General features: G+C 30.2%; 16 protein-coding genes, 2 long non-coding RNA genes and 1 other non-coding gene across 32 annotated transcripts in view; 12 read left to right on the forward strand and 7 right to left on the reverse strand.

Annotated features, from left to right (window-relative positions):
• Positions 1 to 936, forward strand: part of HemK2 (HemK methyltransferase 2) — a 13,288-nt gene extending 12,352 nt beyond the window's left edge. Inside the window, exon 5 of one of the 2 annotated variants that reach the window (XM_067266603.1) lies at positions 692 to 936. In XM_067266603.1, coding sequence (XP_067122704.1) covers positions 692 to 819 — 128 coding nt within the window. In that variant the 3' untranslated portion in view covers positions 820 to 936. The remainder of the gene's footprint in view (positions 1 to 691) is intronic. The other variant, XM_067266596.1, reaches the window with a different exon arrangement.
• A 3,513-nt stretch (positions 937 to 4,449) lies between these two features.
• On the forward strand, positions 4,450 to 28,625 carry LOC136972065 (uncharacterized). Of its 2 annotated transcripts, none has more exons than XM_067266613.1 (5): positions 4,450 to 5,041; positions 5,968 to 6,203; positions 6,343 to 6,572; positions 20,400 to 20,563; positions 27,413 to 28,624. In XM_067266613.1, exons 2-5 carry the CDS (start codon positions 6,009 to 6,011, stop codon positions 28,096 to 28,098), a joined length of 1,275 nt encoding a protein of 424 aa, XP_067122714.1. In that variant the 5' UTR covers positions 4,450 to 5,041; positions 5,968 to 6,008; the 3' UTR covers positions 28,099 to 28,624. The 2 variants fall into 2 exon arrangements, with proteins under 2 accessions (XP_067122714.1, XP_067122720.1); XM_067266619.1 differs by lacking the exon at positions 4,450 to 5,041 and adding an exon at positions 5,070 to 5,407 and having other exon boundaries at positions 27,413 to 28,625.
• Positions 28,626 to 35,908: 7,283 nt separating this feature from the next.
• On the forward strand, positions 35,909 to 56,717 carry Rab32 (RAS oncogene family member Rab32). The gene is made up of 7 exons (XM_067267087.1): positions 35,909 to 36,119; positions 49,231 to 49,374; positions 49,680 to 49,802; positions 51,923 to 52,001; positions 52,112 to 52,293; positions 55,741 to 55,884; positions 56,452 to 56,717. Exons 2-7 carry the CDS (start codon positions 49,372 to 49,374, stop codon positions 56,554 to 56,556), a joined length of 636 nt encoding a protein of 211 aa, XP_067123188.1. The 5' UTR covers positions 35,909 to 36,119; positions 49,231 to 49,371; the 3' UTR covers positions 56,557 to 56,717.
• Positions 56,698 to 98,127, reverse strand: Spf30 (Splicing factor 30). Its single transcript, XM_067267059.1, has 7 exons — positions 97,997 to 98,127; positions 84,872 to 84,937; positions 81,026 to 81,180; positions 74,846 to 74,933; positions 73,064 to 73,131; positions 67,082 to 67,208; positions 56,698 to 56,999 (listed from the first exon to the last, which is right to left on the reverse strand). Exons 1-7 carry the CDS (start codon positions 98,048 to 98,050, stop codon positions 56,805 to 56,807), a joined length of 753 nt encoding a protein of 250 aa, XP_067123160.1. The 5' UTR covers positions 98,051 to 98,127; the 3' UTR covers positions 56,698 to 56,804.
• Positions 98,128 to 103,354: 5,227 nt separating this feature from the next.
• Positions 103,355 to 103,675, forward strand: LOC136971906 (peroxiredoxin-1-like). Its single transcript, XM_067266434.1, has one exon. The coding sequence runs from the start codon at positions 103,355 to 103,357 to the stop codon at positions 103,673 to 103,675; it is 321 nt and encodes a 106-aa protein (XP_067122535.1).
• A 2,975-nt stretch (positions 103,676 to 106,650) lies between these two features.
• On the reverse strand, positions 106,651 to 413,576 carry LOC136972479 (THAP domain-containing protein 1-like). Of its 2 annotated transcripts, XM_067267080.1 has the most exons (4): positions 413,518 to 413,576; positions 108,662 to 109,299; positions 108,366 to 108,388; positions 106,651 to 108,272 (listed from the first exon to the last, which is right to left on the reverse strand). In XM_067267080.1, exons 1-3 carry the CDS (start codon positions 413,542 to 413,544, stop codon positions 108,376 to 108,378), a joined length of 678 nt encoding a protein of 225 aa, XP_067123181.1. In that variant the 5' UTR covers positions 413,545 to 413,576; the 3' UTR covers positions 106,651 to 108,272; positions 108,366 to 108,375. The 2 variants fall into 2 exon arrangements, with proteins under 2 accessions (XP_067123181.1, XP_067123177.1); XM_067267076.1 differs by lacking the exon at positions 106,651 to 108,272 and having other exon boundaries at positions 108,284 to 109,299.
• Positions 118,078 to 237,540, forward strand: LOC136972206 (putative leucine-rich repeat-containing protein DDB_G0290503). Of its 5 annotated transcripts, none has more exons than XM_067266769.1 (18): positions 118,078 to 118,322; positions 129,216 to 129,304; positions 143,490 to 143,555; positions 146,519 to 146,776; positions 152,324 to 152,392; positions 168,336 to 168,417; positions 177,334 to 177,464; positions 178,110 to 178,169; positions 180,697 to 180,752; positions 182,256 to 182,469; positions 187,693 to 187,774; positions 190,350 to 193,238; positions 201,596 to 201,741; positions 204,573 to 204,726; positions 207,144 to 207,268; positions 209,047 to 209,325; positions 211,874 to 212,002; positions 237,176 to 237,540. In XM_067266769.1, exons 1-18 carry the CDS (start codon positions 118,226 to 118,228, stop codon positions 237,311 to 237,313), a joined length of 5,064 nt encoding a protein of 1,687 aa, XP_067122870.1. In that variant the 5' UTR covers positions 118,078 to 118,225; the 3' UTR covers positions 237,314 to 237,540. The 5 variants fall into 5 exon arrangements, with proteins under 5 accessions (XP_067122870.1, XP_067122884.1, XP_067122890.1 ...); XM_067266783.1 differs by lacking the exon at positions 237,176 to 237,540 and adding an exon at positions 217,901 to 218,580 and having other exon boundaries at positions 211,841 to 212,002; XM_067266766.1 differs by having other exon boundaries at positions 118,079 to 118,322; positions 211,841 to 212,002.
• LOC136971802 (uncharacterized) lies at positions 143,929 to 146,132 on the forward strand. The gene is made up of 2 exons (XR_010880223.1): positions 143,929 to 144,569; positions 146,056 to 146,132. It is a non-coding gene; the product is annotated as an uncharacterized lncRNA (long non-coding RNA).
• On the reverse strand, positions 237,899 to 294,018 carry LOC136972185 (uncharacterized). 3 transcript variants are annotated; one of them, XM_067266752.1, is made up of 25 exons: positions 293,646 to 294,018; positions 293,516 to 293,568; positions 289,867 to 290,537; positions 288,835 to 288,956; positions 270,081 to 270,239; positions 269,874 to 269,986; positions 267,205 to 267,266; positions 265,573 to 265,721; positions 264,710 to 264,853; positions 262,370 to 264,637; positions 262,191 to 262,289; positions 261,988 to 262,101; positions 261,606 to 261,725; positions 261,409 to 261,528; positions 260,317 to 260,424; positions 257,955 to 258,078; positions 254,045 to 254,199; positions 252,066 to 252,243; positions 251,689 to 251,972; positions 250,491 to 250,636; positions 249,087 to 250,416; positions 248,887 to 249,007; positions 248,424 to 248,620; positions 238,295 to 238,419; positions 237,899 to 238,216 (listed from the first exon to the last, which is right to left on the reverse strand). In XM_067266752.1, the coding sequence occupies exons 2-25, from the start codon at positions 293,543 to 293,545 to the stop codon at positions 238,070 to 238,072; spliced, it is 7,086 nt and encodes a 2,361-aa protein (XP_067122853.1). In that variant the 5' UTR covers positions 293,546 to 293,568; positions 293,646 to 294,018; the 3' UTR covers positions 237,899 to 238,069. The 3 variants fall into 3 exon arrangements, with proteins under 3 accessions (XP_067122853.1, XP_067122847.1, XP_067122859.1); XM_067266746.1 differs by having other exon boundaries at positions 270,081 to 270,242; XM_067266758.1 differs by lacking the exons at positions 289,867 to 290,537; positions 293,516 to 293,568; positions 293,646 to 294,018 and adding an exon at positions 289,043 to 289,138 and having other exon boundaries at positions 270,081 to 270,242; positions 288,835 to 288,955.
• LOC136972242 (uncharacterized) lies at positions 314,088 to 360,121 on the forward strand. 5 transcript variants are annotated; one of them, XM_067266807.1, is made up of 23 exons: positions 314,088 to 314,183; positions 315,551 to 315,653; positions 328,218 to 328,406; positions 334,501 to 336,426; positions 340,693 to 340,779; positions 341,589 to 341,756; positions 341,939 to 342,081; positions 345,130 to 345,445; positions 345,551 to 345,703; positions 345,790 to 345,811; positions 347,313 to 347,436; positions 350,683 to 350,760; positions 350,837 to 350,961; positions 351,044 to 351,233; positions 351,323 to 351,520; positions 351,589 to 351,773; positions 351,854 to 352,063; positions 352,783 to 352,882; positions 352,970 to 353,057; positions 353,135 to 353,263; positions 353,344 to 353,526; positions 353,599 to 353,703; positions 359,780 to 360,121. In XM_067266807.1, the coding sequence occupies exons 4-23, from the start codon at positions 334,534 to 334,536 to the stop codon at positions 359,939 to 359,941; spliced, it is 4,659 nt and encodes a 1,552-aa protein (XP_067122908.1). In that variant the 5' UTR covers positions 314,088 to 314,183; positions 315,551 to 315,653; positions 328,218 to 328,406; positions 334,501 to 334,533; the 3' UTR covers positions 359,942 to 360,121. The 5 variants fall into 5 exon arrangements, with proteins under 5 accessions (XP_067122908.1, XP_067122900.1, XP_067122915.1 ...); XM_067266799.1 differs by having other exon boundaries at positions 314,094 to 314,407; XM_067266814.1 differs by lacking the exon at positions 315,551 to 315,653 and having other exon boundaries at positions 314,094 to 314,407.
• Positions 368,870 to 390,173, reverse strand: LOC136972510 (probable peptidyl-tRNA hydrolase 2). Its single transcript, XM_067267098.1, has 6 exons — positions 390,034 to 390,173; positions 375,360 to 375,493; positions 374,127 to 374,216; positions 373,834 to 374,033; positions 373,655 to 373,769; positions 368,870 to 368,988 (listed from the first exon to the last, which is right to left on the reverse strand). Exons 2-6 carry the CDS (start codon positions 375,489 to 375,491, stop codon positions 368,902 to 368,904), a joined length of 624 nt encoding a protein of 207 aa, XP_067123199.1. The 5' UTR covers positions 375,492 to 375,493; positions 390,034 to 390,173; the 3' UTR covers positions 368,870 to 368,901.
• LOC136971781 (uncharacterized) lies at positions 397,777 to 400,136 on the forward strand. The gene is made up of 2 exons (XM_067266287.1): positions 397,777 to 399,066; positions 399,257 to 400,136. The coding sequence occupies exons 1-2, from the start codon at positions 397,877 to 397,879 to the stop codon at positions 400,134 to 400,136; spliced, it is 2,070 nt and encodes a 689-aa protein (XP_067122388.1). The 5' UTR covers positions 397,777 to 397,876.
• Positions 413,577 to 420,580: 7,004 nt separating the features above from the next.
• Positions 420,581 to 420,901, forward strand: LOC136971923 (peroxiredoxin-1-like). The gene has a single exon (XM_067266448.1). It carries the CDS (start codon positions 420,581 to 420,583, stop codon positions 420,899 to 420,901), a length of 321 nt encoding a protein of 106 aa, XP_067122549.1.
• Positions 420,902 to 432,272: 11,371 nt separating this feature from the next.
• On the reverse strand, positions 432,273 to 434,267 carry LOC136971940 (zinc finger MYM-type protein 1-like). The gene has a single exon (XM_067266463.1). The coding sequence runs from the start codon at positions 434,265 to 434,267 to the stop codon at positions 432,273 to 432,275; it is 1,995 nt and encodes a 664-aa protein (XP_067122564.1).
• A 320-nt stretch (positions 434,268 to 434,587) lies between these two features.
• On the reverse strand, positions 434,588 to 435,929 carry LOC136972558 (uncharacterized). Its single transcript, XR_010880354.1, has 2 exons — positions 434,987 to 435,929; positions 434,588 to 434,910 (listed from the first exon to the last, which is right to left on the reverse strand). It is a non-coding gene; the product is annotated as an uncharacterized lncRNA (long non-coding RNA).
• Positions 435,930 to 470,228: 34,299 nt separating this feature from the next.
• Positions 470,229 to 482,880, forward strand: LOC136971959 (uncharacterized). The gene is made up of 3 exons (XM_067266482.1): positions 470,229 to 470,528; positions 481,754 to 481,880; positions 482,588 to 482,880. Exons 1-3 carry the CDS (start codon positions 470,229 to 470,231, stop codon positions 482,848 to 482,850), a joined length of 690 nt encoding a protein of 229 aa, XP_067122583.1. The 3' UTR covers positions 482,851 to 482,880.
• Positions 482,881 to 489,702: 6,822 nt separating this feature from the next.
• On the reverse strand, positions 489,703 to 508,454 carry LOC136971970 (neurogenic locus notch homolog protein 1-like). Its single transcript, XM_067266487.1, has 3 exons — positions 508,161 to 508,454; positions 492,344 to 492,467; positions 489,703 to 490,032 (listed from the first exon to the last, which is right to left on the reverse strand). Exons 1-3 carry the CDS (start codon positions 508,452 to 508,454, stop codon positions 489,788 to 489,790), a joined length of 663 nt encoding a protein of 220 aa, XP_067122588.1. The 3' UTR covers positions 489,703 to 489,787.
• Positions 508,455 to 510,759: 2,305 nt separating this feature from the next.
• On the forward strand, positions 510,760 to 514,454 carry LOC136971979 (uncharacterized). The gene is made up of 3 exons (XM_067266501.1): positions 510,760 to 511,132; positions 513,176 to 513,299; positions 514,195 to 514,454. Exons 1-3 carry the CDS (start codon positions 510,839 to 510,841, stop codon positions 514,452 to 514,454), a joined length of 678 nt encoding a protein of 225 aa, XP_067122602.1. The 5' UTR covers positions 510,760 to 510,838.
• Positions 514,455 to 518,957: 4,503 nt separating this feature from the next.
• Positions 518,958 to 519,030, forward strand: TRNAK-CUU (transfer RNA lysine (anticodon CUU)). Its single transcript has one exon. It is a non-coding gene; the product is annotated as a tRNA-Lys (tRNA).
• Positions 519,031 to 521,762: the final 2,732 nt, after the last annotated feature.

Raw genomic sequence — 521,762 nt, forward strand, 5'->3', positions numbered from 1 at the left:
CATAAAATTTATGAACAAAAAAAATCATTTATTTAACTTTTACAGTACTGTAAATTCACTTCTTAAATGTATTTGCGCAGTTTGGAAGTGGCAGTGTAAATTCAGTGTAAATTAAAGTTATGTAATATTTGAGAGAAAAACCTGCTAATTAATTTTAGTTAACTAGTTTAATTAAGTTTAGTTTTTAAATTAATAACTAGTTAAAAATCATAAATTGGCTACTTTTCATGTGATTAGGAAAATAAAAATACAAAGAAGGGCAGTAGTAAACATTTGTTAAGGTCTACATTGTTACCACAATTACCTACATTGTTGCCTTTCTATTTTCTTGTTTTCATTTTGAGTTCAGAATCAACTTTTTGAGTCCTTGCATTATGTAGCTGTGGATAATTTTGGATATTTCAATGTACAGAATAGTTCATTTTAGTTTTCACATTGACAATAATACACAAATGGGCAAGCAGTAGTCATGCAAACTAATGACTGTCAGATTCAGTGTTTTGAACAACTGAAGTTGCTGGTCTAGTTAATCCCAGATTAGTGAAGTTCAACTTGTATTATACATGTGTATTACTTGTACATTATCAATTTCAAATGTATTTATCAAACTAAACAATTTTTTTTTAATAGTAAATTAAAAAATAAAATGATATAATGTTATTTATTTAATGTATTCATTATATATTTTCAGTGGATATTGCAAGAATTATGAAAGCATATGATTTTCACTGTACTGTTGTTCTGTCAAGACGCAGTGGATGTGAACATCTATCTGTTCTTAGATTTTCTCGAAATTTAAATGCAAAACAGTTTAAATGAAAAATAATAATGTCAAGATAACACAGATTTAATTTATAAAATGAAAATATTTTTAAATGCTTTGCAAATGTAAATAAATGTATATTTTTAATTATTATAAAAAAATACTAATAACGTACTGTACATATACAATTATTTAAATATTGTAAAAATATTTTTTTATTCAGAAGAATAAATAATTTTTTATATATCTATATATGATTTATAAAAATATTTCTGAACAATTTTATGTATATAAATGCAAAAATAACACTATGTTACATAATTGTTTTATTTTAAATAATGTGTTCTAAATCTTTTAAAATTATTTTTGAATATTGACCAATTATATTGTTAATGAAATAAATGCTAGCTTTCTAAGTTACAAATATTCCAAGAACTATGAATTTTTAATAATACCTTTAGAAAATATTTTAATGTTTTGCATATAGTTTCACAAGATTAAATCAGCCAGGACAATTGTGTATTGCTTTGAATATTATATTCAGTGACAAAGTAATATTTCATTATCACAAATCTAGTCATATGTAACTATAATTATTGAATTATTAACAATATAAGTATGCAAGGTCTCAACTAATAATAAGAATTTAAGTCAATGTATAATGTGGAGTCCATGATTACTTAAATATGATACTTATACTTTTTGATTTTGTTATCACTATTAAAGATAAAATGCATATAAAATGTATTTAACTTTTAGAATTCTATGTTATAAATGTCAAGAATATTTTCCACTATCCAGAAATATAATGAAACTTGGCACTTCAATACATTAATTAATTCAAAAAAAACTATTTTCAGATTACTAAAAATATTTAATATGAAATATTTTCAGCTTATTTAGGTTATCTTCAGAATAAAATAAGTGGGATAGAATATTTTTTACAGTTTAAATTTGCAATACTAAATGTTACAAATAATTGAAATAAATCTTTTTAGTTTCGTACGGGCTTTTGGAAATGAAATTCTGTACATTCACACATTTTGCATTGTTTCAAGAAAATTTATTGTTCTTCATTTCTGAGTAAGCAAGCCATTTTTCTTTCATATTTTTCAAGCATTAAGGCATATCTATCCAGAAATGTAATGATGTATTTAGGCCATCAAACAAATGAGTATTTTTTGAATAATTTTCTGAACTGATCAATAATTCATTAACTAATGATTGAGATTTTCAGTAAATGCTTAATTACACTTTTTCTCATGGAGCTATCCAAATAATATAGTTTATAGCTACAGGCTTGGCTTTTTAGATAAGCAATGTTAAAAATAAGAATTTTAACATATAGCCATGTCAAAGATGATCTGTTGCTAAATGTCAATGTGCAATGCCAAATTTTACTTACAGAAGTTTTATCAAAAGATACATATAAATAATATTATAAATTACTATTGTTATTGTAAGTAATAGAAAGTAGTATTATATATAAAAATAAAATATAAAACTTTCTGAACAACTACAGACAATTCATTTATCAATAGTATAATGCATAATTTCTTTATTAGGTATTTTTAAAAACTGTTTATGGGAAAATTATGTATGTTGACAGACTAGTATATAAAAACAATTGGTTCCACAATATTGACAAAGAATATTTCAAATACATATTATTTCCTGGAAAAAGTGAGTTATGTAGCATTGTGTAATAAATATTTCTGTAGTATATTCTATATCTTTGTTGTGTATCTTGTATATCTACTATTGCATGTTGTTTATCTAACTTTTCTATTTATTCTCAAATTTTAAAATCAGAAATATTTATATAACTTAACCTGAATTATTATATTAAAGTTGGCATTGTGGTATCCAAATCTCAACTCTAATACATCCATTACTAATAACTTACACACTAAAGGTACTACAAACTTTTCTTCTAATTCTGATTAGAAGAAAAAGAAAATGGCTTCATGCTCTTCTCTTTCAGGTTGCAATGCAATGAAAATAGGTTTGAAGCATTGGCAGTATTACTGTAACTTATAACTGAGTTTGCTTTATCATAACTTTTATTGTATTTTATTTTATTGTTTACTCCAAATAATCTATATATCACTAAATATAATGGACAATGATAAAAGAATTACTTATTTATAAGTAGTGAAGTAAGTAATCTTCAATTGTAGTATCTATCTAAATTTATTAGGTAAATATTTTGAGAAGATAGATAATATAAGTTACATTAATACCTTTTTATATACTGTATTATAAATGAGAATATTTCTACAAATTATATTATTTTATGGATATAAATTTAAAATATTTGTAAACCTTTCACATGATTTTATAGGTTCTTTTTGGTCTTTTATCTTTTTAAAGAATTTACAATGCATATTTCAGTTACTTCAGCTTTATACTTATTTACATTATTAAAAAAAATATTTATTAATTTTTATCTTAATATTAAATGCTTTCTAAATGTTCGGTTATTGTCATTTTTAAATACTAAAATTAATTTTCATGTGAAAGTTTCATAAAATAAAATATTGCTGACAATATATTAATATGCAATACATAAATGTTATTTTTAATATACAGCTTATTTAAAGTGAAATTGTTAAATAAATAAATTTGTATCTACTCAAACTCTATATTAGTAGTACATTACCTTAGGAAAATATTTATCTGTTCAGTCACATACTTTACATGATTCAGAAATCATGAATCACAGCCTACAAAATGCAGCTACAGATATTTTTACAATTATGTTGCTAATTTTCAAAATAATTACCATTTTGCAATATTCAATACTTTTAAAATACAACACATCATTTTATATTTAATATTCATCAAAATTCAATTAAAAACATTTTTAATATTACTATCATTCAGAGTAATCATAATTTAATTCGTGGAGAATTTACCCATTTGAGTATTAACCTTACGACTAAATTATAAAAACAGTATCCATTCTGGACAAAACTTAAATTTTGCATTAAATCTTTGTTTTTAAATTTCAATCTTTACTATTTTTATCTTATTGTTATGCGGTGTAGTGTATGTATACTACTACATATGATAAAATATAAGAAAAAAGAATAAACAATTTTTTGGCGAATATAATTTATATATTTGTTTTAATATCTTAAGTTTTTTCTCCTTAAATTTTATTTTAAGACTTAATTTGTATACAGTGTAAAAAATTTTTTAAATAAATTTTGTTGATAGTTTATTTTAGTTTCAACTAAATTAAACTTAGTTTTTATTTAGTGAAACGAACATCACCAAATCAGTAGCGGGGAATAGAAAAACATTTAAACAATAGCAAATAATAGTAATGCAGTTATTCATTACAAAAGAGTTGGCAATCTCATAGTATTTCTATTATAAAGAGAGCTTTGTTAAGTGATTAACAAATCAAGCAGCAACAACTCTAACAGGTAAATTTTACATTAATAATTCCTAATGTTGTATTCATTTTTAGCATGTTAAATAAGAAAGAAAACCATTAAATTATTATTTGTGAAATTTAATAGGTTAAAAAAAAGGAACGATAATATCAATAATACTAGTTTCAATGACTTCTAAGAATTAAATATATATTAAATATGTTTAAATTTTTAAAACTGATAAAAAGATTTTTTTTTCTTTTTTATGAATGAATGCATTCATAGCTTTAAACAAAACACTAGTTGAAATGCAGTCATATGACATTAATGTTTAATGGAGGATATACTGTACTTGTTTTTAACGAAAGATATAAAACTGTAAAGAGAAATAGTCGTTTTATAACGTTAATAGAAAGAATCTACGCGCACAAAACTTAAAAACCTATTTTTAAAATTGTACTTTTCAAGTTGCACTTAACATAATTTTTAAACACGCCGAGTTTAATTGTTGAAACAAACATATTGGATTGTTTTTGAAATGAAATATACGAAACAAAAATCGTGTGTGTGTGTTACACAGGAAATACACCTTCCACCTCCCAGGGTGCGACGGGGAGGCATTGTGAGTCAACTAAGAATAACGCTAAAGAATGCGTTACGCAGACAGACGTCAATCTTAACCGTAACGCATTTATGTGTATATATATATATATATACATATATACTTTTTTTCTGTTCCTCCCGACTTGCATGAGTCACCGACAGAATTTTAACCGGTCTTTTAGTTAATTGTTGTTGCCTTCTAACGGGAACTGGGTCGGGTCTATTCCTCGTCGAGGTGAACGAGAGAGCGCTCTTCTATGCCTGTACAGATCGGATTAGAAATTTCGTTAAGGTGAGTTATTAACTTTAATAATGATTTTTAGTTATGACTACCTATGGTACACGTTAGCCGAATTAAGTTAAAATGAATACAGGGTGTGGTTACGTAGGGGAGGTAAAAAAAAAAAAACGATGGGATCGAAAATTGCCGAATGCGGTCAATGCTTTTCTGTCCTTGTAACACGTCGTCCAGCTGATTTTTATTGAACGTTTTTAGCTTAACTTATCGAACGTGTTGAGTCGTATTTGCTGATGAAAGTTATCGAAATGCCATTTACTATAAGCGACTCGATACACTCCCCGGTTTCAATGGAAAAGACATCCTGTGGCAGGAAATTGGGACCCGATCCAGGGCCTTTCACTATTATACATAGCAAAGGTAGGCGTATATACTTGCAATAAATCCAGTTTTTTAACCTTTGTGCTATACAAAACTTGAATTATTTTGTTTTATCGATTGTTTATTCTATTCAATGGTATAATTTGTGGTGATTGATACTAATCTGTTTATTATTCTATCTTATATTCATTCATAGATCTTTATCTTCATTGTATTATCATCCTATTCTATTTAATTGATTCTGCTAGACTTAAACTAATTAATATTGTGTGTGTGTGTTTTTTTAAAACAAGGAATTATTCTATAATAAATTAAAGTAATTAAATATAGAAAGATCATTTGTATTTATCTGTAAATTTATTTAAAAAGTATGCTTACTTATTATCAAGTAAGATTATTAATTATATATTTAGAACTTGACAGAAGGAGGTCTTTGAAATTTCCTTGTGATATTTTTATTGTTCCATTTATATGCAAGAATAACCTAGTTCATTATATAACAATTTTTTAAAATAGTAGTTATATTTTATTTATTTTTATATATTATATTATTTTATAATTTAGTGATGTAATTAAAGATGTTAAATGAAAAATTTCAGTGTACAGAATTTTATAACATGTCTGATGTTTCCTATGAATAATGACATCGTTACCTGAACCTAAGGAGACGAGTTTAGAAGTAGCGACTTTAAAGAAGGGTTTGTTGTGGCAACAATGGGACCGATTTTTCAGTCGGTGGAAAGAACGTTTCTTTATACTCACGAGAGATTATCTGGCGTGTTTCAAAAAGGGATCGAAAATCGGAATTTCAGAAATGGGGAGTTTTTTATATAAGGTACGTAATATTACTTCTTCTGTGTGAAATTTTTATACGAGAAAAACTATATCTGTACTTTTATATTAAGATTTTGTAACTCGCTTATATTTTAAAATGCTTTGAAATTACATTTGGTTACCGTATTATGTTAATTTAGGTAAATTTAGTAGATGTTGAAGGACTCCAGTGGGTTGATAAAAAACGTGATGGAGTTATAGCTTTGAAAGTTGGTCAGGAAGGTCAGCTGTTGTTATGGAGAACCAAAGGCCTGGATGATTGGATGTTTGCATTAAGAGAAGCCGTTAATCGTAGTAAAGGACGCAGGGAAACCTTAAGGAAAGCTAACACTTTGGTACCTCAACTTTTGGACGGTGGGCTGTGGAGACGGTAAGATTTTTACATATTTTATAATTTAGAAAGATGAACGTATTTTTGCAATTAAAGTTTAAATATTAAAAAGTTTAAAAAGAATAATTAATTTTTCCATTTTATATATGGATATATACTTGTTTCAATATAATATTTAGTAGTATTTACAAATTGATATCAAGTATATAATGAAGATACCATAGTTGATGTAGATTCTTTATTTTTAAAGTTTAACTTTGTAGCTTCTATTTGTTATCATATTACTGCAGAAGAAAATAAGTTGACCTATATTTTTGGGTGAATTTCAGATAGTGGATTTTATATATTTTTGTAGAAATTAACTTTTAAAATAAATTTATAATTATTATTAAAGATTTTTATTGATGAAGAGTTGCATTTAATAGCGATAAAACTAATTGATTTTAAAAAATTATGAAAATTAAATAAAATATTGTATTTTGTTTTTTAAACATTAGTTTTGTAAATGTTTCAATACTGTGACTACAATATTATGATTTAAAAATTTGGTGTTAAAAAGTATTATTAAATAGGTAAAAATAAATTTAAAAATCATCATTATAAAAGCAATAATATGTATCTTACTCTTTTGTTTATTTATATATTAAGAATTTTAATATTAAATCAATAATGACATAACTTTAAATAATACAGTATATTTTGTAAATTATTACAGTATTTATTTTTAAAATAAATTTTCAAATGTAATGAAAATTCTAGAGAAAAAGTAATTCATTTTTTGGAATAAGTTTAATCAGTATTATGATTTATATTTGTGTAGAATGATTACAATATAACAAATTTTAGTACTTTTTATAATTTTAAGAAATACTGTATTTTACGGACTATAAGTCGCACTTTTTTCTTCGAAAAATTGCCTCCAAAATTTAGGTGCGTCTTATAGTCTGTAAAATATGGTATCATTTGTCAGATGATTGAATTTATCAATTTATAAATTCAAGAGTGTATTAATTCATTGTGTTGTATACATTATATCAGTAATAGAGAAAAATTAAATATGAATTTATCTGTCTAATTCAGTTTACTGTATTTTGCACTAACTAATCTCACTGGTATCTGTATTACATTTTATTTATTACAAATATATTTGAAAATTTCAGTTTATAATATTTATGAATTTAATCATAATTAGTTCTATTATAGCTAATTTTATAATAAAACTGAAACTTTATGCATTTAAAATAATGCAATTATAAATCTTTGTATTTTCATAATAAAATAATGTTTAATATCATTTTAAATCTACTTATCATGACAGAATAGTAGTCAATTTTTTCAATTTGGCATTATAATTTACATAAGATTTAAGTGATTTAAATTTGTTTAGGCTTTTTATAAACTACTATTAAAATTATAAATATATATATATCTTAACATGGAGATTAATAGGAAATGATATAATTTATCTGTTACAAAAATATACATTGTATCCCATCTCTCATTACAAAATTTCCTAGTCTTTCATTAATATAGGCTTTATGGTGAAATCTGTTTTGAAACTATTTTGTAAATAAAAGTTTTATTCATTTTTATATTAAATTAATTAAAATTAAATAATAGTAATATATTTTAAATATACTGTAGTTTAATCAGTTGAGTAGCAATTGGATCAAATGTACTAATATCTTTTACATTTTATTTATTAAATCAATAATAATTGCATATGATTCAGGAAAAATAAGTTGAGACTAGATGATCTATATACTAATACACAGTATATAGATAGGATGTACTGTATAGTACAAGGAATTTTTTAGTTTTTACTAGAAATACATGGTGCAATTAAAAAGAAACTGACTCTTTCTACTATTTGGCAATAGCACAAAGTTGTCTTTTTGCCATCAAGAACTAATACCTTAGATATTTGATCATAAGTCTGCCAATGAGGTTGAGTTTTCAAATCAGAATGCTTGCTATATGTGATTTTGTAATGTTGTGTTAGTGTTGTGCAGTGATTTACAGTGGACTTAAAAATTGAACAATGTTAAATTTTTCATAAAATTGAAAATTTGCCACAAAAGCTACCCGAAATGCTTCAGAAAGTCTATAGCAATTAAGCCATAGGCAATACCACAATATCCGAGAAGGAAAGACAAGTCAGGAGTGTGACAAAGAGCATCGTTGATGTTTTTTTTTCAATCATAAATGGATTGTGTACTGGGAATTTATTTCTCCTGGTCAGACAGTGAATTCAGATTTTATTGCAATATTTTGAGTTGATTTTGTGGGAGACATTTGTCACAAAAGACCAGAACTAAAGTGCAACTGAACCTGGCTTCTTCTTCATGACAATGCTTCTGTACACTGGTGTTCAAAATGCAAGCATTTTTGGCAAAAACATGACAGTCTCCCCATCTATCTTACATGCCAGATTTAGTCCTTGTGACTTCTTTTTGTTCTCCAAAATGAAACTGAAACTCAAGACATTATTTGGATATGATTGAAACGATTCAAGCCAAGCTGCAACAGGCACTTCAGAATTTTCGAAGCAGTGATTTCCAAGTTATCATTTGAGGCTTGGTAGAAGTGATGGGACTGCTGTATAAATACAGGGAAGGATTACTTTTAAGGAGATGAAGCCAGATTTAAATTAGTTAAGTATTAACATTTTTATAGACTAAATTCAATTTTCTTTTGATTACACCTCATATATGAAGGAATGCTTGTGTTTCATCATAGGTACCAAATTTTGTTGTTATGCTATTGAATTTATTAGATATAATAACTTTTATAAATATTAGAATTTGCAAACAAAACTTTTATTTACTTATTTCAGTAAATTATCTTTAATTTTAAAAAAATTAATTAGATTAAAAAACATATTAAAAGTTTGTGTTTTCAGTTTAAATGGAAGATTTGGATTACAATGCTTATTGAATTATAATTATTTATGTCTATCAATATCATATTATAAATTTATTATATGCTATTTGATTTTGATAATATGATTTTAAAATATCAAAATTTCTAATGTTAATACCACTTATTATTATATTAATGAAATTTATCAGTAATATGTATGTATGTATGCATGTTTTAAAATTAAATATGAAAATAAAAATACATATATAAAATATTGAAATACAAAGAATTAAAAAAGCATATTAATAATTTTTAGTTTTTCTTATTATCCTGTTTAATACATACATTGAGGGAAAAGTCCTAATATGCTTTACCTAAATTGAAATTCATATTCTTCTTTAGTTTCATATATTAAAATGACATATTTCCTTTTTTGAATGACTTAATTTTATTTGTTTTACTCCAGGATAGTCTTTTTCTTATTCAATGTTTGCATACATATTGATACAAATTGATGATGATGATGATATCTTCTTAATATAATTTTAATAAATTAATAATGAATATTCTTTGAGATACAATTTAAGCAAATCAAAAATAATTCCTATATTATTTTTATGAAGAATTCAACATTATTAATAATTTCTTTTCATAAAAGTAAACTTATTAAAATATAAATTTCATTTAAATGTTCCATTAAAATCAAGAATATCAAAAGTATTTTTATGTCAAACATTTTTGAACTATTTATTAGTTCATTTTCAGTTTTAATAGAATTTTTTGGACTTAGTAGAAATGATCATAAAGACAGAAGTATTTTATAAAATAATGTTTCAGAATTATAGATGAACATATTTTTGCCTGTGGCATATGAAATCATTATTTTTCTAATGAAGTTTCTATATTTACTAGGATTTAAAAGATTGCTTAATAAGTTGCATTTAAAAATAAAAGTTAAGCATCGTAAATCAATGCAACAAATTCGAATTGCAATTTTAACTTACTGTGTTTTATGGCACATATTAAGCACAGAATATTTAAGAAAAATGTATTTAGTGTATTTAAGCTACTCTGTGCCCTTGGCATTTGGCTCCAAAAATTTTTTTTACTGTATTCTGGTTGAAAAATGTAAAATTAGAATGCACATTTTTATTTATCATGGAAAAGAGAAGTTTAAAGAAAGTCATTTACTGTTAAAATATTCTATATTAATACATGCAAATGCTACTTAACTGTATCAAAAAATTTATGTATAAAAAGCAAACTACCAGTATTTCCTATTGAACATAAAGTAGTAGTAGTCCTTTGCAGTTAATGTATCATAGGTTACATGAGTACTGTATGTGTAAAAGCTGCTTAGATATAGCAAATAAACATTTTAAACCATAAAATTTAACAGGATAAATTAAACATTTTAAAATTAAAATACCTAGTGACCATGACTACTGGTATAATTTGGGGAATTCACATAACTTCACATATAAGATGCAAGATTATTTTTTTGAGCTTTTGTTTTACATAAAAGTTGCATTTTTTATGCAAAACAAAACAAAATATATCTAAATTTGTATAAACTTTTTGGGTACTTTACATGCAAAATGATAAAATATTTTTAATATAATATTTTATTCCTTATACTTGTAATATATTTGAATGCATATGATACACATAGAAATGTTTTCACTGATAATAGGATAATAATGACCAAAAATAGATTATTCTTTACTAACTTCATTAAAATCATTGACAATATAAGTGAAAAACATTTCTCTTTAATAATCAAAATTGAATGGAATTTAAATTAATTTAAATTCCATTCAATATGACGTTGTCTTCATATTTATTTAATAAACTTTGATTTACAATTTAAAATTTAATTTTTAGTCAAAATTATATTTATGACTATTAAATAAAGATTTATTCCTTATTTATTCTTTCTTTAAATATATATATATATATATATATATATATATATTTAAGCAGATGGATAACATTAATTAAAATGCTAACATTAATTTTATTATATCTGTTTTCTTTGATGTATTGACAAAAATTATCAAAACAATTAAAAACTTTTTTCACATGAAATCATTTAAGAAGGTAACACAATTTTATAAATCTTTTCAATTCTTATTTAATGAATAGCTTTCTACATAATAGCTCATTAATTCTTTGTCTATATTCAAATAAATATTTTATGCTTATTACATGTACACTAGATTTTGTAAATTCATTGAATATTAATGGATTAAAAATACATATTTCAAACGTATGGTATTTATTTTTTGTATAAAGAAATTAATTATAATTAAGTTTATTTATTAAAATATTAGGTACAAAATGAATAATTTGCATAGATAACATTTAATACTAATATTTTCAATAAAAAATAAATCTTTTTCTGTTTTTGTCTGATAGAATATATCTACAGAGTACAGTTATGACTATTATTTCTTTCAGTAATCATAAATGAATTTGATAATCATGTGAAATGAAGCTTTACATTCAATTTTATACCTATACAAATTAAATGTAATATTTAATAAGTCAATAATAATAAGTAAATGTGAAGTAAAATTCATGTTATATTAAATAAAATTAATAAAAAATTTCATTTAATTTTGATTCTTAATTTTTTATAGTAATTTTTTTATTTTGTAATGTGATTAGAAAACAAGAATTTAAATTTATTTGTTTGCCATTATTATCCTATTATTAATTAATACTTATATTCTGTTTATAAATATTTATTTAAACATATTATAAGAAATTTTTTAATTGAAAATATTTAATGTTTTGGCAAAATATTTCTATTCTTTGAAATTATATCTAATATTTTCATAAAATATTCAGTAATAGGATATATGGTATATTAGACTGCTGTTTTAAATATTATTTCATTCATACTTCAGAATATACTGGTAGTTTAAATTATAATAATATGTTTCTCTCAGTCCATGAATTGTATTTTATAGTATTGTTTTTTTGACTTTATCTCTTATCTTTCATTATTGAAAATTATTTTTTTATTTTGTATTTAAATATATTTTTAATTAGAAAATTTAATCATAATTTAGTAATTTATAAAGTTCAGCAGGAATATTTTCAGTTATTTCTGATAAAAATATCATTACCTTATTTATTTCCAAACAGTAAAAATAAAAAATATACAAACAAAATCGATAAAAGTTACTAATATTTATTCATAATACAATTCAATTGATTGATAGTTTGCATTACAAATATAAAACATATTTCTGAAGCACATTAAAATGCTACTTTTATATCCAAGTTGATTAGAAATTAATTATGAATAAATTTGATACTACAGATAAATGGTGATGTTATCTCATGATAATTTGAATGATTAAATTAAATATTAATTTATGAAAATAAACATTATTAAATGAATATAATAATTAATCTGTCTGAAACTCCAAGACTGTTTAATTAGAATTGGTATTTTTAATTCAGGAACCCTCTAGAATATTTCTGTAAATATAATGTCTGAAACATTTGTAGATGCGAGTTTCATATTTTCTTAGAAAACTTGTTTCAATGAAGTTTATCATTAACTTGATGATATCACTTTCTAGTGGTGATCTAATTAGCTCTCCTTTCTATTAAAGAAAATTTTTGCCATAACAGAAATGAGATTGTAAGTTTTGAAAATGCCATTCTTCTTAATATGTGATTTTAGAAAAGTAAAGAAGAATTTTCATATTTGTTTAATCATTCATTTTATTAATGAGATCATTCATTTTTTATTATTGCAATTCATTTCAGTTTTATCTAAACTATCATATTCATTAGAAAATTCAGGAAAAAGATTATTAGTGTAAATTTCCTCATTGCAGTATAGTCAGCTTTTACTAGCATTCATGTATATTCATATACTAGCATTCATATAATTCCCTTTTGTCTGGAGGCTTTAATGTGTTAAATTATATTTAAATATTATGATATTTTTTGTTATAAATTTCTGATTGATTTGAGTTTAGGGTTTTTATTTTTTTAAATAAAGTACATTAATTATACGGTTTTTGAAATTGATGATGATTATAATTTTTCTTTATGCATTTCTATTTGATATTTTAAATTAACAATATTGCAGATTGTAATTAAATTTTTTTAATAGAATATAATTTATGCACATAAATGAAATTTAAAATATAACACGAATTATGACAAAGTTTTTTAGCTCAAATACCGTATTTACATTTAATTTATATGAGGATCATTCAAAAAGAAATGAGCTGGAGGCCTAGGAACAGAAACTCTTACCTGTATGTCAGAAGTATTGGCCCTGGCTGTTTAGGCACTTGTCCCACTGAAACAAGGTGGTGAATGGCTGTCTCATAAAAGTCCCGGGACTATGTTGTCAACCAGTTCCGAACATACTGCTGGATGTCGTCGACCGAGGTGAATCATTCGCCCCTCAGAGCCTTCTTTAGGGGACCAAAAATGGCGTAATTACAGGGAGAGAGGTCTGGACTGTGTGGAGGGTGACTGAGGAGCTCCCACTTGAATTTCTTCAAGAGTGCCATGATTGTGTTGGCCATATGAGGCCTGGTATTGTCATGGAGCAGAATGACCCCATGGGTGAGCTGCCCTGGTCATTTTGATTCGATCGCTTGGCGAAGGGTAGTCAAGGTTTGCGAATAATGCTGGGCATTCACTGTTGTCCTGTGCTGCAGTAAGTCGATAAGAAGTGGGCCGTTTTGGTCAACTGTTTACAACATGATGGACGCGGTGGACAATTGATGCGTGCTTCTGCTAGCTTTGTAGTCACAAGGTATGCACTCGTGACCCTCTAACAGCGAGCTGTGATCTTCCACGCTGTTGTCAGAACCATACGGTCTTACACACGCAACGATATTAAATTCTGTCATCGGTTTTCACATTCCAGCCTCCGGCTCATTTCTTTTTGAATGATCCTCATATTTTCTTTAATATATATAATAAAAACTAAATATAAAATTGTACATCGAATATATTTACATATATTTATTATATAGCTTTTATTACTAAATTTAAGTAAGGTTTATGTAATGAACAAAAAATTGCCAACTAGATGAATATAAATACATAAATAACATACCATTTAATATCCAGCACAAAACTAGCTTGAAAACATTAGTTTAATATCCAACACAAACTATTTGTTAAAGCATTGTGTTATTTATGATGATATAATGTTAATTTGAAGAATTTTAAAGATTTTATTACAGTTAAACTGTTAATAAATGTCATGAAATAAATTTATTGAAATTACTAAAATATTAAGATTCAAATTCAAATTAAATTTATGACTCCTCCTTCAGTTAATTGAAATAAATTAATAATGTATTGTATGATAAGAAAACATCATATTAGGTTAGCTAAAGCCAAATGATATGCCAATAAAAATTGCCATATTTTATATTAAGTTAAATTAAAAACTGTTGTTTAGTCATTAAAGTCACAAGATGATAACATTTCAAGTGTGAAATTTACTTGAAATTAATTTGTAATTAGCTTAAACTAACCTAATAAATTCTGGCAATTTGGATTGTTAATACAGTTAAATTCTTTAGTTAATTAACTCAAATTTGAGTAATTAAAAAAAATATACCTTTAATTAAAAAGGAATTTTGGTTTGTCTTCAATATATTAATATAATGTGCAATTTTTATATTGATCTAGAATTTTAATTACATAAATGCCAGATAATAACAACAGAGTTGATTATTAAAATAATTGCATTCTCTCCACTATTAAGTTAAAAATTATTATCTTTATAATTTTTTTAGATTTAACTTTTGAATATTTGTTGTTAGTTTCATGTAGTAATTGAAAAATAGAAAGAGTAATTAGAAAAATGTCGGCAAAAATTTTTTTATATAAAAAATTTTAATTTCCAAATGACAATAATAATAATAATCAATTTTACAAAGATTTTAGATAACTAATTTTGATTTAAGAAGTGAGAGTGTACAAAATGCAGTGTCATATAATATGAAATGCATATTAAAAACAAGATATATATGTATGATTCATGATGATGTAAAACAAAATTTCATGTTTTTGTAATTTATAAATGTCAAAAATTCTGAAAGTACTTAATTAATATCATATTTACAGTCTGGAAATTTAATAGTATGATAACTTTTTTTTATTGATGTTATAATCATGCTATGTTTTTTGATTATAAATTGTTAACATCTAGAGATGATTATTTTTATAAATGTTTAAATATGATAAAAATTAATATCTTTGTAAATATTACGTAAAGTATGCGAAATTAGTTTTATATTTGAAGCAGAGTGTTTGCAAAGCTTCTTGGTGTGGCTTATAGAATTGAATTCGTTCTCAAAATTTGATTAGCCAATTTTGATTAAACTTTGTCATTTTGCATAATATGAGATGAGGAAATTAAAAATGTTATAAAAAAATCAGGAGACCATGATTTTGTTTTTGAGATACAAGATCACTAGCATAAGCACATACAAATTTAAAAAAAAATTTTTTTTATGCCATTGATCATTGTAGATACCCTGAAATGATATTATTGACTTGCTAAGAAGTTAAGTCGTTGCCAACCAGTGGTCTATGGACCACTAATCCTGCGAGAAAATTTTGATGGTTTGTGGAGAAATTTGGACATTGATCAACTCAAGATTACACAAAGTGTAGTGAAAGAAATGCAAAATGCTTGGTTGCTTTTTCTCACTCATTGGGAGTTTTTTATTCAAGTTTAAAACCAAACACGAAGTGACTGTTATCAATAAATATTAATGTCAATAAATCAATAAATAATGTTGTGAGTGCAATTGTTGTCCTTCATGGAAAAGAGCAAAAAATTCATAAACTTATTTCAAACAAACAGTAACAAACTTTACCTAATTTGTTATAATTATACCAGTGAATTTCATATTAGTTAAGTAAAATAAAGTAAAATGAAATTTTTATGATCATTATTATATAGATGTTTGTATCGTTTAAAAAAAAAATTCATGATAGTGGTCCACAGGATTGAAAATTATGAGTTTCAAAAAGTCCAAGAGGTCAAAAAGGTTGGCGACCACTACTCTCAGATTACATTTAATTATTATATGTTCTATGTTATTGATATACCTAGAAAATAGCTTGAATTCTAACACTTGGATACTATAGACCAGTGTTACTCAACCTTTTTTTTTCTCGGGCCACATACACATGATAGCTATTACATCGCGGGCTGCAACATAATGATTATAATAAAAAACTTATATAATTTCTCACTTACCCTAGAAATTTAGCGTGACTGTTGATATTGTGAACATTTTTTCACTATTACATTTAAATTAGGCTTGTAACTGCTGCATGCTACTTGTAAAACAGCATCCAGGTGCGAATCAGTAAGCCGATTTCTATATATATGTTCTTTGCATATTTCATTTTTGAGTATGACGTTTCATGCAGATACGTTGATGCGAACAACGTAAAATTTGAGCACATTTTTTTACAGAAAGGATAAAATGGACTTAGCAGTGTGGGCGAAGTGACCGAATCTATTTTTTGCCGCAAAAATTTCAAAATTTATATTTTGACTGCATTATTTATGGGTCACGTCCGGGCCACTCATAAAAGCTCAGCAGGCTGCATGTGGCCCGTGGGCTGCAGGTTGGGTATCATGGCTATAGACCATTGTTAATACTTACTGGAAGTAATTAACCAACAAAATTTGTTTTGTCCATTAATTTGTTTTTTTCTTTAATTAATTATTGGGTTATTATCTTATTATTATGTGGTTTAAGTGAAGCTTTTTTCTTTTTGTTCTTGTTGAACAAGACAATGAGGAAATAACTTTCTAATTGGGATGAAAAAACTTTAATTTGATTAGATAAATTGGAAAGTTAAAAATTACAACATTGAAAGTGTATGCTCAGTCTGCTTTTATTATAATACTCTAAACTTAGATTCTTATATGAATAATGTCCTAAAAATTTGTAAACATCGCCTAAGAAAAAATATAATTAATTATTCTTTATTATTATGTTCACAAAAAATACACATGTACAGTACTATGCCAGTAAAAATAACTTGTAACAAGTTGAGTACTTTATGTTCAGGAATACAAAGTAAAGTTTCTGGTTGATAGTAGTAAATAGTTTTAATAGTTGTATTTCATTATTAAATTCAGATTTATGTAGAAAGATTTGTTTTGTAATTGCCAATAAATTCATTGATATACAGAAATTGCAGATTCAGTTGTTATTTCAAAATATGTCTTATCAACATTATTATAAATTTAAGTAATTGATGATTTTATAATTAAATATTAATCTGTTTAGTAATAAATCTATCTGTAACAAACAGTTATTTTAATCATTACAGAATTTCCCAACCAAAATAGCTGTTTATTAGATCCAGAAATAAATATATTTATATTCTTGAATCAATAAACTTGGAAATAATTATTACTATCTACATGTATTTTTTAATTTTTACAGATTTACAGACTGTATTTCAATATATTAGATTTGTTCAGACTTTTAACTTAAAACATACCTGCAGTCATAATGACAAATAAAAATACAAAATAGAAAGCACAATATATTTAATTTTAATATATTAATGTAATTAAAGATTACTTCCTTTTTGTTTATCATATTGTAACATTAGAAATGTAATATAATTGAAACATTATATGTTTATGTTCTTCAAATAAGGTGTTTATTTTCTAGCTAGATTATAATAGTCATTTATTTTTTTGTCATGTATTGATGAACAATATTTTAAAAATTATATGTATTGTTTAAGTTTCAATAATTGTAGTAATTGTTTTTACAATATAGCCTCATTTTAATTGACCATTTCTATAGTTTTTTATGATTTAAAGTAATGATTAATGATAATTAATTGATGTTAATTTGTCTCTTTTTGTATTTTTATTCATTATAAATGTTGTTAGACAAAGTTGTCATTTCTTATAACAAGGTTTTTTCATACTAGATGTATACACTGTCCAACTGATTTTAATATTGTCTGATATTGTATACATCTAGTATTATATCTAATTTGGCATGGAGTTTAAAATACTATTTGTCTAAGTTTTTTCTTTAATACAATAACCTTATAATTCAATTCAGTTTTTATAAAGTTCTGATATTAGCTAATTTTTAAGAAATAAACCAACCAAAGCTGAATTTTTGGGCTGGAATTGGCTATATTAATAATAAATTATGAGATAATTTGGCAATGCATCTGCACAGTGAGCAGAAGTTGCGGGTTCGAGTCCCGCTTTGGGCCGATTCTTTTCTTCCAGTTCGTTCTAAATTATTTAATTAAATTATAATTATTAAATTTAGCAAGAGATGGCACCAAATGCCTACCTCTAATACCAAATTATCTCATAATTTATTATTAATATAGCCGATTCCAGCCTGAAAATTCAGCTTTGGTTGGTTTATTGCTTTAATACATTGGGTTGGCTGTTGACATTTGTTTATAATTTTTAAGAAATAATTCCACGAGTTTTTGTTTCACTATCCGTCCAATCCAGAGGCGCACAATTAAATTGGTGTCGGCAACCTGTGAATTAGACTGTATCTGATTAAATCTATTTCACACCTTTAATGTGTCCAGCATACTGTTAAATTTTCATAAAAACGATGTATTTTTCATGTATCTGATTAGGGCAACGTTGTGTTCACGGATGAGTTGCGATTTTTCCTGGAGCCAGATGACAAGCATGTAAGAGTATGGAGAGAAAAAGGCACATGCAATCAGCCCCAGAACATCATCGAGCATCACGCATTCCGAGGTGGAAACATTATGGTGTGGGCAGGCATTTCGTTGGGATATTGCATCGACCTGCACATCTATTGAGGGGGTTTTGTGATGGCTGTCCGGTATTGGGATGAGGTCTCGAACCCATTGTGAAATTGTACGCTGCAACAGTTGGTCCTGCTTTTGTTTTAATGGATGATAACGCATGACCCCATAGAGCTGCCTTCATCGACGACTACCTTGAGAGTGAGGGAATCGCACGTATGGATTGGCTGGCATACTCAACAGACCTGAATCCCATTGAGAATTTTTGGATGCCCTCAGCCATGTTGTGTGTGCACGTTTTCCACTCCCTGTTACACTCACAGAGATTTCAAACTGCTCTACAGTAGGAATGGCACTTATTTGACTCTGGAGTGGTTGATCACATCATGGAAAGCATGGTTACACATTGTAAACTTTGTGTAAGGATGAGAAGTGACCATTTACCCTATTAATGTCGGTTTTGTTTGTTTGTTTTGGATTTAAACTTCGTTTTGTTAATGATTCCAATATGATTTTATCTTATACTTTATGAAAATTCAATATTGTTTTCATCTTTCTATGTAGTTCTTTGTGTTGTTTCATGCATAAACATATTTGCTACTGTCCTGCTGCATTTCGTGTCAATCACAGCTGTATTTGTCAATTTTTTTGCAGTTTACCGCTTCATGCTTAACTTTTGGCAGTGAGCGTATTGAATAGAATTTAATTTCTTTTTTCTAAAGTATATATTAAGTTGATGAGAATTATAATGTTTTTTAATTAAATCATTGTAAAATTGGTGTGATGGCTCTCAAAAAATGGTTTTTATACTGCCTATTTCTTGCATATTTTTATAATGTTAAGTTGTAAAATTATATTGTGATAAAAATATGTTATACATATTTCTATAATCTACTTATGATATAAAATTAAAATTTCTTTATCTTGATTAATATTTGAATTTTCAGGATTTTATTTCTGAAATTTTAATTAAACATTAATTTATTACTTTGCTAATAAGAATTTAATTTTCTAATTTACAGTTGAAAATAATAATTGTCATTTGAATTCATAGAACTGTTTTCAGTATATTTTACTCTATATAATTGTTTTATTGTGTGTGTATGTATGTAGCAAATATCTAATTGTGTGATATGACTGACTTCCATAATTCTAATTTAATTATTTGGAAATAACAGTAAACAATGTTTTTATTTTATCTTACAGACATGGACTTTTTCTGCAGCATACTTTATCAGATAGTCACATGCAAGCCTCACTTGTTCATCGAGATACTTGTGTTGAACTTCATGGTGATTATGATGATATTAGACCATTAGCAGATAGACATCCTACTCCCCATATGGCTAGACGTATTCACAGAATGTCTGGTAATTAATCTTTTTTGTTTTCAGTAAATCATTTAAATTTATATATGCATTTGCATTTAATGATTTTTGCTTTGTTTGTATATTTTTAAACAAAGCATAAATATTTATACAGAATCAATAAGTTTTTCTAATCTTATAATTGAATTAGAATGAAATTATTATTAAAAATAGTTTAAAAACTATTTTTAATAATAATTTCATTCTAATTCAATTTAATCTAATTAATCTTAAACTGTATTTAAATCATTATCACATTATTATTACACATGAATACATTTTCTAATCATATCTTTAGATTTTGTAAATAATTTTCTTATATTTGTGTTTTCATTGGTTGTTAAATGTTATTACTTAACATATATTTTATATAATTAAAACTCCAAATTATAAAATGAAATTATCATGTAGTTAAAAAATAGAAATTATCAAACTGTAATGTAATGTTTTAAAAAATATTTCAAGACATTTTTAAAATTAAATTAGCTAATCATAATTCATAAATATGTTAAGGCTATCCAATATACATATAAGTAAATATTATGTCTAACTATGGAAATTAAGTTGGAAAAAGTAATTCCACTATTTGCCTACTATGAGAATAAACTCAAGGTCAGTATAAGAACAGTCTGTTTTAAATAGATTGTTCTGGTGATGACCTTGAAATAAAATAGGAAAAGGGTAAATACGGATATAAAATATCTGTTAAAGGCTATAATCTGAATGAAAATAATCCATTTTGTAACTTAGTAATTTTAAAATTAAATAATTTTAGTTCAATTAACTGTTTAAAAAGTAATTATTATAGTTAATTATTTTTCAAAAATATAAAATTGAAAATGAATACATTCTTAATATTTTGCAAAGCCTTTTAAAATTTAGAGGTTGATAATGATTTTTAAATCAATCAATAATGATTTTATGTAAAATTAAAACAATAAAAATGTTTATATTATAATTTACACTTATTTGTGAAACTATGAAAAAAATATTTATTTTTCATGAAAAGAATATTACATAAATTGATTTATTTTTGTATTTGGAATTATATTGAGTTGTAATTTTATACATAGTTATAATTAAAACTGACCCTCTCCAAATTTTGTTTTCCATGTAAACAATATTACATTGACATTTTCATGATTCTGATGTTTAAGTTTAATTAATCAAATCTCATATTAAAAATTACAATGAAAAGTTTATATTCATTTTATATATTTAAATATCATGATTTTAAGACCATATATGTTTAATGGCATTAAATAACTATCTCAGCACAGTATAGTTATCTACAGTAGAGAGTCGTTTCTCCGAATCAATTGGGGACTGGGTTTGTTCGGATAACCGATTATGTACGAAAAATATATTAACCTGTCCGATGTTGAAATTTTTCTCTGTTGCGTGTCGCTTCATGTTGAATTTTTGTTGATTTTAAGCCTAACGAAAATTTTTATAATAATAATCGAGCTATGGTGTTGTTAAAAATTATTTCTTTATTTTGTACAAGCAAAATAAATATATTGAAAAATATAAAAACATAAAAATTATACTTTAGAAGTAAATCTAGTATCAAAAAAGTTTGATTCAGCATGACACAGTCCGACTGGAAAGCGTTTGGATAACCGACGTTTCGGATAACTGGTGTTCGGATAAACGACTCTCTACTGTATTTTAAAAATGTTATCATATCTATATGTTTCACTAATGTACAGAACAAAAACAAAATTAATATGTCTAAATTTATGAATATGAATGTGGAAAAATATAATAACTGATGAACTAATATAATAAAATGATTAGTTGAATTAAAAACATGATTAGAAAATGTATTCATATTTACGATATGATTCAATTTTTTAATTATAGTGAAAAATTATTTCTTAATCTACAATGAAAATTTACTCTCTAATCATAACTTTATTCTAACATAATAATAGAAAAATTAAAACTTAAAAGGGGTTTGATTTTAAATTTTTATTTCAACACACAATACTTACTTATTTTGCTAATGTGCTATCTAGTACTTACATGTACAGTTTAAGGGGTAGAGGTTTGCCAAAAATAGATCATAACACACAACATGGAGAGGAGATGGGATTAAAAAAAAGGCTCAAAAACTATCTTTAATGGATGGTCCCTAAAACAAAAGAACAAGTCCTGTTTCTTATTTGTGCAAATAATTCATGGATCTATGTTTAAAAGTCAATTTCAAAGTGGGTGTGGATTATATAATGAAGCCTTACAAAGCATGTCATTAAAAAATATGAAAAGTCTTTTCACACGTAGATTGTGTGCCTTCATGATTTTTCTCACTCCTAGTTCTCTCCTGTTTATTTTTTTTGTTTATTAATCCATGGTTTAATTGATTCTATTAAATACTCCTATTTGAACTTTATCTTGAGCTGATAAATTTCTGATAATTCTCTCTGTAGGAAAACCATTGTATATTTATGTCAATAGACTATCACACACATATCTATATACTGTACACACTAAAGGTAACTGTAATTAAAATAACCTATTTAATGTTATCTAGAGAGATATTTAGCAGTCCAAATGAAACCAAACTTGGTATGATGACCTTTTAGGACATGCAGACAATATTTCTATAGAAAAGAAAATTAGTACCAAAACTTACAACTAGGATACTTTTGGCACTACATGTAACAATCGTTTTATTTGTACAAGACACTCATATTATATAGAGACATTACTGTTGCAGGGGACATATTACTCAATGTGATCTTCATTCTGAAAGTGTAAAACCTGAAGGTGATCAACAATGGTAATTCTTAAGTGATTCTCTGCAATGCTTTTCACATGTGATGTGATTATTCTCTTTCAAGGCTGTCAAATTTGCAACATGTCCTTGATGAATCATACTTTTTAAATGTCTTCACAATCAAAAATTACATGGATTAACATCTGGAGAATAAAATGCTCAGGTAATAGGAAACACATGAATAATCACACTATTATTGGTGAAATTTGTTGCTGTAACAGCATCTGATAGTTGAGGTGCTCCATCTTGCATGAAAGTGGTTGACTCAAGACATTGTCATTGTTACAGTTGGGGTACAAGTGCTGAGCATTTCTTGGTATCTCTGAGTTGTCACAGAGCATGTCATATGTCCTTGTCACCAGCTTCTTCAAAGAAGAATGGTCAAAGGATAAATGTGGCTATGAATCCACACCAGACTGTAACTTTAGGCAAGTGCAGTGGAATCTTCTGGAAAATATGAGGATTTTCAGTGGCCTATGGATGTTCATTGTTCCACCAAGATGAAAATATGTCTTGTTGTCCACAAGATCTTTCATGACATATCTTCTACTTCCATTCCGGTAAGGAAGATTCAATACAGAGGTCAGTTACATTTTCTTGTTGGCAGCAACTGCTGGTTGTGGCCAATCTTATAAAGATAACATTGTATCAACTTTCTCAGTATCTTCTACATTGTGTCATATGATACATTCAACTGCCATGATACTGCATGTACACTACTGGAGTCTGCAATATTATTCATTGACTATTCAACAACAGCAGTGGCAACATTTTCAATGACTTATGATGTAATAGGTTTAATAATGTTGAACTCCCAGATGTCCAGTTTCTTCAAATCAAGTGATCACTCTCCTGAAAGCTTATGGAGCCAATGGTCTTCAGTATAAATTTTTACACCTGCAAAATTCCCAAAGTACAGTTGCATCAAAATGAAGAAAAAATAAAATCTCCACGAAATTACTGGTGTAGAATTCAATAAACAAACAAGTAATTACCTAAAATCAGCATTAATTCTCTTCAAAAACAAACATTTTCTTCTGTTTTTAATGCTCATCATCAGGGTTCTTGTATTGGAATGCAAGTAAGAGAACACCTATTCCAAAGGTTTAAAAAATCGTGCATCATTGAAGTTATGTGCATGCTTGACGTAGCGCTTTAAAAATTAGTCCTCAAACTGGCTTCCTGTTTTAGTAAAACATTCGATGTTTTAATAAATTATGTAGACAAACTTGATGCCAATCTATTTTATGTCAAAATACACCCTCCATGCAGTTGCCAATGGGTCCATTTCTTTAAAATTGATGGAAGTTTCCCTCCTGAATGCTTTAAATATCTCCAGCTGTTTGAGATATTTTAGGCTATCCTGGTTTTCGCACCGTAGTATTAATCATGCTTTATCAAAGTCCAGCCTGATGTCGTCATCAATGGCAAAAGAAGCCAATGCCGTAGTGGAGAAGCATTTTTGAGTGGAGTATTTATGCTCCTTGATCCTTGTTTTAAGACAGTGTGTGATAGCACCAATATACTCACCTGGACAGTTTACCCTATGTTCATAAATAGGGATAGAATATATTCCTGGGATACTATTTTGATCAAATCGGTCCTTATCATTTTTTAAACAAGAGAAAATCATCGGGGATCTCCTGCAAGTGATCCTGTTATTCGTAAAGCAGGCTGTTTGTTTGTAGGTGTTAGTAAGGATTATGTTGTAAGTGATAGGTAAAAAGGACACATCTCCTGAAAGTGCCGTTTCCGCATGTTGTTTGTGGCCCATCTACCGGATCAGTAATTAGGCGCGTAGGATACTGCCTGGCTACACTTGAAATATATTCCAACTCCATTCTCCTATCCTATTATATTATTACTATCAAAAACGAATTTTTGTATTCTTTTTTATGATCAAAAAAAGAATACAAAAATAGATCATTTTCCAATCAATTATTCCTAAGTAGACAATAATATTAAAAATGAGCTTTTCTTTTAAATGAAAAACACATAATGTGTGATTATGCATAAAATCACCTGAGAACATCCGGCCCCATAAATATTTCCATTTTGGGAACCAGTTTAAATCATCTCAGTGCTAAGGAATCTTTGGGTACAATTTCGGCACTAGCAGATAGCTTACCTGCTGTAAAGAGTGAATCTGATTAGAATCATATTAGAAAAAAATATGATATTAAATTTAGAATCTAAACATAATAAATTAAAAACATATAAAAATATTTTTCATAAAAAGTAAATAGTAAATAAGTAAAATATAAAAAAAATTATATAAAAACAAAATGAAACAAATAGCCAACTAATATAGTATAAATTAACAATGTAATATATATATATATATATATATATGGTAATATGGTAGATGGTAATATATATATTATAATATTACATTATATATTATATATACAGTTGACTCTGCATAAGTTGACACCCAGATAACTTGACACCGTAGGTTAATTTATCAATTTTTTATGGTCCCGGCTGACTTACATAGGCATTAATGCTATTAACCTTAAAAAACTCTGTTTACTCAACATCGTTTAACTTGTCACCACTGGATAAATCAACATACTTTTTCTGTTTCACACTTTTTAGACATCTGGTAAGTCTACTCCCTTCCTGAAAAAATGAGTTCACGCCGTACAATAAGCTGTATGATGTGAACTCATTTTTCAGGGGGGAGTCAACTTATCAGAATTCTAAAAAGTGTGAAACAGAATTATATTAGAAATCTGATCAGAAAAGTATGTTGATTTATCCAGTGGTGACGAGTTAAATGATGTCGAGTAAACTGACATTGAGTTTTTTAAGATTAATAACATTAATGCCTATGTAAGTCGGCCGGGACCACAAAAAATTGACTACGTAACCGATAAGTGTCAAGTTATCTGGGTGTCGACTTACGCGGAGTCAACTGTATATATGTGTAATATATATATATATAACATTGTTAATTATATATATATATTATAGTATAAATTTAAATTAACAATGTTATATATATATATATATATATATATAACATTGTTAATTTAAATTTATACTATATTAGTTGGCTATTTGTTTCATTTTATTTTTATATAATTTTTTTTATATTTTATTATATATTATATATTATATAATCATATATATATATATATATATAATTATATATAATAATTAATAATAGATTAACAGAAAAATGATTAGAGATTAGATTTGGATAGATTAATATTTTCATGGCTATCAGATTAATTTATAATGCATTAAATTATTCATTCTATTGTATATTAGGCATTATTAACTATTATTAAGAAATCATAACTAATTATAAAAATTAAAAACTTACTTTTCAGAACTACACATTTTCCAAATGCAAAACAGTTAATCCTCATCCTCTTGCAGACAACATGAATAGGAAAACTTAAACTATTTATACCTATGTGGATTAGCTAATACAGTTGGTTTTGAGCAAGTTGAAACTAAATAGAAGGATTACAAAGAATTTTCTTTTCATTTGAAACTCTAAGCTAATTAAACAGTTTCTTTATCTACCAGAGGAAATTTTTCATTTCCCAGTCCACCTCTAATTTTTTGCTTTATTTCATTTTTTCAGACATCAACATCACTGCCATTAATTCTAATTGCAATTTATCCACACTCATGTTTCATAATATGATGCAAATTCATTCCCATTAGTAATTATTATTTTCATTAGGAATTTTTCTAAATAAAAAGTTATTGTTGTTATTGTTTTTTAAAAATGAAATACAGTCAATTCTGGTTATTAGCCTGGTTGGTTAGTAGGACATGCCGCATATTAGGACAAAACATTCAAGAATGGAATCAAATCCTATAACTATAAGCTCCACCGTTTTGTAGCCCTGTAAAGCTCCGGTCCCAATGCTGTGCTATTAAGCAGAATCGACTGTATTCTGTATTATTTGTTTTATATTTGGCCTGTTACTTTTGGAAATGTTTGATTTCCTCCTTTGAGCAATGATCTTTGTTATAGAAATAAATATAATTTATATATTATGTTATAATAATAATAGTAATAATAATTAAATGTTAAATTTATATTACAGTTTTGACTGACATAGATTTAACTGGGGAAACAGATGTTTATGAACCATCAAGACCAGCATTTGGTCCACGATTGGCACCTCAGTGCAGCTCAGGATCTTACAGTTCCTTGGTTTCTCTTGGAAAGTATTCTGGAAATAGTCATCTTCAAAAACCTTCTCCTCACTCATTACAAGTATCACCAGCACTTACTCAACGATCATTATATGCACAACATGTCTTATCATCACCAGAAATTACTCCACTTTTTGAATCAAGAAATTCAAAATCAGCCATGACCACTGCAACTTCAGAATTTTGTTTTGTTCATCCAGATTCACCTATTACATCATCATCTAGCAGCACAACGCATTTGAGCATGCCACATTGCAAGCAAGATTACCAGAGATCTCAATCATTCATTACAAAGCCCACATCTCATCCTTCTCTTCATGACATATCCTCTCAAAAAACTGAAACAAGACCTAGCAGCATTTATGGACAACCTTCCTTGACTGTTGACAAAATAGAATTCTATCACAAACCACCAGATGTTGTACCCATTGCAGAAGAAAAACAAAATTCAAAGAGGTCATCTGGAAGATATATCCGCCCATATCTTCATTCAAAATCAGATTCACTCTTTACAGCAGGTAAGCTATCTGCTAGTGCCGAAATTGTACCCAAAGATTCTTTAGCACTGAGATGATTTAAACTGGTTCCCAAAATGGAAATATTTATGGGGCCAGATGTTCTCAGGTGATTTTATGCATAATCACACATTATGTGCCACAATTCTTTCAATTTTTCATTTAAAAGTAAAGCTCATTTTTATTATTATTGTCTACTTAGGAATAATTGATTGGAAAATGATCTATTTTTGTATTCTTTTTTTGATCATAAAAAAAGAATACAAAAATTCTTTTTTGATAGTAATAATATAATATAATAGTAACATTGAGTAATTATTTAAATCTTTAATATTAATTGTTATATGCAAGAATATTTCAGTAAGGTTGTGCTAAAATATTATAAATATATTTATAATGTAGCATTAATTACTGCCAACATGCAGCAAATTATATATACTAAGTCCTCTTTTTATGAATTAATCATTTAACTAATTTTCGTACTAGTAGATTTAAAAAAATAATCTTATTTAAATATATTTAATGACTTTAAAATAATAATTTTACTATTCTTAGTCTTTTTAACTAGCAAAATTTATTATAGAATATAAAATAAATATAAAATATTCTATTATTTAATAAATCATTATTAGATTTGAAATATTAAAAATAATATGATATTAAATTTCGAATCTAAACATAATAAATTAAAAATATATAAAAATATTTTTCATAAAAAGTAAATAAATAAAATATAAAAAAAATTATATAAAAATAAAATGAAACAAATAGACAAACTAATATAGTATAAATTAATAATGTAATATATATAATTAATAGATTAACAGAATAATTTTTGAATAAAAACATATAAGCTGTTGACAGCATCAAAATTAATTTTAAATATTAAGCTGCTAGTATAGATATTTTCATAAGTCATGAATTTTTAATAAACTATACTTTATAATTATTTGATCAGTGAAAGCATTCAGCAATTTCATGAATACTTTACAGCACTATATGCATATTATTGTTAGTTTGGTAGTTCATTACATAAAATTTGAATTATATATACATAAATAAATTGTGTCAGTCTAGTCCATTATCATAAATAATGATATACAAGTGCAAATAAAATTATTCATATAACCTTATGTATCAGACTTACTAATGTATAAAATTTAAAAAAATATATAATGGAAGATAGTAATCTTATAATAAGTATACCTATCATTATTATGAGAGTTCTAGTTTCATAGCATTACTAGTTAAATCATATAAATGAAATTCTAATTGACTTCATTTCTTTGCAGTCTATTATATCTTGAATTATTTTGCCCATATTTATAACAATTCTTACTATGAATAAATTTATGTTACTGAATTATTATTATTAATATTAAAATTATTTTACTATGTGAAAATTACGGCCACAATGTTCTCATTAATATATTACGAATATTTTAAAGTTTTCTTTTTAGTATAAATAAAATATTTTTTTAATTAACATAAACTGACTTTTCATTTATCAACCTTCTTGGCACCTCGAAATCTTTGGTGAAGAAAAATATGGCCGCGTTTCATAGCATTACTAGTTAAATCATATAAATGAAATTCTAATTGACTTCATTTCTTTGCAGTCTATTATATCTTGAATTATTTTGCCCATATTTATAAAAATTCTAACCTCAAATCACATGAATACACTACCACAAAAATATCATCTGAATCACTGAACATATCAAAATTAATATTAATTAATAATAACATAAAAATATTCTGTTCAGATATAATAAATAAATCTTAACCATATTTACTCAAAATTGAAATGCATATCTTTGAAATCCATATTATAATTAAATTTTTTAGGCAAAGTTTTGATGAAATAATTTTGAATGAAATTAATCAGTAAGTGCTATCAATTTTTGACAAGACAACGTCTCTTCTCTAAAATTGCGCTGCTGTCAATGGCCAGACACCTTAGAGGTATAAAGGAGTACATGTCAGGAGTTGCAATTTGGCACAGAGTATTTGGTGCCCAAATCATGCACACACAAAAAAAACAGATTTGTAGGTAGTCAGGGGACTGAGAACAGGGTCAAAATAAAATACAAAATGGCGAGACTGTTTGTTTCTACAAACAGGTGCGAGTGCAAGATTTGCACATGCGTTGCTTGCACTCTCCGAGACATAGTCTCATCCCTAGAATGGCTTCGTCATTTTACTTGTTATAAACTAATTTTAATATTTTTTAATATATTTTTTTGAAATGCTACAGAAAATAAACATTTTCATATTTGATAAAATCAGTATTTTAAATTGTATTTCACACATTAAGATTACAAATAATATAATGTGATTCCCATTGTTAATAATGGTTAAGATAAGTAATATTTATTATCATTTTTTTAAGTCAACATATTTGAAAGTTATGCTGATTTAAAAGTTCTTGTATCAGATTCCCTCAAATTAATTTTTAAATATTAACTCTCAAAAAATTCTTAAGGATTATTAAATGCAAAAAGACTGGTTAGACCTAAACTTTTAATATTCAAAGTCCTATGAAAAGTAGATATAAAGCTTCTTATAATTTACTTTCTCAATATTTGCTTCCATAGATAAAGTATAGAATAGTTTTGCTTCCATAAAGTACTCAGCTTATACTTATCTGTTAAACATAGAAGAGATCCTTGTTGTTAATAATATTTTACACTAAATATCTAGCTGTGTAATTAAGAAGGTTTAATTTTCATCTTAATAGATCTGTTTTTTTGATTATGATTATTGTTTCAAGCCATCTTAAGCATAAGTTAAATCTCAAACATTTAAGTTTAGGATATTTTTATTGTGACTTTGATATAGATTTTTAACATATACATGCATTCTATTCTTATTATTTCCTGATAGATAATTATCACCAATGAACTGAAGTGTCTTAAATGTCTGTCAGCCTAAAATTTCTGAGAAAATATTAGTCTAAATTTTGCAAAATCCTTTATATAGTAAACTTAGATCAGAATACTTTTTAGCACTTAGTGATTTAGATTTTGGATTTTTAATACGCAATCTTTTAATAAACATATCTGTAATTTTAATAAAATGGAAAATAAGAAATGTGTGTTCAATTTTCAATAATAAATTTTTTGGAAATAATTGAATTTTTCTGTCTGAAAGACTTTAAGTATATCAATCAATATAACATGAATTTCATGCCATTTTTTAACACCATTTGAAATGTTAATGGATTTATTGCAACAATAAAAAATACTATTAATTAATTATTTAGCATATGCAATTAGAGAAGTTTAGAATTTCCTTGAAAGTTTACTAAAAACTTTGTTACTATGCTAAATCATTCAATGTTTTCTAAGCAGTTATTAATGAGACTTTTTTAATGTTGCAACAGTTTATTAATATTTCAAATTGATTATTTATTACTTATTTATCCAAAAAAAGAAAGAAAATACTCAATATTCGGCATTTTCTTTTCATCTCATATTTTTTAAAGCTTGGAAAGAAGAAGAAAAGATAAAAATTTGTTTATTTAAACAAAAAAACACTAAATAATATATCAAATGGTTCGTATTAAATACAAAGTGAATTATATTATTTAAAAAATATATATTTTTCTTAGTCAAACATGTGCCTAGAAATTTTTATACTTTCTTCCGTAATTTAAAATTATAACACTAGATATTGAATTTTTTGTGTTAGGCATTCGTGTTAAATTGTTCATTAAAAAATATTTGCTCATTTTAATAAATAAATAATATATAAAGACAGTAATCTAATAAATATATAAATATATGAAATCAATAGGATTTCAGTGGAGATATCTTCTATCACTTTAATGGTATCCTTCTGTGAAATTCAAAGAATGCATTCCATTCATAAAAATGAGGACTTAGTATATTAGGTTTTTGTGATAAAATAGAATGTTATTAAAAAATGCAAAATTATATGCAACTAACAAACTTCTTTTTTATCAGAATCTGATGTTAAGTCATTGTAAATATTACAATTTGTTTAGTTTTATTCTGGTCAAAATCTACTATCATATTTTTTATCTTAATAAATAGTTATTAGAATCTCTATATTCTGTTATGAAAAACTGATTTACTTTATATATATATATATATCTAGTCAAATTATTTGGCACTTAAAGAGATATTTGTTTTGTGTCTTACATGTTTGGTGTGATGAAAATTAGATAATTTTGTTAGGAATATGTGATATTAGAAACTGATTTATGAGTCATAGAAATGTGCACAAAGTAGTCAAAACTAGTTCAGAAAAAATTGTACAGTAAATAAAAAAAATTAAGTAACATATCTATGTATATATTTATAGTATGAATATATATGACCATGTAAATTTTTGAAACAATGAGAATTTATCCATTTTTTCATCTGCTCAGTTTAATAAAACTTTATAATGTTTATGCAGGAATGAAAACTTTTTATATGATTGTACCGAGTTATTTTTTTATTAATTCGGGACATCAATTCTATTTATAGATCTGAAATTTTGTAAAATCGATTTTTTTAATTGATAAGGATTGTCATTTTATAATCAGTATTGATATCTTATGTTATCATACGAATGTTTTATTGTCTTTCATTAAATTATACAAAATTATTATAAAAAAAACAGCATTTTTAAAATGTTTGTGTCTCTTTGTTTTTCTTGAAATTAAAAATATAATTGTTTATATGATTATAAAATTTTTGAAAGAAATGGAAAGTAAGAACAATATTTTTCTTTTTTCTGTATTAGCTGAAAGTACCATTCCAAATTTATTCGCTCTCCAAGTCATTGGTGTAAATTAAATAAAATTGTTAAGTTAAAATATTGTTTTTAACAAAATAATATCAATAGGTAGCAACACATTTATTTGCAATTCAAATTCTATAACTGTCAATTAACTAAGAAAATTTGGTATATTTGACATTTAAAGTAACAGGGTTGTCTTACTGTTCAAATTGTGACTTCATACAAGATCTATGATGAGTACAAAGCTGACTGAAAATGATTTTTTTGGAATAATAGAAATATAGACAAATGTACAAAATAATAGTTAATGTAAGACATAGTCGATTTTTTTAACTACAGACACAACATAATAATTAGTATGATAAATAATTATAATGGTTAATGGCCAGATCATATACATTTAGAAATATTTTCTCAATATTTAAATGACATAAGTCTTTAATTTTTCTAAAAATTAGGATTTGTTGTTTGATTTAAGTACAGGTTGTATGAAATACAACATAGGATGAATTACCTATTACATAATATAGTTAGAGAGCTGAATAACTGAAATGATGCTAGTCAAAAAACCATTTACTTTACCTAAGTTTATCGGAAAAAAGCTAACAAATTTCTTCGTAGTCTTTCATTATATTCAGTTATATTAGAATTCACTTTTGTTTATATCTTGCAACTTCAAGAGATCAATCTAAACCAAGAACTAAAAATTATTATAAAAGTCCAAATTGTATATAAACTCACTATTAAGATATATTATATAATCAAGTACTGTACTTATCAAAAGATAATGGTTAATAACTTTTGTCACTTATTGTATATGCTCTAAAAATAATTTTTTTTGAATGCAGTCAGTTGGAAAATATTAAATAAGCTAAAGAAAAAATTAGCTTTAACATAAGATTGGTTAAATATAAATTTGATACTTTGAATCGGGTGTTAAAAACTCAGACAAAACAAGTGGGGGAAAAAAACAGATTTAATTCAAGTATTTTGCTTGTGGCACTGCAAGCTTCTTCGGGAACGAAAAAAATTCAATACTTCGAATCAGGTTTTCAACACATTCAAAGTATCAAATTTATATTTAATGATCGAGATGTTGCTTCCATTAATTTTCTTAAATAAGATTTGTTTTGTTCTACATAATAAAAATAAATTTTGAAATTGAAAGAAATATCATTTCTTTAAGGTAGATTATTGTAAAATCTTATAAAATTTATGTGTCGGTCCTAAATTATTTTACTATTAAAATATTTTAGCATCATTAAGCATTTTCTTAAATAATTTCACAAATTATATCTACAGCTTTTTTTGTTTTTTTCCTAAAATTTCAATTATTACTGGAATTTAAACATGAATAAAATTTCAAAATATTGGTAGACATATATTTCAATACAATAACAGTTTTATTATATTTTAAAATATTTTTTGTCTCATTCATTAATTAACGAAGTTATGCCGATAACCAGAAATACCTCATACATATTCAGATAATTAACTGTTACCATATAAATCCATTGAAAAACAAGAATTACTTTAATAAACAATTTATGGTAATTAACATTATTTAAATACACATCTTAAATATATTTTATAAAATGATTTCGGATGTGTTAAAAGTCGAATTCTGTATATGAAAAGACTCCCATATATTAATCCTAAAAACAGGAAAAGTAAAATTTTAAACTTCAGTCATTGATATGTCAAACAAACAAAAGATAATCCATTTTAATCTACAAATTATTTCCTTTATTTATCTAAGAGAGCAGATAAAATGTTCGTTTAGATATACTGTACTATTCTTTTGGATTGACATTCTTATCAAATGAAAATTCATTTATAATAAATTTATATATTTTTTTTATCTTCTTTCTTTAGTTTGCCACAGAGCTGGAAATGACAGGATTTCCATGTGGTACCTAAACAGTCACACAACATATATCATCTTACACAGTAACTTTCATTATTACATTATCTGCACATAAAATAACAAATCTACTAATTGATTTTAAATCATTCTATTATTAAATTAATGAATATTTATAACAATCCGAGGAAGCCATGACACATTTTCAGCCATCCCAACGCGTTCCAATTTCGCAATATCTATCGTAAGCATTTAGGAGGACAATCACAAGGTTTATTGGCCTATTTTTCGTACCAAAAAAAAAAAAAAACGAAGAGGTATTTAAAATACCTAAAACTTTATACGTATAAATCTCTCATATTGTATATTGAATTTACGGATAGTTAAGTTACATTTTGAATGGTTGGCGTTAATCAATTTGTCATTCCCAGTGTACCCAATACAAAGATTATTATTAACATTATATGATGTATAAACAGCCAAACATTTTTAATATAGAATAAATTAATATAGATTTTTCTCCCGTTTTAACGACGTGCAAATAACACTGCATATGTGGAGAGAGAACATCGTAAGCGTTCTACAAATCGGCAAACAATGGATTTCCGGAGATGCTCTTAATGATTATGCAGACGCGAATTTAGTAGCGAGCGATATAGTTCTCGCAAAGGAAAACCATGCACAAGCGAGAAGCGAGAAATATCGCTAGCGAGAGCGAATTTCTGGTTCTGACTACGACAGGGTTTGATATTTATCGCGTTTCGCCTCTTCTCGCTCCGGTCGCGTCTGCAAAGTCGCACACTTAGAGAGAGCAAGGAACTCCGCAAAGAGGAGGAAAGAATCCCATCAAGTGCAATTACCATACCTGTCACGTAAATCGTTTAAATAATAAAACATCATCGACTATTACTTTCCGATTTATTTTAATTTTTGATGCAATTGCGTATAACTCGTCTCTTTTGTATTCATTTAAAGTACTCTTCGCGTCCTTGGAATGAGGCTCATTATTTCTACGTAATGATCCTAAAAGGATTGACAAATTTATATCAATTTCGTAAAGAAAAAGTACACATCGTAAGGATTTTTTAATCGTTTATTGTCTTTATTAAATTGTGTCGACCAATTGTAAACGACGAGAATAATTTCCCACGTGTTTAATATTCCGGAAACTCGTCAGATCCGACCTCGACCAGTGGTTTGCCGTGAAAGTCGACAAACGACCTTTCCTTATAAGAAATCCGAATTTTATATTTTGGAAGTTCGATAGATTATCGATAACGAAAAATTTTCTATCGAAATTCGATACGTATGCACCCGATAACATTTCCACGGCTTCTCTAGTTAACAGGAAATGACGCAATCGTCTTTTAGGGCGCCATCTTCCGTTCGCCGATCATGTGATTTTAATTGATGTGATAAAAAGTTGAAAATGAATTCTCCAGTCGTTAAGTTATGGCAGAAAGGGTAAGTTTGTAACGTTTACGAGAATAATTATTTTTTTTTTTTGTATAATATTCGCGTTATTAATGTCGTTACATAGTTTTTATTAGTGATTTTAAAATTTTAACACGCTTAAAACAAGGTTATTCGATTTAAATTCGTTAGTTTGTATTGTTTAGTAATTATCGATTCTATTCGTATATCGTGAATGACAGCGGTGAAAATTATTGTTAATCGCTGGGCGTGGGTGCCTCTTCACTTATGACAATGATGATCGATATTTTGCACGTTATCTTAATTATTTTCATCGGAAATTATTAAGAGCGCTTTCTAAACTTTTCGAATTTATTTACTTTTGATTGCGGGTATTGTTTAAATTGTTTTTTTTTATTGTTTTTAAATTTAAAATTGCGTCTATTTTTGAAGTGTTTTCGTTATATATCGCGAAAACCAGTTCGAAACGGGGAAATTTTTACCAAAATATGGATTTGTTTTATCCTTAAAACTCGTGTAGAAGTTAAAAATAATTAAGGTATTTTACTTCTTTTTTCGGAATTTTTTTAAGCCATTGATATAATGGGTAACGCATTGTCGGGTGAAATTGAATATTTGCATATGCAGAGTTTGTATGGGGGTCCGGGTTAGAGCGCCCCCTTTTTCGTTATTGTTAATTTCATTTGTTCAAAAAAAAAAAAAAAAGTTTAATATCGCTTCCTATTAATAAAAAGATATTGAAGATTTTATTTTCTGTTAATTAATAAAAATAATAATAATTTATAGAGGTACCATTAGGAACATTTAAGTTTATCTTAAGTTAAAATACATAATGATACATTGTACAGTACCATATTAATAGGTATTAATATGAAATGTTAGTTGTAGGTAAAAAGATATAAAAATTAGTACTGTAATTCCTTAGTCTATAGCCTGGAGGAAGGTAATTTTGGCATGCAACTTAACTTGCATGAACTTTCAAATTGGCTTTCTCATACCAAAGAACAGATCATCTTATATATATCCTGTATTTTGAGAAAAAATTTTGTACCAGGAAGTTCTTAGGAAAAATTATTCATGATTTAATCAGGAACTGAAAGCTTTTATTGAGATTCTTATATATCTGGCAATGTTGAACTCTAAACTTGGAGAATAGACATTTCTAAAGAAATATGATACAAGCAATCTTGAGACTTTTTAGTATTGGTCATAAATTTATGTTTGTGAAGACAATGCATTAAAGTTGTTATCTCAGAAAAGCTAAAAAGTTCCTGCTCGGGCTGACAGCTGCTTGCAAAGGTGGATTCTTGGCCCGAAAGACTGGGTTTTCGACTGCTCTATGTATCCGATCTTGTATAATGGTAAACTGAATACAAAATGTTGACACAACTAAATCTCTTATTATGTAGAAGTATGTAATATATACACACAAAGCATTATACATTAAAGATAACTTTAATTAATAACAATTTGGGAATATTTAGATGTTGTCCAGTTGTTTGTTTATTTATTTGCATTATAGAGCTGACAAATATATACTGTTTTTATTATCATTATTTATATTCTAAAGACAATAATTTCTCTAAAAATGTAGATCTTTTAAGAAAAGAATAAAAATATAAAATTAAAAAAATATTGATCTAAGGTAAATTTTGATTAACTCTTTGATTTGATTTATTTATTTTGCTTATTCAGTCCAAGTACAAGAGAGATTAGAAGTAACTTTACAAAATATCTTTTAATACCAGTGGTGTAGCGAGGGGAGGTGCAAGGGAGGGTCTATCATGCACTGGGCACCACTCGCAGAGGGGTGCCCAAATGGTCTCCAAGACAGACTGTGTTTCTGGAGGGGGAGGGGGTGCCAATAAAGTGTTGTGCCCTGGGCACCAGTTATGTTCACTATGCCACTGTTTAATACAAATGAAAATATTGCATGTTAGTCAAACAAAGCAAAAAAAGACAATCATATTGAACTATTACATAAGTGGGCTACAGTTAATTTACATACTATTAACTTCTACAAAATAATTATATAAACAATCTGGTCAGCAACCATTGAGTTCTCATAAATCTTTGACTGATCCAAATTTCTAAAACTTCTCACATATTCCAGAATATTTATCTGATCTCTTGTTATATATATTGCAAACACAATACATGTGTTAAATACGTGCGTCATTAATTTAATTTTCTAAACTCTAGCGTGGAGTGTACTATATGTTCATTATGTGTTAAATATCCCATACCACATTACAATTCTCGTAAATTATATTTTCCAACTGAATCAATATAAATCCAATGTAAATGTTTATTGTTCAACTGCATAAGCTATTTTAATTTAAATAAAAGTGATGACAATAAATAGTTCACTCTTAATGGGGTATGCTACATATAATTTAAACATTTTCTATTTACTAGAATTAGACAAGCTGGATATCTTGTATCCCACATTATTAAACATTACTCATCAACAGCTTGTTCATCTTCAACATTCTAAAAAACTAATTCAGATAATCTAAATTTGCTCAACATTAATTCCATCTCAAATGAGATAACTCATATCTCATTATTAAATGATTATTTTATAATGACAATTATTAAAAATGATTTTCAACTAATTTTCAACCAATGAAATAATTGTTCCATGCATTTTTAAAGTGACGTTCGAATTTTCATGTTGATATTAGATTGTTTTTAATATGAAGATGATTTAAAAATCATCAAATGTTTTTTTTTCATTATTTTTAGTAAATATATTTTGTTCTGGATATTTCTGGTATAGTTATGTATGTTAGATTTAACTACATACTAAGTAAAACTGGATTTAATTATTATTATTAAATATTATTTGTTGTAAGTTAGACTTGAGATGTCATAATTCAATTTAAGTAATTTGTGAAAGTATATTCTGTGCATATTAATTTTAATTAAAAAAAATAATCTGATGTCTAATTCATAGCTAGGGTTGGATAAAATAATTGAATTGTTCAACATTAATTCATTTGTATAAAAAAATTAAAAGAAGTTTCGTATAAGTGCCTATGTTTTTCTTTTAGTCTGATTTAAAATGATCATGGAAATCCAAGAATGGTGTAAATAATTCCAATATTTAAAGTTTGATTTAACCCAAAGTCTATACCTTTCTATATAAAACAGACTATTCTGTTGGCCATCCTTCTACTTTTCGTAAAAAAAACTACAAAAAATGATTGGAGATTAATGACTAAATTTCCCTTAACACAGTACTTGCTGATTTTTATTGATTTTCCTCTGGAGATCTTATAATTAGAGATGGATCAACAACATATTATCATCGGTGTAGAAGATAGTGTAAATCACTTTCTCTCATCTTTAATCTTCTCCTTCTCTAACTAAAAAAATTTTATCTATATCTAAAATAAAAATTTAAGACAGTCTCCTTATAATAAACATTGTTCAGAACAAAACATAAGTAGGAACATTTTATTTTGTCTAAATTTTAAACTTCTATCAACTAAATAGTGATCTGATAGTGGTATGAATCATTTTTATGTCAGGTCCTGCTCTGAACATCTTACTGCTAAAACTAACTGTATTATTGGCCTTAGATCTGTAAAACAAAAAGAATATACTTTTTTTTCCTTTCCTAGCCAGTTCTCCCTAAATTGTCATCAGTAATAACTGGCTGCTTCTGTATTACAGTGGTGCTTCCTACTTCAGATTTAATTCATTTTAGGAGGCCATTCAAACTCTGAATTGCTCAAAGACTGAATCAATTTTTCCCATTTAGAAACAATAAAGTGAATTAATCCATTTCCAGATCTTAAATGATAACCTAATAAACTTACAGTAAATATACATAAAATTGGATTCACAAACACTTGTGTTTGTGAATCCAAGAAAAAATTAAGAAAACACGGTTTCGGAAGATTAAGTATACATTAAGTAAAAATAACACAATTAAATGTCCTGTATAATACACTATATACAAAACCAATAACCAGCAGGAACTACAAAAAGAAATACAAAAGCAAAATGTTTCCATCCATGCTAAATGGTTGTTAGCAGGCTAAAAGACCTTTTTGGAGTTCAAATGCAAGTGTTAAAACAAAATAGTTCATGCTAAAAGGGGATGAGATTTCTTTGATTTCTTGTTTTTTTTTTTTTTTGTGCTTAGAGTACTTTGCTCTGCCAAATTATTAGACCCACTGACTAAAGTCATATATTTTGTACTATTTTCTTCTCTTTTTTTTAATATTGTTTAAAAAATGAGTATTTTTTTTTCATGTTATTCTTATTCTCTATTATATCTGAAACACTTAATAAGTCTTTTATATGGCAACATGTAAATGTAAAAAAATTAACTTTCTACTACAAAAGGAAGTGATAGAGGTTCTTATTAAGGTATGGCAGCATAACCGCAGTTATGAGTACAAAAATAAAAAAAGTATTAAGAGTATTTCTCGTGATATAAAAGCACTACTACCTGTTAAAGGTAGTAGTGCTACTGGTAGTACTGGTCATTCAAAATACTAATTTTCATTTTTTAAGTTCTGTTGTATTCAAATTTTTATATGCGAAAACTTACTTTTTGTCATAAGACATAATAAAACATTTAATATTTTAAATAATCCTATGAACAACTGCATTTTTATTTAATTATTACATCAAAAACTAACAAATTATCAATTTTTTTGCATGGTCTAATAATTTGGCAATGTACTGTACATATACCCAGTTTGAGTTAAATTTATATGCTAAATAATAAATTAAAATATAAACAATAAATAAAATATACTGTATAATAAAATGAAAACTGCATTTACAGGTCACATATGGTTGACTAGCATTTTATTTTCATTTCATCTTTATTATTTAACATTCTTTTTTAAACTGATGTCTCAGAATACAAAGTTTTTCAACTTTTTTTTATCTGACCATCTGCATCATCTAGGTGTTAAAATTTGTTCTGACAAGAAGAAAAAATATTCCACTATAGTATTACTGGCAAGGATAGTGTTGCATTTTAAAAGGCATTATTTACATGCCAGTAGTTACGCAACACACTCAAACTAAGATTAGAGTGAATTGATGGTTTAAAGCAATGCAATATTTGGGCAATCTGGCAAAGGGAGTGTGACTCCCAGAAGTTTTAAATACTGGTCATTTTCTATAAGTGTTACACATGACAGAAACTCAGAATACTCCATGTGGCCAACCCTTTAGTGAGGACCAACCACTGCTATTTAGTTTAGTCCATCAGTGGTTAAAGCAAGTAATGGTGTTTTCTAAATTTCTGATTTTACATAAATTCTTGCCAACCATTTTACGTTAATGAGTTAAATAATAACTTGATGCAAATACAGTATATAAAAAGCCAATATATGACTTGTTACATAAATATTCTACTGATGTATATGTATGTATATGTATCCACCAGTAATCCAATCAGTAATCCAGTGGCATTTTTTAAAATTCTGGTATTGTTACATACAATCTTCACAAAAACAGTTTAAAAAAAACTGAGTTGAAAAAGTCAACAACAACAATGATCAACAAAACCAGGTCAAACAATTATAAAAAAAAATTCTTTAGACATTTAACATCCAAGTTCCCCCTTCTGTAGAAGTAGGTACTGTACAGTATATACCTTAGCTTCCATAACCATCTAACTGTGATAACTTATATTTCTATATTCTTATGAAGCCCAATTAACTGAAATTGATAGCTTTTTTTTTTATAGAGGAATGTAATCTATTTTACAGAGTCCTTTGTACATTAGTTATATATATATATATATAAAACTAATGTACAAATAAAAGCCGACTCTGTAAAATAGATTACATTAGAATATATATAGCCTATATATCATTCTAATCTCAAATTTATAATAATAATATTTAATAATAAATTAATAAAATAACAAAAAAATTAATTATGTTTATGGACAAAGATTCCAATATTTTATTTCCTCAGTATGATTGTTGATTCCTTTGAACGTGGTTGGTTTTTTCATGAAATCTTCATATTAATAAAATATTCTGGGGGAAAAAAACACACTGTATCAAGAATGAAGACAAGGTTAGTCTTGTCAGACACTGACACTATTAACTATTATTGATTCTTGAAGCTAAGCTTAAAGCATATTTTAAACAAAGACTAACTTAAAAATATTTATTGGAGAGCTGATAAATATAAAATAATACTGTTCTGTTCATGTGACTAGAAATGAATGGGTTCTTTGGTACTTTTTTGTCTTTTGCATCTTCTCAACACACAAACAAGACATCAGATGTTACCATGTCAAGAAAATTCTTGATGCAATTAAAAGAAGTTATTTTCCTTTTACCTGAGAAAAATTCATAACAGCTGATAATCTGCATCTGGGAAATTAAGTGTTTAAGTGCATAATCTGTGAATTATAGGTAGGAAATTACACAATATGTATACTTTAGGAATATAATGAAATTCCTCAAGATGTTGCAAGTAATCATATACACTTTTTTTTATTGATAGTTATGCTAACACTTATAATACTGTATGTAACACAATAACGACTTCTTCTAGTAACACTGTAGTGCATAACACAGAGACAGTCTAAAAACCTTTCACAGTAGTGTATATGATAGAGAACCAACGAACGTTTTCGGCCTCCACCGAGGCCTTCTTCAGGTTGAGAACTAAAAGTCATCCCCACCAGATCGCCAGAACAGTGTTGTCCATAAAATAAACAACATACGTGTCGTGTTTCACCCCTCCTCCCGGCACCGTTCGAATTCTTTGAACAGGTACCTCCACACATGTGTGACTGAGTCCCCATCTTTAAAGTTGATGCAGGTGCCATTGATGCTGGCTTTATATATCTCCCATGCCTCTAGATGCCATATGTGATCGAAACGGAAGGCACGCCATGTTAACTTCATGCTCGGGAAGTCCGTCCAAATTTCCAGATCGAAAACGAATGTCTAAGGGCCGTGGTGTGTCTGTTGTTTTTCAGGTCTGCCTGATGCTCCCGTAACCACATAGATATATAGTACTGTATGATGATTGCCTAAAAGCCTTTATCATGCTTTTTCATACTTATATCTACCTTTTTGCCACATTTTTTTGTACAAAATTTTGTAATTTACACTGATATCTTTTTAAATGCAGTATACGAGGGCTGTTCAGAAAGTTTGCGGCCTCAAATAGAACAAACAAAATAATGTTAAAACTTTTTTTATTTTTCAATATAGTCTCCCTTATTAGCAATGCACTTATTCCAGCAATGTTCTAGCTCTTTTATGCCATCACAATAGGTCGATTTGTCAAGGTGTGCAAAATACTCATTCACTTCAGAGATGACTTCGTCATTTGAGTGGAATCTCTTTCCAGCCAAGATATTTTTTTAGGTTTGGAAACAGGTGGAAGTCACTGGGGGCCCCAAATCAGGTGAGTACGGTGGATGTGGAACTAATTGGAAGCGAAGTTCGTTTATCTTTTGTTCGTGATTCTGGTGGAATGTGCAGGTGCATTATCGTGGTGGAACAGAACCTTTTTCTTCTTCAAGTGTGGCCTCTTTTCTTCGATTTCTTTCTTCAGTTTTTCCAAAAGTTCACAGTAATAGACAGCATTGATGGTCTTTCCTCTTTCTAGGTAGTCAATAAAGATGCCTTTAGCATCCCAAAAAACCAAGGCCATCACTTTCCCAGCTGATGGAACTGTCTTTGTCTTCTTTGGTGGTGGCAGACTGTGGTGTTTCCATTGCTTCGACTGTTCTTTTGTTTCAGGAGTGTAGTAGTGGATCCACGTTTCGTCAGTAGTCACAAACCTACGCAAGAAATCTTGTGGGTTTTTTGGTAGAAGTCCAAACACTCCTTTGACATCAAAGTGCAAACACGTTTTTGCTCGGCGGTCAGCAGACGCGGCACCCACCTTGCTGAGACCTTCGTCATACCCAAATTTTCAGTTAAGATGTTAAGATGTGGTGCACTCGGTCGACAGAGATACCTGTTGTCTCAGCTATCTCACGCGTTTTCAAACGGCGATATGCTAATACCAAATCGTGAACTTTGTAGATATTTTCTTCAGTGACAGCAGTTGACGGCCGTCCGCTGTGAGGGTCATCTTCCACACTCTCTCTGCCAGATTTAAAAAGGGCTGTTCATTTTTTCAGTGGTGTACGAAGGAGCAGACTCTCCCAAAACTTCATTCATGTCAGCTTTGATTTGAGATCGGGTCAACCCTTTTTTCTTCAGGTATTTTATGACTGCACGAGTCTCCATCTTCTCCATTTTTGGCAAAGCACTTGCACACTGACTATCTGCGAAGCTGTTGTGGCAAAACTTTACGACAAATCAAGTGGAAATTGATATCGTATCTTTAGCAAAGATGGCTGAATTATTCCCGCCAAAAATTAAATTGATTGCAGCGCCGCATATAGGCAAGGCCGCAAACTTTCCGAACAGCCCTTGTATTTTTTAAATTATACTTTAACGTTTTTGGTCATTTTTAATAACCTTCTTCAAAGAAATTCTACATTCTAAAGTGGAATATGACAATGCTGGCCAAAACTTTTCATCTTGATAATTAGATTACAATAAGAATGATGCCAAACTCAACTTTCTAGTTAATGTTTTATGCTGATGGTATTGTTCTGAATTTAGAATGTATTTTTCTTCTTTTGAATAAGATTGTTAAAAATGACCAAAAATAAAGCAATAATTTAAAAAATAATATACTGCATTTAAAGGTGTGTGTGAAATTATTATTAGTATAAAAAGTGTAGCTTTTTCAAAACAATGGATTTAAAGTACTAGTAACTAACCAATCAGTTGATTCACTAAAATTATATTCTTTAAATTTCTTTCTACTTATACTATCTTTATTATTCCTTATAATAAAGATAAATGAACTTTAAAAAAAACCACTAAATTTCAATCCCTTGATAAAATGTGAAGGTTTCTGAATAGTACTTTAAAGAGAACTAGAGGAGCCATCTCATCATATCTCATTATCTCATCATCTCATAATCAATGAGACTGTACTTAATTCAATATTAAAATAAACTTATTCTTTATAAATAATTTTATTTAAAAAAAATAAAGCAAATTTTATAAAGTTATATTGGATTTTATAAAGTGTAATCTCAGGAAACAATTCATGTTTCTTTTCTCCGTAGACACCTTGTCTGGAGGTGTATATGTTGGAGATTTTTGTTAAATAGGAAATTATGTGTAATCAATGAGAATTATGAATAATTGCTAAAGGTATTGCAGAATAATAATTTAATATGTGAATTTATCAATGCCAGGCGGAGGGTTGAAACGTGACATGTATAATGTTTATTTTACGGGCAACACCGTTCTGGCGGTCTGGTGGGGATGACTTTTAGTTCTCAACCTGAAGAAAGTGTCGGTGGAGGCCGAAAACATTAGTTGGTTCTCTATTGTATACAACACTGTGGAAGGTTTTAGTCTGTGTCTCTGTGTTACGCACTACAGTGTTATTTGAAGAAGTCGTTTATTGTGTTAATTATAAATATTCTTTAATATTAGTAATTACACTATTTGTTTTGATCAGTATGGGTTAGTGTATTGACCATACTAACATTACATCGCATGATGCATGCAACATAACCTTGTTTTATTATAAGCAACAGAACTGGAACAAGGTGTTATACTGTGAATGAAGTTACTGTAAATGTTGTTTATAAATATTTAAAAATTAGGTCAATAAATCAAGTTACACAAAATATTGAATGAATTAACCTTAGTAAAATGACTATTTGCCACAAATTTAAAAATGACTTTCTACATTATGAATAATAAAACTATGGCTTGGATAACTAATAAGAACAATTGATAACATAAATAGAAAATAAAATATTTTGACATTCATTGTAAAAAGTCCTTATAAATAAGTCATTAAAATAATGCCACATGATGACAATATCCTAAGAAATGTCAATTATTATTTAGTTTGTATTCTTATCTTACACAAGATTATGTTGAGGATTATAATTTTTAGTGCTTCGTTCAAAATGGATGTAACTAAAGTGGAATGACTGAGACAGCAATTTTATGCAAAGTTAGTGACACTAATCTTAAAAAAGGCATTAAATACCTGTTTTCAGTTTGGGGAAAGATAGAACTCAGAACTAGGATAATACAACTTAAAAACAACAGGAATAATACTAATCAATTATTATTAAAAATTAAAATGGTTTTCAATTTTATCAAAATAGGAGTTAAAAATTTCATATAGCCAGTTTTGGATAATTCAATTATAAAATACTGTCTTGATAAAGGAAGGATGGTCACCCTCTTCATCAACAATGTCCTCACTACCCTAAGAAATTTTTGGACACTTAAGTTTAGCACCATGGGGAGAGGGGATACTCAGCTGAGACAGATTGCATAGAACTATTGTGGCAGTATGCCAAATTGTGTTTCTTTTTGTTCTTCATACAATTTTCCCTTGCTCCTTGTTCTTTCTTCCTTTTAGAACTTTCTAATCTCCTTAATTCTGTTGGAGTCAACGATTGAAGTTATTGTTAAATATTACGAAAGGATAAACTGTGCATCCACTCTGTCTGATGGGATCTGACCTAACCATGGTTAGTTTAGAAGGAAGGGAACAATCATGACTTTATCAGTCCATAACATCGAGCCCATGAGAAAATATCGTGGAATATTGGGAATTGACTTCTTGGCTAAAGATAGATCAATTATCAGAAAACTAGATGATATTATACAAAATTGTGTAAAGCGTGACTGTGGGGGACAGACAATTGCCCTGTCATGCAATGAAGTGATCGACAACAGTATCCTAGACAAGGTGAATCTCTCGGGTACCTAGTCCATGGAAAGAAATGTTAACAGGTCTGATTATAAGGAATAAGACATGCTTCTCACTCCATGTGAGTGACCTAAGCGGAACTACGAAATTCACCCACCATTTTGAAATCACAGATGATAGACTTATAGGACACATCCGACAGTATAGGATCCCGCACATCCTGTTACCAAAAATAAAAGAAAAAAATTGATGCTTATAAGAAAGAGGCATAATTGAGAATAGCACCTCCCTGTGGAATTCCCCAATCCATCTAGTGCAGAAGGGCAACAGTGACATCCGTATAACCCTCAACCTGAGGAAGATCAACAAAGTTACAGTGGCCAAGATTTCCCGATGACCAGAGTGGATGATATCCTAGTTCAGTTCTAGGGTAGTACTATTTTCTCCGTACTGGATTTCAGCTCTGGATATTATCAGATCCCAATTGATAAAAGGTTAAGGGAAATCTTTACGTTCACGACTCCCTCGGGCAAATATTAACTTTGCCAAATGCTGCAAGGAGGGAAGAATTGTGGATGCTATTTTCAAAGAGTCGTGAACACTATCTTATTTGACCTGATCAGAAGTGGATGTTACGTCTTCCACGACAACATCATACTTTACACCATGCAACACCCCAACCCTTGAAATACCACAGTTATGTGTAACATTATTCAAACAATTCAACCTACAATTTTAGTTCCTTTTTGCATAATCATTTTTGCTTTAAGCTATTGCTTGCTATGTAACCTTGAGTAAATTACATCATTCGTAATTGCCATTTTATAATTTTTAGAACATCATTCTAATTCAAATTTGTTTTATATTCCATCCACATCCTGCTTATAATTTTAGAGTTGTTCGAAAGCTTAAAATTCGATAGCTGTTGTATTCGATTTCGCCTGACGACAGTAACTTCATGCTACTGAAAGTACTAGCGAACATTCTCATTTTTAAAGTTTATTTTGGTAACACCGCAACACTTTAGTGTTATTACTATATAAACATATATAAAATACAGCACATTAAATATCATTTGAGAATTACAAATAATTTTTTCTAAAATAGGAAAATATTTAAAAATCGTTAAGGTCATTAAAGTACTTATCTTTGCTCATTGTTTTGTTGATATATGAAAGAAGTAAAAAATTTTTGATTATTAAATCAGAAAATTTAAATGTAGTGCATTAATCAGATTTCTATTAAATTCTTCAAAGTCAAAAAGCAATAACGTAATTACTAATTAAAATTAATTTATATTTTGATACTGAAATGATTGCTACAATTAATATTAGCATTTTTGTTTTTATTATATTTTTAAATAAATAAAGAGTATGTTAAATAGAAAAAATTTATCAATGACATTATTCAAAGGAATAATTTTTAACTGATGACTTTCAAAACTTTAAAACAAACTTTTATCATATTAATATTTTTATCATAATTTTAGTTTTTAATAGAATTGTTATCAGAAAGTTGCAATAGATTTACCATCATTACTCATCAGTTTTTGTTACTTTGTGGTCTAGAATTTTTTAAAGTCTTGAATTCCAGATTACACAAATGTCATCAATGTAACGTTAGCATTGAAAAAAGTTAAAAATAGTAGAATATATTAGTAAGAGTAAAATGTGATTTCATATTAATAAAAATTCTTCTGTTAACAGATGATCTACTGATTGTTAATGATTACTTTAATCAAATTATTGAGCATGTATTATCACTAATCAAGTTGTTTTACGTAAATGATTTCAAAATTGTAATTTAGAGTCAAATTTAGTGCAGTTATTGATGAATGTTATATAAGACAAAAAACTGGCCCTGGATGCAAAATATTTAGAAGGATAATGACCTGATGATGATGACTGTAAATTTGAGTTACATTTGGTATGATAAATAAATGGTATATTTAACTTAAAAACATAATATTTTAATTCAAACAATTTACAATATTTTATCATCATTTTTCTCTCAAGTCTGTGTTGAAGTGGTTGCCTCCTTATTTGGTACATTTTCTTCCACTTATTAAAGCATGTTTGGTAAATGACAGGTTCAGTGACTATAATGTGAATAATAATTTCTTCCAATTGGTTTTCAATTCTTCCAAAATTTGAGGGTTGTTGCAATATACTTTCCCCTTTGTAACGGGTTAGTCGTTGTTTGTTTATATGTAATTTTTAATATTATTGTATTGAATAATGTAATGTACAGGTAAATTATTTGTTGTTAAAATAATCACATTAAGGAATTCAAAAAATAAAATAATATAGTATAAAATGATTTTAAACGTAAATTATACTGCATATCAAATAATAATTTTTTTGTTAATTGTTATTAACAATAGCCAGCAATAGATCTGTGTCATCACTTGATATTTATCTCATCTATGAATTGATAAATGCAGTAGCATGTACTTTCATCTGTCCAGTTAATATACTGTATTTGGAATCATATAACAATTAATTCAGGAATTAAATTTAATCAGATGGTAAGTTAGTTTATTTTTATTATAAAAGTAATTAATTATATTCATTTTAAATTATATGTAATTTTAAAATATTTATATATATATTAAATTTCATTATTTATTGAAATATAAGATTATTAAACAAATATTTTCAACATACTTTTCCAAATTCATATCTATATTTTTGTTGACTTAATAAAGAAAAAGGAATTTGTTAACTTAATTTATTTATTATAAAGTTGAATAACAGTTAAGTTAAAAACTAATAAGATCAAAGTAAACTTAAAATTATAAATTTTATATTTAAAATATATTTTTCATCTTAGGCAACACAGACTCGAAGGGAACACTTATATAAAATTTTAGTAATAGGAGAATTGGGAACTGGTAAAACAAGTATTATTAAACGATATGTTCATCAGTTTTTCTCTCATCACTACAGAGCAACGGTATCCTTAACTTGTAATCTATGAATTTATTCTAGTTTGCGTTCAGATAACTTTACAACTGTTATTATTACTATAATTTACCTTTTAAGATAAGAAATATAATAGTACAGTGCAGGTTTAGAATAAAATGGATAAAGTTTTCATATTAAAACAAAGTTCTTATACAAGTTTAATTAACTTATCAATATTTTAAAAGTTTAGTACAGAAGTTTATTTTCAAGCTTTTTAAATATTCTTTTAAATAATAATAATAATAATAAACTTTAAATATTTATACAATTTTATTACGTAACGACTGAAGTGCCATTTATATATCTGCAGAATAATATTAGATAATTTGATAAGATAAATTATATTTCTTTTAGATAAAATGATTTTCATAATTATTGTTAAATATTTCGTTTAATTTTAAAATTCTTTTTCTAGTAATGCTATCTAATTACAATAATGATAATAATTCAGACAACCAATTGTGAGATCAACTTTAATTGTATTGAGTAAAGTAAATAAAGGTGCAGTGTACCGTACATTCTTTATGTTAGATATGTTGTAAGTGTAGAAACAGCATCTACATCCTTATAATAGACTATACTTATCCTAATAAAAATAAATATATTAAATAAACAAATAATCATAATCAATAATAATCTATTATTTCTTAATCTTAATTTGCATATAAATAACTAAATAACAAAACTGTTGATATGGTCTCAAGATCAATGTAGTGAAATCATTTACAAATTAACAAAAAACAATTGCATGCAAATATAGCATTATACCAAATATCCAACTTCCAGAAATCCAAAATTACTGGCCGTTTTCTATAATTTCTTCTGATTAGTATCGGTAAGTATCTTTCGTAAAATCGAAGCGAAAAACAAATTTTTTAAAGTATATGCTGTAAATCATAAATAATCTATGATGATGAGTTCAAATTTATATTCATTTTTTAAAAGTTTATTTACTACAGTACAATGTTCATTGTAAAATTGAAAGACAGATTTGAAATAGAGGTGTGAAAAAAACTGAGATTTAAAAATTAATTTTCTCAATTTTTGATGATAATAAATAATAAAAATATTACTGCCACTACCTTTATTATCATTTCTCATTACAGAATAACTAAACATACTTCTTATTGATGATATTTGTATAATAACACAAAAAATATTCAGGATTGTTAAGAGCTATCTGTGACTCATTTTCTTTATTTTGCACTAAACACTGAGACTCTCGTCAGTCTTCGTATGAAGTTCTCGTTTGTAATATATTGTCTCTGTATGATATCGGTGCTTCTCTTTGTTTTCATTTATGCTAATTATTTTGCAAACAGGACTCCAAATGCAAGGGTAATGATGCTGCTAGCTGTATTAAGATAAAAGCCATAAAGTGGCTTCTTTATGGGGAAAAAGGTAAAAGTTTAGATTTATTGGGAGAAGCAAAAAGTCGTCTTCCAAAAATTGATGCTGTTTTTATGATTTATGGAATTATGCTATGTTTAATAGTGTTCGTTTACCTTATTTATGAAAATGTGTGTGTAAAAAATGTAAAAATAATAGCAAGTATTTCCTATACTAATATATCAAATTTTTTGAGCTGCAATTTGAAAAAATTGTAACCTATAAATTCCCACTGTTGCTGTCCGTCCATCTGTCTTTCCTTAATCTCGAAAATGGAGTTAGATAGATGAAAGATGAATCCAGATATGGAAACCTTAGTCAGGAGGTCCTGATTAACTATATATGAACTTCTCACACAAATTGGAAGTCATGTTATGTTATGTCAATTCCAAAATTTTCCCCTGAAAGTAGTTAGATGACTGACTTGACTATTGTTGAAGGGAAAGTATGATGTACAGGGCAAGACACTACAGTACTAATTTGAGGTGGAGAGCATATATTTTAAATTAAATAAATTAAAACTATGATGATAAAATTGCAGCCCAGCATTGATGTCACAATAAATAATTGCTTATTTATTATGTGAATTTCTTCTTACATGAGGAGTCTTGTAACATATTGGTCACATATGGCAGGGCTTTACTGTAAATTAAAAAAATTATAAATTTCAAAGCTAATTTAAAAGAATTATTTAATTATAGTCTTTAACTTAAACTTAAGATTGGAGTGGATTTTGCTTTAAAAGTCTTAAATTGGGATAGTAATACTTTAATCAGGTTACAATTGTGGGACATAGCAGGTAAGTAAAATCAATTCTAAACAAACTAACTTTGTAAAATGATAAAAAATGATTTAAAAAAAATACTTTTAAATATCTCAAACTTTAATATAAAATCAATTTAATTAAAGGACAAGAAAGATTTGGAAATATGACACGAGTATATTATAAAGAAGCTGTAGGTGCATTTATAGTCTTTGATGTGACAAGAGCAGCAACATTTGATGCAGTATTAAAATGGAAAAATGACTTGGACAATAAAGTTCATCTTCATGATGGATCTAATGTGCCTTGTGTACTTCTAGCTAACAAAGTGAGTGTTATTTTAATTCTAGTTAACAACAATATCTACTTTACAATTAGACCAGAAGTAACAATTTCTCATTTGTTTACTTTTTCTGTTGATATATTTTTATATATCCAAAGGCTGATCATTTGCAGAATGTTCCCCCCCCCCTTGTTGTCTATATCTTCTAAAGATTTGTGTGTTTGAAGCACTGTTTTCATGTGCATATATCTCTGCCATTGTCATATTCATATACTATATGCTTTCATAATCCATTTTTGGACAGAGAATTAAGAGTTAAGTGTTGGGGCTTCATACACCTCATTAGATGAAAACGCTTACTTTTCAGAGCTGCTATCAGTTGCAGAAACAAAGAAATTGCACTGAATATGGGAAGAACTGATTGTAATGATTACTGGCTGCACAATATTGGTCGTGTGTCTGATATTATCTTGTGATGTGAAATGGTTTCTCTATCATCTGTTTTTCATGAACATCCTAGTAAAGCTTTATTTTGAGAATCATAGTATATACTTCCTTGTTCAGAGTTGTTCCTGCTGGCATAAGCATAAGCATATATTTTTCATACTTTTGTGTCTCAAGGAACACACAATATTGTCAATTGCAGACTATTGTTAAGTCATACAAACAAGAGACCAACAAGAACTGATCAGTACTGTTTTGGAGGCTGATCATAAGACTTCAGAGAGGGCACAACAATTTTCCCAGAAATTTTCATGGGTTAAAAACAAAACAGCATTTCTGAGAATTAAATGACAACGATGATAATATATCATTTGTGTATTCACAGCTATATTAGGTTATCCAAATCTAGTGTTCCTGAAAACAATCCAGACATTAGGAAGAATTTTTTTCTGTTATTTCTAATGGGGAAAATTCCAACTTAGTTGCAGTCCATCTGAACAACCCCAATCAATTTCTCCAAATGACACTACAAACCTAGTTACCTGTCATGCTAAAATTGTAGATTAATATTAAACATTACAAATCCCAATTACCTTACTAACAAATACTTATAGGTTATTAAAATGTGTTTTAAATTTATTTAGTACCGCAATTAAATTGTGTATGAATTAAGTTTTAAGTGCAGTAAGTAGCAATGAAAATGTTGTAATGATACTGTAAATTTTATTTTTAAAATATTACACTATAAAAACAGATAATGAACTGTTAAAAATAAACTCATAAGACTGCACTGAAATTATAAATCACTAAATTGTACAAACATAACAACACTGAAATAAAAACAGTACTGAAAACAGAATGACCCAATATTACCCACTTTTATCATTACAATTTTAAAATCTTTCACAGATGCATTCTAAAGAACTTTGCAATGTTGGGATTATAGTTGTTTGATTCACATAGCCTAATCTAAATTATTATTCATTCTACAAGGAATTTGTATACTGGGGTACAGCTATACTCACATTTATATTTTGAATTAAGCTTTTTCTTAAAAATATATTATAGCATTGCTTCTAAAAATTTCTCAAAAAGATTCTATTTATACTTGTCAGAATCAGAAATAAACCAACTTCTAATTTACTACAGGAAATTGATTAACACAAGTATGACTGTATAGAGCACCTTTTATATGAATTAGCAAATAAAAATCACTTTTTAAACTTCAGCTAATGTTTTTGACTCTCCAAAGAGATGATCATCAGGCTTAATACATTTAGAATAGAATTTTCAATTAAAAATGTAACATCAAACATAAAAAGAAATAACAAACTATTGTGTTTAAATTACATTCAGCATTGTAATTGGTCAAAAATGTAAAATAAATACACCATCCTGCCAAAACTGCCTTACTAGTAAAAAATGTCTAAATGAAATCCATTAAATTAGACTGTCATTAAACACACTTAAGAACCTCATATAGACTTTCAGGCCTTTTACATGTTTCCTTCATCATTTAAAGTTCACTGAAATTTCTTTAAGATTTATAATTTCTAACCTTCCATATATTTCAGGTTGGATCTCACTTCGAGAAGATAATTATTCTTGTTTCGTCCTATTTTATAGAGATATCCTCCTCCCTGGTATACGTTGCTAGTGTTGTTGTCGTTATTCCTGTATTGTATAATAATGATCTAAATTTAATCCTGCATATTAAAGGCTTGCTGTTGCACCAATATATTCATGGTCCTGATTGTTTCTCTTAGAAGTATCATTTGTTCTCAGTATTTTGCTTGGGTTTAAGCAGTCTTGGTCATTCCTTTGGATCTTATATTTGGATTTCTCTTGTAATATACAGGTATTCCTCGTACAACATGGCACTTGTACAACAGTTTCACTCGAACACGGGTGGAAAATTGGAGAAATCCACCGTACTGTACGTAGTTTCCAATTACACTCTAACAAGGTTCAAGATTTGTGAAATTTTGTACAGAGGATTTCCCAATTTTTAAGTGCAAACTCCTTTATTAGATATTTTTTATTCAAGCAAGCATGCACGTTGTCTCAAATTTTCCCACGGATTTTAGAATATTGAAATTTTCAATTTTTGTGCCTTTTGTCAGGTTTAATGAAAACTGATGGTGAAATTTTTTCTTTCTTGTCCTTATCTTCCTTATCGACCATGTGTCATTGATTGAACAAATGCAACCCACTAGAACAGATTTTTCCTTTTTATTTTGTTATATATAAAAAAAAATTTTTAACTTGCTGAATTTTTTGTTTTTCAACCTTATAATAGTTAATCTTTATCATCTCTTTAGACCATTTTAAATTAGAAAGAGAGTGCAAAATAACAAAATTGCATTTCGTTGTTTAATAATTTTTATCATCATCTTAGTTGTGTAATTGTGAATGATTTTAAAAATTTATTAAATAGAGAAAATGACTGTTGGAATTGTTTTACAAAATGGGATTGATAGAACTATAATTGCAAATACAGGTTACATAAATTCATTATTTTCGGCTCTTAAATTGAAAGTATTTTCAGAATAATTTCTGCAATCATCTTTTAAAATTTACAGATATAGCAAAAAAAAGAAATTATTAACTTCATAAATTTTAATAATTTTAAAATCAGATTCTTGAGAAGAAACCTTTATTTTTGTTCTATTATGACTTTCTTAAAACATGTTCAGCACCCATATTTACTGAATACACAAGAGTTATTTTCTTTATTTTGCTAAAATTATGAATTGGTTAGTTAATTAAACTTATGCACTTGTGCTTATTTCTTTATTTTATATTAAGAGTAAATTTAACTAGAATGGTGTACAGTACAATTATGAGACACTCCTATTAAGTCATGTCTTAAATTCTCACGTGATGTAAAATAATCAAGATATTCTGGAATCTAATACTTACAGTGAATTTTTAATTTATATAATGATATTTTTCTTCCCACAAATTTAATTTTTTAGTTATTTTAATTAATAATGATAACCACAAGTTTGTTTTTAAGAGTATTTTAAAAAATTTTATTCTTTAAAGTGTGATGTGAATAAAGAAGACCAAGTTAACAATGCAAGTAAAATGAATACATTTTGTGAAGACCACGGTTTTGCCGGTTGGTTTCTGACGTCGGCAAAAGACAATATTAATATAGACGAAGCCACTAAATTTCTTGTCACAAAGGTTAGTAGTAAATTTTTATATTTGTAGATATTAATGATTTTGGCAGTTTAGGTTAAACAAACTTTGCTTGATTTATTAAAACATTAAGCCAACATTTGATAGAGAGAGAATGTCATTTAAGAATAGTTGTTTGGATAAGCAATTTAGATGCTTTAACTTTAAAAGATAACTAGCTGGGCATTAAGCTCCTTTGCAAAATGCATATTGGTTACATTGTATGAGACAAGGGTTGCAAACAATTGTGAACAAAATTTTGTCTGCAATTTATTGATACTAGATTAAAAGTATGTAAACGTGTAAAAATATATCACATGTTGTAGAAAAGAAATAATTTTCAGATTATCCTTGACTCCATTTGCAAAACTCATTTCTTACTCACTGTTACATTGTAACTACTTTGGATCAGGCACTTTGTTTTTGTGAGGATTGCTAAAAATCAATACTGCACTTAAGTCTTACTGATATTGTCATGTAGTTGAATGTTTATTTAGGATAAAAAATTATAATAAATTATAATTTATTTAGTAAATGATTATTTATGCTTAGACTAAACAATTTGATTTTCAGATTCTCAATAACCAACATGCAATTGCCGAGGACGTAACGAACGATACTGTGCCGCTAGCCGAACCAAGCAATTTAAATACTCGATCAAAAAAATTCTGTTGCTGATTCTTTAAAATGTGTATATAGTACCAGATAGAACTCGCTCAGAGTTTTAAATGTGAATTGTGTATGCATAATCTATTATGCAACTGTTTATTGAAATTTTTTTATACATTCATCACTTTGAAAATAGACGTTTATAACTAATAAAGATTTCAAATTTGATATTTATTTACAATGGAGTTAAAACGATCCACTCTACATTGGATATTGTCACTGTTCAAAAAACACAATCACACAAAGTGCACTCTTAATCACATTCCCGTATGTGTCATTCCGTGTGCTGGCGGCGGTGCCGTCATGGGTCGCCTCCATTTTTCCTGCTGGTGATATTCGGTCATGGGCCTTCCTCCGATGCCGCAGGTACCGACTCCCACTCTTCCATTAATGTTATCGGGTGATGCAAAGATACTTTTCTTTACTTGTCCCTTTTTTGATTTTGAAAACGCCTGAAAAAGTGCATACATTAGTTAATCTGAAATTGTTTTACAAGTATAGTAATTGTATATTATTATTAATATACTAAGACAAATAGATCATGTTTGCATCTGAAAGAAGAAATATTATTTCTCATTCTTACCAGTTGTTCAAATCTAATTTGGCTGAAAATGTATTGTTTTTAATTGAGAGTAAACAAATTACTAAATTTTTATGCCACCTATAAGGCTCACTTCAGACATGTTATGTTGTAGTCTGCACATAACATGTCTTTGTAATGAACTGCAGTTGGTAACAATTATTTCCAGAATTTATAGAGTCTAATACATCCTTTTCTGTCTGTTTGATAATAGTTTGTAGATGCTTTTAAAATGTCTGACATTTCAGTCCTAATTGTAATATTTTTGTCCAAAAAATAGAGGATGAAACTACTTGCAAGATTAATAGCTACTCTCTTACATCATGAACACTGTCAGAAGAGGAATATTTGGTCAAAACATTCTTCTAGATTTTTTCAATTAATCGCATCATTGTTATTCAGACACACTGAGCAAAATGTAATGTCAAATTTATTAAATTAATTCAAAGTACGAAATGACCCATCTGTAGTGTATAGACATTTTTAGACGTCAGGCTGATTATATTAAGAAAACTTTCAAAATTGAAGTTGAGTTTTTGCCTTTATTTGTCTTGTGACCACTAAATGCTGCTAAAGACAATTTTGTGGTTTAACCACTTTTTGCCTAATGGTTTTAACAATTTTTGATACTGCTATGTTAATATGTACTATAAATTCAAGACTAACAATTTTTAACTTATTTGACAAAATGCTGCTTTTTATTAAAAGTGAACTTTAGCAATGAACAGTTATTTATGATTAAATTTTGTAGCTATTATTAAAAAGTTTTCTCTCGCTTTGATATTATGAACTAACAAGGATTTAGTTTTGAACTATCACAGATTGGCATATTGTACAGAAATATGTAAAATGCCATGTAACTGATGGAATTTATATTGCTGTTTGCTTAATAATCTGTATGCGTAGCCATATTTTATTTTTGTTTACCTGCAGTTAATTATTATTATTAATAAACAGCATGTCTTCCATGAGAACCTCACAGGTTGCCCAATAAGTTTTATAAAAAGGTAAAGCCAAATTCCTTGAAATGTAGCCCAAATTATTTTTAATGTGGCACAAAGTATAATTTGTCACAAATATAGTAGCCTAGAGACCTACAAATATCACAATCTGCTACTTTTAAGCCCAATCTTGCAATCTCAAAAACCAGCCATATTTTATGAAATAGGAAAAGAAGGCTATTCCATGGGTAAAGTGACACTATAAAAGCTAAACCATATTGTCCAAGAACAACTGTAGATCGAAGTGCCTCTATGCTGTAAACGAACAAGTAACACACACATCACAGTAGCCATATTGCAAACTAACCAAATTCTTTAACATGTAAATCTCTTGTCTTGGCCAGGGATATACAGCTATGAACTAACAAGATTTCCTGTACTAATTTATCTTGTATTACTAATTACCTGTAATGGAACTGTAAATTTTTACAAAACATTAAATTCATGAGTGGATTGGATTACACTATTTACTGATATTGAAGTTTCCTAAAAATGATATTTCTATTAAAAACTTACTATCACTATTTGGGACTTGCATAAACAGATTCTATTGTTGGCAGTGATTAAATTTATTTACATCATTGCAGTCAGTACAACCAGAATATTTTCACTGTTATTTAAAAGCCTTGGATGAGTAACTTTTCATATACCAGTAATCAGCATCATAAAACAATGCAAAAACACAAAAATGCTACACCAAGTGGATTCTACTAAAGCTTTATGTAGTTTGTATTTGGTAAATTAAATAAGAATTTTTGATTTGATTCATTTTATGTGCATGATTTTCCTTCATGTGTAATTAATTATATTTATTGATCAGTTTATCTGAATATAATATTAATAAGTTTTGTGTCTTTATCTAGGAAAATGATTTTTTTGGGGTTTTTTAAAAAATTGCTATTACATCAATTTACTTAATTTAAAAGCATGAGGATTTTTATTTTTTTAAATAAAATTCCACAAATATATTTGAGAGTTATGATCATCAATTTTGAAAGACCACTAAGAAAATTATACAGAAAAAGATAAATACTGTAAATCGTTTTTCCCGAAACACGAAAAACTGTAATCAAAAGATTTATAAAAAAAATTTTAGCTTAGTTTTTATCTACTAAAACCGACGAATAATTTCAAGAATTATTGAGTTCTTTCAAAATTTAATCTCAACCTTTTAACAGTTACCTCCCGTTTCCTTTCTGCATATCTTCGTATTTTTTCATTGAACATTGGAAATTTATATCAGTTTGGACAAAATGGCAGCCTCTCCATTCTTTGCCATTAGGTTTGCTGAAATAATATTCCAAATTCCTTAAATCAATTCATCGAAAGCTTGTTATAATACATACTGGTATATTATTGAGAGTTGTGAAGATAAACAATATATAATGAACACAAATCATTTAGTACAACAGAGTGAATTTGGATTAAAGTTATTTCAAGACTTGTTAACAAATTATTTTAACATTAATTTTTTAAAACACAAATGCTACATAAGAAATCTTTTATGTAATATGCACTGCACTGCTGTTTTATAAATCTATATCTAGAAAGTTATCCACAAATATAAAAATGATGATGATATCAAATTCAAGTTTGAAAAATAAAAATAATTAATCACTATTTTTTGTCAATCAAAATACAATATGTTAAATGCATTATTATTTGGTCAACATTTGGCTAAGAAATTGAATTGTTTTGAAATTTCCAAGCATTTTGCCAAATGAATTGAAATAATTTAACTTTAACACGTTAACTGCCACCTGTAATATGATATTTACTGGCCACAATGAGAAAATTTGATATTAAATATTTTATTATAATGTAAATAGAAGGGTCGTTATATAACAGTCAGTACAGTGAAGATGTTAAAAATATATATGACTGCGAGTCATCATTCATATATTATTTCGCACGTATATGCTTTGATTTTTGTTTTGTAATATTATTTACTTTATATGTAATAAAACTAGTTTTCAATATTTTCTCCTTTTTTTTTAACTATTCACTATTAAAAAAAACACTATCATTAGTGCTTTTTAAATAGTGAATAACATTAATAAAAAACACTATGACCACCGGCCGTCAAACCACTTCATGAGGCCATATGACGGCCGGCGGTCGGAACAAACTTTATAGATGTGCGCGAGAGGCCACCGCTATGATGCAAAATGTCTTACGTAGCCAGGATAATTTAACCTTGAGTGAAACTACATTGATTATAGCGATGTCGGGCAGTTGGCGTGTTAGATGACAATTAACGTGTTGATGCTAATAATATTAGATACTTTAAAACAACAACTGTGAAATTTCAGCAGGATTCAATTTAATAAAACTAATGATTACAATATGGTCAAAAACATCTTTGGACAGATTACTTTCATTAAATTGAATCTTGTTGCTTGTGTTTATCTAAGTCAAACTTGGACAAGCTATTGTTATTAAATTATTTCAGAAATTAATAATTTTTATTTTGTCTTTGGGAATTTCTTGAGGCCAATATAAATAACTACATTATTAATAAAACAGACAAATTTAAGACAACCCTTGATTTAATTATATTAAACAAATGAAAACTTGCATTTTGTTATTAATTATTATAGTTAATTGACAGCATATATTATTTTAAATATTGGATTTTCTTAGAAACTAATTAAAATTTTAAATTAATATTTTAGTCAAAGAAACAATTAATGGAAAAAGATTTTCTGTTGATATCTTAATTTAACAGATTTACACTGGATAGTTCTCCAATTTACTTGTCAGTGCACTAACTGAATTAGTGACAATGACAAGATACTTTTGTGTGCTCTTTTTAGCATAATCTGTGCTGCTATGCTAAATATAATTGATTTGAAAGGATAAATTGCAGCATTCAAGTTTTCTGAATTATGCACAACTATTTAAAATTAAAATATAATTATTTTCTATTTGCCTGCAATTTTTTTACTCTTTAAACCAAATCTACAATAGAAAACTAGTTACAATTAATAATTATTCAGCTGTAACATGATTAAGAGCTTACATCAATTAAATTGTCAGAAACATTTGACTAATTTGAAATAAACATAAATTTCAATCACTCAGTATTTTTTTTTCCCCAAAATAATTTCTCTCAATATTCATATGGGCTTAAAAAACCCCATAAAAATGAGTTCAAAAGAGATTCATCAGCTTCATAGGCAAAGAAGAATATGAACATTGTCTATGGAAATGATATATAATGATAGTTTGCTAAATTTTGTTAGAAAAATCTGAGGTCAGTTTTCACATTCTAGGAGACAGATAAACTGACAAGAATGATCTTCAAAATTAGTTGAAAACAATTCCAAGTTGACAGCTTGATAAATTACACATCCAATCAATATAACTCATACAACAATCATATGTCTTTAAGGTTAGTGAAATTCCAAAACATGCTCAATGAATTCCGCATGATCAGACTAGTGCATCATTATTTCTTGAAAGAAATATCACTATAAACAACCCACTGTTCATCACTAGTGATATTCAGTTTAAGAGGCAATGGTTAAAATACAATGAAAAATCTGTGCTGGCACCAAAACAAGGCTTACACCCTAAAAAGGAAATCCTTTACATTCCACCAAACAAAGCATGTCTATCACAAGATTTCAAATTCTGATGATTATCTGAATGATAATAATTCAGATTCTTAAGAGATGAAATTATTTCATCTCTTGAGAGCTGCATTGATCAATTAAAAAGGAATGTTACTTGTGTATGATAATGCAAGACCATATACACATATACCAAAACAAACCTAAGAAAAAAAATTCCCACATTTGGAAATTTTGCCTCACATACATTAGAATGAATGTGAGAATAGAATGATTCTCCTGATCCTGTTACACTGGATTATTAGCTTTTCAAGTTCTTATCTAAGTGGTGTTGTAAGAAAAGGTACAATACTGATAAAGAGCTAAAAATTAGATAATGGTTTTAGGTTTAGAAACAAAAATTAATTATAATTATATTATATGCATAAGGCATTAATTCCATTTTGTAGGCAAGTTATTTATAATCAAAAGAGACTAAATATTATCTTATTGTCAATTTATGTAATAGAATATATAACACCTTCTGACACAAATGATGAAAAGGAACAAGTCAAAGTTTTAAATCACAATTTCAATCCGTTATTATGTCATTTATTAATAAATATTTGTTCTAAGAGATATATCAAACAGCAATGCATATGAGTGGAAAAATTGTAATAGGTGTTAATGAGAAACTCGATTATCTGACAAATGAAGGTTAAAAAAAGCTGACTTAATGAACTAATCGTTAATGCTGAATGTCACCTTAATTTTGCCACTTGCATGCATAAATTTTACTTTTTATGCTGGCATATTTTCATGTATACAAAGTATCCAAAAAGAGTAATAGAAAAATGAGAGAGATTTATTAAAATGCCATAAAAAAAAGCTAAAAAAAAAGAGGGTTTATATAAAGGTCATTTTAAGAAACTAAGATGTAAACAGAGCCTGAAATTTTCTGTTGTTCAGACTGTTTGACCAAAAAAAATTATTGGACAAATTGTTCACAGCATGTCATATACTGTATATTGAATCTGAAATTAAAAATGCTTCAATTAATAAAACAGGAAGAAAACTACAAGCAAGATTTAAAGGATATCAAGCAAATGTAAAACCTCAAATTTTATATATAGTGAAATGTCAAAACTCCAGATTAAGCCATCATCAAATGAATATTAATTATTTCAATGGTAACTTCTTGTTAATGTTCTATCATTATTCAGAATTTGACATTTTTTTTAAAATTAAAAAATTAATTATTCTGTAAATTATATTCTGAGTCTGAACCTTTTAACTATTCCTACATTTTTTGTGAAATACTAGCTTGAACATTAATCAATTCAAGTTTAAATATTCTATTAGTGTAATCAAACATTCAGTTCAAATGCAACCAACAACTTAGAAACACACAGAAGACCAATATGCATTTCAAACAACAAAAAAATAAGGTCGTCATCCTCAACTGGTTTTTAATTCTACAACTCTCAACTGACAACACCATTAAAAATTTTTTTTACAATATTACATGAAAACCTGATTGTAAAAATGGGAGAATATATTTTAATGTTATAATAAAAAATATGACTAAAATACCTAAGATTAACATATATAAACTATATCCTACATACAATTTTCAACAAAATGCATTTCTTTTTTTTGAAAACCAAATTCTATCAGAATATCCTTTCTTATAAGCAGTAAAAATGGATACTCAGAAAGAGCCTCCCTCCAGTAAGCACACATTGCAACCATGTTAAAAAATTAATGTTTTAAAAATGTCTCTACAGTTGTAAATAGTAGTACTATATATAAGGGTTGTTTGGAAAGCTTGGTAAATTTCCAAGCAATGGCAGCACTGTTGGCAGGCATCATTCTTCAACAATCTCTGATAAAGTTTCAGCCAGATGCAACATGTAATTAATATTTGACAGCCATGTGAAGAAGTGATTGCCATGCAGATCAAAGCAGAGATAGATGAAGTTCATGGAGACTGTGTATCAGTGTTGAAAACTATTTATTTCTGTATAAATGAGTTTAAATATGGTTGTACTGTACATGCACAGAAGATGCATGTTGGACATAACAAGCATAACTTATCTGAACCAGTTTAAACTGGTTATTAGCCAGATTGATCTGTTACATTCATACCTATCACATATCTGACAACTGGATATGTAGGAAACAGGCCTAAGAGATTGCTTGTTTATGTTAAAATTTTAAAATGGTTTTTTACTTATAAAAGGATTATTTGAAAGAATGGTTAAAAAGCAAGTTAAAATTGATTCTTTTCCAAAAAAAAGAAAGATGCTTATTTCTTAACATTGTACAAACTGTACAGCCCTCAATGGAGACTATCACTTTTGCAGCCAACAAAATGGTCTTCTTTGTTACATTTTCACCCAACTGAAAACAGTAAAGTGGTGAACCCAACTTTCATCCACAGTCCCAAAAGTCCTGCAGATTGTGATTAAACATCACCAAACACTGCATTGAAATGTCCTTTTATGTGCATTTTTGGTCAACAAATCACAGCAACCATCATGCACACAGCTTTTTCATACAGGATAATGTGCATTTGTTCACTTGAGATACCCGAGTTGATGAGTCTCAGCAGTTTTGTGTACTTTCATTCAGCAGTCTTCTATTACCAGGGATTTTTTTTCAATGATATCTTTTGTGGTGGTTTCATATACAGAAGTCATTGTGAAATATCACAATAACTTCTGTAAACCTCAGCATTTTGTCAGTCCATTTTCAGGTGTATAACAATGTCTGACTGCTGAATAAAGATGCGAATACTCTCAAAAGGTCCCATACTTATTGTAATTGGATATCTGATACCAGACAGTCTTATCCAGTATGTGTGAAACAGACCTTAGCATTGAATATGAATGTTTGTACATGTTTGTTTTATGATCACAGTATTTGAGGTATGTTTTATAAATCACAATTTCTTACTGAATATTCATAAAACTTTATGGAATAAAAAATATATACATTTTATTAGTAGCAATGATGAGAGATGATAAAAAAATCCAAAACTATGTTGTCAAAAAGTAAGTCTGTACTTCATAAACTGTAATATCAATTTCTTAAAGTCTGTGATAAGGTCCTGTTTTTTTTTTTTTAATACAATTTTTAAGAAATTTTAAAATAATTATAATAATACCAATACAGATGGTTTGCAAGTACAGTAGAGCATCATTTATCCAAATCAATTGTGGACTGAGGTTGTTTGGATAACCGATTATGTACAAAAAAATATATTAACCTATCCCATGTTGAAATTTTTCTGCGTTGCGTGTCGCTTCGTGTTGAATTTTTGTCGATGTTAAGCCTAATGTAAATTTTTAAAATGATCATGGCTATTGTATCGCTAAAAATTATTTCTTTATTTTTTACAAACAAAATAAATATATTGAAAAATATAAAAACAAAAAAAATTATATTTTGGAAGTTAATCTAGTATCGAAAACATTCGATTCAGCACAACACAGTCTGAGTGGAATGCTTTCGGTTGATTGGCTTTCGGATAAACGACGCTCTACTGTATTGCTTTGGAGTACAACAACAACAGGTACTGCTAGGTTCAAAAGAAAGAAATTTTTTATATAGCTTGTCAACAAAAGATTAGAAACGTATCTTATGAACACACACACAAAATATCTAATACTAAACATACATACATACAATGCCTATGGCAATAATTTAATCATAGAGACAGATTCTGCAGGAATTCCTGCTAATAATCTCATATTAAATTTTTTCCACTGATTACAAACACAAAATATAGTTTACATTTTTTAATGTTCACCTATTAAAAAATGAAAAATGCTTATGTTAAAATAGAATTGGAAAAAAAATTTGTATTACAGTTTGATTCAAAAACTCATTGAAATAGTTTACTTACCATTCTTGAAAGATTTTATCAATAAAGATACTGCATCCAAAATGCTTTAATGTTTATAAATCCCAAATTAATAAATTAAAGTTCACGATCACAAAAATTATCTGCTACTGTTTCTGCACTAATGACAAACAAATTAACAGCAGAAGCATTGTTGCAAATATTCTAATCTTTTAACTACAGACACAACACTACAATTTATGATGACAAATCTCTCAAATTAGAAATAAAAATCAGCTACAAATTGATTAAAATTTCATATATTTCAGAGATGCACAGATCTGTTATAAGTTTTCATTTCATAGCTGAATCAAAACAGAATATGAATTAAGATTACCCCGACTAAGTAAAACTGTCATCATTAAACAAGTTACTATTTTTTATAAAAAAAGATTTTATTCATCCTCTGTAAAAATGCTGAAGAAAACATTAAAATGATTGATATATTTAATGCAACCTTCCACATCAAGTAATATTATTAACAAAAGAAACAATAATTGGCTATGGAAGAGAAACTTAATTTCTAATTAAAAAAAACAACAAACTGACCTTTTTTTTTTAAAAAAAAAGCCTGCATTTTTAAAGACTATCATACAAATTTTAAATTCAAACCTCATAATAATTTATTCATAATTCTAACAAAAGCTAACTAAGCATATATAAAAACCAGTTGATAGCTTCTGCTTTTTAAGAGAATACTTCAAGATTGATGCTGATAGCTATCTAAAATTTTAAGAATTGCAATTATTATTTAATTTAAAAGATAGTCTAATTTAATAATCTCAAAAATTTTATAAAATGCATTGAAGATTTTAAGTTTTTCTTCGAGTATTTTGAAAGTGTTAACCAAATTGTACAAAAATATCAGATATCACAAATATCAAAAATATCACAAAAATATCTTCACATTAAAATGATACAAGCAATTTTTTAATTTTGATTTAGCTTATATTTTTATTTAAAATGTCTCTGAAAATTGTATGTTATGATTTAAAATATTTATTTATGTTATTAATAAACATATATTTTAATCATTTTATAATTAATTATTATAAAACAATGTAATACATTAAAACTAAATCAGAATTTGAATCATTCTTGTAGACAGATATTTTCGTCCATAATATCAACATTAACTTACCTTTAAGCTAACATTATCTTGAATTAGGAAAACCCTACCTATTATTAAATCTAATAATTTTTAATATTAAAAAAATCATAATTTATCTTGAAAATTACAAATAATATAAAAATTATTAAGACTAAAAATCGAAAATATATCTTGGGTTGAATTTTTTCCAATAAAGCCTGGTTTTCTCAATTCTATTTATTTAACTGGAAAAATCAAAATCAATAATATATTATAATGTTTATATCAGAAATTTGAATTTTTTGGTAAGTTTAATGTTTCAAAATACATCATTAATATTTTAAATTTTACTCTATAAATTCTTTATTTCTATATACCTAAATTTATACATTAAAATAATACCTTTGCATTAAATTGTTGCCATTTTGACTTTTCTTTTTCTCTTTCTTCTTCAATTTGTTTCATTCTTTGTGCTTTTTTCTGAGCTTTTTTCTTCTTATATTCTCTTTTCGCTTGTACCATCTGTTTTCTAGAATTATCAAATATATAAATATGAATATACTAAAATAATTTTAAATTATTATAAATAAATCAGTAAGTCATGTCAAAGCATCAAATGCTAATGATTTTAATTAACTTGATTATTTAAGCTATTAACTGTAAATGTAAAAACTCACTACGTTGATATTCACTCAGCTGACTTTCCAGAAAAATGAACATTTTCAGTTTACTTCTAAGACCTATTTCAGGTAAAAATTTCAAACAGATGGAACTTCTAAAAGTTTTGATGTTCTAATATGTCGAATGCAGAAGAACTCACATGTTAATTCAAATTTGTGTGTGAACTCTTCTGCATTCGACATATTAGAACATCAAAACTTTAAAAGTTCCATCTGTTTGAAATTTTCACCTGAAGCAGGGCTTAGTAGTAGACTGAAAATGTTCATTTTTCTGGAAAATAAGCTGGGTGAATATCAAGATAGTGAGTTTTTACATTATAGTATTGCCCAGTTTCTAGAGAAGTTTTATTTTAACTATAAATGTCCTGAAACTGTGGAAATAATTCATATACTAGAAATAGTGAAGCTTCAATTATACAATATTTTTATCAACTACTATAGAAATAATCAAAAAATACAAAATTCAAAACTAATCAAATACCTAATGAAATTGATAAAATTAAACAGGTATTTTTGGAGTTTTATATCCATAAGAACCCAAAGGGGGCTAACTCAAAAATATCTGAATAATTATAAGCATCTTTTATTAAGATATACAAGAAGATTGTATTGCAGATGGTCCAATAAACCAGATTTGCCATCATAAATCTTTTTAAAAACAATGTTGTAAAGTTTGAACAATTTTTATGTACAACTACAAATAAAGGTCATATACAAATGATTTATAACTTGAAGTATGAGATCCTTGATATGGTAACTCCTTAGTTACACTTCAGTCTGTTCCACATATCCCTGCAGGCAGTGGCGTAGCGTAGTGGGGCAGCAAAATTTCACAATAAATAATAATAATGCCTAAATAAGGGGGCGGCAAAATTTTTCTCTGCCCCGGGCGGCTGACACCCACGCTATGCCACTGCCTGCAGGTTAATGCACAATTGCCATCTCTGGCAATTTCCATATTGCTTTACAAAATCACTGCTTGGGAGTATTTTGTACCACTCCTAACAGCCTGATGTAAGGCTTTACTACCTGGACATTGGTAATCATGCACAGGATTCTTCATCTCATGGAAGAGAGCATAGTCACTGAGTGCCATGTTGGAAAAATAGAATAGGTGCAGGAACATGGTGAACCCCAGTGACTGCTACTGTGTGTGGTCTGTTGGCTAGCATATGGTCATGTACACTCAAACCTGTTTTTGTGCTGTCTTTTTTTGTGCAGCATATGAAAATTTCAATCAAATTAGAACATAATTGACTTCTGTAAAATTTTTTAAAACTCTATTGGATGTTTTCTATGACATCAGCAGGTTTTTTTCATTTTTTATTCAGTAAAATTTTTTTCTCATACTTTTTTCCCTGTCCCCTGGTATTTTAATAGCATAAAAATCAGAAATATTGTGTTATATTTGAACAGATACTGTAAGTTAGCTCCCCTCCAGCTTTAGACTGCAGGTGTGAAATTTCCACCTTATTAAATGAAAGAATAACACTTCCTGCAGTTATATTTATCAAATAAAATCATTTTTAACAATTATTTTTTAACTTTTTAATGTTAGATTCATATTTAAGTGGAAATAATTAATTAATATAAAAAATAAAATTCTTAGAGGATTTTCTTTCCCATTAGGGATTGCAGAAAAAGGCCCAAAGAGTTAAAAAAACAATTCCTAGTTATTTCCTACAGTTTTGAGTCATTTTCTACATGAGACTTTTTTTATGCAGTCCCTATTCACCGCATTAAAAAAAAATACTTTTTAATTGTGTTGCGAAAACTATTTTTTATAGCTACTCTTGAAGTTTTGTGCAATTTTTTTTGTGTGTTTTCTTTTATGCGGTCCCACGCAAAAACAGTTTTGAGTGTATTATCATAGAATAGCAACACATTCCATGATAATACATGACCATACTGTTGGATTTTTCACATTGTTCTCAGGGAGGAACAATAGTGGCCACTGTTGTGACAGTGCCTATGTCCATTTCCATAAACATGAAGAATCCTTGCATGGTTACAAATTCCAGATAGTGAAACCTTTTATCAGGCTGTCAGGAGTGGTCACTCTCTGTGGCAACCATTCCACCATCATTATACCCTTGTCAATCAAAAACATTGTTTCAGTCTTTTTCCCAGCGAATTATGCTAAGCAGAATTTATTCAGTATGGGGGCTTCCTTTATGCTTCTATCACTTTGTTGCTTAGTTTTAGTTATGTGGTAATAAATTATTCATAATTTCTAGTCAACCATGCAAAAAAGCACTTCTGGGTCAGTTCACAACACTAGGGTTTCTCATTTCCCGATCTTTTGCTTGTCCTGGGATTCCGGGATAAAAGTGAACTGTTTCCCGGGATAGAATTAATTATTTTTAAGAGCTTGAAATCAAATGATATAATTATTTTTCATTTTTTAAAGTAATCTAATACGTTCTACAACCTCCAAAATCACATTAATAATGCTGTGTAAGATATATATTAAAAATTATCTTTGAATTACGTAGAAATGTTCACTAATAGAAAAATGTATTAAAGTTTGCTGGAAACTGCACACAACAACAACAACAACAACAAAAAAGTAGTGATGTAACGAATAGTATATTCGGCCTCAGCCGAATACCGAATATTCGGCTAGGAGCGTGGCCGAATACCGAATATTCGGCCAGGAGCGTTGCCGAATGGCCGAATATTCGGCCAAACTATTCGGCTTGATTAACGCACGTACGAAAATTGGCACGCAAACCGCATTATGGCAAAGATCGCGCACCGTGCTCTCTATTGGCCCGCTGTCACTACGATTTTTTCTTCCATTAGGTCTAAATTATTTAAATTAATTAATTAAATTATAATTATTAAAAAGTTAATATGAGATGGAGCCTAACATCTACCTCTAGTGACAAATTGGTTTATAATTTATGTAATAGCCGTAAATAGCCCGCTATGATTGGGCAGTTGTTGGTATTTAGATGTAAGTTATAACTTATAAGTTATTTTATTTGCAATCGATCATTTTAACTCTTTAATTAAACACTAAAATTTTGTTTTTACTATGTATTTGTAGACTGAATAGTACCCTAAGGATATACTTTAGTGGTGACATAATATGGTCTAGTTTCTCCCCAGTTGTGGAAAAGTTCAAATATATCGTATAAATATAAAAATATACGCGAATATGAATATAACATAATTAACTAAACAATAACATTAATGCCCGATACATTCTAACCTACACGCCATCAATGCCATAAGATTTCGGGCTAGATAAAGGCTATAATATTATTTAATTACGAAATAATTTAATACTAGAGTTAGATGCTATTTCTTATTAACTTTAATAATTATAGTTTAATGTTCAGCACTAATAAAAGTAACAAAAATGATTAATTTACTGTGTTTTTGTTATTTCTTACTCCTGTTTTTAGGTATTCAGTATTCGGCCGAATAGTGATTAAATATTCGGTATTCGGCCGAATAGTGATTTAAATATTCGGTATTCGGCCGAATAGTGAAAAATAGGCCGAATACCGGGTAGTAACCGAATATTCGTTACATCACTACAAAAAAGACTTTGAATTGAGTTGAAAATTTAAAGAAAAAATGAATTTAGATCAAACTTCTAACTTAGAAGGTAATTTTCGTTTTTTAAATAAAACATTACAATAATTTACAATAATATTTTGTATTATAAGATTTTAAAAAGCAAAGATGGTCAATACTCCGATCACTCAATCTAATTCTTATTTTAGTAATGAAAAGTCTTGCTACCAAGAATGCCCTTTCCAATTCAATTGATGTGATTGGAATCATGTTTAATGCATTTAAGAGAAAATAGATGTTATGTGTTTTTTCACCTGTAGCCTGGAAGGTTTCTAGTTCGTCTTCAAGATTGTAGTACTTTTTTTGCTCTCTAGTATTCTTGATTTGATTTGTCTACCTTGGCTGCTTTAATAGCAGTATTAAGCTTGTAGCCCGATAATTCGACAGTTCGTTTGTCTTTAATAATCAGGTTTACGAAGAAAAACTTCATACTCGTTTGCATCCTTGCCAATTTGCACAATCTGGCATAATGCAGTTATTGAAGCTACTGGGCATGGTTAAAAATTAAGACAGCATAAGCACAACTATTCCAGATATTACAGGTTCTGACAAGTAAAGAATTTTCAGTCCTGCCACAAATAAGCTACGCATTGATTATTGACCATTTGTAACATGCCACGACAAGGAAAAAATTTAAAAAACTAATAAGTAGGTTTAAAATTAATAAATACAAATTTATTCTGACAGTTTATGAGTTACTTATGCTTTCTATTTGCAAAATTTCCTGAACTTTAACACAAAATTAGAAAAAAGTGAATTTTTAAGAAATTTGCGGGATTCCTGGAATAAGAAAAATTTCCCGGGTTAAAAAAACGACCGGGATCCCATTTGAGAAACCCTACACAACATGTCTTATGTTTATGGATGACCACTGCTTAATCCCTTCTTCAGTGTTTCATTACCACATGCAAAGCCTATCAACCAGTTGAACATAGCTGCACATGAAGGAGCACCATTTCCACACAATGCCACTAAACACCTATGAATATTCAGGTCATTCCTACCCTCTTCCCATAAAAATCATGCAATTCATCTCTGCCCATGGCAATTGCTCTCCATCGAATTGTCAAAGAAGTCACTGACCTATGACATCATGCACAGCCCCTATCAATATGTTATTGGTATCATCTCATGACCACATTACTTTCAAAGTCAACAATATGATTACATCAAGTGACCATTTGATACCATCTGCTGGATCAAAATCATAGCCACAGTCTAAATCATTTGTATGCAACTCTTGTACATAAAAAAAGTGTGTATATAAAACACACTCATAAAAAAGTTGGCAAGAGTTCTTGCTCAACTTTTCCAGCAGTCAAACAGCATGTCAAGTGGATCAAGAAGGAAGTTTGATAATTTTCAATTATACTATGATATAAAATTTAAATTATAACAAAAGCTTAAAAGGAGTAATATTGTTAAATTAGGATACAAATCTCTATTTATAAAAATATTTGAGTTTAAAAAACAGCAAGATACATTAGCTCAAAGTTAATTGTGTGGGCCATCATTTATTATATAGATTTTATTACAAAATAATTTTTATATTATTAATTATTATAAAAAGGCAAAAGGCAAAAGACCTTTGAGGGTAGAGATAAGTTTTAAAAAAAATTAATGTAAATTCCAATAAAAAGTAAATTTATCATTAAGTCTGACTCAAAACATGATACATGCCCTCCTCTATTTTCCCAACCCTTGACCTCTAATTGCCAAAATTTATCATCAATACTGTCAAGTTTCACAATTCTTTGTTCACTGAGTCTTGAGATTTAATGCAAAATATATGCACACGTGCACACAATTTTGTAAGGGGTTTTTCTTTTTATATTTTTGGGTTCCTTGAGTGTCAAAACATCAAGAAAGGCAGAAGAATCAGGTCAAAATTTTGACTAATCACCATACTTTCCCTATATTATATTCTATAACAGCTGGAAAAATACAAATAATCTTATACATCTATTTTATCTTATCTTATATAATTTATATCTTTTCAGAAAAATATATATTTTACATACATTATATATATAATTATATGTTTTATACGTATATATAATATATAACAAAACATCAAATCCAAATAAGATTTTATTCAAGAAAACGACATCTTTACTTTGATTTTGGTCCTCCATCGCTATCATCACCTAATGTATCTTTGTCAATTGTTTTCAACTGCGTAACCTAAAAAAGGAAAAACTTTTTTATTAGTTATTTGAATTAAAAAGAAACCATTAATAACTGTATATTTAGAATTAAACAGGACACAAAAATAATTTTTAGATGTCTGTTTAATCTAAAATGATTAATATTTTTGATCTTCATATAAACCAAATGAAATTATTTGCCTCAATAAATTGAGATAAACAAATAGTTAATGTTTTTCACTTGAATATATTCTATTTTAAATCATAGATTTCTATAAATAAAATATTCCATTGATTATGTATAAATTTAATCATTATTACAGTAACTTTTATTCTTACTTTTGTATCCATTGAAACTTTAACTTTTAATGAATACAAAATTAACAGATAAATATCTCTATGAAAATATTTACATAAAGATCAAAATATTTTATTTAAAAAACAATGCTTTAGTTGTTTCAGAGGTAAAATTCATTATGAAAAACACAATCATATATAAAAAATAAAATACATAAAAGTTGTACTTATATGTAAAAATATATATATGTATAATATGTATATATCTTTAATACTGTAAGTTGAATGTCATAAAAATAATATACCATTTAAAAAACTAATATACAAAAAAAATTGTTTATTTCGAGTCCAAGCAACTGGTTGCACTTACTAATAGCATGGTACAACAATTAAATGTGTTAAATAGACTGTAATGGACAGTAAACATACAGTATATAACAATAGTTTGTATCAGTTAACTATATATAACATTAACTCATATAATATCCACTCAAAAATTGAAAACTAACTTTCTGCAGTGCCACCTGGTCTAAGATTATCATTCTAATCTCAAATTTTTATTATATTATTAATTTATATATAAAAATTAACAATAAAAATAAAATTAATTTCATATGAAGAATAAAATATTCTCTTGGTGCAATTTTTGACAACTATGTTAGTAGCTGCCTTTCTAATGTTTCCATGAATTTGCATCAATAAAATACCATAATTAAATTGCCCCATCTATAAAACTTTTTGGCTCCATCATTGGAACAGACTTCTAAATTTTCCATAAAGCAGTGAAAAGTAAGACAAGCCTTCTAACATCATTTTAAGAAGACTCGGTCTTCTTGGTTGATATGTTAAGGTCAGACACTATTAATCATAATCATCTAACAAAAACATTGTTAAAGTAAAGATTGACATGGAGATATTGAAGAGTTAATAGACAAGTTTTACTGTTTGTCATGTCAAGAAATCATCTTGACATGACAAACAGTAAGATGATTTTACAGTCTTTTATACTGAAGCCAACCATTGCCATATGCTATTGGGCTTTATCGAGCTAGTTAACGGCTAGCCATTAATTAGCCCAATAGCTTATGGCAATGGTTGGCTTCAGTATTACAATGTATCAGATTTAGTATTGTTGTTCGTTTACAGTCTTTTTTTTTAATGCTAAAAAAATTTTTGTAGATTATATGCAGCAATCTATAATTTGCACTTTTGAATGAAATCGGAAGCTTTAGCATATCATCTGTACATTATAGGCAGGAAATTATGGTAATTTAAATTAAATCTTAAGACAAAAAGCCTTAATATAAACATTTATATATAAAAATGTATTGAATTGAATATATCTGTGTCACTACAATACAATTATTAAAATATAATTAACATATTCAAATAAAGTTCATTTTACTTTAAAATAAATTTTTCAAAATCCACATGTAAATAATTTATATACTCACAAGTGCTACTTCTGTATTTCCATAACCATGAAAGTTAACTGTACATTGACCATCTTCTGTAATTTCTTCTATAGTTGCTTCATAAAATCTGAAAATATTTTGGTTTGAATATATAAAGTAAAGCAATTTTTTAACTTAAAAGTATAGGTTTGATACAAGTAAAAATAAACCTTATTATGCAATCAAATAAATTTAAAAAATATAAACATTAATCTTAAAAATCAAGTTAATCAATGTCAAACAGTTGCTAGATTATTAATGCTACTATTAATAATTAAAATTATAATAATAATTTAATTATTAATAGTAGCATTAACATAATCCAACAGCCTGGCATTAAATTTAAAAAAACCTTTTTTCTTTAATTAGCTAATTTTAATATGCAGTAAACTTTTATAATTATGATAGTGTAAGAAATACATCTTATCCATTGTATGGATCTTCTAGTCCGGTGGTTATTTCTTCTGGCCATGTACCCCTTGGACAGAAGTATGATTCCCTGAGTACCCCTTGTGTAGACTGTAGTCTTCTACATATGCATCTCAGATTATCACTGAAGAGCAATGACAATCTGATGTGCTTGTGTAGAAGCACCTTAAGCAAATAAAATTAATTTTCATAATTATATATTATTTCCATAATTTATTGTCTCATACATAAACAAGTACAACACTTATTACAAAAATATTAAAGAATATAAAAAATTTGTCTTTACAAATCTGTTTATTAACCAATTTGTATTTTATGCATAGGTGTAGCCTCAAATAAAAGTTTGTCTTTGTAAGTGAAGATTGCTTTTGGTGTCACTGTAATTGTGAAACAATAGTTTGTAAAGATAAATTTTTTTTGTATTCTTTAATGTGTTTTTAATGTGTAAATTACCATAAGCCATTTTTTAACTGAAATCAAGTACAACATTGTTACATCAACAAAATGATCATGATTGTTACATAACGACATACATGTACAGTACAATACATTCAGTGAGAACAACGTACTTGATGTAATGAACAAAATTTTTCGATATTAGGTTTAATTTGAGACAATTTCAATCATAAGTCATGCTCAACTTTAAGCTTATGTCTACATTTTGTTTTAAGAGCTTTCCATACAGAAAAATCTACAATTTGCAAAGATAGGAAGTTACAAAAAGTATCAGAACTTTCACAGCAAGCCTAGTCAATTCAGGATATACTTTCAAGTAACTTAGCCCAAAATTGAAACTCAATAAAATAATTTTTTAAATTACTGTCTGATGAAATATCAAGCAGCTGTTCCTGCTGGATAACTGACAGTCCCAGAAGAGCCATATCAGAATGAAATGGACTCTGAACCCATAAGCATGGATCATAGGATAATTCAGAGAAATACTCATGCAATTACTGGGTGAGTATTCTGAAATGCTGCATTACATCAGCCTTCACAGTTGAGTCAATAGCTGTGTCTATGCTGAACAGATAACTGCAATGTTGGAAAGCACTCAAACTTCATTCTCTTTGCATAGCTCCAACTTTGTCATGTGCAGTGAATACTGTGGCAGAATTATACTGAAGTCCTAAATTTAATTCATTAAGGCAAGAAAAAGTTCTGCCAAATGCACAATGTTGGATCCAAACTGAGTCTAGATGATGATTGCCCAACTCAAAAGGATGCTCTGAAAAGAAAAACTTAAATTCATCATGCATTTACATTGTGTGTGTTAATTCTTTACCTTGGAAGAGCCAGTGGACTTTGTGTGCAATAACAGCATTACATGCTCACTACTCATTTCATTGCAGATGGAAAATAGCAAAGATATTTTCTGCATTGCATTCATGGACCTAGCCTTTACAAAGTTGACAATTTATTGAAGGTAGTTTTCAAGTTTACGGATATTTTCTTGGTGGCCAATACTTCTCAGTGAATAGTACAATGTATCCAATTTGCTTCAGGGCTACATTTGAATGTAACTGACAAGTCTGCTGTGTCTTCCTGTCATGGTCTTTGTTCAGTGCAAATGTCTACACATTTGGGCCACTTAATGCTATTTTTAGATTGAAATTATCAATGAGGGATAAAATATCTTTTCCTCTTGATGTACTGTACTTTCCAATGGTTGACAAAACAGATCTTCCTAAACAAAATCATTTGATATGTACATTACAAACTAGAATGTGTGCCAATCCAGCTACATCAGTTGGCTCATTGATTTGCAATGCATAGTATAAACTATTCTTAACATGATCCACCAATTGGCACTCAACACTATCTGCCATGTCACAAATACGATGCAAAACAATCATTTGAAGCAGGTATGAGGTCTAATTTTTTCTGTGCTTGTCACCCAGCATGCATTCCACAATATCGCTTGCAACAGGCATAATTAGAGATTCTGTTAATGTGTGTGGCTTTGCTGATTTAGCTGAATGGTAGCTGAAAAGAAAGGATTCCTTTAGCATTGCTTTATTTGACTGATAATGCTGACTAATGTAAACAACTTTTCCTTGCCTTCAATTCTTTGCACTTCCTTTCAAAAAATTCAGTCAACTTATTCATAAGATCCAAATTTTTAATGTGGAGATGTTGTTTGAGAATTGAAGTCAAGTAGATTGACTTCACTTGACTTCAATTTGTTATAAAACTCATCTATCTTGGTTTGTTTTGATGCTGCTTTTTTGCCTATTGAGTACAACAACCAGAAGTAGCTTCCCTGTACTAATCAATGCACCACAGGAGGACACTGATGTGTGCAGTTACAAAGTTAGCAACGTGAACCTTGACAATTATGCATGTATTTTGCTCCACATGCAATGTATTTTTAATTAATCCAGTAGCTGGAAACATCCAAATATTAATTAAATGTTGAAAAAACATGATGTTTACAGTAGATGAGGAGAAAAAAAATCTGTTATTTTGAGTTACAGATCTGCTAAGAGGAGGTAAAATTACATTGATTTGATGAGACTGGAAAGAAATCAATTATTTCAAGAATTCTGTTGTTTCTACTATAGAACCTTCCCTTAAAAATTTTCTCTAAAATACTATATAAATTATACCAACTTATTCTCAACAGTAATCACCAGCTGACTGGCAGATAACTGATATATTGATCTTTGTGGCTCCCCTTTGAAGTAATTCTTACAGTGTTTTTAATTTAATTCACTAACAATAGATGGTGCAGCTGAACAGTTTTCATGTTTAAATGGCATATTTTAAAACTTCTAAGTGACAACTACTACACTTACCCTATATATCCAAAGACTTTTTACAAGCAATTATTTAAAATTCCATTTAGAAAACAAAATGATATAACAAACTAAAAATCCAATGCAACATAATCCAACCAAAAGCATTTTACATCAACAGAAATTCTAGGGACAGTCTTATGCAGGTAAAAATGACAATGGCCATATATTCAGTACTAAATAAGTTTGGCTCAAATGACAGGCTGGTCAATGTAGAGAAATCTTCTGGAGAGTATTACGGTTTCCTGTGGCTCAAATGCAATGGTTATAAGTCATTGTTCCACTAAAATGAAAAGTGCTTGTTGCTCCACAGGACTTTCCATGGCCACAATACATCCATTTCCATTCTGGTAAGGAAGGTCAATATGTAGATCAGTTGGACTTCTCTTTCGGAAGCAAGAAACTGCTGATTGTGATTGCTCTAATATGAATAACAACATGCCAACTTTCTTAGCATCTTCCATAGACTACATCTATCCAGGGGTGATATTCAGCGGGTTCGCACAGGTTCAGCCGAACCCGTTGGTAAAATTTTCAGTTTTCCGAACCTTGTTAAACACATGTAACATTTCTCAGTGGTTTTGTTTCTTTTAAAAAATATATTAAAATATACGTATTATACTCTGTAACACTACTAAACTAGAGCCTTATACCCCATTCGCACCGAGCATTTCAATCTAGATTGTGAGCAAGGTCGGGGACTATGCCTGGGTGCAATCTCTCTCAACCGTTTCAATCTTGACCGAAACGAGGTTTAATCGCAATCGATTCAAGAGAGTTCTTGAAACTAGATCCAGTCATAAGAGAGATCCCACAATCTCATGTGCACGAGATAATACAAGATGGCTGTGGAACACGTGTCGGGCTATGGACAGTGAAATAAAAAGGATATTGTATTTTGAGAGATGATGACAAGTGCCTATTCCTAGAAGCGCCATATTGCGGTAAAGAATTTCTCTGCCTTAAATAAAAAAAAACAAAAAAAAAAAAGGTCGACAGCTCTAAAACACTATTGTTACCTGGCCTTCTTCCATGGCTCGTTATGTTCTAAATACGCCACTGATTGTTAGATATATGGTTGCAAAAAAGGTATTGCATTTATTTCTAGCCAAAACTTCCATTTTGTTTGTCGGTGATTGTTAGGGAAAAATTTTCTGCTAGCGAACCCTTTGTTAAATATTTCGAATATCACCACTGCATCTATCCACTATGTTGCACATGCACTAACTACCACAGCTTGCAACATTTTTCACTGACTGTTCAATAGCATCTTCAATAATTTGTGAAGTGACAAGTTTATACCTTCAAATGAGGGTGTCATGGTACACCAACAGTGATTTTAGTTTGAATGCACCTGATGCATTACTACCCAGCAGCAATTTAAGTCAGTCTTTTGCAGGCCTTAAAACTAGGATTAGACTACTCATAACTAGCTATGTATGTCCATCCTACTAAGAAACTTTTTCCAGTTACAAGGCCATCCCATTCACATTAAAAACCAAGTCAGAAATTGTAAGATTGTAGATTGATAGTAAAGCAATTAAACCTAAGTTATCTATCAAGGAAGAGTGCCTACCAAGGAGGTCTTTTTATGGAAAGTTAGCTGCAATTTAGGTATTAAACACATGAAGAAAACTTGGAACACTTTTCATGGCTAACTCTTGGTGACAAACCTACAACCCACTACCATTGTTCTGTGTTCAAGTCAAGGATATATCCACTTTCATAAATTTTCTGGAAGTAAGATGGTTAATATATTTTAATACAAATAGGTTAGTAACATTTTCACTTTTCTAGCAATCCTATAACAAAGCTTACAATGGACCAAAACTGTTTTGTAATTAATCACAATGCCACAACGCATAAAACAAAAACATGATTACCAGACCATAAAAAATAATTACTATTTTTTTCATCAAATTGCCAATTTGTTAATAATCAAAATATTATGCTGTCAACACACATGAAAGACAAAAGCACATATTGCATTTGTTTTTCATCCTCTATTGTTATTTTTTGATTTTTTGCTATTGAATTTGAATGTTCATTAATGTGAATCTTCATAAAAAGAAGAAATATAAAATGAGGCCTTACTGTACATATCCAAGATAGATCACCCATGAAAAATTTCCAGGGTTTTTTGACCACCTGGATTCAATCCTGGATTGTCCCAGAGCAGAAAGCCAATGTCTTAACTGCCTCAACCATCTTGCTATCCACATAATATATATTTAAACATTTCACTATGATGTAAACTTGAAGTATTACAAAATGACTTATTTAGTAAGTTTTCTTGTCAATATACTGAATTTGCCAATGAATGTTAACTATAATTTCACTGATACTGACTTACAAAAAAAAACTGTTGACAATATTTATGTTAGTAAAAATAATTTCAGTGATTCTTTGATTCTTCTACATCAAAAGAATCTCTAAGAAAAAAATTATTTAAATATATTTAGTTTTTCATATTCAGATAGAATAAAACTATAAAGCAATGGAAAATTAAATAAAAAAGTAACAAACTTAATACAAATAAGAAAAATAAAATATATAAAACCCATTGTGAGAGAAAATTCATTTCAATATTAACCAAAATGATTTGTTCAAAGTTACATCAAATTGTTAATGTAGTGTTAATTTGCCTTATCTATATTTTTAAAAATGTGATAGATATGTTAAATATAGGAAATTTTTAATTAATGGTGTTTGCTATTATACGAAAAATTCTGCTTATGCAATGAATCTTGGAATGTACTGGTTGCACATGGTGGGATCCTACTCTATTATCTTTTATTTATTTATAAATTTGATTTTTTTAATAAAAAGTTAATTATTAAAAACAAAAATGTTTTAAATTTTTTATATTATTCCAAAATAAATTAAATAATATAAAAAAATATATAAAATAATTGAAATATTAATAGATATTTATGATTATTTATATAACGCTTACTGTCCATCTTCTGACCAAGGGGCTAAACATCTATCTCCAGGATTCCATTTAGATAATTCTAAGCGAGCTTTCTTTTTGGCACCATGTAGGCTAGATGTTGGAAGAGTATCAGGTTCATTTGCATTTAACAATTCTTTACTTAAATTTAAAACTTCCTGTAAGAAAATTACATATTGTTAATTCTTGAAGTTATTATAAATCTTAAAAAGTTTAAAATATCGAACACAAAGACATTCTTCACTACTATTTTGCATAATATTTTGATATTTGGAAATTTTAATTCATTTTCATAAACAGGAAAAAAATACAATGTAGTTAAATATTATTATACATATTTATTCTGTGGTCTAATTGTATCTTTGAAAAATCATTGCTGCAATTAAATATTTTTGTATTTTCAGTTTTTTTATAAATATTTTTATCTTTATTTTAAAAAATGCTACGAAAAAGCTTCTAGTCAGGCCTGTGATTTAAATGTATAAAATATTCAGATTCTATTAATTCTAAAATTTATACAAACATTCTGTTAGAAATAATTGACCATATGTTGTAATGACCAAAAATTAACTTGTTCCAGTATTTAAAAGCAAATAGTTAATAATACAATAATAGATAAATACAATATAGCCTGTCTAAAACAACCTGAATAAAATGAAAATCTACCTAATTTGAAAAATTCTTTGTAATAATGAATTTCTATGTTAAATTTTAGTAAAATTCAGAAACCTGTCCAATACAGAAATGAAAAAGGTTCGAGTATGAATATAATTTAACCTGAACAAAGTGGAAAATTACAATTCCACTTGTAGACAAATAATTAAAATCACTTCCAGGTATAACAGTCTCTTTAGAGCATGACAAACTGTATTCAAGAACAATTTCAAACTTTGTCAGAGAAATAAAGATCATATGACAAGGAGTCATTACAGGTAGGGCTTTGTTAAAATCAGTAAATACAGGTACTCCTCACTTTACGACTGAGTTCCGTTCCAACGACTACGTCGTTAAGCGAATTGGTCGATAAGCGAGGAGCTTGCACCGGGAATATAGGATCGTTGTAAAATTATACAAATTATGCAACAAACTTCAAATTTATTCATAAAAAGACTATTATAGTACACTATTTGCCTATTATAGTACTATAAGACTTTATAGTACGCTTAGTGTGCATGTCATCATTCGCCACTGACCGACACTCAAGCTGAGAAAGGGGATTCCCCAAATCGCAGGTCAAAACTCGATTGGTCGTTAGGCAGATAGGTCATAAAGTGAGGAGTACCTGTATTTTTAATCCTTTTACTGGTTTTCAGGGTATTTGTGTGTTTCCATTCCATACAACCAGTTTTTTGAAGTAATGGAGGTTTTGTTAAAATCAGCCAGAGGCAGAATCAAATACTTTTAAGAACTGAAAACTTTCGAGAATCAGAATGAACTTACTAGAATAGTTCTCAAGAACAAACAACGAATGTAATTTGTGGAAACAGTGAGAATAAGGTAATACAGTGTTACCTATATGCCTTGTATAGATTAGTTGGTAACTAACTAGTACCAAGTATTCAAGAACAAGTTGATTAAGACAATGATAATCATAGAGATTGAAGTTAACAATTAAGTACAGTATTAAAATTTTTTGATTGAAGAATAATTTTGTCTCTTCATTACAGTAATGTGATTAGAATTTCTGACAGCAGAAAAATGACTAAAAAGAGAAAAAAACATGCCATTTCAATTTCTTGGTACTCAAATTGACATTTTTGTTGTTGTGAGCTCAAAGATTATATATCTGGGAAATAATCAAATACCTAGCACAAATTCTTTGAACAACAAAAACTTTTTATAATTGAAACGTTCTTAATTCTTGCATTTGCATACTCCCATCTTTAGTTGGAATCACTTAGAATTAAACCTAGCAGTAAAATTTTTTAATGTATGTTAAAGTGATTTTACTATAAAAAGTGAATGTAACTGTATGATACTTATCTAGTGTAGTCTAAAAGATTTTAAAAAATTCTAAAACCTGTTTAAAATGGAAACCTGACAGAATGAAAAAATCTGGTACTATGCAATTTCAATTTACACAAATTTTACTGTATTAGTAAATTCCAAATATCATATTTAATTAAAATTTTGTGAACCCCAACATAGAATTCAGATTTAAGTTTCACAAATAAATGCAGTATATACAGTTTTGTATATGCTATTGTACATAAACTGTTTTGGATACAACTGTGAATGTTTCTTTTCATTCAAATTGAAATATTTCATTTGCAAATGATTTAGAATTTCTGCAAAAGTTTTTTATTACTACTTCAAAACCATACATTTTTATTTCTGAAAATTTCTTGAATTTTAACAATAAAAAAAAAAAATTATTGCTTTTTTCAAAACCTTTAATTTGTTAGTCTTTATCACACAACTAGGTACACAAGTAGGCACTAGATTTTTACATCAATCTTTATTCTGCAATATCTTAGACACCGATATGCGTTTCAAGCATATGCCTCTCATCTGTCAGCTACAGAATAGAATTTGAACATATATCAATCATATTACAAATTTACTTTAATAGTAATTTACAAATGCCTTTACCTTTATCTTAGACATTTAGCATAGTGGTGCAAACTATTATACACACTTTTAAAACACATATATACACAGTTAAAATTATTGCGACTTAGTACACTAAACAGTACTCACCCATTCACTGGCACTACTAGTTTCTATCAGTGTTGTTTAGACATTTAGCACCACTATGCTAAATGTCTATAAGATAAAGGTACATTTGTAAATTACTATTAAAGTAAATTTGTAATATGATTGATATATGTTCAAATTCTATTTTGAACATATATAAAGACATAATTATATAGTGTGATAAAAACTAACAAATAAAAAAAAAATTGTTATTTAAAATTTATAAATGGTAATATTTGCAGTTATTTTCTACATTTCTAATTATTATTTTTTTAATTTATGAAAAAAAAAATAGTATTTTGCACAAAAAAATCTAATCTAATGAAAATATTTTATATAAAGCAGAACTACAATAATAATAAATATCACCAAGACTTTGTGTGAGGCTTTCCCATCTTCATTACATAAATATAATCCATCTTATAACAGCAATGATATTCAGCTTTAGTAGGAAGTAGTGTGAAAATGATATCAAATACAGCCACTCTTATCAAGTTCAGACTGATTTGATAAAATTTTATTTTTTAAATATATAACCAGAAAACTAATTTTATAAATTCCACGGAAAAAACACACAGAATAAAAAAAATTATAAAACTTCTACAGCTGTTCCAATTTTCAAGAAAACTGATATATAGTTCAAAATTTTTATACAAAAAAAAAATAATAAAAAAATTAAAAAAAATAATAATAAATAAACAGTATACTATGACCATAGTATATTGCTACATGAACATATCAGATGATATATTGAGTATTTGTCATATTAAAATATTTAGAAGTATATTAACCCTTCTTTGTCCATATGATAATAGTGAAGGTATTAATACCTAGAATGTCATTGTTTACAAATTCCAAAATAAACTTTTCTCTTGCACGCCAATTTCTTTGATACCTTCCTATCGTATTGTTAACAATCTTTTAACAATTGATTTCAATAAAAAAAAACCCCAATGTTCTTATTATAATAATTTAAGTTTTCACTACATATTTGAAAATGAATAAGTAATTTGAAAACATTTTATATGGTTTTATTTTAAATATTTTTTATGAAATATTTAAATCTGACCATATTTATTACAAAGCTTATTTAAAAGATTAGTCTTTATAAAATAAATGAAAAATTACCAATAAAAATTTTTAAATACTCACAAGAAGATCCTTTTTAAGCTTTAGAAGTTCTTCACTCTCTGGTTCTGTGGTCAAAGCAGCTTCAACCTATATTGAAAAAATATATTTTAAACTTAATAAATATTAAAATCAAAAACAGAAGTTAGATTCAAGAAATGGGTAACTAAAGAATAAAAATAATCTATAGACAATGAAAAATAATTATTCATATCAAATTATATTTACTTATTAAAATAATGATTAGCATAGAAGTCAAGCAATGAAAGCATAGTCAAGAAGAAAGTTGAAATAGATTTTGAAAAGTACAGTGATCAAATAATTTTTACAACAAAAACTATATGATGATATATGATATGATAAATATGATGAACTTTTCTTTGCTGCCAACTAGAATACCCACAAATGAGCATGAATGGTAAGTTAAGCCAGTGATTCAATGCATTTTTCATAATTTGCATTTATCATTTTGATAACATTTTGATTTGCTTAAAAATATCCCTCAGCATTTTTTATCATCCTATTTTTATTATTATTTAATATTCTATATAAAATTAATATTTTCATTGTAAAAAGAATTTTAGAGAAAAAATAATTCATTTCTATGTCATACATTTGAACTTCTAAGATCTATTCTAAATTTAAAAAATTTTATACATAATAGTGTTCCAAATTGCAATATTTTCATATGATGAAATCTCCAGAATAAATTACTATTTAAAGGAATGGTCTATTGTAGAATGTTTATAAATTAATTATTTAATTGCTTTTAAGAAAACTTATTAGAGTAATGGCATCTTGAATAAAATAATTTATAAACTAAATGATGCACTATATGAATATAGTGCATCATTTAGTTTTTGCTAATGAATGTAAAAAACGGAGATTAAATCTACAGAAAAATATTTACTTCCTAGTGCATTAAAATAGTCATACATTGAGATTTATTTATGATTTATAATCATAAAAATTCCATATTTGTAAATACAGTACAGTGGAACCTCGCTTAACAAGCATAATTCGTTCCAGAATCGTATTTGTAATGCGAAACACTCATTAATTAAGTGAAACACTTTTTCCCATATCAATTAATGTAAAATACGATAATGCATTCCACACTGAAAAAAAAATACTCAAATATTTTATGCATAATGTTTATTCAAAGAAAATTATATAATATACATTGTTAAGGAGTGTGAATCATCATAGTCTTTTTTCTAGCATGGAATGAACCAACCTGGAATGCAAATTCAATTTGCAGAAAAGAAAAAAAGTCACAGATAATATGTCTGATAAACACAACAAATGATATGCCAAATTCTTGGACTATGAAAAGGCTATAATTAAATATTAGAAATTAATTAATTTGACTAGAAGTAGGCAGTTATGCTTCCATCTCATATTTAATGTAATAATTATAAATAATTAAATTTTAATTTAAACATTTCTAAAATTTAATTTGGAATTAGTCATTAAATTTAATACCTGGTCACTCGTTATGTGAAACATCACTCACATGTTAAGCGAGTCATTTTTTTAACAATTTGTTTTGCTTGTTATGCAAAACACTCATTATTTGAGGTGCTCATTAAGTGAGGTTTCACTGTATACTAAAAAAATATTACAATATCTACAAGAAGTTATATGAATGCTAAAAAGAATTTTCTGTTTTGTGGTATTTGTAAAGATATGTAAATGATTAAGTTGTCACAGACTTTCCAATAACTCCCTATGAATAAAGAAAGTATCATCAAGAAAGAAGAGAGTTCATAGAAAGAAAATCAAAGCTTTTTAGAAGAAAAATAACTTAAATGTTTAACTTTTAAAAATGCCATTGAAAAGATAGAATACCAACAATCTAACAGATTTTCAATTCAAATGACTCACTGAACAGAAGACTAGTTTATCATGTAAGATAAGTTGCATATCATATTAGTCATATTCCCATCACAATTCAACAGAAATGGCACACAATGAGTTAGAAATGGATATGACTTATATACCCAAGGATCAGGAAGACCAAGTGCAACCACAGAACAAGACTACAATTTATAGCATATGGCATTGCAAGATAAGTTTGCCACTGTTAATCACTGCTGTAATTAACAGTGATAGCAAGTTACACCCTGTATAATCACTACTTGAAGAGTAAACAATAAATTCCCATAATTTTCACTGAGAATTTATTTAGTAAGTATTGCATTTACATCTAACACCAAACTACATAAGAGGATGTCTTCAATAATTCCATGACGAAGTGAATTAAAATTAACATGAATATAGGCCTAGTAGTATGATATTCACTTGAATTTCATGTCTGTCTTTGGCAGAATAATTCTTTTTTTTTCATTTTCATAATACCTTTATTTACAAAGACCTCTGTCCCGCAGAAGTTAAAATACAACTATAAATGAGATAATAAGACAGAAGGGTTACATAATTACTGATACAAACATACAATTATAAAATAGAAAATATTGCAGTGCACTATATACACAACTGATACAATACAATACTACTACTAGCAAAATAAAATATACTTACACATGAGAGGTAGATTTACCAAAATAATGAGCGTGGTGAATTGTAAAATAAAACAAGAACTAACAGGTAAAGTACATGACAAGGCACATTATATGCTACATATCCTAGGAGTAAAAGATAATGCATAGAAATACAATAATAATCTGAATTAATTAGTGGAATGACATTAGGACAAAGAATAACACCCATGGCTATCAATAAGACACAGTGAGTATACACACATATAGGCAAAGATAGCACTTACAAAACATACAGATTACATATATACTTTTGACAATGTGATGACGCTATAAAACATAGCACCTTCATGGAGGCCTTTTATTATTGCCCATATGCTTAAAATAGTCTTTGATGAGGCTTTTCAGTTCCTGAAACAAAGTGTCATTTCTTACCAACTCATGTGGAGGGCAAGGCCAGTGTATGCCAGCAGCACCAGTAAGAAATTGGAGCTTCAGCCTATTGTTTTCAGGCACTGGGCACTGGTAGAGGTAGTGCAGTGGCCCATCCTCCATATTGTAAATGGTGCAAGTACCTTCTTGAGTTTTAAATCTTTGCAGATAGCTGGCAAAAGACCCATGTCCAGTCAGAAACTGGACTTCCTCATAGGTGAAGAAGTGTCCATTTTGGCCTATGTTGTCAAAGATATTTGGGGAAAAAAGGCGAATAGTTGCACTTGTGTTTTCGTTGTTCCAGTTGTGTTTCCAAGTGAAGTTACACTCTCTCCTGAAAACAGCTCTAGCACTATTCTTTGTTATTGCACTGTGAGCATAAACACCTTTACTGTCCTCAGCAGCCTGCCTGGCCAGAACATCTGCTCTGTCATTCCCAAGCAGACCCTGGTGCCCTCTAACCCAGGAAAGGGTGTAGCTGTTGTTACTCTCAATGCCAAATGATTAATTTTGCTGACAGTACTTAGAGTACATTTGATATCCTAGATGATGTTAGTAGAGGAGGCTGAGTCAGTATATATATATTGATAGCTTGATGGTTAAAATTGTCATTGCACCAGGCCAGGGCCTGATGGATAGCACACATCTCTGCCTGCAGGACAGTACAATTGTTGTTTAGATGGCACTGCTTGTGAAAAATTTCCTCACCACTTTTGTACACAACAAATGCACACCCCCACCTTGTCGTTTAGCTTAGATCCATTGGTATAAACACAAATGTCATGCCACTGAAAGGAACATCACACAAGATAAGCCACATGTAGATAGGTGGAAGGTCCCCAATGCTGACGTTTTCCTCCATTGTGTTGTCTCCTAGCAGATGGTTGATGGCAGCATTGGTGATATTGCCACGTGAGGCAAATTGCATCCAGACAATAGTCTTGATGGCAAGGTAGATTAGCTGCTTGCCTGTAATTACCTGTACGGCTGTTTGGCAGAATAATGGAAGACAATAAACTGGACACTGTCAAAATGAAAGAAATATTTCTCAGTGCTTGCAATATCAGATGCTGAATACATAACACCAGGCCAATACATGGTCAGTAGAATAAAGCATACACCACACAGATCAGAGAATGAGGATAGAGTAATAAAATGGGTGTTATTAAATACTTTAACTATTTTATCACTCTATTCTCATTCTCCAATGCCTGGTGTTATGAATTGAGATATGATTGTCTATATCTCAATTCAAACACTAAAGCAGGCATGTTAAAGATATGGCCCACGAGACAATTAGTCACGGCCCACGACATCAATTCAATAATGCTATTTGTTTATTTTTTTATCATCTTGATACCAAAGAAAAATGTGATATTTTGTACTTAAACAAATAATACTTAATAAACAAAATTGTTGAACTGAATTATTGTTTTTGTTTTTATTTATTCATATTACTTAGAGATATTTATTTTATTTTATTTATTTTTGTGTTTAATTTCTTGTTTACATTATGTTTTCTCTATTTCATCTTTTGAATTTCAAATTAAAGTCCATCTTGGCATGATCATTTATTGCACATTTCTCACTATTTTGCACATAAAATACGTGTTTTTGACATTAAATTACAGTTTATGCTTGTATTTTAAGTCTTGCGATCCTTATTTCCAGATTATTTCACAGCTCTATAAATTGGCCGAAAATGTTTGTTCTGTGATTAAAGTTATTGCTAGAAAAATACAAATGGTGTTTTTTTTTTATTTTATTGTGAAATCTCAGGTTATTAAAAAGGAATTTTTTGAGTTGGTTATTTTTTGGCTACTTTTTAGAGAATTTTTGGCTACAAAAGCTCAAAACATCTAGCCCCCTGTCATACTCAAGACAAAAAATTGGCACTTAAGCAATTTGAGTTTGACACCACTGCTCTAAAGGGTTCTCTAACTACCCAGAAGTATGTAACTAGAAATTTTACAGCAGTTATTGTTTCATTTCTTTGCAAGCATAGAACTATGTCCAACAAAATAATATATGTCTCTAAACTGCTCTACACTGTCTTGTTTGCATTCAATAACTGTAAAACTAAATGTGACTATTGTGATGCTAGCGCATTCACCTAATCTTTCCCTAATGAATATGTTTAGGATATCGTGAGTCTCTAGTTGTGACGAAACCCTAAAGATGCACAAATGGCTATTGTATATCTAAGGCAAAAATTCCCATCAAACATGATATAGTATCTCAGGAAATTATTGCAAGGCTATACAGTAGACTGTTTCACTATATTTAAGCATTATTGCTGCACAAGTGAGGCTGACACATTACTGTTGCCATCCCTAACTTCCAAGTTCCCTAACATGGAAACTATCACTTATAAAACTGAAAAATTACCAATATAATTAAATATTTGACAGGTTATGTTTAGACTAAAATTTAACTATATCATTTTGTTGAAAGATATGCAGTTAATCTGGAAGTAATAAATCAGGCTAATTGATTGCTTATGTGTAGAAATACAAATTTGTTTTCTTTATATGAACTACTCATTTGCCAAATCAATTAACTTCACAAAACAAAAAGTAGAGAAATTGATAATATACATTCTTATTTAAAATTTCTTTTAAAATTTAAATGTAAACATATATTGTAGAATATATTATTACAGGCACAACTTCTATCTAATGACATAAAAATAATAACAATTATTCCAATTATTATGGTTTGTGCCAAATGGAGTGATCTCTTTGTAGTCTTGGCCTGTAACAATCATGTATGTGCATGATACTATACTTAATCTAGATTCATGAAATGCAGCTCTATAAACTTTTAGAATATATTTAATTACTATGAATAAATATGAAACAAAAATACATAAATAAAAAAAATAATAGTCCCAGAGATGTGACAGCAATCAAGGAACACCCACTTTAATCCAGACTATTTGAGAATCCACTTTTTTTATTACATTTACATTAGGAAAGTTAACTTGTTTAAAGTTAAATGTGGTACTTCCCCTAACCCCCCTACCCAGCTTACGCAGGAGCATATGTAACAACCAAGATAAAGTCAGCGTCTTAGAAAAATCGGGGGTTTACGCAGTGCAACTAGGAAATCCAATAACAGGAAAAACAGAGACATATATAGGGACGACGACAAGAATGCTCGCTTGCCGTCTCACAGAACATCAGGAGGATATAAACAAAGGAAGACAAATCACAGAGTTGGCCAGAAAAGTTCTACAGCAAGGTTACATCCCACTATGGTCAGAAACAACACTGCTCAAGTGCTGTAATAATAGAAGGATTACATTTATCTGGGAAGTGCTCCCTCACAATGACCTCAGATGCATGCAACGTCCCCACCCTGGACTTGCCCAAAATATGGGTCACTTTGTACCAGCGTCTAAACAACTAAACGCACAGAGAGTTGCACAGTCAGCACATTCGCTCCTCAATGCATGTGCCACCAGTCATGCAGATTTAAGATCTTCTGAACCGGCAGGATTACCGAACATTAAAAAGTTTTTTAAAAGTTTTTAAAAATTGCCAAAGAAAATCATCCGTTCTCTATTTGGAACACGCTGCACGTGCCATTTCTTTGAATTTGTTGTTCTTTTTTTTGCCTGAAGACGACGAGCTTAATTTCGCCTAAAGTACTTGCGATATAAAGGAAAGTTTTGTGTTAACGCTGAACTCAGTGTTAATTATCAGAAGTCTATTAAATGTGATTATTTTTAAACAAATTTAATTATTATTGTGTTGACAATAGTTACTACAAACTTACTTAAATCATTTCATGTCACATAGCACAATGACCACATTCATTTTCAAATCAAACAGCAATAAACATTAATTAAAATACAAAATGAATTTAATGTACTTAATCTACAATGCTATATATATGAATTGAAATCATAATTCTGATCAAAATGGCATCAAGACAGCAAAACTACATTTCTGAAGTGACACAAAATTAATAGTGGCACATCCAATTCTGTTCAAGACCTCTGTCCAATAAGAAAGCTTGACAACTCTACAATGAGTTTAAATGCCTTAGATAACCTCATTTACTTTAAATGACTTAGTGACGTTTTAAACTTTCCTAGTGTAAACAGTCTCTGACCTCCTTTCAGTCCTGTCACCAAACATCTCTCCTTTCTTCCTTCTCTCTTCTGTCCTAGTATCTCATTCTCCCACTTTCCAAGGAAACAGGCTTACATCTCTATCTTCCTGAGACGGGGAAATATTATTGACAGATGGTTACAGTGGTCCAAGAAGGACTACTATTCATCACTGCCACGGTGGCAATAAATTCAAATGTTAAACTCCAACACTATTCTCCTATGGACATTTATAGTATTAACTCTCAAGACAGTTGAGGAGTCTCAACAGAAATTCTATCAAATATAATTTAATATACAATTGTAAAACTTGTGATTTATTAGAAAACGTTTATTTTGTGTTGATCAGGGTTAAAATTCAAATGGATACTACTCTAGAAAATGCCTGGATGATAAGAAATACATTAGTACATCATACTTCAAATGTTTATGTTTGAATGCCAAATTCAACAAAAATTCACTTCAGTTTGAACAATGATTCAAAGTACAAACTACATGTGAAATGAAAAATGTACTTGAAGCATAAAATAAGCTTCTGAACAAAGAATATAATCTCAAATTATAGCAATAATGTGTTGAAATTTACAACTGTTATAATTAAATCACACATCTAAGGTAAGTAATGACAACTGTTAAAAATAAGCAAAAACTCTCTCTCCAATCAAGTATAACCTTTACTTATTAATCATGGCATCTGAAATGTGTGGAATAAACTAAGTCTAACTATGTGTAGAAAATAAATTTATTCATCTGATAGAAAATCAAACAAAAATTTTTTAAATTCATCCCCAGAGAGATGTCTCGGCTTAATCTACATTAAACAGCGCTAATTCTCAGTGGATAAAAAGAGCTGGAACCCCAGAAGGATAAGGATGACTTAAAGACGTCGTAAGATCTACCATACCAATTTTAAAGATTTTTTAATTTTATTGGTTTTCTGTGTTTTTTAAAGGAACTTTTTAAAGAGTAGGCAGTTGTGTAGCCTATAAAGGATGGTCCAGCTGTCTATAATTTTCTTCTAGAACATCAGAGAAAATGGTGATCGTCTAAATTTTGGAGCAACTTTGTCTTCTATGTGTAGAAAATAAGTCTAACTAGTAAGAGGAAGGTTTGCAAAAAGGATAAGATGAAAAAGGAATTTAATTTATCACAAAGCATGAAAGTGGTACACTTATGGCAGATCTGGCAGCCATGTTTAAGATGCTGAAGTCAATGGTGTGCTACCAGTAATTGCCATTTTCATTTTATTACACATTATTTATGCATTTTATTTATTATTTTTGTTTTAGTTTATTATTAGGGCATTTAATTGTCTTATTTTTACCTTAAATTATGCATATTTGCTGTTTTAAATTCATCAAAATGAGTATTGTTTAGGGTCCAAGAATGGATTAATTTGCTTTCCGTTATTTCTAATGAGAAAAACTGCTTCGGACTTCAAATGATTCAGAGTTCAAATAGTCTCCTGGAATGAATTAAATTCAATGTAGAAGGCACCACTGTATTAAATAGTTTCAACAAATTCAGGAACAAATTACACAAACAGAAGCAGATGAAATTTTATTATTTACTCAAGAGATGCTAATAAAGACTATATGATCAAACACTTGGAGAAATGGAAATGGAATAGAAAAAAAAATTAATGTAGCTGACAGATGGGTCAAAAGAGAAAATTTTACTAAAACAGCAGGATGGTTGAGTCAGAATAAAAAAAAACCTTAAAAACTAAAACTTTAGGTTTATGGCTCAGATGTAGTATCAGTTAATAACGAGGTTGCGGCCGAAGTTTTCAACACGTAAACGTGAATGTTAGACATTCAACACTGCCCTCTTGTAAGCCTAGAAGTTTGACAATGGCATTTGGAACATCAGTAGAATCATGCTTCACATTCCAAATGCCATTGTCAAACTTCTAGGCTTACAGGAAAGCAGCATTGAATGTCCAACATTCACGTTTTTGCATTGAAAACTTCGGCCGCAACCTTGCTGTTTTATTCAAAATTAACTTGAGACTAAACATAGATCTTATTAATTGAAGCTCTCAGAGACATATAATGCTAACCCTCAGAATCATGTTTCTGAGGTAACCAAGTTTGAATGTTTGAAAAAGTTCCAAAATTGTACAAATAGGTGTGGTGTATGATGAATTACACACCTTGAAAACCTTAAATTTCCAATAAATAACTAGCAGACAAATATTTTTGATCCAATATTGAGATTGTCTTCAGGTTCTTTAATGTAAAAATTAACAATGACATACATTCCATAATTGGAATGTTAAACGATATGAAGATAATCTTAATATTAGATCAAAATGTTTGTCTATTAAAGTTATTTACCAGAATTTTACAGTTTTCAAGGTGTGTAATTTATCATTTATATGTATCCAGTTTTGTGTAGAAGAAAAAGAAATGGTGTGTGTTAATACTTTTGATCTCTGAACATTACCTGTAGATGTGGCTGTCATCTCATCATTTTGGGATTTTTTTTCAAACATTCAAACTAAATTACCTCAGAAATGTGATTCTGAAGTTTAGCATTATACATTCCCAAGGGCTTCAATTATATGATAAAGTCTCATCTAATCTGAGTAAATAGCAATCATGACAAATAAAATTGCCTTTTATTGAACACTATGCATTTTGGATAGGGCTCAATCCCTCTTTAAGATATTTTTACAAAGACCAAATTTAAATAACTTAAAAGATTTTGATACACCAAATTCTAATTTCATCACATTATCCAACTCCATGCACATTACAATCTTTATAATTGATAACAACATCTTTCCAAATTATGTCAGTATCAAAATTTCTTTGCAACACTGGTCATGTAAATGAATCAAACCCTTCAAAACCTTTATATAGGACCAGTTTAAGTTTAATATATTTAATTAAAAATCTTAAGACAGTGTTTTCAATCTACATCCAAGATCTTAGATACAGATCAAAAATGTCTAGCACCAAATAACATCACAGAAAAATTCACTTATTAGTAAGATAAAGCATGAGAAATGAGTAAGGTCTGGATTTTTGGGTGCCGCATCCACTCAGTTTTTGAAAGGAGTAGAGTGTAAAAAGTCAAACTACATTGAGTTTAGTGCAGTAGGCCCACTCATTGCAAAATTGTTTAGCACCCAAATACACCCGAAACACAAACCTGCCCCCAAAACTGTGACTAGCACCCAAACTATATATTTTGCACCCAGCTTATGTGAAACAACAAGAAATGAAAATCAGGCGACACGAGTTCGGAAAAGCGTAGAGAAGGCAAACATTTGAAATTTCTCCCGTAAAGGAGGAATTTCAAGCAGACATTTATAGGAACCTCATTTCAAAAAGGAGAAGAATCTCAGAAGGCTAATATGTTTTATGCATATTTAACGACCGCTCTTCTGCAGGCAAATATACCCTCATATGAGGTAAACAATCCAGCCTTTAAGTCATTTCTCCAGAAATATATGGGAAAGCTTGTCCCCGACAAGAGCACTCTTAGAAAAACCTACATGAAACCAGTTTATGATCGAACAATATCTAAAATCCTGGACATTGTCGGAGACAATACTGTAGTGTTTATACTTTACTTAAAAGAGTACAAGAGCTGTCTGTCATTTAGCGGCAGATTTAGCCCTATAAGAAATGGAATTAAGAGGAAAGGAATGAGAGACCAAGTGTGAAATAAAGGGAGATAGGAAAGTGTGAAAAAAGACATGAGAGCCCATGGTAATTGTTTCAGTAATTGCTAGAGTACAAGATACAATACAAAGTTACAAAATAAAGTTACAGTATAAATCAAACAAAAATAAACAAAGTGCCTTTCTGGCAATGATGAACGTGTTAATTTTCATAGACAGATGTTGGAGAGTGAATGAAAAAAAGGAAAAGGTATAACAAGTTTTAAAAGGGGATGACAAATGGCCAGTGAGCCACCAAAAACCACCATGCTGATGCAGTCAATGAGTTGATGTTGCCACAGCTGTTGTAGTTGTCATTATTGATGGATTCCACAAAACGGTATGTGCTGAATGTTCTTGTAACCACTGACAGGATGCTATGTACTGTACAACCAATGTTGTTCAAAATGTACCAACTTGAAAATACAAACTCAACTACATTGTCCTAAGCTTTCAATGATGTTTGTGTCAAGTTGTGGCCAAATAGTATACAGTACGAAAAGGTTTGGTTTGTTGTTACAGATCAAGCATCTTACATGTCAGCATTCTCAAATTTGAAGTGCATCTACAACCTAAAGCATGATAATTTATTTATTGTGTTTTTTATGGAATTAATCCTTGAAAATAAATCATTATCAAATCTTAAGTCAATGAGTTTTGTCATAGAATGTTACAGGTATTACTAAGAAATGTAACAAGTGCAACGTTCATCAAACTGTGTTCTGCAGACTCTTTGGAGTCCGAAAAGTCCCCAGGAAATATGTCAGAGATGTTACTTGGCCTACATGAGTGAGGTTTCTAGGTACACAAGAGAGTGACATCAAAGTCAGGTCACATGACAATTTTGTACGCATCCTCCATGCCTAAGGTGACCAGATTTTAACATTGATAAAGCAGGACAAAACTGACAGACGGAAAAAATTGTTCTGGAACAACCATATTTTATCAAAGAATGCAAAAATTGTATTGTATTATATTTTTAAAGTTCAACATATGTAAAATTTACAAATATAATAAATATATATACTATTAAAAATCTTTAAAATTGTCATAAAGTACCTACAACAAACTATATTCTAACAATTATTTTAATCCTTCTGTATTTCTTTCTAAATAATAATAATACTAACTCGTATTACTTTCCTGTGAATTTGCCTTAAATGTCATTTTATCGTTGCAATTTTTTTATTACCGTATTTTACAGACTATAAGACGCACTTTTTTCTTCGAAAAATTGCCTCCAAAATTTAGGTGCGTCTTATAGTCCGTAGCGTCTTATAGGTATTTAAAAAAAAAAATTGTTTAAAAATTAAGGTGCGTCTTATAGTCCATAAAATACGGTATATAATACTGTCATAACCAAAATGAACCCCAGCCCCACTGCTAGCAATAGAATGATGCAAACCTATGTGCTTACTCTCACTAAGTCGCTAGCTTTCTAAGGTGGCAACAGACGCGAGTTCTGAGCCACGTAACATGGAACGAACAAAATGTTTGCTGATTTGGACAGCCTGTGAATTTGTGCTGCTCCGTTGCTGCAGCTGCACACCCCAAACCATAACCATTTTCTGTCAGTCTTTGCCACGAACACGAAAGGTTTTGTCGGCACAGCCTTCTTTATTTCCAATTCTCATGCACACCTTGGTACTGATACATGTGATACAAAATGATTTTTACAAATCTTAAACATAAGACATAAGTTTATGACACAATTGACAAAAACTTAATCTTTCAAAAACTAGACTTTTTTAACTGCTGTGGGGCACAGGACAAATTGTTAAAAAGCAGGACATCTGGTCACCTTAGCTACAACGAAAACGAGCTTAAGCAACAATGGCCCATATGACACAGGGTCAGTAAATAGTCCTGTCAGTTTTTGTTTACAGAGGTTTTTTATACGGGTCAGCACCAAACAATTCTACATTTCAGAAAAGTCTATACGTCTTTTAAAAAACAAATTAAAACGAAAATGCATAATAGTAAGAAACTATATAATTACCTTTAATGTATTTGTAATGTAATGTAAAATGTGAAAACCATGTCATTTTGTTTTTACATTTATAACAATAGTAATTATGACAGTTATGCTTGTAAATGTAATATTTTCTGTTCTTAAAATGTCTAAACTTTCAAAAGAAAAAAAAATGAATGTTGATGTACTTATATACCATTTAGGAAGAAATATAAAACTGAAAATGAATATGGACAAAAACAGACAATCACCACATCACTTACGATTTTTCACATTATATAAACGTTTAATATTAATAAAATTCTTAATTTATGTTATAGCTAATAACAGAAAGAGAAATCTTTTGGGTTATGAATCATGTGAAATGCAGAACGTGCACACACAATTAACTTAAGCCTAAATTTTATCACCATCAAATCATTTCTTGTCTATTTTAACACATGTACTTAATTACCTGTTGTAACTGAATTTGATAACTTTGAATGTTATTCTTTAATTCTTCTGCCATTATGTTACTCTTATAAAATAGTTTCTGAACTTAAATCATTTACAGACAAGAAAACCTTTCTTGACAAGTTCATACTCCCCCTGGCGACTAAAGTAATAAAAGAAAAAATATATATACAGGTGCACTCAGAATAATTTAAATGTAATTTTCTTATATAGTATTTAATTTGACTAAAAATAATATTTAAGCAGTTCACAAGCCAAATCGATTAACTCCATTAGTATAATTGTTATTACTTTTATATTTTTTGCTTAACGAATTTTATATGTCGTTATATGACATATAAAATCAAAATTCTACATCGTTTTATTTAAACTTAAAGTTTAAGAGTAATTTTAAATAATAATGTATATTATCGATACTTTTATTTTTTGTTTTGTGGAATTAATCGATTTTGCAAACGAGCGGCTCATTTGAAGATAAATTTTCATAATTTCGAAATTAATACGGTCAAATCTCGGCTTTCGAATTTAATTCGTTCCTAAAAGTTGTTCGAAAACTGATTTTGTTCTAAAACCGAAATATATTTTTTCACAAGAAACAATATAAATGGATTAATCCGTTCCCGACCCGCAAAACAAAGTCCTTTTTTAAAATCGTTTTAGCTGTATTTCATGCTTACAATAAAATGCCTACAGGCCGGATGCAATTTAATATTATCTACATCAGGGGTCCCCAACCCTATGCCCGCGGGCACCATAGCGCCCGCCGATCGTTTTATGTGTGCCCGCCGCTGTGCGACCACGATAAAAATAAAATTATTTCAGTTTTCAGTAAAATGCTATGTAAAAGTTTTCTCATTTTTAATGATTAACCACACAAAAGTAGAAATGGCATCCAACACAGCGAACCGCGACCGATCTCTTTTTCCTCTCGCGCCAAATCTTCGCCAACCAAATTTCCCATACCTAAAATGAAATGAATCGGTCCGTTTCTATGGTTGCCGTGACAACGAAGACATTTGTCTGGAGCTCATCCGCGTTGCCATATTTGGCCACTTTGCGCCAAATTTGGCTACCATTTTTTTAGTTTGGCTTAAAAAATATCATTTGGCGCATTGGCTACTTTTTGGGTTACATAAATTTGACGTGGCTACATTTTTGGCTACATATTATTTATAAATATATTATTTGAATAAAAATCACTTTAAAATGGTGTTTTGTCGTTTTTGATTAATTACAGACCCAAATAAAACAAATATTTGTTTTATTATGTTTTTCAAATTATGCTTTTTTCAAATACATTTTTGTTTGTCTCCTTTATAATAAATGAATATATCTATATCAAGTGATGAGGGACGGAGCCCGACATATCCACTTGGACCATCCCGAAAAATTTCTGGGGATTTTCGACCCGATCAAATTCGATCCCGGGTCTCTCCAGAGGAGGTAGGCTGGAGGGGTAGAGATAAAAATTTTGGATCTTCAGAACGACATTATCCTAAAATCCATTTTATCAGATGAGAAGTTCTGGAATATAGTTGAAAAAAACAAACTTCCATTCTTGAAAAAAGCAGCATATAAAATAAAATAGTTTTTCGGTTCCACATGCCCTTTTTTTTTTTTTTTTTTTTCTGACTCTTTCCGCCCTGTGGGCACTAAGAGGGCCTCTTATAGCAAGCCCATTATGGGTTCGGCCAGGCCCACAATGGGGCGGCCGGGTAGTGAGGGACGGGGACCGACATATCCGAACGGACCATCCCCGAAAAATTCCTGGGGATTATTCGACCCGTTCGGATTCGATCCGGGTCCCCCAGAGCGGTAGGCTGCCACCTTTACCGCTCGGCCATCCGGCCGTCGAATAGATGGAGTTATAACTTCTGTATAATCTACAAATTTAAAAGTTTTAATCATTCATGAAAATAATAATTGCAAACATTTTGATTATTATTGTCTTGAATGAGTTTATTGAAAATTAGATTAGTGTTGCTTCATTTTTTCCTGATCGCTACAAGATTTTCTAGTTCTGTCAATAAATTTATTTCAATAATGTATATATACAAATACACAAAAGATATTCAAAAACCTTGTTGCCTTAACTATTCTTAAATCATCTAATTGGTAAATGTGTAATTAGAGAACTGGTATGAATAAATTGTAAATTTGCCATTTAAGAAATACAGTATATTCAAAAATAAGTGTGTTAAATTGTTTTCAACCCTAAATAAAAAATGGGTAAGTATAAAATGAATAGTTTTTAGCATACATTAAGCAATAGTTAAATTTGTCAATTCAAATATATATTTGTAAACTATTTTCAATTGGGTTGAGGTGTAAGTAATGTTTTTCTATTTGTTTTCATGTTATAGCATAACTTATGTAATCACCTATTAGCCCAAGTGCTGATTTTTTAATTACTTAAGTTTTAATAACAGTTTTTGATTACTTTTAAAAAGTTAAATTGTTAATGTCACTCAGAATGAGCTTTTGAGAAGAACATTTAAGACATCTAATGTCATATGAATTTTTAAAAACTAACACTATAGTTACAGCAATAATATATGCAGTATCAGAAAATGTCAGTGCTGATTAAAGGATAGGGAATTTCGATCTTGAATATGAGCCTCACTCAGCACAATCTTCTAGCTTAGAAAATGCTGAAGTTGTTGCAATACGGAAAGCTTATCCAAAATTATCTAGATGAAAAGTTTCAGAAAAACTTGGAGTGTTCCAATCAACTGCAGTTTAAGCAATTGCACTAACTAGGAAAGATAAACAAGTATGGATTATGGATTTCGTGTGATGTTACTGAATCGAATCCAGATTGATGGGTGTTTTGTTTCTTAATAAGCAATAGCAAACCCATTTCTGGACAATAGTAACTGGGGATAGGAAGTATGTATTGTGTGCTAATGTCATTTGTGAAAAACAATAGTTAAATTTAAGGCTACTCCAGCTCCAGAACCAAAACGTGGTCTTCATCCTTGAAAGATATTGCTATTTGTATGGTGAGATATATGAGGAGAATACTGTATTTTGAGTTATTGAAGCCAAATAAAACAGTAAATGCTATTTTATACTATCTGCATTTGGAAAAATTCCAGCAAAAACATCCATATTTGACAAACAGAAGAGAATTTTATTACATGATAATGCTCAACCCCACATTGCGATAGCCACCCAACAAAAATTTATAGAGTCTGATTAGAAAGTTCCTAATTCCTTTTATAGCCTCGATCTGGCAGTTAAGGTTACAAACTCTTGATTTCTTCAAAAAGTATTAATTCAAAAGAAGTTAATCCAGAAATACATTGAAACTTTTTTAATCAAAATCTGCTGATTCTTGTAATACATTAAAAAATAACTAGATTGATGATAATATGTTATCTAATGAAGGACAATGTACAGTACTGTACATGGGATTAAATAAGAGTTTTTTTTTATGTAAATAAGGTTACTAAAACTTACAGGAAACATTACATATGACTCAATGGAATAACAAAGACAAAATTGCTTCAATTGGGAATGATTTTTGATATTAATTAGAAATTATTTAAAACTTAATATTTGACACACATCTACCTGATATTAAGAGCATAAAGCTTTCATATTCAGCAAATTCTGGACAACATAAAAATTTCCAAAATGGATTACCCAAAACTTCTGAATTTTCTAAACTCATGCCAGTTGTTACCACCAAGAATTTGTTAAATTATTGATTCGTGAAATTAATTGCTGTTGCTAAGTTTTGATGACAATAGAAACATTGTCACAAAACTTATGCAACATGACATTAGATCTTATGTAAACTTATGTGAATCACTTATGTATTCAATAATATTTCAATTAAACTGAATACTAAGTAGATTGTCATTTGTTTTCGAACTAATTCGTTTTAGGACCAGGGTCCACGGAAATTTCCAAAATTTTTTCCCCGGTGTAAAGGTGTAAGATCGACTATAATCTTAATCATACGCTATCGTTACTTTTTGCCCGAGAAACGCTGGGCTCATCTGCTGCTATGCATGTATTTTGACTTCTAAATTGTTTTTAAAGGGTATTTTTACTTTTTATTGAAATCAAAGTGAAATCTATTGTCCAACGACATTTTTTATTGTATTTGAAATAAATAAATTATTACGGTTAATATAAACACTGAAGTAATAAAATTCCAGTAATTAAAAGAGTGGTTGTCAGCAGCCAAATGTCTTTTCTGACAAGGCTTACTTAAATTTGAGGCAGAACGCTACCTCTGCACCGTGCCTTTCAAGTTCAGGCATGTGTCTCTCTTAGTTGGATCTGACCGCAACACTGACGAAAAATTTCATCGAGACACTGCAGCACAGATCACCAAGCCTCCCCACCACGACAAGGTGGAGACACGACGGGGAGGAGTACCCCCTGCCTTGTTTGCATTATTCCAATCTGACCCACTGCCCGACACCGACAGGATAATTTTTCTTTCTCTTAGACATGCCCTAGGCACGCCCAAGATCGTGTCGTCCAAGGACACGCCCCGGACAGACACGCGTCATCTAATGTGACAAAAGAAAAAAGTCCCGGTCAGATCACACGGGAGTGCGGCAGAAAGGATAATCCCGGGGGCACCACGAGGAGGTCAAGGCTCGGAGGATTTGGGTTTCCGCCCCCATTTAATCCGGAGAGATGCGAATTTCGTCTGTCCGCATTAAATGAAGTCAAACAATTAAAACGCCCGATTGTCATATTACATTCTTATTATTTGTATTGTCGATTGTTTATTGTTTCGTCAATCGGTATATTGATATTTTCACAGAAATTTTTGCAATTTATAAATCAAATTCTTCACAATTATATTAATGTATAATTAATGAATTAAATTATTGCAGACAATTTGTAAATTCGTTCTAGCAACAACATTCTCCATTGCAACTTTTTACTTATCCTGTTTTAAATTCACATAAAATCATAAACATTCACTTTTTCTAAACATATTTCTTGTCATCGTCTTAACGGTAACCACAAAGAGTTAATTATTTTACAGAGAAATCTTCGTTTTGTCATCTTGAAACACGTTGTTTTTCGCGTGGAACGAACAAGAGAGGGTTTTCTTGTGGGAGTCTTTAACGCTGCCACACACATTCAGGAAATCCTTTGAGGAAAAACTGTGCAGGCCTGGCCTTGAGGAATTCCTGAACGTGTTTGGATCAATTTTAAAGAAGAGTTGGCCCTTTCAGCAGCGTGGCAGATCCTGCTAGAAGATAATTTTAAAAAAATTAACATCAACATCGTTTCGAAGCGCATGCGCGGTGCACGGACCGGCGATCGTTTCGTTTAAAAATATGTTGGAACGTTTACACGTGGCAGAATTCGAAATAACATTAAGATGGCGGATAAGAAAGTAAACCGAAGCGGTGCAAAGAGAAAGCGTTTGTATCCGGGCGAATCTGCTCCAGATTTTTGTGCCACTGCCGTAATCCATGGAAGAGTAAAAGAAATCAGCCGTTCAGATTATATAGGAAGATATTTGGTTCTCATCTTCTTTCCCATGGACTCTTACGTTTGTCAAACAGAGATAATCGCTTTCAACGAGAGATTACTCGAACTTAAACGCATAAATTGCGAAGTAGTGGCATGTTCCACCGATAGTTATCTATGTCATCGCGCCTGGTTAAACACCGATAGAGAACACGGAGGAGTGGGATAAGTAGACTTTCCCCTATTGGCTGACAAAAAATTGCCAGAATTGCCAGAAAATTTGGAGTGTTAAACGAAGCAGAAGGGAGCGCTTGTAGAGCTCTATTCATCATTGACGAATTTTTCCTCTATAGTCTAACTATTATCAACGACTCGGGCGTAGGGAGAAGCGTAGACGAAACATTAAGTTAGTTGACTTTGAAAATAAATGAGGGATGACATCTTATCTCCTTTCACCATAATAAGTTACGAGTCTATGTTCAATTCTACAATATAGAATCGCGCTTCACTGGGAGAAATCCGGTTAACTAATTATGTAATGCTACTAACTCCATTCGCTCAACTTTATATATCCATTCCCTTATGCGTGACTTCTTCAGATATTTGTTATTACAGAAATGAATTTCCAAGGCAATTAAAGTTATGAGCTAATTCTCTGGGAAACCCACGATCAAATTATAGTGAACAATCCACGAATTTTTCACGACTGGCCTGTCCCGAATATGTCGGGCGTCATCCCATCCTATTAACAAATTGGTAGATAAGACGGGGATTACTATACTTTAAGTCTATTCTTTTTTCGGTTCGGAGGATGATCACAAAATCGAAATTTTTATCCACCTTTATAAAGACACGAAACACGAGAGTATTAGATTTTTGAATTCATATTACTGTTAACATTAATGTATATGCAAGGAATGATCCGTATTTTTAGCGACAGTGATGCGCAAAAATCACGAAATTCGGTGAAAAATCCAAACGTTTTACATTAAATTTCGTGGCGACGCAACAAGAAAACTCCGACAATTTGTTGCGAGCATTTTTGAGTTTTGCATCATTTGCGGTGATTCCATTGGTAAGTTCAGACCACGTTTAGATTTAGGTATTTTTGAACATTGTTAAGCCGAATATCACAATTAGTGGTAATGATTTTTTCCTACAAAGCTCCATTTATATAACAATTGATGGTTTTCGTCAGAGACGACGAATGGGGTCTTTCCACTTGTTTTGGGATATACTTTTCACTCTTTTTATTGTTAAATTTCGTTAAGCCCAAATGCAATGGAGTTGTTAAAGATTTGTAATTGTTAAAGCAAAATGGAAATTAATAAATACATTAAATTGTTGTTCTTTGCTACGGTTTATATACACATTATATCTCATTAATCGCTTTAATTAAAAAATGATCTACTTTGGCACAAACATATAGGAAAAGAAAGCTTTGAAAGCTGCCAATATCTATTGCTTAAATCACCTAAATTAAAATTTACAGAATACGCTGACCAAATTAAATTGTTAGAAACAGAATTCGATCGAAGATTTTCTAATTTTAAAAGCTGCGAATTACAATTTCGTCTTTTTACTTCATCTCTATCTATCGATATTGAAACTGTTGATGAAAACTTACAAATGGAATTAATTAAAATCCAATGTGATAATTTGCTGAAGCAAAAATATATGGAAGTTGGAATTTCAGATTTTTACACATATTTAGCTGTAGATCAGTTTCCTAAAATGTTATCGTTGGTTACCCGTATACTGGCTATGTTCGGAAGCACTTATTTATGCGAGCAACTATTTTCTTTAATAAAAAATAACAGAAAAATTCAGAAAGGTCGAGGTTAACCGATCAACATTTATCATCAATTTTAAAAATTGCATCAGCTCAATATATTTAACCAAATTTTGATGACTCGCTTTGTGAAAAACGTTATCAAATATCTTCTAAAAAGTAATATTAAACTGCGATTTTGTTTATTTCTTATTATAACTTTTGTTTTTTTTATAAAAATATAAAATATTTTTAAGTTTAAAAAATAATATAAAATATAAAATGTCTATGTACTGTACAGTACGTATAATATACAATATATTGAGTCTAATAAATACATAATATAATCATTCTAAAAATCGTATTTTATTAATTTTTTGAACATTGAAAACATGCGGCCCCCGACTTATACAAAATAGATCATGTGGCCCGTAATATCATATGAGTTTGAGATGCCTGATTTATAATATTACACATATAATAAGTCTTATTAAGTTAGTAAAATTGACTGATATTGTCAATTTTTAATGAACTTTTCCCCCATCGATCCTGTCGATGTAATATCGAACGCTTTAAGAAAACCTGGTTTAAAGTGGAATGTGATGGGAAGAAGGACAAAAAGCGATATTCGAAGCGCGAATTGGGTACGAATATGCATAAGTGATGCTGTGCAGGCGATTTGTCTCGGGCAGCGGCCATACCACGCTGAAAATACCGGTTCTCGTCCGATCACCGAAGTCAAGGAACGTCGGGCCCGCTCAGTACTTGGGGCGGAGACGACCCAAGGTCCTAGAATATAATGTTAGCTCATAGAGAAGAAACGCTTCTCATTGGTTGCTTATTTGACGTCACTCCTAGTCGAAAACGAAATATCTTACTATTCCTTATGGTAAAAACATTACCGATCAGAGGCTCGTAGCTTTAATTACACGCTAATATTTCATTAATTACGATTTATATTTTATTAAATGTAAATAAAACTGGATTATAAATAAGAAAAATCCGGAATATTGAGCAAATCTTGGTAATTTTTACGTGTAAAGTTGAAATTAAAATGCGTTTTTCTAATTTGTAAACGAAATCGATTTTATCTATTTTATGATATTATAACAACAATAGTTTCTTAAAAGATTAATTTTGGTAAATTCTACGTAGGTGATTTATATATAAATGAATTAATTTAATTTATATCGTCAAACGACTTCTTTTTTAAAACTAAAAATTATATTGGTCTATTTTAATTTTTAATATTCATGTACCAAAAACGATATTATTTACTCATACATATACAAAAATACCTTTGTCAAAAGAACAATTTTTTGTGTTATAAACATATTTATACAAATTAAGTTTCAGAAGAACAATTTTTTATGTTATAAACATGTTATTGATACCAATATATACAAATTAAGTGTTATGTAAAAACAATTAAATCAGGTACAAACTTTTTTTAATTTCCTATTGTTATTACAATTTACTTTTCTTTTCGCAGCAGAACGATCATATTTAATTAAATTGTTCAAAAATTTCAGTCTAATCCATATACGTTGCTTTACGTACGTGTATATAATGTCTTCTGGCAAGTTAATTGTTTGTTTAATTAATGATGTAATAGATGAAACCGTTTTACATTTGAAATGCTGTTTCACAGTTTTTGTAAAAATTGATTCCATTTTTTAAACTAAATTAAAGAAATCTTCTGATGGTTGTGATAGCCCACCAGAAGATAAATCCTGAACAAGGGACATTATTGTATAATTATGTTCATATTTATTTTGGTGACTGACACTTCCTAAATTTGGATATTTTTTTTTGTATTTTCTCACAATCCATCCTGCTAAATATTGTAATCCATCATTTTTTAATTCTACATTTTCCTGAGATATCTCACATAAATCATCATCATTTACATTGCATGAATTTTCAGATATTCCTTGTTCTTTAGAACTAGACACATCTGAAACTTCTTGCAGTAAATCTGCCTCTTCAAACATTTCATTTATTAAATAATTTTCAGCTATCTGATCTTCTGTGTTTAATTTATTTTGCAATATTCCTGGTGATTTGCCTAAAATTATCATTCTTACTCTATATATTACTTCGAGTGGACTAGGATGATCATATAAACCACCTCTAGTTCGAATCTGTGAAAATAGATTTTCTAAAGAATCCTGATTTACTTTACATGTTAAGATATAATGGTATTTAGGAAATTTTGAACTAAGGTCGAAAAATAAATCTTTAATAGATTTAATAGATATAAGCATTCCTTTTTGAAATGTTTGAAGTGATTGTTTAGATACAGAATAATTGAAAGTATGAGATGTGTAAGTATTATCAAGTATATTATTTTGTTCAGTTATGTTAATGCCATAAGCACATTTGGAGGGATAATCAATTTTGTAATGAAAATTGGGTGTTGAACTATTCATAACATCAAACCATGCATTAATTGATGATATAAATTCAGAAGCTGCTAAAGCATTTTCAGTTTTAATATATCTTTTAATAGCAATAGCTGTAGAGTTAGAAAATAATTCACAAGCTAATCTAACATTTTGTCATTGAAATTTTTGACACGTAATATGCTCTTCTTTTAATTTATGGCAAACTTTTATTTCATTGGAATCTATTTAAAGTAACTGTTGTAATGAGTCCTTGTTTATTAATGTATGATCTGAAGTTACAAAACCTGTATCTAAAAACCAATTTCTAATGAGTTTTAACAAATGAGGTGCATCTGGAAAATAGTATATATTATTTCCATTAGATGGATGTATAAATTTAGTATTGAATATATTTACCCCTAATTCCTTCCATAATCCTATATTTTGTCCACCACAGTCACTAACAACAGCAATCAACAGTATATCCTGCATCAAAAAGTTTTGAAATAACAGTAAATAACAGTTTTTTTTTGCATTTTAACATCAAAATCCAAGTAAACTAGTTGTTTCCACGATGCAAATAGTCCTCTTGCCATCATTACTAAAACTTGATTATTGGGTCCAACAACTTTATCCCTCACTTTATCATTTTCATATATACGCTTTACCTGAAATATCAGTAAAATGTTAAAACAGAAACTTAAAATAATTATTGAATTATGTGGTTTTATCAATATGAGTACAGTATATACAGTATTTACCTTCATCTCATCAAACTGAAGAACTGTAAGTTTTTCCTCTTCTGAAAGTTCAAAGCCTTTAATTTTCATGATGTTTATAACATCATTTAATATGCCTTGACAAAGATTTATTTTTGAAGCCCATCGTCGAAGTGTCAAAACTGCAGGTAACGGGATATTCATTTGATTTCTTAAGTATAAATATGATCTTATGCTTAAATATCTCAAAGTAAATGCCAAATTCATATCTTCTTTCTTCCATTTAATTTTCTTTTTTCTCTCCAGCAGATTATATATTTGTGTTTCTGTAAAGGTACCTTTCAATATTGACTATAACAAAATCTTTTTTATTTTTTTCATTTATTTTTTTCAATTTTTCGTGTTCTTTTTGAATGATGACAGTTTTACTTTTCCAAAATTTCAGATTTCTTTGGATTGCTTGCATTCTTATCTCAATATGTTTAATCTTCATTTTTAAAATAGAATTTTCATGTTTTAATTTAAAATTAAGATCTTCTAAAGTTTTACAATCGTTACATTTGTTAAGAGATTCTTCTGGTTTATCCTGTTTATTTACATCTAAAAGTTTTTCTATCAGGTTTTTTCTATTTCTTTTTAATAAACGATTCTCTCTTTCATTTGCCTGCTTAATATTTTCATTTTCTGTATTTCCTAAATTTACTGTCGGTAATGAAGTTTTTTTTAGTTTAGGTCTTGCCAATAAACCTAATAATTCGGCTTTTAAACTTCTCTCAAAATCATTTTCTGTGAAATGATCAGAGCAAACATGACAAGAATCAGGATTAAATTTATCTTTTCTTTTACAATTATGGATCCATTTTCTCCTTATTATTGGATCTTTAGGAAATGTAAAATAACTAACTTTCCTGTTTAATAACTTTGTTTTACAATAGCTGTTATTACAAGTTGCAACAGCACATGTTGCTCTTGGCATCTAAAAAAAATAATAATAAAATTAGGTATTTTTTTATTTTTCCAAATAAGTCTAATCAAGATATAATATTCTGAAGTGGTAAAAAGTAGTATTAACATTTCTTACATAAAAATTATTATACAAATAAATAACACTACAATAAATTTATACTAAATATATAAAACATTTCTATGCATTTTACGTAAATATGCGTATTTTAAAAAGTTATATTAATTAATAATAAACAATATTTCTTTTTTACATCTCGAGTTATCTTAAAAGTGTTACCATCCTGTTACGGGGCCTGCTTATTATTTGTAGTCGTCGTTTCATCGTGCAGATACTATTTTTATACACGCATAAAACTATTCTTAGTATTTCAGTAATAAATATATTTTATCCGTAACCATATTCTGTAATTTCTACAGAACGAAGAGTAAAGACAACAACAGAATATCAAACGGTTCTAGAAACACTTTTGTTACTTCTGTACAATTTTTATCGATATAATTATGTTTAATAATAGTAATAACGATAGATATATTTATCTCCGAAGATTATGAGTCTAAAAACGCTGCACAAAGTAACAAAAATAGTGAAATTCCAAAATTTTCTTCCCTCGCGTACTGTGGCGAAGCAGTCGCTCGACCACTGATCGACTAGGGATGACGTATATCCGGAATCTGGCAGGAAGCGGCTAAATTGGCTGTATGAGCTAACCTTATATTCAATTTACGTCAATTTAATGTTAACGAATTAAATTAATATAAATTAATGAAAATAAAAAATCTTCCTTAAATAGCTATTTAAAGTTTGAATCTTAAAGTTTAAATTACGTAATCGAAGAATCATCGCAGAGGACTAGAAACGAACAGTGCGTGGGCCAGTTCGATTCCAGCTGAAAAAATATGGAGTTTTTTGTCTTCCATTTTCCCATCAATGACATGAGAAAATGAGTGGGGTATAGAGTTTTCTTTCAATTTCAATAGGTAAAATCAGAAAGAAAATGACTTTTAAACGACTGAAAAGCCAGAAAAAATCAGAAATCACAGAAAGAAAAATCGGATAAAAAGGAAAAGCCTACGGGGTTATACCCGATAGCAGTTACCGTTTTGCTGCCGGCAAAGGCCCCAGCACGGTAAGATCGCAACCGCAGAAGTCCTACCAAGATTCTTATCAACCTCGGACTTCGCCTTCTGCGGTGTGTTTGGAGTTTGTGTGTCTTCTCTTCACTCCAGGGCGTCAGTCTGCTTCCTTCTTTTGCCAGCTACCTCCCAGTGGACTCCCCCTTATGTGTTCTTGAAGACTTACTTCTGGAACCACACCCTTTGGATTTATCGACAACACACCACTTTCTGAATCCCTTGTTCATCGCACCCTGAAACTTTTGTGCTACTCATCTATAGGCCTGGGTGTACCTTTGGATTACTTAACAGAAATTCCATCTGTTTAGTCTGCACTGGTGAGTATCCAATTTTACTTGTAAACCAACCAGTTTGTTTTCCCCTCTGTCCCAGCAAGATTTATTCTTCTGGGATAGAGTCTGTCTGCCAAGTGGCTCTTTCTTCTTAACAATCACACTTCACTCTCCTGGTTGGTTGTACAGACTTTACAATTCCATCAATATGCCTTCTCTCAAACACTCGAAAAATGTCACCGAGACACCAAGTGGCAATGAAACTGTATGCTCCCTAGAAGAAAAAAATTTAAAAGAAGCAAATCTACATTTTATGAAGATTCTAGACCTCTTGCCGGAGAAATATGGTTCTATCAAAACAGAGGAACTGAAGGAAGTTTGAGAAAGAGTCACAAGTCTTTTTTCATGCCTGGGACAATTCCACGGCATACTAAGGAAAGTTCGCTCAACTCCCCATCAGTGCCCTGCACCTGCGGCCTCATCTGCCCCAGCCATCTCCTATGCGGACGTCACAAAAATAAATACCAGACCCACCTCTACTACTAGATCCATAAACGAGTCACTAAGAACCAAGCTTGATAACGAAGGTAGTGGGGGAAGCTTCGCACTAATCCTTTATCCAAAAACAGATGAAAAATGTGGCACAACAAATATGCAACAGATAGAAAATGAAATGATAAAGAAAGTAAAACCACAAAATCTCAAAATAAAGGTCAAAGTAATAAGAAAAGTAAAAGAGGATGGCATCTGCTTTAGAGTAAAGACAACAACAGAATATCAAACGGTTCTAGAAACACTTTTGTTACTTCTGTACAATTTTTATCGATATAATTATGTTTAATAATAGTAATAACGATAGATATATTTACCTCCGAAGATTATGAGTCTGAAAACGCTGCACAAAGTAACAAAAATAGTGAAATTCCAAAATTTTCTTCCTTCGCGTACTGTGGCGAAGCAGTCGCTCGACCACGGATCGACTAGGGATGACGTATATCCGGAATCTGGCAGGAAGTGGCTAAATCGGCTGTATGAGCTAACCTTATATTCTAGGACCCTGGAGACGACCTGGGAATACCGGGTGCTGCTGTCACTATTCTTTTACTTTCATTCTTCGACCTATCTCTTTTTCTTTCGTCTAATAAAATTTATTACTTGGCGCAGTAATTTTTCTTTAATACATTATGTCAAGCAAACATTTCTTTTCTGTAACCTTTAGCTTCCTGTACATTGTTTTAAAACTTCTCGGTAAGTATCAATTAAAAAAATGTTCTTTTACACGTAATAAACGCGTTTAAATGCGTTTATTACGTGTAAAAGAACATACTTCGGCTATCATCAAAATCAAACAACAGCCTATTATATATGAGGGAATAGTGATTGAGATAAAAATAGAGAGAACCAGAATTGACAACAGTCTTGCAACCGTCTTGATAGAACGATAATCTTCTTCGTAAAGTCTTTTGTCCTTTCATCGTAACGTCATTCGTTCTTTCTTCCTTTCGCGCCGTCACCAACTGTCGTCTTTCCCACTTCTCCCCTTTGTCGTTCTCGTCTCCCCCGGAACCCTCGTAAATCTTAACGGTTTAGGAATGTTACTCGTCTAAACCTCCACATATATATTTTTTTATTTACTAAAAATATACAAGTCATTAAATGTGAAATAATAATGTGGGTTTAGAATTAAATAGAATTTGTATATAGTTGCTGGATACTAAGCATATGGGAGGGAGAGCGACGGTAATACTGCCATGGCGAAAATTTTGGTTTGCAGTAAATTTCAGGCCGCAATCTTTTAATAAACTCTTTTTTATTTACAATGTTTAAATGGTTTCTGTAAGTTACACAAAATTATAACTTTTGTAAAGGATAGTAGCCTAAACTTAATTAAAAACAAAATGTTCGTCACCTCCAACCGAAACCAAAATTTTACAAAAAAGTGCTTTTTTTAGCTCTTTCCGCTCTGTGGGCACTAAAAGGGCCTCTTTTCAAGCTTATGGATTTCGCCAGGCCCACAATGAGGAGGCCGGGTGGTGAGGGACGGGGCCCAACATATCCGAATGGACCAATTTTTCAATAACTTTTATTGTTTTCTGAAAATTTTATTTAATTTTAATTGTTTTTTTAATATTTTACTGAAGACTAGAGTAACTGGAACGTCCATTTATCACTTTTGACATTTTCTTTCACTGACGAGCTATATGTTTCTTCAACCTTTTTGAAAATTTTAATATCCGACGTATGTAGTTTCTTAGCACAATCTTCCTTAATGGAAATCAGAGCTAGGCTGGAAAGCTTTTTTCAGCTATACGGTATAATGTTTTAGATAAGTTTTAAAGCAGTTATTCTATGAACTTCCAACAGTTGTTCATCTATCTCAGGAAGCCAGTCAGCGTGGTAAGTGTTGGAAAGTTTTGGTCTAGCAGAATGCAATACGTTGTCTTCTATTTCAGTCAATTTTCAAGAAATTTAGCTGAGAAAGTTTTGACAATTTTGGTTTTAAGGTTCAAAGCCGCTAAATCTGACTTTCAACTGGGTGATAATACAGTAATATCCAAGGTAGAATTAAACTCTTCGAATTTGGAAATACTTGGCATGATCCTTTTTCGTTTCGGTTCAGGTCATCGAAATGCCTTTTTATCCTTGATACTCTCTTCAACTTGAAGTGAAGCTCGATATGCGATTAGATGCGACTCTACATATAGGCAAAAGAGGCGACGCCTAAAGCATCGCGTTTACAGGAGCCTCGCAAATTTGCTAGCACAGTGGGTGATCGGTTAACGAACATAATCCGTTCCAAGACTTTGTTCGCTATCCGAATTGTTCGTTAACCGATTATCGATTTACCATAGGTTTGTATGGGAATTTGATTAATTCGTTCTGGAGACTCCAAAAAATGAAAAATAGATATTTTCTTACTACGTTTATTTATATGTAATAATAAAAATACATATATACCAGCGGCGTAGCGTGGGTGTCAGCCGCCCGGGGCGGAGGAAAATTTCGCCGCTCCCTTATTTAGGTATTTTTACAAGATATTATTATTTATTGTGAAATTTTGCCGCCCCCCTATGTGCCTAAGTGCCGCCCGGGGCAGGCCGCCCCTGCCGCCCCCACTACGCTACGCCACTGATATATACAAAGCCTTGCATTTTTATTAGTGATGTTTTTTCCGTTTGTGAGGGTTAAAGAATCTGTCTAATGTCCATTGCTTTTCTCTCTTCTTCAGGGTTTTTCTGAAGTAATTAATAGCATTGTAATAGAAGAGATCCCCAAGCCTATTAACCTCAACCTGGTTTGGATGCCATCTATGACTGTTGTTCTGACATCCATTCTATGACTGTTGTTCAAAAGATCTCTAATAGCAGATATCGGCATTAATCCTCTTCTTCAGAAGAAAACATATCTCGCCGAGTTTCTTCGTGTTCTTCATTCAAGAGTTCTTGATGTTCTGTCATCAGATCAGTTTCAGATTCCATTATAAGCTCTTCAATGTTCTTTATTTCTCAGATGTAATTTTTGTTACTCCTTTAGCTGCTTGAGTCTTTTTGATTATACTGTATCCTTCGTAGATAAGATTGAACTGTAGTCTACTGTAGACCTGTTTAAGTCATACTGCCCAGCAACATCAGACATCTGCCCACTCTCTACCTTTGCTATTATACTCTCACCTTTTGAAAATAAAAACCGACGCGAAACTTAACGAGTACCTGCCCGACATCTCACGAATACTATAAAAGAATTGTTTGTCAAAAAAATAAAAGGCTGAAATTACAAGGGAGAGTTTAAAAATTCGGAGGAATACTATCTGATCCGTATATACCGGATTGAGCGTCGATGTCGACGTCTCCCGCGCTCCTAAAAGTTTTGAATTGTTGCCTGAAGACTAGGGAAGACCAATCATCGGTATTCATTATTTTCGCTTCTTCTTGTGTTCTGTGAGGTGTTTCAACATATCCGAACATGTGTTCGTTGCCCGAATATAAAAATCTTTCGCGAAAGTGTTCGTTAACCGATCATCCATTGTTTATTTTAGTATTTAAATCAAAAAGGAAATTTTTGAAAATATAATTGTATCGATATCAGTTGTTTCTGCAGATCATTTCAAAGTTAAAATTCATCGAGAACGGCCTCCAATCCAATGGATCACCAGGAAGCCAAGGAGCTCTGGCATCCTCCTCCAAAAAAAAAAAAAAAAAAAAAAAAAACTTCCCAAAACTAACTTCCCAAAAATCTTTTCTTAATTAGAATTCATTTTTTAAAATTCATATTGTGTCGTGTTTTCTATTTCTATACTACTTATAAATTAGCAGTTACATAAGGTAGGGATTTCATTGAATTCGCATTAAAATTTTTTTTATCCGTTCAACTTGATTCCCCAAAGATTAAATCCTGAGTGCTCCATTGCTCCAATCAACAATATATCGAGCAGGGTCGGATCTACAGGGGACAAGGAAGCTTAAGAATTCCCATATGGACAAAATAATAATTTATTTGATAGACCTTCTAAACATTGTTTTTTAAAAACTTTTACGACGGTAAATATGGTTTATCGAGCCATCCGCAATACGATCGTTGTGCACGTATACAATCCGGTAGTAAACAACACTGGTTGAATAATGTATTATTTATTATAGTACTAGCAGATAAGCCCGGCGTTGCTCAGGCAAAAAGTAGCGATAGCGAAGATTAAGATTATTACGTTATAGCCAATCTTACCCGTTTTTACAGAATGCAAGAATTAGGTCCCCCTGTTTCCAGACTAATTAGAGAATTTTTGGATGGATCTAAAAACATGTTCGATTTCCCGCAAAAACTCAAAAAAAACGCAACTGCGCCTGTAAGTCTTGCACGTCTCTTTCTCTTAACACTTTCATTGTTAAGGAATACACTTCTTTCATCCCCATGTAGTACCCTACTAAAACGCAGTTAAAAACAAACAAACAAAAAAAATGCATCTAAAATAGTACAGTAGAAGCCGAGTTAGTACATACACGTCTACCAGATTGTATGGTTTACAGAGACGGATTCACATTATGAAGCCGAGTTCTTCAGGGTACGCCTTAATCCTCTCTTTCTCTCTCCCGCGGGAGGGGGAATTTCGAAAAATCCCTTCTTAGTGTACGTTCTCGTGACGTACCCTAACTGTGTACCAAATTTCAACTTTCAACTCCTAACCGTTTGGGCTCTGCGCTTATTATTATTATTATCAACCCATCTCGATTATATATATATATATACATACAGTATGTTATAGTCCGATTATTTAAGGCGATCGTTTGGTTATGTAATTATTATAATTAATAAAACTTCAATTTATGCATTTATTAATTGTTTTAATATGACCTATCTGTCCTTTTGATGTTTCTCTCTTTTTTTTATTTTATTTTTATTTTTAGCTCTTTCCACCCTTTGGGCACTAAGAAGGCCCTTTTTAGCAAGCCCATTATGGGTTCGGCCAGACCCACAATAGGACGGCTGAGTGGTGAGGGAAGGAGAGCCCGACACATCCAGATAGACCATCTCCCGAAAAATTCCTGGGATTTTTCGACCCGTTCGGATTCGAATCCGGGTCCCCCAGAGCGGTAGGATGCCACCTTGACCGCTCGGCCATCCAATCGAAACGTCCTTTTGATGTTACCTTTTACTCTCTTGTACACATTGAGTGTAAGAGCACATTTGAGCTATGACTTTTTAAGGATGTATTTTATTCTGATAAAACAAAGATTTTCTTATAGTTTTAGATAGTAGGCTACACAATTATATTTCAAACAAAATAATAAAGGTAAAATAACACACAGATACTTACCGCTAAATGAAATAAATTTTGAGGTTATAATGACTACGTTGTAATTATAACCACGATACCACATAACCACAATTTCTTTCAAAGTAATAATTTTAATGAAGTAACCACAAAAGTTACGAGTATATTTAATGTTGTATTGTACTAAAACTAATGGATAAATAGAGTACAAATACGCTCCCTCGCGCTTCGTGAGGGAGAAACAGGGCCGTAAAGAGATGGGGTGTTGGGGAAATTTTCTCGGGCTAGAAAACATTTAGGGGCCCGTAGTGATTCCTACCTCCATAAATTAATGTTATTTTTTAAACAAAAAAGAAAATATTTAAGACTATTTTTGATTAATAAAGAAATATGCTACGTATTTCATTTGTTCAAAGAAAAAAATGACAAAAGGGACTTGCTCCAATCCCGAGACTCATACAAGCTTTCTAGATTAGGGTGATCCCAAATTTAATTACATTTGTGACAAGACTTTTTCAATAAACGCACTATAGAAAACTTTTACTCATTGTAATACACGAAAGAGTATAATAATTTTCAGTAGCTTTAGTAGATTGCATTTATTCTGTTTGAAGCATACACATTTTGCCAGAATAACGTTCAATTCGGTAGCAGACTTGTATAGGCTATTTGTAATAAATAAGTGTAAAAGTTGTAATTAAAAGTGCTTTAAACTGATGTATAAATATGTACAGTACTTCTCTAACAGAATGGATTTACATTGAAATAAAAAATATACGACCAAATTATTTATGGTGAAAAAATTGTGATTTCATAAAAATATAATTTAAAATCTATTATAATGAATTATACCTAGTGTCATATGTGATGTGTTTATAAGAAAAGAAAAGCAGAATGTACACATAAAAATAAGAGAAATAAAAATAGATTTCGATGACAATCATTTCAATATAGAAATAAAAAAATTTATTATATAAGGCAACAGTTTTCAGAACTAAAAATTTATATAATATGAATATTCCACAACAGTTTAGAATTAAGTCATATTTTCGTATATTATTATATCTTAAACATGTCTAACTGTATTTCCTATTACACATATCTTCAACGAAAATAAATAAAGTGATAACGATAAAGTAACCATACTATAACAATGTAACGTAAAAACATTTGTAATAAATGTATAAACATGTACAAAAAAACATTTCATACAAAGAATAGAGAAGAAAAATCTATATGTAGATTTCTCTGTACCATATTTATATTGTAGTATATCAAACGGATTCAATTTTAGAATAGTTTAATACGAAAATCCTTCTCTATTCGGTTTACTTTCAAAGCAGAATACTTATTCCATACGATTTAACTTTCTATTTTATTTACATTCTTTGTATTTTCAGTGCAGTACTCCTCTTGGAGTGGAACATTTAATAATACGATAATCCTGATGTTTAATTTTATATTCTGCTTGTAAACAAACGCGTTTACTGCATGAAAAAGAGAGAGATGAAACCATATAAATGATTATTTTAAGATAATTTTAGTCAGAGTTAATAGAAGAGGGGAAGTAATTTAAATCGGTCGAAGGACGAATCATGGTAGAGTTTATCCCGAATTCATGCTGTTCTGCTATTATGTTTACTGTAAAGCTTAGGAGGCGCCCTCTGTATCATTCGAATGGCTATTATGTGTAATGATTTGTTCATTTTGTGTTGTGGCAAAAGTTAATAAAGGATTGGTTTTTTAATTGTCAACTACCGAAGATGCCAAAGCCAAGAAAAAGACGTACCACTGTTTCTAGTGAAGAAAAATCTGTAAAAGACGACGAAAGTGTCATCGATACTCAACGATCTTCTGCAGGTAAACTGTTAAGCCTAATATTAGGGTTAGACTATTGTCAAACAAAATTAAATGCAATTCTCGTTGTTCACACGATCAATAACAGTATCAAAAATATCATCCATTTCATTACAAAGTCTATAAGAAAATACACCGTGATAAATGAATAACGTAATATAAAGAAATAGATGTATTTATTTTCAGAAATGGATTATTTTGACATCTTCATATTACTACAATTACTTGAATTCTGTAAATTAACTTTTCTGAGGCATACAGAAGTATAAAATTCCTTTTTTTAGGTATATATTTGAATTGTTTTTATATGTAGAATGTTTATATATATATATATATATAGATAGTCAAAAAGGTTTAAATTTCCTTTACAAGTTTAAATCTATTTATACTATAGATCTGAAAAATTGATTTTGATTGCCGAGCAGTCAGGTTTTTCTATTTAAAAACAATTTAAAGTTGTAAAATTAAATTTCGTTAAATTGATCTATTTAAAAAATTGCTACAAATTATATTTTTCTTGGTTCTATTATCAGTATACAGAATATACTTTGCTAACACATATTTATTTGTTGCTTAAAAGTGCAAAGAAACTTTGTAATTTTTCAATTTAATATTGTCTAACTTTTAAATATATTTATACAATTCTGTTAATGTTCAAAGGATTTACACAGCCAGTTGAATTGCAATACTTTGTAAATCCTTTAAATGATGCATTTGAAATGATAAACTTGATATTGTTTAAAATAATCTTGTTGTATTTATCACATATTTTTTAAACAAATAAATTTTGTCAGAGTGCATTTAATATCTGTATTCTGAAATTGTCTTGATTTCAGTATTTATTTGATTGTAGGGTACAAAAAAATAGCCTAAGGAAAATAAATGAAAGAATAAAAAAGGATTTGATTTTTTTATTGTTGTATTTTGCAGAAAGACTACACATTATAACAAGATTTAAGACTAGACCTCTTATTTTTGAATTTGTTTTATTTTTGAACTATGATTTGATTTAATAAATTATTTCTTAAACAAAGAATCCAAAAATATCTGTGCATAATACTTATTCACTGTTTGAATTTGACAGAAAAAGTTCTTTGTGATTGTTGCCTGCAATAATTGTTGTCTACAACAGTCTTTCAACTTTTGAGATTGAAATTGCCTGATTTTAGAAATCATCAAAAAAATATAGTAATAAATCATGTACTACACAATATTTTTTTGTTTTCAGGTTTCAGTCATATTTTTAAGTAACTTACTATAAAATTTAACATTTGCTCTTTGTTCATCATAACAAATAATAACCATCATTTTCACAATACAAAATCTTTAACATAAAGACCAACAACTGCCGAATTATCGGGCTAGCAAATGGCTATAGTAATATTAATAATTTAAGTTAATTTAAGTTAAGCCTAAATTTATTTAAATTATTTAATTACAAATTCTAATTATTAAATTTAGCAAGAGATGGCGCCTAACGCCTAACTCTAGTACCAAATTAACTTAAATTATTAATATTACTATAGCCATTTGCTAACCCGATAATTCGGCAGTTGTTGGTCTTTATATATAACGGGTTAGTTGTTGTTTATTTATATCTTTAACATAATTGTAAGTAACTGACAAGTAATATGTGAATTTTTAAAAACATATATAAAAGAGTTAACATGTTTAACATGTTAACTCTTATATACATGCTGAATCTTTTATTCAACATGTTTACAATAGCTATTATTCTGATTGCTCTCGTTTTATTTCTACAAGATGGGTATAAAGTCATATAATCCCTATAGAAAATTAATTGTTTGTATCATTTGTTGTTTGTTTTGAAGAATATATTGCATTGAAGAATATATAATTGCTAGTTTGTTTATGAAAAGGTAAGAACAGGGAAAACAATGGGAGAGATGTGTGCAGACTTCCAGCAAAGATTTGGATGACAGCCTCCTCCAAAAAGAACACTTTTCTGGGTGGAAGCATAAGATTTTTACAACAGGTAATGCAAATGATAATTGAAGAAGTGGCAGACCCTCTACCAGATGTGAAAAATGCAGTGAAGTCAAGTAACTGTTGAGATTGTCCATGAAATCAACATGGAAATATTCTGTGAAACTGGGTATATTCCAAATGACAATGTATAGGCACACCCCCTCCGTTGTTTTCTGTTTTTTTCCTTTTATAAACTAAATAACAAGCAATTTGTATGTTCTTCAATGGTATATTTACTTGAATCAGCCATTTTTCATTTCTTTTTTTTGAAACAAACAACAAATGGAACATGTGATTAATTTTTTGTAGTGGTAACAGGACTTGTGTCTACCCTGTATATTAGATTCAGTTCTGTAATTTAATTGCTAAACTCTATATTATTTGTTTCATTACTTAGTTAATTAATAAAGAAAATATGTTCATACACGTACTCAAAACTCCTCAACCAATGGTTGGTGGGCAAACATGGATTTGTGCAATATTACAGCTTCTCTCTTCACTTAGCTAGCTGTTTTATCTATTGGTAAGGCCTTTTACATAATAACTCATCGAGATATTCCACTCTGGGTCTTCTACAACCTCTTTTGCCCTCTATCTTTCTTTCCAATAAAACATTTATCCATTTTGAGTGCCGAATTAGGTGGCCAGTTATGTCATTTCTCCTTTACTCTATCGTTGACAAAATCTGTCTCTTCTCTGTTGCCTCTTTTAAAACATCCTCATTCCTCTTTTTCTCTGTCCACAATTGTGTCATTCTTCGCCAACACCACATCTCAAAAGCCTCTAGTTTTCTTTTCTCTGCTTTTCAGAGTGTCTATGTCTCAGAACCGTACAGTGCTTTGCTCCAGATGAAGCTCTTAATGAATTACTTCCTAACATTGATTGATATATTTTTCAATGTTAACATTTGTCATTTACTGTAGAATGCCTGTTTTGCTTGGGCTATTTTTGCTGTAACATCTCTTCCACAACTTTCGTCTGAGGTAATTATTATTCCTAGGTACATGAACTCATTGACTACTACTATTTTTTCACCATCCAAATAGACATTCATTCCTACTTGTTCCTTTTTTTTTGAACATTTCATTATTTTCATTTTTTTTCCTATTTATTCCTATTTATCATACTCAAAACTAAACAACAAAAGAATGATGCACCATCATATTGTATCATGCATCATTTATAATATGCAACAATGTATTGTAGAATTTTTTTAACTAATTGCTTCCTTGTTCCTTAGTTTATTTACTTCTTTTGATAATATTTAGCATACATCTTTAGAAACTCAAAAACTCAGAGCTAGTTTTCTTCCCTCTAACTTTAAACTTTAAACTCTAACTAACTTTTTTGTTTTAAGGAGCAACTAACATAATCGAAAGAGAAACTCTGGCTTTCAATGTCAAACAAATTAAAAAGATAAGTAACTACATGTTTATACAACATGTGATACTTTAGCCACTACCCAAGACATACCAGAAGTACCACAATTTTTAAAAAATTTGTTTAATATCAAAAGTCAGGGTTTTTCTTTCAGTTTTATTTTTTCTTGATGTGAAGAACTATTGGTGTCCAGTTTGATTTACTAACAATTTCAGTTATTTTGGGATTCGTAGGATGAGAATTAAATATCCTTGAAACTATTTAAAGAACTAAAAAAATTATTAATTAGGAGTTGGAAGACTTATTTGTTATTTTGATGTTACAATCAGTTTATTATTTATAGTTTTATTTAAAATGAAATTTAATTTTGTTATGTGTACATTCCATTTACCTGTATCTTTTATTTTAAAATTTGTAATTTGTGCTGAATTTTGAAACAAAGAACAGAACAAATTCTTTTCTTTGTTCTGTTCTGTTTATTCTACTAGCTGAAGATGACCTAAATTAAGATTGAAAACATTGTTAATTAAATATATTTTTGGTAACCTCAAATTTAACAGTTTTTTGTTTTGTTATTAACTTAACTGAATTTTTATATTTTAAAAATTATTATTATTATTATTTTTTATGACATTTTTATATAAATTTTTCATTTATAATAGAAGAATGTATTTATGTACAAATCATAAATTTATTTATCCTATTCTTTTTAGTTTCATTTTTCATCAAACAGTTAAGGGGTCAACCTAAATTTACATATTAAAAAAAATATATAAATCAGGATCAAATGGAATATGTAAAAGTTATTTTTAGGATGTCACAAGAAAAAATGTGTAAATAAAATACTTTATTTTTTAGAAAATAGTGAGAGCTAAACTTTTTATACTGTTTAATCAAAAATGGCAATAAAAACTGTTTTAAGCTGAGTAAGCAGTGTTTTTAGTTTGAAATAAACTTTATTTTTTTTTCAAAATACTGTATTTTAATTCTATATTCTAAGCATAAGGAAGCTCATGCTAAATAAATTATAGTTTAGATTTCCAGAACAAAAGTTTATTGTTTAGTTTGAATTATTTGAAGAAAATGAGTTTTTATGAAAACTAGCAACAGATTAACTACTGTGTATAGTTAAATATAATCCACAAATGACTCTATTTTAAACAAATAGAATTACTTAAAATTATATTAAAGAATATCAAATTAACTTATTTCATTTAGTCTCTTAAAATGCGATATTATTGTTAAAAACAGATTCAACTATTAAAAATTTTTTAAAGTCAACATGTTTAATTTTTCTGTTCAAACATTTTTACTTAACTCTTTAAAATAATCTTTGAATAAAAAAAGTCTATTTTTTTAGATGTTAGGAATATTTCATTCAAGAACTTTTTGCTTGTTAGTATTTTGGAAATATTATTTCTATCTTCAGATACTAAAAATATGTGATATAAAAAAGTAAATGTCACAAAAGAGCCTCAGAAAATAATGCTCTATATTTTTTCCTAGAGAATAAAAAAAGCTAGTATAATGTTTCAGTTGATATAAATTTGAAGTTTTTTTCCATTAAGTATGAAGTTATAAAGATTTCTAACAGATAGCATTATTACTGTAGTGTTTTAAAATGGAAACAATAAATCAACTTCTACATTTTGCCTGGATAAAATTATTTATTGCTGAGAAAGAATCACTAAGAAATATCCACAAATTTCTTAGCACTGTTCATTATGCTGTGGTCAACTAATATATTTTTAGTCACTAGTGAAAATAAGGATGGTTTCAGAAATAGGAATATTAGAACTATGAGATTTATCTTGTCAGAAACTATCATAACTTTTAGCTTAGAAAAACCTATATGCTGAAACCATCATTTACAAAATTTCACACATCACAACCCAAGAAATTGTGTTCCATCTCAATCAACAAAGAAAATGTAGTTCGATAGATTTTGCATCATAGACAGAAGTTGTTTACACAAGTAGTATCGCAAGTTTTACATCTTTAAATTTTTAGAAATCCAGAAACTTTTTACTTGATTGAACATTTTTCAACATATACTGGTATTTAAAAAATTGCAGTTGTATTACTACTAGTTTTATAGTGGAGTTTTATATTAGCAAAACTATGGTTATTGACTCATTTTAAAGCAAAAGGAGATTATTTTATCTCAAATTAATATGACAAATAAATTATAAGTGTATCATTTTGAATCAAAGACAAAAAGTCAGTCTATGAAATAGCATTTGTTTAATTTTTATAGCAGCAAAAATGCAAACAGCTTTTTTTAGTGAAGGAGTTAGTAAGGATGTGTTTTAGAATTGTGAAGGAATGATTTTTATGGGCATGGGTATTAAGAAGAATGACAAACAAGTTCAATGTCTATATCCAAGGGTCATACTGCATAGTGCCAAAATTGCTACTTGGTGATATATTTATTAAAGTGATGATAAAATTTGGTCTGCTTATTTCAATATTCAGCATGAAATTGAAACACAAAGCATGCTTCTGGAAAAACAGCAGAATAAAGAGCTCCTGTATGATGGGAATCCCATGCACTATGCATAAGCAATGTCATGATGTCACAAGGCAAGTTCAAACAGGAAAGCGGGAAGTGATGTTGAGAACCGAAAGCAGTTTTTTTTGCAATACCACCCAGCATTTCCAGATTGGGGCTTTTTTATCAACTGACGGAAAATTTGGGGAATTTTTTGGAGTAATATTTTTTTCACTTTAATCTTTTTCACTAGACTAAAGCATAAAAATTTTGACATGACAGAACATGTGGAATACCACTTAAGCATTATGATCAAATATGTTATTTGGAATTACAGTAGAGCATCGATCATCCAAAACAATTTGGGACTAGGGTTGTACAGATAAGTGATTTTTTGGATAACTGATCATTTACGAAAAAATATATTAAATACAAAGCTTTACTGTATATATTTTGTATCACACGTCTTACAAATACATATCTTACACAAAGTAGTACATTAAAGTAGACCTACAGTTTAGGTTGGCAGGGAGAGGGAGAGTGCTGCAGCTCCACAGCACTAGCGAAAATTTGAATTTGCCAACTGGAATGCTTTCAGTTAATTAACTGATGTTCTGGTTGATCAGTATTCGGATAATCGATGCTCTACTGCAGTGTTTCTCAACCTCTAACGAATCGTCTCCCCTTTCGATAAAACTGTTACGTAGTATCGCCCCCTTCACTTCGAAAAAAATTTCGTCAATCGGCTAATCAGGACCTCGAATATTATAATTCCTGCCACGTGACAGAAAAGGGTTAAAAGTGGAAGGAAGAAGGATTATAGGAATGCTATTTGTTTAATTATTGTACGATGTAATGAATAAAATATCTAATTATTCTTAATATAATGTTTTACTATGTCGCCCCCAGAAAATTGTTTTTTGCCCCCAAAAATATAAATTGTTGCTAATCGCCTCCCCAACATGGAAAAATCACCCACCTGGGGGCGATATTGCCCCCGTTGAGAAACACTGTTCTACTGTGTTTATTAAAAAATTATTTAGAAATGATTCCTATTTATAAGTGACAGCTTAACATGTTATTTTTGCTTTCCAGACTCCAATGTGATAAGGCTACCACAACACTTGCATTATTTAATAAGTAAAACTGGTGGTGAAAAAAATTTAAAACTGGCAAAATGGTTGAAGATTTTTAAAAATTTTCCAAAGTGATTCCTGTATATCAGTGAGTTAAAAAATCTCAGAAAACATTTTAATAATAATTAAACTCAGAAAAAGCTTGCAGAAATACTGTTTCAACATAGCAATAGATCTCACACAGGTTTGAAAACTTTGTAAACTGTATTAAAATAAACTGTATTATCTCATCTTTATAGTTTTAACCTACACTGTCACATTTTTCATTATATTTTTTTATAGTTCTGAAAGATGCTATCTATGGTGCAGAGCTTGATATAATTAGCAATTTGGGAATTTGGCTATATTAACAAGATAAAAAATTATATTGATTAGAGATCCTATCATAGTAACGTTTGTTCCTTACCAAAACAAACGGAAGTGGACAGTACTATGTGGAACAAACTTTGTTTTTAATGTGTCAATTTTACGAATTTTGAATATTTGCAAGAAAAAAAGGACATTAATTCTCATAATTAAGATAAAAAAGTTAAAAATCTGGAGTTGTATTGGCATAAATGTAAATATAAGTTATCTTGAATATTTTACCAATAAACAAATTGAGTTTAAAACTGAAAATATTTTAGAATTTATAGTGGTTAAGCATTAAATATTCTGACTACTGAATTGATAAGTCATCACTGATATTCAATCTCAGCTTATTAGTCTGTATGTGCTTGAAGTTCACCCAGTTTTTTTTCAAATAGATAAATGAATGGTGATCTCCAGAGAGTATAAGACTGGCCACCCTATCTGTTTTTCTGGTTCAACTGTAAATAAGGAGAAATTTAAACCATTTTGATCCGTCTTCATAACATGCTTTAAGGGACTCTACCTTTTTAAAATTTATTCTAACACAGATTTTCTTAAATTTCAAAACATTTTTAAGTAATATCCTTTAAGAACATGTTCTGATATTGCAGAATTGGTCACTCTATCCTTACATCACTTGAAAATATGCAAATACAAGATGTATATGTAAGATGTGCAATAAAAATAGGAAGTTATAACATATAAAATAAAATAATTGTAAATACATAAAAGTGTAATAGTATTCTGCTATCATCAGCACCAATCTTCAGTGCTGGGGCACTAATTTTAAATACATATAGAAATAAACTAACAGACAATATTTTCAAAGTTATGTTGATGTTAAATATAATAAAGTTAACTAGCCTGTTACAAACATGTTGAATTCTAGTATTAAAACTAATACCCTTAAGTGATAATTTAACTAATAATAATTTAGAAAATGATATTGTACAGATATTGTACAAGAAAAATGTACAAAACTTGTTGTTTGATTGTATTTTGAAATAACTGTATCTGTACTTAGATACTTTTGTACCCTATAAAGGTCCATTTATACACAACAGTGACGTGTTGGCACAGTGTAGTGAATTTTTGCCTATGGGAAATCGTTGACCTAGTTTTAAATCACCCTGTCCAAACTCATCCGTCACAGTGCTGTGCAATGGCAATGGTGTGACCATACCGTGAAACTACATTTGACGGGAATGATATTTTCACTGACTGTAAGTTTTGTTTTCCAATGGATGACGAACATTTAATTGAAATCGTGCATCAACACCCTGTTCTATTTGATTTATCTCATTCGAAATACATGGACATTGGGTACAAAATGAACATTTTCTCTGTTTTGTTTAATAAAATATGAAATGCATGTTGGGACATTCGAAAATATTCAAAAAATATAGATTTGTCATCTCAATTTTTTATAAAGGGTATGAAACTCCCATTCTGTTGATATTTTGTTTTTTGTCCATGCTTGATATACCCACTTGCAGTGCTTTCTTGATTGTATTTCTTTTTCTTCTTCAACCAAACATATAGCTATCATTTCCAATTCCTCAGAAAAGTCCATGACCACTCACTGACAGCATGGTCATGTCACTGTTGTGTGTAAATACTCATCACTGTGCTGTGCTCAATGTCACTGTCGCCAAATGGTCACTGTGCCAGCATGTCACTGTTGTCTGTCAATGGACCTTAATCTGTCTCTTTATCTAGTTACTGAATTAGAGAAGTATGGTATGTTGGTATCTAGTTATATATATTTTGTATATTTCTCATCTTTGTCACTTGTAAAGAAAATTTCATCAGGATTTCTCTCATTAAATTCTTACTCAATGAACTTCCTAATGTGTTAGCATCCTATAATGTCTATATTTTAAATCTGCATGTTCTATATTTTTGTGTGTATTATCCTGTATTTTTAAAAAGTGCTGGTAACACTGAACACAACATCAGATTCTTAAACTTTTCATTTCTTGCAGAAATTATAAAGTTTTGAAATGATTAAAAAATTAATTTTTCTATTTTTTGAGTATTAATTAATTTCCATTAAATATGTTATGATTATGGTTGAATATATACTGTAGTTAGAAGTTTTGATTCCTTCTGTAAATTTGAAGTTATGTATGTTGTTACAGTGAAGATGAATTTACTTATATTTTATTTTTACTTTTGTATTGTGTCATCATTGTAATACCAAAAGATGTTGATAAATGTAATGGCTGTTATTTATTTATTTATTTATGTAATTTAATATTTTTTCTTATTAATTTCATATCTTAGAATTAGAAGAATTAAAGTTTTTTAAAAACATTTTCCTTTACTACAATTGCCTTTGAAATCTAAATCTGTTTTGTTATTTTTTGTAAATATATAAGTTGATTTTGGTAAACATAAACATAAAAATAATAGAATTAGATTTGTTTGTACAGTGGAACCTCACTTAACGAGCATAATTTGTTCCAGAATGTTACTCGTTAAGCGAAACAATTTTTCCCATATAAATTAATATAAAATACAATAAAGTGTTCCATGCTGAAAAAAATACTCAAATATTTTATGTATAATGTTTATTCAAAAAAAATTATACAATATACATTGTTAAAGAGCATGAATCATCATCATCATCATTTCTTCTGGCGCAGAATGAACCAACTTGGAATGCGAATTCGATTTGCAGAAAACAAAAAGAAATTGAAACTTAATTTGAAATTGGTTATTAAATTTAATATGAGATGGCAGCATAACTGCCTAACTCTAGTCAAATTATTTAATTTCTAATATTTAATAATAGCCTTTACATAGCCCAAGAATTTGGCATATTGTTTGGTGTGTTTATTATATAATGGGCTTTGGTTGTTGATGTTTATATGTAATATGTCTGAACACAAGTTTGGAAAAATGTGTGATCATAAGCGACACTAAGATGCTAACGGAATGAGTGCTAAACACAGACTGATGTAATATGCACACAATCTGGGACTTCCCTTCTTTTTGTCATTTGCTATGCGAGATGTCGCTCATTAAGCGAGTCATTTTTTTACAATTTGTTTTGCTCGTTATGTGAATTACTCATTATGAGAGGTGCTCGTTAAGCGAGGTTCCACTCTATATATATCAAGATGTATATTTTTGTGAAGTTTAAAATTTGTAAATGTTTTCTTTTTTAATTATTTAAAGAGAGGAATGTTTATTTATGTTTTTAGGTAGTTATATATTAAACTATATGTCTATAATAAATAAATTATCAAATTTTGAAAATTTCACATTTATTTATTTATTGTTAAATTTCTAAAATAAATTTATAACTCAAAATTATCTGAATGTTCTGATAAGAAAAAAGTTTTCTATTGTTAAATGTAACTTGGTATTCTCAGTTTATATTCAATATTTTTTAAAAATTCATTTTAGAAATACTAAAAAGAAATGTAAAAAACTTTAGTAAGAAAGGAGTAAGGAATTACTTTTTTTTAATTATAAAAATATGTTAGAGCTAGACAATATAAAAGTAATTAAAAATTATAAGATATTTTCAATCTTTCTTAGATGCCGAAATTCAAAAAAATTCAGAAGTATCATCATCTAATGACGTTAGCTCACCTGCTACAAAACGTGCAAAATTAGGGAAGATAAAGGTAAGATTTTTGTTAATAAATATTATAATTCTGTAAATTTCTCATTTTCTGTATTTAGAAAATTATAATACAATAGAATTTTAAATAGAAACTGTTGAGCAAATGACTCAAAATATTCAGTTACAGTTCATTTATGAATGATATTATATTTTCATTTAAAAATATATTTAGCATTGAAGCAATTACTAGTTTATGTATAATAAAATAAAGAAAGAAAACAAATTGTTATAAATTCATTTTTTCAATAAGTTCAAAAACTTAAATGTTATATGTAAAACAACAGCTCTATCATTACAAGTTTTTTTTTGTAAAATAAGGGCAAAAACTAAAGTAATTGTAAATGAAACTGAAGTTAATTATTGCAGAAGTTTAAAAAAGAATGAAATATTTGATACATTTAGGTTTAAAAATGATATTTGTCGATAATATTTGCATTATACATTTTGTTAAAGTTGATATAATTTGAACAGAATTATTATGAATAAAGTTTTAATAATAAAAGCTTAAAGGAATATATGTTAACAAATAATCAGTTATTCCCACAGAAGTACTGAAATCATTTTTTCTTATTACATGTTTCCCTTTGTCACAAGAAGCATATTTTTCATTCTTGAATATTCTACTTTAATATATTTACTTACAAATTAATGTAGTAACTTTTTAAACTTGTTTAAGTAAATATTTCCATTTTTATACATTTTTTTTTTACTTTAATAGAATTTTTTGACTGATCTTTTTCATTAGTATTATTTGGAGCATGTATAATTTCTTTAAATTATTTCATTTCAATGTATTTTTGTAGTACATTTCAAAAAATTAAATTTAAGTATTGTTAAAATATCTTATAGCTGACAAAACAACAACAGTGTTTCTTTTGGAAAAACTTTTGGGTAGTTGACCTGCAACTTTAGCTAGTTGCTTTTGCAAATTTCCTTGTGTTAGTTGATAATAACAAAACAATATTTATACTTTAACACTAAATCTTACAGCAAACTAAATCCTAGCCCAGTTATTTTTTTCAAAATCTTTAGATGAAAAATAGTGTATAGCAATGTATTTTTATTTTGTATGCATGATTAAGAGTACTTTATTATTTATAATAATAGATGACTGTAACATACTTTTACATTACAATCATTTAATAACATCAATGTAATTAAATATGGTATTGCTTAATGGGATGGAATAAGTTTCCATCCCATTTTTTATGCTTTTATTGTTAATCAAAATCCTGTTTAAGGTTGAATAAATATTAATCAATAATAATGACATAAAAATAATTTAACTTTATAATGAATAAATTTATATTAAAAATTAGAGTACTTTTTGTAGTTTTCATATTGTATTTTACATATCAGATAATTTTCGTATTTGTTAAATTATTGTTAACAGAATATTTTCACAATAGTTTTGCATGAATTTTTTAAAAAAATAAACAAAATTATGTGATGACTCAGTGCACAATAATAATAATAATAATTTCTACATATTACATAAGATAATACAGTTGAACCTGGTTAACTCAAACTAGGATAACTCAAATTCATTTTTTTTCCCAATCAATTAGAATAGGGATTTACACATTAAATCAAACTGGTTAACTCAAATTCATCAAACTGTTTAACTCAAATGTGGTATTTTTGATATGATATTTTCATAAACTTCCTGAAATTTTAATTTAAATAAAATAATTAACATTTATCTATTGAATAAACTAATCAAACTTTCTGTAAATTGTGGTAATCACATATGACTAAAAATAAACATTGTGTCATGTGATGGCAGGCAGGGGAGGTGGTTCTCATATAGCATATGTTACTAGACTGCTTTATTTTTATGTGATTTGCTGATGGATTTTTCCAACTAGCTGACATAATAAATAAGTGGATTTTTGATAAATTAATTTAATTTAAAAAGAATGATTATATTTTGATTCTATGTAAAAATTTTAACCTTTGCAGCCAAAGTATAAAAAATATAACAATTGTAAAGAGTAGTATGTTTATGATAAAACATGATAAACAGATCAGTTATAGCAGGGGTCCCCAACCCTATGCCCACGGGCACCGTAGCGCCCGCCGATCGTTTTGTGTGTGCTCGTTGCTGTGCGACCACGATAAAAATAAAATATTTTGGTTTTCAATAAAATGCTATGTAAAAGTTTTCTCATTTTAACGATTAACCACACAAAAGTAGAAATGGCATCCAACACAGATAAAAGCACAAAGCGAAATGCGACCGATCTCTTTTTCCCCTCGCGCCAAATCTTCGCCAACCAAATTTCCCATACCTAAAATGAAGTGAATTGGTCCGTTTCTATGGTTGCAGTGACAATGCAGACATTTGTCTGGAGCTCATCCAGCGTTGCCATATTTGGCCACCTTTTTTTAGTTTGGCATAAAAAATATCATTTGGCGCATTGACTACTTTTTGGGTTACATAAATTTGACGTGGCTACATTTTTGGCTACATATTTATAAATATATTATTTGAATAAAAATCACTTTAAAATGGTGTTTCATCATTTTTGATTAATTACAGACCCAAATAAAACAAATATTTGTTTTATTATGCTTTTCAAATTATGCTTTTTTTCAAATACATATTTGTTTGTCTCCTTTATAATAAATGAATATATCTATTTCTAAGTAAAAATTGAAAGTGTCTGTAGAAGTAATTTTTTTTAAATATCCTTTTTCGTGATAAAGTTTTAATACTTATTATTATAATCTAGACATGTTAATCCTTAAATAATAAAAGTAGAACAAAAAATAATTTTCCTATTCCAAAGAACTTCTCAAACCACAGTTATTTAATTTGAAAGTTGACTGACATTTCTTTATTAAACTAATATGTGCATTTTGCATATATCATAACCCTTCATCAATTTGGTTTTAGGTTTTTCTGTTTTAAAAGATATTTTAAGCAATTTTAACTTTTCCTTTTTTAAACTTCCCCTCCCTGTAGGCACTAAGGTCTTTTTAAGCAAGCTCATTATGTGTTCGGCCACCATACAATTGGGCGGCCAGGTGATGAGGGATGGAGTCCGACATATCCGCTTGGACCATCCCGACATATCGGGTCGAAAAATTTCTGGGGATTTTTCGACCCGATCGGATTCGATCCCGGGTCTCTCCAGAGGGGTTAGGCTGGAGGGGTAGAGATAGAAATTTTGGATCTTCAGAACGACATTCTTGACATTTGGATCTTCAGAACAAATTTCCATTCTTGAAAAAAGCAGCATATAAAATAAAATCGTTTTTCGGTTCCACATACTTGTGTGAATCATTATTTTTGACAATGAACATCATAAAATCAAAGTACAGATCACGACTTACAGATGAACACCTTGACGATTGCTTACGAGCAGGAATAACATCATACTCTTCTAATTACAAAGCAATGGCCAATGAAATGCAATGCCAAAAATCACATTGACTTTGAGATTTATATTTTTTTATAAAGAATTTTTATACTTTGTAGATTTTGTATGCATTGTTTAGTAATTGTTTTATAAAAATTATTGTTAATATTCTTGTATATGTTAAATTACATTTTTGGAATTAAATGTTTTTTGTATATCATGTGTATGTATTATTAACTATGTCCAATTCTAAATTTACCTTGAAAAAATAAATGGTGCCCGCCGTCCGACCAGTATTCTAAAATGTGCTCTTAGGAACAAAAAGGTTGGGGACCCCTGAGTTATAGGCACAAAATATTGCAATTTGAAAAAATCCTTACTAAACACTTAGATGTCAGTGGATCAGCCATTTGGGAATGCATTTCTCAGTAGCTTATTTAAGCATTTTCAAATTTTGGACAACACTGAGAAGTTTTACATTGACACAACGATTCTACAAAATAAGACTCATGGAAATATTGTATGGATAGTTTATTATGGGTCCTCAATAAACTTATGCATAAAATCTTGATTTTTAGCCAAATCCCTGTAACTTGAAACTTTTTAACTTAGAATTTTTCCCCCAATCAATTTGAATTTACCAGGTTCAACTGTATTATATAAAATATAACAAAAATAGTGTTCAAGTTAATCTTATCTCATAAGATAAATATTGCAACTAAAAAGTATATTAATCTTATCTCTTAAGGTTAATGCTGCTTTTGTTATATTTTATGTAGTAGTAGTAGTAGTAGTAGTAGTAGTAGTAGTAGTAGTAGTGACTTAAGTGTTCTATATAACCCAGTTTAAATATATAATTACAGGAAATCCTCATTAATTTAAACTCAGATAGTTTGAAATCTTATTAGTTAACTGTACTGTTTGTCCTGGCCAAGGATATAGAGGTTTTTATGTCAAGGAATTTTGTTAGTTTGAAATATGGCTACTTTGAAATTTGAAGTGAAAATTCTGTCCAAACTGTGATATGCACATGTTAACTCATATATTTAGATTGAAGTTTGTGTGCTTCCTTAGTACAACAGAATAATAGACTCTAATCTGGTCAACAAGACTGCTTTTATAGTATCACATTTTTGGGGTCACCTTATTCATCAACTACCCTTTTTCTCTTATCTCATAAAATATAGTTGAATTTCAGGTTTGCATGATTAGACTACAAGTAGCAGATTGGGATATATGTAGGGCACTATGGTACTAGATTTGGGCTATATTTCAAGAATGCTTTATTTGCTTTATTTTTTATAAAATCTATTGGCAACCTGTGAGGGTCTCAATGGACACTTGCTGTTTACCTGCAGTTTATTTATAATATTATTAATAATTATTAATTAACAAAAGTAGCATTCTGTATTTGTAACCACTTTCTGTTTGCGTAATAAATTACATCAGTTGTATGGCATTCAATATATTGTAAAGAAATGTGTAAATCTTGAATCATTTGAAACTCAATAATTTGAAGTTGTGATTATTTTATCCCTTCAATTTCAAACTAATGAAGATTTCCTGTATGCATCCCTAGGCTTTGGCAACATAATTTTATTTTTCCAAATTCTGCCTCATGTCATTATCAATCATAATTAAGCCTATAATTAAGTGAAGAACATTCAAACTAAACTTGACCAATGAAAAGATGAGATTTAACTGTATGTACTAGTTTGTATATTATCAGCATATATCATTTTAGTACTTAGTGTATTGGCAGTTATAGAATATGTGGTATTCAGAGACTTAAAGCCTGCAACACCATAAGAAAAAAATCTATGCAGCTGGCCAAAAGCCTATGAAGTTCACTTGTGGTCCACATCCAGTACAGATTACTCATAAAAAAAATAACATTACTATTGCATATGTCAGTTGAGTAAAATATTTAATTCTGATCAAAATATTCATAAAATTTAATAATAAAATAATAAAAAATAGTTCGTTAAAATGAATTAATTTCAAAATTTAAAAAAATTTTGAATTTTATATGGAAAAAATATTTAGTTTGTAAATTAATAGAAAAACTTAAGTCAAATTACAGTGTTTTCTTAGAGATTCAACTATTATTTTAATCTTAAAATAAATGATGTTCTAGATACTATACATATGAAATATTTGCAAAATTTCACTTTTTTCATTAATAAAATATTCCAGATAGATAAACTTAGTGCCATTGTTAAAACATTACTGATGTTAAGCTTGAGATTGGTGTAAATTTTACTACTATTGAATTCATCCAGTTAGAATTTGAAGAATTATTAATTATATTAAGCTACTTATAATTCTGTTTTGATAGCTTATTGTGATGAATTTTGTTCAAATTTGGAATATAATTTGGACTTTGTCTTTATGTTTGTGTGTTTGTGTGCATATGCATGCAAGTGTGAATGTTGGTGTCTGTACACAAGCATGCATACACATAAATATTGTTCAGGAACATTCAAACTAAACTTGACCAATGACTTGCTGAGTGATGAGTTTGTAAGCAAAGATATTGTAAGCATTGTAGTGTGTTACTAATTGGGCTTTATGTTAACTTAAATTTATATGTATCTATAGATAAAGATCAAATTGGGTGAAACTCAAATGCAGCAAAGGGCTAGTCAAATACATGTATATCAGATACAGGCTGTATTCCATACTATTTGTAACATACTGTAGTTAAAAAAAACTTTAACAAAGACCCTTTTATTACCAGGTCTTTACAAGATACATAAACAGTTAGACATTTGAATTTTTTCTGTTTTAATCCTTGCAAGATGTTAGAAACATTAAATTTTAGAAAAGAAATCATTAAGGCTACGAGTCAGGTATGAAGCCTTAATCAGCCATATTCAGCCATCAGTTTGTAACCCCTGGCCTCTTGTGGAATACAAATGTCCTTTATTTATTTCTGTCCATCAAACGTTCTTCTTTCTTTTACTCTTTCTAACCTTTTTTCTCCACATCATGTTTAATTCTATCTATCTATACCTAGATCTCCTATAGAGTCTTTTTCCTAATATGTTTGTATCAAAAATTTTTTTGGTAGACAATTATTTTCCATTCTCTGAAGCTGTCCATATCATTTCAATCTCTGAATTTTCACTTCTAACAAGGGGAGGTCATGACATGGTTGTCACAGATTTCAGTAATACTGTTTGTGGATGAACCTTTATTTAAAAACATTTGAAAAGTGTGCTTTGTTCATGGTTTACACCTTTGTTGTGCAAACCATGAACAAAGCACACTTTTCGAATGTTTTTAAGAAAATTAAAATAAAAAAATTCTGAGTGACTCTATGAGTAAGGGTATATTCGTAAAGTCGAACAAGTTAAATAAGAATGACTTCATTGTTATTTTTATTTTGTTAGACTTTTTGATCAATTCATTTATAACTAAATGGCTGTTTCTAAAATTGAAGATATGAATGTTGCTAGTGCAGCTTTATCTGAAATAGATTGTTTCAGGGGGACAGTTATTTCTATCATTTCACTTTTTAATTCACAGTTTAAACACTCAAATAGATTTAGAAACATCGATATCATTGGGTGCCATTTTCTTAATAAAGTAAACTAACTATTTCCTTTGTGAACTTCGTTCACAAAGGAAAGATTAGAGTTTCGTTCGAAACATCATCATCGCAGAGCATGCACACTGAGTGAGACTACTACTTTTTGACCGATTTGTTAATAATGTTTTTAACTCATTTGACTTTACAAACGTACCCTAAGTTTTGTAGAACCTATCATCAAAAACCATATGATTCATTGCATCCTTACTCATATTTGTGAGATCACTGGTTTGTGTCTCGATGAGTGAGCTTTTTTTTCAGATTAATGCAATTTTTACATAAAATAATTATAAATTATATGGATTTATAATTATATATTTATTTTCAATTAAAAATATTCATTTTCTTTCTTTGAAAATTTTTTCAGAGTTTCTGTCTGTTAAAAAATAAATTCAAAGTATTTTACATTTAGGAATGTAAGAATATCCTAAACAATTTGATATTTTAAGCAATTAAATAAATTCAAGAAATTATTAGTTATTACTAACTTTCAATATTATATTGAATTGTTTTATTGTAATAGTACACAATCATCATTCCATGTTACTTCCCTGGTTTCTTATTGTATATTCTCATTTTGTAGCTAATAAAACAAGCAGACAGTAAACATAAAGTTATAACTTAAGAATAATAAAATTATAAAGTATAAAATAATTAACTTTTTGAGTTTTAAAAACAAACTTTAAATTTATTTTTGACAGACAGAAATTTTGAAAGTGAATTTTCTTTCTTTGAAAATTCACTTTTAAAATCGGATATTAAAAACATGTTTTAATAGAAAATAGCTAATATATAAATCTGTGTAGTTTACAATTATTTGATGTAAAACTTGCAACTGATTTGAAAAAAAACTTAGACATGAATCAGTGATTTTATCATCAGGTTTTTTGTTATTGACTTTACCATTTTCTTTCTTTACTATTTCCAACATATGAGAAAGTCATTAATTAAACACAATTTTGGTATAATGCACACAAAACTGATGTTTTCTTGAAATTTGTTAAATTATATTACAAAGCATTTATCTGAGTGCACATTATCTGCTCATATTAGAAATCCTGATATACACACATGCAAAATGTTGTATCAGATGGCCATCAAATTGTTAAAATGCACCATCAAGGAGTAACAAAGCTTTATAGTTTTTTGTTGTTGTAAGGTATAAAAACAAGTGAAATATATCACTGTGATAAATTTCATTTGTTTTTCACTTGTCATACTGAAGATGATGATGTTGCATCATAAATACTTGCTGAAAATACTTGCTTTGATTTTTTACATATTATTAAAAGATTAATGCACATTTTGTATTTTTTGTATTCTTTATAAGATTTGATGTCAAGTTCACCAAGGTTCTTTTTAAGCAATGGAAACTACGAAAAAGCACTTTTTTCTATTTCTAAAGGCTAGAACAAGATGGCTAAATTTTCAATTGAGTTTTTACTATGCTGTTGACAGTATAGATTAACTCCAAAGTATATAGCTCTTAAAACCATCTCATTTTCAAATTGTGCAGGATCTTTATTGTTAGAGGTTGAATGCAAGTTGTTACATTTGATCCAGTATAAGAGAAAAATGTGAACAACGTTATATCTGGTTCATCTATATTTCATCATATACCGTGACTCTAAAAATTGTATGCAACTAGCTAAATTATATGCTATTTAAGAAAGGAATCCCTGAGCACTAAAAAGAAATTAGATTAAAAAAATTCTATTGGCTATGTCGGGGATGTAAGGTGGGTCAATGGCCTGGAGGAAATACCTTATCACAATGTACAGTACAATATGTTATTATTTTATTCAAACTTATACATCATAATAACATTTTTAAATACATCTTGCACATTTTAAGATTGTTATTAATGTATGTTTTTAAAACACATTCAATTTAATGGACTTTTGGCAACAGTGGGCATCCATTTTTCCCTCCTTAGTCTGTTAGATTGATAGTTTATTGTATATCGATAAAAAGTTTAAATAGCTTAGAATCATTATAAAAATGTTAAAATTTGTTATACTGTATTTTACAGACTATAAGACGCACTTTTTTCTTCGAAAAATTGCCTCCAAAATTCAGGTGCATCTTATAGTTCGTAGCGTCTTATAGGTATTTTTTTAAAAAATTGCTTAAAAATTAAGGTGCGTCTTATAGTCCGTAAAATATGGTATTTATTATATTAAAAAAAATAGATTTTAAACTTTAGCTTAATTATTTCAGACAATATTAAAAATTTTAATCACCTCATTGAATATGTAAATCAATTGGTTTAAGACAAAATTATAGAAATGCAACTACCATTTCCTACCAGCTATTTTTACACTGAAAGTTTTTATATTTTAGAAAAAAAAAAATAACTACAAGTACTATCTAAAGCACTATAATTATCAAATTAATGAAAAATACTAGATCTTGTAGTATTTTTCAGATATGTAGAGAGAATCATAATAGAAACTGTTATTCAGATGTTTAGAGATTACTCAATAGAATTAACACCAGATGATTGCCAAATTATTTTGGGCTATATTACTACTACTATTATTAATTAAATGTTAAGTAATTTGGCACTAGATACAGGTGTCAGGTGCCATTTCTTGCTAAATTTAATAATTATAATTAAATTTATATTTTCATAATTAATGTAGAAGGTTCTTGAAGAAAAGAATTAGCCTGAAATGGGTCTCAAATATAACCCAATATAATATGAAAATAATTTGGCTTTAATATATAACTATCAGGTTTGGATGTTTATATTTGTGTATATATGTTATGGACAAAGTGATTAATACGGGCATTATGAATAATGACCAACAAAATCGGGCATTGTAATAAATTTAAATAATTTATCAAATTGACCGGTCATTATGAATACTGCTACCATCTAGTCGGGCAAAGTGATGATAATACATTGAGGAGTGATCATCCGACATACGCTAGCCAATCAGAACTTACATCTTACTTGCGCATGCGTATTGCATTTAGTACCGAGTTTTAAATTTATGTGACCAGTAGTTAATCTTTTTTCTTTGACAAAAGTAACGATCATGGAGGAATCATTAAGTGACATGAACAACCGATTAAACGAGTTAATAGCAGAAAAAGGTGAAAACAATTAAAGTTTTACAAAATCGGCTTATTTGTTAATGATAGAAAAAGTGAGAGTCAAAAATGGAAGTTACTTCTAACTTACCAGAAGAATATCAGTTAATAGTACTTTGAAATAATTCACAAAAAATAAATATTTCTAAATGAAATAAGTGGAGTTTTTTGTAATCAAATTTAAAATTCGGTACTAAACACGATACACACACGCGACTGAGTGCTTATTGGCTAGCATATGTCGGATGATCACTCTTCAATGTATTATCATCACTTTGCCCGACTAGGTGGTAGCAGTATTCATAATGACCGGTCAATTTGATAAATGAATCAATATTTATCACACTGTGCGCCCTTTTTGGTCATTATTCATAATGCTCGATTAATCACTTTGTCCATAACATATATACCATGCTGAGATAGATGTGAATGCTGGCTGAGTGCCATAGTGGGAGTTATAGGCCATAGGAACGAAGTCATCTTCAGCTGGTGCTATAAGTAACTGAGTATGGTTATCCAAGAAATCTTCATTAATTCAAACTCAGATAGTTTGAAATCCCGTTACTTTTGTCCTGGCTAGGGATATAAAGATTTACATGTTAAGGAATTCAGTTAGTTTGAAATATGGCTATTTAAAAATTTGAAGTGAAAATTCTGTCTGAACTGTGATATACATATGTTAACTTGCTCATTTAGATTGAAGTGACTCCATACTATAAGAGAACAATAGACCAAGAACATCTCTAATTTGGTCAACATGGCTTTGCTTTTGCTGTAACACATTTTCAGGTGTCACGTTAGCCATGGATTATCCTTTTTATTTTTATCTCATAAAATATGGCTGGGTTTCGGGATTGCAAATTCGGGCTACAAGTAGCAGATACATATATTTGTATGGCTCTAGACTACTTCATTTGGGTGACTTACTACTTTTTGGACCACATTAAAAATAATTTGGGCTACATTTTGAGGAATTCTGCTTTACTTTTTATAAAATCTATTTGGAAACCTGTGAGGTTCTAACCAGATGTGCTGTTAATCTGCTGTTTATTTATATTATTATTTATTAATTAATTAATTAACAAAAATAGTGTTCTGTATCTCACTATTTTGCACACTATTTTGAACACTATTAGCCTTATTCCAGTTGCTAAATAAGTTACATCAGTTACATGGCATTTGGCATATTGTACAGAAAAAATATGTAAATCTCAGATAAGGGATTATTTTGTCCCTTGGATTTTAAGCTAACAAGGATTTCCTTTATCTAAATAAGTTCTCGAAGCAATACCTGACGTCAAAAAATGATAGGAGGACTTAATCAAACTACTAAGGAGTATTTCAGATGGAAAACATTGATGATAATATGCAATAAATAAGGCAATATTTTGACTAAGAACATCTAGCCATCAATCAGGGCATCTAGATGGTTGAGTGACAATGACATTGTTGCCTTAACCCCTATGGTCTGTCATTGAAAGTTGAACAGGAGAATTGTATGATGGTACATTTTTTGGATATCAACATTACTATGAAGCATGATCATCTATCCACCAGTGTTTCCCGTAAGGAGTTATATACACCTCTATTTATACCTAACTATTCACATGACCCTTATTGTTACAAAGTTGCTGATTTTTGATATTTGGTAAAAATGGCCCACACACATTGTTACATTGTTCGGAGCAAAGGGAAAATAAGAGGGAGAGGAATATATATATATTCCTCTCCCTCTTATTTCCCTATATATATATATATATATATATAGAGAGAGAGAGAAATTGCAAGGACGACTAAAGTGCACTTAGCATATCAACACTCTCCAACAATCTTCTCTCTCATCGGAAATGATAAAAAACCGTATAGATGACTCATACTCTCCAGTGGTTTATGCAGTACCTCTTCACGACGACCGAGTTAACCACTCATTAATGTACATTGGAGCAATGGCAAGAGGTTTCGCCATGAGGATGAAAGAACATGAATATTCCATAAGAAAAAAAGCTGACTACTATGTATGGCGTTAGTGACATGCTGGTAATGAGGAAGTCCACGTTGAACTACAGAACACTAAATTGTTACACAGAGTGTTGGATAAGGTACAACTCAAATACCTCAAATCACTTGAGATCTATTGGGCAATTAAAAACGGAGTTGCTATTAACTTTAAGGAAATGGACACACTATCCACAGCATGTCGCACCATTTTTGAACTAGACTCCACCAACAGAAACTCGCATTAAGGATAATTTAAGTTATGGAGGCTAATTTATGTGAAATTAATTTATTATTTATTTGGATATTTTAAAATATTTTACATATTTTGGAATTACAGTAGAGCATTGATTATCCGACACATCAGTTAACCAACCATGTTCTAGTCAGCAAATTCAAATGTCCGCTAGTGATGTGCGCTACAATGTTTGGCTATGTCTTTGCTACTTTAATATTATTTTTGTTAAATTTTTGTGTGTTTTAGCTGGTAACACTGGCTCGACCATGAAAGGAGGCCAGTATTTAAACGAGGCTGAATTTTTCTATTTTCTTTATTTTTGTATTTATTTTATGCAAAATAAAGAAATAATTTTTAACAACGCAATAGCAACGATTATTATTTAAAAAAAAAATTTGTTAGGCTTAACATCGATGAAAATTCAACACGAAGAAGGTTAATAGCGATATACTATTATATTATACTAATAATGTATTTTTTCATACTTTTCGATTATCCGTTTTTTCAGTTATCTGACCAACCCCAGTCCCCAATTAAGTCGGATAATCGATGCTCTACTGTATATCCAAACAATACATAAATTTTGACGCTAAATATTTGAATTATGTAATCAATTTGAACTTTTAAAAAACATTCTATTTTACTGGCCATTTGTTTGATATCATTGAGACCTGAGGATGTCTATTTTACATAGACAAAAATCTTTGTAAGAATTTTTTATGACATGAACTGGTGATGGTTTGGTGAGTGGTATATTTACAATTATTCAGTTTTTGAGATATATTGTTAATTTTAAAATTATTAATTTTTAAATTTTTAAAATTTAAAAATTTAAAACATCATGATTTTAAAGTGATAAGATTGGTCACTTTATGTTTAAGAATAAGATAGTCACTTTAGAGATGAAATATCATTAAAATTTTGAATTTTGTGTCAGGCAATCGGAGGCATAATTCCATACAATACCGATCTTTAATTTCATGACATAATCTATTCACTTAAAAATGCAAAAGAAAGCACATAAAACTAGACATGAAATAAAAATGTCTGAATCTTAAATTTTGAGTTTACAAAATCCAATTTCAAAATTACTTTGATTTATGAAAGTGCAGAAATATTGAGTCTATAGGAATTGAGACTAAAGTAAAATTTTGAGTTAAGGAAGTTTGACTTATTGAAAGTCTATTGTATAAGATTATAGATACTGAAAAACATTTAAAATTGTTAAGAACTTATATTATATATATTTTTGTGTTTATAGTGTCTTATTATATAAGTAAATACATAATACCACATATTAATGTGGTTTAATTCACCCCACTACATCTTTTTTGTTGAGGAGATAGTTTTATTGAAAGAACTTAATGTTTTCAGCCTACTCAGCCTACTAAAGAGTATTTCAGATGGAAAACATTGATGATAATATGCAATAAATAAGACAATATTTTGTCTTATTTATTGCATATTATCGGATAACTGAAAAAACGGATAACCGAAAAGTATGAAAAAATACATTATTAGTATAATATAAAACGGAACATTGATGTTGTATTCTTTTAATAGAACGCCAATGTTCTGTTTCACAAGTTAAGCCTGAGGATGGCCTATTGAGTAGGCCGAAAACGTTAAGTTCTTTCAATAAAACTATCTCGGCAACAAAAAAGGTGTAGTGTGGTGAATTAAACTAATTATTTGCTGAGCATGTATCTGTTTTATATTAATGTGGTGTTATGTATTAGTTATTGTTTTATATTTAGAATAGAGTTCAAATAATTCCAATTTTTCTGCTTATAATTTTGCTATTTTAATTAAATTATTAAAATGATTTGGCCTAAAGATAAATGATGCATTCATTTTGTATAAATGTTAATAATTAGAATTTTAAATTTAATAGAAACGTCTGGAAAAAAAGATTGACTTAAAGCGAGATGTGAACCCTGAACTTCTGCAAGCTGGGCAGGTATGTTATTAGTTATGTTTTCCTGTCTATCTTTAGGCCGAATTACCTTAATAATTTAATTAAAAATATCAAAATTACAGCTCAATGCAGTGTAATTTGATTTTTTTTTTTTTAGAATTTGATTCAAGTGCTTGTTTGATTAGCTTTGTATTAATTTTAATTTTTTAAAATTTTTATCTGTAAATAAATAAATATATATTTCTTATTATTTATTTAAAATTTTAGAGTTACATTATAATACTAATACAAAAGAAATATTCTATAAATTTTAAATGATTTATATGTAAAAAAAATTTAATTCTTCTAAGAAATTAGTTTTTATTAATATATTTACTTTCTTACTTCCATTAAGAATTACAAAAATTTTAAAGTACAGTGGTACCTCGGTATACGTCTGCTTTAGAATACGTCCAATTCGGAATATGTCCTGCTTGGATGAAACAAATTTTGCTTGATATACGACTTAATTCAATTATACACACCATCTATGAACAAAGTAGCACTATTGGTGTACTAGACCAGACTAGACGTTCGTGGTGCCACAGTCTATAACTTTGTTAAATTTTTTCTGATTTTAATTTGTAAGTAAAACTTTATTTTTATTAATCATGAGTTGCAAAAAGGCAAATGAAAAGCAATAGAAAACTAAAAAAATGACTAGAATCACAACGGAACTGAAAAAAGAGATTGTTGAGAAATATGAAGGTGGCATGCGTGTTAGATTTAACTATTGCGTACCGTATTCTGAGAACAACGATATCGATAATCATGAAAAATAAAGACGTTATTAAATCTGCTAACATTGCGAAAGGAGTTAAATTAATTTTTAAACAGAGATCGGAGACATTAGATCATGTTAGAAATTACTTTTGCTTTGGATAACTGAAAAACAGTGTGCTGGTGACTGTGTATCAGAAGCAATTATTTACAAGAAATCTGAAAAGATACATGCTGATCTCATGAAAAATCAAGCAGGAACTAGCCAGGAAAGCGAGGTGTTTAAAGACAGCCATGGTTGGTTTGCAAATTTCAAAAAAAGTACCAGTATTCACAATGTTGTACGACATAGGGAAGGAGCTGATAAAGTTGCCACATGTGAATTTGTTAAACATTTTGGAGAGTTTGTGGAAAGTGAGCGTTTTATTCCCCAATAAGTTTTCACTTGTGATGAAACTGGTCTGTTTTGGAAGAAAATGCCAAACAGGACCTATATCACACAAGAAGAGAAGTCATTACCAGGGCACAAGCCAATGAAAAACAGACTAACTCTTTTGTTCTGCGGCAATGCTAGTGGGAATTGCAAAATGAAGCCTTTACTAATCTACCACTCTGAAAACCCGAGGACTATTAAAAAACATAAAGTCCAGAAGTGTCAGCTGCCTGTTATGTGGCGATCAAATAGCAAGGCTGGGTAACGAGGCAATATTTCACTGAATGGTTTAATGTTGTGTTTGAACCAAGTATTAAAAGTTATTTAGAAGAGAAAAATCTACCTTTGAAGGCTCTTCTCCTATTGGATAATGCACCTGCTCATCCACCAAGCTTGAAGGATTATATCTTGCCTGAGTTTGACTTCATTACTATAAAGTTCCTCGCACCTAATACGACCGCTCTCATTCAGCCTATGGATCAGCAGGTCATAAATAATTTCAAGAAACTTTATACTAAAGTCTTATTTCAGAGGTGCTTTCAAGTAACCTCCGAGACAGAATTAACTCTGAGAGAGTTCTGAAAAAATCACTTTAATATCATACATTCTGTATTGCTCATTGACAAAGCTTGGCAGGAAGTTTCCCACAGAACAATGAACTCCGCTTGGAGAAATTTGTGGCCACAAGCAGTAACCAAAAGAGATGTTGAATCTAGGGCCTCTATAATGGAGGATATTGTTTCTCTGGCCAGATCCATGGAACTGGATGTATGTGATGATGATGTGGAAGAACACAATCAAGAACTGACCACTTAGGAGTTACAGGAACTGGAGAACGATGAGCATCAAACTAGAATGGATAGACTCTTTTTCTGATCAGAGGAGGAAGAGATAGAAGATGCTCCTTCTTCATTAATCAAAGAAATCCTTGCAAAATGGATGGATGTGAAAATTTTTGCAGAAAAATACCACCCTAACAAAGTTCAAACAAATCGCAATAGCATCGCTTGGAAAGATCAGACAATGCCACACTTTAGAGACATTCTGAGGAGAAGACAGACACAAAGTTCTTTGCACAGATTTTTAATAAAAGTTGCTGATCCTAGTGAAAAGTGACAGAAGATGGAAAAGTAAAAAACCCAGAATGGGACTCTTCTTCCATAGAATAGAAAATTTTTTGTCTTTGTATTTTAGTATTAAGGAGAGTTTGATTTGATTTTGATTTAAATAATATAATACAATATACTGTAATAACTTTAAAATCTATAATAAAATTTATTTTTTTATTAATGTGCTCAAACAGTGTTTAAATTATTTTAAAACCCCATTAATATACCATATCAAGAGAAGTTTTTTTTACATGAAAATGGATTAATCATTTTTACATTACTTGTTATGGGAAAGGTTGGTTTGGTATACGTCCTATTTGGTATAAGTCCAAACATCAGGAACTGATTACGGTCATATAGCAAGGTTCCACTGTAAATAATTTAATTTAATTGAAGACAAAACACATTCAGATTATGGATTATAAAGTTTGTATATAGTGCAGTGCAATTTTTAAACCAAAATTTAATATAAATATTTTGTAATTCTTAGTGCATAAGAATTTTGATGATATATAGAATAAAATTATCAGTATATATTGCCATACTTCAAATTTAACACAGAATTATATTTTAAATAATAGATTAAAAAACTCTTGTAGGTCTGTTTAGATTTTTATATTTTATAATAATTTTAACAAGTAAAATAATTTAAAAAGTTTAAATGTTGTAAATATGAAATTATTTACAATTTTATTTTGTTTCAGGACAGACAGTATGATAGATATTGCTGGATATGCCATAAAGAAGATGGTGAACAGAAGTGTTCATTGTGCCCAAGAATTTATCATGTACAATGTGTAAATAGAGAGAAAATATGTGAAGAAGATTGGATGTGTCCCGAATGTCTCAACATTTCTCTGTCTGATAAGAAATCTTCAGCTTCACCTATATTAGCTATGCTAACAACAGAACAGTTTTGTAGTTTACTTAAATATACTTTACATAGAATGAAAATACATGTTGTAAGTAAATATTAATATATTACTTTAAAAATATTTATTAGTAAATATTATTGGAAAAAAATGTAAAAATATTTTAATATATAATATGTATAAGATGGGGCAGAAAGGACAGACATTTAAAAAAAAATCACATCTGTAATTGTTGCTACAAAAGATATTTGTTGGAAGATGTGAGTTCAAATTGAAATAGCATTTTACAGAATCAAGTGCATAAAACAATATCTCCCATGTGGTGGTTGTTATCAGTGATGCATTTCTGGAGGCAATTTTGGCAACTTCCATGTGAATAGTTTTCTTTGGTTCTTACAAAGAACAGGCTTATGCTCATATACACATGCCTTGAAGTGTCCCCACAAGAAATAATCACATGTGGATAGTTCGGGTGAACGAGGAGGCCAATGAATGTCACTGAACCTGGAAATGAGGCATCCAGTGAAGAGACAATGAATAATGTCAGGGAAGAGACAACGAATAACGATGCTCTAGCTGTGTGGACTGTCACTAGGGTTTTTTCATTTCCCAGTCTTTTACTTGTGCCAGGATTTCAGGAAAAAAGTGAACTGTTTCTCGAAATCCTGGGATAGAATTAATTATTTTTAAGATATACAAAATATCTTGAAATCAAATGATATAATTATTTTTCATTTTTTAAAGTAATTTAATATGTTTTGCAACCTCCAAAATCATATTAATAATGCTGTGTAAGATATATATTAAAAATTACCTTTGAATTACATAGAAATTTTCACAAATAAAAAAATTTATTAAAGTTTGCTGGAAACTGCATACAACAACAAAACGCTTTGAATTGAGTTTGAAAATTTAAAAAAAAATGAACTTAGATCAAACTTTTTACTTAAAAGGAAATTTTCATTTTTTAAATAAAACATTATACAAAATATTATTGTAAATTTTTATAATAAGATTTTAAAAAGTAAAGATGGTCAATACTCCCATTACTTAATCTGATTCTTATTTTAGTAATGAAAAGTCTGATTATGTTCTTTCCAATTCAATTGATGTGAGTGAAATCATGTTTAATTCATTTAAGAGAAGACAGATGTTATGTGTTTTTTCACCTGTAGCCTGGAAGATTTTTAGTTTGTTTTCAAGATTATAGTACTTCTTTTGCTCTCTAGTATTCTTGATTTGTCTACCTTGGTTGCTTTAATAGAAATATCAAGCATATAGCCCAATAATTCGGCAGTTTGTTTATCTTTAATAATCAGGTTTATGAAGAAAAACTTCATACTTGGAGACTTCGTACTCATTTCTATCCTTTCTCAATTTGCACAACCTGGCATTATGCAGTTATTGAATCTACTGGGCATAGTTAAAATTAAGACTGAATCTGTGCAATTATTCCAGGTATTACAGGTTCTGAGAAGTAAAGAATTTTCAGTCTTGCCACAAATAAGTTACATATTGAATATTGACCATTTGTGACATGCCATAACAAGCAAAAATTTAAAAAACTAAGTAGGTTTAAAATTAATAAATACAAATGTATTCTGACAGTTTGAGTTAATTATACTTTTTATTTTCAAAGTTTCCTTAACCTTAGCACAAAAAAAGAAAAAACTGAACTTTTAAGAAATTTTCAAGATTTCCCGGGATGAGAAGAATTTCTTGGGATATTTCCTGGGTTAAAAAAAACTGGGATCCTAGAATCTCATTTGAGAAATCCTAGTCGTCATTCCATCCTGTTGAAACCATACATGTCTCATGGGAATACGTTTCAATTGTATGCAAGGATGCAGAAATGTATTCTCATTAGATGTATATATGACTGAGCGATCCCCTTTGCATACGACTATTTCCTCAATCCTACACAAATACATGGTGTTCTATTGTCCATGGCTCCATGCCTTCAACTGAAAAGACAATGCTAAGACCTCACTACTTTCACACTAACTGCCACACATTTGTCACTTCATCTGGTGGTGAGTTATAGCTATTTCAAAAATGTCCGTCCTTTCTGCCCCACCCTGTATTTGTTGTTATCATACCATAACCAATTTTTTTGTTCTTTTTTTGATTATTTACATGATAAATTATTCAACTAAAATATTTATATATTTAATTTTGTACAAACATAAAACTATTTAATTTTGTATAAAATTAAATTTATAGTAGAGATATTGATTAATTTTATTATTAGTAAGAAATTAAAAAATAAAAATATATGGATTTTCAGCATGAAATAGCAGATATATTTTCATTTAAAAATTTCATAAAATATTCTTAATCTTATAATATAATAGAGATGGGTTTATAATCGATGGGTTAATAATAATAATAAGTGCAGAGCCCAAACAGTTAGGAGTTGAAAGTTGAAATTTGGTACACAGATAGGGTATGTCATGGGAATGTATACTAAGAAGGGATTTTTTGAAATTGTTCCCTGCGGGGGAGAAGGAGAGAGTTAAGGATTACCCTGAAGAACTCGGTTTCTACTGTACTATTTTAGATGCAGTTTTTTGTGGTTTTGCAAGAAATTGAACATATTTTTAGATCCATCTAAAAATTCTCTATTTAGTCTCGGAAGAGGGGGGACTCTAATTTTTACACCCAGTGAAAACAGGTAAGATCGGCTGTAATTTAATATTCTTAATCTTTGCTATTATTACTTTTTGCCCAAGCAATGCTGGGCTCATCTGATAGTTTCATAATATTTATATTAATTTTCAGGAAGTGATTGTATAGTTTTTCAAAGTAACTATACCTTGTTTCTCTTTTGACTTCTTACCTTAGATATTTCTAAAAACTATATTTCTATATTACCACAGAAGGTCTAGGTAATAAATTTTATTTAAATTTTTATTTTTATATTGTATATAAATTGACAATCCAGACTTGGCACATGGATAATGTGTCACCTATGCTTAATTCAAATTTTGCATTTCTTATGCAGGTGTGAATGATCATAAAAATATGTCTTGAAGTTGAATATAAAGACACATGGCAGACATTTTAAAATAAAAATGCCTGTTTACATTATTTTTTGCAAAATTTATAATATAGAATTTTGATTAGTTTTCATTGTTCTTTTCCAGAATACTATAAAAACTTTTTGATGAAATTATTTTTATTATATAAGCAGTTAAGTTTTATTTGTATTTTTGATATATTTTATTTTAAAATAAGTTTTAATAAAAAACAATATTTATAATTTTCTATGTTTTGTGTATGCTTTTTCTTGGATTTATAATTAAATAACAGAAATAAAGAACTATTAAAATTTTAACATTTTTAATTTTGAAGTAAATAAAAATAAATTTGAAGAATATTTGATTTACGTTTTCATTTTCATTCGATGAATAAATATATATTTTTAAAACAATTAAAAGACAGTTCCAAAAATTAGACGATCATCATTTTTATTTTCCTTTGGTGTTCCAGAACCAAGAATCAGACAGCCAGACCTTTCTTTGTAGGCTACGTAGCTGCCCTTTCTAAAAAGAGTTCCTTAAAAATACACAGAAAAACCAATTAAAATCAAGTAAATTTCTTAAAATTGGAATGGTAGATCTTACGACATCTTGTGATGATTCATCCGTATCTATTTGGGATTTCGACTCCTTTTATCTGCTAAGGATTTGCGCTGACAAATGCAGATTACGTCAGAATGTCCCTCTTGGTTCTGGAACACTAAAGGAAAATAAAAATGGTGATCGTCTAATTTTTGTAACGACTGTCTTTTAATTGTTTTTAAAAAAAATATTTGATTTAGCTTAAGCCTTGATTTACACAGTAGATTGGTTCTGTGTAAGATTGAAATTGTCTAAATCTAGACTAACATTTGTATGGAAAATGAAGGGATAGATTATTTTTTTATTAACCATTATAAAATGAATGAAATTAAAATTTTATTCTATAGCTTTTTCACTTGTTAATAAAGAAATAATTTTCCTCTTTTTTTCTAGTGGAAAATCTTATGTCACTTCTGCTACTAATTTCTTCAATTTAAATGTTTTTAGTCAATTCCAGTTAATTTCTTTATTTTTAGTATTGTTTTTTGTATTATTATTATACCAAAAACTTTGATGGTTTTGTCACATTAAAATCCACTTCAAAGCTACGACTTTTTTTCTTTTTAATTATTTATAAATTTCCTGATATTAATCTTAAGACATGCAACAAACATTTTAAAATTATATCTTGTTCGAATTTTTTCATTCTACCAATAGAATTTGAGGATGGCCTTTACAAAAGTTGAAAATGTTTGTTTTTAATAAATATTTTTGTTCTTTTAACTGGATTATGGTGTTGAAGTGTTCTTATATTGCAACATCCAGTTTATGATAGTATTTAACTCTTTAAACAGGAAATTGGCCTAAACCAGCGCTATCAGTTAAAAAGAAATTGGTTGATTGAAAAGAAGTTAGTCTAGTTTTGCTATACAAGTTCTTCTTGTAGCCTGAGGAGTAAAAACAATTTAGTCGTTAGCAGTAGAGATGAAGTTAGTTTTCAAAGCTTAAAAAGTTAAGGAGTCAACATTTTACAAATCAATAAGGAGTACAATGCCATTTTTTCAGATCAATAAGGAATTATTATTTTTGTTTTTAGATGTTTGTTTAACTAATGTTTTTAAATTTTGTCCATTTTTCAAATATTTTTGTCAATACTTATGTTCTTAAGGTTTAAATGTTTTGAGTCTGTACTCTGGTTTCAAGTGGCTTGAGAACATTGATGCAAACATAACAATGGTTTTTTAATCAAACATGTCAGATCTGAAGCTGAGACATAGACATTTTATTTCTATTAAATTGCTGACTCCTTAACTGATTTAACATCCTTATTTTATCAACCTTGGATCCACAGATTGGTGACAATCTGTGGATTCAAGGTTGAAGAATATTGATTTAGAGCAGCGATTCTCAACCTTCTTAGCTCCACAACCTCCCAAATAGTAAATATAAATAAAATTAATATTTTGCAACCCCCATCTAAAGGAATAATAACAGTAAGCCTTACTATTACTAATTGAATTTTGACTGTAATTATAAATGTAAACAAATGCAACCATCACATTAATTTCTTTTCTTTACACGTGTACTTATTGTAAGTAAAATGTTTATAAGTTTATAATAAATGATTTTTTTTCATAAAATGATTTCATTATTGTTTTGCAACCCTCTTTAATATCACCGTGACTCCCAGGTTGAGAAATGCTGATTTAGAGGATTTATAATGGGTATTTGGAAATTGGAGTTATGGAAAAAAGCATAGAAAAAAATTATCTATGATGCTATTTATGGTTTTTAACATTATTGTTGATTTACTGAATAACAATAATCTTTTTAGAGTAATTACAGGTTTTCTAAATATTAGTAAATAATTTATTTTAAAATTATTATGGTTCAATTGTCATATTTACAATACTACAAAAAGAAAATAAAAATAATTAATAAAAATTTATTAGTGAGTAAAAAATTATTCAATAATTGCTAGTTCATATTTCATAAAAATTGAAAGAATTAAATCTGTTGTAAATTAATTATATTTTATGATTAAAATTAATTTTGTGAATTTATTTTTTTATAGCCAGAAGATTTTAATATTGATAATCCCAGTTCTGTTGTGTATCCAATGGATTTTAATATCTTAGAAAAGGTTTGTACATATATTTATCATTTTGTAGTGCAAATATAATCTATTGTAAGCTGATCATACATAATGTTTTGAGTGGGACAGTACCAGTTTTTCCATCCACCATTTTAGTAAAATTTTCACTTTTTCCTTGTTTTTTGAAAATAAAAAAAACTTTCTAGTTTGTACATGGGTTAGAAATTTAATAGTGGCAACAGTGCTATAGAAACCCAATGCAATGCAATCAGCTAATGCCACCTAGATCAGATGTTGGTTACATACCTACTTTACCTCAGAGCAAATGGAACTTTGCCATCCAACTCCATTCACCTGTGCAGTGACAAGAAGAGAAAGGCCTATTTTTCTCACCTAGTCTAATTGTGATGTTCTCAAAATTGGAGCAGCAAAGTTGGATAAAGATTAAAAGTATCAGCGATCATACTGCATGAAAGTGTTGCCAAGGACTTTTAGAAGCTTGTGGGAAATCTGCATTACCATATAGAAGAACAGCAAGATGGGTAAATGCCTTCAATGAGGGACATGAAAACGTGAAAGATTAGCCTCATTCAAGTGAAGAATAAGTGAATGCTGTTTTTGTGTTACTGGATACAGATTTGCACCAAATGATTAGTGAATTAGCCCAAGAGACTAAGTTGTTGCATACAACGGTGCTAGGCATTGTGAAGAAATGGTTGGGAATAAGGAAAATTCCATCACAATGAGTACCACATACTCTGACTCAAAAGCAGAAATGGCAACAATATGACTCTGCTCATATCCACTTTGAGCACTACAAATGTGAAGGAGGGCTTTCTTATCACTATGCTAGATGAGACATTGGAAAGATTATATGAACCAGAACTGAAATGACAATCAAATGAGTGGCAGCATTTGGGTCATCACAAAAGTCAAAATTTTGTCAGAACCCTAGCAATTTGAAAGCTATGGTTATTTTCCTGTATGGTTGAAATGGTGTTATTCTGACACATGGTGTACTCCCCGGCCAGATCATAAACATATTACTCTACATTCTTGAAACACAGTCTGTGGCCAGCTTTGAGAAAAAAATGGAAACACTTTCTACAGAACCCACCCATCATCTTGCATGACAATGCTTGAGCACATGTTGCACAATGTGTGGCTACATTGTTCAGTTGCTGGGGCTGGGAAGTTCTCTACCATCCACTGTATTCTCTGGACTTAAGCCCCTGTCCTGTGACTTCAACTTGATCTCTAAAATGAAGTAATCACTGCACGGAAAGCAGTTCAGAACTATTTCAAATATTCTTCAGGCAGCATATTGTTCTATTCGGGTGATCACCAAACAGGCTGTGTTGATTGCATCCTGCAACTTCCACATTGCTGGCAACAGGTCTTACACACTGCTAGTGACTACGTGACTACATTGAAGGACAGTAAAAATCTGAAACATGTATGTTTTTCGTACAGATTATAATTTCAGAGTTGTCACTATTAAAATTCCAACCCTCATATATTAAATACATTTGTGTATTGTAATCTGAACTCATAATTTATTAGAAAATGTTTATTCTGTGTTGATAAGGGTCATTAATTTGAATAGTTACTGCTGAGGAATATGTCTGAATGATCAGAAATACAGAATTGTACCAGTGAATTTAAGGAACAGAAACAGATAAAATTCAATTATTTAATTAGTTGGCACTAATAAAGACAACAGTAACCAAATACTTGGAGACATAAAATGAAGAAAAAATTTATGTAACTGATGGGTCAAAATATTTAATGAAATGTATGAAAAGAATGTTGGATTTCAAGATTTTAATAATATAGTATTAGTTCATTGTTTTCAGGAGTACAGCTGTGTTGGAAGAATATTTTCACTCATGAATTCCTTGTGGTCAGAAGAGAAGCCAAGAAAGAAATGTTAATTATAAAACAAAATTGTGACTCACATTGCAATAAGTTCTATGGTAAAATTGCAAGTGACCAGAACATATTAAACAAAGTAACTTCATTGAAAAAGTATTGACTCCAGAAAATCTACATCAACCAAACTTTTAAATTTAATATTATATTGTAAAGAAATAACATTTATTTGTTATTAGATTTTTAAACATAAAATCTTTTAGAGAAATTTATATATACTTTTTTTACACTGTCAAAACAATATCACTAATAATATACTAACAAATTTTTAATAATTCTTATCTACATTTTTTGACAGAATTTTAATAAAAGAGGGTCTGTATTTATCAACTTCAGCTTCCCCATTTTGTTTTGGTCTCAAGAAATTATGGTCAGCCTAATCTATTATCAAAATTTTTACTTAATTTTGTATAAAGTAGATATGTTACTTTCTGTAGAAAAGTAAGAAATGTAAATAATATACGAGGGCTATTTTTTAAATAAGGTCCGTTTGTGAATGAGAGTGAGAATAATGTGCAATCACGGCAGTACGCATGCGCTTCTGCTCTGAGCGAACTTGGCACGTGTTTTGATGCCATTTGCAGCCATATCGTCTGTCTGTATGCTGAGCTGTAGAAGTTTAAAATGTGTCTAAGAAAATTGAGTCTCCCGCTGACTGTGAGATACGATCTGTTATTTGATTCTTGAGTGCAAGAAACTTGGCAGCAGCGGAAATTCATCGTCAGATTTGTGAAGTTTACGGTGATAATGCTATGAGTGACAGTAAAGTTCGAAAATGGGTAAGAATGTTCAAGGATGGGCGAGTTAATGTGCATGATGAGCCACGCTCTGGCCGACCTTCTCTGATTTCTGAAGATTTGGTTCATGATGTGGATAACAAAATTTGAGAGGACTGACGATTCATGATTTCAACGTTATCAATTGAGTTTCCACAGATTTCAAGATCAGTTTTGTATACCATTGTTTCGGAGAAACTGAATTATCGAAAATTGTGTTCTCAGTGGGTTCCAAGACTGCTTTCTGACAATCACAAAACAAAAAGATTGGGCAGTGCTTTATCGTTTTTGACTCGATACGATCAGGAAGGAGATAAATTGTTGTACTACATCATTACAGAAGATGAGACTTGGGTGTCTCACATTACTCCTGAGTCCAAGCAACAGTCAATGGAATGGCGACACACATCTTTGCCAACCAAAGTGAAAGCCAAACAGACAATTTCAGCACGAAAGATCATGGCAACCGTCTTTTGGGACAGAAAAGGGATTTTGTTAGTAGATTTTATGCCAAGAGGCACAACAATCAATTCTGATACATATTGTGTTACTTTGAGAAAACTCCGGCGTGCTATACAAAACAAGCGGCGTGGCCTACTGTCTTCCGGTGTAATGTTGCTCCATGACTATGCAAGGCCCCATGTTTCTGCACAAACACAAGGTCTAATCATATTTAAAATTAATTTTGTATACTAGTACTTTCTATATACAGTAGAGCGTCGAAAATCGGAATCAATTGGGGACTGGGGGTGTTCAGATTAGTCATTTGTTCCCATTACTGACTTTGTACGAAAAAATATATTAACCTGTCCGATGTTCAAATTTTTCTCCGTTGTGTATCGCTTCGTGTTGAATTTTTTTCCGTTTCGTGTCGCTTTGTGTTGAATTTTCGTCGATTTTAAGCCTAACGAAAATTTTTATAATAATAATCGAGGCTATCGTATTGTTAAAAATTATTTCTGCATTTTGTACAAACAAAATAAATATATTGAAGAATATAAAAAAGATGCAAATTATACTTTAGAAGTAAATCTAGTATCAAAAACGTTTGATTCAGCATGACACAGTTCGACTGAAAATCGTTCCGATTATCGGCCATTTTGATTACCAGCGTTCCGATTAACGACTCTCTACTGTATTAACAGGACTTATTATACTGGAAAATTATGGATGCAGATATTTATTCTTACAGATCAAAAATAATGTTCTTTATTTAGTTCACCTGAACATAAACACTTTAAACATGTGTTTTGGACTTGTTTGTCCCTCCTCAGCAGGCCTTTAAACGACACTTTCTATAATTAACAATAATCAACAATAAAAACATGTTTCGGTACAATTATCACTAAAATTAACTAAGAACACAATCATTTCCCGACAATAAATATTCTAAAAAATTCTTACAATTTCTGTATTTCCGATTTTCTCTACATTTCCACTTAAACTTACTATCCACAGAAACCATACAATTTTACACATTCCTAATTTTTTACATTAAAATCAGTTTAAAACAATAAATTCTTAGTTATTATCTAAAATATTATTTCAATTCACTTACTTCTTTTGGTTTGTTTGTTTCTACTTAATTTCGTTTCAAATACTTTCCCGTCTTCTCTTTTATGCCTCTTCCTCCCCCCTTTTTATAATGCTTAACCATGATTGGTGGATCTCTCTACCATTGTTGTTATTCATTTTATTAGTTTTCTTAATTATATTTAAATGCTCGTACAGTTGTCTTTTATAATTATTTTTTTCCTTTTTTCTAATTTGTATCGTATTTAGATCTATTGCACAATCTTCTGTATTACAATGGTCCGATACTGCTGAATTTGCATAGTTTCCTTTGATTGCTCTGATACGTTCACTTAATCTTATTTTTAATTTTCTTTTAGTTTCTCCTATATATGTTTTCTTTGGATTGCAATTACAATCAAATGAATATACTATTCCTTTCTCCTCTGTTATATCATATTTATCTTCTTTTCTGTAACATAATTGTTTTTTAGTTGAATTTATTTTTTCTGGTATTAAGTTGATTCTATTTTTAATTACATTTTTAATTCTTTCAAATAGTTTTGGAACATATCTTAATTTAATAAATTTTTTCTCTTTATCTATTGATTTTGGTTGTTTGTCATTGTCTAGTTTCTCAAGCCATTTTTTTTATTATACATTTTGGGTAATCGTTTAGAATAAACATTTTAATTATTTCTTCTTCTTCTTGTTTTTGTGTTTCTATTTTGCTTGTTCTTTGTGTCATTTAAAGGCCTGCTGAGGAGGGACGAACAAGTCTGAAACACATGTTTAAAGTGTATGTGTTCAGGTGAACTAAATAAAGAACATTATTTTTGATCTGTAAGACTAAATATCTGCATCCATAATTTTCCAGTATAATAAGTCCTGTTAATATATAGAAAGTACTAGTATACAAAATTAATTTTAAATAGAGTTAGAAAGGACAAAAAGGCATAATAATTAAACAAGGTCTAATCAGTTCTTTTGGATGGGAACAACTAGATCATCCTCCTTACAGTCCAGACCTTGCAACCAGTGATTTTCACATGTTTCGATACTTAAAGGAGTTTTTTGGTGGTCAACAGTTCAACGACGATGAAGAAGTGAAATCTGCAGTCATGGATTGGGCTTTTTCACAGGCGGCAGATTTCTTTGAAGTCGGAATTCAAAAAATTGTTGAGTGGTATGACAAATAAATGTTTAAACAAAAATGGAAATTATGTAGAAAAGTCGATAAAAGTATGTAGAATATGGAAAAAAATATATTTTAATGATATTTACAGTATTTTTCTTCTTATTAAAAAACAGACCTTATTTAAAAAATAACCTTCGTATATGAAAATTCTGAGAAATAAATTATTTTAAGTATCATAAGTTTATACAGGGTGTTAAGAAATTAGATTAACAAAATGAAAAAAATGAAATGGTTGATGGATGGAGTCAATACAATTAATTTTGATCATATTAACTGGATGTCACCACAACCCCTCTTATGAGATACAGGATCCTAAACATTTGATAGTGATTGCTACTCTGTGATGCACAAATACCATACAGAAAAGCCTCATATTATTGTTAAACATTTTGTTAAAATTGTGCATTGACTGCTGTTAATTCATATTATAAATACTGTCATGAAAACTTTTTCCTTGCTGAATAATCTGCAAGCTTAAGCCTCGTACAGTTTGGTGATAAAAGGAATGTAGCACTGTTCCTGTAATGCAGACCAGATGTTAAAACTATTTTGCCTGACTACTGTCTTTTTATTGTTAATTGCACATAAAATCTGACATGCAATTAAATTAGGTTATCAATAAAGAAATAACAATTAAAAAATATTTCATGTTCTGATTCCAGTTTTCACTTTCCTGAGATGCATCTATCTATGTTTTTAAAACTGCTACACCACAAAACAAGGGGCACAATGATGATGGGCTTTCCTATACTATTTGCATGGTATTCAGACAGCAAAGAAACTTTAAGAGCCTGTATCTCTTAAGAAGAATTGCAGCAACCTTCAATCCATATGGCCAAAATTGCTTGCATTGACCCCCTCTACTACCTATTTAATTTTGTCAATCTCATTTCTTAATGCCTTATATAAAGTAACATAACAAGTACATATAAAAAAACCTAACTTAAACTTGTTGTTCGGTATCAATCGTATTAGTGCAGAAAAATAGTGTATGTTTGGGAGGGGGCGCGCATGTAACGTGGTGGATCGGTGCTGGAGGGAGAAAGGGTAATGGCGTCTACGTATTACACGTTGTGATGACGATTTGTACCTGTCCAGTTTGTATTGATTCAGTTTATATTAAAGATAACTAAGAGACTTTAAGCTTCGTTTTATCATCTGTCCGGAAACATTGCGAAGGCTCATTGACATAAATTGGTCCGTCGAGGCGGATTCTGGTGTGGTTGGCGAGGGTTAAGCCTAATAGAGACAGCAGCTATTTCATCCATCGACATCCAGCCGGATACCCGAAAACTTAAACAGTGAGTACCGTTTAATTGTTTCTTGGACGACGATCAATACGACCTCGTGAATAGTATAGGCATTTCGGATACATTGGGAATTGGAGGACATCTTAAGGCATAACGAGCATTCAAGATGGAGGCACTCTTAAACCGAAGGAAGGTACTAAAGGGACGGGTAACCAGGATTGAAAATATATTAGAGGAACATGGAATTCAACCTCTCGGTGAGGTAACGGCACAACTATATCTTAAAAAATTAAACACGTTATCGGACGAAATCGATCAGTTACAACAAGACATTAGTGGAGAATGTTTGGAAGACGAATTTGAGGTACATGATGCTCAATATAACACACTAATTGGTCGCGTGGAAGCCATGACCATTCGACTCATGACTGTTGAACAAAATTCAACAACCATAAGTTCAGTACCCAACAGTGCGACTGGAACAGAAGTTAAACTTCCAAGATTGGAACTCCCGGTTTTTAACGGCAAGTACGACGAATGGCTCTCCTTCCGCGATTTATTCACAGCAACTGTTCATAATAATTCTACACTATCTAGTGCCCAAAAACTCCAATATTTGAAATCCTCAGTACGACAGGACGCCGCTTTATTGATTCAATCCATCCCCATCACGGATGGAAACTATCAGGAAGCTTGGGATACATTGTTAAAAAGATACAATCACAATCGTGAGATAATTGATTCGTACATTCAGAAGTTATTCAAGCAACCCAACATTGCACATGAATCAGCCACTGCGTTACGACACTTACTAGATACAACTAATGAGTGTATTCGTGCACTAAAGGTATTAAAGCAACCTGTACAACATTGGGACTCTATTCTGCTGTATATCCTCAGAGAAAAAATGGATCAAGAATCTCGTAGACAATGGGAACTTGCTCAGAAGGACGCAGAAGAACCAACATTTAAAAACATAACCTCTTTTTTAGAACAACGAGCTAGAGCACTGGCTGTTTCCCAACCCAATATTCATTCTGACCAATCAAGGCCAACATCCAGACTTCGTCAGTTTTCACAGTCCAAGCAAATATCTGCTGCAGCACACCATGGTATTGTGCAGCCAGCATGTCCCATATGTCATGGCCCACATTCAGTTTTCAAGTGTTCGACATTTTTGGGCGCATCGGTGAACGAACGGAGAGATCTAGTTAAGAAGCATGAGTTATGCTACAACTGCTTGAAGCTTGGACATCCGGCAACAAAGTGTAAAGCAGGTCACTGCAAAAAATGTTCACATAAACATAACACCCTTATACATCAAGATGGCCCACATGACAGTGCAACAACCTCCAGCAGGGTTGTAGAACCAGAAGTCAGGTCACACATGTCAAAGCAATCAAGTGGGCATAGACAAGTATTGCTATCCACTGCTGTCATTCAAGTGAGGAACTTTCAAGGAGAACTACAACCATGTCGGGCTCTATTGGATTCTGCCTCTCAAACAAGTTTTATTACTGAACGTTGTGCTCAGCAACTTAGACTGAAGCGGAAACCATCTAACGTAACTATTTCAGGAATTAATTCTACCGGTATTAGCACCGCGTCCAGTAGTTTATGCATTAACATAAGGGTTACCTCAAGCAATTCAGAGGATATTTGTGTAGAAACACTAATTACTCCAAATGTGACAACAAACTTGCCGAATTTCCACTGTGACCCGTCCAATTGGGCACATATAAAGGGACTTCAATTGGCGGACCCAACCTTTCATAAACCAGGCACAATCGATATACTTTTAGGTGCAGATGTTTACAATGAGGTTATTTGTCCAGGGCAGTGCAAGGGACCACCAGGAACTCCTAGCGCATTGAACACAGTATTTGGTTGGGTACTATCAGGACCAATAGGTTTGAACCAACCACCAGTTTCAGTCAAGGTTCATCACTGTAGTATTAATAATCAGCTAAAAAAATTCTGGGAATTGGAAGAACTGCCTGAAATAAGACATTTAACAACACAGGAACAACTGTGTGAAACCATTTTTTATAGTACACATTCACGTGATTCAACCGGCAGGTATGTGGTTCGTCTCCCTTTCAAAAACTCCACACACAGGCTTGGAGAGTCAAGAAAGACGGCCATTAGACGGTTTCAACAACTAGAACACAGGCTACAAGGGAACAACAATCTGTATAATCAATATAAATCTTTTTTGGATGAATATTTATCCTTGGGACATATGGAAGCAATTAGACAGGAGGAAATCCAGCTCAACCCTTCAAGGACATATTATCTTCCCCATCATGCAGTGTTCAAAGACACAAGTACTACAACCAAGCTTCGGGTTGTTTTTGATGCATCGGCTAAAACTACCACAGGACACTCACTCAATGATGAGCTTCTGGTTGGACCAAGAATACAGGATGAGTTACTCAGTTTGTTAATTCGGTTTCGGTTTCCTGTTGTTGCGATGGTAGCAGATCTTGAAAAAATGTACCGGCAGATTTGGATACATCCAGATGACAGAGATTTTCAAAGAATCATTTGGAGGAACCATCCAACCGAGCCTCTTAAGGATTATCGATTATTAACAGTCACCTACGGTACGGCTTCAGCACCATATCTAGCTACCAAGGTTCTCCAACAATTGGCTAAGGACGAGGGTGCAAGGTTTCCATTGGCAGCTACAGTGCTCACTCAAGACTTTTATGTTGACGACCTAATGACAGGGGCTAACTCAACAGAAGAAGCCCTTAGACTTCAAGCAGAACTCATTCAACTGACACAACAGGGTGGGTTTAATCTTCGGAAGTGGGTGTCAAATCACCCATTGATACTAGATGCAATTTCACCAGAACTAAGAGAGATTCAACTCCCATTTCAAATAGATAATGAGAAGTCAGTCAAGACGTTAGGTCTTCAGTGGCATCCTGCAACTGATCACCTTTCCTTCACTGCAACCACCTTACCAGAACACATCAATAGTACTAAACGAACAATCTTGTCAGATATTGCAAGGATCTTTGATCCGCTTGGCTTACTTGCACCAGTAACTATTCGCGCAAAATTGATGCTCCAAGAACTTTGGCAGCTCAAATCAGACTGGGATGATCACTTACCGAGAGACCTTGAGAAAAGATGGCAGGCATTTCGAGACCAATTGGATCAAATTAGAACTATCAAGATCCAACGTTGTGTTGGTCAGTCAAGTATCGAAGACATTAGTTTACACGGCTTTTGTGATGCCTCTGAAAGGGCGTTTGCGGCAGCGGTTTATTTGAGGACTATGGCTCATAATAAGGGTAGTCAAGTTTATCTCATAGCGGCAAAAACGAGAGTTGCACCCTTGAAAACAACCAGTTTGCCTAGACTGGAGCTATGTGGAGCTGTTCTTCTGGCAAGACTGATCAGAACAATTCAATCCTCCCTAAGGAGACCCATCACCGAAGTTCATGCCTGGTCAGACTCTACGATCACACTTTCTTGGTTATCATCGTCTCCACAACGTTGGAAAACATTTGTTGCCAATCGAGTTGCGGAAGTTCAAACTACTATTCCCAACGCCAAATGGCATCACATTTCTAGCGAAGAAAATCCAGCGGACTGTGCTTCCCGAGGGATTTCAGCAACTGAGTTACTATCTCAGTCACTTTGGTGGCATGGCCCTCATTGGCTTCTTGACACTCAATTCCCAGAAACAAATCCTGCGTTATGTAATAGTGCAGAATGTGCTGTCGAAGAAAGGAAGATCCATACCATTGTGGCTCACACTCGAATGGATGAGTCATTATTGACCACGTTTTCATCATTGTCTAAGCTAAAAAGAGTCACAGCATTCGTACACAGATTTATCAACAATTGTCGTCTTCCTGCTACTGCACGTCAGATAGGTCCTATATCAAAGCAAGAATTAGATTCAGCTCTCTTATATTGGGTTAAGGTGATCCAGCACAACAGCTTCGGCCCAGAGATTGAGGCATTAAGGAATAACAAACCGCTTCCAAGCAAGGGTAAAGTAACACAATTACATCCCTATCTTGACCACAACGGAATTCTCAGGGTGGGCGGAAGACTTAGATATGCGAAGATAACTCCTGATCAAGCACACCCCATCTTGTTATCACATCGTAACAAGCTTGTACAGTTACTCATAGACATGGAGCATAAGAGATTACTACATGGAGGTCTCCAACTAGTGATGTCAACCTTACAACAACGTTTTTGGATAATTGGAGCCCGGGACGCCATTCGACATCACATAAGACGATGCATTCCGTGCGTGAGACAACGTGCAGAAACTGCCCAACAACTTATGGGTGATTTACCGCCAATGCGGGTGAATCCAGCGCGTCCTTTCCTTAAGTGCGGAGTCGACTTTGCAGGCCCCTTTCAACTTCGCCTCATCAAGGGTCGAGGTCAACATTCATTCAAGTCATACTTAGCGGTGTTTGTGTGTTTTGTCACTCGAGCTGTTCATCTTGAACTAGTCAGTGCACTGACAACAGATGCATTCTTAGCAGCTCTCAAGCGGTTTGTAGCTCGACGAGGAAAATGCTCTGATATTTTCAGTGACTGTGGTACCAATTTTATTGGAGCAGATCGAGAACTCAAAAAATTCATCAATTATGTTTCAATCAGGCAACATACTAATGAGATATACAACTGGCTTGCCAACGAAGGCATTTCATGGCACTTCAGCCCTCCTGCAGCCCCTCACTTTGGAGGTCTGTGGGAGGCTGGAGTAAGGTCAGTGAAATACCATCTAAAAAGGGTACTTGGACCTCATCGACTGACTCTATGAGGAAATGGAAACACTGTTGTGTCAAATTGAAGCCTGCTTAAACTCCAGACCACTCACAGCACTTAGCAGTGATCCTAATGATCTCACAGTTCTCACACCAGGACACTTCATTATTGGCGATTCCCTTTCAGCAATTCCTGAGCCAGATCTCACTAGCATCAATTCTAACCGCCTTTCTCGATGGCAGCTAGGCCAACAGATGTTGCAACATTTCTGGAGACGGTGGAAACGTGAATATCTTGTAAGGCTACAACAACGACCTAAATGGGCAGCCAAAAGGGAGAACATCAAGATTGGTGAGTTAGTGTTACTCAAGGAGGACGATCTACCACCCACAAAATGGAAGATGGCGAGAGTTTGTGAACTTCATCCTGGAGAGGACAATTGTGTACGGGTCGTGACAGTCAAATTGGCATCCGGTCAACAGCTCAAGCGACCTATTGTGAAGATATGCCCACTTCCTCTTGATTAACTGATTAGTGACACTGGTCTTGTAACCACGTCAGATTGAAACTGTTCTTTCAAGGTGGGCGGGATGTTCGGTATCAATCGTATTAGTGCAGAAAAAAGTGTATGTTTGGGAGGGGGCGCGCATGTAACGTGGTTGATCGGTGCTGGAGGGAGAAAGGGTAATGGCGTCTACGTATTACACGTTGTGATGACGATTTGTACCTGTCCAGTTTGTATTGATTCAGTTTATATTAAAGATAACTAAGAGACTTTAAGCTTCGTTTTATCATCTGTCCGGAAACATTGCGAAGGCTCATTGACACTTGTATTATCTCCCAATCATATAAAATCTCTTACATTGGAAAATTCTTGAAGTAGAAATGTCTTTGCAAACAATTATATACATAGAGTATTGTATGATCATGTTTGACAACTAATACTTAATGTTTAGTCTACTTGATTATCTTGTTTTTTTTTTTTTTTTTTTGAAGTATGGATGAATGACTGTTATTTTGTAATTTGTGAAGTGATAAAATTTTTAAAGAAATTGTTTTATATTTTTATTTAGAGAAATCAATGTCTGGAATTATCATCAGTGTCTAGTTTTAAATGACAGCAGCTTGTGGCTGTTTCTAACATATGGGAGCTTGGTGACAATTACCGTTTTACATAACAAAGTGTATATGTATGTATATGTATATATATGTATATATACACACAGGGTTCCTATGCACCTGGAAAGTCAGGGATTTTCATTAGTTTGTCATTAGTCCCTGACATTCCATGAAAAAGTCATGGAATGTCAGGGAATTTGTCAAAAATTGTCAAAAAGTCAGGGAATTTATCGAAAATTGTCAAAAAGTCAGGGAATTTGTCTCCTTAGCTGCCTTGTTGATTTCGTTTGCTGAGTATGGCTGACCAAGCATAGCCATCTGCAGGTGGCAAGAAGTAATGCTGCGATCTTTAATAAGAAAATAGACCTTCGTTCCGATCTCCTCTTCCAGCACATATAAGCCACAACTGGGGATGCATCCACGCCCATGGCCTGCAACCACTACACAGGCAACTCAGTCGGCCAACAGAAGCCCAACTGCAGAGTTGGGCTTCTGTTAATATATAGAATAATTAATATATAGTTAATATATAGAAAAATTGATGATGATTTTTTCACAGATAACTGCAATAGTGGCTAAGCATTTGTCACATCATTAATAGTAAAAATTATTGTAGATTACAAGTGTTTACACATTAGTGTTAGGATAGGTTTATTATTCTTTTTGTTCAGTAGGCACTAAATGGGCCTTTTATCAAGCCTGTTAATGGTTTGGCCATGTCCCAAAGGACAGTTGGTGACAAAGAACAGGATCCAACATATTCAGGATAGACCATTCTCAAAAAATCCCTGGAGTTTTTTGACTAAACTGGATTCCTTTTCAGATCCTTCAGAGCAATAAGCTGATGCCTTAACCCAGTGGTGGGCAAACTTTTTTAATGGGGGGCCACAAAGTTTAAGAAATTCTAGAGGAGGGCCAGAATTATAGAAAAAATGCATTTTGTGTTAAAGCTTTTAATCATAATATTATAAAAACATTACAGCATTACACACAAATGTTACAAATTACCTTTTACCTTAAATAATAATTAATTTAACTTTTATTCGAAGGCCCTGCCATGGTAGGCGTGTGAGACATATGGAATTGTTTTTGATTTTCCATAATATTTTCGAAAGCAGGTTCCAGCTGTGACGAAGCAACTTTCAGCAGTGCGAAAAGGTGTTCATCAGTCAATCGGTTTCTGATTGAGTTTTTCCGCAATTTCATGGTCGAAAAAGTCTGTTCGCACACATAAGACGACGCAAACATCGCCATAATTTTCTGGGCGTGAGCAATCATCTTTGGGAATTCAGCTTTCCGCAGTGCTCTATAAAAATCTAGTTTTGTGGAATTCAAGAACAATTGCTTTAAATGGGTACTGCACTGCATTTCAATAATTTCCAACTGCAATTCTGCAGATACATTTTCCGGATCTACATTAAACGGCATCGAGAAAACATCTAGCGATGATTGAATGTTCTTAAAATCTTGAAACCTAGTTTCAAATTCTGTGTGAAGTTTTTTCAACGCCTGACTGAATTCTTTTAGTTTGTTCTCACTCACTGGTGACATGGATTTTAAACGCAGAAAGTGAGTTAAATCGTTCTTCGCCATGCAGTTATAAAACAGAAAAAGCTGAGTTTTAAATGATTTCAGACAACCCCAAGTCTCATCTATAAATTGGTTCTTTCCTTGCAATTTTTTATTTAATTTGTTATAGTGTTCGAGCAAATCGGTAAAAAATGCAAAATCGGTACGCCAATCTTTGTCTTCGAAGATTTGGAAATCAGACCATTTGTCTGTTTTATTCTTTAAGAAATCTTGTATTTCCTCTTTTAAATTTCAAACCCGTTCAAATGCATATCCACAACTTAACCATCTTACTTTCGTGTGGTAAAGAAGGTCAGAATAATCTGCGTCGACTTCAATCAGAAATTCTTGGAATTGTCGGTGTACCAAGCCCCGAGATCGAATCGTATTAATTAGTTTTAAAACCACATTAAGTACATGGGTAATATCTATTGCAGCTTTACAAAGGACGTCCTGGTGAATTATACAATGTAAAAATACAACATCGTGATTAGGATTCTGGTTCCAAAAAATACCTGAAAATCCCGCGTTTTTTCCAACCATATTTGGGGCTCCATCTGTAGTTATATTGCATAATTTTGAAATAGGCGCATTTAAATTTTGAAGACCTTCGGAAAATTCGTTATAAATTATTTGCCCCGTCGTTTTTCCTTTTATCGATTGCAAACAAGCTAGCTCTTCAGTAATATTAAATTCGTCGTCAACGCCTTTAATGAAGATTAATAATTGAGCAGTGTCACTTCTATCCGTACTTTCATCCATCGTCACGGAAAAATATTTAAAGTTTTCTATACGCTGCCTAAATTGAGTCGACAAGTTTGATGCAATGGCATCAATTCGCGTTGTTACTGTTTTTCGCGATAAGCTGACAGACTCAAACTCTAATTTTTTCTGGACATAAAATTTTACTCATACTCACCATACAATCTTTTACAAATTCTCCTTCTGAGTATGGTTTGTTATTTTTAGCTATTTTATAAGCCACAACATATCCAGCCAGTGTAGAAGCCTTTTGAGCAGTGTTTTGCTTTATAAACACATTCCGTTGAGCAGATATTGTTTTTTTAGGTTTTCCGCATTTACCTTTTTTTCTGCGTCATTCATCAAAGCATATTTGGTTTTTAATGTTTGGTGTTGAAATGACGAGCAAGGTTAAAATCTTTAAATACCGCCACTGCTTCATTACAAATAAGACATACTGGCTTACCGTTGTATTCCGTAAAAAAGTATTTCCAAGCCCACTCTTCTTTAAACAGACGACACTTGGAATCGACTTTTCGTTTTTTATATGCCATTATCCCAAAAGCGCAGATTTTTTTTAAAACGATTATGAATGTAAAGCGTTACGCGAACAAGCAAGAACAAGAGACAAAATTAACGTAAAACGTGCGGCTCGGTCAGTGACAGCTGGTGAGTGGCGAGTGGCGACTGAGTTCACTCGCCCCCGCCGCCCGCGCCTCTCATTTCACCACGCTTTGCGCCCCGTATTACGCAACACATGAACTACGCGGCTAGTTTAGCTTCACCTATAGGTTATGCATCTATTATTCTACTAAGTAGAATCTACTTTATACTTCTCGACTGTCAAAACACACATTATAGCGGGCCATATACTATCCATGTCGATGGACCCTCGGTGGGCTGGATTAAATACCTTTGCAGGCTGGAGTTGGCCCGCGGGCCGTACTTTGCCCATCACTGCCTTAACCTCTCTTGTCATTTGTTTATCAGTAATATGATGCTGTTTGGAAAAAGGAATATGAATTATATGAATAGAGTAGTGTGTGTATAAAGGAAATATGAAATATTTTTACATAAGTTTGTCAAATTTCACAAAATACAATGATTAATAGTTATTGTTTTTGTAAAATAATTTTATTTTTCAGAATATCCGTAAAAAAGCTTATACAACAACTGCTTCATTTTTAGCAGATGTCAAATGGATCTTGCACAATCACATAACATGTTGTAAGTAATTTTAAAATGTTTTATTAATATAAAAAATTTTCATAGGTTATATGTTTTAATTTTTGTTTTGGCTATATTTTTGGCATAAAATTGTGATACATAATTTAAGTCAATATAATGATGATTAATAGTCTGTTCATGAATGATGTCATATACGTTTTTTATTGCTTATTTGTAAATAAAATAATTTGAATGTTTTGTTAATAGATGAGCTATTTAATTTAATTTTATTTTTGATCTTGATTTTTTCAATTTAATTTTACATTTCTATGATGTTTACATAGTTTATTAATATTTCTATTTTTATATTATGTAATATGTTTATGTAGTTGATATACTAGCCACTATGATAATTTACTAGGACTAATTACTGCATTTTTACCAGCGGGATTTTTACTATTGGTTAATAAGTCTGTGTTTTTTTTAGGTAAAAATAAAAGACTTTTTTTTATAGAAAATAAAAATTTTATTCACTGTTTTCATCAAGTACTTTTGGCATTTTTTGGGGAGCTTCATAATACCTGGTTTAAAAAACTTCCAGGTTTTTTTGGCAAAAAACTATTTCAACCACTGTTTTATATTGTGATCAGAAATGAAGCACTGTTTGTTTAAATAATTTTGATGGGAGCAAAATAAGTGGAAATTGGAAGAAGCAAGGTTTGAGTGAATATGGAGGATGAGCTAAGACATCCCAGCCATGCTCCAACCATTTTTGCTGGGTTTACAAGGATGCATGTAGTCAGGTATTATCATAGTGGAAGATGACCCTCTTATGATTCACCAGTTCTGGATGCTTCTCCTGAATCGCTGTATTTAATTTGTCCAGCTGGTCACAGTATACGTCGGAATTGATTATTTTGTTTTTTGGAAGCAGTTCGTAAAACAAAACATCTTTCCAATCCCACCAAATCAAGAGCATGATTTTGTTTAGATGAAGTCCAGCTTTTGAAGTGGTTTTAGTGGTTACTAAAACCACTTCACTGCTGTGCTTCTCCACAATTTTTTGTGATTGATGTAGACATAAACAATCCACTTTTCATCCCCCCATCACCATTTGCTTCAAAAATGGGTCACTTTCCTATGTTTTTTAAGAGAATCAGAGATGGAAATATAAGTGATGTGATTGTCTTCACTGAGTTCATATGGAACCCAAACATCAAGCTCGCGCTGATGTATCCAAGTTGACAGTTCATTTTCCATGCTTGATTTCAATATTTGAAGAATACCTGCAATCTCCTGCCTCGTATGGCTTGGATTACTGTTGACGAATTCTTTTATTTGATCGCTTTCAATCTCAACTGGTCGACCTGTTTGTGGTGCATCTTGAACAGAAAAATCTCTGGAACAAAACCCTGCAAACCACTTCTGACACATATGTTCTTTCATGACATCCTTACTGTACATCTCACATATTTTTTTTTCTCCAGGTTTTCACTGTTTTTTTGTATTTTTTAAAATAAAAAAACAATATATTGATTAATAAATCAACAAACGCCTAAATAATCGGGCTACTAAATGGCTATAATTAATTAATAAATACAAATGAATTTGGTATAAAGGTAAGTGTTAGGTGCCATCTCTTAACTGAATTAATAATTATAATTTTAATAATTTAATAAATAATTTAGAACAATCTGGAAGAAAATAACTGATCCGGGGCGGGACTTGAACCTGCAGCCTCTGCCTGCTGCGCGGTGCACTACCAATTGTGCTGCCCGGACCCCAAGCCAGTCATTGCTTCCAGACATACTTAAATTTCGATATAACCATCCACGTAGTCATGGACGGTTATATCGTTATTCGATTTGTTCATAGTCCAAACTGTTCATTAACTGATCACCCACTGTATACAGATGTTAATAAAAAGTATTATTTCAACATATTATTCTATATTAGATGAAATGTCATCAGGATCAAAGAATGATCAGAAAAAAATAATTATTTTTGTAATTATTGTAGAATATATATTGTATATCAAAAATATATTTTATACTATGAAAACATTTTACAGATATGAATATTTTCAAAGCTACTATAAATTGAGTTTATCTATGATAACTTATCTTCATTATTTTATTTATTGTATTTTTATAATAATTTTATGTTTAAGATATAGTGAATTGAAATACTTTGTGTTGTTGAAATTCAAAAAGATAAATATATAGCATTCTTTTTAATATTAAATAATTTTGAAGTATAAATCAATATGAATAATTTTAAATTTAAGTTATTTAAATTCTTTAAATTATTCATACTAAAATTTATGTTTATTCTTTCAATTAAAAATAATCAAGTTGTCTAGATTATATAAGATACACTCAAAATACAATTGATTGTACTCATATACTTTGAAAAGAATCATAATTTTGTACGGATAACCTGCAGATTATCTGTGTTTTAAAAAGAATTTGAAATGTGGGTGCATGTTATGTGATGGGTCAGGTTATCTGCCAATTTTAAATTCCAGTCATGAGTTAAAGTTGACTCACACTATAATTATTTTCTATTTAATTTGTTTCCAGTTTATTTTATTACTACTACTTGTGAGATTAGAGAAGATATAGGGTGTTAATTTGCAAAATTATTTAAATTAATAATTTAATTTTTTAAATTGTTAAAATAATATTTATAATTTTTGATAATGATTCAAAAGAAGTTTCCATTGAAATAACTTCCTGGTTGATGATGTCAAATATGTCAAGAACTTTCGATTTTGTCTGTTTGGATAAAAATCTCTATTTTTAGCCTTAAAGAATTATATGACTATAATCAACAGTCAATACAGAATGTTATGTAATAGAAATAATGTCAAGTCAAATTAAGACATTTTAGAAAATCATTAAAATAATAAAATGTAAAATCAAAAGTATTATCAAAAACTAACGGAAATAGACTTCCTTTTCATCGACAGAGTTGAGATGAATTATAGAACAAGTCTTGGCTGGCTGCAGACCACTAGGCCCTATAAAAGGGAGCCATTTTAGTGCCAAAATGCACAGTTTCTAAGAGAGGTGAAGCCATACAAGATATAAGAAATTATCAGTGCAGTCCATGGAAGGATAGAAGCCATACCCATACGATGTTAGGTGCAGTTCATCAGAGGAATAATTAGAACCTGAACTGGCCACACGGAACTCTAAGGCACAGTCCATAGGCAGCCATTCAAGAAATACTTATTGGGTGCAGTTCCCGCATGTGTAGACATTATTAGTATTGTTATATGTGAATATGAGAAGATTACAAGTTCTTTGAATACGACTTGCTATAAGAAGTTGCTGAGGTATTGATCGTTAGATATCTGTAAACTCTCTCTCCACACGCGAACTAAGATATAGATTAAGTTAGTAATAAGATAGATTAAGGTTATTTAGGCTTAGATATAGTAGTTTGAATTATCTTTTGTTGCATTTCATGTTATTATAATATTGTTGTGATTTGCATTTATTGTATATTTCTAATTTTGTATTAATTAATTGTATATTCCTAATTGTAAATTTAATATAAACTAAAAATTAGTGTATATTAAATTTGTTTATTATTTAAATGCATGACTTTTCATTCTACCGCTCACTTGATGCTCTCGTATAATTCGCGAGACGAATTACTACGTGTGTTATTCTGCATATAACAAAACTGAATAACTAGTGTCGGGCTCCTGACGTTAAGGAGAACGTTGATTTTGTGATCATCGATCCCCAATCTTTTATCTTTAAGTCCCTCCTACCACTTCGGAACCATAAGGTAACCATTTCCTAAATTGGGTATGACAAATTGAGAAACTGTTTCACCAACAGGTGTCGATTAGGTGTTACTCAAGTTTTTTCCGAACTTAGATAGGTAACCTCGATTACGTTCTCACACTACTGGTCAAAGGGAATTAGTCATAAAATAAAATAAAAACAATAAATTTTTTTTATTTATTGTTACATTTAATTTACATAATAGGACTGTTCATGTACACCTGCAATTGAAATATGGGGGTGGCCAGTGAGTACAAGGATGATTTTTTTTCAGTATTTTACAAGAATTTCTCAGTATCCACTTTCCTGTTAAGTCTTCATACTGTATCATACTCGCAAGGTGTTTTCAAATGCTTGTTAATGAAGACAATACACAAATGCGTGTTGCTTGTGCCTTCATGCCTCTGTACTAAGCTGTTATCTTTGTTAATGCACATTTAGACTGAAAGTTAATTTAATTTTTTAAATTTTATACAATGTTAGTTTAATTAATGTAAAACAGGTTTCTACCTTACAGAGTTTAAAAATAAAGCAAAAAGGTAATATCATTTTTAGTTTTAATTTCATTAATTATTATTTTGAATTAAATTTAATAATTATTAAATAAAATTATTAAATTTAATTAAAAAATTATTTTAATTATAGTTAGTGTTAGTAGATGATAACAGTCTAACTGCCTATCTTTAGGGAAAATTATTTTATATTAATTATTAATAGTTAGCCAAGCTATAGTTTGAATAATGGTCTGGTATATTTTGGCACAAGAAAAATTTTCTCCATTCATTTACCATTATCATTTGATTATTAAATAATGTTTCTAGCCCACAACATAAAATTAAGTATAAATTAAATAGTCTAATAAATACAGTTATAATAATTCCCTGATATGATAAGCCCTTAAATTTATTATAGCCATATTTATTATGCTATTTAATTTATACTTAATTATCATTTGACATTAATGTTACTTAATGTCATTGTTATTGTAACAGTAATGTGTAACAAGTCATCATGAAATGCAATAAAGTAGATCAGACTGAGCCCATAGTATGGTATTAACATTAAATTTTAAAATCATATTTAAATTTTAACACATTTTGTGACTTTAAAAATGCTGTGTTATAAATTATAAATTTATATATTTTGTGTTGCAAAATTATAAATTTTCCTAATACAACATTTTTAAAGTTTGTTAAAAATTTGATAAAATTTGTTTTTGAAGTATTTTAATTATTTTCGAATTCTTCAGTTATATTTCATACCCCTTAGTTTAAGAACCAATGTTAATGAACTAGTCTAAAAATAAAAACCAAGTGCAAAAAATTATAACTTATAATTTTAATGATACTGTTTATGAGTTTTCAATTTTTGCCTTAATAATTTTGATTGTGCAACAAATAAAAAAAAATTAATTTTTGATTAAATTTACTTCTAGTTTACAGATTAATATAAAATTCAGAAAAATTATTAAGGAACAAATTTGATAAATTTATATTTTTGGAACAGATTATGTGATTTATTAATGAATAATAATTAAAAATAACTGATTATTTTTCTCTTTGTGGAAGTCAAACAGTTTTATGGTTACAGATTAATAATAGGATAAATTATTTTTATATTTTATTATATAAAAATAATTTATTCTGTTATAAAATTTAAAATAAGATGTTTTATCACATTTTATTTTAAATCTTAATAATTCAGCAATTCTAAAAAGATAGAAATTGTTAATTAAAAAAAATTTTAGTTTGCAAAATATGTCATAATAAATAGCATTTCCTATAATTGTGACAGAACAACTTGTGACACATTGGCTTTTATGATAATAATAACATTACATAACTTTAATGTCAAATGATAATGATGAATTAATGGAGAAAGTTTTCGTTGCTCTGAAATGTACTGTACAATTCCATCCAAATAATCAGGATGGATTGTACATTTCAGTGCAAGGATGTTAATATAATAGGATCAGGATAATCAGGATGTTAATATGATTATTATAGAATATTTGCACTTGGTTGTTTATGTATATCTAAATAATTTGTTAAAAGAAACGAAACAGAATAAGCAATATTTTTATGCTTGAAATGACAATTTATAAACTGCATGCCAGTAATGATCTTTGCTTTCAACATCCACCCTGGAGGTTTCATTTTTGTTCTTGCATTTTTTGAGGTATACACCATCATGGGTTATTTGCATGAAATTACGGTATTTCATATTTTTAAATTAATTAATCTCTGTAATAATTGATACAGAAAATTAGTACATTATTTCATTATTGTTAATATTTTCTTAGTCTTTAATTGTATAGGTAAATTAAAATCTTAAACACAATAATTATGCAAATGAAATATTGATTTATGGTTTCTATTGTTTTCATTTTGCATACATTTAACATAGTTTTAAATATTTAATGAATGATAAAAAAAAATTGAATTGAAATCAAGCACAGAAATATTTATTTTAGTTTGTGAAAACTTTTCCTTTCAGAGACAACAGTCAAATACAATCTGATCACTACTTTGACAACCAGCAGAATATTTTGGGAATGTATAAATAAGAAAAATATATAATTTTCTGTTATTTGTTTGTATGATATATAATATGGTATCTAACAGTATTGTTATGTCATGTGAAAAGTATGTGATACCCATTGGAATCAAAAGCAGTATAAATATTTTTATTGAAACATTTGAAACATTATTATTTTAAATGATAAAGATGGAAGTTTATTTAAAAGTGCTTGATTTCATTTTCTTGAAAATCTTTGAAACAGTTTGATAATATTTAAGTGTTTAAAAATGAATGACTATTAATATGAATGATCTATTAATATGAATAGTCATTAGGATTAACTTTAAATTTTTTTATTTTTCATAACTAAAAGAAATATCTGATCTTCCAGTTTTATATTTTACACATTTAATGTAATGTAAGGAACATGAAGAATTGCACTTAGAAATCAGAGCTAAAGAGAAACATTCTTATTGTTTAAAAACTGTTTAAAATATTTAACTCTAATATAATATATTTTCCTATTAGTGTGTAAATAATTTAGAATAATAACATTAATAATAATTTCAGTCAATCAAAATTTAGCAGCCTGGGACAACCAGATAACCAAAATTTTACTTGCACTACCAAATATATTTTCAAAGTTGTCAGTGGGCATCAGATTTTTTTCATTTTTTCTTGACTTTTTTGTTTTTCATGCATATTTTATTCAATTAAATAGTAATAAGTACATTTGAGATGTCAAACTCCATTATAATGACAATTCTAATATGGTCAACATGAACATGTTAGCAGAAAGCACAAGATGAGAAAATAAAAAATTGCAACTGGAGGAAAATATCAACAATTTATGAAGTAATAGTCACATGTACAAACTGTAGAATATTTTCACATTTTAAAAGATTTATTTAATTTATTATATTCTCTCATATTGATTTATTAATTTTATTTTTCATTGAATTTAAATAAACAACAACTAACCTGTTTAAATTATAAATTTGATTTAAATAGAAATGAAGTATTTTCTAAATCATGTTACTAAATTAAAAATTTATTTTTAAGATTAATATTTTGTAGTGTTAAATTAATTTTGTTTTCAGTTTTATAAAAATTAATATATATAAGAAAATGCTTATTTTTGCCATAACTAATAATTTTTCGAAAATTGACTACTTTTCATTTTATTCACATTCTGAATTGAACAAGTTACACTGTTTTAAATTCAGAAAAACTATAATTAAATACATAAATAACAGTTTCGCTTTAATGGTCTAACAGGTGCTGACATCTGATAAATGAATTTTTAATTTATTAATCAGATGTCAGCACCTGTTAGATCATTAAAACAAAACTGTTATTTATGTATTTAATATAATCAGATGTTTTATTTTCATTTTACTTACATGCAATATTGAATAATAAATTTTATTTGATATTTACTTACATTTGTTTCCGTGAAAGATGAATGTGACATCATTCTTCCAAATGTTTTGGTGATTGCCTAGAAACTACAGCTGTAAACATTATTTATTGCTGCTGTTAGGTTTCCTTAGAATCTTATTTTTTTGTTAAAAAAAACAATGATTACAGTTTTTGAATGTACTACAAAAAGCTCAAGTTCCATTCTAGAACATTACTCATTTTGAAATGGAAAAAGGATTCAAACAGAGTTAGAAGATTTCAGAAAATGCTTATAAAGAATGTTTTGAAAACTCTAGAGGGAGTGTTAGTGACTTGTAATTCTATCAGATTTAAAATAAACATATGTTTATGGCTTTTTGTACAAATAATTGTATAAATCTATAAATGAACCTGCTGTGTATTTAATCTATGATTGTAATTTGTACAAAGATATAAAAGATAATAATGATTGATTTTATAGGATAAATTTAATTTAGAACATGGTTGATTCAGTTTAAAGTTACAGTTTGCTGAAAAATACAAACCACAGAATACCAGGCTAGATTGATGGATCAGATGTAATGTCCTACTATTGGTTACCACTTGTCACATGCTTTTCAACTTTTTACTAAACTGATTATAGTTATTAGTTTTGTGTACCTATTAAAAAGAATTTTAGCATGTGATTCTTAATTCAGTTTTTAACACTGTAACCAGTTATAGCCTTTTGTATATGTTTTATCTCAGAATTCTTTATGTTTGAGTTTTTAAATATAATTTTTACTTCATTAAAAAAATTTTTTTTTTTTTTTGACAAATTGGGAACACATGTAATAAGAATTTTATAGGCTTATTCAGTGTTTCTTAAGTTGGCACTTAAGTAAACAAACACCTTTTGGTTTTCTAAGATGTTCAAGATTTCTTTTCGTGTGTAAACATAATGAATGGCTGCATAATGTGCAAGCAATTAAAAATCTTTATTTTTTATGTAAGTGTGGCAATTTTTCTGTATTACTTGGTAGATAAATATATACACACACTATTAAGTATATATATATACCCGGCAGCTTGGACAACTGATTTTATTACAGGACAACCAGAAGACTAGACCTTGTTGTCCACGGGACAGATATTCTTAATTTCTAACCTTGATAAATTAATAATTTTTCTTAAATGTACAAATCTATCTTTGTAATTTTAATTATATTACAATTATTCTTAACATATAATTGTCAATATTAATTATATTTTATAGCATCTCATGGAATGCCCATAATTAAAACAATACTAAAAGTATGTCAAGAAGAATTGAGAGAAATAGAAACTTGCCCTGATTGTTATTTACATGCTTATTCTATGAAAGACAAATGGTTCTCTGAACCTTGTGTAAGTTTTGGTTTATCTTATTCATTCAAATATTTGTTATATTGAAAATGTATTTATATACTACTATTTTAATTTGATACAGATAGTAAAAATAATTTATGAAGTATATAAGTATGAATGGTGTTTTCTAGATATTACTTGGTTCAATTAAAAAGAAACTAGAATTATTTTTTCAAGCACATTATTTAATATTTACAAAATATTAACAATTAGCAATAAAGCAATAAATGTTAAGCATAAATTATGTTAAATGTTAAAGTAAGTTTCTTTATATTAACTAAATACCTGATAAATACATTTTATTTTAGAAATGTATTTGTCAGAAAAATGTCAAAATTTACTAATTTATTCAACATCTTCATTAAAAATGAAGGATTTTAATAAACAAATATTGATACTACTGAATAAATGCTATGTATTAATTCAGTAAATTTCTTTTATTTAGATTTTCCAAATGCATTACATTTTAACATATACTTTTAATACCTGGCATGTAACAATATTGAGTTTTTTTTTTCTTTTACTAATGTTCAAACATCTAACTGTTTATGAAAATTTAGAATTTTTAATAATTTAATAATTATTTTATTGCAGATTGTGCTAACTATATAATAAAACTTAAAAATAATTTTTGTTTTTTTGTAGAGAAAACCACATACTCTTGTTTGGGCAAAACTTAAAGGATTTCCTATATGGCCTGCAAAAGTAAGAAAAATAATAGTATTTGAAATTTTGAATAATTTTATGTACACAGATATAAAAATATTAAGATACATGTTAATATTTTTATAATATTTAATTGCATCTTAATACTTTTTTGTCTTTAATTTATGTATCAAACTGATGTTAATTGTTAACATATTTGTAGCTGATGACTTGCATTTGATTTGCATGCAAATTATTATTGGTTAAATTATAATAATGAATATTTAAAAAAGTATTTTATTACAGTCAAACCTGTTTTTATGCGGTGGATAGGGACCGCATTAAAAAAAAAACGCATAAAAAAAATCGCACGAAACTTCACAAATGGCTGTAAAAAATAGTTTTCGCAACACAATTAAAAAAATATTTTTTTTATGCGGTCAACAGGGACTGCATAAAAAAAGTCTCACATAGAAAATAACTCAAAACCGTACGAAATAGAATTTATTGACAACAAATGTCAGCACTTGACTGCATCATCTGTTTTACATATTTTTGTCCAGGTGGTGTTTTGTTGACTTAAAAAGTAAATTATTTCATTTTTCGCATATTCATGCAATAATATTACTATAATAAGTGCATTTATGCTATAAGTTTATTTAGCTATAATAAGTCAACGTGAGACATGACGAATAGCACGAGACTAGTCGCCAACTATACCGCACAAATAAAAAATCGCACAAAAAAAACTGCACAAATTAAAGATTCGCATAAAAAAATCGCACAAATAAAAAATCGCACAAAAAAAGACCACATAAAAACAGGTTTGACTGTATTGTTTAATGAATTTACAGACATCCTATTAGAAAAAGTTTACAATTTATATTTTAAGTAATATTGATTTAATTTTAATTTTTATAGTAGAAGTAATATACTTAAGTAAAAGCTTTTGTTAGAAAAGTTATAATTGTGTTAATTATATTCTTTTATATTTTACTAAACAGCAAAATATAAACATTCTGACTCAGTTTTTTATTTTAAAATGTACATACTATAAATACAGTAAAACCTGTCTATGGCAACCACCCATTGTTTTTTCAAAAAGTGGTCTTTTAGACAGGTGATCGTCCAGTACAGGTAGTGCTGTAATATTGTATTTCTGTATGTATTTTGCACACTTTTTAGCCGTTTCTACTAAACAAAACTCAAGGTGAACATTTATAAGCAATTTTTTCAACAATAGAGCTATATTGGTACTGTATTGTATTTTATTCTTATCGGATAACTTGATTTACAGGGGTCATCATGATTTTATAAGACAGATTTAATACCAATATTTTAAAGATTAATACAGTACTCGCATTTTCTTGATTATAATGCATATTTTTTTTTTCCAACTTAATTAATTCAGCTTGGTTCTTTTCGTTTGCTCCTCAGTTATGTGTGTTATGTCATTGATATACAAGGACCCATCATTTTGGTTTTGATTTTCGTTAGTTTTAACTTATTTTAACTTTAAAAATACTGTATTTTTAATATTTAATATTTTCTTAAGTACAATAAGAAAAATTTTTAATTAGTAATAAAACGATTTTATTTTATTTTCTCATAATACAATTTCATTACATTCCGCAATTGTCATTGGACAATTGCGGAATGTAATGAAGGAAGGTTGCCTGTAAAACTGATTTTTGCATTAATGCGTTTATCGTTTTTTGAATATTTCGTGTGCAAAAATTACTTGGATATTATTTTTTCAAAAATATCATGGAAATAAGGTAGGTTGATATAGAAACTATTTATCACACCTGTACTGTATATGAGCATAAATAAAATAAATTTTATCAAATGATGATATCAGTCGATTAATTGTATTGTGTACAATATTATACCCCTAAGGAAAATACTGTAGGTGTGCGGTAAAATAAATTTCGTTTTCCCACAGTTAAACTTCACTGTTAATTGCCATTGTGATAAACTATTTTCACTTTCTCTGATAACTTTAACACGATCTTTTAATGACAACACTTTGCACTTCTTTCGTTTTACAGACAATTTCGAACAAACTGAAATGAATTTCCTTTTTTTGCTTGACTAATTCATTAACATCTGCACCTAATGTCAAGGTTGGGAGAATTGCCCAAGGTGGATTCAAACAAGAGTTTAGACCAGATATATTCGAAGTGGTCACTTATTACAGTTGCTGTATGTTGTTTTGGACCAAAAATTGATGCCCGCGGTCGCATTACACAGGTGGTCGTTTAATACAGGTAACTTATACGAAGACTCCATGTATAAATTATTCCATGTCAGAAATTTTTGCCCATTTTGACAGGTGCCAATCGAATGCAGGTGGTTGCCTAAGCAGTTTTCACTGTATTTAAAATGAAAAAGCATTGATTAAGTCAGTTTAAGCTGGAAATGATTTCAGATTTTCATAAAACAATTAAACAGACTATTAACTCTATTTATTAATGAAAGCAGAATTTTCTACATTGATTTATATAAAATAACTATAATTTGTAATATTTTAGAAATAATTTAAAGGTTACAAAGCATTTTTTAAAAAATAATTTTTTTATCTCAGGCTGTAAAATCAGCAAATGGAAATGTTGATGTAAGGTTTTTTGGAGGCCATGAAAGGTAAGTCGTAAAAATATTAGTATTTTTTATATTTTCATCTAAACTACCAAATTATTTTACATACAAAAATGTAAGCTTGTTTACTGAATTTTATTGCTTTGTGCGTATTTATTGTAATTTTCTGCATATTATCCACATCATGGAAAAATGCTAGAACAGAAATAAAACGTTCACATAATTTGCACTTTCTTATGTCCACACCTCTGAAGTTGTTAAATGGAAAACATGACACTTTTCCAGTATATAGTTTAGAAGGTATCTCAAAAATTCCACTTTTATGATGTGCTCAGAGCATCTTGTCTTGTTCAATTGTTGTTCTTAAATCTCACAACTCAACAAATGCAGTTGCATTTGTTGAGTTGCAGTTGCATTTGTCCTGTATAATCTTTAGTGTAGAGTGTAGACTTGCTTGGTCCAAATATGTTTCTAATTTCACCTGGAAACAGGTATGTGACCAATTGAGTCTTGAGGACAAAGATTCAAAACCAATTTGAATGTAGATTGAGGGATCCAATCTAAAAAAAATCTGTGTTTCAAAGGCACGGGGTGTGTTCTCCTGATCAGTTCTGTTCAACTTGCCATGACTCTTTGTATTATTCCCATTTAACTGAATTCTTCATAACTACTGATTGCTTCTTTCTTCACCACACTTAATGTACATAATTCTTTTTCTTTGATTGGAATTTGACTGTTTTACACATCTCGAATCCCAGTTCTTAGTGCAAAAACATGCTTGTTGACCATGGAGAGCCAAGTGACTCAAGGACTTTTATCAAAGTTTTGTACAGAACCAAAGGTAGTGTCTCTTTCTATCTCTATCTCAATAAACAGAATTTTATTGTAAAAAATGAATTTTTCATCCAGAGTACACATCTTTGTATGTGATCCTTTTTCACTCATGCTGTTCAGTTACAGTATTTTTGGACAAAATTTTTAGGATTTGAAATCTCTTCAATATTGGATTTTGACCAGAAGTCATGACCTTTTGTATTTCTTATTTTGTATAGCACTTTTATAAATTTACAGTGTTTTTACTGTTTTAATTTCTGAATGTGTTTTTCAAAATCTTAGTCGTTTCAAACAATGATCCAGATATCAATGATTTCAGTATTTGTTTTTAGTTTCATAAGTAAATATTTATATGGAAACATATAAATAAGAGATACATATAACAATACATAAGATGAAATTCTAAATATATCAGAGTGAAATTTCACACTTGATGTGTAACTATGGTATGACTATGAAATGATAGTCATATTTGGATACTTGAGTTTTATGATGGATATTGTTAATTTATCTAAAAAATAATTTATGTATAATTTATTTAAGATATAAATGTTATTTATGTTTCAGTCATTTTGTATATGTTATTTATTTTAAAGTGTTAATTTTTTGGTTAGAGTTAGTCATTTTGTAATTAAATCAACTATTATTTTATTTTCATTAGAAAAAATGAATTTTAAATATTATATTTATTATCTTTTAAAATATTTTAAACAGAGCATGGGTTCCAGTAGGACATGTTTATTTTCTCTCACGTGATCCACCTCAAGCTATTACATCTCAAAAGAAAAACTTTGAAATTGCTATACAAGAAGTTGATCTACATATAAAATTATTAACACAAAGATTTGGAGGTTATGAATATGCACTTGAAAAAACACCTTTTATTGCAACACAGCTCTACCTTCATCTGAATATTACATTAAATAAAGTGAGTTATTTTTTACTACAGTGAAATCTATAATATTTAATAATTAAAATTAAATATATGAAACATTGCAAAGCCTGATATGTATATAGAAACATAACCAAATGACCACCTTAAATAATTGGACTATAACTCCACTGATTTAATGAGTTAATACTAAGTAATTTGCTACATTAGGTGCTGTCTCTTAACTAAATTAATAATTAATTAAATAATTTAGAATTATTTGGAAGAAAAGAACTGACCCAGGGTGGAGTTAAAGCCCTGCCTTGGGTCAGTTCTTTTCTTCTACCTCTAGTAGCAAATTACTTAGTATTAATCATTAAATTAGCAAAGTTATTGCCTGATTATTTAAAGCAATTGTTTCGTTATGTTTCTATTAAAATTAAATTTTAACAATTTATGTATGTATTTTTTTAACTCAGTTTTATTTATAAGTCTTTTGTATGCAATTATGATAGATTACTCTCTTATGAAATGATAGTCATTTGCTATGTATACCATAATCTTGCTAAAGGTGACCAGTGACACCATATTTTTATATGGTATCACTGGTCACCTTAACCTATCCCATGTTAAAATTTTTCTCCATTGCGTGTGGTGGCTGCCATGTTGAATTTTTGTCAATGTTGAGCCAAACAAAAATTTTTTTTTAAAGTAATTGTGGCTACTGTATCATTAAAAATTATTTTTTTATTTTGCACAAGCAAAATAAATGTATTAAAACATATAAAAACAAAAGAAATTATATTTCAAAAGTTTGTTTTAATATAAAAATTATGATGCATAGCGACATCTAATATCAAAAACATTCTGATGCAAAAATGAGTAGTATATTTGGGCTCAATGGGTTAGGTCAAATGAGGTCAACACAAAAATACTTAGGAAAACACAGGATAGGTTAATAGGATTACAGTTCATGGTCTGTCTAATCCATGTTTCATTTGAACAATCTTTATACATTAAACAAATACTGAAATATAAAAGCAAAATCTATGATTAATCATCTGAAATAACAAAAATAATTAACGGGAAATAACATTATTACAGTTTGAATTTTATTTATTTAGTGAAATCTATTTACAATGAAAGGCAGCGATACTGGCAAGAATCTTCAAACTTGGCAGAGTTTTGTTTTATATAAAGGTATATTTAGAACTATTTCATAATAGTTCTAAAAATGATTTGTAGCATTTTTTAACTTTTTTCTGTTTCTTCATTAATAAAAACATAACCTTTCATAAAACAAAACTAGCATAAGAGCTACATATTTTGATGACATGTTTAAAACACTGAAATATGCATATGGAGCACAGAGAGAAAAAATTCTGTAAAAATCCGGTAGAATATGTTTTAATTGCTCTTTTCCCAACTGTGTACTACTTACTAGTCAACACTTAACAAAGTTAGATTAACAGAATTTTTCAGTTTGTATTTAATACTCTGATATTTTCTATAACAATAAATCCTGTTAGAAATTATTATTTTTTTATTCCTCATATCAGTAATGTAGTACTGAACTTTGGCTAGTTTTAAGAATTTTGTCAGGTGTACTGGTCACTTTTTTCTCTAGTTAATGTAGAGAGAAGCATTTTGTCTTGCCAGTCTTGCCAGAAGCATTTTGTCTTGTCTTGCCAAAACCTTCAAGCCAGTTTTTTCCAGGGAAATTCCAGTTTAAGTGAGGTTATACATCCCTGTTTACAGGATGCACGAGAAAACAAGAGAGTTTTTATTCTAAAATTGTGAAACTGTCAGCATTACATCAAAAACTACAATTATATGTTTAATTTTTTCATTTTGTCATCTTTCTGACAATGTAAAATACTTGTGGAATTAAGAAAGTGTTTTTTTAATGTGTATTTTATTGTTATTTGATTTAAAAATGCAAAAATAAACATTAGATTTAAGAAACTCTCTGTAAATTATCTCAGCTCACACCATAGACATCAGCTTTGTGTGAAATTTGAGAGGAAGGTGTTATTTTTAAGATCAGGGTAGATGGTCAGTATAGCTCACACTGACTAACTACTACTACTACTACTACTACTAATGTCAATAAGTCATTAATTGTTTTGCTGTCTTGTAAACGAAAACTCTCTTCCTGATTTTAAGTCAGTCAAATTAGTGATATTATTTTATTGTACTTGGAAGAATGTTTTATTGAACATTTAATTAACAACTAGTTTTGTTAGATCTGACTAATTTTATATTTTAGTTGCAATTTAACCTGCATGCTGGTTTCCCTATATGCAGCAGGTTAGTCATTCTGCAAAAATACAGTAAGAAGATAAAAAAAAAAGTATACTTTGTTTTATTGAAGTGGAGCATTAGCTTCAATAAAACAAAATATTTATTTTTAAGTTTAGTACTGGATCATTTAGAATTTTTTCTTTTCCTATTTTGGAAATTTTCCTGTGGTAAAGAATTTTATTGATTTCCAATTTCTTATTTATTTATAGGGTATAATTTTATGAGATTATTGTATCTAATTGTTTCTATTGTATTCTGTTTTTTTATTTCATTTGCCTATTGTTTATAACAATGAATTGATGCACATAGTTATTGTTGAAAACTTGAAAAACTTTATATGACAATCAATTAAGAAATGTATTTTTTTTTCTTTGCTGCTTAGAATATACAAAAACTCCAACATTTTATTGAAATTAGCAATTGATTTTTCTGTATATTTTTAATGATCACATATGTGAAGTTATTGCATTGTTTAAAAATGAAGCCTATCTATTTCAATGCATTATTTGTAGGTTTGTCTGAAAAACTTTTTTATTCATTATGAATCTTATATCAATTTGTAAACCAAGAATATGAATAAATTTGCTAGTCATAACTAAATGCAAGTCTTTTCACATATATTGTAAAATACAGTGCAAAAAATTAATGTATAGCATATTCAAAATTAGTGTATACATAGCATAGAAAATCATGCTGAACAGTATACAGAGGGTGGATCGATTAACAAACATAATCTGTTCCAAGACCATGTTCACTTTCTGAATTGTTCGTTAACCGATTATCAGTTTACCATAGATTTTTGTGGGAATTTGATAATTAGTTCTGGAGACTCCAAAAAATAAAGAAAAAATTATATACTATCTTACTATGTTTATTTCATTTAATAACAAACTAAAAGCAATTTCTCCATTTTTTCATGGATGGCACATCTTTGTTTCTCAGATGCGATTTTTGTTACTTCTTTGTCTGCTTGAGTCTTTTTGATTATATCTTTCTTAGCTAAGATTCTATCTACTGTAGACCTGTTGAAGTCATCTGCCTACAATATCAGACATCTTCTGCCCACTCTCTACCTTGGCTATTATCTGTTGCTTAATTTCTATAGTGAACACAGTTCCTGACAGTCCACTCTTTTTAGTCCCCCATAATATTATCAGTTTTTTAAATAAAAAGTTCAGAAAAGCACTTACAAAAATTCAGAGAACAAAAATTAACTACTGCGAAAAAGGGTATGTATACAACTGGGAAAGTCTTGTTCCATAAACCATTCATAGATGCCATTAAAAGATAGTTTTACAAATCTTAAATGCAGTGTTGCGTCTTGTGTTTGTGTTCTGTGTGGTGTTCATTATCTGAACATGTGTTTGTTGTCCAAATATAAAATTTTTCATGAAAGTGTTTGTTGTCCAATTTGTTCGCAGTCCAAACTTTTCGTTAACTGATCATCCACTGAAAATTTAAAGTTGAATGACTATCCATAAAATTAATAGAGAAAATGGAAAATTTTCTCTATTAATTATATAAGCTCTGTTATATAAACAGCCAGAAAAGTAAAATACATACTTTTCTGGCTGTTTATATAACAGAGGGAAAGTATGGCAATCAGTCAAAAAATGGTCTCCCAAGATTTTTACATTTTTTTTGACTTGGGACCTAGAAACATCAAGAAATGAAGAAAACATTGGGGGGTTTGTATGTATGGATGTTAGTGTGGGGGCACGATTTTTTCACTCCTTTTGAAGCTGAATAACTCCTGTGCCTTTTGTCAAAAATTTCTGAAAGTTTGCAGAGAGGTTTGTGTATTGGGGGAAATTATTCCTAAAATTTTCTGAAAAGCAGACCATTGGAGATATGGCACTCATTTCATAATAGTTCCCAAATCAATCTGAAGGAAGACTTAAAGGTAATAGTAGTAATTATTATGGTTGAAAAAAAATAAAGAATACCAGGAAAGTCCACCAGCAACATTGTCAGCTTTTTTAAGAATACCAGAAATTTAAGGGTAAGCAGTTGATTGATGAATTAGGAAGTAGACATCAAGTTTGAACTTATTTTTATACATTCTAAATAAAATATAGAGAGAAAATAAATGAAAATGATTTAATTCATATTTGTTTTAAATTATGGATAATAAAAAAATGTTATTTTTAGGAAGACAAGTTATGTTACAATAACTTTTGATATAATAATGGATTTAAAAATTTTTTGATGATAATATATGAATGTTAATTTTTTTAAATTATGTTCTTTGATTTTATGGAAAAAGTATATAGTTTTTTTTTTAAATAAAAAGTTTATTTAGAATCATTTTATGATTAGAATATTTTGAATTTTATTTACAGTATAATTAGCTTAGCTTTGTTTATTAGTTATGGCAATACAACACTTGGATGATCTGCCTTGGGGATGCCTTCTGGGTGGTCTTTTACAGGTAACTGGCTACTACTTAGGCATTAAAGATGTGGAGAAAACATGGAAAACATCATGTGGCCAGCCCATCCAGCAAGACATGAACCCATGACCAAACTACTAGTGTTTGGGGAATGGAACCCTATGACCTTTTATAATTAGCACTTTTAACTCAAACATTTCACAATTCATGCAATTGTGAAATGTATGTACAAAATGCATTATCTTGCTAGATTCATTATAGGAATTTACAACAACAAAAATGAAAGTGATGATGTATTAGAACATTCTTAACTAGTTGGAGAATTATGTAGAATAATATATAGTATGAACTTGTTATTTATACATTTCATAACATTTCTTTTTGAAACAAACTCTTGTAAGTTCGCCGAAATAAATTTTAACAGATACCTTATACCATGTACTACTAAATAGTGTCATTTAGGTTAATCTTATAGATACCCTAGGTTAAATTCTTTTTGAGTTTAATCAGAAATAAAAAGTATACATATAGATAAAATTTTTACTATTCATTGCTAAGAACATTTTTTTTTTTTTTTTGCATAGTTATGCTGTAATCCACAATCATCTAGAGATAAAAGAAAATACGAGATGCCATCAGTTTCATCAAAACGTCGTTCCAGCAAATGTAAGCTTTTTAAATTTGAGTTTTTGATTTATTTTTATTATTATTAACTGTTTTCAATTTTATAATTTTTAACATTAATTTAATTAGTAAATTTATATTATTTTACATTCTATAGAATTCTATTAGAATCTTTTTCTTTTTTAATTCATTTTTATTTCTACATTAAGTTTTAAATTTCAATCCTTTTTCATTTTGTTTATAGTTTTTTCATTTTTCTCATATAACTCTTTGATTTACTTTCTCCTGCTTTTTAACTGAATATCTTGCAACATATCTTAACATTATTGATGGATCAATAGAATTAAGTTGTCTTGAAAATAGACAATATTTGAAATTACATGCTTTATTTTTATTAAAAGAAAGATTTTTCTAAGATTTGCAAAATTATTTTGACTTCATCTCACTCAATGACCAATTTTTCTAATATACTATAACTTTTAATATTTTGATTTTAAAAATCAAGAATTATATAGATATTGATATTTTATTTCTACATAATGATAACTGTTTGATTTGATTTTTTTTATGAATGCAGTTTTATTGTAAAAATGTTCTTATCAAATTCTCTTTTGACTGAAAGAAAATTAACATTTGACTTATATTTCCTCAATAGAAATTATGTAGAAAAACTTAGATTACAAATTTTTTTTATTTTTTATTAACAATATTAAATGAAAATTTAATTTTTATGTACAATTTGTATGCTCTTCTTATATGAAAATATTATGGTTTTATTTTTCCATTTAGCTTTAATTTTTAATTATACATGTTTTTTTAATTATGTATTTTTATTATTAATTTTAGAAAATATATGTGGAAAGATTATTATACCTGTAAAAATTCATTATAAAATTTTTTATGTTAATATCAAGTACAGAAATATTTTGAAGAACTACAAGACAAATCAAGTTGTAGATATTATACTCGTATAAAAATTATTTATTGTAGAAAATAAAAATGAGATAACAAAATTTATTGAAGGTAATTAAATAGTTATCAAATGTTTAGTAAAATATGTTTACTTTAATAGTAAAATGTATTTTTCAAAATTAATGTATGAACTAATTAAAATTTTATTGGATATTCATTATAAAATCTAAAATGCTAGACATCTTATCCTTATAACCACAAGAGTTATTAGATATGCTTAACCATTTTTTGTTTTTATAGTAAGATGGAAAAAATATATTTAAATTATTTTCATTAAAAAACAAACTTTCACTTAAAGAGCTAAATTAGTTCTTTAACTGAATGTTTATTTTTGGTGTGAAAGTGATGTATGATGTAGAGTTAGTGTTTTTTCTGTTTAGAAGTTACATTTGAATATTTTATTAATAAGAGTCAATTTTTTTACAATCAGTTTTCAATGCATAGCAAAAAGTGTAAAGAGAATATTTTTTAAATTAATGATAAAATTACATTTAAAAAATAATTAAATGTATTTGAATATAATTTTAGAAGACTTTTTCAGCATAGGAATTAATAAATTTATATGACATTTTATATAAATTATATATGATGGTGATTATTATATCATTGTAGTGATAGTTATCTTGAGATATTTTAAAAATTTTCACTTATATCTTTCTTTCTTTCATATTTGAGCTGCTTGGGAAAACATAATGGTAAGAGCCATCGCCATTGCCCAGGTGTGATCTTTTAGCTCTTGTTCTAATTATATCATCATGAAATTAGATTGATTGTAAAACACTTTCAGTAAAAATTGATGTTAGAATAAAATTATTCAGAATTATGATTCAGTCACAATTTTATTTTTGCTGTATTCTAAAATGTCCAATTTGGCATTTACTATTTTGTTCCCCCGAGCAGCAAATTTTAAAAAGTCATATGTCTATTGTAAAAATCATATAAATATGAAAAAAAATATAAATTTTAAATAACAATAATTTAAACAGTTGAAGTGATTTTTCTGATAATTGTCTACTTTGAAAGTGTTATTTATATTGATCAGATTATTACTATTCAAATTATTATCAAATAAATTTTCAATGTACTGAGACTTTCTCTTTCAACTCATTACTGAATTTCATTTTTCAATGTCTCCAAAGGGAACTTTAGTATAAATACATCACATAGTTTTATAACTATCAGCATAATTTTAATTTAGTGATTAGTTTATTGTCATATGGTAAGATAGCTTTATACTACTGAGAGGAATGAATTTGATTTAGATCATAATGATTTTTCATTAATAGTTTGAGCTGGGATATTGTTTCTATTTGTCTCTTGTTGTATGGCAAATGGTTTATGATGGATAAAATTAAATACCTCTTGCAGTGATTATTCATTATTTTATATATATTTATGTATATATATTATATACATATGTAAATTAAAGTAATGAAACATTTTTGTTTTAATACTAAGTTGTAAGTTGTTAATTTTTAAATATTTACTAAATAAATTTTAATTTAAAAAAAAATGTTATGTTAATGAAACAAAATTACAGTTATTTTGTTGATGACAGGTATTTTATAAACATTTAGTGTAAATAATGATAATTGAATTATTATTTTATCAGTATTTAAATATAAACATATTTTTTTCTATTTAGCTCAGGAGCCCCAAGGAATTAAGAAAGATGGGCAAAAGAAAGAAGAATCTCCTGAGCAAGACATTTCAGAACAAGATGTTTTAGAAAAAGTGGGTGAAAGTGAAACTGCATCTGTAGCTATTGTAGATACTAAATTGGATGAGTCAAGTGAAGATTTAGAAACATCTACAGTTCAAAGTACATCTCTGGCTGAAGATGATGATGAAATAGAAAAGGCAAATACTTTAACTGTAGAAGAATCCAATGTAACAGATTCTGAAGTTGCTAAACAAACTTTAGTTGTTGAAGTCTCTGTTGAAAATAAAACTTTCATTAATACATTTAAAGAGCATCCAAATAAAGTAAAATCCAGTGAAATGGTAAATTCTGAAGTTAAAAAACAACATAATAATAAGGATAGTGAATTTTTGGAATCAAATGAAAGTAATACAGAGTTAGAAAGTGATTCCAATTTTATTTCCAAATCTGAAGATTTGGAAAAGTTTCAGAAGGAATCAAATTTTTTAAGTGGACCTAATGAACCATTAGGAAATGCAGACAAATTGTTGGAAAATTCTGGGAAAGATAAAAGTTTTAGCACTGATACATTAAAGGATGATTTAAATGAAAATACAGAAAATTTTAATAAGTCAAAAGAGAATAATGTTATGAATTCAGAAATGACTGCAGTTAGTGACAGTTCTTCAGAAAAACCAAAATCAGTAAAGTCAAATAGTATAGATCAGGAAAATAAGATAATTCAAAATGAAGAAAATTCATCTAACAATTCATTAATATGTGGAACAGAAAGCAAAAAACTTAATAAAAATCTGCCTGAGAATAAAGAAGCTGATGAGAAATTAAAACAATTCAATAATGTGAATATACGTAATGAAAATGATAAAATTAATAGGAAAGATGATGGAGAAAATGTGAATTTATCAAGTAAGCTAAATGAGGCAGAACACCAGAAAAAAAATATGGATGAAAATGATATTGAAAAGGAAACCACAAAAAATACAGATCTTATAGAAAATAATGAAAAAGTTAATTCAGACAGTAAAGATACTCAAAAATCCCAGTCACCAAATAGTTTACGAATTCGAATTGTAAAAGGAAAAGTTGAATCTAAACCTGATCTTCAGAATCATTCCAACAAAACCAGTAATGTTAAATCAAGCAAGTTATCAAAGAAATGTGAATTTACAATTAGTCGATCAAACTCTTTTCAAAACAATTGCACTTCACATAAAGAAAAACTAGCAGTTGGAAATGCAGATCAAGAACAAGTATTTACTTCAAAAAGTAAAACTGAATCTATTCCTAGTTTGGCTGTAAGGAAATCTAAGCGTCCAAGAAAGAACTTTATTATTCAATTTCCTTGGAAAATAATGTCAAAATTAGCTAATCCTGATGAAGACACAAATAAAAGCAAAGAAAACTTGTCTGATGATCAAAAAGATAATACTTCTGAAAATAAATCTTCAGATACTACTCATTCAGTAAATAACATAAAGGAGCAAAATAATTCATTAAATGAAAATGATTTATTACCAGATAAGAAAAATGATTCATCACCAGATAAGAAAAATGATTCTTTAAATTCAGAAAAGAATAAAGAACTATCTAAACCATGCAGTTCTGAAAAAAAAGATGAAGAAAATGTAAAAGATTCAACAGAAGAAACCATACCAGATACTACTACTCATAAAGAATCAGAAAAACCTAATAATGAAGATGAAATAAAGAACATGTCTTCAGAAGATTTATCCAAAAGTAAAGTTTCAGAAAACAGTCAAGATTCTGCAAAAATTCAGATTTCAAGTGATATGGTAATATCTAAAACTCATTTGACTGAAAAAAGTATAGATTCATTAAAAGTTAAAATATTAGAAGATACTATTGATGTATTAAGGCCACAAGTAATATTAGATAATATAGCTGTAACTAAACTTCCATCATCTCAAACTAATGTAGACTTATCTAAAAAGCAAATCAATCAGAATTTATCAGAATTATCAAAACCTGAAATGTTACAAGAAAAGTGCCTAAAAAATACAGATTCAACAACAAATATAATACACCAGAATAAACATTTAGAATTGTCAGAGTTATCAAAAGATAAAGTTATACAAATTAAATCTTTGGATTCTTCAGATTTATTAAAAACTGTAATATCTCAGAATAAAAGTTCAGATTCTGTTGATATAGTAAAGATACCATTATTGCAAGATAAAAGTACAGTTCCTACTAACTCATTAAAAACAGTAATAGTATTAGATAAATTTATGGACAAACCTTTAGATACAAATTCATTAAAAAATAAAATTTGTCAAGAAAAAAAAGCAGTAAATTTTACAGGAAAGTCAAAATTTGTTCATCCAAGTACTATTTTGGAAAAACTAGATAAAGTAAAAATTGCAAAGAGTCCTCTCCAACAAAACAATTCTGTAAAAAAACAAGATTCATTTGATGTACAGAAAACAAGTATACAAACAACAAAGGGAAATAATTCTTCTGTTTTTTCTCATATTGCCAAAATATTAGGACAACCAACCAACAAAAACTTAAATAACAGTTGTATCACTACATCTGTAAAATCACCTGCTATTTCTGTTTTATCAATACCGAAGTCTGCTGAAAATACATTTGAAGGTTCTGTTAAAAAATCTGTTCACAGTTTTAATAAAAACACAAATAGTATAAATACTACACAGATAAATAACATTTCAAATCAAGAAATTGAAATTGATCACTGTAATGACTTAGATATGGAATGTATAAATGAAGAAGAACATGCTATTAGAAAAGCAATGGATAATTGTGTGAAAGATATTCCATTGAATAGGCAAGAGATTAAAATCAATAACAGTCAATTGTCTATTCAAAATTTACAGCCTTCTGTAAAATGTAAGTATTGCTTCTTTTTTTTAAAAAAAGGTTTATTTTTAAGATTTTATTAATAGATAAATATAAATATTTTTAATCATATAATTTTCAAGAACATCAAATAAATTTAAATTTAATAAGTTTTTAATATTAAATTTTTTAAAATTTTAATATTTCTTTTATAATTACATTTTTTAAAGATTAAAAGTGCTTTTTATAAACTTATAAATTTAAACTTTGCAACTAATCAAGTTAATAAAATGGTTTTTCAAATATATATGCATCAACAGGAGCCACTCTGAGAAATTTTAAAAAAATTGCCAGTCATTTTGCCAGTTTTAATTTTTTTTGCCACCAGTTTTATTTACTAATTAATGCAGGTGCTGGTAGCCTTATCAATTTGGAGTCTGGAAAGCAAAAGTAACATATTAAGCTGTCACTCAGAAATATAAATCATTTTTGAATAATTTTTTAATGAATAATTCCAAATAACACATTTGATCACAATGCTTAAACAGTATTTCACATGTTTTGTCATGTGTCATCACAGTTGAATATCTCTCAGTACTTTGCACCAATAGTGAAATGCACTTTCACACTTATGTTTGGACATCTATTGATGTTTTCATTAGTTATTCCATATTTTCAGTCTAAGTTCAGTCTATTGTTTTGATCAGATTTTGAGCAGAAAATCCCCTCTTGCACTTTACTGTTGGAGTGGCAAAACAAGAAATATTTCTGACAATCTGCCAATGATACCATAAAATTTCTTTTTTTCTGCAAGTAGATTAAGCAACTTGTTTAACTATTTCAAGCTGCTACTTAGAGTAATTAAGGATTGCCTGAAAGCTTTTAAATTCAGCTTGTAATTCATCCACAGTGCACACAAATTTTTGTGGCTTATAACAGTGTGTGTGGATATGGCTGCTGAAACTTTGTCACCAGTAAGTATTTTGCTTGATGAGAAAAGTGTGCATATAATTGCACATAATACATAACTGCCACCTTTTTCTTCAAATCTGTCTGAAAGATATTGCATGAATTTGCTCTCAGAGTGCTTACAGAGAGGCTCACTCCCTTTCTCTTTGTTATACATGAATTTCAATGAATGTTTTTTGAAAATTCACATACAATTCAAGTGTATTCATGTTGTATGATTCCTGACGATAGGAATGATCGTAAGCTGAATCATCTCTTGTGTCATCTATATCATCCATTATCCATTTATCTTTTTAGCAGTCTGAGTCTGAAGTGATGAAGCTGTTACATAATCAATTGATCTAGTTTGAAAGATTTTCCACAGAATGTTTAAATTGACACAAATGTGATACATACAAAAATTTATAGGAGACAATATTTTTGTAAATAGTAAATCAGGTTACAGTGTAAATTGCAGATACAATATGTTGAAAATTTGTCATATTTAAAAATTTTGCAAGAATATTAAGTTGTAACTAATGACACTTTCATGAATTCAGGTTTACATTCCAAAGAAGTCATTTATAATAAATAAAATAAATAGCAAAAAATATGCGTTGAAACATTAGTTAATGAGACATTTTTATTTCAAAATAAAATCAGCTTGTTTTCTTAGAAATAAATAAAATGAAACATTGATTAGAAAATAGCTGCATATATAGTAATGAAGGATTGTTAGTATTTGTGAATACCATTTAAGGTAAGATTTTTATTCAGTAAATATTTTTAGTCTGGCCTGTGTAAATGAAAAATATTTTTTTTTGTATTAAATAAGCATTTAATCTAATTAATTCAAATATTAATTACAAATCATTTTATTGAATAAAAACTAGAAACGAATTTAATTTTGATATTAGAAATTTATTGCTAATGTCTTTATATTTAACAGTGATTAATTCAGTAAATTTTAAACATTTATGACATATTTTCATTAGAAAATTATAATGAAAAATTTTATATAGCATTATGTAATTATAATGATAATGCTATATAATGTTAATAATACAATATTATATTGTTTCATTATATTATAAGCATTTGTAACATCTGTTTTTTATGTCAATAAATTTTATATTGTATCGGTTTGTTATTTTCTTAAAGATAAAAAATAATAAAATACTGATAATATGTTAGAAATGAACTTGGATAAACAATTAAATTCTTTAGCAATGGATATATGTTTTAAGATTGAAAGTAAGTTTTCCTAGTTTATAACTAATTACATCATATAATAAAAACAATAGTTACTGTTATATAAAAAAAATGATCTCAGTCTGTTAATACTAATGCCAAAAATAATTATAAAAGTTTATATAAAATTTAAAGCATAATCTGATACTGAAATTTCATTGGTAATATTTTATATAAAGGTAAATATAAGAATCTTCGTAAATGAGTTAGTTATACAATTACAGTTAAATAAAATTTTTATGGTTATAAACAATATCTATATTGATTTCTTAAGAACTTGTTGTTTTTGAGGCACAGACAAGTTTTTATCTTATCACATTTGAATGAATGCAATGTACTACTACCTGTGTGAGAATTATGTGAGTCAGAGAGATAGGTTATGGATTTTTAATAGATAATTATATAAATTATTTATCTTTTGAATATTAAATAAATTCATAGGTAAATAAAATTCAAAGCATAATAAAAACTTATGAGTTATTAATAAAAAACTCACAAGTTATAGAAACAAAAATTATAACTTATAAACAAAATATAACAGCTCATTAAAAAAGAATAAAAATTTAATTTATCTATATTTATGGACTTGGTTGATTGTGAAAAATTGACAGATATAGATAGAAAGAAACTGATCAAAGAACTACTTGAACTACCAATTTTCAAACAAAATAGTTAAAATTACCTGCATCATTTTTGAACTTATATCAAAATCAGAAGAAATAACAACTTTGTATTATCCTACTTTGTTATTTCTGTTATTGTATAATAACAGAAATAACAAAGTAGGATAATTATAGGAGCACTCACATTTTATAATTAAAAGCAAATGTATAATAATTAATAACAAATATATAATGAAATATAAAATTATAAAGAAACCATATAACATAAAGTTATGATTGAATTTACACAATTATTTTTAGTCTATGCTTATTTTCCAATTTGGTTAAATAAGAAATTAATTTTTGGGGGTTCTGATGGTAAATACTTCTTTGATTGAATAAAATTTTGATTTTTATGAATCTGATGATGTATATTAACACATTTACTTCAAAAACTGATTGTATGTAATGAAAAACACACACAAATATATTCAAAATCAGTAAAATGAATAAAATTGTTCAATGATGCAAACATTTTAATTTATTTCTAACATCATTAGATATACCTTAACACAGGGGTCCCCAACCTTTTTGTACCTAAGAGCACATTCCAGAATACCGGCTGGACGACGGGCACCATTTATTTTTTCAAGGTGAATTTATATTTGGACATAGTTAACAGCGCCGGATTAAGCCTCTAGCGGGCCCTAGACAAAATTTAAATTGGGGCCCCATTTAAATGAGTTGCTTCTAAACAAATCTTATATAATGTGACATTAGCATGGGTGACACCCGGTGCGGATATCGTGGTGTCACCCAGGAATATTTCTAGATGGTGCGAGAAGATATCGTGGCGGAGATTACTTCTGACACACGGATGGCTGTTGACCTTTTTTTTTTTTTTTTTAGTTAACGACTGCTGAAATTTCTAGGTCACTCCAAGTTACGGGCCCTACACGTTTCCCTACTTTGATTTTACGGTATTCAGAACGGACCGTTTTACTTCATTTCAGGTATGGGAAATTGAATTGGTGCAGATTTGGCGGAGGGGAAAAAGAGATCGGTCGCATTTCGCTTTGTGCTTTCATCTGTGTTGGACGCCATTTCTACTTTTGAATGGTTAATCATTCAAAGTGAAAAAACTTTTACATAGCATTTTATTGAAAACCGAAATATTTTTATTTTTATCGTGGTCGCACAGTGACGGGCACACGTAAAACGATTGGCGGGCGCCATGGTGCCTGCGGGCATAGGGTTGGGGACCACTGCCTTAACAGAACAATGTTAAGAAACAAACACATATAATTACACTTATTGCCATAAAAATTATCCCACCAAGAAGAAGTTGTATTGCAGATAAATCTCAAGCAGACATGGAAATGATTAGTTATAGCATGATGGCTCATTATGTAATGCCAGAAGAGGGCATTAGAATGCTTCCTCCTCAGTCTATAAAAAGTATGCAAAGACAGTCTGTCTGTTATTTACTTGTTGCAGAGGGACACTGTATGACTAGAGATGCCTTTACATCGTAATCAAGAGAGATCTTTCACACTTTGTGCCCAGGCTCAAAATGCCCTCGACAGACTACTAGCCAAGAGGACCACCTGGTGTTTCAATAAGCACACACACTGCTGACCGTATAATTGTCCACCACCTGGACACAGGTGGTGCCATCATTACATGCCCCTATGTCTGTCCATAGTATTGGGTTGTTCGGAAAATTCGTAGCGATTTTTAAGAGAAATAAATGAAATTGTTTTAAAGCTAAAAATATACTTTTATTCCATTATGTATGCACCATTGTTTTTAATGACGTGTTGCCATCTATGGGGCAGCTTCATGATACCCTCTTCGTAGAACTTTCCAGTTTTTCCCGCGAAAAACTGATCCACGTGGTTTTTGCAAGCTTCCAGAGTATCAAAGTTTTTATCATGAAGGGAATTTTGTAGAGAACGGAACAAATGGTAGTCCGACGGGGCAAGGTCGGGTGAGTAAGGGGGGTGGAGTAAAACATCCCAGCCTGGTTCCAATAATTTTGGCGTGTTCGTAAAGACGTGTGAGGTCTGGCATTATCTTGGTGAAGCACAATGCCTTTTTTTTTCTATTGGCCAGTTCCAGACATTTTTCTTTAATTGTCATGTTCAGCTTATCCAATTGGGAACAATATTTATCAGAATCAATTGTTTGATTCTGTGGAAGCAGCTCGTAGTACAGGATTCGTTTCCAATCCTACCAGACAGTGAGCATGACCTTCTTTAGATGAAGACTGACCTTTGGAGTTTTTAACAGTGATTCATTTTTCTTACCTCATGATTGTTTTTGGCTGATGTTGTTATAAATGATCCACTTTTCATCAACTGTCACTAAACGCTTCAGAAAAGGGTCATTTTCATTTCGTCTTTCAAGAGAATCACAAATGGAGATGCGATCCAATAAGTTTTTTTCCGTTAAGTCGTGAGGTATCCAAATGTCTTAACGATTCACGTATCCAAGCTTCTTCAGATGTTGAAATACAGTACTGTTTGATGACTTCACTATGTCTGCAATCTCTCGAGTTGTGTAATGAGGGTTTTCATCCAATAATGCTTTGATCTGGTCCTCTTCAATAACAGGAGGTCTTCCCGAGCGAGGAGCATCTTCAAGGCTGAAATTACCCGTTTTAAATTTTGCAAACCACTTTCGAACAGTTGATTCTGATACAGCACTCCCACCATAAACATCACATATCTTTTTTGCTGTTTGTACAGCATTTTTGCCTTTACGAAAAATGAAAAGAAACAAGTGTCGATAATGCACGTTGTTTGCATCCATTTTTGCAATGAGACAAATTAAACGCTATTTGAATAATCTTAACAGTTTTTTTTGTAACGGACGCGTCTCAAGGTCATTTATCATAATATTCATTGGTTTGTACAATTCTAATAATTTTTGCGTCAGTCGGTGTCTCAACTGTTGGCTATCAAAAATCGCTACGAACTTTCCGAACAACCCAATATTTTGAAGTGCCTGGGTGAGGAACATTTGGTATTGCAGGCTGCCATTGACACCATTCACTGTTACCTTTGTTTGGAGTAGTGTCACTCCAGATTCAATTTGAGCATTGACAATGATTGTGTTTGTTTCTGGAGGCCTCATGGTTAATGCTTCAATCCTGCCTATGCTTTGGAGTGGCACACTGCCCCCCACAGCTGGTGTGATGGTCTGGGGTGCCATCATATACAACAGCTGATCACCTCTAGTACTGATCCAAGGGACCATGACAGCCCAGCAGTATATTAGTGACATTCTGTAGCCACATGTGCTCCTTCTCATGTCAGGGCTCCAAGACTCATTTTCAACAGAACTGCTTCTGCTACATTGCCACACTTCCCTGGCCTACTTGGTTCTCTGATTTGTCACCAATCGAACGTGTCTGGAATCACTTGGGATGCCAAGTTGGACAGCCTAGGAGTTTGGCCAAACTAGACCACTTGCAGCAACTGTGGATTGAGATTTTGCAGGACACCATACATCCCCTTTATTCCTCCATGCTCATCTATATTACATCGTGTATTTATGCTAGAGATGGTCCAACAACGTACTAGAACCTTCTTTCTTTTGTAGTTTTTCCTGCAATAAGTGACTCATTACACTTACACATGTACAATTTTATTTAATTCTGACAACTCCTCCTTGGTGTGCTAATTTTTATGGCAATGAGTGTATAAAGATTTGTAGTGGCTCAAATTGTGCACATATGCATTGGTATGGTATTGTCAATCTAATACATTGAAATTTAATAATTACAGTTTAACATACAGGAAATTAAAAATTACATTTTTAAAATTTAAAAATATTAATATTACAACTATAAACCTAAATTGCCTGTAGGCAAGGAGTAACAAGTCCTAGGAAAGTTTGTAGTATCTTCTCAGTGCTATAGAGACTGTATCACTCTCTCTAAAATTAACTGCCTTCTGGTTCCTAATAGTCTTGTAAATTTCAACAGCCTCTAAATATCTCAAATGCATAGGATCTGAAGTCTGATGTAGTAGAGACAACTTTCAAAAATCTACCCTCATGTCACTATTCAAAGAATATGCCACTAGAGTCATGTTGGAGAGCTTCTTACTAACACCATGTGCATGTTCCTTTAGTCTGGTCCCAAGGGACCTAGCCATGGTTCCAATGTACAAGTATCTCTTGCTTAATTCAGGATTTGATTAACACATGAAATTAATTGTGAAAATCCATTTATATATGTGGCAGAAGTTTTAATTTATGCTAAAGACAACTTACCAGCTGTTTTACTTAACATAGATACCATATTTTGTTTAATGCAATTTTGATTTATGCAGTAGGATTGAGGGATTAATTAATCACATTAATCAAAGGATACCTGTATAGCAATGACTGGTCTACATGAGTATCATGCAAAGGAATAAGATAAACACCTGGCGTAAAGTGCTCCTTTAATTTTATTCCTTTCACTGGTTTTGTATATAGTTGTGTGTATTTTTTCATCCGATGATGTATATAGCCTACATATAATTTCTTTATATATGTATCAAATAGTAAAATTAAATTTTATAATTTTTTGCAAAAGAAAAAATAATGATGGTCAGGTGTGTGAGGCAATAAAGATATCAGTTTTCCATTTTGAAGGAACAAGGCTTACTGGGTTAGTTCAGGCTGTAACCTCAAAAATTTTTATGGTTGGTTTGACTCAGTATTGGGTTAAGCCATTCCTCACCACTTAGCTATCTCATTGTAGACATAGCTAAAGTCATGGTGAGCAAAATAAGAGCTCTCTTAATTTCAGCAAGATGGAAAGCGTAATATTTTCAAAATAATAATAAAATGTATAAATGATTAGATATAAAAAACGAATCATATTTTTTTTAAGATTTTTCTACTAGATCTTATACTTTTTAAGTAAAGTATACAAGGCGTGTCTAAGTTCAGGGACCTAATTTATTAAAAGTTAAATTTTTGGTAAAAATAATTCAATTTAGCATCTGTCTTCAAAATGCATTCCTCTTTGTTCTATAAAATTTTTGCACACTAGTAATGTATGTATTCTTTTGTAAAAGGATCTTTTTAGAATATTGTTTATTTACCTCCATGCAGCCTCTTGGTTTCTCAAAATTGACTGAAATTGTCTCTCTTTTAAAGAAAATTTTAATTTGGGGGAACAGCAAGTGATCAGTTTGGGCTTCTCAGACTATTAGAACTCCTGTTCCCCAAATTAAAATTTTTATTGAAAGGGAGACAATTTTATTCAGTTTTAGGAAATCAAAAGGCTGTATAGAAGTAACTAAAACATCCCAAAAAGATCCTTTTATCAGGGTGTATGTAAATTACAAGATTATGCAAAAATTTTATAAATCAGGGAGGAGTGCATTTTGAAGGCTAATACTAAATTGAATCATTTCTGCCAAAAAATTTTTTTTATAAATTCAATCCTTGAACTTAGTAGGCCCATCTTGTATATAAAATATTTACTTCTTTTATACAATATAAAAAATTGAGAATCACATCATAGTCTATTTTAGAAAGTGATTCCATTAGAACTTTTTTAATTGCAGATTTGACATTTATCAACAAACAATGTTTATTTTGTAGACAATACAACATCAATTACGAGAAATGAAACTAATTCAGTTGGTTCTACAAGTCAAGGAGAATCTACACAAAATTCACGTCAGTCTACTTGCACCAATGAAAAGAATTTATTTAATATTTTACCGGTAGAAAAATATGCTCGAAAGGTAACTACAATTAATTATTTAATATTTTAAATGTAAAATTAACAACATATCAGGTGTTTAGATATCAGAACACATTAATTATATATATGTATTGTCTGAATGTTCTGCAAGATACTGTTAGAATGTATTTATACACAAGGTAATTCTAAATGATGATCCCAATTTCAGTGACTGACTATTTTAGTTTAATCAAATGCAGGTAAACACAATTTACACACACAAAAAAGAAAACTGAACAAGATTTTTCTTACTTACTACAAATGTTTAATTTTTGATCCACATGTAACAAGACACATATCAAGCCTATAATCAAGTTTCTGCCATATCCTGCGTAGCATGTTGGCATTAATTTCTACAATTGCTTCAGTGATGCACATGCTCAGCACTATGTCATAGAACAAACACATGATTCTTGATGAAGCCCTACAAAAAGAAATTACACGGAGTGATGTCTGGGGATCATGGTGGCCAATTTGACAGTTCTTGATCTCCCGCAGAGGCATGGCCAATTCATTATTGAGGCAGTCTGTCATTGAGGTAGGCCTGAACATAATGATGGTAATATGGTGACATACCATCTTGATGAAAGATGAAGTAAGCACTGTCTTCCTCAAGCTGTGGGAATGGCCATTTTGTCAGCATGTCCAGATATGTAGTATCTGTCACAGTAGTCTTGTGAAGAAAGAAAGGTCCATAAATATTTTGATGGAAAATGGCACAGAAGATGTTCATGTTTATGTTGCAAAACTCAGTGGGGATTTTCAGTAATCCAGATCCTTATATCATGTCTATTCACTTCCCCAGAAATGTGGAATGTTGCTTTATCACTAAATACCAACTTTTCCACAAAGCCATCTTCTTCCAGGAAGTGTAGCAGATTTGTAGAGAAAGATGCTCACAAGTCTAAGTCTGATGTCTTCAGAGCTTGCAGCAACTGCAGTCAGTATGGTTTCATTATCAGACATTTTCACAGCACTTGTCATACAGTTGTGTGCAGAATAACTAGTTCTCAGTTTGCTCAGTAGTTAGACTTTTAAGGACTTTTTGTGAAGGTTACACAGACACATTCTACTGTTTATTTCTCTACTAATAGACAGATCATCAATTTTCACTTGCAAATGAACATGTCTCTTGAAATTGGAAATACCACTTTCAAATAGACTTTCCAAAGAGTGGTCAATTGCAAATTTTGTATGAACAACCATGATATGAAATTGAATGAAAATCAAGATCACAGAATGCTTTATGCTGTTCTCTAATCACCATTTGTCTGCTTGACTAAGCTCCTGGCAGAAGCCACTGCAACTAACACAAAGCCAGTACAATTAAAATAAACTTTGAGAGATAATCTTCCAAAGTACATTTATATCAACAAGGTAGATTCATTACACTTCATATGTGAGAACCCAGATTTTATTTAACTATAAAACTTTTGCACAATTATATAACCAAAAAAAAAAGCTTAAAAATTTATATTAAACACAAAGAAAACTATATAAATTTTTCCCAACAATTAATAAAAAAATGGAAGGATATGATTGTGTTTTCCACTGGATTCACTTACTTTCAAAGGTGACACATCTTCCAAATGTGTCACCCAGAACTTACAATCAAAATTCATCTATTGGCTACAACTTATAACATTACAAAAAATGAGCAATAGAAAAAATGAGAAGGACCCTCCAATAAAAAGGAAGGATCAATGATGATTGCAGTCTGTTGTCATTAAACATTTGCCCTCTCTGGAGTTGCACTAGAGCTCGGATACTTTATTGACACTGAAGATTTCTTACCTAAGTGACATCCCTCCATCTGATGACCCTCTTGTCACCTGAATAGTTCAAATATCAAAACCTTACCAAATAGACCAAGACCTTCCAGAGCCTTCCATCGAAACTTCTGAATCATCAACTCATCGTGTTGTCAATTCAAGTCCTCAATCTGATCAGCAATGAAGCACATTCTCAGATTCTCTACAAGATATTTTTCTGCCCACAAATCTATGTAAACTTTCTCTCTCAAGACTAGGTCGTGAGTATGCTAAGTCTTTAATACAATATACTAGCATTATAAAATATACAAATGGATAGCCATAATGTTCAACCTTTCAATTGTAAACAGCCTATATTCAACCTATTTGTAAATAGCTTATGATAAATAAATAGGTATTGTTTTTGTAATTGAGTTGTAGAGTGCACTTCTTTTGCCCATCCATCTCCATCCCAGGCCCAAGAAACTTCAAATGTGACCGCTTGCATATGAAAGCAAACATAACATTCTGTGCTTGTCCAAAAGACAGTGATGTCAGTGCTGATGAACTAGTCATCACCAATGTGATGACGTTTGGTCAAGTGGTGCCGAAGCATAGGGGGCACTTCACACATTGTCACACACACAACACTTAATTGAAATCAGGAACATCATTTAGAATTATTCTGTATATTAATATTAGACACATACCAGTTAATAATTTACCAATATATTAGATGAATTCCTGGTAACTAGTCTAGTTAATCAGTCAATAACTAGTGTTTTATATTTTTTAATGATATGATAACATATTAAAACCTGCATTAATAACATATTAAAACCAAAAGTTTTAATATGTTATTAATGCATTATATTTAACAGTAATCTTGTAAAAGATGGAAATGTTTTTAATTCAAAAAATTTTGCAAATTATTCAAATTTATTTTTATGTTACTTGTAAGTTTTGAAAAAGGTCATATTGACTGAAAACATTTCTTTCATTTGTAATTATATATTTTAATGAAAAAAATATTTTATAATATTTAATAATTATGATTTAATGAGCTTATGTATTATTTCAGTTAACTGTATTCTTGACAAACACATTAGAAGAAATGTGCCAGGATATTATTAATTCTGGCTGTATGCAAGTAGCTATTCACTCTCTTGAAAAAGAAATAGAAAATCTTCAAGAGAAGCATAAAAAAGAAATATTAGATATCAAGCAGAATGCAGGTAATTAATTGAAAATATCTTTAATTTTTTAAATTAGTTTTTTATTAAATAAGAATATGATTATTCTTATGTTCTATTTATTTGAGAGTATAACTTTTTTGAGATTTACAATAGAATACCTCTTTATAGTCATTTATGTTAAAAATAACTGTAATAAAATATTTGGTTACTAGAAAATTGTGAAATCTGGACGTTAAAAACCTAGAAATTTCTGAATTTGTTCACTCCAGTTATAAACAACTTAATCAACAACATTCCATACCCGGGAAATTATTGACCCTCGAATGGCAACGATTGTCCCCTAACTATCAACAAACCGTTATTCCTTCGGAGCAGGTAGATCATCTTGCACGATGGTTTATAGTTAGCGTCCGAACTAGTCGTTTATTTAATATCTCGGGAACACCTATGGCCCTAATAATGATTCGTTTTCGATCACGTGACAAGTTTTCCCATCCAAAACTTATAAAAGACGCTTCCTTCCTCCCCCTAAAGGGCTCTCCTTCGTCTCGCTTTTACGACGTGCACTACGCCATCCGCCGGACTCTCAAAAAGTTTCTAAGTTCTTTAAGTGCCATTGCCCTGTCTACGAATTCTAAAGCTCTACGTGCCATCGGCCCATTAACTGACTCTCCATCAGCCAAACTTTATCGTCACTTCTGAGTGAATATCAACCTACCGGGACTTTCACCGGACTCTGTCTATTACGGACTCGTTAAGAGGTATGAGCATATATTTGTAAACTCTCTCTCTCCGGACCCCCTTTTTGTTTATGAGGGTAGACGTGTAGACGTGTAGTTTTGTTCGTTTCGAGTTTAATAAATCTTGTTTTGTTATAAAATGGTGTCTTTCTTGACTGTCGGCTTCGCCTTATCGTCGGCCCCAATCTTCCTCCTCATCCACTCGCGTAACGCGTAACGTGCCGTCGACGTAACAGCCATCCTGGACACGTGAGTCGCCGGAAAAAGAGGTACGACAAATTCTTACCTCCCCGGGATCTCACACATTGGTGACAATCGAGTGGGTTTCCGACTTATTCGGCACCCCCCCGATTTCACAAAATACTTAAAATTATCCATATTAGAACTTTTAATTTGTAGTTACAAAATAAATAAATTTCTAAAATTTTTCTGTAAAAACAAAAGTGATTCACGATTGTAACATTAATAAACACCATAAAATGATTTAAAAAAACAAATTTTTGAAGAATGTATTTTTACATAAAACACTTGAAATTGATACATATTAAAATACTTCTTTGTTTAACTGTTTTCTGTTGAAAAATAAGTAAATTCATTATTTAAGACAGTGTTTCCCAAACAGTGTTCTCAGTGATGTGAACAAGTATTCTGAGAAAAATCTAATTAAAAAAAAATGAAATAAATTTTACATATTTGTTGCATATATCACTTTTATATGATTATAATTTTTTATATTATTGTTATATTTTGATTTTGGTTACTAATAAACTGACAGACTAATAATTAAGTAGATTGCAGAACACTTTATTTTGGAGGACTTTGCATAGAGAAATATTGAAAGAAGTAAATGATTTGTAAGAAATAGTAGATTGATTGCATTACCACAAGTTTAAACATTATTGCTTTCTAGTTAACCATGTTTGATGTAAACTACCCTGGTCCTAGTGATTTTCACCTTTTCAAATTTCTAAAAGACTTTTTAGATGGACAGCAATTTTCCAATAATGATGCTGTTCATGAATGTGTCTGATTCTAGTTTGGACATGCTGATTTGATAATACTCTCGGTATCCAGGCATTGGTCAAATGCTGGGATAAGTGTATCTTTGTATCTGGGAATTATTTAGAGAAATACTTGTAGGTTTTTTTTTCTAATGGTTCTTGCTTATTTCATACAGTTTAAGAGTTCTGGTTTGACTTGAATGACCCATGCACAAATTACATTAGGGTAACAACTAATATATACACAAATATATAGATTTCAATAAAATTTGAAATCAGAATGCTCTTAAAGAATCATAATAAAGCAATTAAATCTTCATATTGAGCAAGAAACAGCATATTCAAATTTATTAGAGATTTGTATTCAATTAGTAATCCTAAATGATTAACAGTTAAACTACCTATTTATTCATACAGTACTTAATTTGTAGTTATAAAATAAATAAATTTCTAAAATTTTTCTAAAATTAAAATATGACATTTTTAAATTAGATCAGTTAAATTAGTTTTAAACATTGGTTTTCTTTATTATAATTTTACAATATTTTATAATTTATATTAATTCATAATTGAAAAGTTCAGTTTCACAATATTATAGTAATAAAATAATTTAATAATAATTCATTTTAGTCAAGTAATATGACATTTCTAATTTTTTTAAATTACAATTATATTTGTAGAGAATGCAAATACCATATCTTAAATTATTTTGCAGATTTAATTGTTAAAGAAATGAGATCAACAATTGAAACTGAGAAACAGAATGCTATTACTGAAGTAAGACGACAGTGTGAGATTGAAATGAGAAAAAGTATTGAAGAAACGAAGAAGAAACAATGGGTAATATATTTTGAATACAATAAAAATATATAATTTACATTATTATAATCTTTTTAATGTTTTGTATTAACGATTGAAACTATTTAGCTTTTGCATATACTGTATGTTATACAATTAAGAATAATTACTGTTACCTGTTTGTTATGAATTTTTCATTTAGTTTATTACTGATATCAAAAAAATGTATAATTTAATAGTTACAGCTAATTAATAAAAACATTGTAAATATATTGTTTTTATCTAAATTTTAAACTAAAATTTATAGTTTTTGTGATTATAATTTACAAAGTCATGCAAGCACATAAAATAGAATTTTCATTCATTTTCACAGAAAATATGTTTTTATTTCAAAATTAAATAATGTCTGTTTTTTCTTTAAATAACTGAAGAAGGAACAGCTTACTGTTTATTTTGCACTAGATAATGTTCTTTATATAATAAAAAATTTAATTTTTAAAATCATAATCTTATCTGAATGGTTACAATATTTACTATTTTATTAAATTAAAATATGAATTATATTAAAACACCTAAAAAGTAATAAGACAGACTTAAAAACTTTTTTAAAAAACATTGAAGAGAAGTAAATTAATTTTTATTTGATTATTCTTTGGTGTCTTTCTTTTTTTTTTGTTTTTTTTTTAAATGACTTACTTCAGATAAACAGTTGGTAAAGAAGTTTGGATTTTAACAACCAACTACTTTTTTTAGATGTTTTATGAATTATATATTTGATAATCATCAGACATTAAGAATGAACTTTTTTCAGGCTAATGAAAAAATAATTTTAAGTAAATATTTCATAAAATATATGTATTCGTTTAGAAAATAAACACAATTTATTATTCTACATACTTTTGGATCTTGTAGGAAGATACAAGTAAGAACATATAAAATCAAAATATTGTATATAACATCTAGTGTATGAAAATTATTGTCTGTATATAAGGAAGAGTCTCTTTAAAAATATGAATGTATTTTTGGAACAGTTGAACTAGAAATATATTTATTTTTTCTAAATAAAGTATCAAAAATAAACAAAATTACAAAAATTTTAAAGACGCTTTTAGAATTAATTATGCACAAATGTTTTTGAATGATTGACAGATTAAACTTTACAGCATTTCGTATTATATCAGCTGAATAACAATATTTGGTTATAAAAGTTGACTATAATAAATTACATTTATTTTAAAATCATAATTAAACAGGGTTCTTGTTGAATATGGTATTCATAATCTACTGTAAAATCTTTGGTGATTTTTTTATAGTATTTTATAAACTTAAAATAATTTTAGAGAACTGAAGTAATATACTATATTTATTTTAAGAAACAGTGCCATCTAATAAACACAGCAGTTGCCAGATGAAAATGTTGTAGACAGTACACTGTCTATTGGAGGAAGATAAGATTTATTGTAAATTGAAAAATTGCAAATTTTATTCAGGCACTTTTTTAAAAATAAAAAGTGATAAATTCTATTATCACTTTTACTATAAGTTGAAATAAAGTGTGAGTGTGTTGAGTGTGTGCACTGTTGTTTGAATAATAATAAAGTGAAAAAATTCCCAAATATATTCCATTAATAGTTATTTTCAAATAATAGTCATACCTAATTCCCAAAGAAAGGAAATAATAGTCATATCCTAATAAACAGTGAAGTTGAAAGCTGAAAAAGTTATATAGACAGTGCACTGTTTATTAGAATAAATATAGCATATGTATAGGTGTATGTGGTGTGATTGCAATATTGACTTATATACATGTTAAAATTTAGTGTGCAAACTGTGGTAAAGAAGCTGTTTTCTATTGCTGTTGGAATACAAGTTATTGCGATTATCCTTGTCAGCAAGCTCACTGGCCACAACATATGTCTACATGTGGCCAAAATCATGTCACAACTGTAAAAGAACAATTAGTAACTAATATGCCAAATTTAGGCCCAGAAATGACAATAACACAATCACCAGCAATTCATGGTAATCTTCCTGTTAGAATTCAATTCTCAGGATTGCACAATCAAACACAAATTACACAGCAAGCAAATAAACAAAAGGTAAGACTAATATTTTATTCCAAGTAAATAAAAATTATGTATAAGGATTATCATCTATTATTTTTTACCTAATATAAATTAAATCAAATTTTTACTTGTAAACTAAGTTACATGAAACCAACAATTTTTATGAATTAATGAAATTTTTGTATTATAAAGTTTCATAGCTAATATTTTGAGTAATAATGTATGAAAGATTATAAATTATTAACCAAAAATGATTTAAAGATTACTTTCTGAAAAAGTATATAAAAAATTAGTCTTTAAACACACAGAAAATCTTGTTTTATTCTGAATCTTTTTAAATTTTATAATTTGAATTAATATAAAATTTTGTTTGTTTGGAATTTCTTGGAAAAAGTTTTGAATATCTTTGGATGCTGTAAATGTTAGAAAAATAAAACTAATCTTGAAATAATTCCAGTCTGTAAAAAATAAAATTTGTCATTTTTTTTGTCAATGAAACACTTTGCTTAAACTATAAGATAAAATCAAATTATTACAATTAAAAATATTTATAATTAATATTGCTAATTATACTTTAAATAACTAATGATTTTACATTTATTACATAAAATTATTTTTTTTTTTAAACTAATATTTGATTACAAAATTTTATTACTGTTATTTCATATTTATTTATCAGTTTAATTAATTTATAAAATTTTTCTCTCTTTACATACATTAATAATTATATAAGGAAAGATATAGTTTATCTTGAAAATATATTTATACAGAAGAATTTACATCATTAACAAAACATATTTTTGATATCTTTTTATGCTTTTATTTTAAAATTCAGAAAATGGCATTCACATTTTTAAGAAACAAACAAAATCAATAATCTAAATATTTTAAGCTAAGTCTTCATCAAGACAACAATGATTAAAATCATGTAATATGAAATATTTAATACTAAAATAAAATCAACACTTTTAATATTCTTATGTTCTAAAAGTAATTATAAATTAGAACACTCATGTTCAAAAATGTTCATAGCACTGACAATTCCAATACATTTTATTTTATTGATTCTGTTTGATTTTTGAAAACATTCATTCTAGAAGTGTTGATTTTAGTGATGGGACAATTGATTAATCAGAATCAGGAATTGGAAAAATTGGAATCGACCAAATCTCATTACGATTTCCAATTCTTAAAATGATTTTTCCATATTTAATAAGAAAATTATTTGTTTCAGTTGAAGATTAAAAATTTTTTAAATTACGATACTAACAATTCAATTATTGGAAGCTTTCGTGTCAACAAAGCAGAGAGCACGCAATGCCTCATACACGAGGTAACGTCTGTCACGGCGGACTTTTCTTTCATGTGGTCAGAACAATGAGAGATTGCACTCAATTAGTACTAATTGTTCCCATTTTAGAGGAGATAGGGTGACATTTAGAGTTGTCACCTGGCCGATATTGGGTCAGCTTGACTGGCAATTTCAAATTGAGGCCAGTGGTCGATGAAAATGAAAATATTTAAGTGCCAGGAAACAGTTCACAAATAAACAAAATTATATTTTAATTGAAAAAATAATATATAATATTATTTTTGATATTTAGTATGTTTACTTAATATTAAAATGCTTGAACAACACTTTAAATACTTTTTCAGCAACACTAATTTCTTTAAAAGAATGTTTTCAACCTTTTTTTTTTTTCTTTATAGGTCTGCATCAGGTTTAACAAGATTTGAACTGTTTAAGAAGACAATTTAAATTTTGTTAAACCTAATACAGACCTATAAAAAAAAGAGGTTGAAAACTTTCGTTAAAAGAAATTAAAGTGTTGCTGAAAGAAATATTTAAGGTGCTGTTCAAGCTAAATTAGTTTGATCTTATATAGAAGTGTTTTTAACAAATGTGATTTGTGCAATTCTAAGTAAAAATAATTATTCATGCTAAATTTACTGCTGTTTTGATTTTTAAAAATTGATTTTTTAAGATGAATCAGTCTAGGCATTCATTTGATTTTTCTTTCCCAATTGTTTTTCATTCTTAAGTTTGATGTTTATTAATTAATAAATGTACTGTGCTCATAATGTAAATCATTAATTTTTCTAAACAAAAATAAACATTAGAAACTATTCAAAACTATCAGAAACAGGAGTTTTCAGCAGAATTGGAATCTGGAGAAATTTTGATATTGTCCCATCACTAGTTGATTTTATAATTTGTGAATTTTATTTATTATTTGTTTCCAAATTTTTTGAAAAATATACTTTATTAATAGCATATTGATTATTAAATTTTATTTGCTTTAAAGTCAACACTGACTTTAAAGCAAATAAAATTCAATACAGTTAACACTAACTGTAGTTTCTATTTCATAAATGAAAGGTCATTTCTTAAGAACTTTCTAGTAGAAATTTTAAAAATGTTTAAAATATTTTTTGAATTATAAAAATTATGCAGAAAACCAGCAGTTACTGTTTAATTCATCCATAGCTTAATTTATAATAAAATTTATTTGAAAATTTTAAATTTTCAAAATTATGAATACTTTAGAATAAAAAGAAGTGTCAATTTCCTGTTGATCAGATGACATCAAGAAGAAAAAATGGAAACATAAATCTCTCACAATCGCCAACAGCCAGCATACAACAAGCTGATGTCAGATTATCTCCCCATCCTTCTACACAAATTCTTGGTGCTAATTATACTCTACAGGTAAATGTTATTTTTATTATATAGATGACATATTATTTTATGAATAACTATTATTGGACTTTATTATCAATTCTTAAGAAAGGGCTGCATTAAAATGAAACATAATTACAATCTTTAACTATGTAAACATTTTTGAAAATATATTTTAATTTACTTTTTCTATGTAAGAAATATATTTTCTGATGATAATGAATTTCTATGTATATCTATATTTAACATTTAAAATTTAAAAATTTGTGACTTTTTTAAAGCATAGTTTAAAAATTCATAATTTACATGGTTATAATTTATATTTTATAAATCACAAATTAAAAATTAAATAGTTTGTTTTAAAGTCAAACTGTTTTATCTTAATCCTATTCCATATTCCAAAAATGTTTAAAGTTCAGTTATAATATTTTATTTTTAAGAACAAGCTATTTGTTTACATTAGTAATGTTTTATTAACTAAAACTTTATTCTTGCAAACTGAGTTTATTGATTTTCATAAAATTAAAAATTAGTTAAGTGTTTAATCCTTCAGTGGGCTTGCCTTTTAAAGTTTCATGAGAGGCAGTGGTGATATTCGAAATATTTAACAAGGGGTTCGCTAGCAGAAAATTTTTCCCTGACAATCACTGACAAATGAAATGGAAGTTTTGAATAGAAATAAATACAATACCTTTTCTTGCAACCGTATATCTAACAATCAGTGGCGTACTTGGAACGTAACGAGCCATGGGTGAAGGACAGGTGACGATAATATTTTAGGGCTGTTGACCCTTTTTTTTTTTTTTTTTGTGTCGTCATCTCTCGAGATACATTATACTTTTTCTTTCGCTGTCCATAGCCCGACACCTGTTCGACAGCCATCTTGTATTATCTCGCGCGCGTGGCATTCTGGGATCTCTCTTATGACTGGATCAAGAACTCTCTTGAATCGATCGCGATTAAACCTCGATTGAAACGGTCGAGAGAGATCGCACCAAGACATACTCCCTGACCTTGCTCACAATCTAGATTGAAATGCTCGGTACGAACGGGGTATAAGGCTCTAGTTTAGTAGTATTACAGAGTATAATACGCATATATTAATATATTTTTTTAAAAAAAACAAATCCACTGAGAAATGTTCCGTGTGTTTAACAAGGTTCGGGAAACTGAAAATTTTAACAACGGGTTTGGCCGAACCTGTGCGAACCCGCCGAATATCACCACTGATGAGAGGGTATATTGCAGCTGTTATAATCACATGAAATATTGGAGGATATTGCAATATTATATATTGCATATCCTCCAATATTTAATTTTTGTTGAAAATTTAATAAAATAAAAGAGGAATTAATCTTAGAATTTTTTATTTAATAAATGCAGCTATAAAGCATCTAGCTAATAAAAATAGGTTACTCCACGTTCATTTGTTGCTTGCCTTCACACGTGGTATATTTAGTGATTATATGACTATATTTTGTGCAGAAATTTTTACCACATTCTTGACAGATTGTTTTATTCTATTATTTTTAATCTTTTACAAGAAAGTCATCTTTCTTATCAGCTGATTTTTGGAGTCACTGTTATGATTTCCTTCCTCTTACTCAGTTTGTGTCATAATCAGTCTATTCTGACTCTTTTCTTTTCTCTATCAATTTCCTCACAACTTGTTCTAAAACTTCATCAAACTTCTCCTGGGTCAAAGCTTTATGAGCTATAAAAATTATGAAAATTTAGGCATCTCAAAAGCCATTTGGTATATTTTTAAATTATTATGTTTAAGAATGTATTGAAGTCTGCAGCATTGTTAAATAAAGATATTTATGTGATAGGTTTGCAAAAAGTAAATTACTTTCTTCAAATAAATTTAAAAATTAAATAAAAAATATGTACAAATTATATTCCAAGGCATGTAGTGGCAAGCCTTGAAATATAATAATGCCTTGGAAAATATGTAGTGGCAAGTACACCACAGATATGCTACTCTCTCACGGATTGTGCTTTTTAGGGCTAAAATTGCCACTTGGCGACATTTTTTTTCACTCTGGTTTTTTCAGTAGACTGAAGCACAAAAATTTTGACATGACAGAACCTGTGAAATATTGACTATGCATTATGATCAAATGTGTTATTTGGAATTATTCATTAAAAAATTATTCAAAAATAATTTCTATTTCTAAGTGACAGCTCAATATTTTACTTTTGCTTTCTGGACTCCAGATTGATAAAGGCTACCAGCACTTGCATTAATTAAATTAGTAAGTAAAACTGGTGGTGATAAATAATTTGAAGTAGGAAAAAAAAATTAAAACAGGCAAAATGGTTGGTGATTTTTAAAAATTTTCCAGAGATTCCTGGTATCTAATTAAAAATTTAGAAACAACTAAATGGTTAGAGATGGGGAGGCCACTTGACACATAAGTGGTGACTTTTATTCTAAATAAGGAATACTGAAGCACTCTTCTGAACCATCTGTGTACAAAGTCTTAAAAAAGACTTTATTAACATTCTGTGGAATTTGCCATAAACAGGCCCGCTGAAGGATTAATATTAAAAAAACACATCAAGTTGAAATCGTAATTATAAGAAAAGAAAGGAAAAGCAAAATATTTTTGATTGAACAGTACTTGTAAGCATATTTGTGCAGTAATAATATAATTACAAAATTGACAAGATTATTTTGACATCATCACAATGCCAGGCTGCAATTTTTAATCATATTTTAATTTAATAATTCATAATAATAATAATTAAATATAATAATCTAATCTGGTAATAGTCTCTTTAATCTGAAAAACATTGACGGTAGACTGCCTCACAGCTTAACAGGTTCCAAAAAACTCCTTTATTGCCTTTTTACAAATGCATTTCAGATCAGTATTATTTTTTCTGACCCCTCTTCAGTGCTTAAGTTCTTCATATACTCCTTAACACTTATACAGTAGAGGGGTCAGAAAAAATAATACTGATCCGAAATGCATTTGTAAAAAGGCAATAAAGGAGTTCTTTGAACCTGTTAAGCTGTGAGGCAGTCTACCATCAATATTTTTCGGATTAAAGAGACTATTACTAGATCAACATATAATACAGCTACCATAGGAAATTTAGTAAATATAATAATTTTAAATATAACTTTTGTTGACACTGAATCTGAAACTGTGATGACATTATTTTTCATGTGACTTTTATCACAAAAAAATGTGAGATCACATGAATATTGTGTACCTTAGAGCAGCGATTCTCAACCTTCTTAGCTCCGCAACCCCCCAAATAGTAAATATAAATAAAATTAATAGTTTGTGACTCCCCACCCAAGGGAATAATAACAGTAAGTCTTACTATTACTAATTGAATTTTGACTGTAATTATAAATGTAAACAAATGCAATTGTCACATTAATTTCTTTTGTTTACATGTGTACTTATTGTAAGTAAAATGTTTATAAGTTTATAATAAATGATTTTTTCTCATAAAATGATTTCATTATTGTTTCACAATTTTCCTTTAATATCACTGTTACCCCCAGGTTGAGAAACACTGCCCTAGAGGGTTGAGTGATATGTTATTGATCTCAGTTTATTGTAAGGACTAATTCTATATCAACTATATTGTTCTAGAGCAGGGTAAAAATTTTGAATGGAAATCACATGATTTCCAGACCAGAAGTTCATATATAATTATTTGGGACCTCTGGCCTGTAAGCTTTTCATATCTAGTCTCAATTTTTACCTATCTTACTCCATTCATATTAACAAATAACAGATGAGTAGACAGAAAGATGACAGTGGAAATTTATGTCTGCAGTTTTCAAATTGCAGCTCAATAAAACTAATGTAGATACCAAATATTTATGTAGTAATAAAATTGTATGTATTCATATACATGAGATATTTATATATATATTTGAATAATTTGATTAACTTAAAATTAAATTTTACAATTTAATATAAAATATAATTGAGTCTTAAGAAATTAACTGAAAATGTAAAATATGTTTTTAAAGTAATTAACCAAAGTTAAAAATCAATAAAAATTGGAATTAAACATTTTCTCCTGCTTTTTAAAAATTAAAAAGTGGTTGAATGAAATAATTGCTAAATACAATTATCAATGTTGTTAATATGTTCTTTTGAAGTAAAACATTTGTCACCTATGGATATTTTAAATTTAAAAACACAAAATATAAATATATTATATCAGTTTTATAGGATTTTTATGAGTTTGTTAATTTATTTTAAAGATATTTAAAATGTACTATTTTTAGTATAAAATTGTTATTAATTAGTTAATGACATTTACTTATAAAAGCTACGTATTTAAGATTTTTATATTAAAAGTGTTTGATATGTAGCTTTTACAAGCAAATAATATTTTTTAGTTAATAAAAAATTAAGAAAAATGTAAACATTTCTTTTAGATATTGGTCATCTATTAATTACTTGTACAGTTTAAGGGAGGAGAAGGGTTGCTAAAAGTACAGATCAGTACATTATGGTAAGGGGGATCAAGGCATTATCTATGTACATTTTTTTAATGATATTAAGGACATACAAATTTGTTCATATAAGCCTATAATAGAAAAATATTAACAGAACGTGTTTGTCATTTTTTTAATGTTCAGTGGGTTCACGAACTATTGTAGACATAATTAAAAGGGATGGGTTTGCTGAAAGTATATTATTGTACACAACAGGGAGAAAAGAGAGTCAAAAGTTGCTAAAAACTGTATATGTAATTAGTGGACAGCCCTATATGACGAGTACAAATAATTGTTAATATATATAAGTAGAATAATTATTACATGATATCAGAAGGCAGACATAAATAAATAAAAAAATTATCTATTTTAGGTGATAGTTAAATTTGATTGACTACAGTTAATCAAATCTCTTCAAAATAATCAGTTTATGCAACTCTGTATACATAAATGAAAATAATATAGATAGAAGTAAAATATAAATTTTTAGTTTGTGATGTTTTGCCATCCTTACATAATTATATAGATGATTGTATAGCATCTATATAATTATGCTATACAATAGCAATATATTTTACATTGTAAGGCAGTCAGACATTAAATATATAGTTAAATAATTTATATATTTTAGTAGCATTACTTTTTTTTTTAATTATTAACTTTAAAATTGTCATTTTTGATTAAAGACTTTTCCTAATTATTATGATAAATTTTGTAATATAGAATGATTGAAATTCTGTACTTTTATTACTGTATCAATGCTTTACTGAACTACTATTTAATATTTATTTTATATGTTAGCTTGATAAAATATTGATATAGTAATCTTTCAAATATGTGAGTTTGAGCAGTGCTTCTCAAACATTTTTAGATTATTGATCTTCTTAGTTCTGACTGTTAGTAGTAATGCCTCCTGTTCTGTGGTCACAGACCCTTGCCAGGGCTCGTTTTTTTAGCCCACCAATATAAAGTGAAGCTAAATAACTGAAATATACCTGTCTCCAAAAATGTTCCCTTGGATAATTCAAAGTGTATGATATCATCCTCCCAGGGATGATATCATGCACTTTGAGAATCACTGCTTTAGAGCAGAATCTTTTCTACTTCATCTTGTTTCTTACATTTTTATTAATCTTCTTACAGTTTTTGAAGAATATTAAGACAATATTTTCATCTATTTATGTTGATAATTTTTATTTAAATTATTAATTTTTATGTTGATTTAAAATAATAACCTAAGTTATTAGGAATAATGAATAATTTCTTGTAACTAGAATCAAATTTGGATATGAATATCTGCAATGAAGTCTTCGAAGCAGATTAAACTTAAACAAAAGTGCAAATTTCAAATAAAACAAAATATACATTTAAAATCAACTAATTAAAATTTAAAATAAAGATAGATAAATGTAGATAGATTAATAACAAACATTTTTAATATTATTATACAGAATAGGCATATCAACTATCAGAAAAAACTCTGAAGCAGATTGTTGGGAATTCATCACTGGGAGAAGTTGCTGTCATAAAAATTTTATAAAATAGTAAATTGCCACAATAAAAATGTTGCATATTTTATAAATTGTAGTATGATAAAACAGTCAAGTATAGATGAAATAAACATTTTTTTTATCAGAAATTTTTTATTTATTTATTTTTTTATGTACCATTACACAAAAGTAATAAATAAGAAATTAATTTAACTATTGTGACTTTTTTCTGGAACATATATCATTACATAACAAGACACACCCATCTCATTATGTAATGATATATGTTTTACTCCATCAGAGATTTGTTGGTAACATAGTAATTTGAATTTGACCAAGATTCTTCTATATGTGTTTAATGCTTAGAATGTCAAAAATCTGAAGTAGGGTTCAGGTAGAGCCCAAAAATGTTTGTTAATGCTTTAAATCTGTCACTGGACACTAGTGAGGTTTTGAGAGGTGTTTTATACATTAAAATTAGTATGTAAAAAAGTAATGGAACAACATTAAAGAGATAATTAAATGATTCAATTTGTGTTATCAGCTGTTAGATTGGCTAGTGGATAGTATCTGGTATCTGCTAGCTCAATCTTTTAATAATATGTAGCATTTATGAAGATAATAAACATTGTTTAACATTAGTATGCATTGTGAATATCGTAGTATTTAAGGACTAAAAAGTAATTTACTCAATGATATTAAGTTTGTTTTTTAATTCTTACAAATCAGCAATGGCATGAACCAAAATACTTCATTAATAAATTATCAAAAAGACCAAAGAAAGGTGATGTTCCTTGAAGGCAAAATTAAAGAACTAGATTATTTGTAGGGAATATATTCAGAAATTATGGTTTCTCACAATAATTTTTCATCATAAATGATACATTTAGAAAAAAGAGACAAAGACTAGAAATGTGATAGCAATATTTCATTACATGAAAACCTGTTTTTATTTTCTAATCATATATTTTTCTCATTTCCTAAGTTATTTTATTTTATTTTTTTACTGTACAGTAGAGCGTCGATAAGTGGAACGTCGGTAAGTGGAATGGCCGGAAAGTGGAACGATTTTCAGTCAGACTGTGTCGTGCTGAATCGAATGTTTTTGATACTAAATTTACTTCTAAAGTATAATTTTCATGTTTTTTATATTCTTTAATATATTTATTTTGTTTGTACAAAATGCAGAAATAATTTTTAATGATACGATAGCCTCGATGATTATTATAAAAATTTTCATTAGGCTTAAAATCGACGAAAATTCAACACGAAGCGACACGCAACGGAGAAAAATTTGAACATCGGACAGGTTAATGTATTTTTCGTACAAAGTCGGAAACTGGAACAAATCATTAACTGGAAGGACCCCAGTCCCCAATTGGTTCCACTTATCGACGCTCTACTGTATTTCATATTTATGTATTCACAGTTTGTTTCTGTATTTGAAATATTTTGGAAAAATGTAACTTCTGCAAATATGGAACTGCTACTATATTATATATTTTTAAAGACATGATGATTATTTAAATATATAAATATATAAAAATATATTTAAATATTAAAATGTTTAAATGAATTAATTCATAATGTGCATATACAACTTGGAATAAACTGACACATTCCTGGAGCTAAACAATCAGTTCATATTGGCTTCATGTTTAATATAGGAATCATTGTTTCCACTAACTAAATCTGAAATAGTACATACCTTTTTTACATGGTTATTGTTCTATTCAATAGATAAGCCAACATGTATAACAATTTTATTTTAATAAGAGCATCAAAGTTAAAATTAAATATGTAATAGTATCAAAAAATATTTAGAACTATACAGAAAATGCTTTCCTCACTGAAAAAAATAATTCATCTTACTCAAAATTTTCTTGAGAATAAAAAATTATTTTATCTAGAATTCACTATAAAGAAAATTTTTGATAAACAACTTCTTATAGTATCTTAAGTTAGTACTTCCTATCATTCCTTTTACATAGTATCATTTTAAACATATATTAAACTTATAAAATATCATATAATATAATATATACAGTGGGTTATCGGTTAACGGACATAATCTGTTCCAAGACTGTGTTTGCTATTCGAGTTGTTCATTAACCAATTATCAATTTACCATAGATTTTTATGGGAATTTGATTAATCTGTTCTGGAGATCCCCAAAAATAAAAATACATATATACACAATCTTGCATTTTTATCAGTCATGTTTTTTCTGTTTGTGGGGCATTAAAGAATCTGTCCAATATCTTGCTTTTCATAATTTAATTTAAATAATATAGAAGTACTGGAAGAAAAGAATCAGCCCAGAGTGGGATTCAAACCTGCAACTTCTGCTTACCGTGCAGATGTGTTGCCAATTATGCTACCAGGACCTTCGGTCCAATCTCCCCATCCAGTATATATAAGCTTACATTATGAAACCCACTCCGGGCCAATTCTTTTCTTCCAGTACTTCTAAATTATTTAAATTAAATTATTAAAATTATAATTATTAAATTTATTAAGAGTTGGTGCCTAACGCCTAACTCTAGTGCCAAATTGTCATAATAATATTATAGCCATTTCTAGCCCAATTAATATTCAGCTTTAGTTGGATGTCTTGCTTTTTTCTCTTCAGGATTTTTCAGAAGTAATTAATAGCATTGTAATTGTAGAGATCCCCAAGCCTATTAGCCTCAACCTGGTTTGGATGCCATTCTAAGATCGTTGTTCTAACATCCTCCCACTTCTTCAAAAGATCTTTAATAGCAAATGTTTACATTAATCTTCATTTTCAGAAGAAAACATATGTCGCTGAATTTTGTGGTGTTCTTCATTCAAGAGTTTTTTGGCAGTCTTCTGTTGTCAGATCAGTTTCAGGTTCCATTATGAGCTCTTCAATGTTCTTTATTTCTCAGATGTAATTTTTGTTACTCTGCTGCTTGAGTCTTCTTGATTATACAGTATCTTTCTTAGATAAGATTGAACTGCTGCCTACTGTAGACCTGTTCAAGCCATACTCCCCAGCAACATCAGACATCTGCCTGCTCTCTTACCTTTGCTATTATACTCTCAATTTTCAAAAATAAAAACCAATGCAAAACTTAATGAGTGCCTGCCTGACAGTCTCATGAATACTATAAAAAAATTCTTTTTGTCATAAAAATAAAAGGTTGGAATTACAAAGGAGAATTTCAAAGTTCAGAGGAATACCATCCGATCAGTATATACTGGGTTGAACGTCAATGTCAACATCTCCTGTGCTTCAAAAAGTTTCGAATTGTTGCCTGAAGACAAGGGAAGACCAATCGGTATTCATTATTTTATGTCACTTCTTTTTGTATTTGTTCTGAGGTGTTTGTTATCTGAACATGTGCTTGTTGTCTGAACATAAAAATCTTTTGCAAAAGTGTTTGTTATCCAATTTGTTTGTAGTCTGAACTGTTCGTTAACTGATCACCCACTGTATTATATTTAGAATACAACTGAAACACACAAGAATATAAATCTTAAACAATTAAATATTATATTGAATGAATATTAGAACATAAATTCTTTTCAGTGCTCAAAGTTTTGCCAAAATATTTTTGTTACAAATATACTTAGACTTGCCATGAATCTCATTAGTAAATCCTGGACATTGAAGTGGGTCTGTAAGTAGTTTTCTGTTGTTTTCCTCTTTTATAAAGACACTAAACTTCAGAATACAGTTTTTAGTTTCTTTCACCATACAATAAGTACACAAATACTATATTGTCCTAACAGTGGTTAAACTATGATTCTATTAAAGTCAAATACTTTTTATTGTTTCTTCGATGTATTCCATCCTAGGTGTCCAAATGTAATCTGTCAAATTCCAAAAGCACATAATTATGCCTTCATTTCAAAATTCCAAAATTATTGTCACTAATCAATGAAAATTAATATCAATGAAATACTTATTTTATTGATGAATATATGACTTTTTATATATTTAACAAAATCTTTATTATACAAAGAACTTGTACATGTTATTTATACTTATTTTCATCTTATGATGAAATTGTCATAAAGGATTTATCCATAAACCATGTATTCTGGTTTAGGAGAGGAATGGGTAAGATAAAAAAACAAGTAAGAAAATAAATGAATTTAGAAACATTAAAAAAAAAATTCTTTACTGCATTTAATAATATATTAAAATTTTTACAGTATTCAATTAAATTAGCTGATTTTCTTGTAATATTAGTGCATGATCTGTATTAAGTGAAATCATTATTTGCAATGCTTTTTATCCTATTTATCCAACACATGGACTGTACAGAAATGTATGGTATTTTAAAAAACTATTGATGAAATATCAATCATGTATTGAAAATAAAATTCCTCTTTTTTATTTGAAAGATTCAAAATCTGTATTTTAAAGAAATTCAACTCTGAAGAATACTAATACAATTTTTAAAATAATTTTTAATATAAAAGTAATTATACCTAAGGTCATAATATATTTATACTTATAAATTGGGAGAAATATTGAGAGGAGAATGGATTGGATTTTCTGAAAGATTTAGAGAAATTAGTGAAAATAGAACAGCTGTACTTTGAAAGACACATTAGAACCAATATGGGAAAGGATGTCACTTATGGGCATTAAAAATACATTTCAAGTGTAGATTTGAAGTTAAAGTATTGAATTTCATTATTTAGATTTTTAAAAATAAGATAACAACTCCCTTTTAAATATTTAAATATGGTTTAGCATGCCATCTTACAGTTACATGTCATATATTTAATTATTAACTATTGGAGAGTTTTGGAAACTTAAATTTTACATAAGGAATTTTTAAGATGAAACAAAAATTCTCTACATAATTAAACCTTTATTCAAAAATGTAAGCACTGTCTTGGTCAGTAACATTTTATCATATTTTTGGAATAAAAAAATATAAGCCATGTAGTTTGAGTTTCTTCAGTGAATTAAAGCTTCTATTGTAGTAAGCAATTCTTTGAATCGAACTGATGATGACTGTCATCAGACTATACCTTATGTTTTATTCTGTAATCAAATTAAGCTTGAATTTATAGTTAGAACATGTATAAATTTGACAAATGAATGCATAAAATTAAACATATCATATAAAAAATTAGAGATATTACATAAAATAAATAATATACGTTTATAAAAAACATTGACCTTGATTTTCCATATGTTAGAAAGCGAGCATCTTTAAAATCAATGCATTCATGGTCATGGAAATGCTTATAAATATCTATTTTTTCTAGAATCTTGCCTTGGTTAAGGTCAGTAAATAAAATTAAACTTGAGGTAAATGTAGAATTTCTTAAAGGAAAAGAAAAATAAGGAAAAATTTAAGATATTTGAAAACTTGTAAAAAATATTTGGATTAAGGAATTAATCAAATTGTTGTTCATAAGCTATTTTAAATAATCTCTTAGGTTAACAGCCATGTAACTGTTAATTATGAATCATAAAGATGGTGTGAGTTTGAACTTTATATACTAGACTTTAAGTTCTATATTGTAAAATAAATTTTTAATACATGGTTCAGAAACAAGGCTTAAATCATTTAATTTAATATTTATTATATTTAAAGCAAGCATTGTTCTAGTAAAATTTTATTTTTTAACTTCACTCGATTTTTCATGTAGTTATTTTTCACCCAACATATTGAAAGATATAAAAGAGAAATCATTTGGTAATCAAAAATTCAGATATACACAATTTAAAAAATTAATTTGATCTTCAAGAGCAATGAATTGTATTTTACTGTATATCATAAAGAAGCAGAAATGTTATGAACAAATATAATTTTTTTAAAATTTGGTTTACCTCTTTAAAGATATTTTTCAAAATACAAACTTTACTAATGTTACTTTGGTTAAAAATTAAAAACTGTTGTCTTTATAAGTACCTAAATTTAATTTTTATGTATTACATTTATTATATATTTTTGTTTTTTTGACAAACTTGAAGTTTTTTCTGTTGTTAAATAAATTATATTTTTGAAAATTTATTAAGAATTGCATATGTAATGTTATTGCTAAATGTAGAAAACATATATATAGGTTTTTATCAAGTGATTTTATGCAATAAACATGAAAATTTTTAGAACTCTGAGGAGAAAATGATTTGGCAAGTTTGTTTTTCAAACAGTTAATTATAAAAAGTCATATCAAATGAAAAAAAAGGACTTATATAACAAGAAAAAAGACAGTTTGAATAAAAATCTAGAAATACCATTACAAAATAAGACAGTTTATGCTGTCATGTTTTATTAATAAATAACAAATAATGATAGAATTAGTACAAATAATTGTACATGAAAAGTACATGATACATGACGTGACATGATATATAATTGTACATGAAAGTAATATGTAAATCAAGCAGGAAAAAGCACCAAAATCAGTAACAATAGTGGAAAATGTTCATGTTTTATTCAGATAATAGTTACAACTACTATTTTAAACTGCATTTTTCTTTGTGGTTACTATTTGAGGACAGTTATTATATCCTTTGCATTTGATGCCCATTTTTAATTTACCTCCTTAATATCCTGCTCGTCTACATCTCCTAGTCCTGCTGTATCGATTAGGTTGACAATTTGGTTAACTTAATGATATAGTGATAGGCTCTTCTCATTGAGAATTCTTGGATACCTTCAGCCATAACTTCTTCTGCACTCCATTCATGCATTTATCAGTTAATTCTTGCCAAGCGAAGTCTATATTTCCTCTGGCATCCATAATATATTTTTTCCGAAATTGCACAAAACAAACATAGATTTAAGGAAAGTAGTGCTGTGATGAATTGCCACGTTTAGCTGATTGATTCATGTTTGTAAATTGTCATATTATATATGAATCAATTAAATGCAGCGATAATTTGAATCAGTATAAATTTTGAGCTTTTTTTAAGGCTTTGAGCAGACTGTATTGTATTGAATCAGTGTTAAGCGAGGTCTGTCTGTATTTATTAATTTTACATTGTTTCCCTAAGTATTCCAAAATACTCAAATAATAGATGTGGCTACTATTCAAGACAGTTATTTTTTAAATAAAATTGATAAATATAGTTTCATATAACGTTGGAATTTAATATTTTTGCCATATACATATATCAATGTCTTAATTGCTTTCTTATTGCTATTTAGTGTGTAAAACACTAATTGATACTATTCTTTCTTGAATATTTATGGTCATTCTCTTAGGATATACAATATCCTGAACATTTTTCTTGATTGGCTTCCAAAAGTATTATCTTTCCTTATCAGTTAAGGAATTGCTGATTGCATGAGAAAAAGACAGCATTATATATTATATATATATATATATATATATATATATATATATATATATAAGGTCAGTCCATAAGTCCATGCGCATTTTTATGACCTTGAGAAAAATTTTGTTTTGCTGTTAAAAATGTCAGTCTAATGTGATAATTTTTACACTGAAGTGTTAAATTGGATGTCATTCATATAATACTGTTCAGAATTGTGAACATTTCAGTTGTTTATTTTCGTTAAAATGGAAGTAACCAATGAATATGAAAGACATGTTTTATACTTTTTATTTTTAAGTGGTGAGAATGCTACAAATGCAGCCAAAAAAATAAATACTGTACATAATCAAATTGTAATTAGTGCAAGGACTGCGCAGAAGTGGTTTGAAAGATTTAGAAACAATGATTTTAGTGTGGAGGATAAGGCTTGTACTGGAAGACCCGTTGACTTTGATGATGATGCTCTCTCTGCACTAGTTGAAGCAGAACCATCTTTAACAGTTGATGAAATTGTGGAACGTTTAAATTCATCCCATGGAACTGTTCATAGACACCGACAACAAATCGGAAAAGTTTCAAAGCCAGAGAAATGGATACCACATGAACTGTCAATAGCTAACCGACAACAATGTGTAAACATTTGCACGTCTCTTTTATCCTGTATTGCTTTAGAACCGTTTCTTGGTAGGCTGGTTACTGGAGACGAAAAATGGATCCTCTGTAATAATGTGATGAGAAAAAGACAATGGTCAGGTGTAATTCACTTTGAGCTGTTAGAACCTAATCAAACAATTACAGCTCAAATGTATTGTGAGCGATTAGAGCGTTTAAATGAAAAATTGAAAAAAAGTTGACTGTCGTTAGTGAACAGAAAGCAGGTTCTCTTGCAGCATAACAATGCCAGACCACAAGCTGCAAAAATAACTGTACAGAAACTTGAAAGCTACAACTGGGAAATTTTACCTCATCCACTATATTCGCCAGATATTGCTCCCAGTGATTATCATCTTTTTCGCAGTTTGCAGAATTTTTTAAAAGGGAAAACTTTTGAGGATGAGAACAATGTAAAAAAGGCTATTTCTGAATATTTTGATTCAAAACCGAAATCATTTTACGAAGACGGGATTAAAAAGCTACCATCAAGATGGCAAGAAATTGTACAAAATAATGGTGAATACATTATAGATTGAAATAAAATTTAATTAAAATTTTTTGCTATTTTTTTTTGTAGATAAAAATATGCATGAACTGAAGGACTGACCTGATATATATGCTTTTGTAAAATAACTTAAAATTTATTGATATCAGTTATCTATTATAAAACTTGCATATATATATATATATATATATATATATATATATTTATTTATTTACTGACAGAATAAAAGTCAATAACATTTGAAATGAAACCAAATTAATCAAATTTTTCAAATATTTTATCTGTATTGTTATGATTAGTTACCTTATTTAAACAATAATAATATAAATCTATTTTTAAAATTTTTTAAACTTTAAAATAAATAAAGATATTCTACTTAAATAAAAAATATAAATTATTTATATCAGACAATGAAAGCTAAAATAAATTTATGCTGATTGTATTTCTTACATTAATTATATATAAAAAGATTTCAGAAGTATTATTGTAGGCAATTAAGTAATAAGTATTTTAGTTATCTGGAAATTATGAAAATTAACCCCCCAGTGATAAAAAATCTTTATTCACACAATGAAATAAAATTCAAAAATAGTCATAGCTACTTTATATGACAACAAAAATTATTAATTGATACATAGTTGGATCTGATTAATTCTAACTTGATTAATTTGAATTACAAAAAAGTTATGAAAACTAAAACTGGGAATACTATAAGAAAAGAAGTAACCATACACTAAATTCCAGCAATATTTACTTCAAAAAAACAAATGTTTTCAGCCTTCTTGTTATGCCTGCATCATGTCTTTTATACTGTGTTTTACAAATGCAGGCATAACAAGAAGGCTGAAAACATTTGTTTTTTGAAGTAAATATTGCTGGAATTTAGTGTATGGTTTCTTTTCTTATAGTAATTTGAATTATTGGATAATTATTGGATTGGATTATTTAAACCTGTTATTTTTTTGAAATTTGTATTTAAATTAACATTAAATAATGTAGTTAATTTAAAATTTTTCAGTATAAATTTGGTTTATGAAAACAGTGGAAGATCCAAAAGTGCCAAAAAGGAGGCTAACTGAAAAATATTTGAGTAATGTGTAAATAACTTTTATTAACATTTGCATGATAAAGGTATTGTGTACAGCCAGTCTGAAAAATCATCATAAATCTTTTTTAAAAACAACATTTCAAATAAATAAATTTTTAATTTTTTTTGTGTCATTGTGGAGGACTTACGCTCCTCAAGCATGGATGAAATTGTTACATGTCAGAAACAGATACAAATGTTGTATCTATTGAATAGATAGCAGAGTTATTTAGCTATGTTTTTACAATATCTAAGCTCAAAACTTATGAAAGTTTAACTTAAAAAATTGGTTAAAGAAATGAAAAAGTAAAGAAAAAATGAATATTTAATATTTTCAAAGAATTTGGAATACTGATGAATACTGCAAATTTGCAGAAAAGTAGTCTAATGTTCAAAAATGGATAATTTATTTTTGCTAGTGTTCAAAATAAAAAGATTTGTCTGCATGTATTGTACATAATATAGATATAGAATTCTTGGTTTCTAGGAAATTTATGTTTTTCACATCTAAATATCATATAAATAAAGCTTTTATAGGTTTCACAAAATACAAAATTTTTATCAAAGGTTCTTATGCAAGAATATGAAATAATACTTAGTATGAAAATTTTTTAAAATTGTCAATTGTCAAGGACCTAATCAATTTATATTTTGTTTAATCAGGAATTTATTGTTTTTTAAATCATAATATAAATTCCTGATTATTTTAAAAATTTATTATTTTTAATTTATTTTTATTTTCTGTTTTAATCCTAATTTTTGGATTTAAGTTACTTATATATTTTTATTACATAGATTAAATATTATATGTATATATTCACAATGAAATGCTTTCTTTTCTTTGCCTTAACTACTTGGTACCTATCTGGATTTTATTGTTATTCAGGCTTCTCACCCTTATTTTAATTACAGCAATTATCAAATCTATTTGAAAAAATTACTAAAATTTAAAATAATTATGCTGTTTATATTAATATTCATAATTTTTGTGAAATTATTATACTTTGTTGCTTAATAAAGAATTGTATAATTTCTTCTTATCATCAAAATAGACAACAACACAGAATAAATTAAATTGATATCATAATCTAAAATGCCAAAAAAAATGTTTATATACTTCTTTAATTAACAATTGTTACATGTAATAATTTTACATTAAACAATGTTTGTTTATGTACATATGTGAATGAGAGAAGTTAAAAACCTAAATTAAAAATTATGTTAAATAATTCACTGATAATGAGAAATTATTATAACTTTTTTTGTATATCAATATCATTTTATAACAGACGTTTTTAATCATAAAACATCATAACATTAATATAAGTTTGTTATAAGGATGTTGGATTTTATCATTGTTAGTTGTATTTTAAATAATGGTTCAGTATTTCTAGGAAGGTGAAGTTTTTAAGTATTTTATCATATGAATCATAATTCTCATCTAAATTTAAACTAAATTACAACTAATAAACAGTCTTGAAGTTTTTTAAACTAAACTGTATTTAACTTAGTGTAAATTTATTTTACAATTTTGCTAGAGCATTATTTAATGATAATTTCAATATACACTTTTTATTTGAATTTTATTTATGTTTACATTGTATGTTAAATTTACTTCATAGCTTTAATTCCATTTTTTTGTTTTTATTTTAAATATTTAAAATTTTGAGTTATTTTAAAGTTGTTTTAATATTTATAATCATTATTTGATATTCAGATTTGTCAAGTTTAAATTGTAAACATAATTTTAATAATTTTAATTCTTGACAAATTTGAACATAAAAAAAATTTTTATGATAACATTTTAAGGCTGAGCATTTAAATACAATCAGTAAATTTAGTAATTAATAATAGAAAATTATTTAATATGTCTATTGTAGACTATGCTCATAAATAAAGTGTGTCACTTTGACTGCCTCTAGGTGAAAAACCGTTATTTGTAAGAAGAAATTTGGAAAAGATAACTTCCTGTTCTCACGGAAACAAAAAGGCACAAAATAATAAAACTAAAGTGAAAATAGCAAGATTACAAGTAAATTCAGATCAGACTTTATGAATTTATATAATATAGGTGTTCTACAACAGTTAGCTGAAGCTAAAATATATATTATTAATCATGCATGAATGATCATATGCAGTTTATAAAGTTACATTCAAATAACAGCATCATTGAAACAGTATTTTCTACAAAAGTAGTAAAAATATTAAGAAGAGAAGAATATTTTATTGCAAAACAGTCTGTTTGAAATACTAAATAAATGTGAAGACATGTGACTTCCTATACTTCATGGGAGATGATGACATATCGAAGCTTGCATAGATGCATACATCTGAAAGACTATTTACACAGATCTTATTAAAAATATGAAATTTTTCAATTTTATTAAAATGTTATCATTTTCATCATTATATATATTTGTCTGTCATCAAAATAGAAATTAAGCAATTTTTCTAAAAAACAGTGAGAGAAAAGATGACTTTTTATTCAATTCCTAAAAAAAATTTAGTTTTTAATTATAATTATATCTTCAGGAATGCCAATAAATGGTGTGGGAAGTTCTCATTGGAAAACTCCACATATTTACATATTAATTTTTATTGAAATGCATGGCAAACAATAATAGACAATTCAGAAATAATTTGCAAATGATATTAACAAATTAATTAAAGAAATAATTTAATTTGCAAATGAAATCATATTTTTAAAGCTATTTTCTTTGGAAATTTATATCTTAAAAGAAACCTAGAACTTGCGAATATATAATAATATGTAGGTAAGTTGTCTTGATGATTATATTAAAATATCATCTTTCAACTTCTGAAACTAAGTTAGATTGAAGAGACTTTCTTTAATTTCTGTTATTTTTATTATTCAAGTATATATTCAATAAATTATAATTAAAGTATAGAATAAATAACATGTTATTAATGTTAAATATTAATAAATTAATATCAGTTTATAGATTTAGAAAATATGAATTAGTATTAAAATTTTTGGCATTAATTTATTATTATTGTAAATGGAGTGGTAAGTATATCAGTGATGTGGAATGTTTATTTAGATGAAATATATACAGCATTTATTTTGTTGGTGCAGAGGAATTTGAAAATATAAAATAAATTTCTTATGTATTTTATATCCAAAAATATGTTTCTTACTATAATCTCAATATATCATACAGTAATATTTATATATTTTTTAATAAGTGATATCTAAATATAAATTGGTATGAGGTCTGAAATAGCTTTGTGTAGTATGAATTTATTTTGAGGAAAATCTATGCATCAGACTGTTAAATTTTACTTTCTTAAATCAAATCAAATCAAATGTTCATTTATTGTAACAGGGATTAAACTTCTATTACTTGAGAATACATTGTTTTTAATTCTCAAAATTTACAGATATCACAAATTGAAAATGTTTATTTTTTCTAAACCATTAAACTAAATAAACATAGCATAACACATGATTAACAAAGATCCCATTAATTGTATTGTATATAGTATAGTATTTAAAATGTCTACTCGGATGTATTTTATTAACAGGACATATTATACCGATGTCTTTGTTCAGCAAAAGTTAAGAAAGCTTATCAGAAAAAACAAAGTGTCTTAAATCCAAACGAACACCAAACAAAAACTGGAGGAATATATAATTCATCCAACACAACCTTAATTACTCCAGTTAATCACGTTAGTTGAGGAAGACCCAGAATGGGTCGAAAACGTTTGAAGATTTACAAATGTGATTAACTGAAGTAATTACGGTTGTGTTGGATGAATTACAAACAGTCTTTATTTTCCACAGTAAGTCTGAGTAGACATTTTAAATACTATACTATAAGATAAAGACACAGGTGTATGAATTTATATAATCTAAAAAATAGGATTGGACTTCATTGAAATAAGTTAGAATATGAATCTTCCATCGAGTTACAATCACTCAAAAACATAATGTCACACCTCCTCTTAAAAAAATGATTACAAGAAAATCCTTATCTGAATGTTAGTCAAAGCATATATGAACAGAAACAATGGAATAGGTAAAACCAAGGAAGATGGAGGTGGTAGCAGAAATAAAGAACAAAATACCAGTGTGTGTTCTATACTGGTATCGATTGGCCTTATAGTAGTGGAATATAATCATATTTTGAAGAATGTATATAGAGAAATAGGAAAACTTAAGAAACTTAAAATAGCATATATGTGCAATTCTATTAAATATAACCTATTACGTGATGGCAAGGACATGGCCAATCATTTCTGCTTACTAGGAATATATCAGATTCCAATAACAAACTAGAAAATCCACCAAGAATTAGAATACATCAATTCTACCATGCACTCTCTACAAAAAGATTAGCAGAACATAATTATGACACCACAAACAAGAAACATATCACCTTATCCATTTATGCCTTGGATAATGACATCCATGCCGATCTACAGAATGCCTCCATCATAAGATGATCCTGGCAATTTGATTATATCAGAGCACTGGAAGCACTAGACATTTATAAATCTGAGAAACAAGGGACAAGTATTAATTTCAAAGAAGAAAAATTGTGGTCTTATGTTTGGTAGACTTTAAAAACTGCAACCAATACAATGATTATAATTATTTTTAAAAACTGCAACAAATGCAAGAATTATTGTTATTACATCAATGTCACTGAAAGGTTTTAAACCTTTAAACATATAATAGAAGTGGAAAACATTTAAAAAATGCAATGATGATTGAAACATAGCATTTGCAAAGATAATCAAAGCATTTCGATCCTAAAAGATGTTGACCTGATAAAGATCCAGAGGAGAGGATCGAAAACATTAGTCTGTATATGAGTGAGGACTAACTAGAGTTTTATTTTAGAAGGTTCTTTAAAGAATTTTTAATACTGACGTTTCAGCCTGAAGGAATTGTGAGTAGTCTCACTTCCTCCTAAGATCTAAATACCGGACTCTTATGGTTCTCAAGTGTAAACTAAATCCTTGCATTTGTATAATACAACTATAGTAACTATAATAAAATAAATAGAATTATCAATAAATAAGACTAAGACAATTACATCTTCAAAATAAAGTACTCACTATAAATTCAAATTTCACTGGATAGAAAGACAATACAACATGCCAACCAACATTACCAATCACTAAGTATCCCCTTAAATTTTAGTTTAAGTTAGTAAATAAATAATAATATTGGATTTATATTGATAATATAAATCATTAATTTATATAATGATTTTTATATTATCTGAGTGAATTAAAGTGAAAGAAGTAATAAATGTTTCTAAGTATTCTCTGAAAAACAATGAAATTTAATAGTAATTTTAGAAAACTTAATTTTTAACAATAGTCATATTTGGAAAACTAGCCTTTATTTATTGTAACAGGGATTTATATCCAGGATAGTAAAAAAGTCTCTCTCTGGCCAATTATTTCAAAAATAATAGGACATTCACTATAGATCTTCTGTTGATGCATAACTATGTCAAGCATATGCTAAATTATGGTGCAAATTTCTACACTGTGCATCCCTTCAGTCAGATAGGGCTGTTGTAATTTTAGTCCCACATGAAAATAGGGCAACATTATCAATTATAAATTATAGAACATGAAAAAAATATGTACTATTATGTTTTAGTGCATTTTAAAACATCAAGTGGAATCTTGAAACCGACTATCAACAAGGACAGAAAACTGAAGGATCATGCTTTGGTCTCCTGGCTTGTGGCCCCGACTGTAATCCCCTTGACTACTATGTGTGGGGTGTGGTTGTGGCAAAGATAAATGCAAAGCTTAACAATACCAAGGATGTTCTAAAAGCTTATTTTATATTTGATGGCCATATGTCCTGTTTTCTCTTGTTTCTACCCCTCAAAAATAGAAAAAACAATTTAAATAGAATCATTTTATAGGTCAATATATAAATAATTTTTAAAAATAATCTTAAGTTTATCCAGTTTTTTAAACCCATTTTTCACTTTTGTAAAAACTGTCCTGATTTGAATGATAAATAATATGGTCACTCTAGATTAACTTTATCATTTGAGCTGTTTATTTTGAAACTGGCCTAAGTCCATTTACGTTAAAATCGAGATATTTAAGGGTTTGCATTTTAATAAATTTAAAAATGTTGGTAACTAATAAAATGGTAGTATAATGTTTTTGTGTTTCTAAGGGTGTATAATTTATCAACCTAATTGGCATTATTAACATTCTTTAAAAAAGAATGATATGTTTTTGATGGCTATAAATGGACTTTCAAAATTAATGAAATAACTTTTCTAATTCTTAAAAAGACGTAAGTCCATGGAAAAAATAAATTTTCCTTGAGATAAAAAGAAATTATACTATTTTATGTTATAAAATTAAAAAATATTCAACTTTTATTCACTATTTTAAAAGTGTTACATTAAAATTAATAATATTTTGCAACTAATTATTCATTGTTCTCAAATTTCGTATGCAGGAGAGATTTAAAATAATTATGGTGTGCAGGTGGTATATAGTATAATAGATCTATTAAATCATTGTATTTTAGTGTTGCAATTCGCCTTGTTTTTTCGTACGTTGGTGCCAACTCAATATTATTAGTTTCTTGGTCTCCCCTGATGCGGTAGTAAATCCAGCATTTGAATAATACATCATCATTCATTGATGTCTTATAGAACATTTTATACAGTTCAGTTCTCAAAAATTGCATCTAACATATTTTTAACCAATTTACCCTTTTTCCGTTAGTATTTTTTTTAACCTAAAAATTGCATTCTCTAGAAGATTAGTTGAAATGAAATCCTCTCATTTCATTTCATTTAGAATGAACTTATTTTTTTGACACTTTTTTATGACTTTGTAATATTCCTTAGGGACAAACAATAAATTGCCTGTTTTTTCTTAACACCATTTCTACAACTCCAAAGTCTTTATCATTAGGTAGAAATGAATGCCCTGATAATAGGAACTTATGGTCAATGACATCTACATTATGTTTGGCAGATTGGACAATTTTTAACCATGTCAAAGCTACTTTTATTATGTTTCTGTTTTGTCCTGTTCACATGTCGCTGTAAGCTATAATGTGCTTTTTATTCCTAAGATATTTTAGATGTTTCAGGATACATGATGCTTGTTTGTGTTGATACATTATATTCAAATTATATATTCAATGGAATTATTATTATTTAAAAAATCATTATCTGAGTTGATCAAGTAATACTACATTAATAATAAAATATAAAGCTCTTATCTCAAAATTTTACTACATAATATACTCCATATCCGTTTGCAACTCTCAAAATGGGACTTAAGCCACTTAAAAAATAAAAATTTTTAACATTCTATTAACCAGCTAATTTTCATTTTACAAAATCTTAGTGATTTTAAATATATTATTTATAATTTGTTTCAAAACGAAAAGATAATGTAGAAATGTAAATATTAAAACAGCTAGTTTGATTTTTTTGAAAAATGGACTTAGGCCACTTTCAAAATAAATGGCTCATTTGTTGAATCTGGTTGTATATTGTAATTGTCTTACATAAATCAAAGGAATTATTTTTAAATAAAGTTGATTTTAATATAAGACAAGAAAAATCTGTTAAAAAGTCGTTTTATTAATCAGAATTAAAGTAATTTACATTTTCTGTTCATTTCAGTTTTTAGATTTATATTGAAATCTTATTCTGAGTTATCATTTTCTAGCTTAATTTCACATACATTGTATGTACTATAATAATTAATTACAAGTGTATAAACTAAAAATCTGGAATAACTTGCATCATTTTTTTTTTGCATGTGTGTGCATAAAAAGAAATTGAATTTGCAGACTTTCTAATTGCATGTAAGTTGCTTATTTGATTCTGAAGTATTTTTTTAGTTTTTGAAAATTAACCAACCATCAGCCAAATTAATCAGGCAGAAATTATATTTCTACCTAATTAATTTGGCTGATGGTTGGTTGGTTATTAATACATTGGGTTCTTGGGATGTTTATATATATTTTTGAAAATTGTTTCACTTATAAAAATACAGGCCTAAAAGAAGACAATGTTGAAAAATTATTGGATATTTTTTATACTAGAAATTTTATGAAAGGTAAACTTTTCATTGTGGAAGATTTTAAATGTATGGGCATTCCAAAAATGCATGTTATATGATATTATTAAGACAGTAGAAGAGAAGAAAAAATTATACAGGGCTGAAAGAAATGGAGAAAGATTTAAAATGAATGAAGCAAACCATAAGCAGTTAACTAATGCCACTGTTGATAAGCTGAGGTAGTAGCATCTTTGTAAGCTAGATTGAAAGTTCAAAATATTTCACACACATGCATGGGATATTAAAGGAAGGGAATATTGTTTACAGAAATCCTTTTCCTAATAACAAGTACTTTGAAGCAGTTAGAAAATGAAACATGTTTACTCTGATAACCGAACAAAGATCTGCACTCCAAAAAACATCCTGAATGTTATTATAGATGAGTCTTATTTTACACTAGGTGACTCTGAATGTGCAGATGATAAAAAGTTTTTACTGTATAAAAGGAAAAGCCATTATGCCGGAAGTGAGTTCAAACATCATACAAAGTTCCTAATGAAGTTTTTGGTTTAAGTAGCCATAAGCCCTCACATGTAATCCAGGCTTTTACTGCACCATCTTTGCATTAACATAGAAGTATATAGTTTGGAGTGCATCAAGATGAGGCCATGGATTACATGTTTTGACCAGATATGGCAACATCCCACTATGATTGACACACAATTTGCTATTTTTGAAGAACATGGAATACAGTACATTTCTCATGAAATGTACAGTTAAAGGACAGTGTATGACAGAGACTGAATTCAGAAAGTCCTTGTTTGTAAATTGGTAGATGAGGACAAATTTGCAAATGATGACTTCCAGAACCTTTTGATATACGTGAAAACAAAAGTTTGAAAGGGCAGTAAATCTTGGCGTAATTTTATTTTAGTTAAACTAATAGACTGTTCAAACGTGTTTTCTTACATTTATTTCATATACGTTGTTCATTTTGTGACCCCACAACTTTTAGAATAAATTCATTTTAGTATTCCAGATTTTTAGTTTACATGTCTTTAAATCTGATTATTACATAATCTATTTCATAGTTATTTTGAACCTGATCATGTAGACTTTAAAAATTAGTTCATATTTACCTGTTAAAATGCTTTTTTCCAATTTGTTGCCTTATAAAATTAAGAATGTTTTGAAATAATTAAATTGTTCATCTATTTTGTAAATTTAAGTTGTATTATTACTTCTCAGTATATAATGATTACTATTAAATCATTCAAATAGTTAAATAATTAATTTTTATCAGATGATATATTTCTGATTAAATTTCTGATCTGTCGAATCTGGCGTATGCTGTAATTAAACAATCATCTGGTTTTAAGCAAACTGATTTCAAAACATTATGCTATGAAGATGGCTTTGATTATACACACATTTTATGTATCTGATAACATTTTAATCCTATATAAAATATTTAATGTAGAAAAATTTTCCAGATTTATAATTTAAGCAAAAACATTTATAATATATTATGTTCTTATAAGCTTGTAATTAAGAATCTAAAACTGAATTTTATTTTTTATTCTCTCTTTCTTAAATAAAAGATGGTAAATTTTTAAATTGGTTTGGTGGTATGTGTATTAAAATGTGTTTTAATGATTAAAAATTTTTTAGGGTGGACAAGTTATTCCAGTTTCATTACAGCACAGCACTCCTCATCCAAAACAGTGCGCACCCACTTCGACAATAGAAATGAAATCACATAGTGTACATCCGATGACATTTCCTTTTAATCAACATGTGTGTATGTAAAACATGTATTCATTTTAATTTTTCAGTTCATATGTTATGTAATTGTTCATCTGTGTATTTTTGTTATAATTTTTTGATCATGAATAGTTATTTTCATGGTCATATGGTAAATCTAACTATTAAAAACTTGTATACATCTAGGGTTTCTGTGTCAGCCCCTGTAACATTTGCACTTTGTATTTTTTTGTTTTTTTCCTGAGGTGGAATAAGACAGTTTTATTAAGAAACTAATATTGTCACATTATTTTATTAGACAAAACATTTTTGTTAAAATGTTTTAATTACTAGATACTTTTTAATTACTGATAAAATGAATTTCCAGTTATAAAGCTATAATACAAATTACATTAAGGATCACTTGCAGTGATACAGAGTAGTTGCATAGTCTGTGCTTTCTAATATTTTTAAATAAATTTAACAAAAACACTAGTGATAAATACACAAAAAACATCACAGCAAAAAAAAATCTAATTTATATTAAAGCAAATTACATGTTCCCTGTATTCAAATCTGGTTTGAAGAAAGTTTTTTAATAGTTTGTATTCTAAATAAAAAAAATAAAATAAAAAATGCTTTGTTCTTAGATTTGTCCAAATATTCATTTTATTCTACATATCATTTAAAGAGTGTAATTATAAGAAAATTTATTAGAATCCTAAGAAGTCCTGTACATCTCTTGGCAATTATTTGTGCTTGGGCAAATTCATTTTTGAATTGTCCTTCAGTAAAATGCTAAAATTTATCAATGTTGTCTTGTTAACCAATGAGGGAATGTATCCAAGAAAGGTGCGATAAAATAGAAATATAAACTTCTGGCATTATATTGTTACAAGTTCTTGATCTTAATATTCCATTCAATTGCCAATATCCATCAGTATCTGTACATATCAAGGGTGCTCCACTCTATTAAGAAAAAACTTATGTAAAAATTTATATATAATTAATGAAACTTATTTTAAATTTCTTAGAAAAATCCCTTACCTGACAGAAAGAATTAGTGTTGTTGATACAAATGTAATTGGCCAATGATTTCTCTTCAATATAGGAACTATTACAGTATTCAGTAGGTAAAATGGAAACAGATTGATAATTAATGTCATAATTTCCTGTTGAAAAATTTTAAACAAAAGTTAAAATATGTTTAAATATTTTGTAGTTTTTTTTCTTTTTAATAAGAACATTCAAACAATATCAATGTAGCATATGTTTAAACTGCATCCCCAGTATGTGACTTACTAATGTTTCTTTTTATAATTTCATTGCATTATTAGTATTATTGCTAAAAAGTAATTGATTACAACATATTCTGTTAATTTATTATTTTATAGGAATTACAACAATAATTTTTAATTTACAATACAAAAATAAGAACTTTATGAATAATAAATATATATAGAATGTATGTACTTATTATTTATGCTCTATAAAGTACTTAATATGAAAATTATCACCTTTAATTGTCCAGCACAAATGTTTTAACAAAAATAAAAACGTTTTCGATCGTTTTCAACGGTCATCTTCAGTTACAACTCAAATTAAAAAAAGAACGATAAAATAGAATTAAATACGAAAATAATAAATGCGCATGCGCAACTATAAATATATCGCGCATGATGCCTAATATACAGAATAAATGAATAAAATTATGTAAACAAAAATACGTGGCCGCATCTCTTGTATGTTGTTATTGTTTATCTTTATAAAACGATTTCCATGCGGTTGATAAAGAATCCGCGTCTCTATGATTGATACATCCCGTTTTTTCTTGGGCTTTATATATTTCTAGCTTTTCTAGATGTTTGATTGTATGTCTATTGTTCGTCGGCTTGATGACGGAAGCTTGGTCCCACAATACCTCAATATCTTGTTGCTTGGCGTATGAAGCTAGAACCGTACTGTCCAGATTCTTATTAATCGAGTACTGGTGTTCTTTGATTCCATTTGATTGTTAAAAGACATCAATGAAAGAACAATCGGCTTGGCTCATAGTTATGAAAGTAATTTAAAAAGAGTATACATAAAGAAGCTTAAATGGTTATTCAAGTGCCAAAACATTAAACCGGCACGAAAAGATACCTCGCACATCACTACGTGGGACAACATCGTGCCTCCTACATGTATTTTATCGGCTTTAAAATTTGGCCCGCTCTTTGCTCCTGGCCCCTCACCGAGTCCGGAGAATCTTATTCCTGATATTGAATTCATCATCAAAGGCATGAATAGCACCGAACAGGACTATATCCGCTGGAAAACACGTTTCCGTGTAGCTCATGAAAGAAGGGTTAATTTTAATACTAGGCAATTCTTGGCAACCATAAGCAAAGCGCGCCAATGGTTGCAAAGTAATAATGTGGTACTCATGAAAGCAGATAAATCGAAAGGAATAGTACCTACCAAACGGGATACGTATAACAAGAAAATACTAGAATACATCGAGAACACTGATTGCCAGCTAGCACCCTGCAACTACTTGGAGTCATCACAACGGAGAGTCAAAAGATTCACAGCAACCCCATTAGCACGCCTGTTGAATATGCAGAAAGCCACAGTCCTTGCTCCAAAGGCACCAAGAATATTTGCATTTGGGAAAACTCATAAACCGGGTTGCCAAATACGACCGGTTATAGAAAAATGTAATTCTCCGACGTTTCGCATCGAAAAGCAATTAGTAAGATTTATTCGTTCTAAAGAACAAAATCACCCTTTTACTATCACCAACTCGCTACAATTGATAGAGAAGCTCAAAAACATTGCTCTAAAGGATGATGAGTACATGACTGTTATGGATTACGAATCGTTATATCCCTCCATAAAATTACCCCCATGTTTCTGTGCGTTAAGGGATTTCCTTTTTAAAAACATCGAGAATTCATACAAATACCATCAACACATCCTGGAGCTGTCTGATTTAATATGTTATACATCCTTCTTTCAATTTGAAGGGAGAGTTTTCCTGCAAGGTAGAGGGGTGCCAATGGGCAGTCCGATGTCGGCTATACTATGCGATTTGGTGTTACGACAACTTGAAAATACTATTCTTCCCGGATTCCAAAATGATATTATTCTATACACTAGATACATAGACGATATATTCATTCTATGGAATAATAAGCACAACACTCAACGATTCCTAAATGATATCAATGATAACCCTTATGGTTTAACTTTACAACTGGACCAGGAGAGCTATAATAATGTTCATTTCCTCGATATTAATATCACCTGCGGGGAAGGGGAAATCAAGACGAACATTTACCGGAAACCGGGTCTAAATACTATCATCATCCCGAATCAATCGGTGGATCCCAGGCATATTAAGTATGCGGCGTTCCGATCTTGGATCAAGCGTGCCTATACTCATTGCACAAACATATGTGATACCTATAAAGAATTGGATTACATACTCGAAATAGCAACACAACAAGGTTACCAGAGAAATATAGTAGAAAAACTTATCACAACGTTCCAGAATCGAAGTAATCACTCTCCCGCGGATAACGGTAAACAGAAGATGGTAATCAATTATTATCCCTTCTTGAACAAAATGATAAACGAAATTGCTAAGGCCAATAATATACGTATCGTTTACCGACGTAATCCGACAGTTTACAAATTGTTAAGGAATGACAAGAAGAGAGAAGATCGGAACTCTTTAACGGGGGTTTACTCCATACCAATAAAGGACCAACGATTTAATTCGGATATTGTTTATGTGGGAGCTACTTTACGGCACTTAGAGCAAAGAATCAAAGAACACCAGTACTCGATTAATAAGAATCTGGACAGTACGGTTCTAGCTTCATACGCCAAGCAACAAGATATTGAGGTATTGTGGGACCAAGCTTCCGTCATCAAGCCGACGAACAATAGACATACAATCAAACATCTAGAAAAGCTAGAAATATATAAAGCCCAAGAAAAAACGGGATGTATCAATCATAGAGACGCGGATTCTTTATCAACCGCATGGAAATCGTTTTATAAAGATAAACAATAACAACATACAAGAGATGCGGCCACGTATTTTTGTTTACATAATTTTATTCATTTATTCTGTATATTAGGCATCATGCGCGATATATTTATAGTTGCGCATGCGCATTTATTATTTTCGTATTTAATTCTATTTTATCGTTCTTTTTTTAATTTGAGTTGTAACTGAAGATGACCGTTGAAAACGATCGAAAACGTTTTTATTTTTGTTAAAACATTTGTGCTGGACAATTAAAGGTGATAATTTTCATATTAAGTCTAATTTCCAGTAATTTAAAGTTGGTTTCTCTACAAAGTACACGTGATCTAAAAAATTTAGACTACATATTAATAAACTTTGAACTTAGCTGAGAAGAATTATACTTAAATGCTTTTTGTAAAACATCATTGTTGCATGTAAAACATACTAGCCTCAAAAAACAAAAATTTATTTTTGAGGCTAGTATCCCTAAATTTTTTAAGTAGGCTAAAATCAACATACACAATAAAAGCAATAAGAGATTATGAATTATAAACTATAAATACAAAGTACAGTATAAACATGACAACAGAAAAATACTATAAGAATAGGTATGTATTATGTCAATGGTGCAGTTTTCTTTATATTGCTTTAAAAATCAATTCTTTAAATACTTCTTCAAAAAATTGATGAGACTTCATAGGTTAAATCCAAAGAAGTTAACCAATGTTTTTTTTGTCTGGACTGCATTTCATCAGAGACAAAAACTTCTGAGTGTTATCTTCATTATTCTTTATTCACTATGCATTTCGGGTGCAAGATTCCGTTACTACCACACATTCAAACTCAACAAATTACAAGCATTCTATTACTATTATTATCATTTTTGTGTTTATAACAGGAGTTTCTAAAGTGCTTGATATACTCTAAGAGATTGATTGAGCTTTTGGAATGTAGATCTTATTATAAAATATCCAAAGCTTTTTTGCAGCAGTGAAGTTATTCTTACTTACACTTGTCTAAAAAGAAACCAAACTTTTGCTCTAGAAATATAACTAGATGGCATGATTAATTCCAATGGTCAAATTCAAAATTTTGAATGTTATATTATCAATGTGCACAATAGCATTTAAATTGATTCATAACAATACTTTCTGTGGCTGAAACGTAAGGGTTATTTTGTGACCCTCGGAAAATTGTGGTGGATAAGTTACTAAAACAAAGTATATGAGGATGATTGCCTATCTCGTATACTAGTTTACAACTGGTTTAGATTCAAAGATGTCTGGGAGTCAATTGAAAATGTCTGAACACATCAACTATGGACAATAATATTGAAAAAATACATCAGATATTGGGTAAGGATCCAAATGTGACATGTAGAATGTTGGCAGAGGAGTTGGGAGTGTCCAAGGATTCTGTCCACATGACTTTACATGATAATTTGAACCAACATAAGGTCTGTTCTGCTTTGTTCCTTATTCACTTGCTGAGGAACAAAAAATAGATGGATTGATCACACTCAGGACATCATCAAAACAGTTTGCCACAACCCAAATTTTCTCAAAAACATTGTCATGGGTGATGAGATGTGGTGCTACCAGTATGATCTATTGATAAAATTTCAAAGTTCCACATGGAAATCATCAAACAAGCCCACACTGAAAAATCTTTGTTTCCAAAAATCATGGGTAAAGATCATGCTATTCTGTTTTTATGACTCCAAGAGTATTGTGCACAAGGAATTTGTCCCAAATGTCCAGAATGTCACTAGGAAATATTATTTGGGTATTTTGGAACATCTTTGGAACCAAATTTTACATATATGGCCGGGATTATCAAGCTCAAGTAAGCTGGACACTGCTGCACGACAATGCATCCTTGCACAAGAGCACTGCTGTTCATCAATTTTTAGCTCAAAAAGGCTCAAAAAGGTATTGTAATCATTGACCATCCACCCTATTCTCCTGGTCTGGTTCCCTGTGACTATTTTCTATTCCCAAAACTTAAAATTCCTATATAAGGAACTTAGAATATTTCTGAGAGTGATGGCTGCTGTGACTGTAGTAGTGTAGAACCAGGTGCCAAAACAGGAGTTGAAAAAATCTTTTGAAATGCTCTTTATTAGTTCTGAATGTTGTATTTCTGCAGAGGGAGCTTATTTCAAATAAACAAACATATTTATAATAATATTTCTTGTAGTTCTTTCTTCCTAGAGCAAAGGTTTCTTTTTAGACAACCTGTGCATATTTACATGTTAATACCTGGATCAAAGTTGATTCGACTTACACAAAGCAAAGAAGCAAACTTATGACTAAAACTCACTAATCTCCAACAGTGTTGTTAATGCTCCTAAACCACATTCATTCCACAAATGTCAGGAGACTCAATACAGAGTAATTTTAATTTAATTATTAGAGTTTTAATATGTCTATATTAGTTTACGTGTCTTATTTTTCATAAATCATTTTATTTACTATATTTATTTTGCCTGAGAGTCAATGAAGTTTCATGAATTTGGCACAACACATGAAAAAGTTTGGAGAACTCTGGTTTAAAAGATTTAAAAATGTAATGATATTTTAAAAGCTGTTTAGTTATGAAAGTAGAATAACAACTGGTTCTTTACAGTTAGGTAAGTAATTAATCTTTTATGATTTATTTAGTGTAAAAATGAAAATAATTCTGTTAAAATCCAGTTATAATGGAAGTTACAGACACAAATATATTGTGCCTCGAGCAAAGACAATGTATTAATTTTAAATTTGTGACTCTGATTAGTATATCATATTGTATAGAAAATACCTGTTTGGGAATTTGTCAAAAGAGTAATAAGCATCTTCATTTTATAGATAGTCTTTGTTTACTTCCATATCATTTTAAAATAATTTATCATAGTCATTATAAAATGTATGATGATGATTAACATATAATGGTATGTTACTGTTACAAATGCTAGCAAACTGCAATTAATATCAAATGAAAAAGTTGTTATCAACTTTTCCAAGGTGATGTGGCAACTTCCTAAGTAGATACATGAGATACAAAGTATCGAATCATTTAGGGATAATGCATTACATTAAGATTTTAATGAGACTTTTCCATTTTTACACTAAACAGATAACAAGGAAAAACTTTGCTTAATGAATTTATGTCATATATATTATTTATAGTTGCCAGCACTTTCTAAATTTGTACTTTTATAAGAATACTTTAAAAAATATTTCTAAACCAAAATTTACATTAATTTAGGTATGTAATATAGATTAAATTAATATTCCTCATGCATCATATATTAAATACTGAAGATACATTCCTGTTTAGCAGTTTTTTCAGCAAATTATTTTTTAGAAATTAAAATTTTGGAGGAAATAGTACTAAAGAATTGTTCTCATAGTTCTCTTTGCATAGTATTCCACTTCTTCAATTGACTTTATACGATTTGGAAAGTATATGAGAAACTTTACAAGCATCTCGTGTTGTTTCATTTATGGTATAGTAGTTACAATATAAATCTACGATAGAAATTAGATTCTTATAAAAGTACAAATTTAGAAAATGCTGGCAACTATAAATAATATATCTGACATAAATTCATTAAGCAAAGTTTTTCCTTGTTATCTGTTTAGTATAAAAATGGAAAAGTCTCATTAAAATCTTAGAATAAATTTACTTTTGTATTTGGATACTGAATTGACAAACAAATGATGCATTTTCAGCAAAACCTTGATGTTTCATAATTTCATGTGCCATGAAATTCAATTTTTTGGCAAGTTTCAATTTCCAAACAATTTAGTAACTAAACTGTGAGATTGAAAAACACTTCAATACAGTATAGTCCAGTAGTAATGGTTGCATCATAAAAAATAGCTATTTATCATAACTTAAATTTGGACATTTTTAGGAAAGTAGAATAACAAGATTGATAAGAGTATACATCTGGAATCTGCAAAGAGCCCAGATGTTTTAATTTTAAGATTGTTAATAAACCCAAATCTTTAATAGTAACTGCTTCTGGGATTTTTTCAGACACCAGATGTTAGGTTAATAATAGAGATTCCAACTGCCAACACCAGATTAATATCATATTCTAAATAGCTTTTGTGTCAACATAGAAATGCCCTACAGCAAGATAACAAAAATAGAATGTCAAATATATAAAATTCTGCAATCAAGTCAGGAAGATAAGTGAATTTAAAGAAATTCATTGATCCTCCTAGCTTTATTTTTCCTAAAAGTTTCTTTTTAAAAATCAGAATATATGCAGGGTTCCTACACACCTGGAAAGTCGGGGATTTTTATTAGTGTTTGGAAAAAGTCACAGAAAGTCGGAGAATTTGTCTGCTTAGCTGTCTTATTGATTTCATTTGCTGAATATTGCTGATCAAGTGTAGACATCCGAAGGCAGCAAGAAGTAATGCTGTAACCCTTATTACAAATATACCAGAATCCATTTTATTATCAAAACATTTTTAGTATTAGAGGACACCACTAGATGTACAAATCTGTCTTTTATAAAATTTTTGTGTGTCTTCCGTATGTGCTTAACTGCTTTCTTTATCTGATATCATCAAAAGCATCTTCCAAAAACACACCTGAAAATTTTTCTCTGGTGTATAATACTGAACCCTTTGCACAATCACATATAATGAATTAATTTTAATTTTGTGCATGTAATAAGTCTTACTTGAAGCGTGCAATGCCATAATGTTGTAAATGCCAAAAAACAAACTTTTCAGGAGAGAGAAAAAACACTTTTTCTTAATGAACAAACTTTAATCAAATGCTATAAAAATTATTTTAACAATTTACACTTTGGAATAAAACATTGGGTTTAATTTCAAACACCTAAGTATGATGGTAAGGAAACAAAAAAAGTTTAAAAACAGGGTTAGAGCCATAACGTTGTAAATGCCAAAATTGTGCAAGTGCATAAAGTTGTAAATGCCAAAAACAATTGCAATCATAAAATTAATGTTTCTACAGCTGAAAAAGAGTTTTGAATACCAAAAACTTACATTTAAATTATAAAACACAATTTACAAATTCAATATCAATTTTAACATTAAAAACTAGCAATAATCTATTAGTGATTGCTTCCTGGCTTCAACAATGTTGGGCCCACATTTTTGGTACTTGAACTGGGCTGTGATCTTTATCAATTGTAATATAATTATGATAAATAAAGGAAAATATAAACAATAAGGTATTAATTTAGTGTAATAAAAGTTAAAATGTATTTAAAAACTTCAAATTTGAAAGATTAATGGAAGTCCAGAATATCATTTTGAAATATCAAATAATAAGGTGATACAGGTTAACTATTAATAAACTGGCATTCAGTTATCCAGTTCTGGATAAAAAACTCACTGCGTTACAAATTGGAACAACAAAATGATGTAAATGTAAACCGTAATATTTTACATGCCAAAAGTCATGTGGCTTGCACTTTGGCACTTAAAACGTTATGACTTGCACATAAATTCATCTTCGAAATATAGCCACTTAGAGTGCCACTATCGCCACAATGTTTTTTTGTAGGAAAAAACATTGCATTTAAAATTCATTTCTTCAATAAAATGTATTTTGAGAAAAATGGCATTTACAACCTTATGGCATTGCACGCTTCACTTATTGTTCTATTGTATTGTATGAATAATTTTAAAATTACTCAAAATCAGAACTTTAAATCATATGAAATTGTTTAATTTTTTAAACATTTTCTTTCAATGTTTTGACAGTTAATACAAACCTTTACTTTTACTGACAGTTGCAGGTCAGTTTTAAAACTAACATTAATAATTTTTATTGTGTAACAAAAACATAATTTCCAATTTCTTTCCAGTATATTAAAATTTCATAAAATTTATTAAGGTATAAATTTATACTTTTGTAATGGACTACAGAATTCATGAACAATCAAAAAATATAATAAATAATGGCTTTTTCCACCATTTTGAAGCTATATAATGTTACGGTTGTGGATTAATAATGGGATAAATTACTTTTTTTGTAATAGTGTTTAATTTTCAATTTTAATAATTCAGCAATTATAAAAAGATGAAATTTTTAATTAGAATAAAAAATAACTAAAAATTTGTTTGCAAACTTATAAAAGTTGAAACAGTCATTTATTAGAATGTTCACTTCAGAATAGATCAGTAAAAATCTATAATTTGTTTTTCACGTTTATAATTTTTTATGTTGTGCAGTAATGTTTTAAACAGTTATCTGACATTTACAGTAAAAGATATAAAATGCTGACTTGTGGTTGGTAGCAGCATTTTACATTTGTTGTTACGATTTTCCTTGAAAGTACTGTACTGCAAGTGCATTTCTCTCTCTCTCTCTCTCTTCTGTTAATTTCCTGCACTTTGATATATAATTTAATAATTAGTTTAATAGAAATAAAGTTGGGTAACAAATGTCACTGATTTTGATGAATTTAGGGCTTAAAAATTGACATTGATCATACCTGTAGTGATACTGTAGTATGTTATACTTTTGAATATCAACTAGGTACCCCAATTGATTTTTAACATGGGAAAAAAATGGTTTATTCGAATATTTTTAAATTTAACTTTTTGTTAAAATTATGTTGCTGTTTAAAAAAAGTTGCTCTTTTTTGTTGAAAGATTGGTTTTAAAATTACATGTTTTTAAGTCAAGAGTTCATCTTTTTTAAGCACAGCACAGTACAGTATTTGTATATCAAATACTGAATACTATTTGTTGATTTTATGCTACCTTATGTTTACTAAATTTACATACAAATAATAATGATAAATGATGATAAAATAAAAAAGCTCATGTTTCGTTTGTAAATTGCTTATTTTTTTTAATTATATTTAAGTTGTGGATCTTATCAAACATTTTTATACAGGATGTATGTACTGTATGTACTTTTTTATGTGCATTCTTTGGAACATATCAACTGTGCAAAAATGGGATAGATGTACTCAATGTTCACAGTAAGTAAATGCTGTTTTATTGTGTTGACATTCCACATTGTAAGAAATGTCAGGGTCAGGAATTTGGACAAAGTTGGTCAGGAAAAGTCATGGAATTCAAAACAAAAATTTGAGTAGGATCCTTTTATATGTTAAAAAGTTAAAATTGCATAAATAAATACACAAAATTAATTAATTTGAAAATTTACCTTGTGACGAATTATTCCAAACTGCAATTACACATTCATTCATTATATCAGTTTTTGGAAGACACAAATTAGAAATAACATGGTCATTCTCCAATTGCACTAGAGCAATGTCGTTATCGTGACTAAGAATATTTTTCACTAAAGAACTAGATGATAATGTATAAAATGTCCATAATGTGCTATCTGTGGAATTATCACTGTTAAGTAAAATCACAGGTTTTATTAATTTTATTTAAAGAAAAATCAAAAAAATAAATATTATGTAGCATGTTTCAAATTATTAAAGACTGACAAATAAAATAACTTTTCAAAATTTAATTTTTGAAACAATAAGAAAAATTTCTCATTTTAGACTGAAAATGTTGTTTTTAAATTTTATAAGTAAAATGTTCTTTCTTTTATAGTTGAAACATACTACATCTATATACATAAATATGTTTTTATGATTATTTATTGGACTAACCGATTAAGCATGCATTCATATGAAGTAAGAACCCACTGTGAACTAATTATACTTGCCATACATAATGTTACATTTGTTTTTAATATTCCAAATAATGATTCTGACTTTTGTGAACCACATTCTAGAATTGAAAGAAAAGAAGAAAACAATTATATCTTTATAAATAGAATTAATAAATTATTTAATTAAAATATTTTTACTTGTTTTATTTGTCAGTAGAACAAATGATTTATTTTCTTCAGATTGAATTGAGCTTATTGAAGTATTTAATAAATTAATATAGTTCGTAGTAGTTGTATCAAATGCATCTTCTGAAGTTCCTTCGAGTTTAAAATTAGTTAGTGATTCAGTAGATGCATTATCTTCATTTAAAACTTCCTTTGTATTGTTCCATTTTTCAGTAATATTCTCTTCGGTACTGTCAATATAAGAATTATTTGCAAATAATTCTCCATATTCAGAGGTATTATTTTGAGGTTCATTGAATATTTCTATGTTTGGCATCTGCTCATATTGTTCTGTTAAAATGTTCTCATTTGTCACAGTCATTTCAGATACACTTGTTATATCTTGTGAAATGGTAATATCTGTTGTGATATAATCTACAGTAGCGTTAAGAAGATTAACTTCTGTTGAATCATCTATATTTAAAGAAGTATCAATAAATTTGTCACTTTTTAAAATCTGCATTGGAAAAATACTGGGTGTTGTACTTTCAGTTGAAGTTTCAGGTTCAATAGTTTCAGTTTCTAGGATATTGGTTGTATTTGAAATTGAAATATTTATTTCTTTATATTCATTTTCAATTAATAAACTTCCATTTATAAATAAATTTGTATCAGATTCATTATTTAATTTTGGTGACTCAGTTATGTCTTCTGTTTGTAAAACTAATGTTACATTTTCTTCCTCATTTAAGTTGACGGTGTTATTTATAAATTCTTTACTAATCGTTACTGCATCATTGTCGACAGTAGGAAGTGTTGTTTCTATAAATACTGTTTCATTGGAAGTTAAAGCAGTAACATTTTCATTTAAAATTTCAGTAATAGTAGTGTTTTCATCTAAAATTTCAGTAATATAATCAGTCAATGGAATTTCAGTTTCTTGATTACTGCTATATGTTTCATTATCTATTGTCGTATTATAGATGTTGTTAGTAAATGTTGAAGTTTCCACGCTGTCTATTTGTGTTGTATCTTCAATTCTTTGCATTACAATAATTGTTTGATTAATACTTTCTGTTGGTTCAGGACTAGAATAAACAATATCACTGCTGCTTACAGTGGTAGTAACATTAGGAAGTTCTGTTGTTGTTGGTTGGTATGTTGAATACATTTCACTGTCATAGGTAATATTATATTTGTTTTTACTGATAATAGTTTGAATAAAACTCTTCATTTCAAATATGTTTGAAAAAACTGCTGGTTGTTTGTAATAAATTCCACAGTTATGTTGGTAGGACAAAATTCCAGCAACATGCCAGTTTTTTGTTGTTGATAAACACATCAGTGGAGCTCCACCATCATTCTAGAATTAAAAAATACATAAATTACAAAATAGATATTTTGATTTTTTTCCATTGTAGTATTTCTGTTACTTACATTACAGAGAGAACTTTCTCCTGTAGTTGTTGCACATATCATGGTAGCTTTTATACTGTCATTATAATGATTCACTTGGTTGCAATCATCTCTGTTATATACAACAACTGCAAGATGACTGAGGGAAGGAGGATCGGGTGGAAGTTCTAAATTTATAAAATTTTAAAAATTTTATTAAAATTAAATCTTTATCCTATCTAATGAAACATGTTAATCAGTTAAGTAATAGACATGATTATTAGTAATAAAGCAATTCTAATTAGATGCTTAACATTGAATGTCTATTATTATTAAAATAAAAATACTCTATTTTTAATTCTGAATTTACAAGTATTAAAAATTCATTAATATTTTTAAATAGAAAGAATATTATTGGCATGTAGGTTAGAATGTCTCGGTTATTAATATTATTGTTTGTTTATATATGTGTCTTGCTGGGGTTTGCAATGGCTGGTTGAGTGCCTCAGGAGATGTTTACAGGACATGGGTGCTTGACGTGTCCCCAGCCGGCGTTGTAATGACCGTTAATGGTTATAACTTAAGCTTATTTATGTTGAAAGAGATCGGATTAGAGGTCCGGGTAGCATAACTGGCATTATTAATGTTAATAAGAGATGCCTCACTCTAGTACCAAATTATTTCATAATTAATTAATATTATAGCCTTTATCTAGCCCGATATCTTACAACATTGATGGTGTATAGGTTAGAATGTATCGTGTTTCAATGTTGTTGTTTGTTTAAATAGAAAGAAATAACTAATTTGGTTATGTATTAAAAGACAATGTAGGTTTTCAACAAAAAATGAAACTAAAACTCAAGTCAATTTATATTTAATAAAATATTCACGGTCCAGAAACTAGGGATGTAGACATAATTTAATTTTCTAGATTTTTAATTATTATCTTAAGTAGTTTTACATGCAGCATCTCTTCTTTAATTTTTATGATTTAATAATAATAATAATTTATATTTTTGTATAGATAAGTATAATCTGCAAACATTAAGATTTTTAATTATCTCGAGAATGGTTGATTAGAAGACAAGTGTCAAAAATTAAAACTGAATTTTTATCAGTTTGTTTCTGATGATATTTTATTTGAATATAAAAGCAATAATTCAGCATTCTAAGATCATAGTTATTGAATAAATTTTAAAGTAAAATAATTTAAATGTAAGAAATATATTTTAATACATACCATTTATTTTTCGGCTTCCGAAACTTCCAGTAAAGCATGTAATTCCAGGTTTAACTTCTTCTTCTGGTAAACAAATGGCAGTAACATAGTTATTCAATAATAATGGTTCTTCTAACTTTATTAATGCTACATCATAATCTCGTATTATTGGTGATCTGTGTGTAGATGAATGTGGATGATGAATAATATAACTTGATCTTCTTTCCTGTGTTGAATTTTCTAATGTTTTCGAACCAATAATTCCAGCATGAACTATCAAATCATTAACATTTGACATATGTGTTCTACAGCAAACAAAATTGTTAAATAATTTAATATTTTTAAACTAACTAAATTAGAGTATTTAACAATTTTAAACAAAAAAAAAGAAAACATACTTTAAACATTGTGATGATGTTAAAACCCAAAGTGGTGAAATAACTACAGCATGACATGATTTATTTGTTTCATAACTATTAACAATTGCCAAAGATGTCCACTGACCAGGAAGATGCCCGTTTTCTTGACCCCCAACTATCCGTTTCCTCCTGTATTGATTTGAGGCTTTTCCACAATCTATAAAAGTTTCATATTAAATTTAAATTCATAGATAAAGTTAGTTAGTTAGATAGATAAGCAAATTCATTAGTTATTGACTTTTGTAAGATGAATATGGTAACTGTGTTAATAAGTTTCTCTTTTAATCATTTATTAATCACAATTAATCAAATATAGAGAATAAAACTTAGAATCTTTTAAAGTCTATGTTTGTATTTAATTTAATTGATTTTAAGAGTGTTCACTTTATGGTGTATTCAAAAAAACTTGTAAATTTGAAAATATTTGATTTTAAGTAGAGTTTGAAAGCTCCAAGAAAACTAATAACTCTCAATATGTGAAATCATTAAGATTAAACTTTATAAATATAATTAATGTCAACATCTCCAAATGACAGATTTACCATTTCTTATCCAAAACTCTTAGGATCAGATATATTTCAGATTTTGGAATGGTAAGATGCTGCAGATACATCATGGTAAAGCTTTGGCAATAATTCCATTTTCCACACAATTAATAATGACAAACATTTACTTTTCTACTTCTCCCTATTTCACATTGGCCTTTACAGACTTCAAAGTGACAAAAATCACAAAACACTAAGTATCAGCTTGTGGCAGAAGCATGTCTGACTGGTAGGAATGCTAAGACATGTCTGGCATAAATGTTTGCAGGTGATTTCAGTGAACAACTTTCAGTTTTCAAAATTTGTAATATAAATAGGAATTATTAAGACACATTCTTTCAACTAATTCACATTGATTGAAAAACTGAATAGCTATCATACCAAACTCTAACACTGCCAATATGTTCTAGAGTTTTACTGTATATAAAAATGAGCAGATGGAGTTCTTTAATTATTTAAAGTTTATTCTTAATAACCTTTATGTCATGTTTGTTTTGTGTTGGATTGGTTTGAAAATGTGAGCATTAGAAAAATGGATTGATTCAGAGTTTAATTTATTGGACATTTAAAATGAATTGTTATGTCAAATATCTGAAGGGGGAAATTACTTATAATACAAAACAATACAATCTTCTATCATTCATTAACCAAAGCAATGACTAGTTCTGTCACTGCTTTAGTTTTCTAGTAAATAAAGACTATTTTTAAAATGGACGTCTTTATATTAATGATAGGACAGTGTATTATGTTCACTTTTATATTCCACATTTTTTGCTAAATCAATTATAAATTATTATTAAGTATGAGAATGATAATGAAATATTACAATTATTAGTTAAATTCTACCTAGTGCACCGTCATGGCGGCGGTCGTGACTGTTCATGCTCCCGACTGACTCCTCCCAGGGGGGAGCTGCCAGCAGGCTGCCGAATGAATATCATCACTAGTTATTGATATGTGTTCAAGAACTACCGTGAATCAATAACTAGTGACGTTATACACTCGGTGGCTTCCCTCTGGGAAGAGTCAGTTGCGAGCATGGCTATGGTGGTGCACTAGGTAAAATTTGACCCAATTATTCAATGTGTATCATTTACATTGCAAGTATATAGAAAAAATAAAAGATACGAAAATCTAAAATGCAGACTGAATTAGATCATCCTTCAGAGAGCAATTGATACGAGTATATAAAATGAAACACAATAAAACGACAAATTTGTATAGTATATTACACATGAATAACAAAAATTACATTTACTTTTATTCTTATAAACATTTCACCTGAATTTTCAAGAAAGAGCTCATAGTTTTATACAAGTTGAAGTTAAACACAAGAAAAACTTTTGTCATATTTGTTTTTGCTGAAGTTCGAAAAAACTAAAAAAATTAAAAAAATAAATTTAAATTACCTACCAAATAATTTACATTGTACTGTTGCAGCTGCATTATTATCACAGGAAGGAGTTGATTGTACACCAAGTGTCCATAATGTGTTATTAAATGTATCATTTCTTTTCATCCAACCAACATTTGAAAATACATTTATTGTATTGACCGAAAGAGCTTCACTGTTGAGTAAAATAAAAAAATTTCACAGTTATATAGAATTGCATTTTTATTATTAATTTATGTATTATTTCAATCATTTAAAAGTTTTTTCCAAATTTAAACACAGAATTTTTTTTAGAAAATTTTTTTGTAATTTGCATAACATTTTCAAATGATAAAATTAAAAAGAAAATTATCTATTTGAACAAAAACAGAGAACATAGGAAACTGGAAGTATATAAAAATGATTAAATTCATGAAAAAATAACCATTGATTTAAGTATTTATATAATTTATATAAAAGCTTTATAACTTAATAAAGTAATGTATTAGTAAAATTTAGTTATAATGTACAAAGATATGCTTAAATTATGTATTTTTCTCCTCTGCAAATTAAATGTTCATGAAAATAATTTTGTAAATTTGTATTAAATTATACAAGTTTTGGATCAGTAAGTTAGATATCTATCAGAATATCAAATTTGACTTGACACAGAGTATGCTTTTGAACATGAAGTTACTTATAATTGAAAATATTTTTTAAAAACAAACACTTTTAAACAGTCTGATTATTGAATATTTTTTATCAAAGAAAAAAATTATAATTGAAAGTGATAAATGAAAGAAATCTCTCAGTTTTCACCCTCCTCCACAATGCTAAAGACCATCCAGATGTGTGCCTCCAACCAGGCATATACACTATCCCTGTCACAGAACCAACTGCACCTTGGAATATACAGGTGCTACAGCATGCTCTTTAAAAACCCACCTTAAATACTATTCTGTTGTGTAGTATTTGCTGTGAAGGGCTTGGCCGACATCATATTGGCTACCTTCGCCTCCAACCCAGACATCAACGTCCATTTAAACCATGCCCACCTCATACATAGCACTACTCACAAGGAACGGCTCAAGTATTTGGAATAGTTGAAGATATACAAGACCACCAGAAAAATGCCACTATAAACTTTTGTGATGTAGAATCCTTCCACCTGCTTGGAAGTTGATCTATGAGCTGTAATCTTATATCTTTCTCCCCTCTCCCTCTCTCTTACGTCACCCTTTTTAACATGTGTATGGCAATACCTGTTGTTTTAACAGCTGTTGTGGTCAGTTAGCCTGAAGATGCCAGTTTAACATAAGCAAAAATGTTAGCTATTTTGTATTTTTTGCTAGATATTAGTTTATATCTAATATTATTTCCAGTTATTTCAAAGGATCTTATTTATTGATTTCTTAAATAGATTTAAGATCAAACTAGAAAAACAACCACTCATACCTTTAAATGCAATGCAAATTTTACTTTTTCTAATCAACAAAAGAGGACACTTTTACAGTTTGTCCAATAAAAATTTCGTTTGTAAATTTTTCAGTGTGTTTACTTTTTCTAATGTTTTCAGCCGTTTAAAATCTCTTCCTTCGATAAACTTCCTAGCAAACCACGAGTTTGCTAGCTAAGTTTGGGTAAGTTCAGGATAAAAACTAATTGCAGTTTAAAAATAAGAACAAATGCTGTCCTCTGAAACAATTTGTATTTCAATTCTAAAGTGTTAAAATTTCAAAATGCAATTTGTTCCAGAGAAAGCTTTCATTCTTATTTTTAAATTGCAATCAGTTTTTATCCCGAGGAAGGGCATTTAATACAACTAAAGACTTTAAAGTAAAATTTGCATTGCATTTAAAGGTATGAGTGGTTGTTTTGTAGTTTATGGCAGTTTTATCTGAATAGATTTAGGATAAATGTTTAAAAATATATTGCTACTAAAATGATTAGATAAGCTGTTTCAATCATCTTGAGGTTGTTTCCAATGGTAAATAAAAGAAACTTTGTTAGAGCATACTTTCATAATATAAAAAGTGGCCCCCAATAAATTAATTTTCTTATATTTATCATATCTTTCATTATGTCTTTTCAAGTAAGAAAGTAGCTATTTCATTTCAATTATATTTCAATTATTCTGCTATGTAATTTTAGCCATAAGCTGGCAAAATAAAATGAGAAAGCTAATTAACTTAGACATTAAGAAAGAAAGAATTTCCAATCAAGAAAGAGGAAAAAGTGTAGAGATCTGAGTGCTGAATATGGTATGGCTCGATCAATGATCAGTATGATTTTTAAAAAAAAAAGGAAGAAATAAAAAGTTTACAGGTATGTAGTGAATCTCTATTTTAAACAATTCACATTATAATATTATGGACCAGATAAAAACTGTATGGTGTATAAAAGTCGGATAAATTAATTTTATATCATTTTTACACTTATATTTTTGGTTTTTGTATTATATTTTTTCTGTTTAAATAGTTATATTTGATGGTAACTTTGCTATAGGCTGTGGACTTGGAATTGATTACCACTAAATGCATATATGTCAATATATTAATATACTACAATGAACAAGATTCTGGAACCATTTACATTTGTTCTAGAAACCCCACTGTAAATGCCAGTGAGTATCTACTTATTTAATTATGTCAGTATAGTCAAGAAAATTTTTGTAGTATTTTTATGTGTATTCTTGCAACAGATACATTTTATTTTGTTTAAATGATTTATATGAAGTAATAAATTATAGATTATAAAATATTAAATATAATTACAAGGAAAAAAAATTCAACTTTAACCAGAAAATCTATTTATTAAATCAAACATTTTCAGCCGTTGTCAGGATATTTCATATTGGAATAATAAACTGTGTAGAACATTATATGTAAACCCAAGTAAAATATTCAAATTAAACATTGGAACATTCTAAAAATGGCATAATTTAGGATGTTCCAGTGTTTAATTTGAATATTGTAATTGGGTTTATATATAATATTCTATCATTCCAATACAAGATATACTGATGATGGCATGGTCATACGCCATATCTTTTTTTGTATATTTTATTTGTATATATATATATATATATATTCCCCTTTCCCTTTATTCCTCTACCCTTTGTTTCCTTGTCCCCCTTCTTTTGAAAACTTCTCTCAGCGGGTGGCGATGAACTGGTTATAAGACAAAAGAAACGGATAGCCTGGAGGGGCTAAAAGGGTGATAGACTGGCCACTTTTGGCTGAGACATCGAGCTGTAAGAACGTGTTTGATGAGGTCTCCAAGAATTTTGCACCAACGGGAGAATGAAGGAGGCAGCATGCCGAACGTAACAGAATCTAGAGAGGAACTCTAGTAATCTAATACAAAAGTCCTTCTGGAAGTTTATCGAAGGAAACACAAAGGAAGGAGAAAATTCGAACTCCACAGTCATCGAATTTCGTATCGTCCAAGAAGGCCTGAGTTATAGCCACCACCACGAGTTTGCTAGCTAAGTTTGGGTACCCGTTCTTGTCTGGTTCTATCCTATTATCTATACCTTCTCTTTCCCTCTCTAGTATAAGTAGTTTTAAGTAATTAGTTATAAGTTTCTTTTTTTGCGTTCTTTTTGTAACGCGTCATGTACCTCAATTCTTTTGTCGCGAGATCTTAGAATAACGATTCTGCCCGAGTGTCAAAAATTTATGTCCAAGGAGTGTCGGAATACAAATGATAATCCTGTATAAATTAACAAACGCGGGTGAAAAATAAAATAAAGAAGTTTAATTTTCTCCTATCCCCTCATCGGACTCTTTTTCACCACGTGCATTTTACAATAATGGCCACAGAGATGACCCAAAATGTTTGATTTAATAAATAGATTTGTCAGTTAAGATTGAACTTTTCTTCCCACATAATCAGTTTAAATCACCTATTTCAGAAATTATACAGTATATCAAATATATTTAGTTATACCTAAATCCATACTCTTGACAGAGTGTATTTCCATCTTCTTTTGTCCAGTCTTCTCCACATAAAAGTTTCCAAGTCATACTCAGATGATCATAAATTTGCACCACACCATTAGAATCAACCTGAACTATTAAAAAATTTTAAAATAATATGTATTAAAATGATGATAATGCCAATAACAAAAACAATTTGATTTTAAAAATTTATTAATATTGTGATAATATTCTAGTTATATTTTCTTTTAATAATAAATTTCTAACAATAAATAAATTAAAATTTTTACACTGAACAGAGTTTGAAACAAGGAAGAATGTCTTAATCAGGAGTTTGAGCTATTGCAGTGGCAGCTTGTGGGTGCTTAATGTGGGGGTGCTGCATGGCAGTAGTGTAACTAGAACTGTATCACTGGTGGATGAAAAGTACTTTTAGCTGTTGTCTGGATATTTATGTAAGTGAATTTGACACACTCAAAACTTTTTCCTGTACTTATTTGGTTTTTTCTTTATTTATTTACAAAAATAAGGGGTCCCCCATGATTATGTTACTGCTGAGTAACAACTACTATTTTACATAACAATATATATATATATAAGCTAAACCTCTCTTTAGTTCAAAATATTTGCATTTACATAAAATTATTATATATTAAATATATTAATATATTAAATTAGAAAAAATCCACCTTATAATAAAGAATCTAAATTTAATGAAAAAAATGCGTTTTAGATGCTAGCTCCATTTCAGATTGGTTTCAAAATAAGATACAAGAAAATACAGTTTGAATATTGTTTTAATGAAAATAAAATGTTTCAAATCCATTTTATTTATTATTATTTTTTTTTTTAACTGTTCAGTTTGAGATCAGTTTGGCTATGGAATTGGGTATTGGGTTGTTGCAAATGAAATGGCTGTTTTTAAAATTTAAACTTTCCAATTTTATAGTTCAACTTTTTTTATGTGAAGAGTGATGTATGTGTGTAATTGGAAGAGCACACATATAATATGTGCATTTAAAAAATGTAATCTCATTTATATTGTGCATTCCATATGTTTAAGAGTACTTTTTCTGATGGTAGGGAAAAAAAGGAAATTGAATAATTTTATTTTTCAATTATAAGAAGGGATAAAATGCAACCAAAGCAACCTGAAATACTAATAAAACTTTTGGTGAAGATTCTGTGAGTGAGCAGGCCACTATGCATTGATCCAAAAAATTTTATTCCAGGAATACAAATCTCAAAAAACAGAATTGAAGAACATGAAATCAGAACATCACCTGAATGTCTGGGAAATCACAGAAAGGTTGAATGTACTGGACACTATTCAACTATTTATAGACATCTAAACATGTTAGGAAAAGTCAAGAAGCTCGACAAATGGGTGCCACATGAACTCAGTAAGAGAGATAAGGAGCATAATTTGGAGGTCTGCAGTTCTTTAATTATTTGGCACAAAAATGAAAGTATTCAAATGAAATTCTTTCCCATCTGCCTTATTCTTTAGATGTTTTGCCAATAGACAATCACTTTTTTTTTTATAAATTTAGATAGTTTTTTGGCAAGGAAAGTCTTCAAGTAAGAGGATTCAATGAAAAGTACCTTTAATAACTTTTTGGCCTCTCATTTTTGTGATTTCTATCAAATTGGCCTAATACATTTCTATTGCATTGGGAAAAGTGTATTAATGTTGGTAGAGACGATTTTGATTGAATATATAAGTTTTAAATTAAATTAATAAACATTCAAAATCAGAAGTAAAAATTAGTCATTTCATTTGCAACCACTTAATAGATCTGAAAATATTTGTTTATTCATTTTTTTTTCATTAAAGTTGACTTCTTAGTAAATTAGATGAAAAATCTAGCTTATAGCATCTGGAGGAGTTGGAAATATATCAAGAACTCAAATTTATATGTATGATACTTTATATTATTTAAATTTTCAACATAAATTATATATTTGGTGCAAATTAATATGATCATATAATGGTTTTGAAGAATTCATATATTAAACAGAATATAAATCTATTTTTTTATTACAAAAAATAGATTTAATGTTTATTTTTAAAAAATTTCTTGTATATGTTTGACAATAAAAACAAATATGACAGCTGGATGGGCAAGCAGTCAAGGTGGCAGCCTTACCACACTGGGGGACCCAGGATCAAATCCAGACAGGTTGGAAAATCCCCAGAATTTTTCAGGGGATGGGGTCCAACTGGATATGTTAGCCCCTGTCCCTCACCACCCAGCCATCCCATTGTGGGCCTGGCCAAACCATAATGAGCTTGGTAAATGAGGACCTCTTAGTGTCCACAGGGTGAAAAGGGTTAAAAAAAACAAATAAGATAAAATATATTAACATACCACATCCTTTTTCATCACTTCCATCTAAACAGTCTTCTTTTCCATTACATTTTAAATCCTTTGCTATGCAAACAGAATTTAAGCATTGGAACTTGTCAGCAGGACATGCTGTAAAATTACATTATCTTAATGTTTATAATGCATGTAAATTAATAATCATAAAAAAATTTTAATAGTAAGCAAAATGATATGCAGAATAGAATTCTGCTATGGTAGCAACTTCCAAATTGGCTTGTAAGTTTTGACAAGCTTTGGTTACCACTATGACTGAAGGAATTAAATGCTCTACATTGATTTTCACTGGCAGTATGTACTTGGGTCTGTGTTGCAGAAAGTGATTAATACTTTCTGGCACATTGATATTTGAATAATTATGTTATTCAATCTTACGAGGAAAGTTGATTTTGTAGTGGAAGGAACATGAGAGCCAACATAGCTTTTTATTTGCTTTTTCCTGTATTACTCTTGAATGCTTGTATGCAATGGCATAAATCTTAGCTAATTGCACATACAAGTTCCATGGATCACAAACCTTGTAGATAAAGAGAGAGCTCTGCAGAAGCAATCATTTTTGTTTTTCTCTAATAATCCTAGCAAGTAACTTGCACTCAACATTTGGTAGCAATGGTCTAACACAAGGAGGAAATTAGCTGTACTTAATTGTGATGCATTTCAGAGTTAATCTGTATTGACAATACTGTAACAGAAAACATAATTGGATATGTTTATTGAGCCACTTGACTCTAGATGTAAGAAGTAAGAAGAAGCTTTGTCTTGCAGTTTCTATGATACAAAATGCTCAAAACTGCTTCATGCGATGCCAAATAGTTTAAGAAAATATTAACACTGTCTGTCGGCATTATTATTTTACTTGAAATATTACTACAAGTACTTTCAACAAATTTCAGATTGTCTTCTTCAGGTATAGAATAATGGAACCTTACAATTTAAAATATACATTAATATATTACAAATGGTAAATTTAAAACATATTCCATAGGATGCGTCAATACATTGAAAAAACTATAATAATAATAATAATAATAATAATAATAAATACATAAAACAGAAATAGTAAGTCTATATACATACTACAGTTCTTTTCATCTTCATTCTCTTTGCAATCTTGGACTCCATCACAATACTGGGCTAAAGGTATGCATAAGCCTTCTGGACAGAAAAAGCGATTTGTATCGCATGTTGTTCTTTCAACTAAATTAAAATATAAAATCAATTACAGATTGAAATTTTGATGTGTTTTAAGATATTTTGTCTAAAAATTACATTACCACATCCAACTTCATCACTACGATCACGACAATTGTAAACATTATTGCATATGTCTAGTGGTTTAATGCATGCACTTCTATCTGAACAAAATAATTCATTAGCCTCACAATCTTGTGGCTCTGAAAAATAAAAATATAATCAATCTTCTTTACACACTGGGATTCAATACAAAAACACACTTACAATAAGAACCAGATAACCGGAGTGGTTGATATTAGCCTGAAGAAGAGCCCAGATGGGGCTACGAAAATGTTAACGACCCTAATATCAACCACTCCAGTTATCTGGTTCTTACATAAGTGTGTTTTTGTAATAAAAATATAATTAGTATTGTGGGTTTTAGAACAGACACTTGAATATTCTAATTTTAACTTGAATTACCACATCCAACTTCATCACTTCCACCTTCACAATCCCAAATATTATCACATCTTGCTTTTGCCATTATACATTTAGTAGTATTTTCACATTGGAAATTTGTACCACAATATTGACCTATAACCAAATCAAACTTACTTTAATTATATAATAGATTATCAGATATTTTATAGTAATCTTGTAAATCTGATTTATCGTATACTTACAATCTAAAAGTTCATCAGATGAATCTGGGCAGTCATTAATTCCATCACATTTCTGAGACAAATCAAAACAAATATTTCCATCGGGACATGAAAACTGTCCTTTAAATTTAAAATTCAATTACTTTAAGATTTAGTCAATAGAAATAAATATCAAAATAATAATTATATTTTCATAATACCTTCAGGACATGATGTATATTTGGTTTCATTCATTGTTAAATTGTTCCATTCTTCACTATATTCTTTTGTGTTTGTCCCATTTTCGTCAAAATTTGCATTACTATATAAATCAGTAACAGTCATCTGAAAATCTATATTTATATCTGTGGAATTTGCCAATTCATCACCAGTGGCTAAAGTTGAAATACTTCGTAATGATATGTCTTTATTATCTGCCTCTGTAGGAAATGTGTCTGAATCATTTGAAACTGTTGTTAAGAAATTCATTACATTTTCGCCATACGTACTATTTATTATTTCTGATACTGATATGTCTATTATTTCTGTACTGTTGACTTCTAAAACTTCTGAATCAGTAATGTTAACAGTTTCATTATTTATAGTAGAAGTTACATCAACACCTACATCTGTGTTATATATAGTATCATTATTAGTTATATTTTGTTCCATACCTGTTTGGGTTAGAAAAGTTGGACTATTTGTGGTATCAATCATATTTGATGTGGTAGTATAACAACTATCACAGTTGTCAGTAATATTACCTGTAACTGTATCAGTGAAAGTAAAATTTTCTGTTGTGTTCTCAGTAACAATAATTTCAGTAACATTGTCACCAGGTGAATTTGTTAACAGTTCAGTTTTTTCAGTAGTAGTTTGAGAAGTATATTCATTCCATATTGAAGATGTATTTTCTTGAGTTGCCAAAATATTATCCTGAATTGTAGAAATATCATCACGAACTGCACTAGCTTCTGTTGTTATAGAAATATTTTCATCTTTTTCTGCAAACTCAGTTGTGGAAGTAAAACTTTGAACTTCTGTTACATTTAAATTATCATTATGAACAGTTAGTATAGTATCATTATTTAGATTAACAACTGTATTTTCAATAGGATATTCAGTAGTTAAAAGAAAAGGATTTTCAGAATTAGCAATAGTTGTTTCTGAAAATGATGTATCATTTGTAATATCAGTATTATTAATATTCAGTAAGTATTCGGTTTCTGAATTTTGTTGTGTGGATAAAATTGTACTTTCTGTTGTGAAAAATAAATCATTTAATGTTGTTTTCTCAGTGTTTGACACATCTGTTATTTCTGTTCTGTAATGTAATGTACTAACGTCTGATTCAGTCACATGGGAAATAACTTCAGTAACATTATTTGATACATCATTTGTACTTGTATCATTAATGTAATCTGTAATATTCGAAGTTACAAAATTCAAATTTAACACAGAATTTGATACTGTATCTGTTACTTCAAAAGAATTATTTTCTGTAGATATTGAGTCTTTAGTGAGATCTGAATCTGTACTATAATCATTAGTTACAATTGTAACATTTTCATCTAAAATAATTAATGGACTAGTCAAATTATCAAAGTTGGCACTTTCAGTTATAACTGAATGTTGAAAATCAGTAACTGAATCTAAGGAAGTATTACTTATTGTTACATTAATAGATGTAAATGTTGTAGTGTTAATGTTATTATCCAAATCTGTAATATTTTCATGTAAATCTGTTTTATATGTATCTGAAATTGTATGTTTTATCCTTCTATCTGTGTTTGTTTCTGTCATTGTAGTGAAATCAAACATTAAATTGTTATTACTACTAAAATTTTCTTTCAATGTGGTTGTTAAAGGAAAACTTTCAGTAATGTTTTCATTGAGATTTATTTCTGTAAAAGTTGTAATATTTTCTAAACTATTATTAAAATCATTAGGAATTTCAGTTACTGAATTATTGAAATTTGTTGTAATAATAGGCTCTGTAACAGTTGTTATTACTGAATTACTTTGAATAGTTGTCATTTTAGAAATGTTATATATTTCAGTGACAGTTATTTCATCTTCATTCCTATTTTCTGGATGTAATGAACTATCATTCCAATTATTCATTTCTGTAGTTATTTCCAAATCTTGCTTTGTAGTTGTTTCGTTAGGAATGAACGTTGATTCATTCCTAATTATCATTTTGTCGCTAGTAGTTATCATTTCTGTAAAATTTTCTTTTGATTCAAGATTAGATGCTGTTGTTGACACAGTAGTGAATGCTTCTTCTTCAAGATGGGTTGATTCATTTACATTTTCGGTTACTGTCACATCACTTATACTTCTAAATGTAGTTACATTAAATTCTGTCCAAAGAGATATTTCAGACTTTGGCATCAAAGTTTTTTCTGTGACTAGTTGTAATGGAACTTCAGTTGTTGTTGTTGTGATTAAACTTTCTGTTTTATCACTAGTGTCATCCTTTGTAATACCTTTATATTAAAATAAAAACATTATAATTTTAAATTTAAAAAAAATTAATGACTATTAATATGTGTATATACCTGAAGATTTTTCTACACATTTCCTTTTATCTTCTGCTAAAATAAAATTATCAGGACATTCACAGCTTTGAGTGTAATTCATAATATTCCATTGGCATTTATGGGAACAATTACCATTATTTACTTGGCATGTGTTGAAAATTTCTGTTGAAATAAACAAATGATCATGTAAGAAAATATGTAATCAAAGATCAAAAAAACAAAAAAAAAAGTTATAAGTTTTGATAATAAATAAGCTCAAATTCAATTTATGCAAATTATAAAATATTTTATCATTTCATTTTGAAAAAAATTAAAATTAGATTTTATTTAAGTCAATAATGGAAATACTGTACTTGAAACTGCTAATTTTAAGTTATAGGATTGCTTTAGCTGTTTTAAAAAATATCATTAAGGATATAAAGCTATATTTAACAAAGGTTTTTATCCTGTAAAATAAGCTTTTTTTTAACTGAAATATGAGTGAAATCAATACCACCACCATCATTAACAAACAACCAAATGATCAAAGATTTGTTGATTTTGCTCATATTTTTTGTTAGAACTTATTATTTTGTGATCTTTTAAAATGGACTGTTTCCTAAAAACATTAGTGTGATAAATATTTGGAATTTGAATTTCATAACATCAAATATTTTTATTGGTTCAGATATTGGTATAAAGTTTATAATGTTTCACATTTCACTGATATTAAAATGTTCTGTTATATTGAATTTTTCATTTCATATACAATTATCATCATTAGTTTCTTGAATTTTATTCGTTATATTCTGTGATCTTGGGACAATATATTATTAAATATTATTTTTAAAATAACAAAACTACTAATTTCATTCATTGCTTTTTAAATAATTAAAATTTACCTTTTACCCAAATTGATGTTTCATTTACTCTATAACTGTCTATCATTCCATTCTGTTGTGCAACGTACATTTGAAAAAGTTCTGTGATATTGTTAGGTATATTTAATCCTTTAAAATTAATGCTGAATCTGAGGACAATGCTACCTGGTCTAAATAAAATCAGAATTTATCACTACATTTTAAATTAATTTAAATAACTTAAAAATATGAATTCACTAATTAATAAATTATATTTTATAAATTGAATTTATCAATTGTAAAAGAAATTTGAAAACATTAGAAGATATAAAAATACAGTTAAAATTGAGATTTGTTTTAAATATTCAGTTAAATTATTTATTTAATGATATATTTTTTTAAGTTTGAGAATCAAAAACATTACTTAGAATTATTTTTATTCTAAAGAAATGTTTTTCTTGTATTAAAATTACACGATAATCTACATATTCTTATTTTTAAATAATTATTGGTTAATAAATCACTTCGTAGATTTATTAACCAATAATTTAATTTAGGATTCAATAATTTGAAATTTTGATTACAACAATAAAACAATGTGCATTTTGTAAAATGTGGAAAATATTCTATTGATTTTAAATCAATTTAAAAAGCAAGAGGTCATTACAAATAAATTAATTTAACATATAACATTAAAAGAATCAAAATTAATATAACATAAATATACATAAATAATTGAAACAAATATTAAATTATCATTATATTATTATAACAAGGGTATCGGATAAGGGTAGCAACTGTACAGAAAGAAAATTATTCCATGTCAATTCTGTAATTTTTATCTGTTTTCATAATGTAAATCATCTTTCAATATCAGTTTAAACGTTAGTAGTAACATTTTTAATTTCTTGATTGTTTCTATTTGTATAAAATCTATTTGTCTATTTGAACATAAAAAAATAATTCTTTTTTGTACCTTAATAAGATAAAAAGAGAGTATTTTTCATTTCACAACAATTACTTTATATCAACTGTACTTCTATTTCATTCAAATAGTTTTACCTGTAACTTTAGTGTGTGTTCTCTAAATTTTATACAGTAAAACCTGTGTAAACCAGACTTGCACAGTACTGAATATATTTGGTTTTCATTTTAAATGGGTTTCTTTTAACACAGAAAATCACCTCACTCTGAATAATTTTTTCCATTTTGGCAGGTTTCTGTTTTATTAAGGTTCTGTTTTAAATGGGTTTTACTGTATATGCAATTGTAATTAGAGATACAACAAGTTAATTTGATATCAAAATGCACAATAATTTGATAAGACTATCAATATGAAATAGCATAATTTTATTAATAAAAATAACAGGCAGCAAAATGTTACGAGACACCAAAAAAAATAGATTTTTAATCATGTTTATCTTAAGTTATTCTAGGATATTCAAGGTTACTAAAATTGCAAAAGAAACTCTTTTCGTAAAATTACAATTGAAAAATTCGAATCCACACAGCTATAAGTTTTGAGTTTAATAACAAAAACATGATTTAAAAAAAAATAGGATTAGTATAAACATAGAATGAAATACCATTTAAAAGAGAATCTAGAGTGATTTCACCTGAGGAAAAAATAAAAGAATAAAAAAATTAATGAAAGAATAATTATTCTAATCTTACCTGATACTAAGAATTTCTACTGAGCTAAAATTCATTCTTAATTGTTCTAAGATATTTGATATCTGAAAGAAAAATATATATTAATACTTAAATGAAGTGAAATAGGACAAAATTTTCTGTAGATTTTATTAAATGGATTTACTGGTAGCAATTAAACTTTTGATGACAAAATGCATTGTTTTTGAAGTAAATATTGTAAAAGCAGCAGCAGAAGCAGCAGTAAGACAGGTATCACTCTTTGGTACAACCTGTGTTATGTAAAAAGGAAGAAGAGGTGGGGGTGAGAAAGGAAAAGGGATGAAGAAAGGGTTGGGATTCATGGGCGTCTGATGGTGCTTTATAAGGAAATTTTCTACTGAACATTTCCTTATAAATGTTCAGTAGAAAATTTCCTTATAAAGCATCATTGCGGGACACCCATGAATCCCAACTCTTTCTTCATCCCCTTTCCTTTCTCACCCCCACTTCTTCTTCCCCACCCATCTTCCCCCTTTTCCATAACACAGGGTTGTATCAAAGAGTGATACCTGTCTTACTACTAGAAATATTCTGAAAAAAAGAGCCTAAAGTGATTTGGAAGATTATGGAAAGCATATAGTATAATATAATAATAATTAGTATAAAAATATAGTAATTTAGAATTTAGGAGAAGTTCAATTTTTTTTAAGATTAAGCTCTTCCATATTGAAAAATATATAGATAAACTTCTGATTTTTATAGATGTTATTTAATATGTAAGTAAAACAAGAAAATACATAGCTTATCAAACTGTATTGGAGTGATATAAAATTGAGATCACATCAATAAAAGACTAATTTTATCTTCATTAATAAAATTAATCTTTTATTGAAGTGATCTCAATTTTCTAATGCTCCAATACAGTTTGATATATCTTCACCAATTGGTACTTCAAGATAATTAAATAATTCATTGGAGACAAGAAGCTTACAACTAAATATTTAGTGTTTCAGATATTTCTGAAATAATAATGCTTTAAAATGTTTAATGCATCAGAAAATTAAGTAATAAAATACTTTTCATTAGAAAAAGTTATATGCTTATAATTCCAGGTTATGAAACTTGAGAAGAAATAAAATAAAATAAGGTAATAAGTAATTATAGATCTATTATAAAATATGTTAATATATCAGATTATAGTGGCACCCACATTAAACCAAATCAGATAAGGTAACAGATTAATTATAGAAGTTAGGTAGGCATTTATAGCTTTTAAAATATTTTTGAAAGACCCTTAAGGCTTTAATATCAGTAATACATTAGCCTTGAATAGTAGTAGTTGATTGTTGTTACCTTATTTTATATGGTAATATAAGGAGTCAATTATAATATGTTCATACCCAAATATATTAAATCATTCCATACTGTTTTAGAATATAGTTATATATATGTGTATATATATATATATATATTTGTATAAGTAAAAGGTTAGAGTAAAATATTCATATATTCATTTTCTGAAAGTAAAAAACTTAAATTTGTTAACAACTTTCATTTTCAGATAGAAAATTATTATTTTTCCTTTATTTTTGTATCTGACAATCAATTACTATTACAATTATCTGATGTGGAATAGTAATTGATTTTCAGATAAAATTCAACAATTAGAAAAATTTTGTATTTTTGAAAGAACACAAACTATTGTACATAAATATTTTAACATAATTCTATCATCAGTAATATTATACAACTAATTTTAACAAAGATAATCCTAATGCAATGTATATATGCATTGCATTCTTTTACATAAATCTGATTATTGTTTTAAGGGTTAAAATTATTTTATCTAATATCACTTTTTTAAAATAGGAAAAAACTCTCAGACTTCATAAGAAATGAGAAAATTTTATTTTTAAAAATTATAAATAAGATATATTTTTCATATTTATATACACTAATAGAAATTCTGAAGTAAAAGTTGTTCATCTTAATTTTTTGAATAACAAAACATTGTAATTTAAAAAATACCGAGTGATTATAAAGTCTCAATCTACTTTTGTGAAAATGGTAACAAAATCATTTGTATGCAGGTCATGTGAAACATGATGATTCAAGAAGAGAAGAATCACTATTGTTTGCACATGTTTAGTGGATTAATGTACACAGAAGTATGGACAAATTTCACCCAGAAATTTATGAAGTCTGCTCCTACCAGGGCCAATATCAGAGACTGTTGATTACCAAATTCATGTGAATGTGTAATGTATATGATGCACAACATTCTGGGAAACCTGCCATACTGAATGAAATGATTTAACTGCAATAATACAAAGTCTACATCATCAACCAGAAGACAGCCAGGTAGGTGTTCACTGTGTCATAAATGACAATGTGAAAGATTCTTCATTACAAACTCATAAAACATGCATAACATGTCCAAGTATTACATAAACTGGAGGAGGAGGAGAGATCTATACCACCCACCAAGCAATATCTTAAGATCTCTTGAAGGCTATCAAACAGGAGGATTTGATAGTATTTTCATCTATGTTAATCTACTCAAACATGTACAAACCACAAAAATTCTCTTTTCTTGGGTCAGTGCACTTCACATGACTTGCAAACAAATGATTTTGTTATCATTTTCACAAAAATGTATTGAGACTTTATAATTACCCTGTATATAGTATAATAATAAATAGTTGTCTCACCTGTTTTTCCATTTTAGAAACTAACGTTAAATATTCTTTTGAACTAATATTGGAATATACATCATGAAAATCTTCATTCAAAATTGTTAATTCTCCAATCACAACTTTTGGCACTTGAAAAAATTTTATTTAATTGATATTTCATAGTAATTTTAAGGAAATGATTATTGTATAATGATAAAAATAATTTTTATACGAATTATTTACCATTCTGAAGTGAAGGAACTTCAGGGTTGTTGACTACCTCTGGCAAATTGTCTGATGGCAATTTACTAGATTTAATCATTCCTGACATGGAAGCACTGTCAGGAAGAGAAGAACCTGTTGATATGGCAGATGGCTGGCTATCTTTGTGTACAAAAACACCTACTGAAAGTAAAAATTGTAATTAATTTGATATTTATTCATTTGAATTTAATTGATATATAAAATGATTAAAGCCAAAAACTTTTTTTTATATGTATTAAAATATGAAATGTGTAATTTACTAATATTTAATTATAGCATAATGTGAATGGAATGATTCCAAACTTGTTATAACCATATTCTTTCCTTGTTTAATGGTTAAATGTCTGTCTATGTTAAAGATCATAATTAATATTCTATGGATAATGCAATTTATAATTAATTATTTTTCTAGTATAATTTTAAAATTTTACTTTGTTAACAACAACTTGTTTCAAAGAAGTAATGAAATTATATTCCTTTCCAACTCCAATAAGTTTTGATTTATAATCATTACATTTAATCAAAGATTTTTGCTAGTCAAATGTTGTGGTAAATATTGCTAATTAATGTTTAATAATGGCATTTTAAGATGAATAATTTTATCTATTTCTTAGCAAAGTAAAGCTGTAACTTTAAATTATCAACTGGATTTTTCATATATAGTTTAGGTAGAACATGTTGAATCCCACCCTCATTATTTTATTGATTTCATGTGGCCATTTCATAAGGAATGATTTCTGCTTTTATACTACTGAACAAAATTGTGTTGAAAGAAAAAAGCAGCAGCAAACGTTACAAAAATTACATTTACCCATAATAATGAAAATGATATATCTGAATGATAAAGCTTGAAATGACACTAGAACTTTCTAAACAATTAGTTAAATTAAAATAAAAAAAAATATTTCAAAATTTTTTTTGATTTTCTTTTATTTGGTAATTTTCTACATTAGAAAGCAACAGAAAATTGCATAAATTCATTTTAATTACCGCTTTAATACTTCAATATAAAATAATAAATCAATAACATAAACAAAAAACTTTCCTGTTATAAAATATTCTATGTAAACTGTATACAGTTTCTTGTTTCTTTGTCAGTAATAAAATAAATCATTGAATTAATTAAATTATAAAATATTTGTCTTCTATATTATTACTGTACACACAAATAGATTATATTCAATTTATAAAACTCTTACGGAATATTCTTATAAATAAAACAAACACAATTTATATGATTTGCAAATTTTTTAAAATATTTAAAATGCTTTACAGACAAAAATTTCAAAGTTGAATGACACTGAATCCACAATATCTAGTTGTTGGTAGCCATTTCATTATTCCATTGAATCTTCAACTTTGATACCTTATTTAAGACAAACATTTCAAACTTGAACACAGAAAAAGGCATCCTAAATTCTCTTACTAATATGAAAAATTAAGGCTCAAATTTAATTTTTTCATGAAGTATTCAAGTTTAGCTTCATTTTCCATTATTCATTCATGTTAGTCATATCCAGTGGGGCACCTAGAGGGAGGCTACGGGGCCCTTGCACCCCTCCAAAGAAAGAGGGGAAAAAACACTAGAAAATTTTCAAAAAATCCTTTCCTAATTAGAATTCTTTTTTTTTCTTTATATTGTGTGATGTCTTCTATTTCTATACTATTTATGAATTAGCAGTCATATAAGGTGAGAATTTTATTGAATAGCATTAAAAATTTTTTAAGCAGTTCAACTTTGCTCCCCAAGATTAAATCCTGAGTGTGCCACTGGTCATATCTACTGTGGATTCAGTACAAGAAAGTATCAGGCCAATTTATAATGGTCAATATTGAAACAGTTCATTATAAACAATTGCTAAATTACTTAATTTAATCTAGTCTACAGATTCAAATAATGAATGTTTCAGAAAGATCTTTAGCACTTCCATCATTAGATGGTTCAACATCATTATATCATTTGGCCTCATATTTCACTATCTATTTTCCTTGTCATCACTACAAGTTGAGTCGATTATTATTAGGATAGCAGTATCAATAATGATTATCTTCATATTCTTCACTTTCTTTCCTCATGATAGAAGCTTTTTAGCAAATTTTATACATTTTATAGACATTAAAATTCAATAAATAAATATAAAATTTAATATGCTTTATTGAATTTTTTATATTTTTATGCATAAATGTGATACAATCAATACAGTGTAACAGAATTGAATTCTATACATGTAGTGAATTATTATTTTGAAAACTTCCCAGTCATGAAAACTCGAAAATTATTATTTTGTTTTCATACATCATATTTTACAAAATATCCAAATTATGGAATGATATAATACATAATGAATATATAATTGGATAAATAATAGATGATGTTATTAATTACAGCAACATATAGCTTTTTCTAATTAAAATCATATGTTCTTACATTTAAAATGATAATTTTGTCTTCTGTTTATAAAAGTTTTTGAATTTTTGAGAAGCTCTTATTGGACTGGGAGAATAATGAATGTACTTTTACAAATTGCTTAGTCTCCAAAACAGCTATTTAACAAGAATTATACAATATGAAATAAACAAATTAATATAAAATCATAAATAGGTGCTGCTGACAAAATTTTATTTTCTAAATATGATTGGCAACAATATTATTTTGATCTTAAGATTTCAAAATTTGTGATATTTATTAAAGCTTCAGTTTATCATATTTTCATATTACATAAACTGATTACATTACATAAGTTTTATTATCTTTGTTTATATACATATATTTTCTTTTTGGAAAAATATTTAAATGAATTATTTTTATTGTTCTCATATAAAAGTGTATGCCTTTTCATAGTTAATTTTTTTTGGATCAATTTTGTTACAATATGAGCATCTGTACAGCAGCAACTGTAATCTGGCAATAGTATTCAATAACAAATATCAAATTTATTATTATCAATGTATATTCATTACTAAATAGTAGCCAGTTCTGTAATACCGTATTGTGAATAAAGTATACCCTCACTTTACTATATTCTTTCTTATGACTGATATAAATCTTCTGTCATCACTGTACAAAATGATGATAGAAGATTCCAATGTGCTTTTGTACAGTATTTTTCAGAGAAGTAACTTTAATTTATAATACTGAAGCTCAATTAATCACAGCAAATAATTAGGTCAAAAAAGCCAGAGTCTATAATAATTTTGTACATAATTATATACTACGCAAGCCCAATCTGTAGTCTAGATTATATTTATAAACTAGAGTATTTTCATGTTTACTATCTACACAAATTATTTCATCTAGAAAGAACTGTTCCAGGCTTCGCTCTGTGGCATGAAGTAAATCGTATTTGGTTCTTCCTTTTCTTATTGAAACGTATAATTAAATTCTACTATAAACTTAAATTTAAAAATGATAATACCATAACTTATCTACATCAAGAAAATATTAACCAGAGTAAAAATCAACAATTTAAACAATTATGGCAATACAAATTAACAAAAATCTTAAATACATTTTGTGTATCGGAGCTATTATCTAAAGACAATATTCAAGACTGGAAATTTGGATATACACTTTTAATAAATTCTGCAATATCTCAAGCAATAAATAGAGACCAAATTTCATTAAACCAAAGCACCTATCATCCATGGTATACCGATTTGTTACAATTTCCGTCCTCCCAACCCTATATGTCGCAATCAATCAATTTAAATGTGAAACAATTAATAATCCAACTTCATCTAAATAAATATACTCTTTTTGTCAACAATATCTACATTGACTTTGCAAATGCCCACTGCTTCTTATGTAATTCTGCAGACTTTTCACCATATCGTTTAATTTATAACTGTCAAGAACTTACTAGATTGCGTGATCAATATAGAATAGTTCAAATATGTAATTGTAATTCATCACTTGATTTAAGAATAAGTCTAAATAATCTCAATAAAAAGAACTTATACAAAATATATAACTACTTTGTTAAAATTTCTGAAAAATTTCATTACAATTAATCAATATATATAAACGTTTCCTTACCTTTATTCTTTGTATAACAATTTTGGTAGTTTTTGTATATGCTATTATTGTTGGAACAGATGAATTACTATGTACGAATATATACTGTTGATACCTATAGCTATTATACTTTATATCCATACCTCTGTATATTAAATTTGTATATTTGTAATCTCCCTTAACCATTTGTATTACCCCCACAACAGAGAAAATATTCTCTTTTTGTAAATACCATTTTGTAAGAATTACTAAGTTATTTATAATAAATGATGACGATAATTTTGTACATAATATTATTTAAAAGTTATATAAGCAACTGTATTAGAAAGGGGGAAATTATGATTTGACTGATTAATTAGCAATCAAATTGTATTTTTCCATCCTTTACAGAGAAACTGCTGCAAATAATTTAAAAAAAAAAAACAAATTTGTTATTTTTGACACAAAATAGCAGAAGATTTAAATTTAAAATCAATTTTATTCATAATTCAAAAAATTTTCTCAGCTAAAAAAAATCACTAAAAATTAAATTTAAAAAAATATTTAGATAAATTAACATAAAAATATATGCTTGATAATTGTTACTTTCATCAATACTACTTAACTACTTGAAATATTACCAAATAATAGTTTCAAATCCATGTTTCCTTTAACTTATTATTTTGAAGAATGTTTTATTTCCAAGGGCATTTCTTTGTTGGAAATAATTTTGGAAATAATTTTTATAGATTTTGAAATTGCGATTAAGATAATTTTGTATTTATTTTAAGAATTATTGCATCATAAGATTATATTCTATTCTTACAATTTGTTAATTATAATAGAATTGAAAAATTCAAAATTTTTCACTTAATTTTATAATTTTACTTATAAGTAATGAGTAGGAATCATGTTTGTGTTGCAAAGTAAACAAAATTAAAATGTTCTTCATTATATATATTATAACAATTATTAAATCTACAGCAGTAAAAATATAGTATATAAATAATTTAAAGTTATAATTTTATTGTTAATTATAAATGTATATTCAGTTTTCAACATATTTAAGTTAAAAAGTGTAGTTTATTCTTCTATTCATTTCTTTATCTTCATATGTAATACTTAATTAGATAAAACTATATTTTATTTTATTATTTTTGCTAACAAACTTTTTATGTACGTCTAATTTTTTATTTTATTTATTTCTTTTTATTTTATTAAATTATCTACAATTTCTTAAATTTATCTATTATTTTATTGAAATTAATAAGAGGAAGTTTAAGAAAGGAAAATTATTTTTAAAAATATATAAATTGATCATTTATTAACTAACTTAATTTTATGAAACTATTTCAAAGTAGAAACACTAACAAAGAATTTTAAAATTCACATATAGAAGAAACACAAAGATCTTCACAATTGCCCTTCTAACACCTTCGTATTTCTTCTACAGGTGAATTTTATATAATTTTATCTTTCAGGTTTATTTTAATAAAGAATTTTAATTATTATAGGAATAAATCATTTTATTTTAAACAATAGAAAATTGTAAAAAACAAAATTAGAAGGAAAGGAACTATTCGTGTCTTATTTTAAAATTAAGCAACTTTGATTTTTATATTGAAATTATATTTATTTCCTTATATTTATCTAAAATCTAAATATTTATAAAAAATAAAAAAATACCAGTATATTAAGAAAGTTTGACGTGCATAGACGTCCAAACCCGAGATAACTCGGGCAAAATTTTATAGCTTTACAAAAAAACGGTACTTTGGGACCCGGAAAAAAATTTTTTGATCTTTGGAATGTTTTCTAAGTCTCCAAATTTTTTGAAAAATTTTTACCCGCGCGAAAAAATTTTATTGCGATTTTAATTAACCTTTAATGACCGTAATTAACGCTTAATTGTTTTTTTATGGGATTTTTTTCTGGAACTTCATTCATCCTTCTAAACTTCTAGTGCGTCGATTTTACTTCGGTAAAGTTATTTAAAGCTATTTTCTGATGTCAAAAACAACATCCAATAGTTTTTTAATTTTTTTAATTAATAGATTTTTTTATAATTACGTTTAATTAAGTCGGGGGGGTCGGAAATATCAATTAAAATCGTAATTAAAAAAAAATATTTAGAAATATACCACCATCTAGTATTCACCCTACTTTTTACCCTTCTCCTCCCGAGAGTTTCATGAGAATGTCCCGCGAAAGACGACACCAGCTGTTCTCAAGGTCATCCAGCTGTGTAAACAATGACTCATCAGTGTCAGATTTCGCGGATAGGCGAGAAAAAGGAAATTGTACTTTAGAAAATTGTAAAAAACAAAATTAGAAGGAAAGGAACTATTCGTGTCTTATTTTAAAATTAAGCAACTTTGATTTTTATATTGAAATTATATTTATTTCCTTATATTTATCTAAAATCTAAATATTTATAAAAAATAAAAAAATACCAGTATATTAAGAAAGTTTTATTTATATTTGATAATAAAACAGAAAGAAATGGAAAAAAACAAAAATTTGCATTATATTAAGAGTATTAAATTTACAATTTTATGATTTTACAGAAAAAATTTTACTTAAAATTAAAGTTAAGGAAAATCCTAAGTATATTCATCGTGGAAAATAAACTGAATAAAATTTCCAACTCTAAATACCTCTTAGATAATATAGCAGGGGTGGGCAAAGCAAGAGTTCAGTGGGAGCCGAAATGTAGGTTTTGCAAAATGCATGGGAGCCGCAGTTCTGTACTGTCGTGGCGGATAGTATGGTAAGGCGCGCGATTTTATTATATAATATAAATATAATATAAAACAAATATTGAATTTTTTAATAAACATATTTTCACAAAATTATAAAAATAAAATTGTAAAAATAATAATAAAGAACAGAAATTAACACTTTTAGCAAGAGCCGCTTGTAACTCAAAAAGAGCCGCATGCAGCTCTTGGAGCTGCATTTGTCCATGTCTGTAATATAGTATTACAATTAAATATATAGAAAATAGCAACTCAATGTTATAATTACATATAAAATTTCTAATCATAAATTCTGCTTCTGTGATTATAAAAAAAAATCATCATAACTAACAATATTTATAAGTACATTTAGTTTATCAAATGTTTTCAATTAAATTTTATGACCAGTAATTTTTAATTATATAAATGTAATACAATATTACAATTGTTGTAGATTCAAGAGGTTATTCTAGAGGATTCTGATTCAAGTCCAACCTTCCAGATAATTTTTTTGAAATTATTATTATTTACATCATATAATAATCACTGTAGTGTTATATAATAAATAACATATGAATGCATAATATAAATAATGTACCTAAATCACATTATTTATATTAACAAATTTCAATAAAATTAATTTTTAAAAATTGAAAATGCCTTAATTTATAAGTGTATATGCTTTACATATTTATATAAAATATCAAAAGTTTAATTTTTATTCGGTTTGTGATAATTCACTTCATAAATTTGTTTTTAAAAATTATTGTTATTTAATTCAATGACTAGATGATAATATATAATTTAAAATATTTGCAATTTATATGATTGATTAAATTGATTTTTACCATATTTATTGGTTTATATTTATTACTAGTGTTGCAACGAATAGTATATTCGGCCTCAGGCCGAATACGAATATTCGGACAGGAGCGTGGCCGAATAGTCGAATATTCGGCCAAACTATTCGGCTTGATTAACGTACGTACGAAAATTGGCGCGCAAACCGCATTATGGCAAAGATCCTGCTCTCTGTTGGCCCGCTGTCACTACGCTTCGCCAATCGCGTTAATTCTTGACAGTTGTAGCGGACAGACAAGAGCGTCCTGGCAGTATGTGATAAATGATGATATCAAATGTGGATAACAATGAAATGGCCTACACGTGTAAATAACGGAAAAAGAACAGAGAAGGACCGCGAAGTGAAAATGTGAAAATAAATATGAAATTGAGTTGATAACATAATCGAATAAGTCGAGGCAGTTTATTGGCGCGAAATTCGCGGTCGTCAATGCCAAATAATTGTTCTCTTAGACTTCGGAAAGCTAAATGCTTATAACGAAAGTCACTTAGCGTGCACGGACGAAAGCCTGGGGCCGTTCGGGCTACCAAGCTGTCTGTGAAATCATAATTCTGACTTATACCGACGTCCTAACTGTCTCTTTTCTCCGTTATCACCAGGCTACGAGTCGCGTAATTGTAAAATGGGAAATCTGCGACGGAAAAGTGACGAATCGAAAGTATCGTGCGCGCACATTATGACGTATGCATAGGCATACGTGGAGTAGAGCGATAGAGGAAAGAGAAAGGGAAGAGCAAAGACGAACGCTTAAAAAGGATAGGCAAGGTCAGACCCTCAGATGTGCGACCATTCTCGAACGAATAGGTGTGTACGTGTGCTGATCTTTGTAATTATAAATTGTAAATACATGTGACTAATATTATTTTGTTTTTTATTTTGTGCAGGTTGTAAGTTATAAAAAAATATAAACAAACAACATTAATCCGATAACATTAAATTTAAATACCAAAATGATTAATTTACTGTGTTTTTATTTCTTACTTCTGTTTTTAGGTATTCGGTATTCGGCCGAATAGCGAAAAATAGGTCGAATACCGAATAGTAACCGAATATTCGTTGCATCATTATTTATTACTTAAAATATGAGTAAGGAAAAGTCTAATAATCCTGGATTTTTTTTTTTAATAGCTAGATTGTTTAGCATCCAGAATACATGCTTCATAGTGTTGATTTATATAAAAAAAATTAAGCGTGAAAAAGTTCTTAAGTGCGCAATTTATTAGACTAGACTAAAAATAGGAAAATCTGTATTTATCTCTTAATAATTTCAATAGAAGAGAGTGAGTTATTCTTTCTCTTCTATTGGTTATAATTTTTTGAATTTTCTTTTTAAAATCTCTTCAAGAAGAGATTAATACTGTGTTAAGAGGATAGTAAACATTGTTTTAAAAAAATGAAAGTTTTAATATGAAACTGTATTTTACCATTAATTTTTTAATTAATTACATTTTTCTTTAAAGTAAATACATGTATCCTAAATAACGAAATTAATCAATAAAGAAGTTGTCCATCTGTAATTGAAGAGACTAAACTTTCCGAGTTACTGTATCCATTTACGAAAAAAATTTCAGTTAGCTTGTTTTATATCTTTTCGCAAATATAAATGGCAACACAAACAAGATTTTTTTTTTTCTATCGAACAGACCCGAGAATTTTAGACATTTTTAAAAATTTGAAATAGTATCTACTGTATATCAACAGTTTAAAATTATCTGTTTCATCTTCGATTTATCCTGTTCGGAATTGTAGGACAGTCGTCTTAACTTTTTACAAGGATAATAAATCTACATAAAATATACTATAATCAGTAAATTCCATTTGCTATGATTGATGTCGTCACAAATAATGATCCACGGAGAAATACACGTCATGTATTTTATCAGTAGTCTTGTAGAAATATACGAATATTTAACAATAAAAGTAATTTAACGTAATTTAGTGATAATCTATCAAACAGCTATCAAATTTTGCCGAGATTTATTAAAATCGTGCCAAAAACCATCTGTTGACGGAATGTATGTCAAAGCATCATTTTTGTCGATCATCAAATTTTATATCCCGGTCATACAACATAATTTACATACTTGGTTCAAACTGGGGTTTCAACAACGATCCAGCAAGTTTTACGTTTTATAACGGCGCTATAATGAATTACAGTCTTTTAAAAGGTTATAGAGGATTAAAATAAAAATTCGAAAATTCAAACGAAGAAATTAGCATTTCAAATTATTTAAATTATCTCTAACCTAATGGACACTACCCTTCTTTGACCTAGTGATTGAGCCAGATTCCCAGTTTTAATGTTGTTATTCGAGACACTATTCAAATACAGGAATACAAATGTGCTGTTTTGTCTGTGCTAGATCTTACATTCTTGATTACGTTTTGCTTTAAAGATCACTCGTGTGAGACCTAAGAAATTTTACACACAAATAGCGGATGTCCTTTTGAATAGCGTATAAAGTGAAACAAGATGAATACAGTATTAATTATAATATAAATTTGTACAGTACTTTCTGTATATGTCAGACTATAAGACGTTTGACACTTGGCTGGATTCTTAATACTTAAAGCAATTTAATCTAGAATTTGTTTTGCTTTTCTGTATTTTTTCGTAATAAATTATCTCAAAATGTAAAGGATACACCATCTTTATTTTTAAAGTATAAGATTGCTTATTATAAGGTGATGCCTGGTGCTCAATTTACACAAGGGCAAATTTCAATGTAGTTAAAATGAAATGATGGAAAAAAAAGAATTAAAAATAAAAATTATAGAATATTGAAACGGTTGTTAATTAAAAATATTTATCATAAAATTATTTTGTAATTTAATAATAGTTGAACTATGAAAGTACATAATTATATAATGCAGAATGTTAATTGAATAGAAAGTACAGGAAATATCTTAATATTAATTTTTATGTTATTTAAATTGAATAAAAAGGCAATGTTTCTTATATATAATGAAAAATATATTTTTGTGTATGCCTTTTTGCCTGAAATTTAAAACATTTTTTTTAATTTTTAATAATAATTTTTTAGTAAGTTATATTTGAGACAAATTTATAGAAGAGTTTCGTAGACAAATATCTCTGGATCTTTGATGAGAATTTTCATAGATCTATGTTAACATACAAAAATGAAAGAAAAATTAGAATTGTAACTATTAAACTAGAATATTTTTTTTAATTATTATTCAAATAACTCGTGATGTCAGAATAATCATAATTAATTAATCACGCTCAGAATTAGAGTAATAATATAATACAGCAGCGAAAGCTATATTAATAATAATTATAAGATTCAGACGTGGTCTGTTTTCACTATCTGTTAAACATGCCGAAACTCCGGTTTTTACAGAACAATTCGCTATGCTATACAAAGAGTAATAATGAGATCGATGAGGCGAAACGATGATGATAAATACGATAATGTTACAAATTTAACATATTTCATAATCAGGTAAGTTTAGTATTAAAAAAAAAAAGCCTACAAAATATGTTAGATAACGCATATTGATGATTAAAATTACAAGGAAATTTACAATTAAAAAAACATACGTAAAAAACTTTTAGAGTCGGCGCATATATTAATTTAAAACATGTTTTTCCTAGAAATCTCGTCATGAAATTTCTTAAAATTAAGGTTATTGCCATTTGTTTCAAAATATTACGTAAACAGATTCGCTTAATATACAGAAATAAACGAAAAAAAAAATTAGAAATCTAAAAAGATGTGAAGATGCCTTACTACAGCATCAAATTGTGATTTGTTTTAAAAACTTTTACTTGATTTAAGTTAAAAACCTCGTCTACCTAATGATACGATTTCAAAATTTACCTTTATAAACAGAATTATTAAAAGGATTTCGTACTGGTAGACATTTTGTACGGATTCTTTGTAAATAAATAAATAATTTATTTGCTTATCGCAATTACAATAGGAAATGTCATGCATAAGATGTAAGATTTTCTCCCTCGTTTAACAATTGAACCCGATAAAAATTCTGGTTTCCAGAATTATTTGTTCATTGAAAAAGACTATGCAGATAAAATCTGTATCTACTTTATAGGCCTACACCGTTAATAATATATTAATAACAAACTAGTAAAATAGTCTACAAGTACTGTATATACAAGTTTATGTCAGAATAATGTATAAAGTATTTGTAAAACTTCGGATTTATAAATCGAACTACGATCCTTTCTTTTTCTATAATTTTTTTTAAAATAAACAATATAAACATCTATAGAATTATTTTGTTGATTTGAAATTTAAACGTAATAGTTTCAAATAAAAATGATTTTAAGACTTAATATATTATACGTTTAAAATGACGTACAGTACATTAAACTGCAGTATGAACGATGTGAAAGAATATATTAATAGAAGCATCATATATTTAACCTATAAGTTTACGGCCAGCCACACAATTGGCTCCTTAGATTCGAATTTTACATCAATAAGAAGAATGGATCTGATTCAAACCTCAGTTTTCGAGAAAACGCTCATTATAGTTTCATGATGTCACTTCCAGAAATTTCGTTTTCCACCGACCGAGCAATAAAGAGTTTCTTGTAATCATGAGTAATCCGATTGTATGAATTTTCATAGGTAATTTGGGTGGAACTGCATACTCCATTCTCGCATACAATACTTGATCCATTGTGGATTAGGCATGTCTGCGATAGGAAAATCGCGGCAAGTAATTGTACTGTACAGTACGTTGAATTGGATTTGAATTTGGCTTCAAACGTTTTGAAACGCATCACATATAGCAAAATTATAATATTTAATTTTAAATTTATTTAAGCAGTTAAGGGATAATAAAACATTCGTAGCATTTAGCTATCATTTCAAAACTTCGGGAACTAAAATCGTAAAACTTGAAGCATATTTTATCGAGGAGTAATGCTTAGGCCTACATCTAAATCCTTTTAGTAAGCCTAGCCGAACCCATCATGGCTACGGATTAAAATTAAAAATATATATATAGAAGTGCCCACAAAGCAGAAAAAGACAAATGTGAAAAGAGGGAATTATTGAAATAACGACAAGTGAAAATCATGCGATTGATTGGAGAAAGAATAACCAATTATAACGTAATTCACATCTCCAACAATGCAATGCGTGTCAGTTGTCTTCGCACTCAACTAATCATCGACAATGATAACGACCATTTTGCTATTTCTTCTTTTTAAATTTAATTTGATTAAAAGCTGGCTCTGTCTTACCTGTCTAAAAAAAACAGTATGGCAATTACTGATGTCTGTCCCAATTAGATACTAATTGATCAGATATAAACTGACGCTTAATTTTGTATACAAAGAAAATATTTTAAAATACATTTAATTATAATATATTTGCTTATATTCAAGAGAAACAAGAATAAATAAAAATCCTATTTGTATGATTTTATTTATTTTATAACACAAAGATTTTAATGACACTGATTGAAAGTGCTACGTGTTCTTTCAACTTTCGATGTGATTGATAAATCAATCATATGGAAAGATCCACTGAATCATTTGCTGTATGATTGATTTATCAATTACATAGAAGATGGTTCAGTGAATCTTTCAATTCAAAGTTATAATTAAATTTTTTAATGTATTATTGAATTTGTATGAATCCTTCAATATCTGTTATTCTAATTATACATATTCTAAAAATAATAAAATCCGTTGAATGAATAAAATGATTTCTGATTGAGTATTATTGTAAAATGAAATAATACGATCAATGTAATTTGCATTCGTAGAATACCCATAATTTATATGCAAATTATTAAATTGAAACGTCTTTTTGAATAATAAAAAAATATAAAAACAAGTTTATCAAATGATTAAAATATAAAATTTAAACTAGTAGGTCTAATCCATCTCGTTGAAACAATTAATATTGGAATTTCTATATATATTTATAGAAAACTCACAATCTTAAATGTTTTTCTTTATGTAAATTCAGTTTTTCTAGTAGTTAAAAAGTTTTATTAAAATTCTTACGGTAAATAATAAATTATAATTATTATATGAAGAAGTAAAACTGCAGATAACACAAAAATATAATTTTTTTAAAAATATATTGATTTTTCTATAACGACAATAAATTAGTATTTGCAGAAAATACAATATAGAAAACTAAAATAGCGTGTTAAAATCTTAAAATATTTCATTCCTCCACGATTTGAGACAGTTTTGCAACGGTGAAATTGGCGCAGTTTGGCATTTGGGTTTTTATGTCAAGGGTGGTTGACCATATTGCATAAGAAAGTGTCTCGAACGGTTTAAAGAATGCAATCACCGAAAGTGACTCAGTAGACGAAGAAAACCGTGAAAGTTTCGAAATCCTCGAACGGATATTATAACACTAAAATCAACAGAATTATATACGTTAAAATTCAAGCCCTATAAAATCTATTTATTAATAATATGGATGAAATTATCAGTAGCAGTTAGCAAGCAAACTGAAAATATGTTCTTATATTTAATTTATCTACATTAGACACGCTTGTATTAGCAATAAGAAAGAATTTCGATACAATTCAAATTGTAAAGTTATTTAAATTACGAATTATTGGGAAAGTTAACGCAATAACAAATCATATTTAAAAGTTGTTCTATATATTGTTCAGTATAATATACACTCTTTACATACAGACATTTACATACATTACTTAATACAGAGCATAACATACAGAAAATTACGGTAAATTCCGGAGATCCATAAAGAAATTACAAACGTGTCTCCAAGATCGGTTAGAATTTCCTTATAGATCTACAAATGTGTACTTTTTTTAAAAGAAATAAAGTAATATTGCGGTTTCAATACGTTCCATCATTAATATTCCATTGAAAACGAATTTATCACTACTTTATTTACATTTTAAAAATGAAGGGAACACGTTTGCCCGAGGACAAATCTAACCGCGCCCTTAAAGATAAATTCTGGAGAAAGTTACAAATTTAATCATTTTTAATTTACATATTTACTTATTTTAAGAAACGTGGATTTAAAAATATACGCAATATATTATAAAAATGATATTTTTTCAATGATTCTCCCGCAGGAAACTGCCAATCTAAACCTAGGTTATTCAGAATTTGATAGTTATTCATTCTCATCACCATATTCTATTAAATAATAACTAGCTTAAAATTAATTATATTCGAATAAATTTAATATCAAAGAAAAGTTAATAATTATATTAATTGTCTTTTAAATTATTCTTAATAGGAATTAATACGACTACAAATTAAGATTTTACGCAATTAAAACTATGAATAATCTGCATACAGACAGAAGTAAATTGTTGGCTAGTCTATTGTCTTTTATTTAATCAACATTAACTTTATTTACTGAATAAAATCTTATAATTATCAATTCGTAGAAATTATAAAATAAACTTTGACACTAATTTACTAATATAAAAAAATATAATTTTGATTTATATATTAAAAATTCTAAGTAAAATACTAAATTTCCTTCCACCCCCCGAAAAAAAAAATTTCAATGAGTCATTTCCTAATTGATACACGTTTTTTTATATTTAATTTCTCAAAGAATACATTTAAAGCCATCGAATCGAAACATTGTTATTTAGTCAAATTAATTAAGCGTTTAATTTACACTTTTAATTGTTTAAACTTGTGTGTAAGTACGGTTTTAACTTCGTATGTGTATCGTACGCAGACTGTCCCATTTAGCTCATAGCAATAGCACGAAATGGGTGAGTTACAAACGTACTTCAGAAGTTTCACCTCAGCTCACACGAGATTCAGCCATCCCCAACAAATTTAATTTCCAGAAAATAGAGCGTACTGACGATAAACTTTTTACCATTCTCGATATTAATAGAAAATATTTACTTATCGTAATCGATTACGGATATTCAATAATTGAAATTTGTATCGTTTTATGATATTTGCTTATCGGAATAGCCTCATTTGATTTGCAATAATTATATTTATGCGACTTGTATAATACTCGTCCCAGTTCATCGACCTAAATATTTCTTTTAAGCATCGAACATTTTCGACGATAAGAAATCAATCGTTTCATTTTTCTTTTGATTCCGTTGTATTTATCTAACGAAAATATTTTAGGAATCGGTTTTATTTTCGATTGAATTTTCGTTCTATTTTTAGAAAGGAATGCTCTTTTTTTTTACTGTTACTAGTTTTTCTTGTTTGCTTTTTGTTCTTTAATTCTAACTCAAGCAATTTCTATTCTATAAAGAATTCTTATTTTACTATTTAAATTCCTTCATTCCTTGTTCATTTTTAGAAACTTGTGTCTACTTTAAATACTACCACCGTATAAAAATCCATTGCACGTATTTCATTTATATATATATATATATATCGTTTTGTTTCATAAATTTTTGAAATTTAAAATTTTTTGCTTGTTTTTGTGGATGTGATAAATTGTTTTTTTTAAGCTGGTTTAAATTTCTTACACTTGTTTATTTGCTTACGTCAAACTTTTTAAACTAGTTCAAACTAGTTCTAAATTCTATAGACATATTCATATATAACTAGAAAAACAGTTTAAAAAATTATTATATTAAATAAGAACTCAGATTTATCGAATATCTTTCAATTTTTCCTATTACTAAATTTTTATTTTGGACTTTTTCTTTCTGAAAATGACAAAAATTTTCAAATTTTATTGCAGATTTTTATATTTTTATAAAAAAAAAAAAGTTCCAACAGAAGATTATATTTAAAGCAAATTAAGCGCCTAATTTGGGGGATTCGAGCATAAGGAACTGTAAATAGAAGTAAGTATTGAATTCCATTTACAAATATTAAATGGAACATTAAAGGAGCGCCATATTAGTTAACGATTAAGGCGTGTATATATGTTAATTCGCCACTGATGAGTCAATATTTCAAATCTACCATTCGTCTTAATTAAAGATTAATTATATTTAAAATTAATACAGAGAAATTCATTAGAATAAAATTATAAATTTTATATTAAAATTTATCAAGTTAATTAACCTATTTTTATTGTCAGTTTAAATTTAATTACGCGAATATTTATTACTTTTCTTTGCAAAAAAAAGGTAATAATAATAAAATATTTTCTAGTTGATTAGGGTCATTTTTTTAAATAAAAATAATCGATAACTATATTTGGCCAAGTAACGAACGTAATATAGGCCTTTATACGCAAATTTAACATAAAAACAATGTAGTTTATACTATTATAAACGAAGGAGCAGCAATTCAAATAATGATACGTGCATATAATTTATAATAATTGTTTGTTGATATATTTACATAAATACTGTAAATAATATTTATATTAAGATAATTCTTGAAATGATAGAAATGGTTTCTATTATTTCGCTAATATTTTTATTTTCTAAGTGAAACAGGTTCCTTTAAATGTTATTAAAACTATATAGATCATAAATAATGTCCGTTTAGATCCATATAAAGTAATAAAATATAAATATTACTCTTATTTATTATATTTTTCAATCCTTATTAAGATATAGGCTATATTGAATAGACAGCATGTAATATAATACATGTTTGTATGCATACAAACATGTGTATAAATATATAATGTGCAGTAGTGGTCTCTAGATAACTATATAAAATGTTTCAAATTGCTTATAATTTTTACAAAGTAATATAAGTTTTCACTATATTCTTTTAATTCCATTGGAATGGCAATAAATAAATTATTAAAAAGTACAATTTTAAATCATTTATTTTAAATTCTTATAAGGAAGAAACCTTAATATTTTATATTACTCACAGTATTTCACAATATTTTCTTTACACAATTTTGTGTTAATAAACTTTCCTATTTATATCTGTAATAATTTACATTAATTTATACTTAAATAACCAATAATAGAGTAACATTGAATATATATAGCCTATATATATATTGTATATATTGTATACATTGTATATATATATACAATTATGTATGTATATATATATATATATATATATATATATACTGGTAGTTTTATTACTGATTTAACTTAAGACAGTAAATGAAAGATTCTGAAGGAAAATCACTTGCATCAAAAACAAAATTTTTTATGTTTAAAATTTATTTCCATTAATATCGGTCAAACAAAACTAGTTTTTTTTTAGTCATATTTAATGTAAAAAACATATAAATAATTCAAATGGGCAATGCAATCATCCTATAAACATTGAGTATTCAACTTATTTTACAGAAAAAATACCTTTACTTACTACACAGATGAAAAAATATATATTGTATATATATCTGAGCTTATATTTTTAACATGTACCAGTATAATAACCAATTGCATAATCTTTTATATCTTTTGAAGTAACTCAAATTGTTTAAGACAATGAAAATAAAAATAACAGAAAATTTTTCATTTTTAATTAAAACAAATATTTTAAATGTGAAAATATTATAAGCAAATTTTACTAAAAAAGTAAGTTTATTTAGTTAAACTATTTACAATTTCTTATTTTTAACTATAACCAACATTATTACAACATTTTTGTAATAATCTACATTAAATAAGTTTTAATAACTTGTTGGAAATGTTCTAGCAACTCATTTTTCTAAAGAAATGATAAATTTTTTCTCCTAACTTAAAATGTTTCCAGCATATTTTATGTTAAGTATTTTATAGAGTAACAAAATGAGCCATTACTTTTACTTTCTGGCATAAAACAGAATTAAAATAATTTTTCATTCCCTCCATACAGAGCTCTGTACACTATTTCTGTGTATAATTAGTATATAGGTGTATAATTTTTCATTTCTATTGTTAATAGAAATAATATTATATAGAAAAGTATATATTTTACGATGATAAAAATATAAACATTTTACATAATATCCATAAATAATTTTTATTGAATTTGTATATGATTAAAACTTAAAACAATGTATTTAATTTATATATATAATAATAATAATAATAATTTAATTATTTTTGGAAATAGTAAAGCTATCAAAACAATTAACCAAAGATTATATTTTTTAATTATTTAATTAGAAAAAAATCTTTTATTAAATTCACCGTATAAAGGTATGTGTAGTAAGAGCTAATTTTCCTTTACAATACTAATTTTATGGGTGTGCTGTGAAATATATATACAGTCCATAAAGTATGACTTACCGGCGGCCAGAATTCCTAGTAAAATTCCAGCAATGATCAGTAGAACAGTGCCACAAACGATCACGAGTTTCCAACCATTGCATGACGCTTCTTTTTCTTTGGTCAAGTATAATTTTTCTCCCCTGCGAAACAATTTAAAAGAAAAAAAAAAAAAACAGGTATAATAAAATAGACTGAGAATAATAAATTTTTCTTTTAATTCGTCGCTCCGAAGAACAAACATCAATAGGCAAAATCAAGAACTGGAACGAATTATCGGTTCCAAAGAACACTTTTAATCTTGAAAATAATATTCTGTTTTATTTTAATTCGATTACGAAACATAAAATAATAGCGAATTGCTTTTTTCCTTCCAGAGAAGGTTTAAACAATTTTTTTTTTAATGCTGACAATTTACCTATATATGTTGTAAAAAATAAAGAAAAATGGCGCATCCCAAATTGAAGTGTTTGAAATAGAAACATTATAACTTTTACTATTAATAGAGCTGAAGCATATACTGTATATATGTGTGTGTGTATACTGTACATATATAAACACATATATATTTTAACCCTTTCGTGAGGCGAAAAATGGGTGAAAATTGCTCGAAGCAAGATGACGTCAAGCTGAATAGGAATGAACGATAGGCAAGGGAATATAAAAACAAGTCTTTTAAATAGTAATATTATCCATAAATGGCAGTTGAAACTTGCTGCTGTAATCATGGACTCTCTGAATGTCGTATTAGTTGATCTTAGTATAATGAATCATAAAAAGTATATTTTGTGTTAAATATGGGAAATTATACTTTAAAAAACTGCGAATTTTTGTATATTAAAAAAGAAGTCTAATAATATAAAATATTAAAATAGAGCCACGCCAATATTTCAAAAAAATGTAAAAATTAGTGTCTTTAAACAGAAGAAATTCTTTGTGTAATTACAGTATAGGGTAATTAGTTAATTACAGTATTATATTAAGTAAAATTTAAATCGATTATTAAAAGTTTTACATATTTTTCACCGTGTTTGAACAGAATATATCTCTTACCTGAGAAGTTTCTTGTGAGTGTTTGCTGGCATGAAGTATTCTTCGAATGCTTTTCCCGTGCCATTGTTCTGCTGATTTAATTTTGCTGCCGAATGGCTGATTTCGTTATTGATCTCCTTTCCACCATTTTGAACACTGGTATCTAGATATTCCTTCTGAGCTTCTAATGCTTTCTCGCAATTATTGCTTATTATAGGAACAACGGTTGTACGTACTTCTTTCAATGGTATCTTTTCGGTGGCGGGATATCCTTTCGGATCGTGTGAATTTTTATTTTTTGATTTATCCTTATTGCAATTCATAAGTGTATCATCGGGAATCATAATTTCGGTTTCGCACGTATTCAGTACTTTACCTACTGGTCTGCCTAACAGAGCGGTGATGTAATGATGATTGGATGTATCGTTTTGGTACTTGTTCGAATTAGAATCATCGTTAAAGTTTGTGGCACTTTCATCGTTTTCAAATCCGTAATTAACAACCTCACCGCTGGATTCGTCGTTCTGTAACGGTATATTTAAATCTAAACTTAATCTAACTAATCGCTCCTTTTGATCCGACTCCTCCGAAACGTCGTTCTCTTCCTCCGATAGAGAAGGATTTCCAGAATTTTCTTTTGTTTCATAGTCTTCTGAATCGTTATCCTTTCTTTTAGACTCATTTTCCGAATTCTACAATAAAAAATAAATAAATAATAAACGTATAAAAACTTATATATCATTGTTACTGTTTTTGTTACAAACATCACATTCACATTTAGAACAGTCTTTATTATTTCTTTCCCTAAATTCCAGGAGAGTTGTCACGTATGATTAGAGACCTTGAACGACGTCAGGTTCAACAATTTATAAGTAATTACTCTCAAATTTCTAGCAAACACGTTATGAACTACTTCAGTGATTTAGTAAGAAAAATCTCTTAAAAATCTGCTAAGAAAATCTAGTTAAATTCTAACAAAACACCTGTGTTTTTCGGGAAAACGTCGTAACCGAAAAAATCTTAACTAATTTCGACACTACTTATTACAGAAATAATATTTTTAATACGTTTTATTGCTAAATATATTGTTTTAAATAGAGGTCGAAACGTGTCCTTTGATAATATTTTTCTCTATCATTGTCTAAACAAAGTAACCTTGCGCCTATAATAAATTTCTCAATCGTTAATATCAGAAGCCAGATTTTTATTCGTTATAGAAAACTTTCTCGTGTGGGGGGAAGGTTATTCCACGTATGCGTCATTTCCGGCGCGACAGTTTAATCCGCCCAACGCATGACGTAGCCTTTGACCACTATTAATTTTTTTAAACGCGACCCCTGACGGCGTGTCATTAAACTAAAAGCATCTATCAAGAACTGAATTAATACAGAAAACAGTCGGATAAAATTACAATAAAAAAAACCGAACAAAAGGCAGAAACCCAAAACTCTGCCTTAAAAGTTCGCAATGAGCAAAGTTCTCTCGCTCGTCTAATATTCTTTTTATTCGTCAAAATTGCACAAAACTTACTTAAACAAGGAAAATTGAAATAAGCATTGTTATCGGAAATTTTCCATAATAAAATTTTCTTTGACGTAACGCTTTTTCCTCCCTCTCCCTAACGATTTCCGTAAGAAAGAATATTTTCAAAAATAATATCCAAGAAAAATTTATTAAATATTTATTACTCTTACTCGAAAATCATTAGAAAATTGAGTAATTTTTATCCGCCATGTTTCCTTTTCTATCTTGTTTCTGTTCAAAGTCTTCCTGTCCCCATTTACAAATAATAAAATATATTTTTATTTATTTTTACGTATATATTCAAAAAATATGTCAATACCGTATATCGCTTACCGGTAATATACAAAATTTATTTTCACTTATCGCTAATTATCGCTTCGTGTGTATAAGGAATACGGAATTTTTCGTCTCGACCGTTCATCGCCTCAATAAAAATTTAAAACAAGAAAAGAAAGGATAACACAATCCACCCTTTCACAGAAAATTGTGCAATAATTACAGTTCTTAAAACGATTATTCTTTGATTTTGTTACCTGTTTCGAAGTAGGATAAAATAGTCCAAAATTCTAACTATTTTTATAATCGGCGGAATTAATGCAATTAAATATAATAAAAAAAACCCTTAAAAATTTTAGAAATTAAATTATTCATATATATATATATATATTTATATTTATAAACTAGTTTATTAAGAAACTTATTTATTTTTGTATTTTGAAATTAAGTCAATAACGAAATTTAGTTTATGTAGACTTAATTAATTATTTATTTTTTATCAATGTTCTTGGTTTTATTCATTTGCTATAATAATTATATCATTTTATTTCGGTTAAAATCATTCTATTTTAATTTAAATAATTAACTTTTTGTCTAATTAAACCATGATTATATAGCTTAAATTCTATACATTTATGCTAAAACATTTTAAATCAATATCTCTTAATCCAAACTTTATCTGTTTAAATGAAATAATATTAGTTCAGATCCTTCGTGGTAATATTATTTTTAATTCAAATCCATTAATAGTAAACCTATTTTAATTTTTAATCCTATTGTTCGCATTCATTTGTTAACATTTCGGTATATTTCGCAATGATTTATAACAAAAAACTTAATACACAGATAAAAAAAAATGCCGTTATTTTGAATCATATCCTTTAAAAAAAAATTTTTCCGTTCTATACCTGACATTCCAACATTCTTCGGTTGCAGATATATTTTACGTTGTTTAAATATTTCCGCTTACAACAACATTCTATACAAAACTATAACTCGATATTTTGATATAATATTCTATCATTAAAAGGAAATAGATAATAACTTTCGGTCTAAATAATTTCTGTTATGTCGCATACTTGAGATATATGTATTCTACAAATACGTTAACATTTAAATGATACTTTTTTACTTTTAACCTAATTCCATACCAATGGAAAAACTCGTACTTTAGGTCAGTTAGCGGATATAATTGAAAACTGTTTTCAGTAAGAAATTGCCATTATAATTCTTTGATATTGACTAAGATGCATATAAAATAGAATATATATATATATATATATATATATAGAATATCGGATGGGATAAACTATTTTTACAATCGGATATATAAATAAGAACAACAACAAACATATACACAAACACGAGCAGATATTTATACAGATATATAGAGTATGGTCCTATATAGACAGGAAACGTTTTGTAAAAATGAATGAAAAGACTCACACCTGTATACACAGAGAATAAAAGTTACATTCAGCAGCAACCGGCCTTTACTATGCTTTAATTTACTATTCAAAAAGATATTCGTAAAACTGAGAAAAACTTAGAGTATATACTGCCTACCGATAAGTTGTCACACCAGCCTGTCAACTCATACTCCTGAAGTATTTCTAGTTCAATAAAAACTGATGACGTATCTTAGCCTGCTTCTTTTAATTCTTAACTATTTAAAATTACCATTTGATCGACTAGTTAAGTTTTTATAACACTTTAAATGAATAATTTAAAGTGTACGATACGTACGATCCGTACGATAATAGAAAATAGAATATATTTATAACACATACATACATGTATGTATATAAGTATTACATCGTAAAAATATACATATATAAATATACATATTCGGAGAAAATTACAAACTTACTATATATACGGTTTGGTTCTCGAAAGACATCTTTGAAAGACCAGCCTCTTCTTCTGTAAATAAGTATCAATGGTTTGTCACTTTATCTTCATCATACGATTTAAATATCAACGTATATATTTTTACATACCACACTATTGTCGAGACAACTGACTAGGATAATACTTAAATTAACAGTCGATATACAACACATCGTCGGATCTTAAGAGTTGGCATAACATACATCAGATTTAAAAGTCGTCGCAACTGTTGGTAAATGTGTTTTCTCGATTATTTCGTACTGTATATTCGTCTGGGATAAATCTTTGTCCTTTATCTGGGTTTCTCAGTCAATGTTGGCATTGAAGGTGCCACTGCTTGTAACTTGTTAACCGTCAACGAAACCTGTACCTATCCTGTCTGGTGTGCGCTGCTAAAACCTGACTGGAAAACAGGTCGCTGAAACGTCTTGCCGTTCTGTGATTTGTTAACGATTCTCGACGGAGGAAGGTGCTTGTATAGGAGAAAAGAACGTTAAAAAAAAAGAAACAAATTGAGAGAGAGAAAAATTTCCACCTCACCTCTAGCTACCTGATACTTGGTCTCAAGTACAAAGAGCATTTCTCAGAAAAATCCAAGTTCAGCCGTTTTAACGTTGCTAAAAGAGTAATGCATTTTCTTCTCCGTCTGTTTAAACTCTATACAAATTTATTTTTCTTATTTTCTTTTAGAAAAGGAAAGTTTTACCTACGACAAGCTTGTAATTTTATATGTCGGAAAATATATAAACGTGGAAAAACCTGGTTAATTATCTAGCTCGAATTTTCCATTCTATTTTTCTATGCGCTATTTTAATGTCCGGATCAAGAGGAAGGAAGGAAGAAAAAAATAGCGTATTTGAAATGCAAATTTTATCCAAATCTATTGGTATTCGGCAGATGTAAGGGATAATAATAGTAATCGATAATTAAATAAAATGACGCAACATTATTATGAAATATGAATATTTAAAATGAATTATGCTTATTTATTATTAAACACTAGTTTTATAATAGTGCCATATATGTGTAAAATATATTCTATTCTCTATGTTACCAAAATTTCATTACCAGGTTTATACGTTTAAAAAAATGAATTTATGTTTTTATATAAAATATCTCCTAAAAACAATACGGAATATACTATAAATTTACTGTTAAATATTTTTCAAACTTTAATAATATATGGATCATTTAAAAATATGTTTATTATCCTATCCTGAAAATTTATTATCCTATAAATTTTTTTTTATCAAATACAAATTACAAATTGCACAGATATTTGTATACATTTTATAATAAATTACTTGAATAATTTTGCGCTGAAATTTTTCTATATTAAATTAGAAATTTTCACAAATGTAACACTTTAAATATCAGTTGTTTATCAACAGAAAAACAAAGTTTTGTATATTTCTCTATAATATTTACAATTATAAGCTTCTTTAATGTTAATATAATTTACATAAGTACATATGTTAAATCATCAAGATCTACAGATAAGATACTATGGGATTAGTTAAAAAATACACATGGAAACGTTTCACAAATACAAATTAAAGGAAACGTTTAAGAATAAAACAAAAGATTTATTTTAATCTTTCGCTATTTAAAAATAAAAAATACAGAAAAATAATTATCCAAATTCAGACTTATTTTACAAATTAATTTTTTTAATCAGTTTTTAAAATTACAAACTAAAAAAAAACAAAAAAAAAACAAAAAAAAATTTGAAGACGAACCATAAACAATTGGCATGTATCCAATTGCCAAATACAATGATTATTTCTATCGGATTCCATCATTTCCTTTAAAGTTTGTAGTAACCACTGCACAATAACCTTGTACAACCTACCAGTACTAACTTGTAAGCAGTACAATATGGAGGAAGTAAATAGTAAAATAAAAAATAACATTTATCATCTACCTTCCCCATAATAGTAAAATTTTACTACAAGACTATCATTTTTAATATTTGAATCTAATATATATATATAATATTAGAATAAATCTATTATTTATTAGTGTATAAATGGAGATTAGTTAAACAGAACTTCAAAAATCTATAAAATAATTATGGAAAGGTTAAATAATATAAAATGCATTCATAAAAATTCTAATAGCTCTCTTATTATTTTACACAAAATAATATACAATAATTGCAAATTGTAACAGTTTTAAGTTGGTAAAATACATTTTTAATCTTTTATCACTAATAAGAATACAATTTTAATATTGTAATTTTGATTCAATTAAAATTATGTGGTAATTTATATTTGAAACTTTTAATATATATTATTAAGAAATTCTATTACAATTATCCATTATAAAAGATAATGTCGATTAGCTTAATTAACATTTCTTGTAAGCGTTAAAATATATGGTTTATATTTTAAATTTGTTTAAGTGTAGACATGTGTAAGCATTAATTATGATAAGTGGTTAATGTAAACTAATAAAGTATAAATAGGAATATTGTATGCATTTAATTGAGATTTTCCTATATATTTAAATATACTGCATATTAATAAGGCATTTATTTTTCTATTATCTAATTTTATAAAATTACACAAAAATGTTTATAAAACTTAATTTTATCCCTAAAAACTAGTGTTTTGCAAGAGAGCTCGAGTATTAATAATTACGTATAAAATGTATAATTATCTTGTTAAATATATTTTTCAATGAAACAAAATAATACAACTTAAACTTAAATTAAGAAAATATATTATTTTTATTTTAATTATTCTATAAACAGTTTAAATTTTATAAACATGATAATAATATTATTATTATCATGTTTATAAAATTTTAATTCTATTCAATTCTTTAATGCAAATTACCATTTGCATTAAATAATTGAAGTAATTTAACCTGTAATATTTGTCAGATATTTTCAAAATACTCCTTAAATAATTGCATAATGTAAGTAATTCTTATATTAACAAGGTCAGTTTTTCTTCCTTTTATAATAATTTATTTTCATGTATTTTAACGCTTACAAAATTGATCAAAACTAAATAGTAAACTGTCTGTTATTAGATCTATTTATAATAATTTCATATAGTAATTACTGGCTGTACTTATGTGATTAATCTTATTACTCTTCCATGTCGTTGTTTTATAAAAAAATAAAAATAAATAAATAAAATATAATTAAAATATTTAAAGCATGGCACAGTTTTTCGATTATTACTATGTCAACATTTATGTTTGTATTTCTGTAATTATTATTATATTATTAAATTACTTTATGAATAATAAAATTGTGAAATGTAATATATTAAAATTTTGACATTTCATAATTTTGTTTTTATGATACTTTTGACATTGTCATCAAAATGTAACTTGGTTTTTATGATTTTATACAACATCTTATCTTTTCACTACTTTATTAATGGGTCAAGGAGATAGACCTATTAGCAAGCTTTTAGCCCATGACAGTTGCCGTAGATTTAATAATGTTTGGTAAATAATGACTTAGAGATAAATTCTGGATATCCTTTTATAAAAAGTCAAAATAATCAGTAACGAGTGAATTAAAAAATGGAAAAATAACGTGTAAAGAAGTTAATTTAAATTAAAAAGTAAAGAAGTAGACTATATTAAAATTTGGGGTGAATTCCATAAACCCGTATGTACTCATTAAAGTAAGAATTTTTTAGTTTATTTTGTGGAGAAAAAATTCAGAGAAATTTGTATCATTTGTATAAATAAAAAAAAAATGAAATGATATTTGTAAATAAAACTTTGTATTGTATGGGAAAAATTTTTTTCATAAAAGACTTTAAAATTCAGTTCGTACGAACGTACAAGTGTTCTACTCTTAACTTTCAAGGATAAACTGCGAATTACACTTAAAATTCGCGTGTATATCACACTATGTAATAGAGCAAACTTATATGAAAATATTACATTTGAGTAAATAGTATGTACCAAGTTTATTTAAAATATATATATATATACAAATGTACGGGAACAGCAATAAAGCTCTAGAAGAATCGCATGTGGTTCGTGAACCGTAGATTGGCTACCGTGATTCTATGCAATGAGACATGTTGCTTGTCGATTAATATATGTTTTTTTAAAAATATTTATAACATAATATAGTGCAGCCGTGATTTCTGCGCTTTGTTAACATCACCAAATGACATTAATACTGCAAATATGTTGTATAAGTAATTATTTATTATAATCACAAGACACTTAAAAGCCTTCACAAACTATTAACTATAATGATAGCAACATATACAAAATATAATTAATTCACTTTCTATATATTTATGAAATCATTCTCTATGCATATTTTAGAATTATTTAAAGAAAATTAAGTCATTTAAATAAACAAAGTAAGGCCTATTTGACTTTTAACATTTAACAACATTAATAATAATTTATTTTTAATTAGTTTTCAATTTTATTGCAGTATTATAAAGCTTATTAGACATACATTAATTAGAAATAAAACATTTTAAATTAAATTACTAATATTAATATTTATTACATATTGATGTTAGATGCTTTTACAATGACTTGAAAACAAATTTCTTTCAAAAGGCCATGGCTATTACATTACACGATTGATTTACATTTTTAAAAAATTCATCTATTTGAAGGCGTTTTCCTATATTTGGAAGTAAAGGTGGACACTTGTAAAATGTAAATAGGAAAAAACAGGCCTACAACTTCTGTGAAAAAGTTTTGATGTTTCTGAATAATTCTTGGAACAAAAAGAAAGTTTAATTCGAACAAACTTTGAATTGAGAATAAAAGAAATTTTCAATTGTGTAAATTAACAATAAAATTTATTGCTAAATTTTCTGCGAAAAGAGATAATATATTTTGTAAATATTTAATGAGAATCGGTTAATCTGAAACATTTAAATTAGTTTAAAGAAAATCGCAAAGCAAGATTTAGAACTCCATGAACAAATTCGGTGAAACTCATAACGATTAATTCTTGTTTCGAACGTTTAACGTCGATAAGTAAAATAGATATTATAGGCCCACAATGGGGTGGCCGGGTGGCGAGGGACGGAGCCTGACATATCCGAGCGGATCACTCCCCGAAAAATTCCTGGAGATTTTTCGACCCTTCCGGGTCCTCCAGAACGGTAGGCTGCCATCTTGACCGCTCAGCCATCCGGCCGTCGAAAAGATAATTACTTATGAAGTGCTATTGATAATATAGTTTATTTCCCCGCAGCTAACGTGATTTAGTAATAAAATGAAATACGGATCAGATCGTTTCCTCACTCAATTTTCTTGATAACTGAAATATATCAATGAATCAAAGTACAAAGAACAAAGAATCTGCCTAGTATTGTTGTTTGAGATGATAACGAACGAGATGCTTTGTTATCATCTCAAGCAGCAGTAAATACAATTGAAGTTAGAAAATAAATTGACGCACATAAGCTATTATATAAATATATGCAAACTACAAATTAAAATATTCTGAAGTATCTTAAAAATTAATCGATAAAGTTTTCCAAGAGACTGAGAAAATATGGCGGTATATTCGGTTCTTTCCCAGTCACTATCCAATCAGAAGATTTAAATAGTTTTACAAGTTTAAACAACTTATTTAACCTCGTTTAACTCAAACTAGCTTATGACGTTTTTAAACTAATTCAACTGAACTATTTCTGTTTACACTTCGACAGTCAGATTAACGACCTAAACGAGTTTAAATATCCTAGTGCAAACATGGGATTCGTTACTTGGTAAAGCTGATTAAAGTGGTTTTGTTAAAAAGATTTTAACGATTTCCGCTTTAAATTATCCACTGCGGCGCTAAAAATAAAATTTAAGCACAGTGCTTTATAGTGAGAGGTTGGCATTTTCTCGGATGGCTCTATTGGCTATGATACATGGACGGCAATTCCTTAGTGCTATGCGATAATAGTTGTTCGTATATATTGCAGACATTATTAGTCGATGATTATAATTATCTTTGAAAAAAAATAATTATAATGCACAGTACTTCAGGTGCGTTATGCAGGTGTGTAACGACGGGATAAATAGTAGGCTAACAGTAACAAGCTTGCCTGAACTGTTAATTTATCAACAATTTTAGCCATGGTTGAGAAAAGGAATCTTATCATTTTTTCTGTGTTATTATTGATGGACTTAATTCCAGTCCTTAAATTAGACACTGGAACATAATTCTACATTTTTCCTAAATGCAGATTTACTAGAGGATGGTTACTTTATTTGCATTTTACCCAACAAAGCTTAATTTGTTCAAAACAAACAAAGGCGTTTTAACTTTTAAAATATAAAATTGCCAAGTGTGATTTGTTCTTTTCATTCACATGGGGGGGATTCTTTCATAAAATTCAGAATTATTATTTTTAAAAACAATTTATGATCAATGTCAGGTATAGGGCAAGAAGATATGTTAATCCCTCACTTTTGTCGATTTTTTGAGTGTCTAAATCGGGGGTTCTCAAAGTGGGCGATACCGCCCCCCTATGGGCGGTGAGTAAATCTAGGGGGGGTGCTGGAGGCAGGGTACTGAACGGTGACCAAAGGTAAAAGTTGGAGTATCTGATGGGTTAGGGTGCGTTGGGTATAACTTTATGGAACAAAGGGGGCGGTGGATCGAAAAAGTTTGAGAACCAATGGTCTAAATTAATGTTACACATATATTGATCAAAATAAATTTTAAAAATTTCCCTCCAACTTTTGCCAGAATTTGGAGTGGCTAGTAAAAAACAACACAGTATTCCAAACGTTAGAAAAACAAATTTTTTTGCTCTTATTTTTTTTTAAATTATGGATAACAATTTGAGCTACATCAAAAAGAACTAAAAACACATCACAGAAACATTTTATTATATAATTAAATGTTACAAAAGTTCTGTAAAAAAATTACAGCACAGAGATCTATCTCTTTTACACTATGTTTATAACAGATCCATTTGAAAACGCAGATAAAACACTATTAAACATCGATAAAATAGATTTTTATTGTTTGTTTTGAATTATACAAATAAAATCTATTTAACGTAAATTATAAATAAAAAAAAATTAAAGTAAAACAAATGAAATAAATTTCTAGGTAAATGATGGAACTACTTTATTAACTATTCATATAGAGAGAGTAGATAAATCTTTTACAAATGCGAATTTCGTTATAATGCTACAATGCTAGAAATTCTATCTTATCCACACTTCGTTCTTACTATACAGTGCCACAGAATTTAAGATGGCTACCAAAACAGGCAAAGTTTTGTAAAACTTTTTTAGACCGGAAGGTACTGTACATACATCGTGGACCTCTTCCGACATTTATAACATAATCCACAATTTTGCGTCATTTCTGAATAAATATTTTGATTTTTATAAAGGCAGAATTAAATACAGGAGAGTAAACAGTAGACAATAGAACTACTTCCTTCGATAGCGGAAATCGCTTAAAGCGACCTCCAGCAGCAGATTTGCCAGGTAATATATTTCCTATAGTATATTAGATGCCACGAAAGAAATAGTAATACTAATAAATGTCTCTTCCTAAATTATACAGTTTTGAAAATGAATAGTTCTTATAGAGTGATGATTATGAATTTTTAATAATAAACATTTAATAATGCTTTAGTTACAATGTAAAAAAGGCACCATAGATTCTACCAACCAATTATCGACATAATTTATCGTCTTGTTATTTTCTAATAAACGTAAATATTTTCTATTGTAAAGATAATAAAAAGATGAAAAATGAAATATTTGATTAATATACTTCGATTATCAGAAGTTTTCAGATAGAAAACCGTTGTTAAAGGATGATCAGTAGTGTTGTGCCATGGCTCCAAAACCATCCACTGTCCATAAATCGGCGATTTAATGCAATCATCGACGATGGATCAATGATTATGTTTTGACTATAATCAATTACAATAACTATTGTTCATACTATTTTACTTATGCTTTTCTCAAATGGAAGCGTAATTATATGCTTCCATTTGAGCCTCGATTAACCGGGATGAATTCATGGACTTAAACATGGACATAAAGAATGTAACAGTTGCTGAATTTCAAAAAAATTATTCATATTATTTAATATTTAGTTGAACCTCTTTCCATTTGAATCAGGCAATATTTGCAATTGTTTCACATTAATATTTTCTCAAGCATCCTTAATTGGTAATTTTAACTGGTTCACTTGATAATAAACTTGTTTTGGCCATAAACTATTTTTCTTATTATACTCCATAAATTTTCTGTCTGGATTTCTAGAAAGCCAGTCTAATACTTTTTTTTCATTAATTATCTCGTTGAAATATTCAATTACTTCCACTAATTAAAGCTCCAAATTCAATTAAATTACTTTTTAACATGTCCTGATATTTTAAAGAATCCATTTTTTCATCAACAATGACAATATCAGTTTCCCCATTAAATCCAAACCATTACACTGACTACTCATTATAACTTTGGCTTCTTTTCACATCATACCAATAATATCCATAACCATTTGGTCCATGTAAATTCTTTTTTCATCAGAACACACAACTTTTTTCCACTCCTTGGTCCAGCTCGTGACAGATTTAGCCTATTGAAGTCTTTGTTGCTTGTGAATAGGTATCAAATTAGGCACCACTTTCATTTTTCAGTGTTTTATGTTGTTATCATCACGAACACATCACCACATCGTTCGTCTGATTTTGGTAAATTAGCAGCTACCTCTCTAGTAGATCTGCTAATTGTTATTTTGTAAGGAAGAAAACCTTCCGTTTATCTCTGTCAGTTAATTGTTTCTTGCGTCCACTTCTCTCCATTTCCATAATTTTCTTGTTTTGTCTATATATTGGCCACAGCAGTTCTAGAACGATTAATTATTGTAACTATTTCTCTGACACTTTCCAGCACCCTGTAATTCATATATATTTTGAATTTCAGCCTCTAAAAGTTCCCTATTTCTTGGCATAAATCTTAACAGTTTACATTTTAAACACTAATAACACAAACTGTTAAGATTTGAAAAGTTTAAGATGATTGGCTGTTATAATACCGGGTGTGATGTAAAAACATTCCATTCGATTGTTCATTAAAAATATACTTACATTTGTAAGTATTATTACTCTAAACTATTCACAATAAGAATTATAATTTTGTCTGCTACAGATTCGATCGTATCGACTGATTTTCTTTCCAGTTTTTATTTTTACTTCCCATTCGTTTTTTCTTATCGGGTCATCCGGAAATTTAAGAAATTTCTAACCTGAATGTTTTTTATCATTGATACTGAGACAAACAACAATTAATTGGAATTTTAAAATACCTAAATAACTAAAAAACCAATTTTTAAACGGTGTATACACAGCACGATAGACGAAACAGGAAGCTACCTATCCACTAGCGCTGCTATTAGTTTCGAAAAGTGCATGCCCTATTGTCTTCATAATATAAAATAACACTTTTATATAAAGGGCATTATAATAAAATTGCGCCTAGGACCTCAAAGGAATATAATCTGCTTGTAGATGAAGTAATGGAAGAAGTATTTTGACGACAAAGAAAAGAGAACGTAATAGAGTTCAGTTGATTTCACAAATGTTAGCCTGGTGATGCGCCTTACTCCGAAGAAGCCCTAAAAGTTTTAAATAGAATTTACTCTGATGATTTCTCAATAGATATACAAATCAGCAATACAGATTTTAAAAAAAAATTAATTAACTTATCAATAAGATAACTGTTTACGATTTGGCTCGATTAAAAATTTAATTGTTTTGATGTTTTTAAAATCTGCAATACTGTATCTCGCTTGCAATCCGTGTTATAATCATTTTATTTATGTATTCATTTCTTATTCGAATACTTTAATTTTAGTGGAATTGTTAATTATTGTTTTATCGGGGAGGCTACCATGAAATAAAAATAACACGAATAAAATATGAATTACAAAAATATAAAATTCGGAAAATAACAAAAAAAGAAATACAGTACTATTAAAATCCAATATAAATATGTGAAAATAAGATACAATAAAAACGCAAAATTCGGTAAGTAATAACAGATAAAAGCAATGAAAATTGACTATTGGTTATATTGCATTCTTTTACATATAATTTTAAATTTATATCTAGGACTGGGGCAGAATGGAACTCTTTTGCCTCTTAGTGGGTCCTTTAGCCTTTTGTTTTTCGAACAAATGAAATACATAGTATGCTTCATTATTAATAAAAAGCAGTCTTAAAGATTTTATTTTTTGATAGTAAAAAATAAGCTTTTCCTCTAGACAGCCCTGATTACTCAGATAGAGAGATCGACAGCTTCGTTGACAAATCGAAGGACACTTAAGTGTAGGTATTCTTCGATAGGGTGGACAGAAGCAGCAGTCTTAAAGAAGAAACGCTAAGAAATATTCAATCTGTAATGCAATTGGTGGATACATGATCTGTTTCGGCTAGCGAAGTACAGTAGTTTCATTCATACACTATTTTCTATTAAACAACAATGTTTTAATCTCCTCATCAACTTTAACAGATCAATAAGACCTACTACCAATTTCTTTCTGGTTGAATTCTTGTTTGACACTTTTTCTATGATTCAAATAAGAATATATTGAATTTCATCAATACCGGACATTTCATCACTAATTAATGATGAAATTCAATCTATTCTTATTTGATACATAGAAAAAGTTTCGAATGATTTAAAGATTCAAATGCTATCTTTCATTAATGAATGCAAATTGAGAGAAGTTGTAGTTTTTCGCAATAGAAAATGAAGATTGGTCTAGATTCAAGAAAATTTTAAAACTGAAATTTCTTAATCCTTGCAGTAACTACTGTTATATTTGGCATTGAACTTTCAAATTATAGGACAACGAAAATCTACAGGATAGGTGTAAAGTAACTAGGCATTGAGAAATCTCTATACGGGTAATATTTTTAATAATGTAATCGTAATAAAATTTGTGTGTGGATGTACGTCAATCAATGGAATTTTATAATTCCCGCATCGGTGATGTGAACCTGTAAGAGAGGCTGCACGCGCAGTGACAAAAAAAGATGGCCGATCGCTTGTTTGTTAAGGAGCAAGCACAGATTACTAAGATATGAAAATCAGTGGTCGCTGTGCAGAGGTGGTGTGTGCGGTGAAGAGGCATCATGCCACAATCCATCCGGAAACAATCAAGAATTGTCATTCGAAGGTAAAATGACCACAAGTTTAGTTGCTGATAGACGGTCAGAGAAGTGGTTGTCTATCCGCATCACGATCTGAGAAAACGTATTGTCGATGGGTGGTCCCGATGGTTACATTGAGTTTTAAGGCATGCATCCAAATTTCCATTTAATAAGGTAAAGGTTAAATAACATTCATCATTTTTATAGTAGAAGTATAGAAAGTATAGAGATTTCTCAATGTCTAGTTATTTTCCACCCACCCCATATTACTTCTTTAATTAAAATATCGCAGCTTCAATATTCTTGTTACATTTTACAAAAGAAAAAAAAATCTAAAATAATAATAAACAATAGCTTCGTAATCACGGAGTTTTTATTAATTTTTAAAGGTAAAACTTAGATATCCTTTTCTGTAATAAATTATTTGAAGATATAGATATAGTACAATTATAGTATTATTATTAGTAGATCATAAGTTGCCTTATGATCTACTACTAATAATACGTTGTGCTATTCTAAAAATAACTTTTATTTAAAAAAGTCTTAGAATTTTTTATTTTACATTTGTCAATAAAATGTTTTGATAGCTTTCTTTGCTTCATGCATAATTAGTTAAATATTTATCCGCAAGATTTTGATCTTCGAACGTTAGGTTCAAGGTCTTCTCCACTTTTAAATTGTTTTTGTTTTGCAGCACGCGTATGACCTTGCAGCTGTACCACTATTAATATTAATGGTAATTTTGTTTTTAATTAACTTTTTAACTTCATTGCATCTAACATCTAAGACATTTTACTCGTTTTAAGTTTTTCGTCAGAAGATTTTACAATTGTAAATGTTTAATTGTGATATCATTTCATTCCTTTATCTTTCTGTCATGCTTAGGAGACATGACATTTTAGTGACCTTATTTAGTCGTACACTAAAATATAATGTAAATTTGTAACGGTTGGCATCTCAAATCAAAAAGACGTTGTTGAAAAAGATGCCAGAAATCATCATACATAAATTATTAGAAAAAAAAAAAAAAAAAAAACATAAATACACCATATCGTTTCGTATATAAACGAAGACTAAGAATCATAGTTGATCACGAAATAAAGTCTATAGGCACTGAAACCCAAAAAGTTGGTGTACTCACAGTTATTTTGTTATCTGTGACATTCATATATCGTTCTCTACTCTACAAAATGTAGGCTAATTGTTTCTCGAAATTGTCTAACAGTTACACTTTTTCGCATATTACTGAACTACTAATTGAAATATTTCTTGATCAATATCTTGTGACCACAAAAAGTTTTAACGATGCTAACAAAAAATCATTTCTAATTTCGAATCTTCTTTCTTTAGTATCTTTCTTTAATCTTTTACATTTTTTAAAAATATATATATATATATATATTTGTAAATACATTAATATCGAAGGAACAATGTAAAACTCTTGCAATATCGTTTTCATCTTTCCAGCCTTTTTACGAAACTATTTCTTTTAATGCATCCTGCGTCATTAGTGCGATCTTTTTGTTCATTTAAATGTTCACGAGAATACAAAATTAATAAAATGACTTTGTAATCTTTAATTATTTTAACTATTACCTCGAGAATGAGAATATTCTCATTATTATTCTCCATTTGCCTATTCTATTATACTCGAGCGTATACAATTTACGAGACAGAACAGTGTAAGGTAGTAGTAATTCATTTAGTAAAATGAAGAATGTAAATAAAATAATATTTGAAATATTTTCTTTCCTACAATTCATATCTTCTTGTTAATTTTTATATTTTGTAAGATATTATTGGGCCGATTCTCGAACGATAGACACATTGTTTGGTAATGTCGTTGATTCTGAATTTATTCGAAGTGCCCAATAACTATCTATAGCAGGGATTTTTATTGTGTTTTTACTTTATAAAATCGAATTTTTAAATAGTATTTCGTAATAAATTTCCAATTCGATATATCCGAAAAATACATTTTGTCGTGTATAAAACAGACATTAACATATACACACTTTGTGACACTTTACTGCATCTTACTGTACAACGTGAACTTGGGATGCATTTCGGATTTATTTCCTCTTCATCCACCCATACATACTAACTTTCAAATTCTACGAATCTCAAACACCACTTATAAAACTCCTCAATACAAGGAATTACAATAGACTATAAATCTCATATGTTTTTCTCTGTTATTTAAATTAAATATACATGATCATGTATAAAACAGAAAACAATTCCGAAAAGTATAGTTTGAACTAAAATTTAATATAACACATGAAATAAAATAATGAATTGAATTGAACTGACGCAGAATTTGAATAAAATATATAATTTACAATTAAAAAGAATGAATCATCGATTGAGAACAATCTAATCATTTTACTATTGTTTAGTAAAAACTCATTGTGAATCTATATTTTTGCAAACGTCAGCATTTTGTAATGGATGGAAAAAACATTCTAAGATTTCTACTTAATTTATAGTATTTTTAGTGTTATAAATAATCCATGATGGGCTAATTAAATTTTATAATATTCAATAAAGAAATGTTCAAAGTAAACACAAAAAAGACGGTTATCCTCAGAGGATAATCCTCTAATAAATAACATTATGATATCGTGTTTTGCACTAGAAAAATTACAGTTGTCGCACGAAGAAATTATCTAACACGTGTACAAACTGTGGAGGACATAACACATGATGTCGAATTATTTCGAATTTTAATATATTACTCAACAAAATGGTTAATATAAATTTCTAAATAATGTAGCAATTTAATTTAAAAAAATTACGATTATTAATTAATATGTCATGTGTTATAAATTATTTCGCAAGTAAAAAATTACAACATAAAACCTATTTAAAAATTTAAAAGTAATTTTATGCTTTTATTAAGTTAATTCATCCTATTGGAAATAACTATCATTCAATTAATTTCAAAAATAAACGGAACAAATGAAGTTAAAATACAGTAAAACCTCGATTTAAGGAATGTAATTAAATTAAGCAGGTTATTTTTTCAAGTACTTGAAAAAAATGTTTCTGGATCGGGTCCCTAGACCTCGTGTGACGTCACAGAAATACTGCTGGTAAAAAAATTTAAAATCACAATGGCAATCTGCACAATCAAAGACTTGTAGATGTCGCCACAGTAGTAATTCCGATTCAAAATCTGTTATTTTTAATATGATATTTGTTTATAATTATGCCATATTTGAAACAACAAATAATTGATTTAATTCATTGTAACAGAAATTTGTTTGTTCTTATATAAAAACCTATTTCAATTTAGTTCATAAAAAAACGTCGACGATAGAGTGCGGCACTACTCAGTGTTAGAGACTAGACGTGGGAGATCTACGAAGAGAAGTACAAAAAATAATTTAATTGTTTGCAGTGTTTTGTACTTTTTTGTAAATTTGTATGTTTAGTGCCATTGGCATGCTAATAAATATGAAAAATAAAAACAAAAATTCGAAAGCAAGTGCATTTGTCATTGATGTACGCATCCAAAACGGAAACGGAGGAGGATAGAAAAGTGTTTTTGTTTTATTTGATTTAGTTTTTGCTGCACAGAAGTTGTTCAAAATGACGGCTACCAACTTTGTTGCATGCAGTGCATCTTTTAACCATATTGCAATACATGTGCGGGTTAAGTTTTGAAGTGTCCTGGATTTCCGCTCCAGTCACATTTGCGCTATTAATTAATTCTTTAGCAGAGTTTACTGGCATCTCGTAGACAAGACTTTCTATATGGACTCACAAAAATAAATCTTCAGATATCAGATCGGGGAAACATGGGGCTTCGACCCAGATCCCTCTCTGACAATCCATGTGTCTACAAACATGTGATTCGGATGGTTTCGAACAACAGGACTGAAGTGCTAATGCCCATCGTTCTGGAATCACATGCGATGACAAATGTTTAAGAGTTTAAGATGTCTTCCAGAAGTTTGGACAATGCTTCCTGTGGAGACGTCAAGTACGTTGTGCTTTTGTGGGGTGGTATAGGGCATGGTTTCCCTACTAGCTGTTGCCCTACGATTCTTGCTCACGCGTTGGTGGTAAACCTGCGTTAGAATGCTCTGTACAGGGCCAGATCATCGCATAGACAAATGAGACAAATATCTAGGGCCCGGTCAAACTGTCTATTTTGAAGATTTGTAAATAAGATTATTTAAAAATTCAGAAAAGTAAACTAAGTTTATTCGTATTTATATACTTACTTTTTTAAAACTAACTTGGCTTTGATTTAAATTATCTTTTTTATAATTCGATTTACCTTTCATGGGTAAAATATTACATTATTTAAATATTAACCAAAAAGGTAAATTAAACAATTAATTTTTAAGGTAATATTTTTATTGTATAACAACTTTTGTTAGACATTTAATAAAATAAATTTCAATTTTTTAAAATTTATAAACAAACTGTTCAAACTTTTCTAGAAAAACTAAAATTTATTGTTATATATTAAATATTTTTTATTAATAAAAATTTAAGATTTGTTTTAGCTTTTCACATTATTTAGTTTTGTTTTATTTATTATTTTATATTTTTTGTGTGCTCTATTTCTTGTGGGAAACGGAGGGGACCCGGTAAAAAGAAAATGTCTAGGGCCCCAAAGTAGGTTAATCCGGCCCTGGCTCTGTAACTAGGGTATATTCATAATTACATGGGAATATTCGTAATTACAAATATGGTCATTCCGTGAGTTGAGCATGCTCTCTCTGGTAAAACACGTCTCGTCCGAAAACAAGACCAGTTCTGGAAATATGGGTTCTTCAATTCACTGTCAGAGGAACCATTAAACAAAAGTGACATGTAGAAGCTAGTCTGCTGGAGTAAAGAGCGTAGTCTGCTGGATTAAATCAAATGTTTGTATCTGTTGCAGACGATTCAGCAAATTTGAACTGAGACTAAGGCCAGAAACACACATGCGTAAAATTCGGCGTAAAATCTAGCATAAAACAGAAAGCATAATTTTTTTTTTTTTTTGAGATTTTTGCTGAAAAATAACTGAAAAAAAGAGTAGAGCATGTCTACTTTTTACGCCAAAATTCCTCCAATAAAGAGAAGTCTTTTTTTTGTGACATCAAAGTAAGCACGTGGTTTTTATTCTAAAAATGGCGGTGATGGTGGTTAGTCCGTACAATTGTGACGATCTCCAAGAAACGAAAAATAAATGAAATAGAAGACTTTATTGAATCCGTTCGACCATATCAGTGTCGTTTATAAAGACACTGTATTTAAACAACGTTTATGAACGGCTATAGGTGCTAAATTTCAAATAACGGGTAGGTTTAGCAGAATCGCTATATCACACGTTCTTTATTTCAATTCGGAATACAAGTCAATTACAACTGAGTACAATATTAATTTAATTTAATTAAAATTTTCTAAATTACAGCAGAGGCAGCGGAGAAAAAATGGAAGGTAGAAAGGGATAGATGTATGAGAGGAAAAAAAATTAATAAAATGTAGCGCTGTTAGTGGCAGTGGCATATCCTATTCGCCCAGAATTTTTACGTATGTCTGTTCTGGCGATACAAGCGTAAAACAAACTGAACCGAAAGCTGATTTCTGATTCAGTTTTCTCCCACACAATTTTACGCAAGTGTGTTCTTGGCTTAATATGTTTTTGTTTGGTTGGTATACGTTTAATCAATTGCTTTCTGTGTTAAACTCATGTATGTATAATTCAAGCTTTTAAAATTTTAAGTCTTGTATAGGTGATTTTTGTAACTATGATGAAAAATCGACCATAAAATATCATCTGTAGTTACAAAAATTCACATAGCTATATAAATACTGTCGAGGGTCGTTGAGAATTCTATGAAACTGGAGATACAGAGAACTCTTCATCCTCTTAGCAAGGCTCTTTTGCCTTTTGTTTTTTGAACAAATGAAGTACTGTACATAGACAGAAAAACATGAATTCAATTACATACAGTATATAAGTTAGGAGAAACGTTCTATCTTTCTGTTCGAGTATCACGTGAGAACGGTTGAACCGATTTCTATGAAATTTTGTATATCATCTTTTATACAGTATATACCGAAAACGCTACGGTTTACGCGCACGAAATACATTTAGGTTTTATACAGTATACTATTTTGAGGTTTATTTGATGTATATGAGCTATATTGCATTCATTTGATTGTTTAATTTCATTTAAATTACAGCAATACTTCGGTTATCGTCGATTTTTTTCGCGAAAAATTTGTCTCGGTTTTCGTCGATTGCCTCGGATTTCGTAGGCGTGCCGAAGTGACCTCGCTGCTAATTTTGCGAAAACAAAGAGCGACCCACGCGTTTTCCGGTTCAGTGTGGCGTTATTTCTCTTTCTGTGAGCAATACCCCGCGACGGCCCATCATTGGCCAGAGTTTCCGTTCCCTGAACACTGGGAGTTCGGTCCTGGGTTCGTGCTCGACGAAAACCGAGGCCACGTAAAGTTTTCCGGGTTTTCTCCACGTCTGTAACGCCCGAATAGGGGCCAGTTACCCTTAAACGGACCTCCCGGAAGGCATTATTCCCCGCGATACGACCATCATAAACGCATACAACTACTATTACATGACAATTACGTCACACTTTACCACGAGACAATATAGGCTAGAAGCTCATGTCCAACTAGCTTATACAAGACAAGACATTACCCCGCGTGTCTAGCCAAACAATTATACTGCTTTCCTTTAGATTAGTCTTTTATATTAATTTAGATTATTAATTAGATTAGTATTTAACGCTATATTAATTCCCTATAAAATGTGTTTTTGGTATCTATTTTGGAGTGTCTAGAACGAATTAATTGGATTTACATTGATTCATATGGAAATAATTGCCTCGGTTTTCGTCGGTTTCGGATTTCGCCGATTGTTTTCGAACGGATAATCGACGAAAACCGAGGTATCACTGTAATTAGAAGTGAAAATATGTGTCCAATTTCGCTTTTGTCGTAATGGCGCTCCTCATTGCCATTCCAGTTACTGAACCATTATAAAAACACTTCTGAGAATAACTTCTCGATTTCACGTTTTTTATTCATTTCCAATTGTTTTCCAATTTCCATTCATTTTCAATTAGGTTTAATTTCGTTATTAACGGATATAATATTGTAAATTTTGGTCGGAAGGACTAGCGTCCTTTCTTTCGAATAAAGTGGCGCCTAAGTGAAAAACCCTTACAGATTGACGAAAAAGAAATGAAAAATTGCATTTGATTGAAATGGCGTCGTCTTTGTATTTATTTATGTATGCAAATTATCTGAAGTCATTTACATGGATATTCGAACTTTTTAAAGAAACGAAGGTCACGCGACGAGGAACATACGGACACGTGTTTGTTGCTGTTAATTTTTGTTAGAATTAACCAGGGGCAAAATCGAATCTGTATACATACGTATGTATGTATCTGTCTATACAGAAAACGTAAGGCGAAATCTATTTCCAATTCATTAAAGCAGCGGTGCCCAAACTTTTCGATTGGCAGACCAAATTGTGCATATGTCTTAGGTAGGCGGGCCACAAATTCGAGTTTCACGTAAGAACGGCTAAACCTGTTTCTATGAAACTTTGTATGTATATTCAGTATAGTTTCGGTAAAGATTTGTGTAGATGGTTTAAAATAAAAAATACATTGAGGGGGACAATTTGCTGGTACAAAAATATTGGGGATTTATTTTCTTTATCCCATATGGATCAACACTCTGTTTGATAGAATTATGATATCGTTTGCAAGAGTAAATATAGTCCATACCTTGTTCTTATAAGATCTTTAGCGTAAACAGGAAGTTTTGCCCAGAGGCTGGTGGATGTCAAATGAATCATGAAATTCGAATACAGTAGGGTCATTAGCGAGTGAAAGTAGACATCGGGGAGAGATGGCCAGCCTATTATTGCAGCAAAATGTACGCAGTTCTAAACGTATTACCATCGCCATTTCACTTGTGTCAGATTATCAGTGAGTCACTAGAATTCTTTTCAATGTAAAATTGTTTTTGATTGGATCTATTATGTTATAAATATATATTCTTTTATGTCTTAACTACTAAGAATAGAACAAGTGTATGGCTTCTTACCATAGTGTTTGTTGCACTTCATTTATACGTAGGACACTGACCAGACCGCGGACGACAGCCCGTCTGGTCGGTGTCCTACGTATAAATGAAAGCCTTCGTCAGCTTTTTTTACACCCCCAAATCCCCGAGGAAATGGTGTTACCAATACATAACAGATATATACATTTTTAACTGTGTATTTCTATACGAGACCTTTACGAAAAAAGTAGTGTTCAAGATTTTATTTTTCATTAGTAAAAATAACGTTAATTTTATAGGGTTTGAAATCACTTCAGACCCCTAAATTTTCCCTGGACTCGTGGAAAGATAAAGATGCAAGTACAACGCAGTGTCATTACAAAAAAAATTGTTAAGGAATCATTGAAGTATTACGTTACTAATTTATGGAAAAGAGGAGGTTCGTTTGTTCTGAAGATTGCTGACGACGAGGAAGGGAGAGAGAGCAAGGCCTTGCTGACGTAAGATTGCATTTATCGTTTATTTTTCTCCCCAGTCATTGAAAAATTTGTGGGAGGATGACTGCAATATATTATTATAGCATTCTTTTTAAATTACATATATATCAGGTGTCCTTCATTATCCGACGTTTATTTCCACAATAATTTATTATTTTCTAATGTGTCAATCCATCTGTAAAACGAAGGTTGTGATTAGCAGCTTGTGGTCTCTGCAATGAATAAAAGCAATGTTATAAATAAATACATAACTTCCGTGTATTTGCGAATGATTTTAACTTCTGGCCTGATGACATTCTTAAGGGAGGGAAATATCCTGATTTCTAATGAGTTTATTTATTTATTTATTTACTTATGTATTTTGCTCTTTCCACCCTGTAGGCACTAAGAGGGCCTGTTATAGCTAGCCCATTATGGATTCGGCCAGATCCACGATGGAGCGGCCGGGTGGTGAGGGACAGGGGTCGACATATCCGGACGGACCACCCCCAAAAAATTCCTGGGGATTTTTCGATCCGTCCGGATTCGATTCCAGGTCTTCCAGAGTAGGCCGACACCTTGACGCTCGGCCATCCGGCCTATTTCTGATGACTGTGATGCAGGGATAAAGTAGGGCTGTTATAATACTTGAACGGCCCCTAAGATTAGATTACCAATGGAATTTAAAATACACAACATTTTATATTATAAATTATATAATTTCAATTGAAAATATGACACCATTTAAAGAATTTTTTTGAAAATTTACGAGGTAAATATTTTAATATTTATATTATTAATGTAAAATTTAATTAGTTGATAAAAATTTATTAATTTTTACGTTTTTTTTTCATATTACTTTTTAAAAAAATTATTTTTGGGCTATATTTGCCGACGTCACGGAACAGGAATTGTAAGATGTGAAGACAAGTTGACAACTGCGATGATTCTATGGCCTGTTTATTACTTTGTTACTATTTGGAGTTTATTTGATGTAAGTTTAATTTAAAAAACAGTTTCGGTGATTAATCAAATCAACTACCTCAAATACATCTAGGAAAAAGTAAAGAATGTCCTACTTAAAGACATAAATTTCACATATGATAACATTATATATTATTGGCCTGTGTGTGTGGAACAGAAACGAAATCGTGTAATGTAGTATACGATTGGATATTTGAAAGTTAAATATACTTAAATCAGCCAATTGGATTATTTGTAAGTTAAAAATTATATTAAATATATTAAAATTGAATCTGATAGCAGAATTTTAATTATTGACACAATTTGTAAGAGAATTTAATTTGTCAGTTACATACAAATGTTGAAATTTTGCATTTTTTTTTTCTTTTTAGTTTAAATTTATTGAGATAAATAAGCATCTGCTTTTAAATATTGTCCCTATGGAAACTAATTTTTATAATTATTTTTTACAAAAAAATTTCTCATATATTCCAACAATTATATATAAAAAATATGATTATTTATCTCTTAAAGAACTGTTTAATGCAGTTTTCTTATTAAATTCTAATATATTTTCTTTAAATTGCTGCTACAGTTTAATAATGGCTGCGTTCGGCAGACTCGACTGTTCTGGAGCCGTCGGGTATTTTTCTGCCAAATACCCGCTCTTTCAGAATGTGTTTGGTGTTTTGACGTTGCATTTGGTAGCGTCTTTCATTTATGCTACCTATCGTTACCCGAAACTGAACGATGAGCTCTTTGTTCCGACGTGACGTCGCTTGTAATTTGGGAGATCTGGGTCGCTATGATTTGCTCGGTTACGGCTACTGATTTGCTCGGTTACGACTGTTGAGTCTGCCAAATGCTGCCAATAATTTGTCGAACAGTTAATCTTGTTGCACTTATTTATTCATTTTTTAAACTAATAGCGAGAGTTTATTTGTCTCTACAAATCTTTGTTAAGCCATTTAAAAACACGATATGATATATATTGATAAAATATGAGTAATTTAATTTTGATACGTAAATCATTTTCCGTATTTTAACATAAATTCAAGTACTAGTATGAAAAATAGATACGTAAATTGCTGTAGTGTAATATATATTGTATTTTTTTATATGAATGTGTTAATGTACTATTTAAAAGGACTGTGTGTTTATAATTTAAATAGGCGGGAAAATGTTTTGTAGTGAAAAAATAATTGGTAAAATACCTTACTTTTTTTAAATACTTAAGAAATTTCAATAGTAAACAATGGTTCTAATAGTGCATTGCATATTTCTTTTAGTCTGGTAAACTTTTAAAAACCATTTATTATAATGTGAAAAACTTTTAAATGGTAATTAAATTTTTAACTGTGAATTAAAAATATAAATTCGATTTTTCAATAAATATAGAATTCCGTGAACGTACAAAAACAGTAAGAATAAGATTTAAACTGATTTGGATGATGTGATTTATCAATGATGATCTATCAGAAATATTCAATAAGTTTATCTGGTGAGTAAAAATTTAAATCAAAATTTTGCAAATTTTGAATAAAAATTTCCAAATTTTATCAATATTATTCAAAGTTCTATAATATAAATAATATAATATAAATCTTGGTATTTATATACAAGTTTATTTTCAATGTTAAGTCAAAATAAAATAGTATTTGGATAACTTAATATCAACATAATAGAATAATACATTGTGTTTATTTATGTTGACATTATGAAAGCTTTTCTTATTACAAATACATCATTGAATTTCATAAATCAAGTATCTAAATTTAGTGTTAATTATATATTTCTTTACTCTCTAAAAGTTATAATATTTATAAACAATTTGAAATGTGCTGTAATATTGATTTTTATACTCATGAAAGTTTGAACCTAGAAATAGTTTTGGTACTTATGGGTTTGGTACTTATTGACAATAATTTTAATATTCAAAAAATTGTTTAGAATTTTTTCCTCCATTTTTATCCAAATAGCTTTTGCTTGTGATTTAAAAAAGGATTGTTTATATAGATATTTTTAAATTTTGATTTTGTAATGAGTAATTATTTAGAATTATTTGAATTATTTATCCAATTTATTTGGTTTCTCAACTTATTCAGAGTTAAGATAAATATGAATACTTCAGAGTATAAATATATGCAAATATTGATTATTTTTGTTTTTCAGAAAAATTTATTTTGAACTTATTCAGAGTTAAGATAAATATGAAATTTCAGAAGTTTATTTTTTCATTAATTTTTGTGTAGACTTTTTTAAATTTTATAACAGAATTTTATTATTAAAAAGTAAGTTCTTATATAGTTAATTTTATGTGTTTGTAATTCTTTTAAAAATTTGAGATTTGAGTATATTTTAATGTATTTCAATTTTCTGAAATTTTTAGTATGAAAATGCCTGACAAACTGAATTATTACGTAAATCACAGTTATGCTTTATTACTTTAATTACCAGGTTTAAAATCATTGCGCATTTATCTGTTGATACATGTTCTGCAAGAATTTACTATAAGTAACTGAACTTTTTGTGTTTGGTATGTAAATAAGTAATATGAAATCCATAAATTTTTAAAAATAAAATATGTAATCATTGTTATCAATAATATTTAAACCAGTATTATTGACTTTATATAAAATGCTTTTTTTAGATGAACTATTTCTGTAGACAGTATTTTTTCATCTGATATGAATAATTTGTAAAAAAATTGTTATTTTAATTTTAAATAATAAATGTTAATAATAACGATAATAATAATTTAAACAAATGCATTGAAATAAGTAACCAATTTTATAAATAATATATTCACATGTGAAATATAATGGGAAAAACTGTATTGTTTTTTAAGCAGCATTGAAAAAATAATATTCAAAATTGTTTATTTACAAAACTTTTTAAAACTTACCTAGATTATCTTCATGAATTTTTATTGGTAACTTTTCTTAAGAATGTTATACATTACACGTTCTTGAAAAATATAATTTTCTGACCAGTAACTATTGGAATAAAATAACAACATTCCACATCTATTTTTGGATAATCACTATCAGTATATAATGGATTCAAAATTTAATTTAAAAAAGTTTTTCTCATAGTTTTTATCAATTTTATACTTTTTACAGTTTGAAAAAATCAGATTTATGAAATAAAAAATTGTTTTTATATTTATAAAACAAGTGTAAAAATTATTGACTTGTTATATTAAATATTTAGACTTTTTATCAATTCTATAAATAAATATACCCTTTATAGCAGTACTCCTCAAATTTTGTAATCTGCTATCCATTAAACAATGATCCAAAGACACCTAACTTATTTAATTGTTTCAAAAAATAAGTTTTTACAAAATTTAATGGGTAAATTGAAAATTTTCAATCTTCATTTTTTTTATTTATCAAAAACTAATTACAACAACTATATCAGTAATTAACATTACTTTTCAAGTATATTTTTAATATAAAAATTATTGAAAATGTTTTGTTAATATTACAAATGAAAATCCAAGAAATTATATTAAAGTTGTAATGGTTAGAAGGATGGTTTCAAATAATCCAGATATTGATTGAAGTCAGTTTTAACTTTTCATACCATTCTCAATACTAAATATATTTCTATATTTGTGTTTTAAAAACAAAAAATGAAAATATCTGTTTACATAAGTAAATAATCAAAAACATTACTAAATATTTCTCTATTCTTGGAAGTATTCTGATGATGTATTTTTACAATCCACAGTTTTGGGTATTTTTGCTTTTTTTTGTTTTTAAATCAGAAATGTTTAACAGATGAATACAATTTCAGAGTTGAATCATATGACATTTCAATCACCATATTTTCTTTTATTGAAGTTAGATCTGCTTTTTGAATATTTTATTCTATGAATGGATTTCTCATTATTTGCATTTTTTTTTTTTTTTGTGAGAAGTATTCTCTTAACTTGGAAGCCAATGATAAGAGATGTTCTTAGAGGACATGCTATTTTTGTATTGATTGTTTAATCTGATGATTCAAGAAAATCATTTACAATAGTAATGATTTACAGTTTTTTTGCTTGTTCATCATATGTTGAGTTTCTAAGTCAGTATGGATCTCATCATTCAATAAGAGAGAGTCTGATTTTATTTTAGAGCTCAAATACCCTTTCCAGAAATTTACCCTTTGACAATCATTATACTTCAGTGTATAGTGAGAAGTGCATATATCTGAGAGAAGTTATTGAGACTATTCTTGCTTGTTTTAGATGAGATTTAATGAAGTTTCTTTTTTTTTACAGTCTGCTCAAAGTGACATTTTGAAGCATCACAAAGAAGCAATGTGTCTAATCAACTAAAAGAGTAACAGTTTTCACTGTTTGCATTAGCTCAGAATACCTTTCTGACATAGTCTGGCCAATTTATTGTAAGAGCAGTACATTTTTTCCAATCACTGTTATATATTGCAATAAAAACATACCTTAAAAGCTTTTTCAGTAATTTTTCTTTTTTTAGAAGTACATAAAGTAAGATATATATAACAAATAAATTAAAACAATGAAAAAGAGAAACAATATTTCTTAAACCTGTTATATATATATATATATATTTTTTTTTTTATGTATAGCTACAAGTTTATACGTGGTACGATCCAAATGTTCGGGGAATGCAGTATCTACGACAACAAAAGCATGTATTTGAAGTTACAGTGTATGAAATGGATTCTACCAAACCATTTCTACGTGTTCAGGTTAATTTCACCCATGTCATGTGATTAAACCGTGAGCGCTGCTGTTTTTTTCCGGAGATAGTTACCTTTGTCCTGCGACGTAATCAAAGTGGAGTTTCAAGAACAACCTCCAACATTTCGACTTCACTGTGACCTTTTACCGTAGCATCACCGTACACCTTTCTTAGCAATTTTAAAATCTCCATAGGTGTTTTACCTAAACGCTGACAAAATTTAATGTTGGAGGTTGTTCTTGAAACTCCACTTTTATTACGTCACAGGACAAAGGTAACTATCTTCGAAAAAAAACAGCAGCGCTCGCGGTTTAATCACATGACATGGGTGAAATTAACCTGAACACGTAGAAATGGTTTGGTAGAATCCATTTCATACGCTGTAACTTCAAATACATGCTTTTGTTGTCGTACTGCATTCCCCGAACATTTGGATCGTACCACGTATAAAGTATTGTACATAATATATATATTTTATGAAGTTGGAGCAAAGAGGTATTTCTGTTCTTTTGAGATAAAGTAAAAAAGTTTAAAGAATTGAAGTATTTTATTCAACTTCATTTTCATATTAATCAAGTTCAATTAATCAATGTTCAGTTTTCCTTAACTAAAATTGAACAGTAGTTATGGATTAAAGAGGAATTATTATATAATTTTTTATATTATTATTTGATTTTTTGATTTCAAAATCATATGAATAGGTTGGAGCTTATATTGCATTTGATTTCAGGATTGTTTTATAGCATAAAAATAAAATAGGCAAGTGAATAATAAATAAGATTTGAAATAATATTAAGAATTGATTTTTGTATGATTTCTTTTTAAGAATTAGATATTTTGATTATTTGGAAAGTTTGATGTTAAAATTATTTTGTATTTTTTTTAATGTAAATTTGGTTTTAGTTTTATTTAAAAGAATTATAGAGCCATCTTATTAAGTGCTGTTTAGTTATATAAAACTTTTTTGTCCATTTATTCTCAATATTCTTTGTGTTACACATTTAGTATAAAAGAACAAAAATTGTCATTATCTGATGACGATTTCATTTCCTAACATCATTAAATGATAAATGATGCTTAAATATTGCTATTTTGGATGATGATAATATAATCTACTTCAAATAAAGTTAAAATTAAGTTGTTCTATTATAAATGAAGCTACACTTGAATGATTTTATTGTACTGTAAAAGTAGCATCATTAATTCTTCTTAATTGATTGTTATTAAGTTAAATAAAATCATATTTTAATTTTGATTAAACACTAAGATAAGTTTTATATTTTTAAATAAGTTAATTTACTGAACATTTGTAATATCTATTTATAATCATTATTTTTTTATATAGTAGAATTCTGATTATTTTAGGAAATGAGGATCAGTGTTACCTCAGATAACAAAAAACCTTGATGAAACAGACAACCACAGCCATTTCAAATTATAAATTATAAATCCAACCTTTTATACCATATAAATTAAGCCTTTTTTATATACCTTATTGAATTTAATCAAATTTAAGAATAATTTTATCATTCATTATACAACTAATATGTACAATATTTTTAAGAATAAAAATATGTACAGTATTATTGTAGTTAAATTTTAATATAAATGGTTTGTCTCACATTAAATGATAAAAGGTAACAGAAACAAATTATTCATAATGTGTGTTATCATTTTATAGTTTCTTTTTGAATTACAGTTTAATTAATGTAATCAATATTGCTTTGGTTAATCGAGGCTCTACTGTATTAGTGAAAATTATCAACTATATAACTGAGTTATTATCCTTTTATATTACTTTTAATATATTTTAAATAATTTTAAATAAGAATGTTAGATATTCAATATAAATCAAATGTCTAATTAGCTTCTCACTTTAACTAAAATTGTAAAAGTAAATTTTTACAATTTTAGACATTTTGAAATATGTAAATATTGGCATGAAATCGTAATCATCATCAGAAATTTATTTATTTTTCAAATAAAGGGCATCTCTATGTTGATATGTTCCATTATGTAATTATAAACTGATGATTGTAAATTTATTTTTAAATAAATTTTAAAATGTTAGATGAAAAATATATATAAATTTACGTTACAAAAAATAGTTTTATACTTTTTTAAGAAAGTAAAATACATTTTTGGGTAATGAATATCTCTGATATATATTAGAACAAACATACTTGGAAATATCTAGAGAAGTCAATTGCACTTTGGCACATTTTCAATTGACATTAATTAGACCAATTCCAAGGTAAAATGATGTAATTTATTTACAATGGATAACAATTTATTTGAAATAGACTATAGAGATGACAATAATTTTTAACTTCATATTTCTCTCTCAAATTATTTCTAATATTTAGTTAATTTATAATTGTCAGTATTTCAAATTATGTGTTTCTGAATTTTGAAATATATTACATGTTCTTGTTAACAATGCAAATCAATTTATGTTAAAAAATATTATATTTTTATAATACTTTTGAGTTTAAATATTCTGATTAGTCTATATTTTTTACACTAAAATAATATAGTTACATTTAAATATATTTATTTTACTTGATGATGACAAATTTTATGTAAGTGATTTAAAAATAATTAGATATGTATAAGTTAAAGTATGTAATCTGGGGAATTTTTAATTTTGAGAGAGACAGGTTGACATTAAAGAGTTTTTTACATTGAAAATATTTTTTAACAATTCATTTTGTGATAAAATAGATAAATATTTATACCTTTATAAAATGATAAATAACCAAGTATATTATTAATAAATAAAATAATAATTTATATTAAATATTCTATGTTGAATTCAGATCAACAGAATTCATATTTCTTTGTAATTTAAGTCAGCAGTTCTCAAACTTTAATTTATTGTAAATAGAAAAGATAAATCATTTGATGGATCAGTTGCAATTACTAATAAATAAAAAACAGGAATTTTATAAATTATACAATTCCTTAATATGTTTAAATTTCTCTTGGTTATTTCAAGTTAGAAGAAAAGATTGCTTTGTTTATTTTTTGTAGATAGTGATGTACTGTATTTTCATATATATAACCTTTGATGGTGTATACCAGGGATGGGCAACCTGCGGCCCTCGGGCCGCATGCGGCCCGCAGTAATATTTTTTGCGGCCCGCGTGGCATAAAACGTGAATAAATATATCAATTAGCTTAATGAGATATTCGACAAAAATTCAAACGTTATTTTCTACAACTTATATTTGTGAAAAGTTTTTTTCCAATGAATTTAGTAAAAATTAAAACAAGAAACCGGCTAACAGACTACATCGAAACTAATTTAAAACTAGCAGTGACTGATATTTAACCGAATATTTCCGATATATTACGTTTAGATCTGTGCCAGAAGCTATATTAAGTATACCTATGCTAATTTATAATTATATATGAATAAAGAATTGTGATTTACCGACAGTTCCCTTCTCTTTTCTCTTGTGTGCGGCCCGCGTCAGTTCAAAAGTTTTGAAATGCGGCCCTTACGTAGATAAAGGTTGCCCATCCCTGGTGTATACCTTGGAGGGAACTTTTAAAATCTTTGCATAGCATGCTCTACTGTATACTTTGCATCTATGAAACAACGATTGCTTTCATAATTCCCTAGAATTTAAAATTGTAATTTTTCAATTTGCAATTTAAAATTGGCATATAACCTGTTCATCATACAATCCCTCCATTTCAAATATTGTCTTTTAAACAGAAAATCCACAGCTTATACACATGAAATACAGTATATATATATAATTTTGTTATTAATAGAAATTACTATTGTCATAAGGCTGTAATTTTTAAATTGTAGATCTATAAATTTCCACTCGCAGCCATCTGTTTGCCTGTCCTTCTTTAATCTCAAAAACAGAGTTAGATAGATGGAAGTTGAGACAATATGTGGGAAGCTTAGGGGCAAGAGGCCTTGATCAACTATATACAAATTTCTGGTCTGGATTGGACTTTTAATTACCTGACTTCTGGACATGGCTGGAAGTCAGGTGATTTAAATTCAGAATTTTTTCCAGAATGGAGTTAGATAGATAACCAGTATGATTCTGTTGTTATCAGGAAAAGTAGGATGTACACGGGCAAGACACTACTAAAATTGAAAGCATACAAGGTATACTTTAAATTAAATAAATTAAAAATATGATTTAAAATTTCAGTCCAGCATTGAGACATTGTCACAATAATTTTTGCTCATTCAGTTTGCATTTATCATTATTATAAGACAAAGATTAAAAAGTGTACATATTTATTTGTCTTTAAAATAATATACTTTATAATTAATAATAATAAAAATTTATAAAAATTGTAATTATAAAAAAATTATTACTACAAAAAAGTAAAGAATGAACAATTTTTTCACGTATATAAAATTTCATGTTATGAATATTTCTTAGAAAAAACTAAAATGCAGAATTTATTAAAATATTTTTAAAATGAAAATAAATTTTACAATTGAAAACTAACAAGATTTTAATTATTATAAATAAATAAAATAAATTTAAATGATAAATTATAGCTTAATTAAATTATTTTTTAATTAACTTACATATTTGGTAAATTTTTTAAGGTAAAGTGTTTGTTAAAATAACTGATACTGATTTAAAAATCATGTAAAACATTATTTTGAGGATATTTTACACATTATCTAAAAAGATATATAGAACTAGAATTATCGTATTTGCTGGCATATAAGAAGACTTTTTAACCCAGGAAAATCGTCTCAAAAGTTGGGGGTCATCTTATACACTGGGTGTTGTCTTTTAAGGCAGGTGCTGCAGTTGGCTGGGACGCTCGGGGTATGGATAGAGATAGAGTGGTGTTGTGCCCAGAAAAACATGCATCTTTCACCTGTCCGGCCCACCCTTGTATGTATCCTATTACTGTATCTCTTTCTCTGCCTCTCAGTTCTTGTTCCTGAGGACTGCAGTGAAGCGGCGCAGGTGCGCATCTGCAAGATTTGAGAGGCAGAGAACGAGGTATGGTAATAGGATACAAGGGCGGGCTGGTATAAAAATGTCCAACAGTCAAAACCCCATTGTGGCTCTACCAGCAAGAAGAAAGAAATATGAGGCCAGTTTCAACTTAAAGTTGTGAACTTTGCCATGGAACATAATAACTGTGCTGTGGCAAGATAGTATGGAGTAAAAAATAGTACTCACATCAAAAACCAATAACCGGTGTGAAAACTTTCGAAAATCAAACGTTTTTGACTCCTCTTCTGGGATCTTCGTCAGGCTTATTTATGTTTTCCGTTGAAACCGGATTCAAAGGTTTTTTAAAACTATAGCATGCTTTGCTTCCAAATAATTTGTAAAAAGGAAGCAATTCACAAGCTGTGATGAAAAAAATATAATCGGCCGATAGGGTTGCGTCAAGTGCATGTCATCATAAAATAACTTTTACTTATGAGTATATTATTGCGTCAATCATACATTAAGAGCATAGCCAAACAGCACAGATACGGCAGCATCATAAAGGGGTTATGTAACTGATACAGTAGGCAACAAAACACTCAGGAAGTTGAGGAAGAATCAAAGAGGAATAGCAATGAGGAAACTGACGAGAGAATCCCGATATCGTATAACCCGCAGCTAAAAGGAGTTTACAACACAGTGGCTAAGAAAAAAAGGATTAAAGATTATATACAGAAGAAACCCTTCCATATATGATATATTAAGGAATGGGAAAGACAGCTCTGATCCGAATAGACTCCCGGGTGTAAACAGCATTCCTTTGAAAGACGAAAGATGGGATAGGAATTTACTTTGCATCAGTTCCACCAAATGGCCATTAAATATTAGAATAAAAGAGCACAAGTCTGATATCACATGTAACAAGTATACAACAGCGTTGGCCACTTATGCCACGAACCCGGGCGTAATACCATTTTTTGAAGAAATGCAAATTATAAGAACCACCCAACATCAAGAGTATTTAAGAACATTAGAAGCGATCGAAATTTTTAAGGCGGATTGCGATGCAGGATGCATTAATTTTAAAGAAGAAAAAAACCTCTCCACAGCATGGCAGTGCTTATTGGAGGACAAATCGGGAATGACACAATAATATACTTATAAGTAAAAGTTATTTTATGATGATGTGCACGCGACGCGACCCCATTCGCCGATTATATTTTTTCATAACGGCTCGTGAATTGCTTTCTTTTTACAAATTATTTGGAAGCAAAGCACGCTATAGTTTTAAAAAAACCTTCAAATCCAGTTTCAATGGAAAACATAAATAAGCCTGACGAATATCCCAGAAGGGGAGTCGAAAACGTTTGATTTTTGAAAGTTTTTGCACCGGTTATTGGTTTTTGATGTGAGTACTATTTTTTAAACAATCCGGTATGCGGAGGGAATATAGTAGTATAGAATAACAGAAAAGATGGTTTGGGACTAGAAAGCAAATGAAAAAGCATTAAAGAGTATGCCGAGAGGTAAGTGTGCGTTAAGAAGAGGCACCCCACATTGGCCATAACTCAAAAAACATGTAGCAGACATGGTGAATGAGCATCGCCAAAATGGTTATGTAGTGATACAAAATAAAATACATTTGTTTGCACTTCAGTGGGCCAAATCTAACCCAGATCAAAACAACAGATTTAAGGTCACTGTATCCTGGTGTACTAGATTCATCGCAAGGCATAATATAGTACTGAGGCAAAAGATGAAAATTGCCCAAAAATTACCTGCAGATCTTGATTGCAAAGTAAATAGTTTCCATCGATACATAATACAACAGCACACTAAACATGGCTATGCATTAAGTAGTATTGGAAATATGGATGAAACTCCAATGAATTTTGATGTGGTTGGAAATAAAACTGTCCATCAAAAAGGTGAAAAAACAATTTTAATTAAAACAACAGGACATGAGAAGTCCAGTTTTACAGTGGTACTAGGATGCACAGCTGATGGTGCCAAACTGAGACCAATGATTATCTTTAAACGAAAAACAATGTCGAAACTCAATTTCTCTGTTGGTTGTTTTGTACATGTGAATGAAAAAAGATGGATGGATGAAGAAGGGGTAAAGCTATGGCTTGATAATGTATGGAGCAGGCGACCAGTTGGACTTATTCAAAAACGTAGTCTACTAGTGTGGATATGTTCAGGGCTCATTTAACTCCCAGCACCAAGCAAAGGCTTGCAAAACTAAATGCAGATGCAGCAGTTATTCCTGCAGGATTGACATCGTTGGTACAGCTACTGGACCTAAATAAGCCATTTAAAGATCACATTCAAGAACAGTGGAATGAATGGATGGTTAGCAGCGAAAAGTCATTCACAAAAGGAGGAAACATGTGTGCTCCACAGTTGGATGTTTTGTGCCAGTTTGTCATAAAAGCCTGGAATGATATTGATGCAGAAACAATAATCAAGTCTTTCAAGAAGTGTGGCATATCAAATTTATTAGATGGTATGGAGGATGACTACTTGTGGCAAGATGAAGAGGAAGCTGAATCTGAGACCACACCATCTGATATGGAATTCGATCCTTACGATGACTGCCTTGCAAATGTATCACAAGATGTTATTGATGTACTTATGATATCAGATGACGAACAGGAGGAAACTGTCACACCAGCAAAACCTGTAAAAATACCATAGCTTGCAGTTATGATGGGCATTGCTAACTCGCCAGGGAGTTTCAAGGCACTTGCTCTCTCTCTATTGTTCATTATCTTCCTCCTATCATCATCAGTTCCAGTTTGGTTGACAGCTTAGAAAACAAACAGCAAGGGAGCTCCCATGGATTTATTGTCTTATTCTTCCTTTCAGCTTTAAGAGTGAATTAGGAAAAGTTTAATCCACTTGCACTGTTTTATGTTTACATGTTTGATGACAAACAGCCTTATGTTTATAACTGACAGTTTACCTGCTAAGTACCTGCATGTCATAAGCATTTGAATTAAAATTACCATATTGAAATCAAATTGATTTTTATTTTTTATTTTTATTTGGTGTGCGTTGGAAGATGGATAGTCTTATATGGCGAGTATATTCCAAATTCTATATTTTAACTGTAAAAGTCAGGGGTTGTCTTATATGCCCAGTCATCTTATACACCAGAAAGTACGGTATTTAGTTTTATTTATTTAGTAATTCTGTCTGAAATCACAACAGTAAATTGAGATACTTTCGAGAATCATATGATTTTTTATTTATTTTTCACTTATTTACTTCACGAATTTGCTTTTGTATTGTAATTATTTTCCTTCCACAATTATCCATAAATATTCATTTTTCCATAAGTAGGATTTAATACCAAAATTCTTAGAAATGTATTGCCAAACTATGGAAATGGACCTTTAAGACCACTACAGAAACAATCTGTGTAACCATATGCTTATTCCATATACATGTAGTGTTATCAAAGGTAGAACCAAGCTTAAACAACAAATAATATAACTATTAATGCTTCCAAACAAGATTATTGTTTCATGTATTATAAAGTCTAAAATTAAAAATAATACTTGAAATATCTGTAGCTCAGATTACAATAGAAGTCAGCAGGATCTTTAAGGTATGCAGGGTTTCTATGGTCATCAGGTATAGTACATGTACTGTACATCAGAAACAAAGGTGGTAGAGCAAAATGGATTTTCTAGATTGGAATGGGTTATTATTGATAAACAAAAATATACAAACTGTCTATTGGCATTACTGGTAAATACATTTAATTAACAAGTATGAGCACTTTCAACAGTATATAACAGTCTTTTTCAGGTAATATGGCAGATGGAACACTATAAATCTAGCGATAGAACACATTTTCAAATTGCTCTTTGCACATGAGCATGGAACATAAAAATTTAAAAATGCAAAATTATACACCATTACAAAATAAACATAATATACAATGGTAATGGTTAACAAAAATAATAGAAATAATTGCTAAAAATATAAAGAAAATTATATTCTTAATGATCAGTGATCTTCAACCACTGTGCAATGTAGCTTGCTTTTAGTACTTGGCTTTTCCTTAATTAATTTCCTTTGAATTAAGTAAACAGATGTAATAGATCTACAGACTAGTGGTGGCAGATCCAAAATTTGCCAGACCACAGAATGCCAGATTAATTAAATAGGTTCAATCCGTATTGCCATATAAAAGAAACGAAATTAAAAATAAATTGTGATTTATAATTTATTTCAGTTTTAAGTTACATGCATCTTTATAAAATTTTTAATGTTATTTTTCTCTTATGTAATGTAGACTATGATTTAAAATATTTATTTTAATTTAGTGAAAATATGAAAGTTAGAAAAAATACTGAAATGAAAAATATTAATTATAGTATTTTGATTTTTATTTTTCAGTTACACTAAAGGTCAGGTTTTAGTATTTTACATTTTATTGTTGGCTTTGTACAACATTGGCAATGTTTTGACATCAGATCATGGAGGTTTGCTTGATTGTTCAAACAACTGAAGAAGAATTTTCACTTGGCTTTATGAACTTCATTCTGGCAGAAGAGAAGTAAACATCTTAATGAATTTTTATCAATGGTAAATATTATTATATTTTTAATTATTTAAGTATATCTAATTTTATGTTCTATGAATTGTTAAGCTTTAATGAGTTTTATATCTACTTATAAATTCATTTTCTTATAACAAAATTTTTTTATAATATAAAATTTCAAAGAGAAATTAAAGATAAATTTCTAATTATATGAAATCCATATAAAAATAACAATAATTTAGTAAATCTGAAATTTTTGTAGAGTGATCTTGACATTTATTTTTTTGAAACTGAAAGTGTTAAGAAAAGAAATTATTTTGAAAGAAGCTTCAGAGTTGCCATCTGGCATATAAGTTTGAAAACATTTCTCCAAAACTAGAGTATAAAAATGACCTATCTTGACTTATGTAACAGTCAAGTAATGTTGCCAGTTTAGTATCAAACGAATTGGTAACAAGTTTGGTGACAGTTATAGACTAAACATTTTTGATTTTTGAGTTATTGTTTATGTGAACAAATGTTTAGGGTACTCAAGACCAGTTCTAACATAATTTTGAATAACAATTCAACTGAAGAATACAAAATTATTGCATCAAGACCATTAGATAACATAATTCATAGCTATCAAGAGCTATGTGTAGAAAAGAAGGGAATGCAACACACACATACACACAAACAAAATGTGAACCTTTATATAGAATGGTGAACAAATGGAAAAACACCATGTACAGTACTTACCACGTACTCTAACTGACCACTACAAATATTTTAAATAATTTTATGAAATATGAATTTTAAATTAACATGGAGATTAATTTAATAATAAAAAGTAAACATAAATGAATACTACAATCAAGCGTACATTCACACTGTTTTGAACATCTGATTGCCAATCATAATCAATGATGCAAATGGCAGACTGTAATAAAAGAAAAACAAAAGGAGTATTAGGAAAAAATGGAATATACAGTATGTGAAAATAAATGATAAAAGTGAATCAAAACCATTTTAAATGCTATTAACTTATACAAGTTTTTATTAAAATAGTATATAATATATCTTGTTGGAAGTGAGCATAAAATTGCTTAGGAGAACTATTCATACAGGAACATGACACTGGTAGATTATACAAGCTTTATTGACTAGAAATGAAATACATTTCAGACTATTTGTCCTCATCAGTCCTTTTATTCAATACATATTTGGTTAAAAACATTAAAAGTTTTGGGATTACAATTCTAAATACTTAAGTATATGTACTAAAATACATCAAAAATAATGTTACTTGGAAAATAGTAATAAATCATGTTATAGTTATATGGTGACAAATTGGATTTATAAGTAGTGCATTAAAAATTAAGTGAAAGGTATAAAATTTAAATAAAATAAATATCCTAAAAGTTTAAAAGTGTTAATAAGAAAAAAAGGGATATCTGTAAAATTTAAAACATAATAAATATGTATAAAGTTGATAAAATAAAAATTTAAAAGTAGTAACATAATGTTAAAACCATTAAAATACTAAAAAGGTGTAAAACATCACTGTACAACTTTCAGCCAAATGATAGATATGTGGTACAGTATAATATTAAAATAAAAAGGAAAGTGGAAAGGGGTAAGGAGGAAGTTTATCTTAAAATGGACACTTCTCAGAACTATAGTAGAGATTCCCAAATCTCATATATTATATATTCTTTTAGAAAATTGCATAGAAACTCATACCTGCATATAAGTACCTATTTAGTGATCAAAAAGGTCTAAAGTGAAAAATTATTAAAAATTGCTGGTGGTAATGTTGCCAGTTTAGTATCAAACAAATTAGTAACAAGTTTGGTGACAGTTATAGACTAAACATTTTTGATTTTTGAGTTATTGTTTATGTGAACAAATGTTTAGGGTACTCAAGACCAGTTCTAACATAATTTTGAATAACAATTCAACTGAAGAATACAAAATTATTGAATCAAGAGCATTAGATAACATAATTCATAGCTATCAAGAGCTATGTGTAGAAAAGAAGGGAATGCAACATCAAACAACATTGGATGTAGGAAAATGCGTGTCTTATAGCTAGTGCTGGAAATTACCATTATACTCTTTACAAAAATACTTGATGAATCATGTTGGCTAACATGTTTTGCATTGTAACAGCTGACATTCCATCCAATATGTTGGATATTTGCTTTCAGCTCTTGCAATGTGTGAAGATTATTGGGATACACAGTATTCTTGAGATATCCCATTAAAAAAATTTGAGGGACTTAAGTCTGGGGATTGTTGTGACCTAATGATGACATGTAGTGATTAACATAATGTAATTCTGACTGTAGATCATTTTATGAAAAAAAAGCAGTAAAAATTCTTCAATATAACATTACACATCACACTAAATTTCTGTGCATAAAGAAATGATTTTGTAATGCATAAAAGTTTTCTGTAGATCATATTCATTAATTCTGTGCATTAATACAACCATCCAAATGAAATAATGCTTTATCAGACCAATACTATCTGTCATGTTCTTTGCCATCTGGAATCAGTTTGGTTTATTGATAGAAAATGTATATTTTTTCTAATCAATGTACAATATATCCTTGTAATTATACTGTGACCTGAGGGATTTTTAATGTCTTTTGTATATTGAGAAGCTTCAAGGAGCAGACAAGTGCCTCAAAATAAAGGCCAACTCCATTGTGACCCACTTTATACTATTTTATTTGATCCCAAGATATGGAGGACTAACTATGAAGAAGTAACTCATGATTATTGTAGTGTTTCTTTTGAATTTGTGAAATTATTATCATCATCTTGTTGGGTTTAGTGGGTTATACTTGGTTCACACCGGTGGCTGTGTACTATGCCGGACCAGAGTCAAGGCATAGCAACCAAAACAAAATTAAAAATAAAATAAGTGTGTCATTATTATTATTATTATTAATTAAAAAATTAATATATCCAAATATAGATAGATTTATTAAGTAATTTGTTCATGCATTAAATATAGATTTTTTAAATTCATTATGTAAAAATTAAATTTTATTATTTAATTTAATGCCTTTATAATTCAATTCAATTCAATTTATTTATTCCTTTAAGGGTTAGAATCCCCTGGTATGGGGAGAATACATTAATTAAAAATTTATTTAACAAATTATAAAATGAAAACAATATATGAGTCGATACATCTTTAACATCTTTGCCTTCAGCTCTTGCCTTTAAATAATGTCTCACGATATCATTTTTATAAATTACAAAAGTAAGTTATAATTAAATTCTAATCTAATGCATGAAAATTTAATACAATGAGAAAGTAAATGTTTTAATGAATATCTACTAGTTTTACAAAACTGACAAAAATCTGAACAGATTAAATGAATACCAATGGCTTTTCCATACAAAAAGAACTTATTTAGCTGGAGTTGAATAAAAATTTTTTCAGATTAAAATTGATATACCAGTTATAAATTGTAGGTAGGTCAGTAATAGACAGAAAAATGGAGTATCAGGGATGATAAGATGCTGCACTTATTTTGGCTGAATCATTTCTGAGTAAATATTCAGCCAACACTACATTCAGCACACTTATATAGCTTGAAAGCTATATAAGTGTGTCTTAGATATCTCAGTGATGTCTTCTGGATAAGATTTCAGCAGTCTTAAAGAAAAACCTGCTAAATGCAAAATATTGTCAAGTTGAGTATACTAGTTGTTGTTTTTATGTTTTTTTTCACTAAGTTCTTTTAACTTTAAATATGCTGAATAATCCAGTGAAAGTGGGTTTTTAAAATATCTTTCCTATATAATTAAGTGTCCTTTTTTTAATATATTAATTTTAATATCATGGAAATTTAAATCTGCTTCAAAGGAATAATAAGGTAAGGAACTATCTAATCTAAATAGCTTTTTATAATGCAGCATATGTAATTTTGGTTGTAATTTTATAATACAGCATATGTAAATTGATAAATTGGGAAATGACCCAAATTTTAATTCCATAGAGTGTGAGAGTATCTACCAATGAATTACCTAAAGACTTGTGCAAATAAATATTAGTGGATTTGATTCAACTGTGAATTTTAATTACTTTTATTCTTGACATAAGTTTCTTTTTTATAAATTTGAAATGATCAGCAAAAGTTAAAGGAGAAGTGAAGACAACTCCCACATAAGAAATCTCTTTAACCATTTCTATATATTTATTGTCAGTAAAAAATTTGTCTGCTTTTCGTAATTGAGAACCAGTTCTTCATTTAGTAGCTAGCAACAAAGGTAACAAAGAGGTAACAAAGTAAGAATCTTGGTTTTATCCTGATTAATTTGAAGACCATTTTCTTGCAAATATTCTTGTAACCTATTTAACTTCTTTTACATGTTTATTGGATTTTTTGCTAAGAAACCAAATCATCAACATATTGTAATGTGTGAATATCTATATTCTGTAGCAAAAATTTGTCTGATTCTAGGTCTTTAAATATAGATGGTAAATCATTTGTGTAGATTGAAAAAAGAACAGGTCTTAGAGGATCACCCTGAGGTAGGCCGCTACCCAATGAAAAGAATTCCTATTGACTTTTTATTGTATGAATTTGACCTAGCAGATCTGAAACAGGATATTAATCAGTGATGAGAATTTCATTGAGACTCTTAATTTTTGCAGTTTATCCACTAGTCTTGATATGATAACTGAATTGAAAGTTTTATGATAATCAACAAAACATGCAATTACATGTTGACGCTTAACACTCGGTTGCATTTTTATTGAAGTATACAATATAAAAATATTCGAAATGGTACTTCATCTTTCACAAAATCCAAACTGAAGTGGGTTCATTAAATTGTGCATCAGTACCATTCATTCATATGATTGGCCAAAATCATGGTAAATAGTTTACTATGTATAGAGAGAAGAGCTATGGCTCAATAATTAGATGGATTGTTTTTATCACCTTTTTTTAAAATCATTTTAAATTTTATCAACTAAATCTGATGGAATCTATTGGAATCTAATATTTCATTAAATAATAAAAGTTAAAACTGATATGTATGTGAACCTGCATATTTTATAATAGATGGACATAAGTTATCAATCCCGGTGCAGAATTTATTTTTAACTTATATATTACTACCATTAACTCTTCATCGGAGATTGGCAAGTTCAATAACAGGTCTGAATGCAAGTTTTGAAGCTCTAGAAAAGTTGAGATGTAAGGTCTAGAGATTTCACTTGTGTATAAATTTGAATAAAAAGTATATCATTCGTATAGTGAGATCTCATTCCTCGGAGACATCTGTTAACAAAATCTGTTTTTGACATCAGGTTAAGTTTTTATAGAACTCAAAAAGATTAACCAGCATTAGGACATTGTTGACAATGAACTCATTGATTGATTTTTCTCTGCAAATAATTAAATCTGTAATAGAGACTATTAATTCTCTCATAAAAAATTTTAATTAATAGAGAATAATAATGACTAAAATGTATATTTGAATATTAAATTAACATTGCTTAAAATTGAAATTGATTAACCTTTCAATACATAATGTACAGGAGTTTCAAATATCAAACAAACAGCTGGATTCCTTTATCAGACTATTAAGATTAAATATTTAATTCATAATTTGGCAAGAGGAAGTAGTTAGTCTGCCATCTCTTCTTAAAGTTTATAATTATAAATAAATTAATTAATTAAATTTAACTTCAGAATATTCTGGAATAAAAGATCTGCATGGTAAGTAGGAGTTGTGGATTTAAGTCCTGCCCTATGCTGATGTTTTCTTCCAGAATATTCTAAAATTAAATTATATATTTATACTTATTAAATTTAACAAGAGATAATGGCCTAACTGCCTATTTCCTGACAAATTACTTAGTAATTATTTAGCCTTAATAGCCTGATAAAGTAATTGACTGTTCATTTGATATTTGAAATAATTATCAGGTTGGTTGTATTTATTACATAATGCAGTTTATTTTTAGAATATGATTTACTTTTTAGTATAAATGTATTTATAGAAATGATTTATCTGTATACATATATATTCCAAGATATTTTAGTTTTGTTTAATTGTATTTCATTATTCATTTGATATCGGTATTGAAATCTACAAATTCATTTTATAATTTTTTCTTTTATTTAGGAGATTAGACTTCATGTTTGAGATTCAGAAAAGATGGATACCATTGGTAGCTGTAACAAAATTTCTTCCATACCATCAAAAACTTATAGTCGAAAGAGAAATACAGAAAATAAAACAGCTGCTGAAAATTCATTAAAACAGTTTAATGAAATACTAGTGCTTGATAAAAATCAAGAAACTGGTAGTGTAAAAAAAGAAAATGAAACACATGCCAAACCAAATGATTTGCCAGGAAATTCTAACTCAAAAAATGATGCAAGTGATTTTTATACATTCAACTGTGAAAAAACTGAAAATGCTCTTAAAAGAGATATTAGTACAAAACCAGTAGGAAAGAATTCAAATGAAAAAAGACTTTTAATATATAGTCCAAGGAATACTGAAAGAAAAGAGGTAACACATAATTCTCCAAGTGATAGTAATAAAAAACTTCCACCATTCAGTTCTGTAAAAGATTCTTCACAAAAATCCATAAATAAAAAACCAACAAACTCTGCAAAAGATGGTAAAAAACAGGACTATAAATGTTCTTCCAAAGCCATTCTTCTGTCCAGTGTGATCACTCTATCTCGTGATTGGTCTGCATCTCGAAAAACTTATGCCAGACATACTTCTCCTCCAGTTCGGGTACAATCAAGAAATAACTATGATTCTTTTATAAATAAGGATCAGGAAAAAGACAATAAAGATAAATATGACAGTAGTGAGAGAGATAATGAAAAGGTTTTAAATAATTCATCATATGTAAATAATTCATTTGATAAAAGTGCTTCAGAAAAGAATTTTGATAATGAGCTAGCTAACATGGAGAATAACAAAACTGTACATCAAACAACAGATAAATTAAATGATGAAAAAACTCCTGATAATACTTCTGACTCTTTTTGTTCATTTTTTAAAAATGACTCAGTGTTACAATCACCTGAGAATTCACATAGTTTAAAACAAAATTGTAAGAAATCTCAAAAATCTGTATCTTTTGCAGAAGATGGGTGCATTGATTTACCACAAAGTAGTTTAAAAGATAGAAATGTTAACATTGAGAATCCTTATAATTTAATTTTGTGTGAAGATAATGATAATTATGTAAATAATATTTCTGATATATCCGAACAATTAAATGATAAAAATCAAAATGAGGATAATGAAGAAAAAGAAAGAAGCTGTAGGGATATAACATCATCAAATGATAGCCATGGAAATTCAGTTACTACAACACTTCAAACAAAAATGTCTGATAAACCCAAAGGCAAAAGAGGTAGACCAAGAAAAATTAAAGAAGCTACAGAAAAGCCTGAAGCTAAAACTGGAACGCCAGAAATTTCATCTGCAGATGATCAAAATTCATCAACTCCAAAACCCGTTCGCAAAAGAGGAAGGCCAAGAAAAATTTTAGATGATAAGTCACAAGATCAAAGTCACAATATTAGGAATAGTTTTTCAGAAAATTGCATCACTCAATCGCCAGAAAAAAATATTACAACTCCCCAAACCACAGAAACCTCAAAAATAACAGTTCGCAAAAGAGGAAGGCCAAGAAAACATCCATTAGTTTGTAATAATGAGAATAGTGAAGAAAATACATTAAGTTCTACAGATTCAGATGAAAAAAGATTAAGAGTTGATTTATCAAAAGAAGTGAATGGTAAATTATGTGAAAATGAAAATTCAACCAATGAAGACAATGCTTTAATTAGTGATCATCAAATCAGGTCTGAATCTTCAGTAAATGGAAATGACACAGAAAAAATTTCACCAAGACAACAAATAATTGAAACATTAGATCTAGAAACAAATGAATCAAATGATGAAACAAGTTACAGAATGGAAAATGTCAATAATTTGAATAATGTTGCTAGGAAGCAAAACCAAGTAGAAGGAAAAATTAATAAAGTGCATTTAAATAAAGATCATTTAAAACAAAAGGTAAAAATTTCATATACATTTTGATTATTTTTAGTAGTATAGTTTAGAAAGATATTTAATTTAGTTGTACATTTTTTTAATAACACATAATAAAACTAATCAATAATTTTTAATAGATTACAGATTGTTATTAATAAGGGTCAGATGTTTATACATTTAAAATTGCAATGTACGTGCACTTAAAAATTCCAGATATATGCACATTAAATGCCTAAAATATACATTATCAATGTCAATAATTTGTACAGGGCTATAAACAAAAATGCACATTTACTGTAGACCAGAGACATAACTATAGGATAAGGAGAACTAGGTTAACCCAGTTATATTCCAACTTCTTGTAAACAATTTATTATATACAATACATAGAAATAAATTCAATAATGATTGATTAGATAGAGTAGAAAGTTATAAAATTTTATTTAACATGTAATTTTATATATAACTTGATTGCATATCTTCATGAAACATTGTTTTAATATGTTTTGTGATCTAATTCTCAAATCCCTGGTGTTACCTATTATCACATGTTTATCTCCTCCCATCTGAACAGTGTAACATAATACTGTATATGTTAGTGTTGTTCACAGACAAAAATAAAGCATGCTTGTATTTCAACCTACAAATTTTAATGTATATTACTGATTAAAAGTATCAGTAAACCTTTATGAAATAGTAAAAGTATACCTTTACTACTACTCCATAAACTTATTGGTTTTATCAATGGATACTAAACAATTTTGTTTAGCACTGTACTCTAGCATACTTGAATGAACTCTACTGCAAACAGCTTGCATTTACTGTACAACAAGCCCTCAATTAACATTTCATTATAACATTGTTAAGAAAATCTTAGTTAGAATGCCATTATAATCATTTACAGTTATCATTGTTTTGTTAAATTTTCTTTATAAACAGTGTAATTGATTCTATGAGGCAGAAGACAAATCCTGAGGTTGCAGACATGATCCAGTTAGAATAATGTTAACCAAATTATATTTTGTTTATGTTGTTTAACATATGGTAAAAGTTGTTTCATTATACTGTATGTCATTTTGCTTAATGTTGCAGTTTCCAAGAATCATTGACAACATTAAGTGAGGACTTGCTGTGCGTTTACTCTGTATTTCAATATTCAGTAAATCAGTTTTACTACATTATTCTGTATGAAAGTTTGAATTACTGTATATTGCAAAGGATGTACAGTATTGTATAGTTCTCTAATTACAGTTCTGTATGTCAGTTTTTCATATTTTCACTTAGGTGACCATTACATTTTTAAATAGCCTGAAAGTTACATAAATGAGGTTTCACTGTATTACATACTGTTACTTAGTGGAGACTTGAAGAAATTTGAGGAGGTGCACTTCTTTAAATGTATACATGTGATTCTGACATTACACCAATTTATTTGGAATGTAACTTGAGACTTTACTTACTTTTTAAAATGTATTGAGTTTCAGGACGTAAACATAAATTTTTTCTATTTAAATATTAGTTGAAAAATGTATTGAGAGACTATATTTTATGAAGTTTGAGTATTAAAGACAAGTCATTCTAGTGGAAAATGTTGAGTAAGACACATTCTGTGGGTATGCTTATATATTGTTTTGGGAAAACTAAAATAAATAGAGAATAAAAGTTAACCTTGTAAACATGATTTTATCTTCAGTTTTTATTTATATCAATTTTTATTCATTGTAAAACTATTATTGTGGGTGTTTGTTTATCTCTGTAATAGTTTAATGCTCAAACAATTTTTAGTCTTAATGTAAAACATTTTGAATATTGCTTTTGTTCTTATTTATTAGTATAAGTATCTTATTTTATATACTAGTTGAATGTTTGATTTTATTAATATCCAGATAGTATTGAAAAATGTTAATTTTATTTTATAAAAGATACATCAACCCCAAAGAAAGGAACCAATATCTCAACAGAAACTATTCCATCCTGAAATGGTATTTAAATTTAGATTCTTTGGTAGGAAGGTAAACATTCGGTTAATGTGAGCCTAGGTATACAAAATAGCGGCGCTTCCTGTCGCCATCTTGTTTGCACACGCAAATGTGCAAACAAGATGGCGACTGTCAACAATGACCTAAACGCGCCTATATTTAATTTTAAAACATAAATTTGCTACTTACTTTTTTCCCTGCTTTTGGTTACTTTTCCTACTCTTGGACCAGAAACAAAAAATAAAAAAGTCATCATATTACCTATAAATTCAATCGATGCATGGACGAAGTGAATTACGAGATTCTATACATGAGTGGTTTGAACAAAATTTGCCTGTATGTACATAAATTTTACTCCTCTTAAGAACTGCAGTCTTACGATTCACATCTCTCGCCTTTTCATCTACGATAGGCAGCGTCTCCACAGAGGGTGGCACCTGCGATCCATGGCCACCTAGCCTTCCATGTGTCGTTCACTGTTGTCTTTCGGGTCGGAAATCACTATTACAAATCCTTGGTTATGACAAATTTAACACATTTAACTCACATTTACACACTTTTAAACACATTTAACACATTTACACACTTTAAACGCACATTTGAACCACATATAAACCTTTTACAAAATTTTTACCTCATACAATGTTCACACACTTTTAATACGCTTTTATGACATTTAACACGCATTAAACACATTAAGGACATGTTTAACATGTTAATTACCATTGACAAACTTTCCTCCTAGATAACTTTAGACTTTGAGTAAATTGTACAAACTTTAAAAAAACACAGACACTTTTAAAAAAATCAACAATGTGTATAATCTGTCTACATCTTAACCAAAATTCAAAATTCACATTATTCCTCATGTTTCCTGAATGGAATTTTTTTATGGATATTTGCATACGAAGGCATCATTACTATCAGCGCCATCTACATTTCTTTTCTAAAAACACTTGCCATCGAGGTTACCGGAAGCGCCGCCATTTTGTATACCTAGGCTCACATTAACCAAACATTCTAGTATGCTAAACTATGAGGATCTGGTTTTCTGATTGAATTCTTAACTTTACTGATTAAAACTTATTAAAGTGTATGACCATGAATTCAATAATTAAGTACATGAGTATATGAATGTTTAAAATTGAAGAGTTTATGTACTGAGTGGCTGATTTTTTTAAAAATTTTCAGTATCTAAAATGTAAACCATTCTATATAAATTTCATCTTCAGTCAAAGAAAAAATTGAGACTTATGTAGAGAATATATATTTTACTCTTTACTGGAACATATAAAATATTATTGAAGGATATGGGTTTAGATTCAACTTGGGTTTTTTTTATTTTAATTAATCTTGGTTTTTTGTTGGTAAATGTAGTTCTGTCAATAAAATTAAAATTGTTTGCACATTGAAAATTTTTATTCTGTATATACAGTCGAGTCCGCATAAGTCATCATAGGTATAACTAGACACCATCGGTTAAGTAGTCAGTTTTCTGTGGTCCTGGCCGACTTACATAAACATTAATGTGGAAAAAAAAGCTGATGTACTTGACACCATCTAAATCATTACCACTAGATAAATTGACATACTTTTTCTGTCCACACTTGTTTAGATGTCTGATAAGTCAACTCCCCTCTTGAAAAGAATGAGTTCACACCACACAGCTTAACCTCAGCAGAATCCGATTTTGCATTTTCTCATCTTTCATTCATACGTTATTTGCAGCAAGTGTTTCATATTTCTGTTAGAAATGAGTATCCGAAACCTAGCAATACTTACACTGAAGGAAAAATATGACCTTGTATCTGAATTTGAATATAAGAAAACTTCACAAAGCCGAATTTGCAAACAAGAAAACCTTCCACGAACAACATTGGTGGGAATTCTGAAGAAAAAATATGAAATTAAGAAACTTTCTTGGGTCTTTGTTGTGGCTGTCTCGAAAATTCCAAAGAAAGTCGCCATACAAAGATGTCGAAGGTGCTCTGGTACATTGGCTAAAGCAAATTCGTTTATTGAATCTTCCTGTTTCAGAGCCGATACTGAAACAAAAAGTGGTGGAAATCGCTGAGGTACTTTGAATAGAAACCAACTTTAGTCCCAGTGATGGATGGTCGGAGAGATACATTGAATGCACTGTATAAAGCACTACTGTATTTTCATAATTGTAGTTTTGTGGTTTTTTTTTTTTTAACTTTGTTTTAGTCATTATATCGGATAACTCAACACATTTCCACTTATGTGGACTCGAATGTATTGTTATACAATGATTTTTATTGTTTATAAAAATTTTGAAATTTTTCAGGATACTCTCATGTGTGGAGTTTGCAAAGAAGAATTTGATTCTTTACCAAGAATAAAATATCATATAATGGCAGCTCACAATGGATTAGTAAGAAATTTAAATTATTATATAAATTTACATTAATGAACTAATAATACTATAGTGATGTAACTAAAATAAAAGAAAATTATGTACTAACTTGATAAGAAAAACTAATCTGCTAGAACACCTTAAGGTAGAAAGTATTCTAGCTACAAACAAAGAAAATCAATAGGATAACTCAAATAGTTGATTAGAAATGAAGAATTGAAGTGGTTTGACAAAAGCTATGAAAGTAATTAACTCAAAAAGTAGCATTTTTGGAGTTACGTCACTAATGTTCTCAGCAAGTCATATGTTCTGTTTCCATCTTAAATAATTATCCAAGAACTAACTAATATATTTGGGGGAAGAATATAATTACTAATTAATCATCAAAATAAATATTTGTTGAAACAATTTTATATTCTACATTACTTGTTACTTTATTTAACTTTTGTTTGTTTATTTTTAATTTGCAGTTTCAAATATTTTATTACAATTTCTTATCATAACTGAAAGAAAAAATATATACACACATACATATTTTTTAAAATAAAGATGATTTTGTCATTTGGAATTAGTGGATTAAATAAATTTACACCAAATTACAGTTTCCATCATCAGTTATACTTAAAGTATACTGATGATGGAGATACAGATTTTAGAAATATTTTTCATTGATTAATCAAGTTTCACATTTAAAAAAATTCATTTTGGTTGTTAACTAGTAAATGTGATAAAATTAGATATAACTCTATATTACTTCTAAAATATATAAGCAAATTAATATTGGTCTATTTGTAACAAAATTTGCACTTAAATTGTTTTAAATATAGGCTCGAATAAATGATGAAAATAGCTATTTTACTCCACAAGAAGAAATTGTACTATATAAGAAAAATCTTCGATTAATAAAGAGATTGTCCTGCACTCAGCCTCATTGTGGAAAGAAGTTTTCAAGTATTTTAGGATACAAATACCATAAAAATATATGTGGAGTAGAGGTAATACATATTATTTGCAATTTATTTTGCACTAAATGAATTTTTATCAAATAATTTTTAACGTATTAAATGTATTGTCTATTATAGTCAAAAACGTTTTAAATTTTTATATTTATATGTAATTTTTGAAATATATTTTTTCTTTTAAAATTTTATTTAAAAATTTATTAAATATTTTCAAGGTCCAAAGAACTGAATGTAAGATATGTGGAAAATTTATCAAAGTAATATCTTTGGCTTTACATATACGTACTGCTCATCGTGAGCGACAAGAAGTTCAGCCAACTACAAATCAAGATTTGCCTCGTAGGGGAGCTGCCATAAAGTAATAATAATTTTACATCTATTATTTTGGTGTTATTAAAAATAATAGTTATGCATAGTTTTATTTTAAATATTAAATTAACTTATTCATTAAATAAGGTTGAAATAATTAAATCATTTAATGATTGATATCAAAAATGATGAATTTTAGTGATTTTTGCAATAATATAATTAACTTGAATTGTTACAGAGTAAAATCTCAATTATCCAAGATAATCTGGATCAATACTATCTCAGATAACCAAAAACTCAGACAGCCACGTCCATTTTGGATTAAAAATTGCAAATATTTTATTTGCAATTTTGATTTATATGTTAGCACTTTGCAATTGCACTGTATGCAATTGATTTATATGTTAGCACTTTTAAGCCTCTTTTATATCTTAGTGAATTTTACAGTTAATATATACATTAGTTTTTATTGTAGTTACATTTTAATATGAATGATTTGTCTCACATTGACAATAAATAGTAAAGAGGTAACAGAAACAAATCATTTTGTAATGTACATCATTGTTTTAAACTTTCTTTTATGAATTACAGTATAAGAAAAGTAGTGTATTCACTTACAGGTTTTCATTGAATAATGTGACATCTCAGTTAATCGGGGCTTTGATAATTGGGATTCTACTGTATTTGCAATTTAATATTTAAGCAATAGATATCATGGATTTAGAACCATAAGTGGCTACCTATGAAACTGTAATTTTAAGAAAACAGTATTTGAAAATTGGATCAGCCTTTGATTTGCCCAGCAAACATTTGCTATTTTATATAATTATTTAGAATTTTATATATCTGCTTATGGTCACAAGTAGAACATGTTGAATATAATAGGAACACTCTATTATTAAAAAACTACAAAATTTAGAGTTAGCTGCAAATGATTCTATATTCATAAAAATATTGTTATATCCTTATTAAAAAATAAATCAATATTTAACATATTTAAGAAACTGGATTCTGCATTGATGTCTTTTTTTAGTGTCAGTTTTAGTAGACTTCTGTATAAATAAATAATGTAAAATATCAAAATGAGTTTGCTTAGAATATAGTATTAAAATTGATTTTAATGTCTATACTAAATAACTAATTGACATTCTTTCAAAAGAATTTGAAGTTTTAATATGGAGCTAATCTGATTAATTAAAAACTGTTACTGCAGCTATTAGTTTTAGACTCATCTATAAATGAAGTTACTTCTTGAGAAGGAAAAGACTACTGGATGCCAATCCAAATAAGTAGGAAAGGAAAGCTGAAAAAATTTTACTAAATTTAGCATTTGTGTCAGAGTGCATCAAAAAGATGTTTTCTGTTATATCCTTCAAGATGATCTCAAAATTTGACTTAAAGCAGTGTTTATTAATTGTGGTTACTTCTACGTTTTAGTCCAGTTATCTCTAAATCTTCCATAGTCAATGTCAGTTAACAAGAACAGAAACTTTAATTACTATCATATATTGTTTATTTAAATATAATGTTTAACAGAGATCTTTCGTACAAAATGAAAATGTATCTAAATAGAAAATTAATCTCAAATGGAACAATTTGCTATGTAGAATAACAGTTAGAAATTTAGAAATGCAAGTTAGAAATTTGTCTAGTACAGAAACAAAAGACTTTCATATTGTAATCTGAGTGAAACGGAAATTAATGCTGAAACATAAGTATTCAGATTATGGTAAACTTCTTGGTGATCAGAGTTAGCTTTTTTTGTAAGACTATAATTTCATAGTCTAAAAAATAATTGTGATGATGCATACTGCTGTTTTTCCCAAACTCTCTAGAAGAGTTAACTTGTTTCCTGGGAATTACATATTTAAAAAATATGCACTATTAATTTGATGTGATCCCCATTTTTTCTTACATAAAAGTTATCAAATGTTTACAATAAAACATTTTAGGATGAAATTCTTCTGCTCTCTCCATATTAGGTACCTATCAAAATTCTTAGAACTAACCAAAATTCGGTATTGTATTCATGAAAGAATAACAAAATTAATTTTTAAAAGGAATTATTTTTGTAGACAATATAAGAGAAATTTTTCAATAAAAATTGAAAAATTCTTTACTACTATTAAATTTTAGTTAATGAATTAAGTGCCAAATAACAAATTAAAACACATTTCATGGGTATTGGGATTTTACACTGATTTTTTTTTCCACTCTTTGTTTCACGTATACATTTCAATATGTCTTTGAAACATAAAACATTTATGTTGAAGAAGATTAATTAGAGAATGCTTATATTAAGGAGTAGTAGTTCTAAATATGAATTTAATATTTTTTAAACTTAACAAAATAGAAATTCAGGCTGCTACTGTTATGTTCTACTGTATTATATACATATATATACCAAAAAAATGTCAAAGATGATTGTTTAGTTTTTTAATTAAATTTTGGTTTTGGTTTTATCCAATAGTTTTTATTGTTATTTAGCTAATTCCACTATCACTGTACTCTCTCACTGGAAAGATAAGATGTAACAAAATAATTCAAATCATTGTAAGGAAAGGACTGCAGCCAGATTTGTTGTATCAGGCACATTCATTTGACAGTATCAGTTTTTGGGAGAAAAATGAACAATAAAAAAAAAATGGAAAACCCATTCATAAATTTTATGAAATTGTAGCAAGTGTTGGATGAGAGATAATCTTCATTAGTTTCATTTTGTAAATAGAAAATTACAAATCTTCAATTCAAGTACATTTTCTTCATAAGATATGATGTATATTTTCATTTTTTAGAATCTTTTCTGCCAAATACACTACATTAGAAAATATCAATATTTAAATATATTAATAAAATATTTAAATATTTTCAAAATGATTAATATAACTTTACAAATTCCATGCATTTATTATTTTAAAAAAATCACATACCGAGTTGAAAAATTTTAAGTAGTTTAAATGGAAATCCATGTTCTATATTTATATATTTATCAGTTTTATTTTTTGATTCTTCATTAAAATGTTATTTGAAAATATTTTAATTAATATTTATTTTAGATTAAATAGTAATGAATAAAAATATATAAATATATTTATAGAGCTATTGAAAAACTTGAAAGTTTTATGAGAATTGAGAAAGAATCACCCGAAGATGAAGAAAGTAATAAAGATGAAAGTGATGATTCAGAATATCTACAGTCAGAAGAAGAACAAGAGAAAAAAGAAGAATTTACGGACTCTGAAGATTATTATGATGAAGATGGAGAATCTCGTTATTTCTTCATGGAACTTTTAGATCCTTGGAAAGGATTATTTTATACACCGTCTGATCAAATGAAAGAAATAAGTGAAACTATGATAACATCATGGGAGAAATCATTAATTGAAAATGGAAAAATAAGCTGTGACAAAATGGTAATGATAATATAATAATTATTTTCTAAATTAAGTGAAAGTAGTTTTATTTCAGCAAAAGCTGATAATTCTACTAAATAATAATAAAAATGCTTATTTTTCTAGAATTGCAACAAAGAGTTTTCAGAATTACATCAAATGAAGTGTCATTATCGCCATTGTGGATCAGAAACAAAGAAATGGATGTGTCGAATCTGTGGAAAATCATATTCAATGGGGCCATTATTTTTGTATAATCATATGAAGAAATGCCATTTTGTAAGTTAGATTTATGTTTTCATATTTAAATAATTCAAGTTTAATTATATTTGATAATTTTTAATGTTTTCTTTTTATGTTTTCAGAATGAAGATATAAATGATTACAGTAAGTATTTCATTCTCTTTCACAACTTTTAATGTAAATAAAAAGTAAATTTTTGAAATATAATATTAATCATATAAATTTCTAAAGAACATTTGTTCTTTGATAATTAATTGTTATTTATGAAAATTTTTAACAATATTCTTTTGCTCATATGTAATTTAATGCCAGTTTGAAATAAGTCATTGCAACATTAATGATTGACATAACACAATAATTTGAATGTAACTGTTCAGTGATTTTAATTTATGGTAGAAATGTATAATTAAATGAAATAGAAGCTTTTTTGAGTTCTTTTGAAAGTGTTTTTTTTAGATATATATATATTTATTATGTGTAAATAAGATATAAATCAAAAATTAATATTTTATGTAATTATTTAATTTAAATGGAAAATTTCTTCTCTTGAATTTTTTGTAAAAGCAGTTTAGTATTAATAGAACTGTATAAATTATAATTTAAAACAATTGTTTTAGATCAAGTAGTTATTCAGTTTTCCAGGAAAATTGTTTCAGAATTTTCTACATTTTCTACAAATTCCAGTATTTGCTCTTACTTATATGATTCAGTTCAATTGTACCATAATTATCTTTATCAGAAAATATATGTTGATTTGAAATATATACAATCAAGAACCTTCAAATTCCAGTAATACATTTTAATGAAAACAAATGCAGACCTTACCCAAGGTCTGCTTTAGATTGTTAACTAACAAAATTCCAAAATAGAATGCATAGAACAAACATATTTGAAAAATTATTTTTAAAAATTTGGAACAACACCAAACATATATAAAACAATTTGAACAGTAGCCTCTATAAAAAATCACAAAAAAATTATAACTATCCCATATACAATAATTTTTTAAAGGAGTTTAAAGGTTCTTGATTGTATGTGATTCGTTCCAGTAATTCAGTAAGAAGATAGTTTAATTGATTTGAAATATAGTTTAATTACAGGTTCTTTGTAAATTTATAAGAATTGAACTTGTATAATAAAATATGTTCCGTTCTTTGGATTAATGTGATTTTAGTTATATGTTCTTCAAGCACTTGTAATAAAAATTTTTGAAATGAATTGAAAAGTGTATAAAGATGACGAAGGATTAAGAGATATCATTAGTAGAGATGATTGTTAGTAAAATTATTTTACGAATATCTAAAATGTTTCTGACTGAAAACTACTTATGTTAAATTGAAAAGTTTTAAATAATCTAAGTATTAAATTGTATAGAAATGAAGATTTGTTAGATTGATTTTTAAATTTAATTGCTTTAATTAACATATATAAAACTAAAGTAAAAGAAGGAAAAAGAATCACAGTGATCAATGCAGAAAATTTTTAGATTTAGTTTATCTTTGTGTATTGACTACGTTTAATATCATTTTAAAGCTAGCTATTTTCTATTGAACTTAAATAAAAATATAAAAAGTTATCATTACAAAATATATATGATTGAGTAGAGTTTTAGTTACATAATTAATTAATATAATTTTTTTTACAGATGATAAAGATGGAAAATCATTATATAGTGATTTTCATCAGCCACCTTCTTCAACATATAATTATGCAGCCAGAGGTTCTCTTCTAAAACCATATGCTATTGCAATGGAATGGGCTTTAAAATTGTAAGCATTTTATTGTTTTATGATAAAATAATGGTTTTAAGTACTATAATTTCCTGTTGTTTGAGTCAGTCTTTTAACTTCTATTTGATGTAGAGAACTAATATGTTCTCTACAATTGACAAAATTGATAGTCAGTTTTTAAAGTTCTCCAAAAATTTATTATGTACAGAGGGAGAATTAGAAACTTATCAGCTTTCAAGATAACAGTTTAAGTAGCATGTTTATATTAAGTACTTTTACTTAAACTCATATCAATTAAAGCATGAGTTGAATAAGAAAAAGAGTGGGAGAGAACTAAGATTAAGGCATATGTATATGTAGCTTTGGCAGTTTTTGGAAAAATTACAATGGTAGATGAATTTTGAGGTGTGGAGAGAATTTTTCATGTTTTTTTAAAAACGTTGATAAATGTAGACAAAGAAAAAGTTGTTAGCTGAATTCATAATTGGAAATTAGCAGATAAACTGCATCATTGTTATAACCATTACTTTCAAGTATAATTTTAAATATAGATAATTGTCATAGGAACTTATAGTGGATAATTCTGGAAATTTATTTTTCTTCTTGCTTATGCATATTTCACAATATGTGAATCTGAAATAATGATACACTTCAATTATATATTATTTTGCAAATATATTTATTGTATCACTTAATGAATAGTTATTTGTTTTTAAAATTCTTTTACTTCTATATGTTCTAAATTTATTCTTATTATTAAGTTAAATTACATTAATTTCAACTAAAATTTTATATAGAAACCAAAATATGAAATAATTTTTATTTTTTAAAATTATTTTTAAATTTTTGTATTATTATTTTATAAGCTTTTGTAAACTTATTTATATTGTATTTGTAGTTTTTGTACTTAGTCTTAAAACAGAATATTTGAAAATAATTAGAACTTTACAGTTATCTATAAAAGAAACAATTTTTATTTTTTCATTTTATGTTTATACAGTAAAAAGTTCTCCAGATGACCAGATTTTCTTAGAACAGAATTCTTGTTTCATTGGGCTCATTGATTTTAATCCTTTTAAGCCAACTACTTTTTACTTGACCAATGACCTGGTCTTGTAATCCTTTTTTGAGACGAGCAGTTTTATGTAAAATGTTGGACATGGTGCACCATTGAGTTAGGTGTAAAAATTCATCTGTCTTTTTTCCCAACCTCAATGCATCTATTTTCTCTTACTCTATCTTATTGTGAAGAATATACAAGGGAAAGTCATTAAATAACAGGAATTTTACAATAACTTTTTTAAAAGGATATTTAAAGAAATTGATTGTGCTTTATTTTTCAACATATAATCATCCTGCTTTGCAACACACTTGGTCCACCAGTTTACAAGTTTGCATAATATTCTATGCACAGCCATGACTCATGTTGGATTCTGTGTCAGTTCATCAACAGTAACTTGCCTGTGGTAATAGATTTGCTGTTTCACTTTTTCAGTTGCCTTGCAAACTGATCTCTTACTCTAGTGTTCATCATTGACATTTTGTCTTCTGTTTTTAAATCTTTTCATCCATTCTTATATTCTTCTTTCTTGACTCAAACACTATTTCCATACTAAACCTTCATTCTCCTTAGATTTTCAGGTTTTACTCTCACTGACAATAAAAATTGAATGACATTGTTGCTCTTTCATGATGCAATTCGATGGTGGAGCAGCTGTGATGTGCAGGTGCATACTGCTTAATCATCATGACCTGTTTATGCTGTATTCTTGAGGAATTATTTTGTGTCCTTGAATAAGATTTTTTGCAGTGTATGCATCTCCCTGAATTATAATTAAAATTCCTGTTATTTAATGATTTTCCTTCATATATAATTTGCTGTTAATATCTTCAATAACAAGTTATCCTATGATTTATGTTCTATTTATTCTTATTAAAATAAAAATAATGTAACAAAGCCAATAAATTTAATCTTTCTATTAATAAGGATAGGTAAAATTGTAATTATGACTACAAATTTTGGTAGGATTTGGGTGGGTTTTGAAATTCATTTGAATGATGTTTGAATAAATATGAAGACATTATCTTACCAAAGAAATTAAAACAAAGAAAGCAACTATCCATTTCAGATTATTTTAAATCAGACATTTAAGACTGTATGTATTAAATATTCATATACAGTATACAGAACTAAAGTGATGTATTAATAAATAACTTTTCTTCCAGCATAGCATTAATCAATACAGAGCATTTTTTAAAAATAGTTTTTGCTATAGTGTTACATTGGATTACTATATATACTATGTAGTACTATGAATTACTGTTGGATGTACACTATATACAGTACTTTGCATCATTATATTTTCATCATCTCCTTTGATGAGACCATGCATTGAAATGACCAGTTTTTCTAAGTTTTTGTAGGTAGTCATTTTTAATAGAAAGTGCAGTAAAATCTCTTTATACTTTTTATTTAATTTTGAAAACTCTGTACAGCTGTGTCTTTAAAAATTGTCATTTATACCTATATTATTATTATTTTATGAAGAAATTTGTTACTTTTTAAAGCAAAATATGTCATCATATAAATGAATAAAAATGAAATATTAGTAATTATAAATTTTCAAGCATAAAAAGCTAATAGGGCATGATTATATTGATGAGATGTGATGTAACAACAATATAGATAAAAATTATTTTATGGGTAGGATTGTTTTGTTGTTAAAAATAACTTTGATTGATTGTCAAACCATCAGAATTTACTAGCGGGCAAAATATAAATACTGCATACTGTGTAGAAGACTAAATATTTATAACAAAAAAAATAGTACTTTTAACATTTTTTAAGGTAATTTCATATACTTGTTGTATTGTTTTAAAAATATGTATGGGACTACCAAACAGACACTTAAGAATAATTTATGTCAGATGGATTATTTTGGGTGGCCAGTGGCCAAGGCAGTTGAAGCATCAGCTGTACCACTCTGGGGGATCCAGGATTGAATCCCTGTGAATTTTTTGTGGGTAGTATGTCCTGAATATATTGGACTTTTCTCTCACCATCTGACCATCCCTATTTTGAGCCTGGCTAAAACCACAATGGGTTTGGGGAAAAAAAGCTGTTAGTCATTTTTGGTTTTTTTCTGTCCTTTTGGGTACTAGGCAGAACTATAAATGAAAAATATACATAGTTTCCAGGTAATATGTCAATTATACAGTATTTCTTTTAGTATAAGCATTTTATGGAGATTAATATGCTGAAATTTGATGATAATATATTTTTAGTTTTCAGAAACATAATAAAACTGAAGTTTTTTCACAGTGGAAACCATTTTCTTCAGATTGGATTCAGATGTTAGAGAGGTAAATACAATCATTATTTAAAACAATTTCAAAGTGAATTATTAAATATTTATTACAGTGTTCTTTTTAACTAAAGAGAATATAAAGATTATTTGCCTTCTCTGAATGAGTCATCTAACTTAAGGATAGCTTCAGATGATGAACATGATAGTTCTTGGATAAAAATCAACTTATTTGAAAATATTCAGTCAGAATCAAAAGGTTGTTTTAAATTGTTAATAAAAAAAATATGTATTTTAATATGCTGTATATTAAAAAAATAATTTTTTTTTAAAATATTTAGCTTCATCCAGTATCTTTTTTGCTGGGGGAGCTGTTTGGTCTATTTCTTGGTGTCCAAATCCACTCGGAGTTACTACAGATCAGTTTTTAGCTTTAGCCGCATGTGATCCAGAAGCTCATTACTTAACAGATACTAAAAAGTGTAAAGGAATGATACAACTTTGGGATGTTGGAAATCTAGAAAATAATTTGTAACTAGTTTTATTATTATTATTATTATTTATACAGTAATTTCAGTTATTGTTTTATAAATTCAAAAAACTTTCTAAAATTCTTTCAGTTTAACGAAAAGGCCAAAGTTAGCATTAGCCATTGCTCACGAGAATGGGGAAATATGGGATTTGACATGGTGTCCTAGTGGATGTTGGGAAGAAGTATCTGATTTACAAAATGATGGTCTGAAAAAATCTGGCAATAAACTGCCACGTTTAGGTCTTTTAGCTGCAGCTTGTAGTGATGGTACTGTAAAGATATACAGGTAATATGATATACTCTTATTTTAAACTGTAGAAAATTTCTTTATATTGATAAAATGTTATTCAACAGCATTCCTCAGCCGTATTGTCTTACAAAGAATGAAGGGAGTTTGCCAATTTTTAAACCAAAGGCAGATGTTATACTAGTTCCACCTGAAAATGGACCTAATATTTCTTGTCATCGAACAATTTGTACTAAAGTCTCTTGGCAAAGGACCAATAGTCATTCTCATGTAGCAGCTGGATATGGAAGTGGTAATTTTCTTTCATATTTAATACAGAAATTTTTTTATGCATGTTTTTATCAGGCTTTAATAATTTCAATTTTAATATAGGTTTAGTATGTATCTGGAATTTGATGTCATCATCTCCACTTTTGATTGTTTCTACCAATTATGGGCAGTTAACACTTTGTCCATTTATGTCTTTTCCTGCACACAGTGCCTGCATAACTGCCTTGTTATGGTTGCCTATACCGGGAAATCGGTATATAGCAACAGCTGGTTATGATAAAACTGCAAAAGTTTGGGATTTGCAAGATCAATGTAAGTAATTTTATTTTATTTAAACTACATTTGTGTACATAAATTAAGAAAGTAAGATATAATTTGACCCTTTGTTAATTGTGTGGCATATGTGAAATGCCAGGCACCTTTGTTTTAAAAGTCGGTTTTACTTGAATTTTTGAAAAAGTCCAAAAAAAATCAATACTTTCCTAACTCTGAGTCTCAGAGAATGCAATACTTACATTTTCCATTGTGTGCCAAAATTCTAACAAAACATACAAGAGCTATACTTTCAGGTGTCTCACATAATGAGAGCAATTCAATGAAATAACAATGTAGATTAAATATAACTGCACAATTTTTAAGTTATTAAGCTTTTACAAGATGTCAAATGATCATTATGTAAGGAATCATGTTAAGTGAGATAGTTTTCTTTTAGACCAATATAGCTGTCATCAACAATTTTAAATACTGTTTACGTAATACATGTGTTTTGCAGCTGGAATTAGCCTGCCTTCCCCTACTTTTTTTTATGGAAATATCTTCCATGTTCTGAGATGTCACAAACCAGATTTGGTTGCATTTGATCTGCTAAATCTCTCTAGACAACATCACTTTAAGTATGATAAAACTCATTGGAAATATTGGATGAAGTTATTTGACATTTACATCATTGCCCATATTTTTTTTATTATAAAAATTTTATATTGCTATATATACCTAAAATTTCTTTTTTTATGATTATAAATATTTTATAGATTGGCCTTCAATACTTAATGACAAAAGAGGATTGGTTCGAGACCTTGCTTGGTTGCCTCATTGGTGTGGAATGTTTGAATCAATGGATGAGTGCTATAAGTAAAAATTATTTATTCATTTATAAAATTTTTAATAAAAATAAACCAAATTCCAATAATTATGTAATCTTTCCCCTACTTCATGCAGTCTCTTCCATACTTCTACCATATATAAAGAATGTGGATATTATAGTTTTTTGCACAAAGTACTTTCTGTACATTTTAGTACTATATGGGTAGGTGTTTGTTAAATTTTTGGATATAATTTGTTTTATCTGATTAATAATAAGTTTATGATTGAAATTTCTGACAGAGTTTATCAGTTTCTGACTGGTTAAATGTTGAGGCAAGTGGTAGTGCAAGTGGGGATATGGTAATTGTGGTTTTATGCCAACTTATGAAATATGTTGATCATATAAAACAAATGGGCCACAGGAGAGTGGTAAGTTTTTATTACTGTACATTGTATTTATAAAACTAGAGATTGTTAATAAATTTATATCTATTATTTATTTCTTGTAGCCATTGTATAGAATAAGTATGGAAGCATTAAATGACGTAAATGAAAATGACGACGTTCTTAGCGTGGAATCTGACAAGTCAACAGAAAGTACTGAAAATCTACCAAAAATTAAAAAGAAAACATTACCAACGTATAAAGAGGCAGTTAAGACATATGGTCTTGTATTTCAAGATAATAATTTTGTAAGTGAAAAATTTGTTTTAAAATGTAAGACATATTTGGTGAATAGTTTCTAAAATATATTTATTTTAAAGGCTGATTTTGGAGAAATTTCTACTTCAGAATTTCAGAGAGTTTTAAAATCAGAAAATATGTCACCTTCTCAACCAAATCTTTATCCTCTGGCATCAATCAATAAGGTAAAAGATATGGGTTCTATATGAATTTTTAATTAAGTACTTATTGATATTTTTCAAGCTAAGACTAATTAAAATTTACAATATTAGATTCAAATGAATTGAAAGTTTAAATAATATGAATCTTACTTTAAAATCTGGTATGCTCATAATTATAATTTTTAAAGAATGCTATATGATTTGAATCTGTAGTAATTCTCGAAAAATTTATAAATATTGGGTTGAACCAAAAGTTTGTCAGTTTTTAGAAAGAAATAAAATATACTACTTTGTGGATTAAAGTCTTTTATTTATTTCAATGTATTTGCCCTTCTGTTCAATAACCTTACACCACCTAGGTTGCGTTTACTTTTGTGCTAATAGTGCTACTTCTGAACACCGGAAGTGATGTCATCTAGCATGTGCATTCGTGGTTACATGTCCAGTTCGAAAGTAAATGCGAACACTAACAAAAAATTTGGAGATTTCCTGCAAATAATATTGTCAAAGCTGCTATTTTAAATGTTGCATTACAGATAGAACTACTTGATTCTGAATCAGACGAGGAAGATCTTATTGTGGATATAATTGTAGAAAAAATGAAAGAAGAAAAAAGAAAAGTTAGGTCAAAAAAAAAAAGAAGATAGAAAGTTTTATTGAAGAGACTGTACCTTTTTATAATCCAACCGATTTTAGACAGCACTTAGACTTACAAGAGAATCTTTTGAAAGTCTCCTTTATACGAACTTTAGTTTTGGATTATTATTAATGCTGTTCATTTCTTTACGATTTATTTAATGCTCTGGACATAACATTTCTGAAGATTCTAAACGCGTATAAGGTAAACTTCACTTTTAATCATAAACAATGAGTAAAACTTAATTTTTTCACATCTGTTTATGAAAAAAGTCATCTAAAGCTATTAAACCTTACACAATAAAAAAAAGATCATTGTCAACATTTTATACAACAAATAATTGAAATTTACCAATAAAAATACTTTCTGCCGTTTATTTTTCCAAAAATAATTCCATTTTCATTACTTTGTACAGAAAGTAATTTTTTCATGGGAGCAGCCATATTGAATTAGCGCAAAGCTCGACAACGAACTAGCTAGCACTCCGAGCTTACCAATTTCACTAAACATGACGTCACATAGCTCTAAAGTAAATGCCAATGAGCGTGGCACTCAAACAAAAGTATACAGTCTGAGCGTGCTGACAGTAAAATTAGCTCAGAAGTAAACGCACCCCTAATGGGTAGTTTCATAACTCCATTTGTGTAGAATTGAATGGGTTTCTGATTGATGTGAGTTTTGATACCTTCTAAAGAAATTCTATGCCATTTAAATTATTCTGCAATGAACGAAAAAGATGATAGTCTGAGGGAGAATATAACTGGGATGTTTTGAGTCACCCTGCAAAGTCTAGAAGTTTTTGGCACACATTTAACAATATGTGCAGTCTTGCATTATCATGATGGAATACCACTCTGTCAATTTGCAAGTTCTGGATGTTTTTGATGCACTAGCCTTTAGTTCATCCACCTGGAGACAATATTTATTGAAATTGTTTGGTTGTTGGGTAAAAGCTCATAATAAAGAACCCCTTTCTAGTTCCACTTAACTGAAATCATTACTTTTCTGGGATGCAAACCAGCTTTAGGTTGCGGATCACTTGGCTTACTCCAAGATCTCTCAAGTTGAATATTGCTGTGAGGGATCCGTTTTTCATTGCCTCTTATTAATCACTTTAAAAAGGGATCATCTTCATTGCATCACATACAGAAACATGCTCAATAAGGTTTTCGTTAATGGGAAGTATCTCCAAGGCTAGCCAAATGTCTGAGAAAAAATGTTTGGGATATTTTTAAGATGTTGGCTATCTCTCGTGTTGTTTTATGCCTATCATTTTGAATTAAAGCCATTATGGACTCACCTTCTATGGTTGAAGGCCGTCCCAACCAAGGTGCATCTTTGAGAGAAAAATCTCCCTCCCTGAATTTTGAAAACTATTTCTGGTATGTTCGATCAGTAACTGCATCCTCCCGATATACAGTACATATTTTTTTTTTTTTGAGTTTTTGTTGCATTTTTTTCTTTTTGGAAATAATACAGCATGATATGTTGAAAATGCACTTTCTTATCTTCCATTTTAATGTTTTAAGAAAACAAAAGATAACAAAATTTTAAAAAATGGCTGTAATTAAACTTATGTAATAAATACGCAAGTATTTGTAATTTCAACGTAAATAAGTTAAAACTTAATAAGCACGACAGAGATGCCACAGATGAGCGATTATGTAAATACCCGAACAAACTTTCGTTTCAAACCAATATTTATATTAATATTAATTTTCTATCTGAATTTTGTCATATCCAAATATTAACTTATACAATCAAACCTCGATAACATGACATCCTTGCAGATTGCTAAAACATGTAATGCAACAAATTGTTCCAATGGTGAAAGGATAGGAAACTCCTGCTAATATGCTATCTGCCACTGTATTGGGTAGACAAAAACCTTTCAACATTATTTGTCTTTGAATATACACTATAAATAGTGCTGCCAGTTTTCTGGATTCAACATTAAAATGACCAAAAGTTGTACATAGGCTACATAAATGTATACATGATGTGGAATTTCAGGAGTCCTGTCTATTTCAGAGAAGTAGGCAGGATTCTTCTTCCACAATTGCAAAGTGACTCTCCCTTGCCAGTTTGTCATTTCAGTAGCTAAAACATTTTGAAACTTTAATTTTTTCTAGTTGACACAGCATTTTTAAAGAAAATTCCTAATGGCCAAGCGGTTAAGGTGGCAGCCTGCCACAAGGAACCCAGGATTGAATTCAGACAAATTGAAAAATTCCAGGAATTTTTCAGGAGTGATCCAGCCATCACATTGTGGACTTACTAATAAGGCCCTCTTAATGTCCACAGGGTGGAAAGAACTTAGAAAACATTTTATTGATATTAGTTTTTTTTTAAAATATTTTAATTCTCTCGATACTTGTCCTCAAATTGAGGGTATAACAAACTAGTCTAAAAATTAAAGCAAAAAGTGCTAAATAGTACAGTTTAGTATTACTATTCAATTTTCATTTTAATGTAAAAAATAAATTTATTAACTGATAATGTTTTTTATTTTAGAATTTTATAAATTTTTGCTAGTAACACATTGTTACTCACCTCTTTATTAACAATAGCATAATGTTCTAGCTTTCCTTTGTTAATCAAACTCTTCAAGCCTTGCATCTGAATGACCAGTAGTTGTTAGTCCCACCAAATAGTTGAAAAAATTATTTGAATATACCAAAACATTGAGAATGGAAGTGGGACATACATTTTTGCAAGGGTCTCATTTGGAAACATGAATTTTAACCCAAGTTATGCTTTTTGTAACATGAACGAAAGTCTATTTGAATTTCTTAAAATGTTTTGTCCAAGTTATTTGCTACCACACTTATCAATATTCATGCATATAATAATATGTTAATATGTATGGTACAGTACGTGTATTACATAAATATAGGCAATTATTTACAGGACCATTTTCACTAAACTGCCAGTCCTGCTTATCCATGAAAAACATTAAACTGATGGTGGAAACTTATTGAGGTTTGATTGTATGGAAAAAAAAATATATAACAAACTGTCATGTCAACTTATCTGGAGCAAACTGACAATTGAGTAATTTTGGTATTACTCTGCTGATAAAAAAGAAATAAATACAGTTGATTATAAAGAAATTTAGATTTTTATCTAATAAAGGATACATTTTACAAAGTTTGAATTTCTCAAAATAAAGAAATTATGATGCAAACATATGCTGTGTAATGTATAATTAATAATGTAAGACATTGTTTTGGAAATCTTCATTGCAACCAATAGATTGTTTTGTAATTTCACTGGAAGAATCAATTATTTTGTCTAATTTCCACATATTTCCTCTATTGAAGTTAAGGCATTGTATAGTCTGAAAGTTGCTGTTTTTGTCCATATTATCTATTTTGTATTTTTCATATAGAGCATTGAGCATGGGTAAGGTTTGATACACAAATGTTAAATGGAGCTATCAAAGGCAATATTCATAATTGTCTTTGGTGTTTGGAATTTTTCTAATTTAGCTGAATTATATGGAGCAAAACACTTAGTTATTCCTAAACTGGAAGAAAGCTCTCAAACAATTTTCTAAATGTTTTGTCATCCATTCCTTTGAAAATCTACAAAAGACGATCATTTGTAATATGACTTAAAACATCTTTCAAATCTGTAGATTGGAAAGGCTGAGTCAAGCAGTTTGCTTAGTATTTCATCCAATTTTCTGATATGTACTGTTTTATATAAATATTGTCATTGACAAATGACACCTCCATCTTTCAACTAATGTGCAATTATGATCTCAATGGAATGCAGTGCTTTTAAATAGTTCTGGAAAAGTTTTTCCTGACCTACCAAACTTGTCAGCAAGTACTATTCAATGTTATCTTCAAACATAATATTAATTTGTATAGTGAACTGGTTACATATTGAGATTAAAGAAATAAATTTGATTTATACTTTGCTTCTATTCTATTATGTTTATTCCCACTTTAGTGGTTTTTTTCATTGCAGATGAAGATTGATTTGTGCTTTTATTATTATTATTAAGTAAAACTAAATTCAGAAACTAAACTTACTTTTAGTGTCTATTGGACTAATTCTAGGACTATTTACATTTTAAGATCTGGCATTATGGATAAAACAGGAAGTGTGTAGTGATAGATTTTGATCATTAGGGAAACATGTTGAGTAATATCATTAAATTCTTAAAAGTTTATTTGGTTTCATAACAATTGTTTTAAAATATTCTTTTACAATGACTGTTGAGACAAACACTTTTCCCAGATGCTTAAAATGCTATAACCATGATTTTTAATACCGTGCTGGTCCAGTTGACCTAGTTCATTACCTGTGTACTGACCGATTTAAGCGATTTTCTACTGAAAATAAAAAATGATTGACTAAAGCTAGGTAAAAAGTAAAAACAGTTTCTGATATTGGAAACATTTATCTGTACAATACTCAATTTTGATGTGTGGGGGGCTTTATTTTTATGTTATTTGGACTTGTTTTAGAGATAGAGATAAAATGAAAAAAAATTAAAAACTGCAATATAGCTTTAAAATTTGTATTTTTATGCATGAAATACAGTACATCATTGATGTACTATATATCATTATTAGTAGTAGACTTTTTTCTGACTAACTGTTTTTGTAATTGAGTGGGTTTGGCAAATGTACATAAGATGGCATTAACACTATCAGAAATATAAGAATTCGGCTCTTGTATTGATAATATCTAAAAAATGTATAAACTATACAGATTTAAATTAATAACAAAATTACGTGGCTTATTTGTATTTTTTCGATCTCAGTTAGGCCTAAATCATAATCATGACATTTTCGTCAGATAAATCAATATAATCGGCACTATATTTGTTGATTTTTTATTAATGAATTCAAACAAATTATTAGTTAGTACGTTAATGCACCATATCTAAACTTAACTCATATATAAAAAATAAAATGACTCGATATTCGCTTACAAAATATGGCAACGAAACTTCGAATCAGATGATTGTGGTTGGACAAAATCGCTTATATTTCAAATTTCTAAATAAATAGTGCCCATTATTTATTGACAGACACACTAAAATACACAAAGAAATTGTATTTTCATTGCTGAAAACAACATTATGTTTTGAAGCTAAAAACAACAGGATATATATAGAGAAACGTAATATTGCGTTTTTCATTTTTTGCGAAGGAATGCGGAAAACATAATATTACGTTTCTAGCATGGTAAGTGTTAAGAATACATAATTATTTCTCCTCTAACATAAATGTACAATTTTCTTATAATTTCTCCTGCATGTGATATATTAAAAGTGTGCTTCATTTAAAAGGAGGGAGTTTTGTTGTTCTAGTTGGATTCTCCATTTATTTTCAACAGGATTAAAGTAATTTCTATGGCTTATTTAAATTATTGCAAGTTGGGTAGTGGAGATGTCCAATAAAATGAAAAAGTATGTTAAAAAATTTTTTTCCTACATTTCAGGTTGCGTGGAATCCAAACTTTGGATCGCATCTGTGGCTCGTTTCTGCCAGTCAAGCAGGATTAATCAAACTCAGTTGCATATCTGGATTGAATAGCAAGGAATTAAAAGGAATGTTTGTGAAATGTAAAGAAGCATGTAGAACTCAGACGAAAGATTTATGATTGTTTGTTTGTCCACGTGAAATTTTTGTATATGAAAATCATACAGTTACGTCTACAAAACAATACAAATAACGTATTTATATGAACTGTGTGCAACACATATAAAATATTAAAAAAAAATCACTTTTCCAGTTTATGTACAGATCATATCACATCAGAAATAAATAGCATATATTTGAATATTATTGATTTCTATTTACACTCTTTTTCCCCTGCAATTGGCAACGTAAAACTGCAAAAACAATTAACTCGCAGATAAATTTTTGCCAAATAATAAGCGCCAAACGATCCTGAAATTCGTAACTTTATAACCTCTAAATACACATCAAAAACATTGTACATAGAATGGCTTTAAAAAAACTATAATGTCATATAAACTATTCTATCAACTTCCACCATTAAAAAAAATTAACTATTCTATTAAAATTGTATAATGAAATTCATATGGTAGCTAAAATGTTATTTAAGAAATACATTTATTAACAAACATTAATCCACTTTTATACTTAAGAGAGAGGTTGAAGACAACTTAAATAAGTCATATATAAAAATATTTTTGAACAGCATAACAACCGAAGAACATTTGCTCACAGTGGCACACTAGAAGAGTTTGTGTGACACAAACATATACAATTTATTTATTTTTCATTGTATATCAATAATAATAAATTGAGTAATTGCAGTTATATTATCTATTCAAATTATGATTATTGCTCTTCAATGTGAAATACTCCAAAATCAGTTCAACGGTCATTTGTATGACAGTTACTTAGTCAGAATGACAATGCAATTTTAAAATTCTAGTTTTATTTTCAGTTCATATAATATTTTTAACTCATTCTAATCCAATATAGTCATTTCCTTTCCTTAAAAATCATTGTTCAACTTCAGTTCACTTAAATTTCATTACATATGTTAATATAAACCTGAAATCAACTTTAAAAAATTATTTTTTCAGATAATAATAATAAATGTTCTACAAGAACAGATGCAAGTGTTTTATATACAAGTAGTTACTTATTGCCATTTAAATCAAAGATATTGGGACTGACAGGTATAAAATCTGGAATAAATATGGATTAAGTATATACAGCTGTGGGTAAACAAATTTACCGACATCTTTAAGTTTCCATCAAATGAAGATTTAATAAAACTGGGGCTGTGGAGTTGTGTAAAAATATACCAACTCCAACCAGAGGCAGGCTTGTCAACAAAATGGGCCCGGCAATTCCAACATTATCACGTGACCTCATAATAAAAGCTTCTATCATTATTAGAACCCTATTGAATGTAGAAACTTTTTGACTATTGACTTATTGACCATGTCATTACTTACAGAGTAAAAATTATCAAACATGTATTTGATAATTTTTTACTTTCCCAGCTGTTTATATATAACAGAGGGAAAGTGTAGCTATTGGTCAAAAAAATTACTCCCCCAAAATTTTACATTTAAAGACTCAAGACACCTTAAAATGTCAAGATATGCAAAAGATTTTTTCTGTGTGTATGGATGTTAGAATGTGTGTGGGCGCACAATTTTGTTCACCCTGTTTGAAATCCTGTAGTCAAAGTATCGATTCCACTTTTAATGATCACATCGGTGATCGTTTTAAGCGGGTAAAAATTGTTTTGTGGAATCGATACTTTGTAACATCTCACGAGGGATCATCTTACACAGGAATTTTTAATAGGGTCAATGTACCAGTTTTGGCCAGAAAACAAATTTAACTTAAAAATATAATCACAAATGAAACAAACTTTTATTGTTAACTGTGTGAACAGTTAACAATAAAAGTTTGTTTCATTGGACAGATTTGAATATGTGGTGATTATATTTTTAAGTTAAATTTGTTTTCTGGCCAAAACTGGTACATCTACCCTAAGCATTTTATGGGCAGGACTGACAAGAGAGTGGGATGAAGGAGTGAAAATTTCCCAGGGCCTGGGATTCAGAGGAACCTGGACTTCATTCCACAACTTTTTTCCATCATTCCTAAGGCCCATGTAAAATTTTTCCCCTGGGCTGGTGACATCTTTCAACACCACTGCTTACGGGGAAAATGATGATACTGCAGAATTTGAATGACTTATGTGAAGAGAACATCTTAACCAGGTTTTACTGTACTGTTATAAAATGACAAAAAGCTTAATTTTGAGGAAAGAGACAAGTTTTATGAAAAATTGCAAACACTAATAACAAGTAAAATATTCATTAAGTCCAACCACACTGGAGATATCACACATGACTCCTTCTATGTCTCCGCCCTATCCACCTTTAATTAATAACCAAAATTTAAGTGTTAATGCCCCTTTATATACAAGCTATCGTGCCAAATTTCATTTTTAAACTTTACCCATTCTGAAACAATATCTCAGAACAGAGAATAAAGAAAATAAAAAAATTAAATGCCAACACACACACATGAATTTCCCCCTTTACTTGACATTTTTTGGGCTCGGGAGATCTCCAAATGTGTAATTTGCAAAAACTCTGAGGGACAAATTTGACACGATTCCAATACTTTTGTATTTTATATACATAATAAGTTGGGAAAGTAAAAAGGAGTTGGACTCGGCAGATATTTGACAACTCCGACTCCACGGCCCTGAATAAAACAAACCATTTTAAGCTTTAATTGAAAAGCTTCGAGTAACTCAAACAAAAAACAAAATGGAACGCAAAATGTTTGTGTTGGACTACATTTGGACAAGCAACTAGTATAACAAAAATGGGGTTAAGAGAATTAAACTAAATGACCTAATACTATATTTACAAAAATAATGGAAATACATAAAAGAAGAAAAACAATAAAGATACTTATTTGGATATTTACATTCATATTCTTACAGGATGTCAAAATATAGTTTCCAGGGGTCTGTATCAACTCAACTAGTCGATTAAATATTTCTAGGAAAGGATTGGAGACACTAGAAATATTTAATCTGCCATGTTACTGTATGGGGTATGTAGGTCGCATTAGCTGTGTGCCATACAGACTAACTTCTACTCTGGAACCGTAGCACATTTTTCTTGTTATTGGTGTATTGATGCTCCTTTAGCTTGCTGTGTAAGTAAATAGCTTTTGGCTCCTATATACTCAAGTTATAGCCAAATCTGTTATTCTTAACAGGGATCCTATACACCTGGAACAGCTATCTTACCTTTGTCTTTCACTAATTTGTAGATCAATGGGTTTTTTATGGTAGCATATCCTTGTATTAGTGGCATTTTACTATCTCCACATATACATTACAAGGAAAGGTAACCAAATGACTATTTGACTTTTAAGTATTTCATGTTCAAAATGAAAGTTTATGTGAAATTAAATCTATACTTAAACATTTGAGAGTAAAGGGTTTTTGTCTAATTTCCTAAGCATTTGAGAGAAAAGGAGCCAAATAATATGCAAACCTATCATCACAAAAATAAAAATCAAGCAATGAGTTGCATAACTTTCCCAGCTGTTATAGAAAGTTTATAAAAAAAATCTCATATTGTTAACGAGCAAAAATGATTGTGTGTCACATGTCAGGCTACAATTTTTAATCATATTTTTAATTTAATTAATTTAAAATACATGTTCTTAATCTCAAATTAGCAGTGTCTTATCCTGTACACTGTACTTTTCCTGATAAAAACAGAGTCATCTACATAACTCCATTCTGGGAAAAGTTTTTGAATTGAAATCACACAACTTCTGGTGTAAACCAGAAGTTCCTATATAGTTAATTGGGGCCTCCTGCCCCTAAGCTTTCCCCATCTGGTCTCGACTTCTATCTAACACTGTCCTCGAGATTAAAGAAGAACAGATGAATAGAGACAGATGACAGTGGAAATTTATAGATCTACAATTTTTTTCAAATTGCAGCCCAGTTATTATAAAATGGCAAGCATAATTTTGAGCATAGGGATGAGTTTTATAAAAAACTGTAAATGCTATACAAGTAAAATCTTCATTAACTCCAACCTTTAACTATCAGAATTTATAGCATCAATGCCCCTTACACACAAGCTGCCATGACAAATTTTGTTTCTTAATCTTTATCCCCATCCTGAGATATTAAACAAAATAGATGCTAAAACACACACATCCATAGAATTTTTTTGTTTTTTTTTAACATTTCTGGTTCAGTGGTATTTCAGTACTGGGTGAACCCATACTATTCATACTGAGAAATTAACATACGATATATATTCTCACTCCATAGTAACACACTTTAATTTCCTATTTCTTATCATATTTTGTGTATGTAATGTTATAAGTGATTTATTACATGTAATAAAATAATCACTTTTCGGGTGAGAATAGCCAGCACAAGAGGCAAAACTTTATGCATCTCACACACCAATACCTTCTTCCAGATTGCGGTGATGACAAGTCAAACCTTGGCTTGCATGCCTTACTTGAACAGTTTTGGTGATAACCAATACAAATCTGTCATCAAGAGGACTGTCTGGTCTAGGCAAACTTCCTCTATGAATAATTTTCTTCTATCAAAAGTAAACTAATTCATAATTAAAATCTCAATAACTAAAGCAAAGCAAACATTTTGGAATAAACTGCATAGAGTTCTATGAAAAATCTAGAATAGTCTGTGATGGAATTTCAAAAGTTCAATTTACAGTATCCCTAAACTAGATCAACTATTATTGGTTATTTGTGTTTATTTTAGACTCAAAATTGTTAATCAATCAATCCTAGAAAAGGAGGTCCATAGGGAGGAAGAGAAGCTTTGGAAAGTCAGTCATTGGAAGTTTGATGTAGGCTTTAGGATGTGGCTAAATATGGAATGATGAGATAGTAGAGAAATTGCGGCTGAAGTTTTCATCTCCAAAATGTGAACGTTGAGCCTAGAAGTTTTTTGTCTTGTAAGCCTAGAAGTTTGACAATGATGTTTGGAATGTCATTGGAATCATGCTCAACATTCCAAATGCCATTGTCAAACCTCTAGGCTTACAAGATGGCGGCGCTCAATGTTCATGCCTTAGAGATGAAAACTTTGGCTGCAATCTCTCTAGTTAGTCAATAATGTCTCAGATTGATTGAACAATTTACAAAATGTGTTGAATTACCCAGCTCTCCTGCTGGAATCATTATTTGTTTAGTTCTATGCAAAAATATTAGACTATGGGTACCAGAGGAACTCTATAGTTTGTAAAAAATAAACTTTGATTTTGTTGTTTTTTAAAAAAATAATTTTTTTATACATTCAAAAACAAACCTATTCATGTTCTTAATGGAAAACAAAGAATACTAAAACTCATTTTTTTGTTTCTTTATAGCAAAATAAATATTTTAAATACAGAACATAAGTTTTTGTAATACTTTGTTTTTCAATTAATATTACAAAAATAATATTCTCAATCTTCTTCTGTAGAAATAAAATGGTTTATCATTTGTTTACTTCAGTATTATTTTATATTACATGAAATGCATATGATAAAGTTATTTATGTATATGAAACAGTGTTACTTTCTAAATGCTTATTCGTTTTAATGCTTACATTTCTTACTTTGAGAATTGGAAAATTCAGATTTTTGAAATTTTTGCATAGTTTGCATATCATTAAAAATTTGAAATAATCGTATACAATGTAATTTTGCATTTAATACATGATTTGAAGATTAAGACAAATTTTACAGAAATATTTTAAATTAAAAAGACTCTTATAAACAATTTAACTTTGGGCTATATGTGTATTGTTTATTTAGTTTATTAATAAATTTATAAATAAATAATATCTTATTAATTTATCAAGATTCCTACCATCAGTTAAATATTGATATTAGACATTTTGTTTTATATTGATGAATATGACAATAATTTGAGTGTTTTCATTTTAATCATGTTGGCAAAGGACTAATGAATGAAAGAATGAAATTATTATTATATTCTCAATACATTATAATAATATAATCCTTACTGAATTTCAAAATTGGACAATATGATGTATATTTGATCCTGATCTTAATTTTATATGATGTGGAATTAATATTTATGAAAAATAATGACAATGAATATAGTTTTTATAAGAATACATTGTTAAAAGATTCTTAAGTCGGAATTTATTATTGACAAAATATTAAAATAAATTTTGTTTGTAAAATTTAAATGAATCTATTATCATAAATGCCAAGATATAAATTTAATATTAATAAAAATATAATTTAAATTGATTGTAATCTACATTGACATGTCAAGAAAATAGAAACACCTTCCATATGTCGTACCATTACTTGCCACCACTATAGATTTTGAGCTATCCATTCGACTATACTAATTTGATAATAAACTATTTATATAAAGCACAGTAAAATACTTCTATCAACAAGGGTAAAAAAACGGCTTCAGCGACTTTTATTGTGGACATATATTAGCTGCAAAACATATGGGCTACTATGTCTGAGGTGACTACATTTGGTTTTTCCTGTGCAACTGTGTGAAAAGGTTTACAATGAATACTTGACATCTGAAAAAGAAAAGAAAAACCATTGCACATGATACTTGTAAACAAAAACTTCATGCTGATATGTGGGCCTTCATTCCTGTCATGAATTGTAAACAACAACAATTAGATCACATTATCCCAGACCATAACCAATTTTAATGCTTGTGCATTGTGGCCACATCAACCTATATTGCAAAGGTCTATAACCATGCCAGGATTTAGCAGTTGTCTTACTCTTGGACTCCTACTAACAGCTTAAAACAGTGCCATAAGCTATCCAGGACTGGAGAACACTGCCACTGGATAGATAAAGACTGTTAAGGAGTTTCCTGGTAAGATGAGTCCAAATTTCACTTATAAATATAATATATCTCAAGCCCAACGATATATTAATAAACCAACAAATGCCTAAATAATCGAGCTATTATATGGCTTTAATTAAATAAAAATGCAAATGAATATGGTATAGAGGTAAACGTTAGGTGTCATCTCTTATCTAAATTAATAATTATAATTTTTAATAATTTAATAAATAATTTAGAACATTCTGGAAGAAAATAACTGACCCAGGGCAGGGCTTGAACCCTCAGCCTCCACTTGCCATGCGGTGTGCTACCAATTGCACCACCTGGACCCAAAGCCAGTCATCGCTTCCAGACATACTTAAATTTTGATATAACCTTTCACGATTACTAACGGCGCTGGCTGAAAACAACTCCTACATCCGCGGCCAATAAGCATCTCTTCTACAGCACTCAGCCAACTATTGTAGCTCAGGGGATGCTTATTGGCTGTGGACGTAGGAGTTGTCTCCAGCCAGCACCGTTAGTAACCGTGGAAGGTTATATCAAAATTTAAGTATGTCTGGAAGCGATGACTGGCTTTGGGTCCAGGTGGTGCAATTGGTAGCACACTGCATGGCAAGTGGAGGCTGAGGGTTCAAGCCCTGTCCCGGGTCAGTTATTTCTTCCAGAATGTTCTAAATTATTTATTAAAGTATCAGAAATTATAATTATTAATTTAGATAAGAGATGACACTTAACGCTTACCTCTATACCTATTTATTATTTAATTATAGCCATATAATAGCCCGATTGTTTAGGCATTTATTGGTTTATTCAAATTTCACTTGTTTCATGCTGATGGTTTGATTTGCATCTGGAGAAAATTTATGAAGCCATGGAATTGTCATGTCAGTTATGGACTGTGCAAACTGGTGTGATGTTCTGATGTGGGATATGTTTAGTTTGGTGATTATTGATACTTTCATGCAGTTAATATTGGTGACGAAACAGCTACCATGACATCCATCATGTGCACCTTTTTCATGACAGCTCTACACTTGGACAGCAATGGTTTCTTTTAACATGACAATGCACTCAGATACAGCTGGAGGAACATTCTATAAATTCCAGTGTCATAGTTTATCCTCCTAGGTATCTTGACCTGAATCCCATTGAATATCTCTGGAATGTTGCCAAAAGCCATTTGGAAAAACCTTCTTCCTGCTAATTTTGAGAAATTATGGTTTGGTACTGCTATGGAGAGTATAGCATTCCATGCTGTCTCAATTGTAATATCTTGTGGACTCTCTCTTTCAGGATGTGTCAATGCAGTTATCAAACAAAAGATGGAGCAACACACTACAGTAGAGTCCTGTACAATTGCAAATAAAGCAAGTAACAACCCTCGAATTTTGTCAATCAGAGGTATATGTTTTTTTTCAACTTATAGGCCAAGGTTTAAACTTTCATAAATCATGTGATAATGCAGGTTTCAATAATGCAATTTCCTATAATGTGTAACGAATCCCTCGCGTTGTATGGGACTCTACTGTATTAGACTGGGGTTTCTAATTTTTTTGGCATGTCAGTGTATTTCTCTTAATAGATAATCCATGTAAATAAAATTATTAAACTTCTATAGTTATTTATTATGAGAAAGCTTTCCGAATCATCACAAATTTTTTTAATTAGTTGATATAAAATTGTTAATTTTAAAGTAAAAAAAAGAAAATGAAGCCTTTCCCATATTTAAAATGTGTAATATATTAATAAATATTACTAAAAATTATCCACAAAAAATAAACAAATTAAACAAATACCTTTAAATAAAAATAAAAGATACGCACAACAATATAATAAAATCTTAAGCCCAAAATTTTGTGTCAAAAAATGACAGCATATTTAATATCCATAATCAGGCTTTAAGCTAAAGCTTATCACATTATTTATTTAAGCTTATTGGAAAAGACAAAATTAAAGCATTTAACTTTAATATTCAACAATGTAAATTAATTTAACAGGTATTAATGTAATATAAAATATATTATCATATATTTGAGTATTAATATTTTCATTAGGAAAATTTCATTAGGTATCCTAAAACAATTGACAGTTTTTATAACCACTAGATAATTACCATATATCTAAAGAATGTATCTAACTTAAGAATTTTGGAAAGTTTGCAAGTAAATTGTATATAAAACCAATAATTTATTTTGATTGCTAAAGTAATTGGAGTGCACCTGTAACCCTGTCTACAAGATCAATCCTTCCCAGTATGCTTAATACAGTTGTGGAACCTTGAGGAACCTGAAAATAAAAATGGAAATCCCAATAAATAAATAATTCAAACATAAGAAATACTAATATACTTAATTATGCAAAAGAAGAATACTATGTAAGCATTGTGATAATCCAAAAGTGTACTTGGATAAGAAATTTATAACAAAAGCTAAATTCTTTCCCTAAAACAGGAACAAAAGTAACAATATTTTAACATTCACCCACCATCTGGCTAACCAGAACATCCTCCTCTCAAAGAAAGATATTCCTGAGAACTTTTTATCATCATCTTCCTCCATAAGAGAAAAGAAAACAAAATTATAATTGGAGAACAGCAATTCAGTGACTCCTTTATTGAGTGAGGAATGAGTATAAAAAGAAAGAGGTTCTGGGAATAAAAAGAAATTGAATTAAATTTTTGGGTGGTCAAGAATGAATAAAAACAATCTTTGATAGTCAGTTATGGATAAAGACACTCTTTTTATGCAACTTCAAAGAAGAATTCAAAATCATCAAGTGCTCAAAACCCTTTTTTTTTTTTTTGTTGTTGTTGGAAGCAAAGTTTGGTCAATTTTAACTCACACATTTTTAATGAATTTGTGAGATCTGTGGGGGTATGGAAGTTACGAAATTATCTTCTATACCTGCTTACATGACCCTGTTTGTCATAAACAGTTTCTCTGATTGTCATAAACCCAATTTAGGAGATGGTTCCTTAGCAGTTCCAAGTGGTAGGAGGGACTTAAAGATAAAAGATCGGAGATCAATCATCGACAAAATCAACGTTTTCCTTCAACGTCAGGAGCCCGACACCAGTTATTCGGTTTTGATATATGCGGAATAACACGCATAGTAATTCATCTCGCAAAAATACGAGAGCGTTAAACGAGCAGTAGAATGAGGAGTCATGCATTTAAATAATAAATAAATTTAATATAAACTAAAATATGAATATACAATAAATGCAAATCACAAACAATATTATAAAAACGTGAAATGCAATAAAAGATAATTCGAACTATTAGATCTAAGCCTAACCTCTTAATCTATCTTATTACTAACTAAATCTATGCCTAGTTCGCGTGTGGAGAGAGAGTTTACAGATATCTAACGATCAATACCTCAGCAGCTTCTTATAGCATGTCGTATTTGAAGAACTTGTAATCTTCTCATATTCACATATAACAATACTAATATATATACATGCGGGAACTACACCCAATAACTATTTCTTCAATGGCTTTTCTCTTATGGACTGCACCTTAAACCTGGTATGGCTTTTATCCTTCCATGGACTGTACTGATAATTTCTTATATCTTGTATGGCTTCACCTCTCTTAGGAACTGCGCCTAATTTCCGTATGGCGTATCAGTCATGGATTTACCTCTGATGAACAGCTCCCTTTTATAGGGCCTAGCGGCCTGCAGCCAGCTAAGACTTGTTCTATGATTCATCTCAACTCTGTCAATGGAAAGGAAGTCTACTTCCGTTGATTTCATAATACTTTAGATTTTACGTTTTATTATTTTCTAAAATGTCTTAATTTGATTGGACATTATTTCTTTTACATAACATTCTATATCGACTGTTGATTATAGTCATATAATTCTTTAAGGCTAACAATAGGGATTTTTATCCAAACAGACGAAATTGAAAGTTCTTGACATATTTGACGTCATCAACCAGGAAGTTATTTCAATGGAAACTTCTTTTTGAATCATTTTCAAAAATTATAAAATATTATTTAAATTAATTATTTAATTAATTAGTGCCCTTTTAAACCCGCAATCTCACAAATTCATTGTTACCAAAATTTGCTAGAAACACAACCACTGCATCTCATTGCATATCAAATATCCAAACATTTTGATTTTTGTTTTGGGTTTGGCTACAAGTTCCATTAAGGTTATTCATTAACAAAAAATGAATTTTGAATAGTAAGTTACTGTTATTTTAGTTAATAGTTCTTGTGAGTGCACATAGTTAGAGTGCACGTTTTTTTTTTTTTTTTCAGGCAGTAAAAGCAGATTATCTCCTCTGCAGTTAGTATGATGGTTTCTGCAAATACTCCTTTAGAAAAGGCAGACCATCTTTCATTTAAGAAATGGATAAAGCAGCATGTGACTGAGGTGGGGATTCCCTGGGATTAATGTACTAGTGGAATTATCTACGTTCTTTAGCATGCTCAAAATAGGAAGCAAGAGCATCCTTGAGTGATGAAAAAAGTCACTAGTATGTCTGATGAAAATACTGATAAGACAGTAGAGCATAGGGATTGCAATCCAGCAGTGTTTTGAATCCAGCTGGATCTTTGCTGGATTGAAATCATCCCAGCTGGATCCAGCGTGGATGTATTTTTGGTGCAATAAAGTGTTATCTGTCAATCTATCTATCCTGCAATTTATGTTTTTTTTTTAAATGAAATAAAACATTTTTAAAAAATACTTAAGAAGCTTTTATTATTTAGACTGGTCACTATAAATCAGTAAAACTTCTTACACATTTAGGTAGTAAACTTAACTTTGGTTCGGTTTAACACTTGAGATAGAGATAATTAACTTTAAATGTTTAGTTAAATTATAATTATAATGTAATCTTTAAGTTAAATAATAGCAAAGGTAATTCTACCGATTAATTTATATTAATATATTATAATAATGTAAGGACGGATAATCAGTGGCTAAGTGGCTATCAGTTTTACCAGTTTTCATATATAGGCTCTACATATTAGTCTGTAGTTATTTATAAGTATATAAAACTATGTACTGGAAGTAGAATAAGTTAAATAAACTACACCTTTATCAATCCAGCAAAATTTAATAAAATAATAACGTTTTCGATTGTTTTTAACGATCTTCCTCGGTTACAAAAAAAATAGAACATTAAATATAAAACGTAAAATGTGTTCGGAATAAATATAAAAATTAATGGAAAACGCCCAAACAGACAAAATATAGATAAATAAACAAAATAAATAGCGGAAAAAATATATACAGGGTGTTTTTTTTAAACTGACGGTACTCAGAAACATCTGTAGAGCAATCCACCCTCACCGGCAAATTTGGGTACTACTTTTTTCTTCGTGGAATCTCTTTCCCATGTCGTCCTTAGTCACTCTCCCAAATTTGGCGACAGTCTGGCTGTTAGATTGCTCTACAGATGTCTCTGAGTACCATCAGTTTAAAAAAAAAAAAAACACCCTGTATATAAGATCCAACAAAACCAGCATTGACCGTTAATAACATTAATTAATGTAAAACGATCTCCACATGGTAGACAATGAGTCCGCATCTCTATGGTTTATACAACCAGTTGTCATGTGCGTCTTGCAGATTTCCAATCTCTCAAGATGTTTGACCGTTTGCCTATTCGTCGTCGTTTTTATAATTGCCGCTTGATCCCACTGGATGTTAACATCCTTCTGTCTTGCATATGATGCCAGTGCAGTGTTGTCAAAGTTCTTACTGATTGTATATTTGTGCTCTTGAGCCTTTGTTTTAAACTGTGCATCATTGCACCCACATAAACAAGCTTGGAATTGAAACGTTGGTTGTGTAAAGGCACCGAAATATATACCCGTTGTTGAATTCCAATCCTCTTTCTTTTTATCGTTTCTTAAAAGTTTGAAAACAGTGGGATTACGTCGGTATACAATACGAAAATTATCAGACCTGGCAGTACATCTATGTATCTTGTTTAAAAAAAATGGGATGTAATTAAGCACTATTATTTTTATATTTATTCCAAACACATTTTATGTTCTATAGTTAATGTATTTTTTTGTAACTGAGGAAGATCGTTAAAAGCGATTGAATACGTTATTATTTTATTAAATTTTGCTGGATTGATTAAGGTATAGTTTATTTATAAGTAATTTAATTATTAGTGTTAGTAAAGTAGTGAGTAAGTAATTAGTAGCAGTCTAGTTAGCAAAGCGACAACGCGACGACGTAGACTTTTGCGCAATTATTTAGAAAGTTAATTGAGTATTTGCAGATCCGCAGCGCTGGATCCAGCAGGCCGAAAAATGCGCTGGATCCAGTTGGATTGCTGGATGAGGGATCCAGCAATTGCAATCCCTAGTAGAGCAATATTTGTTGTTCTGTTGAAAGCATAACAGCAAATTTTTCTAAACTGTATAAAACAACTTTTAATATCTATTACAGGCCTATAATTCATTGAAGTTTGTGTGTTTTTATTTTTATATTAAACTGCAGTGTTCTATTGTTTTCTTCTAAAATCATATTCATTTCTTCTTTTTCAATAATATTGTTTTTAATTAGTTGCTCTAATATTTTTTGTAATGATTTTTTAATATATTATTTCTGTACGCTTCTGTAATTCTTTAATTCTAGAAATTTGTTTTTGTATATAAATACCATTGTGTTTACATATTCTGTTCAAACACAGCCACAGCTCATTTGAATTTTTAGTTCATCTCATCATTCCATATAATTTCAAACTGTAATTCTGGTCAAACACGACTACTTTACCTTAAAAACCCATGCAATGTTCAAATTTGAATGCTCGAAAGATGACACAATTGGTTATTGTTGAAAGTTCTTGCATATTTTGTAAGCTTTCTAAAATATATCAACTTAACACCAGAAGTTTCATATAAACATCTAATATTAATTAAATTTTTTGATAATGTATTCCCTTAAAATCTCAATTATTATTGATTTAACTTACTTGTGTTCTTCCTGCATCTTGAACTAAGTAGGTAGGTAAATTCATCGACATAGCTGATCTTTCTAATTCAACCAAATGTTGAGTACTGTCACCTCTCAACACAATCTTGATTTCACTATTAAATAATACATAATTTTAAATTAAAAAATAAACTAAAGTTTAATTTTAAAATATCTTACCCAAGTTCTTCCCACTGTAAAACCATATCTCCATATTTATTCTCATCTTGTAGCAATAATCTATGAATTCCTAACGCAGCATGTGCAACTTGAGATGCTATTTTACCAGTTCCCATTTCTAATGCCATATTTACTACAAACACCATTTTATATGCATCAGCTGTTTCTATGTCATTATCACTAACATGTCCAGCTTCTGCCTAATTTAAATACACATTTCGTACTTCAGTTTAAAAATTTGGTGCTTCTAATCGTCACTTAATATAATAATATAAATAAAAGAGACTTATTACCTCTAAAGGTGTTTCAAGATCCATATCTTGGTTTTCAAATATCCAGGCTGCAGCCAAATCTGGAGATTTATTACCAGTATAAAATAAAGCCTATTGAAAATAGTTAAAATTTATTTGAAAGATTTCTCCTATATAAAACAAATTTTTTTTTAATATTGCAATCTCTTTTTATATTTACATATTTATCTTCATGTCAATGTTAAATAATCTTCAATAGTTTGTATGTGAATTTTTCTAAAATCAATCAATAGTTTATGAATATTTTAAAAAATTGGACATGAAAGACAGGAGACAAATGACAGTGGGAATGTATAGGTCAGCGATTTGAAAACTGCAGTCCAATTAGAAAACTCACATTAAGCAAGACAAAATTATTAGATAACTATAATTTAGTTTTGACTTTTAATTATATAAATAAAATTAATTACCTGATTAAATCAAAACTAAACAATTTTGTTTATTTTACATTTTAACTTATTTATATTCTAATCTAATAAATAATTAAAAAATAATTTCAAACTCATGTGTCAATGTTCTACTGTAAGTACTGAATTTATCATTTTAATATCAGTATAAACAACCAGTCTCAATTATACAATAGACTTGACCATAACAGTGTCAGCCAGCTTAGAAAAGGAATGTTCCAATCTGAACTAAATTATAAATATGAAATGGATTTGAATGCGGATTTCTTCATTATATTAGACTTTATCTAGCAATCAACTGACTAATGTCATTGGTATTACACTATTTATTATTTTTATTACAGTAGAGTGTCGTTTATCTGAATCAGCCAGGGACTGGGGTTGTTCGGATAACCAATTATGTATGAAATAATATATTAACCTATACCATGTTGAAATTTTTCTCCATTGTGTATTGCTACATGTTAAATTTTCGTTGATGTTAAGCTTAATGTAAATTTTTTAAAATAATAATCTAGGCTATTGTATCGTTAAAAATTATTTCTTTATTTTGTACAAACAAAATAAATATATTGAAAAATATAAAAACAAAAATTATATTTTGGAAGTTAATCTAGTATCAAAAACGTTCAATTCAGCAGAACACAGTCCAACTGGAATGCTTTCGGTTAACCGACGTTTTGGTTGATCAGATTTCGGATAAACAACGCTCTACTGTATTTATATATAAAATAGTTAATTTTTGGTATAAATGATTAAAATGGTTAAATTAAAATTTTCTTTATAACTAAAATAACATTTATATTACTTTTTCAGCAGCATTTCTGCTCACACCCATTCCAATTAAAACTTTCATATATTCTTCATTTGGATGCCAATGTTGACTTGATGGGTTTGGAGGACTTTCTTCCCCATCTCCTGCTTCACGCTGTTCATTCATCACTAAAATAAAAACAGTATTTTTTTTATTTCCCAGCATAAATTTATAAGTTTATATCTTTAGCATTCGATTTTGTTATTTAAGTTCTACTTTTACTAATTAATTATTCTGTAAGACAAAATTAATACTAATATATATCTATATAAAATGTATACCTAGCAAAATTTTAATTAATGCTACCATTTGTTTATCTTATTTTAATTTATTGCCAAAATTGGTACTAAACTGAAGTACTTCAAACGAGAATAATTATATATAGTAATGAGGTCTACTTATCAATACAAATTTAAGTTTGAGAATTTGAAAATCACATGACATGGAATCATTTGCAATGCAAAAATTACACATTTAATTCATAGATACTGAATTCTCTATTTAATATTTGTGAAGATCATTCATAAGCATTCAAGTGCTGATACAAGACACTGAACTTTTTCACATCCAATTTATTTTCTTATGTACTTTACAATCTTTAAACTAATTGTTCCAAATGCCAATACATGTTTCGGACTAGTGCCCTCATTTGTTGGCTAACAATTAGTGCTGCAACTAATAGTAGAGGAGAGTATTATGGAGTACCATTTACATTTCTAAAAATAACTTAACTGGTTTTTGATTAAAATCTCCAAACTCATCATGAGTACATACTATAACTAGTTGTAATGAACTGTCCCTTGTAAAAAAAAATACTATTTATTTTGTTGTTATAAAAAAAAAGTTATTTATAAAAAGTCACAAATGGAGGTTATTATGAAATAGTCGGGTAATATGGAATAGGTGGTTTAAGCCATTTAAAAACTAATTATACCTCATAAAACAGTTATTTTTAACTGTAAAAACCACATTTTTATGATTATGTGCATGTCATTTCTGCTTAGAGTCTATTTACAAAGTCACAGATATAATTTTCTTTCTCTGCCCCGGTACAGTCAAGGTGAGCCCACAGAGAACAGCTGAAGTATTGAATCCAAATTTCCCCTCGTTGATCTTCGGAGAATTTTCCATTACAGAAGATAATTCAGTGTCTTCGTTTTCCAGTTATATGGAATACTATACTTTTACGTCAAGTATTATGAAATATCTAGTATTCCATAATACTCGACACACCAACATGGAAAATGAACCTTTACACTGATGGACAAAACATTGTCAGCTAAAAAACGACCACAGTATAACATACTACAATTCTTTTAGTATACATTAAGCTTAACATCAATGTTCAAGTCACATGTGTACTAGTAGGTTAAAATGTTTGAAAACTTGCTTGCAAAAACTCTTGAAAATCACAAAACAAACTTTGTTCTGTAGCGAGTGGTATGACAACAACAGGCGGTCAACTCTCACTGCACTGCATCATAGGAGTCTTTCTTGAGTAGTTTATGGTATTCCCAAGTGATAGCAGAAACAAACAGAGCCAAAACCTCGGTATTCCATATTTTCTGACTATTCCACAATACCCTCCTCTCCTCTATATTTGGCCTGAGGCCAAATACCAAATATTCGGCAAGGAGCTTAGCTGAATAGCCGAATATTTAGCCAAAGTATTTGGCTTGATTAATGCATGTACAAAAATTGGTGCACAAACCGCATTATGGCAAAGATCCTGCTCTCTATTGGCTCGCTGTCACTATGCTTTGCCAATTGCATTAATTCTTGACAGTTGTAGCAGACAGACAAGAGTGTCATGGCAGTATGTGATAAATGATGATATCAAATGTGGATAACAATGAAATGACCTATATGTGTAAATAACGGAAAAAGAACAGATAAGGACCACAAAGTGAAAATGTGAAAATAAATATGAAATTGAGTTGATAGCATAATCGAACAAGTCGAGGCAGCTTATTGGCACAAAATTTGTGGCCTTCAATGCCAAATGGTTGTTCTCATAGACTTTGGAAAGCTAAATGCTTGTAATGAAAGTCACTTAGCGTGCATGGGCAAAAGCCTGGGGCTGTTCAGGCTACCAAGCTGTCTTGAATCTGTGGAATCATAACTGTGACTTATACCGACGTTCTGTCTGTCTCTTTTCTCCATTATCACCAGGCTACGAGTCATGTAATAGTAAAATGGGAAATCTATGACGGAAAAGTGACGAATCAAAAGTATCGTGCACACACATTATGATGTATGCATAGGCATACATGGACTAGAGCAATAGAGGAAAGAGAAAGGAAAGAGCAAAAACGAGCGCTTAAAAAGAAGGATAGGCAAGGTCAGACCCTCAGATATGAGACGATTCTCGAACGAATAGGTGTGTACACAATACAGCATTTGAACAGGAAATAGCAAGCAAAAAAACAATACAATGTTGATTCTGAATGCAGAAAAAACAAACCTGAAAATGAGAATGTGGCCATCTAGAGGAAATAGTCGACAATGATTAACTGAATCACTCTAACCCCGTATTCACAACATCAGTTAGAGTTAAAAGTTAACCAATGAGTGTTCATGTACTAAAAGTAAAGCAAACAGTGTTTGGTTTACTTGAGATTTTATCCTAACTCGTGTTGGTGAATACAGGGATAAGTGTTCAGGAAATGTGCTAAACTGCATGTTCTTTATTCAATAGTAGTTATATATCTGAATGCCTTAGGGAAGTCAAAAAATTAGATAAATGGATATCCCATGAACCGAGAGATGGAAATAAGGCAAACCACATGGCAATGTGCAGTTCTCTCCTGAAAATACAAAAAAGTGATAGTTTTTTTCTATTTCATTTTAATATTGCAATGAAAAGTGGAACCTATATGATAATCACTAAAAATCAGATCACAAATTAATATGAGATAGTAGTATATCTGCCTACTTCTAGTCAAATTAATTGGTAAATAATTATTAACATGGCCTGAAAATAATTTGGCAGATTGTTTAGTTTTAATCAATTAAGTTAAGTTTTGAATTGTTGTTATATAATTTCCTATGATTAACTCCTACATGACCTTTCTCCGTTTTCTGCACATCATAAATATTTTTTTGGATAAAATTTTGACCTTGTTACTTGCCAAAAGAAGTGTATACATACAGCTGGTAGATATTTTAAAGTGGTAAATTTCTCATATTTAATTACTTGTAAATGCACTCTATAAAACAAGCCTTTTCATTAACAACAACCTGATATAATAATTATTGAGTAAACAGTGCACAATATCCATTTATTCAAAATAGTTTGTGTCATTTAATTCATTATGTTTGAGAAAATAGGCAATGAAAATATAATTACCTATAAAATATACATAAATAATTTTTTACAATATTAATTCTTATCATAGAATGGAAAAATATAATACTGAATTTATTTCTTCTTTAAATTATAAAGTTTTATTTGATGAATATTTTTATATTATTATTGTACTTTAAAAAGACTTAACATTAAATATTAGTAAAACGAATATTCTCCATATTTTTATTATTTTAGTAAATGAATCATCATATTGAACTTTCAATTTGCTGATTATCATAATGTAAGCTTGTTGAGAAAAACTAACTTTCTAGAAGTAGTTCAGTTGCAGATAAATCTAGAAAGGCTCTAATTAAAAATTGAAACACTATAGGAAAAATTAATATTTCAATCACTAGGTATATTAATAACTAATAGTGATTAAGTTAAAAAATGAAAAAATATCACACTTTCTTCTATAAAATATAATAGCTTTCTTTTTATATAATGATCATTAAAAAATATATTTTGAGATGATATTATTAAATATTCAATTCATCCCTAAACAAAGTTAGACATCAAATGTCGCTCAAGGATATAATAAAGTTAGCACTTCAACATGGAAACAATCATAACGAAAAAAATAAATGAACCAGACAACTGAAAAAGTTTATTATTATAAATTATGCAGAAAGAAAATACTGATGAATGAATTTAATAAATAGCTAATAGATTAAAAATTCTAATTACATTAGTCATAAAAATTACCAATGTAAGTTACTCGTATAATGGGTATCCTAGAGTTACTTGGGTTATTAAAAAACATACGGTGTGAATAGTATCAGGTCAGTCCATAAGTTCATGCGTATTTTTATCTACAAAAAAAGCAGCAAAAAATTTTAATTAAATTTTATTTCAATCTATAATGTATTCACCATTATTTTGTACAATTTCTTGCCATCTTGATGGTAGCTTTTTAATCCCGTCTTCGTAAAATGATTTCGGTTTTGAATCAAAATATTCAGAAATAGCCTTTTTTACATTGTTCTCGTCCTCAAAAGTTTTCCCTTTTAAAAAATTCTGCAAACTGCGAAAAAGATGATAATCACTGGGAGCAATATCTGGTGAATATAGTGGATGAGGTAAAATTTCCCAGTTGTAGCTTTCAAGTTTCTGTACAGCCAGCCTATCAAGAAAAGGTTCTAAAGCAATACGGGATAAAAGAGACGTGCAAATGTTTACACGTTGTTGTCGGTTAGCTATTGACAGTTCATGTGGTATCCATTTTCCTAGCTTTGAAACTTTTCCAATTTGTTGTAGATGTCTATGAACAGTTCCATGGGATAAATTTAAACGTTCTGCAATTTCATCAACTGTTAAAGATGGTTCTGCTTCTACTAGTGCAGAGAGAGCATCATCATCAAAGTCAACGGGTCTTCCAGTACGAGCCTTATCCTCCACACTAAAATCATTGTTTCTAAATCTTTCAAACCACTTCTGTGCAGTCCTTGCACTAATTACAATTTGATTATGTACAGTATTTCTTTTTTTGGCTGCATTTGTAGCATTCTCACCACTTAAAAATAAAAAGTATAAAACATATCTTTTATATTCATCGGTTACTTCCATTTTAACGAAAATAAACAACTGAAATGTTCACAATTCTGAACAGTATTATATGAATGAGATCCAATTTAACACTTCAGTGTAAAAATTATCACATTAGACTGACATTTTTAACAGCAAAACACAGTTTTTCTCAAGGTCATAAAAATGCGCATGGACTTATGGACTGACCTGATAATTCCTAAAATAATTATTGAAGTCATAATTGAAAGAGTCCATTAATATTTCCTATTTTCAAGAAACATAATTACAATTTTATTTGTAAAATACAGTAATGTAAAATTGCATTGCATATTTTTCACCATTAACAACAGTATTGAATGATTGGATTGAATGAATGGTCAAAAAAATCAAATAATAAACAGCTGCTGTCTTTAGGATTGTACGCTTTTGTATAAAAAAAGAAGGGTTTTAAACTGAATGTCATGATTATTACTAACTGTTGCACAATACAGTGGAACCTTGCTTAGCGAGCACCTCACACAATGAGTAATTTGCATAACAAGCAATGTTTCACATAATGAGTGATGAGGAGAGGGGAAGGCCCGAATTGTGCACATACGGCATGCTCCATCAGTCTGTGTTTAGCACTCGTTCCGCTAGCATCTTAGTGTCGCTTGTGGTCATATATTTTTCCAAACTTGTGTTCACACATACTACTTATAAACATCAACAACCATAGCCCATTATACAATAAACACACCAAATGATATGCCAAATTCTTGGGTCATTAAATTTAATGACCGATTCCAAATTAAATTTTAGAAATGTCTGAATTAAAAATTAACTATTTATAATCATTAAATTTAATATGAGATGGAAACATAGCTACCTATCTCTAGTCAAATTAATTAATTTCTAATATTTAATTATAGCCTTTACATAACCCAAGAATTTGTCATATCATTTGGCGTGTTTATCAAACATATTATCTGTGATTTTTTTTGTTTCTGCAAATTGAATTCTCATTCCAAGATGGTTCATTCCCGCTAGAAAAAAAGATGATGATTCACGCTCCTTAACAGTATATATTGTACAATTTTTTTTGAACAAACATTATACATAAAACATTTGAGCATTTTTTGGCATGGAATGCATTATCGTATTTTACATTAATTTCTATGGGAAAAATCGTTTTGCTTAACGAGTGTTTTGTATTACGAGTAAAACTCTGGAACAAATTATGCTCGTTAAGCGAGGTTCCACTGTACATCCTAATCGAGTCCTTAAATTTTTTTTTAAATTGGGTCACAAATTTACGCATTAATAAAAGAAATATTGTATTTTTTTAATTGTTTTGGCTTGTCACTGGAGAACTTTTAGATTGTTTTGCATGTTTTTTGCAGAGGTGTAGCCTCTAAAGAAAGGTCATCTCTGCAGTAGAAGACTGTTGCTCCTGGTGATTGGACATGAAAAAGTGACAACATTTTAGTCTTTCTAGATATTTTTTTATTAATCCTTAAATTTTATTCGCTTGTCCCACTCTGACTAATAATAGTGTCTTTCTCTTTCTTTTACTCTAGTGAATGATAAAGACAAAACTATTATATCAGAATAAAAAAATAAAATATTGGAATGTCATCTGCCAGTAATATTTCAGGGATGACAGACTAAAATTAAGCAAAAAGAAAATAATTAAAATTGTACTCAAGAAGATGGCATCATCAATAAAGGAGAATAGGATGTCAATAGAGCTCAATAGAGAATGGTTGGCAATCCTAGCTGTCTTAGAAAAATAATGATAAACATAAGAATTGCTTTATTTGAATCTCTTTCACATTAATAATAACAATAATAATAATAATAACAATGTTATTACTATTTTTTAAAATAACTAAGACATCAACAACTCATCTTACTGTCAACTGTCTATCTTCCAAATATTTCCAACATCTCTTCTACTTTCTGAACTATTTTTGCTACAAAATCTGCCAATGGCTTTCCAAAGAGAACCTCCTTTTTTGCTGATAACAATTCCCATTAAAGACAAACTAGCTTTACTAAACAACTAAATATATCATTAAGGACGTTGCCTTAAACTTGCAACTTTGAAATTTGTTCTTCAAATTAAAAATTCATCAGTTCAAGGAATATAGTTTTCTGGATTGGACTAATCTCTCATATAACAATAAAAGAGAGATTAGCCAAGAATCTTAACACTAAAGAAATTCTTATTGATATTGAAAAGAAAGGAGAAAAGTTTTAATTTAAAATGTAAAGACAAAAAAATTAAGAAATATAAATGGTTGAAGTCTTAGTACAAATGGCATATGATTTGAAATTCTGGAAGATTTTACTGATATTTTGTAAAGCAGTCCATTTTTAGTTAAGGAACAAGCTCCTAGAAAAGATATGATCTCAGATTTGGAAAAGTTGACAAATATGGAAGAGATTAATAAAGAGCATACAGATGGAAGAATTAAGTGCATGATGTATTGTACTTATTTCTTCCTCTACATTTTTTTTTTTTGTGTGTGTGTGTGTGTGTGTGTGTGTGTGTGTGGTGGAGGAAATAAAGAAAATTGTCTTCAGGAGAAAGAAAATATTTAAAACCTTGTGGAATGAAAGAGATGACAGGAAAAAGATAGAGTATAAAAAATACCAGTACTAAAAAATGGAGACACAAAAAGCATATTAATAGGAACAACAGGGAAAGGATTGGCATAGAGAATAAAAGAGCACAAAGAAGATATATAAAAAAGAAATACAATCCTCAGCTTAACAGTATACAAAAAAATGTTGCAGTAAGTTTTACTAAAACAAAAGTCATATGGTATGTTCAATATTACAATTTGTTCATGATGAAAAAGGTAAAGACGTAAGAAAAAAAAGAAGTTATTTACATCAAAGAAATGTCAGTAGCATGGAAGTGGGTTGTCCAGAATAAGGAGAGACTGTGCAATAAAATCCAAAAAAATCTTTTTAACATTTTAAGATATCAAATAAATAATATAATGAATAGAATCTCTCAAATCTGAGAGTTGTAAAGATCCAAGAATTATTTCTAGAAGGCAAATATTTAAGAATTAAAATGATAAACTCTGAAAATGGATAAAAATTTGTCCAAAGTTTATAGTTTTAAAGTGAGTGTGAAATTAGGGTGACTTCAGGTAGGACTTTAATGAACTGAAAATGAAGTGTAATATACATAAAACTACATAAAATTAGGAATAAAAGAATTTTAATTATTATTTTTGTTTGATCACATAAAATATTTATTACTTAATTTTCTTTTAAACATCATGAGATAAATTTTTTAAATATCAAAAGAATTTCAACAGTTTCAAAGTTACAGAAAAATAATACTTACATGTATTTATTATCTATTTTAACTTATTTTTAATAAAACTTAATAATTTATAACTTAATCTGTAATAAAACAATTTAATCAATTAAATATATAATGTTAATATGACTTTCCTCAATAATTATATAGTCAGTCTCTAAGAAGTCATAAGACAAATACATTTATTGCAAATATATATGATTATATTGTTTATAAATTACGTCTGAACTCAAACTTTGTTTTAATATATAACAAAATAAATATGCTTTAGTATTAGATAAAGTCAAACACTTTCTAGAAAATATGTGCATTAAACATAAGGTGTATGATAAACATTTCAGTGGAAACAAATATTCGGATTACCTTTTACATTACACAAATATAAAAACATTCCTTTCAAAGCTCAATATAAAACACTGCTTTATATTTTTATCATCTATCTATGCAAAATCTGTGTATTCATAGATGTTTATTTGCATAATGTCAAGCGTCAATTGATATTATGCAAATAAACAGTTTAAACTGATGTGAACTATTTCAAGTTTCTTCACAATGGAAGGCTTCCAACTTGAGATCCAAGTTTTGTCTTGAAATTTCATATTTAACCTTTTTCAGGAATGAGGAAAAAAAAACAATGGGCATAGTGAGAATTTATGCAAATATGCATGTCAACTGCTATTTAGAGATTAAAAGCTAAAAAATCAAACAAGTCAATATTTTGGCAAGTGATATTTACCTGTTTTATGACAAAATTTAATCATAATAAAGACAATCTGAGCCAATAAAACTAATACAGAGCTTTGTAATTGAAACAAAAAAATTTTATTGTTAAGAGTTTAATTTACAGCTTGAAAACACTGTAAATTAAACTCTTAACTCTAAACTCATTTCCACCAATAAAATGGTCAAGGCAATGTTCTATCACAGTGAGAACACAATTAAAAAAAAGAAAGATATTGCCTTTTTTTTTTATTGTGCAGTTAATCATTTTAGCCTTAAGGTATTTTCAAAAGATTTAGTCATTGTCATCTTCATTTTCTGAAAAATGGTTGTAAATTTTACTCTCCAAGCATTTGATCAACACAATTTGGATTAATTGATAGCATTTCTTCAAACTGGCTTTTTCTTCTTTTTATCTCTGACAAATGACAAAATTGATTTTAACTCCATCTAAAAGTCATTTTCAAAATTCAACTTTTAACTTGCCACATAGCAGTTTGCATGTATATTTGCATAAATTCTCACTATGACCATTGTTTTTCTCATTCCTAAAATAGGTCAAATATGAAGGTTCAAGAAGAAATGGGATTTCAAGTTGGAAGTCATTGTCGATAATCTTATATTAACATTGTTTTGTAAATATTTAACTATATAAATCATATTTTTCATACTAAAAAATCACTTTTTACATAGTAAGGATAACAAATTGTGTTGGTGTTTAAGATCACAATTGACTTAAAAGACACTTGTATATCTCGAGCATTATCCTGAGGATGGCTGCCCAGTCAGTTGAAAATGCTTGATTAATAAAAGATTTCTGATGGAAGAGGCCAGAAATGTTTTAATTTATTCTAGATACAAGTTTATGAAGTTTATTGTTCGTCCACATTATCATTAATTACTTATGAGAAAAAATTATAATAAAAAGTGTATTATCTATATACATTGCAATTGTAGGTGAAGAACACAGCTTCATGACATAAATATAACACATTTGAAAAAAGTAAAATTGAGAAGTTAAATAATTCTGTTTTGTAATAAAATTAACTTATATTACTCATTTTTAAACTATTCCATAACTTAAAATGATTTTATAATATACAAAAAAAAATAAACTTTCCTAGAGTAAATTTCAATTTGTGAAAACTTCTAAATGGAATCTAGTTATCATTATCATATTTTGAAGTTTCAATTCAAAAATTATATGTTATGTAAATAAAATATAAGTGAATAAGATTTCTAAATACAGTGGGTGATCGGTTAACGAACATAATCCGTTCCAAGACTTTGTTCGCTATCCGAATTGTTCATTAACAGATTTTCGATTTACCATAGGTTTTTATGAGAATTTGATTAATTCATTCCGGAGACCTCAAGAAATAAAAAAATATATACTTTCTTACTACATTTATTTATATGTAAAATTTAAAAATACATATATACACAGTTTTGCATTTTAATTAATCATGTTTTTTCCGTTTGTAGGGGTTAATTCTTTTTTCAGAAGAAAACATATCTCGCCGAGTTTTTTGGTGTTCTTCATTCAAGAGTTCTTGGCATTCTTCTGTTGTCAGATCTGTTTCAGGTCCATTATGAGCTCTTCAATGTTCTTTATTTCTTAGACGAGATTTTTGTTACTCATTTAGCCGATCGAGTCTTCTTGATTATACTGTATCTTTCTTAAATAAGATTGAACTGCAGCCTATTGTAGACCTGTTTGAGCCATACTGCCCAGGAACATCAAACATCTTCTGCCCACTCTCTACCTTTGCTATTATACTCTCACCTTTTGAATAAAAACTGACGCAAAACTTAACGAGTGCCCATCCGACAGTTTCGTGAATACTATAAAAGAATTATTTCTGTCAGAAAAATAAAAGGCTGGAATTACAAGGGACAGTTTCAAAGTTTGGCAGAATATTATCCGATCAGTATATACCGGGTTGAGTGTCGATGTCGACATCTCCTGCACTCCGAAAAGTTTCGAAATTTTGTCCAAAGACGAGGGAAGATCAATCAGTATTCATTATTTTACGTCGCTTCTTCTTATGTTTGTTCTGTGAGGTGTTCGTTATCCGAACATGTGTTTGTTGTCCGATCATAAAAATCGTCTGCGAAAGTGTTCGTTATCTGATCACCCACTGTATTTTTATGAAAAACTATCATAGCATATTAACAGATTAATTTTAGTTATCTATTTAGTATTTATTTTAAATAGCCATATTTTATAAATTACTTTAAAATAAGATTATTTCAAAAGTGCAGGTATCCGTTGATTAGCACAGTTAATTTAATCCCTCAATCCCACCACATATATCAAAATCCAGTATCTACGTTAAGTAAAGACAACCGATAAAGCTGTGCAAATTAAAACTTCTACCGTGGATATAAAGAGATTGTTGCAATTAATTTTGCATGTTAATCAAATCCCACATTAAGCAAGGAATACCTGTAATGTAAATCATGTATTATATATGTTGACAAAACACTTGTTTTTTACAGTATATCATTATTCAAAAGTTTGCTAATCTTTTTTCATTAGAATATCTTCTTATAACCATTATAATCTAATCAAGAATATTTTATACAAAATAATACAGTCAAAGTTAGAACTTCAAAATCAATCCTCTTAATAAGATAAGATATTACCTAATATTAAAAATATAGAAATAAAATTTAACAGGTGCAAAAATTTCAAAAGGTTAACCCTTCAGTGTTTTGTTTTCAATTTTTAATAAAGAAGCATTTTCAGCTACACTGGTAGTCAACATCAGGTTCAAGTGGCTACTAATATAGCTGAAAATATTTATTAAAAATTGATGCTTAATTTTAATTTTCTTTATTTTATTTACAAAAAGTTAGACACATTAAATTTTTTCTACTTCTATACTTCTGACTTTGAAGATGAATCATTATTACAAGCATGTGCTGATACTGCTTCATATATATAATAAAACACAACCACTCACAGCTGGGTAAACTTGATAAAAACTAGAAAAAAATCCAAATACCAGCTCTCTCCCCCTTCTCTCTTAAGTCATTTCCTCTCTTCACACATGTACGGCAATCCCTCGATACCCCATTGTTTCAACAGCTGCAGGGTCATTTAATCTGATGATGCTCGCTCAATAGGGATGAAAATGTTAGCTATATCTTCCTTTTTTTCTGCTGGTGTTTGATTTTTTTTGTGGTTTTGATTGCTATATAATAATTTGATATCTTTCAGAAAATTTTCTAACAATTTTCAAAAATGCTGTTGAACTTAATCACCATTTCTTCTGAACAGATCATTAAATTATTAAACACATTTCCAAAATAATGAAAAACTCAATTTTAAATTTGTTTATTTATTTGTAAATTTTCAGATAACTCTTCAACTAATAACATCTATATTTATCAGAATTATTTTTTATAACAACTTTTAGATCATTTTATAATTGAAACAGGTATATTCATGCTTATAATTTGCAAAATTTCTTAATTCTATTAAGATCAAGACTATCAGTCAGAGTCAAAAGTAATACACATAAATTATAAAAAATTAGTTTGCTTCACCTGCAACATATAAAAATGTATAATTTAAATGCAAATAATTTAAAAAAGGTTTAAACAGCAACACGCACTAAATATTAATATAAAATGAAATACATCCATCACCATCTGTCTGCATATACTTTCGACAGACTAAAACCGTCCCCTTTGGGCAGAATCTTATTCTCCGGAAGCTCTAACAACAATTCTGCCCAAAGAGAACAGTTTTACACTGTTGAAAGTACTTGCAAAATGAACAATTTTTTTCGTAACGCCAACAGACAGCGATAAACGCATTTCATTTTATAGCAAATAATTTAATAAGAAATTTTGCTTTTTAAATATCCAATATAAATCAGAATATATGGTTATAGCAAATACACATATTTTTAAACTTTCCAATGATTGAATTCTGATAACAGAAGAAAGTTAAGTTGGTATGTTACTTCTCTCTGTTCAATGTGACTCACATTCATCACAAGTTACTTCATTAAAATATACTTTACATATTCTTTATTAAAATATATATATGTATATATTTGAATCAATATTATGCATGAAGCATTTGCATTCTTTAAATATATAGAAACTATATATATATTACCGGCCAAATAGGTTTATCCTACACGTGTCAGGATATACTAGTTTAGCCTAGGACAATCTAGTTTGGCCTAAATACTTTAGGCTTCATTAGTTTGACTTAGGCCAAACTGATTTAGAATTATTATTCAAGTATATTAATGGTTAAAATAAAATTAAAAGGAAATCAATTAGATGAACAATATTTATTCAAACATAGTCTACTTAATTATAAAAAACGGTATTGATTAGAAGTGACACAACACTTGTACAAAACTATAACACTATAAGCTAATCAGTACTTATCAGTTTGTATTTTTTTAAACCATGCACTTTTAAAGGTAATTAACTTTCGAAAATATTTTCAAAAATTCAAACAAAATAATAAAAATAACTTTTAAAGTCAAACTAAAATTAAAAATGAATTTATTTGTGCTTCTTAGTTTAACATATAAAATATTTAATCTTTTATTTATTTTTACAGGATGTACTGTGGTGGCATTTCGAATTACACAAAATCATTTTTTTTACACTGTCACCTATTTGTAGAACATAAATCAGTTTGGCCTAAGTCAAACTAGTTAAGCCTAAAGTATTTAGGCCAAACTGGATTGTTCTGGGCAAAACTAGTATATCCTGACCCTGACACACATAGGACAAACTAGTTTGGCCTAAAATCGGGTTTGGCCAGTAACATATATATATATAAGGAATTTTCATAAATTATTCACAGAGCATATATAACAAAAACAATAAAATCAATAATAATAAAAAATGAACATATAGCTACTGCTCATGTGTACCAATTATATTCTATTTACATCTTTTTAATTCTTGAAAATTTGAATGTCTTGTATATCACATTCTTAGCCGTTCCTAAGAATTTGATTTAGTTTTTTCAAAACTTTTGCCCATACAATCTTTTCATTTATGATAGAGTCCCGCTAATCCGAACTAATCGGGACCGAGCCCCATTCGGATTAGCCAAATAATTGAAATACTGCAGAAGCAATCAGTAAAACAGGTCCAGTTTATATAGATCCAACACAATCAATGTTTCTGTTTTTGTGTGCAAGTACAGTATAGATCTGCAATTTCAACAGGCCATATCAAACACCAATTTATTAATTTTGTACAGTATTAATACAGTACTACAATAAAATAATTTTTTTTTTGTTGTGGAATTCTGAATCTTTTTTGTACCATTAATACCATTTAAATTCAACCGGAAAATACAAAAAAATGTATATTTTGCAAGCTAAAAGAGATCCTTTGCTGACTGAAACACGTCCGGATTAGCAGTGTTTGGACTTGCCAGACTCTAGCGTATTAAGAGACATTCGTTCTTGTAGAATTGCAAAATGTACTGCATTTTCTCCAGACAACCGATTGGTATGCGTAAATACCTGTATGTTAAATCTGTATAAAATACAATACACATTGTTTATATAAAATTTATCACACAGATAATTCTCAATATAATTAACACGTATTTTAAAACGATGAATTTTATATATTTGCTGTTGTAAACCTCTTATATCTGTGCCACACAATGTAATGTTTTTTGTATTGTATAATTGTCATTTTAAAGTTTTATGAGAATACATGGTATATATATTAATTTAGGATAAGAATTTTACCTAATTTATGTAAAAATAGACGTCTTGAGTTCGAAACAAATCTAAAAAAATAAATAAATAAAAATCATACAATTGCAGTAGTGTTACCACATGCACACACAAGACTCCAATCATCCCATTTAAGTGTCGAGCCGCTACTAAACTCCACCTAGCGACAAATTTTCACATTATTATAAGAATTTCTTGTCTTATTTATTCCTGTATTATTCTAGTTTATATATGTCGAGTGCTTGTATGGAGCGCGAGCACCCTTTAGTTTTTTTTTTTTTTTTTTTACAAATGAAATAGGTAGCATATTTCTCTATTAACCTTGCTGTTACGTGCGGTTGCCAGCTCCTTCTGTATAGGAGCAAAGTTCGTCGATTAAGTGAATATCGCAGATGTTTTAAGCAAATTCTGTATGTGTGGCACTCGGGCTAGAGATCTGAATGTGGGTATTAGCTGCTTCTTGTAACCCAATTTGGTCGTTATATTAAAAACCATGTCGAATTCTTCATCCGTATTGTGAAGTCCCAAAAACGGGTTAACATTAATTATTTATATTAGAAGATTGTTAAAACGAATGTAGAAAATCATCCATTGTTACAGGGGACAAAAACCGATCAAAGATCGGATTAGACGCGTTAGTCATTTGAAACCGCGACGCATGAAAAAAAAAAAAGAAGGATGTCGAACAGTGGCGTGCCGTCATTGGAAGCGATGGAAGCGACGATTCCACCTTCCAATGACTTTCCCTTGAATTTTATAAAATATAAATTTTCATATTTTAACGTACTTTGCATTAATTAAAATTAATATTTTATTATAACTGCATTATGTATCTTTTACAAATTTCTATACTACATGTGAAAAAAAAAAAACGATAAGATTGCTATTGTATAGTCGAATAATTCGGTGGCGGAAGGAATGTCGAAACCGGGTCAGTCTCCAATCAGCCAGATTATATAGGCATTAGCACATGCGGTTTACAGTGCACCAACCTCACCCGGTTTAGCTGGTAGAAGCGACACACTCGTAAAGAGTACAGCTTTATATCCCGGAGCGGTTGTGGGCTGTTATCCGCCTGCCTGTCAACTTCCAAGCAGCCAGATTATAGGCATTGGCGCATGCGCTTTACATAGCACAAACGTCACAGTTTAGCTGGTAGAAGCGACACACGCGTAAAGAGTACGCGACTTTATATCCCGGAGCGGTTGTGGGCTGTTAGCCGCCTGCTAGATATTCGGCCACCCTCGCCCGATTACGTGATTCATGAGCAGACTAGATCAACGGCAGGCAACCCGCGGGCCAGCTACGGCTGGCGAAAAGTTTCTATCCGGCCCGCGAGATCTTTAATAGATTATTAAATTGGAAAAATAACTATTAATTAGTTATTTTTCCAATTCTTTGTAATTTTCGAAAACGATAAAAAAATAAATGTAGTAATTAACTTTTTATTTATTTATTTCATATTTGCAGACTAAAAAAATTACGAATCACAAGAAGGCGTCAATTAACTACTACGGCGCGGAAAAAAACGTAAAATTTATTCTGGCCCATGTTATAAAAAGGGTTGCCAACCCTAGACTAGATTTATAACAACCCAACCGATAGGAGTTTACTGGCACGTTTTTATGATAGTTCTGTATAGTTGACAGGAGTTTAAAAAAACTTCATTAAAATATTTGATATATTTATTCTGCGTTTATTCCGCTCTCCCATCTTATATTACTTACGGATTTCAATGTTAAACCGGTGATATTACGATTTAGTATGTCCCATCTGTAAGGGGATGCAAAAAAAAACGTGTACAATTCTAGTACAGTGTTAAAAATTAACTGTTACTTTGGCAGCATCATTTACAACCAAATGTAATGAATGAGACGTACAGTACATACAATGGTACAAAAAAAAAGCTCTAGAATTTATTTTCCTTAAATTTACGATTTATATATCCGTTGTCATAAAAATTTGTCTTTCCACTGTTTTCCCAAGACTACAGATATTCAGGTACAAAGTAACTGGTTTCGACTTATTTCTACTTAAGAAGTGACTAAATAATTAAGAGATTAGGGAACATAAATAAAATCCTGTTGAAAGAGCCAGAATTTTACTTCAACAAAAGCTTAACAGAACCAATCACTCGCTCAGTACAGTGGGAAACTGATTTCCGTGTACACCTGGTATTAAAACGAATTAGTTAGAAAACGAATGACTATTAAGTTTAACATAGTTCGATTTTTACAGCTACGATGAGAAACGTTTAAAATTTACAACAGCCCCGTGGCGTCCTTTGAGATATACTAGTGATGCGACAAAAGAGGCATTTGACATTGACCGGTATCGGCACCCTCGGGATTTGGCACGCACACACTCACTACACACCTACCTGGACCGTCACTAGTTCCATCCATTAGCTACTCGTATCAAGATATTTGACTAAGTGGATTGTTTTAAGATTTAAAAAGTAAAGAATATTTTATGTTATTTTTATGTACGTTTCTTTACAAAGCTATATTTTAATTATAATTTTCTTTAAAAGTATATTAATACAATCGAACAATACATTGTACCAGGTATGTATATCCACCGCACATTTTATTTCACCGAGTAAGTTTTTATAATTTATTTTTAATTTTAGCCCTTATATCGTGGCTAGCGATTCAGAATGTAATTGTGATATTAAAAATACATTTAGAGAAGTCTACAGTTTTTACTGGCTTATCGAACAAATGAATACAAATGGACCCTAGACCAGTAATTCTTAACAGGGGGGCCGCGGCTCCTGGGGGTCCATAAGAAGTTTGCCGGGGGCCGCCAAATTATGCAAAATTTCCTTCAGAATATAATAAAAAGAAAATTGATGTATAATCCGAATATCGTATTGAAAAGTGAAATAAGAAAGATAAAGTTTTTCTATTTAGTTTTTATTTATTTATTTTGTATTTCTTCCTACATACAACTTTGTTAGTACAGAAGAAATAAATGTAAATATGCTACTTACACCGCAGTATTTACTTCTTTTATTCCAAAGCAATTTTAAGAAACTATTAATGCTTGGAATTTTAAAAATAATTAGGAAAAATAGTAGGCTTTGAAAATTTAAATATTTTTGCAAAAGATATGCAAAATCCTTACGACAAGTGGGCGTTTTAGTTTTAGTTTAGTTTTAGCATCGACATTGGATCGATTTATCGACATGTTTCTTATTTTATTTTCTGTTAAAAATTAATGAGTTTTCATGTTTAATTGTGAAGTTTGAATGTTATTTAAATAGATAATGAAATAATAAAGTTATGATTTACATTTATTATATAAAAAATAAAGCAATAATAAAAAAATCAATTTATTATAGATAAATTATCAAATTATCAAATATAAATTATTATTAAAAAATGGGGGTCACAAAAAAATTATGAAATATTTGGTGGGCGGCGATTATAAAAAGGTTAAGAACCACTGTCCTAGACCATCACTGACGCGCAATTAACTGATTGCCCCTGGAAGTCGGCTTCTTACAGAAACACAGCTTCCCTGTCATCAAATGTCACGGCACGCCACTGATGTCGAAAGGCAAAAAGGGCTTAATGTAAAATAAAACGCAATAATTGTCATAATTAATAATTGTAGACGAACGTCCTCCAGCAGAGATGGACCTTTGATAAGTCGCTCGTGTACGAAATTTAGATCATCAAAATTTGAAAAAAGGGAAAAGTTTTCAATAAAAAAGAAACATCATATCAAAGCATTAAGTTTCAAAAATCTCTCAGACTAGACAACAATGGGGAAAATATGAGCTCAAGTTCAAAGTTCCATCAATTCTTTCCATCCTGAGTAAACGGAGGGTGTCAAGTAGATTCGTCGAGACGGCTCTTTCTCGTGACTCGAATGGGGGTCGTTTTTCGCTTGGAGACAAGCGAGGGACCAATCGAGAAGCGAGAAAGGAGGGACGTAGAGCCAATCAACATGAACAATACGAAAAAGGGAGATCGAGATAATAGCCGAGCGAAGGGGACGAGAGGTCTTTTTCCCTTCTACGCGCGGAGAGACCGGACAAAAACTGTGAATCCGCTAACGGCTAATGCGCATACAAAGACAATGTATTTTTCATGTATCGTGCCGATCTGCTAATTAGTGCCACTAAGGACAGACCACCAGTGACCAGAAGCGAACATCTCCACATGTTGCTGCCCCGGGGCCTACAGTAGAAGACGTCTGGAAAACGCCGGCGTGACTGAGACCTTTCGAAAAATTTCATCGTTCGAGAAGAAGTCTGTACTAGGTGTAAGTTTCTTTACGTCTAAATAAACGACTTTTGTGAGACACTTGTTGTCTGTGTCACCTCCTTCACACCCACACGCGAACGACCCTAGACCATCCTATCGCGGGATTAACGATTCCCCCCTAAAGGTCGGCGAACTTACAGTATCTGTAGAACTGGTACAGTGAGTGCACCAGCTCTTCTAATCAGAGCCCAGCTGTACTTATATTTATTGTATTCTTTATCTGTTGTTGATCACATAATTTATATGTACAGAGAAATCGGCTTATGATAATTTGGGACATACCTCTTTAATCACAATACTCGGCTGATAATATTTAAATTACTTTGATAAATAAATTACTTAGTTAAAATAATCCTGGGCTTATGTATAAAAAAATAATCAATATCATTATCGCGAAATACTTTTTCCCTGAAAGAGAACATTCTCTATCTACAGTCATTCATGTCAAACATAAGGTAAGCGAGGATACTCCTCCGTTACATTTGGTAATTTTGTACAATATAAAACGAAGACTTATCTCTCTGGGTAACATCACTTATCGATTTAGCTTAGCCTACAGATATACATGTAGTTAATATGAAACTTAATAAGTTTTATTAAGTATAAAAATTTATATACAATCGTGAAAATTCCATGTACAAATTTAATTGTTGATGTAATTATAATTCTGGTCTAAACACATATCTACTGGAAGGTGTGTTTGATTAAAGTTCAACGTGCAAACGGCTCCACTAGTGCATTATTCTGTGGTGAAATGTTTTACTAGTAGAACATCGGTCGAAATATTATAAGTTGTTTTGGCCAGTTATAGTCGTTTAAACAACAGCGTAACACACTCTTTTGTTAAACACGAGAACACTGCTTAATGTTTCGTTGTCACCTTGGCTACTGTCGTTGTTCTATGAACTTTAACCCAAGTGGAAGAACGAATCTCTAATATTGTCGAAGAATCCGTCCCGTAAATTGGGATGGAAAGTCAAGTCCGGTTGGTTAAGTCGTAGCTGGTGAATGGTCAATTCCGAGTAAAAGTGTCATTATCGAGTGTCATATTCGCGTCAAAGGTAACCTCCGGGTGGCTGTGTCACATCGGTGGCAAGTCGAACTCCGTGCAAGAAGGCATTGGCAGAGAAGAGGTTTATGTTTTCCAGCTACAAAACAACCTTTTCCACCAAGGCCTTTTACGCTCGATGGATTCTTCCACCATTTCTTCGAACTCCTTTCTGTCCAGTCCCGTCTCACGTGACCGTGTCTTCACAGTCCATTGCGGAACTTCCGGATATCGCCGCTCCAGATAATGGACGAGAAAAAGCGCTGTCGTCTGGAGTTATGACGACCAACTGTTTGACGTCGGGTGTATGCGACTCCTCCGCATCTTTCGGAAGCACCCATATTACACGAGGCGAAGACGAGGCGCCATCCTCGGGCTCAGCATGGCCTGAGGTGTGCCATTTCTTCATTGCTGTGAAATTATCCATCCTGCAAAGAGAAACGAGAGAATGTTGTGAAAACAGAACTTGCATTAATTAAGAAATATTTTTAATCTCTTCATTTTATCTAAATTGTAAGTAAGAAATACATAAATTTTTTATGTTCAAATGCAGTAAAGATTTATGATAGAAGATTGTAGAAAAGGGGATACTATAGATTACTATCTATGGAATCTCGGGACTTTGAGTATATATCTGAACTGAGGGGACCGAGACGAGTTCAATGATACCCTACTTTTGGACCGGAGACGAAAAATAAAAAAGTTATCATAGTTTTCTCGGCGATCGCGCGATGATAGGGAGTCGCGTCGCTCTCCGCTAAGTCGGTCTCGCTATCGCGATCGGGAGTCGAGTCGCTTGCCGTTAAAATTGCCTTTAGTAGACGTTTTCCCCCTTTTTTTACTTTGTTCAAGAACTACCGTGAATCGATCACTAGTTTAGCACATGGCGGCGTGTGGTGGCGCCATACGAGAGGTCAGTCGGGCCGCCATGTTCGCTGCCATAACCGAAATGGCGATCGCGCGATGATCGGAAGTCGCGTCGCTCTCTCCGCTCTCGTATCGCGTGTTTAACCCTTCGGGAGATGACCGTAGTCCGACGTCATGGTTTGCAGACTTTACCGAAAGATGGCAGTACTAGCAACTATGGTGCCGTCTTCATGAGTGCATTAAAAAAGTATGGTAAGTGAAAAAGTATGATAGCTTTTTTATTTTTCGTCTCCGGTCCAAAAATAGGGTACCGTTGAACTCGTCTCGGTCCCCTGAGTTCCAATATATAATCAAAGTTCTGAAATTCCATAGGGAGTAATCTATAGTACACCCGGTTACAAGATGGCGGTTCGTCTCCGATTCCAGCAAGCTAACCCATTCTAATAATTTGGTTGCTAATAATTATGGTAATTTATTAAAATAGGTTAGGTTTAGGAAAACGTTTGTCCCCACTGTTTCCTTGCTGGAATCAGAGATGAGCCGCCGTCTTGGAACCTAAAGTAACATTAACCGATTTGATTTAATACTAACAGTAGAACCTCGTATTTTAGCGACGGAAAATCGTGTGGAATACAATACGTTCTACTCCCAACGATCGTTTCTACTATTCTTTAGCTAAAACGATGACATCACTCGTTCTTGATTACCACAGAAAAACTGAAAATAATTTACGAGCGATAATAAATTTGATTTCTACTGTTATTAAATAAAATGTTATAGGACACTCTTTTAAAAGTTTGTATCTTTCTAGCACTTTGTAAAATTAAAGATTGAGCGATCCTCGTGCCAGAAAATACAAGATTTTAAACTGGTATCCTAAATATTAATAACTTCTGTAGAGATAATAATATATATTTGGCATGTATCATGTTTTTCAGCTTTCTAATGGCGTCCTTCATTTTTCATTTTGACAGAAACTATTACCTAAAGTAAGCTATGAGCATGGCAAAGTGCACACTTAGAGACAGCTGGCTTCTTAAAACTGACTCAAATGGTTTTGTGGTATCATCTTGGGGACGTAGGTTGTCTGACTCGGAGCTTTTCTGCACATTGTGTGCTTCCAACATCAGTATATTGAGTAAAGGTTTCCATGCAATCCTCCAACATTCAAGTTGTAAGAAACATATAAATACAGTAGAGAGTCGTTAATCGGAATGCCGGTAATCGGAATGGCCGGTAATCAGAACGATTTTCAGTCGGACTGTGTCGTGCTGAATCGAACGTTTTTGATACTAGATTTACTTCTAAAGTATAATTTTCATGTTTTTATATTCTTCAATATATTTATTTTGTTTGTACCAAATAAAGAAAAAATTTTTAACAATACGATAGCCTCGATTATTATTATAAAAATTTTCGTTAGGCTTAAAATCGACGAAAATTCAATGCGAAGCGACACGCAACAGAGAAAAATTCAACACGAAGCGACACGCAACGGAGAAAAATTTGAACATCGGACAGGTTAATGTATTTTTTCGTACATAATGGGTAATCGGAACAACCCCAGTTCCCAATCCTGCAACATTCAAGTTGTAAGAAACATATAAATAAATGCAATGAAGCATTTGGTCCCAAGCAGTTAAGACTGACGACTGCCCCTCACATGTCTCAATGTCAAAGTATTAGTTCTGAAAGTGTTGCTAGTGTGAGCAATGTTGTAGACTCAAGTGCCAGTTCAGAACACCAATCATTGCAACAACCTGTGCTTCAACTTTGTAGTGCAAAAGATTTTGCTTACACTGCAGAGCTTATATGGACTATGAAAACGATAGCCAGTAATTATTCATTTGCATCATGTCATGATATAAAGGAGACAATCAATGCCATGTGTGCAGACAATCTTCCAAAAGAATTTTCATTGTCACATCAAAAAATGAGATATTTAATCACTGAAGCTTTGACCGCATATTTTTTTGATCAAATGGTAGATGATGCACGACGGTCATATTATAGCATTTCTTATGATGAGACATGCAATGTAGAAAATAGAAAAGAACTGCAAATACTGATCAGATACTGGTCAGAGGAACAACAGGAAGTTGTCTGCAGGCATCTCCAGACCTCATTTATCGAGCATGCAGATGCCAAAACAATTAAATCAAAATTAATACTGGCAATTGAAAATGCAAATCTACCTTTTGATAAATTACTGATGATTGGATGTGATGGACCAAACGTAAACAAAAAAGTATTGCGTCTCATGAATGAGGAAATTCTGACAATTCGCCAAAAAGGCCTCATCAGCATAGGGACATGCAGCATTCATACAATCCACAATGCCTTTTTGAAAGGCCTGAAACAGTTGGGAGGAGATGGTGGTGATCTCATCATAGCAACACACAGCTTTTTTGATGGGTGGCCCTCTAGGTGGGATGAATACATAGAGATTCAAGAGAAACTTAATTTGCCATGCAACAAATTTATGAAGTATTCATCAACTAGATGGCTGACGTTTGGTCCTGCAGCAAAAAGACTGATTGAACAATGGGAAGGGCTCATATTATATTTTCTAAAGCACATTCCTCAGAAGAATTCCAGCTTAATGAATCGTGTTTCATATAAGATAATCTCAAAGTTATTGAAGTGTTCTACCATCAAAGCTGAACTCTATTTGGGAATATCTAGTGCTGAACTATTCACAAAGTTTACTGGGCATTTTCAATGCAATGATCCCTTAATACATAAACTTTATAGTGAATTTTTTACTTTGGTGCAATCTTTGTTGGGACGGATCTTAACCACTGAGTGCATGAAAACTGTTGTTAGGGGCAAACTGCCAGATCAGAAAACCCTGTTTGTTGCAAAAAACCTTCTGCCCTTGCAGGACATAACATGCAGCTCAGATTTGAAAAAAAAAGTTGGATTCTTTGCTAGAAAAGGACACTTTACCATTCAGGAACCAAATGCAAAAGCATTATATTAATGCATGTAAATATCTCCTTGAGAAATCTTCAATAGGCTCAACTACTTTAAAATCAATCAGGTGTTTGCAGCCACAGGAAAGGATCTTGCAACGAAGTTGTGGAGACATTGCGAGGGCTGCAAATGGTTTGCCATTTGAGGTCCCAATGGATATCTTATCTGATGAGTGGAAGTTACTTCAACTGGAGACTGACTCAATTGACATGAAGGCAGCTCATAGAATTGATGCTTACTGGAAGCACTTATTTGACCTGAAGAATTCTGTTGGAATGCCAAAATACCCAACTGTTGCTAAAGTAGTCAAAGCATTGTTGGCTCTCAGTCATGGCAATGCAGATGTTGAAAGAGGGTTCTCCATTTCTAGATGGATTCTGACAGAAGACAGAGCTTCTATGTCAGAACGAATGATGAATTCATTATTGTTAGTAAAAGATGGACTTCGCGTATACAACAATAATGCCTTTTTGGTGCGAATGCCAAAGAAGTTACTTGGGTTGGCTCGCAATGCATATGCTAATTACAAGGCTTTTTTGGACAAGCAAAGTAAACTGAAAGAAGAAGAAAAGCAGAAAAAAGAACAAGAAGGAAGGAAAAGAAAAGAAGAGGAAGATAAAATAAAAGTACTTCAACAGGAGAGAGAGAAAATTGATATTCTTGAAGTCAAGTTGAAAGAAAAAAAAAACAAAGAAGAAATGCAAAGGAAAATGAGGTCTAGAATGTTCGAAGAAGCCACTAATAGACTACGAAATGCTGTTGAGAAAAACAATGTTGAAGAGATACATCTTGCCCAAGGGCTATTGGAAGGTGCGAAGAAAATTCAGTGTGATGAAGAGGAGAAAACAAGAGAAGTGCAGAAACTGCAGCATGAGTTAAACAAAAGAAAATCTTCATTAATTACAAATTTTTTAAACAAAAAAATCAAAAAATGTACCTTGAAATAAATAGCATTTGAAATTTGGCATGTTATATGACAGGGGTGGGCAAGCAAGAGTTCAGTGGGAGCCAAAATGTAGGTTTTGCAAAATGCATGGGAGCTGCAGTTTTGTACTGTCGTGGCAGATAGTATGGTAAGGATTTTATTATATAACTAGCTTTTGCCCGCGGCTTCGCTCGCGTTAAGAAGTATTATTATTAATTAGGTATAGTTTTTGCGGCTTTACTTTTGTTTAGCGTGTGTAAAAAATTAGGGCCTACAAAATTTCTTTGTACACAATATTCTTAACTAATCTGTCATTAGGCGCTAAAACTATCAAGCTATTGAGTGAACTTACTCGTGAGCAAGCAACATAAAACTGTCCATGAGAGAAGCAATGTTCTCTCAAGTCAATACCCGCAAATTTGAGAGTTTGCCCCTGAGACTTGTTTATTGTCATGGCAAAGCAGACTTTTAGGGGAAACTGTAATCGTTTAAATTCGAACGGGATATCATTAGGTATTAATGGGATTCGTGGTATAAATACAGTTTCCCCTTTCGCACACCCAGTTAATATAGTGGCTTCCACTATATTGCGATGTAACGCTTTCACTTGCAGTCTCGTACCGTTACAAAGTTTTGGTGGTTTTAAATTTCGCAACAACATAATTGGAGTGCCCACACGCAGAATAAGCTTATGATAAGGCAAACCTGGCGGTTTCAATGAATTTAAAAATTCTACAGGGTAATTAGTAGCGTCATCTGTATTAACCACAGTATCAATCGAAGTATAGACCTTTTCTTCGCCCTCAAACGACATGAGCAGGATATCGTTGATAGCTGCTGCTTGATCGTTCTTTGGAGTAAGTATGGCACGCTCACATAACCATTCAATAGGCTTGTCATGTATATGAATAATGTCTGGATAAACTTTAGACAGCAATTCTTGAACCGTAGTAACAACTGTGCACAATTCTTCCGGGATGGTTATCATTCCATCAAACGATGGAAAATCACCATTACCGATTTTAAAAAGGAGATCTGAAAATCTACCAGCAGACTCATCCCCGCCCAAATGTGCTCTCATATTTTTAGAGAGCTTAAGAATATTAACCTGGGGCCACAAATTAGATTTCTTAATGCATGACTTTACTTCGTCAGCTCTGGTTCCTTTTGGCACGACTGGTAGAGTCTGCCGAAAGTCTCCGGCCAGCAAAACTGTTACGCCACCCATTAATTTTGTATTACCCCTTATATCCCTTAGTGATCTGTTTAAGGCTTCAATACCACCTTTATGAGCCATCGTTATTTCGTCCCACACGATTATTTTTGTACTCTTTAAAACTTCAGCAAAATTACTTTGTTTGGAGATGTTGCAAATGGGAGTCTCGGCAGTGATTAAATTGAGTGGTAACTTAAAAGTAGCATGAGCAGTTCGACCACCTTCGAGTAATGTAGCAGCTATGCCGGACGACGCCACAGCCAGGGCAATGCCGTGAGTACTTCTTACTTTCGCCAAAAGTAAATTAATAAGGAAGGTTTTACCAGTTCCACCTGGAGCGTCTAAGAAGAATATTCGACCGTCATTTGCATCTACACTTGTGATAATTTTATTGTAAACTTCCTGTTGCTCGTCATTCAAGGATGCTTCATTTTTTCTTACTGCGTCTTCTAAGGCCACTGTATCGTAACTGGTCTCCTTCACGTACTCTCTATTTTCAAAATGTATTGATGTTATTGGCTGAGGTAATCCATACTCTTTAAGAGGACGGCCGCCTAATGATAATACGGCATCCTCTAATACCGACAGGCATTTGTTAAATATCAGGTCCGATGAGTGCTCTACATCCACGTCACCTTGCCTTTCCAGTTGTTTTTTAAAGTCTTCAGAAAGGTATTCTTTGTATTTTTCCCAAAGACATAAGGGGTCGGAAACCTGGCAGAACAATAAAATGATAGCAAAAAGCTCTCGAATCATATGCGGTGTTTGACAAAGTGCTGCCTCTTCAAGAGCTGAATCCAAATGCCGATCATCTTCGAGTAGACCTAGAGCCTTGCACGCGGATTGGAAAGTGGGATGTAAGTGACCATCTACAGTTTTCAACGCTTCAAATGAAATTGGGCCTCTGATCTCATGTAGAAGCATTCGAAGGTGGTAGCATTCTGTATTGTTTGGATGAACAGTATAAACCCTACCTAGAACGTATTCTTTTTTGACCCCTGACCATCCTTCAACATTCACTCCTCTCTTCCTTCTCTGAAACGATCGCTTGTTCCAAACGTAATACACAGGGACTTCCGAGTATAGCAATGTTTTTGCAAAGTCATCCACGTTACACAGATCGAAAAAGGAGAGGAGTGTAGTTGTAGGAGGACTACTCAATTTGTCGCACAAGTTCTGCTCATTAAAATAAATTCTCTGTCCATTTAGAAAATGGACAGCAAGGTGCACTACAGGTGGAAAACGCTCATGTATTGGGAATTCAAGGATTCGCCAAACTGCTTCAGCTGAACTTATATATCGACCACTTGCGTAGGTTGTAACTTCATCCTTCCCATCCTTCCCGTTCTCTAAAGTAAACGTAGCCTGATCTGACCCTTTATTAACATATTTGCAAACGTATTTGATTGACTTCACTGAATGGCAATACTCTACGTTCACGTGAGCGTTACATGTTCTTAATAGCACTGGATTATAAGGAACCACCCAACGATTATCTATTGTAACACCCTTGATATTGACAGAGAATCCACCGTCATCCAGAGAACGTCTCCTGTACTGCGGATAACCATCATCACCGGTTTGAGTTTCCTTAATAAGAGCCTTAGGATAACGTTTGCTGCACGAATTATCTTTCATGCATGGAGAATTTCGGTTTAAACTTCCACAGGGGCCATGTATCATATTACTTTTAACAATTTCGTAAAGCTCAGGATCACGATCGGGGTTAGGTATTTCAGCACAAATAATATTGTCAATTTGATCCGGAGTGATGCGATGTTGAAGCCATAAAAGTATATGAATATGCGGAAGACCTCGCTTTTGCCATTCCGTCGAATACATATAGCATCTCACTTCACCGAATATTTTTCCTTTTATCAACAAATCCATGACCTTTTTTACCTTTAATCGAAAGACACGCGAAATAATATCGTATCGATCATGAGATTTTTGTCCTGAAAGTAAGTGCTCATTTATGTCACTCCAGCGTGGGTTACATGTAAAAGTAATAAAAAGGTCGGGACGACCGTAATGTCTAACATAGGTCATGGCGTCTTGCGTTTTTTCGTGCATGTATCTTGGTCCACTAGTAAAAGATGATGGAAGTACTACCATTTGTCCCAGCTGATTTGCTTCAGTATCTTGCCGTCCAATTGCATCTTTTAAATGAATATAATTATCTGCGCGCAATTTGGCTTGATTGTTTTTTATGTAGTTTAGTCTTTCAGTTTCTATTTTTGCGTATTCATCTACCAAATATTGACTAAAAAGAGCGCGATATTTAACCAAAAAGTTATCTTCTCCTTTTCTGATCATTATTCTGTATGAATAAAAACTTACAGCAGAGACTGTTTTTTTCAAGGGCAACTTAGTTGTGGGATCGCATTGTGGTATGTTGATTGAATAGCCATCATCCCCCCAGCAAAACATCAACGGGTACTGCAGCGCGTCATAAGCTCGATGTATCTCACTGATACGCTGAAGTGAGTTACTTCGGCTTTCGAGAATAATGTCTCTTCGGTCAAAATGCTGATCTACCAATACAACAGCCACTTCATTTGCCGTTGGTGCATTAAATCTGCCTCTGTGTTCTCTTTGTGGTTTTTTATCTGCATGTATTACGACCTTGAATGACTCTGAAGGCGATATTTTATCAGTGGCTGTTTTTAGATCTTTTATGTATGGGTTCACCTCATGTAACATAAGCTGCAATTGTTTGATTAAATTTGGTCTCAAATCAGGAAATTTAGAACATCGAATATTAGCTTCTCTATCATCTTCACCGACGAAATAAATTTGCAGAAACTGTGCATCCTGCCCAGGTTCCGGTAATATACTTCCAATTAAATGATAGACTTGTCCTTGAACTTTAAAAGTTGGTGAAAAACCAGCCTTCTTTTATTTGTTTTCCACCAAAGGAAGTCATTTGAAAACAGGCATTATATTTTCGGATATTATCCATGAAGTGTACATGATTTGGGTGTAAATCATTAACCAGACTGTAAAGTGGTTCAGGCAATTGTTTAAACGGCTCAAGTTGTACTTTACCGGCGCTACAACACATGCCAGGTGTCTCATCTTTCCACTTCAAGGCGTTACACCACTGACACTTGTACGTCATAGAACCTAAGACTATACTGCTGTCAGTTCCATAAGCAATATCTGGGTCATACGCCAAACCCGAAAGCAATTTGCTTCTCCATACACGCCAAACTTCACTCCAAACTTCTTATTAATTTTTCATCATAATTTATTGAAGATACAATAGGTGAATGTTCACGCTCTAAAACAGGTACGTCCTGACAACCCTTATCAACTTTAAGTTGCGAAGGTGTATCAATTCCAAAATCATGTTCTTCTACAGCTACCTCCATACGACGCCGAGTAATTTTCTGTGCTGCTATGGGAAGATAGGCATCAAAATGCCCACTGGACAAATCTTGGCTGAATCGTAATCGCCTTACCGGATAGTCGTTAGATCCAGATTGCGTATATATGAGACCGTTTCTATAAACTTCAAACTTAAATGGGAATATTAATCCTGCTGCTATTAACTCACAAAATCCGCCATAAGTAGCATTTTTCATCATATCAGCAAAATATTCGTCAGGTGTTACGTAGTTATCACCATTCCTGTCGTCGTGGGTCATAATTGAAAACTTTCTCCAGTCATTAACCACATATCTGACAATTTCTGAACGCACCTCCATCGCTCTATCTTGTGTTCCGTACATTAAATAAGAGAGAGCACGAAACAAACATGCACCGTCACCAACAATAGGGACGACAGTACATTCTTCAACTTCTCCATTAACGTTCAGATTTTCTTTAGCCCTTTTAAAAAAGGCTAACCGACAAAACCTATACTTAAACCAAACGAAAACAAAACAAATGCCAAATAGAAAGCAGAGTCTATAACCAAAACTACTAAACCGAAACAAAGCAAATGCAATCCAAAATATGCTTAGAAAAGAACAGCCAAAATCGTCAAATATAATCCGCTAGAAATATTTAGGTATAGTATGTACTATTAGATACGGCGGCCACTTATCATCGGGTATATGTAACTCAGTGAAAACACAACGATAGCGCGTTTTAAAATACTACTAACGCCATCTATTGTCAACATTTAGAACTAAAATTATTTTGTTCGTCTTAATTTATTCGTTCCATTAGGTACTGATAGGTTCAAACTAATACATTTACATCCTCCATCATCCCTTATTTTATCTCCATGGGGGTTGAATTTATCAACATCCTATTTAAGCGGACGTCTTCGTCATAGTAGCTGCAATCTTTAATTTCAGTTCAATCAGTCGAAAATCTAAGAAGATTTATACAAACTTTCATCCCCTATTTTATCCCCTTAGGGGTGGAATTTATCAAAATCCTTTCTTAGGGGATCCCTACGTCATAGTAGCTTTATGCATGCAAAGTCTCAGCCGGATCGGTTTCAAAATTGACAAAGTTTCATACAAACTTTCATCCCCTATTTTATCCCCTTGGGGGTAGAATTGATCAAAATCCTTTCTTAGCGGATGCCTACGTCATAACATCTACCTGCATGCCAAATTTCAGCCCGATCCGTCTAGTGGTTTGGGCTGTGCGTTGATAGATCACTATGTCAGTCAGTCACCTTTGAGTTATATATATTTAGTATTGGATATAATCGGGGGCGCTGTTGACAGTGCTGGCTGCTGGCGTGTTTTTTCTTCGAGTTACTGTTTCGAACTACAATTTATTGTCTTCCATTAATTGACTTTATAGAAGATGTCTTTTTCTACTGTGATACTTTCTTTTTTAATTTCGTTCTTTTTGCTGGTTATTGGAGGAATCGAACTTAACCCAGGCCCAATGTCTCGTACACCACCTTCTTCACCTCACAATAAAGCTTCGACGTCCGCCGGCAAACGCCGCCGATCTCCAAGCGAACCAACGTTGAAATCATCTCGATTGGAGGACTATTTTGCATCGCAGGATATTTCTTCTCAACTACCTAAGAAGATTCTATGTCTCCTCGAGGAACGTTTTGATACTATTCTATCGAAACTGGAGGAATTGTCGTCGAAATTTGACTGGCTGTCTAATTTACATAAGGAATACGACGAACGTCTGTCTCGCCTGGAAGGAGAAATTGCTGAACTTTCGTTCTTTAAAACTGTATGTATGGATAAACTTTCTCTTCAAAATTATTATATAGACTCGGTTCATAACGATAATATTATTGTTTCTGGTTTGAGTGGCGACGACGAGGAAATAGTTAACAATGCTAATCGTTTTATTGAATTATTTAAAAGACAGAACGGGGAGTCTATTCCTGTAGTTAATAGTTATCGAATATCGGGTACTCGACTTTTTTTGTTTAAACTCTGTAGTCAATATGACAAAAGAGCTATCTTTAAAAACTTAAAGAAAATTCAAGCGTCGCCGTCATTCTCGCGCATTAGGGCTGTTTCACACTGTCACCGACTGGTCCGACCGGTCCGACCCGCCCGAGCCTATAATCGGGCCGACTAGTAGTAAAAGAATTCACACTGAGTACGATTATGTCGGTGGCCGACTCGTAAGGACCAATCGGAACGCGTCTTACAGATCAGAACACTAGCCAATCGTGGTAAGTTTTTCAATTTAAACAGAAAACATGGCCGTCTTTATAAGGTTGTCGTGTGTTCGCGGGCTAACGACACCATTTTAGCATTTTTAATGTCGCTTTCTCTTGTAAATGAAATGTATTATGGTGAATTAAAGTAATTCGTTTTGTTAATATCGATGAGTGCCTGCGTATTTCTTAATAAAGTTGTTCTTAAACGAAGCAAATAGACGGAAATAAAAAATCGTTCGTAACTTTTAAACGGTTGATCGTAAGTAATATTTTTTTAATACCAATCGATTCAGCGTATCAAATTACATTTAGATATGTCTACGTCTATTCGTTAATATGAAGTTTAAGACTATTTTTTTAGCTGGATACCTTTCGCTTTACTCTAACCAATTATTTTTTTCAATGTCGCCTTTATAATCGGCTCGCCGAATATCATAAAGCCATGGATATTTTCTAACTTCGTTTATTAAAGCTTCCGAGAAACTTTACCTTCCGCCATTTTCTAACTTCGGATAAATCTAAACTCTGATTGGTTATAGCTTCGAAGCTCTCATTGGCTGTAGCTCACCGACTGCTCCGACGCGACTACAAATATTTAACTTTTTAAATCTGTCCGACTGGAACGACCAGTCTGTCGACCGACTGCTGTTGCCATGGCAATACGACTAGGAGTCGGACCGGTCGGCCCAGTCGGTCATAGTGTGAAACAGCCCTTAGAGTCTTTGACGATTTGTCATACAGATCGAGATTAAGGTGTAAAAAACTGTTGCCTTTTTTTGCGGAAGCAAAATCTTTGAAAAAAAAAGTATTTTTGAAAGCCGATTGCCTAACTGTCGATGGTGACAGATTTACTTTTAATTTGGATACGAATGAACTACAGAAGATCGATACTTTTTTAGACAAACCCAGCCAAAAAGGTTAAGTGGAACAACTGCTAACGAGACAAATAAAACTTTAGAAATGAGGATACTGTCTTGGAATTGCCAAGGAACGCTGGACTTATCAGTGAATGACCAAGAGTTCATTTATATATTGCAAAATTATGATTTAGTTGCTTTAACTGAGACATGGTTAACTAAGCATTTCAAACCGGTTCTCTCTATGTTGAACTCAGATTTGTTTCTATACGAACAACTTGCTAAAAAGCCAATTGGTCCCGGTCGTCCTTATGGCGGCCTTATTCTTGCAGTTTCCCAGAAATTGGGTTCCTCGGAAATGTTGTTTAACTCCGATAATCTTATGGTGATTAAATTAAACTATGGAAGATTTTCTTGTTCGCTTAGTCAAAGCTTAATTATTGTTCTTGTTTATATGAGAATCGATCTTTATGATTTTCTGTTAAAAAAAATGGAAGACTTGTTGATGAATTTCCCTGACGACGATATAGTTATTTTAGGTGACATGAATGCCAGAATAGGCGAGGAACTAGATAATTTTTATGCTGGGAGTAATATTAATGTTCTAAATTCCCGAAGATCTAATGACTTAACATTGAACCAAAGAGGAAAAAGTTTTTTACAACTGATTAAGTCGCACGGATTATATATTTTAAATGCGTCAGACAATCCGGCTAAATTCACTTTTCTTTCAACAGTTGGTCTATCTGTTATAGATCTAATAACAGTAAATGTTTATTTACTAGATAGATTATTGAATTTTAGAGTTCTTGATATTTTTAATTCTGATCACTTTCCAATCTCAATTTCATTTGAATTTACGACGGATAGCGTACGGACTCTGAAACTCCCAAAAATTCGTTACGTATGGAAACAAGATAGATCGGATGACTATTTATCCTTGGTTAGCTCGTTGTATACCTCGATTAAGACCACTTTTTCGCTGGATGCGCAGAGTTACTATGATGAATTATTAAACATTTTGTTGACTTCGGCTTTACGATGTGGGATGGTCATTTCCTTGTTATAAGAAGAACATTTCCTTGTTATCATTTGAGAAGCAATGGTTTGATTTACAGTGTCTACGTCTAAAGAAATCTAAGAACCGAATACTACGAATGTTTCGAAGAAACAAAAGTAGAAACCTCTTGGACGAATATTGTAAATTAAATAAAAGCTACAAGTCGCTATGTAAGGCGAAGAAAAAGATCTTTTTGGCTAAAATAAATTCACTATTATTGAAGACAAAAAATACTAGAGATTTTTGGTCACTAGTCAATAAGTTTCGAATTAAGAAACCGTGTGAAAATGCTATATCTCCCTCGGATTGGTTAAATTATTTGCAAGAGTGTTTCGCTGGACCAGATACAGTAATTTATATCGATGTAAGTCTTAATAATACTGTGCCTCTTTTGGATGACTTTATTACCCTGAGCGAATTAGAAGTTGTAATCAGAAAATTAAGATCATCTAAGGCCCCAGGTCCTGACAATATAAGGAATGAAATGATAAAATGCCTTTCTACAGAAATACTAATGGATATATTAGATATGTTTAATTCCTTTTGGTCTAGGCGCTCCTTTCCACTATCTTGGAAACAAATTGCTTTGAGAATGATATATAAGAAGGGATGTAGGCAGACGCCAACTAATTATAGACCAATCGCTTTAATTAATGTATTTAGAAAGGTCTTTTCAACTATTGTTGCAAATCGACTCCGGATTTGGATGAACGAATTTAATATTGTTACACCTGTTCAAGGAGCATTTGTTAAAAATAGAGGTGTTGAATATAATTTGTTTATTTTGACCGGTCTTATTCAAATATCACTATCGAGGAAACGAGGGAAATTATATACCGCATTTATTGACCTCAAGAAAGCTTTCGACACAGTTGATCATGATTTGTTATGGTATAAGCTTAGAAGCATTGGTCTTTCTTCGTTTTTTGTCAACTTACTTAAGAGTCTCTTCTCCAATACTAGATATTTTATAGAAACTTTTTCATTAAGCACTGATTATGTTGAGTCCAATAGAGGGCTACCTCAAGGAGAACCACTGAGTCCTATCCTTTTTGTTTTGTTTTTGAATGATCTCCCTGGGCTTCTGAGAGGTAAAAGTTCTATGATACCTTTATCTTCTCATGTTGAAATTAACTGTCTTCTTTATGCTGATGATATCCTTCTCTTGGCTAATTCGGCTTCTTCGCTTAGAGAAAGACTTAATCTTACTTGGAAATACTGTGAAGATAATCGATTGGCAATTAATTTGGAAAAGACAAAGCTTATGATCTTTCGTAGAGGTGGAAAACTTAAAAAAAAACAGATAGTTTTAGTTTAGAAAACCATAGATTTGAAATTGCGTCTAACTTTAAATATCTGGCTATTTATTTCTCTTCACATGGTACATTCTCCTATCATTTAAACAAGGTGTTACCTGCTGCAAGATCTAGGATCTCCAATCTCGTCTCGCTACTTATTAAAATCAAAGCGTCTTCATTAAATAACTACATTAAACTATTTGACTCTTTGATTGGACCAAGTATGTTTTATGCTTTCCCGATTTGGGGCGGTGTTTTAGTGGACAAGTTTGAACCGATACAATTATTCTACTTTAAGCGGGTGTGTCACATTAACAGATCTGTCTCGGGGTCTGCATTGAAAATGGAATTGGGAAGACCTCCCCTCGCAATTGGACTGGTGATAAAATTGTTTAGATTTTGGAGGAAACTAGTTGACCTACCGGAAGACGATTATCGAAAATTGACATATACAAGACTTTCAAAGATGGATAGTAATTCTTTTTTGAAGCCATGGCCAGCTATCGCTAAAGGATTATTAAATAATATAGGATTGTCATACAGCTATATGTGTCTAAGTGAGAGTCAGTTCTTTTTGGACTGTGATCGACGATTGAGGGCCCTATATTGGGTTAGGGATGTTCAATATTTGACTGAAAGAGGCGGAAACAGTGAAATCTTCCTTAATGGAAAGTGGAGTCAAATGCCTTATTTATTGTCTGATTTGAGTTATAAACTAAAGTCATTTGGTGCACAGTTTAGACTAAATAGGTTCTCCATAAACCTAAATGGCAAGTCTGTTAATATCTCGGACGATTCAGAATGTTCTTTTTGTGGATCAGTAGTGATGGATATGAGAAAACACCTTCTCGATTCTTGTAACTTCTTTTTGGATACCCGAGCTGTTACTTTGCCATCTGATTTTTGTTACCAAATTATACTTGGTGATAATTTCTCTAAGCTAACTCTGTATAAACTATACAATTTCTTTGTTCATGTAGCTACCTGTAAACAATAATGTTCTTTTAATCCCCTTTGTAATAACGAAAGTTATATCAAATAATAAAGATTGATTGATTGATATATTTAGATTGAAAATTATAACAAGATAATTACGATTAATAGATGTTATATGTTTTTTTCTCAAAGCAAGGATTGGCATTTAGAGGGCATAGGGAATTTATTGAATCTAATAAGAAAGTTCAATATAATTACCTCTGTTATTTATTAAGTACGCCAGATAATCTATTAAAAATACATTTAAAGAAGTATACAGTTTTTACTGGCTTATCGAACAAACGAATACGAACGGGCCCTGACGCGCAATTAATTGATTGCCCCTGTAAGTCGGCTTCTTACAGAAACACAGCTTCCCTATCATCAATACGAAGAGCATTCTTGGTTTTTAAATATTTTTATCAAAAATTATATAAAAAGTAAATAGAACAAAAAATCGAACATTTTAAAATAATAATTCGAAAACTCTTCATTAGAAATTTCAAATTTATATTAAATTAATTTGAAAAATTTTTGAATGTTACGTATATTAAATTATATTCTAAACGATGCGATTAAACTACTCTTTGCCAAGAAAAAATGACTCTGAAAAGAGCCGTTGGGTTGCCGATTTGCAAGAAATCATCAATTGGGCCTTTATATATTCGACGAATTCCTATTGCAACTGCGGGGAGCGGTTTTCTATCCTTCGATTTCTGTTTCGGCGATTTCTACGATGTTCCATAACCAACGAAGAAGAAAGCGAGCTTCCCATTTCGGATTGAAATTGTCGATTTCGAACTGTCCCACGCGCTGTTCGCTTCTAGTCCTCTGCGATGATTCTTCGATTACGTAATTTAAACTTTAAGATTCAAAGTTTAAATAGTTATTTAATGAAAATAAAAAATTAATTTTCATTAACTTATATTAATTAATTTAATTTTTTAATGTGGCAACCGAATAATTGCAACTGGCGCTACATCTGAAAATCCAGGTGGCGCTGGCGCGACGGGTATATAAACATGTGCAAGCCGTCCGCCATATTCCTTTTTCCTTTTCCGGCTCGTCAGCTACTTTCCGGACGCAGGTTACTCTCATGTACCGACACGTGGATCCTATCCAACCGAACCGATGGTGTAGGACAGGGATGGGCAACCTGCGGCCCGGGGCCACAAAATATTACAAAACAATATAACGGTCTATAAAATAAAAATTTAAAATACTAACATCTACTCGTCTGTAATCGTACTAAATACCAATAACCCGCTTCGTATATATATTCGACGCAGCTAAAGACGACCCTTGGGTTGATTCATTTTTGCGTTTTTAAGGGGTGCTACAATTGTTTACAAATGCACGTGTACTTTCGTAGACTGTCCATACGCGCTTGACCCTTTTTCAAGACTAAATGAAGCTCTAGGGAGTAATATGCATTCGTAAACAATTCTATTGCCCCTTAAAGACGCAAAAATAAACCAATCCGAGGGCCAACTCTAATTGCAAGGTATCTGGTAATCCGACTTCACTCGATACTTCATATTGAGCTGTAAAGTTTTACCAACGCTTTGTATCGTTGCATTTAATTTTTTGGTATTTTCTACATTTTTACTATTAATCTACTGTGGTTTATCCGAATTATAGAAAAAGGTATGTTAAATATTTGAAATTTTACGGAAATAGAATTTTTAATGTGGAATTTCGAATTTTAAATATCCAAGTTAGAATTTCTGTTTAATAATAAATGTCACTATTAATTTCCAAAATTGAAATTAAAAATGTTTGAACTAGAGAATTATTAATATTTTAAGAACAATTCAGACTTAGAACTGGACAGTAATAAAATACAAAACCCACATATAAAAACGTTTCAACTTTCCATTATTTTCAATGCTAAAACTGTCCTTGAGGTTCGCACGTGGTTTTGTACAATAAAAGCTCGATATAACAGACGGTTGCTGATGTCGGTCTGGCCAAAAGTAAAAGAAAATTATTAAAAAAAAAAAAAAAAACTCATTCCTTGTAACGGACTCCTGCTACTTCGGATTATTTTTTAGTCCTCGCAGACTATGGTTATTACGGACTTTTTAGTCGCCGTTTTCTTTAGTGAAGTCATTGTTTTACAGTCACTTCTCGAGTTACGATCACCTCGTCCGAAGTTGCGGAACCGAACCCCATCGTAAGTCGAGAAGTGACTAGTTATTTCACCATAGTCGGGAAAACACGTATAATTTGGGCACTTGTGCTGATTGGGGGGTACGGCTATTTCAGAGGTTTTCTTCCAGAAAATTAATAATTTCTAGACTAATTTGACTCAATCATGTCCAAAACACGTATAATTTGTTGGAAATTAGCGATATAAAATATGCTATAAACAAAAAATTGTCGGAATACTTACCGAGTGTACCCCGTTCGAAGACGCCATTGCTTAAGCACGATGTCGTCGCGGAGCGGTACATTAGATGGCGGACGCGTACGAAGCGTGTCACGTGACATTTCTCGGTTCCCTTCGGTCACGTGACTATTCACTCGTCTTGGCCACGCCTCGCATCTCTGACGTGTTTCCTGATAACTTAATCTTCTCGCGGAGGAATTAGCTAAACTTTGGAGACATCACGTGATTTAACCGAGCCTTTGAAGCAGTCCCCGGACTACAGGTTGATAAACTTTGCATTAGTTACGTTTCCGGTAATACCGTAACGTTCTACAACAAATCCCCAGACTCAATTTTTAAAAACTAAAGTAATAAATGATCGAATTACTTTAAAATTCAGATGAAATTCCTGTAGTCTCTAAATTATTAAATAATTATAAAGTTGTTATCTAAATTTACAAAAAAAATATGATTTTATTTTTTACTAAAGTTATATAACAATATTATACATATAATTTATGTAAGTTATGTGACTAATTCCATATAAAGACTTTTGTTTAGAAATAAAATGTTTTCATTAAAACAATAGATGAAACGTGTATTAGATCAGTACTCAGTGTCAACACTTTATCGTTAAATAATGTACTGTACAATTAATTTTAGTACTTTCATAATATTTTCGAAAGTTCCAAATGATATCACAAAGAAATTCACTTATTAGAATGAAAAAAGATGAGAAATGACGTTCAAAATGAATAAAATGAACCTATAAAGGTTACGACAGTTACGTTACAGAACGTATAGTCAAAAATAATAATAAATACAAAAATTTATTATTCTATTATTTTATCATTAACTCATTTAATATGGCCAGTGACATAATAATGAGTCGGTTTCAAATTACAATATTTATTATAATTTTATATACATTATCTATTAAATTATTACTAATATGATATATATTATGATGATAAATATTAGTCAGATGCAACAAAAGATGTCTAATGTCTTCAGATAAATATATATAACTCTATTTTTTTCTTAAGACACGAAAGAGATTAGGCTATTTAAAAGCAGAGTAAAATTATTAGTTATTTATCGAATTATCGTACGTTGTTACATGTTGATTTTAATCCATATTTAAAATTGCATGATGTTTGAGATTAATCTCAAAAGACACTGTGGCCATTTGGCCTTTTTCAGGTGCCACAAAAATACAAAACTAACCAAACATTAGAAAATTAACAAAAAAAAAAAAAAAAGTGAACAAAGTAATTTCCTGCATTAAAACAGAAAAGGCATAAGTGATCCGTTGTAGCCAAAAATCCTTCGGAAAATTAACTTCGCCCTTCTTCCCTCTTTTCTTTTTGGTGTATATCAATTGTTAGAATTGATTATGCAGGAAAAAGTTTTGATCAGCAGAATCGTTGGTTTTTTTTTTTCCTTTCTTGTTTTCGGTTAGAACGTTCTTACTTTGAAGATCTGACTGAGAGGGTTTTTCTTATGTTTGGGTTAAATTTATTCTTGTTAGTTATTTCTTGAAAATTTCTATGTAACAAGTTCCAGTATTTTATCATTTGAAAGACTGGGTCAGTTCGTCCAATTGAAAGTTTTGTTGAGGGTTTTAAGAAGTTATAATTTAGACGATGGCAGTAGTTTTCCTTCCTGCGATGATTTTCGAAAATGCTTAGAAGATAACTGTTATGCGTTTTAAGTTTTATAAATTTAAAGGAGAAAAGTATAGTTTGCTTTACGTATAAAGTTTTTATGTTGTCGATTTTTTCTTGTTGATAACAATTGGAAGTTGATTCGTAGTAGTTTAATTTGATGATGGCTCTCATTAGGTGATTTTGTTGTGTTTGCAGACGGTTAACGATATAGTTCCCCATATAGTTATACCGCATAGAATTTTCGGTTCTGTACAGATGTGATATAGTCGTTTAATCGTATTTATGTTTAGGAAATCCTGTATTTTTCTGATTATGCCAGTAAACTTGGTGACAGTTTTTGTTACATTTTCGATATGTCTATCGTATTTGAGTTTATCATCTATCAAAACTCTGAGATATCACTTCAAATAGGTCATTCAAGTAGATATTAAAGAGGATGATGATAATCGGACGGTAATTTTCTATGTCCCTTTTAGACCCTTTATTTTTGTATATTGGTATGACCATATTATTTAAATCGGAATGATCCTTAAATATGTTAAGTATCGCACCCTGTAATATGAGATTTTGGACTCTGATATTGTTTTTGAAGAATTAAAAAATGTAGTAGCTAAATTTAAATGTAATAGGGTACCGGGTATAGATCAGATTAGAATACAATGGTGCACAGTTTAGACTAAATAGGTTCTCCATAAACCTAAATGGCAAGTCTGTTAATATCTCGGACGATTCAGAATGTTCTTTTTGTGGATCAGTAGTAATGGATATGAGAAAACACCTTCTCGATTCTTGTAACTTCTTTTTGGATACCCGAGCTGTTACTTTGCCATCTGATTTTTGTTACCAAATTATACTTGGTGATAATTTCTCTAAGCTAACTCTGTATAAACTATACAATTTCTTTGTTCATGTAGCTACCTGTAAACAATAATGTTCTTTTAATCCCCTTTGTAATAACGAAAGTTATATCAAATAATAAAGATTGATTGATTGATATATTTAGATTGAAAATTATAACAAGATAATTACGATTAATAGATGTTATATGTTTTTTCTCAAAGCAAGAATTGACATTTAGAGGGCATAGGGAATTTATTGAATCTAATAAGAAAGTTCAATATAATTACCTCTGTTATTTATTAAGTACGCCAGATAATCTATTAAAAATACATTTAAAGAAGTATACAGTTTTTACTGGCTTATCGAACAAACGAATACGAACGGGCCCTGACGCGCAATTAATTGATTGCCCCTGTTAATTGCAAATATTTTTCAGTATTTATATTATTTCATCTTCTGTCATGATGAATCACCAAATTTCTTCCAAGTAGTGACAAATTTTCCTAGGAAAGTTCTACCTTGTCAACCAACTCCAGATCAACCAGATTTACCAACATTTGCACAGGTGAGGTTAGGAAGATCAGAAATGTTGTTTGTTCATGATCTTGAAGCATAAACTCTATTTAAAAATAGTGTGATCTATTTTGAACATTGGAATTAAATTTCCATCTCTTGATATCGAAGTCTTCACTGGAGTTTAATAGACAATAAAAATATTCTTAAATACACCCTGAAATAAAAAAAAAAATGTTTTTCTATGGGTTGGTGGAATTAAGAGGAAAAAAGTTTTATTTTAAGTTTTACATCAGGTTTTTAGAAAAATAATAATTGAAGCAATTTCTTTAAGTAATTTTGAAGTTAAACTTCAAAACTAAACAATTTCCAAGTTTGAAATAATGGATAAAATTAAGTTTTTCTATATTTTTGACATGTCAAATTTAACATTCTTTTGAAATAAAATTCAGTCATACTTTGTCATCTTTTGTATTTGAAGTTTTAATTGTAAATTTATTATTTTGTGTATTTCTAAATAAATATTGAGCATTTTTTAACAGTATTATAAAATGAATAGATGGAGTTATAACTTCTGTATAATCTACAAATTTAAAAGTTTTAATCATTCATGAAAATAATAATTGCAAACATTTTGATTATTATTGTCTTGAAGTGAATGAGTTTATTGAAAATTAGATTAGTGTTGCTTCATTTTTTCCTGATCGCTACAAGATTTTCTAGTTCTGTCAATAAATTTATTTCAATAATGTATATATACAAATACACAAAAGATATTCAAAAACCTTGTTGCCTTAACTATTCTTAAATCATCTAATTGGTAAATGTGTAATTAGAGAACTGGTATGAATAAATTGTAAATTTGCCATTTAAGAAATACAGTATATTCAAAAATAAGTGTGTTAAATTGTTTTCAACCCTAAATAAAAAATGGGTAAGTATAAAATGAATAGTTTTTAGCATACATTAAGCAATAGTTAAATTTGTCAATTCAAATATATATTTGTAAACTATTTTCAATTGGGTTGAGGTGTAAGTAATGTTTTTCTATTTGTTTTCATGTTATAGCATAACTTATGTAATCACCTATTAGCCCAAGTGCTGATTTTTTAATTACTTAAGTTTTAATAACAGTTTTTGATTACTTTTAAAAAGTTAAATTGTTAATGTCACTCAGAATGAGCTTTTGAGAAGAACATTTAAGACATCTAATGTCATATGAATTTTTAAAAACTAACACTATAGTTACAGCAATAATATATGCAGTATCAGAAAATGTCAGTGCTGATTAAAGGATAGGGAATTTCGATCTTGAATATGAGCCTCACTCAGCACAATCTTCTAGCTTAGAAAATGCTGAAGTTGTTGCAATACGGAAAGCTTATCCAAAATTATCTAGATGAAAAGTTTCAGAAAAACTTGGAGTGTTCCAATCAACTGCAGTTTAAGCAATTGCACTAACTAGGAAAGATAAACAAGTATGGATTATGGATTTCGTGTGATGTTACTGAATCGAATCCAGATTGATGGGTGTTTTGTTTCTTAATAAGCAATAGCAAACCCATTTCTGGACAATAGTAACTGGGGATAGGAAGTATGTATTGTGTGCTAATGTCATTTGTGAAAAACAATAGTTAAATTTAAGGCTACTCCAGCTCCAGAACCAAAACGTGGTCTTCATCCTTGAAAGATATTGCTATTTGTATGGTGAGATATATGAGGAGAATACTGTATTTTGAGTTATTGAAGCCAAATAAAACAGTAAATGCTATTTTATACTATCTGCATTTGGAAAAATTCCAGCAAAAACATCCATATTTGACAAACAGAAGAGAATTTTATTACATGATAATGCTCAACCCCACATTGCGATAGCCACCCAACAAAAATTTATAGAGTCTGATTAGAAAGTTCCTAATTCCTTTTATAGCCTCGATCTGGCAGTTAAGGTTACAAACTCTTGATTTCTTCAAAAAGTATTAATTCAAAAGAAGTTAATCCAGAAATACATTGAAACTTTTTTAATCAAAATCTGCTGATTCTTGTAATACATTAAAAAATAACTAGATTGATGATAATATGTTATCTAATGAAGGACAATGTACAGTACTGTACATGGGATTAAATAAGAGTTTTTTTTTATGTAAATAAGGTTACTAAAACTTACAGGAAACATTACATATGACTCAATGGAATAACAAAGACAAAATTGCTTCAATTGGGAATGATTTTTGATATTAATTAGAAATTATTTAAAACTTAATATTTGACACACATCTACCTGATATTAAGAGCATAAAGCTTTCATATTCAGCAAATTCTGGACAACATAAAAATTTCCAAAATGGATTACCCAAAACTTCTGAATTTTCTAAACTCATGCCAGTTGTTACCACCAAGAATTTGTTAAATTATTGATTCGTGAAATTAATTGCTGTTGCTAAGTTTTGATGACAATAGAAACATTGTCACAAAACTTATGCAACATGACATTAGATCTTATGTAAACTTATGTGAATCACTTATGTATTCAATAATATTTCAATTAAACTGAATACTAAGTAGATTGTCATTTGTTTTCGAACTAATTCGTTTTAGGACCAGGGTCCACGGAAATTTCCAAAATTTTTTCCCCGGTGTAAAGGTGTAAGATCGACTATAATCTTAATCATACGCTATCGTTACTTTTTGCCCGAGAAACGCTGGGCTCATCTGCTGCTATGCATGTATTTTGACTTCTAAATTGCTTTTAAAGGGTATTTTTACTTTTTATTGAAATCAAAGTGAAATCTATTGTCCAACGACATTTTTTATTGTATTTGAAATAAATAAATTATTACGGTTAATATAAACACTGAAGTAATAAAATTCCAGTAATTAAAAGAGTGGTTGTCAGCAGCCAAATGTCTTTTCTGACAAGGCTTACTTAAATTTGAGGCAGAACGCTACCTCTGCACCGTGCCTTTCAAGTTCAGGCATGTGTCTCTCTTAGTTGGATCTGACCGCAACACTGACGAAAAATTTCATCGAGACACTGCAGCACAGATCACCAAGCCTCCCCACCACGACAAGGTGGAGACACGACGGGGAGGAGTACCCCCTGCCTTGTTTGCATTATTCCAATCTGACCCACTGCCCGACACCGACAGGATAATTTTTCTTTCTCTTAGACATGCCCTAGGCACGCCCAAGATCGTGTCGTCCAAGGACACGCCCCGGACAGACACGAGTCATCTAATGTGACAAAAGAAAAAAGTCCCGGTCAGATCACACGGGAGTGCGGCAGAAAGGATAATCCCGGGGGCACCACGAGGAGGTCAAGGCTCGGAGGATTTGGGTTTCCGCCCCCATTTAATCCGGAGAGATGCGAATTTCGTCTGTCCGCATTAAATGAAGTCAAACAATTAAAACGCCCGATTGTCATATTACATTCTTATTATTTGTATTGTCGATTGTTTATTGTTTCGTCAATCGGTATATTGATATTTTCACAGAAATTTTTGCAATTTATAAATCAAATTCTTCACAATTATATTAATGTATAATTAATGAATTAAATTATTGCAGACAATTTGTAAATTCGTTCTAGCAACAACATTCTCCATTGCAACTTTTTACTTATCCTGTTTTAAATTCACATAAAATCATAAACATTCACTTTTTCTAAACATATTTCTTGTCATCGTCTTAACGGTAACCACAAAGAGTTAATTATTTTACAGAGAAATCTTCGTTTTGTCATCTTGAAACACGTTGTTTTTCGCGTGGAACGAACAAGAGAGGGTTTTCTTGTGGGAGTCTTTAACGCCGCCACACACATTCAGGAAATCCTTTGAGGAAAAACTGTGCAGGCCTGGCCTTGAGGAATTCCTGAACGTGTTTGGATCAATTTTAAAGAAGAGTTGGCCCTTTCAGCAGCGTGGCAGATCCTGCTAGAAGATAATTTTAAAAAAATTAACATCAACATCGTTTCGAAGCGCATGCGCGGTGCACGGACCGGCGATCGTTTCGTTTAAAAATATGTTGGAACGTTTACACGTGGCAGAATTCGAAATAACATTAAGATGGCGGATAAGAAAGTAAACCGAAGCGGTGCAAAGAGAAAGCGTTTGTATCCGGGCGAATCTGCTCCAGATTTTTGTGCCACTGCCGTAATCCATGGAAGAGTAAAAGAAATCAGCCGTTCAGATTATATAGGAAGATATTTGGTTCTCATCTTCTTTCCCATGGACTCTTACGTTTGTCAAACAGAGATAATCGCTTTCAACGAAAGATTACTCGAACTTAAACGCATAAATTGCGAAGTAGTGGCATGTTCCACCGATAGTTATCTATGTCATCGCGCCTGGTTAAACACCGATAGAGAACACGGAGGAGTGGGATAAGTAGACTTTCCCCTATTGGCTGACAAAAAATTGCCAGAATTGCCAGAAAATTTGGAGTGTTAAACGAAGCAGAAGGGAGCGCTTGTAGAGCTCTATTCATCATTGACGAATTTTTCCTCTATAGTCTAACTATTATCAACGACTCGGGCGTAGGGAGAAGCGTAGACGAAACATTAAGTTAGTTGACTTTGAAAATAAATGAGGGATGACATCTTATCTCCTTTCACCATAATAAGTTACGAGTCTATGTTCAATTCTACAATATAGAATCGCGCTTCACTGGGAGAAATCCGGTTAACTAATTATGTAATGCTACTAACTCCATTCGCTCAACTTTATATATCCATTCCCTTATGCGTGACTTCTTCAGATATTTGTTATTACAGAAATGAATTTCCAAGGCAATTAAAGTTATGAGCTAATTCTCTGGGAAACCCACGATCAAATTATAGTGAACAATCCACGAATTTTTCACGACTGGCCTGTCCCGAATATGTCGGGCGTCATCCCATCCTATTAACAAATTGGTAGATAAGACGGGGATTACTATACTTTAAGTCTATTCTTTTTTCGGTTCGGAGGATGATCACAAAATCGAAATTTTTATCCACCTTTATAAAGACACGAAACACGAGAGTATTAGATTTTTGAATTCATATTACTGTTAACATTAATGTATATGCAAGGAATGATCCGTATTTTTAGCGACAGTGATGCGCAAAAATCACGAAATTCGGTGAAAAATCCAAACGTTTTACATTAAATTTCGTGGCGACGCAACAAGAAAACTCCGACAATTTGTTGCGAGCATTTTTGAGTTTTGCATCATTTGCGGTGATTCCATTGGTAAGTTCAGACCACGTTTAGATTTAGGTATTTTTGAACATTGTTAAGCCGAATATCACAATTAGTGGTAATGATTTTTTCCTACAAAGCTCCATTTATATAACAATTGATGGTTTTCGTCAAAGACGACGAATGGGGTCTTTCCACTTGTTTTGGGATATACTTTTCACTCTTTTTATTGTTAAATTTCGTTAAGCCCAAATGCAATGGAGTTGTTAAAGATTTGTAATTGTTAAAGCAAAATGGAAATTAATAAATACATTAAATTGTTGTTCTTTGCTACGGTTTATATACACATTATATCTCATATGAAATTCGCGCCGCTTTAATTAATAATAATTTCTCTATTTTCACAAATATTTTATGTTATGGCAATCGACAGAACTGCATAATTTGTATGGACTGATTTTTTAGATTATATATCGAACACTAAAAATCGTTGGAAAGATTAAAATTATTATATTTAAAATTAAAGATTTTATCATAATATTGAATTCTGACTTTAAAACTTTTATTTTAATTAAAACCACCATTTTCTACAATCTTCTATCATAAATCTTTACTGCATTTGAACATAAAAAATTTATGTATTTCTTACTTACAATTTAGATAAAATGAAGAGATTAAAAATATTTCTTAATTAATGCAAGTTCTGTTTTCACAACATTCGCTCGTTTTTCTTTGCAGGATGGATAATTTCACAGCATTGAAGAAATGGCACACCTCAGGCCATGCTGAGCCCGAGGATGGCGCCTCGTTTTCGCCTCGTGTAATACGGGTGCTTCCGAAAGATGCGGAGGAGTCGCATACACCCGACGTCAAACAGTTGGTCGTCATAACTCCAGACGACAGCGCTTTTTCTCGTCCATTATCTGGAGCGGCGATATCCGGAAGTTCCGCAATGGACTGTGAAGACACGGTCACGTGAGACGGGACTGGACAGAAAGGAGTTCGAAGAAATGGTGGAAGAATCCATCGAGCGTAAAAGGCCTTGGTGGAAAAGGTTGTTTTGCAGCTGGAAAACATAAACCTCTTCTCTGCCAATGCCTTCTTGCACGGAGTTCGACTTGCCACCGATGTGACACAGCCACCTGGAGGTGACCTTTGACGCGAATATGACACTCGATAATGACACTTTTACCCGGAATTGACCATTCACCAGCTACGACTTAACCAACCGGACTTGACTTTCCATCCCAATTTAAGGGACGGATTCTTCGACAACATTAGAACCTTCAAGTGGAAGAACGATCTCTAAAGTTCATAGAACAACGACAGTAGCCAAGGTGACAACGAAACATTTTTTTTTCTTTGTGGTTTTAGGCCCTTTACCGCTCAGAGAGCACAAAAAGGCCAAGATCTGGTATGTGTTTAAGAGTGTTTGCTTTTGTTAGTAAAGTTGTCCCAGAGAGGGCTCATATTGTCCCATGGAGGGCTCATAGAAAAACTAGTCCCTTGTGAGGGCTCATAAGTTTACGTGTTTTGTGTTGTGTTTCAATATTTTATTCTGAGTGTCGTGTTTAGTGTTCTGCTATTTACTTACCATTTTCGTTTATTTAAAGAAGAAGAAAGATAGATGGATAGAAAAGTTGCAGTTTGCGTGTTATATTTAACCAGACCTAACCTTAATTTCTGAGTTACTCAGAGTTGCCGAGGAAAAGAAGGCAGCAGTGAGCAATTCAATGATAGTCATTTCCAGCAAAAGGGGGATAGCTATTTAGAATTAAGAATTTAGAAAAGGAGAAAAATACCACACCCTATGAGGGTACTTTTTGTAGCCTTCCGGGAGGACTTTAGGGTACTGGCCCCCATTTGGGACAGAGAGTGGAGGAAACCCGGAAAAACTCCACTCGGCCAGCAAAAATGGAAAAGCCAACAATGTAGAAATTTTATCTAGCAAGGGGGAAAAAAAACAGAAAATGCTGGAAACAACTTCCACAAGGAAGAGGAAGAGAAGTGAATGAAGCTTCAAGATTAGTTCCCACACAACACAGTCTCCAGCAGGTGTGTAGTCCTGTGCAGTGGGTGATGAGCTCTACCTGTAAGGATAATTTTTATATATTATCACCTAGCAGTGGGCTAGAAGAGAAGCCCACAGTGCTGGGTTAAAGGAAGAAATGAACGTAAGGTTAGGAGTTTAGCAACTGAGTATAGGTACTGTGGCTTACTAATGCCACGATACTGGGTATTTTGAAAAGAAGAAGGCTATAGAAAACATGTAAGAACGGATTATGTTGACAACAGAAGGCTACCTCATAGCATAATTAATTCTGTTGATCAACTGAGAAAAACTCATATTGGGTTCGAAGTTACTAGCCAAAAAGGCCAACGCGATAGACAAGAAGGTCCACCTTCGAAAAATAAGAAGAGTGGGTTTTGAACGAGAACCACAAACCCCAATGCTCATTCAAATGAAAGAGAAGATTCAGTGTTTTTCTTGCCTAAGTAAAATGGGCGGAATGCGACAGATAGGCAATACAGCAATTGTGAGGTTGAGGAGACAAGAAAAGTAAGGATAGTATGATTAGGAACAATAGTGTCAAAAGAACACCTTTGTTAAAGTCGATTAATAAAAATATACTATTTATAATGAGAATTTACAATGATTTGAGTATATACAATTTTTTTTTTTTTTTTACCCACCAAGAAGACCTATGAAACCAGGGTCAACCTAGCGGTTTTTATATTTTGAGTACTGATGATGAAAATATACAATGAAGGTGATAGAAGAATGACAATCAAATTAAAAGAACAAAAACAAAATAATATACATAAGCAAAATATTCGTGATGAAACTATATGCAATAATACCGCAACTCGTGATTAACCGTTGAAAATTTAGACATTTATCAGTCCAGTGCACAGGGGAAGCCCCAGGAGAGGCTCCCCGGCGGTGAGTCCCACCCCAGTGATGATACCGCAGACCAGGTGCAGTATGGCGGCACCGACGGTATCGGGGGCTTAAAACTCCACAAGGGAGAAGGAATCGAACATGGGACTCTGCAGGGGAGCAAGAATCACAGAAACTAAGTGTGTGAGTAATGTGTTTTAATGTATTGTTGACTAATAAAGTTAATTAAACGGTCCTACAAAGAAGTGGTTTGATTTGAAGGGCCCAAAACACATAGCAGAGAGTTGGGCTGTAAGGGAATTTCTAATAACTTATTAAATCGTATTTAATACCATAGAGTTTATGTAATGTGTATTAATGCATTTTTTTGGTTAATAAAGATAAAAGAAATGTCCCCCAAATATGGTACCCAAATTACTAAAATTACTAGAATTTATATACGATTTAGATCTAATTATTCACAACGCTGGAGACACTCCAACATTTAGTGCCCACCAGGGTCAAAGCATTATCGATCTCACCCTAAGTAAAGGAAGCATCGGAAACTCGATTCAAAATTGGCAAGTAATACTAGAGGAATCGCTTTCGGGACATCGTTACGTAACTTTCGACATTCTAATTGACCCACTTTCTGCCCTCCCAGACCAAAATGTACAGAGATACAACATTAAAAAAGCAAATTGGGAAATTTTTGGCAAAAATCTCGCTGAAAGAACTGTCGCGCTTGACTATCTATTAGATCAAAACGCCCCCCTCGACGAAATAGTGCAAAAATATACGAATGCAATCCAAAATTCCGCGGAAAACTCGATACCCAAAAAGAAACAATATAAACGTAGAGTACCCTGGTGGTCTGGTGCTTTGACTGTCTCCAGACGTAACGTTAACCGATTAAGACGTAAATTTCAGCGATGCAATGGTCCAGATCGTACGGATTCTCGCGAGAAATATTTAGCAGCGAGAAGGGGGTATCAAAAATTAATAAGAGACTCTAAAACCGAATCGTGGAAGAATTTCTGTACAATCGAAGGTAATTCCGCTCCCTGGAATCGTGTTTACAAACTAATGAGAAAAGACTTTTCGACCCACCAAACAAAATTATCAATTAAAAATTTCGCAGGTGAAACTCTATACGATGATAGAGAAATAGCCACCTTGTTTATAAACACTTTCTTTCTTTCCGACGATCGCTCTTGCGACTCCAATTACTACCGGCAGCTTAGAGAAAGCATTAATGCTCTATATTCCAGGGAAAACGATTTGCCTTTTAGCATTTCGGAAATTAGACAAGCTGTTTCGGCCCAGCAAAACAAAAAATCCCCCGGGCATGACGGGTTAAATGCAGAAATAGTAAAACAAGCTTTTAACGCAGATCCGAGTATTTTCTCTCGAATCTATAACTCTTGCTTGTCTTCCGGTTTCTTTCCGACGGCGTGGAAACATGCAATCGTTAAGATAATCCCGAAGCCAGGTAAGCAACTAGATTCTCCGAAATCGTTTCGCCCGATAAGTTTATTACCCGTTCTAGGCAAAATCTTGGAAAAATTACTAATTAACAGAATAACGTATCATCTGTCAAAAAAGAAATACCTTAGTAGTAAGCAGTTCGGCTTTACCGCGCAAAAAAGTACTACGGAACCCTTAATAATAGTTAGAGATCGCATGCAGGAAGCATTAAATAATAAAAAAATATGCATAGTAATATCATTGGATATAAAAGCTGCATTTGACTCGGCATGGCCCATCTTAATTTTAAATGAACTTCGAAATGCAGAAGTCCCAAAGAATCTTTACGATCTTTTAGTCAGCTATTTCCGGGGAAGGAAAGCCCAGCTTACCCACAACGCAGTAACGGTGACGAAATCCATCGATCTCGGTGTGCCCCAAGGTAACGCAGCCGCCCCCATCTCTGGAATGTTCTTTTAAACACGGTTTTTCGGATCGTTCTCCCCGCTGAGAGCGAGCTCGTGGCTTTTGCGGATGATCTCTTGCTGACGGTAACAGATAAAAAAGAATACCATCTCAAAAAGAAAGCACAAAGCATTCTGACAAACCTGGAGACTTGGGCAAAAAATTGTAAATTGCAGTTTAACGCGGATAAATCGAAATTACTTTTCGTAACGAGAAAACTAAAGTTTAAAAAACCGACCCTAATGCTAAACGGGAAAAAATTAGAATATGTAAAGTCGTTTAAATATTTGGGAGTAGAATTGCATAAAAAAACTAAACTGGTGCCCTCACGTGAGAGATCAGCTTGGGAAAGCCGAAAGGCTCCTCCTCTCCCTTAGTAAAATTGCAACCCTCAAATGGGGTTTAAACTCAAAATCTATCGATATCATCTACGAGGCAGTCGTTCTTCCGGTCTTGAGCTATGCAATAGCCGTTTGGCGGGGCTCTCTAGCACATCAAAAAATCAAGGAAATGCTGTTAAAATTCCAAAGACGAATATGCATTAAATTAATCAAGGGATACAGAACAATCTCGCGAGAGTCGGCGCTTGTTATCGCCAACAAGACTCCTTTGGACCTCGTGCTGAGAGAGCGATTTGATTATTATCGCATCAAAATTTCGGGTACTTCTCCGCCAGGAGAAGAACCCATGCTCTTCGCAACTCAGGCGCCCGCGAAACGACTTCCTCATCCGGCATACAGCCACGATCATGCCATCGTCGCATACGACGCGTTACGCGATCTTCGTATCTATACTGATGGCTCTAAATCCCCCCGCGGCTGTGGGGCGGCTTTTGCGTTTCTATCGGGCAAGAATGTGGTCTACAAAATGAATTACAAACTACATTTAAACTGCAACATAGTTCAGGCAGAAGTTCTGGCCATTCGAAACGCTCTAAAATATATAATAGAAAATAAATTACATAATGTATTGCTATGTTCGGACTCGAAAGCAGCTGTTGCTTTTCTAACAAAACCAAAAATATCGACTGTTCTAAATTACGAAATTTACGATCTATTTAAAACGTGTGTCGCTTCGTTCGACACGTCCGCCTGCTGGGTAAAAGCGCACAATTAGTAGCTATATGTTCATTTTTTATTATTATTGATTTTATTGTTTTTGTTATATATGTTCTGTGAATAATTTATGAAAATTCCTTATATATATATAAATGTTACCGGCCAAACCCGATTTCAGGCCAAACTAATTTGTCCTATGCGTGTCAGGGTCAGGTCTAAAAAATCTTTTACATAAACCAATTGTTGTTGTTGTAAACTATATGTAATTTTATGCTGATTTAATAAGAGATAGTCATCTCGTAATTTAATTTGAAATCCACGTTTTTTAAGGTCGATATAATGTGGTAAAAGCATTTTTCTTCTCAGGCGTGAATCTTTAACTAGATCCGCCACCACATTTACATATTGCCATTCTCCTAATAATTTGTTTTGTTTTAGATTATTAAAATTCATCAATATAGTATTACGTATTTGTTCTGATTTTAAAGTTATACACTTAATGTTAATTCTAGGATTAGGAATGTCATGAATAAATTTTATATCCTCTTTTCCTTATATGGCATTTTTAAGACGAATGTAATGAAGTCTAGAATTTCTTTATGGTTCTTATCTTTCATAATATTTGTAAAATCGTAAATTATTAACTTATTGTTATTAATAGAGTTAGTCATAGCATCCATTCTAAATTGCATTTGTTCATTATAAGTATGCAGTTTAGTCAAATCTAGTTCAATTTTATCATATTTTTTATTCACCAGTTGTAATTGTTTTTTTGAATTCCAATATTTCACTGTGAATATTACTAATTTCTTCTCGTATAGACGTAAATTGGTTATCAATCTTTTGGTTGCTAGCCGTAATAAGTTCGACAATCTTTAACCATAACTCTGTAGTTGAGATGTCTGAAGACTTTGGATTAGTTGTCTCGATTAAATTAGTAGATTTAGAATTCTCACCTGAAATATTTGGGGAAACTGTTCTTCTTGTTTCTGTATATTCAGTAATGAGATTTACCTCGGATCCCGATGATTTTGCACTGTTAGGTAGTAGATTTGAACGGTTAGTAGTTGGTCTTCCTCTTTTAGGAGGTGTTTTCTGCAGAGGTCCAGGATTAGGTTCGATGCCAGAAATCAACAATAGCAGCAATATTAGTTTGTAGCAAGTCATTATCATATCAAAGAAAATATTTTTTACGATATTTGTCAAAAAAGAATCTTTGGGTGAAGCAGAGTAAAAAATCACCAACAGCCTTGACGATCAGAGCGCCCCCACTAGCATAAATTATTTTCAAAGCTTCTACAAGTTTCTTTTTAATACAGCATATTATACAAACAAAATTTATAAAATAAGCTGTCATCTTTGTTTACAAAGTACTGTTCTACAATTTATCTTGGATCATGAAATCTTGGTTAAATGGTTCCAGTTAACTAGAGCTCTATTGTATATTTATACATACTATAAGAAAAAGAGACACTTCTACTAGTCATAATATTTTCCAGATATGTATTGAAATAGTTGTGAAATAATTTGTAAGGTACTAAAGTATTCTTAGCATATCAATTTCTTTGCAATAAAATTTGATAGTTTTAAATATCAATTCTAATTAATTATATTTTGATACTAATTAGGATTGATATTTAGAATATGTTCCATAATACTTTCACCATTAAAAGGAGAATACTAAATTGATTGAAACACTTAAAATACAACAGATTAACTTTTACATGTATTAAAAGCTGAAGTATAAACATTTTCAACTGTCTTAAACAATCAATCATATTCAGATTACAGTAAAAAAAAAAAATAACAATTTAAATTCCATGCATGCTTTAGAATATATGAAATTTAAAGTAAGAGATTATGTCGAAGCCTTTGTTTACTTACAAGCAAACAAAGATTTTGATGTAATTAGTCATAATCTAAATTCCCAAGAATATAATTAAATTAAAACACTTGATTTTAATTTTTAAAATTTTGTATAAAAATTTTTCCAAAGTATTTTTCATTAAATTTAACTTTTATTACAAACAGTTTTTTTTCCTAATTATCTAAAGAAATCAGAATTATGCCAAAATTTCAATTTAATTGACTATTTTAAAACATTCAAAATGTCCTTATTTAGCTCAAATTGAACTCAATTTTCAGTTTATTTTGGAAATTTATAACATTTATTAAAATATGCAAAAAGTAAATAGTTTGAAAAAAATATATATGAACAAGTAATTAAATCGGTTTTTGAATTTTCGTAGTAATTACTAGAGACAACTGTAATTTAAAATAATCAGACTCAGATTTAATTTATTATATTAAAAAGGGTAAAGAAAACTAAAGCATTCTGTACTAATTTAAATTTTTTTATTATTGTAGAAGTTTTATTTCTCAAGAACTTGATTCACAAATTTCTTAACATCATAAAAAATAATAAAAATATTTCACTTCAGGATCCTTTAAAATGTTGTACTATAGTATCAAAAAATCTCTATTCATTTATTTATAAAAATTATGCTTTACTTTTCTTTTATTTACACTAATATCATCTACAAAATACAAAATTAATTTTATATTTCATCACATAAACTAATTTATTAACAAATGTAAGAAATTCTACTTACATCTTCGAGGATTAGACCTGATCAAATTGACTGCAAGAAAAATTATTTCTATTAATGAAACTAATTTACTAACAATTTTTGAACAACATAAACTTGTCACATACATTAAAATTTTTATAACAACTTACGATTAACCAGAACCCATCAATTAAAATAATATACAGATATCCCTCATACAACACGGTACTTCTGTAACATGGCTTCACTCTAACACAGTTTGAGAATTGGAGATATCCCCAAAACAACACAACTTCTGGCTTCACAATGTATGTCTGTGTGTCTGTTTGTCCTTCATGCATTACCACACCATTTATCCGATTGCCATGAAACTTTGGGAAGTTGTTTAATACACTCCCGCAAAGGTTTTTGGCATATGTGAAGACCACCATTTCCCCCCTTTCAAAAATATATTTATATATGGATTAAGGCTTTTATGTCCAACAGATAGCGCTAACTTCCGACGACCTAAGTTTGCTTTTCTGTGAGAATGGACTAAAGCAGATCATTTTCTATCTATCTATATAAATAAAATATAACGTTCATTTGTTCCTACCAATTCCTTTGACATTCGAATGCAACAACGTTGCACTCGAATACGCACGTGTTTTCATATAATATACATGTCGAAATTTCCCCCACAGGGGGGAAGATGGACAGGATTATGGCTTACCGTGAAGAACTTGGTTTCTATTATACTATTTTACATGCAGTTTTTTGCATTTTTTAATTGCGTTTTAATAGGTTACGTCAACAGAATATACACTAAAAAGGGATTTTTCGATATCCCCAGCGGGGAGAGGGACAGGATTAAGGCTTACTGTGAAGAACTCGGCTTCTATTTATACTATTTTACATGCGGTTTTTGCGTTTTTAATTGAGTTTTAATAGGGTACGTCAACAGAATATACACCAAAAAGGGATTTTTCGATATTCCCCAGCGGAGAGAAAGACAGGATTAAGGCTTACTGTGAAGAACTCTGCTTTTATTATACTATTTTAAATGCGTTTTTGATTGTGTTTTAATAGGGTACGTCAAGAGAATGTACTGTACACTAAGAAGGGATTTTTTGAAATTCCCCCCACGGGGGAAGTATTACACATTTATAATAGATACATTTTGAGCCATAACGCGTGGCCGGGTCAGCTAGTATCAAATAAATAAAAAGGTGAGAAAAAATGCTCAATTCACGAAATCAAATTGACTTTTTATTCGGTAACATCATGGGAGAATGTAACCCCTACCAGGCACGTCTCCTTGAGTGGCAGATGAAGGGATCCCTAACGAGGTGTTCCAAATAAAGAATAAGGAGCCATGGACGAAAGAGTGTAGCAGAGGATTGGCAAACCGGCTACACTACTATGCCTCTAATCTCCATGAAAACACAATGATTGAACAAATACAATAACGCTACTGCATCCGAGGCAGGATGTGCCAAACAGAGTAACACAGGTATATGGTGTAAAGTTGGATATGCAGGGCCGGCCTTCTCGATAAAGGGGCCCGGGTGCAAGAAACTATTTGGGCCCAAATGTTTTTCTAAAATAAAAAAATTTACAAACACGAACATATATTAATGCATGTTTATTTAAAGCGTGATTTTGTTCTTGCTAATACATTAATTACTTCAGAAAAATTACAATTTTTTGCAATTTCTTTTTCGATGCTTAATATAGCAAGTGCATTTAAGCGTTCTGCACACATGCTGGATCGAAGATAATTCTTTATTAATTTTAATTTGCTGAAAGAGCGCTCAGCACTTGCTATAGTAACTGGCAACGTAAAAAAAAGTTTTAATACAGTTAATACATTTAGAAATAACTCATTATAATTATTATTTAGTATGTATTGCAATATATCTTGTGCGTTATTTACATCCCTTTCATTCAAAATCAAATCCCGTAGCAAACCAATTTCCTGGATTAGGTTTTCATCTACATCTTTGTTATAAAAATTTACAAAGTTTTTGGAACATTTTTCTAATTCATGTTTTTCTAAGGTTTTCATATCAGTGATTAATTTGAAATCAGAAATAATATTTGGTATACTTTTAAATCTATCTTCTATTTGTACAATAACCGTATCAATTAGAGTGTTAAAAAAAATAACATCTAAATTCCTCTACCGGGTTTTCTATAACTTCATCTTCTGCTATTTCGGAATATAACCTTTTTCTTTTTCGTATTCGTTTTTCAGGAAAATGTTCTGAAATATTTAAATTACGTGCTAGCACTTTTGCTTCGTCTAAAAATGTGTTAAATTTTGTTCTTAAATTTTGGATTTCAGTTTTAATTTTATTGACTAAATTAAAAGCAGACTCAAGAATAATTGTTTTTGCTTGAAATAGTATATTGATTGCGTTGATTTTAGACAACATTGCAAACCATACTACTAAACATAAAATAAATGGCATTTCTTGTATTGAATCCAATAGACTTTTAGCTTCGGATACCGCTGTATTATCGTTACTTACATAAATAAATTCTTCTAGGGCATTACAAGTTTGTTCAAACTGTGTATACACTGCTTTAACCGAATCTATTTTGGCTTCCCAACGAGTGTCACATAATGGTTTAAGAGTAATGTTTAAATGTTTTTGTAGAATTTCCCATCTCTTTGTAGATGCAGAAAATAAGCAATATAAACGTTGCAATATCCCAAAAAAATTTTTACAATATATACTGCTGGAAGCGGCATCACAAATTAATAAATTAAAAGAGTGTGATAGGCAAGGCACATATATTGCATGAGGGTTTAGAGCAATTATTCTAGATTGTACACCTTTATATTTCCCTTTCATGTTGCTACCGTTGTCGTATCCCTGCCCTCTGCAATTCATAATATCTAAATCAAGCTCACTTAATGTTTTCAATAGAGTTTTTGCTAGTCCTTCTCCAGTCACATCAGTTGCTTCAATAAACCTTATAAATGACTCATTTATAATTAATCTTTTCTCTTCAAAATTTACATACCTAATAATAACTGAAGTTTGTTCCTTATGGGAAATATCAGGAGTACAATCCATTTGGACACTATAGTATGTGGCTGCTTTTATATCGTTTTTAATTTTGTTAAGGACTTCATCTCCTAACGCAGAAATAATTTGTTCTTGTGATCTATGTGCTAAATGATGCACAATTCTATTTTTCGAATTTTTTATTCTGTTTATATGATCCATTAACACAGAGTCGTATTTACTTAAAAATTCGATTAAACTTAAAAAATTTCCATTATTAGGCGTTCCTATTATTTCATGGGTTCCTCGAAGTGGAAGATTATTACATGCTAAAAATAGAATCACATCTACAATTCTTTGAAATAGTAATTTAAGTCGTTCCGTTTCCTTATTTATATTAACTTGATTAGTTTCATCAATAGTCGAACATAAATTTAGTCGTTTTAGTAATTCTTTCCAAGCAATAAACGAATTAAAGTGACAAATAGAACGCTCATGATCTTGAATTACAGTTGACAGCTTTCTCCAGTTACTATAGCCACCTATAAACCGTGTAGATTGTTCATTTCCTCTTCTTTTAGAAAATAGTATACAACAAAAACAAAATACCGAGTCTTGCGTTTTTGAATAAATTAACCAGCTGCGAAGCTGGGTTTCACCATTTGGCATTTTTTTAAAGTAGTACGTAGTGGAAAATGACCTACCTTCATCATTCTTAGCAAAAACTCCTTTGTGTTGTACAGGTCCGGTTTTAACACAAAACATTCGAAACTTATCAGTTATAATACTTGGCCATAAATCTGGATCACTTATGTTCATTTGATCATATTCGTTATTGTCATTTTCGACGTTATTTTCTGATTCGATCATATTTGTATAAACATGCGGTTCTTCAACGAATTTCACAGTTTCAACATTTTCATTGCAAGACTGTGTAGTTTGTGCGGAACTTTCTTCTCCAGTTGAAGCTTGAACTGTAACTTCTGAAGTCGAAACAATTTCATTGCTGGAATTACTTCGTAGCCAAGAAAACAGATCTACTTGTGATTTCTTGAAATTTAGCTTTTCTACTTTTTTCTTTTCTGCTAATTTTCTTTTTTGACACCCAGAGGGATATTTCCTTGGCATGGACATGATTAGATGTAACAATAATTAAACGTTTTGTAGTATGACACGTCTTTCTTTCTCGTGCTGAACTCGAACTCTCACAACTTCTCGGAGGCTCCTTGTAAAGTATTGATCTTTTAGCAGAGTGGGAACAAAAGAAGCGCGACCTTGTCAATTGGACCCACGTGCGGTCGGGTAATACCACTTGTAAGGTCAACACCTTACAGAGGGAAAACAAAGGAAGCGCCGGCTTTGTCAATAGGACCCACCTGTAGGCTGTAGTCAGACCGAAAGTTCCAGAAATAAGACAGACAAAAAAAGATAGAAGAAATTATAAAAGAAACATTAAAACTACGATTATATACCAGGGGCGTGCCGTGACATTTGATGATAGGGAAGCTGTGTTTCTGTAAGAAGCCGACATCCAGGGGCAATCAGTCAATTGCGCGTCAGTGATGGTCTAGGCTCCATTCGTATCGTTTATTCGATAAGCCAGTAAAAACCGTAGACTTCTCTAAATGCATTTTTAATATCACGATTACATTCCGAATCGCTAGCCACGATATAAGGGCTACAATTAAAAGTAAAATAATAAAAACTTACTCGGTGAAATAAAATATGTGGTGGATGTACTGGTACATACAAAATATTCTTCAATTATATGAATATACTTTTAAAGAAAATTATAATTAAATATAGCTTTGCAAAGAAACGTACAGTACATAAAGATATAAAATATTCTTTACTTTTAAAATTTTAAAACAATGTACTTAGTCAAATAGCTCCCTACCAGTGGCTAATGGATGGAATCGAAGACGGTTGCAGAGGACTGCCAAATCCCCAGGGTGCTGATACCGGTCAATGTCAAATACCTCTTTTGTCGCATCACTAGTATATCTCAAAGGACGCGACAGGGCTGTTGTAAATTTTAAACGTTTCTCACCATAGCCGTAAAAATCTAAATATGTTAAACTTAAAAGTCATTTGTTTTCTAACTAATTCGTTTTAGGACCAGGTGTTGTCCACGGAAATTTCCAAAATTTACAACTTTTCGGTCACTCTCGTCGAATTGGAAAAATTTGTCTTTATTACATCTAATACAATATTTCGAAGAAATCAGTCCCCACTATACTCGGCTGTATATTGGTTCGGTTAAGCTTTTGTTTAAGTAATATTCCGGCTCTTTCATCGGGGTTTTGTTTATGTCCCCAATTCCCTAATCGCTTAATTATTTAACTACTTCTTAAGTAGAAATAAGTCGAAACCGGTTACTTTCTACTCGAATATTTGTAGTATCGGGAAAAAAGTGGAAAGACAAATTTTTATGACAAACGAATACATAAATCGTATAATTTTATATGGCCGACGGCCACAGTATTATTTTCATTTCTTAACGCGGGCTATATGGTTTTGAAATTTTTTTTAAAAAGTCGAATTTAGGTGGGGATCCTCGGGAGTTTCCCGAATCAAATAACAAAAACTAAACATTCGCATCATCGAGAATTAGTTTAAAGATTGTCGAAATTCAGAGATCTACAATAATAATGTTTACGATAAAATGTACTTTTCGTCATACTGATAACGATAGGAATATTGTCAAGTTTTCGTGTGCATTCTTGATAATGTTGGGGCCCCCTCAATCGCGGGGCCCCGGTGCGTAGCATCCGCCGCACCCCCCCGATGGCCGGCCCTGTGGATATGTGATCAAGCAAACAAATTTGGCATATTGTCACGATCAATATCAGATCTTTATACAAACCGGGAAAAGTGGAAGTATTGCAGAAAAATTTTAAAAAAATAAATTGGGATATTGTCAGAATAGCAGAGACCCATTGGACTGAAAAAGGTGTTATTGAACTTGGAGGGAAAACTCTACTACTCTGGTCACAGGGGTGGTTGACATAGTGAGGAAGTTGCCATTCTTGTTAAAAACACCCTGGTACATAGCATTATAGAAATCATCACAGTTTCTGCTAGAATTTTGTCAATCAGACTAAAGGCTAGAGAGAGAAATATCTACATCAAGATCATCCAAGTGTATGCTCCCAGACAACAGCCATAAAATACAGGATGTAAAATCCTTTAATAACAGCCTAACAGGAGAAATAAGGAATACAAACATAAAAAACATTATATTAGTGATCAATGATTTCAATGCCAAGATCAGGAGTTTCAGAAATCATGACACAGACGTGATGGGAAGATTTGGCATTGGGAAGGAAAAAGAGAGGATGAAGGATGCTGGATTTCTGAAAAGAGGCGCAAAGAGAAACCTCTTTGTGGCAAATGCCATGTTTTACTACAGAGAGCAGCATAAATGTACTTGGACTTCTCCAGGTGGAGTCACTCAAAACCGTATTGACTATATACTGATGAATAAAAAATGTCAGAACATTAAAGAGCCTAGATTTAGATTCTGACCATGAATACCTCACATCTTTGGTGAAAATTTTATTCAGAAAGTTTAAGAAAAAGGATCTTCAAGGGAAACTGATTTCCACTAAAATCTTTACAGAAGAGAAAAGAAACAATTTTCAAATAAAATTAAATGACCTTCAGGATTTAGCCAATTCTAAAATTAAAACTATACATACATACTGGGAAACTGGCAAGAATATCACACTAAACCATAGTGTGATAACCATAGGCCACAGCAGGCCTAAACATACCTAACATTGGATGGTTCACTCAGAAAATTATGGATAAGTGTAAGGAAAAAAGAAAATTAAAGGCTTTAATCGAATCAAGACAGTATGAAAGAAAATGAAAAATATAGGCAACTAAAAAATGAAATAACCAAGCTTTGCAAGCAAACTAAAGAGAAGTGGCTTGTGGAATTGCGAAGATCCTTGGGGTTGAAGATCGCAGGTGTGGGTGTTTGATTACCACAAAAGAATGGAGGCGAGCAAAAAAGAAAGATCACAATTAAAACTACCTTTATGTACAAAAAAATTATATACACAATCTCAATATCTACACAGAGTTGACACATCCGTAGCACGTGGCGGCTCACATAAAGACGTGTGATGAGAACACCAAGCGTTGAACAAATTCCAACAAAAAAATATATGTATTTGCTTCGTGATATTGTAAACGTTCAACTGATTCGATTATCAGAATATTATAACTTATTTCACAATTCTTCACTCAGATGGGAACGGATTCTAAAATTAGGATTTTAGAATCGCACACACAAAGACAAAGAAATGACGGTTCACTCCAATACACACAGTACTCGTGACACCTTCTTCCCTCGGACACCCGGAACCAGAATGGGACGTTCTTCTTCTTCTTTCACAGTTTCATATGGAGATAGAACGGGACGTTGCCAGCCCCTCACACTTTATATATCGTGCCCATCGCCAACATAGTGCTGCCATAACAATAACGCCCAAAAATAGCAAATATATACATACTAGCAGATAGGCCCGGCGTTGTTCGGACAAAAGTAATGATAGCGAAGATTAAGATTATTACGTTATAGTCACAGAAGAAAAAGAGTAATTTCATCAACAAACTAAATATTTTTAATAAAAGGTCGAATTTGAAAATCGAATATTGTAATATTGTTCGATTTTCACGACGTGTTCTGATTATATCGTTCGATTTTCATCGAATGTTCTAAAGAAGAAAAGTCGAGAAAAACCGAATAATTCTGTTTAAATTTGAAAATCGAATATGTTCTAACATATTACTTTTTTCCCCCCTCCAGCGCCCGTAAATCTTGCACGTCGCCTTCTCTTGTTCTCTATTGTTACTTAACACTTCTATTGATACTTAACACTTCCATTGTTGATGGAAGTGTTAAGCCTTAATCCTGTCCCTCTCCCCGTGGGGAGAAATTTCGAAAAATCCCTTTTTAGTGTGCGTTTTTGTGACGTACCGTAACTATGTACCAAATTTCAACTTTCTACTCTTAACCGTTTGGGCTCTTAACATTTCCATTGTTACGTAACACTTCCATTGTTGACACTTCCATTATTACTTCATACTTCCATTGTTGCTTCACGCTTCCATTGTTACTTAATACTTCCATTGTTGATGGAAGTGTTAAGACTTAATCCTGTCCCTCTCCCCCGTGGGGAGGAATTTCGAAAAATCCCATCTTAGTGTGCGTTTTCGTGATGTACCCTAACTGTGTACCAAATTTCAACTTTCAACTCCTAACCGTTTGGGCTCTGCGCTGATTATTATTATTATTATTATTATTATTATTATTATTATTATTATTATTATATTATTATTATCAACTCGTCTCGATTATATATATAGATATTATTATTATTTTTTTTTTTATCGTAATATTTTACAATTTTAAGTACATCGCGCGTACAGAAATAGATAAAATAAAACAAAAATGACAACAATAAGAACATAGACAAGAGAATAAACAATAAAATAAGGTAACCCGACAATATACAAGAACGACACAGGCTCAACAATAAAGCAGAACAGTGTGAAGAGCCACAGAAATACATAATGCTAAAATCTTATTTAAAACCACCAGGGAAATTACATTCGGTTTCTCTAGTGTTTCCTGTTGAAATTCCGACATTTTACTTAGAATAAATTTTAGCTTAAATGTAATTTTATATAATTGTAATACCGGACTGCAATTTTTAATCATATTTAAACTTTATTTAATTTAAAATATACTAAAATCAAGAGTATATATCTCGTCCCCTGTACATCATACTTTTCCTGTTAACAATCCAGTCATGCCGGTCGATTATCTAACTCCGTTCAGAGATAAATATTTAAATTGATATAACGTGACTTCTGGTCGAAGCTGTAAGTTTGTATACAGCTAATCGGAAATTAAGAAGTACAAATTAAATTCTGTACACTTTGTTTTAAAAGATATTTATTTCTTTTTATTATCAATTATAAATACACAAATATCTATAACAGAAATCAATTATCAGTGTGTGTTTTTTCAATTTAAGCAAATTGATTTATTTGTCTTCAGAATAAATCCAATTAAAGTTTGAAAACATCCAAAGAATGAAGAAAGAAGCTTTGTTAATTTAGTAAATAAAATTTCAGAATAATTATCTTTGATTTTCATAATTTATCATTTAAAATTTCGAGTTAATTAACTGTTCATTCATAAACTCCATAAGATTAACTGATCTTAAATATATAAATCATCAATTAAATTGGTAAAATTATGAGCACGATCACGATTGACATTTACAATCAATTTAATGTTAACGAATTGAATTAAATTAATTAATATAAGTTAATGAAAATTAATTTTTTATTTTCATTAAATAACTATTTAAACTTTGAATCTTAAAGTTTAAATTACGTAATGGAAGAATCATCGCAGAGGACTAGAGGCGAACAGCGCGTGGGCCAGTTCGATTCCAACCAAAAAAATGTGGAGTTATTTCTCTCCAATTTTCCCATCAATAACATCAGAATTTGAGTGAGGTATAGAATTTTCTTTCAGTTTCAAAATAGGTAAAAGCAGAAGGAAAACGGCTTTTAAACGACTGAAGGGAAAAAAAAAAAAAAAAGAGAAACCACAGGAGAAGGAGAAACCGAAGGAGAAATCGAAGGAGAAGGGTATGGGGTTATGGGATTATGGGATTATACCCTATAACAGTTACTGCGATCCTTTAAAGTTTGATGGGGACCGAAGTCCCCGCCAACCACCGGGGGGCAGAGCCCCCCACAAGGGGAAGATTGACCCCCCGATGGCCGCAGTTCCAAAAACATGCCGTATTGCTGCCGGCAAAGGCCCCAGCACGGACTTGATCGCAACCTTAATGGCTTCAACCAAACGGCAGTGCCGTGTTCCTAAATGCTGCCGGCAAAGGCCCCAGCGAAGGAAAAAAGGTCACAGATACTACAGAGTTTTTAAAGTTTGAAAAAATAATTGCATAACACATGGTGACAACCTACCCCTCAATAGTTGCACCATTTACAACTGTTCTTAATTTTGGGCAGAACCGGACTTACAAAGAATATTAATTACAAACAAGAACCGACAATTTGTTATTAACAGAAAAAACCCGACAATAAACAATAAATATAATGTTATTTACAGAAAACATGAAACCGACATAGGACAATTTGTTAATAACAATAAAATCAAGAAAAAATTATTCCTAGTGTAATCAACGTTACACAAGACAATTTCATCTCTGAACTACAAGCCAAAATAGATATATAACAAAAAAGGCAAGTATACATTTTTAAATTCAATTCTTACTTACTAATCATAAATTTTCTTTTGTAGGAACATCAATAATACTATAATTTTAACCAAAATCACAATATTAAACAGGTAAGTAACATAATCAATTATTAATATATATTTATACACTAATTTAATTATTAATTTAGATACAAGACAAAAGTCAATGTACCTCAACATTTCCGGTTAAAATAACCCACAATAAAAAGTAAGTATATTTTCCATTTTAAATTAAGTTTATGATTATTATAATAATATAACCTTTTTACAGGAACATCAACCATATTACTATTAACATATGGAATCAATGACCTCAACAGGTAAGTAGTATAACATTAAAATTCAATTTAAAATAAACACAAATCGAATAATTAATCATAAACATTTGCCAAAAACATAAACATCAAAAAACACAAAACGTGAAAAAACCTCACGTACATAAAATTCAAAAAGCGAATGTAAAAATATATAAATGTATAAATATATAATCAAAACATTCAAGTTAGTATAACAAACAAATAAAATTCGAATTATTTACAATTACCAATCATCACAAAAAGTAACATTTAAATCGCTAACTCGAAAGATCTGATCTGTTCCCTTATAACATTTATCAATTTCCTTTTTGCTCATATTGCATAGATCACTAAGTATTTTATAGGATGCTTCCTGTTTAATTTTAATAACCAATAGGGACGCGTTACATAGTTTTCTTTCAAAGATAAGCAGGCATCTCGCTTTCCATAATGCTCTCTTAATGAGGGCGATCATCCAATTTAAAAAATAACCGCTTTGCCCACGAACACAGTAATCAGCATGGTATTTAATATTTTGCCAGGTTAAGTGTATTTTATGAATGTTTGCTAACCACCCCCAAGCTGATTGTGCAATATCACATTCGAAAAAGATATGTTTACTAGTTTCAACATTTCCACATCGTGGGCAATTTGCGTCATCCCCTCTATTAAATCTTAATCTATATTCTTTAGTTATAACAATATTATTTAAAAGACGCCATGAAATCTCAAGCCACTCTGCAGGTAATGTATGTACATTTTTCCATATTTGCATCCAGTCAATTTGGCTATCCTGCATATTAGTATTAATATGTTGTTTATGAATAACATTATAAATATGTACAGGTCTTATTTTAGTGGTAGTATTCACAATTTCAGGTTTATCATCTAGTATTTGGCCTAGTAACTCCCTCCACCTCTTAAAAGATCGTTTGTTAGTAATTAAAAACGGGAACATACTGTTATTATTAGAAATACGTTTTGTAATTGGACCTAAAATATATTGTAAAACATAAAGGATGCGATTTATATAAAAGATTATTTAAAATAACAGATAATTGCAAAGCAGTTTCGAATTTTTGAATGTCCCATACTCCCCATCCTCCCAGGTTGACGTTATTTCTCATGATTTTTCTGCTCAATGGCTCAAATGTATTATTCCAAATGTAAATATAAAGCATTCTTTCAATAGCCTTTGTTTCATCGGAGCTCAAATTTATATAATAAAGTGTATAAATAATTTTTGGTATTATTACTTTTTTAACTATTGTTACTCTCTCAGGTAAGTACAACCAGTTTCTTTTCCATTCATTTATAGAGTCATTTATTTTCTTTTTAATTTGATCTAAATTATTTTTATGCGCATTTTCGCCGAACCATATACCTAATACGTTCATGTCTTTAACTTTTTCAATCCTAGTCATACTATTTCCAATATCACCCACTACCTTTAAAAGTTTACTTTTATTTTCATTAATTTTCATATCTGTTAAAAAACTAAAAACATGTAAATGCTTAAAAACGCGCTCGAGGCTAAAATCATTTAAAATAAAAAAGCTAACATCATCGGCGTGAGCTATAAATTTTATTTTATCTTTTATCCCAGGAATATGTACGGCAGTTACTAAATCATCATTATATATATTATTTAAAAGAACATTTATGTAAATAGTAAAAAGAATCATGGATGTAGGACATCCCTGCCTTACTCCGATGTTACACTCAATATTTTCAGATTTAGAACCATTCAGATATATAGAAGTATAAGGTGATCTATATAAACGTTTTATAAAATTTATTTCTAATTCATTTAAGCCATATTTATCTAAAAATTTCCATAAAATATTTCTGTTGACTGTATCGAAGGCCTTGCTTACGTCAACCGAGAGGATAGAAAGTGGGCGATTCTGTTCAATGTACAAATCACAAATTATTTTCATACAAGAAATATTATCATGAATAGATTTTCCTTTAATGCCACCGCTTTGTGTGTTTACTATTTTATTTTTAAATATCTCTTCTAAACGTTTAGCCACAATAAAACTGTATATCTTATAATCAAGATTTAAAAGAGTTATTGGTCTAAAATCGCATACATATTTATCCACTGTATTCTTTTTATTTAAAAGTATCATTTTACCATAACTAAAAGAGTCACTAAAATCACTAAAATTGTAAAGAGTATAAAGTAAATCACTAAAATCTTCCCCAAAAAAACGATAAAACTCCGCGTTTAAAGAATCCATCCCGGTGCTTTCCTAACATGTAACTCTTGCATCGCGTCATATATCTCTTCTTTGCTTATCTCTCTATTTAATATATTTGTTTCTTTTTCTTTTACAGGTGTTATCTCCTTTGTAGCAGCTTCCCAGTAAGCTAAATCAGATCGTGCATATTGAAATAAATCTGTATAAAAATCAACAAAATTGGTGAGTATTTCTTTAGTATCATTTATTATATTATCATTAACCCTTATTTGATTAATTTCTAAATTTTCTTTTATTTTAATTTTCTTTTCAAATAGATGCTTTTCTGCTTCTCTTTTCATACTAAATTTATCCATTTTATGTCTAATATAATTTTCTTTATTTCTTCGTTGAATTTCATTACTAATCTTTCTTTCAATACTATCAATTTCATTATAATTCCGTTGTAAAATATTCTTTGTCAGGTCTCTTTGTAATTTCTTTATATAGTCAAATCTTTTCTTTTTAATATTTCTCCATGTTTTCTTAACTAATACGTTGATCTTTTCTTTTAAAATAATCCAACTCTCCCAATCTATATTTTGTTTATTTGTATCTAATATTCTTTTGATTTGAGTAATAAACTCATCGTTTTCAAGAATTTCCTTAGTAATTTTCGTTCTATTTTGTATCTTTTCTTTACCTGTTAACCTAATATTTACTTCTAACATCTTATGATCTGACAGCTTTTTATTTTCATGCATTAATTCGATTAAATTTATATCTAAAATATTGTTTAATTTTTCAGAGATATAGACACGATCCAATCGTTCCTCAATACCCCTCCCTTTCCAAGTAAACCCCGAATACAGTGGATATTTAAAACGGTAAGTATCGATAAAGTTAAAATCTTCTAAAATCTTGCAAAAAATGCCTCGCGAGCTGTCCGGTTGTAAGGTCCCGTTTTTGTCTAAAACCGATAAAACAATATTAAAATCACCCATGAGTATAATCTCCCTTCCTCCAATTAGAAATTCAATAAGATTTTTAAAAAATTCCTTTCTTTCAGCACTGTAAGGGGGTGCATATAAACCAACTATTTTAATTTGATAGTTACTAATTTCTACATCTACAGTTACTATACGGCCTTGTTTATCAGTTCTAAAATCCTGCACTTTAATAGTCTTATGAATTAACAATAATACACCTGTACTTCTTCTAATAGCAAAAGAGCTATAAATATTATATTCTGTAAAAAATTTTCTTAGTAATCTTAGCTCTATAAAATTTTCAATGTTAGTATCCTGAATGCTTAAAATATCAATTCGACTAGTTAGTATTAGATTTAGCATCTCTATTTGTTTACCTACATCTTTAAACCCTGAAATATTAATCGTACGTATATTTAAGATTTTATCCATTATCATTTATAGTTACTGTGTCCTTTTTTGGCTTTTTACTTCTTGCTTCTTTTAACTTTAAAATATCTGCTGCACTTAAAGACGGATCTATCGCTCTATAATTATGCTCTTGTCTTTTTTCCGGGTCTAATTTATTAATCATTTGCTGTACTGTACTTGGTTCCTCTCCTTCCTCCTCCCTCCTACGTTTCTTATCATCTATACTAACTTCCATTGTCTCCCCTTCCAATACTGTCCCTACTTCCTGCTGCTTATCTATTTCTGTTTCCTTGATTTCCTTACTACCTTTTACGCTATCTTTTCTGTGTATTCGTTCTAAACTATTTTCGCGTTTACGTTCTAGGCTTTGATTTCTTGGGCCCCTTCTACATACATCCGCAAAGGTAGGTTCAGGGCATTTGCTATTTTTATCGTGGTTTCCTTTACAATTATAACACATTGGGCAATCTTTTCTTAAATGAAATCTACTTTTACAATTGTAACAAAGTTTTACAGGGCAATTAAAAATTTCGTGCTCCCTGCTTCCACACTTCTTACATTCTTTAGTCTGCCCAACATATAATAACTGTACTTGTCTACCGAGGATTTCTATATAGTTTGGGATGTGTTTTCTTGTTATTAATATTATTTTATAGGTACCCGTTTTGACATTGGTTCCAGGGTAAGTATTTCTTACTATTTTTACAATTTTTCCGTAATTTGACAAAACATCTCCCAATAATTCTATATCCATTTCACATGGGGTTAGTCTAGCCGTGATTACTATTAATTCAGTTTCTATGCTCTCACACGTATAAAAAAACTCTCCTACCTTGATTTCTTTGCCCATTAATTCCAATTTATCATTTTCCGTTTTTAAACCGATTTCCACAATATTCCTTGGGTGGTAACAAATTTGATCGACACAGTCCTTTCTTTGTAGAGTTTCTTCTAGTACCTTAATCAGTTCCATAGTGTCTATCCTCTCCTTAGTCACGATCCGGACAGAACGAATCACAGCGTATCTTCTCATCCTTTCTTTTTGCTTCTCTTCTAATGTTTGTTTTTCTCTTTCAGGATCTTCAACCGGAGTATCCACTGGTGCAGTTGGCGACCATACCAAACTTCTGTTTCCGCTGGTTCCTGGCATCTCCTGGTCCACTAGCGATGTCACAGCCATGCTGGTACTTGTTGTTGGCCGAGGGGAGGCCAAACAACTATCTCCAGGCGTCTGACCGCCAGCCAGAAAGCTTTTCATCTGGCGGCCTCTCTGACCAGACTGGCCTACCGAGGGGGAGGTGGTGCCCCTCTGGCGGCTCCCAGGAGCTGGTTGACTCGCCGACGGGGGAGTCCTCCCCGTCCGGCGGTCCTTTGAAGGCATCCGACTCACCGATGAGCTGGGCGTGCTCATCGAATGGTCACGAGCAGCCAACCAAGTCGGCGCAGGTAAGTATAAAAAGTCAAAACTGGTCAAAAGAGACACTCACCAAGACGGCTAAAACGTTTGTAGAATACTCCGTAAAAGCGTAAAATCCTGTAAAGTCCAGTAAAAGTCCAGTAAAATCCAAAAGCAGCAGTAAAATCCAGGTAAATCTGTAAAACAAAGGCAAAAAGATCACTTATAAGCTAAGATAACGGAACAGATACTATGTGTTTTTAAAGTTTGAAAAGGGGTGTACACAAAATACAAAGCAGAAAACCCCTCAATAATCCGCTTACAAGACACTCCCTTTACATAGTATATAAATAAAAATGGTTATTTACAAGGTTAGGCAGCAAGTAGCACATACAAAAAACAAACCCGACAATAAAAATTAGTTACAAGGTAAGTTTAACAAAATTAGTATAAACATAATTAAGAATATATCTAACAGGAATAATAAAAATTACTTAACCTTCTTACAGACATCAACTACTACATTGCATAAATGCAATGTAGCATTACATGAGGTAAAGAATTTACTAATAAAGGTAATAATTTTCATCAAGGTAAGTATAAATAAATATAAATAATTTTAACATATTTTCTTTTTCAGGAATATCATCATACAATGAAGACTTCCATTTACAAAAGGTAAGTACCTATATACAAGATAAACTATAAATAAAACATCAAAATACAAAAATAGAATATAAAACCCAAAAGCGGGAATGTAAAGAAATATAAATGTATAAAGTATACACAAACTATTAATAGAACAAACAAATTTTAAACATAATTGTTTTCTTTTTCAGGAACATCATCATCCAATAAGGGCCTCCATTTACAAAAGGTAAGTATCTCTATACGAAATAAACTAAATATTAAAAAAAACATCAAAATACACAAGTAAGACCCAAAATCGGTAATAGATGTATAAAATATACCATTAGTAGAATAAGTAAACCTTAAACATAATTATTTTCTTTTTCAGGATCATCATCATACAAAGAAGGCCACCATTAACAAAAGGTAAGTGACTATATACAATATAAACCATATTTTAAATAAAGAGTATAGCATCAAAAGAACACAAATAAAACCCAAAAACGGGAATGTAAAAAGATATAAATGTATAAAATATAAATACAACACAATAAACCGTTAGTAAAACAAACAATAAACAAATGTTACCAATCATCACAAAATAAAATATTAAAACCGCTTATTCTCAAGACCTTATCAGTGCCATTATATTTTAGATTAAATTCTCTTTGCGTCATATTACATATATCACTTCTTATCTTATATATTGCTTCTTGTTTTATTTTGCATACCATTAATGACGCATTACACCACTTGTTCTCAAATATCATAAAACATCTTGCTTTCCATAGTGACCTCTTAATTAACGCGATCATCCATGTTAAGAAATAGTTACTTTGCCTGTTTGTACAATAACCTGTATTAAATCTAACAATCTCCCAATTTACTGGAATTTTACAAATCTTTACGAGCCATCCCCATACTGACTTGGCAATATCACACTCGAAAAAGATATGTTTGATAGTTTCAACCTGACCGCATCGTGGGCAATTTGCGTTATTATTTCTATTAAATCTTAATATAATTATTACAAAAGAATATTTACTATTTAAAATGCGCCAGGAAGTTTCAACCCATTCAGCTGGTAATTCATGTATATTTTTCCAAATTAAGTTCCAATTTATTTGGCTCGTTTGCATGTTTGTATTAATGTGTTGTTTAAAAATAATTTTATAAAATTCTATAGGCCGAATTCTATTGTTATCTAAAATCTCTGGTTTATCAATTAAAACCTGTATAATAAGATCTCTCCATCGCTTATAGGACTTTTTATTACCTAAGTAAAACGGAAACATACCACTGTTATTAGAGATTCTCTTTGAAATAGGACCTAAAATATATTGTAAAACATTAAAAACGGGGTGTATATTATTTAAAAGATTATTAAAAATTAAAGATAATTGTAAAGATGTTTCTAAAGACTTAATATCCCTAACTCCCCACCCTCCCAAGTTGACGTCATTCTTCATAATCTTGCGACTTAAAGGTTCAAAAGTGCTAGCCCATATATACGAAAAAATCATTTTTTCAATAGATTTAGCCTCACTTAAATTTAAATTAGTGTAATATAAAGTATAAATTGCTCTAGATATCAACACTTTATTTGCAATAATAGCTCTTTCGGGTAAGTATAGCCATATTTTTGTCCCATTCTTGTATGGCTTCACTAATTTTTCTGTTTGATTTCATTTAAGTTATTCATATGTGAGTTTTTACCAAACCAGATGCCTAATATTTTTAGATCTTGTACTTTTTCAATTTCACTTATGTTATTTCCTATGTTTCCCACTACAGACAATAGTTTAGATTTATTTTTATTTATCTTCATACCTGTTAAAATGCTAAAAATTTGTAAATGTTTAAAAATCCTATCAAGACTAAAATCATTTAAAATAAAAAAACTTATATCATCTGCGTGAGCAATAAATTTTATTTTTTCACATCTACCAGGAATATATATGGCATCAATTAAATCATCATTCTGTATATTCTCAAGCAAAATATTAATGTAAACTGTAAATAAAATCATGGATGAAGGACATCCCTGCCTTACCCCTATATTACAGGCTATATTATCAGACATTCTACCGTTTAAATATATTGACGTGTATGGCAAAGTATATAATCTTTTTACACATTTTATTTCGTTCTCATTTAAACCATATGTATCTAAAATTTTCCATAAAATAACTCTGTTCACTGTATCAAAGGCTTTATTGACGTCAAATGAGAGAATGGAGAGCGGGCGATTACAGTTTATATATAAATCATTAATAGTTTTCATGCAGAATAAATTGTTATGTATTGATCTGCCTTTAATGCCTCCGCTTTGTGTCTTAACAATAGTATTACTAAAAATATTCTCTAAACGTTTGGCAATAATAAAACTGTAAATCTTGTAGTCTAAATTTAAAAGAGTAATAGGTCTAAAATTACTAAAACTATTATCCATCACATTCTTTTTATTTATTAAAACCATTTTCCCCATAGCAAAAGGGCTACTAAAATCATTAAAATTGTATAAAGTATAAAATATATCGATAAAATCATCCCCAAAAAAACGATAAAATTCTGCATTTAAAAAATCCCTTCCCGGAGCTTTTCGCGTATGTAAATCCTGGATCGCGTCACTAATTTCCTTTTTACTAATTTCTTTATTTATGATGTTATCCTCTTTTTCTTTTACAGGTTTGATACATTTACTGATCAGCTCCCAATATGACTCATCTGAAGCTACTTCCTGAAACAATTCGGAATAAAAACCAACAAATTGGGTAAGTATATCATCAACGTTTGTTATTATATTATTATCAACCTTTAATTTATTAATTTCTAGGTTTTCTTTTAGAGTTACCTTTTTTGCAAATAAATGCTTTTCAGCTTGCCTTCTAATACTATATTTCTCAATTTTATGGTTTATATAACTCTCTTTGTTACGCTTATCTATCTCATTACTTATTTCTCTTTCTACTCTACTTATCTCATCATAGTTTTCTTGTAATATATTCCTAGTAAGTTCTCTTTGTAATTTTTTCACCTTATTAAATCTTTTCTTTTTAATATTTTTCCATGTTTTTTCTATTTGTTTCCAAATATTCTCTTTTAACTCTATCCAGCCATCCCAATTAATATTATCTTTACTAGTTTCCAACATTTGTTTTGTTTTTCTTATAAATTCTTCATCTTCTAATATTTCTTTTGTTATTTTTACTCTATTTTCTACTTTTATTTTATTTACTATACATATATTTACCTCAACCATTTTATGGTCCGATATTTTTCTATTATTATGTTTTATTTCATATGAAGATATATTTAAAATATTATTTAATGTTTCAGAGACATAGACGCGATCCAGGCGTTCCTTAATTCCCTTCCCTTGCCAAGTAAAATCAAAATGCGATGGATAAAATAAACGGTAAGTATCATATAAATTAAAATCTTGTATAATCTTAGATAAAATACCCCGTGAGCTATCTGGTTGTAAAGTACCATTTTTATCTAAAACTGATAAAATATTGTTAAAATCACCCATAAAAATAATATCTCTTCCACCAGTTAAAAATTCTATAAAATTTTTATAAAACTCCTTCCTTTCAGTGGTATGCGGGGGTGCATATATATTTACAACTCTAATCTGGTTATTGGCTATTTCGATATCTACTGTTACTACTCTCCCTTTACTGTCAGTCTTAAAATCCTGTACTTTTATACTTTTATGAATTAGTAGTAAAACACCTGTACTTTTACGAACTGCAAAAGAGCTATAAATATTATACTCTACAAAAATTCTTCTTAAGGATCTTAATTCTATAAAATCTGTTATATTTGTGTCCTGTATTCCTAAAATATCGATACGGTTTGAGAGAATCAAATTTAAAATTTCAACCTGTTTACCTATACTTTTAAAACCAGAAATATTTATAGTGCGAATATTTAAACTAGTTGTTCTATCCATTATTGTTCTTAGGAGTTAAATTTGTTTTCAATTTTTTACTTTCTAACTCATTTCCCTCATTTATATCTAGATTTATCAAATTTTCATCTACATTTCTAGGTGATCTATTGGCTTGTGCTAATAAATTCTGAAATGCCTCACGTCTTTTAATCTCCTCTTTTACATAATTACGATTACCCCTAGGGTCCTCAAGCTCATTACTCCTACGTTTATTACTTTCTTTTTCGTTTTTCTCCATATTTTCTACTGTCCGTAATAACTGCTGCTTGGCTTTTTCTAATTCGTTTGTCTCCCTATTTTCTGTTACACTAGCTTTCCTATTTATATTTTCTAAACTTTTCTCCCGTTTTCTTTCTGTACTTTTTGATCTGGGCCCTCTTTTACAAATCTCTGCAAATGTTAACTCCGGGCATTTACTATTCCGATCATGCTTAGTTTTACAATTGTAACAGGTATCACAATCTTTTTTCAAGTGTTGCTTACTTTTACAAATGTAACATAGTTTTATAGTACATGTTATATCGTGTTCGCGGCTCCCACATCTTTTACATTCTTTTTGCTGGCCGACATAAAGAATTTGGACTTGACGTCCCAAAACTTCCATAAAATTAGGTATGTGTTTTCTAGTCTGTATTATCACACGATATGTACCAGTTTTAACTTTTGTACCCGGGTAAGTATTAGCTGTTATATTGATTATTTTCCCATAGGGAGCTAGCATATCATTAATTAATTCTTTATCTAATTCACACGGTGCCAGTCTGACAGTAAGTACTATTAACTCCGTTTCTAGACTTTCGCATATATACAAGAATTCTCCTACCTTGATCTCTTTTCCAATTATATTTAATTTATCCTGTACCGTTTCAAATCCAATCTCTACAACATTTCTGGGGTGATAACAAATCTGTTCGACACTGTCCTTTCTTCCCAGAGTTTCTTCTAACACATGTATCAATTCCATCGTGTCGATCCTTTCCTTTGTGATGATTCTTACGGACCTTATTTCCTTATATTTCTGCATTCTTTCTTGTTGTTTTCTAATAATTTCCTCCTTTTCTTTTTCAGCATCTCCTTCCTGGACTCCGTCGCTCACGTTGACTGAAGATCCTTCATCAGGAACCACACATCCACCCGACGTTTCTCCAGCATCACCAGCACCACCAGTCATGAACTGGCTAATACGTTGGTCCTTGGGAGGGACCTTGCTCACCGACGGGAGAGGGGAACCCGTCCGGTGGCTAGCAGGACTCGGCTGACTTGCCGGTAAGATCGAAGCTGACCGCTCCCGATCTTTCGACGGTGCTCGAATCGTCGAAGGGCGAGGGGTACCCTTCCGACGTTCCTTAGGAGGCGAATGACTCGCCGATGAGCGAGGACTGCTCATCCAGCGGCCAAAAAAGCCGAACTAGTCGGCTAGCAGAGGTAAGTAAAAACTCAGTAAAAGTCCACAAAAAACACTCACCAAAAGGCTAAAACTGCTGTAGACGATCGGTAAAAACGTAAAAACTGTAGAACAATAAAAACTCCAGTAAAATCCAGGCAAAAAGGCACTTCCAAGTGGTATACACTGTAAAAAACAAAGCAAAGTTAGTTTATGGCTAAATCAACTAAACAGATACTGAGTCTCATGAATTTTAGGGGGGGTGCGAAAGTGTAGGAGCCCAGTTCCGATCGGAAAAAGGGACATCCTCCCCCGATGCTACATTAGGACTCAGCGTCTAATGCAGCACCACTGCACCAACAGGCGTAACATACCTGTTAGAAGAGAGTGGCCGAAGCCAAACGAAAACTCCCGGTTCGAGCCGGGGACAGAAAGCCTCCAGCACTTCCTGGATTGGCAATTAGGAGGTGTGTGGGAGTTACCTCAGACACCAAAAACGCTACTATGGCCAGGAGCGGAGCTCAGACTGACCATAGCAGGACAGAGAGTCAAGACTGGGAGGGTTCTCAACCAGCCAGGACGAAGGTGTAGTTCCACCAGTGATCACCTCCCAACCTCACGGCAAGACCAAAAACCGCCAAATAGCGGACGGATACAACAAGTATTGATCTTAGCCATAAGGCCGCTTTACAATAACCGTTTCGCTGCCGGCAAAGGCGCCAGAAGTCCTACCAGGATTCTTATCAACCTCGGACTTCGCCTTCTGCAGTGTGTTTGGAGTTTGTGTGTCTTCTCTTCACTCCAGGGCGTCAGTCTGCTTCATTCTTTTGCCAGCTACCTCCCAGTGGACTCCCCCTTATGTGTTCTTGAAGACTTACTTCTGGAACCACACCCTTTGGATTTATCGACAACACACCACTTTCTGAATCCCTTGTTCATCGCACCCTGAAACTTTTGTGCTACTCATCTATAGGCCTGGGTGTACCTTTGGATTACTTAACAGAAATTCCATCTGTTTAGTCTGCACTGGCGAGTATCCAATTTTACTTGTAAACCAACCAGTTTGTTTTCCCCTCTGTCCCAGCAAGATTTATTCTTCTGGGATAGAGTCTGTCTGCCAAGTGGCTCTTTCTTCTTAACAATCACACTTCACTCTCCTGGTTGGTTGTACAGACTTTACAATTCCATCAATATGCCTTCTCTCAAACACTCGAAAAATGTCACCGAGACACCAAGTGGCAATGAAACTGTATGCTCCCTAGAAGAAAAAATTTTAAAAGAAGCAAATCAACATTTTATGAAGATTCTAGACCTCTTGCCGGAGAAATATGGTTCTATCAAAACAGAGGAACGGAAGGAAGTTTGAGAAAGAGTCACAAGTCTTTTTTCATGCCTGGGACAATTCCACGGCATATTAAGGAAAGTTCGCTCAACTCCTCATCAGTGCCCTGCACCTGCGGCCTCATCTGCCCAAGCCATCTCCTATGCGGACGTCACAAAAATAAATACCAGACCCACCTCTACTACTAGATCCATAAACAAGTCACTAAGAACCAAGCTTGATAACGAAGGTAGTGGGGGAAGCTTCGCACTAATCCTTTATCCAAAAACAGATGAAGAATGTGGCATAACAAATATGCAACAGATAGAAAATGAAATAATAAAGAAAGTAAAACCACAGAATCTCAAAATAAAGGTCAAAGCAATAAGAAAAGTAAAAGGGAATGGCATCTGCTTTAGGACAAACACTCACAAAGACGCAGAAATTCTTTCGAATGCCATAGAAAAACTTCCAGAAGTAGCAAGTAAAGTTAAAAGTAGAATCTCTGAAGGAAGGCGCCCCAGAATCATACTAAACAATGTGCCTATCTCTGTTGATGAGTCCGAACTTATCCATATAATACAGGGTGACAATAAATAATAAACAAATATCAAGCAATGGGATCGGTTATCGTATACGTTAAAAACAATAATCTTTAAAAAATTGTAAATTTTCTAAAAATAAACGAGTTTTAAAAAACAACTCTTTTTTATCCGATTTCGAAATGAGCGAAGAACTGAGATGGACACCTTAAAAATTAACAAATATTTCTTACTTTATTGTTCATTATCCATACGTTATTATCCAAATGCATTTCACAAAATCGTTTGCCTCTTCAGTGGATATTACACCTTTACAACACTGTTACATTTATATTCTATCAAACTATCCCAGAATGAATCTACAGATAAACCAGTATTCAAATTGATGACATTTGCATAACTTTTGATGCAATAATGTTCAACGATGCGTCTCGTTACAATATTTTCTATTTTATACAATATTTTAATATTATTTCTATTTATGATACAATTCTTATTTTTACAATGTTGATGCCACGGAGATTCGGTTCTTTTTAGTCGAATTGCCGCTTCATGCTCTTTAATACGTTGTTCAAGCTGTCTTCCTGTTTCGCCGACATAGATTTTACCTTCTGGACATGTACATATTAATTTGTAGACGACTCCCGCTATTTTCAAAGGGTCCCTTGAATGTCCTACCATTCCTCTATTCACCACATAAATACTTTTGCTTAATCTATTTTTCTGTTCACCCACTAAGTTGACAGAACAATTTTTAAAGTTATTTTTATATTTTTCAAAATTAAAAAATATTAAAAAATTTTGTAACGAGACGCATCGTTGAACATTATTGCATCAAAAGTTATGCAAATGTCATCAATTTGAATACTGGTTTATCTGTAGATGCATTCTGGGATAGTTTGATAGAATATAAATGTAACAGTGTTGTAAAGGTGTAATATCCACTGAAGAGGCAAACGATTTTGTGAAATGCATTTGGATAATAACGTATGGATAATGAACAATAAAGTAAGAAATATTTGTTAATTTTTAAGGTGTCCATCTCAGTTCTTCGCTCATTTCGAAATCGGATAAAAAAGAGTTGTTTTTTAAAACTCGTTTATTTTTAGAAAATTTACAATTTTTTAAAGATTATTGTTTTTAGGGTGACAATAATTAACCCGTACAAGTTTTTTGTATCGTAAATTTATTAAAGAAATGAAAATTAGCAAAACAACAGCATATAACAGTGACAATACTTTACGTATTAATCAGATATTCAGCCAGTTTCAAAGTGGCCTCCTGTTGCTTTGATGCAGAGCCCCAAACGCATTTTGAAATTCTCAGCGATGGGCCGCACTCTTCTGGAGACAGTTTGTCTCACTCCCAGCGCAAGGATTGCTTCAGCGACTCCAAACTTTCATGGCACTTAGAACAGGCCCTGGCCTCCAAAATGGACCACACACTGTAGTCCATTGGGTTCAGATTCGGCGAGTACGGTGGCCATTCCGCAGACAAGATGAAATCGGGAAAATAAGCCTTGCACACTCCTGAGTCTTCTTCGCCCTGTGTGTCGGCGCCGAGTCCTGCTGAAACGTCCATTTCGCACTGCCAAAATGCTGCTGAGCCCACAGAAGTACCACAGCCTCGAGAATGCCATGGTGGTACACATCTTGATTGATTTTGGCCCCTTGATCGACGAAAACAAGGGGTGTCTTGCCGCTCGCACAAATTCCGCCCCAAACCATGACTGACATTGGATTTTGTGATGTTCGATGACGGCTGAGCGTCCAGGAGCCCCCGCGGACCAGTTCCTGTCGTTTTGATGGTTGTACGGAGAAAAGCTTCTCGTCTGTGAAGAGAATGCACTCCCATTGTCGACCTGCGGCCCGACGCTTGAGTTAACGGGATCTTTGGAGTCTCACGCACTTGTTTTCATCGGTGAGGAGCTGAACCTTTTGGAACTTGTAGGGCTTGAGTACGAGTTCCTTTTTCGCCATTAACCGCACCGATTCGCGATTGATTCTGATCTCACGAGCAATTTTTCTCACGGAGACCTTCGCATGTCGGTCAACTCGCTTTGTGATGATCTTGCGGTTCCTAGACGTGTTGACAGTGGACTTTCTTTCACGTCCGTGACGGTCACCATTGTGGCCAAGCTCCTTGAATCGCCGAACTGCATCTGAGACTGTCATTTTTGGAACACCGAGCAGACGAACAATTTCATATTGATGCTTTCCTTGCCAGAATAGCTCCAAAATTGCACGACATTTGTTCGACACCATTAAAAAAAATAAAGAACTAACACTTATTACATCGAAAGTACATCTACACGGGCAGGAAATCATGGAGAATTAAACAATAGTATGTAAATTGGTGACAGTAAAAAAGTTCAGGTGTAGCATTGCTACAAACTTTGCACGGGTTAATTATTGTCTCCCTGTATATGATCAAGTTATTTCCAGAGAAGAATTTTTAGATGCAACACGCATAAGCACTCTCTTATTCAGGAATAATGCCAAAGAAAACTGCAGGCATATTGTTTTGTCCACTGCACCTAAGATCAGGGATGCGCTTGTAAGATCCAAACATATTGCTGTTCAATGGGCAAATATATTCGTGAATGACTACATCCTACTGGTGAGATGTTACCAGTGTTGTGGTTTCAACCACATTTCGACCACTTGCCCAAATAGGCAGAAGTGCAGCCACTGTGCCAAAGGGCACAGATTTGGGGATTGCTAAAGACTAGACCAAAACCCTTGCTGCACAAACTGCAAGGCTGCGAACAAAGATGTTCCAGCCCATGAAAGATATACTACTGATTATAACGCCTTTGATCCTCTATGTCCTGCCACGCTAAGAATGAAATCACTAACCATCCGTCAAACGAATTATGGACTCTAATCATCAAACAAGCAACTCAAGAAACTCACTTACTCATGACTCCAGCATCACTGTCCTTTCCAACACTGATCATCCTGATAGTAGCAATAGCCATCACAGAGACCACATCTCCCTACTACAAATTAATCTTCAGAGGGGAAAGGCTCCATCTTCTTTAGTCATTAAAACTGCTGAAGACTGGTGCTCGGATATGATAATCATCCAGGAGCCTTATCTTCATAAGGGTGAACTCATGAACTATGGTGACTGGAGGGTCTTCCCACCTAAGGGTTCTAAGACTATCACCAAGACAGCCATTATTGTTAGAAACTCCAATTTGAACGTTCATTACATGCCTCATTTATCAGCTAACTATGCGACCACTTGTGTAATCCACACGAACCAAGACATCATCTTCATCTCGTCCATATATTGCTCGCCTTACGAAAACATCAATCTCATGTTAAACGACCTAGACACGATAAGCCAGACCGTTGCAGATAGGCCATGGATGATTTGTGGAGATACCAACGCCAAATCCTTCCTGTGGCACAGCCCCATCGAGGATCTTAGAAGGTTTAGAATGCAGAAATTTGTGGCTGCGTTTTACCTGACCTCCTGCAACACCAGCCCCCTCTCCACTTATCACTCTCCCAGGGGTGACAGCTGGGTGGACGTCTCTCTAGAGAACATTCACATGGCTCCTAGGTCTTCCTCTGCACCACAATTACCGAGCCTAGTGCAAGTGATCACCGTTATATCAAAATCAAAATACAGATCGATGCCACTACTACCGATACTACTTCCACTTACCACCAAACTCACTGGCCTACTTTTCAGAATCTCATCCGTGAGAACTGGAACATCAACACCCCTATCACTGATATGCACAAAGAGGATATAGATGTCTGCATCTGGAATCTCACATACCTCCTGCTACATAGCTACCACCTCGCCAGCAATAAGAATACAAAATCTAATACTAAAGCCCTCTGGTGGGACAATGAGCTATCCAGCCATCGCAAGGAGGTCAGAAGACTCCATAACCTCTACCAACGGCAGAACAACCAGCAGGATAGGACCCTTCATAGGAATAATTACATCAATAAATTCAACAAGTACAAAACCCTTATCAACACGAAACGGCACCAAGCTTGGAGGCACTTCTGCAACCAATTTAATAACCCATGGTGTGAGCCGTATTATGTGGCTTTCAAAAAGAGGCACAAGGTGGACATTCCCTCGGCCATTAAAACTAGTGATGGCAGCTACACCAACACCCTTCACAACACTCTCAAGGAGCTCTTGGATTATCACTTTCCTCTGGACGACCCCAGTAATGATACCATTGAACAACATGAGATTCGCACCAGCTCAACTCAACCAACTAACCAGGCCGATGATCTAATCTTCACCTTTAGAGAAGTCAACCACGCCATCAACCTTATAAACATCAAAAAAGCGCCTGGTTTAGACCAAATCAATGGCAAAATGATAAAGGAGGCCTTCTCGGTTATTCCAATGACATTTGTTGCTCTCTATAATCGATGTTTATCTCTGGGATACTTCCTAAAGGACTGGAAGATGGCTTCAATCAAATTTATTACGAAGAAACCAGACGAAACCACACTTCTCTCGAATAGCTACAGACCCATCAGCCTGCTTCCTATAATGGGCAAAGTCCTCAATAGGCTGGTCACCTCTAGGATCCTCACTATTCTCAGGAGAAAAGGTGCTCTCAGCATCCACCAGCACGGCTTTACGCCAGGAAAGTCAACAACCACCGCCCTTACCAGCATCATGGACTACATTAAAGGCGCCAAAAATGCAGGTAAGCACACGCTTTTGGCCTCCATAGACTTCCGGGGTGCCTTTGACAACCTTTGGTGGCCAGCCATCCTCCATCAGCTCCAGTCTCATAACTGCCCCAATAATCTGTTCCGCATAGTTAAAAGCTTTGTTGAAGACAAGAAAGCTGGGTTCTTCTTTAAAAACTACAGCTACATCTATCAGGTCACTAAGGGCTGCCCGCAGGGCTCTATTGCTGGGCCTGGGTTGTGGTCAATCGTCCATAGTGAGCTTCTCTCTATCATCAATAACATCAACGATAACCTCTTACTACAGGGCTATGCTGATGACACTGTTATTCTAATATCTGACAAGAACAGTGGTAACCTTCCTATCTTGTGCAACAATATCCTGTCTAAGATCTCTAACTGGAGTGCGAGCATAAACCTCCCCATAAATTATACAAAATGCTCCTATATCATCTTTTCAAAGAACACCCCACTTCAACGTAGTCCTCGCATTGAAATCGATGGCATTCGCATTCCTTCTACGTCATAGGATTGTCACAGGAAATAAAATGGCGTCACCTTATCTGTTGCAGGTGTGTCTACAGTCACGTTACCTGTGACATGACCTCAGAAACACGTGTTTTTGTTTACAATATTATATTTTGTAAATTAATTAACAGAATTGAATAAAAATGTGTAAAATTACAAGAAGCGATGTATAACAAATATATAAGAGCATAAATTAGCACAAAAACAAAGAAAATAACAATAAACTTTACAAAAGTGACTTCTATACATCGCATATATACGATTAAAAAAAAAACTTGAATCAGAAATCATGAAAACTATAACAGAAATATGTAATAAACTAAATTTGTGATATCACAAAAACTAGCAAAAAAATTAAAGAAACAGAGAAAAAAAACGATCATTTACCTCGCTACTATGATGACCTTAAATAGTCTAAGTGTTCGGATATGTCGGGCCCCGTCCCTCACCACCCGGTCGCCCCATTGTGGGCCTGGCCGAACCCATAATGGGCCTACTAAAAGAGGCCCTCTTAGTGCCCACAGGGCGGAAAGAGTTAAAAAAAAATAGTCTAAGTGGTAAGTTTATTTAAAAAATCAAAAATGACAAATTCATTTAAAAATAAAATCCAAAAAAAATATTACTATGTAAAATAAAATCAGAAGAATATAATCGCGAAAACTGTACAGTGGTGCCTCGTATAACGTACGCCTCGAATAACGGACGCTGCGAACAACGGACTTTCTGTTTGGCCGTTACGTGACTCGAGCAACGGCTGGCTGCGAACAACGGACTTTCCAGCATAATTGGTGACTGTTTTATCAGTGCGTTCTTTAATAGCGGTCGCTCTGCTTCTCCGCTACTACGGGAGTGCGCTGCTGTTTGTAGGCATTTAAGAACGACGGTGAAAGAAAGAAAGATGGCGGCACACGCACTATCGATAGTATCGTGATGGAGGAATCTAAAATATGAGCTTTAAAAGGCAAAAGAAGGGTCCCAATTGTAAAATTCAACCATAAAATGAATTATTTGTTGAAAAAGCATTCAAAATAGCCTCGAAAAAAAAATTTGTAAAGACACTTACATCACCGCATGCGCTAACTCGCGCTTTCACAATTTCTAAATTCTCATTAATAAAACCACATAATGGATCCGGAAAGGAAACTATCTGAGCCATGGAGGACGCCATGTTGCTTTCCACCGTAAACTACTGCTACAAGGGGCCGTTTTTGCCGTTCGACGGCGTGCACTCCCACCGGAATTTAGGAACGCGTTCCGCAGGAATTTTTAAACGGATGTCGCTTGCGCAGAGTTACGCGGAGGAATAAAAGAACGCACCCCATGTTCATTTTTTTATGATACGGTACGGATCTTTTATGCTGCGGAACGAATTAGATGTTTTAACATGTATTTCTATGGGAAAATGCGTTTCGTATAACGGACGTTTCACTTAACGGACGTGCACCTGAAACGGATTAAGTACGTTATATGAGGCACCACTGTATACTTCTAAGATGCATAGTTCAAATAAAAATTGTTGTTATTGCCTTCGTTGTCAGCCCGGCAGAAAAATCTGCCGGTTGAGTGTACGAACTTGGGAATGACCCGGCAGAATGTTCTGCCGGGTGAAGTTAAACGGGATATATGTAACTTTTTTCGACCCCCGAAAAATAAGAATAAAAAATTTTCGATTTTTTTTGATGTTCGTCGTTATATCTCGAAAACTTACTAACACAGGATCATAATTTTAATGTTTCCGAATTCGGTACAACCATCCGCATGCAATGGTATCAAGGAATTCTCTGTATATAAATGGGGGCGGACTAAATTGGGGCGGAAACCCAAATCCTCCGAGCCTTGACCTCCTCGTGGTGCCCCCGGAATTATATCTTTTCTGCCGCACTCCCGTGTGATCTGACCAGGTTCTGTATCCTGGTCGGCGTCGGGCAGTGGGACAGATTTGTATAATGCAAACAAGGCAGGAAGTAGTTTTTCCTCCCCGTCGTGTCTCCACCTTGTCGTGGTGGGAAGGCTTGGTGATCTGTGCTGCAGTGTCTCGATGAAATTTTTCGTCAGAGTGTTGCGGCCGGATCCAACTAAGAGAGACACATGCTGGAACTTGAAAGGCACGGTGAAGAGGTAGCGTTCTGTTTCAAATTTAAGTACGTTTTGTCAGAAAAGACACATGGCTGCTGACAACCGCTTTATTTATTACTGGAATTTTATTACTTTTTTTCCTGAACGCAATCGACACCCGAAAAATAGAAAAAAAAATTTCGATTTTTTCTGATGTTTGTCGTTATATCTCGAAAACTTACTAAAACAGGTTTATAATTTTTGTGCTTTCGAATTCGGTACAAATGTCCGCATGCAATGGTACCAAGGTATTCTTTGTATATATGTAACTTTTTTTCATAGACGCGATCGACCCCCGAAAAGCAGAGAATAAGATATTCAGATTTTTTCTGATGTTTGTCGTTGTATCTCGAAAACTTACTAACGCGATCATAATTTTAATGTTTTCGAATACGGTACGACCATCCGCATGCAATGGTACCGAGAAATTTTTGGTTTAAGGAATTCAAGTACCTTGGTGTTTTGCTCGAGTAACAGCTACAGTGGACTAACCACATTAATATGGTGGTAGCTAAGGCAACAAAGACCTCGAACGCCCTTGCGAGTATAGTCAGGAACACCTGGGGTATTGGTTACAACGCGGCTAATCACATATACCTTGGAGCCATCGAGCCATTGCTCCCATATGCGGCTCCCATCTGGGCCGAGGCCACCAACAAAATCTACATCCAGAAGAAGCTCCTTAAAGCACAAAGGGTGGCAGCTCTACGCATCTGCAGGGCCTATAGGACTGCTCCGATTTCTCCCTTACTCGTCATTGCTGGACTGCTCCCAGTCTACATTAAGGCCAGAATGGCCTCCAGACTATGGAAAGTTAAGAATCTCTTCACTAATGATCAATGTCACATCAACAACAACAAAAACAACAACATTATCTTGGATCTCCCCACCCAGTTAAAAACGGATATTCTTACCTTTGGTGTAGAATTGAAAGACACTCATACCAATCTAATTCAAGATCACCGTACGGTGGTCAATGATCCACTGACTACGAATGGACTCAAAGATTTTTCTATTTATACAGACGGTAGCAAAGATGGTTACTAATGTAGGAGCAGCTTTCATCCTTTATAACCATCGGAATGGCTAAACTCATAGGTCAGCCTACAAGCTGGGGCCCCACTGCTCCGTTCCTCAGGCAGAAATTCTCGCCATTATGAAAACATTAGAACACATCTACGAGGACTGGTTCCCCTCCAATAAGCCTGTAGCTATCTATTCGGATAGTGTTACGGCAATCCACTCCATCACTGGCCTGCGACAAAGAGGTGACAACGTTATCAGGATTCACCAACTCCTATCTAACAACTCTCATAGGCACAACATCTCTATCAACTGGGTTCGTGGACAGTCCGGGGTTACCGGCAATGAGGCCGCAGATCATCTAGCCAAAGAGGCTGCCGCCTCTTCTCTTTCCCTCAAGCTACAACAAGATTCCAATCTCATTGTTTAAGAACTGGTACCGTCAATTAGCTCTTCAAGAATGGCAAACTGAGTGGGATAGCAGTGAGACTGGTAGGTTAACTTACAAATTTATTCCTAGTGTCTATCGACGCCTGGATTGGAAACACTTTACTCCTTACTTTTGCCAAGACCCAACTTCTCACTGGCCATGGCAACCTCAATGCTTACCTGAAGCGCTTCTGCCTTAAGGACTCTAACGTCTGCCACTGTGATGGAATCTCGAACCAAGACAGCCTGCACTTCCTTATAGACTGTGAACTCTTCGAGAGAAACAGAGACAATCTCATCAGCAGTGTGCTCCATGCAGGCTATAATTGGCCTTGCCCCTTGGACAACCTTATAGAGAATAAAGACATCTTTAACTGGCTAAAGAAGTACATGCAGACGACTAAGGCTCTCGATCCTCCACGCGGTTCATGCACCAGCGCTGATAACAACCATGGTTCAACGTGAACGGACTTTTCTTCACTTTTTGACCTTGTTATCGCTTTTCATTACCTACAGGTACTGTTTTGTCTCTGTATTACTTGTTTGCCAACTTCTCTCCACGTGTCACACCTTTGTTTCGCTTAGTGTTAATAGTCCGCATTTGTATGTGCTCACTTTACCATAAATTGGTGCTTAATGTTACTTTCACCTGTTGTTCTTAGTGTTCAGTTTTCACAGCATTCTGTTACATTTGTATTATTATTTTACTGTTGTACACGTGTATACCTTGTCCCCCATGTTTGTTGCGATCTTCAATATCTGGAATGTACTTTTCTTCATGTTACCCTGTTTTTGTATGTTATCCTATAGTTTATTTTATGTAATCACTTTGCTTTTGTTAACAACTTAATTGTCGTGCCACCCATTTGTATATATTTTGTATTATTCTCATGTATATTTTTCGATGTTTTGTATACTGTTTATTTCAATTATTGCAATGCAGGCGCTCGAGTTCTCATCTTTATGCTGACCCACTTTCATCTCCTAATCTTCTTACTTCTCCCTCTTCTTTTATCTCCTTTTTCCTCCTGGTCATACCTCTGAGTAATACCAGGAGTCCCCCTCTTTCAACTAATGTAATGTGTCAAAGCAGACGAGGGCGGGAAAAAGAAAAGTCGAAGAAGGAAAAGATCCAGGTGCAGGACACGAACACGCGTGAAGAAACAAAAACGATCGAGTCGCAGACCCGCTAAGAAAAGGAAAAGAGGTTCGAAAAAGAAAAGGTCAAAATCTAAAAGGAGAAAGATTTGTTAGAATCGGCAATCGACACGAATGTTTCGTTGCAACGCGACGGGCCCGAATTTGTTAATTTCTTCGAGATTAGCAGCCAAACGGTTCTTTCAGAGCCATTTTTTCTTGATAGAGGGTAGTTTAATCGTATTGTTTAAAATAGTACGTAATATACGCTGTTTTCTTCATATCTTTATTTATTGACAAGAAAATGATAAAGGAGAAACGGGACTCATTTGTCAGTTTCTTAAAAGTTTACAAATTAAATTATCATAAATTTTATAGTTATAATAAGATGAATTATGACATATCAAGCCGTATACAGCAGAAAATATTTTAATCATCGAACATTTTTGGTTGTCTTCAAAATCGAACATAAACTGATTGGAATTTGGAATATAGAACATAACTTTTCAAAATTGAAATTTAAAAAATTAGAAAGTTTCAGAATAGATAAATAAAACAAATACATCCAATAAAAATAAAAATAAAATAAAAACGTAAGAAAAATATAACATAATAAAGCAAACGTATACTGTAAAGTAGTGAAATAATAAACTAAAGTTAGACTTTGTGTCGGTTCCTCCTTTCTTCTTTTTCGTCTGGCATTATGGGCCTTGGAGGCCTTTAGCCGCAGTCACAATCCTTCTCCATCTCCTTCGGTCTATAGCCTGCCTCTGCCAATCTTCGATTCCGAGGTCTTGAAGATCTTCAGTAACTCCATCTATCCACCTTTTTCTGGGACGGCCTCTTGGCCTCTTTCCTTTCCCTTCATAGTAGAACCCTCGTGAAGCTGTTGCCTATGAAGGAAGCCTTACGACATGATCTAGCATTGTAATCTTCCGGCCTTAATCACTCGTGTGATCGTGGGCTTTTCGTAGGTCGTCTGAAGTTCCTGGTTTGTTCTTCTCCTCCATATTGGTTTTCCATTGATTATGATACTATTATCATCAAAATCTTTCACAGGTCGGAAGATTCTCCTTAGTATTTTGTTTTCAAATCTCTGTGGTTGTAGTTCCTCCTGCATTGTCATTGGCCATGTTTCTCATTCATACAGAATTGCAGGTCTAATCAGCGACTGACATACAGTTCTTTTATTAAAGAGTTTGCTTTTTAGTATGTTTGTGAGCTCGTCGTAGATTTTGTTTTCCTTTAGCAAGCGTGTCCCTATCTCCTTCTTGACGTCGTTGTTTCTGTTTGTGTCAGTCCCTAAGTATCTGAAGGATTTCGTAGTTCTGAATGTCATATTGTCTACGGTTAGATGTTCTTTGTTAGATTCTCCTTTTTTAGAAATAACAATTTACTTAGCCTTCTCTTCGATGATCAGACCCATTCTCTTGGCAACTGTTGCTAATTTTGACGTTAATCTCGTCACCTCCCCTTGAGGGGAGGAGTCCAATTATAACAACGTCATCCGCATATGCTAGTAGTGACAGTTTGTCTTTTGAGTCATTTCCCTTTTCGGGGTCGATTTCTCGACCCCCGAAATCGACAACTCTGATTCCTGTATATGTAGTCAGTCAGTGACTTTTTTACTTGGAAATAAAGCTTTTAAAACTCATGTAAGAATTTATATCTTTTATTGAGCAATTATTTATGCTGGGCTGCAATTTTTAATTATATATTTTTTAATTTATTGTCGGAACGTAGTGACGACTAATACTTGACTTCGTGCATTCCTTGTCAACAAAATAACTCTGTAATGAGTTGTCCGATCTTGATGAAATTTTTTACGACGACTCACCATCACTCAAGAATGAACTGTTTAAAATTTCAACTTTCAATAATGATTCGTTTTTGTAGAACTGGAGATATGGGTTTTTCTTCAGTATGGATCATTTCTGAGAGTTGAAATTTTAATCAGTTCATCCTTGAGTGATGGTTAGTCGTCCTAGAAAATTTCATCAAGATCGGACAACTCATTCTAGAGTTATAATGTTGACAAGGAATGCATGAAATCAAGTGTTAGTCGCTTCCTGCACTCACGTGTAGAAGCGTCATCTAGTGGTCAAAAAATATGACAAGCATTAAAACAGTAATTTTGAAAGTAAATGTTATCGCTAACTAGATACACAACAAATATAAAGAATCTTTATAGAATAATTAGTTAAAAAAGTTTTCTTTTTTAACTTATTATTCTATAACATGGAACAGCAGTGATCAATATTGATGGCTTTACGATCCATTCTCTCCTTCGTCTTCCAATTGTTAGTACGAAATTTCGATCTCTAAATGAAGAAGCTGCACAGAGATTGCAGATTGAGATGAAGTCGCTCAAATTCATCATCATCGATAAAATGTCAATGATTGGTTAAGAATGCTTTACATGATCGAGAGAAGATTGAGGAAGATAAACCCCGAGAAAGATGAGCCGTTTGGTGGATTCTTTATCTATTTGTTTGGTGATTTTCGTCAGCTTCTTCCTGTTAAAGATACTCCTCTCTACTCGAGTATTTTTACAATGTAATGTCCCAACAAGGTAGGGACCCTGTTCGGACATTACATTACATTTGCATTTAATTCTTTTGAGAAGTTCATTGAATTTAGTAATTCTCATAGACAAAATAGCGCAGATAGTTCCTTCACAGATGTCTTACAACATCTAGCTTCGGGTGATTTCTCTGATACAGATGTGAGCATTCTGACGACAAGAAATCGAGTCTGTTTATCCAGAGATAAACTTGATCAGTTCCAAACGGCAGTAGAGCTATTTAAACGAGCAAGTTAAACAAAGCAACGAAAACTACTTGCAGTCAACTGGATGCCCTCTTGGTTATATAGCATCTGAAAACACTCCAGATATTGCCCCGCCTTCGTCCAAAGACGACTCAGCTCTTGGTCTCTCTAAGTATTTGAATCTCTCAGTTAATGCCACAAACATGCTGAGAGTCAACTTATGGGTGCAAGGAGGTCTCGTCAATGGTTCACTAGGAACTATACGCTACATTATATATGCTCCTAATGCTCGTCCTCCAGTTCTTCCTTTGATTATTTTAGTGGAATTCGATAGCTATCAGGAACCTTTTATCTATGGTAATCTGTTTCCAATAATCCCCATAACACCTCTTCGAACGATGGCATATGTTGCGATCTCGTAAACAGTTTCCCCTTACCTTAGCATACTCGAAGACTATACATAAATCACAGTGATTAACTCTTCTAAAAATCAAAATAGATATAGGATAAAAAGAGGCATCTATCGGTCTTACCTATGTTGCACTGAGTCGAGTGAAAAAAATACCTGACTCAGTATTTTTAGAGAGTTATAATAAAGATCGCTACGAGTCAATCTGTAAGTCCAAGGCCCATAGTGATAGAAAGAATTTCGGGAGACGTTGGCATAGCAATTAATTAATGGCTTATTCTGACCTTATCTTTGTACCTTTAAATGATCCAATAGAAATCAAATACATTGTTGAGAACGAATGATTCTTTGTTTCTTTTTCCCCTCATAATCTAGAAAACAAAGGTGCAAGCGGCTTCGTTCCGACTACACGTTGATACAGCGTTACTTAACTAGTTAAAAAAAAACGACTTAATCTATTCACATAACAATTTTATACAACTTCAATTAGATTTTATTTTATCATTTGATTTATTCAAAAAAGAAATTATTATTCAAATTATTCGAAAAAGAAAACTTATTATAGAATTTTTAATTCGATATTTCAATCTTCAAATCAGCCTAATTAAATTCTATCTTTCATTCAAAACCAGAATCGACAGTTTCTCTTGGATTCCGGCTCGACTAATTCCGAATCCATTGGGCATTCTTCAGCATTTCTATCAGTCCGTTGAAAAGCACAGCTTAGCAGTAACTGGATCGTGGTATTAGTTGTAATTTTATTACGAAATTTCCTATAATTAATACAGTAAAGCCTGTTTCAGAACAAAAGCCACCGGAAGCTTCTGCTTTGAAATGCATGCATAAGGAAGAAGTCAAGTAAAGCGTCAAAACACGGTTGCAGAGAAGGTACAAATCCTCGTAATCCATCTTTGCGGCTGTCTCGTCTTTCATTAGGCTAATGTTATTGAGTTCCTCTGGGTTGGAGACGGAGAAACAGTACGCTGGCAACATAGTGTTGATGAAGGACTAGGCCTTTTTCCAGTAGGAAGATTGGGAAGGAAGCTATTTATCTACTAGCCCTGCCTATTAGTTTCGAAAAGTGCACGCCCTATTGTTGATGTACTGTACACTACGTACACCATTTATTAACCTGGCGTCAGGTGCGCGGGGGGTTAACACGGTGGGGCGCAGCTGCACCCCATGCGACTAAAGTGTTACTGAAAAAATCAAAATTTTTTTCGCGGGTTTTTTGTTTTTGACATTAGTGGAATTGTGTTTCTGATGTATTAATCAAAAATACTGCTCAAAATATATCATTTTTGTTTATTTATAACGAAAACAAAAAAGTATTACGTTTCGGGAATTTTTCAGGGAAAAATTGTCAACTTCAAAAGTCTGTTTTTCAAATTGTAAACAAGTCTGTTGCTATCTAATCGTTGAATCGTCTTCCCCTAAGTGTTTTTAAGTGTTCCAACCATTAAATGCTTTGTCACAAACCCTGGGCCAAAAATATTTCAGTATTTCCAAAAATATACCCCCTAAAACTCTACAGCAACTAGAGATAAAAAGGCAGATTATTGGCAGATAACATCGATAGTTAACTTCTTTTACACTGTAACTGGTTACCTTCTTTGTCTGTTATTAGATCCACCAGTAAAAACAATTGTCGGTAAAATTCCCGCGAAATGCCATGTCCCCGCAGACTACCACTTTAACTTATGTAAACAGTCGCTATAAAATCGCTTGTTTTAATCGTTTTTTCACTTCTAATTTGGTAACGAGAAATTGTTTGACGTTATTTAGACAAATAAACATGTTTTCAAGACAATTTAGCATTAATATTCCCAGAAAACTCCACTTTTCAAACTTTCAATGCTAAGTCTATGGGACACCTTTTTTTTGTTAATTGGCCTTAAAAATCTTATTTATACGCCTTCTATGTTCTTATTCGTCATTTGTATTATGACTGATTCGATATCAGGCAATGACTGTTTTTTTCAGTACACTAACTCGGCTCCACCCCCTTTAGTGGTCGCGCTAATATAACTTCCTCCGTTAGGCGCGCGGGGTGCAGATGCACCCCATGCATTTTAGTGTGGTTTCCTATGAAAGTTTTTTTGGTACAGATTTGAAACTTTTTCAGTGCGATCTTCAGTACTTTGAAGGTACTGATGGCATCATTTTAAAGCATTAATTACATTAAAAAATACACGCGTTTAAAAGTGTTTGGGGTGCAAGTGCACGCCTCGCGCCTAACGCAGCCCTAACGCGCCTAACGCTATAATAATTTACTTTAACTGAGGAAGGACTTTAAGTGCGAAATGTGTACATTTTAGAGAAAAAAGAAATATAGAAAAAAATATCAGTGTGTCAATCTACCTGTCCTTTAAATATAACGACGTTGTTATTGTGCATATTAAGAAAGAGAATCTTCTGAAGTAAGAACTGTTGTATTATCACACCCTTACTCAGCAATTTTACTATCACTTTCTTCATTATTATTAAATGTATAGCTTATAGATTTAATTGGGCTACAATTTTAAAAAATATTGTAGACTTAAAAATTTCTCGTCTGCATGTATGTTTGTCTGCCCTCCCTTAATCTCAAGAACGGTGTTAGATAGATGAAAGTCGAGAACGGGTGTGGAAAGCTTAGGGACAGCAGGCTCCAATTAACTATACAGGAACTTCAGGTCTAAACGTTAGAGACACTAGTAAATAATATCTCTAATCTTCAAAATAATAGAAACTTTTCTTCATTAAAAGGGACATCGAGAAGACAAAGTACAGGAAAAGTTAAAAGTATATAATGCACATTTAGAATATGAAATATAAAGAATATAGAACGTCTGGTGAGATGATAAAGTTCCAGAGAATGATGAGATAGAATGTGATCGTGAACCCAAGTATCGAATTTATATGCATGGTATGATAAGCGAGATTGTAAATCCTAGATAAAGACTACAAAAGAAAAAACCTTACTTCTCGGTAGACGAATTACTTTTTATTAGAATAATATAATTCATTTATTATATATTAAAAATGGCTATAATCTCCAAGCATTTTTTGAACACATCTCTGAAAGCTCCCTGATATAAACCATCTATTGATTTGTTAAAACTTTTAAAGAATGAGTAAATCACACACGATCTTTGAAATAAATTCAATGTTAGTAACGAAGTCACGCGTATTTGTTTAGTAATTCAACGTTTAAATTTCCAAGAAATTCTGTATATACAAAACTAATTTGTAAACAGTAAGAGAGTATAAAATGAAGCTATTATTATTATTCAAGTAAAATTATAGTATGTGTAAAGTATCAATATGAAAATGAATTCCTTATTAGTTCGATTCTTTTGTTAATAAATAACATTTTTAATATAGTAATATCCTCGAAATTAAACATGGAAATGTAGATATCGAACTGAATATTTTATGAATATATATATATATATATATGCTATTATAAACAATATGAAATTTTTCTTTACTTTAAAGATTTGCGTGTTGGACGAATCTATTTACAAATGTAAACACTAGCATGATATATAGATTAGATTTCAAGCAAAATATCAAATTATTAGATTACATCCAGAATGAAGAGGACTCTAGCGTTATTATTGTTATTGCTATCGTTATATTACATAACAATAATAGCAACATTTTCGGTTCAACAACAACATTTCGAAATTAGTATTGAAAAGCGTGCAAAAGATTGCACCTTTTCGAACAGTACTGTGAAAACTCTGTTATTTTGTTTGAAATATTGTTTTAAACTGGCAGAATGTTTTGGAGTGAATTATCATTCCGAAACGGGTTTATGCGAACTTCTATCCAAGAAATTGAGTAAGAATTTATTAGAAGACGATAAGAATTATAATGTGTATCACAGAAAGGTGAGATTATTAAGTTTTAAATGATTTAAATCATAACATTTTGACATTTCTAATATATTTTTATATATATAAAATAAAAATTAATTGAATATATTGACATGTTTATCGAAAGTAGCACCAAATTTGAAGGGTGCGAGTGGAAAAGTGGTATAAGTGACAAATAATATATTAGTGATAAATTATAACATTGGTTAAAAATCATCACTAATATATTATTTGTCACTTGTACCACTTTTCCACTGAACTTCTCGATTCATATGATGCATTTTTATGCTAAGGGTAGGCATTGGGCATCTTTATAATTGACGCAGACGTGGTTCCTAGCTTGTCTATAAATCATTAACTTTTTAACAATTTTTCTCGTGTTTTGGTCCTTTGTGATCCTGAGGAATTTTGTTTCAAAGAAGCATGAACTGTTCTCAGACATAGAAAAGTAGCTAAGGCTGTGGTACTGTACGTTTTGCTTTCCTTACGTCATACTCGCGCTCCTTGATTCTAACGGGTGGGTTATATGGTGTGTATCCTATATACCAGGGGTGGCCAACTTTTGTGTACATAAGATCTACTTTTTATCTTAAAAATGTGTCGCGATCGACTCGTTGTCGTAGGCATAGTCTAAGTGGCGAGGGGGGTGTGAAATACATACTATGTTTATACACTGTGCTTCAGTACGAGGTGCACTCCCGCGAGCTATAGGTAGATAAGGAAAATATATGTTCAAAACTATTTTTTATTTTTTAAATCACTTATTAAATTTTGAAGATATAAGCTCATAAAGAAAATAAATTTCCAGACCCAACTTTTGATATTTGCAGTTATGAGTTCCTTCCGTACAGGCGGCACCTAAAAAAAAATCGATTTTTCGACACTTTCAAGATAGATTTTTATTAACTTAAAATATAATTTAATTTTTTTTTATCAATTACAATGTATAAATTGTGGTACTATTTGTTCGTAAACTTGAAAAAGTTGTTATAAAACTGCACAGTACGGCTGATAATTTGATTATAAGATTTTACTTTCGCGATTTTTTTTTGGGCGAGGAAAATTTATCATGGAAGAATGATATAAGATTTTTAGACTTATTTTTTGCTAATCTATCAATAGCTCGCGGGAGTGCTCTTTGTACTGAAACACCCTGTATATCTACCTACGTAAAAAACAACGTAATTATTTAACGGGCCAAAAAACTCACGTCCAGGGGAATTAAAACAACATGAGTAATTATTAACAATATTTATTAATTCAAATTAGCTACTGATAAAGACAGATTTAGAATTTATTTTATTACGTTACATTAATGGGAGGACTGAGTTTGCACGTCTCTTACCAAGGAAACATAATTAGGTGTATATCCTGACAAAGATAATAATAATGATTCTTCAGTATGGGAATCAGTCAGGACAGAATGTTTAGTCTTCGTTAACTTTAAGTATGAAAATGCCAATTCACACAGGTATGTAGTTCCGAAACAGGAATAAATATATTTGCTACATTTGGTGATACTGGGATATTTTTCTCAATTGACGTATTTCCAAAAATCCAAAAATATAGAGGTCTGTTGCCGAAAACGCTCACTTATCAAGTAAATAGATAGGTAAGAAAAGCCATAATTTAATTTAAAACATAAAGAACAGGTACTTACATTTTAAACAAATGAAAAATTGAAACTCAACGTTGTCACCGTGGATAAATAATATTGATTAATAATAATAATATTGTTAATACTAAAGAAAAGAAGCTACCGCATGACAGTATCAAATATTCAAGCTAAATGGCTGTGTTTTCTACGAGTCCAGTCATAACTGCATGCATATTGTTGCTTTTGCGCGTTACGTTCACGCGTTGCGTTCAGTTACAAGTGTAACACATTAAGTCAAGACATCGCGAGCGATCGACCAAAATTGGCATCGCGATCGACCGGTCGATCGCGATCGACTTGTTGGCCACCCCTGCTATATACTTACTAATCTTTTTTTATTCCCTAAAGTGAATGGTACTTCATTATACCTCATGTTCAGCGTGTCTTTTGCATTACTTAGGAGATTGCGTACATAATTGTTAGGCTTGTATACTATTCATCCTTTCGTAATTTTCTTATAATAAACATCTATACAATATTTATATGTCCAAGCAACTTCCTTGACGTGTATAGATTTTTAGATTCGAAGGATTATTGTGTGGGTATGTGTATAAGGTTATTAACAGTGTGATATGATTATCCACGGCAATAGCAATGTTCGTAATCCTATCAAGCCTCCTTCGTGTATTCCTTGTGTCTACTTTTATAAACTGAGGCTGCCAACAGTAAATAATTGACTTCTGATCATTAAAAGTAATGCAGCTGACTACTGATTTAGGGTTCCAACTCTCCGGGACTGTCCGGGAAATTCCCGAAATTTTAAATTTTTAAATCCTTATAAATTTCGAAACATAATTCATAACATTGTGCGGACATGCACGCAACAAAATTGAAAGAAAAATTACTAAAATGCTATACTGGTTTAGATGTAATTTTAAGAAGTGAAAAACATCGATATATAAATGGAAGTGACTTTAAATAGAAGCTTAGCGAAATTTTGGAGTCATTCAAATATTATGTCACCAATTTTAAGTCCTTTTTTAACCTATACCGGGGATGACGAACTTTTTTGAGTCCACGAGCCATGTTGTAAGCATACTTAACTTTAAATATGTTTATGCTTGTCAAAGTTTTAGACTGTGAATAACGATATTTAACAGGGCTGTGGAGTCGGTAGATTTTTACGCGACTCCGACTCCGACAAGGGGCGGACTTGTTAACAAAGTAGGCCCGAAAATTCTGACGTCATCACGTGACCTCAGAATATTAGCATCAATAAATATAGATCTAATAAAGATAAAACGTAAAAACTTTTTTATTCCAAAACTTTTTTATTTTTTATATTCCTCTAAGTCAGTGTTTCTCAAACCTTTTTGTCTGGTGGCACACTGAAATTATTAAATAAAATTCACGGCACCCCTATTATTATTATTATTATTATTTGCTTTTTTACGGTTAGTAAAGATATGAAGGATGAAAAGTCTTTGAAAAAAATAACAGTTTTTTAAAGTAAGTAAGTTTATTTCCAAACAACACAAAAATATTCAAAACAAAAGTTATTATTATAAAGGTATCTGGTGATAAAATGAGCTCTGAATTTTTGATGATTTACTAGTGCTAATTGATTCCTTAGCTTTGCTACCAGTAACCACTTCTTGATCATTAGAATCTTCACATTTTCTTTTTTTAATGAAAAAAATTATTCATGACATTGAACGACATAATTCCCTTCAATATTTTATTATAAAATTTAATTACAAGTTAATAATTTATTTGTTGTTGTCAGGACCGGATTTACCAATCCAGGGGCCCTGGGCACAAATTCGGTGGGGGCCCCCTTTAAGAGTAGGCAAATTTGATGATTTAGAAAATTTACACAAAATACTGTACTTTCAACTTGATTTCAACTAGGAAGTTGTAAATTTCATTTAAAAATAAGGTTATTGTAAACATACATATATTTTATTGTGTAAAACTAATTATTTTAATTTAATTGAAAAATACTTATTAAAATTTTTTCCCGAAATTTTCCGATGTTTCATAGGTTTTTTCCCGGGTTTGGTTTGATTTGCCTGTGGCCTTCGTGATTAGGCCACACTAGGCTGTCGCAGTAATAGGGAAAAAAAATTATGTTTAAACATTGTTTTGTGGGGGCCCTGGGCACCGGCCCCAAATGTCCCTATGTAAATCCGGCCCTGGTTCTTTTTGTAAAGAAGAAAAATATTTGTATATGATGCTTTCTCGTTATTGTCTGAACATTTAACAATAATAAAAACAACTACTTACTGCATTCAACGCATTTATATTGCACTTCTACTCGCTGCAGGAACAGAAGAACAGACAACTAGTAACTAGTTCATTTTTTTTATAGTACTGTATTTACGTATCGCCAATTACCGAGTCACTGAGACAAGTGGCGATGTAACAAGATTAGTTGAAAAAACTAATATTCATTTTTTATAATTGTTTTAATTATTTATTTAATTTAATACTATAATTCCATTATTTTAAGTAATTTTAATTTAATTATTTAAAAATTTCGCGGCACCCTTGTGGCGTACTTGCGGCACCCGCTTTGAGAACCACTGCTCTAAGTAATGAGTCAATACGATAATTTTTAATTATCTGTTGTTAGGCCGATATATAACAGAGGAAAAGTGTAGCGATAGTTCAAAAAATGATCCCACCCCAAATTTTCGCATTTTTTGGACTCGGGGCACCTCGAAAATGTCGAGATTTGCAAAAGATTCGTTTTTTTTCCTGTATGTACGGGACTGTATGTATGTATGTAGACTTCCTGTCCTGTATGTATGTATGTAGACTGTATGGGAGGCACGATTTTGAATCGGAGTCGAATGGTTTAACACAGGAGTTATTAAGCTTGAAAATGGTTGAATTAAATCGGTTGGTACACATTCTAACACCCGTTTGCACTTCTCTACGTTTCGAGGCTTCCCGAGTTCAAAAGAGTAAAAATCTGAGAAAGTCATTCTTTTCCTTTGTTATAGGCCTATACTGTATAACAGCCGGGAAAGTAATAATGACGACGATTCTGATTATTTTTAAAAAAACAAAAGAAAACGATCTTAAAAAACTTAATTAAACATTAAAATTTGACACATCTACCAAATATATAAGTTCACATTTATTGACTCGTTTGATGATGGCATTGGTAAGCATGTATGAATAAAAATAGTAAATACATTCTTATACAAACAAATTAGTTTAATAAAAATGTACAGTACATAATATACGAGTATATTGGGTAATATATAAGTATACAGATACATTAAACTAAGTCAAGAATGAGAAATATAACATTTAGACTGGTAAGAAAGAGGTTGCTTATTTTGCCGTGTTGATTAATTTATTTTTCATCTCTGTTATAAACTGATTGCTTGTAAAAAAAATCACTTCTATTAAGTCAGCATTCACTGAAGCTCTTAAATCATATTTAATAATTTTAAGAGCCAAAAATAAACGCTATACTGAAACTTGGTTGGTGACAATGCTGTGACAATCAAAGTTGTATCAATATTTTGGATACTGTCTGGATAGATGCAGTATCCAAACTTGAAGAGTGGTCAATGTGATTTATTTTTTCCAGTAAATGGTAAATATCATCTTCAAATTTTGTAAGATTTCCTTTTCTGTCTGTACTCATATTAGAACTCGAGTTTAATTTTGAGGGTAGAGACGAGTTTTATAAAAAATAAAAAATAAGAAAAACTAGCAGATGAGCCAGATGTTGCTCACGCAAAAAGTAACGATAACGGAGATTAAAATATTTAGATTATAGCCGATTTTACCCGTTTTCACTGGGTGCAGGAATTAAGTCCTCTCTCTTCCGAGACTAATTAGAGTATTTTTAGATGGGTCTAAAAGTGTGTTCGATTTTTCACAAAAACGCAAAATACCGCATCTAAAATAGTACGGTAGAAACGGAGTTCTTCGGAGTAATCTTTAACCCTCTTCCTCTTCCTTCTCGCGAGAGGAATTTCGAAAAATTCCTTCTTAGTGTACATTCTTATGATGTATCCTGTGTATCAAATTTCAACTCTCGTTTGAACTCTGAGCTTATCATTATTATTATGTTGGGTTAAGTGAGATATACTCGGTTAACACCGGTGGCTGTGTACTATGCCAGACCAAAGTCAAGGCATAGTATCCAAAACAGAAATTAAAGAAGTGTATCAGTGTGTGTGTCTGTATTCAGGAATTTTCTCACGATATGACGTATTCAATATAATGGCTTCTGTAGTGTGATGTATGTGCTTCTATTCAATTGTAATGTGCCCAGGCTTTTGTGTAGTGTGTGTGGTATGACACCTGAAGAGAAGAGAACAACAGGTTCAATAAGCACCCTATTTATCCTCCACAGATGCCTTATTTCCTGGGCAAGTTCTGTGTACTTGCTAATTTTTTCAGTGCATGCGTTTTGTATATTGTGAGTGTTTGGAATGGATATGTCTATAATGTATGCGATTTTATTGTGTTTGTAAATTAGTGTGATGTCCGGTCTGTTGTGGTAAATTGTTTTATCTGTGATTATGGCTCTGTCGTAGTACATTTTGTGCGTGTTGTTTTCCAATACTGTCTGTGGAATGTATTTGTAGCATGGTTCGTGGATGTCTACTAATTTGTGTTTCTTTGCAAGCTCTTGGTGTATTATATTTGCTACTTGATTATGTCTGTGTAAATAATTTGTCTGTGCCAAGAGCTTGCAACCAGAGGTGATGTGTTGTATAGTTTCTGGCATGATGTGACATTTTCTGCATGTGTCATTTGTGAGTGTTGCATCTTTGAGTATGTGTTTTCTGTAGTTTTTAGTATTTATGACCTGATCCTGTATGGCGATCATGAATCCTTCCGTCTCCCCAAAGAGGCATCCCCGAGCTAACCAGCTGTTTGACGCAGTTTTGTCAACAAAATCATGGGCCAGATCATAAGGATGCCTGCCATGGAGTGCCTTTCGAGCCCACGATTGCTTAATGGTGTCTATGCTTTTTATATGTTGTGTTGTGTCCATATGATGTGAGTGTAAGTTTACTGGTGTGTTATTCGAGTCTGCTAGAGTTACTGCTTTATGTAATTGTGATGTTTCTTGTTTTACTGTAGAAAAACTCTCGCAGTGACTGTATTTGTTTGTAGTGAAGGTTAACTATATCAATCAGGCCACGTCCGCCATCTTTACGTGGAAGGGTTAATCTTTCTGTGGCGGATTTAGGATGATGTTGTTTATGCTTAGTAAGTGTTGTTCTTGTTTTCCTTTGGAGTTGCTCAAGATCTGTGTGAGTCCAATGTATAACTCGAAAAGAATATGTAAGTACTGGAATGACATATGTGTTTATTGCTTTGACTGTGTGTTTTGCATTTAACTGTGTTTTGAGAATAGCATTTAACCTACTTTGGTATTCTTTAATTAATCTTTGCTTTATTTGTGTATGTTCTGTTAGTTTGGCCTGTTGAAATCCTAAATACTTGTAGAACTCGCCCTCTTCCATGGATTCAATAACGTCTCCATTTCCAAGCACAAAATCTTCTTTCTTCAGGATTCCTTTTTCTATGTGAAGTGTTTTGCATTCATCTAGGCCAAATTCCATTTGTATGTCCTTGATGTATGAATGTGTGATTTGTAGGAGTTGATGAAGTTGTTTTTGTGTGGATGCATAAAGTTTTATGTCATCCATGTACATGAGATGTGACAGTGTAAACTGTGTTGTTTTTTCATGTCTGATATTGTAACCATATTGCGTGTTCTTTAACGTGTTGGATAATGGATTCAGGGCTAAGCAGAACCAGAGAGGACTCAAGGAATCTCCTTGAAAAATTCCTCGCTTAATAAAAATTTGGTTTGTTTGTATGGAAGTATTACTAACCCTGAGATGTGTGTTGTTCTCTGTGCTGCATAGTGTTTTGAAAGAATGCAATGAGTGATGGATGTATTTTGTACATGTGTAGAATATGTAGCAGCCAACTGTATGGAACACTGTCGAATGCTTTTCTGTAGTCTATATATGCCACGTGTATGTTTCTGTGTTGTTTGTGTGCTTGCCGTAGAATGACTGAATCTATGAGTAACTGTTCTTTGCATCCCCTGTGATTTCTACGGCAACCTTTTTTGTTGTTCCGTAAGAATGTTGTGTTCTTACATGTTTGTATATTTTGTTTGCGATACAGGATGTCAATAATTTGTAGAGTGTTAAAAGACATGTAATTGATCTGTATTGTGTGGGATCTGTGGTATTGTTGTTTTTAGGTTTCATGTAGGTGATGCCCTGAGTAAGAAAATTTGGCATGTCTTGTGGATTGATGATGATGTGTGTTAGATGTTTAGCTAGTTCCTGGTGCAGTGATGTAAACTTTTTGTACCAGAAATTGTGAATGTTGTCTACACCAGGTGTCTTCCAGTTGTGTGTTCTGTTAACAGTGTATTGGAAATCATGTATGTTTATTTCAACACAGGGCATAGTTGGTATGTTGTGCAAGTTTCTGTTCTCCTCCTCGATCCAGCCTGCATCAGCATTGTGCGTGACAGCACTGGACCAAAGAGAAGACCAATATGTTGTGAGTTCTTCTTCTGTTGGTGTGCCACTGTGCTGTGTATCAGTGTTTGCTTTGTTATTGATTTGTCTGTAAAAGAGTTTTTCATTGTTTGTAAATAATTTATTTTGTTGTTTTCGTAGTGTACATGTTTTGTATCGTTTGAGTCTACGTGCTTTGGCAGCAAGTTTTTGTTTTAGTGTATCAATGTATTCTGTAATGCGTGTGTTATGATGTTCATGTTTTGTGTGTGTTTTTATTTTCTTGAAAATGTTTTTGAGCTGTTTCCTTAATTTGGGTGTTATGTTGTTTTTAGTGTATTGTGTCAGCCTGCCTAATTGCTGTCTAATGTCATTTATTTGTGTTTCTATTCTTCTCTGCCAGGCAGGCTTGTGATAGAATTGTGTTTTCTGTGTGTTTGTCTGTGATTGTACTTTCAGTCCATGGTGTCACTACTGTGACTGCCCCAGCATAAACTAATGTATGAATGTCTGCGAGTGTAGAAATTGAATGAATGTAATGTGGTAGTAAGTGAGTGTTTACATAATTTAGTGTTTTTCCTACTTCCTTTGACATGTTGATTTTTGGTATTCGTGGTCGTTGTGTGGGATCTGTGCCTGTATATTTAGTGAGTGTTTCCTGAAATATAAGTGAGAGCGTATTAACTAAATCCATGTCCATGTTATCAGTGATGGATGAGGAAGTGTCTGTAGTATCATTAGTGCTAATTGTTGTATGTGTGTTATTATCAATGCTTGTTGCTGGATTATCCTGACAGGTTACATGATCTTCATTAATGTTAGATGTTTCTGTCTGTTGATGTATTTGATCAGCAACCTGTTGTTTGATAAGTTAAGTGTTGTTTGTGAAATAAGGTTGTTGTGTATAATTGTTCTTTTTTGATCAACAACCCTTTGTTCAGTGACAGTGAGATGAGGATACTGTTGTGTGAATCTATGGTGTAGTTGTTGTCATGTTTGTATCGAGTTTTGTAATGGTGTAGTAAGTACGGATGATAAACTCGTTCATTTCTACTGTCCATTTCATCCGTTGGCGTGGTTTTCCAGCCTTTGTGGTCTGTGGATGCATTGCCACAGAAACACCAGGGCTGGGTTGGTTCCTCACATCTGTTGAGAGCATTGCAGTAGCCATGCTTGGGCCGGTGCTGCTTTCGCCACCGGTAACCAAGGGAGACTGTGTCCTATTTTTCGAACATGAGCCTCTGCCTAACCCACGAACGCGGACCTTGTTAACCCGGGCGACGTCCGAGCCGGTGTCACACTTTGATCTGGTTATTACCATAATAAATATCTCTACAGAATGTGGGTGTGGTCACTCTTAGCTTCATTTCTCCCCATAGACCTTACTGGCATGGGTGTCCCTGCCAGGAGCTTGTGCTCTAGCCTGCATTGCCCTATGGATCACTAAAATTACTGGGCTCTCCCACCACGACCAGGTGGTGATCACGGGAGAGTTATTATTATTATTAACCCATCTCGATTATATTATAAGATTGTGAATGCTAATAACGAGTAAAATATTTATTAAGTCCGACCACACTGGAGATATGACACATGACCCATTCTATGTCTCTACCCTGTTGACCTTTAATTAAGAACCAAAATTTAATAGCATTACTGCCCTTTATACACAGGCTACTGTGCCAAATTTTGTTTCTTAAACTTTACTCATTCTGAGCTATTGTTTATAGTTCAGAACAGAATAAAGAAATTAAACAAATTAGAAAAAACTCGGAGAGTCAAATGTGACACGATTCAAATACTTTTTTGTTTTTCATATACATAACAAGTTGAGAAAGTAAAAGGAAGTCGGAATCGGGGGGATTTTTGACGACTCCGACTAAAGTACCAAAACTCCACGACTCCGACTCCACAGCCCTGATATTTAATGAAATTAAACGAATATCCTTTAAGTAGAATAAATGTAAAAAAAGCTAATTGAAAAAAAATGATCAGATGATAAACCAAAAGAATGAGATGGCCGAGTGGTCAAGATGCAGCCCACCGCTCCGGAAGGTCCGGGTTCGAATCCAGACGGGTCGAAAAATCCCTATGAATTTTTCGGGGATAATCCGACCCTCATTACCCGGCCGCTCCATTGTGGGCCTGGCCGAATCCATGATGGGATTGCTAAAAAGGGGTCCTCTTAGTGACCACAGGGTGGAAAGAGTTTTTAAAAATGATTGAAAAAGACAGATGATAAAACGAAATCGTGTCAGATGATTTCTCCTTACGTGCCACTTTGGGCACGCATGCCATAGATTCGCCATCCCTGACCTTTCTATTTCTGTTATATTATTAAAATATAAGTAACTTATAGTTTTTGTCTGTTGCTGTATACAATAATAATGTACTGTACAAAAACTAAAAGAAATTCTGGATTAAACCATATATCAGCTGTCTCCAAAAATGATGTCGTCTTTCTGATAATTGAACATATTCTTGACGTATTTGGATTCCAATCATTTTAAAATGTGCTTTCTGTAGTTTCTTGTATCTATATCCTGATTTTGTACGATAATTGTCTTTCCAAAGAGGCAGGAATCCATGAAACGGTCAGCTGTTTAATGCAATTTTCAAAGTGATCCTGTGTGAGTTCGTTACGATGCCTACCTTGAAGCTTGTTCTGAATCTGGTACTTCATGGTGTTTCTTGTGTACTATGTTAAATCAGGATCAGTGTTGTGCAGATTTAATGGCATACTCCTTTTGTTTGCAAGACTTATAAATTTGTGTAATTGTAATGTTACTCGTTTTTGTAGGAAAATACTCTAGCAGTATTTGTTTATAATTACAACCATCGGCATAATATATATGGGGTATATATATTTATATATAAATTTTTAAAACCATTTCTGTGGTAAAATTAAGCTATATTGAATAAAACATTTCTTGACAGCATTCTCTATAGCTTTCCAGTGTAGGACATAGAATATTATTGATCTCAAGTTAGGATTGTTCTAAGTAAACAGTTCGTTTTTGAATAGAATGAAAATAAAAAGAGTAATAACTTATATTGTAACTTCGTTTCATGAGATTGGATTTAAAATTCATATAATTTAAATTGACAATACTTTTTAGGTTGAATGTAACGATACTCCATGTAGTCACGGTGAATGTGCCAGTAGAGGTATGCTAATAACAGACTACAGAGCCTACACATGCGAACCTTGTCCCTGTGGATGGTGCGGATGGAACTGTGATATCAGTAAGTTATTCATTTCATTGAAAAATTAAATTTAACATTTATTTTGATATTAATGTAATATAGAAACTGTTATGTTCTGTTGCGTAAATATTGGAAAAAAACCTAATATACAATATTTTGGAATAAATAAGACTGAATGAATGAAGAAGTTTGTCTACAGCATCATTTGATAAATCCAATTTAGAAATTAGGTATTTGAAATCTGTTCAATATTCCAGTCAAATTAAAAAATAAAATTTCTTATAGTATAAAAATAATTATTGATTACTTGATTTGTTAATGCGAGTCATCAACATATAATTATTGCTAATATTGCTATATGTTTACATGCCAAAAAGTAAATCGAAATAAGATTTATCTCTATTAATTAAGTTAGTGTTTCTTGTTATTCTTAGCTAAGAAAATTCAAAATGTTCGTACATAATGCAATTTGATTTAGGTTAACATGATGTCAGAATAATGTACTTTTACATCAAATATCAATAAGATAAAACCTACGTTGTCTTTACAATGTTTTATTATACAAAGGTTTTTTATTACTTAATGATATCAACTATTTATATTAAATTTTGCAAATACTGACTGATGGTAATATAAATACTGAAAATATTTTTAATTTTCTAAATACAACAAATCTTTATATAAAAAATATTTATAAATTATGTTTTTAAATTAAACGTTTTTGTATTTTATCATTTTTAATATAGTTAATTATGGAGTACAGAAAGATAGTTGCATCCCAGGAGAAACTGTCGGTTCCAAGATAGTGAAATCAACCAAAGAATGCATGGAATTCTGTGATGAAACTCCCGGGTGTAAATCTGCCGATTACCTTGATCCCATTCGAGAATGCTGGTTAAATTCGGTAGACGAAAACGAAGCAAAAGTTCATCCAAAATGTAATCAGTATTTTAAACCAAATGAAATTTGGTATTTATCTTTTAATTGTACTTGTCCAGAAACTGTGTAATATTTTCAATTTTTACGCTTTATCTTAACAAATACTACTAATTATAAAATAACGAGTTTTGTTTTATTTTTATCTACGTGTAGGACGAAAATCATTCTTATTTGTGACTCCGACTGCATTAAATTAAATCTACTTAGGTATTCCCTGTGGCGGCACTTCTGGTCGATGGCGACCGGCGCTAACAACACTATATCGGCATTCAAATAAAACAAACTTTACTCACCGTTGGAATATTTCTTATTTTCTTACTTTTCCTCCGCACAGGATTGGACGAACAAGTTTCGGCTGATTCTTTCGAAGGTACGGTTTCTGGCTCTTTCCAAACTGGAACACGACCCGCTCCCGAATACACTTTACTTGTATGGTGGACGAGCATCTCGAAATGGTAATTTTTCCAATCTCAGAAGCTTCTTATACATAAAAGAGTATAAATAAGAATTGGACAAATATTCTGTAAAATGCATTGGGCAATTCTTGCGATTTTTCAGACAACGCCACAAACGTTCGATTTTTTGCCTACGAACGCCTGTAACTGCATCGACGAAATTTTCGGCATGTTTCACAGTGACGTGGGTTATTTCGACTCCTCCTAAAGGTACGTTCACATCTACAGACACCGTACGTGGCAGACACGTAACAGCACAGACATAAAAATATTATTACATACATTTTCAATGGGCATATTTACATATACCGCGCGTGAGCGGATCGTGTCCGCACAGACACGGGCCGGCACCGGCCGGCATTGTCTGCGAGAATGTTTTGTCTGTGCCGGCACGTGTCTGTACATGTCTGTGGGAGTCGGCGCGGTTAGTATGGACGCCATCGTCGACACGCACAGACAGTGCTTGGTTAAAACGATGAATAAAGAGAAATTAATTGAATTAGTTCGGGAATATACATTTCTTTATGATTTAAGTGCGTGCACTCCCTAGTATGTCTGAATGCGTTTGTGCATGCTGGGTTGTAGATGTGAAAACTATTGTCTGTGCCGTGTCTGCCACGTACGGTTGTCTGTAGATGTGAACCAACCTTAAATCGTCGATGTGCCTGTTAACCTTTCTATTCATTCGCGTACACTACGCTTCCTGAATTTACAAACTTGCTGATAACACAGTTCGGACCTGTCATTTACTTTACACACGAAACAGGAATTATCGATGCAAATTCCGCCGACAAGTCCGCTGGTGCCTTCCAATAACCGCCCTTTTTCATTCTTCCCTTTGCTCACAACGGTCTCGTCGATTTCGACCACATTTCCGTTTTCACCAATTTTCATTTGGTTCAAATTAGACAAGGAAATGCCGTATGAAATTCGCCCAGTCCATAGCTCACGCCCACCGCCGAACACGTCGCGCTCAACGTACAGTCTATGCAAATTAGATGCCAGACAAACGACAAAATAGTATCCCAAGAAATCCTCCTAAATTTGCCTTTAAACGTACTATCGAATGCCGAACTGTTCGACTTGCAGTTATGGCATCGAAAAGCAACAGAATCACGATTCTTCCGAAAAATTAATGTACGTCGACCTTTACATTTCTCACAAGCTGCATCCACAGGTTGCAACCTAACTTTACGGCAAACATCAGACGAAATTCTCTTACCGACATTCGAATCTAAAATACGGAAAATCCCCAGAAGTGCACTTTCGCTAAAGAAAACTGTCGATCGTTTTCTGAAACCTCCATGCCATAGAAAAAAACCGCAAATACAAATAATACCTAAAACATAAAATGGTTCGGCCGTAATCTAGAAACCGTATTACTTAATAAATCAGGTATACGCAAGACAGCAACATCTACGTTAACTACTCAAACATTTGTATTGTCGAGATATCTGGAAGTGCCACCTTAGGGACCACCTAAGGTGTTCCTATGGTGTCCAAAATTTAAAAAAAAATCAAATATATTTTGTTAATAAAGTTTTAGATAAAATTGATTTAATAAATTCGAAATCTTTATTCAAAAATAATATAAAAATTATCTTAAAAATTTGTAGTTTAATCCCGATTTTGGTTCAGTTTAATCTCGTCATTCCGATAGCCTCCTTGTAAATTGGAACGAGCTTTTCCATTATTTCTTACGGCCAATAATTGTATCTCATTCTGTCATAACAATTACTCTATCCATGTTTCCCAAATAACAACAAAGCTCTTCATATATATATGATGTTTACCAACGATCCTAAATGAAATAAAGTAAATTATATAAAATAAATTTGTTTACTATTATTTATCAATATAAAGGACACAAAAGGAGTAAAGAGGATATGACATAAACAAAATAAGAAAACAGAAGCTAATTAAGAAAATAAGTAAGCAGATAACAAGTAAAATAGAGTGAAAAAAATGGTTTTTCAGTTAACACTAGTATCGCCAGTAGAAAGACTTGTAGAGATAAATGAAAATGCATAACCGTATTAAAACGAACGGTATTCTCCTGACGACTGGGTGTATGATAAAGATGTTCGCTAGATTTTTCGTGCAACAGATGACTCTTTTATCATTTTATGTGAAATACTTATTAAACTGGAAGAAAACTGGAAAAGCAACTAAACTTAGCAAAAATGAGAAGGGAAAACTACAAGCATTTGTTGAATCAAGCTTATATATGACTGAAATTGCAAAGAAACGAAATAGGTCAAGGAAAGTTATTTACATAGAATATTATACTAATAGTCACCTGAAAGGCCTAAGATTACTGACAAACAAAAGATAATAATTCTGAGGATGCTCTCTTAAAGGACTCGACTGCACATTTCGCTTAGGTATATTGTAATTAGAATATGTCTCATTTTTACGTTACTAGCCATATTAATTGAGTTAATAATATAAAATAAAAATTAAATAATTACGATATTTTATTAACACAAAAATTTACTCGGAAACATACACACAATAGTAACGTGTAGTAGTCTAGAAACAAATAGTAATATGTAAACCAAGGAGAAAAAATCCTACAAGCTTTTTTTTGTACTTAAGTATTTTGTTGCTATATTTAAAAAAATCTAAATAAATTTATATTACAACGAGCAATTATTTTTTGTGCAAGGGATATCCAAATTGCATTTCAAAGACTGGAAAACTTCCATCGGAAATTATGGTATATGGAAGTTTAACTGCTTATGATCTTGGGAGCTTACAAATTGTGAAGTAAAACATCGATTCATCACTTTACATTAAAATAGTAGATAAAAATTTTATATCGGTACCAACTGTATTACTTTTCTGACAGTGAATACATTTATCAATAGGATGGAACCCCTTCCCATACAGGAAAGAAAACGAAATCATATTTTGGAAACATGAAAACAGAGATATTATTGGCCTGGCAATTTACTAGACCTTATTCCCTTTGAAAAAAATATGAGATAAAATGTATAACTGAAGCAAAAACTTATTTTAACCCTAAATTGCTACTCATGGGTCTACGTAACCCTGTGAACGTTGGAAACGCAATTTTCGCACAATAACTCTTAGACAACCCCGCTCCCCCGCCCATGTATTTTCAATATTGTGCTCGTGCTTGCCCATGGTGGGTGTGTTCAGCCGCTCTGTACATATTTCGCGCAATAACAGTAGTGACACGGTCACGTTGACCCTTGAATAGCAGCCATGTCGTTAAGTGAAAACTATTGTTTTATTTTAAATCGTTTTCTCTAGTGTAAAATATATATTATTTTAAGAGGTTTTTATACGCCATTATAGCATAGGTTTTCTTCTGTATTTTTGTTTGTTTTTTTTCATTTTTTTCATTTGGATTCGAAACTGAATATCATTGGTGACAATTGGTTCTCGTCCATTGAATGCATCACGATAGCAAGATAGTTCGTGATCAACACAATAAACCGGAGATGATCACATTTTACAATGAGACAAAAGTCGGGGTTGACGCCTTGGACCAAGTGTGCCAACTTCTCAGTTTGCTCGACATTCCAAACATCATTGGCAAACTTCTAGGCTTACAGGAAAGCGGCGCTGAACGTCCGACGTACACGTTTTCGCGTTTAAAACTTCGGCCTCAACCTCTCTATTGGTTTAAAGCTGGAGGGGTGCTAACTTACCGCATCTGTTCAAATATAACACAATATTTTGGTCTTTTATGCTATTAAAATACGAGAGGACTGAAAAAGGTATGGGAAAAAATTTTACTGAATAAAAAACAAAAAAAAAACTGCTGATGTGATAAAAAACATCCAATAGCATTTTTAAAAATTTTACAGAAGTCAAATCCGTCAAATAGAAGTTTAGAACGATTTAATTAATTTGATAAAAAAAACTCCCTTAAAAAATAATAGCGCAATTAATTATCTAATTAAAAAATTGTCATAAAATATATTCGCGGCTAAAATAATTCATGAAATTTGCAGAGATTATAGATAACAATGTATATATGCTGATCCATACATTTTTGGAAAAGTTATGTCAAGGTCCTTTTTTGAGGCCCCTTAAGGCCTATGCCCGAGTTATCTCAGGATAAGTTCTGCGCAGTTGCATGCGCAGACCAAGATATCTCGGCTTAAGGGCTTAAATTAATATTACAGGCGTAAATAGTAAAATTATATATGATACAGTCACTGGAAAGTCAGTAAGTCTACCTAACTACCTTCGCAGGCTTGGCATAGAGTTATGCCTACCATAGGCTCGACAGCGAATCTACAATGAAAATTTACCCTGGAGATTGCATGTGATGACATCAAGGGTGTTCAAACTGCCGCTGCCTGAAAGATCTGTTCCAGCTGTTTCTAATGTTGCAGCATTTACCCCTATAAAAAAGATCAAAAGACGAAAAGTGTTTTTTCCTCTTGTAAAATTCCAATAACCAACACTTGCTCAATAATTGTATGTCCAAACTGTTTAGATAACAAGACTCGTGTGTCATTTCATTACTAAATATATCTTTTTTCATAAATAGTGGGCTTTATTTCCATATTGCTATTCGTAAATGAAATAAACATTGCTTTTTGGGAGGGTCAGATAGACCCTTGAATAGTAATTGTGTAATATTTATTTTGAGTAGCAATGCAGGTTAACTTGAAAAATTTAGACTAAAGTATACGTCTAGTACGGAAAGAAATTACTGTCCAAGAATGTGAGAAATTAATTTATTCCGTGTCACTAAGAATTACACGATTAGAGGGAGTTTGGCTTGGCATCGGAAAAGGCATCTACCTCCTCCGACAACCCGAATTCATCTCCTAGCAACAAGATGGGGACCAATCGGGAAAAAAGAAGAGCTGGATCGGGGCCAATCAGAATATCTGTATCGGTTCGAAAATCCATTAAAAACTACCGTATGTTCCGGCGTATAAGACGACTGGACGTATAAGACGACCCCCGACTTTTACAGTTAAAATATAGAGTTTGGGATATACTCGCCGTATAACACTAGCCCTCTTCTAACGCACACCAATTAAAAGTAAAAAAAAAAAATAAATAAGATTTGATTTCAATATAAGAATTTTAATTCAAATACTTATGACATGCAAGTAAACTGTCACTTATAAACATAAGGCTGTTTGTCATCAAACAGGAAAAATTCGGCGGAAAAACACACTCGCGATAATCTCTATCGTCGATCGCGAGCATCTTTTTCGCTATCAATTCTTTTCTCCCAATAATTTTTTTTTTCAAGAAAAAGATCGATTCTAGACCGATTTTGAAGCGAGATGTCTCAACATACCGGCCCGCCCTTGTATCCTATTACCGTACCTCTTTCTCTACCTCTCAGATCTCGCACATGCGCGCCTGCGCCGCTTCACTGCAGTCCTCAGGAGCGAGATCTGAGAGGCAGAGAAAGAGGTACGGTAATAGGATACATACAAGGGCGGGCCGGACGAGCGAAAGATGCGTGTTTTCTGGGCACAGCGCCGCTCTATCTCTATCCATACCCCGGGCATCCTGGCCGACTGCAGTACCCGCCCTGTAAGACGACCCCCGACTTTTGAGAAGATTTTCCTGGGTTAACCCCTCTATCGTCCCGTCTCTCGACCTTTAATCACCAATATTATCAATCCCCTAATACACAAACCTTTCTGTAAATTTTCAGAAATTTTCGATAAAAAGGCACTGGAGTAATTAAGCTTCCAAGTGGATGAAAAAAATCATGTTTCCCACATACTTTTTTGCATTTCTCGACGTTTCAAGGTTCAAACATTTAAAATCTTGGGGGGCATTTGTTTACCGATTGCCATAATTTTCCTCTGTTAACACTTGTGTTTTAAATAAAACATTTTATTTCCAAACAGAAAAGTTTTTGTACGACATTTCTCATATTTTAATCAATTTACATTAATTGCAAGACTGGGTTTGCCAATTTTGATTTGCAACGGTTGTGATGAAACTGTTCTTCAATTATGTATCTTTGTACTGTATGTAATGATTTTTATTATTATTATTATTATTTCACTACCATTTCACGAGAAGAATTTGATTACTACTGCATATTGGGTGAAAATGCTAGAGATGGAAATTTCTTAAAACAATTAAAAGAACGTTTACAATATTAAAATAATAAGTTTTATTCGTACATTTTCTTAAATTATATTAAACTACAGTAATTTTTAAACAAACAGTTTGGAGAATCGTCAAAAAATATGACAAAAATAATTCTATGGAATTTCCTCCAGGTAATCTACTCCTACTTCTCTGTATATAACATATGCCTAATTCTGAATTCTTCCACATTACATCCGGAAGATGGATGCGATAAAGGCATCAGCCTGCTGCTCTGGAAAATTCCGAGTCCGAGGTAAACTCAAGAATTCGGATTCTGTTCCTCACGCCTGTCCGAATCTGCGTTGAGTGTGCAAAAGGACAGGAAGTTTAGATAATTAATGAAATTATCACCTAATCATAATCATCTCAAATTTAGTTAAAATGACTTTTTTTATTTTTTTAAAAAAAACATTTTATGTATTATTAAAACACTTCCAATTATTTGGAGTTCGAACAATCACAATCAAATGCTAAAAACCAAGCTCCGGTACAGTTATCGTTGAGACTTTCTATTTTATCGTCGACAGCATTCAGCCAGCATTCGTTTTTATCATAAATAAAATCTGCCGATCTGCAATCGGGAGTCTGAGCACAGAATAACATGCATTCTTTATCACTCTTCACTTTTTTAAATCCGGCATTATTCAACTCGATGCATTTATTTTTCTTTATTCCGTAATTAACTATAAAAAATATATAAAGTTATACGAAATTAAAATTTCTATGAAATATTTATGAATAATTTAGAAAGTGGACTTAAATATAGAATTTTATAACAATAATACAACAAAACCTTACATAAGTATTACTTCTGTATTACTGTTGTATTACTTGTATTACTTTGTTGTACCTTCTGTGTTTTAATTTCTGGCCTCTGAATATCTACTCTTTAATTATGATTAGCCTATATTAACACAGAAAAAGTGTATTGAAACAGAAGGTACAGGACATGTATATACAATTAGATTTTGTACAAAATTATTGAACAAATATATAATTGTCTTCTTGCTAAATTCTAGAGTTTTCAATTCGTCTAGTATATTGTTTAATCGTGTTTAAGCTTATTGTTCTTTAATTGGTTAATTGTTATATAAGCTCAGTTATCAGCGCTTTTTGGGAGGACTTGCTATACACACTGTCGAGAAGCAGTTCCTATTGTTAGTTAAAAATTACAATCAGGGGTATGCATTTCGAGGGGTCTATCTCGCTCCTCTTCAGCTTTTTTTCTTATTTTTAACAGATAAACATAAGGTATCCGGATAAGCTAAAATACAATGTAAATTAAATAATTTTACTAAAAGTCGTAATAATAATAAATTAACTTTAAATGAAGATAGCTATTTTAAGTGGAATTTCTATTTGGGTTATTCCATCGGTATTACAATTACAAATAAGAGTCTTTCATATCGGTTAAATTTTCTAAAATATATAGGCCTGTATACTTTATTTGTTATTTAAATATATACTGTATATAGAGCAGGGGTGGCCAACAAGTCGATCGCGATCGACCGGTCGATCTCCAATCCAATTTTGGTCGATCGCTTGCGATGTCTTGACTTAATGTATTATATTTGTAACCGAACACAACAGTATGCATGCAGTTATGACTCGACTCATAAGCAGTGCACCACGTACTGAAACACAGTGTATAAACATAGTATGTATTTCACACCTCCCCTCCCCACTTACACTATGCCTATGACAACAAGTCGATCGCGACGCATTTTTAAGATAAAAAGTAGATCTTATATATACAAAAGTTGGCCACCCCTGATATAGAGTATACAGGCCCATATATATTTACTCTACATTACCCTCTTTTTAATTAGTTTTCTCCTAAACTTCAAAAAACCATCGTAATTTATGTTCTTTACAATTAGGCATCAACTCTTTCAATCTCTTCATTAACTTATCCTTTTGAAAAATCCGATTTTATTCCAATTTGAAATCATTATTCTCCATATTCGGATAAATTTTTTAATCGAATATACAAAGATAATCTTTGAAATCTATCAGACGACCATAATTAGAATTGTCTTACTCAGAGGTCTGTAGCTCCAACCAATAATCCGATTGATACCAAAATTTGTGTGCAGGCTAATCAAAGGACACGGAAAAAATTTTGCAAAGAAAAATGTTAGTTCTAAAATTGTCCGCTATAGAGTAAATGGTCGCTGCAAAACAAAACAACAGAAACAATGAAAAATCATTTATTCGTTCGTATGAGGACACGATAGCGGATTATGTTCCTTTGAGGCCCTAGGAGCAATTTTATTATAAGGCCCTTTATGTAAAAGTGTTTTTTATATTAAAAAAGACTGTAAAATCCTTAAATAATAACAAACTTTTCCTTTATAATATACACGTTATTTTTAGAGACATATTATACTTTTCCTATATAATTTTTCAGGCCTCTAGAAACGGCGAGGCCATAGGTTGGCCTATTAGAATATCGCCACTGGGAGGACATACCAATACGTACTAACTGATTAGCAATACGGGAAATGTTCGATGTGTTCGCCATCGTTTAGGTGTAAATCTGAAGACGATGCCCTGTGTTTAACAGCTGACTGCGACATGTCCCTCCGCGATGCAAGGAATACCGTCCTTTAAGTCTGCCATGTTGCAACATTACCACGATAAACCATGTTCTTTAAAAGACGTAAATTTTTACGACGATGATATTCTCAAACAGCAGCCGCAGCAATACCCTGATTTTCGTAACAGAGCTTGACAATTAATACACACTCATAAAAAGTAATGGTCATCGTAGTTGCAGCTAATAAGAATGGCATGCACAAATTGTCAGCATTTTTACACCCAGTCTCCATGTGGCTGTTAAGTTTTTTAGTTAGTTAGATTTAATTGGTTATTAATTGTATAATAATCTCTGCGTAATTGGTTATTAAATGTATAATGATAATATAATTTTAATGCTTAAATCAAGAAAACAATTATATTTATAATATTAATTTAAAGAAACACTTATCTTACTTCTTTCGCAATTCCATCCGCACCATCCACATGGACAATCACAGGAATATGCTCTGTATTCGGTGGTGGTTAAGTCTGTGTTTATACATTGGCCGTGTTTACACGGAGAATTTAGGCAGTCGATCTAAAAAGTAAATAATAATAATAATAATATTTCAAATCAGAAATTAATTTGATCCGAAAGATAACTTTTTAACACGCATAAAAAATATAGAAACATTAAATTACATTATAGATCTAACTTGGTATTAAGGCTAAGATTTTTAATCATTCCTCTCCCCTTGCTAACGTAGAATTGAATGTTTTAAATATATTAAATTCATATATAAAAAGCGCTCTTTGCTAATCAATATTGTAGGCCTGTAAATTCCCACTGCCATTTTCGTTCCTTAATCTCGAAAAAGGTGTTAGATAGGTGAAAGACGAGACTAAATATGGAAATCTTAGGGATATGAAGCCCCGAGTAACTAAATACGAACTACCAGCGCAAACCGAAAGTCATGTTTTTTCAATTCAAAACTTCCCCTAAAAGGAGTTAATAGATGATCGACACGACTATATTGCTAACAAAAAAGTATGATGTACAGGGGCAAGGCACTACAATACTAATTTGAAGTGGAGAGCATATATTTTAAATTAAATTAATTAAAAATTGCAACCCGGTATTGTGACGATGACACAATAAGTAATTGCTCGTTATTTAATGCTTACTTTCTGAGCTTTTCTTGAACATATTCCCAAAGATTGACAAGTTTAAAAGATTCAAATTGATATGTAAAACAATAAAAAATCAACTAACACAAAAAAAATCTGTTCTTGTAATTTTTCCCATAATCGAAATAAGCATAGAAAGAGGAATACAACCTTACATAATTTGAAGAGGAATTAATGTTTACAATTGTTTTCATTGTTTTGGGAAGGGATCAAATATAAAGGAAATTATATACGCCTAATACTTGGAGTTAACTAATAAACCTCGAGTTAAATATTTAGCGCACCCACTTACTAGATTTGTAAAATATTACAGAAGAGTTTATGTGACAAATGAAAGCTCGTAAATGAGATATTATGTTACATATTAAATTATTCGATAAGCTTGTTATCAAAAGAAATATAAATCTATTCGATTCTTTTCAGACTGAAAAGATTTATAAATAAGAACATACTCTTTATATGCTTTATCATTTATAAAAGTTTTACTTTTTTTCGAATTTAACGTTTAGAAAAAATAAAAAATCGTCAACTAATTAACTATACTTATGTGTTGTTTTTCTATAAAGAAACCCTAATAATTGTTTTGAAGATACAAAAATAAAATGGAAATAAAATTAGAATTATTATTATTATTTTTACATTTATTTAGTCAATTTATTCTTTGGTTGATAGAGTCTCGTTATATGGATAAAATACGAACGAGAAAATATTCTAACATAATTATGCTATTTTAGAATGAATTAAATATTAAAATGGCGTTTGTCGGAAGAAGAACTCTCACGCAATCTAAATTAATAATCACTTTTGTTAAAGTGATATTTTTCTATAAGCAAATAATTTTTCGAGAAGTAAAATAAATCATATATAAAGGTCACAAGATAATATAGACCGACGAAATAATTAGATTATGTTCTTATATTATTTCTTTAAAACTTTGTTTTGTAAACCCGTAAACTAAATTCTGTATCAAAGTTTAGCGTTATTATTCTCATAACTTATTAAAACGATTTAATACTATATAATTTCTTAAGTAGTTATATGCGTATAAACTCCGAATAGAACACTTTGTTTATTATTTATTATTCTAATATTTCTTTAATAATTTTTTTAATTATAATTAAAATTACACTTTCAATTATACTTGAGTTTGGTTTTTCACTTATACTACAAACTGGAATTTGTTTGTTTTTTTAAATAGAAGATTCCCGCTTCGTTGAAAGATTTATAAGAAATAAATTCGAGTATAATTGAGAGTGTAATTTTAATTATTATTAATTAGAAAAATAATTAAAAACCAAAATTATACTTCGAATTATCACTTATCTATTATTCTTTTGCATCAATTTGAAGCTCTGTACAACACTTAATTTAAAATCTTTTATTTTATTTTACACGATACATTCAACAGTAAGCAATATCAAATCAAATAATATTAAAGTAATAAGCTAAACCTAAATATAGGCTACACATACATAAACTGGCGGAATAATACTACACTGGCGAGCAAAACTTAAGCAACAATGTAATTTTTTAAGCAGACAGCCATGAAATTGTAGATAAAAACTTTTTGCGATGAGTACAATTAACACCCAATTTAGTAGAAACGTGATTCGTATGCAAATATTAGGGAGAAGACTTCGGAGGTGACGTGAGGGCACGAAAAACGTGGGCAGTCAGCAAGACTACAACAAAAAAGAAAAAGAAAAGGCGTTAATAAAGGCATTTTCTGCAAGTTCAAGTAAGTTTGTACGTGCAATATGACTAAAAGAAACCATCTGGATGACTTTACACATGATAGAAGGATCGGTAAGCTTGAGGGGACGTAGTGTGAGGAGTGTAGCTCAAGATTTTGGAATCAAAAAAAGTGTTGTTTCACGAGCTTGGAAAGCCTTCCAAACTACAGGTACAGCTGTAAAAAAGGTTGGTGGTGGTCATCAAGAAAAGCAATGCCAATGGATGACTGATATATCGTTGATATATTGTCCTGCAGGTGAAAAGAGATCGATATCAGTCAGCAAGCAATATTGGTCAGCAGCTGCGTGCGACAACGAGACATAAAGTGTCGCGGTTTAATGTGGCCATGAAGATAGCCTATTCGCTTGCTGTTCTAAACACTGCATTCCATTAACTGCTGCTCATCGGCAAGCAGCTTTAGACTAGTGTAAGGAACACAAAGACTGCACATCTCATCAATGGAGTCACGTCATCTTTACAGATGAGTCGTTTCAGTATTACAAGCAATTCCCAATGCCAGTTAATATGGAGTGAGGTAAACACAATTTATCCCACTAACATCATGGAAAGAGACCTTTATGGTGGTCCTGGTGTGCTCGTTTGGGGAGGCATTATGATAAACGGGTAGTCTGAACTCCAAATTTTCGAAGAAAGTTTTGTTACCAGAGATCGCTATTGTCAGCAAGTGTTCCTACCTCACGTGCATCTATTCTGAGGTGCCATTGGTGCAGACATCGTTTCTATAGATGATAACTCCAGGACACATCAGACTCGTGCTGTTGAGGAGATTCTAGAAAGTGAAGATATCACTAGAATGAATTGGCCAGTGTTCTCCCTTGATTTAAATTCCATAGAACATGTGTGGGATGCTTTGGGGAGTCACCTTTCGCCATGATTATATCTGCGGGAGAACACCCAACAACTGAAACAGATGGTCATTAAGGAATGGGCACTCTAACCTCAAAAACTGTTTGATAATCTGATGTTGAGTATGGAGAGACGGTGCCAAGCAACCATTGCAGTTAAGGGAGACCATATCCCTTACTAAGGGACTTTCAATAAAGCCTTTTTTTTTTTGTTTGATTCCATACCGTATGTGTTCTATTTATTTTTGCGCTAGTACGCTTTCTGCATCCTACAAGTACAAAATATTGTCTTTGTATTCTGAATTTCATGTCTCCCAGAGGTAATTTCTTACAGAGTTATGGAAAAAAAACAATCGTTGCTTAAGTTTTGCACCCCAGTGTATAAAAGTACAATGAAAAAAATATGATTTCTTCCAAAATTATAAGATTTCGTAATATAAATGTTCATTGCATAGAAGTATTGATATTGAACCTTGTGAAATACTTTCTGAGGGAAAGTCTATACCATTATGTTTTTGAGATAATATTACGTTTAAAAATCATGGAATAAAATAAAATATTAATGCTCTTTATTCTTATTTTACACACTACCGTCTCCGTTTCGAGGTTACAGGATACTCGGCAACGTCGAACACAGGGTAGAAACCGAACGGGGAAAAAATCCCCACGTCGTCGACGTCTCGACTCTAGGGAAAAATATTTTCCCCGTCGCAGTCTCTGAAGTAGGGAAAAATTTCCCCGGCCGCCATTTTGGATCCTAAGGTAACATTAACCATTTATTTTAATTACATATTGGTAAATTAATATATAATTGAACGTATTGAATACAATACGTAGACATATTAACGCCCATTGACGTCTATAGACGTCAAGATCCGACATAACCCGAGATAACTCGGAAAAATTTTATAGCGTTACAAAAAAACGGTACTTTGGGACCGAAAAACATTTTTTTTGATCTTTGGAATGTTTTCTAAGTCTCCAAATTTTTTCAAAAATTTTTACCCGCGCGAAAAAATTTTATTGCGATTTTAATTAACCTTTAATGACCTGCAATTAACGCTTAATTGTTTTTTTATGGGATTTTTTTATGGAACTTCATTCATCATTCTAAACTTCTAGTGCGTCGATTTTACTTCGGTAAAGTTATTTAAAGCTATTTTCTGATGTCAAAAACAACATCCAATAGTTTTTTAATTTTTTTAATTAATAGATTTTTTTATAATTACGTTTAATTAAGTCGGGGGGTCGGAAATATCAATTAAAATCGTAATTTTAAAAAAATATTTAGAAATATACCACCATCTAGTATTCACCCTACTTTTTACCCTTCTCCTCCCGAGAGTTTCATGAGAATGTCCCGCGAAAGACGACACCAGCTGTTCTCAAGGTCATCCAGCTGTGTAAACAATGACTCATTGGTGTCAAGTTTCGCGCTAAGGCGAGAAGAGGGGAATTGTACTTTGAAGCTTTTTCTTCAAAATTAACACATTTCTTTCGTTTTTTTTTCGTTTTGATTATTTTTAATTGTAATTTAATTATTAATTATGATTTTTTTTTACGCTGCGGGGGAATTAACGAGTTAACCATACGTAGACTACATAGTACATGTAAGTACTATGTAGTCTACGTATGGTTAATATGTCTATGTAGAGACATATTAACCATACGTAAGCTATCTATTTTATCTACGAATCAGAAGAATCTCTCAAAGAAAGTTTGCAGTTAAACTATATTGTAAATACATTTAAAATATTTGATTTGGAAAAGTAATTATAAATAATAAAAAAGTCTTAAATTAATTATTTTTAAAAATATTTCTGTAATAATCTTATTTCATATATTTTATTACAACCATTTAAGATATATTTTGATAGCCTATAATGTTATTTACAGTATTTTAAAACGTTATATCAAAATAAAATAATAAGTATATAAATATTCATATTTTTAAACTTTTAGATGATACTAATAAATCGAAGATTTATAATAATAATAAATATTTACTTATTTATTTAATAATAATTACTATACAGAGCTTGGCACTGTTAAAGTTATAGACTACATTTATAAAAAACTACAGAAACAAAATATACTGATAAACATCAACTTTAAACATATGAATAGATAATCAAATTTTAATTATAATTTTGACCATTATATTAATTAATATATATTAACTCTTTTGGCCCTATAGGCACTAAGAGGGCCTCTTATAGCAAGCCCATTATGGGTTCGAAAGTGAATAAAAACATACAAGAACCTTATTGAACATACAAAAATGAATTGTATTTCCGCCTGCACCTATCCAAAGAAATCCCTATTCTCGAAATACTAGCGTGCCAACAATGCCAATTATCATCGAACAATATTCCGGATTATTGACTAATTTTCAAATTGTGTCGGGTTACCAGACATTCGCTATTATCGAGTGCCTGATTAACGAATTTCTGGGCAAATTCTATTATTCTCGTCGATAACATAAACCGATCAGATACATCTTCATACTAACTGTTTTAGAAAGATGGCCCACCTCCCCCTCGATAAACAAATGCAGAATTTAATCATGTGTAAGGTGGGATTATCCTCACTACACCACCGCAAATCTCAGTAGAAATCACCAATAAGTGAGTTTTTTTAATATAATTTTTAATATATTAAATTATTTTAGATATATTTTTGTTTTTGTAAACGTCATCTGTATCTAAAAAGTTAATAAAAAGACTTTAAGTATGGAATGAACACTTATCTTGAAGCTCTCCATTATAATTTAAATATTTCAAAAGTAATCCGGTTTGCGTGCAAAGCTATAATTTCCTTCAATATTTAATCATTCGAAAAAGATATAACAAGATTTTCGATTAAAAAATCATAAAACAAGAATTTAATATTTTATGTAGGTCGTTCATTTAATAATTTTATAGCGTGAGTTTAGTAAGCCGATTTTTAAGAAAAAAATATACAATAAATGTGACTTTATAAAATACTTTTCAAACCTATTAATAAGTGTATTACATTGAATCTTCTATTTAAAATATATATATATATATATATATATATATATATATATAATTGTTAAGTACTGTAAAAAATCGTGGTAAAAATATGCCATTTCTTATGTTTAGAGCGATTTTAACGATATTATATGATAATGCACCTATACCTAGCAGATTAAACAATCGGATTTACATTTTTTCTATGAGAATGTGTGAGGATTTCTACGCTCTACATTTCCTTTCTTATTTTTTTAACTTCAAACATAATTATTCGTATGTGTTTCTTATAGTCTAAAGTTTATTTCAATGTTTTATTACAAAAAACTATGTAACATTACCATCAGTCAAGGCAAAGTCTTATTCTTTGTTGGAATTTACCAAGAGCTGCAAACAGAACATATTAGCGAGGTTGAGGCCGAAGTTTTAAACGCGAAAGCGTGTACGTCGGACGTTCGGCGCCCCTTTCCTGTAAGCCCACAAGTTTGACAATGGTGTTTGGATAGTCAGTGGAATCATGATCGACATTCCAAACGCTATTGTCAAACTTCTAGGCTTACAGGTAAGCGGCGCCGAACGTCCGACGTACACGTTTTCGCGTTTAAAACTTCGGCCTCAACCTCGATATTGAGGAATGGTTTTGCGAGTGTTGTTAATTAATTCTTTCGTGTTCTGTCATTAACAACGCATTAACGTGGCACATACAACTTATTTTAAATGTTAACATTATGTATTTAATAATTTTTAAGAATAAACTTTTGTTAAATAAGTTTTCAGTTACGTTTTGTAAGTACCGTCTGATATAATTTGATCTACGTAATGTTATTATTGTGTCAACAATTTTCTGAACTAAAATTTAATATTTATCATGTTAATTAATCTAAATATCAGCACGATAAGAAGCCCATTAGGTCTGATCCGTACTTTGAAATTTTTTATGATTGGTGGAAATTAGAGTATTGTACCCATTCGTCTCTGCTAATCAACTTCATTGTGGATCAAGTCTACCCTTAATAATAGAAATTATGGCTGGTCATGTCGTTTTAGTTTGTGTGTTTTGCATTAATCAATTACTCACTCTCTAAAAGTAGCATAGGTTATAAGATCATAAAGCCTAAAAAGCCTTCTTTTGGATACCATATGGAACATGTCTTCCATTTTTATTTTTAAAAATACCCTCTTTCTACTTATAAAACTTCCAAGAATTAGCCCAAAGTCTGAAGAATGCTATAATTTACGTTTTTGTAATAAAAGATCGATTTCTTTAAATTATTACTTTCACATCAAACTTGTTCAAAACGCATCCGTGTAATGTCACAATAAATAATTGCTCGTATCCATCTAATTTTGAATTGCTATGTTTTGCTCTTTCTTACGAGAATAATTCTAACAGTTTTTATTTGTGCCCCCATGCAGAATGGTCGCGTCCTATCCCTGGAACGAATCTGGGATTCAGAGGACGGTAGACAGACAAAAATCCCAGGAATTTTTCGAGAAGTATTTCCAGAAATGTCTTGCTTCGTTCCTCGCACTCGGATGCTCCAATGCGTGCCTGGTCGAATCCACGATAAACTTTATAAAAAGGCCTTCTTAGTGTCCACAAGGAGGAAAGAATAACGAAATAAAGATAAATGAAAAACAAAAACCTTTATACAAGTCCTTGATAAGAAATGGTTAGGGTTTTAAAAACAATGTTATTTTTACTTTTCCGGCTATTATGTAAGGCGATCGGCCAAAAAATAATCCACATTTTTGGGCTCAAGACACCTCGAAACGTCGAGAGATGAAAAAAATTCGAGGATGATTTCTGTATGTATGGATGCAGTGGCGTGCCGTTACATTTGATGACAGGGAAGCTGTTTCTGTAAGAAGCCGACTTCCAGCGGAAATCAGTTAATTGCGCGTCAGTGATGGTCTAGGGTTCATTCGTATTCATTTGTTCGATAAGCCAGTAAAACCGTAGACTTTTCTAAATGTATTTTTAATAGATTATCTGACGTACTTACTAAATAAACAAGTTCAATATAATTACCTCTGTTATTAGATTCAATAAGTTCCCTATGCCCTCTAAATGGTCTCTTGTTTTGATAAAAAAAAAAAAAAACATAGATATATCTAAATTAATAGATATTATATTAGTCGTAACTATTTTGTTATAATTTTCAATATTTATTTTATATTGTTTACTAGTGTTAAATTCTATTCTGCTTTGATTTCCAAATTGCTTCAATTATTTTCGTGTCTTTTGCCAGCTTTACTCAAATTATTTAAATCGTCAAAGCCATTCTTATTCCACACACTAATTTCATTTAAAAGTAGTAGGCGAGGCCAACAAAACAATTTTCGCATTTTTATGTCTTCATACATATTATCGTGAAAATGTCAAACAAATGTTTTGTTGAAGTATTTATATTTAATTTAGGCATTGGTCTTTCTCTTTTAATGATGTTTTCTTTTTCATTATATGGTCTTGAGCCAAAACTTTTTTAAAATAAATTTTCAATATCACAATTACATTCTGAATCGCTAGCCACGTTATAAGGCCTAAAATTAAAAATAAAATTATAAAATCTCACTCGGTGAAATAAAATGTGCAGTGGATATACATACCTGGCAATTGTATCAATATACTTTTAAAGAAAATTATAATTAGGCCTAAATATAGCTTTGTAAAGAAGCCTACATAAAAATAACATAAAATCTTTTTTACTTTTTAAATCTCAAAACACTCCACTTAGTCGAATAGGCTAATGGATAGAAGGGCTAACGAGTGGCTAATGGCCCTACGAGTGGCTAATGGATAGAATCATTAGAAGCGTTAAACGATAATTTGGTGTTTAGCTTTCACCAGTTAAACCGCGTGAGGTCGGTGCTCTGTAAAGCACGTGCACAAATGCTTATAATCTGGCTGCTTTACATCATTCAATTTTCGCCATGGAAGCTGTCCGGTGTTCGACAATACAGCGCTTCCGTTGGGTATATTCCAATACGAGTTTATATTCGAATATACAATAGCAATCTTGTCATTATTTTCATATGCAGTATAGAAATTTGTAATAAGATACATAATGCGGTTATAATAAACTATAAATTTTAATTAATTCAAAGTACATTCAAATATGTAAATAATCGTACAATGTGCATTTATATTTTAGAAAATACAAGGGAAATGGCGCTTCCATAGCTTCCAAGGACGGCACGCCACAGATGGATGTGTGTGCGGGGAGGGGGGACGATTTTGTTCACCCTATTTGAAGCTTAATAACTCTTGTGCTTTTTGTTGAAATTTTCTGAAATTCTTCAAAGAGGTTTGCTTTATAAAGGGTTTGATTCTATTATACGTGGTATATAGGTGATTAAAGGTGAAGGGGTAGGGAGATAAAAGGGATCGTGTGTATCTCCAGTAGGGTCGGACGATTTTACTTATTATTAGCATTTACAATCTATATATATAATCGAGACGAGTTGATAATAATAATAATAATAATAATAATCAGTGCAGAGCCCAAACGGTTAGGAGTTGAAAGTTGAAATTTGGTACACAGTTAGGGTAGGTCACGAGAACGCACACTAAGAAGGGATTTTTCGAAATTCCTCCCCACGGGGGGAGGGACAGGATTAAGTCTTAACACTTCAATCAACAATGAAAATGTCAAGTAACAATGTAAGGGTTAAGTAACAATGGAAGTGTTACGTAACAATGGAAATGTTAAGAGCATAAACGGTTAGGAGTTGAAAGTTGAAATTTGTTACACAGTTAGGGTACGTCACGAGAACGCACACTAAGAAGGGATTTTTCGAAATTCCTCCCCACGGGGAGAGGGACAGGATCAAGTCTTAACACTTCCATCAACGATGGAAGTGTTACGTAACAATGGAAGTGTTAAGAGAAAGCGAAGTGCAAGACGCAGATGCAGTTTTTTCGAAATCGAACATATTTTTAGACCTATCTAAAAATTCTGTAATTAGTCTGGAAACAGGGAGGACCCAATTCTTGCATTCTGTGAAAACGGGTAAGGTTGACTATAACGTAATAATCTTAATATTCGCTAAAACGGTTAGGAGTTGAAAGTTGAAATTTGGTGCACAGTTAGGGTACCAGATATAAGTTCCAAAGTGTTAAGTAACAATGGAGAACAAGACAAAGCGACGTGCAAGATTTACGGGCTCTGGAAAAAAAGAAAAAAGAAAGAGTAATATGTAGGAACATATTCGACTTTCAAATTTAAACAGATTAGTTCGGTTTTTCTCGACCTTTCTTCTTTAGAACATTCGATGAAAATCGAAGGATATAATCAGAACACGTCGTGAAAATCGAACAATATTAGAACATTCGATTTTCAAATTCGATCTTTCTTTAGAAAAACTTAATTCGTTGATGAAATTACTCTCTTTTTTTGTGACTATAATGTCTATAGTGACTATCTTAATCTTCGCTATCGTTACTTTTGCTTGAGCAACGCCGGGCCTACTTGCTAGTTGTTTTATAAAACCCATCCTTAACCTCAAAATTAAGCTTTTTGCCATTTTCTAATAATTAAACATATAAAAAGTTTTTAATAAAATATGATAACAGATGACTCCACCAAATGTTGCCAGGAAAGTTAAGCAACCCGTTGTTCTATTTTTACAATATAGATATAAAGTAACACAAAACAATGTTACTACTGTAGAGAGAAGATTGTAAATAAGTGTTAATTAATTTAGTTGGTTGCTTCTTTGTATTTTTTACTTTTTTCTAAATAAGGAGTATTAAAAATCTCCGTGTGCTTGGCTTTGCCCTCGTGTGATGTATTTCATCAAACATCTTTTCCACTTTCATTTTTATCACTAAAGTAAAAGGCGAAATATAATTTACAAGTTCAACAATCTTTCAAAATTTCGTGACAATTTATTAGATCTACACTATCAGAAATGAAACAAGGGCGTATCCAGAGAAGGAAAATAGAACAATACAGTACAAGATTTATTTATATCCGCAGTAAGTAAAAACTTCAATTTAATTACTTAATGTTTTGTATATATTAAATTTATTTATAAGTATTACGCATTGTAGTAAACGTGATTTTATATAAAAATCAATTTAAGAAGTATTTTCGAGTCGATTTATTACCTCTTGCGTTATTATTCTAAAACAAAGGCTTGCCTGACTATTGAATTCAAATAGATTATGTAAGTTGTTAGTGGCTCTTACTGACAGTAAAATTTATTTTCAGATAATAAATTATAAATATTTCTTATCGATTCCGTTAAGAGAATTCTAAATGATATCGCATTAGTTTAATAATTAAAACAGATAAGAATAATTGAGCACATTGCTTGATAAAGCGACTTTAATACGACTGGATAAGTAAATCAATGCGATTGGTTTGCTTGTTTATCCATTCGTATGAAGGTCGTTTTACCAGGCAATGCGCCCATTAATTCAAAATTAATTTAGAAGCGTATCTACTTGTAAATCGAACCTCTCCAAATTCCGATTTTTATCATGGTCGACACACATTAACAATTTTAAATATAATTTTTAAAAAAATCATTAGTACGTGCTATTTGATGATACATAATATTTATGATAACTCAGTCAAACACGGCTAAAAAGGCGACGGCTATTGCGAAAGCAAAGGCTTTCGAAGAGGCTTATAAAGTTTTTGAAAGGAAAGGGGGTAAAAGGCAGTTGATGAGAATTACCAAAGCAAGAGAGAAGGCATCAAAAGATTTTACCTCTATTAAACTGATTAAAGATAATGATAAAGGAGTGGTATTACAAGATTACAAAAGGGCCAAAGAAAGATGAAAAGTATATTTTAGGAATTTATTGAATGAAGAAAACCCCAGAACTTTATACGAGAACTGAGAGGCAATTCAAGGAGTGGTGCAAGATATTAGCAGAGAAGTGGAAAGTGTGCTTAGGAAAATGAAAATGGGGAAAGCAGTAGGCAGTGATCGGATTTCGGTTGAGGCTTGGAGAGGTTTGGGTAAGGAGAGAATTGATATCCTCTGGGACCTTATGAAGAAACTCTGGCAGCAGGGGAAGAGGAAGAAAAGCATTCTTGTGCCGATCTGTAAAGGTAAAAGGAATGTACAGAATTGCGGAAATTACAGAGGTATATTGTCCCATACTATGAAGATTTGGAGAAAATTGTAAAAAGAAGGATTAGACAGGAATCTGAGATTGGAGAGGAACAGTTTGGCTTTTTGCCGGGGAAGGAGTACGACTGATGCTATCTTAGCTCTAAAACAGCTGATGGAAAGGCACAGGAAGATTTGCACATGGTGTTCATAGATCTAGAAAAGGCGTATGATAGGGTATCAAAGCAAGAGGTATGGAGATGTTTGAGGAAAAAGAATGTTCCAGAAAAATATGTTAGGCTCGTCAAGGAAATGTACGAGGGAGCAGAGACCCAAGTTAAGATTCTTCGTTAATGTTGGTTTACACCCCGGGATCGGCCCTTAGCCCTTATTTGTTTGACCTGATAATGGACGTGTTGGTGTGTGACGTGAAGTGTGAGGCTCCGTGGAGTATGCGGTTTGATGATATTGTGCTGTGTGAACTTTCCTAAATTAAGGCTGAGAAGATACTGGAAGATTGGAGGAAAGTTTTGGAAGAAAGGAACATGAAAATTAGCAGAACTAAAACAGCTTATATGACTCTGAATGGTAGAGACGAGTGTAATATTAAAATCCAAAATGTGCCGCTTCCTTTTGTTCAGAGTTTTAAATATTTTGGGACATTTGTCGAGATGGGAGAATGCAAGGGAGGTGCAGCATAGAATTCAATGTGGATGGATGAACTGGAGGAAGCTGAGCGGTGTATTATGCGTCAAGAAAATTAGCTGCAATCTGAAAGGAAAATTGTATATATCAGTTGTTAGACCCGCAATGTTATATGGAGCGGAGACATGGGCAATAACAAGAACCCAAGAATTTCTTTCTTGGGTTCTTGTTATTGGCGCAGATGGAGGTGGCGCAGAGATGAGAATGTTGAGACGGATGTGTGGAGTGTCAAGGAAGGATAGAATAAGAAATGATTTTATTAGAGGTTCTGTTAAGGTGGGCCCCTTGAGCAAAAAGATGCGAGAAATGTAGGTTGAGGGGGTTTGGCCACGAGAAGAAGCCCTTGATAGGGAGAAATGGAAGAAACGTATTAAAGAAGAAATGCCGATCCCATATAAACATGGGAAAAGGCGAGGATAAAGAAGAAGAAGAAGAAGAAATCAAACACGTATAAAAAATCTGATAAAAGTTTGCTCCATTGTTTTTTCCTTTTTAGAAATAGAATATAACTAACTAGGAGGGTTTCGTTCTTTTGCCCTATGGGTTTTCCCTCTTTATTCCCAACATAGACTATTCATAACAAAAATTTTGTGACGATTTTAAGCCAAATACTTTATATATAGACTAGAATAATAACTGAACTAATCGGTAATACCATTTGTGATAAGCATTTAGAATTATTAAAATTTATAAAGTTTATATCATTTTTATACCTTTAATGAATATGTGTATGCTATTAATCATTTAATTTCTCTGTCAGAAAAGCATAAAAATGCATTGTTTGCTTTTCTTATTTACAAGTAATATTTCATTATTCAATACAAATCGAAATAAATATCATAGATTGAATTTGAAACTTTGTTTCATTCTTATATTCATTTGTTCGTTTTAATTGACTGATATTGCCTACAAAGTCCGAAGTAGTGCATTGACTAAGGGTCTCCAAACTTTTTTGACTGTCGATTCCTTCAAGAATTCGTTTACCTTTTATCGACCCCACTTTTTTCCTGCTAATACAATTAATAATAAGTAAATAATACTAGGTCATCAGATTTATTTAATTAATTAATCTATGCATTTTTTTATACAAAAAAATCTGCTTAGTGTGCAAATTTACAATGTACTGAACTGTCATATATAATCCATAACCCGTTGGACTAATAATTTTTAATTAATATTTCTAATTTTATGCTTTTTCTGAGATGTTATCAAACAATTCTAGGCTTGCCAAATATGCCAGAAATAACTGAATAAACATATTTTGTAGGTTAGAACTTGTTAAAAATGGTCGTTCTTATACGACCAGTTTTTATAGTCTACGGGAAGAAAGAGGAATCTCTTATAGACATGCCAACATTGTACTGTACAATTGAACTTGTATTCACATTTTGTTACTTGAAAATAACTAAACAGAAATAAAATAATGTTTTTCAATACTATCGAAATATAAGAAAACGAAATGATATACGATAAACAACAAATAACATGTTTGTGACAGTTTAGATTGGTAACTGTGCATGTGCAAAAGAAAGGGAAATCAGTCACTGTGCCTATACCAAACATTGATAGAATAAAACCGATATCAGAAATGCTGGAAATATCTAATTATAGTTTTTGTAAAATCGAAACGAAGAAAGGTATCACAAGCTCTTTTATTTGAGAAATCAAATTGAAAAGCTTAGGGATAGATAGAGACCGGATAGATAGATGATCGGTATGACTGTTGTTAACAGGAAAAGTATAGGAGCAAGACACTACTAAAATTGAGAGAACTGTGACGATGTTATTGATTATTGATATTATTTTTGCATCTAAAATGCATTGGTAGCCTTTGATATATCTAATTCGGAGACATTCATCATAAACTTTGATTGAAAACTAAAAAATATATGTAAGCATTTAAATAAAATTAAATGCTTTAAATATAAATATTTTTTACATGTTTAAGTTAGGATATTATTAATATTACCACAAAATTTAATAAATATTAATGAAATAATCTGATTTATGAAAATATTTTTATACGTAGAGTTAATTTATTTATTACAAAACATGTTTCTGTTTTTACGTGTCATTTTTTTTAATAGCTAATGAATATTTCTATGCAAAATATTTTTAGATTTAAAATTTAAATTTTGTTTTCGTGTTTTGTTCTCGTTAGTAATTCCTATTTGTTGTTTTTGCTCGCAGTTTGTACATTAATATTACCAATGTGGTCTTGTTACACTCCTTTGCATTTAAATATGTTTTGTTAACATGTTTTAATTAGTAGTCAGGCAACAAGACTTCAACTTTTATTTTCTAATGTAGAATGTAATTTCTCGAAGAACAAAATGTTATATCATTTACAACATTGTCATTAATAATAGGTCTATGCTTGATACAAAAACTAGCATCAGCTGGTATTACTTTTCTATTATTCTTTCTAAAAATTGAATATACATTTAAATTATCGAAAAATTAATTGTTATATTAAATTTATAATAGAAAACACTGGCCGGAGGGCCGAGTAGCTAAAGCGGTACTAAAGGACCCGGAATTGTAATTCGGATGGGTCGAAAAACCCAGAAATTTTTCGGAGATCCGTCCCTCACCGCCCACAATAAGGTGGGCATTTTATTGTGGGCTCGGACTAACCCATAATGGGCTTGCTAAAAACTCTTCTTAGTGCTTTCGGGAGGAGAGAGTTTTAAAAGATCCGAAAACACGAATTTATAATAATAAAATTCGGCTCACCTTTTTATGAAATAAGCCAAAATCAAGATCGTCTTCCAAGAAATTCAAATCTAATTTCTCCGATAAAAATTCGCACAAACCACTTTCCGAATGGTAATTCACAGCGAAGCATTGGCTATTCACTAAACAATGCTTCAGACAGAAGAGTCTCGTACCGAACGTAGCATTCGAAATGACGCAATTTCTGGCTCGTTTACCGGAAGCTACCAAGGTAAAATATTGTTGTCTGACCGAAAAAACAGATTTTGTTGGTGCAAAGAAGGAGATGATTAGTAGAAGGAAAATGGTACTCATAGTGTATGAATACAGATGCTGAAGCTAAATCTCCACGACGTGTCTTCTCTGTGTTAAGTTTACAGAGGTTATCTTTTCGGAACGATGTGACACGCGAAACTTTCTCATTTACGAATTCTCCTCATACATTTAATCGTACACGCAAATTACTTAGGAAGAGACAAAGATCGATACAGAAATTATAATAATAAGATAATATATTTAATAGTATTAGTCAAAGCCAGAAAACCATATTTAAAATTATGTAATGTGTTAAAATTCAATTTTTTTTTCTATTTTATATTGTTGAAACATCTATATAAGAAAATTAAATATTTAAAGAGCTAAACGAAAACACGTGTATTTAATAAGATTAATTAATGCAGTAATTTTGTTCTTGGAATCGCATCGTATTTTTAACTTTTTACTACCAAAATATTATTCTGTTGACTCAATTACTTCGTAATATTATATATTTCAGTTCGTAAAATTACATACCGGTATTTATTTATTTATTTATTGTTTTAATTATAATAGAAAGGACGAAACACTAACACTACTTTACAATGACAAATCTTATTATATATATAACACTAAAATACGAAGCGTGTGATTGTCTAAGATTTATTATAAGTCCTGAAGACCTTTCTGTTATAAAAAAGAAATAACCGAAAGAAAGAATGAATCATGCAGAACCATTAAAAAAAAAATAATCAAATATACGGTTTAAAAAATCGTGCTAGATAAATCACCATTGGAGCATATTTATCTGGCATATACAGGTATTTATGTTGAAAATAACTTGTGCCAGGCAACCTTGTTTACATACGATTAAAAAAAAAATTAAACTTAGATGTCCAAAACGATAAGATGTATAATTGGGTTATAGAGTACATAGTCTTCGTTTATTATAATCTATATAAATATTTAACGCGATATATTTATTTGCATGTAACTTATCCTATTCGAGTTAATTACGTCGCCAGTATATTATTGTCATATAGCCCTGTTGACAATATAATTAATATCCATAATTATACGTTCGTAACTTTAACACGCCTATTCTCCATTAACAAATAGCCTAAATAATGAACGTGTTAAAATAAATCATATATATATTAATCAGAAATATATAGGTTATATACAGTATCATATAGGCTATATATATATATCAAAATTTAATAATCAGAACTAATGAGAAGGGTAATCTACATAGAAGTTCGGGCCGGTACGCTTCTATTATTTACATAGTTGCAACTTGAATGGGGTGATAATTGTTTCATAGATATAAATAACATATAAAATATCTGTGTAAAATGTTATCATTAGAGAATACTTCCAAAATTTAACTGAAAGAGCCGAATTTTACATCTCATTGTTAAAAAATCCAGTACGAGTTGTGTAACTTTTCCGGCAAAAAAATTAAAACTGTGTAGGCGCCATCTGTTATAAGATTTTCTTTGAAAACCTTTTATATTATTAATTATGATAAAATATCAAAAAGTTTCATTTTGAGGGTAGAGATGAGTTTTATAAAAAGTTGTAAATGCTAATAACGAATGCAATCTTTATTTAATCCGATCTCACGCGAGATATGGTATACGACCGCCTCTATCTCTACAACCCCTTGATCTTTAAACACCAAAATTTAACAGCATCGATGTCCCTAACACACAATTTTCTCTGTAAAATTTTAGAAATTTTCGACAAAAGACACAGAAAGTATTAAGTTTCAAAGTGAATGAAAAAAATCGTGCCACACGCACTAACATCCATACATACAGAAAAAACTGAACTCCTGAATTCAAAAATTAAAAATTGGGTGGTCATTTTTGACCGATTGCTTTACTTTCTTATTCCATTTTTATATTCTTATACCCTTTGTTATATATTTCTAATTTGGCCGATCATTTTATAAATAATACGTTTAAATATTATCATTAAGATATTATTTTACAATATAAAAGTTAGTCAAAAACCGAGTTACATGGATAAAATCATTAAAATCATCAAAGACGCCAATAATTAATTTAATTAACTGCAAAAATTATGTACGAATCTTTAAACTCTTTAAAAATATTATACTTGTATATAGGGCCATACGTCGTACTATAAGAAAAATTCATAATTGTTTTCGTGACACCAAAGAATCGAACCGTAATGTTTCGTTTCAGATTTCACAAGAAATTACCATCGTTATAATTATTTAAAGAAAGTCAAGAACAGTTTTGTGTGTTTCATTTACTTTCATTTACAATTTATGGCAAAAGTTCCGATAAATAGCCCGTAGCGTTGTCTCTTGCGTGACTGACGGTGGGAAGAAACACTACTCTTAATAGACCGAGATTTTAAATACTTTAACAGAAACGCTGTTGCAATGCTACAGTCCTAACATTGCCACTAGCATGACTATATTATTCTCCTATACTGTACTATCGGTCTTGTTTGCTCCCTCGTTGTCGGTCTTTATGCTAGAAGATCAATTTACATTTATAACATCGGGAAAAAAGGCAAAAAACTGTACACTATCCACTTTTGTTGCTAAAACTAGGCTATTCTGCATGAAATATTGTCTTACGAATAAAGATTGTCATGGAATGAATTTTCAAAGGAATACTGGAAAATGCGAATTGTTATCGAAGGATTTGGATTTGGACTTATTGGATGACCAAGAAGATTTCGATCTATATCATCGAAAGGTATGATTAAAATATTTGTTTTATTTTTAAATTAAGCTTATGAAGATACGAACAAAAATTTTAATTTGTTACAATATGTATTTGAATAAATATATATGCATACTAGATTCGTATTAAATTTTTTAGATGGCCTTCATGTGATACGGAATTTTTCACGTTAAATCAGTTATAAATCTGTTCATTAGGCATAAAATTTATGTATAGATTAGGTTCTGCTATTAAATCTGCTTACTGTAGCTCCATATAAACAGTTGGCTTTCGTTTTATTATCGAGTTTTCGTTGTTAGCACTTATTTGGTTATCATTCACCATTGTTCTCTACATCTTTTAAATTTATTACTAATAAATAAAAATCTCGTTAACACAGGTCTATATATAAGCTGTATAATTTTCATTGCGTATAAGTCTATAAGTATAAGAATAATTAATTGTTTATTAACTTAATAAAAAAATAATAACTAATCAGATGTTTAGTAAAAGTTTTAAAATGTCATTAAAACTAACAATTGTATATAATTCATAAAGGATTTTACAAAATAAGAACATTTCATGAAATACTGCAAACTTTTCGAATTTAGAAAGCAAATTTAGTAAAATACGACTTAAATTTCAACGAGCAATTATTTACTGTGACATCGTCATAATGCCGGGCTGTAATTTTTAATTTATTTAATTTAAAATACATGCTCCCCATCTCAAATTAGTAGTGTCTTGCCTCTGTACATCATACTTTTTCTTTAACAATACAGTCGTGCCAGTCAACTATTAACTGCTTTAACTTTTGAATTGAAATAACGTGACTTCTGTTTTGCATCGGAAGTTTTTATAAACTTAATTGGGGCCTCCTGCCCCTAAGATTTCCGTATCTGGTCACGGATTTCATCTATCTAACTCCCTTCTCGAGATTAAGAAAAGACAGCCGGACGGACGACAGTGGGAATTTATAGATCTATAATTTTTCCAATTTGCTGCCCAAAAATTAGGAGGCAGCCTTGGAAAAAGATTGAAAAAATTAGGTCATTTATTGCAAAAGTTAAAAGAACGCTTTTTTTTTGGTCTGTCACATAAAAAACACGTTCCAGAAAAACATTTTTCTGTTTAACGTAAATTCAAATTTATTACCAAGTTTGTTCTAAACAAAATTTGGTAATTTGCAATTTTTAAAGTAAATACTGTAATTTTCCAAAGTGACAGAAGTAATGCGAGTTAACAAATTGCAGAAGTACGACTTTTCGTAAACAATTTAGTACTTGGTGGTAAAACTTTTTGCCTCAACCACTGCTTCACACCGTTTGCGAATTCTAGAAGCTAACTTAATTTTTTACATTGACTAACAGGAATTATTTTCTGTACTGTTTCAATGGCACATTAAAGAAATTAGTTGTATTCCTGATAGTTTACTCTCGTGTTTGATCATCAACGACTTTTCATGAATTTCCTGTTGGATTTATATCTTGCCGACTAATCCAATACTCGAATCTTTTTGCAGTAATAAATTAGTTAAAACTTTTAGTTTTGTGTTTTGGATCGTTATCTTGTTGAAAATCCATTCACAAAGTTTTTGACGAGTAACACGAGATAACGTAACACTTTTCAAAATATCAAGATAGATAAAACGAGCCTTAAATACGATTTACACTGTGTAATCCATTACTCGAGACACTTCATTACCAGGCCATGATAGATCCTCCTCCACGCTTCACGGTACCATACAGTGTAACATGGGGAATATCTCGCATTTTCAGGATTGTGGGGTCCCCAGGAATTTATTCTTTTATGTGAAGAGTTCACACTTTCACGTGTAATGAATACACGATGCGATGTATTATATACGGCTACAAAAATTCTTCTACAATCATTTGTAGTAGGAACATACTGTGAGACAGGTGCCATATGATTAAACTAAATGTGCATGTTTTTTTTATAAATGTTTGTAATCAATGTATCATTTATATTAATTTTATATATTATAAATGTAAAAATACTTATAGGACGAAACATTGAAAAAGTTATAAATTAGTTAATATTAAATTATATTTCCAGATTGGATGCAAAGATTTACCTTGCAAACACGGTACTTGCGTTAACGGTCATGTAACGCTGAATAATTTCAGAGCATACGCCTGCAAGTGTCGCTGTGGATGGTGTGGACGTGAATGCGATATTCGTAAGTTTTGAATTAATAATAATTCTTATTAATATTTAGGTATTGGTATTCATATTTCTCTGTAGAAAAGATAGTATTAAAACTGTGAATTTACATAAAATTAAATTATAATGATGTATACATAGTTACTCTCGATAACTCTGGTTAAGTCAAATTTAATTTTCGCTCGGGTTTAATTCCCATAAAAAATTTTGTCTCTCTGTTAGAAAAAATTTTGAGAGAAATAAAAATCTAGAAATAAAGTGAATTTATTTCATGTCTGATATTATATACTTTCTATGGCATTTTCAAGAAATCGCTTTAAAACCACATTAAAATCAATTACTTAATTACAGTAGGAAGGAACACTTGAAGAACAAAGTTACTTGAGAAGTTGTCGTGTCCTGAGCCACGACACAAAAGTACAAACAATTTAAAGAATTTCACGTCTAAAATAACGATTTTATTCTTAAATGCAAATTAGCCAATTAAATTTTATACATATAGCGTTCTTTTAAAACTTTCAAGAGGATTTATTTATGTATATATATAAATTATACCCTACGTGTAGGGCCGTCGAGAAGGTGATGGAGATTTTTCCTCGGCCCTAGAGAGAAACGAGGGCCCTCAGCGGTTTCTACCCTTATAAAATTAATGTTATTTTTTACTAACAGAGAATAAAATATTTACGACTACTTTTTATTAACAAAGAAACATTCCATTTATTTCCCTATTTTCGGATTCTCAATTAAAGATTCAATCTTCAAACTTTTATTCTTAAAGTTGAATCTTTAAGATTCAATTTTAAGAATAAAAGTTAAGTCTTCAAGATTAATTTTTTATCATTAGATTAAACGCAATTAAAATTTTTAAGCGTTAACATCCTAATGTAAACTTATATAATTTTTTACTGCAGTAAACTTTAATGTCGTAGAAAACGTCTGCATAGAAAACTACAATGCCGGATATAAAAAAGTAAACCATGTTAGAGAATGTATGATATTCTGTACCGATGTATCAAATTGCTTATCCGCCGATTACTTCGTGGAATCAAATGAATGTTGGTTGAATTCCGTAAACGACGAATTGATACCGTATACTGAAAACTGTAATGAAATATACAACATGAATGTAATGTATTTGACACCAAATTGTTCCTGTTCGGATCCGAAGTAATTAGCTAATTCTGTAATTTTTCGCATTAATAAAATTTCCTGGTACTTGTCTCCCAGCTTTGATTATTACTGTACTTTATCTGTTAATTCAAATATAAACAGTATAATTAAATTTCTTCAACAGAATTTCATATTCTCTTTACAAACATTATAAGATTTAAAATCATTTTATTTATAGTTTTTTTTGAATAAGTTATTTTAAAAATCCTAATGGCAAGTTTTACACCAATCCATTCTTGTAACTGAAACAAAGAAATTAAACCTTAAAAATAATAGCATTATAATTTTACTTTCTCGGCTGTATATAAGAGGGGAAGTATGGCGATCAGTCGAAAAAATGACCCGCAAGATTTTTACATTTTTGGACTTAAGATGTCTTGAAACGTTGCGAAATGCAAAACAATTCTGGAGTAATTTCTGTATGTATGAATGTTAATGTGTGTGTGTGCGAGGCACGATTTTGTTCACCGTTTAAAGCGTGCTTTTTGTTGAAAATTTCTGAAATTTTGCAGGAAGGTTTGTTTATTGGAGATTGATGCTGTTAAATTTTGGTGATTAAAGGTCGAGGGAAGTGGCCCATACACGGGGTCGTGTGTACCTCCAATAGGGTTGGATGATTTTACTCGTCATTAGCATTTACAATTTTTAATAAAACATACCTATTCTCAAAATTAAGCTTTTTACCATTTATTAATAGTTAAAAATATAGTTTTTTAAATAAAATATTATAACAGGCGACTCCACCTAACGTTACAGAGAAAGTTAAGCAACTCGCTGCTGGACTTTTTATATTTCCATCGGTAGCTGTTATGACTGCATTAATGTTCGTGATTTCGTTTTATCTTCGTCACGTAAAACGAAATCACTTACTCACCAATTTAAAGTTGCAAATTATGCAGTCCTAAACGTATTTCTTTGAATCCAGGAAATGATTTTAGACTAATTAAATGATGCCCTTTAACTTTGTCATTGGAACTTTCGCGTTACCCCTACGACTGATCCTAAAAACATTTTCAAAGTCAACAAAAATGCCCCATTCGATTCTCCGCGTATCCCTTCCGATGTAACATTAACAAAATTAATATAACTTCAGTATTTGGAATGAAAAGAATGCAGGGGATTTTTGACTCACTCTACGTAGATTCAGCAAAAGATATGGAAATAAACTGATGACAGTATGGACATCTCCAGAAAATTTTCCAGGGAGGACAAAGCATGGAGACAAATAACTGCATCAATAAATTTTTATTTATTTATTTAAGTTTTAGGGGATTTCACAAGTAGATTATAGAATACAGCACTACATCATTACAAAGCGTCCCACGGTCGAAGGTGATATATCTCAATCACTTACTATTATTTGCCCCGTTTGAGGATGCTCATGTATGTATGGTTTGTCTCACATTAAAGTTAACTGATAACAAGTAACAGAAACAAATGGCTTCGTAATACACATTATCGTTTTAACTTAAAAATATAAACAGTCTAAAAAAATACTTAAAATTCTTTAAAACTGACGAGTTAAAAATTACTCTGTTTTACCCGACTTCGAAGGAACATCAAACACACAAGTGGGAAGAATTGAAGTTAACAATTACTCTTTATTAAACTTTTTTCACCATATGCATTTCACTTTACGGCCTCATCAGTGGTTATTTTGTTTAACATTATTAGTGCTTTTATATTCTATTAATACTTTCCAGCATTCGTCTATGCTGACTCCAGTATTCAAATTAATGGTATTTGCATAATTATTAATACAATAATGTTCCGCAATACGTCTTATAACTACGTTTTCTATTTTATATAACAGATTTTATAATAACCGATCCCATTGCTTTTATTTATTTTATACATTGAAATAATTAAGAATAGAAAGATGGGAATAGAACAACTTAAGCAAAGAGTGGATAGATTGAAGACTGATGTCAATTACTTCAAGTGTTTTTTACGTGAGCAAAACACATCTTCGACACTACAGTTGCCAGCGTCTATCAAAAGCAGTATTCGAAATGGTAATATATTAAAAATAGAACGTTCAATTATAAAGTCTGTTATATAAAATAGAAAATGTAGTTATAAGACGTATTGCGGAACATTATTGTATTAATAATTATGCAAATACCATTAATCTGAATACTGAAGTCAGCATAGACGCATGCTGGGAAGTATTAATAGAATATAAAAGCACTAATGATGTTAAACAAAATAACCACTGATGAGGCCGTAAAGTGAAATACATATGGCGAAAAAAAGTTTAATAAAGAGTAATTGTTAACTTCAATTCTTCCCACTTGTGTGTTTGATGTTCCTTCGAAGTCGGGTAAAACAGAGTAATTTTTAACTCGTCAGTTTTAAAGAATTTTAAGTATTTTTTAGACTGTTTATATTTTTAAGTCATAATAACCGATCCCATTGCTTTTATTTATTTTATACATTATCGTTTTAAATCTTTTATGAATTACGGTATAAGAAAAATAGCATATTCGCTTACAAATCCACCTCGGATAATGCGGAAGGTCGGTTAATCGGGGCTCGGATAATCGGATTCTACTGTATAGCGAAATAAACTGACGTTTAACTAAAGCACTTTTGATACTAGGGGAGAGTAAGGTAATGAGACCACCTGTTTTTCGGCTAAACGGTTCAGAATTTTCAATCCCAACAAATGCTTGCATCTAGCAGCTGCAGAGCCAACTTCGAATTCTGAATATGTTGGCTGTTCTGTGCACATGCTTGATTGTGTGAGGAAAAAACTGTTTTTTTGTGAATCTTCTAATTGGAACACTATTATTTGTTCGACTGTATGTACTCTTGTATATAACTTATTGTTTCAATAATATATATTAATACTATTCCCTCGACTATTAAAATACATGTAGGACTTTCTTTTCGTCTTGTCTCATACTTTTGTAACTTCGCTTGTGTTTAGTCCAGTAAAGACACTTAATTGCTTACTAAACTAACATTTAATTGTGACACTAGACATTACAATTAACGACATAAACATTGAACATTAAATTTGAATCGTCTCGTCTTAGTGGAAAAGAAACATGAAGTCCCGTCTGGACTCGTCTTCCGTCTTCTTCCCGCCTTTCCTCTCAAACGTCGTCTGGCTACACCCAAGTCTCGCCCCGTCCCGCTCTCGCCTTCGTCCCTCGCCGTCCGATATTTTCTTCATATGTATGTGGGAGGCGGGGCCTCCCACATACATATGAAGAAAATATTTCACTTTATATCCCTTTGCGTCTAGTCAAGGTTAGAAACGTAAAATGACGTGAATGGGGCTCAACCAGAATAAAATGGTAATGAAGACGATGACATAGATGCAAGCAATACTAATAATACCTGCATCATCTGTGGAGAATTTGGTAGAAACAAAGAACTGTGGTACAGATGTACTGTCTGTGCTGCTTGGGCACATTCTGAATGTAGTGGGTTTGATACTCCAGATGATTATATTGTGAACATTGTATTGAACGATTAAAGTTTTTAATTTAAAGTGCTTGAACTTACCATTAAACACACAAACTATTTTGAAAACAATACATATATAAAAAATTAATAATTCATATGCAAAAACTTAAGTTTTCTAATTTTTGAACAAACATTTCTAACGTTTCAGTCTTTTATCAATGTTTTTATATAAAGGTTCCCATTACCCCACATGGTTGGGTAAAGGGGCTCAATGTAATGTTTTTTTTTATAATTAAAACAATATGAAGAAGAGTACTCAAGTTTTGACACATGCACTTTATTTCTTAGAGTACACTGTTTGCACCATTAAAATAACTTCTCGCAATATTGTTAAGTTTTCTTAAAAATATGCAAAATACCTTAGGTGTGCCCCATTCCCCTACTCTCCCCTACATGCTCATCACATCAGATGGCATTAGTGAGTAAAAATGTCTAGGAAAGTTATGCTAAAAAATGAATCATCACACATTAATTACAAAAAGTAAATTAATACATTAATAAATATTAATTAATAGCTAGGTTGAGGCCGACGTTTTAAACGCGAAAAAGTGTACGTCGGACTGAACGTTCGACGCACTTTCTAGAAGTTTGACAATGGCGTTCGGAACATCAGTGAAATGATGCTCGACGTTCCAAACGCCATTGTCAAACTTCCGCGCTTACAGAAAGGCGGCGCTGAACGCCCGACGTACACGTTTTCGCGTTGAAAACATCGGCCGCAACCTCTGTAATAACAAAATATAAGCACGTCTAGTAGCAAAATGAACAAAAATTCTTGCATACTACTGTTTTTAGCATTAAATTTCTTCGGGACTAATGGGAAAATGCATTTTAAGATTTGCTGAACAGTATTTATCTTAAGAAATCAATAATTTATCTATTCTAAATATTGTAAACATTATTTTTGGTTTGATATATCGGTTATCGGTATAGCACGTCATAATAAACCTAATCTAAAGATTAAAATATACGTAATTAATGAATATTAACCAACGTGAAGTAGTCTATAGAGGAGAAAACCCTTTAAGCCTGGCTAGCTCAGTCGGTAGAGCATGAGACTCTTAATCTCAGGGTCGTGGGTTCGAGCCCCACGTCGGGCGTTCAAATTTTTATTTTGTGTCCTAACTGCCAAAAAGTTAATCGAACATTAGACAAACAAGTATCTGAAATATAGCAAAGAATTTAAAGTAACAATACAGAATGCATCTAGCATAAAATTCATTTGTTCCTGAGATAAAGATCAGTTTTTTCCCCTTTCTCCAACATATCAAGATTTTTTTCTTAATCAACGTTTTTCTATGTTCAAAAAAATAAGGTATAACTTAAAAACAGTGCCCAAATAATTCGAAAAACAATATCTTGCGGAATTCATTACGATACAACCACTATTACCAGATGAATGAAAATAAAGTAACCTATTTAGAATTGCAACAACCCTTTCCATTATTTTTAAATCTCTAGTGCAATTTTCTGACAATTAGGGTAATTATCATGTTGAAAAAAGTCGATTATTATAACAAATACCGAATTATCGATAACAATATCAAGCCTAATATATAAAAATTTTGGTTCAGCGCAACCCTAGTTATAACCTTATGAATGTCATAATGTTATAAGCATAAGTGTAGTGAAACATTAACGTCACAATATTATAGACTAAGCCGCAGTGTTTCTCAAACTTTTTGGTCCGCGACCCCCTTTTGCACTTAAAAATTTCAAAGGACCCCAAAGAATGATTATGTGTAGAAAAACATATCGGAGGGAGAGGTTAATTTAAATTTAGGAGGAGTTAATTTCTTTTGTGTAATTAATCTATTCCATGTTGAAATTTCTCTCTGTTGCGTGTCGCTTTGCGTTGAATTTTTTTCAATGTTAAGGCTAATGAAATTTTTTTTTAAATTATTTCTTTATTTTTCACAAACAAAATAAATATATTGAAAAATATTAAAACAAAAAACATTATATTTCGGAAGTTAGTCTAGTCTCAAAACGTTCCGATTCAGCACAACACAGTCCTCAGAAAAACAAGCAAACCTTACCACTCACGATGGGAAAAAAGTCTCATTCAAATACTGCCGCGTCCTTAAGTACCCTCTCATGGTCGCGCCAGTGCTGCCAGCTAAAAACGCATATAAACTAAAGTAATATCGGAGCATCCCAAGACATAGCCAAATATTGCAGCGCCACAGCATTGGCGAAAATTAGAATTTGCCGACTGAAACACTCTCGGTTGATCGATTTTCGGATAACGACGCTCTACTGTACTGTATTTCTAGCTTGACTTGCCTACAGACGCAACGCTGCTAGCGAACACCGTTCCAAATGACAACGCTGTTCTATTATAGTTTAGGCGGAGAGTGGCACTCGGGGATTCCCTAATAGCGCATAAATTTATGAATATTATATTTAGGCTTGTATTTAAATATTTATATTGTTTTTATTGTTTATATGTGCAATATATTTAAATAAAAATTATTTTATATATTTTTTATTTCTATTATTTCTAAACATGAATTCACAATAAATTTATAAAATATTTGAAAAAAAATTGATCTGGCATCAATTTTTCAGCGACCCCCCAAATATTTTTCACGACCCCCACTTTGAGAATCACTGGACTAAGGAATTTTTATTTTATAACGTCCAAAGATGGAATAATTTACGAAGTGTTTAATGATCAGGGCCGGATTTACATAAAGGCATTTGGGGCCTGTGCCCAGGGCCCCCACAAAACTAAAAAAAATTATGTTTAAACATAATTTTTTTCTATTACCGCGACAGCCTAGTGTGGCCTAATCATGAGGGCAACAGGCAGAGAAAACCAAACCCGGGAAAAAACCTATGAAACATCGGAAAATTTCGGGAAAAAATTTCACATAGGTATTTTTCAGTTAAATTAAAATAATTAGTTTTACGCTATAAAATATATGTATGTTTACAATAACCTTATTTTTAAATGAAATTTACGACTTCCTAGTTCAAATCTAATTGAAAGTACAGTATTTTGTGTAAACTTTCTAAATCATCAAATTTGCCTACTCTTAAAGGGGGGACCTTCACCGAATTTGTGCCCAGGGTCCCTCGATTGGTAAATCGGCCCTGTTAATGATGTTAGCGAGATTGCTTCAAACGATGAAAATGAATTGTGAAAATGTGTACTCTGTCTTCTTTCAAGATATTAAATTCTGCATATTATGTCGCTAGGGAATTTAAGAGTTAAAAAATGCATAAGATTGGATTAAATTTGACTTGTTAACATAAGACATTATCACTAAGGTTTAACTTCAACTCAATTTTGTCTATTACAAACAAGTGATTTGCAATGAAATTGGTCAGAATGGATTAAAAATCAAAACAATGCCAAGAACTATAAAATAATTATTGAAAATATACGTGATTTATATCTATACTACTCAATTATGATTAAACACAAACTGAAAAATATCTTATTGACACAATATTCACAGATGATTAGAATATGTTTCACAATATATGCTGCATGATCAGTGTCAGATAATGTGAAAAAAATTGGAACATTTTCTTTGTGCAATTAAAGATACAGAAATGTAGTACAAAACTGGATCAATGTTGATATGAAATGGTATAATCAGAGTTCTCATTGTAACTTCTAGACTGTCTCATTATATACTAGACTGTAAAAAGAGCTTGTATCCAATAATATTCATAGAATACGGTTAAGAAGAATTACACTTTTAGCAACTTCTACCTTTAAAAACTTTATAAAAATGGTTCTATATCCTGAAATAGTAGTTAACAACTTTAATTATAATGCATAATTATTGTAAGTTTTATTCAAGTCAAGATCTCAAGA

The sequence above is a fragment of the Centruroides vittatus genome, unplaced genomic scaffold (assembly GCF_030686945.1).
Source record: "Centruroides vittatus isolate TY-2023 unplaced genomic scaffold, ASM3068694v2 contig_1057, whole genome shotgun sequence".
NCBI classification, from domain to species: Eukaryota; Metazoa; Arthropoda; class Arachnida; order Scorpiones; family Buthidae; genus Centruroides; species Centruroides vittatus.

What these genes read in the sequence shown, in the direction of transcription:
- LOC136972065 (XM_067266613.1), top strand. Translation starts at nt 6,009, where the DNA reads ATGACATCGTTACCTGAACCTAAGGAGACGAGTTTAGAAGTAGCGACT. An exon ending in GACGGTGGGCTGTGGAGACG is followed by an intron (nt 6,573 to 20,399) that starts GTAAGATTTTTA and finishes TTTATCTTACAG; the next exon opens with ACATGGACTTTTTCTGCAGC. An exon ending in ACGTATTCACAGAATGTCTG is followed by an intron (nt 20,564 to 27,412) that starts GTAATTAATCTT and finishes TTTATATTACAG; the next exon opens with TTTTGACTGACATAGATTTA.
- LOC136971781 (XM_067266287.1), top strand. Translation starts at nt 397,877, where the DNA reads ATGTCTCAATGTCAAAGTATTAGTTCTGAAAGTGTTGCTAGTGTGAGC. An exon ending in CTGCCAGATCAGAAAACCCT is followed by an intron (nt 399,067 to 399,256) that starts GTTTGTTGCAAA and finishes AAAATCAATCAG; the next exon opens with GTGTTTGCAGCCACAGGAAA.
- LOC136971970 (XM_067266487.1), bottom strand. Translation starts at nt 508,454, where the DNA reads ATGAGTACCATTTTCCTTCTACTAATCATCTCCTTCTTTGCACCAACA. An exon ending in TTGGCTTATTTCATAAAAAG is followed by an intron (nt 492,468 to 508,160) that starts GTGAGCCGAATT and finishes TTTACTTTTTAG; the next exon opens with ATCGACTGCCTAAATTCTCC. An exon ending in CGGATGGAATTGCGAAAGAA is followed by an intron (nt 490,033 to 492,343) that starts GTAAGATAAGTG and finishes TATTTTTTATAG; the next exon opens with TTAATTACGGAATAAAGAAA.
- LOC136972185 (XM_067266746.1), bottom strand. Translation starts at nt 293,545, where the DNA reads ATGTCTTTCGAGAACCAAACCGTATATATA. An exon ending in TAGTGATGAAGTTGGATGTG is followed by an intron (nt 261,529 to 261,605) that starts GTAATGTAATTT and finishes ATTTTAATTTAG; the next exon opens with TTGAAAGAACAACATGCGAT. An exon ending in CGGAAGCCGAAAAATAAATG is followed by an intron (nt 250,637 to 251,688) that starts GTATGTATTAAA and finishes TTATAAATTTAG; the next exon opens with AACTTCCACCCGATCCTCCT.
- LOC136972510 (XM_067267098.1), bottom strand. Translation starts at nt 375,491, where the DNA reads ATGAATGAACAGCGTGAAGCAGGAGATGGGGAAGAAAGTCCTCCAAAC. An exon ending in ATCTTGAAACACCTTTAGAG is followed by an intron (nt 374,034 to 374,126) that starts GTAATAAGTCTC and finishes TATTTAAATTAG; the next exon opens with GCAGAAGCTGGACATGTTAG. An exon ending in AAGATGCAGGAAGAACACAA is followed by an intron (nt 368,989 to 373,654) that starts GTAAGTTAAATC and finishes TTTTATTTTCAG; the next exon opens with GTTCCTCAAGGTTCCACAAC.
- Rab32 (XM_067267087.1), top strand. An exon ending in CTCATCACTACAGAGCAACG is followed by an intron (nt 49,803 to 51,922) that starts GTATCCTTAACT and finishes CTTAAACTTAAG; the next exon opens with ATTGGAGTGGATTTTGCTTT. An exon ending in ACAATTGTGGGACATAGCAG is followed by an intron (nt 52,002 to 52,111) that starts GTAAGTAAAATC and finishes ATTTAATTAAAG; the next exon opens with GACAAGAAAGATTTGGAAAT.
- LOC136971959 (XM_067266482.1), top strand. Translation starts at nt 470,229, where the DNA reads ATGAAGAGGACTCTAGCGTTATTATTGTTATTGCTATCGTTATATTAC. An exon ending in ATAATGTGTATCACAGAAAG is followed by an intron (nt 470,529 to 481,753) that starts GTGAGATTATTA and finishes AATACTTTTTAG; the next exon opens with GTTGAATGTAACGATACTCC. An exon ending in CGGATGGAACTGTGATATCA is followed by an intron (nt 481,881 to 482,587) that starts GTAAGTTATTCA and finishes TTTTTAATATAG; the next exon opens with TTAATTATGGAGTACAGAAA.
- LOC136971906 (XM_067266434.1), top strand. Translation starts at nt 103,355, where the DNA reads ATGGCGGATAAGAAAGTAAACCGAAGCGGTGCAAAGAGAAAGCGTTTG.
- LOC136972206 (XM_067266766.1), top strand. Translation starts at nt 118,226, where the DNA reads ATGCCAAAGCCAAGAAAAAGACGTACCACTGTTTCTAGTGAAGAAAAA. An exon ending in CAAAATTAGGGAAGATAAAG is followed by an intron (nt 129,305 to 143,489) that starts GTAAGATTTTTG and finishes TAAATTTAATAG; the next exon opens with AAACGTCTGGAAAAAAAGAT. An exon ending in TTTTTTGGAGGCCATGAAAG is followed by an intron (nt 180,753 to 182,255) that starts GTAAGTCGTAAA and finishes TATTTTAAACAG; the next exon opens with AGCATGGGTTCCAGTAGGAC.
- LOC136971979 (XM_067266501.1), top strand. Translation starts at nt 510,839, where the DNA reads ATGACTATATTATTCTCCTATACTGTACTATCGGTCTTGTTTGCTCCC. An exon ending in TCGATCTATATCATCGAAAG is followed by an intron (nt 511,133 to 513,175) that starts GTATGATTAAAA and finishes TTATATTTCCAG; the next exon opens with ATTGGATGCAAAGATTTACC. An exon ending in TGGACGTGAATGCGATATTC is followed by an intron (nt 513,300 to 514,194) that starts GTAAGTTTTGAA and finishes TTTTTACTGCAG; the next exon opens with TAAACTTTAATGTCGTAGAA.
- LOC136971940 (XM_067266463.1), bottom strand. Translation starts at nt 434,267, where the DNA reads ATGTCCATGCCAAGGAAATATCCCTCTGGGTGTCAAAAAAGAAAATTA.
- Spf30 (XM_067267059.1), bottom strand. Translation starts at nt 98,050, where the DNA reads ATGGCAGAAGAATTAAAGAATAACATTCAAAGTTATCAAATTCAGTTA. An exon ending in AGCTTAAAAAGGATCTTCTT is followed by an intron (nt 81,181 to 84,871) that starts GTGAGTATTTAA and finishes ATTTTCTTACAG; the next exon opens with GAAGTTTTAAATTTAAGTAA. An exon ending in CCTTGGTCAGAAGATGGACA is followed by an intron (nt 74,934 to 81,025) that starts GTAAGCGTTATA and finishes AAATATTTTCAG; the next exon opens with ATTTTATGAAGCAACTATAG.
- LOC136972479 (XM_067267076.1), bottom strand. Translation starts at nt 413,544, where the DNA reads ATGGCGTCTTCGAACGGGGTACACTCG. An exon ending in CTTCGAACGGGGTACACTCG is followed by an intron (nt 109,300 to 413,517) that starts GTAAGTATTCCG and finishes TATTTTTTTTAG; the next exon opens with ATGCCAAGAGCAACATGTGC.
- LOC136972242 (XM_067266807.1), top strand. Translation starts at nt 334,534, where the DNA reads ATGGATACCATTGGTAGCTGTAACAAAATTTCTTCCATACCATCAAAA. An exon ending in TGGATTCAGATGTTAGAGAG is followed by an intron (nt 350,761 to 350,836) that starts GTAAATACAATC and finishes TTTTAACTAAAG; the next exon opens with AGAATATAAAGATTATTTGC. An exon ending in TCAATGGATGAGTGCTATAA is followed by an intron (nt 352,883 to 352,969) that starts GTAAAAATTATT and finishes TACTTCATGCAG; the next exon opens with TCTCTTCCATACTTCTACCA.
- LOC136971923 (XM_067266448.1), top strand. Translation starts at nt 420,581, where the DNA reads ATGGCGGATAAGAAAGTAAACCGAAGCGGTGCAAAGAGAAAGCGTTTG.